The 484296-nt window shown below is 45.5% G+C and overlaps 8 protein-coding genes, 1 long non-coding RNA gene and 1 pseudogene across 20 annotated transcripts; 4 read left to right on the top strand and 6 right to left on the bottom strand.

Annotated features, from left to right (window-relative positions):
- Positions 1–519: 519 nt before the first annotated feature.
- ARK2C (arkadia (RNF111) C-terminal like ring finger ubiquitin ligase 2C) lies at positions 520–80778 on the bottom strand. The gene is made up of 8 exons (XM_079785327.1): positions 80703–80778; positions 13020–13335; positions 11424–11534; positions 6360–6489; positions 4557–4661; positions 4151–4246; positions 1249–1355; positions 520–724 (listed from the first exon to the last, which is right to left on the bottom strand). Exons 1-8 carry the CDS (start codon positions 80761–80763, stop codon positions 607–609), a joined length of 1044 nt encoding a protein of 347 aa, XP_079641453.1. The 5' UTR covers positions 80764–80778; the 3' UTR covers positions 520–606.
- Positions 80779–127230: 46452 nt separating this feature from the next.
- On the bottom strand, positions 127231–192366 carry ARK2N (arkadia (RNF111) N-terminal like PKA signaling regulator 2N). Of its 3 annotated transcripts, none has more exons than XM_079785091.1 (5): positions 192231–192366; positions 168983–169763; positions 145473–145655; positions 136761–136887; positions 127231–131126 (listed from the first exon to the last, which is right to left on the bottom strand). In XM_079785091.1, exons 2-5 carry the CDS (start codon positions 169692–169694, stop codon positions 130937–130939), a joined length of 1212 nt encoding a protein of 403 aa, XP_079641217.1. In that variant the 5' UTR covers positions 169695–169763; positions 192231–192366; the 3' UTR covers positions 127231–130936. The 3 variants fall into 3 exon arrangements, with proteins under 3 accessions (XP_079641217.1, XP_079641216.1, XP_079641218.1); XM_079785090.1 differs by lacking the exon at positions 192231–192366 and adding an exon at positions 191621–191893; XM_079785092.1 differs by lacking the exons at positions 145473–145655; positions 192231–192366 and adding an exon at positions 191621–191893.
- Positions 192367–214389: 22023 nt separating this feature from the next.
- On the bottom strand, positions 214390–223650 carry HAUS1 (HAUS augmin like complex subunit 1). The gene is made up of 10 exons (XM_079783822.1): positions 223563–223650; positions 222502–222750; positions 221487–221661; positions 220730–220865; positions 219422–219556; positions 218265–218388; positions 217807–217872; positions 215650–215721; positions 215381–215428; positions 214390–214587 (listed from the first exon to the last, which is right to left on the bottom strand). The coding sequence occupies exons 2-10, from the start codon at positions 222529–222531 to the stop codon at positions 214537–214539; spliced, it is 837 nt and encodes a 278-aa protein (XP_079639948.1). The 5' UTR covers positions 222532–222750; positions 223563–223650; the 3' UTR covers positions 214390–214536.
- Positions 223651–223948: 298 nt separating this feature from the next.
- ATP5F1A (ATP synthase F1 subunit alpha) lies at positions 223949–232079 on the top strand. Its single transcript, XM_079784479.1, has 12 exons — positions 223949–224086; positions 225338–225416; positions 226293–226462; positions 228298–228471; positions 228571–228737; positions 228941–229089; positions 229426–229577; positions 229679–229903; positions 230628–230735; positions 230860–231004; positions 231592–231742; positions 231857–232079. The coding sequence occupies exons 1-12, from the start codon at positions 224027–224029 to the stop codon at positions 231936–231938; spliced, it is 1662 nt and encodes a 553-aa protein (XP_079640605.1). The 5' UTR covers positions 223949–224026; the 3' UTR covers positions 231939–232079.
- A 5777-nt stretch (positions 232080–237856) lies between these two features.
- PSTPIP2 (proline-serine-threonine phosphatase interacting protein 2) lies at positions 237857–310277 on the top strand. Of its 4 annotated transcripts, none has more exons than XM_079785096.1 (15): positions 237857–237991; positions 274769–274869; positions 282426–282503; positions 285834–285868; positions 288554–288660; positions 293462–293524; positions 294942–295040; positions 295852–295897; positions 297011–297090; positions 299536–299634; positions 300823–300919; positions 301028–301109; positions 302470–302504; positions 303565–303622; positions 308686–310277. In XM_079785096.1, exons 1-14 carry the CDS (start codon positions 237959–237961, stop codon positions 303612–303614), a joined length of 1005 nt encoding a protein of 334 aa, XP_079641222.1. In that variant the 5' UTR covers positions 237857–237958; the 3' UTR covers positions 303615–303622; positions 308686–310277. The 4 variants fall into 4 exon arrangements, with proteins under 4 accessions (XP_079641222.1, XP_079641221.1, XP_079641220.1 ...); XM_079785093.1 differs by lacking the exon at positions 237857–237991 and adding an exon at positions 264429–264760; XM_079785095.1 differs by lacking the exon at positions 282426–282503 and having other exon boundaries at positions 237862–237991.
- A 2964-nt stretch (positions 310278–313241) lies between these two features.
- On the top strand, positions 313242–313800 carry LOC307106771 (large ribosomal subunit protein eL31-like; annotated as a pseudogene). Its single transcript has 2 exons — positions 313242–313246; positions 313413–313800. The product of its transcript is annotated as a large ribosomal subunit protein eL31-like (transcript).
- A 4082-nt stretch (positions 313801–317882) lies between these two features.
- Positions 317883–402605, top strand: EPG5 (ectopic P-granules 5 autophagy tethering factor). 2 transcript variants are annotated; one of them, XM_079783423.1, is made up of 44 exons: positions 317883–318006; positions 324032–324973; positions 326226–326469; positions 327561–327697; positions 328932–329039; positions 330150–330223; positions 332080–332185; positions 333012–333126; positions 333556–333706; positions 336956–337111; positions 337956–338113; positions 339679–339833; positions 342695–342835; positions 344134–344298; positions 347826–347945; positions 348550–348809; positions 353828–353968; positions 354572–354716; positions 354914–355111; positions 355491–355601; positions 357232–357354; positions 359159–359325; positions 360379–360600; positions 362607–362730; positions 365928–366072; positions 369743–369914; positions 371377–371539; positions 375869–376011; positions 376658–376814; positions 377860–378054; positions 379332–379545; positions 381488–381636; positions 382498–382699; positions 383611–383683; positions 384508–384608; positions 387283–387464; positions 391330–391515; positions 391992–392201; positions 392819–392963; positions 394572–394814; positions 395994–396210; positions 396691–396906; positions 398470–398584; positions 400243–402605. In XM_079783423.1, exons 1-44 carry the CDS (start codon positions 317944–317946, stop codon positions 400423–400425), a joined length of 7737 nt encoding a protein of 2578 aa, XP_079639549.1. In that variant the 5' UTR covers positions 317883–317943; the 3' UTR covers positions 400426–402605. The 2 variants fall into 2 exon arrangements, with proteins under 2 accessions (XP_079639549.1, XP_079639548.1); XM_079783422.1 differs by having other exon boundaries at positions 384505–384608.
- A 2899-nt stretch (positions 402606–405504) lies between these two features.
- On the bottom strand, positions 405505–420850 carry SIGLEC15 (sialic acid binding Ig like lectin 15; the record flags this gene model as incomplete). Its single annotated transcript, XM_079784872.1, has 6 exons — positions 405505–407169; positions 407384–407414; positions 408779–409156; positions 410317–410700; positions 411169–411228; positions 420799–420850. The coding sequence occupies 6 exons, from the start codon at positions 420848–420850 to the stop codon at positions 407049–407051; spliced, it is 1026 nt and encodes a 341-aa protein (XP_079640998.1). The 3' UTR covers positions 405505–407048.
- A 3193-nt stretch (positions 420851–424043) lies between these two features.
- LOC307107182 lies at positions 424044–453397 on the bottom strand. Its single transcript, XR_013814196.1, has 4 exons — positions 453266–453397; positions 428901–429037; positions 428662–428716; positions 424044–425601 (listed from the first exon to the last, which is right to left on the bottom strand). It is a non-coding gene; the product is annotated as an uncharacterized lncRNA (long non-coding RNA).
- Positions 453398–458327: 4930 nt separating this feature from the next.
- On the bottom strand, positions 458328–483503 carry SLC14A1 (solute carrier family 14 member 1 (Kidd blood group)). Of its 5 annotated transcripts, none has more exons than XM_079784561.1 (11): positions 483330–483503; positions 482632–482695; positions 480071–480236; positions 476535–476688; positions 475130–475319; positions 472001–472129; positions 469739–469931; positions 467659–467806; positions 467352–467486; positions 462451–462500; positions 458328–460848 (listed from the first exon to the last, which is right to left on the bottom strand). In XM_079784561.1, exons 3-11 carry the CDS (start codon positions 480215–480217, stop codon positions 460675–460677), a joined length of 1320 nt encoding a protein of 439 aa, XP_079640687.1. In that variant the 5' UTR covers positions 480218–480236; positions 482632–482695; positions 483330–483503; the 3' UTR covers positions 458328–460674. The 5 variants fall into 5 exon arrangements, with proteins under 5 accessions (XP_079640687.1, XP_079640686.1, XP_079640689.1 ...); XM_079784560.1 differs by having other exon boundaries at positions 476535–476691; positions 483330–483502; XM_079784563.1 differs by lacking the exon at positions 480071–480236 and having other exon boundaries at positions 483330–483490.
- Between the last annotated feature and the right edge of the window lie 793 nt (positions 483504–484296).

Genomic DNA, 484296 nt, shown 5'->3' with positions numbered 1-484296 from the left:
CTGATTCCTTTTCCCATTTCTCTCTTAAAGATGGGAAGATTTGGGCTGTCGTTGGTTGGTTCGGTCAGGCACCAAAACAAGAAACTCAATGAGAAATATTTGGTGCGAATTCGGTAATAGCGACATGTCCACCACAAGATGACTAGAGCACCACACACAACATTTTTCTTAAGCTAACATGCTCTGGTTGCCATCCACAGAAATAGCTAGAGACCCCTACATGGTTTCTACGTGGTCGAGAGGTATATATACAATCCTTCAAAGGGCAGGATTGAGGGGCCGGTCTATCAGCTAGGACCTTCAGGATCACGTCTAGATTCTCAGCAGCATGGGCCCCCCCTTCCCACCCCTGCTCTGGGCACGGCCAGCTCCCTCCCTCCCGCGCAGCGAGGCAGATGGGGACAGTCACCATTCTGGATGGGTGGGTCCTCCCCGACCCTTCCTTTCCCTCGGACACTGATACCACCAACTCCTCTTTCCACAAAATGTGCTTGCAGGCTTTTCCTCTACGTCAAATGGCTCAGAAGGCAAAGTTTGGCTGCAAGGGCTATGGCCGTGGGGGGACCTGGTGAAGGAAAATGGGGCATCCACTGGCTAATTCCTTCCTCAGCTGTCAGCTCCCAGTTGTGTCTCAATGTCCACCCGGCAGATGGGGCATTTCTTGCTCATGGCGAGCCACTGGTCCACACAGAGTTGGTGAAAAAGATGCATACAGGGTAGGCGTCTGGAAGAGAGGGGGAGAGTCAGAGGAATGCCTGAGGGGAAGAACCCCAGGGCTGTGCCAGGAGTTGAGGGATAACGGCTACTCAAGGGACCAGGAGACTCACACCCAGGACTACTGGGGGAAAGGCCAAAGAGGGTCATGGGAGCTCTGCCACCGAGTGAGGCTGTGGCTGGGATGAGAAATCACTACAGGAAGGAGAACCCCCAAATTCCCCTTCTGCATGCAGCCTCTCAGTGCAGCCTGAAACAAAGCCATGACTTTGTCTTAGACCATCCAGGCCGAATAGCAGGCTGTTCTCTGAAACTTAGCATCTATAAGTCCATACCCATAGGCAGCACACATCTAGAATGTTCCCCACCCCATCATCCTAGAACAACCATGAAGCACACTATGGCACACTTGGCACACACATAAACACACACACACACACATACACAAGCAAACCCTACCCGACACACAGCACATGACTGATCACCAACACCCACGAGGGAAAGGAGACGGAATCCAAGAGGCTGGCCTCCTACCTCACATCTTCTCCATCCTCCAGCATAGACAGACAAATTGTGCATTTCTCATCAGTGTCTGACTCCTCCCCCTCTTCCTTCTTGCCTTTGCCATTCTGGGGTCTTCTCTACGAGAAACAAAGGAGGAGCATGTTACCTAGAGCAGACTCACCTGGTGGTTTTGACCCTTGCAGCCTCTTCCCCCACCTCTGTCCTCCAGGGAGGCAGTCTCTTTTTAAGCTCCTAAGTTACACCCAGACTTCTAGGCTCTTCCCAGGCCCTTCTCCCTGCCTAATCTCCAACCCTCCTCCTTGCTGCAGAATACAGAGGGTTAAAGCCAAATGAACTTTATTATTGTTGTTCCCGGCAATCCATGTCCCAGGCATAAACTTTACACTGCCCTAGGAGCATAGAGTTTGGAAAGGGATTGGATACCAATGAATCAATCCTTTGCAAAATGGTGGCTGTGCATAAACAGCTTCACCTTTTCTGTTCCCCTTATCCTGTTTACTCCTCCTTACACCCTTTCCAACCTAGATCCCTGTCTCCAGCCTTCGCCTCCACTTTCAGATCTAGCATGCTTCATCCATCCATCCATCCATGCATTCATTCATCTAATTTTCTTTCCTTCTTTCCTTTCTCCCTCCTTCTCTTTCCTTCCTTCCTTCCTTCCTTCCTTCCTTCCTTCCTTCCTTCCTTCCTTCCTTCCTCCCTCCCTCCCTCCCTCCCTCCTTTCCTCCCTCCCTCCCTCCTTCCCTCCCTCCCTCTCTCCCTCCCTTCTTTCCTTCCTTCCTTCCTTCCTTCTTCTCTCCATTCCTTCCTTCCTTTATTCCTTCTACTTACAAATGTCTATTGTGAGGAGCTAAAGATGAGCTCTGGCTTGACCACATGAGTATGTTCCTGCTCTGAGATTCTCAGTGCTTGTCAAGCTTTTAATTCTTAGATTTTTAAATTTTTATTTATTTGTCTTCATATCAGACTATATGTTTAGAGCAGTTTTAGTTTACATAAAAATTGAACAGAAAATATAGTGTGTTCCCACTTCCCTCTGCCTCTCAGCATACACAGTTTGCCCTATTATTCGCATCTCACCTTAGTGTGATGCATTTGTTGCAACTGATGAACCAATAATGATATACTACTATTAACTGAAGTCTTCTGGTTTACATTAGGGTTTACTCTTTGTGTTAAACAGCCCTTTGCGTTTTGACAAATGCATATTATCATGTGTCCACCATTACATACAAAATTGTGTCACTGCCTTAAAAATCCCCTGTGGATCACCTATTAATTCTTTCCTCCCTCTCCTGAGGCCCCTGGCAATAACTGATCTTTTATTGTCTTTAGTTTTAGCCTTTTCTGGAATGGTATGTAGTTGGAATCATACACTATGCAGCCTTTTTATGCTGGCTTCTTCCACTTTGTAATATGCATTTCCAGTCCTTCATGTCTTTTTATAGCTTAACTAGAGGCCTGGTGCACAAAATTCATGCATGGGATGGGGGGGGTCCCCCCTCAGCTCAGCCTGCACCCTCTCCAATCCAGAACTCTTTGGGGGATGTTTGACTGCTGGTTTAGGCCCGATCCCACAGAGATCGGTTCATCCCTCTCACAATCCTGGAATGCTGGCTCCTAATTGCTCACCTGCCTGCCTGCCTGGTCGCCTCTAACTGCCCCCCTCCCCCACCAGCCTGATCACCCCTCACTGCCTCTGAGTGCTGGCCTGATTGCCCCTAACTGCCCACCCTGCTGGCCTGGTCACCCCCAACTGCCCCTCAGTCACCCCTCACGACCCCCCTGCCCAGCCAGGCCGCCCCATGCAGCCCGCTGTTCAGTCATTTGGTCGTCCCTCACTAACCCCCCTGCTGGCCTGGTCACTCCCAACTGGCCCCCCTCACTGGCCTGGTCACCCCTCATAGCCCCCCTGCCAGCCTGGTCTCCCCATGCAGCCTGCTGTTCAGTCATTTGGTCGTCCCTTACCACCCCCCCTGTCATTCTGGTTGCCCCCAACTGCCCCCCTCTGCTGGCCTGGTTGCCCCTAATTGCCCCCCCCTGCTGGCCTGGTCACCCCTCACGCCCCCCCCCCCGCCCCCCGCTGGCCTGGTCGCCCCACGCAGCCTGCTTGTTCAGTCGTTTGGTCGCCCCTCACTAACCCCCCTGCCTGCCTGGTAGTAGGCAGCCATCTTGTGAAGGCGTGAGGGTCAATTTGCATATTACCACTTTACTATATAGGATAGTTCATTTCTTGTTATCATTAAATAATATTCCATTGTATGAATGAACCACAGTCTGTTTGTCCATTCACTTATTGAGGGACATCTTAGTTGCTTTTAAATTTTTAAATTAAATTTAAAAATTTTTAAACTTAGATTCCTGGCTTCTAATCCTACCTCAGATTCCTGGCAACAATTCTAGAGAATCTACCTCTAGAGGCTTAGGGTAGAGCCTGTGAATATGTGGCTTTAAAAGTTCCCCAGATGATCTTGATGCTCAATGAGAATTGGAAATGCTGCTCTGAAGCCTTAGTTGCCCATTTGTCTACATGTGAGACTGGAGTTGAAATTCTTTTCTAAGGCAAGTCTTAGCCTTCTGTGAAGGCACTCCCCTTGCTCATCCCACTAGATACTAACATTCATTTCCCTGTACACCTTCCTAATATACTAACTCACAAGTCCACATGCACACACATACCCGGCCTCCTCCCTTACTAATGAGAGGCCACCATCTCCCCTCCTGGTTACACCTGACAGAGGCAAAGAGAAAACCTGGGAAGGTATTGCCGCTTCAGAGCATCTAATTAGAGCAAAGGCTTCTAGATTTTGGACTGTGCCCCTCTGTGGACAACCAGGCCGAAGTTAACTAGACAACCTACATCCTCCCACCCTCACCCTTACTATACATGCTGGCCTGCTGGCTGACTCACCTTCTTGTACTTGTGGGGGAAGGTGAACCTCTCAATGGTGTTCTGTACAGCTCCTCGAGTCACATTTCCCAACCTGTCCTCAAGCTGCAGCAGCTCCTGCAAAGAGAAAAATGTGGACGTGTGCGCTCGTGTGCAAAGGCACATGTACACATGTGATGAGAAGGAGAGGCACTGACAGATGTTAGCAGGAAGCATTCAGAAGAACTTGTCTGAAAGAACGAAATATCTCTACTTGCTCTCAGTTTCTTTCTCTTCCTCTCAACCCCAAGGCTCCTCCTGCCCCACTCATGCCCTACCCACCAGCAAGGGAAAAGGAGAGAGGACATGATAAATGACAATAGCTCCTCCACCAACCCCACTGGAGCCAAGCTGGCCAGAGGATTCCCAGACAGAGGGGCAGGCGTACCTCATAGCTCTCCCGCACAGCAGAGATGTGTCTGCTGGGGTTCAGTCCCTGGAGAGCAAGGAAGTGAAGCTGAGGGTAAGGGTAGTTTCGGATTTCATGGACAACCTGTTGGGGAGAAAATGCCTCAGATAGGATTCAAGGCTTCATGATCCCAGCGTCCGTCCGACTCCTCCTCCCATAACTGCCAATCTGCATACCCTGAGACACTGGGCAGAAGTGCCATTTTTCCTACTCCTGGTCTCCCTCACCCCCTCAAGAACCAAGCTTATGCTGGACCAGCCCCAGAAAGAATAACAAAATCAGTGAGGTAACACCTGGCCTGATGGGTCATTTATTTCATGCCAGCAGGTACTGTTCTAGGACCTTCAGATAGCTAACGAGTTTAATGATCTCATTGGATTTGCAATGTGGGTGCAATTACTATCCCCATTTTACTGATAGGGTAAATGAGACATGGGCACATTTAGTAAGTGGCCCAACTTATGCAACCAAGCGGCAGAACCACCATTTCAAACCCAGGCAGTTGGGGAGGTGGGGGCAGAGTCAATTCCCTCCCCCTTGACTCCACATTGTCTGACCCAGGTGGGGCAAGTGAGGGCACAACATTTAAGGGGGCACTGTGATTGAGACAAGTAATATTTTATTGCAACATTTTTTTAAAAAATCAAAATTAATATAAAATATGTGTAATGAACAAAATGTCAAATTTTTCAATACATAGAGGATCTGCCCCTGTACTTGTTTGGTGCTGCCTCACTCACCTCCCCCCGACCCAGGTGTGAGTCAGAGGGCCAGGTGTCCAGCATAGCTCCTCGTCTTATTCACTGCATGCCCCTGGCCTGCTACTTAACCTTTCTAAGCCTCAGTTTGCTCATCTGTAACATAGGGATATTACCTCTTCATGTGAAGTTATCGAGAGGCTTAAATAATTCATTTAAATTGCTTAGAACAGTGCCTGGTATGCAGTAAGTGCTCAGTAAATGTTAGCTTTTATTCTCAGTAAATAGTGCTTTATAACAGGAACCAGAGGACCTCAGGGCTGAAAGACTGCTGAGATTACTGCCCCACGGCCCTCATTTTACAGATAAGGAGACTGAGGTGCTGAGTGGTTAAAGGCAGAGACAAGGACTGGCAGGCTGGAATTGGGGGCAGCAACATGAAGAAGCTGCCTGGGAATAAGAAGATTTTCAGTCTTTTGCTGCATTATTATTGTTGTTGTTGTTAGTTTAATGAAACATCTTCACCTTCATTCCATGCAGCTTGCAATGCCCCCAAAGGGAACCTGATCCTTTTGCAGACTCAGCGCCCTGCAGTGAGGAGAAGCCAGCCCCCTGCAGGAAGTTGACTGGATCAGCAGCCAGGCCACCCCTTGGGTCTCTTATGTTCCTCACACCAGTCCTGTGAGGTGGGCCAGGCAGGTGTCTTCATCCCATTTCACAGATAAGTAAATTAACACCCACGCAGGTACTGACCCTGAGAAATTAACTAAGTGCAAGTCATACAGGGTCCAGAGACCACCCTGCTTGCTCTTAGCTCTGAGCCTTTCCCCACACCTGCAACTACCCCATTTCACCCTCCATTGCCCCACCCAGTCCTTGCAGCTAAGCTTCTAGTGCAACAGGCACTCTCAAGTCAGAGTGGGAGTAAGAGTTGGGAGGGGAGGGGAGCAGTTGGCCTGCCTGGGAGCAAGACACACAGAGGAACAGGACACAGGGAGCAGGACACAAGGGAGCTGCAGGCCTCAGCCCACCATGTCCCCCAACAGGCAACAGGAGTCCATTCTTGGCAGAGCCCCCTACTCACCATCTGCGTGGAGGAGGAGTTTCTGGGAAAGTGGTGCATTCGAGGCGTCGCTAGGTAATGCTGATAGTGCTGAAGGATGGGCCGCACCTGGAACTGAGCAGGGCTCAAGCTGGCGTCCACACTGAGATCCCTGCGGGGACACGGCCACAGTGAGCCACAGGGGGTACTCAGCCATCGGGTTACAGAAGGGGCCTCAGACATCCAGCCCATGGTGGAGAACCAGAGTCACACACTGCCAGAGCTGCAAGAAACTGGACCTCAGTCACCCGTCCCCTCGCTTTACAGACTGAAATGAGACCCAGAGAAGAAAGAGCTCTGCAAGGTCTGAAGGGGCTAGAACAGTTAAGACCTCATATAACTTTTTGAAACGAGTGCACCTAAGCACCCTTCCAGGACACAGCCCGCCCCCCGAGAGAAATGCTAAAAGAAAAATCCAAATAGAGCTGGTCAGGGATTCGGAGCAAAGACAAGGTCCAAATAGAGTGGAGGGGGTAGAGGCCATACTTCAACCACTTGGAGCAAACAAGAGAAGAGGGGCTCAGCTTCTGTGTGTCGGGACCTGTTACCCTGGACCCCACCCCCACCCCACTCCTAAAAGTATAGGAAAATTTATTTTCCTTAAAAATTGATCCATTCATGCAACTGAAAAGGAACCAGGGCTCCTTGGGGAAATGGCTAATTTCTGGTCTGGAGCATGAAATGTGCAAAATGAGATTGAGGGAAACATTTTATCATAACTGAACACACTACCAGGGTCATATCAAAACCATCCTGAAGAGGTGGGAACTGGCCAGCGTTTGGACAATTTGCATGTCAATGAGCATCACTGCAATAGATTGAAACACATCAGACGGGTACAAATCCACAAGGTGAACTGACCCTAAAGAAGACTGGTCCCTTTGAAGAATGCTAAGGAGCCAACTCCTCATTTTGAAAACTAGTAAATAAAGTGGTGTGGGGGGGGGGGCAGACAACCATTTATCTTGTCTTTCTTCTATTAACTGTACTTCAGGGTAACCAAGTAGTTGATGAAGGAAAATTTCTCTTATAAAATTTTTCTAGCTAATAAAAGAGTAAGGAATGATTAAACTCATTTTTGTGTACCCTAAAGAAATAAAGGATCTTGCAGGCAAGGATCGACAATTGCTACTAACATCTCAAAAGGAGAGACAACCAGCTTCTGCTGGAAAAAAACAACACCACCTTCAAAGTATTTTTGCCAAAAAGTAAGAGCCGGACCAAAATCTGCTCAAATCTTGATCTGTGGGGAACATAGGACACTGAGGAACATTGTAAGTGATACCACCAGAATGTGACCAGCAGAATCCAGAAAAGGGGAACTACAGAAAAAATACCTGATTTTTGCTTCCAGCCATGATAAATCTATAATGTATATATTCCAAGATTTTCTAGCCTGGATCCATGGAACAACTCCTGATAAATATGTCCTTTGGGAAATAAGTTAAACTCTTTTTTTCCTTAAATATATTGGGGGTGACATTGGTCATATAGGATTTAGGTGTAGATTTCTATGACATCAGATCTGCATATTGCACTGTGTGCCCACCATCCAAAGTCAAATCTTTTTCCATCACCCTTCACCCGCCTCACTCCTCAAGTTAAATTCTTGGAGCCAGTCAGAAGCAAACTTAGAAATTTAGTAGTCCAGCCCCTGTTTCTTTCCTTCTTTTTCTTTTAATCTTTTCCTGAGGATATTATTCCATTGATTTTTTTTAGAGAGAGTGGAAGGGAGGGAGTTTGGGCGGGGGGAGAGAAACATTGATGTGTGAAAGACATATCGATTGTCTCCTGCATGAGCCCCAACTGGGGCCAGTGATTGAGCATGCATCTGAGATATGTGCCCTTGACCAGGAATCAAACCCGAAACTCTTTAGTCGGCAGGCCGGCGCTCTAACCACTGAGCAACCGGCCAGGGCTGGCCCCTGTTTCTTCAGACCTATCTTTGGCCTGAAAATTGGCGGTGCCTTTTCCATGTTCCTTGGCTAGCCAGTTAGCGTCACCAGGGTTTCTGACCCTTCCCTGAGCTTATCCCATGACCTGCGTCGGTGAGGGAGTTCCACGGGGCACCCTTGTGTGGCTGAAACTCTGACTCTTTGCAGTCTCAGGGGACGCAGCTTAATCAAAGCAGCGAAGACACGTTCAGAGAATTCTGCAAAAGCAAAGTTGCAAGGAACTCGGAGCAGAGTTGCTCCAAATCCAACAATGCTGAGTGGGGAAGCACCTCGGCCTTCGGACGAGAGGGATGATCTGCCCGGGTTGGGCCTGGACAGGCTCCGGGATTCCCTCTTCTCATCTCATCAAAAGATTCCTTCCCAAACCCAGGGTCACTGAACAGCGGATGCTGCTCAGACCCTAAAAGAGCCTGGGTCGGGACTTCAGCCCAGGAGACGTCAGCCCTTGGAGAAGCAGTGCCTGCCACCTTCCTGCTGTTGCCACTGGCCTGTGAGAACACGGCAGAGTTTTGAAAGGGGTCATAGAAACACCCCGAAGTCCTGAGCCACCGGGTTACTCAGAATGGTGCCCTGGAGATTTTCATGGACATTGTGTCTCAAAGCACAGGTTTTATCAGCTGCGTCTAAACATCCGTCTCAACTTTGTCTTCCGCTGCCAGTGGCCTTGGAGCGTGGCGTAGTCTGGTTGCCCCACTGAACCTTATGTTCTTTGCACGGAGCTTGCTCAGAAAGTGCGAGTCAGGAGGCTTCGCTGAGGCAGAGCTCCCTGCAGGAGGACAGGAGGAGGCTCTTGTCCTCGCCCACCCTCCTTCTCAGGTCCAGGTGCCTGGATGTCTCCGCTGGGCAGGGCCAGGGGCGGATGGTAGAGCAGGGTGCTGTCTGCACCGGGGGCCAGAGTTGGAACCACAGAGCCAGGATTAAGTCATAGAGGGAGCATGATAAGGATGGAGACACTGGAGTGGTGGCTCAAGGTCGGGTCAGGTTATCAGGCCAGGGCCAGAAAGGGAGCATGCATCCTGGTTGAGAGAAGCTGCTTGAGTGGAACTAAAATATCCTCAAGGAAGAGGAAAAGGTTGGGGCTAGACAAGGGCAGGTGAGGTGTCTTAATTCCTGAAAGAATTTAGGGCAGAATTCAGTGGTTTCTGATGCTTCTCTAACGGAAAGGGGGTTACAGACACTCTCTCCCCACCTCCCCCTCCAGGGCTCCTCTCGGAGGTGGGAGTAGCCCTCCTAGAATTCATTTCCTGCCATCTCATTTCCAGACCGCGCTTCTCCTGGCAGGAGAGGCCTCCCTGGAGAAGAGGGGCAGGATGCCATCAGCACGATCGCAAGTACTAAACGCCTCTGTCACTCACAGGAGGCTGGCCCTTGTGGAGCAGAGCTAATTACAAGGGAGGAGAAAGGGTCGCCTCCTCCTCTGGAAAGCGCTTCCTACTTGGGAAGTGGGGACTGAACAGGGGGAAAGGGCCCAGGAGTGGGCTCGGTTGGGCTCAGGACAGGGGCCTCCCAGCATGCCCTGCTGGGGCACGGACCAGCCTCTGGGCCTCAGTCTTCATGCTTCCCCAGACCAGCAGGGGTCAGGAATGCAGAGGGATTGAAAGGAGGGAGGAAGGGGAGGAGATTTGGCTAAATAATCAGAGTGGCCAAGGGCAGTGCCCAGCTGCTCCTCCTGACTTCTCTCCGGGACTCTCACCTGTGTCACCTGTCCAGTCCCACTCGCCACATTGGACCCCCTGTGTCTGCTCGGATCGCTCAGGGTGCGCAAGGGCTCTGGGTGCCCATGTGGACCGGATTGAATTAGATTGGATTGACTGGATGCTGAGGGACAGAATTCAATCCAAACTGCAATTAAATCTCCCTGATTTGAATTTGCTAATTAGAAAAGGCTGAGCTGAACTCGGCCGCCGTGCAATCTGTCTTTACGGGGAGCGTTCAATTTGACAGAGTGTACCTGAGAACCAGCAGGGGCTGGGGACCACAGAGCAGGTTGAAACAACCATTTCCTGTCTTGGGAGCACCATTGGCCGTCAATCAACCAGCGCTATCCTTTGGAATCATTCCTAGGTGCCAGGCCTAGGTTGCTCCCAAAGCAACCCTGGACTAAGCCAGTCTGCGTGACTAACTGGCTGAGAAATGGCACAACTGCACATCTTTTTGTTTAGTCTATCCTTCCCATTGAGGCTTTTCTGTTGTTTTGTATATTTGTTTCTACATTCTTTAAAAAGAAGTTTTTTGCCTCAAAGTAAGAACAGCACAAAAAAATCCCTGGATACCCTTCACCCAGATTCCCCAAGTGGTAACAATTTACTATTTTACTCTCTCTCTCTCTCCCTCCCTCCTCCCCTCCGCCCCCCATACACTTCTTCATGAATTTTTTTCTGAACTATTTAAAATAAGTTTCAGGCATGACGCCCTTCACCTCTAACTACTTCAGGGAACTGCACGAGTTTTTCAAGTGTTTGGGAGTTCACATCCAACCTGAGTTTCGATCAGCCCTCTCCTAAGCTAGAACAGAACGTCTGGTGGGACCCAGGATCCAAAACCAAGTAACATTACATCCCAGGGCAACAAAGACCTCCGTCCCACGTGCAGGATGGCAGGAAGCCTTCACAGCGGCCCAGCACCTACACCACCTCAACCCCTCTCCCCAGCTTCTCCCCGAGTCCTTGCCTCCGATCTGGCTGGCTGTCTCCTTGCTGGCATGCCCTGGCTCTTCTCTCTGAGTTCCTTGAGGTTCACCCTCTCCATGAAACCTTCCCTGACTCTTCTTTCTGCCCTCCTCCCAAGCACCACTGCTTCCTAGCCCTCATTGAGCTTGGGAAATGTTTTGTATCTCTGCCCCCACCTCCCCTGCAGGAGCATGAGCCCTGAGCCTCATCTGGGCACATGGGCACCCAACCACATCTGAGCTGACTGTCAGGACCGGGACCGGTGGGGACCATTTGGCCCTGAGAGTGGCTGGGGACAGGGGCACAGCCTGGGGCTTGAGGACCAGGTCTCCTGCACCACTCAAGGGAAGGAAACAGAAACTCCGTGGGTTGGGCAAGACCATTCCCCCTCCATCCCTCTCCCAGGGATCAGAAAGACTCACCAGTCAGTGCCCTCAGCCAAATACCTGGGCTGAGGTGTCTGGAGTTGGTGGCCGAAGTCGAAGCTGGGGTAGAGTCGGTGGGGGTGGACAGACACGCGCTCCTGACTCCGCCTGCACCAGAAGGGAAGGAGGCCCATGGCGTCAGGGCTGCCCAGGCCAGCCCAGCGCCCAGCAGCTCTGAGCAGTCCCAGCCAGCCTACAGAGCAGGAGCTTTGCCCCTCGTCCCAAACTCTGAGGAAGCTTCCCAGCTGGACAGCAGCCAGTAACTCAGACATTCCTGTTCCCTCCGGCTGCCCACTGTACTGAGGCCTCTTCCTGGGTTTGTCTGCTGCAGGTCACCTGCCTCTCCCAGGCTCCCTGTTTCTTCTGCTCCCTCTCCACTTCCATGGTCCTTGGTGGGCTGTCTTCAGGACACTCAGATCTGCCTCCTGTGGGCTCTCCCACCTCTCTGCACCCTCTGTTCCCCCATGCTCTTCTCTCCTTGACCCTTCTTCACACTCTTCCCAGCTTTGACAGCCCAGGTCAAAGCCACCTCCTACATTGAAGGCCTCCCTGAACAATCCAGTCATGGTGAGCCCTTCTCCCTCTGACCCCATACAGCACTCACCCCTACAGTTATGGATGCTTATGGCCTTAGAGATCATCTAGCCAAAAGGTTATCAAAGTGTGCCGCAGCCCCCCTGGGAATCCTCCATAGGGCTTATGAGCTCAAAACTATGTTCATAATCATTCTATGATGTTATTTCCTTTTTCATTCCCTCACAAGTGAGCACTGGAGATTTCCAGTAACTATGTGACATGTGATTTGCAACAGAAGCCTACATGAGAACACAGTTGTCCTCTATTAAGCCAGGCATTGAAGAGATTTGCAAATATGTTTTTTAAAAAAGAAAAAGGGTCACTCTTCTTACCACATTAATATATAACTATTTTGCAAAAATATATTATTGGTGTTAACATATAATGAGTTTGTGGTTATTTTTAAATGAATTCATAAGTATTTTTTAAATTTCTGTTTTAATTTCGAATAAGTATCAATAGTCATAACCATAAACACAGAAGCTTGAGAACCACTGAGCTAGTCCAACTCTTTCTCTTGACAGTTGAGGCTCCTGAGGGAAGTGATTTGCGCAGGATTCTCCGGCTCCTTCAGACCTTTCAATTAGTGACGTCTAACTTTACTCTCCATTTGGTTCATAGCTGGTCTCGCTAACAGACCAGGGGCTCGTTGAAGGCAGGGCGGAGCCAGCATGTCCTTTGGTTATTCCTTAGGGATCTTGGGTCTTAGAACCAGGTGATCAGGAAGCTAGTGAGGACATGGAGGGTGCCCCGTCAAATCGCCCCCAAGGTGCAAACTTCCACTGCAGGCATCAGTGACCACCAGCTGCCCAGCTCCCGTCCCCTACCTGGGCAATGTGACAGGGATGCATACTGGCCACCAAGGGAGCCCTGTGGAATCAAGAGAGCTCCCACGGCCTGAACGAATCCCTCTCATCTAACTGAACAAACACTGCCTCGGCACAGACCCACTCAGGGGCTGCGTAGTGACTGCCCTCGGTCCCACCCCGGCCCCACCGGCCACCAGGAAGCACCCACCTGGGGTGCGAGACGAGCCTGCGGTGCTGGGCTTCCAGGAGCTGCTGCTGCAGGAGGTATTGCTGGTGCAGGGCCTGAGGTAGGAAGGAGGGACCTGTGACATCCTGGAACGGCAGGGTGGGCAGCGGGGTCAGGGACTGGTGCAGGGCGCCGCTGTGCTGGTGGGCCGGGGCCATGTGGGCGCTGAGGCCCGGCTGTGACTGCACGGGGTGGGCCAGGGGGAAGTCGGGCGCGAGCTGCTGCGGCTGCAGGGGGCCCAGGTGGAAGTGGCGGCAGGAGGTAGCGTGCGGATGCTGAGACCTTTGAAAGGGGGCACCTGGAGAGGCAAGGACAGAGAGAAGACCCCGTGAGGACCAGCGCTGCGTGCCTCCCCTGTAGACCCCGCCACCACCCCGGGGACTTCCTGCAGCTGCTGAAACTCCAGACCTTCATTAGGACACAGCGAGGTCATTGCTTTTATGTCCATATGGTCATCTTGAACACGCCAAGGAAAGGCCCCGTGCCTTCCATGTTGGAGGAGAGAGGGGTGCTTTCTTTAATGAATAGATAAGCATCCTTTAAAAAATTAACACACTGGTAAAAGGGGTTTTAAGGTCCCTGAGGCAGACTGGCTTTCTTGAATTAGACCCCTCCCATGCAACCTCTGACCTCACCGCCATTTCTAATAGATGCCACATAGAGAACACTGCGTCCGGCCTCGCCAAGCTCTGAGCTCCCCTGAAGCCTTGGCTAGCCAGGACCCAGCCCATGGGACCCTCGTTTCCAGAGAGAAAACAACCAGAAGTTGTTTTCCATGCAGTTTTAAGAAAGAAAAAAAAACACTAACCACCCAAATATAATTAAGCGGTATGTTCTAATATTATAATTTATTTAAAAGCAACCATTTCTAGGAATAAGCTGGGCTCAGGCAACATCTAACCGGGTCTCCATCACTTTGCTGAATAAAATTGAGCTCGATGACAAGCAGGCCTTATAAATTCCCCAGGAGCAGAGGTGTAGCTCCCGGCACTGCAGGCCTCGGGAAGGCCGGGAAGGGGACTCGGCCGGACAGGAAGGCTTCCTGCTAAACTCTCCTCCCAAACCCCATGGAAATGAGAGCAAAGGAGCAATGAGCAGATAAACAGACAAGGACAGAGGGAATAGGAGAGGTGACATGAGCAGGCAACAGGTGTCAACAGATTTTTGGAAGCTGGAAAGCAGATGGGGAATTAGCAGAGATGAGAAACCAGAAACCAAGTTCTAACCAAAGGGGTGTTCAGCAAGAAGGGGAGGGGGGATCTTGCTGGAAGGGTCAGGGATTGGAGGCGGTGGCTACTGTGGAAGGCAGGAGAGAGGGTGGAGCTGAGAACAAGTCATTGAGAAGCAGTCTGGGGCTCCTCACCCTGGCATTTTGTGGGGAAACTGAGCCAGAGAGGCTCCAATAGAGGAGGGCAGGGCGATGCACATGCTCAAACTGGAGGGTTAGGCGAACGTCTATGAATGGATCTTTGGAAACCCTGCCCCTTCTGCCACTGGGTTCTGAAAGAGCTGCCATCCAGGCGCCCCTCCCCTGCACCCTCCAGAACCTTAGACTGGAAACTGGTCCCAGAAAAAGCTCTAGAGATGCTTCTGGTTGGGAGCACCCCAATAAAATAGCTGGGTCCCCAAGTGGCCACTCTATAATGAGGCCAGGAGACACTCATTCAGGGACCCCCATCTCTCCGCAGCCCTGCGTCGCGTGGGGTCTGCGAAAGTAGCAGATAATCGCTGTTTTATTTGGTCTCCAATCCCAGAGGAGTCCTAAGGGTGGAATCTCTGGCCCATGACAAGCCAATGATCAGTGACGTCTGAACAACACTCACATCCCAAAATGCCCCATCAATAGACAACCTACAATTTTTCCCATTAGAGTTACTCCTTTGGGTTAAAAAGTAATCTGCAGATGTCCCCGATTATCCTAACCATTTATATTTCCCCGGGGCTCAAATGCCATCGATTGCAAGGTTCACCGGGAGCCAGGTGACATTTTTAGGGAGTCGAGAGAAGGAACAGACAAACAAAGCACTAAAGTAACAAGTCAAGTGTAAGACCCAAATCTGTTTCAGCATGAGGAAGCAAACACATGCATCTTAGAATTCAGGAAGTGGATGCTGACTGCTAGCACCCCCTCAGAGCTGGCTGGGAGCAGCACCCTCAGGCCTGGGGAGGTCCAGGTCCAGCCCTGTGCAGCTGGGGCAGGGGAGCCCACGGGGCGAGCCTCACCTGATGCCCACCTGGCACACGGGACGTAAGAGGTGTTCTACCAGTGCCCGGGGACTGGTGGCTGGTTCGTGACTCGTGGGCAGGGAGCCCAACAGACTGACAGCTGGAGAATGAGTGGATCAGGAGTGGGAAGAAACCATAGGGCTTCACTGCAGGGAAGGAAAGGGAGAAGCAGAGGCCTCGGGCCCAGGGCTTCGGGCAGGTGGGTGGAGATGACAGTGACGAGGTCCCGAGTCTCTGGAAGGTTCACGGACAGAGGGGAGATTTGAGACTATGCCTTCCCTAAAAGCCAATTGTCAATGGGAGGGAGAGGGCAGAGCCAGGGAACTAGGGTGCTTAATGAAGCGAGGGGACCTCCCAGGGAGGAGGGTGGTGCAGAAAGGGTCCAGGACACCCAGAGGGCACACAGGCCCATCTGGGGTTTCCTCTGGACTGAGGATGAGGGGAACGAAGTCCAGGGGTGCAGAGGAGCCTCAAGGGGGCCTGGGCGGGAGCAGAGAGGAGCCAGGCCAAGAAGTCAGAATGTCAGAGACGGTGACCCAGGCAGAGCCATGAGGCTTAACCGAGGCCTCTCCAGAGCAGGGAGCCTCCTCAGCAGCGGGAATGTTCTAGCTATCTTCTCCTCTGAACCAGTGCGGTCACCCCAAAGTAAAGTGGCTTCCTTCTCAAGACTCCAGGGCTGAGAGCAACCACCTTGAAGCCCTCGGATGAAGAGAAAAGGGAAGAACAGGACACATTGTGGGGCAAGGACCAGGGTGGGTGCCTCCAGCAAAAGGCCGGCCCAGAGTCCCTGTGGCAGACCCACCCATCAACCAGGGCCAAATTGCCTCCCTACTCCCAGGGATGTGGGATCCTGGGAGAGGAGGGTGGGAACCAAACCCTCGAGGTATCCAGGGAAGCCAGTCTGGCGTGTCCCATCCTCCCCAGGCCAGTTCTCAGGGTGTCAGGTTCCCCACTGTCACTCAGCTCACTGACCCAGCATCACTCTTCCTCACAGGTGGAGGCAGAACAGGCCTTGGGAAGGGGAGAGGGGCTGGGGGAGGGCAAAGGCCCCAGGATGGTGTGGGAGAGGGGATGGTGGGGGGCAGCTAGCTGGCAGGGACCAGGGACTGAAGGTGCAGGCTTGTCAATGCTAAGCACTTCCTCGAAGGTAGGGCTGGAGTCAAATGTTACTCCTTTCTGAATTCCAGCTCCCAAGTTGCGAAGAAAACCAGTCTTTTGAAAAGCAAACATCTGCCCACAAGAGGCCATTGAGGAAGCCTCCGCCACCAAAGCGGCTTTCAGAAGCAGGCAGTGGCCAATGTGAGGGCTATGCCTCGAGGTCAAGGTGCTCCCCTTGCCATCAGCCCTGGATGGGACATCGCACTTCTCCAGGCCCTGTTTCCTAGGCATGGGACCCATATTGATGGCACTGGGTCACATGCCCGCTGAAATCTCTCGGCTGCATGGGGCCACAAACACCTTCAGGCCAGGCCCCTCATCTTCCCGGGAAGGTATTTGTGAACTGAATGCTGGGACAGCCCCCGGCTCCCACAGCTGGGCAGCCCAGACCCAGATCTTCTGCCTATTGAGATTCACTTTCCCTCTCTCCTCTCCCAGACCCCAGGGCCTCGCCTGCCTCCAGGCCCACAATGGCCATTCTCTGCCCCCGGTCCTGCTACCCTACCTCACTGAACAGTTGCATCCTGTCCAACCTCGACTCCCCAGGACAGATCTTAACTCAGGTGTAATCTCCCAGTTGGATAGACTGCCCTCTCCACTGGACTGGTGGCATTTGCCTGTGATATTTGGCTTTTTTTTTTTTTTTTTTGTGGACACATTTTATCTCCAATAATAAGTGGTTAAGGGAGTGCTTTCAGGAATGCAGTAAATGTCTTTTGTTCTTAGAGAGGCTTAGGAATCTTCCAAGAGGGGAGGGAGGGGGACATGAGAGAATGGAAGAGAGAGGAGAAGGAAAAGGCAGGGGAGGAAAATGGGCAGGAAGGAAAGAAAAGGAAGAAAGACCTCCATTATCTTAAAAATGTTAAGTATAAAATTATTAGCTCCTAAGGAAATATGGTTCTCCATGGGATCATCAAATATTCCAGCTGAACGCGGCTCAGAGATCGTGCAGCCTTCACTCTACAATGAGGACCCCAGGGCCAGGAAAGGTAGGTGGCTTGCCCAGTGCTCTCGGGTGGTTATGTCTGAGTTGGGGCTGGAGTTCAGGCCTCCTAGGTCCCAGTGCTCTCCCTTCCCCTGCCATTTCAGGCCCCCCTTCCTCCAAGCACCCAGACCCTCACCTGCCCACATACATGTACATGCGGTACTTCCAAAGATAAGTCCTCCTGTCCAGAAATGGCATGCCAAGGCCCTGGTGGTCCCACCTGCCTCTTCATTCCTCTCCCAAGCACCCCCAGGAGGGTTCCTGCCTAAGGAAGTACCATGAACTGGCAAGAGACGAGCTGCTGGGGCCCATGGGGAAGGGATTTGGATCTCTTCTGTGGGAGATGCCAAGGAATGGTCGTGGTGAGTAAGATTGCATAGGCTCAGCCCGGTCCACCTTGGCCAGTGGCCCTAGGTTCCCTCCCTGGCCTAAGAAAATGCCCAGGACAAGCCCCAGCTTTATGGAGGAGGCCAAGGTGTTTCTAGCCCATTGGGTGCTTCTGTTGCAAGGCAATCCTATGGGGCCCCTAGAAGTCCTCATGCAAAAGGCTGTGTTTAGGCCCTACATTTTCAAAGGTTTAACTGATGAGAGAGGATGAAAGAAACTTCTGGGGTCCTGGCACCAATTCCCAGCACCTTGAATTAATACGGACACGGTGAGCTGGACTCTGGTGATGCAGACCAGGCTTGTAGGGAGCGGCTATAGGGTTAAGCCTCAGACTGGCCTGTGGCAGGGCCACAAACAAGTCCCAGCTTGGAGGGCAGAGTCCTCTTAGCATAATTAAGCTTGACCTCATAGTCCTCCCTTGCTCCTTCTTAGGTAGCTAATGGGCTGTTGGAGGTGCAACAAGTGCTGCCAAAACAAGGTGAAACTCACAAGAACATTGTAAACATGTTGACCACTTCCCTTGTTTTGCTTTGTGTGATCTGACTATAAAATAAAGCTTTGGCTTGCAGGCTGGGTCTTTCTGTGTCCTTATCCAGGCACGGGAGATCCACCTAGCCCCAGCTGTATTCTCTTGTCTGTCTTCTTTAATCCTTCACCGCCCCTCCTCAGGTGCACCCTTGGCCATGCTGGCATGGCACACAGGCTTGTTAGGGGACTCAGTGTCTGATATGAGAACGGGTGTGCTCGGGGAAGAGGAGGCTCCGGTCAGGTAATAGCTGCAGGCAAAGGGATTCAGCTCATTTTGGTAGATTTGGATCAACATAACGAAGACATTTCTTAGAATGTCACTGTTTTCCCCAAAGTTCTTCATCATTGGGGAAGTCCATGTGAGGCCAAGTAACTGCCCAACAGAGGAGTGTGGCTGGGCTAGAACACCTCCAGGTCCCATTCTAAGCTCACCATGAAATGGTGCAGATTCACTGCAACAGCCACCTTCTGCCTGAACATGGTTAGGCCAAACTGATCTATGAAGGCACAGAAACACTGACATTGGTGATGGAGGAAGGAGGAAGGAGGAAGGTAGCAATGAGAGAGCAAGCCCGAGTACTCAGGGCCCATGTCTGGAGGCCTGAGCACAGGTGCAAGGAGGAGATGGAAGCCACAGGCAGATGTCTGAAGACAGACTCCCTGCTCCACTCAGTGTGGCCCCCAGGAACTTCCTCTACCTGCTGCACTGACACAGCTCAGAATTCCGTTTCCTGCATCTCCTGAGCCTCCCAAGGACCCACACTGACTTTGCCAGCCTGGGACACATGCAAGTTCCACGTGGCTAGATAACCCCTCCTTTGTGATCCATCCCAAGGCAGGCTGCTCGGGGAGGTAATACAGGAAAGATGGGGGAGGGGCATATTGTGGGGAGTCTTGAATGGTGGGACCAGGAGCCTGGGTACACTTTATAAGTTAACTGCTTGACTACAACCCAGACAAATCAGAGATGACGACTATGGGGAGTGGGCCATTTGCCCAGAGCCCAGATTCCTAGGCTGTCCTTCCTGGCTTCCTTACCCACTCCAGGTAAATCCATTTAATCTCATTTGCTACAGTCTGATCAACCCCAGAGGCCTATTCCCTGGCTTGGCTCCTAGGCTGCCAGGGGTCTGCTTTCCTCTCTCCCCGTAGTTTGGCTCCCTGACTGATAGATAGAGAACACACGAACAGAAAGGAAGTGATATGCCCAAAGGGACCCCTCCTACCCAGAGCAGCTTTGTGAATGCCTCCACAGAGCCAGCCTTTGATCGCTAATGAACACCTCCACTTCTTCAAGGAATTGAATTCTGGACTCTCATGACACTGATGTTCCATCCTAAGGAAGCCTCCTGGCCCATGGGCCTGAGACAATTAAACAGCAAACCTCCAGCAAGCAGCACAAGGCCACTATTTGGCTCCAGTTGCTGTCAGGGGCCAGGGAAGGGAGGAGGGTGGTGTCTGCTAGGAAACCTCCAGGAGTAATAGGACAGTCATCCAGGCATTATCCATCCTAGAAGATACCTTTCTCCATCTAATGCCAATGAGGTTTATAAAAACATTCCCACCGCAGTAAAGAAAAATACATTTTATGGCAGGCACTATGGTCAGAAGACCTCACTCAGTGAAGGCGAGACCTGGCTCTGTCTCATTTACCTATAACCCTAGTGTCCAGCACAGACCTTAATACATAGCAAAAACATGCTGGCTGAGTGAATGAATGGATGGATGAGTGAATGAAATGAACAGTTGGACATGTAGGAAGTAGCATCTTGCTAAGCCTTGGCAGTATGCAAAAACAGCTGCCTCCCAGTGTTCAGCACTGGTTTGCGTGATGGCAGAGGAGCAAATGCACCAAAGGAGCTGGAAACACTGCTGACAGAAAGAATGGAATTCTTTCAATGAGTGTCAGGGCCCAGTTGCAAGTCCAACATGGACTGGGGTGGCCCAGTCCATGAGATGGTCAGTGCAAATCACAACCCACTACCCCAGAAGTTAAAGCAGTTTTAGAGCCAGAACAGAACCCCCTGACCAAGGAAGGGGGGAGGGAGTCTGCCCTGCTGATGGTCTTGGTTGTAAAACATGCATAGTTCCTCCCAGCTCATGAGTCAGACATTCTCCTAATCCTAATATATAAAAAGCCAGGGGCCGTCATGACCGAAAACACCCAGACAGATGACCGAACAGCAGATTGCGTGGGGAGACCAGGCTGGCAGGGGGTGCAGTAAGGGGCAACCAGGCCAGCAGAGGGGGCAGTTGGGGGTGACCAAGCCGGCAGGGGGGGCAGTTGGGGGTGACCAGGTTGGCAGGGGGGGCAGTAAGGAGTGACCAGGCCAGCAGGGGGGCAGTTAGGGGCGGCCAGGCCAGCTTGGTGGGGGGGGGGCTGCAGTTGGGGGCAACCAGGTCGGCGGGGGGGGGGAGCAGTTGGGGGCGACCAGGCAGGCAGGCAGGTGGGCAGTTAGGAGCCAACAGTCCCGGATTGTGAGAGGAATGTCCGACTGCCAATTTAGGCCCGATCCCCAGGATTGAGCCTAAACCAGCAGTCGGACATCCCCTGAGGGGTCCCGGATTGGAGAGGGTGCAGGCTGGACTGAGGATACCCCTCCCCCCCATGCATGAATTTCGTGCACCGGGCCTCTAGTATTCTCTATAAAAACTCAAGTGCATTTTTTAAAAAAAGCCAATCCACAAACCCCAACAATGTTCACGAAGTGGTGGGGCACTCACAATAACATTGCTTGGTGCCCCAAATGGGCAGACCGAGTTCAGAAAGCCACTTGGACTGGGCCTCTTGCTCCTGAGGTTTGCAAGACGCGTTCCACTTATGCAAAGGCCCTGTGAGCACTGTGGACAGGACTGAAGGTAACATCATCGTCCGCCTCCCGTTTCCCCAGGAGAACTACAAGTTCTCGTGTGTGCCTCTGCCCTGCTCCAGCCTGGCTCTCAGGGCCACTCTGAACTGCCATGGAAAAGCATTTAGACGGTGGCTTTTCCCAGGAGCTGTTATGTTTTGGCAAGAAGACATTATGAAGTTCTGATGGTGGGATTTCAGACAGCAGCCAGTGAGTCTGGGCACTGTGGGAGTCCCAGCCTCCCCAGGCCCCTGAAATCAAATCACATCAGTGGGAGGGTATCCATTTGCTCTCAGAGGAAGCCAGAGGCAATTAAATTAGATTTCCAACCGTTATTGCTCATGGCCACCTCAGTCTAACACCCTGGCGTGTGTGTGTGTGTGTGTGTGTGTGTGTGTGTGTGTGTGTGTGTGACAGAGAAGGGAGGGAGGGAGGACATCGGATGAAATACTGAGAGAGGAGACAGAAAGGCAGGTGAGAGAAGAGAGAGCAGGAAGGAGATAACAAGAGGGAGAGAGGAAAGAGAGGAGGGAGGGGAGAGAAGCTGCCTGGGAACGGCAGAGCTAGAGGTGTCTCAGAACTGGCCTCACCTGCCCACCTGCAGGGGACACTGTAAGACATCTGTGGAGGTGCCTCACAGGGGCAGATGCTTCTCATCCTCCCCTGGGCCCAGCCCAGGGCTGGCTGCAGGGATGGGGCACAGGGAATACCCACTCCTCACATGTCCCCTCTGTCCCCATCAAGCCAGGCAGGGGAGAGTGCCCAGGCACCCTGCAATGAGCCACCCCAGAGCTCCTTGACAACAGAAGCACCCTGGCTGGCTTCCTACTCCTGGGATGAACCTGGGGACCACAGAGATACATGGTCCAGTAACAGAATTCCGGAGCCAAAAATTCTTCAGGAGGAACTCAGTGGTTTGGATTCAGCATCTCTCTCTCTCTCTCTCTCTCTCTCTCTCTCTCTCTCTCTCTCTCTCCCTTTCATGCTTAAGATGCAAATGCCTTCAAGAGAGTAACATGTTAAATCCATAACGTTCAGTGTGGATGAACCTGCAAGGCTTTCTGTCTGTCCAGAGAGAATGAAAAACCATGGAGATGTTGAGTGAGGTGGCCAGGCTGGGAGAGAAAAACTAATGTGTCCCCTTCACAGCTCTGCCCCAGCATCTGAGAATAAAGATAGCCCAACATAGCTCTTTTCTCATGTATTGATCACATGTATCAATTAGTCAATTGCATTTTATTTTGAACTTGATTTATCCACTCACCAAATATTTACTGCACACCTACTATGTGCCAGGGACTGTTCTAGATGCAACTGTAAGTCAAAAACACTTGCCCTCATGGGACTATGGTCAAGTTCTGTACTGTCCAGGATAGTCAACATGATGGTTCAGTATGTGAAATGTTGCTAGTCCAAATTAACATGGGCTGCCAGTCTAAAATATTCACAAAACTTCAAAGACTTAGTACCAACAAAATAACACACACACACACACACACACACACACACACACACACACACACCAAAACTAACAACTTTGTAAATAACTTATATGTTGAAATTATAAATTTTGGATATGTTGAACTAAATAATACATATTATTAAGATATATTTCACCTATTTCTTTTTACTTTTTTAATGTGGTTGCTAGAAAAATTTGAATTATTTGTGTGTCTTACATTATATTTCCATTGAAAGTACTGGTCTAGACAATAAGTAGCTCTATAAGAAGATGTGCCATTTATTGATGATGATGATGAGAGCTGTGGAGACAGCAGAAGCAGGGAGGAAGACCAATGAGGAGAATGTCTTAATTTTTAGTAGGATGGCCAGGAGAGCCTTCCCAGAAAGTGACTTCTGCGTGAAGAGCTGAAGGAGTGTGAAGGTATCAGGTAAGCGCTTTCCAGGCAGACTGAACTGCAAGTTCAACGGCTCTGTGGTGAGAGGGTGCCTGGCATTTTGAAGAACTTTGGAGGCCAGTGTGGTTGGAGCAGAGGAAGATGCGGGGAGTGGTAGGAGTCTAGGAGAGATAGATGTTGGGGGCTCAGGAGGATAGATGGCGCAGAACCTCCTTAGCTGTTATAGGATGTTAGCTTTTACTCTGAGTGGGATTAGTAGCAAAAGGAGGTCGGCTGAGCAGAGAAGTGACAAGATGTGACTCACTTTGGCTACTGTGTTGAGAATAAGCTAGAGGGATGAAAAGGAAGAAGCAAGAGAGAGATGATGGTTTCTTGGGCCAAGCAGGGTAGAAATGGGGCAGAGAGAGGAAGGGGTGGTTAGATCCAAAATATATGTCAAATGGAGTGGTGACCAGATTTGCTGATGGATTGGGCATGGAACGGGAGAGATAGAGGACAAGGACTCCAGAAAAATGGTGTAGTTGACAGTTGGCAAAGGTGTCTCCGATTCCTCCCCTCTAGATATGCACACCCCTTGCAAGGTGACTTTAAAGCTTCACCCACCAAGAGGCGGGGTCTGTTTCTCCTACCTCTTGAATCTGGGCTTGGTCACGTGACCAACTTTGTCCAGGAAAATGCAGTGGAAGTGAACTTGGGCCTCCTTTCTCTCTCTCTCTCTCCCTCTCCCTCTCCCTCTCTCCCTCTTTCCCTCTCCCCATCTCTCCCTCTCTCTTTCTGGATCTACTATATGAACAAGCCCAGGCTAACCTCCTAGAGAATGAGAACATGTGCAACAGAGATAAACTGTCCCAGATAATCATCAAGGATGTAGATGTATGAGTCCAGATAAGACCAAATAAGACCAACTTCCCAACTGAATTCTTTGAGCCCAACTCAAATTATCAACCACTGAATTGTGAGCTGAATAAATGGTTGTTGTCTTAAAGCCAAGCTCTGGAGTGATTGTTATATGGAAAAGCTAACTGCCATTTATTGAGGTACAGACTCAATTTTGAGTCATGCTCTTATTGTTTTGAATGTGAGTCTGGATGTCTGGAGAGCAAAATCCTTGTCTTTTCTCCAGAGCACCCTCAGGAGAGGGCTGGATGGGATCGGGATGCTCACTGCACACTTCCTGGGCAGATGGATGGCTGAATCCCTAAGCACAGCCATGTCCTTTAGTCACCCTTCCCCCCCACAAAGCCAGAGAGCTTTAAATGCCTCTCCTCTCTCTCTGCCTGTTATTCCATGAGGGTTTGCAGTTGAACCTCGATTTCCCAGAGCTTTCATCAGCGATAGCGACAGAGAATTTAAACCCACAGTTAGGTGTTTCCTTGAGAACGCGAAGCACTGATTTTTGGCCTATTTTGCCCTCGCACACCCAGCCTTTCCCCAGATGTGCTGGCAAATAGACAAATCTATTGTTTTGAGCTTTTCCTCCTCTCCACCCTCATGACAAGTTAATTAGCAGAGAAAATGCCAACAGCAAAGTCAAAAGGGCTGAGGACAATCCCCAGCCTTGCATAGCCAGCTGGTGTCACCCTGGGCACCCTGACTCTCCCACCCAAGGTTGAAGTCCATGTCCAGGGCTTCGGGAACTGTTTTCTGCCTTTCTGCTTGCCTTTCCTCCACCCCAGGTGCTCCAGATCCCTCAGCATCTTCACTTCGGTCTTCCTCTGATACTGACAGTAATACCAGTGCATCATGTCACCTCTTACAAAGCACTTCCCAAATTCAGCCCCACAACTGTCCGGCACAGTGAATTATGGAAATAATTCCCATTTTAGAGGTGAAGAAACTGAGGCTCAGAGGGTTAGACAGACTTACCTAACAGCACTTGGCTCAGGGCTAGGAACTTGTAGCCTGGTTTTCTGATTCCAAGCTTGTCTTTCTTGCACTGTCAGCCCCATCAAAACATGTTCCCAATAAAGGGCCAAATACACTCAGGAGGAGGGGCCTCTTATGCAAATTGCCGGTAAGGTTACAGTGTTGGGTCTCACATGGGAATCTAACTCGTGTCAGTTAAACTCTGGCCAAGGTCCAGGAGAGAGGACACTTTGAAGAGACACAGGGGCTCTCTCAGGTCCTGAAACTGCCCCTGTCCCCATCTCCTGGGCTCCAGGTGTCATCTGAAGCCAGTGGGGTGTCCATGAGCCAAGTATAAGGGTTCTTTAGAGGCCTTGCAGGACTTGTGGCTTAGATCAGGCCCTGGTCCCACACACATTCTCCTGCAGCCCTGGTGGGAATGCATGCTTCCCTTTGCAATACTGTGGAGGCAAAAAATGAAGATGTTTACTGGGGCTAAAATGGCCCCTGATTAACTTACTATGGCCTCTCACACGGCCCTTCCCAGCTACCACTAGGGCAAGGCAGCCATGAAGAGCAAGGGACTCTACATGCTGTGCTTGCCCTTCTGGAGCGGTATGTGTGGGTGTGCGTGTGAACCTGCATGTACACTCGAGTGCGGGCCTGTGTGTGCATGCACACACACCTGAGCATCCACATCCTGTCCCATGACCTGCTTGGAGTAGTCAGGCCAGCCTACACATAGTCCTGGTTTGCCAAGACAATTACTTTTTATTGAATACCTGCTCTATATCCAACACCGTATAGGGGGAGGGAGGCATTTTCCCTCAGGGAAGCACTGGGGTACATCTGCCTGGGGTGTCAGGGAAGTTGTATTCAATTCCAGTCTTAATCACTCACTTGCTGTGTGGTCTTAGACAAGTAGCCTACCCTCTCTGAACTTCAGCTTCCTGACCTGAAAAGTGGGCATAAGGCTATAGCCATCTTTATCTCCAGGATTGTCATGGATTCAGGTGAGATCCAGGGCGGGGGGGGGGGGGGTGTAAATTGCTTTGAATATTGTACAGTGACTTATACATATGAGGCCCCATCTTAAAGATGTTGCAATAAACATTTACATGAGAGGAACCTGCAGATGCTGCAATAGCTTGAATTAAACAGTGTGGTTTTGATTATAGTACATGTGCAGCAAAAGTAAATGCACAGATGATTTCTGGAAGGATCCCTGAGATCTGACAACAGTTCCCCTTAAGGAGAGAACCTGGTGGCTGGAGCAGCGGAGGAAGGGAAATATGGTTTTCTCCGCATATTTACATCTTTTTGTACCATGTGCATATATTATATGGTTTTAAAATATATTTAGTAGCTTAAAAATAAAATAATAAAAAATGTAGGTATAGCAAAGTGGAAACTGGTCAATCTCCAGTGTTGTTCTGTTCCTTCCCCATCCTCCCACCTCCCAGGTTCCCAGGGCCTCCCACAGCTGTCTCCACCTCCTCTCCCCAAATTTAAACTCTCCTTCTTTCCCCATTAGAAGGTAAGTAAACTGAAATGCAAAGAAAGTACACAACCTGCTATCACCCATCCCAGGGCTCGGGCTAACACAAGATGAATCTGCGGTCAGCTCCAGAGCTCTGTAGAGTCCAAAGCTGGAGTGTGGCCTCTGCTCCACTTAGAACCCATCACTCAGGACTACTCAGGAGGCCAGAGGAAGGCCCCTGACATGGGGGGAACTCGGGTTCCATGGAACAGGCATACTTTGGGGTGAAGAGGGTCTCCCCAAGGCCCCTCAGATGTCATCACATCTGGCTAAGGCTGGGCTTGAGTGATGCTGCTTTTATAGAAGATGCTCTGGGTTGAACTTGAGCAACAGTGCCCTTGGAAAGGGTCGGTCAGACACCTTATTCTAATCCCACTCCAGAGAGAAGAGGTCCTAGCAGGGTGCCCAGCTGGCAATGTTTGAACCAAACAATTTTGAAAACTGAGTTCAAGGCCTGTCATCAGAAGCAACAAACATAAGAGCATGCCACAGAGCCCAGCTCTTCTGGCTAAGGCAGGAAGACACCGGAACACCTCCAGCTTCTCGGGGGCGGGGAGAGAGGGGGCTGTGTTGCTTGCAGTTGAAGCATCCCTCATTCTTTGCACCCAAGGCCTTGGGACTTCTGGGGTGTTTTGAGGATCCTCGTCAGGGAGACTGGGAGGATCTGCCAGTGAACTTGGCCAGAAGCTCCCCTTTGAGCCTCTGTGTGCTCCTCTATGACAAGGCACAGTTGTTAGCCCACAGGTGTGACATTTAGAGCAAGAGACGTTCACTCTGCATTGGCGGCTCATAGCACCTCCATTTCCATGCCAGCTCCAGCCCGAGGTGGCCTTGCCCTCCTCCAAGAGTGGGGGGTAGTCAGCACCAGCAGCAATTGCCCTTCCTGTCTTCCCAGGGTCTCTTAGAGGGGGACTATTTCACAGTCAACTGTGGCTTAGAGGACCCTCAACCAGAGGCGGCAGCCGCGGGGAGGGGGGGGTGGAAGGGGGAGAGACTGGGAAGAGGAAGCGCAGCAAGTGAGAAGAAACAAGGAGGCAGCCTCATTAGCAGTGACAGAGTGCTGGCCTCCTAGGAGCCCTCCCCACCCTCCCGGGCTGCACTCAGCCTGGGGCTCAGCTCCCAGAGAGACATATGACAGGAGGGAGCCTGCTCTCTGCCCGGACTCCCACTGTCTTCAGAGCCTGACAGGCAGCTGTGAGCTGCTACGAAGAGTCAGAGACTGTGGCACACAGCATACAGGCAGGGACACGTTTGCCTGCAGGCTTAGTGGTGAGCCTCTGGTGCTACCAGGCAACCAAGGGACCAGGGCTGTGGGCCCACTTCTGGCCAGCCGGGCAGCCAGCACAAACCAGCATATGTCCCTTCAACCCCACAGCCCCTGGAGTCTACCCTTCCCCAAACCAGGGCCTGTGGTTGTGGCAAGATTCATGGGCAGCTGTCCAATGTGAAATCTGATTTTGAAGGATGGGGGTGGGGAGATTTAAACCCTGGGGGTAGAGGGACTGCTTTTTGATTCCCCAGGCTCAGAGATGAGCCATTCTCTCCCGCTGAGCTCAAGATCTGCACTTGGGGAAGAGAGGGCGTTTAAAAATAGCATAACTGGCTTGAATATCTCTGCTCCCAGGCTGCTGCAAGTCATATCCAATTACTCTGCTGACAAGAGGCTCTTAGCCCAGGGAGCCTGGCATCCCAGATGTCATTCCAGGGGGCTGGACACTGTGGTCCCCCAACCCCTTCTTCTCCCAGTGGGCATCCAAGGGCCTGGGAGAAAGGAACAGAAAGACCATGGCCCAGCCCAGGCCATAATTCAGACATGTCTAGCTACTTGGCTGAATCTGGTTTCCTTGAACAACGCCTTTTGTTCACATTGGGTGCACAGCCCCACGTATCTGACCCATGCCTGGGATTCCACCAGTAGAGCTTCACCCCTTTGGAATGTAAAGACTTTTTCAAGATTCCCCACTAACATGCAAGTGACACTCCCTGGGATGATACTTAATCACAGTTGGGAACACAATAGAATGTCAACCCCATGAGGCAGGCCCTTTGCTTTCTGACTCACTGCCGACACACAGTAGGTACTTACCAAATGTGCGTTGAGATGAATGGATCCGTCATAAAGGGGACTTGGCAAGAAGATGCCCATGGCTCCATGCAACCCCCTCTCAATGGCAAGGGTGAGAAATAAGCAGCTGACCCAGAAGCACGTGGCCTATTAATGGTGGCACATGGCATCATCTCATCAACAAAGGCCAAGCTCAGAGGCCCTTGTCTCTTTCCTTTCTCCACCCAACGCCACAGCAGTTCTTTTTCTGCAAACTCGCCCAACCCAAAGCGATTTGCCAGTGACCCCGTTAAACCAGCAAATGCTAGGGCTGAAGCTCTCTCCTGCAAGGCCTCAGCCCACCTGCTCCAGGCAGCTGTCCATTCCTTTCTTAAACTCTCACAATGATTGGATGCTCAGGGAACACAAACTAAGAGAGCTGTCACGGGGTGGGGAGGGGCAGGGAGCAGAGGGTGCCTGAATCCACTGGGCATGTTTTGACTGTCTTGTCTATGACACTTGTCACTTTCCACCCAATGCTTGTCACCAGGAGCCTTGACTTAGCCACTTCCCCAGGGTGGAGGCAGGGTCTTGGTCATCTGCCACCCACACACAGCCCACACCTGGCACACCCTGGTGCCCAGGAGATGTTTGATTAATGAGTGTGCGTGTGTGTGTGTGTGTGTGTGTGTGTGTGTGTGTGTGTGTAAGGTCCTGTAAACATTACAAAGACACGTGTAAAGAATCCAGGGATTACTCGCTGACCACTTCCATTAACCTGGACAATTGAGGAAATGAGGCATTAAGTGAGTTCACCATGTGCCATGCCAATGACGAGAGTGGGAGGAACAAGCAGCATTTCCATTCACTGGGCACTGTTTACAATTCCTTTGTGACAGATTTCCATTCGCTTGCCTGGGAGGCCCTCCCCGCAGCAAAGCCCATGGATGGTTCCTGGTGATAGCTCTGAGTGTTTCCAGGCATGGCTCCAGCTCTCGGCCAAGATGTAAGCTCTACCAGCACCTTCCTGGGGTGAAACTCCCATTCGTATCGGGAGCCTTGTTAAACTAAGCATGAGGATCCTTCAACTGAAGGCCATAAGCAGAGCCCTCAATGGTGAGTTTGCCCTTCGGTTTCACTGCCTGAGCAGTTTTGACCTTTGCCACACAACACACACAACTGGCTGGCTCCTCCTCCTCCTTCTCCTCCTCCTCCTCCTCCTCCTCCTCCTCCTCCTCCTCCTCCTCCTCCACTCTAACGGTGGGAAGCCAGGTGTGTGTACACAGAAGTGGGAATGATGACAGCTGCTGGCACATCACTGGTAAGACACTGGACACCTGGAACCCTCTCTCATTCATTCATTGCCATTCTCTCTGGTCACGGTTTCTCCCATCAGTGCCTCCTTTCCTTTCCCGTAAGTCGGAAATAAACTTGCAGACAATCCTTTCTCTCGGGGCAGTGGAGTCATCAACATTCTTTCTCCCAGTCTTAAAGGCTTGTAGTAATAACGATGGCTGGCATTTATATTGTACCCACTGTGTGCCTGGCACGGTTAGGTGCTTCCCATACGTTACCTCATATAACACTCAGGACTCGTGGTGTAGCTATGGTTATTATCCCCACTTACCGATGAGGAAACCAAGGCACAGAGAGGGCAAGCACCCTGCCCACGGACAAACTTGAAGTAGGAAATGGCCCTGAGGGCCACTAGGCAGTGGATCGAGAATTGAGACTTGAAATAGAAACCACAACTTGCAAAGAGGTCTGTGCAGTGACTCCTAAAACAGATGAAGGGCACAGCGCAGACTATCTAAACTCACATTCTTTTGACACCAGCTCACTCACACCCACAGGTTCCAAGATAAGACCACAGACAAATTGGTCTGACAGCAATTATTCCAAATAGGCTTGTGTGTTCTAACGATATGACTTTCGACTGTTCCAGCAACCACTAGTTTACCAACTCTGACTAAGACCACACTATAGTTAACACCAGCCCCAGACGCCCTAAGTGCCCCCTTTAATGACCCCTCTGGTATGCCCACAGTTTCCCACGATGCATGCTCTTGCTTGCTGTGTTCAGCTGCAGGTGTGTTCCTGATGGTCTTGGCAGGTGGGCTTTCACGGGATAGACATCCAGGCAGTCTGCTCTGCATGCTGAGTGCTTCACCTCTGCTGGCATTGTGGGTGCCATGAGCCAAGCCCAGACCAGTCGGATCAGCCTGCGACCAGTTCTGGCTCAGGGTAGGAGGGAGGGAGGGGGCAGACCCTCCCTCCGTTTCCTCAGTGCCCTCTTCACTCTTCCTTAAAGCAGGGATCCCTCCTGCTCCCCTTCCCCTGAGTCCGCAGCCTCCCTGGCAGCACCTTTGTCAATTGCCTCCATGGTTCTCCACTCCCTCCCACCCTTCACGCCTGACTCCCACCACCCCTGCCTCACTGAGCCACATCCAGACCTCCAGACATACTGGAGGTTTTCTGCCTCCAAATATGTCCCCACACTGTTCCCCAGTCTGATACATCCCCTCCCCAACTCCCCAACATCCATTGGCAAAGACTTCAAAGCTCAGTCACCATCCCCTCTCCCCCGCCCCCCCGCCCCAGAAGGCCTCCCCAGCCCCCTCACTGAGTCCTTGCCTCCCTTAGTTCCTGAAGGTGCCACCGGTCCCTGTGCTTCTCCATAAGCAAGGTTTTCCCTGGGAACCTGTGACATTTGTGATGATGTAACGCCTGTGATGTCACACAACTTCTTCCCTGTCACCCCCACCGGGATGTATGTGCCTCCCAGGCAGGAGTTACCCGATATGCCTCAAGGCCAGCTCCCAGCCAGTGCTTGCCTGCCCTTGACCTTTAAAAGCCAGCCATGAAGAGCAGCTGTGAGTCATTTGTTTCCATGCCAGCCTCTGCTGGAGCCACAGGTCTGGAAATGGCCTCTGCATTAGAAAGGATTAACCTTCCACTTCAAAAAAACTAAACTAAACAAGACCCCATCTGCCTAGGGAGACCATCTAGAAGGAAATACCAAGGGGTTTACATGGTCCTGTTGGGTGATGGAAGCAGGAATGATTCATAAAGACAGGAGGTACCAAAGAGAGAAGCACAGTGAACCAGCCAGGGGCCGCGGTGCCTGAGGGAACGTCAGGGGCCTGCAAGGAAGGGAAAGCGCTTCCTCCAGAAGGCTGGTGGGTCTGAAGCCGGCGCCTAGGCCAGAGCTGCTCTCCCACCCACCCTCTGGGGCGAAGGCTGCTCACTCCCTGCGGAGGGAGGCAGTAGGCCTGTCATTGATCCCAGGACCTCAAATAGATCACAAACACAGGGAATTCAAGGCCAGACAGAGGAAGCCCAACTGCATGCAGTAGGATGCAATTTATAGTCTCATTTCCACCCGGGAGGTGGGAGAGGCAGGGGCAAAAGTCAGGTTCCAGAAGGTTTTAGAAAACTTAAATAAGAGCTCCATAAATAGTCATTTTTAAAGGGGAGCTGGGCTGCTCAGGGACAGAATGAGGGTGATGTCAGGAAAGACAACTGCCTTTGCCTCCCCTGTTCCTGGGCGTCCCCATCAGCGTCAGGATTTGGAGACAAACAGGCCAGTGCTGGAGCTGCCAACTGCCCTTACTGCCTACCCCTGGGTGCCAGCCAGGCCCTGCCTCAGGGCAGGCAGCCCTGTGTGGGACAGGACGAGATAAGGGGCCCCAAGGTCTGGCCTCATTGCTGTAGGTGGGCCCTGTGCCCGACCCCCTGTGGCCACACTTGTGCTCCGGGCACTGAGAGCTCCCCAGGTCCAGTGCCTAGTGCCTGGTGCTCTAGTCCCTAACATGCCTCTGCCTGGCAGGTGACCCTAGGCAAGGCAGGCCCTGTCATTGGCTACACTCACAGCTATAACCCCAAATCTCCCCAGCCAGCCCCAGACCTTAGGAAGCTCTATGCCTGGCTCTCCCACATACACTTCAGACCCAACCCACCCAAATAAAATTCATTTCCCCTCCCACCTGCTCCTCCACCGGTCCTGCCCCTGGGTGTACAGAGTTCACCTGGACCCAGGTCCAGGCAGGATCCTGGGAACCTTCCTAGCACTTCCCTCTTACTGTCTCTCTCTTCCACCCTCTCTGTTCAATCCTTCTCGCACTTGTGTTGTTTCTACTACTTCCCACAACCACTCCTCGCTGCCACCATTGCATCCCACTGTCTCTGGTGAGTCTACAGCCTTCACTGTTCCAGCCTGGGTCACGGCTGAACCCCTCACTGGCCCCACCTCCCTTCTGGTCCCACACTGCCCTACACACTCTGGCCAGCCACCTTCCAGGCGCCAGCCCATTGGCTTATAGAGCTCCATGGCTCCCAGCAGCTGTGCTGACTACCTCTGGCCACAGGCACCTCCCACAGGTGCTGCTGTCACGGGGAGCCCTCAGAGCTGAAGAACTGCTGACTCTCAGCTCAGACACTTCTTAAGTCATTCAATTTCTCTGGGTCCCGAGAGCAGCAATCCAGTCTGCCATACTGTACACAATAGACGTGTTCAAAAACAGTAGACTTATTATATGAATCAGATCCTGCATTAAAAGGAATTCTATGATGAACCTCATTCTCCCTCCAAAATGGGCTTTGCCATATTATACTTATAGTTCAGCTCAGCTCCGAGGGCAGTAGAAAGAACACAGACTTTGAAGCTGCACAGAGCTGGGCTCAATTTCTGCATGGATCCCAGAGCCATCCTAGCTGTGTGATCTTGAGCTCCTCACTTAACTTCTCAACCTCAGTTCCTCCAACTTGAAAACAGGGCAACCCAAGTTTGGTGAGGGAGAAGGGATATGGTGAGTACGAAATGCATTGCATGTCTGATACAACATAAGTGCTTAATACCTGTTCGTTTCCCTCTGTCACCCTCTCTCCAGTCCTTGACCTACATGCATCAAATTACTCAGTGAGAATCCATTAGATTAAGTTAAAAAAGAGTAGGGGAGCCGCCCAGCACCTCACTGAGCCTGCCTCTTCCAGCCAGATGACATCACTGTGCACACAGGGGACGACCACAGATGTGAGCTGAGGGCGGGGGAGCAGGTCTCGAGGAACCAATGAGCTCAGCAGAGGCCAGACACTCAGACCTCACTGTGTTTAAATTTTCCCACAAAGAAAAAAGATGACATCCAGGAATTTTAGATTGGAATATAAAACACCTTGACATATTTCTAATGGCTTTTAAAATGGTTTGTAACCCCTTAAGGGGGAGGGGGAGCAAGAGGAGGCTGATTGCTCAGGGCCAGTGGAGTTCCCTGAAGAATGAGTTCCGTGGCTGGGTGACCCAGGTGGGGACATGAGGAACGCCAGTGTGTAATGGAGCTGATGTTCACAGGCGACTGGCACGTTGCAACAGGGCGCATTCAATAAATATTCACTGAAACAAATGAATCCGAACATTGAAGAGGACTGTCATGAACTGTTTATAGATAAAAATGGGAAATGTAGTCTAGTTAATAGATACTACACGTAGGTAAATTGGCCCAATGACTGTTGATTAATGTCAACCTACAGAAAGGGAGGAGGGAGAGGAAGGGATAGGGGAGGGAGCGGGAGGAAGGAAGGTGGGGAGGGAGCAGGGCCCTCTCCAGGGCACACTAATGGCATCTGTGCTTAGCTTTGGCCTGGTCCACATTTCCACCAGTTACTTGACTGAAGATGTACGGTCTGGCTTATCAGATTTAAATAGAGTCTAATCTGGGAAGGACAGGCGTTTGACTAGGTGACAGACTCTGGCTGCCATGAGATTCCAATGGCCTAGACTTACGGACAAACCAACAAGATGAAATATCACTGCCACAGGCGGAGGAGCGAAGACTTAGTGCGGAACCTCTGCCTAAGGGCTGGAGGAGAGGCCTGCCTGATGGCCCCCTAGTGAACGTGAGCCATGGGTTTTGAGTAGGACAAGCTCAACAGGAGCCATAGGACAAGACTCGAAAAGACCAACACAATCTTAACACCATTAATTAAGCTCATGGCATTGAGCCCAGAGGAGGTGCTGTCCAACACGGGAAACACCAGGAAGGCTCACGCCCTGGGAGCACTGGGGTGTGTCTTCACACGCCAGAAGGCTGTCCCTGGGCAGAGGAACGCATGCATTCTCTACAGCTCAGGGGATGGAGCTCAGGGTTGCCGGTTAGAAAGTAAAAGTAAAGTATGCCAGTTCAATTTCAATTTCAGATAAATACTGAATACTTTTTAGTATAAACATGTCACAGAAACATACATATGTGAAAACCCATCGAAGTGTACACTTTAAACAGGTGCAGTTCATTGCGCATCAGCTATACCTCGGTAAGTCTCTTGAAAAGGAGGAGGGAGGAAAGGATGGCTCGCAACATGTGAGATCTCTCCCTAGGACAGTTCAGGCCAAGCAAGGCCTCTGGGGGTAGCCAGGAGAGGTTTTCTGAGTTTGCATCAGATCTGTGGTTTTCTATTTATCTTCTGTGTGACTAGGTCTTAGTAAGAGCCCCACCGTATAGAGGGGCTAAGCACTGTGGCCCTCCCACGTGGGCAGCCCCCCACTCTGGCAGGAGGTGCATGTTGTCAGATGGACTCCTGGACACAGGATGTGCCTTCCTGCTCTGTTTGGGAACCACAGGAAGAGATGCCTCGAGGTCCCCTCACCTCTATCGTCCCATGGCGCCAGGAAGGTCCACAGAGACACTTGAGCGCACCAAGGCTGCCGCGATGGTGGGTACTCACTTAAAGGGCAGCCCTGAGGGTGGCTCATTGGTTGAAGAGGTTTGGTGGGAAGATGGCAGATGGAATGGGCCCCAACTCCCTTCATTGGTGCCCCCACCCTGTCCTCTCACTCGGGTGTGGTCCAGGCGCAGCCCGGCCCTAAGTAGGAGGGTGGCCATGGGCAAGTCACTGCCTGTCCAGAAGAGCACAAGATTTGCTCAGGTCCTTTTGTGCCCTCATTTCTTGTATCCATTGTAGAATTTAAACACAAGGAAACTTCATTCTTAATTGAGTGACACTGAGACATGTGAAAATTTCCACAATAAGGACAAAATGTCCTCAGTGGCACCGGTGGTTGGCAAAACAGAGCATGAGGCGAAGTGCTGAGTGACGCCCTCTGACCTGGGCTGCAATTCGGTCTACTGACCCACAGAGTCCGGTGTGGCCTACATGGCTGAGAGCCTGGGAGGCTCCGGGCCTGCCTGGCCTGGTGTAACAGGGAAAGGGCTCCCTGGGAAATGGACCATGTCCCCAGGTCCTCACTCTCAGACAGGACCTGGTGGAGCAGTTTTGTCCTCATCTCCGAGCAGGACCAAGCAGGTTCCGGGAACCCGGGCCCAGGCTCCCTGTGCCCTTGCCTCCCCTTAAGTTCCCAGCCCATGGCCCTGGGACTCTCAGCCTGCACAGAGACACCATATAGGTGATGCTGCTCCCATCTCTCCTCTTCCTCATTCCCCCAAAGCATGTGACATGGGATCTTACAAACTGCTCATTAACAGACTGAGGGTCCCTGTTTGATCTGTCAGAGAGGAGATGAGGTCCCAACAGCACTCTTCTCATGGGCCAGGAAAAGCCATCAGCATCCTTAATAAAGCCACAGCTAGTCACTGGGGACCTGCTGGCTGCGCAGTCCCTCTTCTTAGGGACACAGAGAAATGGGCACTCAGGTCCTTGGGCAAAACAGGCCAAGCCCAAGTACAAAGACTGCACCAGGGACTGCCCACATGGTCAGAGTACAAGGCTCAGAGGATAGGGGATACAAAGATGAAGGTCAGAAACATCCAGCCCATTCCTCAAAGTCAGAGCTAAAGAGGGGGACCAGGAGAAATGGAGCCAGTGAAGGCTAAGAGAATGGGGTCCCAAGCTGAGCTGAGGGGTACCCTAAAAGTCAGAGTTCCCAGCATCCCGAGGGCCTGAGATCAGATCAACCAGGGAGAAAAGGACAGTGAGCACCCACCCCACCTAGCAGCGCTGCGCCGAGGGGAAGGGGTCACTGCCTTTAGGATGTTTGGCCTCTCCTGTCACCGGGACCAGATCCCTTGATGGTAACAGCTTTAGGCCTAGTCTCCATAGAGGCCCTGGGAATGGACTTCGTGCTCTCAGTCAACAGGAGGCAGCCATGCCCAGTCCCCGCAATTCAAGACACACAACCCCATGGCATCACCCCAGCTCACTCTCCTCTTCTTTAAGCTTTCCCTGACCTCCTTCTGTGTGTCCCTCCGACCTTGCAGTCATGGTCACACCACCTGACCCTTCATAGGATACAGTCTGGCAACACTGGCCAGTGGTCTCACCTGTGCCAGATTTGTATCCCCACTGGTCGTGGGCATCTTAGGAGCAAGGGGCTGGGATTCTTCTCCTGGACCAGCCACAGCTCCTGGCGAGGGTTCAGGCCACCTGATGTACACCTGACATTTAACACCTGGTCTCCTGGCATTGGCTCTTCCTTCTACCTGCCTCCTTCCTCCCACCTGCCACCTCCCTGACCACATACACACAAGCACACACACTCCACCCTGTCCTCAGTGACGACAGAGTGATCCCTGCTCTCCATACCACTGAGAAGTCACGGACACTGTCGGATATTTCTTGATCTGGAAGGAATCCCTCGTTCCTGCCCACCCCGGGATCCCACTCCTGACCCTGGGAAAGGCTGAAGGAAGATGTGAGAGGAGAATGACATCTAATTAAGGCCCCTGCCCTCCTCCCCCAAGCTGGAGGGCAGGATGAAGGGGTGCCTGGCCCCCTCGGCCAACTCGAAGCCTGGACTCCAGGCCTGGCCCAGGGAGGCGAACCTCGCTGACTCCTGGCAGAAGGCAGCAGGCAGCTTCCTGTTTCTAAGAATCCTGGGCTTTGAAGGGCTTCTCCCATCCCGGCCGCCTTACACAGAGAGCATTGTGGAGACTCTCAAGCTCGGTCTCGGATTTCCCCTCAGCTCTTGGGCTTTCAAAGGGAAAGGGAAGTCTGCCGGCTGTGGAGACACCCGCTGGATTTGGTTAAGCCCATTGAAAAATCAGCAGAAAATCCACCCAGCCCACCTGGTGCCAAGAACTTGGGAAGTCCCCAGAGGCTCAGGCCTCTGCAGTGCCCTTCCTTGGATGGCCCAGGATGCCACAATTGGGTGTGGTTTGCAAAGCTAGCACTGCCACGCTGTCAGGAACCCTGCTCCCCAGCCCCCATCCATCATGCCCGAGCTTCGGTTCATTGAGGACAATCCAATGTCAGGGACACCTGGCAGGTGAGGATGGAGCTGTCTGGGTCTTGGTTGTGAGCTGATGCAGGGGTGGGGACACAACTCCAAATGCCCTGGCCAGGGCTCTTGCGTGTGTCTCTGAAAGAGGACCTTCTGTGGTGAAATCAAGGCACACACCTGCCCACTCTGGGTTCCTGTTTTCTCCCTGTTTCAAGCCTATCCCTCTGCAGGAGGTCATGCTCACCATCCCTAATCACTTGCATCTAAGTGAAAGGAAGTTCCGGGAACTCGGAAATTAGTGAGAGTCTGGTTTGCAGCAAGGTGTGCACCCTCCAGGGCAGCAGGAAGCTGTAGGGAAAGGTTGGAGCAGCCTATGTGAGCTTTCTGTGACGGCAGGAGCCAGCCCCAGAGTAGCCGCCTAGAGCCCAGCCAGGCAGTGCGCACCTTACCTCCCATCAGCCAACATTCAAGGGCAGAGACAGGTTTTGAACTCAGATCTGACTCCAGAGCCCAGCTGGGCAAGAGCAGTTCTCTGGACTTTCAGGTTCTTCAAATTGTGTCCCAGGAGCTGGGCTGGCAGCCTGCACAGCCTACATTGGCTGTCTCTGAAATCACCTTCTGCTTCAAGAGTCTGCTTTTGGGCAACTGGACCCTGGGACCCCCCGCCCCTCGCCCCCCATTCCCCACCCCCCCGCCCCCCGGTGGGCCTGCTTGCTCTGGGCTGAGTGCAGTTTTCATGCAGGATTCACTCTCAAGGCCTCCACTGCCTGAGGACAAGCTGCTCTCCTGACTTCCGGGGGCCCTGAGGCACTGCTTGGGATTTGGTGGAGGGGCTGGCTGTAATGCAGATCCCCACCCCAACCCTCTGTGGGACTTTCTAGAGGTGGGGCCTGGTTATCTGTCTTTTTCCACACGGGCCTCAGCTGGACACTGAAGTTGCGAATCACAGGTCATCAAGGAACTTGTCTGTTGAACTGGCCAGACCAGGTCCCTGTGCTCACGAGGCACATCAAGATGTCACTGCCATGAGACCGCCAGAAATCCATGTCCCTGACCTGCCTACTCTCCCAGGTCACCTCCCCCCCCCCCCCCCGTCCCCTCCGGGAAGTTGAGGATGAATTAGATGAGCGGTGTGACAGTGTGTGGTCAGTGCCAGCACCAGCAGCGCCCCAGACATCCGTGTCCTTCCTCTCGCGTGCTAGCATTCAGCTGCTCCTCTGCCACCCAAATCCTACTCCTCAGAAGGTGGAGGGCTCCCAAAGCGACCTAAATCCAGTCTTCTGGGGCAGAAAGAAGGAAACCGTGGTGGGAAGAGAAATTACATGTTCTTCTGAGAGCTCCGTGTCCAGGCTCCCATCCACACTCTTTCCATCTATCTACTCCTCACTTAACTGATAACAATGGGGGCAGGGTCGTTTTTGTTTGCTACTCACCCTCTATCTACCTGCTTGGCATGAAATGAATTCTCAGTAATTGTCTGTTGGATGTATGGATATATGGATGGAGGGATGGATAAATTATTGGTTAGATGAAAAGCTGATTGGTTGGATGGAAGGACGAGAGGAAGGAAGGAAGGAAGGAAGGAAGGAAGGAAGGAAGGAAGGAAGGAAGGAAGGAAGGGAGGAAGGAAGAATCTAAGGGTCGCCCTAGCTAGTTTGGCTTAGTGGATAAAGTGTCAGCCTACAGACTGAAGAGACCTGGATTTGATTCCAGTCAAGGGCACACGCCCAGGTTGCAGGCTCGATCCCCAGTAGGAGGCGTGCAGGAGGCAGCCAATCAATGATTCTTTCTCATCACTGATGTTTCTATCCCTCTCTCCCTCTCCCTTCCTCTCTGAAATCAATAAAAATATATATTTTAAAAAAATAATCTAAGGGTCAAGACATGAGAACAGACCTGAATTCTAGTTCTGGCCTCAGTACTTACTGGCCTTAGAAGACAATTGATATTAACCACCCTGAGTCACTGCTTCCTATCGAACAATGATGGTTATACCTGCCCCAACTCTATCAGAGTGGGAGTTTGTGTCTCAAATAGGGTGACTATATATATGGTGGTAGTTGGTAAACCATCAGATTGTATAAATGTCAGAGACAATGGTGATGGTGATGACAACGAGGATGAGTAAAGAGACCCAGGGGTGTCAGAGCCTACAGATCCTTGAACATGGAGGGGGAAGCCTTTCACGCAGCCTGCCTCGCCAGTGTGGCCACTGGGGCAGCCAGGAGAAGGAAGAGAGACCCTGGTACTGTGGGTACCCGGCAGCACTCCCTTCTCACCCGTGAGAGCATTCCCTCTGAACTGATGGGTCAAGCATGTGTTGCCAAGGCCCCATGAGGCAAAGCAACTGAGAGGGAGGCCCCGATGACCTGGCAGCTCCCCCTGTGGACATGGGTCCATGGAGCCCGTGTCAGAGCTGGCAGACACGGCCAGGAGTCATCTAGCCCCACCCCCTCATTTATGGAGACAATATTACAGTCTTCTTGGCAAGTATTATAAAGGCAACTCCTCCAGCCCAGACACCTCACGGGCTCAGCTGAAATACTTATCACTTACAGAGGGGATAAAAATCACTCTTCCAAGAAGGCAAACACTGACTTAATAATGAATTACCTCCGGGGGGCCCTGCCAACACTGCAAAAGTGGATCAAGAGGGTGGAGAGTGAGTGGCAGAGAGCTCTGGGAAGAGGTGGTGGGCGCTCAGCTCACACTGCAGAGGGTGAGAGCAGACACCTTCAGATGAGGGCCCGTGGCTTGCACTTAGATTTTTCTCTGTGCATTTTTAAACAAGGCTTGTTTCTCCTTCCACGCATCAGCAGAGAGGAGCCGAATCTGGGGGATTTAGAGGCTCCAGGGGCAGTTCTCTGTCCACTAGGGTCAGCAGAGCCAAAACAGAAAGCTCCAGTCTCAGCCTCAACACCCTGTGCATCACCTTCCTCTCCAGAACCCCTCACTGCGCGCGCGCACACACACACACACACACACACACACACACAGTGTCTTCCCAGTGTCCAGGGCCTCCAGCCAAGACACGCTGTCATAGTCATTTATAGCCAATTGGGAAGGTGTGCCCCCACTTTCACGTCCCAAGAGAGCACACCATGTAGCTCTCATTTCTGTGCCATTTGATTTAAGGCTCAGGAAGCACCCTGTAATTGCTGGGGTAGAATGGGCTTCTGCTGGCCCCTGACATCACATCGTCCTGGCAACTGCAGTCTCTAACTCAAGAGACCAGAGCTGGCACCAGCGTGGTGAGCAGGACCCCGGAGAACATATGCCAGTGTTGGTTGGACTACGTCCCATTGGGACTGTAAGAGGTTTGCCAACCAAGAGGTTGAAGAGAGCCCTGGAAGCCACTCTGGAAATCTCAGAGGGGGAGGGAGTGGGTCCCTACCTGTGCGTGTGCTGTCTGTCCGGGCACAAAGATGTCCCTGGGGTTGAAGCAGCTGTGGGTGTGCACTGGCTCTGGCTGCGTCTGCCAGGGGTGAGCAGAGCCATTCTCTAATTCGTGCAGAGGTGTGGAATGGGCTAGGCTCGGTCCCACGTGAGAAGGAGTGGAAGGTAAGGATGGCCCCTTTCCAGGTGGCCGTGCTGCTTCACGAAGCATCTCATTCTCATGAGTGGGTTTGCTTATGGGAGGTGTTATAATGTGTGTGGTGGGGTAATGTAACATGGGAAAAATGCAAGGAAACAGCCATGGATTTGGGAGAGGAGAGGAAATAGGGCCATAGGTGTTTCAAGAAGGAAGAAGCTCTCAAGCCCCAGCTCTGGGCAGAGCCCTGAAGGAGAGTCCCTGTGAGGAAAGGAAACGGAATCCCACACATGCACACACGCATCAGCCTGCAGGGAGCCCCGGATGAGGTCTTGGGCACCCCCACCCTCTGGGACTCATGTCCATCCTAAACTGCCCAGGTTGTTCTAATAACCACAGTGGAGTTCTAGCTGGGGGGAGGGGTCAACCAAGTAGGTGAAGGCAGGGCCAGAGGGGGCAGTGGCCTTGGACTTAAGACCCTGCTCTGCCATCGGTCCTGGGCTCTCTCTGGCTGGAATCCCTCGGTTTCCTGACTACTTCTGGCTGCTGTTAAGAACAAAATCCAAAACTTTGACATAAGGCACGAAGAAGACTGGGCATCCTTCCAAAGTCACACTAGAGCCCTGTCTGATAGTCCTGCCGCAGAGCCATCTGGCTTTCTAGGGCAATGTGACTGTTTGCCTTACTCCTGACCACTGGTACAGACAGCCCCGTCTCTGTAAAGTTAGGCATTACCCGTGGAAAATCGATAAGGCGCAAATGATTTTTGTCCAGTGGAGAATATAGCACCAAAGGGTAGGGCCTTATTACTTGCTGGACATTAGCTAGCTTTGAATCTAATTTAGCAATCTTATCTCAGCATTCTTTTCTCTCCATTAATGTGTCTGTGTATATATAATCTTGAAATTCCTCTTGACTAACATCCTGCTGGTTCCCTCATTAACGACGTAGATAAATATTTGACTCACGCTCACTATATATTTGTGGGAAAATTACGTTTTTAACATTTTGAAAACGTGACGCTGTCTTCAGCCCCCAAAACGGATCATCTCCCGCAGCTGGATGGGGCCTGAGCGGGGCTCCCTGTGGGGCAGCCACTGTCCGGCCTGAGGCGGTCTCACCCAGGCAGCTCCTGTCCCTGCCTGGGCTGGGCCCTCGGCCGGCCCCTGGCCTGCCTCGGTGAGAGGAAGGAGGACAGGAGCTGGGTCCCATGACCTGGCCACACAGGCCTGGCCGGCTAGGTGTGGGTGAGGTCCCAGACCTGGGAGCCAGAGATGGAGACACCTCAGGCTCTGCACTTCACCGGGAGGAAGCCTCAGGCTTTCTGTCCCTGCGGTCACAGGTCACAGGTCACAGGTCACACTGGGGCCATGCCTGGGCTGTGGTGACATCAAAGGAGATGGACAATGGATGGAGGGTGGTTGGAAAAGCTGGAAATGGAGGAGGATGTGCAAGTGTCAAGAGAGCCTGGCGCATTCGTGGAGTGGGCGAAATTTTACCTTCAGCTGCAGGTGAAATAAACAATGGGAAAGAAAGAGACAACACTAGATGAATGTAATCATTAATTAATTTGCAAATATTAAATGACATATAAGGGGAAGGATTTTAAACAAAACAAAACAAAAAAGAATGTCATCTCTGGAATCCACAGGTTTGCAGAAACCAAACTCAGCAGGGACGCTGAGCTCTGAGGACAGTCTGAAGCCAGAGCCTGCCGTGGGGCCCTGGGGCCCTGGCGGCATCGGTCCAGGCTGTCCTCTGCCACGCTCCCTGTCTTCCCCAGCTGCAGACCTGAGGGTCCCTCCCACCACGGGGCCTGCCCTTCTCAGGAGGAGGGCCAACAGTGGTGCAGGAGGGATCTGTGCCACCAGGGACCCAGCTGCTCAGCTGCAAAAAACTGTGTTTGAAATCCTGGCAGCCTCTCATTTAAAAACCAATCCTCCCAAAGCCGCCTGGCTCTACAGAGTAAGGCGGTGCTCAGGAGAGCCTGCCCTGGCCACAGCGCTCCCAGCGCCTCTGGAAGCTCAGGCGGGGCCATAAGGAGCACCTTGCCTGTGAGGCCTGCTGGGACGCAGGGGAGGGGGGTGAGGGGGCAGGTACGACAGGTGCCGGAGCTGAGTCTTGGGGCAGAGAGCCAGGGAGAAATGCATCTCCGCAAAAATACCTTCCTATGGGTGGTCCCTGGAATCCCGCCACCGCCACCAGTGTTTGTTTTTTTCCTGGGAATCTTAAAGGATGCTTTCCCTCCAGGAGGCCTCTCTGGAAATAGGAGGACCCTGAGAGGGTCCTAACTTTGATGCAGCTGGGAGCCCAAGGAGCACTGGGCCAGGGGCAGCCTGAGCAGCGATGCGGGAACTTAGGCCCAGCGATGGGCAGAAAGCACAGCACTGCCTGGGCCCAGGTCCTCTTTCCTGGGGCTGGAACTGCCCTTGGACCTGAGAGGGAGAGACTGGCTCCTCAGAGACAAGTGTGGTGGAAAACTGGCGTCGGTGTGGAGGACAGAGGATGTGCCTGGCCTTGTCCCCAAGATGGGCTAGCAGTAACAGCGTCCCTCCTCACTTCAGGGGAGGGCAGGGTGATAGTGGTGCCCCATTTTACAGATGGGGAGACTGAGACCCAGGAAACTGTAGAGCCCAAGGCTGCACCACACTCACACCTCCACTCTCACAGGCGGCCAGAGGAACCCAAGGGTCAAAGATGTTCTCTACGATGGATTCATTTCTGAGGGAAAGAAATCCAAGCCCTGCTGGGGTCACATTCCTTGCAGGTCTCCTTCCGTCCCCTCCCTTCCTTCCCTACCATGGAGCTGGCTTTGGGGTTTGCTGAGACTTTGGGAGGAGAGTGTGACAGGACTTGACCCAGGAGGGCAGCCCTCACCTTCTGGCCCCTCTTTTCCGTTATCTAGTGGGGGCTACTCACGGGCACCCAGGCCAGGGCACGTGGGATGGGTTCCCAGAGACGGGGAGTTGGGGGCCTCAGAAGTCACCTGGTCCAGCTCCCACCCACCTTTAAAAAAAAAGTCATCTCTGGAACCCACAGGTTTGCAGAAACCCAAACCCAGCGGGGTTCTGAGCTCTGCTGAGGGTCCCCCACGGCCCCAGCACCAGCAGCGCACACAGCACTGCCCTGAGGCAGCAGGTTCAGAAGCCTGGGGACTGAGGAGAGACAGGCCCTGGGCAGGATGCAAGCGCCACAGAGGCGCCGCTATGACTATTTCCACTGGTGCTGGCCTCCATGGTGTGGTTGTCCGAGTCACTATCACTTTTACTTGCTTCTCAGCGAAACCTGGAGCAAGTTCCTTGGGCCTCCTTCAGGCGATGCCTCTGCACACCCAACCCAAGCCAACGGGGGAGAGAGACAGCCCAGGGACACCCTCCTCTGGGTCCCCAGCCCAGGCAGCGCCAGACTGGCCACTTGAGACCCCGCCCCCTCCCAAAAGGGCACGCACAGTGACTCAGGCTTCCTCTGTGGTCCCCATAACTCCCGGCAGGGGCCTGTCCCTTTTCCCTTTCCTCGGGGGTCACCACGTCAAAGACGGCAGAGCTGAGAGGCAGTGGGAAGCCCCTCCAGCCCCGCTCTCCTATTTTATGGAGGAGGAAACTGAGGCCCAGAGACAGGGGTGGAGAGGGAGGCAGAGGTCCAAGGCTCTGCACCTGCCCCTTGCCGGTCGGAGGGGGAGTGAGCTGTTCTTAAAAATCTTTTAGCCCAGCAGTACAGGTCATTGATGGAGAGAACTCGAGACCAAGGGTTGGGGGTATTTCACGGTGGGGGGTGGCCTTCGCCTTTGGACCTTCCCTGTCTCTGCTCTCTTCCATTTGAGAGGAGGTCAGCAGGCGGGGCTGGTGGCAGGAACCTCCCAGTGGGTCAGGCCCTGAGGGCAGGATGACCCTCCTTCGGTTAGAAGCTCGGATGTTAGAAGCTCAGAGCAAGTACTCACAGGGCAACCTCTCTTGAAGGGAACTTGAGACAGACCCTTTGGCTCAGCTCCTCCTGCCTGTGCTCGCTCTGTGGTTCTGAAGTCACATCCTTTAGGTTCAGAAAGTTCATTGGCTCCCCCAGGGTGGCCGGCAACACCGTGGCCACCTCTGGAGAGGCCGTACCTTTGCCGTCAAGCAGAGAGGGCCCTGGGCAGGGAAAAGAACTTGAACGATGGCCTAAAGGGGGAACCTTGCTCTGCGGGGCCTGGTGGAAAGAGATGGGGCCGGGAGAAAAAGATGAGCACCAGTGCTGTTGTCCAGATCGATCTCTCTGTGAACTCAGACAGGTCACTCAGCCTCTCTGGGCTTATTCCCTCATCTGTAAAATGGACAGGGTTCGTTTGGGCGGGGGGGGGGGGGGGGGGGGGGAATGGGGGAGGTGTCTCAGAATCAGAGACTAGCACTTCGCCTATGATATTGATTTGTTTTCTTAAATTTCAAGTTACATTTAAAGGAGAGGGTTCTATGTTTGTCAAAGTGGGGTCAACAAGCTTAAAAACCTCTGGACTAGACTCCCCCGGTAGAGAAAAGAGGGTTCTCTTTTCCTTGATTGACTGAATGACTTGCCAGGACCATAGCGTTCCCAGCTCCTCTCTTTCATCCCAAGGTAGAATCAGGGGACAGGGTGGGAGGGGGGAACTGGGGGCTCTCAGCGCGGACAATGAAGCCCCAAAGCCTTTCTTTTCCTTCACCACCTCCCCCAGAGCATGAGTCCTGGGGAGCAGAAGCAGTTGCTGCCTTTGGCGCCGCCTGCCCACCCTACTCCAGCCCAACTGGGAGCAGGTGAGCCCCACATGGGCCCTGGGATCCACACCCCGCCTCTCCATTCCTGCACCACCTCCCTCATACAGCCACCATCACCCACTGCAGTCCTCCTGCCCCAGATATTCCTCTCGGGTGCCCGATCATGCCAAGACGTGGTGGCCTGAACATCCTAAATGTACCATGCATTTATTGGCTCATGGTACTCCTTCGGCCCAGAGTGCTCTCAGCTTTTCGTTATCAAACTCCTACTCATCCCACAATGCCCCAACCAAACACCAGCCCCTCCCTGAAGCCTTTGTCTATCCCCCTTGCATCTGCCCTAAAGCAAAATTAATTTCACCCTCCCCTCACCTGGCATACATTTGGATCATAGAGCCTTCATACATGTTTTCCTCTCTACTCAATACCCTCTGGCCAACTGCTCACCTCAACCTCCTGGCAAAATACTTCTGTCCTTCTCGTCACCTCTCCTAGCCCCAGATCTGAGCGAGCAACCCTCCTGTGAGCTCCTGCGACACCTCCAGGCACAGCCGTTTGGGAGCACTGTTGATACTGCCTTCCTCTTAAAAAACAGACTTCTTTTTGAGAGCACTTTTTGGTTCGATATTGCCTTTTATTTGTCTGCCTCCCTCACCGCACTGAAAGCTCCTTATTCAGCGTGTGTCTAGCACATAGCAGGTTCCAATAAATGCTGGAGGGGAGGGAGGGAGGGATGGCATTCACTGTCTCAAATTTCCAGTCTCAGTTTTATGAAACTTTATTCTTTTCATTAAGAACTGTTTACTAAAGATGTAATTAAATGGGATGCATTTATACCTCCTTAAGATCTTTCATAGAAATGTATCCACAATGTAAAATGTATCCACAAAGGCAGGAGGAGCTGAGCCAAAGGGTCTGTCTCAAGTTCCCATTGGCAGTCCGTGCACTAACTTGGGGCTAAGCTGCAGTGGCCACAGCCCAGTGCTTATCTCGTGCATTGTCACCTCCTCCCAGGGGCCTGGGCGCTCCGAGGGGCAGGGCCTTGGTTTTGCATCTTTGAGGTCCTCCCCACCCTCCACATTAAAAAAAAAAATCTTGAACTGATATTCACTGAATTAACTTCAAACTGAACTGAGGCCCCCAAAGAAATTCCTTCCCAAGTCACAGGCCATAATTTTGCAACACCCTGCAAATTCTCGTCTAATATTCCAGCGCACAGGTGGGCCCTGGGGTCCCATCCGGGAAGTTTCAAAAGACAGCCCCCCCCCCCCCCCCCCCGCCTGACAAAACTATCTCCTTGTATCTCTGCTCCGCCTCTTTACTCACCAGGAGCAAAGTTCAATGCTGGGCATGCCTGGACTGGGCTGTGGCCTCTCCCACATCCCACCCGTGTTGTCCTGGGCATGCTTCTTAGCCACCCTGAACCTCAGTTTCCTTGTCCAGAAAATGGGCATACTAACACTTACCTCACAGAGATTCTGGACACAGAGAAGCCCGCCAGCTAATGTCTTTTCCTCCCTCTTGTATGCTGATTTTAGAAAGGACTTAAAGTGGACAGGAAGGATGGGCGATGGTTTTGCTGTTTAAAAGCCAGTGGCCTAACGGCAGGTTCAGAGAATTTAGTTATTAATTAAATAAAATAACTTTAAAAGAAACAAAAGCTCTCTCGCTGGTGTGCAAGCTGCCTGAGCCCCAGTTGTCTTGATGTGAGAAGGCCTCCTCAGGGAGCCCCTTGGTGGGGGCAGGGGGACCAGGATGACAAGAGTGCCCTGCCTGGCCTGCTCACCCTGCTCACGCAGGGAAGAAAAGAACACCAGGAGTAATTAGAAACACGAGGGGCTTGAGTTTGCCATGGGAACCGCAGCACGGGGGCCATATCCCTTTGTGGGAGCTACTGTCCATCTGCTCTGGGAAGGCAGGCAGCTGCTGGAGCGCTCAGGGGCTCGGGGCTGGGGGCATGGGACTGGGGGCTGGGCTGGGCTGGGGGCTGGGGACTGGGGCTGGAGGCTAGGAGCTGGGGGCTGGGCTGGGGGCTGGGGACTGGGGCTGGGGGCTAGGAGCTGGGGGCTGGGGGCTAGGTTGGAGGCTGGGGCTGGGTTGGGGGCTGAGGCTGGGGGCTAGGGGCTAGAGGCTGGGGGCTAGGGGATGGGGGTGGGGCTGAGGCTGGGGGCTAGAGGCTGGGGGTTGGGCTGGGGGCTGAGGCTGGGGGCTAGGGGCTGGGAGCTGGGGTTGGGGGCTGGGAGCTGAGGGCTGGGGCTGGGGGCTAGGGGCTGGGGGTTGGGCTGGGGGCTGAGGCTGGGGGCTAGGGGCTGGGAGCTGGGGCTGGGGGCTAGGGGCTGGGGGCTAGGGGCTGGGAGCTGAGGGCTGGGGCTGGGGGCTAGGGGCTGGGGGCTAGGGGCTGGGGGCTAGGGGCTGGGAGCTGAGGGCTGGGGCTGGGGGCTAGGGGCTGGGGGTTGGGCTGGGGGCTGAGGCTGGGGGCTAGGGGCTGGGAGCTGGGGCTGGGGGCTAGGGGCTGGGGGCTGAGGGCTGGGGCTGGGGGCTAGGGGCTGGGAGCTGAGGGCTGGGGCTGGGGGCTAGGGGCTGGGGGCTGGGTTGGGGGCTGGGGGCTGGGGGCTAGGGGCTGGGGGCTGGGGCTGGGGGCTGGGGCTGGGGACTGGGTTGGGGGCTGGGGCTGGGGGCTGGGGGCTGGGGCTGGGGGCTGGGGCTGGGGGCTGGGTTGGGGGCTGGGGCTGGGGGCTGGGGCTGGGGCTAAGACGGCAGGAGCAGGCCCACCTCGTAGTTTCCCCAAGGCCTGATGCAGATGACAATTCCCCCCACCCCTTGGGTGCTGGAGAGGGTCCAGTCCTGGCAAGAATCAGAGAGTGCTGTTCGCACACGTGTCTGCTCTGGGGTGATTGGCAGGCGGTCATGGAGCCCGTGGAGCTTATTGGGGTGCTTGGCCCCAGCCTTGGCATCACAGGGCTTTACCAAGCCCACCTCAACACTGTGCTTTCTCTTATCACTGTATCACCTGGGATTGGGTCATCAAAGGCAAGAGACACCATCTCAGTGACCTACTCTCAGGGAGGCATCAACCAGGCCAGTCCTCCCAGGCAGGACACGATGGGCCACTAGGAGCCAGGAGGCCTAGACGGAGCCCACCACTCGCTGGGCCAGTCCAACCCAGTCCCTCCCCCACCGGGCCTCACTTTCCTCATCTGCCTGGCAGGCCAGCTGCCTTCACAGTGGTTGTCGGGATGAAAAAAAGCCTGCGTGATGCTCTGTGGGAATGTGCGTTGTGACTAGGCCTGGCCTTCGGCTGGCATCGTCTTTCCCCAGAGGCTGAGCATTGGCCGTGCTAGACCAAGCGCCACAGTATGAAGCTCACGTTCTGCAGGAGACCACACCCTGGCGGGGCCTGGTGAGTGGGGCAGGAGGCTTGGGGCAAGTAATGAGAAGGATGAGTGGGCCCTCTGTCCACTCATCACTTTGGGAGTTTTAAGTCTGCACCCTCCTACACACACACACACACACACACACACACACACACACACGGCTTCCTTTCAGAGCAGGAAGCCCCCCTCCCTCGGTGGGGCTGATGGTGCCATTGGGAGGCTGTGGGAAGAGAAGGGAGAGTGGAGAGGCGCCGGGGTGAGAAATCTCATTTTCCTTGGGCCTCAGGAGGCCTCCTGGACAGCACGCAGCCCTTACATAACGACACTGCAGTGTGGTCAGATAAAGGGAGCATGCGGATTCTGTCCCTCTCCTGATGTGCAGGGTTTAACAAGGATGGCTAAAACAGCCCGGCACAGGCAACAGAACCTTTGTTCCTGTAGCCAGAGCAAGAGAAGGCTGGGTCCCTAGCCCTGCCTCCCCTCCACTGTCCTAACAGGAGAACCCTAACCCTTCAGGCCAGCCCTTCCCAGGACTACACCTGCCTGTTGCCAGGGTAACATCAACTAGTTCTACAGATGGTGGCCCTCTCTCCTAGGACCAACCGAAACAAGCTAGAATGTGGGGTGAGCTGGGAGTGAGCCTGAGGTGTCCACAGAGGGGATAATGGAGTGACAATGATGTCCTGATGCCACAGAGCCCAAGCTGTGCTGTGCACTGGACCTCCGGGCGGAACAGGGGCGAGTTTATGGCTCCCAGCACTGAGGCAGAGAGAAATGAAGTGGCTTGACTAAGGATGCCCAGTGAGTGAATGGCAGGGTCAGCACTACAATGGGCTCCCCCACTCTCCAGCCAGAGCTCTGGATCAGGGCCTCATTGAGAGCTGGTGGCTTCTCTAGTGCCCCTGGACTTGGCATTGCTGAAGCATGGCAGACAGTCCAGGCTTCAAGGGCCTGCGAGCCAACCCACAGCCCACCAGCACTGCCCTGGGGGTGCACTCCTGTGTTGATACCAGTCCCTTTGTTCCACCCTCAAGGAACTCTGCCTTGTCCTCAGGATGCCTGACAGCGCCCATCCAGGACTCTGTACCCAGCTCTCAGAGATGACATGTGGTCAAGTCCAGCTCATTGTGCAGCAGAATTTAATAAACAGCTGTTGGTTGAATGGATATGAGTCGCCAAACATAAGGACATAGAGGTTCAAAAAGGTTAAGTGGCTTGTCCAGTGTCACACAGGAGTGAAGGGCAGAGCAGGGTGTCAGTGCAAGCGTTATGGCTCCAGGCTGTAATTCCAGCCACCATGCTGGACTCGGCACAGCTTGCCCCACTTCTTCGTTCACGGCCAGGACCTGGTGCGCAGTAAGTGCTTCTGGACCTACTGTGTGACTGAGAAGACTGAACTCCATGGAGCTGTCCTGAAGACAACTGCATAACTGAGCGCCTCCGGAGGAGGGCCCACTGGCTTCTGCCGATGAGGACAACACCCGTGGCAAACCTTCACGTGGTGACCTGGGCGTCCCGGGCCCACGAGGAAGCTGGGGCACTCATGAGCTTCTTTCTGCTCCTCTACCCCATGACTAGGCCCTGTCCTGCAGTCTTAGCTTCCCACCCCATGGCCCAAGTTTAGGATAGTGATTGGGCGGGGCGCGCGGTGGTAAAGGAGGTAGATGGAAGAGTGAATGGTTTAACCAACATCTTTTATTCTCTGTTCTGGACCTCACAACCCAAGACAATCTCAGCCAACATCCAGCAGGTGCAATCTGCATCTTTAAGATGAACTCACTTAGTGAACTACCCATGAACTTTTCCGGGGAGGGATTTCTTTGCACAAGCACATGGGCTCATGGAGGACCGGGGAAACAGACAAGGCCTAGCGTAGTCATTTTCCACTATCAGACTGTATCATAATTACCTACAGAGGTTCTCACTCCGTAGATCTGGGGAGGGGCCCAGAAATCTTCATGTTTACTAAGCTCCCCAGGTAAGGGCACTGCCAAGGGGACCACACTGGCCTCAGGTGGCTCTCAATCCAAGCTAGTCATCAAAACCCTGCAGGGAAGTGATGAAAAATATAGATGCCTGCCCCCATCCCAGACCAACTCCAGTAAATATCTAGGAGTAGAGCCCAGTGATCTGAATTGTTTAAAGCATTGAAGTGATGCCGACGCTTAAGAAGGCTTGACAACCAAACCTCTAACCTGATGATAGTCACGGGGGCTGAAGTCTGGTCTTGATTGAGCACAGTCACAGAAGGCTGGTGGGGAAATTAAGGCCTATTTGGTGAAGTGTGTTGCCAGAGGTTATGCTAACACAACTTGCTCCATGCTTTGGGAAAAGTGGGTTTTAAGGCCCAGGTTGGGGGCTACTTTTTCACTGCAACTGCCTGATTATGAGGACACCAGGCAATGGGTCCAACAGACCCACCTGTCACTCAAAGACCAATTCTCCGCTGCCTCGAAGAGCGTCAGTGCAAGGCTGGCGCCAATGCATGGAACGAGAGCCACTCTTCCTCCAAGTAGGAGCCCATTTCCCTTCCAGGTTGCTACTAGGGACAAATTGTCCTCCGCCAATTGTGCTAAACATTAATACAATCCTCTAATTTGAGCTCAGATCCAGAAAATCCCTGAATTGCTGAATTTTAAAGCAGAAGGAGACCTCAGGGGTCATCTGGCCAACATCTGGAGATGGTTGAACCAGTTGAATAGGAAGCTAAATCCCTAAAGGTCCTTGGAAAAGCCCCAAAACTCGGCGCCTGTAAGAAGAGATCCCACATCCCCCAGCAGATGGGCAGCCTGGAAGGAGCCTTTCATCCGCCCAACCCCAGTGTCTTCCTGTTGTGTTTGCTTTATAAGGTCCACAGTGTTGTTTTGCTTTGGTGATTTATTTCCTTTTTCTTGGAAATTAAGTATATGATGAATTTCCTCTTGGTGTGAATCCCAGAAGCCCAACAGGAGAGGACTGGGCCCTAAGCCAGTTTCAGAAAATCCATTCTTTCTAGCAGGACACAGAAGGCCATTTGCTAGACTTGCATTTTCGCTCTCTAAGACTGTTTCACTTCCTCTCATTTCCCTAACCCCTAGCACAGCACCTGACATATAGTGGACAATTCATAGGTATGAATGAATGAATGAATGAATGAATGAATGAATTCACCTAATCTCAGGACTAGGAAGGGTAGAGAAAGGTCTCAAGACAAAACTACACTTGAGCCATTCCAGAAAGGAAAACTTTCTTCCAGTTTAGAAACTTCAGAAATGCTACTATCCAGCATTTAATAACTACTGTGCTATTAAGAAAGTTCTGGAATCTTCCAGAAGGCACCGATAGGCTCTCCCACTTAAAGAGCATCAGGAAATCAGGAAGCAATTCTCCATGACCTGCACCACGTTCTCAGGGGCTTATTATAAAGTGAACTACGGGGCCTGAGGGGGCATTTGGGAAAAACACGATGCCCTCTGGGACTGGGCAAGGCTTGGGACAGAGGAGGGCGTGACACTGTCAGTTGTTCCCAGCCCATCTCTCTCTAATGCTCCAGAGAGCATATGCCTGTGTCACAGGAGTTAGTTCTTAATTAGACCCCAACTTGTACTGACCCTCCATCACTTGTTCACAAATGATTTTAACTTCCTTCACGGCGACCACCTTGCTGGGAACCTCTCCTGCAGTCACTCCTCTCCTTTGCCCACATCCTGCACTCTCAGGAAAATCTAGCCACAAAGTTAGAGGCCCCCGTTACTAAGTAAAAACCCAAAAGTGAAGTGAGATATCCAAGGTCACAAAATGAGAAGGTGCCCTGGCCAGATTTCATACTCGGGACCCTGCATACCAACAGCCAGCATCCTGCCCTGGCCGGTATGGCTTAGTAGGTTGGGCATCGTCCTGTGCACCAAATGTTGCCTGTTTGATTCCTGGTCAGGGCACATGCTCAGGTTGCAGGCTAAATCCCTGGTAGGGGGAGTGCAGGAGTTATCCAGTGTTTCACTCTCACATTGATGTTTCTCTCTCTCCCTCTCCCTTCCTCTCTAAAAATCAATAAAAGTTTTTTTAAAAGAGCCAGCATCCTTGTGAAGAAATAATGACATGTGTTCACTCAGCATAGAAAACCTCTTCCAAGGACTTCTGGACACAGACATAGGTCATCCCAAAGCAGAACCCTTGGGCCCTTGATCCTGAATCAGAGGTAAGGGGTAACTGACATAGAACTTGGGTTTCTAAAGAGCCCATATGGGAGCCTCAAAGCCTAGGCTTGGACCACCTGCCATCAAGTCTCCTGCTGCCCAAAACCTCCTCACATCCCACCCAAGTCTGGTTCCAACTCCACTCCCCCTCCTCTAACAAGAAGGCAGGAAGCTGCCTGCAGAGGACATGACTGGAGAAGCAGGGGAAGGAGACAGAGTCGGGATATCTCGGAAAAACCAGAGACTCATAGGGTGTTAGAAGCAAGGGGAGTCCCAGAGACCTCCAGCCCACACACTTTCTCTTGTCACAGAGAGAAACAGATCCCAGAGAGCCTGGGAGGGACTCAGCTGGGACCCGAGAGCCCAACTCTCCTGCATCCTGGGCCAGGCTCCTCTACCATCTGAACTACCCTGAAGTTCCAGGAATCCAGGCCAATCAATCAGCTGCTTCCAGAAGCCTCCAGCCTTTGGCACACAGAGGAGCTGGGAGGAGTCCATGGGGTCTGGTTCTCCTAGTGCTGCTATGCTCCCAGGGACCATGTGTCCTCAGCAAAGGGTAAGACCTAAGGGTAACCTCCAGCCTCTCTTTGGCCACCTCTAGGAAAAGGAAATCTTATTATAAACCAGTCCTAAAATCTAGGCATCAAGCCATGAATTAAGGAGGCTTTCTTACAATGAAGGTTGGGGAGTGGCCTGAAGTCACATGCCCAGGGGTCACCTCACCTTTGTACAAGGCAGACATCACCTAGTGAAGTCCTCTCGAAGCCCCACGTGTTCTGTGTCCTGGGAGCCTTTCTTTAAAGCTTCGTTAGCACATCTTGGCTACCTGTGGAGCTTTTTTGACCTAAGCAAACTTCTCCTGGTTGGGGGAAGTGCATGGGGAACGCATGATCCTGGGAGGTCTTTTGTCCCTAAGAGAGTGGCTCAGGGAGCAGTGCCTGGGCCTCAGGCCCTCTGAGAGGTAAGCCTGGAAATCACATTCTCATTGGTGGGCCCAACTATTTCCTGTGACCTCTTCAATTCCACTCAGAAAGTCCAAGGAGACCCATGACAAAGAGGCATGTCCCTGCCTTCAAGGACCTTGCAGCCAGGCTGGGGGACAAGGCCAGCTCACTATGACAATGCGAGTCACGGTGCCTCTACCAGCCCATCAGCACCCATGGGCTAGAGTGTGACTTGACCACCTGCTCTTCCCCATGTCCCCTTCCCTGGGCCCACGACAGGGCTGCATACAGGGCAGGCATCAACCACACACAGGAGGGGGCTTGCAGGGATGAATAGGGTAAATCTTGATTCGTGGACACCTTAAGTCCAGGACCAGCAAAGGCCCTGGAAGAAACCAGGTCTTGGCATCTCTTGTAGGCGGTGCAGCTCCTGTGGAAGCCAGAGCTTTGCAAACAAAGGCAGACCTGGCTGGGGACACTGTGGCATGTTCCTTTCAATATTTTTAACGCCTAAAATAGAGCCATCTATTCTGCCAGGATAGAAGACTTGGCCTTTGCTTCCTCCGCAGCCAAAGGAGGTGTAGGAATTTAAGAATGCTCACCTCAGGGCCATGTTCCAAGCCCAGAAAAGGTGTTTTCTTGGCTGACAGCTCAGCAAAGCCACATGTACTCAGACTCCTCTGATTTAGAATGTGTTGTAACTCCCATTCATTTGGTCGACTAATATTTATTGAGCATTTACCATGTGTCAGCCCTGGGCCAGGTGCTGGGGATTCAGCAGCCAACAAATCAGGCAAAACCTATATCCTGTGACCTTCCGTTCTGGTGGCAGCAGAGGCTGGTCTTGGTTTAACTCTACACCCTTTCTGAGGTGTGGAAAGATCTCTATAGACTCCATACAAGAGCCCTGGGGTCTAGCTTGCCCTTTGCCACTGTCTCATCCTATGATTTTCCCCTTCACGACTCAGTCTCCACCTCTACTAAAGGGAGGGGCTGAGGGAACACACCTCTGTAGTCCTCCAGACTCTTGTACGCTGTGCTTCGGTGACTTAAAGAAAAGAACCAGTGGGGACTGTTGAAAAGGAAAACTTGTCAAGCACTTTGAGCACACCTACCTACCGGTAAGCACAATTGAGCTTGGTGTGGTTATCACAGATCTCTTTAATTTGTTCGCCCAAGCAGGTTCCCGTAATTTTCGTGGGCCAAGGCCGAGTTACCCTGTGTCTGTAAGTAACAAAGCTTTGAGGCCCTCACTGGTTCAGATGAGTTCGGTGTGGCTGAGCCATCTATTTGGGTGGCTTCCATGGGGCTCTTCAGGGTTTTCAAAAACAGAGCGTGAGTCACAAGGAGGATGTCCAGGATAGAGCTGTGACACTGCTAGTGGGTGGGCCAAATTCCCGGGGCCTGTAGGACCTCTCCACATCCACCCCCACCCCCAACCCACTCCTGAAGGCAAGCATCTGAGGAAAATTCCTTTCAGGAGCACCCCAAGGCTGGCTCAGGGCTTAAGGAATCTCAGGTAGAAACCATGGGAAAACCTGGCTTCCTTAGGAATACATCCCAAGGGCCCATGAGGTGCACCCCATGGCCCGGTGGATAAAAGACTGGCATCGGAGAGGGAAGCCACTGCCCCTGAACCCTTGTCATTTTGGACCTGCTCCCAAGCCTAGAGCCTGGGCCCACTGACTACACCCCCTATTTTCCAGTGGGGACTAAGTGGAAGGAGGTGCCTTTGGCAAGCCAATTGCAGCCGAATTTGAGCTCCATTTTGCTTGCAATCTGTAAATGCCTTTGAAATCCTCCGGGGACATAAATGAGCTACTATCTTCAAAGCTGCCCTATTTCTTAATTTCTTTAAGTGGGGAAACGGGGCATGAAGTAGATAATAGGATCATGGAAATTTGAGCTAACAGGGATCTTCGAGAGCATCTCACCCAGCCCCCTCATTTGCTCATGCAGGAGACAAAAGCTGGGGAGGGTTAGAGATTCATTCACCCAGGAGCCAGCACAGGCAGGGGATGGAGGCCTCCGGGGCCTCCTAGCTGCACCTGGGGAGGGGCGGGCCTTTGCACCTGGACCACCACCCTACGGTGAGGCAGACTCTTCCCCAGTCAGCCTGCTTCCCTCTCCTTCCGTAATCATGTATATTTAATAACAGTCCTGAGAATCACATTAACAGGCATCAAGAGGACCAAGTGGAATAAGCATGACAATCCTTGACAGGGTCCAGAGGAGACTGTGGAGGGGCAGCAGGTGGCTGGCACAGGGGAGGGGGCATCTGCCTTTCAATGGTGTATCGTGTGCCTATAATGCCCAGTCAAATATTAACATATACACATATATATAGGGTGTCCCCCAAAATGTGTAAAGGCAGTGTTTATTAAAATACATTTCATTTTCAAAATTGAGCTATTGGCTATTGAAGTGTGTATGCATTTTGGGGGACATCCTATATAACTATTACATACACATATACCTACATACATATGATTTATCATGATAAATGTATGAAATTAATATTTTTCTTCCTTTTTAGAACAGCTAGGCTACAGGCATGGAGTTGAAATTTCACTTTGGAGAGCAAGGGTGAGAGTTCATCTTTTGCTTCCGTTATCCCATCAGGAGCTGGGGAGGGCCAGCTCAGAGCCGCTGAGCACTTCTCTCTTCTCTCGGGAGATCAAGAAGCTATTACCTAATCCAAGGGGACTGCAGCAGTGTGGGGTGCAGGGGTAAGACCCTTTCTGCCAGGCATCAGGGAAACACGCTCACACCGGGCTTTGCCACCAGCCAGTGGTGTGAATCGGAGTCAGTCCTCTCCTCTTCCCGGCTATTTCCCACCAGCTGCTCCCTGATGGGGCAGGCTGGTCTTCAACTTTCTCTAGTTGCCTAGACTTTCCTTGAAATGCAATGTCCCGTGGAAGCCCACTTTGAAAGCAGATGGGAAGTCACCTGCTGTGGGCTGAAGCCTTGGCCCTGGGCTCGGCTTTTTCCACAGCTCTGTGGTCCCGGGCATCCCGGTGGTGTGTGTGAAGGACTGGGGGATCTGGGCCCTGCAGGGACAAGATCTGAGGGGCTGGCTGTCAGGTGTCTCTCCTCTTGCTGTGGATACTGTAAGTCAAAAGAACATATATGCATATAGGCAAAGCCCATGGACACAGAAAATAGTGTGGGGAAGGCCTGGGGTGGGGCAGGGGTGAGGTGGAGGGGGGCAAAGGAGAGAAAATGGGGGACATCTGTAATACTGTCAATAATACATTTTTAAAAAGAAAAAAATATATTTCTTGCATGCTCTGAGCAGACCCTCTCTAGGCCCTGGGGACAGTGATGAGCAAGGCAGGTGTCATTCATCCCAACTACACGTTTCTCCTGTGTGGGACACAGAAGGGGATAGAAAAGGAAGCTGGTTAGTGTGGGCACAGAAGGAGAGGAAGGATTATTGTGGGTGTTTGGAACACGTCATTGAGGGCCAGAGACTCTGGGCTAAGGGGACATGTGTGAGCTCATCACAGGAGCCCAGGTGACAGTCACCATACCTGAAGGCCACAGGCAGTGGGAGCTGGGAAAGGTCGCAGAGGAAGGCTGAGAACACTCCACAGCCCCATCGCTTCCTTCAGGAGAGAGGAGTTACCTTCAAGACGCGCTGCCGGATGCGTTACCTTCAGAATCGCTGTGGCCTCATTTTACTGGCCTGCGTTCTGGAAGGGGCTCTGAGGAGGCCGCAGAGCCTCATTCCTATGCAGCGAGCGCTTTGTGCATTCCTGCCTCTGCCGTCTTCCGCTCACTCACTGGCACACGCTCTGCCCTCCTCCCCAGGTGTGGATCCTCCCCTTGGACTGAGCTTCTCCCCCTTCCTGAAGCCTGCCCTTCCCTGCCCACCCAGCCTGCAGGGACCACGTGCCTTCCCTGAATCCTCGCAGCCCTCACAGGCTGTCCTGATCCCTGGGACTGCAGGTCTCATCCTTGTGTGTGTTGAGTTGTGTTCCCTCCCCCACAAAAAAAGACACCCTAAAGTCCTAACCCCCGTACCTGTGAATGTGATCTTATTTGGAAGCGGGATTCTTTGTAAATGTCATCAAGTTAAGATGAGTGGGTTAGAGGGAGCCCTCATGCAGTGACTGGTGTTCTTATGAGAAGGCCATGTGACAGCAGCGAGGATGCCATGTGATGACAGAGGCAGAGACTTGGGTGATATGTCTACAAGCCAAGGAACTCCAAGGATTGCCAGCAACCACCGGAAGCTAGAAGAAGTGGGAAGGAGCCTTCCCTAGAGACTTCAGAGGGAGCACAGCCCTGTTAGCACCTTAATTCCAGACCCCCAGCCTCCAGACTGTGAGAGAATAGATCTCTATTGTGTGAAGCCACCCAGCTTGTGGTAATGTGTTATGGCAGCCTTAGGAAACCTAATTACAGATAATGTCTTGTCTGCCTAACTGGATGGTGATGCCCAAACATCAGGGGAGTCTTACTCCCCTCTGTACCCCAGGTATCAAGTGAGAAATGATGGAGAGGGTCCTGAGACCCCCTCGAGAATCCCTTCAGAATCATTCAGATTTTGACAGGTAGTTGGGAAGTCTTTATCCCATCCACACCCATCTCCTCCAGCACAGCCCACCAAGATGAGTGTCCTTGACACTCTCTCTCCTGACATTCTGTTCTGCTTGTGCCTAACCTTTGTCGCATTCCACAATTACGCATGTATTTATGGGTCATTTGGTCCCGCCCAGTCACCTCCACTAGACTGTGAGCTCCATGAGGCAGGGACATGTGGGTTATGTTCACCCCAACATTCACAATGTCTAGCACAGTGCTTGACCCAGGAAGAGCATGACCAGTGGTCACCTCTGGGGAGGGACCTAGGGGCGAAGGTGAAGTGGGTGAAGGAACAGGAGATAAACTGTTCAGCAAAGAGTCTTCCATACTGCTTACATTTTCCTTCATGTTTAATGACAAAACAACTAGCTTGTATTTAAAATACATAAAAATACAGATTTCTACCCCAGAAAGATAGCTCTGCTGTGGGACATGGGAATGAGTTTTGCAAGCTTCCCAGGTAATCCAATGATGGGGTAAGAATTGGACCAAGCCGGGTGTCCCCACCTGAAGTCAATGCTGCAGCTCAAGGTACAGAATATTGCCTTTCCAACCCAGGCTCTGTCTGGCCCGGTAGGAAGTTGCTGTAGTCTTTGGGATATCAGTTTCCCCTGAGTGTAAAACCTCTTTCACGTGCACCGTGATCAGATGCAACCAAGGTCTAGAATGAAGGCAGAGGGTCAGGGGAGAAGAGGTGACACTATGAGAAGAGCAGATGCAATGCCGTTGAGAAGGGCCTGGGGAGGCGGAGCCCTGGAAGAGGTTGCTGAGACCCCAGGACCCTCCCGACCCTCAGTTGTCTGTGTCTTGTTCACTGCTGCTTGTCAGTGCCTAGAACACACCTGAAACAGGGTCAACCAGTCAATCAGCATTTGTGGAATGAGTGAATGAATGAATGAATGAATGCAAGGAAGATGAGGCAATCTCTTTGTTAGCTTCTGCACAGTTCCTAGCACAGAGTAGGAACTTTATAATTATTTAAGTAATAAAGGGGTGAATGAGGAAGAATGGTGGAGATATAGACCTGGGCTTGCATTGAGCCAACTTCATCCTAGCTTAGAGCCAAGGGTCATGGCAACCCTGCCAAGGATGAGCCCTGTGGCTTGGGCCCAGCAGCTGCCCATGACTCCACCCACCACGGAGACCCTTCTGTGTCATCATCATCATCTATGTAAGTCGGATACCCTTCCCCACCTCCCGCCCGGGGTGGCCTGAACTGGGTATTTAGGTGCTGGGGTCCTGCAGGCACAGTGGGGTCATGCAAAGCCCTGGATCACAAGTGCAATGTTGGGTTTAAGGAAGGTCTTAGGGGGACATCTTGGCACACAAGGGGTGGAGAGGTGCCAGGAGGCCAAGCAGGCACTAAATGCAGGGGCAGCAGAGGCCCTGGGAAGGGATGTCCCAGAGGACTGGGATATCATGGCTGCTAGAGGAGAGGGAAGGGTCAGCATTCCAGAAGGGTCGCCTGAGTGTCTGGAAGATTGGTGGTCCTCAGATAGGTATAGAAAGGAGGCTAGAACAGCTTGGTTTGGGGAGAGAGAGAAAGTGAAGGAAGTTAGCATTTGTTCTACAATATTCCTCTGGGGCATGTTTGAAGCTTTTTAGACAACAAGTATCCCCTGAGATCCTCACCAGGCCCTGAAAAGTGAGCAGAAAGAGTGTACTCCTCCCATTGGACCAGCCGGAGGCCCCAGAGTGGTTAACAAGGATGGTCCCCATCAGAGGGCCACTGGACTCTCATCTCCCTATTTCCTGACTTCTGGTCCTCCTGGGTGTGTTCATTCTCCTGAGACCTTGGATGTGAGGGGTTGAGAAATGTTAAAACAAGATGAAGGGAAATGTGACCTCTACACACCTATCCGTGGTCCCCCAAGTTTTGTGAATAAGGTATATAAAAAAAAGAATGGCAAATTTCCAGCTTAAGAGGCCATCAGTTGCACAGTGCACCATCACTTTATGAACCAGTTAAAGAGTTTTTAAAAGACAATTAAAACTAGGACACACAGGTATTTATAAGGTACATCCCAGTTTCAGACGAGAAATGTGAAAGTGTGTGCATCTTAGAAGCTCACGACGCTGTGGCAGACAGTAGAGAGCTTCTTTGAAAGCTCTGGAGAGTATCAGGCAGAGACCCTGGAGATGTCCTAACCAGCTATTGGGACTCTTGTAAAGATTCCTCCTATTGACCTCTAAGATATAAGGGGCCCCGTGTTCCCATAGCACTGTTAGATTTCAGCGCCTACACACCCTGATCGCACTGTGTCTCGTGCATGAGGAAATTCATCTTTACAGCCCAAATGGACAGAAGCCCTCACATCTCAGTGACCCCTGATAGTTTACAAACTTATGTCAGTTAATGTCCACCCTAACCCTTGGAGGGAGGTCCTATTTTGCCTACTCTTGGCCTTCAACACACACCAGTGAGTGGGAGCTGGCATCTGAGCCCAGCCCCCAAGCCCAGGCCCTGCAATGCTTCCTCCCCATCACAGCTGCTCCCCTAAGACGTCCATCCCCACCTCCTGCAGGTGCCTCTGCTAACCGGCTTGCCCCTCCCTGGGCCTTCCCCAGACATGGAGACTTTGTGGCTCCTGCCCTCCTGGTCCAGGAATGAGAATGGAGAATGTGAGGAGGGGGTCATGGTCTTTATCCCCATGACCCCTTAGTGCCTTTGGCCAAGTCCCTTCCTCTCTCTGGGCCTCTGTTTCCTGGATGATGGGCTGGATATCTCTGGGGTCCCTTCCAGCCCTGTCATTCCAGGCTTCCCATACAATCCCTGAGAGCTGGGTCTTGCCGAACACTGGGAATCTCTGGAGCCGTGCCCCCAGTCCCAGGTCTCTGAGCCTTCAATATTGGGCATTTGTGTCTGGTTAATGCTCTGGATGCACATCTCATTTCCTTCACCAGAGGGAGGACCCAAGGCAGGAACATGGGGCAGGGGTCATAACACTGCCTAAGGCAGTGGTCAGCAAACCGCTCTGTTGACTGAGTTTGCTGACCACTGGCCTAAGGAGCCAGAGTCCTGGTCCTCTACCCATCAGCAGCCCTTGACTCCTTGGATCCATCACTTCCACTCTGATTCTCAGAGTCCACCCCCATGCCTGCAAAAAAACACCTGTAGGAGGATGGTGCAGAATTAAGGAATCTTTAGGTGATGTTCCTTACCAGTGGCAGTGGGGTAAGAGACAGGGAGCAAACTAGTACTCATTGAGTACCCATGCTTGTCAGGCTAAAAGCTATATGTATCCCATACTCACCCAGCAGCCTGACCCAGAGCCTGTGTTTTTTTGTTTGTTTGGTTGGTTTTTTTGGTGTTTTTTTTTTTAATATATTTTATTGATTTTTTACAGAGAGGAAGGGAGAGGGATAGAGAGCTAGAAACATTGATGAGAGAGAAACATCGACCAGCTGCCACCTGCACACCACCTACCGGGGATGTGCCCGCAACCAATGTACATGCCCTTAACCGGAATCGAACCCGGGACCCTTCAGTCCGCAGGCCGACGCTCTATCCACTGAGCCAAACCGGTTTTGGCTAGAGCCTGTGTTTTTGACCCCTAGGCAATCCTGCCTCTGTGGCAGCTCCCATTCCCTGCTCCAGACATTGTACCATAACTAGACTCACCCAACAACCCAGGGGCAGGGTCATGATTACATCCCCATTTCTCAGATGAGAAACTGAAGCACCAAGAGGTCAAATACTTTGCCCAAGGACATACAACTTCTGTTGAGAGTCTACTGTATACCACACCCTGAACTGGGCATACCCATCTTCTCATTCTAAGCCCTAACATCCTACCGTATTCTTATGGACAAGATGGAAAATGAGACCTAGTCACCAGAACAAGGATGTGTAACTAAATGAAAAAGCACATCCCATCAATCTAGGTTGGTGGTTTGACACCAGCTGGTAGGGTGGCTGGTGGCTTCTCAATTCCCACCTTGGGGCTCTGTCCTAGCCTGTTAGTGAAGCCGTCGAGGGCGTGCTAGCCCCATCCACCACAGCACTAAACTGAGAGTGCACACAGGACAGTCTGTAACTAGGATCATCATAAGGCTTGACGTATGGTTCCTAGGAACCAACTGAGGCAAAAAATAAACAAACAAAACACAAAAAAACTAGCTGTCTCCCAATATCTGTTCTCTTTTCCTGAGGTAATAGAATCCCTGAATTTAGCTGGACACATGTCCTTCCAGAATATGGACTACATTTCCCAACCTCCTTTGCAGCCATGCAGGCTCTTGTGGCCTACTTCTGGTAAATGGGGTGTGAATAGGAGTGACTCCTACAGCACTATGTCATAATCTTTTTGCCCTTTCCCTTCTTCCTCCATCCTGCTGCTTGGAAAGTGGACGTGGGGTGAACTGTCCTGTACCATGCAGAAAAGGGCCACACTCTAAGGAGGGTGGAGCAACAAGAGAGGAAGCACCTGAATCCCTGACATCAAGTATCTGCCTGCCCACACCTGCCCAGGGTCACTAAGTTGGTACCCCCTGCAAGTCTCCTTGGAGTCTCTGTCATCAGAGTCAAACTGATACCCTAGCTAATAAACCAGCTCTACTAGACAAGGATGTAAGCATCTCCATAGCAAGTGATCAGATTCAAGAGTTCTGGTCCCATGAATTAAGTTTGATGAGTGGGTGAAGTATGCCCCAAACATCTGATGCAAACTTAGGCCACAGTAAGAGAGATGTAGATTCTCAATAAGGGGAGGGTGTCTGATAGTGGCTACCTTCTCATAGAAAGGGCTTTGACCAACTGAAGTTCATCAAGGCGAGTGTCCTGGATGGGACCCATGACACCCCAGAAGAAGGGACTGGGGATGCTTGGCCTGATGTATTCTCAAAAGGGCCCAACAGAGCCCTCCCTGCAAAGGCTGCCGAGAGGTGGGAAGAAAAGGCCAGGGCTTGGGAGGCAGAGGACCCAGGGGCAAGGTGGTCATCCATGGGCCACTGACCTACATCAGGGCCGGACAGGGGTTATGCATTGAGTCAGGCCCTCCTGCCCCACAACTACCTCGACCACTGGCCTGCAGTGACAGGGTCAGCCAGGCACGAGCGGAGAAGGATCCACTGCCTTCTGCTCCAGAGGCGCCCAGGAAAACATACCCAGCCCTCGGAGGAAGACTGCTTATGTGCATGGAGCAAGAGGACCCCTTTCTTTACCACCTCAAATTCTTGTGGACCCCATCCCAGCACACACGGGTAGTTTCACTGTCCGCTGAGGATGCATTATCTGTGCATGCGATTCACAGCTGGGCCCTTCCCCCAGGTCATAGAAGGGACCTCGTGATGTATGAGTTAAACCCCAATGCAGTAACTGAAAACTGCCTCTTGCAACTCCTCCGTTTTCTTATCCTTCAATCGGGTTTTTAAAAAGGTCATCCGAGATCAACATAATATGACAGAGATGATGCTTACAAGGTGCCCAGTGTTACAGTCAGGGACTGAGGCTTCTTTCCTGCTTGGCGGGAGGGCTCACAGCTGGTGGAGGGGACACTGTGGGGGAGGGACAGGGAGCTCTGTGGGTGGAAAGAGACAGCTTTTGCAAACTTGACCATTTGCTCAAGACGCAACCTCATTCTTTGCCAGCCCTTCTCCCGTCCCTTTCTCTTCTGGCATCTGGGGAAGGGAGCCTGTGCTTACAGCAGGGGAACCTGGAGGGTACAGCTCAGGCCTGTGCACAGCCCTCCCTGCCCTCGTAGAGCAAGACTGTAATAGTGTCAACAAGAAAATAAATAAATAAATAAACCAACAACAAATAAATAAATAACACTTTAAAAAGTGGTGTGTGTGTGTGTGTGTGTGTGTGTGTGTGTGTGTGTGTGTTTTAAAGACTCATTAAGGCAGGAGTGTACCAGGCAGGTGTCCTCTGAGAAAACTGTACCAGGCAGGTGTCCCAAGCTCCACCCCCAGAGGTGATGACGGTCTGGAAGGCTGAGAGAATCTGGGTTTTAACAGGCTTCCAGGTGATCCGTACTTGGTGTAGACCCTAGAGTTTGAAGCTCCTTGGCCAGGTGACGTCCCAGGGTCCCTCTCCCAGCATGGCTATTGGTGGGCACCTGCCATCAACTGTCTGGGTCTGCAGACCCGCCCACCTGCCAAGACGCCCTCTCCCGCACAGTGTGCCAGTGCCCGGAGCGCCGGGCCTCTGGTCTCAGCGCCACTGGTGCCTCGCGTGATTTATGGCTGCGCCTCCCACACATACTCCGCGAGCAGGAGAACCCAGCGCACTGAACACAAATTAAATCCAGCCCTCCTCGCCTCCCAGGTAATGGGCCCATCTGATGATAGAAGAGCTTATAAACAGCTATCGTCAAATTAATCTCAATGTCAGAGAAATAATAGCGGCCGTAAATAAGACTGAGTGTGCCTGGCTCAACAGCTTGTTAGGACACTTTATAAAACGGGGCAGCAACATTAATATTAATGCACCATCTCTTTAATTCCTCCGGCCACCTGGTGCAGAGGCTGAGCACTGGCTGAGGAGTCTCCCAGGCAGCAGGACCGCTGCTCAGGGCACAAGAGGGAACCCCAGTCAAGCAGGGCTGCTGACCATCTCCCAGCCTCATCTCTTCTGCTTTCACCTCAGCCCAAACTGACCCCGTAATTGATGCAGGATTCTCAGGGTTGGGGGGACACCAGCCAAGCTCACTCCTCCCCATGCCCCTCAGGCAGCCTCCCCACCTCACTGGCCGCCTCTCTCTCACTTTCTACTAACATGGAACTCACCCTTCAACCCCAACTTGAGACCCACCTCCTCCACCAAGCCCTCCAAACCACAGCATCCCAAAGGGACTTTGCAATGTTTGTTTCATCCATCACCAGGTGGTTACAGTGGAGACTGTGATAAATCAGCTGTGCTCCCTCAGGAGCCCAGACAGACACTGCCCCTCCTGGGCCCCAACATGGGCCTGTGCAGACAGCAGAGCCCTCGGGGCGGTGACAATTGGGTGCCACTGGCCCAGGCTCTCCAGCAGGCCTGGGTCCCTTGAATTTGTATTTCCTGAGATAATGTGCATAGGAACTATGGCATGTACCTGTGTGCACATCTCTGTGTGAGCAGCATGTGATTAAGTGTGTGTATGTATTTCCATCTGAGAATGTGAGTGTGTATCTATATTGTGTTCTGATCTACTGGGCACAGATAGTAATGAGTGTATATGCTGACATCCTAAATGTCTGTGGGTAGTACAAGGATGTGGATTACATAGGAGTTGTGTGGAGATGGATGTGTGTCAGGGATGGGCAGCTGGGTGCACTATTCTGTGAACATGGAGTGCTACATGGACCGTGTGCAGTATGTCAAATGTAGCTGGGGGTTAAAGGCCATGGGGGCTCCCAGCTGGTAGGGAGAAAGCCCACCCCCAAGGAATCTGGGTAAGGTCAAGAATAAAAGGCGGAAGGGAAGGACTGAGCAGAGTGGGGTTTTGGTAGAAGGCCAGACCTTCCAGTGGCCGAAAGCTCCCTCCAGGGCCACCTCAGCTTCCCAGCCTCTGGCAGAGACTGCCCTAGCTGGCCAGCAAGTGTGTCACTGAGAGTGAGTGACCGGCTCACCACTGACCTCTGACCTGAGAGTCTTCTCTGGAGCAGCGAGGGATGGCACTTCTGGTTGGAAGACTAGGTGAGGGGGCCTTCAAGACAGGCAGTCACTACCTGATGAGCCACCTTTGATGGCCTTCCTCTCAGTCTCCATTTCCTCTTAGCATAAGGGAGTTGCTCTGGGCCAGTCTTGAGCCTAGATGACCTAGGTCCCAAGCCAGCATTTCCCAAACTGTGTGCTCCATGCACCAAGTTCAAGGCCTGTTTCTAGGACACACACACACACACACACACACACACACACACACACACACATCAAGTTCTGTGCTCAGATAGTTTGGAAAAATGCAGAACCAAAGGAATTTCTTTATTGTGGGACTTATCAGAGCCTTTACTGTGCTAATATGAATTGGGATTCTCCAAGATAGGGGTATAGTGTGTAGCATTTCCCAAGTTGTTGGACCATGTAACTCTGCTGCACAAACAACTTTTAACAGCTCAAGGGGTCGTGATATTAGGTTGGACAGTGTGGACAATGCTGCCTCAGGCCCCTACTTCAAGGGTCAGCTCAACACCCTTCCCCACTGCATCCTCCAGATCTCCTAGACACTACAAACCCCTCCTCCGAGCTCCTCCCAGACTTCCCAGCAGTAGCCCTGATAACATTATTATTATTATTATTATTATTATTATTATTATTATTATGCCTCCTTATTGTTTCATAGGGGTCTGTCAAGACTCCAGCCTTGTTTTCTAGGTCTTCAAGGGCAATGCCCAGGTCTCACCCTTAGCCCTTAGCTCAGGACACTTGGAGCTCTGGGTAGAGTGTGTGCACTTTGTTTTTGACAAAAGTCAATCAACCAGCAGCAATGCTGATCAACAGGCAACACTGCTATGTTGACAATGAGGAGTGAAAAGCCCAGCTCCCTCACAGGACATCAGCCTCCTCCCATGCCCCCTCTGCAGTACTCTGCTTTTCAGTCCACCCTGTGTCCCCGCAGCCCCTCTGCCTGCAACACCCTGGTCAACCCCACACATCCTTGAAGGCTCAGCTCAGCATCAGGCCCTCGGGGCACCGCCCTCCCCAGGACGACTCCCCAGGACGGCTGAGAGAAGACCAGCACACACTTGAAGCATACTTTCCGATGGTTCATGTGTCTGGTTCCCACCAGACTGAGTCTCTTTAGGGCAGACAAAGCACTTAGGAGAGTGCCAAGCACAGAGCAAGTGTGACAGGAGTGTTTGCTGTTGCCATTATCATCCCCAGGTCTCCAGTGCCCGGCACGGTGTCTGGTCCAGTGCAGATACTCAGTGCACATCGGTTAGATGAGCTGAACAAACCCATGATCAAAGCTGAGCCTCATTATAACCCTGTTGGGGGCTACAAGAATTGTTCCCATTTTACAGGCGAGAACACTGAGGCCCAGTGAAGTTTTTCCTTTCTCTTTGTTCCCCTTACCAAATTCAAAATTCCTCCTAGGAGCTGGCAGGGGATTCTGCATGTAGAAACTCCCTCGTAGGGAGCCACATACAGTAAGAGTAGCCCTATGCTCAGTGCCAGGCGCATTACATCTGCCATCTCACTTGATCCTCACACAGCCTGGCAGGTAAGAATGAGTACCCCAATCTGGGGGAAACGGAACCAATGCCCCAAGAGGAAATGTCCATTTCAGAGGGAGGTCATGATACCCCACAGCCAACCTCACCCTCTGCACAGCTCTCTCAAGGGACAGTGTGTGGACACCCGGGGAGCACTCAGGCAGTCTGGCTGGGCAGAGGGGTGTGAGAGCAGACAGAGAGTTCCAGGGGACATGGCTAGGGCCAGGGGGGTGGCAGGGAGGGAGGGGCTGGAAAGGGTGGGATGACAATGAAATGAGATGGCCCAGTGCTCCAGAAAACAAAACAAAACACAACAGAAAAATCAGACTAGGTGACAGCCACAGGACTCCGAACATTCATCTCTGGGATCAGATCTGGGCCTACGTGGGAAAAGGTGGAGGGAGCAGGTTGACCTGATAGCCTCCCCCGCCCCCCACAAACTCCTCCAGGCAGCAGAGCTACAGATCTCCCCCTCGGGGAACAGCACCAGTTCTGCCTCCTCTGGGAGGCCCTCCTGATTTCCCCAGGCTTCCGTGACCTCTCTCCCCATCCCATGCTCCAACCCTGGCCAGCTGCTTCCAGACTGGGCTACGCTTTCCGGTCAGCGTGACCCTGACCTGTAGCTTAGTCCGCGTGTTCTTCACCCGCTTCAGGGGTGCTCAGAGGTCTCCCCAGCTAAGCTGTGTGCCGGGAGTTATCTGTGCCTCGCGGCCCACAGCCCAAAGTGGATGTTCAGTAAATTCCTATGCAGTGAAGCTAAGACATGCCCAGCCCTTTCCTGTCTGTCCCCTGTGCACTCACTCCCTAGAACCCCTCCGACGGTTCCAGGCACAAACAAACAGGGATGTGTGTTCCGAGGGGCAGGGCAAGCTGGGAATGGCCCATCCTTTGCAAAGCACCTCCCAGGATTTTGCGTGCCTTGTACTCTATCATAACTCTCTTTCATCCCCTCCTCCCATGATACTAATGACAGTATTAATAATGATTATCTCCATTTTTCTGATGGAGAGACTGAGATTCAGAGAGGTCCAAAGTCACCCGGCGTGTAGGTCGTAAGGCCAGGAGTTGAACCCAAGACTGTCCGATGCCAGAGAGTGTACATTTCTTGCAAGTGCTTGGTCTCCCCTAACGGTCCCTCGGGAGCCCCAGGCAGTGCAGCCTGGCCGGGGAGCAGGCCTCAAAGTCCAAGGGCCTGCGTTTCTGTTTGGGGAGATAACAATGTTTTGGAAACAGAAAGTGGTGATGGTGGCACAACATTACGGATGTGCTTAAATGCCCCTGAATCGTACACTATAAAAGGGGCTTAAATGGCAAATTGTATGCCAGATATATTTCACCACAGTAAGGCGGGGAGTCCTAGAGCACCAGGGCAGCCCTGGCTGGGCGTCGCCCACAGGAGGGCCTCCCTCACACACCCGTTCACAGGGTTCCTCTCCATCCTCTGACCTTCCCCTGGGACCCTCGCTCCCAGTCCTGGCCCTGGCTCTCCAGACGCCAGATACAGTGGGTCAGCACCACCGCTTCTCCCTCTGCCCGGTTAAAGCCCACGCTGCCATCCAGCCGCGCCCAGAAAGTGCCCTTGTCCACCGCGGTGGGGCTGCTGGAGCTCAGACTGCTTCCCATGGCCTCGGGCCTCAGGGGCAACACACCGGTCCTGATGGGGCCCTTGGGAGCTGGCTTGGCGACTCCAGCCACTGGACAGACTTGGGTTTTCTAGCACCCAGAGCGCTCCTCACACTTCCCTAGAAGAGCCTGAATATCATAGGGGTGCGACACGACCCTGTCCCCCAGCCCCCAGCCGTGGGGGGCATGGCTGGGACTGGCCTTCCCGAATGAATATGTCATCAAAGTTCCATGTTTTCATCAAAAGTTCATGCAAAATTTGCAACTGGTGACATAAGAGTTCCTTGTTTAGTTTAATATAAAAATCACCTTTTCCCCAAATTTAGCAGTAAAACAGGAAGCCAGGCTGTGTTTACCCTGTGGGGTGGCGAGGCTCTTTTTAGCCCTGAGCAGAGGTTCTGCTCACGGCCTGTCACACCACTGGCCGGGCCCCCTCTGGTCTGGATGCGCCCACCCACCCATGTCAGCACCAGCACAAGGCAGGACTCGGCAGGTATGGGCACGAACCTGGTGGGTACCCACATGATGAGTGGCACCTGCCGAGGAGCGAGACAGCAGAGCAGGTCTCTAACTTCCTCCTCCCACCTTCCCACGCTTTCTGCTCCTTCTCACGCCCGCCTCCCCCACCAGAGGACGCTTCCACTGGTCAGGGACCCTATAGGATGGGATGGGATGGGGCAGAATAGGAAAACGCCACCCCAGGTTCACGTCTGGGCTTCTCCTCTACCTTCTCCATTCCTCTCCCAGCTCACTCCCAGGTGAGGGCAGGTCGGCTGGTGTTCCCTTCCCCTACATGGCCTCTCTTCCCCTCCCCCCTCCCCTTGTCCCGTTCCTCTTGGTGAGGAGACAGCTGGATTCCTGGGTCCTGGTGGGGCCCAGGCTCTCTCCCATGGCCTCTTGCTGCCCTTCCCATGCTGCTCTGGGCCGACAGCTCTGTCCCCTGGGCAAGCCCACCTGGGCAGCCTCAGTATCTCCTCAGCCAAAGGAAGTCAGGCAGGAGCTGCCTCCTGGGCCCTGCCTCCCTGAGAGCAGCTGAGCGCTGCCCCCCCCCCCCCCCCCCCGCCACTACCCCGTCTTCAGGCCTGACTTCCATCTATGACCAGGGAGGTGGGGAGGGTGGGGAGTCGGGGGTGAGTCCACCAAAGGTGAGGCCAAGGCCAGGACCTACCCACCCTGGTGTCCAAAGGGGCTCCGGTGCATGCCAACTGAATCGGGCTCTGACCAGCTCATTTTGTCTCTCTCCCTGGGCACCGATTTGGGCACACATACTGCTGGGCATGGGGGACCTGTGCAGGGAGCCTTGAAAAAGGGAGCCAGCCCGTGGGACCCGGTCTTCCCCTGTGACAGCCTCACCTTCGCCAGGCAGATTTCTCAGCTCTGGTCAGCAGCAGCAGGCCTCATGGGTGGGGCCTCATAGGTGGGGGCGTAGCTCTGACAGTCCCTGCGCGTCCCCCTCAGTGCATTCCAGCCCTCCTCCCGGAGTGCCATGGAGGCTGAGGACCCCCCGGAAGGGCCACCCTTTGACTTAAGGAAAGCCAGTGTCTCCAGCCCTGGGGGGGGGTTGGGGGGAGAGTGGGGGGTGAGGGGGGCCCACATTAACCCATTAGTGCCCACAGGGTTTGGGAGCAAAAGCAATTGCTCTAGGAGTGGGGTGGCCTGGGGAACAGGTGCACTGTGGGCCCCTCAGCGGCGAGGAGGGGGTGGCACGGAGGCCTGGCAGCTGTGGGAGGAGAGGAGAGCAGGAGCAAGGCAAGCCGCCCGGGGAGGGGGGTTGTCTGAGAGTGCCTCCCCCCTCCCCACCCACTCGCAGCCCCGGAGGGGGAGCAGCAGCTGTTCAACGCTTCCTGCCCTTCCTTGAGACAGGTGTTGGCTGAATTCTCACTTCCTCCCAGCCCGAGAGCTCCTCCACCCACTCCGCCCCCCCCCCCCCCCCCCCCCCCCCCCCCCCCGCAGCCTGGTGCTGAGTCAGCAGCACACTCACCTCCCGCCCAGGCTCCCGGAGGCCAGTGCTGCACTGCCAGCACCGCCTGGGGACCAGCCACCGCGTGGTGACTGCCTGGAGGGCTGACAGTCTCCCCCCAGCCCGGCCCGGCCCCGGCCCCCGCACCCCTCGGGACAACCTCTAAAGCCGGGGCCCGCATCAGGAAGCAGTGATTCTCAGGGAGCTTCTTGCTCAGAGGCTGGACCAGAGCGGCAGGGCCAGGAAGCAGGACTGACCCTAAGCTTGGGCCCCGTGGGGGTCTGTGCTCACGGCTCTGCCACAGGCCCCCAGGGTAACTGCTGCTCCCCTTCCCTCCCAGGGCACAGCAACCGCGGGAGGTGCGTGCCTATCCACTGAGCGCTAAAGAGCGGGCGGGTAGGGGAGAAGGGGAGGCGAAAAGAATGGAAATGTTCTTCTCATCAAAAGGAAATCACAGCCTTTTGGAGCAGGAAGGGGCAATTAGGCCCGTTCTGTCCCTTGGCAGAGAGGAAGCACAGGCACCGAGCGAGGCCACGGGTTATAGGAGAGCGGGAGGGGCTGTTCCCACTGTACTGGGTGGCCTGTCGGAGGGCTACCGCTGTGAATAATGCGCCTCATTATTGTGACTGTGGCCCTTGGTTGGCTTCTCGCTTTGTTTCATTTGCCCTGGGCACAGAATGCCCTTTCACTGATGGGGAAACTGAGGCCCGGTGGAGGAAGTTGACTTGCTCAAGATCACAGTGGAAGTTTGTGGCAGAACAAAGACCAGCACCCAGATCTCAGAAGAGTTTATCCAGATCTTCTTCCCTCCCCAAGCTCTCTCTTATCGGCCCTCCCCTCCACCTATCTGGGCCTATCTGGAAGGGGCTGATGGTGGGCAGAGAGGCATGGGTGCTGTCAGACCTGTTCCACTAACCACCTCCTCCCAAACAGCCCAAGGGAGGTGTAGGCAGACCAGCACGGAGTGGCCCTGCAACCCAGGCCATTTGAGTACCTCAGAAGCCACGGAGCCTGAGGGCAGAGCCACCATCAAGTGGAATATTATGCAGCCATACACACACACACACACACACACACACACACACATTAGAGGCCCGGTGCATGAAATTCGTGCACGGGGGTGGGGGGGTCCCTTCAGCCCAGCTTGCACCCTTTCCAATCCAAGACCCCTCAGGGGATGTCCCACTGCCGGTCTAGACCGGCAGTCAGACAAGACCGGCAGTCGGACATCCGTCTCACAATCCTGGACCGCTGGCTCCTAATCGCTCACCTGCCTGCCTGCCTGGTCACCCCTAACTGCCCCCCCTGCCGGCCTGATCACCCCTCACTGCCTCTGCGTGCTGGCCTGGTCGCCCCCAACTGCCCCCTCCCTGCCGGCCTGGTTGCTCCTAACTGCCCCCCCCCACTGGCTTGGTCACCCTTAACTGCCCTCCTGCCAGCCTGGTTGCCCCTCACGCCCCCCCCCCTTGCCGGCCTGGTCACCCCATGCAGCCTGCTTGTTCAGTCATTTGGTCATCCCTCGGACGGGCTCTGGGCAGCTGGGGGGCTGAGGGAACTGGGGGACTCCAGAGGCAGGCGTGCGGAGTGGCCGGACCCGCCTGGGGGCAGGCCCGGCCGTGCCATGTGCCTGCCCTGCCGCCCCCAGCGGGGCTGAGGGGACTGGGTGCTGCCATCTTGTGGCTGTGGGTGCCACCATCTTTGAGGGTGTGGCGGTCAATTAGCATATTCCCTCCTTATTGGCTGTGGGCGCCGCCATCTTTGTAAGGGTGTGATGGTCAATTGGCATATTACCTCTTTATTAGATAGGATATATGATGCTTGTGAAAACAGCCTAGCAAAACATGAAAAGGAAGGCTTGTGCTTACTCAATTCTGCTTACTTCCTCTTACATAAGGCCCCTGTGTCAATCTTCCTTCCCATCCTTCACATCTCTGGTTTGGGCTCTGTCACCCCTGGGAGTGTGCCGTGGCCTCCTCCCTGGCCTCCACCCCCTGGGATCACCCTGGAGTCATCAGCTGCCAAAATAAGTGGTTGAAACAGAACTCTTCCCAGAGAGCTTCCAACAGCTAGCGGAGCAAATCCACACTCTACCAGGGCTTCCAGAGACAATGTCTCTTCCAGACTTTTCTCCCCCATTCTCTGGACCTCTGCTGCTTAATTCCTGGAGTTGTGCTCTAGAGAGAATCATTCAAAGACATGCCAATGGTCCAGGGCCTCCTGTAACTGTGCAGTGTGACAGTGCTGAACACGCACCCCTACACACACACATGCATACACACACCTCCCTCCTCATATACACTATCTGTTCTTGCCAACCAGAGCCACTGGCCTTGGCCAAGGTCTCACTCCTTCCCCATCCCCCACATGAAGCTCCTCCCTCCTATATACACACCACTCTTTGATGCACATCTCAACCTCACCTCCTCAGCAAGGTCATCTCTGACTTTATTTGATCCCTGAGGCTAGTAAATGCCTACAGTTGTGGGGAATGGGGGCCCCTGCTGTGTGTCAGGGCCTTCAAATACTGACAAACGCTATCAGGTAGGTATTATGATGGTCATTATTCAGTTGATGCTCAGAGCAGTGGCCTCAGTTCACCCTTCCAGGTCAAGACGGGGCTACTCCTCAAACCTGAATTGCTCCAAGCTCTTTGTACCTCACCAGTCAAGTGCCCAAATCTTCTGCCCTCCATTTGGGCACTTAGGCACATAGCATCTTAGAATCGGATTTTCTGAGCATTCATCTCCCAGCCTCAGCATGAGCCTCAGGAGGGCAGGCACCCAGGTCTTACCTTGTTCTCATATGCCCTTTCGGTTGGCCCCAAGTAGGTATTCAATCAACACTCATTGACTAAATGAACAAACAAGGGAGTGAATGAACGACTGAACACATGAAGGTACAGGCCCTGCGAGTGGTTCAGATGTGGGGTTATGAATGTTTGCTTTCCGCTCTGAAGTCATCTAGAAAATCTGAGTCTCTCAAGATAAGCCCTCTCCACTAGCTGCCCTCTCTCCCAATTCTTCTTGGAAATATATCAGTTCATCTGTGGCTAAACCATACAAGAAACTAATAAATACGCATTCACATTCCTATTACGTTAACCCAGGAATTTTTAAAGAGCGGTTTAGATCCATAGAAAAACTAAGGCACAGGGTCTTGTACGTTGTGCAGCCGTGGTTGAGTAGGACTGAGCCATCCACAGTCACCCCTGATCTGGAGTCCAGGGCCTGTGTCTCCTGTGCAGAAAAGGGGCCTCCCACTGCACCTGGGTCCTGCACAAGCTGTTGCTTCCCTAGCCCAGGAAACCATGTGGTTTTCCAGCGTGGCACTGCAGCCTGCTTATTTAAAGATGGGAAAGATGTTGGGGGAGGCTGGTTGGATGGGGGGGCGGGGCGGGGGGGCGGCAAGAGGTGAGCAAACTGCAAAAGAAAGAGAAGTGGCCCAGTCTCTGTCATCTGCATATTAGGGCACGGAGACTCTTGGTGGCCTTTTCCCCTAACTTTGAATGCTCTCGCCAGTATTGGCTGGTTTGATGGGAAACTATTATTTAAGACAACTCATCAATTAAGTGGGCCTTATCTGATGTTAGTTTTAAGAGAGAAGTTCTCTTGTTCAGAAAGGGGAGCTGTGAACAAGAGCTGTGCTCCCTCTTGTCACAAAGTGCGGTATCGGATCTACATAACAGATGGCTTTTCCAAAACCCTGGAGTCAAAAGTTATTAAAACAGATCTATGTCAGATGGTTGAGAGGGTAGATATAAAGTGCACTGGCTTTGCAATGATTGGATCATCCAGTTGGGAAGGTTGGGGTGGGAGGCTACTTCATATGAATGTGTTTATTCTGACAATCTGGGTGAAAATACAGGATGCATTTGATAAGATGCTAAAACATGACTTCCCATTAACACACTAACTTTCCATATTATGACTAGGTTGCTAAACCACCTTTGAAATGTCTTGGTCGAATAATTCTGACACACAGAACACTAATGTAGAAAAAAAAAAAAATCTAGGAGTTGATCTAATGAGCCACAGCTCCTTAGGACAAGAATGCGGGGGATCCCCTGATTTGCAGTAGTTTTATTATTGTTGAGGGGTGGTTTGTTTTATTTCTTAAACTAGGTACAAAATTTAAAGTTTTGTGTAAAGCAAAATGAGAGGAGGAGGAGGGGGGTGAGAGGAGGAGAAAAGGAAGAAAAATCCTGGAAGACCTGCATCTCTCTCCTTGTACAACTACAGCATGAGCTCCACTGGGGACTTCTGTGTGTGTCCATGTGTCACAGTAAATCAGCTCAGCTTTCCCACTCGGGCTGGGAGAGCAGAACAAAGGGCTGGAGCCACAAGGGCAGCCGTGGGGGAGAGGAGAGCCCCCCCTACCCGCCCCCCCCCCCCCCCGGCCACAGAGGGGCCAGGAAGCACTGTGGTCAGGCAGGGGTGCGCCTGCCCAGGAAGGAAGGCCGGCAGAAGGGCAGAGGCAAGCCTGAGAGACAGCCCAGAGGAGAGAGGAGGCGTCAGGTCAGCCCAAGGAAAAGCGACTCCAAAATGATGACCCTTGGAAGGCGCCGTGAATTTCTTTAATCCACTGATTTCCTTGGTGTCTAAAACACCTCATTTAGCAAGGCTTGTTCTGGGCTGACACTGAAGAGCTGTAATTGACAAATGCTTGAATTTGGGTTCTACTGGGGGTGGGGGTGGGGAGGGAATACCTCTCCAATGGAATTATGGAGAAAGATGCATTTTTAAGGCCTCTTCTTCCGATTCAATTTCCAGGTAGGTGCTGGCTGGCTTCCCTCTTGATCTCCACCCCTTTCCCCAACAGACACACACACACACACACACACACACACACACACACACACAATGCCAAGAGATCTGGCTTTCTTTCTTTCTCAGGAGCGGCACTAGGGCCACAGATGAGACAGCTGTCAGGGACTAGGCTATAATCAGCTTTAACTGGCTCCCAGCCTGCAGAGGGCACAGACCCCTTATTCCTATGCTAACAGGTCAGGCTGCTGGCCCTGGGATGAATGCAGGGGTGATCCCATCGGTTTCTGTTTCAAACATCCTCCTTCTGCAAGATCTGCATGCAAATCTTACATCGCCAGTCCCCAAAATGTAAATATGCACACAGAAGAGGGTACTTTAAAATTCCAGATCATGACTTCAACCTCATGGGACATGTCACCCCCCCCCACACGCACCCCCAGAATGGTTTTGAAGGACAGTCAATCAATGAGACAGTAAAAGGAAAAGTTAAAACACAACTGAAAAATGAGTTTTTCAGGCAAGTCTGCAATGCTACGAGATTGCTAGTTAAGAACAGTATCCCTTTTCTCAACTTGAGTGTTATAGCCCCTTCTCTTCACCAGCATCACAACCCGAGTGCCGGGTAACTTGGAAACCAAGATGACATGTGGAGGCTCCTAGCTGCACAGGTGGCCAAAGATAGGGGTTCTCTCTACGCAGTTGAGCTGTTTGGGTGCGACAGGACCACCGACCCTCCCATCACCTCAGAGGTCTATTGTGAAAAGATATGGACTGGATGAGATTAAGGTCACCATATCTGTACCACAAAACAAAAGAAAAAAAAAAGTTTTAAAAAAAAAAAAGGCATTCACTCGAGTCTTACAATGGGAGGTGGGAGTGGTGGGTGGGTGAGGGTGGGGATAGAAAAGCGAGGGGGGATATCTAAACAGCGGGATACGACAATAAATGGGGAAACAGCAAGAGAAAAAGCACACTAGGTTAATATAGGAAACTAGTTCTTTATTGAGAGATTGTATATTAGTATTAGTGGATTCTGTGTGTAACAATGTTGTCATGCACACGATACAAAAAAAAAAAAAAGAAGAAGAAAAAAAAAAAAGAAAAGAAAAGGGCTGGGTCCACCATGCTTCGAAGGGCAACAGAACAAAAGCAGCGTACAATGAGCAGATGGCCCGGGCTACACGACCACAGTGCGGTTCAGCAGGGTAACATCTCTAACCGAGCGCTGTACATTGTCAACTGGGGGATGGAAAAAAATACAGATCATGCTTTAGTTTTAGTACAAGAAAAGGTGAAAAAGATACACAACCAAAAGGATATTTTGGTACAGAAAAAAATTACCCACAAAATAAGAACAGGAAGTAATTCAGCACAGCAGAACACGTTATCCCTGTTTAATGGAAAACCATTTTGCTGGGGATTCCTTTTTGGTTCTTTTTTTTCTCCCCCCCCTCCCCTCCCCCACGTTCTTTTCAGATTGCCACATGGCAATCTAGGGGGGCCACTGGTGACTTTATTTTGGAAGAGCCCTTGAAGTAGGGGCCTTATTCTTTCATTATTGTTCTGTTTTGTTTCAAGCAGGTCTGGCCAGTGAGAGCCGGCTATTAAAGGGGCAGCTCTGAGGGCCAAGGCAGATGTCCAAAGATGCTCTTGACACTTTACAATTAAACAATGAAGACACCACGGGCCATGGCTCCCCCTTAAGCCAGGGACCTTGCTGCACCGAATTTTCAGAGGCCACGGAGTAGCAGCAGCTATCATTTCATCAAAGGTGTTCAGAGGTATCGTTGTATTATTTTTTGCCTCCGACTAAATGTGATCGGTTCACTTAGGCCTGGGTGCTGCCAGAAAGGTCGCTGATGGTCACCCAGATAAGTGAGAAATTGGGTGCTATGGCCTCCAAGCCAAGGCAAGGCAAAAGGAATCCACTTAACAGGGATTTACAGTGCAATGTACTCGGCTAAACAAGATGAAGATACAAAAATGGTTATTTCTCTACATCTATTCTGAAATGGCCTACATCCTATATTACTATAATGGAAACTAAAAAGAACAGATTTAAGCTTGCAGGCTGTCTAATAGTTTTACAAGAAGATTGTGGTTTAGGACCTTGTTGGGTTAAGCATTAGTATCCTCTATCAGAAGGTCATGAATTCTTATCACACTGTGCTCAGTTTTACCCACAGCCCAGTCATCCTCAGCCCTTGAATTTCCTGTGGGCGTGTTTGAAAGTAAACTTTGACCTAAGAGCAGGATATTTTCTGTTGGATTTTTTTTTTGGGGGGGGGGGGTGAGTGAGGGGAGGGGGTAATTAAAAATAAAATTTAAAGACAGCTGAGCAATTTGAATTTCAAAACATGGACTCGGCATCCTGCAATGGTATTTAGAAATCGGTGGTATTAATGAGGATGATAATGATTTAATCAGTATAATTATACTTTCAGGCTCAACATCCTTCTTAATCATTTTTTAATTTCTGCCTAGTGTAATGTTCCACACTCGTTTTCAGAGGAAATGCCAAGTAATAAAACATAATTGTGATTTGGGGGAGGGGGCGTTGGCATATCAAGGGAGACCTCATCCAGCCCCCCATTCCAATTCCTCACACACCCACTCCCCCCCACCCCCCTCCAGTGCTAGGCTGGCCTGAGATAGGGGATACTGCCGCTTAAATAGCAATGCTTCCTCAGATGGAGACAGGAGATGGTTAAGAGGGGTGTCACAATACAGCTAAATGCGGAGGCAGAGGGTCACAGCGCACACAGCAGCGAGTTGACCATTCACTGAGCTACACAATGAAGAAAAAAAAAAGATTTGATAAATGCAGAATGTCATCATTCTATCATCACACAAAAAAAACTGCGGTTCAAACAGGCCTAAGAGGGTCAACCTTGCCTTTTAGGTTCTGGGGAGAGGCGTGGGGTTGGGGACAGCTGGGCTGGGAGAAAGGGGGCTGGGCTTTCCTTTTCTCGCCCAATCAGGCCCCTGGGGCGCACTAGGGCTCTGGCCCCTCGACCCCACCCCCCCACACCCCCCTCGGTCTTGGTGGAGCAGCCCGGTAGCTAAGGGAAGACATCATCGTGTGCCTGCGGGAGGGGAGAGGAGGGCCTTTGCCAGCAGGGATTTAAGCAGACGTGGAGTGGGAGAGGACAGAAGAAACAATTCCAAGAAGAAAAATGTGAGTCCAGAAGCAGAATACAAAAAGAATAAAAAATGAATCCAAATGCATCCCGGATTTGCTTTTGGGAGGTGGGGAATTTTTTTTTATTATTATTAAAAGAGGATGGAAGAAATGCGGGGAGAGGGAAATCAAGCTATTGTAGCAGAATGTTAGGGAAAGGGATGTGGGGAAGGGGACCGTGCAAACACACCCCATCTATCACAGTTAAAAACAAAGCCGGCGCTGGCCTGCTGCTCGGTCAACGCCTGCCCGGCAGCGGCCAGGCAGGGCAGCTCACCACCTCGTCCTCACACACAGCAACACCCAAGGGCCGGGCACCGGCTCTGGCTGGGCCCAGAGGTGCACAGCAGTGCACGTCTGACTCTCCGAGGCGCGCACACTCTTGCGCACACACGCACACGCACACACCCAAGCATTTTGAACCCGTGAATACAACTGTCATACAAAGGCAATGGGGGGGTAAAGGGGGTAGCACAAGGGCAAAATACAGAAAGGATTAAAGGGAGAAAAGAATGGGACGGGAAATCATGCAAATGCCCAAGAGAGGGCTGGGGGCTAGGGCATGGGATGGGGCCAAGACCAGATCCCAGCTACCCAGCCCTCCGTATCAATGGCCAAGAAATGAAATACAAACACAAAAAAACAAAACACACATGTACCTTAAAAAAAAAGCACATCACAGAAAACCAAGTATGTTTACACACACACACACACGATCCCACGCACACGCGCGCACACAGGCATGTATCTCCGTCTGCCGATCACACAGGGCTAGGAATCAGGGGAAGGGGCTGTGACTGGGGGAATTGCGATCGCCGCAAAGAATAAAAAATGGGGCTGGGGAGGGAGGGACTCAAATTCGCCAAACCCTAACTTCACTACAAAAGCTCCCACGAGGGCGGCCGCCCCCTCACTCAGGGGTACCCCCCAAAAGGGAGAGGGGAGAAGCCACCGCTCGCCCTGCGTCCCGCGGGCGTGCCCTGAGCCCCCCGCCGCCCCAGTGCCCGCCCCCGCCCCGGTGCCCGCGGCGATCCACGCTCCGAAGCGGACCCCGAAAGGAAAAAGCGATACCTCTGTTTCGCACAGAGCCAAACACTGGAAGCACGAGATAGCCGACGTGGACCAGGACCATCCTGGCTCCTCGCGCGGCGGCGGCGGCTGCGCGCGGGCCCTTTGTGGCGCGGCTCCCGGGCGCGGGCGCGGGCGGCGGCGGGGCTGCGGGAGCCGCCGGGGCGGGAGGCGGAGCGCGGGGCGCGGGCGGCGGCGGGGCGGCGGCTGGCGGGGAGACAGATGGCCCATGGAAAGGCTCCCTTCCCGGCTCCTCTCGACATTCAAAGGCGCTGGGGCCGCAGCTGCCGCCACACAAAGGCGCGCGCAGCCAATGGGAACGGAGCGCAGCGCGGCGCGGCCTCGCCGGAACCGCGGGGGACAGCGGGGACCGCGGGCGCGCGGGTGGCGGAGGGGGGGGAGGGAGGGAGGGATGACGGCGGAGAGGGAGCGGGCGGCCAATCGCGGTGGCCCGCGGCCCAGAGCGGAGGGGTGGGGCGGGGGTCAGCCCCGGGGGACGCATGGAGCCCAGCGCGGATCCCCGGTCGCCTGCAGCCCAGAGCCCACGCGCGTGAAGCGCCCTGCACAGAGCACCGAGAGGAACGTGCACTCAGGCATGTGGAGGTGCGTTCGTGCGTGCGAAGAGACAGGCACGAGCGCACCAAATGCACACGACCCGGAGGTCCTTGCACACTACACGCGGGTCACTCGGGGACTTGCGCGCGTGGAGGCTGGCGCACGTGCCGCGCCTGACTGCGGACACGAGTGGAGCTGGTACGCGAGCCAGCAGCCGCACACGGAGCCCAGGCACTGTCACACAGACATGTGCACACCAAAAGCCTTGTTCATGCAGGAGGTGTGCGTGCCAAGAACACATTCCCAAAGACACACAGAGGAGAACACAATGCAGATATGTGCACAGTGCAGATACGTATGCTCCCTGCCTGCCGCACAAAGCTGGCAGGAATCATGTGTTGAATTGAAACCCACTCATCCACCAAGCCATGTGCAAACATTCTATACAGAGACATTGCCCAGAAAACCCCGTCATTCAACCAGCATTCGCCCCACTCTGACACAGACACAGCCAGCCATGTGCACAGACACGCCCACTTCCACAGCAGGCAGGTACACACAGGACATCGGGGGAACTCAGCTCTTGTTGGCTCTTCAGATTCACACCTGGAGGCACAGCCACACTGTCACATGTGGTCTGTGGCTGGCTTTCCAGGCACAAGCAAGAGAAGAGCAAAATGCCCTCACCCTGCAGCCCTGTTGTCCAGCGGACTGCTAAGACTGTTCCCGCACTCAGCCCACCTGCGGTGAAAACTCCCCACATGACCCTCAGATCAAGCCTGCAGTCCACACCAAGGTATGCTGAGTTCACAGGCAGACAGACAGAGGCCATTTCCCGCATTGGGGCTTGTCTTCAAAACCCAGTGGCTCCTTGATATAATGAATCCGGTACAAACTAGATGGTAAAATTACAAAATGTGGAACTGGAAGAAATCCCATTTGTCCCAACCGGGCCCCCTTTTAGAGATGAGGAGGAGGGCCATTCACTGAATATATCTGTGCTTGTGTCAGGGCGAAGGACTGATGCAGATGCTCCTGGGACCCCAACCCTTGCAGCCCAGACAGGGCCTCTAAAATGCAAATGCAATCACCATGCCTGCCAGGTGCACAGATGGGTGACAGCTTGGGGTGCTGGGGAAGGGACACCTAGGAGGGCCCATAGCCTAGTGGGTGGGAGGTAGGGAGGGCAGGTGGGGTTGACTCCAGGAAAGTGACTTCTAAGTTGAGACTTGAAGAATGAAGAACAGGAGAAGTGAGGTGAGGCAAAGGAAAAATGACAGCCCGGCTTTGTCAAGACAGTAACCGTATTCCCAGCAGCGCCAGCAGGGCAAGATCCCAGTGCACATCTTCTTCTCACAAACCCATACATCCTCTTCCCCACCCTAAACACCCCCGCTGCCCCCAGAGAACTCAGGGAGGAAGGCAGTCAGGGGAGACGTCCCAAGCCTCACTCCAGAAGATCATTTCAACCTAGTCCTGCCAGCAACTCTTTCCTTTTTCCATTATCTGTCAAATAAACACAATGCCACCACTAAAAAGAATCTTAAAAATGAAAAGACTGAATACCTGGCTACTAGGAACTGTTTCCTGTTCTATTTCAGGCTTTGTCAATATGCATATATATCAAATTCATTGCCATAATCTGCATATTTTATCCTGCTTTTTAAACTTAAAATTTTATCAGAAATGTTCCTGTCCTTCTACATCATTATCTTCATAATTTTCATTTTAAATGTTTTCATAGTATTCCAACAAGCGAGTGTACCATGAAATTACTTAATTATACTCTATTCTTAGACACTTAATTTGCTCCCAGTTTTCCATCAGACAAAAGCAATCCATCAAGGAACAGATCAGCACTGTAAACCTAGGGAAATCCACCTGCTAACTGTATCCTTCATATTCACACGTCAGAGAAACACAAGGACAGATGCCCACATTCACCAATATACCAACATTCACACACAGGCACGCGCCTCCTGCTAAGAATTGTGGAGTAGGGAAGGGAGTTTCATTTTTAAGGAAATATTGGGTAAACACCTACCATTCCTCAGCCTCAATGCACTGATCTGTGTAATGGGGATAATGCTAATCCCTGTCAAACCTTCCTAAAGGTTCATTATGTGGATCAAATGAGAAGATAGCTATGAAGGCTGTAAGCAGTACAGAGAATTCTAAAAACATAAATACAGTGGTGTCTCCAAGAATGAAATGATTACTATCTTACCCACCCCTTTTTAACAAATGAGGAGACTGGGGCTCAGAAATGGGGTTATCAACAAGGTCACAACCATTCTTGGCTGAGTTAGAACTGGAATCCACATTTCCCAGCACATGGCCCAGTATGGCTCTTACTTCCCATTTTCTTCCATCGTGCTGAGATGACTGCTTTCTTTCCCCCCCGCCCCCCCCCCCCCCGCCATTAGTTAAAGTCCACAGAAGTACAGCAAAGCAGATTCTTGAGAACAGAAAGATTAGTAGGAATACTCCATCCATCGGGGTATTTTCTTTGTATGTTCTTCCTGCCAAAACCAACCCCTAGAGCATATTTGCAGGCTTAGCATGTAAAACTCAGTAAAAAGTATAAAAATGAAAGGTGAAGGTCAATCTATAATTCCTGATCTAAAATGGAGACCATGACCCTGTAGGGTAGAAATAGCACTGTCACCTCTGTCTCCACCCCAACCACCTGCAGAAAGGGTCCTGTGGAGCATCATGTTGATGGAGCCCAGAAGCATTTGTTTCAAGAGCTACTTTGGCCCTAGCCAGTTTGGCTCAGTGGGTAGAGTGTCGGCCTGTGGACTGAAGGGTCCCGGTTTCGATTCTGGCCAAGGGCACATGCCCAGGTTGCGGGCTCGATCCCCATTGTGGCACATGCAGGAGGCAACCAATCAATGATCCTCTCTCATCATTGATGTTTCTATCTCTCTCTCCCCCTCTCCCTTCCTCTCTGAAATCAATAATATATACTTTTAATAACTACTTTGGACCCAAACATCAGATCTTGGGTAAGACCACCATTACCCTTTACTCAACAAATGGAAATAAATCAAGCACACCAGTCATATAGACATCAAACATTTTTCCAAGACTGAGGACAAAATTCTTGCTTTTCTCCAGGTTGTGTTGGCATCAGGTAGATAGAACTTTCGAAATCTGTGCAAAACAGCTGTGCTACAATCAGTGTGATTGGTGTCACAACAGCCCTCTGCTAAATATGGTGGTGATGGCGGCGGGGGGCGGGCGGGGAGTGTCTAGATGCAGCCTGATGCAGAAGAGGCAGGGCCCCAGACACTGACAATCACAGGGCATAATCACAAGAAGATTCAAGAGGGGCTGCCCATAACCAAGGATGATGGGGAGTCAGACAGAAGTCAAAGTGGCACAGTAGAAGAGGACCCTAAAGTGTGGGTCCATTCCTAACAGCCTGAGAAAATGGGGAGACATTGAGTCAAGTAGACAAAACATGTGCAAAGGCCCAGAAGTAAAGTAGGAGAAGGAATTGGAAAGGGGGGCAAGGGGGAGAGAAAGAGAAGGGGAGGAAAAGGGAGGGAGGGAGGGAGGGCGAGAGGAAGGAGGAAGAGGAGGCAAGAAAGAGAAGGAGAGGGAGAGGGAAGGAACAGGAGAAACAGCAGCTTGGGTTGACTGAGGCTGCAGGAGGGAGTTCAATGCCCTGTGCTGAACTGGGAATTTGGGAGGTGGAATGGACAGCAGCAGTGAGGACTGGACCATGTACTCGAGTGCTCCCTGCACACTCACTGAGCAGAGCCCTGTGTGCCAGGAACAGGTTTGGTCACAGGAAATGAAGAAGAACAGGGGCGCATGATCCTGCTCCACTGCAATAGAGTAAGTGCCTGAGCACCTGCTGTCCAGGTTTAAATGCTGAAGATCTCAGAGCCCCTGACAGTGAGGCGGGCGCTGTGACTGGGCCCTGGGAAAGGGATGAAAGCAGGAATGGTGAAGCATGGCTTTCTTAGAAAACAGAGCTGGTTTCGAGGATGCTAGGAAATCATTGAAAAACAAGCAACTGGTCAACAGAAAGAATCAAGCATGTATCTTGCCTTTTCTTCTATGAATGCCATTTCAGGATAATGAAATATTTGGTGAGGAATAGTTTGTCTTTATAGAAGTATCCTATATAACAAAAGGCTAATAAGCAAATCGACCAAACAGAGGAACGACCGGTCGCTATGATGCACACTGACCACCAGGGGACAGATGCTCAGTACAGGAGCTGCCCCTGGTGGTCAGTGCACTCCCCCTGTGGGGGAGCGCCACTCAGCCATAAGCCCTGAGCTGGGCTCACAGCTGGCAAGCGCAGCAGTGGTGGCAGGAGCCTCTCCCACCTCCGCAGCAGCACTAAGGATGTCAGACATCCCCCAAGGGTTCCCAGACTGCGAGAGGGTGCAGGCCAGGCTGAGGGACGCCCCCTCCTCCCCTGAGTGCACAAGTTTGGTGCACCAGGCCTCTAGTTGACTAGTAAATAAAGAAAAAATGATATAATGGAAATACCTTAATGAAATGATAGTTTTAGGCAATGACCATCAATAAGTTAATATCATCCAAAGAGAAACCCTGGGACATGACTTGCCTCCTGAGAGAAGAACAGGCTAGCACCTATGAAGTAGTTCTTCCAGAAAAGGGAACCTGAACCTAATCAAACCTCTAGATTGAATTCCCAATTAAGAGAAAGCACACGAAACAGAGACATACATTAAAAGATACAATTGGAGTGCACTTAGCAAAATCCAGATCATGGAAACTCTATGGGAAAAACGTTTTCTTCAAAAAAAGAAATTATAAGGGGGAAAAAGGAGATGGTGGAGGAACTTAGAGAGACACAGGAGGCATGTCAACCAAAAGCAAAATTCAGACTTTTGTGAAATATGATTAGAACAAATAAGCTACAAAAATAATTGGGGAAGCCCTGGCCAGTGTAGCTCGGTTGAGCACTGTCCCATGCACCAAAAGGCCACTCATTCAGTTCTCAGTCAGGGCACATAGCCAGGTTGTGGGTTCAATCCCCCGTTGAGGTGTATGTGGGAGGCAGCCAATCCATGTTTCTCTCTCACATTGATTTTTCTCTCTCTTTCTCTTCCTCTTCCTTCCTCTCTCTCTAAAAAAATCAATAAAAACCTATTTTAAAAAATAATTGCAGAAATGCAAACACTGGCTGGATATTAATTATATTAAGGAAATATTGGCTTTTATAGATGGGATACTGGTATTGTGTTTATGTTTACACAATATTGCAGATGCTTTACAGAATATAGTAAACTAGAGGCCCAGTGCATGAAAACTCATGCACTGGAGGGGGGTCCCTCAGCCTGGCCTGCCCCCTCTCACAGTCTGGGAGCCCTCAGGGGCAGGAGGCCACCCGGCAATCAGGGGAAGGCGACATCTCTATCACACCTCTGCTGCTTCCACTGCCAGCAGTGCAAGCCTCGGCCAGCCCTGGTTACCTGAGCCTTGGGTGGCCCTGGGTGGCTGGGCAGCTGACATCCGAGGCTTGCCTGCACCTTGGGCCGGCCCTGGATGGCTGGGGGCTGAGGGGACTGGGGGACTCTGGAGGCAGGTACATGGAGCGGCCAGACCTGCCTGGGGGTGGGCCTGGCCATGCCACACACCTGCCACCCCGGCGGGGCTAAGGGGACTGGGCGCTGCCATCTTGTGGCTGTGGGCACCACCATCTTTGAGGGCATGGCAGTCAATTAGCATATTCCCTCCTTATTGGCTGTGGGCACCGCCATCTTTGTGAGGGTGTGACGGTCAATTAGCATATTGCCTCTTTATTAGATAGGATGCTGTCTGGAAGTTTCTTACTTCTCCCAGGGCGAGGGGTATAGATAAAACTAGATTGGTATTGAGTTTATAATTGTTGACATTAGATGAATGATACATGAGGGTTCATTATATTATTCTTTCTACTTTTGTTTTTGTAATGGTTAGTTTTATGTGTCAACTTGACTGGGCTAAGGGATGCCCAGATAGCTGGTAAACCATTATTTCTGGGTGTGTCTGTGAGGATGCTTCTGGAAGTAATGAGCAAATGAATATAGACTGAGTAAAGAAACATCTCACCCATGCGGGTGGGTGTCATCCAATCCACTGAGGACCTGTGTAGAACAAAAAGGCAGAGGAGTCCGGCCAGCATGGCTCAGTGATTGAGTGTCAGCCTATAAACCAGGAGGTCATGGTTCGATTCCCAGTCAAGGCACATTCCTGTGGTTGCGGGCTTGATCCCCAGTGGGGGCCGTGCAGGAAGCAGCCCATCAATGGTTCTCTCTCGTCATTGATGTTTCTATCTCTCTCTCCTGCTTCATTCCTCTCTGAAATCCATAAAAATATATTTCTTTTAAAAAGACAGAGGAAGGGTGAATTCACTCTCTCTGCTTGAGCTGGGACATCCACCTTCTGCCCTCGGACATGGTGCTCCTGGTTCTTGGGCCTTCACACTCAGGCTGGGACTTAGACCATGGCTTCCTGGTCCTGGGGCCTTCCGTGGACTGGAGTTCCACGGTCAGCTCTCCTCGTTCTCCAGCGTGCAGACGGCAGACCTTGGGACTTCTCAGTTTCCATAATCGTGTAAGCCAATCCCTTATAATGAATCTCCTCTGTATATCTATACACATGCCCTATTGGGTCTGTATCTCTGGAGAACCTTGACTAATACAGTTTACATTTGACATTCTTCAGAAAGAAACGTAAAAACGAAAACACAACAGGACAGCTGGCATGCACCCTTGCTCTCTGCAGGAGCACAGAAAGCTATTTCCTCGGGTTGGGCAAGTTAGAAAATGGTGCCCTGGGCTGGGAGTTCGGCTGAATTTCCACTCCCACCCACCCCTCTGATGGTCTCTACTCTGCTGCGTGGAGGGCTCGGAACCAGACTGCTCCAGCCGCAGCTTCACCATGAGAGAGAAATAAACTCCTATCTTGGCTGAACCACTGGGGGAAGAGTGTATCTAGTTAGGTGTATAGGTTAGCTCTTGCTGCAAAGATAGTACATAAGAAATAGTTATAGAATCGCAGAGGCACCCAATAGGCATGTATTCTCACAGACCTGCGCGGGCCAGCTCCTCCCTGCACAGAGGCAGCTGGTGGTTCTGCTTCTCAGGCTGGTCTGTGGGCGGCTGGGCGGCTCTGCTCCACATGTCCGTCATCCTCCTTGGCCGGCCAGCACAGGCTCCGCTCCAGCAGGGCCAGCGGAAACTTGCTAAGGCAAGCCAGCCACGGCAGCTTAGGCAGAAGTCCGAAGAAGCCAAGGCCCGGGGTGAGTTAAGGAAACAGTGAGTGGTTTTATTTGATGGGAATCACGTGTGGAGCACTGGAGCGTTCCAAGCAAAGGAGTGAACTGATCGGAAAGAGTAATCTATGCACAAAATGAATGGGGTGAGGGTAGACTCTAGGGGCGGGGAAATCAGGGGGATACATCATGGGGTGGGGTTGAAGGTCAGACTAGGAAAGGCACATTGATCCTGATTGTACAGGTGCGAAGGAGGAACAGAGGACACGCCTGACATTTGTCACGGAAAAGAATATTCTGTGGGCGTTGCTCCCCTTAGGAAGATATAGTATTCCAAAGGTGGTCTCCACACCCAATTGTTCTGAAATCCAAAGTGATGATACAGACTCATTTGAAAAGTTACAATTTACTCTTATTCACTTTGTAATAATCTCACTCTAACTCTTACTAACTTCACATTTTCTCCAGTTTTGCTCTTAATAGAGGTGAGGCAGTCATATATATTTATAAATCAACTCCAATGTAACTATCACCATAGCAAACACGGGTCGGCTTGAAGAACTATAATGGTGCCACAGAGTGCTAGCGGCCCCCATTTTCTGTTCTCCCCTTCTTCTTTGATTATACAACCTCTGATTTTAATTGTACATACGGCCACCCGAAATAAAGACTACATTTCCCAGACTCCTTTGAGCCATGACAAAGATCTAACCAAAGGGATGTAAGCAAAAGTCATGTGTGACTCCCAAAAGGTGTCTTGAAGGCAAGGAGGTGTGCCTTTCTTCTCCTCTTTATTTTTTGTACTAACTGGAAGGTGGATATAAGGGCAGGAGCTGGAGCAGCCACAGAGGACCGTAAGTGGAAAGTTCATAGCGAACCTCATGCAGAAGGTTGAGAAGCAAGTTGGAAAGAGCCTGCATATTGGATGATTTCATAAAGCCATCCTACAAGCCCCAGACACCTCTCCATTGACTTCTTTAAAATAGAAAAGAATTAAATGTCTATCTCACTGAAATCATTGTTATTTTGCAACTTTCTCCCACTTTTTCCACGTGCCACCAGGTGTAAAATCACCACACGACCCCTGATTGCTGCCTATGTGGGTACAAGACCATGTGACATGTTTGGGCTATGAGGCAGGGCTTTGTTCCGGTGGATATGTGTCCGTTGTAAGTTCCTAAGTAGGGGCACTACTTTCATGTGCATCAAGAGGCAACGAGAAAGGGAAAAGCAGGGGGAAAGTGGCCCAAATGTAGTCAACAAATGTTAAGGGCAGATCGAAAAAATTGGATGTGACAGATGAATGACAGCCTGTTCTTGTCGGCAATGGGGCCATCATGACTTTATCTCAGCTCCTTAGTTCCCTCATTCTTCTTCCTGGGTAGTGGAGGTGGGTGAGGGGTGGAAAACCACGTGGGGGCAAAGGGCAACTCCTAGATTCACGATCCTTAGGGGCTGGTTCTCATACTTGAGTGTGCAGAGAATCACATGGGGAATCTGCTTAAAAGGTAGATCCCCAGGTCCCAGCCCCGGAGATGCTGATTCAAGTCCTACCTACACCCAGGTAAGTCTCATCTAGATGGTGAGGAAAACCCAGCTGGAAGATCTTGACTGTTACACTGTGACTTGCTCTCCACCATATGCCCTGCACCCAGCACCGGGCATGCTGGTGGCCCTGGTGGCTGCTCAATGCCTATCTGTTGGCAATGGGGAGCCGCCGTGCGGTCTTGAGCAGGAGAGTGACTTCAAAAACACTCCCACTCCTACTGGCTCTGCTGCCCTGAGCCTGCTGAGGGAGAACCAAAAGAAATGTCTAATCCAACAGGAACTGAGGAGTTTCTTAAAAAAAAAAAAATTCTCAGGACAGCATTTTGATCCTCAGCCTACTTTCTCCCTTTGTAGCCAGTGTCTCATTGGCCTGCAATGAACTCCGGGTCAGTATTAGATGACTCATCCTTTGGAGACGAGGCCTGAGAAGACCTGGAGGGAAGAGACGGGGTGTGGAGGGGAGGCAGAGATTAGGGCCGAGGCCTCACGTGTGCAGAGCTTCCTGTAGTGTCCACTGGCCTTCCCCATGGGGCTCCTTGTCCCTCCCTGCAGTGGGCATGGTGACTGTGCTTGTCCTCATTTCACGGCTGGGGAAACTGAGGCTTTGAGAGAGTAGGTCACTTTATCCAAGTCAAGGGCAAAAATTCACACCCAGGCATGCCTCCTAGCCCTGGTCATTCCACCATGGGACACAGCTCATGGTGGTTCAAGTACATTTAAGCACGAATGCCTCCCCCACCACACACACACACACACACACACACACACACACACACACACCCAGGAGCCCAGTCTTCCCACAGCTCAAGATGAGCATGGGCATCCCTCCTTAGCATGTTTACCACGTCAGCTGACTTGACCTCCAGAGCCTTTGTCTCCCTTTCCCCTCTCCTGAGTCACTTCTCTGGGTGGTCTCCATGCCTTGGGTCAGACTCCAAAGTCAGTTTCAAGTGTTAGCCAGGCCGAAGGGTGGATTTGAGAGGCCCACTTGTCCTTAAGATAAGGAAAGGGGAGGGAGAGGCTTAGGGCAGAGGCCTGGTCTCTACCCCCTAAGGGGCCTGGAGGGAGGTCGGAAGAGGTCAGAGCCAGCAGACTTCCTGGGGATGTCCCCCTGCCACTTACTGGCAGGTCACAATCTGGCAGCCCCAGGACGGCCAAGGCAGATGTGGTCCAGCCCTCACCGCACACTGTGTTCAGGCAGCATCATTAGGGCTGGATTGATGGTTGATTACCAATAATAACTGCTCCAAAGCAAAGCCAGATGGGGAGTGTTCAAACTGAATGAAGAAGGAAATGAGCTGCCATCCACAGGGAGAATGGCTTCATGGGGGGCCTTGGATCAGACAGAGACTCTCGGATCCAGAAGACACGGTTCACAAAATCCCGTCCATCCCCGACTCGGGAAGGGAATCTTCACTGTAGCATCACCCACAAGTAGTCACTCAGCCTTTGCAAAAATACTCAAGGTGACAAAGGGCTCCTCCCTACATGCGTCTGTCTTTCTGGGTCCCATCTACCCATCTGCACATTGAGGAGGTCATCCAAATGCTCTCCAGAGGCCCTGCCTGTTCTAACACTCTCCACCCTCAGATCCTTAAACCTTGTGGGCATCTGACCCAGAGGCTGCCCTTAAATGAGGTTACAGCTCAGGGAGCTCTGTAGTGTCTAGCCAGAGGTCTGCAACATGTTCCTCCTAGGGGCTTACAAACAAGGCTGGAGAGTGAGTCCCAGCTTCCTACACAGCCCAAGGGGAGGGGCGGGGGGTGCAGTGAGACACCTGGAAACTGCCTGAGGTGAGAACAAGGGGCCTGAGCCCCTTCCTGGCGGGTCACAGAGGAGGGTCAGGGCAGCAGAGGTGGGGGCTTCCTGTGTATGGCTGTTTAGCTAACAGAGCTGTGGTGATGTTTGATTTTTGTGTCAAAGCACTTCATGCCACCACAGAATCCCATTTCCTATGGTCTTACTCACTACCTAGACCCACACATCTCATTTCACTACCTGCCTGCCCCTGAGGGTCCTTGAATTTGCCATTCCTGGCTCATCCCTCTGCCAGGATGCCCTCCCAGCTTGACACCTGCCCCTGCTGGCCCTCTCCTCACCTGCTATGTGCACTGACCACCAGGGGGCAGACAATCAACCAGTCGACCAGTCGCTATGACATGCACTGACCACCTGGAGGCAGAGGCTCCGACTGGTAGGTTAGCTTGATGCTGGGGTCCGGCCGATCGGGACTGAGCGAGACAGGCCGGACACTCCCTGGAGCCCTCCTGCAGTCCCTCTCCAGCTGGCCAACCTCCCATGTCCCTCCCCACCCTGATCATGCACCAGTGGGGTCCCTTGGTCTGGCCTGTGCCCTCTTGGAATCCGGGACCCCTCGGGGGATGTCGGAGAGCCGGTTTTGGCTTGATCCCAAAGGCCAGGCCGAGAGACCCCACTGGTACACGAATTCATGCACTGGGCCTCTAGCCTATGTATATGACAATGCAGCCCTGTCACATTGACCTCTGGCCATTGTTTGCTGGTGTCTAGGCTACGAGTGCCCTGAGGCAGGGACGGTCTTCTCCAGCCTCATGCTTCCAGAGCCTCGCAGGTGTGCTCTTGGCTCAGGGTAACCCAGTGAGGAAATGAACCCACACTTATTTGAAGGGTGGGTGATCAGTTGCTCATTGACTCACTGACTAGCTGCCTGGCTGACTGACTGACTGAACAAGCACCACACTCTCCCTATGATCTCTGCCAAATCATATCCTTTTGTTCTTGGCTGGAAAGGGGACACTCATTACCTGTATACCTGTGAAGTGATTAAGTGTGGGCTATGGATCCAATGCTTACTAGCAGTGCTGCCATGAAAAAGTTTTGGAAGCTCTCTGAGCCTCAGTTTCTTCATCTGTATAATGGGGATAATACCACTACCTACCACAAGTGGCTGGTGTGCCAATCTATCTATACTAATAAAAGGGTAATATGCTAATTAGACCGGACATCTTCCGGACAAAGCCACAGTGGCAGGGGCTGAGGCAGAGGCAGTTAGGGACAATCAGGCCAGCAGGGGAGAGCAGTTAGGGGCAATCAGGCCGGCAGGGGAGGGCAGTTAGGGGGTGATCAGGCAGGCAAGAGGGAGCAGTTAGGGGGTGATCAGGCTGGCAAGTAGAGGTGGTTAGGGGTGATCAGGCCAGCAAGGGGAGCAGTTAGGGGCATTAGGCCAGCAGGCAGAGGCAGTTAGGGGCTATCAGGCAGGCAGGCAGGCAGGCAGGCAAGCGGTTAGGAGCCAGTAGTCCCAGATTGTGAGTCAGACATCCCCCAAGGGGTCCTGGATTGGAGAGGGTGCAGGCCAGGCTGAGGGACCCCACCCCCACGCCGTGCATGAATTTTGTGCACCGGGCCTCTAGTATACATATAAAAGCCTAAGCGACCAGCTGGTAACTATGACATGCACTGACCACCAGGGGGCAGATGCTCAACGCAGGAACAGAAACCACAGACATGGAAACATGAAACAGACTGATGAATCTCAGAGGGATGGAGGGGGAGGGCGGGAAGAGATTAACCAAAGATCTTATATGCATACTAGAGGCCCAGTGCCCAGAATCATGCACCGGTGGGGTCCCTCAGCCTGGCCTGCGGAGATCGGGTGAAACTGGCTCTCCAAAATCCCCCGAGCGGTCCCAGATTGCGAGAGAGCACACCAGGCCTCTAGTTGAATATAACATACTTAGCACAATGCCCGTACATGGCCTGATGTACTCAGTGGTAGCATCAGGAGAATCCTGCCTAGTCTCTTTCTGCTTGATGCCTCCTACATCTTTCTGGTTTGTTTTTGACACAGGGCAATGGGATTGCTGTGACTGGCTTTGACTGCTCATGACCCACCTGGGGTTGGCCCAACAATCAATATTCTGTTAGGCAGGAAGAGAGGCTATGGCTGTTGAGGGGGTACCAATAGTGTCCCATGAATTGGGAGAGACACAGGCAAGCAGACTATAGCCTCCAACATACGGGAGGACGGAGTTGACCTGACAGATAAGAGTGAGTAGGTCACTTTAAAGAAGTGAAAAGAAGGAACCTGGGCCCCAAAATGACCAGGCTTCAGAAGGCAAGCATTTAAATAAAGACCAGAAAGAACAATGTCAGCGCCTTTCCAGGGTGTGGTCCATCCTCCCTGCCATCACAGCACCTGGCCACGTGGACATGAAGGCAACTGGACTGCCCACCAACTGCTGGATTGGGTTGTCCTTGGCCTTGCCTGGCTGGACTCCATCCCCTCTCACACAGAGAACCGACTGGTCCATCTTAGCTCCCTGTGAAGGAGCCACAGGTCTTTGAGGCTCTGAGAGGCCTGGGAGGAGTGGGGGTGGGGGCTCTGTCCCTGGGGAACCTGTCCCTGCCTCCCAGCTGCCACAATTTGAGAAGCAGCCCAGTGGGGGCCTAACTAACTGCCAGGCCACTGAGGTGAAGTGAACAGGACGGAGGCCTCTAAAAGGATCTGACCACTCGGTGGGATAATCAGAGCATAGTGGGAGGTCAGGAAAAAATGACAGATTGAATCACACACCTGAGTTTGTTCCCTTCCACAATTCACTAAACTAATTAGAAAAAAAAACTTTTTTAAAGACATAAACCTACAAGGCCAGGGAAGACAGGAGATGATATTGCAGCAACAAATTGGGGGGCTTGGGGTGTGGGGCTGGAAAGCAAACGGATAAGAGGTAACTGGAAATGTGCAGCCCAAGGGAGCTGAATCCTAAGTCAATGAGAGAAAAACCGAGAAAGGATTCGATTCCACTGCCGAATCCTTAGAGGGCTCATGAGCTGCCTGCTAGGGTATCCTTGGAACTGGAGTAAGGAGCTGCTGAAAATTAGGAGATTTGAGCAGCACTCCACCATGCTGGGCATCCGGCCCCTTCTCCATCAGCGCAGGGAATCTGTAGGTTTATCTTCTACGGAAGATAAAACAGAGTCTTTAGGCAGGGAATTCATTAGTGCCCCCACCCCAAGTTCTCTCCAACTCAGCCTCCACAACACTGGCACCCGACATTTGCCCTCCAGACAGGAGATCAGAAAAGAACCCTCTGGGCATTTGATCATCCAAAAGAAACGATCTAAATAATGGTATTGACTTAGTCCTGGCAGGGTAGCTCAGTTGGTTAGAGAGTTGTCCCATGCACATACAAGAATCAACCAGTGAATGCATAATTAAGTGGAACAACAAATTGATGTGTTCTCTCTCTCTCTCTCTCTCTCTCTCTCTCTCTCTCTCTCTCTCCCTCCCTCCCTCCCTCCCTCCCTCCCTCCCTCCCTCCCCCAACTTCCTCTCTTTAAAAATTAATTTTAAGAAAGGTATTGACCCCGAGGTTCCCCAGCAAAGGGCCCACCAAAATCATCCTATAGTGAAGCTTAAAGTCAAAGTGGCCCACGCACCACTCAGTCTCCCATCATCGTTTTGGTCCCTCCTCCCCATCACCACCCTCAATCCTAAACAGACACCCAAAGGTTACCAGGCTTCCCAGAAAAGCCTCCCTCATACAGAGACCAAATGACCTGGAGGCAGCAGACACTGTGCAGGAAGAAGAAAAAACAAATTTTAAGATCATTAATATCCCCAGAGAAATAAGTGAAAATGCTGCACACTAAGAACAGAATGTTATTTTAAAAAGAAACATTTAGAGAACAAAAAAAAAAGAGTTCTTGGAAATTAAAAAACACGAGAACAGACATGTGAAACAGTGAAGGGTTGGAAGATCAAGTTGAGGAAATCTCCCAGAAAGGAGACAAAGAGACAAATACAAGGAAAACCCAGGAGCTCCTGCATGCGGGCGGCGGGGCGGGAGGGGGGGGTGGTGTTGGTTGGAGACACACAGAGCAAATGGAGATGATTAAATCATTCTCGAAATAATTTAAGGCTATTTCCCCACCCGGAAGAACATGAGTTATAGGGCTGTTGTAAACATGGGTCCTTCTGGGTCTTCACCTCTGATGTGCACCAGGGTTCAAGGAGAATTACACAACATCTCCCAGTAAGTGGTGAGGAAGAGTCTTTATTGGAAAAAGATAAAGAAACATGCACACATACAAGAAGAGACATGAAGACAAGGGCTGAGAATCGCTGACTCTCAATCATGCCCTGGAGAAGCATGTTGGGGACAGGGTACTGCTGGGCCACAGTGTGAGTCTGGTTCCAGTGAAGGCATCCCCGCCCTCACTAAGGGTCTCCCTTTTACAGGCAACTGTAGGAAAGGAGTCTTGTCAAGGGGGAAATAGCAGGCTCCTGGGCACCAGGCAGATTGGATTCAGGGTACCTGACGTTTGCAGTTGCTGGGTAATGCCAACGGCCCAGAGCCCGGTGACCTTGAAATCTGTGGGAATTTGTAGATGTACCTCAGGGCTCCACTAGGGAAGGGTGGGAGAGAGGAAGCTGGTGGCACTGTAGGAAGCTAAGCTTAGGTGTAGTTCCCTGCGGTCTAGCTGGCTTATGTCTAGGCAACACAGGGTCTTTTTAATAATTCTGCACCATGCAGACTGAATAGCCCCCTGAGCCTCCAGCGTAGTGGCTAAAAACAGTTCCATTCCAACGCACATCACTGGAAATTTTCAGGACACTGAGGACAAGGGGAAACCTTTCAGACTTCCAGGGAGAAAAGCACAGGTCCCATACAAGGGGTCCCAATGGACTTGAACCTCTCAGCATCCATAATAGTAGAGAAGAAGATGAAGAAAGGCCCTCCTCATTCTAAAAGAACAGATAACCCAGAATTCTCTATCCAGACAAATTATCAATAAAGTTGGGCCCAGCTGGCGTGACTCAGTGGCTGAGCGTTGACCTATGAACCAGGAGGTCATGATTCGATTCCCGGTCAGGACACATGCCTGGGTTGCAGGCTCAATCCCCAGTGTGGGGTGTGCAGGAGGCAGCTTATAAATGATTCTCTCTCATCACTGATGTTTCTATCTCTCTCTCTCCCTCTCCCTTCCTCTCTGAAATCAATAAAAATATATTTTAAAAAAAAAGTTGGGAGAATGTTTTGTTTGTTTGTTTTCAGCTGTGCAAAGTCTCCAATTACCATTCCAGACCCTTTTTTAAGAAACTACAAATTGTTCAACACTAAAACCAAGAAAGAAGGATGCAGGAAACAGGAGATCCAACCAAGAGAAAAGCCAAATGAATTTCGTGGTGGACGATGGAGCGAGGCCTCAGAGGGCAGTCAGTCCAGACTGGAGGGATTATAACCATGCCCTCTGCTGTTAGACCACACTGTTTGCCTGAAAATATGCTTTACCAAAGCAAGGGAGTAAACCAAGGAAGAGAAAGCCATGAGATCCAGGACACACACAGACCCCCGATCCAAAAGAAAGGGAAAGGGAATTTTAAAGATGACAGCAAAGTGAAGTCCCAGGATGGCAACTGGATGGCAGAGAGAACAGCAAGTCCAGATTGGAGGAAAATGAAAGTCTCCAGGAGGGACACCTCCAGGGAAAAAACAACTGGAAATAGCAGATTACCTCCTAGGATTGACCTTATGGGAAAGTCTGCTGTGGGAAGAATATGCAATGGGTGCAAAGAAAGTTGAGCAGATGAAAACAACAAAACAATTATTAACTTCAGAAAAAACAAAAGCAAAAAAAAATAAACAATAGCATGCATTACAATGCTCAGCTGTGAATAATTTTTAAGCATAATTGGCATAATAACTAGACTCTGAATGTTGATTTAAACAAAAGTTGTAAAATAGCCATATTGGAAGGATGGGTGAGGGGAAGGAGAGAGAATACTGGTGTCAGAGCACTAAGCCTCATCTATCACAATAAGACATTAATCGATAAAGCCTATAATTAAGCAACCAAAAGATGGCAAACAGCATAGGTATATTCTTCAGATATATAGAAATCGGTAAATTCCAGAAGAAATAGGTAATAGAGTCTGGTGGTTGCCTCATAGGAAGAGAACTGGATAGAGCCGGGAATTAACCACCACATGATGTCATAAGCCTTTTAGTACTCTTCAACTTTTAAAAATGTGTGTATATATCATCTGTACTTTTTAAACTAGTTAAACAAATACAAGCATAGCAATATGTAAGGCTATGGCTTGGGAATTGTTCCAATGTTTGATTTGACTGACTGACTGACTGACTGACTTGTAAACACTGTAAAGACTCACAAATTTGCTCTTATTTAATAGCTTTGGGTCTGTGGTTCTCCCTAAGAGGGTGAATGTTTCCAACATGTACAATAAGCATTTGTGGAGGGAATGAATGAACCGGAAAGCCAGGTAGCCACCTGAAGTAAAGCATAACATACTCATAAGAACCCAATGGATGCTGGTATTGTGTCACAGAAGCCATCCGTTAGGGCCAAGGCAAAGACGACTGCACAAGAGCAGGCAGCCTCTTGGTGAGGGATGGTTGGGACCCAGGAAAGCCCCCCTCTCTATAGGAGATCTTTTGGTCCCAATTCCAGACCTACATGGGACAACTGACCCCATAGAATGGGTGCCATGTACACAGGAGCTTGGGCTTATTAGCTGGTCTCCTCTGGTAGAAAGAAACCAAAACTCACCTAAGCCACTTAAGAAAAGCGACATGATGATCTGGAAATGTGAGGCATGAGATAGGACAGATGGGGAGGCAGTTTCCTCATTAGAAAGCTGGTCTAGACGACTGGAGAATGAGAGGTCACATGAAGGGGGACTGAGCCACCCAGCCAACTGCCAGACACATGAGCAAGGCTGTTGTGGACCTTCTATCTTGGTCAACCTCCATTGAATGCAGGTGCATGAGGGAGCTGGGTGAGAAAGCAGAAGAGCTGCCAGCCAACCCACAGAATCATGAGAACTAATCGAACATTATTGTTTCACACCACACAATTTTTGGATGGTTTGTTCCATAGCAATAGAGAACTGTTATATCAAGCTACCAGTAGTTGCCACTTGGGGCAATTGGAGCTTGACCCTGAGGGGAGCTTATAAATGGGGAGGCAGTTTCCTCATAAGAAAGCTGGTCTAGATGACTGGAGAATGAGAGGTCACATGAAGGGGGACTGAGCCACCCAGCCAACTGCCAGACACATGAGACGCTGTAGGACATGCCGCAGAGAGCTGGGGTATTTATTCACCAACTCTCCATCCATCATAGTTTGAGAGCTGCTTTCAGGGGCATGAACTCTCTAGCACTTCTGGTTTGTCCCACACACAGGCCACGCCTGTCCCTGTGGCCAGATCTCTGTACGTTGTCCCATTAAACAGAATGCAAGGGGGTCTGGCCAGGGCACTGACAGAGCCTCCTACAGTGTCTTTTGTTTTGTGGGGTTTTTTTTAGAAACTTCTTTCCTGTTTAATCAGCCAGTAAGTGTCTGTTGCTTGCACCCTGGAACTCTGGCTGATGAGTGTATATCTCCATTCCTCCTTCCTGGCTCCCAGTTGACCTGGCCCATCTCTAGTCCACACTCCAAATTCTGAAGGCAGCCAAGTGGATGGCTCGCCATACCTCCATCGCTCCTGATGGGCTGAGCTCTTCCAGCCAGATGGTCACCCAGTGGCCTGCACGTAGGCCGCCTGCAGTCTGGGACCTGCCTGGACCATTCAGCGTTCAGCTACTTCCCTGAGCAGGGCCATTGTGTGTGAGCAGGCACCCTGACTGATCTGCTCCAAGGAGGTGAGGAGAGGTATTTGTGTCTGAATTCCTACCTCTGCCCTATCTCACTGTGGGGACTTGGCCCATTGTTCCCCAATTCAGAACCTCTGGGGCATGGAGCCCTCTGTCCACCCACCATGGGGGAGAAGTAAGGAGTTCCTGGCATGCAAAATAGTTACCCCACCCCCCAGCTCCCCAAGGAGCCCCCAGCCTCCTGATGCCACTTAGAAGTGAGATGCATACCTGAACTCCAGAGCCAGGTTCCCATAAACCCCCCTTTAAATGTTGACCAAGTGCAGTTAACATTGCACTGTTAATGATAACCTTCAGGAACATTATGAGTTAAACAGAAATTTGTGGGCTGGCCTGAGAAACCAACCACCATTTATAACTTGGTTTCTATGGGGAAATGCATTGAGTTCCAAACAACTGGTTCACATAGAGATCTCTGGAACACTGCCTGGTCACAACGTTGGGAACTGTAGGTGGCTGCTCGGTATATCCAATTAATGTGGTCATTATGGGTAGTTAATAGTGGGCTCTCCCTCCAGGCTTGGAGAGCCCGGAAGAAAGGTGTGGGATGCTCTGGGCAACCTTGTGCAGTACCCCCGCACCCCCCGCCCCGTTCCTTCTGCAAGGGACGGAGCTGATGGCCAGCCAGGGTGACATCCCTAACAGTCTCTCTTACATGCTCCCAAGACCAAGAAGCTTCAAAACAGAAAGTATGTAGGGCCAACAATTCTTTCTCATATTGAGCTGAAATCTTCTCTCCTTTTCCTCCCACCCTGACTCCACCCCTGCAATTTCTACTCATCCTTCAAACCTGGCTCAAGTTTTAAGTTCTCTGTGAAGCCTTCCCTAACCCCATCTTCCTCCATGTCAGTTAGAGTAATGTTAGCTGCCTCAAATGTTTTAGACTGTATTCCCTCCTTGTCATAGTGGGGGTCTTAGTCAACTCAGACCAAATACCACACACTGGGTAGCTTAAACAACAAGCATTTACTTCCCACAATTCTGGAAGCTGGGAAGTCCTGTGATCTAGTGCTGGCAGGTTCCGTGTCTGGTGAGAACACACTTCCTGGTTCGTAGACAATTGTCTTCTCAATGTGCTCACACAGCAGAGAGATCATCTCTCTCATGTCTCCTCTTATAAGGGCACTAATCTCATTCACCAGGGGTGCACCCTTACAATCTAATTACCTCCCAAAGGTCCCACCTCCCAACACCATCACATTGAGGTTAAGGTTTCAACATATGAATTGGGGCACAGGCACTCAGTCCGCACACAGCAGTGGGAGTTTCTAGCTAGCACTTCCCATCTGGTGATTTCGGGTCCCAGTCTTCTGCCAACCTGCCAACCTCATCTTCACAGGTGGGAAGGAGAGCAAGGAGAAGACATACCTGCTTCTTAACAGCCAACACTTATCTGGGAAGTAAGCCACTATTCAGTGTCATTGTCAAGAACTAGTCACATGCCTCCATCCAGATGAAAAGAGAGGGGAGATCTGAAATTGTTATCCATAGCTAGCTAGGCATTTCTAATGACAACTATAGACCAAGGAAGCAGAAGCACAAAGTTTTGATGGACATCAAGTTGTGTGTCTTCCTCTCTCCCTCCCTCCCTCCCTCTCTCTCTCTCTCTCTCTCTCTCTCTCTCTCTCTCTCTCTCACACACACACACACACACACACACACCCTTGAAAGCCTGCTATCTGCAGGTTCATAATTCCAAGCCAGTCTGCATGTGTTAAGCAGTACACTGAGCTCAGACTCATTGAGGCAAAAGACCTGGCCAATCTGCTTCCCCTGAACTGACCCAGGTATCCCAGAGGTCACAGGACACAAGGTGGGGGGGGGGGGATTAATGCTCCCAGAATTCCTTCCTCCGGTGGGACACACAATAGGAACAGAAGCCTTATTGACTACCTGCAAATGTACAAACTTGAGAGTGGCCCTGAGAACTCCCTGTCCCTAAAATGTTCCCTATTGGCAGCTGCCAGCAATTCTACCCTTAGAGCAGCCCAGCACGGAGAATGGCCAGGCAGTAATAATCACTCACATTTACTGGACACTTACTAGGTGCCAGCATTGTTCTGAGAACTTGACACTGTTAACTCGTCCATCACTCTTCCACCCCATGACTGAGCTCTGCTATTGGGCTGTATATTACAGACAGGGCGGACTTTGAGGCACTGAGGTTAAATCACTTGCCCAAAGTCACAGAACCAGGATGTGGAGGAGCTGGGCTACAATCCCAAACTCTGGCTGCAGAGCCAGGTTCTTCCAACCACCGGACCCTCAGTCCTTGGCACTTCATTGTAAAGCCATCCTAACTCCCCTCCACTCCAGGGAAGGTGGAGAGGGGAGGGACTGTGAAGATGGGAGGCCAGGTTGAGTTCCTCACTGGGCCTGGGTGTCATGCAGAGAGCAGAATTCATGGGCACTGCAGTTCCAGGCTCTGGGTCCTCCCTGTCCCCTGACCAGCACTCTCCAGTAGGTGACCTGTGACCAGAGCACAAAGAGCAGCAGGAGCCTGGGGGCTCCCTCCCATGAGGGGGTCCCTAGGCAGGGAAGGGGAAGCTGACCCAGGCTAGACATGCCTAGTGGCTTTTCTGCTGGGGCTGGCAGCAAATCCCCCAGCCCAAGTGCCATCAGGGATGATGCATGGTCACTCCATCAGGTTGTCGGGGATCCAGGCTTCTTCTGATTTCTTTTTCTTTTTTTTTCACATCTTCAGTGTGCACCATCTATACACAAGGTTGCCCCATGGACCAAGATAACCACCAGGAAGCAGGAAGAAGGACGGCCACACCTCCCCCATGAATCACTTCTTTTTAAGAACCTTTTCCAGGAGTTCCACATCCCACCTCCACTGCATCTCACTGATAGAAGCTTGGCTCCTGGCCACATCTAACTGCAAGGGAGGCTGGGAAATGTAGTCTTTCAACTGGGCACGCTGCTCAGAGTTCTGTTACTAGGGGAGAGGGCGGGATGGATATTGGCCAGGCCATCTTCAGCCTCTGCCACACCACCTCTAAGGCCCACTGCATTCAGTGAAGCCTTGCTCACCCACTCCCAACGGCCAGTGGTCTCAGCTCCCTAAGCCACCTTCCAGTCTGCATCTAAGCCTTTTATTTTCTGACTAGAGGCCCAGTGCATGATTGAATCATGCACGTGTAGGGTCCCCTACATGCTTTCGCTTTCGATCACGGGGGAGCTGGGTGCCTGTCTGCTGGTGCACCAGGCCTTTCAGAAGCCTCCGGCGCAGCGGAGGCTTCTGAAAGGCCTGGTGCCTGAGCGGACAGGCACCCAGCTCCCCCGCTTTTGATGGTCCGCGGTGGGACGTGAGCTCGCTGTCCCAGAGGCCCCTTCTGTGCCGGAGCACAGCCATGGCGCAGACACTGAGCTCGAGTCGCCGCCGCTGGTGAAGCGAGCTCAGCGTCCCGCCGGCCCAATCGGCCACCCCGGCCACCTCGAGTCCCGCCCCCCCCCCCGTGCCTCCTGGCCAATCACGGGCATAGTGAAGGTACGGTCAATTTGCATATTTGTCTATTATTAGGTAGGATTCCCATCACCAGCTGTTTTAAAGTATCTTATTGTCATTTAAATGGTTTTCTACCACAAGATATCAAAGTCTGTGGAATGCAGCATTTTAGCTTTGAGAGAAAGTTCTAACACTAAATGTTTTTATCAAGAAAGAGAATCTCAAATTAGTAGTCTAAGCTTTCACCATAATAAACTAGAAAAAAAAAAGCAAATTAACCCAAAGCAAGCACCAGAAAATACATAATAAAGAGCAGAAATCCATAAAACCAAAAACAGAAAACCAATAGATAAGATCGATGGACCCAAAAGGTGATTTTTGAACAGATCGATAAAATTGATAAGCCTCTAGGGTCTGAGCAGAGTGAAAACCTGTACCTCTTGGGCTTTCACTAGACCCTTGGTGCCCTTCCCAGCATTCAGCATGCATTACCCTGTTTAATACTGTGATCCTCTGAGGTGGGAACTCTTGCCCCTATTTTATAGATAAGGCATGGAGGCTCAGCGAGCTTGCATATCGCCTGTGGCCACACAGGTGCTGGATGTTACGCCCCGGGGCATGCAGGCAGGCCAGCACCAGAGCTTGAGCTCTGGCAAAAGTAGGAGGTGAGTCAGAAGAGCACGGCTGGAAATGTGTGGAGAAAGAAGCCAGCCACTGGAAATGCGAATGCAAACATTTCCCAGCCATCTCTAAACTTCTGTTTTCTTGGTACCAGTCCTAGCCCAGTTGAGATGTAAAAGAAAATGAAGTTTATTTGGGCTTTTTATCTTCCTCCCTCCCTCCCTTCCTCTCTTCCTTCCTTTCTTCTTTCCCTCCTTCCAGGGATCTGCTTCCCCCATCAGTGAATCCGGACAGGGGCTCTCAGTGGCTTCAATCACAGAAAGTTGCCTAGTAAAAGCTACTGCAGGGCATCACAGATCTTATGCATATCTATGCAGGAACCTCAGACGTTAAGAGTGTGATGAGCATGATGGAGGACCACTACTCCTCCAGTGGGGAGAGGTGCGAGGGGCTGCCCTAAGATGGGTCCCCAGGAACTGGGTATAATATGTGAAATTCCACCCTACACTTGAGGCAGCCTTCCCTACCCCCAGTTAAAACTGTAAGTGCCCTGGGAGAAGAAGCTTTGTAATTAAGCACAGGAAAGAACAAGTTTACGAGATCCTCTTAAAAGTGATGAAAGGGACGGGGCCAGGCTGAGTGAAGGCTGGGGGGAGGAAGGGAAGGTCCTCTGGGGAAACAGATGCCTGTGGTCAGGAGAGACAAGGCCCCAGATGGAGAGGTTAGAGGTGGTCTGACTTCACCTCCCCTGCTCCCTCTTTTGGGCTCCTGACCAGTCCTGCTGACCCTGCTTCCACGCCCTCTCTGGTGCTGGCCAGCCCCTGGCCAGATGCCCCGGCAGAGCAGAGCGGATTGGGCCTCTCTCTCCAGCTCCCAGGGCCATCCTCAGAGCCTCAGCTGCTCACACAGCTGCTCCTCCTCACAGCTGGGGCCAGGGCTCCAGTGGCTCAGAGCTCCCGGAGAGACCCTTTCAAGCCTGGAGCCCTACCTTCTCCCCGCTCAGGGCTGACACCCACGAGGGGACCCAGGAGGTGGCAGGTGGAGGGTGACCTCTGTTGCATGAGAACAATGCAGTTTGGAGGCAGCCGCTGGGAGGGGCAGAGCTTCTGGAGAGATGCGTCCTTAAAGCCTCCTGGCCGGCTCTGTGCTTCCTAGGACTGCTGTAATAAATTACGTCAACCTCGCGGCTTAAAACAGAGCCATTTAATTCTCTCACAGTGCTAGATGCTAGAAGTCCAAGATCACCGTGTCAACAGGGTGGTACGCCCTCCAGAAGATCTAGGAGAAAATCCTTCCTTGCCTCTTCCAGCTTCTGGTGGCTCCAGGTGTTCCTTGGCTTTTGGCCACGTCACTGCAGTCTCTGCTGTGTCTTCACCTGGCCTCCTCTGGGTCCCAGGTCTGGCTGTAGTCCCTGAGTTGGTGCAAATACTAAGGCACATATCCAAACGCCCCACTCTTACGACAGTCCAGGGGAAGCTAAGCTTGTTTAAGGTCCAGGGCAGCCTCATGATTAAAGGAGAACCAGGGAGGACGGGGGAGATGAGAAGTTTTTATTAATGACCAGGGCAGTGGCTTCCATTCTGTGTTCTGAGACTGAGTGGAGTTCCCTCAGAGACAGGGATGGGAGAGGGGGGTCCAACCACCCCACTTCCATCAGAGCACCTCTTTATTGTGTTTCTAACAGGGCTTCTAACAGCAACAATGTAACATGAACATCCCTGGGGAGGACAGCAGGTGCCTCCCTATTCCCCACCCTGACACTGCACCTGGCCTTCCGACCCTGCTGGTGAGCAGCCAGGTACCTGAGCATCTAGACCCAGACCACCTGCCTCTTTCGTTTGCAGAATTGGCTGAATGGTCCCTGGCCTTGTTTGACTACTGAGAGCCCCTGAGAGCCTCCGTCCGGATTCCCTGACGTGGGGAGCAGACACCTGGAAGGAGGGAAAGAAGAAAGGAAGGGAGGAAGGGAGGGAGAGAAGGAAGAAACAGAATGGTCAGCGCACCTGGAGAAAGTTTCTCCCTGAGCAGGGCTGACCCCCTCTTGGAGGAGTTGAGGGGAGGCCAGGAGTTATAGGAAGAAGTGGCCCCATCCCACTCAACAGTGACCCGCTGGCTTTTCCAATGTGGTCCCCTGCTCGCCCTCACTGCCCACAAGCAACACCCACTGGCAAGGGTGAGCCCCACTCGCTGTCCTCGAGAAAGGCCTCATTCTGTCTCCAGAGTCCCTTGTGTTTTCCCCCTGGCTAAGTTACAACCCCTGGAACATGCTGAGAAGGCTTCTCCTATTTGTCACACCACAAGCACAGATGTCCCCTCGGCCTGTCACACACACCAGCGAGGCAGGGAATTATTCTAAAGATGTGGCCACGGAGGCACTGAGAAGAGAAAGCCCCATGGCATGGCCAGGGAGAAATGGCAAAGTACTATCCGGAACCCTTAGTTCTTTTTTTTTTTTTTAATATATTTTATTGATTTTCTACAGAGAGGAAGGGAGAGGGATAGAGAGTTAGAAACATCAATGAGAAACATCGATCAGCTGCCTCCTGCACACCACCCATTGGGATGTGCCTGCAATCAAGGTACATGCCCTCGACCGGAATAGAACCTGGGACCTTTCAGTCCACAGGACAACGCTCTATCCACTGAGCCAAATCGGTTAGGGCCGGAACTCTTAATTCTTCATTCATTCAACATTTGGAAGAGGCAGTGGGTAAGGACAAGATTTCAGAGTTTGGCAGACCTGGATTCAAACTATCCCCAAAATAACCGGTAGCATGACCTTGGGCAAGTAATGTGACCTCACTGAGCCCCAGTCTCCTCATCAGTAAAGTGGGAACAGAGGCGTTCCTGTCTCAGTGTTGTGGAGATTAGATGAGGTAACGATGAAAAGTCTTACCACAGTGTCCATTGTTTGGTTTAAGGGCTTGTTTCTTTCTTTTCTTTTCTTTTTACTTTAATTTTGAAATAATTCCAAATTTATTTAGGAAAGGTTGAAAGAAGACCTCGGAATGGATTTCCTAAGAACAAGAATATTCTTGTATGTAATCACAGTATAGTTATCAAATCTGGGGAATGTGGCCCATTGGGTGTTCCCTAGTTTGTTCAGCCCATCTCTTGATGGTTAGGTAGTTTCCTATTCCGATCACAGATCATGCTGCCACGATCCCAGCATCCTCAAGTATTTCCATATTGTTGAGGTGCACAGTCAGGGTAAGTTCCTGCATGGGGTTCCTGGGTGGAAGGGTATATGTACTTACGGTTTTCTTGGGTGTTGACAATTCTCCACGGGGTGTCGTGCATCGTCACCAACAATGTCTAGATGGCCTATCTCCCCACAACCTCGCCAAGCAAGAGCTTGTCAAGCTATTGACTGTTTGCCAATCTTAGGAATGAGAAATGGTATCTCAGTGTAGTTTTAATGAGCAATTCTCTCAATATTTTTATACCACTTTAATTATTGTGTGTGTGTGTGTGTAGGAATTGCCGGTTCATACCTTTTGCCCATTTGTCTATAGAGTTTTAAATATTTTTTCCTTCAGTTTTTAAATGTTCTTTATATGTTATGGTATCTCCTTTTATTATGACTGTGTAGCTTCTATCTTCTCTGTGCTAGCCACCATACTAAGGGTTCTACATTTGGAGCAGTCAAGTTTAGAAGAAGAGAAGAGTTTGACACATCGTCCTCAAAGTTGTAATAAGAGACACGAAAAGGTAGGAGAAACATTGCTGCTTGTGGAATCCAGGAAGGCTTCACAGAGGAGGTCACCTTTAGGAAGCTATCAGAACTATAAAACATAGAAAGGCAAACAAATGCAGGTGGGAAAAGAGTGGAGGCTAGAAGGAGGTAGTCCGGGCTCCAGGGCCCTTTCCAGTACCTCTGATCCATTTACTTAGAGACCACGCTCAGACCCCTCCCACCCAGGCCTCTTCCTGGGCCACTCCCGTGTCCATTCATGGAGTCATACTTCCGCCTGGCCCGTGCTCAGCCAAGGCCTCCTGCCAGCCGCTACAAGTACTCTTACTTACCCAAGTTGGTTAGACTAATGGGGAGTGGGCTCAGCTGTTGCAGGCACAACTGGCCTTGCTGTCTTGTTTGTGGGCCTGAAGACATTTGTGAGAGAGAGAGAGAGAGAGAGAGAGAGAGAGAGAGAGAGAGAGAGAGAATGAGAAAGAACAAGAGAAAGCATGCATGGGGCACGTGCCCAGGAGCACCCAAGAGAAATGTAATCCATTACCGCGAGGTCATGTTTCCCCCATGTGCCTGCGACCTGTGGGTTTGCAGTTAAAATTAGATCTCGCCTTTCCTCAGCCAGCGGAGACTCCCACCGCCCCAGGCTGCGGAGGAGCCGCATTCTTGTCTCCCTGCCTCTCTACCAGGAAGGGAGGGGGACTCATGGACCGGCTGGGCCGGGAGGGTCGGACCTGTCAGAGGCCTTTCCTGAAATGGCCAGGGCGGGCTTCCGGGCAGACATCGAGATTTGAACCAGACTGTGAAAGTTGAGTGGAATTTAGAGAAGCTGGAAAGGCAGTGGGGGGTGTGAGCGACCTAAGGAGAAAACAGGGGTCCCGCACTCGGCACAGTGTGTACACTGAGGAGGGTCCACAGCAGCTATGGGGACAGACGTTGAGAGAGACCCCAGAGCGATAGGATGCGTGCAGCTGCAGACCTAGAAAGGCTGGAGTATAGTGAGGACAGGGAAACGGCTGTGATAAACAGACCCCAGATACACAGAGGCTTGAACACAATAGAAATCCAAGGCACAGTCCAAGGCTGGCCAGGGAACCTCTCTCTTCCATGTGGTGATGCAGGCACCCAGGCTCATTCCCTTTTGTGGCTCCCCCATCCGTGACCGAAGGCCTTACTGCATGCAACTGCCTGGTAGAAAGAGAACCTGGAGGAGGCACACATCGGTGCTTACAAGCGCCAGCCTAGAAGTGACACGTGTCATTTCCACTCACACTCTAGGAGGTGGTGGCCACCCGTCCAGGTACTTGGGACCCTGAACCCTTTTCCTTTCATGGGCACTGTCGGAGTCATAATGCCCCAGCCCTTCCCTTGCTGACCATGGCCTCTGCAAAGCTGAGCCTGCTCTCCGGAGTCCTGTCCTGGGGTTTGCGGGACAGGGTCTCCACATTTTCTGGTGAACAAAACTGCAAACTGGGGCTGTCATCGTTGGCAAGTTTGGACCCTGACAACCCCCTACATGCACACACGACACAGGAGTGCGTGCAAACTGGCCAGCTCAACAGGACACCCAGCCTACCCTCCACACGTGCACTCGGGATCCAACTCCTGCAGAGCATGGGGAACATCGCCCAGCCCCAGAAGCAGCCCAGCTCTTGGCTCCTTCCCTTTCAGGGGTGCTGAGAAAGGCTCCTTAAGAGAGTGTGCTGGGAAGAATGGTCTCACCTGCCCTCTACAGGCCCAGGGGCCCCCCTCAGCTGCCCCTACTTCCAGAGAACGCTTTTCCTGCTCTGGCTGTGTGCCTCTGGCTTCTAGCACTCACCTCCTTCAGGAAGTCTACTGGATGAACACCCCCTGACCACAACCTACCAGGCAAAGCCTCAGTGAGGGCTCGTACATGCGGTTCACGTTTGATCTATGGAAGGTTCCAGGGTCATTTAGGCTCTAGGAATCCTCTCCCTCATTATAATTCTCTAGAGCAGAGTGTGCACAACTCTCCACTCTCATTCCTTCTTTTCCCACCTGGCTCAGGTCCCACTGTGGAACGGCTCCGTGCCTTCAGCTGTTCAAAGTCTGAAGCTCACAATAGCTCTGTCAAATGCACCGATCTGGGGGCAGTGTGGCAGTGGGCGCCCACCTGTAGTCGGCTCTACGCTGCTCCTTTCTTCCTATACACAGAGAGGTACTTCCTCTGTTTTTAACAATGTTTTTTTTTTTTAATGTATTATTATTGATTTCAGAGAGGAAGGGAGAAGAGAGAAACATCAATGATGAGTGAGAATCACTGATCGGCTTCCTCCTACAGAACCCCACACTGGGGACCGAGCCTGCAACCCAGGCATGTGCCCTGACTGGGAAATCGAACCGTGACCTCCTGGTTCACAGTTCGGCGCTCAACCACTGAGCCATGCAGGCCGAGCTTTCACTATGTTTTAAAGAGAACACTGTATCTGTTCTTTGTCCTTTGTTCTGCAAGCCTTGAAATGGCTTTTGGACAACGTAAAAAAAATGATGCCCTAAGGAAATTATTAATCAATACATTTCCCATTTTTGAAAGTTGTATGTGCTTTGTGACTTCACATGAAAAAATATACATGTTAAATAAATCCAATCTTTATTCCCATAAGAAACATTCAGAAGTGGTTTATAAAGACTTTTCCTTCCTTCCTTTTTTCCTTCCCCCTCCCCCTCCTTCCCCTCCTCCTCCTCCTCTCTCTCTCTCTCTCTCTCTCTCTCTCTCTCTCTCTCTCTCTCTAACCGCCCCCCCATAGGGCACCTGTCATGTTTCATATTTTGTTCCAGGAGCAGGGAACATGCTTGTTTGGGCCACTTGTCACTGGATTGATGTGAATGGGTGTGTTATGGATCTCACTCTGACACCTTTCCCTGGGCTCGGTGCTTGGCTCCTCCATTCGGCTGTCTGCACATCTAATCTGTTACTTCTGACTAGCGAGGCAGCCAACACGTCCGAGGGTAGAACAGGGAGGCTGGCGGCCAGCACACAGGACTGCGAGGGCCAGGGGTTTGAGTGATCGGCAAGTGCACAGCCTCAAGGCCCTCACACATTAGAGCTGTCTAATCTGATCTTCAGCAGGGTCCATGGGTCCATGTCCATCAGTTAAGCTTGGATTAATTTTAGAGGTGTTGGCCTTTATTGGGGAGACTGGGGGATGTCCGGCAGGTGTTGCAGGGGAAAGGAGGGAGTGAAGGTAGGGACAGGAGGCATACTATTGGTGGGGGCGGGGTTGGCGGGTGGCGGGTAGGGGCGGCTCATATCATCAGCTCAGCTGGGCTCTGGGCACTTCCTGTCTGCCCCTGACCCCTGGGCGGGGGAGGCAGGAGTGTTGGTGTTAGAGCTCCATTTTGGGCCCCTTCTTCCCAGCTCCCAGGAGCAGGGAACAGAACCATCCAGAGAAGGGCTATGGACCCCAGGGTTTGGGGCATAGTGTGCCTGGCCCTGGGTCCATGCCCCAGCGTCCAGGAGTCAGCCTGGCAGGGTGGGCAGCAAAGAAGGCCCCTCCTCAGCACCCCCTGCTCGCCTGCCACAGGCCCAGCAGGGGCTGACTCAGGTGCTGACTCTGCCCCACTGGCTTCGGGAGGGGAGGGGGCGTGGCCTTGTGTGGCTGAGGAGACCTCCTGGCAGAGTGGCCGTGCTTCTCAAACTGCTTCCCCAGCCCTAGGGTCTTGCGACGGCATCTCAGGGAGGATACCAACCCCCAGTCCGTCCCCAGTCTGAGCACTGGAGTGAGAGCATTTAAAGAAAGGGCCTGCTGCCGAAACCGGTTTGGCTCAGTGGCTAGAGCGTCGGCCTGCAGACTCAAGGGTCCCAGGTTCGATTCCGGTCAAGGGCATGTACCTTGGTTGCGGGCACATCCCCAGTAGGGGGTGTGCAAGAGGCAGCTGATCGATGTTTCTCTCTCATCAATGTTTCTAACTCTCTATCCCTCTCTCTTCCTCTCTGTAAAAAATCAATAAAATACATTTAAAAATAAAAAATAAAGAAAGAAAGGGCCTGCTGCACCTGAAAACCGCTCCAAGGCATTCCCTGTCTGAAGTGAAATGCCATCCTTAACCCTTCATGAAGATGAGTTTATTAAACCCCTTTTCTCCCGACTGGGCACTTGGGTCGTGTGAGGGCCTGAGCAGCTGGGGAGGGGCTGCCAGGGAGGAGGCCAAGGGGGAGGCTGGGGACCTGAGAAACGAGGCCTCCTGCGCAGCGGAGCCAAAGACACCGCCAGGCGCACCCCTCCCCCAGCTTCCTTCTCTGGTTCCAGGCTTCCCACCTGTTCCTGCTGAAAAGGAAACTGTCTGGAGGGGACCCCAGCTCCCTGCAGAAAGAGGGGGGATGGCGACACCAGAGACTGGGTCCCCAAACCGGTCTCCCAGCCCCAGACAAAGGAGGGTCGTCCCCGCTGAGCTGAAAAGAGATCTGTCCATCTGGGCTGGATTTCAGGACAACACTGGCCGTTGGCATCCCGCCTCCGCCCCCGCCCCTGCTCCCCCACCCCCCCACCCCCACCCACCTCCCGGGTGACAGAGGGAGAGGAGCCTGTCTCCCTTGGGCCTGAGAGGAGGGAATATACTTTCTCTTCACCCTTGGCTGACGGCAACGTGGGAGATGACAGCAGGGGCTGACGTTTTTGAGCTTCCATTATTTTCACTTTAGAGATGAGCAGACAGATTCCAGGGTCAAATGACTTGCCAGGGTCAAATGGCTGCTGTGGGCAGGGATGCCCAGGCGGGTCTGGCCTGAGCCCAGCTGTATATGCAGCCGCTCCACCCTCCACCAGGGGCAGGAGAGCAGGCTGGGTACCCAGAGCTCTCTGTTACTCCCATGAGCCCCTCCAGCCTTGTGTCTCATCCCAAAAGTGTGTGGGTATCAGATTTGCCTGGGAAATTTTCCAACATGAACCCACCCTCTCCTCCCTGGGCTTGTATCAGAATAGGCTGGGGCTCAGGGCTCGGTACATCATCGGAAATAGCTCCCCAAGGATTCTTCCCACCACCCCCAGGCCTGGGCGCCTGGAGACCTGTGCCCCTCAGGCCCCCAGGAGGAGCTGCCTCCGTCCCGGGTCATGTTCCGAAGGAGCCCCCAGGCTGAGCTGGCTTCCTGTCCGGCCGCTCAGGTCAGAGCTTCTGCACATTCCGAGCCGGGGAAAGGTCCGAGCTGGGGAAGGTGCGGATGTGAGCACAGGTCCCATGTGTCCAGCGCCGCAAAAGGTGGGGGCAGCATGGAGAGAGGGTGGGGACCGAGCTGTAACTCTGGCTCCTCCACTGCCGAGCCCAGCACCACGGGACTTCGCCAGACTCAGCCTGAGGCACGGGCTGCGTTATCCCACGCACTTTGCATGCATTTGAACGTTTCTATAATAAAAAGTGGGTGTGTTTTCCCCCTGATGGTTTGCAGTAAGGATCAAATGAAACAGTGGATGCCATGTGCGTTGCCTGCGGGAAGGGTGATGGCAGGATTACCTGGCTCCTCTCTTTAATTCTCCCTGGAGGAAGGTCTGGTGGAAGGTCAGGGCACCAACCCTGCCTAGGAGGACAGAAGCCCAGAGAGAGTGACCAGGTCTGTGCCGCGCCAGCACGGCCAAGGGTGACCCTGAGTGGGGGAGGCTGAAAGGCTTAGAAAAGACAGACAAGAGAATGGAAGCTGGATCTCGGTGGGACGCTGCTTCTCTGAGAGACAGCGACCACGCCCACAAGCCATGTCTTTATTTTATAGCAGATGCCACGAGGCAAAGTAAGGGCGTGGTCAAGATGTTTACAACATTATCGTGGGTTTCGATCCTCCTCAACTACATGCACCTGATCAAGCTTGGTTTACTTGCAGCCTATATCACTCAGGCACGTGGGGCCATGAGTTCAGACCATAGGTTCAAGCTTACAACTACAGCTGTTGGCTATAATTGTGCTGGGAGGGCCCTGCCCTCCAAGCTGGGACTTGCACGTGGCAATGAGAGGACCGTGCCCTCTCATCAGTCCAAGGCTTGAACCTGTCCAAAACACTGCTCCCCACACAGGTCACAGATCTCTAGGGCAGGAACAGGGACACTTCTGCAGTGGGGTTTTTTTTGGGGTGGGTGTGCAGTGGGATGAGGGTGCTGGGGGGTCGGGGAAGGAGGCCTCCGTTACAAAAAGAATACAAAACTACAAATACAAAATGAGTACAAAGATGAACATTTATCTAGAATGAGAAAAGAAAGCATAGCAAATTACAAATGTTAAAAAGCAGAGACACACCACAGAAGCCACAAAAATAAGCTAACATGCTTATTAATGTACAGCCCAATCCACCTCTATTATACTTTTCTTCTATATTTTTTTGGCTGCATCCTTTTTGGTTACATCTTCTTCATAATTTTTTTCCATAGAGAAAATAGAAAGATAGTCTAGCCCCGTGGTCGGCAAACTGCGGCTCGCGAGCCACATGCGGCTCTTTGGCCCCTTGAGTGTGGCTCTTCCACAAAATACCGCGGCCTGGGTGAGTCTATTTTGAAGAAGTGGCGTTAGAAGAAGTTTAAGTTTAAAAAATTTGGCTCTCAAAAGAAATTTCAATCGTTGTACTGTTGATATTTGGCTCTGTTGACTAATGAGTTTGCTGACCACTGGTCTAGCTGTCCTCAATCACGGTCAATCCAAATTTGTTTTATTTATGATGCATAGTTTAGAAAATGTTCATGTTTACAGATGAGTATTGCTATAGTCATCTAAATGTTTAGGCTTGTTGCTAAACTTGGGGATATCTGTATCTGTTTCTTTGTATAGGAATTAAGGGCATTTCACATTTTCTTGTTCAAATCAGCCAGAATATATATATATATAAAATAAATTTTAAAACTATATATATATATATATATATATATATATATATATATATATATATAGTTTTAAATTTTATTCATGCCACTTGTTAAAGATGGTAACAGGCTTTATTCAAGGGGGCTACTGGGGTTTTTAGTAGAGGAGAGAGATCAGGCTTAATTCAAGGGAAAGTGGAAATTTGTAGGAGCAGGGCTGGGGGTTGGTGGGTGGAAAACTATTAAGAGGAAACGTCAGGAGTAAGGGAGGTTCTGGCTAAACTGACCCACAGGCTTCTTACTGAGGGCAGACCAGGTGATCAGACATCAATCACCTGGGGGGGAGGCCGTGGGGGAGGATGAGTGATCAGATATGGGAGGCGGGGGGGGGGGGGGGGGGCGGGGGGCTGGTTAAACTGACTTAGCAGGATTCTTGCTAAATTTGGGATGCGGAAGCCCAAATGCGAGGGCCTAGTAGAAAAGACAGTTCAGAGGAGCCTGCCTACAATTTGGTCCTGGAGAGAATCTTTGTCAATCAGAGGATGCCTTTCCATTTTGGACGGGAATTGGTGAGAACCAAAGTTTCTGATTTTATACATCCGATGGTCAGAAGAATGTTCCCGACTAGCTCTGGCTCCATCATTTCCAACCTCATTTCTCCCACAATACCTGCAAGCCCTCCCCTCCCCGCTGTATTTTTTTGCTCTTAGTTAGCTGAGACCTTAAGTGCCAGTGACAGACTCTGTTGTGCCATCTCTCCCCACCCTGTGCTTCCCCGGGCTCCACAAGGACTGGATTGGCCCCGTGGCCTGCCAACGGGGACAGCTCTTTGACATCGATTAACTCACCCAGCTTTTGGGGGGAAACTGTTCATATTGTTACAGACCTCACCTAACTCTGTATCCCCCCCCCCTCCCACACCATCCCCCTCCCCACCGCTCACATTTCTCTCTCCCGTCCACATGGAGAGCAAGGGAAACTTCATTCAGTGCATTGCCAAGATATCCTCTGCTTTTCCAACCATGCTGGTCATAAATATGTTGAATGAATAAAGTAAAATAAAACTCCTTTGCTAATGAAAGATGCTGGGAGATGGGTTTGACGTGATTTAATGAATTAATTCAGGAACAAGCATGGCTCTTGGTAACATGCTCCCAGACCATCTGTTGAATAATTCTAGAATGCTGTGGAGTGACATTAAGCTTACATCCCAGCACCATATTCTCTTTTTGAAAATCAGAACATTTTGCTCCCTCTGGCTGGCTAATCCTTCCTCTCTTCTCTAACCCATCTGACAGGTCCTGTCTCCTCGGCCGGCCGGTCTGGATCATTCGGTGGCTCCGCCCTTTCCTGAACTCCAGTAATCATTCACAACCAGCAATGGTAACAGGTACCACTTATGAATCGTGAGTGTGCCAGACACTTCGCTAAAGGGCTTTACATACTTTATCACACGTATCACCCAATTATCACTGCATCATACTTCTGAATATATAGGATTAAAGTTTTAATCACTTGAAAAGCAGGTGCTGTTAGCATCCCCATTTAGCAGATGAGGAAACTGAGATTCAGAAGTTCGCTTTTCTGCATTGCTCACCATCCCTCAGCTGGTGAACTTCCCTGATTTGTTTGGGTCCCAAGTCAGAGCTCTAGTTACCTTCCCCCCAGGTACTAGCATGTGTCACACAATTCAGCCTTTCATGTGCCGTTCTCCTGTTGTTTCTGGGGCTTCCATCTGAATATGTCTGGTTCCTCCTGGGTAGCACCTAACATGGCCATAGGTGTACAGTCGGTGGGTCCTTGGCAGCCAAATGGCTTCTCTTGAGCAATGCCCGGTCCCACCCCAGGCTGGGTGCTGGCAGCGTCATCTCCACCAGCAGGCGCCGGGAGAAGCTGCCTTGGAGGGGGCTGGGCAGGGTGCACGGAGGGCCCGGCCCAGGGGTCTCCACCTCTCACGGCAGGATAAAGGACAGACCACATCGCAGAAGCCAGAGGGACGGGCCCACCCGAGACCCTGTGAGAATTTCCCAACTTCTGTCCTCTCCCACTGAGCCCCTACAGGCTGAGGCCCCAGCTGATAATTCTGATAATCTAATTCTCAACCAGGCCTTCCTGGCTGGTAATTAAATTCTGTATTTTCCTCCCGACCCAGTCAGGGGGGCCTTATCCCCACGTCTGTTTTGCAAAATACTGGGCCCGGCAGCTTGGGTGGGGCGGAGGCATGGAGACCCTCCTTGGCCTGCAGGTGCTTATATTTCTTTCGCTAGCGGTGCAGGGCTGGTGACAGGATGGAGTGGCACATCCCTATAGCTGTCCCTGCAAGGACCATCCCTGTGGTTAGGAGGGCTTCCAGCGTGGAAGGAGGAGAAGATGGATAGAGAGCAGGCTTCTGAGAAATGAGAAGGAAAGGCAGAGGCGTGGACAAAGGCCTGGAGACAGGAAAATGCATCATACATTTGAGTGACAAGACGTGAGCCTGGGTGATGGGCCTTCATTGTCTTCAACCAACGAGTGACTCCAAAACACTCCAACAGTCCCTGGGAAGAATGTGTGCAGGGAGGGGTGGGGGCCCACTCGCCCATGACTACGACTGGGCCTCTGTCTATAGAACCAAGAGAAACCTGGGGGGCTGGGTGTAGAGGGGTGTGCCCCAACTCAGGACCACCTGGTTTGTGCAGCCCGGAAACATGACGTTTCCTCATCTCCAAGTCATACCTATTTCACCCTTCTGTCACCCCTCTGCCAGGTGGACCACCGTCACATCTGACCCGTCTATGGCAACCAGCCCCTCCCTGATCAGTCTCCTCCAGTCCTGTTGCTTTCTAGTACATTCTCCACACACATCTGCACAGGCTGCCCACATCTGACTCTCCGGTGGAGCCTTTACATCCAGACCATGGTGATAAAGCTCTCTGAGACTTTGTTCCCCTTCTCTCCAGTGTCATCCCCCATCACACTAAGTTCCCACAATTCCCTTGCTCATCTCTGGGCCTTTAGCTCCATTTATCATTACAACCCCATCCCAACAGTAGTAAATAACATTTCTTCTTTTTTAAAAAAAATATATATTTACTAGTAGCCCTGCGCACGAATCCATGCGTAAGTAGCTCATTGCCACTTGCCTCGGCAGGCGGCCTGGCCCACCGCCGCTCGTAGCTCGCTGCCCCACCCTCCTGCTGTTGGTTGTTGAGCATCACGGCGAAATGACCATTTGCATATTACCTCTTTATTATATAGGACTGATTTCAGAGCAGAAGGGAGAGGGAGAGAGATAGAAACATCAATGATGAAAGAAATGATTGATAGGCTGCTCCCTGCATGCCCCCCACTGGGGATAGAGTCTGCAACCTGGGCATGTGCCCTGACTGGGAATCAAACTATGACATCCTGGTTCATAGGTCGATGCTCAATCACTGAGCCACGCTGGCCAGGCTAACATTTCCATGGGAAACCCACGTGGAGAGGAACAGAGGGGTTGAGCCACTTGCCTGTGGCCACACCAGCTATAAGGGCACAGCAGGACTTGCACCCACTAGGCTTGTCTCCAGAACCCGGCTTCTTCAACACCAGGTTACAGTTCCTTTGAACTTCCTATGGCCACCAGCAGCCCCTCACCCCTCCATATTCCCCTCCACCCCAGGCTCACTGGCAAGCCCCCAGTGCATGTGAGGTTTCTGCCTACATGACACCCTTGAGGAAGCTTTCTCAGTGCCCCACACCCCAGATTTGGGTTGGGGCATGGGTCCCCTACTTGGCTGCATGTTGGAATCACCTTGGAATCTCTTGTAAAAACAACTGGTGCTGCGTCCCGTCCCAGACATTGTGATTAAATTGGTACTGGGTGACCCCAGATGACTGTCAAGTACAGCAAACTCTGGTAACCACTGGCAACCATTCTCAAATTAGAATAGGCGTCAGCATCAGTGGGAGGGCTTATTGAAAAAGACAGCCAGGCCCATCCCCGAGGTTTCTGATCCTGTACATCGAGGTTTTAGCCACTGAGCTAAGGAGTCTTCCAGGTGCCCACGTGTCCCAGGTTGCCCAGTGCCAATCAGCACCTCCACTCTTATCACATCCGTGGTGACTGTCTGTGTGCTCCTCAGCCAGGCCCGAGCTTTCTGCTCAGTTATCTTTGATAACAGGTGTCAACACATGTTGGATCACTGAGTCTGAGATACCCGGCAGGCTTCCGCGGGGACGGGCACTCTGCAGCGATCTTGTTTCTGAGCGGGAAGGAGCTGTTGTTATAACCAGTGCTGTCCTTTACTGGGCGCAGATGGGGGAGTAAGTCGCCCAGGCCACAGATGGAGAAAAGGCTGAGCACGGATTCCATGTCGCAGCCTGGCTCCCAAGCCCACACTTCTCACTGCTATACTGAGAGGCCCTTTCCTCAGTGACCCCAAGTTCCCCCTCATACACACACACACCCGCTTAGACTCCCAGAGGGTTTGTGAATACAGGTCTCCATCTATTGGTGAGTGTGAGCAGCTCTTTTAAAAATCACCAAATGTTAGACAGAACTGAACAGACTAGAAATAGATCAGAGTGCACCCATGCAGTAAGGGTATTGCTTAGAAAAATACACATGTGCGTAAACTACACTGATGTAAAATGCAGGTCCAACTGTGGGTCATGGTCAAAAAACCCTGCCAAATCCTATCTTAGGGAAAGAGCCTCCATCAAATCTCCAAGCAGCTCCGAGCCACAGATGGAGAAGAGTGAGGCCGCCCCCTGCTGGGCGCTGCCAGCACTGCACCAGGAGCCATCAGCAGCCTGGGCTGGGTGTGAGTCCGGAGAGGTGGTACCAATTTTCTCATGGGACCAGAGCAAAATACAAAAATTAACTAATTAAAGCATTAATTCATTTTAATTTCCAAAATAAACACTGCCCTGGTCATCAGACCCACACTCAGTCTTCACTTTGTTAAATCATATTATCTCCCCAGGGAGAGCTGAAGGACAAAAAGGCCCCAGGTGAACCCCTCAACAGTCTGTGGAACTGTGCCCACCCGTGCCTCCTCCCAGCTTCAGAAGGAAGGCTTCCTTAGCTGACCAAGTTAGTGAACCTGTGCTCTGGGCTTTTATACCCTAGATGTCCCTGGGCTCTCTCTTCCATCATTCATCACCACCACCACCATGTACAGATGTTTGTCTCTACAGTGTCTTCCCAACCTTTCTCCAGTCTATTGCTCCTTGTAGTGCATCCAAACACTCCTTCCTTTCCTTCATCTCAAAGCTCCTGGAAAGGGTATTTGTCTTCACTGCCTTCTAGTCATGCCTTCCCCCACTCCAAACTGACTGCTGCCCCATTTGCTGCTGAACAAAGGTCCTTGTTGCTAAACTAGATGGATGGTTATGGGTTCCTACATCCCCCGACCCCTCTGCAGTGCTGACCTGCTGGCCTTCTGGCTTTCACAGCACCACTCTCTCCTGGATTTTTCTCCTACCACTCTTACTGCTCCTTTGCAGTCTTCATAGAAGTTTCTCAACTGTTGACATTTGGGGTGCATGATTCTTTGTTACGGGGATCTGACCTGTGCCTTGCTGGGTGTTTAGCAGCATCCTTGACCTCGACCCACTAGATGCCAGTGGCAACATTGTCTCCCCCTCCACCCACATCTAATAACTAAAACTGTCCTCAGATGTCAGACAGCCCCTGGGGGAGAACCACTGACTTAGAAGGGTGATCCTCTTCCACTGGCCTCGTAAATATGTGTGGTTTTTTTTTCTGCCACTTTTGCTAACATATAAGGCCTACATCTTTTAAAGTTACGTGGTCACTGTCTGCCTCCTATTTCCATTCGCTTTCTCTTCAGCAGTCACCTGTCACCTGGGGTCTGGCTCAGTGCCTAGCACATGGCAAGTGTTTACTAAGCTCAGGAGTGAATGCCACCTCTTTCTCCACATCTTTGTTTGGATTCAGCCAGAGGCAGAGCCTGAGGTAAGAACTCAGCTGTAGGTGGTTTCATTGGGAGGTGGTCTCAGGAAACAGGAGTAAGGAATGGAAGAGAATGAGAGAGCAGAGGGGGAAAAGCCAATATAAGGTCCATTATCAAAATTACTGCTGCGAGTAGTGGGGGCTAAATTTCACTGCGATCTCCTGAGAAGTTCACAGAATGCCTCCAAGAATTATCCAACCTTACTCACATGCTCTGCAGCCCCCCCCAACACTCTGCCCACAAAGTCCTGAAGATACCTCTTAAATTTATTTCTTCATTCTGATCTCGCTGCTCTCCTTCTCATCACCTTGGTTCAGCCTTCTTCATGCATCTGTTCAATTCCTGCAGAAGCTTCCTAACCAAATTCCCCACTTCCAACCTCCATTCTCCTCTAAATCATGCCCCCATTTTCCTGCCAGGAAGAGCTGCTGTTATTCCTCTCCTCCATACAATACCTCAGTGCTCCCATCATTTCAGAGGTACACCTTTATTGCATGTATGTATTTAGTTCATTTTTTGCCTCTAACTATAGACTTTTTGAGGGTATCGGACATGTTCTATTGGTGGAGACCAATACTCAGAGAGTGTCTGGGGAAGTCAGTGAGGCATTCACGGCCCTTTACCACATGGCTCCCAACCATATCTCCAATTGGCTCCCCACTACTCACCCCTTTACCCAACTAGCGGTTTGCCTATTGAGCCATGCATGCTGTCTCATCTGCATGCTTTCCTGAGCTTTGTACCTGGAATGACACTCACACCCTCCACTCTACTTCTCTTGACCCCATAGTTCTTCTCCATCCTGCAAACCTCCCCATCCTGCACCATCACCCCCTGAATGACTCTTCTCCCATTTGCTCGTTCCACCCCAACATTGGCTTTGGCGCTTTCTCCACCCGCTTCCTGCACTAAGCTGTCTCAGTGCTTGCCAGGCTTTGTGACAATGGTTTGTGACACCAGACAGAGCAAGTTACTTGAGGGTGAGGAATGGCTTCCAGTCACCTGTCACCTTCCTGTCCCTGGGGTCTGGCTCAGTGCCTCGCACATAGCAAGTGTTTACTAAGTGTTTGCCAAACCAGTGAAATTTGCATGGTACAAAAGTAGCAAATGGCAGCCTGCAGGCTAAATCAGGACCACAGACAAGTTTTGTTTGGCCCACACATCTGGCTGAACAAGCACTAGTAGGATTGATCAGGTTACAGGGCGGGTGAGACTGAAGGCACAGAATTGGCCTTCATTCCCTTTGGTTGACTAACCAGAGAGATGTACTCAGGCAGTGCACCAGACCAAGGATACAAGTGGCCACAGCTCTCTGGGGTACACTCTGTCCCTTAGAGCAGATACTCACCTGCAGCTCCAAAGTCTCAGCAGCCTGTACAGAGTGAGGGTGGGAGCACCAGAATGCCCTCTGCTTTTTATCCATGCGAGGACCCAGGGGATGGGGAGGAGGGATGAGGGGATAGATAGCAAGTTTATTCAAGCTGTACATTCTTCAGGTCTGACCATGGCCACACAAGAACATCTACAAGTCAGAAATTTCGTTTATATTTTAAAATCCCGATTTCTGTTTCTGTTGAAAAATCCATAGATCTGACAGCATCAAGCCTGTATACTCTCATGGCAAGGGACACAGCTTTCCCCTGTGGACAAAGTACAAGCTCTCTCCAGTTTGCTGCACTCGCCAATGCATCACTTCCACCACCCACCTTGTTCCTGTAGTCACTTGAGTCCCTAACTTTAGAGACTTTGAATAATCCTGTGCTATTCTATTACCTTATGTGATGGCATCGCCCCCACCCTGCTGGTGGGCCTGAAAGTATTCTCCCTTCACAGATGAACAAGGTGAGATCCAGAGAGGTAACGGACGTCAATAGGTCACACAGCTGGCAGCAGGTGCAAGAGGCAGCTGCCGGCCCCGATTGCCCCTCAGGAGCAGGGGGAGGTGGAGAAGCCCTGAGGGGTGATCGGAGCCGGCAGCCACGGCTTGCACCTGCTGATGATGCTCGGCAGCAGCAGGTGCGAGTGCCGGGCAGGACCACAACGCGTGGGAGCAAAGAATGTTCAGTAACCACCAGATGTTCGTCCTGATGACAGTAACCGGCGCCCCACCTTGGTCTGGCGCCCCGCTCACCTGCTCCACCATCCCATCACAGCCGACACCCACCATGTTCCACGCTCTGCTGCCTGCTGCTGACGCCCTCCATGTTCCTTGCGTGCCCCCTGGTGGTCAGCGCACATCATAGTGACCGGTTTGTTCCACCGTTCAGTCTATTTGTATATTAGGGTTTTATATATATAGTTTATCTTCCTTGGAGACATGTCTATTCAGATTCTTCATTTGTTGTTAAATTGTAAGAGTTCTTTGTATATTTTAATACAAGTTCCTTATCAGATATGGTTTCCAATTATTTTCTCCATTTTGTGGGGTCTTTTCACTCTCTTGATGGATAGTATCCTTTGAAGCACAAAATTAATTTTTATAAAGTACAGTTTATCACATTTATTTTCGTTGCTGCTTGCGCTTTTGAGGATACATCCAGTAAGTGTTGAGGGCACCTAAAAGGAATCAGCTTCATATCTTACTCATGCCCACTAATACCATCTGGAAAGTCATAAAGAGCTTTTAGTTGTTTGACTTGAGACAAAGAAAAAAATTAATTTTATTATGAAATATTTAAGATATACATAAAGGTACAAAGAACAACATACACCTGTGTCCCCACTACCCAACTTAAGAAAGTTTTGCCAAAACCAGTTTGGCTCAGTGGATAGAGCGTCGGCCTGTGGACTTAAGGGTCCCGGGTTCGATTCCGGTCAAGGGCATGTACCTTGGCTGCGGGCACATCCCCAGTAGGGGGTGTGCAAGAGGCAGCTGATCGATGTTTCTCTATCATCGTTTCTAGCTCTCTATCCCTCTCTCTTCCTCTCTGTAAAAAATCAATAAAATATATTTAAAAAAAAAAAAAAAGAAAGAAAGTTTACCAATAAAAGTCCCTGTGTCCCTTTTCCTATCTCCACTCTGGAGGTAGGCATTTACCCTAAAATTGCTGTTTCTTATTCTCATGTATTTCTTTACACTCTAACTACATGTGTATGTACCCTTTATCAAGAAATAAATTTCATATAAATAGCATCATGTAATACTTATCTGCCACTGCTTTCCTCCACATTGTTGAGATTTGTCCATGTTATTACTGGTATAAGTGTATAAATATAGCTCTAGTTCATTAACTTCCACAGTGGCTGAACATTGTATAAATACATTATCTATCCTATAGATGGATATCCAGCTGAAATAGCTAAAAACAGAAAATGACACTAAACATTTTTGAGCACATAAACTAGTTTCCCTAGAACCATGGCTTTCCATATCTTTTTGACTGAAGCCCACAGTAAAAAATACATTTTATATCTCAACTCTATGCACGCATATGTTTGTGTGTAGATGTATATTCAGTATATAACAAAAGCTTCACGTGACATTGTCTCCTACGAGGTTTTACGTTGCTCTAGTTCCTTAAATGTTTAAACAAAAGATAGTTTATAGCCCTAGCTGTTTTGGCTCAGTGGATAGACCATCAGCCTATGGACTGAAGAGTCCCAGGTTCTACTCTGGTCAAGGGCACATACCTAGGTTGCAGGCTCGATCCCTGACCCTGGTCAGGGCGAGTGCGGGAGGCAACCAATCAATGTGTCTCTCTCACATCAAACCTCTGTCTCTACCCCTCTCTTCCGCCCTCTCTAAAAATCAATGGAAAATATCCTTGGGTGAGGATTAACAACAAAAATAAAGATGCTTTATAGACAATGAATTGATTTCATGACTTCTCTATCTAGGCTACCATCACAGTTTAAAAGCTGCTCAAGAGTATCATTCCAAGGAGTGGAACTGCTGAGTCATGGAGTGTCTTAGCTTGGGTTGCCCTAACAAAACACTACAGAATGTGTGGTTTAAGCAACAGACATTTTTTTCTCAGTTCTAGAGGCTGGAAGCTGGAGATCAGGGTGCTAAGCATAACTGGGTTCAGGTGAAAGTCCTCTTCCTGTCTTACAGGCCTTCTTACTTTGTCTTCCCATTAAGGACCGCCGCCACCCCCCCCCAAAAAAACAAACAAACAAACAAACAAACAAACTCTCCTCCTCTTGTATGAGCACTAATCCCATCAGGGGGGCTTCACCCTTATGATCTCACCTAAATGTAATTACCTCCCAAGGCCCCACCTCCATTGGGGAGAAGGGCTTTTTAACATATAAATTGGGGGGGGAGAGGGGGGGAGAGAAACATTCAGTCCATAGCTTGAAGTATACACTAAACAATTCCACTCTTTCCTAAAATAGTTGTAGCAAATTATGCTCACAAAAAGACAGGCAAATTGTCACTGTTCTGCCTCCTTGGTGGATTTAAATGTACTGCCTATGTGAAATGGCATGCATTTCCATAATGAGCCCGAGCATCAGTCCTATGTTTACTGGTCATCTATATTTTCTTTTTCCATAAACTATGAGAAATAGAATCTACCTACAGAAGAAGTTTCCATGGCTATTCCAGAGCCTGCGCTGGAATGCTTACTCAGGTGTGTGGTTCTGGTGTTTCATCTGCAACTGCCGAAGAGAAAAGGGGGCCGATCAAACATTACCTTCTCAGGAACACTTCGTTTCCAGGCCGGCGTGAGTAGAATCAGCAGGGAAAGAAGAAAAGCCAGGTAAAGAGGTTTTGTTTTTCTTAAAGCTAAAAAGCCCTAATTTGAACCACAAGGGAAAAAGTCTTCTCTTGTAAAGTCTTGCTATATAAATCTGAATAAGTTGTTCTTCTGTTCTCAGTCTTTCAATATGCACAATTAGGCTAACAATCTGTACCACTTCTACCCCCATGTGGAAATTTTGAAATAAACATTATTTTAAAACTTTGAAAATAAAGAGTTCGCAGAAATTCAAAGTTCTGTGAACGTTAGTCATCCAATGCCTTCCAAAAGCTCAAGTGAGAAGATAGAACTGTAGTCCTCTGAACAGCTTTTTGGAATAAGCAATTCTCCTGAATTCTTGCCTAAAAAGCCCGATGGCTCTGCAAAACAATGAATTATCTCTAGGCAATTATATCCTATCCACAGCCCTCTCTTTTAGTCTCAGAGAAGAAATAATTCATTTTACAGGCATAGAAATCCAATCTGTCAGGGGTCAGATGGCCTTTCTGGAGCCTCCTGTTCCCTGGTTCAGGCTTTTTATACATTAGCAACCCACTCTCTGGGTCTGATCCCCCTCATGCTGCAGGTACCAAGATCCATCCTGATGTCAGACCTGCTTTAGACTCAGTCACAGGAGTGAGGGCTAAAGAGTCCACTACACTTCACCTTCCCATGCTTGGGAAGAAGCAATCATGGAAAGGAAGCAAATGACGGCTCCGAGATGTCAATTACCAACTCACAAAGGAAAAAGCTGGTTCTAATCTAAACAGCTTCCTTTACCAAAGAATAATAGGCTGGGTCGATATAATTTACAACCAAGGGGTGACCCCAACCAGCAGGCCAGCATCTGGAGCAGATCATACCAACTGCGGCTGCCACACCTTCCGAGGTTTGACTTCTCTGCCAGCAGGTACACTCATCCTTTACTCACATCCACCCCCACCAAATGGGATCTTGAGGCCTGGCAGAAAGAGATCCCTGCTGCCTAAACCCATCTCCAGCTAGAAGGCATGCCACCTACAGAGTGGCAGCTGAACTGAGCCAACAGTCCCACAACCTCTGCTGAGCCAATGGGTGCTTTTCTGCATCTCTACAAGGTTTGTGATCATCACATGCATTTCTTTACTGAGCTCATTGCTCCTTCCAGTACTTACTACTGCCTTCTTTTCCTCAGGCAGATTCTCCCAGCTCCACAATGGCCCAGGACCTTCTTTAGTTCTGTGAATCAGTGTGCTCCCAAACATGGAGTCGAGCAAGTGAAGAAAATCATACCTCCTAAGATAGCTCCTTCATAGATCACTAACATGGTTAAAACAAAACCTAGAAAAAATTCACTTTGATTGCAAAATTGGAACTGAAGAGATATTTACGTATTTGATAAAGATTTACCTATAATTTTTCTCTATTTAGACTAAAGTTATAAATAGCTGTCAACTACTGTGAAAAACATACAAATAAGGGAAGGCAAGGCCAAAAGGCAGCAAAGATAGGAGGAGGAAGCCAGAATGAGATTATTTTACTGATGCCTTGTCTAACCTTCAAAAGCACAGCATCCCAGGGCAAAAGGGTTAAAAAGCAAGGCCTTAAGTATTTTCTTCTCAAGCCTGTGAAAAGGAGTCTCACTAATATAAGTAGAATTAAAAATTCTTAGGAACACTAAGAGATACAGGAGTGTATGTTTTCATAAATATAGGTTCCTCATTCTCCTTTACACGAAATTACAAAAGCAACCAGATGTTAATGTGGTAGCTCCTATAATTTTGATAACCAAATAAAAAATCTGAAAATAGAACCAAATTAGTGCAGAAAATTTATTTAGGCTATTTCTGAAACACCCTGTATTTGCTTCAATGTTCAAGCACATGCAAAGTGCATGCAGTAACCGTGTCTTACCCTGGTGCTCTGGCCTCTGGGAAGTAACTGTCAGCTGAATTTTATTCCCAGGAACAAAGGTGCCTAGCACTGGGGAGTCTTCAACCCTCTTTGAAAGCTCATGGGCGGGGAGAATAGGAAAGCTAATGCAAAGCTATTTTTATCTAGATCTAACATACCAAAGGCCACTTGCAAAACATTTTGGAAGCAGGATACAGTTACTGCTTAGAAATATCAGGCACCTTATAACAGTAAGCTCTGTTGACAAAATATAATCCACTTTCACATCCAAAAGCTAATTAGGGAGCTGCTCCAGGCACCATCTAATTAACTGAAGCATATATAGAAAAAAAAATCCTTAGAAATTATCATTGTTTAAATACACTCTATTTTATTTTTGTCTTAAAATAGTTTAACCTTTATGCTACAGACTTATTTCAAAAAAACAGAAAATCTTATCTTGCACCAAAAAATATATATATAACACTCTGTTTTATTATTTTTTTTCTCCAAAGACCATTAAATACTAAATGGAAACAAAAACTAAATAATGAATGTAAAGAAGAACCAAATTTAGTTTTAAAAACTAGAGTTGCACATTTTAAAAGATAATTCTAAGCAATGATTTGTCGTCACTGCATCAAGTCCACACTCACACTCCAGCAACAGCAGATCTGTCAACCACCAAGTGCATTGATTCCTAGCCATACAATGGCTAACATTTCATTTTCACGGTAAGAGGAGCAAAAGGCTTCAATGACCTTTGTACTCTTTAAAAAAACAAAAACAAAACAACAACAAAAATATTTCCTAGTTATCCAGTGACTTTTTTAAAGATTACTACCCTTTAAAGTTTGTTAAAGAATAGGTACATAGTGTTTTAAATAAAATGAAAAAATACAACAGCATTGGACTAAAATATGTGATTATTTTAAACAAACAGTGCACAATCTGAGGAAGTTTGGTTAGGGTGCAATCATTTTTATATATACACGGAAGTCACATCATACACATACTGGAAAACAGGGATTAGGGCTCTTTGCCTTAAAAAAAAAAAAAAAAAAAGTTAAACTAAAAGACAAAATTGTGTCCCCAGCTTTTTCAAAAACTGTGACACAGTATAAAAAAGCAGGCAACAAATTCATTTTGAAGTTACCTATGGTGCTAATCTGCTCAAAGTAACAATGAACAATTGACTAAATTAGCAAATCAGACAGTTCATATTCACAACTGATAATAAAAACAAAAACAAAAACAGTTTATGGGATGCTCAATTGTAAAGGATAATGGAGAGTCCATTCAGTCTGGCTCCTTCCAACAAAACGAAAGGACAACTACAGTGAACAGCAATTACATGTTACAGGCAGTCGTGATGATGTAATAAATAGCTGGTTACTGCTCTGTGGTTTCAAACTGGGTGGAGAGGAGACTTAACCAAATTAGTGCCATAAACCATCTGTGACCCAAGTGCACCATTTAGCAGAGATATTATTTTGAATGGACAATGTTCTATGAAGCATAAAAAAGTATTTATGCTACCAAATGCAAAATTTTGGTTAAAAAAGATCACCTTATAAGAAATTTCAAATGCCACAGGAGTTGTTTACCACAGAATTTTGTCATTAATATCTTGCCAGAAACTACATCCCTGCTCTACTGGATCTGGCAATGAAAGAGGAGTTGAAGCATAGTCTCTCTATTGTTAATAGGTGGGAAAGTTCCAAACTAGTAGGAGGAAAAAATGACTGTCTCTACCATCCCTTCTCCTCTCCTTTTTTGCATCTTAATTTCTAAATCTCTGTTATGGTGCATCAACTCAGGAGGCCGGGTGCTGGAAGAGGCACAGGTGAGGGCAAAGTGCAACCTGCTACAAAAGCAAAGGCCAGAAAAGAGCTTGGTTACAACTTCACTCTGCTCCCAATCTGCAGTGCACAAAGCACACTGAAAGAATTCTCTTCAGAGAATGACTATTAGGAGCTAAAGAAAATATGTCATGGGAAATCACCTGCTGTATAGAACTGGACAAACATATTAATATGAGTATATACTGCAAAACATTCTTTAAAACGGAGCTCTGCCCTGATATTGGGGACAAAATAAGCTGCAAAAACTTCAAGTCAAATAATCCATTCTATTCTTTTCCAATGATTTTCCTGGAACACACAGACCAGAAATTGTACATTTCTGCTTTGTCTAGCATTTTAATTCAAGTCACAAACAACGTGTAACAGTAAAATTTAATAAATTAATCCTAAAGTAAAATGTGAAGTGAATCTGCAGAAGGTCCTATTTCACTCTGGCTTCTGGGTCTTTGGTTTTTGTCTAGAACTGTAGCCATGTGAGAGACTTGAGATATGAGGCTAAAACTGGAAGTTAGTGATCTTTTAAAGGCTTGATCTATTAAGAGTAGATTGACAGAAAAATAAAAAGTTGATGAAGAACAGAGGCCAGATCAAATGAGACATCAGAGAAGCTCAAAGAATACATGCTTAAATACATTCCCAGGGAAGAGGTGTATGGAAGTAAAGCAGCAGGAAGAGGGTAAAGGAACAATTGAGTCTTTCAAAACATAGAAGAAAAGGCCAGGCAGGTGGAGCCAGGCCCGTGGGGTCTTCAGGTGCATGCACACACAGGGGGTGTCTCATTTATCTCAGCGGCCCCACAGCATCCAACCAGCGAGTGCCTTATGTGAAACGGGCACTTACTAAATAAGTGTCCACTGAATGAAACTAAGAAACAGTAGTTCGCATGCTCTTATGATAAGGAAGAGCCAGCAAGGTATTTGGGGAGGGAGGCAAAGGGCTTTAAGCGATATTATATGGTAAAAATGGACCCAACCCCCCCCCCCAAAAAAAAAAAAAAAGGCCAACAAAAACTGTGGAGAAACAAAAGGAGGTCTTCTAAGCCAGTATTTCTTTATTCCTCCTTGTGCACAGTACATAGTGTTTTAACTCTAGGTATTGTTTGTAAACTAATTGCACTAGTAACTACAACATGTTGGAGGAAAAAGGTAGTAACTAATGCTACAAACTCCAACACTGGTATTTCCTGAATTCCCTGAAGCTCCTACTATTCTTTGCCATACCTTTTAGATACTGTAAAACCTACAGTGCCATTAATGTGCTTTGCATCTCGTTTCTTATGGTGTATTTTGGTTTTTCTAATTTTAGGAGGTATTGGAGAAAAATACCCAAATATAGATAGAATCAGGTCAATTTCAGCTCAAGTTTGAACAGTTGTTGTACATCCTTTATAGAGAGACCAGCTATGAAAAAAGGCACTTTCCTCTCAGATTTGCAAGTGCCCAAAGCCTTAGAAGCCACACAACTCTATATTCTACCTAAGTAACAGGTTTCCATGTTTGCCCGTTATTTGAATAAACCAGGAAAAAGTTCAGGGCAAGAGATTTTTCCTACTGATCTCTCAGTATTCTCTTCATATGCCCAAAAAACCTTGTGGTGGGTATCTATCCGAAATGCCTCGGCCACAAAAGGAGACATTTTCCAAAGAGTTATGAATTATTGCAACAAAGAGACAAACTAAGTCACCTTGGTAGTATTTATAAACACAAAGGGACATGTCAATTATCTGTGTGTGGGAAGTCAGCCAGGAGCGAAGTCAGGAAAGAAGTTAGAAGACTTAAGCTAAAAGAAAATAAGACTCTGTCTTCTATTTCTAAGGACAAGTTTCAAATGCACATGCCCTACTAGGTGCCAATAAGGACCTGACTAATATGTGTGCAAATGCCCTAAGGTGGGAGTGCCAATGGGTGGGCTGACAGTGGTCAAGTCTAGATATTAATTTTATTACACAGAAAAATAAATATAAGATTCAAACACTGAAATTCATGTCACCTGGTAATTAAAAGGAGGGCAAAGTTTCCTAAGAAAAAGGTCACCAAGTAAAATGAAGTTGTCTAATAAATTCATCATTCTCATATTCCTACTGAGGGAAAGAAAAAATTCTTTTTCTCTGTGATTACATTATTTTCCTAAGTGACTTCTTCTGACTTACAAAAAAAGAAAAAAGAAAAAGGAGGGGAGCAACTTTCCATGATTTTTGATTATACAAATGCCACAACAGCTTCTGAGGCTGAAGCTATGACAATGAACTTCCATGTCACAAAGAGGAGGAGGAGGGAATGGAAGGGAACAGTGCAGAGAACACAGTGACATTGTATTACAGTAGGTATTTACGTCTGCTATCCTCATCCAAGGTAAGGTCAACAACTTCTGCAGGTGAAGCCCAGGTCTGCTGGGGAGTCACAGCAGTCCATGACTGTGTCTGCCGGCTGCTAACATACGGTGTGCCCGAGCCATGCTTCCATGAAGAAACACTCTGAATCACACCTCCTCGAGGATGGACACACCTGCAATTGAGATGAAGAGAAAAAACATGGCTAACCGTACTATAGGAAAGATAAAAGCAATACAGCTTCACTCGTACTGATCAATACTTTTTCTAAGATCAATCTACTATGCAAGTTCATGAAAACCACAACCAATTATTCCTCCCCTTTTCTTCCCTCCCTCCATGCCTGTCCATCTCCCCTCTCAGTTTAGCCTAAAAAAGCCAGGATTTTTGTCTCATTCAAAACTCCTGAGTTGCCTGGCCGGCACGGCTCAGTGGTTGAACGTCAACCTATGACCCAGAAGGTCACAGTTCAATTCCCGGTGAGGGTACATGCCCTGGTTTCAGGCTCGATCCCCAGTGGGGGGGGGGGGGGGGGGGCGTGCAGGAGGCAGCTGATCAATGATTCTCTCTCATCATTGATGTTTCTATCTCTCTCTCCCTCTCCCTTCTTCTCTGAAATCAATAAAAAATATTTTAAAAAAAACAACTCCTACGTTATGTATAGGTCTGTTATTGACAATGGATATATTTCTCTGAACTCATTTAAACCTTTGGATCTTCAGGACAGGGCACCACATAAATCCAGAACAAAATGAATATGCCCAAATAATCTTAGTTTGAACAAATGAAACAGTAAGAAATATAAGTGAAACTTGTTCTTAAAATAAGTTCTGTGCCATATTTGGTAATAACACCTTCAAAGACAATAATAGTAATATCCCTTTAAGGATTAAATTTCTAAAAGTCTGTAAGTACTAGGTCATGCATAAAGGATCAATTTCCTAGTTCTGAAGGTGACAACAGAAACACTTGGCTCCTTCATCAGAACTTCTTATGCTTTAATTCAGTATAAGTAACAAATACTCAGTTTAGATTCTTTAAAGGTAACAAGTACTCAGTTTAGATTCTCTAAAAGCACTCCATCAGAGGAACAGAACTGCCTCTTGCTGATGAACCTCACTAAGAGTTTACTGGAAGAAAATTGTTTCAGAAGCACTGACAAATCATTTCACATTCTGGTCAAATGATAGGACTTTGAGATTCCAGTTTAAACCACTGAGTAAGTTTTGATTCAAGTGAGAGGAAAGCTCAATTTATCATCATTATTTCAGGAAGAAATAGGACCCAACTGTTATAAGCCCTATAAAGAAAAATGTTAGAGGCTCAAAAACTGTAAGGCAACTAACATAAAGCACAGATTTTCATGTATTATCACATATTCTTTCTTTCTACATTATGAAAGGCATGGGGTGAGAGCATACTCAGTTATTTTTTAATTGGTCCAATCCCAATTCTAGTGCAGATACAGGCTTTCTCACAACTGCATATGACTGGCAATAGGTATAAAACAGTACCTAGTCTTATAACCAAGAAAAAATGCTTAGGCCTTACTTTTGGCGGGGGGGGGGGGGGGGGGGGGGGAGCGTAATAACTTTTTGTTGTTGTTAATCCTCACCTAAGGATATTATTTCCATTGATTTTTAAAGAGAGCAGAAGGGAAGGGGAAGAGAGGGAGGAGAGAGACAGAGAGACAGAGACAGACATCGATTGGTTGCTTCCGGCACATGCCCCAACCCAGGCATCGAACCTGCTACCCAGGTACGTACCCTTGACAGGGATTCGAATCTGAGACCCTTCAGTATGCGTGAGCTGACACTCTTTCATCCACTGAGCAACACTAGCCAGGGCATAAAAAATAACTTTTGATAGAATAATTTCCTGCTCTTCATACACTAAAACTAATAAAGGACACACTTCACAGTAGAAGAGATTTAAAAAAAAATACAGAAAGGGGCAGGCTCTGATGGTCAGCTTTTGATACAGTTAACTTATATTCTTTAAAAAAATTAAAAATTAATCATTCTTGCTGTCATTTACAGAGCCTGAAGGTGACCTCTTAGATAATACTCCTTCTTATTTTTCCTAATTGAGGATGAAATGAATCCTGTGGCTTTAGGAAAATATTTGTCTGTCTCCCTTGATTTTTTTAGGATTAATGTTAGCAATTGGGTTCTAGGAAGCAACCAGTCTAAAATGCAATACGCTTCTCACATCTATTCTTTTGCTGAGGGATGAACAGACATTAGCACCAATCACCACAGAACCAAGACTACGCAGTGCATTAGGTAAGGGTCTGATTATCACAAAGGCTTCAGAGAATAAGTACTGAAGGAACTGTTCCAACACAGTTCCATGACAGAAAGATCTGTGCTATAAGGATTTAATTTCCTAGGGTAATTACCAATGAGGCCGGTAGAAGAAAAGAAGGAAAAGGGACCAAGAACCAAGAAAAATATTGGCATAGGGGTCATAAATTAAAACTGCTGGCAAAATGAAGTGGCACAGAAATAGAGGTGTTGGAAAAGTCTCTCACTGGCAAAGAATATCTTGTGAAAGTGGACTGTCCAACAATAAACACCTGGAAATTACAACATTTAGGTCAGGAGTTCATCACAGCAATACAAAGCAGCCATAAAAGATGCATTCAATTATTAGTTCAGAAAGCATGCTTTCTAGTGTATTTGACTAGAAGAAACACAGAAGTGAGCATATCAAAATTGAAAGTAACAGAGCAGGAAAGATGTTAACATGCAAGAAAAGAAAAGCAACTTTAAAAAAAAAGGCACATTACAACTAGAATTACTAAGTCAAAGGTCAAACAAAATGCTTCCAAATATGGAAAAATGGCACCCAAAGCAATTCAGAACAACCACAATTCCAAAGAAAACTCAAGGACTAAATTTGCGTTTTTAAAAACCTCTCAGAAAGCCCCCAACAAGGTAGAATATCATAAGAAAAAATAAGAACAGGATGACTAAACCCAAACAAAACATCTATGCATGCAAAGCAAATTAGAACAAAAAGATGTTGATCAAAACCTAAAACCTTTTTCCAAGCGATAACCCTGCCAGAAGCCCATCAATACTTCATAACTGCAACCCTAGACCTGTAAAAGAAATAAATTCCAGATGAGATACAGGCGGCCACAGGGGCAATTCTGAAGCAACCAGGAAAGCCTCTCCCCCACCTGCTTCTCAGCTACTTAATCTCAATGTTTAAAACCTTATTGGGCTTCTTTTCTAAAGAAACTGCTGAAATCTTTTCAGAAAGACAGAAGAGTTAGTGAGACTCCACTCAGTCTGTAACCAAAGACCAAAACAAAAGACAGTCCCAACATGATCTGTTAACTCTACATCCCATTGTTCGGACAATATAACTACTGAGATTTCAGAATAGAATTGCCACCTCCAAGATATGATTTCCCCAGGATTCAAACCAAAGAGTCAGAATAAAACACATCTTTACACTTCAGATTCTGTAAGAGAAAGTCCTTGAAAGTAATATTATATAGCATGTCATTTAAAATGTAGCTAAGTCAGAACAAAAGTGAAACAAACATTATCTATAGAATAAAATGACAATATGGATAAAAGACCTAACAAGTTTAGAAGAGGGTGTACCAGAGATCATTTGTGTGTATGTTGGAGGTGATGAGGGACTTAGAATTTACATTTCCAAGTTTTAACAGAACTATGATAATTTTAACTCCAGATACCAATAATATTGGTAGAAAAAGAAGCAAAAATTTTCATGATGGAAGAAAAGTTGAACAAAGAAGCTGAAAAGAAAGATGGCTCACTCTACAACATTTTAGGCATAAAGAGGGTCAAGAAGGGAGACTTGGGAGGAGTTACTAGAGAACTGGACCAAGTGATATGTCTCAGCAGAAAAAGAGATTAGATAAACAACATAGGTTACGGTCTACTCTTTCCTACTTCAGTAGGAACACATGAATAATAACAGTGAATTAAAATTTGAAATGTAACTCAAGAGGAAGTTGGTGAATGGATAATGTGTTCCTGGCACTAATGAAGATAATTTACCTACATCAATCTGTCAATAGGCAGGGTAAGTTTTATAGGAGGGAGTCTGAAGTAAAAAAAAAAAAAAAAAACCTAAAATATTCTAGAAAGATCCTGACATTGGGGCTTAAAAAGAAAATGTCTTCTATACTATAAGTAACAATGGTAAAATGAACTAACAGCAGACACATGCTGAAGTAAAGGAATAAATCAGGAGTTCTACTTCCTCATCTAATAGATAAGTAAGCTTGAAGGGAATAAACAGAAAAATAGAAGATAATAGGAAAACAGTTTTAGAACAGGCAGGAAAAATATGAGATAAAGAAAAGATTATGAATGAAAATTCTTTCCCACGAGAATAGGGAAAATAACCATTAAAAAAAGGAAACAGCTATACAGGAATATTTATGGCATAAATAAAGATAGAGAATAAATGCTAATATAATACTAGTTCTAGTAAAAAATAACTGGCCCTTTTGAGAGATGGCACTTTAAACTATGACTTAACTCTGTATTCCTAAAGTCTCAATTGTTTAACTGAAAAATGCTCTCAGAGTATAATCAGTTTTCATTAGAAAAAGGCACCCTAAATTTCTGTGCCAGGTGTATTTTGCCCCACTCTCCACTTCCAAATTCACCTTTTATAACAGAAGAAATGCTGGTGAATGTTTTATTGCTAACCAAAGAGTAAAATCAGATCTAAGGGCAAGGCAATGTAGATGTTGCGGAAATCAGGAAACCACAACTTAACTCTTATAACATCGGAGAAAAGTTATTTGCTATACACAATACAGATTTTCCAAAGTCTAAATTTTTGTCTTATATCTACGTGTGTTAAATGTTCCCCAAGAATACCTCTGAGGGCTGCAACCAATTCTTATCATAAAGCAAGAGTCAGTAAATTTTTTCTGCAAAGGGCTACATGGTAAATATCTTAGGCTTTTGAGGGCTATAAGGTATCTGCTGAAACTTCTGAATTCTGCCACCGGTTGCAAAAAAAACCCATAAATAATATGTAAATGAAGAAGCATGGCTCTGTCCCAATAAAACTTAATTCATGAATACATTTTATTTGAATTTCATAGAATTTTCACATGTCACAAAACATTCTTCTTTTGATCCCCCCCCCCCCCCCCAACCATTTAGAAAGCCATTCTTAGCTCAAGGTCCGTATAAAAACAGGCAGCAGGCCAGATTTGGCCATTGGGCTAGTTTGCTGACCTCTATTTTAAAAATACCAAACTTCATAAAATATTTTCACAATTGACTGCCTTGTAGCTTTTTTTTTACTCTAAGAAACAGAACTCTCTGAGTCACATAAATATCATTAGAAATATCCTCTGTTAGATACAGACCAAAGTAACTTGCAAGTTTTAATGAAAGACAAGGAGAGGTACTCTAAGAAACAAGCAAAAGAGATACGTCATCAGATGCATATTTACCAATTATTTGCTCCAATATATTTTCAAGATAAAGTGAAAGGCAAGAAAATATAAGAGGGGGGGAATATGTCCTAAGAGAAAAATCTGTCATGTACTCTAAACAAGAAAAACATCAGTTCTAGTTCACATACACATATGGTCAAGCTGTTCTTGATGAGATAATATGCAACACATTCTGAAGCTCATATCATGTCTAATCAAAAAGTGTTTCTTAAGCCAAAGGAAGCCAAGATAGCTCCCACCATTCATGCCAGCCATACTGTGATGCCTACCATTTTCTTCTCCCTTGATTTCTAGTTAAAATTCACAATTTAAAGTACCAGAATACTCCAAAAAATATCCTACCTTGCATGTTCCTGAACTCCCACAATCTCCACTTCACTATCTGAAGAGGCAATATTAATTTCTTCATTGAGTGGTGCACTGCCAGCAGATGTCTTGTCACTTGCTAGGAACCCTGGATCCAAATGACCTGAGAGAGAAGGGGGGTTAGGGGGGATAAGCACTACATTTTGATTTCTTACAACAGCAGAAAGAACTCATTGACAGACTTCTCATCTAGGTACAATCACAGAAAGAGAATGGTCTTATGAGTTCTTGCCACAACAAAACGGTTACCCATGTCAAATAAGCAGCAGTGTTCTAGTAAAAAAAAAAAAAATTTAAACAGACCACACCACACGCTCATAGTTATAAGAGCGTTCAAACAACATGGAAATACATAAAAGTAAGAATTCCAAGTCTTACTCCCTACTTGTATTCCTTAGGAGAAAAAACTTAAAGAGTACTTTGGTGAGTATGTATAGTATATCTAAATATAGGTAAATTTCTCTATAATAAAAGCCTAAGCGACCGTTACTGCGGAACAACTGGTCACTTTGATGTGCACTGACCACCAGGGGGCAGACGCTTGATGCAGGAGCTGCCCCCTGGTGGTCAGCGGGCTCCCACAGGGGGAGCACTGCCAGCCAGAAGCCAGACTCAAGGCTGGCGAGCAGAGCCGCGATGGTGGGAGCCTCTCTTGCCTCCCTGGCAGTGCTAAGGAGCAGCGAGCAGGCGAGCAGGCGGGCGGTAAGGAGCAAGGGGTCCCAGACTGCAAGGAGGAGGAGCAGCAAGCAGGTGGGCAGACATCCCCTGAGGGATCCCGGACTGCAAGAGGGTACAGGCTGGGCTGAGGGATGCCGCCCCCCCCCCCCCCCCCCCCCCCCGCCGCTCCCAGTGCACAAATTTCGGGAAAACGGGCCTCTAGTAAACTATAATAATACTCTATGTTTTGTTCCATAATGCTTTTTGCATTTAACTAGTCTGTCTTTAAATAACCCACATAACAATTCTGCCACTACTTAGAGGGCAAAGGAGCTCTCTGCTACTTATCATTTCAATAGAACAAAATTCTACCAGAAAAGTTCAAAGGCATAAATGGAATAAATACTTTTCTCTAAATTTTAAACAAATTTAACAATTTTCTCTAAAGGAATGCAGATTTGAAAAAAAATCTAGCCCCAAACCACATATAAAAATGAAGATCGCAATTTTTGCTCTGAGCAACTAAAACATAACCTGTATGGTGTTGATAGTTCTCATTAGACAGACACAAACCACACAACTCCAGGAAAAACAACTGTTTGTGGCACTGGGGCACACAAGGATTATTTCACAAGGGTCTTAATAAAGCTTCTATTACACAGTGCAATAAAAAACATTCTCCAACATCACAGAAAGCGTGAGCTTCCACAGAATTCTCTCTCAAGAAAAGCTAATGACATAGCATCAAAGTACATAGCTCTATAACAAATTCTAGCGAAAGTTAAAATTCAGCATATTTCCCATGTCTTAAATGTTCTGACATAAAAGGATGAATTTTAGAATATCTAGGAGTTAGTATGAATAAGCAGTTACAACAGGTACAAATTTGCATTTACTCTTTAAAGGGATTTTTATTTAAATACTAGAGGCCCGGTGCACAGTTTCGTGCACGAGTGAGGTTCCCTCGGCCTGGCCTGCAGGAATCAGGCCAAAACTGGCTCTCCAATATCCTCCCCAAATGGTCCCGGATTGCGAAAGGGCACAGGCCAAGCTGAGGGACCCCACCAGTGCACAAGTGGGCTGGGGAGGGAACATGGGAGGGCTCCAGGGCGTTTCTGGCCCATCTTGCCCAGTCCTGATCGGCTGGACCCCAGCAGCAAACTCACTTATCCCCTGCCTTCTCTCTCAGATGCTACTGGTTGGAGCATCTGCCACTTGGTGGTCAGTGTGCATCATAGCAACTGGTCGAATGGTCTAACGGTCGGACACTTAGCATATTAGGCTTTTATTATATAGGATATTGTCTCCTAATACCGAATTATTTTCTCCATATTTAAAAAAAAAACAACACTTTTATGACACCTTATATAAATTAAACCAGTAAGGTTTACACAATACAACTCTCCCTTCCCCTCATCTTTTATTTCAATTTTTCAAGGTCATTGAGAAACCTTGTACTTTCATACTCCTGCAAACGATTTTTTCTTTTTAAAGTTATAGGTGGTCCCAAAGCAAAAACTTTATCATTTTTATACCCTTTGACCCTGTAATCCCACCCATGACAATTCAGCCTAACGAAAAAAACTTTAAACAAAATGTTATGATGTCCAAAGATAAACACTACAGTGCTATGTAAAAACCTGGGGAAATGTATGAACATGTAAGTATCACACATAACGCTATAAAGATATGCAGGTGCTGGGTAAAAGCTGTGAAAAGTAATCAAGTTTGAATATAATTGTGGGTCTTTTTTACAATTCTTTAATAGTATTTTTTTCTATGAAAAGGATGCATAAATGAGAAAACAGAATATTAAAAAGCTTAAACCGGCTTCTAGATACAACTGGTGACTGAGATATCACAGTGTAGATAGGATTCTATCAGTGGCAGGAAGCACTCATCTTTGAACCATATGAACATACAAGAGATGGCATTCACCAGACAAAACCCAGTTTTGTTAGTTAGGGTAGCTGCTTAAATGGAGGTTTTGGTTAAGTCTAGGTTTGGTAAACCTAGATTCTTGCTCTGGCTCTAATACTTTGCTTGTAGCCAAGTCTTTTATCCAATTTCTACTTAAGTGTTGTAGTTATCACTATTGTCATGTACACTATTTCTACAGAAAGGAATACAAATTGACAAGTCTCTCTTTTTTCAATTATTTTGAGCAGCTTTGCTTTGTGCAACTATAACAGTTTACTTCATCGATTTGTTCTTCAATAAGTACTTGTTTATAACATGCTATGCACTGTGTAAAGTGCTAAGAATACTATGGGGAACAAGAGAGGTATACTCTCTACCCTCAACAAGCTTACACTGTATCTGGGGATAATAAAAAGTAGTCCATTGCCAGGTGGCTTGAAAACTGCTCTGAAAAGGAGGTAGAGAGTCCCTGGAAACAAATAGAAAAGGAACATTTCCCAGACTAGAGGATAATCAAGGAAACTGAACTCTCAGGGAGGAGTAAGCTTAGGTAAGAAGTAGCAGCATAAGAAACACTATATTATCCTTTAGGGTATATAAGTTTGCTGGGATCAGCCCGTTTGGCTCAGTGGTTGAGCATCAACCTAAGAACCAGGAGGTCATGGTTCTATTCCCGATCAGAACATATGCCTGGGTTGCGGACTTGGTCCCCAGTGCGGGGCATACAGGAGGTAGCCGATCACTGAGTCTCTCTCATCATTGATGTTTCTATCTCTCTCTCCTCTTCCTTCTTCTCTGAAATAAATAATGAAATAAAAATCAGTGCAAGACAAAATACGGCACATGAAGTTAAATTAGAGTGGGCTAAATACAAATTTCCTGGTGAATGTTAACTCTAGACTAATGGTGTGAGAGTTTTGCCACATTTCCTGTCAGAGCCATTAGATAAAGTATGCTATTCAGATAACAAGTCAGCTGGGATCCACATCAAGTCTGTGGGATGCCATGCTCTTCAAGAGACACCAAGGCATTCTCCAATAGCCAAGAATGAATTCCCCATTCTATTTCAGACCCAAGGCAATTAGTCCTTTTCTCTCAATGTAACCCTCTTTAGCATGCCACATTCCTTTGAGAGCTCCTGTGCAGAGCCTGACATTCTCTGGCCTTTGGTCCATTCCCCACTGCCTCCCCACCCCATACCCTCACAGGAATCCAATGTCAGAACACTGCCTAAAGAATACACAAAGATGATATGAGGTTCTTTAAATGCTGTCAGTGGTTATAATCTATTCCCATTCTAAGACAAGAATAAGCCCTGTAGAAAAAGTGTAAATACCACTATTACCATATGTTAAACTGAACATTTTTTGTCCTCCCACTACAGACCTTTTCAACACATAAGTCAGAAAGAAGCAATAGAAAAAGTGGTAACTAAATTATCATGGGAAATATTTCTTTTGCCTTCAGAAGAAATAACGTAGCTACTTTTTATTTTTTAATTGATATCAGAGAGAGGAAGGGAAAGGAGAAACACATCCATGTGAGAAAGAAACATTGATCAGTTGCCTCTGGCATGCACCTTGACCAGGGATCGAACTCACAACCTGGGTATATGTCCTGACCAGGAATGAAACCCACCACCTATTGGTGTACGGAATGATGCTGCAATCAACTGAGTCACCCGGGCCAGGGCTGTAGCTACTTTTTAAATAACTGGTTTTAAGAACTAGTCCTGGACCTCTTTGTAGCACTTAAAGGAAATTATTACATACTGGATGGCAACAGCATGTTAGCTATAAAATAAGTTAATATTTTAAGGTGCTACTCATTTAGCTTTAAAACAAACAAATTATTAGCTTGTGTTTAGTTTGCTCAAGAATGTTAAAAACAATTTTAAAAAGGGAAAGGTTAGAAAATAAAATCTTAATCGTCCATATGAAGCTTGTAAACATGAGGAACCTGACCAAAATTGACCTCCTTCATAAGACTGATATATTGACTTTAAAGTGCTAATAATAGAAACATTGCCATTCTGGTCTGATTATAAAAAGCCCTACACTAAGGACAGGAACCCCAAGATTTGTTTCTCTGCACTACAACGAAGCTTGCATAATGGACAAATCAAGATTACCATTCCTATTTTAAGAATGAGAAAATGCACAATGCTTACCTTCTTAACAAGAAGGCTGATTGGTGGTGGGGGGGGGGGGTAGGAAGATGGGATCATTTGTTTAGAATTTTTAATTTCCCAGGGGGAAAAACTCTAAACAAATTTAGTTTACCATAATTATAAGTCTTCCAAACCAAAATAATTTCAGACTTATGCTTCTCTTAGCCTCATCTACACATGTTTACAGTGAGCTATTACTAGCAATAAACAAAAATATCAGATATGTTGGTACTGTTTCCTAAACATATCCAGTGCAAGAGTTAGCTGGGGGTGATTATTAAAAACAGATTCCCAGACTCCATTTCAGATCTACTTACAAAATATTTGGGGAGAAACCCTAGGAGTCCGAACTTTTAAAAGCACCCTAGGTAATTTCTATACTCAGACAAAGTTTAGGAAATACTGTAACAAGAGCAACTTTATGCCAGGGCAGGGCATAAATTAGCAATCCATTAATTGGGCCCATTAATTACCTCCTTATTCGGTCTATTTGAGCATAAATACATTAACATCATGCTGGTTAGCACTCCTGTGGGCCTACTGTGTACTGTTCTCAGTACATTATATATGTTATTTCACATTAATGGTAACTAACCTTTAGGTATGGATACTAGTTTTATAAATTGGGAAACTGAGGCTTTACATAAGTTACCTGAGGTCCCACAGTTTTTAAGTGGCTGCTGGTTCAAAACCAGGATGTTTTGTTGCCACCTCCTACACACTTCAATTCTAGCATCAAGTAAGAAAAAGTAAACACATGGCAACAGTTGAAATGAAAAGTTTAAGTCTTTTATTGACCAGGGGGCTTTCCTAATTTCAACTCTTTTTGCCTTGGTTAAAGTTTAAAATAAATAGTAAAAACTATTTTGCATACAAGGACATGACCTAAATGCTTGGAAAAAGAGAAAAACTACTCTATCTCCAATGATTACTTATGTGATCCTAAATGGAGTCGGGCTGCTGACCTGGTCTGAGATGCTGCTATTACTTAACCCCTGACTGGTCTGTTCAGTGGCTGGGTTTTTATTTTGTTGGGAGAGAAGATTAACCTTTAGAATAGTTATCTTAAATTCAAACCACAAGAATGACCATCCAATTGATACTAATAGTTCAAGTCTCTAAACTATAAACTGGCCATTGAGGATAAATTCTTTAACATTTACACATTTTAAGTACATTCAAATTCACAAAATGAGTTTCTTCAATAACCATTACATTAAACCTCGAGTGTATTAAGTTTTATTTATTACTCACATACCTGCATTGCTATATTTTGGGGGGGAGGAGGACTTTGAATAAGTCAATAAATGGCTTCATAAGAAAATGTCATGAGAATCTTTTGAACAGTGATGACCACGTCCTATGATGTACAAAAATCTACACATAATTTATGGCCTGATATAAGCATATGTTTTTATCCTAGAGAAATCATCACACACATGTACCAATAGACACACACAAGAAATGTTAGTGGCAGTATCATTTGGAATAGCACCTTAAATGTCCAATAAGAAAATGGATACGTCAATTGTGATATAATCATCCAGTGGAATACTAAGTAACAGTAAAAATGAATGAACTAGAGCCATATTTATTACCAAGAACAAAGCTCACAAAAGGTTCAACTAAAAAAGCAAGTTGCAAGTGATTATCTTCAATATAATATCAATTAGTATTAAAACATGCTTGTTTACAGACATGTAACAAATGCAATAAAAATACAAAATAATACAGAGTAATAGCAAATACCAAATTCATGACAGCTTTGGAGTGGGAATGGGAAAAATAAGGTGAATAAAGTTGAAGCCATGGGTATTTCCCTCCTCACATATTTTTGCCATGTTTTATTTCTTAAGACCAGTGGTAGGCACCTGAATGGTACTGTCTTTATAACTTTGTGTGACTGAAATTCAAAAAGATAATCAAATATATAATTAAGTACACAAAGGCTAATGATGTTTTGAATAGTCAAGCTAACAATTACTTGAATCTGAAAATGTGATGCTATTCCCAAAGCTGGGAAACTCTCGTGATACAAGACCCCATACCTTGTACTATTAGGCTGAATCATATGAAACTGCTGGGATTGTTGTAGGTCAAAAGTCAAATATTAACAATTTAGGTCAAACTAAAACAGACAGTCCTCGGGTTACGTCGGACTTGACATACGTCGTTTCGTGGTTATGTCGCCATCTCCCATTTATTTATAAAAAAAAGTTCTTGTCATTTCGATGTATGTACATATGTGCTTTATGTTTTTTATTATTTATTTACCACAAGTAAAGGTCAGGAATTGTTATCTTTCTTTTAAATTTTTTTACTGTTTCACTTCATTACTGCTGTGTATGTGCTCCATGTGAATGACATAGGTGCTTATGTAGGTGGGTTCCGACTTACGGCGAAGATCGCGTTACGTCAAGCTGTAGGAACAGATCTCCGACGTAACCTGAGGACCTACTGTATTAAAATTCTCTAAATGAAAAGCAAAAAAATAGGTAATTGTTCATGTTTTTCTCAAGCATTTACAATAAAGTGGTCTACTTAATGGCAAACTAAGAAAACAGAGAAATACTAGTAAAACTGAAGTAGAATGAACCATTTAATTGTCAATGGATGAAAAATGAAGATAAACTACCCAGTACACAGAACAAATTATAAAACTTAGGAACACATATTGCAGAAAATGTCAAACTACTCTCCTTTGATATAATGTATTACTACTTAACTCTTTTTAAAGTACTTATACATATTAATAAATCCTTAAAAGACCCTTGTTATGCAAAGCAAGTATTTGACATCCAGAAGAGAAACAGCTTATCTAAGGTCAAATAGGCAGTTAGCAGTCAAAACAGTTAAAATTAAGTCCAGGTCCTGCTCTGCTCCAAAATTAGTCAAAATAAATTAATTAGAAGCTCAACAACAAGCGATTTTATTTGCTTCCACCAAAAAGTATGAAAGGAAGAATTAAGGACAATGATCTATGGAGTTCTGTCTTTTTTATTTCCTAACAATTTAATATAAAAAGTTCTGAACTAAAACCCATTATTTGTGTAATACAAAACTCATTTCCCATAAACATTTTAGGTAGTGATTAAGTTACTAGATTCGCTCATAAAAGCCAAAGCAATTCATAATTTAAATAGAAAATTATCTTTCTATAACATGAAAGAAAATACACTACATAAAGTCTGTCAACAGCTTTCTCCTCCTTTCTTAAACTTAAGTGCTAGTACTTTTAGGGGGAAAAAAAAGGCTTAAATGAGAATATTGAAAGAGTTTTGAGAACCATATTGAAGGAAACTTGGAGGCACCTGTGCAAGGTTTCAAAAGTAATAGCAATGGGCTTTTTAGTGAATAAATATCACTCTTAAGAATCATCACAGAACCAAGATGAATAATGCAAGACAGGAAAGAAATTTTTCCGAGATAAAAGAGGCAGAAACTGTGAGAAAAGGATTAGAAAAGACAAATATGAAAACTACAGAGAGGAAATAACAGGGGCACTTCACACCAAGAGGTGGAAGAAACAGTGCAGCACTATATAGGAACAGCCCCACAGGGCAAGTATGAACAGGCCCCTCCCCCAAGCTGCAAGGCTGCTGTGCAGCTAAGTGAGGAAAACCATTGAGAAGTGGGGATGGGATAAGAAAGTATTAGGTCATCTGGGTGGTTTTTACATGTCAGGCATTTTTAACTCAAGAAATATGCATACTAAAATCTATTTATGCCTACAATTAATGTATTATATATTGTCATGTTTGCTTCCTCCTGATTTAGATGAATGACATGTTACCCAAATCTCCTTTACAGTTAGTTATAAATGGCACCCTGGATGCCTCTGGTTAGCCTGCACACCTCAGCAGGGCCCACTATGAGAAACACAGCTGCCAGGACACATGCACATTACATTATTAGAGAAGGGGAAGGGGAGGGAGACCAACCTGCCTCCGCATTCAGCTCCTCTAGAAGCCCGCAGGTCCTCCAGGTAGCTCCTGAGTCCTGGCCTCCTACAGAATTACTGTGCTCTTGAACTACTGCAGCCGCCAATAAAGTGTCCACATTTACCACTTCTGGGTCAGAGCTGGTGTCAGACATATCATAATAAGCTATAACTGGAGGTCCATCTAGGGAGGAAAGAAAATGTATACTTGTATCTAACTTGTGGGGTGAAAATACTTCTGAAACTAAGAGCCCTCTAAATGCCAGTTGCCTTTATCTTATTACTCTAGCTAATCAGAAAAGCTAATATTTACATCTAATATTTTGTACATGATGTGAAAGTGAAAAAGATAACCCAAGCTTACAAAGATAAGGGACACATTAGGGAAGGAGGAAAAGGTGTGTTATGAAGAACAGAAGACAAGACTATACTGAACAATGTTACACTGAACTGACATCATACTCTTAAAGAGCAAAAGATTAAGAAAAAAGACTCCACAGAGAAAGTGAAACTGATTTTTAAAGGAAAAAACAGATGCAAACTATTAAAACTCAATTTATATTTTTAAGAGAATGAATCTAGTTCTCTTAGTAGCTAATACTAAAACTCCCCAGTAGAGTCAAAGAAAATCAAATATGTATTTTTCTCTCTAAAGAAATAAGATTAACTAACACTAAGAGCTCTACCTGACTGACTTATTTCCAGGAAAGCCCTTTAAAATATCAGGGATGTTATACATTTTACAACATTCTACAAAAAGACAACACAAAATCCATCTTCAGAATTTTGCTTTGGATGTCTTGTGAGGGATATTTATATTTTCTTTTCCCCGAGAAAGACAAGCAATTCACACCCCAAGGAAATGATATGCAATCTTACGGATTATTTCAGAGGAAGATATTAAAGTTCTTACCAGAAAAATAAGAGATCCCTTCTACCTCCAAATCACCCTAACTAGCTAAAAAAAAGCAGCTCAGTTACAAAGTAATTACACTTCAGCAATTCATGCTAAAATAACTCAATATTCATGCTTGTATAATAGATGCATGCTTTAAAATGCTAAAGTTACCCTTTTTCTAACATAACAGCAAAAAGCTTTCAATCAAGAATGAAACACATCCCTTTCTACTACCTCCAATTTAGAAGCAGAAATAACAGAATGCTCTTTCTCCCAACAACTATCTATGAAGTGCAGGCAAATAATTTATTTTCATAAAGATTTTTTACTATCATCCAGCAAATTAACATTAAATACACCTATTTTATGAGACTCTTGATTATAAGAAATACATATGCCAATGAATCATTTAACTAAAACACAATGAAAGATTACTGTTTTAATACAAAAATCCATTGTGTAAACTGTCACTGAACAAAACACAGAACACACTTCGGGTATTTATCCCTTAAAACTAAGTTCCTAAACCATTGGTTTACATAGCAACATTAAAAAAAACAACAATAACACATGACCAAACATAAATGCAAATGAGTTAAGTGTCACTGTAAAAGGAACAGACATGTCACAATATGAAATTCTGACGATTGTTAACAGTTTGTTCACTACTTAAAAATAATTTCTAATTCTCCCAAAAGGGTAAATTAAGTTCATAAAATTCAAGTGTGGCCTCAGTATCAGTTGGCAATGGATTTTAGTTCAAATAGCAAAAAAGTTGTCTCATGTTTGAGGTTTTTCTTTTCTAATAAATAAAAGTGGTATCATTTATGGAGTTCTCGTCAGAGTTCAAAATGATTATGGAATAAAGATACTATGTAATGTCCAAATACTTGAGTGCAGAAGATATGAAGGTCAAGTACAATAATGACTATTTGACCAAATGTTCTATTTTTAAAAGGGCTTTATTTTTAAGTGTTTTGTGTTGACAAAAAAATAGTTATTTATATTAAAATTTATATCACTAATACCAATCAGAGCCACTTGCCCCACATCCCCCACCACAATCACCAAATTGAGGCAACAGGTCAACAGTCAAGTCAAAATTGTACCACTCCTACATGTATAATCATGCAAAAAAAGTATTAAGTATATATGTACATGCAGAGTGATATCACCTACCCAAGGAAATAACTTGTCTGAAAGTCTTCATCAGTAGGAAATACAAGCATAAACTTGTTATCTGGCTTCATTCTTGCATCTTCCACATTTCCAAACAGCACACCTTATAGCTTAGCTTAAATTTAGTATTCATCACAAACAAAGACAGTAATATTTTCATATTTTAATTGCACTTAACAGTTAAAACAAATGATTATCACTGTCATTTTTCTCATTTCCAGGATATTCAAATGATGACAAGTCAATACTATACAAACTTCAAAAAAGTAAAGGAATAGTTGCCTTTGAGACTTTGTCTTTCAACAGAAAACCACAATTAAGAATCCTGTATTCTGCCCTAGCTGGCTTGGCTCAGCGGATAGAGAGTTGGCCTTCGAACTGAAGGGTCCCAGGTTTGATTCTGGTCAAGGGCACATGTCCAGGTTGTGGGCTCCATCCCCAGTGGGGGACTTGCAGGAGACAGCCAATCCATGATTCTCTCTCATCATGGATGTTTCTCTCTCTCTCCCCCTCTTCCTTCCTCTCTGAAATCAATAAAAATATATTAAAAAAAAAAAAAAAAGAATCCTGTGTTCCAAGGTCATCTTACACTTATCAATAGCAAATCAAGATTAACTAAGAGATGTTTGATGCACTTAGCAGCAGGGTTTAGACTTTAAAGCACTAAATGAATATTAGTTAATTGATGGTGACAATTTGTAATATTCTTTTAAAAAATGACTCTTGCTGCACAGAATTAAGGAACAGGTAAGATCCTATAGTGAAATCATTTGCCTTTTAAAAGAAGGTATCTCTTGAACAAACAAATCAAAGCACCGAGAAGCTAGGAAAACTCAGCCACTAATATCAGAAGCAGTGATCTATACTTCCAATATGATGCTTGTCAATTCATTACAGGATGGAATAAACATGGTGATGCTGTCCTTCCTCTCACTTGATTACTGCTCTATGCTATTAAAACAACAGTACTGCTACTAAAATTTTGACTTTCAGAAACATCAAAATAGTCACTTCAACATGGAAACATTTCTGATTTCAAGTTATCATTAATGTAAGTACATTCCATGTTATTCAGACTCCACATTCTCCTATCTGCTAACTGTCACAATCTGAAAACAAAAATTTACAATAATGAACTCACTAGTTTTTCTACAATCATTAAAAGCATCTCTCTATAAGAGTAAATTTAACACCATCAGTTGAGAATTATTTGGTCTGTGGTTAATCCAAGCCCTATTTTTCTTACTTTTAGTTTGAAATTCTGCTGCTCGTTAACAATTACAAGGCAAGAAAAATTAAAGGCTGAGCAATCCACTGGCTACTTGTTTTATTTAAGAACATCAACTCATCCATTTTATGCTAGAAATAGGTTTGCACCCTCTTGCTGACCTCCTAGCCTATAAATATGTTCTAACTTTTCAAATACCAAAATGCAGATTTATCTTTGTCATCACACATTCCTAACACAGTGAGATTTACCCTTTTATGACCTTAAACCTCCTTCACTATTATCATCAAATATTTAATTTTATGAATTAGTTTTCTTTCAAAATGTTCTCTTCTTAATCTCATGGAAACAATTTGAATCACAAAAACAAAGCAAAATAAAACCTAATATCCTTTATTATATTTATCCCTGATAACCCCCCCTTTTCAAATTTAACAATCAAAAGCACAAATTTAAAACTATACAAGGTAATTACATAATTTACCACTCATTTTACAGATAAGAAATTTGAATCCTAGTGAGGTGGAAACAGAAGAGATTACAGTTCTTGTCAAGGGAATGAGGAATATACAAGATGAGAATGGGAGCAGCACAGAAGTAACACCCAGATTTTTGGCAGAGAACACATAGGTTGAAGTCCTGCCTACTACTTCCTAGCTATATGACTCAGTTTCTTCACAGGGTTATGGTGAGGGTTAAAGAAGATATAACACAGAAGGAGATAGGAGTTCAAAATAGGAGTTCAAATTTGGTCTGTTGCCCCACCTTTCCATTATAATTAGCACTTGCTCTACTTCATTATCTGTTTGCTTATCTTTGCATGTACTCTGCTATCCAAGGCATTCATGCAAGAAAGCTTTGAGAAAAACTGCACTGCATGGGCTGGTGCCTTATATTATAGACTAGAGGCCCGATGCATGAAATTTGTGCATGGGTAGGGTCCCTAGGCCTGGCTGGCGATCAAAGCCGATCTGTAGGGTAACCGGTGGGGCGGTTGGGGGCCCCTGCTGACACCCACCTTGGCTGGTCTGGCGCCACCCGCTCGCTGGCCTGGCCCCCCCACCGCCACCACCAGTCGCCTCCCTTGGCATCGCTCCCCCCCCCCCCATCATCGCGCCACTGCAGCTAGTCGCCTCCCTCTGTGGGGTGACTGGGGGGGGCGATTGGGGGGCTCCCCGCTGGCACCCGCCTTGGCTGGCCTGGGGCCTGTGGGAAGCTCCTGTGTTGAGTGTCTGCCCCCTCGTGGTCAGGGCACGTCATAGCGACTGGTCATTCCACTGTTCAGTCAATTTGCATATTAGGTTTTTATCATATAGGATTAACCCAACTTGTTAAGAAAATGCTTTGCTGGAATTAATGAGATCATCACAAATGTGACTTTCCTATTTTTATTTGTTTCAAGTGAAATGTCAGCTTAGATGTACTCATATAAAAGTGTTTCAAAACCAAATACAACTTAATTTGGATTATTTCATATTTAGCATCATCCTTGCCTACACAGCCCTTGCACTAACATGAGTGTTGTCAGTCTCCCAGTATGAAGTCTAATTAGTTCTAGGAAACAGGACTTGCTCTAGTATCCCTGAGGTACTTGAAAATGTCACTCTTCCCCCCCCCCCCTCTTAATTGCTAAGTCTTAGGCCCAAGGAAAGGTGGGATAATGAACCAATACATGGCTTCCCCCTTCAACTCCCATTTCTATGGCTATAGTAACATACAATAAAGCCCAGAGAAAATTCTATCTCTCCTCCCAACTACAGCCAATCTCCCAAAACCCCTTACTGGGAGAGGAAAAATCTATCTTGTTGCTACTAAAGGACCCCATATAGGCTCTGCACCCAGTCACTAAAGGGCCTGGGCACAGTACCATTCTCTACAACATCAAGAGAAGGGGAAGGGGATAGAAATCACACTCAGCCTCAATCCAGATACTGAGATTTTTAAAAGTTACAACTGGCCCTAGCTGGTTTGGCTCAGTGGATAGAGCATCGGCCTATGGACTGAAGGGTCCCGGGTTCGATTCCAGTCAAGGGCACATGCCCAGGTTGTAGGCTCAATCCCCAGTGGGGGGGCGTGCAGGAGGCAGCCAATCAATGATTCTCTCTCATCATTGCTGTTTCTATCTCTTTCTCCTTCTCCCTTCCTCTCTGAAATCAATAAAAATATATATTTTGTTTAAATGCACTTAAAAAAAAAAAGGTTATATCTGAAAGAGGAGTTCTCAGCAGAAGAACCTCAAGAGTTGCAGAAGGGAATTTGCATTTTAGGAAAACTTATCCAAGAAAAAACAGCTTTTTCATTACACACCAAAATATTCACCAATATGAAAATTTGTATTTTCAGATGAGAAAAAATATGAGAATATTTATGCTGTATTTTCACTATCAATCAAAAAATAAAATATACATAGAACAATTTGAAACAATAGAAAGCTGCTATTTTTAGAGTATCTCTTAGAAAAGATGAGTAATTTATCAACCAGAAGAGACAAAAATCTGTATGGAAAAGCACCTCTGTAGAAAATATAGCTTTAAATACAAAAAACTGCACTGTGTATATTTTCTTCAGAGTAACATCATAAAGTGATTTTAGTAAAAAGAAAAATGTCAAAAACATAGGGCTAAATGGAAATTAAATAGAGCAATGTACACTGAAATTTTATTTGGGAACTAAGTCATTTTTTTCAAATAAAACAATCAATGTCTGTTTTGTGCATTTCCCATTATACTAACCTCAATTACTAAAAATTTAGACACAAAATTTCCAAGGCAGAATATAAAATTTTAAGGATTATGTCTGTCTTATATCATCCTGGTAAATGACAGGTCATTCTGTCCACTCAAGAAAAGTTACCTATGATACTGATGAAGAGTTAATTTTGGAAGAATCCAAGAAAAGGTAAAAGCAAATATTTCACATTATCATGGTAGTTAAAAAGTTCATCACAAGAAAGAAAAACAATTTAAATTTAACCCTTCACTACTAACTACATACGTGGGAAAACCGAATCAAGAGGTTATTCAAAAGATAACTCAGGCTTTAGCCGGTTTGGCTTAGTGAATAGAACATCAGTCTGTGGACTGAAGGGTCCTGAGTTCGATTCTGGTCAGGACATATGCCTGGATTGCGGATTCAATTCCCAGTAGGGGGCATGCAGAAGTCAGATCAATGATTCTCTCTCATCATTGATGTTTTAATCTCTCTCTCCCTCTCCCTTCTTCTCTGAAATCAATAAAAATATATTTTAAAAAAAGTAACTAAGGTAACTTGTCCTGATAATCAAGAGAACCTATATAAACACAAGAAAGCCCTAGCCGGTTTGGCTCAGTGGATAAAGCGTCGGCCTGTGCCCAGGTTGCAGGCTCAATCCCCAGTAGGGTGTGTGTAGGAGGCAGCTGATCAATGACTCTCTTTCATCATTGATGTTTTTCTCTCCCTCTCCCTTCCTCTTTGAAATATATATATATATATATACATACATATATATACACACACACACACACACACATATACATATATATGTGTGTGTGTGTGTGTGTGTGTGTGTATATATATATACATATATATATATATATATACACACACACACACACATATATATATATATATATATAAAAATAAAACAAATGGCATTCTTAAAAAACACACACACAAGAAAACGGCACTGGAAGAGGTCACCATCTTTCAATATCTTTCTATTTCAGGGACAGATCAATGGCCTGCTGTTTTGAGGATTCAGATTTATAGAGAACAAAACTAAAATATTCACACCTACATCTACATACATGAAAAACATAAAAATTAGGCATGATTTTAATCACATCCAAATGTCTGATGTACCCTGCTAAAGATTCATCCATTCAGCTTTTTAACTACTACACAAAGTAGTCTAAATTTTATTTTCCAAATATTCTTCAATTTTTAATAGCATAACCTATAGGGTATTAAAGGTCAAGATTCTTTTCCTTTATATGTTAACAATGGTATTGTTATTTCCTTTATCAATATACCAGTTACAAAAAAAAACTGAAAATTATCCCCAAAACATATAAAATCTATTATTAGTTATACTAACTACAAACTATTACCATTCATTTCATTATGGAAAAAAAGCAGGTCTCTTGATTCAGGAACACCTAATCTGAATTAACTCATAGGGAATTACTAAAATAACAACACTGCCCTCAATAGAGTAACAAGGAACGCTTCCTTTTTAAATTTTTTATTTATCTAGGTTAGCTGTTACACTTCGGATACACAAGTTAAATAAAAGCTATAAAGGAAGTTCAGTAAAATAAAAATCACAGTAATGTGATAACACTCTTCCTAAATTTTAAGATTATAATATGAATAAGACTTTGTTGCCAAAGAATACACTTTCTCCTAGATTATTATTCCTTCATTTTTTAGGATGTATTTTTATTCTGTGCTGTGGTACTTTAATATAATATGAAAAGATCAACTCAAGCTTGGCCACTGTGGCTCAGTGGTTGAGCACCGAACCATGAACCGAGAGGTCACTGGTTCAATTCCCGGTCAGGGCACATGCTTGGGTTGCAGGCTCAATCCCCTGTGGGAAAGCGCAGGAGGCAGCCAAATGATCTTTCTCATCAATGTTACTATCTCTCTATCCCTCTCCCTTCCTCTCTCTCAAAAAAAAGACCAACTCAATACTAAAATAAAGTTTGTTTTCAATTCCCACTAACTTTCCTAAACTTCAGAGGAATTAAAAACAAAAAAATTTAAAAATACACATAGAAACTTGAAAGTTACTCATGCTGTTTAAAATTCATATTACCCATATAACTTTTCTAGACATTTAAAACATAAATTTCTTATCTATACAATGACTGAGGGCATATGTGCCATTTTTGGAGAGAATTTTAAGAATATTTCTTTTTTTTAAGAAGAGTATTTGAGAACAATTTTTATGTAACGAATTTAACAATACATTAATTTTAATAAATTTGCTGAAATTTTTTTGGTAGTTTTCTGCCATGTGGCATTCCACAAAATATTTTTCATTATGCCCTCACTGTACCACTTAAATAATACAAACAGAGAGAAGGAAATCAATATAAGCTCAACAACTATAATAGGTACAATCACTTAAAAGGTCTGTAAAATAACTTGCCTATAATTTGTTATTCTAAACAAATAAGCACAGCACAAAGCCTGTACACCATCTTTCCTATACCAATTTCCATGTAACTGTAACATTAGGTAAATTCGGTTGATATTAAAAATGAAAATTATCAGTAATATCAATTTTGGATGCATTGTTTACTCAACAGAAGGATCCCTATAGCATTTTTTTCATTAACAATCAGATTCAAATGATTTCGTTTCTAATATTATGGCGTGCATACAAATTTATGTAATAAATCTTATGTAAATTGAGATGTACCTATATTCAGAGTTCCTTGCTGTTACATCTACATACCAGTAGGGAATGACAAAAGCAATGAAGCAAAATAAATTCTTGTATATTCTTTTACTCAGGCTGCTAGTGAAACAAACAAGACGTCCAAAACCCTTCATTGACAATTTTAAAAGAAAAAGGTAAAATGGTGGTTTTTCCCCTCAATTTAATCACCCTAATTAGGTTTATATGTGGGCAACACTTTTTTTTTTACATACAAGTAAGAAGCTATGAATGGATATTATTATATTAATGACCTGAATCCATTAAAACCCATGTAGATTATTGCATAGTTATCTGTCTCTAGCAGTCTGTCAACTATAATGTTAATAAAAATACAAAATTAATTACAGAATTCTGAAGGAGATCCACACACACACCCTTGAGACTAGGCTCATACTCTGAATTGATAACAAAAAACCAGGCTATTCTCTTGGAGCCCCAAAATGACACTATCCTTTATTCTACTTCTAAGTGGAAGAGTAGCAAAAAACCCACTTCATGCAAAATATTAAATCTTAAGACTTTAGTCTCTAAATTAAAATTTTATTTGGGTTTTTATTATACTCAATTTTAATAATACACACATATATGCATCAATATAATTAAGAGAATTATTATTATACTAGAGGCCCGGTGCATGAATTCATGCATGGGTTGGGTCCAGCCAGCCCGTCCCAAAGGGGGCAGATTGGGCCAGGCCAGCAGGGGAGAGAGGATGTAGGGGAGCCCGATGGAGGTGAGGCCAGCCAGGGGAAGGGGCTGCAGCCAGGGGGAGGGGCCGCGGGTGGTTGGCTGGCCAGCCCCACCCCCGATCAGGGTGGGGGGCAATTGGAGGCTGGGCTGGGGGGGAGGGGCCGTGGAAGGTTGTGGGGGGCCAATCGGGGCCCCGATCAGGCTGGTTGGCCACCGCAGTGCACGTCATAGCGACCAGTCATTCTGGTCATTTCAGTCACTTGGCTTGTGTGTGTGTGTGTGTGTGTGTGTGTGTGTGTAAAAATATATAGATAATAGATAGCTCAAACAATCAGATCATTCTAATCTGCTAGTTAAAATTTTTTTTTTCCTGTCACCATTTGTCCCATTTATATCCTCTCCCACTTCCACCCACCTCCTCCCTAAATTCTCTTAACCTTTTGCACTCGGATGTCGAGTGTGACTCGACACGGTTAGCATCAGTAGCAGCTCTTTTTATACTCTTTGAATGTATCAATAATTTGAAATATAAAAAAAATCCAAATAAATAAGTTTGTATGAAAAGAAACTCCAGTTTTTTATTCTATTGCCACGCTTTGTAAAATCTGGGGTATTTAAAAAATTAAATCCCGAGTAGAATAAAGGAATCGAGAAAAAAGCGAGTGCAAAGGGTTAAAATGATTAGGTATCTATTGTCCTAGAACACCAAATTAGTACAAACTAGGCAGAAAGCAGCCTGCAGACAGATTATCAGAAAACACATTTACCTTTAGTGAGGGAATAATGCCTTCTTTTAAAACACCTACTAAATTCTATAAGCACTTATTAGAGAAATAAAATAATCCAGATGTGGGATTTTATTCTTAAATAGACAGCATTTCAATCATGTCTAGATTAATATTATAGGTTGAAAGAAGTTTCTTTCCAGCATTAACCCTGTATAAGACTACAAAAGAGTTCAAAGAGGATATACTCCTTATTCTGCTTAAAGTTCCAGAAAAATTAAGGGAATTCAAGGGAAATTAAGGGAAGACCACTAGGTACTTCTAAAACACCACCTACATAAAAATGCCACCACACAAAGCAAAAGTAATTCCCACTGCTTAGTATTAATACTTATAATCTTAAGAACAAAGACTTTGCCTAAGTGAAAGAGAATTCAATAACCTGCAAAAGCAGTCATGTTAAAAAAAATAGTATTAAAACTACTTCAAATACTTGATGCTTATTTAAATGTCCACAATACAGAAACAATTTTTTTTTGAAAGAGGAATTTTCAAATTGTGCAATCTGGAAAAGGTGTAATCATTTTAAAACACAACTCATAAAAACATTTTTTTCAAAACAATACTCAAGACAGTAACACCTCAAGGCCCTGAGAAACTAAAAATCAAGATAAAATTTATACACATGCTTCTGCTATATTATTCTTATGGTTAAATTCTCCAAACCACCAAATATCAAATTGTACTTTAAAATTAACTTTAATATTTTGTCATATATTCTATGAATTAAATCAATGTACTCTGGTATTCTAATTCTTTTTATAAAAACTTCTTTCCACAAAATCTTTATCCAAAATTATTAACATTCAACACCTCCTAAATATTCAAAATGTTATTCCTACCTTGAATATCAATTATTAAAACCTATGTTTGAACCCTGGTGTACTGTTGGTGGGAATGTAAATTGGTACAGCCACTATGAAAAAAAGTATGGAGGTTCCTCAAAAAATTAAAAACAGAACTACTGTCCCTAGCTGGTTTGGCTCAGTGAATAGCGCCAACCTGAGGACTGAAGGGTCCTGGGTTCGATTCTGGTTGCAGGCTTGATCCGAGCCCTAGTCAGGGCGGGTGTGGGAATAACCAATCGATGTGTCTCTCTCTCACATCAATGTGTCTCTCTCTGTGTCTCTCCTCTCTTTCCACTCTCTCTAAAAATCAATGAAAAATATCCTCCTGTGAGGATTAACAACAACAACAACAAAACACACACACACACAAAAAGATGATTAAAAAAAAAAGCCAGAATTACCATATGATCTAGCAATTCCACTTCTGGGTACAGATCCAAAGAAAATGAACACACTAACTGGAAAAGATATATGCACCCCATGTTCACTGCATTATTTATAACTAGAGGCCTGGTGCACAAAATTCTTGCATCTAGGGGGTGGGGGGCCCTCAGCCTGGCCTGCACCTTCTCGCAGTCTGGGAGCCCGCAGGGAGTGGGCCTAAGCTGTTAGTCAGACATCCTTAACACTGCCGCGGAGGCGCCACTGCGCTCAAGAGCCTTGAGCCCGGCTTCTGGCTGAGCGGAGCTCCCACAGGGGGAACACACTGACCACCAGGGGAAGCTCCTGCATTGAGCGTCTGCCCCTGATGGTCAGTGCACGCCATAGCAACCAGTCATTCTGCCTTTTGGTCAATTTGCATATTGGCCTTTTATTATATAGGATAGCCAAGACAAGGAAATAACTAAAGTGACCCTGGATAAATGAAAAGTAATGTTATATACACACACACACACACACACACACATATATGTGTGTGTACACACACATATATATGTATAAATAAAATATGAAATATTATTCAGCCATAAACAAGAGTGAATTCTTGCCATTTGCAACAACATAGATGAACCTTGAGGGCATTATGCTAAGACAGACAAAGACAAACACCTTATGATCTCATTTACACAGTAAACCCTGGATTTTGTAGACCTCAATTCAATGGACTTCAGATTTAAATGTGAAAATTAACACCCTATTAATTTTTTAATGCTTTTAACCAAGATTTGCTCACAATTATATTAACAGGTTATCTTTTTGTTATTAATTCACTTATTTTTAACAAAGTTTAGCAAATAGGCCATATTGAAAAAAAATACTGCAGTAATTTTGCTAACATAAACATTACATATCTACAACTATAGTCTAAATATTTAAATCTAAGAGTCATTATAAATCTGACAGTCATTATATAAATCTGACAGTCATTATACAATGACTAGTCTTTTTCATCAATTCATACATATTCTTAAATGAGAACTGAGCACATTAGCAAGCCTTTGCCAAAGTTAACTCCCAATTCTCAAACACTAAGTTCTAAAAAAAAAAAAAAAAAAAAAAAAAACAACACTAAGTTCTAAAAAGGAAACACCAAATCACAGTTATTTTTCAGTCAAAATTAGAAAAAGAAAAAAAATGGGCTCAGTCTATTACATTTTACAAGTTGCAAATATTTGGAAATAGAACTGAATTTAAAAAAATGGTGACAGTTTTTCTGAGTAAAGTTACAGATAAATTATTAAAATAAAGGTCTTGACTGTTTATATATGAAACTCCAAATATACTACCTATCCTTCCGCTTATAAACATAAAATTAAATTTTTTCCAAAGTTGCAACTTCATTAAATTTTAAAATAACTTTTTCATATTGAGAAATGACTGTTATAAATCTGAAGGGAAAGACTAATAAAATTTTGTTATAAGTAAATTCAGTAGAAAGCACAGTTTTTAAAAAAACAATTAGTGTTAATTTAGCAAAATTATATATTCTTATTGAAAATTTTCATCCTAATTTAGCTGTTTCTCACAATATTCTTTCCAATACAGAAATTGTCTGGAACCCTCCCTGGATGATGTCTGCCAGGCTACTAAGACACTGAACTTTAAATTAAAGCTCAAGATAAAAATGCACCTATGTAGCAGTGGAAAATACTGTTTTTCTCATGCATGACACCAAACACCAGTCTAAATCTGCTTTCTTTACAGTATCTTGCATAATAGGTACAGGGTATATATTTGCTCAAAAATTAATTCATTCTTCTTACATACAAATGCAATTTAATATTATAATTCATTAAAGACTAGGAGCAAACTAGTTCATTAAGTGGTATCTGGAAGAATGACATAAAAATGCTCATCTATAATAATAAAAGGCTTAAGCGACCATCGCAACCAAATGGACAACTGAACAGGCTGCGTGGGGCGACCAGGCCAGCAGTGGGGTTAGTGAGGGGCGACCAAACGACTGAGCAGCAGGCTGCGTGGGGCGACCAGGCCAGCAGGGGGGTTAGTGAAGGGCGACCAAATGACCAAACAGCAGGCTGCGTGGGGCAACCAAACCGGCAGGGGGGGCAGTGAGGGGCGACCAGGCCAGCAGAGGGGGGCAGTGAGGGGCGATCAGGCAGGGAGGTGAGCAGTTAGGAGCCAGTGGTCCCAGATTGTGAGGGATGTCCGACTGCCGGATTAGGCACGATCTGGCAGTTGGACATCCCCTGAGGGGTCCCGGATTGGAGAGGGTGCAGGCTGGGCTGAGGGGACCCGCCCCCCACCATCGCCCCCATGCACGAATTTCGTGTACCGGGCCTCTAGTATAGTATATCCATTCATAAGCTCTGGTATGAAATTAATTACATGATTCCCCCCCATTGGAATCAGAAGCAAGTCAGCAGTGTTTGTAGGAAATAAATGCTAAAAGAAATTAAATACTTACCTATTTGGATTCACTAAGATTCCCCATTTTACTTATTTATATTTTGGGCATAAAATAAGGATCATTACTATTATTGTATAAATATGGTTCTATGTTCCAACCACATGTAACTCAAGCTAAAATTTGTCAAGACTACTGTCTTTTGAATATCTAATTTTTTAAAAAGAAACGGTTTACTATAACTTTTAAGACATCATCAAAAGAAACTTACAATGGGCAAAAGCATATTCTTTCTTACGTAATCCAAAAAACATAGTTAACACAATTAATTTTGTGATAGATTCAAGGGTTCTGAAATATTCCCATTTTCAGCAAAGTTAACTGAAAAACTGTTACAAGTCTTTGGGAATATACTGCCAACATTTGGACAATTACCTAAAAATTAAAGGGCTGCTGTGGCAGTTCTTGGGAACCAGGCACCTGCATGTAAGCACCTGACGGGGTAATGCTTTGGCCAACTAGCTGCATTTTTCAGTTCCCTGGATTCCAGTAGTGGCTTGTTCTCTTCGTCAGTGTCAAGATGAGTTAACTTTTCCATCCACACGTGGAACTTCTCCTCTGTCTGCCTCTGCATCTTGGAAAAACAACTCATGGCCTCTTCTAGGACACTGCCTATGCAGTTCCTAACACACACAGCACCCCTGTCAAGCAATCCTGGAATTTCCCTGGGCGCTCCTTCAGATCCCCAAGCACGACTGATGTCAGCTTTAAAGACATTGAGGCCATTTGATAAAACAACATTAATTCAGAAAATTGCATTTTTATTAAGACATGCTTATTTAGGAAAATAGCATAAGCATTTCTAAGAGCGGCCATATAGAGCATTGCTAAGCAGCACTTAAATTAACCAAACAAAAGTAATTCCAAGAAAAATAAAATATCAACATAACACTACCATTCTTCATAGCTTCGATGTATCTGCTTGGGAACACATATTCGGTAACTATACAACTGTTAATCTATAACTGATTTTCAACCCTTTGCTAATAAACAAATAACAACTAGGAGTGTTTAACAAATACCAAAACCTAGGGGGGCTCCAAGGCATTGTAGATTTGTTTTGTTGTTTTGCTTTAAGCGCCCCAGGTGATTTAAATGTACAACTTTGGTTGAGAACCACTGTATCCTTGAATATTTTATTGCTTTGACTATAAAATTCTAAAAGTCATTTTGGCAGCTGACCCATAATAAATCAGTATACAATAATTCTCAGCTGTAAGTTTTATCAAATGCTCCTTTTAGGTTTTAAAAATTCTTTATGGAGCCCTGGCCGGTTTTGCTCAGTGGATAGCGCATCGGGCTGGGGATAGAAGGGTCCTGAGTTCGATTCCAATAAAGGGCACATGCCGGGCTTGTGGGCTTGATTTCCAGTGGGGGGCATGCAGGAGGCAGCCCAATCAATGATTCTCTCTCATCATTGATGTTTCTATCTCTCCCTCTCTCTTCCTCTCTGAAATAAATAAAAGTATATATATTTAATTCCTTATGGAAAACCACGTAAAAAATATACACAATCCATGTATATTTCTGAGTCAGCTTTTTACAAACTCTAGTCTTTGCAATGTGTTACAAAGTTTGTCTCAAAAAAATAGTTTTGTGGTTAAGTTTGGGATATGCTACAAATCATCTCCCCCTCTGGAGAGCACATTAATGGCTGATTTGTCTTGCAGTAAAGAAACCTGTTTGGCCCAGCCAGTGTGGCTCAGGGGTTGAGCGTTGACCTATGAACCAGGAGGTCATGTTCAATTCTCAGTCAAGGCATGCCTGGGTTGCGGGCTCAATCCCCAGTGTGGGGCATGCAGGAAGCAGCTGATCAATGATTCTCTCTAATCACTGATGTTTCTCTCTCTCTCTCCCCCCCTCTCCCTGTCTCTCTGAAATCAATAAAAATATATGAAAGAAAAAAAAAGAAAGAAACCTGACCCAGCACTTCCCAATGTACGCATAGTGTAGGCAGAACAGTAGTTTCATAGGATTTCAGTTTAGGATATGTTCCTCTACATATACTGTTTTATCTTGAACTAGGCCAGATCATCTTTGATTTGGGTCTCTTAAAAAAAAACACCTAATTATACTGAACTCTTCATTTCTTCAGGGAGCTATTAAAAATTTTCATCTCCTCAGACCACTTGACTACACTACCTAAAGTGGCTTTGCAACCTTTCCTAGTCCATCTTTATCTCTTCTATCCTGCTTTATTACTAACTAGAGGCCCGGTGCACGACATTCGTTCACTGGGGGGAGGGGTGATCCCTCAGCCCAGCCTGCATCCTCTCACAGTCCGGGACCACTCGTGGGATGTCCGCCTGTGGGGAGTGGGTATAAGCCAGCAACTGCACATCACCAAGGGGTCCTTAGCGCTCCCGCCACCACTGGTGCTCCCTCTGTGAGAGCGCCGCTAAGCCAAAAGCCAGGCTCGCTGCTCCTTAGCACTGCTGCAGAGGCAGGAGAGGCTCCTGCTGCTGCGCTTGCCAGCTGTGAGCCAGGCTTCTGGCTGAGCAGAGGTCCCACAGGGGGAGTGCACTGACCACCAGGGGGCAGGCTCCTACATTGAGCCTCTGCCCTCTGGTGGTCAGTGTGTGTCATAGCAACCAGTCGTTCTGCCGTTCGGTCAATTTGCATATTAGCCTTTTATTATATAGGAGGATAGGATAGTATATATTCCTACCTGATAGCATGATAGCTCATTTATTGTTTGTTTCCTCAAAAAAAAAAAATTAAGTTCCATGAGGGCAGGGACTTTACATTCACTATTGCATAGGAGGTGCTCAAATATTTACTGAATAAATGAATGATGGAATCAATCAATCTTGGCCTTATATCATCTACTTGTACCATAAAGTCTTCTAAAGAATAATTCTATGAAATGCTCTATTGTAATTAATCCCAGATATTTCTGGAAATGTGGTTCAATTTATCTCAGTGACTTTTTGTGAAGATACAAGAGAAAAACTTATCAATTCTCAGTATTAAATGTTTCTCTTAGAAATGAGAAATGACAATGAGAACTGCTTAAAGCATCATGCCACCTCTTTTCAATGCCAAAAAAGCTATGAGACAAATTTTTAACCCCATTCTACCTAGAAAAAAAAACACAAAAAAACCCTCAAGTCTGTTGCCAACCTTCCCAATAACTTCATCTTATTCCTTTCCCCTAATTAGTCTAGCCCCTTCTTCATGTTTAAAAAAAAAATCTTTTCTATACATAAACTTCCTCAAGAAGGACTTACCTCTCACCAGAGGGTAGTATAGTTAGCTTATTGAAAGAAGTGGAATTTAAAGAATATTAAACTTTCTTTAAGCAGTTTATTCCCATTTTCAATGCTGGGTAAACCTAATTGTATAGGACAGAAAATCAGATAGCTACTTTGATCTGTTACAGATTCCGGCATTGCTTATTTTTCAACAAAAAATGAAAAATGGTATTTAAAAGCTGAATTCAGAAAATGTTCTGAAAATACTCATGCTGGATTCAATGAAGCCTCATAAAAATGACTACCAACAATAAATACTGATAAGCAAAATAATTCCAGATCTTAAAAACAGGAATCAATTATACAATGGTCAAAACTCATAGTGCTTACAACACCAAGAGTGAACCTAATGTAAACTATGGACTCTGAATGACAATGATGTACCAATGTAGGATCATTGACTGCAACCAACGTACCACTCTGGTGATGGACATTTATCAGGGGTGAGGCTGTGCATGAGTGGAGACAGGAAGTATATGTGAAATCTTTGTACCATCTGCTCAATTTTGCTGTAAACCTAAAACTGCTCTAAAAAATAAAATCTATTTAAAAAAAACAACACCAAACCAGGGACCATATTCTTACCTTAAATACACATTTATTCTTTTATTGACACTAAGACATATCCTACTTTGAGAAAAAGCATTATATCAAAAGTAAAGCTAATGCTTTTGCATGTACAAAGTTAATATAGGTACTCACTTTAGGAAATAAGTTAGAAAAAGCACGCTGAATACTTTGGTGCTTTAACATTAGAGATTGCCAAAGGATAGCTTCTAAATTTAACGTAACATTATCCAGACATTGTAGCATAGAGAAAACCACATTTAATGAATGCATGCTTTTAAAATTATCACTCAAATGGAGTAAAAGTAAAAGGGCTTATGCTTAGTTAACTAATATAGAACTGTGCTGTGGTTTTTATAACTAATAAGATTTTTTAAAATCAGACTCCAATTTGATAGCCATTAGCCATGACAGAACTACCAGTTGCACAATTGATGTTTAGCTCTGACTTAAAATATCACTGGCTCAACTGAGTTCTCAGCCACAACTGCAGACTGTCATCACTGGGGGAACTTTAAAAATGCTGATGCCTTTATGCCAAGTAAAATAAGTCAGACAGAAAAAGACAAATACTGTATTAATTTCACTTATATGTGGAATTTAAAACTGAACTCATAAAGATAGAGCAGTTGGTGGTTGGGGGAGGGAGAATAAAGATGATCAAAGGATATTAACTTCCAGTTATAAGACAGTAAGTTCTAGGAATGCAATGTACAGCACGGTAACTATAATTAACAATACTTACTGTATTGTATATTTGAAAGTAGCTGAGAGCAGACCTTAAAGTTCTCAATATACACACACACAAATCATAACTATGTGAACTGATAGATGTGTTAACTGACCTTGCTGTGGTAATCATTTAACAATATAAACATTTATCAAATATTCAATGTTGTACACCTTAAATTTACACATTGCTTTATATATAATATGTATGTATATTATAATATACATACATATTATATATATGTTATATATATGTTATATATATATACATATATATATATATATATATATATATATATATATATATATATATATATATGTCAATTATATCACCAAAAAGCTGGGGGGAAGGGGAGAATGCTGACACCTGGGTGAGATCCAGAGGTTATTATTTAATTGGTCTGGAGTGGGGTCTGGGCATCCTAAGTTTTAAGTGCTCCCCAAGTGATTCTAATATATAGAGCCAGATTAAAAGCTGCATGGATTTTACCTGCCTCATCTGCATTTACTAAATTGAAAATAGGAATTTACCATCTGATTACTCTGTCTCAGCGTTTTGTTACCAATGTATTTAGTGAGTTTCCTTAATAGCTACTAAAATACAAACAGATTATAAAAGACTTAAAGTGGGGATATGGGACTTTCAGCACTTCATATTCAATCTAGGGAAAAGGTCATGGTATTCCCATAATGGGTTTGTGGTCCTTTAACGTGAGTCCCCACTGCTTAAATTAATATTAATTTTTTTCCAAGTAATACAATTTCCAATAGGTTAAGAACCCTCACAAATCATAAGAAAAACAAATGTGGCAGCAGGAAAATGTGCAAAGAACATGAATAGACTATTTACCAAAAGAATACAAATGGCCAAACATGATTTTCCAATTTCACTAGTGATCAAAGAAATACAAATTAACACTAAGATACAATTCTTCCATCAAATCAGCAACTTTTAAAAAACAATAGCAAGAATGTAATGCAACAAATACTCAAGCTCCTAGATGGAATAAACTTAAAATATTCTTAAAAAGCAGTTTGACAGTATGTGTCAAGAGTCTTAAAGTGCTCATACCCTTTTGAATAAGAGTAAAAACTAAAAACAGCCCAAAGAACCATCGTTAGGGAAGCTCTCTTAGTTAGCTAATTTTTTTTAGAGAGAATACTATGTTTTGGTTAAATGCTCAAAATGCAATTAAGAGGAAAGGAAAAGAGAAGTATGTATACACAATACGATAATTTTTTGTTATATATTATGGAAAGCAACATACTCAATGTTAACAAAAGGGTTTGAGTGATTTTAATCTTCTACTTCACAGTTTTCTACTTTCAAAAATTTCTACAAAGGATTTACTACCTCAAACATTTCATTTTTAAATTTCCAAGCAAGAGTTAACTGATCAAGCATAAGTCTCCACCTCAGAAAAACTGTGAGGTAAGATGATACCTTATCATGATGTATTTCAGTGCACACATGTGTATGGTGAATAATGGGTGGTGAGATCTTGGCTTCAATGGGACTAAGTTGTTCTAACCTGGCCAAAGATGAGAATTTAGGTGATCTCAGACAGTTGTCCTCAACAGCCTCCCTGACATGCTCCAAAATAGACCAACTAGATTTTCTAAATGCAACCCTTCCTACCAAAGTGGGTACAATTTTTGGAACCTCAGTCTGAGCAGGCATTTATATGGTGACTATTAAACTACACAAAAGCAGGTCATTTTAGTCAAGACAAGGTGAAGCGACCCTATGGTTTTACTCTAGGGTAAATAGAGTTATGAAAAACAAGTATTGAAAAAACTTTTCCCCACTGACATGCACACTGATGCATGTGAGTTAGTCTATTCAGAGAATTTCTTGAACTGAATGAAGTCTGATATCCATTATTCATATTCACTAAAATCAAAATTTCCTGTAAGAGCAGACTTTCCAGATCTAGTCTCAAGTTAAAGTGATTTTACCGAGAGGAACTCACCCCTACCCGGAGAAAAAATGTTCTACTCAAAAAACTGCCAGGTGATTAATAGTATAAAAAGATAATCAATAGCCCTGGACGGTTTTGTTCAGTGGATAGAGCGTTGGCCTGCAGACTGAAGGGTCCCGGGTTTGATTCTGGTCAAGGGCACATGCCCGGGTTTGTGGACTCGATCCCCAGCAGGGGGTATACAGGAGGTAGCCAATCAATGATTCTCTCTCATCATTGATATTTCTATCTCTTTTTCCCTCTCCCTTTCTCTCTAAAATCAATAAATATATTTTTTAAAAGATAATCTATAAAAATAAATGAGACATTTGATAACAGCCCTGAACACTCAAGACCACCACATAGTATTTTTATATTAATATGCACTACAAAATACTCTTATTTTTGCTCATTTTCAAGGCCCCCAAATGAAAGAACTGTCAAAATAGTCTTGGTATGATACCTCCAAAAGGACTCTTAAAACAGTAATATATTTTCAAAAATTTCAAATAAGAGAATGATCTAATATACACGCACACTAAGCTGCCCGCTAGTTAACTGTGAACTAAAAGTCTTCATAAACACCTGTTGCCCAGATACCAAACTCAATTATTAAGCATTATCATGCACTATATAAGCCTAGTCATTACTTATTTTCACTCTTATAAGAAAACACATTGTTAAATTATTTGGCGTAAGAGAACATTTAGCATAATTCCTTCAACGTTTAAGCTGCTGCCAAACAAGAGCTTCTAAATGAAGCATTTTCTGAATTATTAGATTACCCTGATAAAATATGATAGCAAGAATCTCAGTTTTTACTTTTTCTCTTTGTTTCCATTCTGTGTAAACAGCTGAATTCAAATTTCAACATCCAAGAGATTCTGTTAGGCACATCCAGTTAGTTTAAGGTTCACCTGAATGTCCATGTTGTTGCACTCAAGTCAGCTCATAATTTATCCCATCTTTACAATTTACACTTTTCAACTGCCCTTGCTACAAGTTTGAGTGTGTCCCCCTTCTCCAATCATGTGACTCAGAAACCTGAAGTAAAAATTATTATATCAAAAATGCACAATGTCGTAACTTTTCTGGGATAACAATATGGACAGTTTAAATGTCAACTTAATATTTAAACTTAGGCTGTTCTAACTTTGCTGCTTTGCTTAATTCTAGGAAGACCATTCATACATGTCTTGTGTGAACAGCACTTCCTGAAACTGTGCAAGGCACAGCACAGGCAGTCATATACAGCGACCCTGCACCTTACCTAACATTGGATTCTCCATGATTACCTTAGAAAACTCTCTATTTTCAAAAGCCACAAACTTACTAAATGGTGTGAACAACAGAAACTAAATTATAGATCCAGTTAATTTACTTTGAGGTTTTAGTTAGTATACAATTCAGAATAGAAAAGAAACAAACCAATGGTGTTTTAGTTTTAAACACTGGTCAAGGTAGTCAAAGAGATTTGGAAAATATGAACAAAGCACACCTAACTTATAAGCCAAACAGGGAGAGTGCCCATGAAGACATTTCTCATGCTACCCTTGCTACCTCTACAATAGTATCTATTTTCAAAGAGAATTTTTTTCACCCACTTCTTCTACCTTTCCCAAAAAAAAGGCAAAGTATTGGGGTGGTTACATAAAAATTTGTTTAGTGAGTGAAATTAAGCACTGTATCAAGAGATCCATCATTATCTTGGTTAGCAGATTAGTACAGAACATAAGAATGCTTGATCAAACAATTTTATAGATATTAAAAGCTTTAAAATTATTAAATGCAAAACTGAAATATACTAGAATCAGCCTCAGAACTCCAAAGTCTGCTTCACTCATGCATTCAATTGATGAGCTTCAATTAAATCCCTTCCCCATTAATTTTAGGAAAAGAACTACCATAGGAATTCAATAGGTATTAAAACAGTAAGCATTTCTAATGACTGTAAACCTCTAACATACCATATGAATGTGTTTTTTATTATAAATTATAGAGCTTTAAAACCAATCATTCTTGTTACTGAGTCTGTATAAGTATTGTTAGCTATTGGTTTAATTAACCAATATTTTTTCTTCAAATATTCTTTGTATATCAGCAATATGTTGTCTTCATGTGTAAAAACAAAACAAAAAAAATCTTTCAGAAAAATAGAAGGAAAAAACAGTCACCCATAAAACCAAAATTTCCCCTTTAATGTAGTAATAAGTAATGCTGCTGTGATCTACTAAGTGCCATGTAATTTACAGAAATTCCTAATCATAAGTCTCTTTAATAAGAACCCACCAATTACTAACAATTCAAACCTCATCTTTCTCCCACGATGAGATCTCAATACTGCCTTTGTAGAGCACAGTACCAGATGTGATAATATGGAGAAAGCAGGATGTCAAACATGTAATAAATAAGATCCTTACACCAGCGAGAGCTGAACAAGCAAATTTCAAGCAAACTTTTTAAAGCTTAGGAAGTAAGGGGGAAACTTTGAGAAAAAAAAACCAAACATTCTTTTCGATGAGAGTGACAACTTAGAATAGAAAAATGTGTGTACTAGCTTATCATGCACTGAATGAGGAAAAGCACATAAAACTACTGTTTTAGGAGAAACAGTTATTAGAGAACTTTAACGAACGATAAGACATGTGATTTCAGACACCATAAGCTCAAGTGTAGTGGCTATATAATAAAGCAAGGTGCCTATTCCTGAGGATAATGTACTTAGTAATAATGCTGAGCAGTGAGTATACATCTAAGCAGTGCTAAAAAAGCAATGATGAAAGTTCAGGTAATATGTTACAGAGAAAGAGACATGAGAAGTTCCATTATTTAAAAATAATCTTGTCCCTATCATTAACTTTTTTTTTTTTTTTTGCTAATGTGCTAAAGTGCACTGGAAACCTCAGAATAGGTTTTTTTTAAAATTGGACATGTCTTGTTAATACACTGCAGTCTTCAAATTTACACAGAGCTGCAGGTCTCTTGGATTTTTTCAAGTGTCACTCATTTAACTGAGCCTGAAAGCTGAGAAATGCCATCAGGTGCTCTACAGTCAGTTTAAAAAACATCCTCTACCTGGTATCTCTGCAGTGATTGTCTTGCTGCTCCCTGAAACCTCTTCATCATCATCTGATGAGCTCGTGCTTGAGTCACAAGTCAGGTCACTATCACTGGTACTACTGTCCTGCAACAGGTTATATTTCTTACGCGCAGCAGCTTCCCGTTTCTGCCTCAGTAGCCTGATTCTCTCCTTTTGCTTTTGGCTCCGGTGACCTTTAACCTTGGTGACTCGACCATTCTGTTTATCACTGGATTGCCGGTTTTTCTTGGCAGCCATAGTGGACGTTTCACTTTCAGATCGGGAACGTCGAGACTTGCGCCCAACTGTGGCACCAGACACGCCGGAAGGATCTCCTTCTACAGCTGTTTCTGCCTGGGAGGGTTCATTCTCTTCTGCAGAAGACAATGTATCTGAATCAGCCAGGTGACCACTAGAGGAAGGGGAAAGCATGCAGTGGTTAGAGGAGTCACTCTCATAAACTCGGCCAGTTGTCGGCTTGTCACTCTCTGTGGATGCTAACTGAGACTCAGAAGAGTCCCTTCTCAGTTCCATCAACAAGCAAGGCATTGAAGAAAGAACTGCAGAATCCACTACACCATCTTTCTGAATTTGAGATTCCAGTTCTACAGATCCATCTTCCTCCTTAGTTGTCTCTTGTTTGGATGTTTTTGGTGGGACTTCAGACTCAAGTTCTTCGACTTTTCCCACTGCCTCCTCCATCTTCATTTCAAACTTTTGAGTTAATCATGGAGCAGGGTCAGGGAAACTATGTTAAAGATGCAACAGGAAAGCAACCTGGGCAAAAACACACAAAATCAACAAAAAGAAATGGCAAATTATTTAATTAACACAATATGCCTACCTTTCTAAGTGGGTAACAAAAGTTATCATCATTCAGGCTTTTAAAATATATATGCCTTAATATATTCATCAACAGTCAAATTCAAAAGACTTAGTACTATCAAAATACTAGCATACACAGCTACCAAAAATGGCACAATATTAATCCTCTGTTCCTGAACTTGCATGAACAGCAAGCAATCAAACAAGGATTTTCAACTCTAAAACTTAATTTCATTTGTTTAAGAAAGAGATTCTCAAAATTATGATATAGTTAATATGTACATTTTGGGTTTAATATAAATGGAAAAGAATGCTTAAAAACTGATCTAGAAAACAAGTTAAATTAAATGATTACTTTTACACTCAAATCATCAAAGAAAGGCAAAGGGGAAGTTACAGTAGAGTCGAATTCAATGTACCCTTATATTAAAAAAAAAACAAAAAACCACACACCCTTCAACTAGGTGCATTTGGCAAATGCACAACCAAAGTAATTATATGCATTGAACCTGTCTGCCATTCCTCCCAATAGAAGTTGCTCTAGAGGGCATTAAGATGAAAGGCCTGACTGCTATTTCTTTAGTACTCCTAGTTCCCACAGTACTATGACGCTGAATATGAGTCTAGTGTTTAAACATGTTTTATTTAATAAACAATAGCCACTAAATACAGATCAACTACTTTGTGAACCCAGAAAACCTAATGCACTCTATTCCAAGAATGACTTAAGGCAGTGGTCGGCAAACTCATTAGTCAACAGAGCCAAATATCAACAGTACAACCATTGAAATTTCTTTTGAGAGCCAAATTTTTTAAACTTAAACTTCTTCTAACACCACTTCTTCAAAATAGACTCGCCCAGGCCGTGGTATTTTATGGAAGAGCCACACTCAAGGGGCCAAAGAGCCGCATGTGGCTCGCGAGCCGCAGTTTGCCAACCACGGACTTAAGGGATTTAAGAGAAAATACCCTACACACATTTTCCACCTTATATGCTAACTTTAGAAACTAACATTATTACCCTATTCACTGTGTGTGCTACAATTCCACTTAATCATGGAGAAACAGGACATAATCTTTAGCCACCAGAGTAAGGACCTATACAGTGTAAACTTTATTAACTGACAGTTTTTAAGAGGATGCTAAAAATGTGCAAAGCAAGTAAATACCTCACCCTATAATATGTGATGTTAAAGAAGGCAATTATCATAATGTCCCATAGGTCAAAGACAAAATATTAAGCTAGATAGTATGCTAGTCAGGTGCAATGAAACATCATCAGCCCTGGCCGGGTAGTTCAGGTGTTTAGAGCATCGTCCTGTTACGCCAAGGTTGCAGGGTCCATCCCTAGTCAGGGCACATACAAGAATCAACCAATGAATGCATAACTAAGTGGAACAACAAATCAATGTCTCTCTCTCTCTCTCTCAAATTAATCAGGAAAAAGACATCTCCATCACTTGACTCCAGGTTACTTGACAGTTAAAATATACCGTAGGCAGCAACTAGAAAATATCTAAAAAACCTTTTATTAATCTAACATGCCAAGCCTACTTTTTGCTTAGTATGAACACAAATTTTTTTATATACCTGGGTTTTTTGTTTGTAATGTATTTTTATTAATTTCAGAGAGGAAGGGAGAGAGAGATAGAAATATCAATGATGAGAATCATGGATCGGTTGCCTCCTGCATGCCCCACACTGGGGATTGAGCCCGCAACCTGGGCATGTGCCCTGACCGGGAATTGAACCTCCTGGTTCCTAGGTCAATGCTCAACCACTGAGCCACACCAGCTGGGCTATACCTGGGTTTTTTGTTTGTCTGTTTTTCATGGCTCTCATCTCAGCTACTGATAAAACAGGCATTTGAAGGAAGTTTCCTTAATTAATTCATGAAAATAAATGTTCCTAGTGTCTATGAATGTTTTTATTAATTTAAAACAACCCAATGTGTAGCCTATTTCATAAGCATATTTGCATCATTACTAATTTTTAAATTAAATGAAAATAAGCATAAATTTTATTCCCAACACCATTACAAAAGGAATGTTACACCTCTGAAAGCCAATAGAGAGAATAAAAGTTAAACCAACAAACTGCCAGTGTCATAAATGAAGCATACTGGCAACACAAACAGGAAATAAAATATTTGCCCAGCCAGTATGTCTCAGCTGGTCGAGTGTCATTCCATGCACCAAGAGTTCACCAGTTTGATTCCTGGTCAGAGTACATGCGCAGGTTGCGGGCTCATCCCCAGTAGAGGTGTACAAGAGGCAGCCAATCAATATTTCTCTCTCATCAATGTTTCTCTCTCTCTCTCTCTCTCTCTCTCTCTCTCTCTCTCTCTCTCTCTCTCTCTGAAATCAATAAAAACTATTTTAAAAAATAATCATAGATTAAACTCATTATATTAAGGAGAAAGCTAGCCATACTTTTTATGGGATTCCAACAGATATTTGTATTACATACAAGATAATTTATTAACATGTTATTAACATCCAGGACAAAAAAAAAGTAGTCTTAATAGTCTTACAGGATCTCAAATTCAAAACTTAAAAAAATAATAATCATAGATATGAAATACACCCAGGAATGAGGAATAAACCAAGATCTTCTAATTGAATAAAAATGAGAGTTAATTCTTCTGTAGAGAATGAAGTTATATATTCTGGAATAAAGCTTTTTCTTAAAGCTGAAATATCTGAGAAATATATGAAATTAATGTAAGCCATAAAGCACAAGCATCAAGTCTCAAATTAACTCTAAGAGCAGAAGGTACTGAACTTTTTCAAAATATAACATTGAGTTGAAAATTTTAAGTTTATTAAAATAACCATAAAACTCTTGTTTCTTCTGTAAATAAACTGTGTGGGTAACACAAATTAATCTAGAATCTACTGTAAGAAAACATTACAATATCAATGTCTTTCAATGACACACGAATCAAATAATTATCTTTCATTTCAACTTCCTTAAATTTAAGTGTTTAAGGTTTATAATGACTTCTGGCCCAGGTGGTGTGGCTCAACAGTTCAGCATCTAGGAGACAGCAGATTGATGTCTCTCTCATCGATGTTTCCATCTCTCCCTTCCTCTCTCTCTCTCTTAAAAAAAAAAATAAAAACATTATATATAATGACTTCTGCTACCTAAAAAACACTTATATATGTCCAAATCTATCAAAAATACTGGTAACAACCATAAATAGGACACAAGTAATTAGCTTATCATGGTATGTCCATGCAATGTGGCCACAAAGAATGGATTCTTTATAAACTAATATGGAGCAATGTTCAATATGTAAGGTTAAATAAATAAAAAATGTACATTATACCATTTGTGTATGTAAGGAACAAAATTATATGTAAGTTTATCTATAGATGCACAATCCCTCTGGGAGGATCCTGATGAAAATGGTAACACCAACTACCTTGGCAACAAAAGAAAATAAATCAGGAAATAGAAGTCAAAGACTTCTTACTGGATGTAGTTCTGTACCTCTTGAATGTTGCATCACGTACAAGCATTATCTATTTAAAAACCCACTCTAACACAATAGTCTACTGAAAAGTCTTCTGAAGAAAAAGAAGCTATGCTTCTGCTCATAACACCATTCAGGTCAAATGTGGTCAGTAAATTCTACTAGAATTTTCCCCTATACTGGAATTTTGTTATAATTCATAAAACACAGGGGGAAAAAGTCACAGGAAGTGGGAATACAAGCTCTGACATAACTCCCTGCCATGGAATAAAAATAAAGTACCCTAAATACAGAGGGAAAAGATGTCATATGTACCGATTAATCTTCCCAAACAACCAGATTTACTGCTTTTGGTAAGGGGGATAGGGGGAGTATTTATTGTTTTTAGTGGGAAGGAAAAAGTATTTTTTTAGTAGAAGTAGTCAAAGGTAGATGGCAGTAAAAAAAGGAGAATCATCAAATGGAAATTGCAGCTTTTAAATGAGATAAAATGTTCTTAACCCTCTGGTTTATTGTTCACTGAAAATTTACAATGAAATAAGATTAAAACATCTCCCCCATGCTGTTCTTCCCTCTAATCTAAAGACAATCCTCTTCTATATGGATATCTACACTAATAAAAGAGAAACATGCAAATTGACCGTACCTCTGCTATGCCCACAAACCATACCCATCGGCCAATCAGGAGTGAATATGCAAAGTAACCCAACAAAGATGGCGGCAGCCACGGAGCTGGAGTGAGCAGGAGGCTTGCGTTGCCCCTGGCAATGGAGGAAGCCAAGCTTCCTGCCCGCCCTGTTGGGCCCTGGCCTCCGCTCAAGGCTATAAAGTTTCAATTATAGAAGATAAATAAATCCCAGATATCTGCTTCCAGCTGGCCCTGGCCTCCGCTCAAGGAGGCACTGAAAAAAAAGAAACAGAAAAGAAAAAATGGAGGGGCTGGGAGCTTGGGTCATCAGGGACCATGGCCAGCCTGCAAACAACCATCAGCCCCTCACCCAGGCTGGCCAGGCACCCCAGCGGGGACCCCCACCCTGAAGGGGGGTGTGGCCAACCTGAAAACAGCCCGCAGCCCCTTACCCAGGCTGGCCACACCCTCATGGGGTGAGGGTCCCCACTGGGGGGCTTGGCCAGCCTGCAAACAGCCATCAGCCCCTCACCCAGGCTGGCCAGGCACCCCAGCGGGACCCCCACCCTGATCCGGGACACCCTTCAGAGCAAACCAGCTGTCCCCCACCCGTGCACCAGGCCTCTATACTAACAAAAGGATAATATGCTAATTAGACTGTGAGACCTTCCAGGAAACCTTCTGGATGTTCTTCTGGACAAAGCCATGGTGACGGGGCCGAGGTAGAGGCAGTTAGAGGCCAAGAGGGGAGGGCAGTTGTGGGTGATCAGGCTGGTGGGGGGCAGGGCCATTAGGGGTAAGCAGACCAGCAGGGGAGCCAGTTGGGGGTGAACAGACCATCAGTGGGGGTCAGTTGGAGGTGATCAGGACAGCGGGGCGGGGGGTGGGGGGGCAGTTTGGAGTGAGCAGGCCGGCAGGGGAGGACGTTGGGGGTGATCAGGCTGGCGAGGGGGAGGCATTTGGGGGCGAGCAGGCCGGCAGGCAGAGTGGTTAGGGGCAATCAGGCAGGCAGGCTTGCAGGTGAGCAGTTAGGAGCCAGCAGTCCCGGATTGGGAGAGGGATGTCCGACTGCCGGTTTAGGCCCGATCCTTGTAAACTAGGCAGTAGGACATCCTTCGAGAGGTCCCAGATTGGAGAGGGTGCAGGCTGGGCTGAGGGACACCCCCTCCCCCCGTGCACGAATTTTGGGCACCGGGCCACTAGTATATGTAATACAAGCCTAAGCGACCATTATGGCAGAACGACCAGACCGACGAGTCGCTATGATGCACACAGACCACCAGGTGGCAGATGCTCAATGCAGGAGCTGCCCCCTGGTGGTCAGTGCGCTCCCACAGGGGGAGCACCACTCAGCCAGAAGCCGGGCTCACGGCTGGCGAGTGCAGCAGCGGTGGCAGGTGCCTCTCCCACCTCCACGGCAGTGCTAAGGAGCAGCGAGCCTAGAGTAAGAAGCAAGCAGACAGGCAGTAAGGAGCTAGGGGTCCCGGACTGTGTAAGGGTGCAGGCCGGGCTGAGGGATGCACGCACGCGCGCACGCACACACACATACAGTGTACGTTATATTATCATTCCCCTCTCACCTCCCTCAAGCCCTACATTAGTGATTGTTCCTTGGCATTCATCAACATCTCACACTCAACTAGAGATCCATCCATCCATCTGTTCTTTCATTTTTTAAAATCCTCCTTCTGCATATCTCAATCTCTTATTGCCCCCTTCAGGTACCACTCTTCTTTCAAAGCCCTTATTAAGAGAGCTGTCTAAACACCCTCCCTCTATTTCTTTACCTCTCACATTCCCTCTCCAACCCAGTCCCATCTGATATCTGCTTCTATAAAGCTAGTAGAACAGTTCTTACCAGGGTCATTAAAAACCCCCATATCTCTAATCCAACACACAGTTTGGCCCTCATCCTAATGTCTAAGCAGTATCCTATGCCTAACTCACTCCCTCTCCTTAAACTGTCTTTCTTTATCTCCCAGGTCTCCTACTTTTCTTGTAATACCTTCTCAGTCTACTTTATAGGCTTAACTTCCTCTATCAAATCTCAGTAGTTAGTCCTAGTCCTAGATCCTTTACTCACCCACTCAAGTGACCTCTTCTACACCTAGTTTCCAATACCATCCCTATATTAGTAATTTTATTACTCCATCTCAGGCTTTCTCTGAGCTCTATACAAGTCTACCAAATAGCCACCTGACATCTCCATTTAGATTTCACAAGAGCACCACAATCTCATGTCCAAAACCAAATTAGTCATCCAAGGCCTTCTCTAGCTCAGTAAATAGCACCACTATTATCTCAATTGCTCTTGTCAAAAACCTAAGGGTTATTTTTGATAATGCCTTCTCCTTTACTCACTATATCCCATCACTCACTAATTTCTATTAATCCCACCTCCTTAAATTTCTAGCCTGTCCACTATAATTCATCTCCATTGCCAATCACTCTAAGCACAACCTCTGCCATTTATTTTCCAATGTTATGACTGATAATCATCTCCTGTCTCTCTGTATTCAGTCTTGGTATGGCCTGTTCTCCATACAGCAGGACAACATTTTCACAAGGTAAATGTGACATGTTAATATGAAGAAGCACTTTTTTAAGTTACACATATATAGAAAGTATTTTTTTAATACCATATCAGGTTAAGATGGGGAGATGACCAAGTGGAAAGTAGTTAAAGGCCACTTGAGCTTTATCTTAAAAAGGGTTGCACGTAATAATTTTTAAAACCAGCTGTTAATTCTGGACAATCAAAATAGAGCTTTGTTTTTTTTTCCAGTCCTTGTACTTGATAAAAAAAACTAAGATGAAGACAGGTAGAAGAGTTAAATCACAGAAAAAAAGGAGTACACTGCCCCCTCTGAGGAGACAGGGAAGTGGGAAGTATAAGGCTGAATGAGGCTACTGTGAAAATCTAGAGGGAGTTTGTTTCATGTCAGACCTCATTCTTGGTCAACAAAGCTTAATACAAGGTGAAAGAGAAGGCAAGTTTGGGAGTTTGTGAAAAATGGAACATATGTCACAGAAAATCTGACAGAGAATGTAAGAGTCAAAAAGAACAAATCACGATACTCAATTTCCAAACTACAAATGGACCATTTCTCAAACTAAAAGGGCCACAGGAGGAAAGAACAGATTGCTCTCCCCTGCTCAAAATCTCTGCCACATCTCCCCTTTCATTTAGGCCCACTCACACCCTACCTCTCTCCAGCTATAAAGAATGTCACATAAACAGTTTTTTCAGATCTATGACCTTTCACAATTATATTTGTGCCTGCTTTCTTGCCAGTACTCATCACAAATATCAGAATAAATATTACTTCCTTGGGGCAGCCTTTGGTACTTTACCGAGTAATAAAATCCCCATAATAAACATTTTTCACAGCAAAATGGCAATGTAAATCCAACCTTATTAATAATTACATAAATATTAGTAGCCTAAACACTCCAATCAAAAGGGAGAGATCATCAGGCTAGATAAATAAGATCCAACTCTACAATAGACATGACTTACATTCAAAGATATACTAGACAAAATAAATAAATAAACAAGCAAACAAATAAAAAAAGATACACTAGACTGAAATAATGGAAAAACATACTATTCAAAGAGCAACTATGGGAGAGCAGAAATGTCTATATCAACATCAGACAATATTACAATACAAAGAGGGACGCTTCATAATGATACAACATTTAATATATAAGAAAATATAATAATTATACATGTATACATACATATAAAAATATATGTACTTAACAGGCTCAGAATACATGAAACAAAAACTAACAGAATAAAAAGGACAGAGCTAATTCAACACTAATGTATTTCAATTCCTCATTCTAAGTGGATAGAACTAGACAGAAAATCATCAAGAATATATATATATATATATATATATATATATATATATATATATGGCTAATATGCAAATTGTGCAGTTGCTGTCACAATGTTTTCCGGGCCAGCGTCAGTTAAGGCACTATAACATGCAGTGGCCACCAGGGGACACACATGCAGGTGAGCAGGCTGCGGGGCGGGAGGGGGGGGGGTGGCGGGAGAGATCGGGACCCCAGCAACTGTCCTCCCCTACAGGCCTGGGTCCCCTTCAACTGCCCTCCCCTGCAGGCCTGGGTCCCCCTCAACTGTCCTCCTCTGTTGGCCTGATCGCCCACAACTACCTTCTCCTGCTGGCCTGATCGCCCATAACTGCCCTCCCTGGCTGGCCATCTTGTGTCTACATGGAGGCGGCCATCTTTGACCACATGGGGCGGCCATCTTGTGTGTTGGAGTGACAGTCAATTTGCATATTACCTCTTTATTAGATAGGACATTAGAGGCACGGTGCATGAATTCGTGCATGGGTGGTTTCCAGCCAGCCTGGCCAGGGGGAGGGGACTTGGGTGGTTAGCCGGCCTGCCTGCTGGTAGAACTCCTGGTCGAGGGGACAATTTGCATATTAGCCTTTTATTTTATAGGAGGATATATACTAGTGGCCAGATTATTATGCGTTCAGAAATCATAATAATCTGGCCACTCAGTGTATATCGAACACATCATTCCTTGGATAGTTACTGACATATACAACTGAAATAAAGATTTGGACATTACCAATAAAAATAGAAATGGTAGCTGAGTATAACAGTTCATCCAGGGAAAAGCATCAAATGAACAGAGAAAAGACTTCAATAGACTTTAAAATAAAATAAAAAATTTTAAAGCAAATGAGTTGCTTTATTGTATAAAATAGTAGGTAAGAATTATCTTGTTATCTTGCAGGGAAAAAAAATATAAAGATATCCATTAAAAGCATGCACAGAAGAGCCCCAGCTGGTTTGGCTCAGTGGATAGAGCATTGGCCTGTGGACTGAAGGGTCCCAGGTTCGATTCCAATCAAGGGCACATGCCCAGGTTGCAGGCTCCATCTTCAGTGGGGGGTGTGCAGGAGGCAGCCGATCAATGGTTCTTTCATCGATGTTTCTCCCTCTCCCTTCCTCTCTGAAATCAATAAAAATATTTTTTTAAAAAAAGCACGTACAGAAGAAAGACTTCCTTCTTAGATATATTCTCACATGTTTAATAACTTCCTATAGACTCAGAACTGTAAAAAAAGGAACATGATTAATGGGATCTTATCTAAGAGCAACCATACAGGAAACCCTCCTGAGGGTTTTGACACAGCAATGGATAAAATCATTGAGCGTTCAACATAAGAAAGCCTTGCCTTTCAATTTTACCACTTTCAATTATACCCCTTGTGAGCAACAACCATCATTAACTATTCTTTAACACCACTACCCTGACACAAACATGAATGAATAAACTGAAACTGTATTGTCCTTCCTGATGTGACAAATGCAAACTTAAGTCATTTTCTGTTACAAGTTTATGTTGCTACAGGCACTTTCCGTTGAAACCACAAGCTGACATAAGCATAGCCCATTAAATTAAATTGCTTCTAGGCAAGATTTTGCTCTACAGTCATGTAAAATGGTACATTCTAATTGCTAACACTCCTGTATCTGTTTATTTTATAACACCACCCTAGAACTCCTAAGAAATACAAATAGCTAATAACTCAAATACAATATATATGAACCAGTTAACTTACACTGATTCTCCATGTGTAGTATTAAATTCATGAATTCCTACTTGGCTCTCTTGCACAAAACAATATTCTAACCTAATATTTAGACAAAAAAGTAACTTTGGAGGGTCAGTGTTTTACTAACAAAACAAGAATGATTTTTCACACTAGAGTAGAGGCTCTAACACTTCCTTGTCAAATAAATTTAAGTTAAAAAAAAAAAAAAACTTCTAAGCGATCCTGTCTATTGCCTTGCAATTCAGGATAATCCAAACAGAATACCAGTTTTATCTAATCTAGCTTCAAATACCAAGTGATAGGGCTTACATATACCGACTTCCCTAGAGAACATTGTTTCAAATTGAATTTATTGCATAGTATTTTTCAAGATTAAGTTTACTGTAGTCCTTCATTTTATTTAAAATTGATAATAAAAATTCTGTCGCCCTAACTGGTTTGGCTCAGTGGATAGAGCGTCGGCCTGCGGACTGAAAGGTCCCAGGTTCGATTCTGGTCAAGGGCATGTACCTTGGTTGCGGGCACATCCCCAGTAGGGGGTGTGCAGGAGGCAGCTGATCAATGTTTCTTTCTCATCGATGTTTCTAACTCTCTATCCTTCTCCCTTCCTCTCTATTTAAAAAAAAAAAAAAATCAGTAAAATATATAATTTTAAAAAAATAAAAATTCTGTCTATATCTGTGACCAACAAAAGTATCCAACATAAAAACAGTCCACAAGAAACACACTAAAGATCTACCTTTCAGATGAGTCGGCTTATTTTGAATATTTAAATTCTTTACCCACTTCCCGCCACCACCCCCCCCTCAAAAAAAATCTATACCCACAAATTTACAAAAGTACCACTAAGTGGGTGTTAGGCCACTATAAAACAAACTTGGGTACTAAGTTCTCTGCTCTTTAAATCAAAATTGATTCTGTCCTCTAAGTTGTTTTCTTTTTTAAGAAACATTTTATTTAAATATTAGCACAGAAAAGTCTACACACATCATAAGTATGCAGTTGGATAGAGCATCATCCCAATACACCAAGGTTGACTCCCTGGTAACAGCACTTACAAGAATCAACCAATGAATGCATAAATAAGTGGAGCAATAAATGGCTATTTCTCTCACCTCCTCTCTCTCTAAAATCATATTTTTTTAAAAAGTATGTAAATTCATGGATTTTTTTTAATTAATATATCTATTTAGTGAGCACACAGATACAGAATATTTCCAAAATCCTAAAGCCTTCCTGCTACCCTCTGGCCAATACCTGCCCCTCAAAAGTAATCATTATTCTGACCTTTATCACAAACCAATTCTTCCTGTTCTTAAACTTCAAGATAATATAAATAAATGGGAAGATATTCTGTGTTCATGGATTGAAAGACTCATTATTGCAGAGATGGCAATTCTTCCCAACTTGATCAATAAATTCAATGTATTCCCAATCAAAATTCCAGCAAGGAATTTCATAGATAATGACATATGGGTCCTACATTTATGTAGAAAGGCAAAAGACCCAGAATAGTCAACAGAATACTGAATGTTGGAGGACTGACACTACCCAACTTCAAGACTTATAACGTTACAGCAGTCAAGACAGTATAATTCCAGCCAACGAACAAATACATAGATCGATGGAACTGAATACAGAGAGCCCAGAAATAGACCCATAGTCAAGTGACCTCTGACAAGAGAGCCAAAGTAGTTCAATGGAAAAAGTCTCCTCAATACATGGTGCTAGGACAACTGAACATCCACATGGAAAAACATTAATCTAGAGACAGACCTTTAAAAAAAAAAATTTCTATTGATTTTAGAGAAAGGGAGGATAGATAGAAACATCAAGCAGAGAGAATCATCGATCCTGCACTATCCCTACTGGGGATCGGGCCCACAACCCAGGCATGTGTTCTGACCAGGAATTGAATGGTGGTAACCTCTTGGTTCCTAGGTCAACACTCAACCACTAAGCCACAACTGCCGGACCAAAAATCAATAAAGACATAGCCTCAGATGAGAATTTAAAAAAAAAAAAGAAAAGCTGTAGAGAGCCAGTACAAAGGGAGAAAAATAGTGCCCAGTTATCAAATGAGTTCCTACATCCAACTAGGCCAGAAGCTAGTTGCATATTGGACTTATCAGTTAAATGAACCTACTGAATCTCATTTTTGCATTTTAAAAAAGGCATGTAAAGCTACTGTATATGTGTCTGTGCACACACTATAGTTATCTTCTGCATAAACATTTTCATAGGAGTTAGGTCATAGCATACAGAAAAACCACTGCATTAACGGCTCTACTTGTAGACTTTATGAAAAGGCAACGTAAGAACAATTTGCATTACCTTGGCCTTTGCTTCTCAGCATTGGAAAACTAGTGCTTTGAAATGGCACAACTGGTGCTGTTGATCAATTTTAGATACAATATAGTCAACCATGAATTAATTATCCAAGACCTCAAAGTTTTCAAAAAGTTTCAAGTGATATTTTAAAAAGCAAAAAGATAAAAGGCAATTTCAGTTTAAAATAAAACCCACTAAAAGACTGCTTCAGTCACTAGTCATTAAAAAAAGATAAAATCGATCCAGCCAGCATGGCTCAGTGGTTGAGCATAGGAGGTCATGGTTCAATTCCTGGTCAGGGCACATACCCATCCAGGACCAGGTTGTGGGCTCAATCCCCAGTGTGGGGTGTGAGGCAGCCAATCAATGATTCTCTCTCATCACTGATGCTTCTATATCTCTCTCTGAAATCAATAAAAATATATATTTTTTAAATCAATGAATGTTTTATTGCATATTTGTAGGATTTTTTTTTAATTGTAATTTTAAAAGTGGTCTATCCATACTAACATTATCTAAACAATTCTATTTAGGTTTGGGGAACTTTTATTATTATTATTATTTCAGAGAGGAAGGGAGAGGGATAGATAGAAACATCAATGGTGAGAATCACCGATTGGCTGCCTCCCGCACGACCCCTAATGGGGGGGATCGAGCCCACAATCCGGACATGTGCCCTTGGCCAGAATTGAACCTGAGACCCTTTAGTCCACAGCCCCTCCCCCCCCCCCCCCCCCCCCCACTGAACTAATAAACAGGCTAGGGCTAGGAACATTTTAATTATTTTTATTAATTATGGCTCAGAGTTAACCTGAAATGTATAATCCTCATTTCTAAGAAAAGAACATGTAGGTCAATGGCCAAGATATATTTAGATAAATTTAACAGGTATATTTAGAACAGTTTCTGAATTTCCAACCTGCTTCTTAAGCCAAGACTAGATCACGCTACACAAGTAGCTTCCTCTAACCAAAATAAAAGTTCTGAACCTCTGAATCTTTACAAAAGTTAAATTAGGTTACATATTTAAAAGGTAAGGTTTTAATACAGATCCCTTTAAAACACGTTTTCCTAATGTATTTAAAGTTTGTTATTTAAAATTTGGCTTTCCCCAAAAATATACAAGAATACATTTTGTATATAAATTAAGGCATACCTACATTTTACACTTTAGAAAGTAAAAAGAACTTCTTTGAAATTTTTTACTAAAAACAAAACATCCTTTGTTTTGATTAATTGTATACAAACTACACAACCACCATTTTTTATCATCTTTATATTGGAAGAAAACTGTAGTTTCCCATGTGCTTATTTTAAATTATGCCCAAGGCACACCAAATGGTTAATCAATAAAAATAAAAACTATGCAATATAAAGTGAAAAAGAGTTGCCCTGGCCGGTGTGGTTCAGTTGGATGGGTGTTCAACCTGTGCACGGAAAGGTTGCCAGTTCAATTCTGGACAGGACACATGCTCTGGTTGTGGTCTCAATCCCCAGTAGAGGGTGTGTGGGAGCCAACCAATTGATGTTTTGCTCTCACATAAATGTTTCTCTCTTTTCTCTAAAGTTCAATTAAAAAATAAAGAGGGAAGTAGTTATTCAGCAATAGAGTTGCAGTTTAAATAGCCTGCAACAATCAAGTATAAACACATTTTTAAAAGTTATTTTTTAATAGGCTTAGCTTCAAAACCCTTAGCTGACTTACAGTTTAAATATTCAACTATGCATGTTTACTACTGAATCTGTGAGTCAAAAATGATGCACTCCTAGCACTAAAAATCAAAACGGACTATTTTTAAACTGCTGTAAAGACAGTTAGTTCTTGCACTAGCTGGTCTGGCTCGGTGGTCTGAGAGTCAGCCCAAGGACTGAAGGGTCATGAGTTTGATTCCCATCAAGGGTTATGTACCCACATTGCAGGCTGAATCGGTGCTGGTTGGGCATGTGGGAGGCAACCAATTGATGTGTCTCTCTCACATGATGTTTCTCTCTCACTGTTTCTCTTCCTCCCTTCCATTCTCTCTAAAAATCAATGGGGAAAAAATATATATCCTCAGGTGAGGATTAATAAAAACAAAACAAAAAAACCACTTACTTCTTAAATGGATGGGACTTTTAAAACAAAAGAAAGTCATGAAACCGCCTACAGGAATATAGCTAACCTTAGAATTTCTGCCTCCAAGTTAATTATGTAAATGTTTTCACTCACTCCCCTCAGCCCCATTATATTACCATCGCCTTAGAGGGAGATTAGGTTAAAACAGGGATTATGTTAATCATCTTCAGTTCACTCAGTTCCTAACACACAATATTTAATAAGTATTTGAATTGATGAACTCAATCACTTTTAAAAATCACCAAGACCACTAATGAAATACTTCGTTTGCTTAAAACTAAGTACTATTGACTTGCATATAAAAATATATTCCAGCCCTGCCAGTGTGGCTCAGTGGTTGACTGTCAACCCATGCACCAAGAAGTCAACTGTTCGATTCCTGATCAGGGCACATGCCCAGGTTTTTCATTTGATCCCTAGCAGAGGGGCATGTAGAAGAGGCAGCCAATCGATGTTGATGTCTCTCATCGATGTTTCTCTCCCCCTCCCCCGCCTCTTTCTGAAATCAATAAAAACATATTAAATATAAAGATACATTTTTCCATTACAAAGAATCAACATAATATCTGACAGTAACTCTTTTATCTTTCCAAATGAAAACATAAGAAAAAATTGACACACTGCTAATAGTCTAATAAAGCTGTTTCTTTACCTTTATCTCTATTATAAAAACCCAGTGGCCTTAACACCGTAAGACCAAAGACCAGTCACCAGGAGGCTGCGTGCGTATGCAGCGCAGGTGGGCGGGGACTTGACTCCAGGTCCCGCGGAACAGCAGGACTTGACTCTGGGTCTCGCTGCAGGGTGGGACTCGGGGGGAGTCCCTCGGCGCAATGGGGTCTGGGGTCCTGGGTCTCGCGCAATTTCGCGCACTGGGTCACTAGTATGTATTATAAAATGAATGGTATTTATGCATAAAGATGCAAAAAACAGACACTACAAAAACGAAGAAGTAAAGAGCAGTATCTTACTAAGAAACAAAATTAAGCCTCCCCCCCCCCCCCCCGACCAGATATTTAGGTCTAGAAGATTATATTGCATCTATAACAGTGATGTTCCCAAATCTTTTGAAATATAAAAATTAACCCTTTTTTAATTCTTATAAATTATAACTTAATGACAACAGTACTCTCATCTTAAACAAACACCAATATTACAAAACAAATTCTGCTTTCGAAGGACATCTTCCCAGTATGAGTCGGGATTTGGGGTTAGTTTTTCCACTGAGAAGTTGTAGCCTGGATAATGTGGAACAGCGCAGGAACCAAAGATCAGGACTGAATTAAAAACACTACAGAATTACAATATAGAAAATGGCTCTTTTCTCCACAGCAACTCTTCCCTTCACTTAGCTCTCAAAAGAAAGAGGTTGAACAGGCTATAAATAAGATACAGTATAAAAAACTCAGAACTAAGAATGATAAAAGGTATTCAGAGTGAGAAATTATGAGTAATAAATTAATGGAGCTAGGCAATAAGCATCAACAGCTGCTAACACCACAGAGAACCAAACATTATGTGCTTCCTGATACAAGTACTCAACATCATCTATAAAGCATTTTTTCCCTCAAAGGAAAAAATGGGAGAGAATATACCTCATAGAAACCGAATTTGATCAAGCCTCTAAACCTAATACCAATTAACAACAAGAAACCCAGGGGGGTAGAGGAATGTGTTTAATAACACCACAGGAATGTAACTGGCAAATTCAAACTGGGAAAACTCTTGTTTCTTCAACAAATAATTTGCCAGGAATAAGAAACGGAAGGGAACCTATAGATTATAAAACAATGCACAGACCTTATTTGACTCGTTATCTGAATGACTGTAAAAACACATTTATAAAATAGAGAAATCTGAACTCCAAATATCATGATATTAAGAAATTATTGCCAATTATTTTTCAGTGTGATAATAGTTATTTGGTATTTTTCCTTCAAGAGTGTAGTTAAGAAACTGGAGTGCTAAAAGGTTAGTGTACAGAAAGGGATCATTAAAAATTAATGCAGCTCAATGATCTGGTTTAAGCGGAACTGAAATATAAATTCTGAGATTGCAACCATGGGAAGAGAGTTTTGCTTGCTTGCCAACCAACTTTTCTTCACTGATATAAGCTCTATAAATAGGTCAAGAGTGATAATGGCTGCTCAAATCACTTCATGTGGCAGATACTACTACTACTGACATGTATCTGGCCCAGTACCAGGACTGCATAGAAAATAGCATCAAGTAAGAAGGCAAGAAAGTTATCAAATGCAAAAAATGCACAGTGGCTAATGAAAGGCACTCTAAAAACTCAAAAGCACCAATAGTGTAAATCAAGAATTATTTAAAACACAGGTTCTAGGTTTCTCCTAGAATTTTGTTCAGGCCATTTTCTATCTCTCTCAGAAGACAGTACACATAAAGATGGATCACCACATGCTGGGACCTGAGGTCCCCAAAATATATGTTGCCAAAAACCTATCCACTATACATGCCCTCAGGCTCATAGCAAATTATTTAGTGGATTGCAGTGCAGAAAAATAATGGGAAACCTTTGATGATAAATGTTGATTGAAGAATACACTATACTTTCATATACTGGGTTAAAACTAAGGCAGACAGGATATTACTTAAAATCTTAACCACATGAGGTTTTTGATCTTAACACAGAAACGAAAATAGTCCTGTTTTCCTAGAGTTTTAGTCCACACCCAACTTCCCTCTCCCCAACAATACCTTTCTCTAATTATAAGGCACTAACAAAATGCTAACTCTGGACATCACAAAAGTGCTGTTGTTTTTTAACCAGACAACTCAGTAAAAAAACAACTTCCACTGATTGCTTTGATATCTTGTTTCCCTAATACTAACCATGCTAATGAAAACTTTAATTTCTGAATTACCTAAACACAATCCTAGTTCATCCAGGTTCGTGGGAATGGCTGTGTAAGTGTTTGGGCGGTTTTTTGGTATAAGTTTTAACAGATTTAATTTCGTTCCTCTTTGAACAACAATCAGTACTAATTTACTAATACATTGACAAGAATTCCAGGCAAAGTAAAAAGTATTTTGTAAATGACCTGGCAGTACAAAAAGAACATTCAAGACTCCAATCAGGACATGGACACTGGGGCAGTGGGGGCTTGTCCTGGGGGGTGGGAATAGGAGGGGGCGGGTAAAGGAGACATATGTAATACTTTAAACAATAAAAAAAAAGAAATTAATTTTTTTAAAAGACTCCAATCATTTCAAGCTTAGAGACCCATTTAAGAAAAGATCTTCCAATACCTTATTTAAAATGATTTTATAAAGGAAAAGACTAACTCCATACTATAGCTGTTTTAGTATACAGTACTTTTTCTCCTACTTTTCTTCTCTACATTTTAGAGCAGGAAAGAAACTTAAAAATCATCTAGATCACTACATTTGAATTCCCTGAACAGAAATTATTTCTTTTATCTTTGTACCCGTTGGAGGAGGAGGAGGAGGAGGAGGAGGAGGAGGAGGAGGAGGAGGAGGAGTTGTTGTTGTAGTTGTTCAAACCTACAACCTAGGTATGTGCCCTGACTGATAATCCAATCTACAACCTTTTTTTTTTTTGGTGTATGGGACGATACTCCATCCAACTGGGCCACACTGGCCAGGAAAAGCAAGATACTTTTTAGTTTCACCCTGCTCCTTCTTTTACCACAAGGACATGTAGGCAGAGTGTGAAAACTGACTAAATGAACATCAATCCCACTTGTACTGAGAAAAACTGCCCACACAGAAGCTGAAAACACTGTTTATTGTACTTCCTTTAAATACAATCTTGAGTCCTTAAAGAGTAGGGGAAAGTAGGCAAAATTAAAGATAATGGCTAAGGATTTAGAAAAGTTCCGTGACAACAGTCAAACTTATATTTGACAGATATCTGACAACTAAAAAATAACTATGAAAGAATCAACCCAAAATAAGAAAATAAAACCATAAAATGTCTACTCACTGAAATGAAGGCTAAAGAAAAACCTTTTGCTCTAACTGGTTTAGCTCAGTGGATAGAGCGTCGGCCTGCAGACTGAAGGGTCCCAGGTTCGATTTCCGTCAAGGGCATGTACCTTGGTTGCAGACAAATCCCCAATAAAGAGTGTGCAGGAGGCAGCTGGTCGATGTTTCTCTCTCATCGATGTTTCTAACTCTCTATCCCTCTCTCTTCCTCTCTGTAAAAAATCAATTTAATATATTTTTTAAAAAAGCAATTCACTAAAAAAGAAAAATCTTTAAACAGGAATGCCTATCTCATCTTTTATATTCCACCTGAGTTCCGCAGCCATCCCTCCCAAAGAAATAATAACTCATTAGCAGACTAAGGTACTATTATTTTCACAACCTGGCCCTACCTCCTTCTACCCTACCTATCCTTCGGTAAACTCATGGCACTTGGACACACTTAACCATTCAAGATCATTAATACTCATCATGACTTTGCTGTTCTCTAGCCTGGAATGCACACCTGAAATCTACTTCAAACCTCAGGTTTACATATGTAAGTTCCTATACCATCAGGATCCTGTCAGTCTTATTCATCACTATAGCTCTTAGCAACTAGAGTACTACTGGCACACAGTAAATGGTCAGTAAGTTAGTATTGTAAGAATAAAGAGGTGCCATCTGAATGTTTTGTCGTCCGTATTTTCTCAAAGTTTTCTCAATAGCTCTTCATTTTCTATAGTCTCATAGCTTTCTACTCGGTTATTAATGTATCTATTCCATTTTTACTATTTAATTACAGCTACCCAAGAAACTTTATTTGGCCCCAAACTCTTTCCTAAATAAGAGAATACTGAAATCAGTGTGGTTCAAAAGAAAACATACCATTGTACGTTTTTCATCTGTTACAGGTTTTCTCAAGTATTGTCAATTCAGTAAACGTGTCCCTACTTACATGCAGAAAAATTAGAAAATTCTAAAGTGATTTACCAAAGTTACAAACATAGGGTTTAGATCTCTGGCATATACCAATTCCAAACTTTAAAGACAAAAAGCAAAAACATCTTAATTGCCCATATATCAAGTCTATTCAAAAGTATAAAATCGAAGATCCCAGCAAAACGTCTCCTTGAATAATGACTACACAAGCTCCCAGAAGTTGCTAATCATATAGTTAGGAGACTTAAGCTACCAATGTCACTTATGAAAATAGAAACCTTTGCCCTAGCAGGTTTGGCTCAGTGGATAGAGCGTTGGCCTGCAGACCAAACGTCCCAGGTTTCATTATGGTCAAGCGCAAGTACCTTGGTTGCAGGCTCCTCCCCAGCGGACCCTGGTCAGGACAGTGCAGGAGGCAACCAATTGATGTGTTTCTCTCACATCAGTATTTCTCTCTGTCTTTCCCTCTCTCTTCCACTCTCCCTAAAAATCAACGGGAAAATATCCTCGGGTGAGGATTAACCAAAAAAAAGAAAAAGAAAGAAACCTTTAAAGGATATACGTGCACTCAGTTCTAAGAAAACTGCATTAAATTAAAACTTGAAGCTTAGCCCTCTGGTGTAGCTCGGTGGTTGAGCGTTGACCTATGAACCAGGAGGTCATTGTTCAATTCCTGGTCAGGGCACATGCCCAGGTTGTGGGCTTGATCCCCAGCGTGGGGGCAGGAGGTAGCCGATCAATGATTCTCTCTCAACACTGATGTTCTCTCTCTCTCTTCCTCTGAAATCAATAAAAAATATATTAAAAATAAAAAATCAAAGCTTAGTTTATCTTTAATATATCAGTCTTGGATAAATCATCATGAAAACTATAAAACAACGTGTGACACTCTTTCATAAATGCATTTAAGATTAATATGAATTAGTAATATTAAGAGCTACACTGTGAACTTAATTTGAAGCTAATTAACAATGAGAAAGTTTCCAGCTCCAAAATCCAGTCCCTCCCATTTTTCACTAAAAGATGTCAGAAAAAAATATTTTTCCCATTAAGAAATCATATTTAGCTGATGCTCTAGGTATAATTACCATGTTTCTCCCTTTCTAATTGTAGACACCTATTTTGAAGTTTACATCTATAATATTTACATTATGAAAAGGGTGGGGTTTTAAGTTTTAAGATTATAGTAGTGAAAAGGAATCTAACTTAGAAATGTCTAAAAATATTTTTATTTCTCATTTCATGGAACTGCAAGAAATTTCACTTAAGCTCTTTTTAAAGTAACACACAGATTATCACAGGAAATTTCATCTAGTCCCCTGAATTCAAACTTAATTCATAATTTTATATTTACTGAGCATAAAGTACTCAACTAGACATTGTATTGGCCAGGTCACTCTGCCAAAATATTACACTTCCTATAAAAACAACAAAAATAAGTGTTGACTCCTCAGGACTTCGGGTAACAACTATCGATTGTAAGCCTCTACAAATGATTGTTAAACCAAAAGGCAAAATGCTCTTACTGGAAGAATCCAGATTGCCAGGATCAGCAAAACTACATTAGAAAGTTAATAACCACCCTTAAATATCCCAGGAGAAGGGAGTGATTCAAACTGGTAGCATGTGCCTCACGACACGACACAATAATAGCCTCAGCAAAACGGCCAGAGGTACTTGTAATTAAGTGGGCCAACCTTGACACAGCATCATCAGTGGCATTTTCATCCGACTGGATGGAAGAATTCAGAAAGCCAAAGTTCAAGCAAGAAACCAAAAGCACATCCAAGGATAAACTGCTCAAGCTGTTCAATCTGGGAGAGCAAGTACAGACGTTCCCTCCTTCGACCAGGGAGCGTCTATTCTGTGCCCGCGGAGAGTGCGAAAGACGTGCAGCTGGTTCTTGGGGGGCTGCTGCTCCGACAATGCACGGAGGTCGGTGTCATGAGAAATAACGTACCAAGTGCTTGCTACTGGGGGAAAGAAGAGAACGCCCTGGGACGTCAGAGAAGACGAAGCTCTTTAACTTGGGGGCTCGTCACTTTACATCGTCGCCGGTTTTCTAAATAAAGCTGACAAACTCACCGGAAGAAATCCATTTTGGAGACTGACGCATCCCTCCCGTGGACCAGAGGCGTCCGCCGTCAGAAAGAAAAGCGCCCAGAGGCAGCCGGCGCCAAGCCTGGGGAAGCCTTTCCTCCCTCCGAGGCCGCCGCAGCCGCGGCGCTCGGGCTGCCTGGCTCGCAGGGGCAGGGGCAGGGGCAGGGGCAGGCGTCGGCGCCAGACACCGGCCGCGGGGCCGCAGAGTCGGCAGAGCGGCCGCCGCTTCCCCCGCCCGCCGGGGCGCCGGAAAGTTGCGGGAAGGCAACTCCAAGGGCCGTAAAGTCGCTCCGCCGCGCGGCCCACGGACTGCGGCACCTCCAGCCTCCTGTCAGCCCCCGGGGAAGGAAGGCGCCTCACCCGGGCCCCAAGCGGTCCCGGGAACGGGAGGGGGGCTCGTCCCGCCAACTCGGTCGATCCGGAGGACAAGGGGGTCACCAGCGGCGGGCGAGCGAGCAAGCAACCCCTCTAGTCTGTCCCTACCCGGGCCAAGTCCAGGCGCGAAGACCCGGCGCCCGCGCGGGCCCGTCACAACCCCGGCGGGCGCCGCAGAGCCCTCGCCCGCGCGGCCCGCAACCCTCCCACTCAACCCGGCCCCCTCCCCGAGACCCCTGCCAGGCCGCTGCCCTGCGCCCCTTCCCGCCTCACCTGCGCTTCGCGGCGGCGCCGCACCTCCTCGTCCGCTCCGCGCGCCCCGTCGGGGCACGCACGACCCGGCCGGGACTCTCCGGGCCGCGGTGACTCGGGCCGCGACGGCCACCGCCGCCTTCTCCTCCTCAGCACAGGCCCCGGCGGCGAGCGGAGAGTTGCAGTCAGAGCCCCGCCGGGGCCAAAGGGAATCTCGCCGCCTCCGCAGGGTCCACCACCACCTAGTCCCAGCACTCGTCCGCGCCGCCCGGAGAAAATGTCACCAGAGGCCGTTCCGCTTGGCGCCTCACTTCCGCCCGGAACCACAGAGCCCGCGGGGTCGGCTAGAGCGGCCGCTCCGGCGGGAGTCTCCAGGGGGCGGAGCGGAAAGCCAAAGGAAAGCCAGACAGCGCCATCTGGCGGGCGGGAGCGCGCGCTCCTCCCGCTGCAGAGAGCCGGGGACGCAGGCAGCAGCTTCCCGGGATTTTTCCCCGCATTTCCTTCCACCTGATTAGGCAGCTCCGTTCCAGAAATCTTTCCTGGAGGTTCGGAAAGCCAGCCAGTACAAACTATGGGCAATACCCTAAGGAAAGGACAGCGCTACCTTTCCCGTGCGCGGCTCCGTACTCACCCCTTCTGAAGCTTTCCTGAGTGAAGCTCGTGGTGTCTGAAAGCTTGAGTAACTCCTACAGGAAGCAGCTTTCTCTCCCCACTTTTTTGAGGATGCCCACGTCGGCTCGGGGATACTCGGCTATACTCTGCGCCCGCAGTGCCGTCAACACCCCGTTCAAGTTTCTGGACGGGAACCTCGCAGGCCTCACAGATAGAACGCCACCTGCTGGCGATTCAGGGTGCGCCAGGGAGACCCGCTCCCCCCACCCCTAGGCGCGGTGCAGACACCCCAAATTCCACCTCTGCGCTCCTCTGCAGAGTCCAGAGTCACTCTGATTTGCAGTTCTCCCAGGGAAGGGTGACGCACTGGCGCACAATATGAATTGTCGAGATCTGAGATGGAAGAAACGTGAGGGACTCGGGACCCAGAGGGAAGGTGAAGTGGGCACAGGCCACCTGGCAGCTAGAAGAGGTGCTGAGAACAAACCACACTACTCAAGATATGGCCAAGAGGCTGAGCTCCCTAAAAGCAGGATTTTGAGAAATAAACAAACGTGGATTTGAGAAGAAAAATGTAAAAGGTATTTACATTTTCAGGAGCTGTGCATGGGACCTGGTGTGACAGTCCCTAGGAGGAGATTATGAAAACACAGCGCTGTTCCCACACGACCATTAGTATCATCCTTAGCACTGCCATGGAGGCGGGAGAGGCTCCCACGCTGCTGCTGCATTTACCAACCATGAGCCCAGCTTCTGGCTGTGGGGTGCTCCCCCTGTGGGAGTGCACTGACCACCAGGGGGCAGCTCCTGCGTTGAGCATCTGCCCCCTGGTGGTCAGTGCTGGTCATAGCAACCAGTCGTTTGGTCAATTTGCATATTAGCCTTTTATTATATAGGATTTATTTCCCTGCTACCTTAGTCCTCAAGAAATTTGAGGGCTTGTGAGTGGTCACAAGAGCCCAGGCTCTTTCAGGAGAAACAGAAAAGAAAATAACTACTCAGATCACAGCTGTCAGTCTTGGAATGAATGAATGAATGAATGTGGACTAATACATTAAATTTTAAAACAATTCCTGACAGTCTTATTTTGTCAATGCTATAGAAATACTGATATAGGACCCTGAATACTGATGTACCATCTTGGCTATTCCTGTTTAATGCCAATAAGTCAATTCCCTATAGTGAATGGACTGTGCATATTGCTAGAGGATGGTGCATTTGATATCCTAATTATTATCCCTATTACTTCCATATTTAGATTGCTAAAAAGGGCAATTGCTTTCCTCTACCCCCTGTAGGAGTAGAAGGGCTGGACAGTTGATCCTACTGCTGCCTTGGATTTGTCTCCTAGAATCTCCTGTGCATCATATACTCATCTCTCCCAGCTCCTGAAACCCCACCTCCATAAAATCAGCCCAGCCCTGACACCACCCACATCACCACCACCCTCACCATCCCGCTCCATCCCGCTGCCTCTACAGAAATTTCTGTCAAGTTTCCTCTCCTCACAGACACTGTCCTACAAATATGTCTACCCATTGGCCTCTCTGCAGTGTTACGACTGAATCATATTGGTCATTCTCCTCTCAACTTCTGCTATAAGCCCTGGAGGCCAAGGCCAGGCCTGTCGGCATTATTGTTGGCTCACGATGCACCACCTGGACTGGGTCTGGGCCTGCAGCAGGTGCCTGTTAGAAATGGTGACCTGAGCAGTAGCATCAGAATATCACCGGCCTTGCTTTGACTCTTCTGTAATCTGTTCCCTCCTGACCAAGCAGGTTACTTCCACCATTGGCCCCTGTAAGGTGGGCAATGTTATTAGAATCCCTCTTTAAATGAGGAAAATGGAGGGGGGGTCCAACAGGCAGGACCCTTATCTTTGGGCTCTGGGCCACCTCTTCTTTTCCATATCAGATTGCTGAAAACTGGGCTAGCCCTCTCCTGGCATAACCACCCCCTCCCAGCATCACCAGCACTCACTAGATCTCCCAGCACCTCAACCAGGCAGTGGAATTGGGGTTGGGGACAGGAACGAACCTCTGCACTGAGGTGGCCGTGTAACCTCAGACAAGTCACCACTTCCAGAGTTAACATTACTTGCTCTGCCTCAGAGCATTATTCCACAGGATTCAATTACGTCCTCATATGGAAGGCCATCCAGAAGCATTCTAAGGCGGCATGCTGATCGGGACCAGGGGCTCTGGAATCTGACGGATCTGAATTTGGACCCGGCTCTCCCTCAGTTCCATAACCTCACCGAGCCTCAGCGTCCTCACCTGTCCAATGCAGCCGACCCCTGATACAACCTCGCAGGCTCTGGTGAGAGGTGAGGGTGAAACGAGTCATGTGTGTAAAGCTCTCGGTACAATTCTTGGCTCAGAGAAATGCTCTATAAACAGGTCCATTATTCTGATGGTGTCACTCCAGGCCAGCACTTCCCACAGACACAGACACACTGGTCAAGTACAGGGGCATTGCCATCTCAACGGATTCATTTTCCCAGAGCAACAAGTTCATGTGGAACCAGAATAGAACAGGGCAGAAGGATGTCATGAATGTGGAGCCATTCGGTGGCTGAGGGTGAGGGGAGGGGCAGATGATCCTACTAATACTGCTTCTATATTGAAAGTCTATAACCTACTTCTAATAAAAACTGGAAATAAAAGCAAAAGACAGTTTTAAAATTTTCAACAAGAATGGATTGGTTTTTCTTTCTTTTTTTCCAATGAAAAGAACAGTCTGTATGACACAACACCCACCTTGTGGGACCTCCAGGGTGGGAGGGGCAAAGGGCTCCTCGGATACCCGATCTGCACCCGCAGGCCCACTGCCCATCATGGCACCGTTTGTTCCCTTCACAACACCTGCCTTCCTGTGTACCTGCCATGCATGTTCTTCTTTCTTGTCCATCTGACACACCAGACCGTAGGGGAGGGGCTGGGCTGTGTTCTGCTCTGGGGCAGGCCCTCCGTACAGGGAAGTAATGGAGGAAGTCCATCTAAGCATCTAGCTGGGGAGACACAGACACCTGGAAGGATGTCAAAACAAGGAAGTGGTGCCAGGTGCCAAGTCGATGAGAGGCTGGGAGGAGGGCGTTGGGGAGGGCCACGGGGAGGACCCGAAGCCTGACGCCCGTTGTTTCTGAGGAGGAAGAGTCACGCCATCCTTCCTCGCGGTCCTCTTGGCGTCCGGCACAGGGCCTGGCAGACAGGACACGTTCAGTAAATAGTGTGACTGGAAGAACAAGCGTGCAGGGGAGCTGGCACTGGAGAAAAGGGAAAGAGGTGGGGAAGCCCTGAGCTGTTTGGAGGATGACAACGCAGGGGCAAGGCTGGGCAGCAGAGGACCGAAAGGCCGGGGGGAGGTGGGGAAGCCGAATGTGAGTGTAAGGAGGGTGGGCTTCATTTTCTCAGCACTAACGGGCAAGCAGGTGTGACATTCTCACCTCAGCTCCTAAGGAGTGCTGTCGTCAGGATCAGCAGAAAGCAGTCCCTCCCTGGCCCACTGACAACTGGGAGAGGAAAGAGAGTGATGGATCCCAGGCTGACGGCACCAGGAGGCAGGTGGGTCTCCGGGAGGGGAAGGGGCTAAAACTGAGGACTGCTCAAAGAGAAGAAGGAAGGGGAAGCATTGGGGAAGAAGGGCAGTGCCTGCAGCCCTCAGGACCTTCCTTGTGGGTGGCAGATCGGACACAGTCCAAAGGAGCACTGTCATTTGGAAGAAAGGACTCAAGGACTCGTAAAAGCTTCAGAGCAGTTGAAACACCAACTTTATGGAGAACGTCCCCTGACCTCTTCCTTCCCCTCCTCAGCTCTGAAAACTCCGGTATTTAAGTAAGAACAACATCAGGGGATCTTTGTCCTCAGTTCCTGGCACGGAGGACAACCCTTAGAATGTCCTGAGTGATAGAAGTGCTTCAGTTATTAAGAGGCCCCTTTCAACCTGAGTTGATGGTAATGAGGTGATTCTTGGTGGACCCCTCGATAACTTCAGGATGGGGCCTGGTTGCCAGAGGAACCAACCTCAAGATGGGAGGGTTGGCCCTATCTGGTTTGGCTCGGTGGAAAGAGCGTTGGCCTGCAGACTGCAGGGTCCCAGGTTCGATTCCTGTCAAGGGCACATGCCCGGGTTGCGAGCTCGATCCCCAGTGGGGGTCGTGCAGGAGGCAGCTAATCAATGATTCTCTCTCATCATTGATGTTTCTATCTCTCTCTCCCTCTTCCTTCCTCTCTGAAATCAATAAAAATATATTAAAAAAAAAAAAAGATGGGAGGGTTGGAACTTTCATTCCCACCCCCACCTCTGGAAAGGGGAGAGAGGCTGGAGATTGAATTCAACCACCCATGGCCAGTGATTTCATTAACCATGCCTACATCATGACACCTCAATAAAATATCCCTAAATGCTGGGGCTTGAAGAGCTTCCAGGTTGAATACATTGAAATTTTGGGAGTCTGGCCCTAACCGGTTTAGCTCAGTGGATGGAGCGCCGGCCTGCGGACTGAAGGGTCCCAGGTTTGATTCCCAAGGGCATGTACCTTGGTTGCGGGCACATCCCCAGTAGGGGGTGTGCAGGAGGCAGCTGATCCATGTTTCTCTCTCATTGATGTTTCTAACTCTCTATCCCTCTCCCTTCCTCTCTGTAAAAAATCAATAAAATATATTTTTAAAAAATTAACAAAAAAAGAAATGTTGCGAGTCTGGTCACCTGGAGAAGGCACAAAGCTCTGTGCCAACCCATCACCACCACCACCACCACCATATTTCTCTTCCACTTGGCTACTCCTGAGTTGTATCCTTTACAATAAACCAACAATAGTAAGTTAAGTAACTTCCTGAGTTCTGTAAGTCATTCTAGAGAACTATAGAACTTGAGGAGGAGTCATGAGAATCCCGAATTTATAGTCTGCAGAGCATAAGTGTGGGTAGCCTGGGGATCGCACTTGTGACTGGCATCTGAAGTGGGACCGTCTGGTGGGACTGAGCCCTGAACCTGTGGCAGCTGCACTAACTCTGGTGTCCGAACTGAACTGAATTGTTGGATACCCAGTCATTTCCAGAGAATTGGTGTCAGAAAGTAATTACACAGGATCCTAAAGCTTTGGCTTTCAATAAACATGTTACATTTAGTTTTAAATAAACATGTTGCATTAAGCAAGACCAGTGCTAAGCCAAATCTCTCTTCGGATTCCTCCTTCCCTATGACTGTGTCCACCTTTTCATGGGCAGCCAAAGCTCCCATCACCCAAAACGCAGAAGGTGGATTGGTTTAACGCTTTGCCTCTCCTGGTAGTATTGAAACATAAAAGCGTGTCTGTGGAGAGGAATTCATCTTTCCTGGTGATATTACAGGTACCAAATCCTGGTGGGGAAATTACTACTGGGTGAGGATGGTCCCAACATCCCTGGTTTGCAATATTAAGTGGCCACCTCCTCTGTGTGCGTGTTAAGAGGGCCCGACAAAGTATGCATGCCATTCAACTTCATTTAAAAGACATCTATTGGCAGCCTGCCCACTAAACACAAGGTGCACAATGTGATTATTTCATCAATCCTCACAACAGTCAGCAAGGGTAGGCAGGTTTTCCAGAGGCAGAAACTGAAGCTTGGAGAAGACAGTACACAAGATCAAGGTCATATGAGCTAAAGGGGCTGAGGGCGGGTTCCTAGAAGAGAACACAGTCACCTCCCTCAAGAACAACATTGTCTGTCTAGTAACAGGGATCAATATGGAAACAAATTGCAGTAGCTCACAGGTGGAACATGGTGATCTCTGAGGCAGACAAGGGACCTGTAGGAGGGAGAAATTAATCCCCAAGAGCAAGAAGGACTTTGTGGGAAAGGAGGCTTTTGACCAGGGCCTTGGATGAAGAGCAGGGTGTCCAAGGACAGAGACGAATAGATACTTGGAGTGCAGGGCACAACCCAAGAGCCCAGAATAGGTGTCTTTCTCATAGAAGTGGTATATCAAGTGCTATGGTTTGGGTTCTCATCCCTCACCCTTCCAATTTTGTGTTTATCTGTTTGCCTGATTAATACCAACACCATACATTTGTGTAGAGTTTACCTTGAACACTTCAGAGCATGATTTTATTAGCTTCTCTAAACAGTCCGGAAAGGTAGTGAGGGTGGGTATTGTTAGCAGTTTACAGGGATTATATGAATGACTGACACAAGGAGATTATGAATAAATTCTGAATGAATGAATGAATGAATGAACGAATGAATAACTTGCCCAAGGTCATCAGCCCTAAATGGGAAAATCAGGACCAAATCTTGCTCTGCTGTTGAGGGGGAATATAGGGGGAAATCTGGGGAGGGGGGGTTAGCAATCTGAATCTGTGCCAGTAACCAGTATCTTAATGCACATTCTTGTTAGCCTATAATTAAGTCACTGCCCCTTCCTTAGGCAATAATCTGTTTGCCTAAATATTCCCAGTTTACAAGGGCCATAAACCAAGAATTTAACAGCTTAGCCAGAGGGGAGATCACTGGCATCACCTAGGCCAGGCCCTTGTGTATAATCTCACTTCCCCCATCCCAACCCACAGAGGGACTGCAAAGCCCACGGAAAGTCCAGAAGCCTGGTCTATATTTGGGGAGACAAAGAAACCAAGGGGATAGGTGGGAGAGACCCTCCACATTCGGTACTCAGGCTTTGGAAGCCGACTCTCCGGAGTCACCGTACTGGTACATCTGCAAATAAAGGGGTTTTCCTGACTGAATCTTCTGAGTACTCGTTGTGTGTTTTCTGACCGCCTGGTAAATTCTGCAACACTGTCACCAATTCCAGACTCTTCTCACTACTGTACCTATATATCGGGGGGACTTAGCAACTACTGTACCTATATATATGGGGGACTTAGCAACTACTGTACCTATATATCTGGGGGACTTAGCAACTACTGTACCTATATATATGGGGGACTTAGCAACTACTGTACCTATATATCTGGGGGACATTGATCGTGTATGTTGGGGGAGGGGAATTGGACTTATTATTGTGTTTTTTAATGTGATGATCATTTGTTTTTTTGTGTTTTTTGTTGTTGTTTTTTTTGTGATGATCATTTGAAAAAGGCTCTGGGTGTAAGAACAATACAAGCATTCGTCAAAGGACTTCAATAGACTGACAGCGGCAACAATACCTCAAATTAAAGAAGCAAAGTATTTCATGTGACTCCTCTGAGGAGTCAGTGCAAAGGCACCAGGCTTTGGGGAACAGGACGGGGCTCCCTAGAAGAAAGACAAAGCAGAGATTTACAGAATCGGTGTGGAGCCAGCTGGCAGGGAGGGCCCCACCAGACGGGCAAGCAAGTGCCTGGGACAGTAGAACCTCCACCAACTTCCAAAGGCCTCCCTCCTCTTGCGTAATTGTCATTTACTGGCAACCATGATTAACCATCAGGTCAAGAAGGGGGCCTTAGAAATCACCCTCTTATTTTGCAGAAAAATGGTATCTTTTCTTACTAATTTTACTTTTTGGAGAAATGTGTCACTTGAAGTCCTTAGTAGAGCTGTTCTGCCTTTTAATTCTGCTGTGGTTTCTGCCATGAGGCCTTCAAGTCACCAGAAGGGCAAAAGGCCCTTCTTTTCCCAAGATTTCCACTTAAACCTCAGAAGCTTCAAAGTCTATATCCTCAAACCCACCCAACGTCGGGGGTTGGGGGAGGACAGCCATAACCCAAACAGGATTGCCCATTGCCACAAGGACTGTAGGACGCTTGCTTTCATTCTGACAGGTCATGATCCCCTTATATAATCATCCTGTCCAGAAACCCCTACTTATATGTTGTTGAACTGGAAGAGGCAGAACACAAAGGAGACAGCTTATCTTCCTGGGAGGCCCAAAAGAGATCGCCCCTGACTACAAGTACGTGGGGTTGGACAGTCACTGCCAAGGCTACTCTGTCCCTGCACAAAGGCCCGCCTGCGTGAGGCTAGTAGATTGTCCGCTGTGTCTGAAGGAGCATTTGGGAGAGGAAATACCCATCAGAAAAGACTGTGACACTGAGGACTTACCCCAGCCAGTCCCAGGAGCTGTGCAAAGGGTCCCCAGCTGCCCTGCTTGCATCTTTCCACAAAACAGGACTGTTCATGTTTGTCCTGTCCTCCCCTCCTCGTCACCACTCTCTTTTCCTTCCTATCTCTCTTCTTTCGCTATTTCTTCTTCATGCTCCTCTCTTGTGTTGTGCTCCAGTTCATATCTTCACTCCATCTGTGTGCTGATGTCACCTGCCCTGAAACTTCCCTCCTGGGACACCGGGACAGGCCGTGGACAAACCTGGAAGAGAGAAGGGCACAGGGTTACCCTTAGCCAGCAGCGTGAGAACTGGTGGAGAAATGTCTCGTCTTTCCTTTGGGTGGACAGTTCTACAGCCCGTTCTGTTCTGCAGAGCTCCTCAGAGGCAAACAGCAGGACCACGCCCCAGGTGTCCTCCATGGGGACTAACTTGGTAATACAGGCACCCTGGGAATGGCCCTCCCTCCTTTCTTGACCCTCCCTCCTATTCTTGGGGTACTTCCCCAAATCAACTGCCTGTGTACAAGCTCTTGTACCCAACTCAGCTTTTGGGGGAACCCAAAGCCACAGCTTTTCTTCCTCTCTCCTTTTCTCCCCAGTCCCAACTGGGCTTCCCCTCTTCCCTTTGCTGTTCTCTCTCTCAATGTATATTTTCCTCCCTCGTCTGCGTTGGAGACAGTGGGTCCCAGGCCAACTGAGTGTGAGGAAGTCAGAGATTCCATCAGCACCCAGCTCCTGGGAAGCTTTGGTCACTGTGTCATCACATCATCAAGGTAGAGGAGCGTGGCAGGGACAAGAGAGGGGCTAAGGAGAGGAGAGACGCTTGCAGTTTCTGTCACCAGACTAAAAGGGTTCGTTCGCCTACGTGCATCAAAGCTCAAATGTCAACAAGAATGTTCTGCAAAGAAAGCAGTGGTTTATTAGTTGAGGAAATGGTACCAAACCTGGAGTCATAGGAAAGCTAGTGCTAGAATCTGATGGTTTCTAGAGGTTGGACTATATAGAGGAAAAATCATTCATCATGGTGACTGAGTGAGTTGGAGTTGTAGGCTCTACTGATTGGTTGAGGCCAAGGGAGGGAATAGTTCACCATCGCATCAGGTCGTGATGTCAACCATGGCATCGTTCTGTCTGGTTTTGTGAGAGTGTGGTCTCCACTTTCCTGGGCCTGGGCTGAAACACAACTGAAGTCAAGATGTTATCTTTAGCTTGACTGAAACTCTGTTTCTGTGGTCAACAGACCTGTGGCTTTGCTAAGAAGTCTTAATTGGGATAGAGGTGATTAGTGTCAGGAATGAGGGAATGTTCCCCTTCCCCTCTTAGTTCTTCTGGCTGGTTGAATGACATACAACAGATTAATAGGAGAAAATTAAGCCCGGCCGGCATAGCTCAGTGTTTGAGAGTCGACCTGTGAACGAGGAGGTCACAGTGTGATTCCTGGTCAGGGCACATGCCTGGGTTGTGGGCTCAGTCCCCAGTGTGGAGCGTTCAGGAGGCAGCCGATCAATGATTCTCTCTCATCATTGATGTTTCTATCTCTCTCTCCTTCTCCTTTCCTTTCTGAAATTAATAAAAAAATGTATTTTTAAAAATAGGAGAAAATTAAGTTTTGATACCTGCACACAGGGAATTCACATGAGCATGAAGACTCCAAAGACAGTAAGTCAGAATGAGTTCTACATGCCATTCAGAACTATGGAAGAGGAAGTAATTCACAGGAGATTAGAGGAGTTGTTTAATAGACAAATGTATATTGGGCCATCTTGAAACAATGGACATAGAGAGGACTTTGGTCAAATGGGTCTTGTTAGGTTCCTCCCTGTCAATCACACCTAGTTCTTATAAAACATAGTCATCTATGATGATAGCTCCCTTCCTGGAGCAAGCCCTTTGTCTAAATTCTTTCAGGCAGTCAAAGTTTCCTCCTGAGCCTTCTGTGCCTTGACTGTTTTCAGTCTGAAATAATCTGCATGCCAGACTGGCACGCCTTGGCGTGACTCATTCTGATCCCTCACACTGGTCGGGTCTGAGAGAGAGATCTATTGATCTCCTGTTCTTTGGGACACCTTATTCTCTGGTGCTGGCTGGAGGGATCCCTGCCATTCCGCACAACCTCCCCCACCAGCACCCCACCCCATCTCACCTGGGCTCATTTCTTTGGAAGCTTCTTCTCCAGCCTCCCCAGGGTGCCTTTCCCTCCAGTGGTTGCAGCTTGACTTTGAGGAGCCCTTCCACTCTCCATCCTCATTGAGGCAACAATAGAACTTCCTTTACTGGGGCCTTCAGTCTCTGGCAGGAAATACCCATCAGCTGAAGGGTTCCCCTTCTGGGCCTGTCCCAGGATGCTGAGGACACATAAGTTTAGAAAATGTGTCCCCAAACTGCCACATTCTAGGCAATGAGTAAAGAGAGGATGGAGTGCCCAGCCGGTGTGGCTCAGTGGTTGAGCATTGACCTATGAGCCAGAAGGTCACAGTTCGATTCCCGGTCAGGGCACATGTGCGGGTTGCAGGCTTGATCCCCAGTGTGGGGTGTGCAGGAGGCAGCCGATCAATGATTCTCTCTCATCATTGATGTTTCTATCTCTCTCTCCCTCTCCCTTCCTCTCTGAAATATATATATATATATATATATATATATATATATATATATATATATTATTTTTTTTTAAGAGAGAGAGGATGGAATAAATAATTCTGGGACAGTTTAGACCTTGGCAAAATTTCTGGGGTGAAAGAGGGGGAGGGTGAGCAACATATCAGAATATATATATATATAAAAAAAGAATCCAGAATGCAGGCATTCTGGGGGTCTGGGCACCCGAGTGTCTGTGATTCACTGTGGGTTCTTGGCTTTGCACAGGAAAGAATTCAAATAAGAGCCAGCATAGAGTTTAAAGTGAAAGAGAGTTTACTACTGAAGCAGTGGGACGGAGAAGGCTACTCCACAGGCAGAGCAGCCCCTTCCAATGGGATTTACTTTTTTTATTGAATCTCATTGAATCGAAGGGGAGGGAGAGGGCATTCAATAAGAGGAAGGAATATTCAAGATTTTTCTGGGAAAGGGGTGGAGTTTTCTCAGAAGAGCCATTTTGTGACCTTTTGTGGGCTTTCTCTTTAGGATCTTGGTGGGCACAGGGTGAGTTGTTTTGTATGCTAATATATTACAATGAGCGTATAATGAGACTAGGGGTTACTGTTAGGTGCAATTAGTCACCCTGTTGGATTCTGCTGGTTCTAAGACATAAATCCATTGAGGGTTGGTCTTACTATCTCCTTGATAGTCCCTGTAGCCCTTATTGGTTATAGCAGTTTTGTTTAGCCACATACCCTGTCTCACTCCAGCTCAAGTGTGCAAAAAACATCACTTCCTTTATATACTGTAAATCAAGTTCATTTCTATGCTAAGGCCCCCACCTGGCAGGAAAGTCCACATCAGTCATTGCTGAAGCCTCATTTCCTGTCCCCACTCGGGAGCCCCAGAACCCAAATGCCTGAAAAGTTAAGGTAGTATATAGTCTTGCATCCATGCAGATAGGTCATTTTCCAAAGCCCAGGGAAAGAAAGAGTAGCCGGGCTCTGTTTTCATCTTAAATATGGGGAGCAGAAATCTTTGCCATGGCTGGAGGAGTCATTGACCTCAGGCTCCTTCCGCTTTGCACCAAGCCCAAATTTCTGAGACAAGAAATTACCAACCGAGCAGTCCACTTGAAATACTATGAGAAACACACAAATTAATGTGTCAAACTGTGATTCTGCCACTCATTCATTCTCTAGCACTTTATGGACACCTACTTTGGAGCCAAGCACCGTGCCAGCACCGGGAACACAGATGGAACCAGAGGAAGTTCTTCCACACTCACACTAGTCTGTCCTAGTGGGGAAGACAGATCGGAGGTCATCTAATATTAGGACTATATGACAACATAATGGAAATATGTGCCCAGAGTCATAGGAGCTGAGACAAGGAAGCTGCAAACTTGGCCTGTGGCCCAGAAAGTACTCACCTAGGAGGAGACGTCTGAGCCAAGATCTTGAGAATGAAGAGAATTTTGCAGTAAAGAGAAGATAAGGAAAGGCATTCTAGGCAGACGTCATAGTAGAATCAAAGAGCTAAGCCATTCTCCAGGGGACAGGTGGGCTTGGAGGAAGACTGCTCATTTGGGAGTGGTGAGGGCAATAGTAAGAAAGGAGTGTAGGAAAAAAGAACAAAATCCCCAAGCCTTCCTTTTCTTTCTTGCTGCGGTGGAAGTGGAAATCAATAAATAGCCCTCTCTCTTCCTCTCCTCAAGTTTGGAAACAATTGAGAAATAAGACATAGGAAGTAGGTGAACATTTAAATGTCAACTTTATGGTAAATAAAAGCTAGATTGGAGGACATGATGCAAACATGTCCCCATGGACGTGGTGCAGTCCTCATGGACGTCCTAATATGTCATGGCCATTGTAGATAGATATTCAGCCAGTTTCAGGTAGACTGGGACAACCTCAGCCCTTCCTCCCAAAAGCAGGTTTGCTACATTATGAACAGCCCAGAATATTCCCACCACCACTCCCTACTCCCTTGTAGGCAGGCAAATCCTAAAAAGAGTGGTGTATTTGTTGTCAAGTCCTGGAGAGTATTGTATTAGTTTGCTAGGGCTTCCATAACCAAGTTCCACAGACTGGGTGGTTTAAACAACAGAAATTTATTCTCACAGTTCTGGAGGCTAGAAGTCCAAGACCAATGTGCCAGTAGGTTTGATTTCTTCTGTGGCCTCTCTCCTTGGGCTCACAGATGGCCTCCTTCCCTCTGTGTCTTCATGTGGTCACCCATCAGTCTGTGTCCTAATCTGCTCTTATAAGGATACCAGCCATTGTGGATTAGGGCCCACCCTAACAACCTTATTTTAAGGTAATTGCCTCTTTAAAGGCCTTATCTCCAAATAAAGTCACATTCTGAGGTACTGAGGAGAGAGGGGTTCAATCTATACATTTTTGGGAAATACAATTCAGCCCATAGCAAGTACTCAGCAGGTGTTAGCAGAGCATGCTCAGTTCCTTCCCTCAGACTTTCCAATCAGAGAGGTCTTTCTTCCCAGGAGAGAAGACAGAGACTCTAGGAGCATGGCTCAATGGAGCCCCCTCCACATGGAAACACAGGAGTACAAATGGAGGTTCCATGGTACACCCCACACCTGCTCTGTGTGTACTCACATTAGTTATTACTGTTTTCTGAAATACAGGACTATCTCGCACTTAAGCACAGATCAAACTTTTCAAAGCACTTTCACATCTGTAAAACAGAGTATAGAAAGAAAGATACAAGAGTTTTAAAAAATCACCCAACCTTCCTCCTTCCTATTACAGATGAAAGAATCCAGTCCTAGAAGTTTTAGAGAGCTGTCAAGGGCCACCCAACTGGTTAGTAGTCACCTGTCTTCCAGCATTACCAAAGGTCACAAGTTCATTTAACTTAAGTTCCCCAACACAAAACTGTCTTCTATCTTTATATCTTCTCTGTAGCGCCTGTCCTAAAGCTCAGCACAACTGTTTGAAAGGTAATTTAAGTAAAAGAACTTCTGAGAGCAGCTAACTGTTCTGAATGGACTCAAGTCCCTTGGCCTAAGAAGTGTATTTTTAAGGTCCTGACCAGTTGGTTAGAGCGTCGTCCAGATACACCAAGGTTGTGGGTTCAATCCCCAGTCAGGGCACATACAAGAATCAACCAATGAATGCATAAATAAGTAGAACAATAAATTGATGTTTCTCTCTCTCTCTTTCTCCTTCCCTCTCTCTCCCTCTCTAAAATCAATCACTAAAAGATATTTTAAAATAAAAAAAAAAAAGAAATGTCTTTGTTTATATTTGCACTCCCCAGTGTTCAGGATAGGGTCTGATCCACAGTGGGTACTCAATTCATGTTAGCTGCATGCATATATGCATACACCCATGAATGAATGAGTGATTGAAGAGCCAGAAGACTGGAGACAAGAAATGCCATGTTTTCAGAAGTGGATGAAGAGGGATTCTTCAAAGGAGCTGTGAACTTGGCACGAATCCTAGGCCACTGCTGGGTTTGTACTCTGGCACCTATCCACTTTCTCCAGGGATCTTTTAAGGTCATCTTAGGATCTTTCCTCTCCTCCATCTCTATATCAAATTTGTTTCCAAGTTCTTTCCTATCTCCTTCTTTTCCATCTCTGGTGCCACGTCCTGGCCTAGGCCCTTACTCACGTCATGCTGGTCTGGACTCATGTGTCTGGGCAGGGTTGGGAGGCAGCTAGGAGGCTAGCTCAGCAGATCAGGCTGCAGTGGATGCTTGTTCAGTCTCCCCTCCCCCTCCACAGCCTGTGTCTCCCTCCTTTATCGGCTCTCCTCAGATGGACCCTGTAGCTCCTCCTTTCAACTAGCTCCCAGCTCCTTACTCAGCCAGTCCCACTCCCCAACCTTTCAGGCTTTCTCTGCCATCCCACCCAAGCCTCCCCCTCCCCCTGATCCTTACTTCAGGTTTCAATTAACTCGGTACCCATAGAAAGAGTCTCACAAATTTATTCTCCCTGAAATAGAAGTGACCCATAACAAGACTTAATGAGATCATTCCCCCTAGGAGTTGAATAAAGGACAATCCCTCCAGCCAGTAGATTGTCCTCTGTGTCTGAGGGAGCATTTGGGGGAGGAAGACAGCCATTTGATGCTCCACCTTTGGGACCCACTGCGGCAGGCAGAGGGATGTGGAAAGCAGGAGTCATGGCAGATCCACCTGGTGGGAGACTAAGGAAGCACAACCTCACCTTCTGCAGGATTTACCAAGAGCTCACAGGAAACCTGATGCCCTCCCTGACTCAGCTTCCTGCGAATTCCCCAGGTCAGTTCCTGTGGTCACCAGCTTTAGGTATCTCAAGATGAAGACTGCTGAGAATGGGCCCTGCACCCCCTAAACTGGCAGACATGGGGGTGGGTGCCGAGCGTGATGGAGCTTCTCTTACAGTTTCCCTTACAGAGCAGGGAAAAGAGGATGCTTCCCCACCCCACCCCCTGCTTTGGGAAGCTGATTGTCTCTGCAGCCAGGAGCGGTGCCAGTTGTGGTCAGCATCCAGCCTGGCAGATGGGTCAGTGGGAACACAGGGTGAGTCCTCAGCTGTCTGCACTTTTCTCTGACTGTGCACCATCTGCTTCAATAGCATACCGTCTTGGCACCCCTAACTCCCAGCCCCACCTCTATTCACTCCCTACAGGACCATTCTCCCTTCTCCCAACACCAGAATGCCCAGCATCTGCATCATCCAAACAGTCTCCAAAAGTTAGACTCCTTGGTGCGACCTAGTCCAACCTTCTCCCCAATTTACAGATGAGCAACTGGAGCCCAGGGAGGGTGAGGGGTGTCTGTAATGTATGAGTTCTCTATACTGTATAACCAATGACCCTAGTCTAGTGGATTAAAACAGCACACACTTATTAGCTCAGTTTCTATGGGTCAGGAGTCTTGAGCCTGGCTTAGCTGGGTCCCCATCTCCAGGGTTTTGCCAGGCTGAAGTCAAGGTATCTGCTGGGGCTGCCATCTCATCAGAGGCTCAAGTGGGGAAAGGTCTTCTTCCAATCTTCCTCACGTATTGGCAGAATTCATCTTCTCACAGTTGCAGGACTGAGGGCCCCATTTTCTTGCTGGTGGTCAGCTGGATGCCCTCAGCAACTCTAGGCTACCCACAGTTCCTTGCCAAATAGCTCCCTCCACAGCCCTCTCACAGCATGGCACTTATTCAGAGCCAACAACTGGGAGTCCTTGAACTTAGGGAGGGCCTATTCCCCCTTTTAAAAGCTTTTCCTTGGTGTGTCTACCCAGGACAATCCCCTCATTAAGTAAAAAAAAAAAAAAAAAAAAATTGAGTTGAGATCTTACATCTTCAAAATCTCTTCACCTCTGTCATATTCTGTTAGTTAGAAGTAAGTCACAGGTCCCACTCACATTCCAAGGGATGAATAATGCATGAATCCTAGGGCCACTAAAGGGTCTGTCCATCACATTAATGTCATACATCTACATAGTAGCAGAGATAAGATATGGAACCTAGATTTCACATAGAAATAGGTCCCAGGGACCAATTAAGTTTCAGAATTCAGAATGTTCCAGATTTTTGTTGTTGTTATTAATCCTCACCCAAGGATATTTTTCCCCATTAATTTTTAGGGACAGTAGAAGGGAGGGAGAGATAGAGAGAGAAACATCGATGTGAGAGAGACACATTGATTGGTTGACTCCTGCACATGCCCCAAACAGGGCCAGGGATCGAACCTGCAACCCAGGTAATATACCCTTGACTGGGAATTGAATCCGAGACCCTTCGCTGCGAGGGCCCATGCTCTAACCACTGAGAACACCGGCCACAGCAAGAATATTCCAGATTTTAGAAGACAAACAGGTGCTTATGCTATAGACTCACAATGCCTACAGTGAGGTCTGGACAGCACTCTGTAACCAGTGAAATATGTGAGCAATCACGCCAAGCAGTTAGCTGCATGGTGGTGCAGGTGAGGTTTTGCCAACAAATGAATTCAGGTCAGATTAGGTTTTGCCAAATAAATTATGGAAGACCTTTGGCTTTTTAGAACGCTGGGAGCTTCAGAAACTCCAGGAAGGGATTGTGGACGTGTACCTACCACTTATTGAGTTCTTGCCCTGTGCCAGACTTGGCCTAAGTCTTATGCATTCTCACAAGCCACCGGAAGGAGAATGTTTTTGAGATGTTAACTATTTTCTTCCCCTTTCCTTCTTCACATTGATGTGAGCTCTGCCGTCATTGATGTGGGGTTGGGGGAGGTTGGGGAATGAAAGAACCTGAAAGTCTCCTTGATGGGTTCCCACAGCTGCTCAAGCCCCAGCCAGACAGGGGAGGGAATGTAGGGCATTGACAAACACTCTGGACAAGCAATAAATAAATAAATAAACAAATAAATAAATAACAACAAAATAAAAGCTGGATATAAATCCCTCATCCTAGGCCAGGGAGAGGAGCCAAATGCGCTGGGGCCCCTGGAAGCACACCTCCGCTGGCCGGACCTCACGGGTCAGGGCTGCACGCTGCATCCAGAGAAGCTGGCGTCTTGGGTGGCCTCTCAATGGGAAGGGGCCGCCTGACTGGACACTGTTTGGCTTGGGCTGTCCTTACTGCTTTCTCAGAACGTTGTGCAAGCGAGACCTCTCTCTGTGGCCAGAACAAGCCTGCCTGCTGCCCAATACAGAGCTGGTTGTTGAACGGAGGAGGCAGTACACAACCCATGTGCTCCCACGCTCTTCAGAGAGAACTGGAAGGTGGTTCCTGGGCAGCTAACTTCCCCTGACGTGTTTGGTTTGGGAGACCCTCTGATCTATTTCATGATGGCCTGGTCAAGTTTCATCGCATTCTCCTCCACTGAAGGTACCGGAGCCTCGTGATGAATTGGTGCAGTAGCCAGGCCCGAAGTAGGAGAGTTTGGCTGGTGTTCACCCCCCTGTTGGAGCGAATCCCACCATGTGATTTCACTCTGGCGCCAGAACCCCAGGTATAGCCTTTCACAAAATGGGTTTGCCCTTTTTCTTCCCCTTTGAAAGTATTTTTAAAATGTGACTGCCCTCTGGTGGCTAAAATTACATATGCAAATGCCCCGTGCCCTTCAAACAAGACCCAGGTAAGTGATTTGGTGTCACAGGAATGAGTTGCTGGATCAGATTACTGAGTTTGTTTGGGATTAGGGTGGAGGAGTGGGAGGCAATACCTCTTTTCTGTGTTTGTTGGCACAAAAAAGCAGACTTTAGGGAGTTAATTGGATCGGGATCATTCTGGCTATAAGCTTCATGAGGGCTGGGAATCACCTCGCTTTGGGCCCAGCGCTGTCTATCCTAGCGCTCAGCAGCGTGTCTGGCACAAGGTAAGTGCTCAGAAATATGTATTGAATGAATGAAAGAATTGCAGGCATGCCTCAGAGGGAGCAACCACAACCTCCTTCATTTTGATCTTATTTTGCTGCATCTTCATAGATGCTGAAAGGGCACTTGAAAAATTCACCATCTATTATTAGTTTTAAAAAATTCAATAAAATCAGAACAGAATGGCTTACTTGACATGATAAATAAATAAATCTGAACCCAGGCTTAAAGGTAAAGCCCCGTTAGTGGAAGAATTTCCACTCAACTCAGGAACACAACAAGCTGTTCTTTTGGGCAGAATGCAATTTCCAAAGTTGGCCACAATGGTATCTCCCAACCCACACTCTCTTCTTAGGGTGTAATCCTGACAATCCAGCCACGGGTGGACAGTCAATGTCCCTTTCCCCTGACTCTGTGGGTGGACTTTTGTGACTGCTTCAAATGATACAATATGATGGATACTTTGTGACTTTTAAGGTTAGATCATAAAAATGCTATACACTTCTGCCTTACTCTGTTGAGATGTTCACTGTTAAAAGCCAGCCACCCTGTTGGGAAGAAACCCAAATTAGTGACCATGGAGAGACCACTCAGAGGGGCCATGTGTGTTTTAACCATAAACTCTGGCCAACAGCCAACAAAAATGTCTGACATGTGAGTGAAGACATCTGATGATTCTGCCCTTCAGTTATTGACTCATCTCCAGCCTTTAAATTTTCCCAACTGGAGGCATCAGATAGTAAGGAGCAAAGGTAAGCCATGTCGCCTATGCCCTGTTCAGATTCCTCACCCACAGAATCTACGATTGTTTTATGCCAGTTTGGGGATAGTTTGTTACACAACAATAATGACTAAAACATTTACTGTTACCGTAATTACCACATTGGTATTACCATAACAAGATAATACCTCCTGAGAAAATATTAAAAGGACCAAAACTGATGAGGAAGTAAATGTATCATTATTTGCATCTGGAATCATTACATATCTGGAAAAGCTAAGAGAATCAACTGAAAAAAGTATTAGAACATTAAGATTCAATAAGCAGCTGGGTTCAAAATCCAGTCTCTTTCCACTTTGTAGCTGCATCAATGACCAATCAAAGTTGACTCCCATTGTCAAGATTTCTGTAACATTGGCTGTTCACTACTGGGATTCTAGTTTAGAGAAACCATCAGTGCTGAGAATACAAACTGGTTGCCAGTTTAGCAAATAAAAATACAAGATGCCCAATTAAATTTGAATTTCAGAAAAACAACAAAAGTTTAGTATAACTATGTCCCATGAGTTCTCTTTGTCACAAGGAAGTCAATAAGCTCAGCCCACACTCAAGGTGAGGGGTTTAGACAAAGAAGAGGATACCAGAAAGCAGAGGTCACTGGAGGCCATTTTTGAGGTCCCCAGCCATACCCCCCTTCATAATTTTCCTGAGAAATCCATTTTATTCCAAATAGATACTGTTGCTCAGAGAGCGAGACTGGATATCTCCCTTCAGGCATTTCTCCCTTGGACAATGATTTTATTAGATGAGCCAAAGGTGTGGAGGTTTTCACCTACCTAAGTTGACTTGAATGGCTATGCTGTTACCTGCTTCCCAAGTGAATGATAAAGGAGGAGATAAAAAAAAATGAATTACAGTGTTTGCACTTTATATGTCCAGAGAGTTGCTGAGGTTTGTAAGTCAGTTATAAATATACTAGAGGCATGGTGCACGAAATTTGGGCACTGGGGGATGGGTCCCTCAGCCTGGCCTGTGCCCTCTCGCACTCCGGGACCCCTCGGGGGATATTCGCCTGCCGGTTTACACAACAATAATGTAAGCCAGCAGGTGGACATCCCTTTCGCAATCTGGGATCCCTTGCTCCTTACTGCCCACCTGTTCGCTCTTTACTGCTTGGCTCGCTGCTGTGGAGGCGGAAGAGGCTCCCGCCACTGCCACTGCGCTCGCCAGCCGTGAGCCCGGCTTCTGGCTGAGCGTTGCTCCCCCTGTGGGAGCGCACTGATCACCAGGGGGCAGGTCCTGCATTGAGCGTCTGCCCCCTGGTGGTCAGTGCACATCATAGCAATCGACCATCCCGGTCATTCCACCGTAATGGTTGCTTCGGCTTTTATAATATAGATGTCTGACTGATTTATAATATAGATATCTATGAAATGACATTTGCTTCCTATGAAAGGATGTAAACTGAAGTGGTAATTAATGCATGTGGTGCATTAATCCTTTTGCTGATAACTAGAAAAGCTAGAAAAATGAAAAAAAAAAATTCTGTTTGAAGGCATCAGAGAACTGCCAGGCAGCTAGAATTCGAGGATCCAAGATTCCAGAGAGAAGGGAAACTCTAGGAGCTGAGCAGGGTCTTCCCCCCATGAGGAATGTGCTGAGTCATAAATGGCATGGGATAGAGAAGCTGGAAAGCTGAGTGAAAATTGGTTGCCAATTTGTCTCAGTGGGCTAGGAAGAAAAAAAATCTGTGATCAAAACCAGATAAGGGCAAGAAACACTGCCCATTTTATCTTGTGAAAACCAGTAGCAATTAAAGTAACCCTGCTCTGTGGACACCCTGTCCTTAAATTTGATGTCTTATTTTTATGCAAAGTACTTGTAGGTTTTTTTCAGTTTTGTTTGGTTTTATCTGTCTTCTTTTTTCTGAAGATTTTTAGACATATATTACTTAAACATACTCATAATGCCACTTCTTTAAGATTCAAAATTCTCCCAGTGGCTTTTCTAATATACTTATTACTTCATCTGTTGTGTTTGAATCTTTGAACCTTACGGAACTTAATATGCGTATATAAATTGTCTGGCCAGAAATTACTGACTTAGTTTCCCCTAGAAGGTAATTCAGTATTCACCACATATTACCTGGTTATACAGTTCTTGCTAAAAGTGGGTTTGACAAGAAAGGGCACAAATAGGCCTAGAAGAAAGTTTGGGATCCTGTATATAGTCTGGTGGAATAAAATATTAGTTTAGCTATTATCTAAGAACTCCTATAAATTAAAAGACCAAACCACGGTACCTAAATGGCTAAAGAATATGGACAGTTTCAAAAAACGGAAATGCAATTTTAAAAAAATTATATTTAGCCACATATCTGTGGAAAAGGAGAGGAAGGAAATTTTTTAAAAATATACTTTTATTGATTTCAGAGAGAAGGGAGAGGGAGAGATAGAAACATCAATGATGAGAATAATTGATCAGCTGCCTCCTGCATGCCCCCTACTGGGAATTAAGCCCGCAACCCGGGCATGTGTCCTTGACCAGAATCGAACCTGGGACTCTTCAGTCCACAGGCCAATGCTCTAACCATTGAGCAAAACTGGCTAGGGCGAAAATTTTGAAGGTCATTTAGATAATTTTCAAAAAACGAATTGCTTCCTAATCACATGGTATGAAACTTTTAAAGATACAAAAAGGTGCACAGTGAAAAATTATCTTCCTTCTTCCCTGCACATTGGTCATATCCATGAAAGATTCTGCCATGCAGGAATTTTAAATATTTCAAAAATTTCATTTATGATTCCTGGATTTTTGTCATGTTTCTGACTCTATGATTATTTCAAAGTCAAAACATTAAAACTCCTCCATGATTTCTTATACTTTTTAAAATATTTAAATCTCTGATCCTTTGTAACTATCCTAATATAAGGTGTGACTGGATTTAATACCATGTGTTCAATTACCCATTTGTCCACCACTGGTTTTATTTTTTCCATCACCATTTATCCCTTCTATGCCCTCTTCCACGTCCACGCACCCTCCTCATCCCCCACAATCACCAGTTGTCCATGTCCATAGTTCTTTTTTTTTTTAGCTCAATCCCTCCATCCCCCCAGAGTTGTCTGACTGTCCCCTATCTGTAAGTCTGTCTCTATTTTGCTTGTCTCTACCACTGACTTTAAAGGCCATCTTTTTCATAAATTAAATTCCTGCATATATTAACATTTGGAGGTAGGCAGGTGAGCTGATCAGAAAGCAAACCCCTGGAGAGGGAAGAAAAATATCTGGAGTTAGAGAACCTTTCCTTTTCGCTTAACTGACCTAATGAGTGACTACATGATAACTGTCATCGTATTCATTTAATAGAACCACTGAAGGACACTGAACCACCAATAATATAGAAAACCAACATTTTTATTCTGAAAACTATGTATTTGGGCACAAAAATGCAATACATAGCAGAAACCACTATCCTATCAATAGTGACATTATCTCAGCTAAGAACACAGACATTAAGTTATCAAGGAATGCCAAGAGGAAACAAAGTCCTTTTAAATATATATATTTTTATTTTATTTTTTCCATCATCATTTATTCCCCCCTATGTATTTTATTACTCTTAAGGTATTTTTCATCTTAAGATTAAAGTCCTATTTAATTTACTTTCTTCGGGAGCACCAAGTTTATTTGGCTCTGGTCACAGTTCCATCATTTCTACTTCCTTTGTGAGTTCAGCTTCAATGGTAGCCTAAAGGAAGAAAGAAACACCTAAAATACTATAAAGAAGGACATAAACAGGTGCTCTAACTTCTACCCCTATTTAAAATAAGGGAAATACAAAAAAAAACATTAAAACAAAAATTAAAAACATTATAAATATTAAATATGCTTTTAGACATTCCCTTTTACATCTCTCCCCTTTTCCAAACCCCACAAGTTTTCAGACTCTTGATTGTAATCAACATCTAAAGAGGGGGAAAAAGCCTTAGAGAGATGATTTAGTATAATGATACAGGAGTAGATTTTCCTGATCTTTACTCCTTAAACAATGTACTTCTGTAATTGCAACTTTCCGTAACAGCAACTTTCCGTGGTCTCCTACAGAACCCCCCTCTTTATACTACAGGCCCTTTACATCATAAGCCAATTGGCCTTCTTCAGTCCTATCTTCCACTGAATACTCCCAGGCAGCTGGACTTCATCATTTCCCTAAGCTTGGAAAAGCCCTCCATTTTTGGCTCTTGAGCATTGGCCAATTCCTTTTGCCTAGAATATTCTGTGTCTCATTCACCCACCCCTTCTACTGAAGACAATCTAAGCAAGAATTTTAAAGACATAAAAGACCACTATGTATTCTTTTTGTGGAAAAGAACATATATACATATGCCAAAAGTATTAAAAGATGCATGAGAATGATACACAGCAACTTTGGGTCTATGGTTTAGCTTTGAGGAGGAAGAAAGAAGGATGAAGGGAGCTTTAGCTAGATCAGCATTTATTTTATTTCTTTTTTAAAAGCTGAAGAAAAAAACGAAACTTACTAATTCTCGCTTTGCTTCTTCAATTTTCACCTGAGCAAGAGATGGATCCTTTTAATGGAAAACAAAATAAGGAAAGGTTATATTACCTCAATTAGGGCTCAAGGGGAAAAAAATGCAATGATCCTTTCAAAAGTCAAAAATCTTAGAGGGTATACCCATTGAAATTCAGCTTGAACTTTAAATCCTTAAGTATGGATTCACTATTTTCATGATCATTTAGTGCATACTAAAAAAGACATCTGCTTTTTTTAATTCATAAAAATGATTACCGGCATTAAATCTAAATAGGACTCCAATTTTTTCTTCAAAGGTATAGTCTGTTGTTTTAGTTCTTCCAGTTTCTGGGGATGAAAAAAAAAACAGAGTCATAGAGTAATAGAGATATTCACAATTAAATACTGCTCATTTCTGAAGTAAAACATAGTAAAGCATTAACACTAGGAATTTAAAATAACGGATCAAATAAAGAGCTTCAAAGATAAACAGATAAACTCACTTCTAATGGAAACAGTCTTTACAAGATGCTTAAAATAGAAAAGTTTTACTCCCATTTACTAAAAACAGGATCTAAGTATGCTGTCTAGGAACCCAAAATAATGTGATTAAGAGGAACTGAAATGTAAGGGAACAATTAGAATCTCAAATACATATTTATGAATTGTCAACTTTAGATTCCAAAAATCAAAGTATAAAAAAAATCTTAAGAATAATAAAATATATATGGGGGATAAATGGTGATGGAAAAACAATGAAATAATCCTATATAATAAAAGGCCAGCCACCATAAGCGTAATGACTGGAATGACCAGAGACCAGAACCACCACGGCCCCTCGCTGGGCTGGCCCTGCCCCCAAGCAAGCAGTTAGGGGCCATCAGGCAGGCAGGCAAGTGGTTAGGGTAGGCAAGCCAGCGGTTAGGGGTGATCAGGTAGGCAGATGGCCCCTTGCTGGGCTGGCCCTGCCCCCAAGCAAGTGGTTAGGGGCGATCAGGTAGGCAGGCAGAGTGGTTAGGGATGATCAGCAGGCAGACCAATGGTTAGGGGTGATCAGGTAGGCAGGCAAGTGGTTAGGGGCAATGAGGTAGGCAGGCCAGCGGTTAGAGGCAATCAGGTAGGCAGACGGCCCCTCCCTGGGCTGGCTCCGCCGCTAAGCAAGCAGTTAGGGGAGATCAAGCAGGCAGGCAGAGTGGTTATGGGCGATCAGGTAGGCAGACCAGTGATTAGGGGTGATCAAGTAGGCAGGCAAGTGGTTAGGGGCAATCAGGTAGGCAGACAACCTCTCGCAGGGCTGGCCCCACCCCCCAGCAAAGAAAGAGGAAGGCCCAGGCCACTGGCTATGACTCTGTGGCAGGTGTGTGGCCGGCCAGCGATCGCCCCACAGAGTGAAGCCCAGACCAGCCAAGCCATCGCACCCCACACCTGTCGCCTGCAGAGGGAGGCCACCAGTGGGCAGGGGAGCGGGGGCAGTGTTGCACAGATGGCAAGCAGTGGCAGCGGCGGGGGTGGGGCCAGCTGCCTGCAGCTGATGAAAGGAAGGCCCAGATAGGCCCTGATCTCAGGCCAGGCCTAGGGACCCTACCCGAGGGATCCCAGATTGTGAGAGGGTGCGGGCCGAGCCGAGCCGAGGGACCCGCCCCCCCCACCCCTGAGTGCACGAATTTTCATTAAAATAGAAAAGTTTATGAATTGTCAACTTTAGATTCCAAAAGAGCCCTAGCCGGTTTTGCTCAATGGTTAGAGTGTTGGCTGAAGACTGATGAGTCTTGGGTTCAAGTCTGGTTGAGGGCATGTACCTCAGTTGCAGGCTCGATTCCCGGCCACAGTCGGGGCATGTTCGAGAGGCAACCAGTCGATGTGTCTCTCTCACAGCAATGTTTCTCTCTCTCTGTCTCTTGCCCTCCCTTCCATTTTCTCTAAAAAAATCAATTGGAAAAAATATCCTAGGTGAGGATTAACAAACAAACAAACAAACAAACAAAACACACAGAGTAATAAAATAACACAAAGTCCTTATTATTTCCTTTTCCCACCAAAACAGATAAAATCTTTATAAAACCTAAAAACCCAGAATTACATTCTGCAGTTTTGGGGCCTGCGTTTTTACTGTACTTTGAAAGAGAAGAAGGAGGAAGACCTAGATGGTTAGCACCTAGTTCCTCAATAAATTTAATATATTAAAACAATAGTGTATAACTGACTCCAGCAAAGAGTTTCTAGCATACAGTAATAAAGAAAACTAAACTAATGTGAGGATATATACAGCTAAACAAGGAATAAAGATATAAATACTGATGAACATCAAGTACAGAGATAAAGGAAAAGCAATCAGGTTAACAGTGAATAAAGCTCTATAAAAAGAAACAAGTGAAAAAGCAGATTGTGCACTAAGATTTTAAAGAAAGTTAAACCGGGTTAAACTAAGCTCACCTCTGAAAGTTCTACTAGTGACTGATGAGACAGAGAAGCCTCCATGCCTCTGGCCGATAGTTTCTCCTACGGATACAAAAAAGGGGGGTTCAGTTAAGACAATTATTTTCTAAGTGATCATCATTAAATGCTTCAACATATAACCCAGTAAAGAGAAGCTACAAATCACAGATGAAACATGCATCTAAGCACTTTTATGTAGCATGTCAATCTTTCCAGAGCCACAGATTTGTGGTAGGATGGGCACAGTGCTTCTTAAGATCCTGAGCTTCGGGGCCTGGCTGCCTGCATGGGAATCTGGATCTACTGATAAGCAGCTCTGAAACCTTGGGCAGTTACCGATTTTCTCTGTAGTTCCCTTGTCTGTAAAAAAGGATTGCTAATACTGCCTAGTTGTGAAGATGAAGGTCAAAAAGAAGTATGAAGAGGCCTAACCTTTTTCAGTCCTTCATACATACCTCTAAAGCTCTGATTCCAAATCTGGACTCCTCTGACTTGGCTTTTAGGAAGTCCATGTTCTGAAGACGATTGCTAACTTTGGCCCTTTCTGTAGACAGCTGCAACTCTGTCTTCTTGAGATCCCTTTAAAAAGTAAAATTGAAACATTTTTTTCTCCTCAGTGAAATTATTATTTTTAAAAAAAGCTCTATTACTTTTTGGATTCAATGCTGAATTAGACAAGAATACATAACATAGTTGTTGGATTTTCTACCATAAAATTTATATCCCAGACTAATTAACAGGCATTCTTTTAGGTCATCCTCCCCTTGATGTTGACATCTGGGGCTTTTCTCAAGAAATATGAAATAATTTTAAGGTTAATTTATGCCAATTATTCTTAGAGAAAGTAAATTGCTGCTTAAAAAAGTGACTAAAAATACCATAAAGCTGCCCAGCTGGCGTGGCTCAGTGGTTGAGCATCAACCTATGAACCAGGAGTCATGGTTCGATTCCCGGGTTCAGGGCTCGATGCCCAGGTTGCAGGCTTGATCCCCAGTGGGGATCAATGATCAATGATTCTCTCTCTTCATTGATGTTTCTATCTCTCTCCCTCTCTTTTCCTCTCTGAAATCATTTAAAAAATACCCTAAAGCCAATTTGAATTATGGAGGTCCCAAAAGGCCTCTCTCCTACATGTGACATAACACAGTGCCTTGCATATACACTGTCAATATTTATTGATTAAATTTACACACTGCCACTTTATGTGTGCATAAGCATATTCCTGATCTGCAGCATCTAATCTCTGGGACAACAGGGACCTAAAAAAGGCCCAGAGCATCAAGAGAGATAGTAGAGAACTACCATAAATTAAAAAAAAAAAAAGTGCAACAAAATATAATGCACTTTAAGTTGCCCTATAGTTTATAAAAAAAAAGAAAAGAAAGTTCACAAGTTCACATACATTTAAAAAATGAACAAACCCAGGTTATTTGTAAAAAAGAAGGAAAAACTGTATTAAGTAAAAGGTGAAAGTCTATGCCCAACCTCCATTCAAGTCATTTTCTACTTTAAAAAACATTTTATGGACCCCATTTCTTAAAAACTAAATATGATAAAGTCCTATTATTGCCTTTTAATAAAAATTGTCACCATTTCCAATTCAGTTACTTACTCTCGCAGACATTTTTCTAATACTAAACTTGCAGTTAATTTTTTTTCAAGTTTTGCCAATTCAAGCTTGAGTTCTTCATTTTTGGATTTGGTACGAAAAAGATCAGAGGTCAAATCATTCACTGCAGAAAGAAAACTAAAAAAAAAAAAAAAAAAAAAAAAAAAAAAAAATCTGGTCACATAAATGGACATCAAGGACAATAATTACAATTATTCCTCATTTATAACAATGACTTGACCTCTATGTAGATTCTTCCATAACCACACTGTTTTGTACCTCTATGGATTTTGTACCTGCTGTTCTCATTGCCTGCAAAGCCTTTCTTCACCTGGCAAATTTCCTTGTCTTTCAAAACGCAAATAAGATGGACTCCCATCCTGGAATTCACTTCCCTTTTCTCTGTGCCCAAGCTATAGCTTGCACATTCCTGTTATGTTACAGCTGTGACACTTGGTGTTATACTTTTACATGAGCCTCCCTTATTTGACCACGAGCAGAGATTGTTCTTGACTGCAATTACTATCCTATTCATCTCTGCTTCTCCAATGCTATGTATATGTGTATAAATGGCATATAACCAGTATTTAGCCTCTACTAAATGGACTTAAGTCTAGATGTCTGCTGCCATACAATATACGTTTTTATTCCTGAAACACTACTCTTGAGCATATATATATATTCCAAGCCCTTATATTGACAGTGAAGCAGAACAGCTGTACAGTTCTCCGTAAGTTATAGTTGTCGTCCTAGCTAAGATATGGCCACTAGTGATATTCATATAGACTTGGGAGTCAGACAGGGTTGGAACCTCAACTCTGCCATTTACTAGCTCAGAGAAGTTATTTAACACCCCTCCTGAACTTCAGTTTCCTCTTGGGGTTAATGGAAGAATAATACAGGTGAAATGCCTGTAACAAAGAATAAAGGTCCTTAAACTACTCTACCCGTAGGGTAGGAACATAACCAAAATTCAGTATGCTCAACCAGATGATTTAGCTACGACTTTTCTCATTGTATACTTATAAGGAACAATGTAAGTGATACCTAATACCTTTTCAAATATACATGCAAATCAAACTTCAAAAACCTGATCCTGGAAGGAGAAAACACTAAAATTTAACCAATACTAAGTTTACCTGAATGAATTACACATACTCACTAGCAATGATAAAGAGTTAATTAAATTCAGTGTTTGGGCACTTAGTGTTCATTTCCCACACAGAATTACACTGAGTGTTTAAACAGTCTTTTAGGTCAAGACCTTATAACATATATGATTACAGAAATGAAAACTATCGTAAAAATTACCTAGATACTGAGGTATCCTTTACTTCAAGGGCCACTGCACTGTCAACCAACGCGTTCAGATACCTAGAACCAGTGCTGGAGAGACTGGCAGGGGAGAAATTCACACTCTCCATGAGAAGGTCTTGAAGATGCTTGGCTGAAAAGATAAAATAATTCTAGATGTCTGTTTTGTTTTATTTTTAATTTTTAACAGTTTAACTGAAATCTTTCACATATCATACAATGCACCCACCTACAGTATACATACCTGTAATTCAATGGCTTTTAGTATATTAAGAGTGGCATACCCATCAATACAGTCAATTTCAGAACATTTGCATCACCCCAAAAGAAACCCCAATTCTTAGTAATCATCATTTTCCAATTCCCAACCCACGAAGCCCTAGCAACCACTAATATGTGTTTTGTCTCTACTCATTTGTCTACTATGGACATTTCATGTAAATGGTATATCAGCCTTGGCCAGTGGGGAGCATCCTCCCATACACCGAAAAGTCTCGGGTTTAATTCCGGGTCAGGGCACATGCCCAGGTTGTGGGTTCCATCCCCAGTCAAGGTGTGTATGGGAGACAACCAATCGATGTTTCTCTCTCACATAGATGTTTCTTTCTCTCTCTCCCTCTCCCTTCCTCTCTAAAAACAAACAAGAGAATCCTAAAGACTTTTCTACACTCAATTACTCTTGTACACTTTAGTGTTATAAAATTTGGTTCCTTCTGGTTATTATCTCATTCAAAAACTCTGGAATTAATCTCACCTTCTGATTCATATTCACTTGCTTTCTGTTTCAAGTCCTCTATTACCAGGTGGCCATCCCTGTCCCGGACCCTGTTGCGTTCTGAAAGGTGATGTAAAATCTCTGTGGTCCGGGCATTGACCTCATATTGTGGAATAGGATGATCTCCAAATATCTTTTTCAACCACGCAGCAACCTAACCATGAAAAGGAAGGCAAATACTTTAAGTCTTGTTTACTGCAATGGCACAAAGGAAGTAATACAAGTAAGCGATCAGAAGCAAACAAAATGCTTTCTATGAATAGTCTGAAGTCCTACTTACTTCACATCCTAACTTGTCTTTAAGAAGATGCATACCAGATGTCAGGAAATAAGTGAGGAATCACAAGGAACAAAATGACCAGAAAACAATCCATCCATTCCCAAAGGAACAAAAGCGGCATATAGGCTAGTAACTTGCACCACTCAAATAATTTAAGAGATCAATATGCATGTGCTAACTAAAGCATTAGTACCCATGCAAACTCTGAAAGAAGAGTAGTCCACAATACACAAGCCCCACAGAGGCTCGTAGGGCTGGGAGGTGGGACACGGAGGCAGGTCAGGAGTGTGTAAGGACAAAAAAAGACCTTTCCTTTTCTTTGCTATGGCCTTCCACAATTTATGAGAGAGTACCTGGTGATTAAACCCCAAGATTGTTGGCTCTTCTGATTCAAACAGCGCCTCGGTTCAGACTATGGGACAAGATAAGCTACTCTCAAGGCTACATTCTTGCATCCCCCTTCAGTCGGCTGGGAGGGATTTTGTACCAGGGGGCTCCTCAACTCCCCTTCAAGCACAAGACTAAGCAGGGGAAGGGAGGGAAAAGCCCTTTCCAGGGCGGTCCAAGTAGAAAGGGGAATCAAAGAACTCGAAGGCGGACTAAAGATGGGCCCCCGGACTAGGTAAGCAAACCTAGCGGGAGATCTGCCCTGCGGCCGGGTGTGTCAAAGACTCCGCTTCTAGGACGCGGCCAATGCCGGCTCCCGCCCCTCACCTGCGCCTCTTTCTCCCCCGGCGCTTCCATAGCGGCTGCTCCCGCCACTTGTGGAGTAGCTCCCCGCCGGAGAATTGCCGGGCTTGCTCTGAAGGCCCCGCCCACACGCCGTGGGTCCAGCCCCTTAGGGGCCCGGGACTTCTGGGAGTTGTAGTTTTCACTCGGACTGCAGGCTGCTGCAAGGCTCCAGCACTGCACGCCTCTCCCTGCTGGCCACCTCGCCTCGCCCTCCGCCCTCCATGGTATAATCTACAGGACGAGAATAGAATCGCATAGAGCCACGTGGTGTTTTCTCATATTTTGATCATTAACTTGAATTGCTTGTCTTAAGAAAATACCTGAAACTTGTTTTTTGGATAGCAGATGTTTGTGTGCACTAGATTAAATTTTTTATTTTACCCCGGCATTATAAACTGCAGCAACCTTAGTCTTATCCATTAGTCTCCACTACCAAAGAGCTAAATGTGCTAGAGACTTTTAAAATAAATAGCTGACAGCCCTGGCCGGTGTGGCTCAGTTGTTTGGAGCGTCCTTCCTTACCAGAAGATGGCAGGTTCCATTCCAATCAGGGCATATACCAGTTACCGGGCCGGTGGGGCACATACAAAAGGCAGCCAATCGATGTTTCTCTCCCCCCACCCTCTATAAAAATCAATGGGAACATATCCCTGGGTGAGGATTAAAAAAATAAATAAGATAAAATAAAATTGTTGACAGCATTCAACTGCTAGCGCTGCCACTCAGCTACTCTTCCATGGAAAGTTCTCTCCCCCCCCTCCATGATTGTAGTTAACACTGTGAGTGATTCTTGATACTGCTCCTGCCATGTATACTTTTCCATGGGATTTCTTATTTTTGTTCATTGTTACAGGAACCCTGTAAATTAGACACACACTATTTTACATATTTCCACATTAAAACCACACGCACATAGGCCTCCCCTGAGCTTGTCAAGTTCAGTATGTGGCCCCTCTTTCGTCCACGGGTGCTTGTCAAAATTCAGAGCCCCAAATTTTTGACACAGAGGGTCTGGGGTGGGGCCCCATTGATCTGAGAATCACCTCTTTCTGCAGAAAACTGTTTCGTAGCGACAGCCTCAGACCTGACACCTCCAACCAGCCTCACGGTCAACCTGCCTGCCGCGCCCTCAGACGGGGTGTCACCATCACCTGTGACCGGAACGGGGCCAGGGAACTGCTTCCTGACTGGTTCCGCTACCCACGTGGTCGCCCCGGGCAGGCACAAGGTTAACTGCAAAGACCAAAGTAAACGTGTAAGCAATGCCTGCGCGGAAGCTGGCAAAGGTCTAACCATTCATTTTGAAATTTACATCTAAAAAATAATACCTAAAAAAAGTAACCACCCCCACCTCGCGAAAGGCAGATTTGCTTCCGGGAGGTGAAAGCGAGGGGCGGTACTTCCGGGTCAGGTGGGCTGGCTGCCTTGACCTTCCTCGCCGCTCAGCCATTTTGTCCCAGTCAGTCCGAGGCTGCGGCTGCAGAGGAACCTCCGAGGAGCTGCAAAGATGCTGTCCGTGCGCGTCGCCGCGGCCGTAGCCCGCGCCCTCCCTCGGCGGGCCGGGCTGGTGAGCTCAGGGCACCGGCGGGAGGAGGTGGCCCGTGCGCGCGGCAGCGGGTGATGGTGGGGCGCTGGCTCGGGAGCTCTTGCTGCAAGGAGGGTGAGGGGCTGTGGCAGGCGCCGCCATCTTGCACTGCTGGCTGCTCCTGCCGGGCCCGGCTGGGCAGGAGGGCGGCGGAAAGGCCCTTGTGTTCGCCATCCGTGCGAGATGGTGCAGAGTGGTGCAGGGGGAACAGTGACCTTGGTGCTGTCCAGGGGTGGGGCCTCTGGAGGATTCCCTTCTTGGGTTGAGAGCGGCTCGCGAGGGGCCTTGGGGGAAGGTCAGGGCCTGGGCGCTAGCTGTCCGAAGCCTGGGCGGAAACGGGGTGGCCGGGCCCCGCTGGTTCTCCGGGACTCCCTCGCTGAAGGTCAGAGCGAGCTGCGAACGCCCGGCCTGTGAAGGTCAGCGGGCCCCGGCATTGCACTCTGCCCGGAGGTCAGTGCAGAGGGGAGCGGTAAAGGAAGGGGGTTTTCTGAGTACGTGGGTGGGCGACCTCTTAGTGCTGAATGCTGAAAGGATTGTGAACACCCAGCACAACCCAGTTCCTGTGGCCGGTACCGTGACGGCCGGGAAGCCGGCTTCTGCATTGTCCCAGGCCAGCAGGAGAGCTTGCTTTGTGGTACTTGGACAGGTTTTAAGATTCCGTCCTTGGGGAATTGTTAGACAGTGATTGAGGACGCGAGGAAAATAGAACATAGGTTGGGAAATACCTGTAAAGGTCAGTGCCCTTCATTACTTCTCTCTCGAACATAACCTGTACCTAAATCCTATGTAAGCGCTTTTACATTTACTTATTTTTTCCATCTTTAAAAGTAGTCTCAACTTGAAGGGTGAAATAGACATACTGCCCTAACACAACCGCTGGTAGCATAGTGTCTAATCAAATGTCAACATTGACAGTTTTTTGTTTTCTTGATTAAAAACAAGTATTTTTTTTTTTATTGATTTCATAGAGGAAGGGAGAGAGAGAAGCATTGATCGGCTGCCTCCTGCACACCCCACACTGGGAACCAAGCCCACAGCCCAGGCGTGTGCCCTGACTAGGAATCCAACTGTGACCTCCTGGTTCTTAGCTCGATGCACAGCCATTAAGCCACGCTGGCGAGTATAATTAATATCTTAGTAGATAACTTGATCAAACTAAGCTTGCATTCAAGCTAGCCAGTTTTATAAAGGCCTTTTTAAAAATCAGATTTTAAAAATATATTTTTGCCCTAGGTCTCCAAAAATGCTTTGGGATCATCCTTCATTGCTACAAGGAATCTCCATGCCTCTAACACACTTCTTCAGAAGACTGGTGAGTCATTATTTCTAAATCTACACCACACTTACTACCTTCTCATTAAATGAAAGATACGTTACATAGTTGTTGCAGGCTTTTTTTCCCTACTTGTTAATTTTTTCTCTCAATTTTAGTTACTGCGGAACTCCAGATTTTTTTTTCTTTTTCTAAATATATTTTTATTGATTTCAGAGAGGAAGGGAGAGAGAGAGAGAAACATCGATGAGAGAGAATCCTTTATCGGCTGCTTCCTGCACACCCCCTATCGGGGATCAAGCTGAAACCTGTGCATGTGCCCTGACATGGATGGATTGAACTGTGACCTCCTGGTTCATAGGTCAGCCACACCTGCCTGGCCGAACCTCAGATTCTTAACCCACAATGTGCCATTTACTATGTTGGTAGGTTTGCTTGTTCTAGTGAAATGAACTACAGTTTTATATATTTCTCTTTTGATGTTAGTACAGCTTCTTCTGATAATGTCCCGTTGGGTGGAAACAGAATGTGCACATGTCAGGTGGTGGACACACTTTCTGATCTATGAAGGATTTTTTTTCCTCTCCTAAAAAAAATTACAAAAAGTAGGCAGTTTTTACCTCTTACGTTTTTCAAAGGCAATAGCTGCTAATCTATGAATTTGCCCTTGCAAGTTTATTTTAAGGATATTTTAATTTTATTAGTTTTTTATCTGTCTTGTGGAGTTTTCTCTGAATCACTTGGGTTCTTTTTCATAGGTCTCAAGCTTTTTTGAATAGAACTATATATATTGCATTTTGGGGTATAATTTGATCATTGTGATCACAAAACTATATTATTCATGTTGTTATGCAAATAGGTTTTGAAAAGAAACTGGGGCCAGATTATTATTTGTAATGGAATTACTCTCAATAGGCACTGCCGAGATGTCCTCTATTCTTGAAGAGCGAATTCTTGGAGCTGATACCTCTGTTGACCTTGAAGAGACTGGGCGTGTCTTAAGTATTGGTGATGGTATTGCCAGAGTACATGGGCTGAGGAATGTTCAAGCAGAAGAAATGGTAGAGTTTTCTTCAGGCTTAAAGGTAAATTATAAAATAGTATTTTGCTGTTTTAGGGTTGTTGTCTTCATTTAGTTATTGATTTAGTAAATCAGATTATGTCATTTTTCCCCCTTAATTTTTAATTAATTTTTTTTAACTTTAAATCTCAATCTGCCTCAGGGTTTTTGTGGTCAATGTCATAGATTGTGAAAATAAATTTAAGGGTTTTTACTCTAGAAACTGATTTACACATAAGTTGTAGCCATTAGCTCCTAAATATATAGTTTAGTAAAACCCAAATTCTAAGAAGTTCAAGTCTGTTCTTTGTAGCTGTGAAGATCATCTTATATAAAAGCATTTGCTAACTTTAATTAAACTCATTTAATTAAATTAATAAATTCATTTCTGGTGGAAAGTTCAAAGTCACTGACTTTGTATTTCTAGTAAGAATAGATCTATTGGTGAGAGGTGAGTTGCTGGTGTCGCTATGATAAGTTCTCTGAGGATATAAGCCCACTTCTTTCTACTAGGTTAAGCCTAGTTGGCCAGTCCGGTGAGAATTAAAAGTTGTAGGAATCATAGTTCTCTGCGGAAAGCAGAGCCTGATGTCTAGATACCAGGGGCAGTAGTACACACATAGGGGAAAGGATCGTCTTGGTCCTTTTGCTAGTATGGAAAAAGCCACCTCATGTACAAGACGAATTGTAGGGCCAAAAATTTTATCAATGTCTAAAATGTAACCTCTTTTATCTTCAGTGTGTGTATCTTATATGTCTTTGAAAGCTTAGGCTGAAATTAATGAGCTCTCGAGCCTCCTTTTAGCTTTTAAGAGTCTTAGCCCATACCGTCAATAGAACTTTCTGCAATGACAGAAATATTCGATGTCTGCGCTGTTTAATATGGTAACTAGTGTATGTATGAGACCCTTGAGCATGTAAAAGGTAGCTGGTGTGACCTAAGGGACCACATTTAAAAATTTAAGAAGCCACATGTGGTTAGTGACTTATATTGAAATCAGATTTAGACTGAAGATTCAGTACCTCCAATAATATTCTACGATATTCCTCTATATTCTAGGCTCAACCTAGTAGAAAGAAGTGGATATAGATCATCAGAGAGCTTATGATAGCTATACCAGATATTACATTACTGATCAGACTGAGTTCCTAGAATAGCCTTTTTGTTTTGATTTAGGGACTATAAAATTTTACCATTTTGAAATATGGTTGTAATGACAGATGATCCAGTACTGTTATGAAAGTTTTATCTTGATTGGGTAGCTTTTAATTTCACTTCCCATTAACCCGACAAGTAGAGGTTCTCATTAGATAATTAAACTGTTTATGGAGCTTCTTATAGATAAAAAAATGTAAATCAACTATGTCTTAAAATTTCCAATTGCATTTGATCACTATTTCATATTGATCACCCAGCTCAAAAACTATGGTCAAAGGAAATGCAGTAGAAAAATTTACCATGTTCAATTTCTTCCATGTGCTCTTTGAGGATGTGATAAGAAGCAAGTCCTTTTTTAAAATATTTATTTATTTATTTTTAGAGAGAGAAACATTAATTTGTTGTTCCACTTATTTATGCATTCATTGGTGGACTCCTGTATATGCCCTGTCCAGGGATCAAACCTGCAACCTTGACATAATTGGGTTGAGGCTCTTAACCAACTGAGCTATCTGGCCAAGGCGCTATTTTAAAAGTCTTCACCAAAGAAGATTGTTTATTGGAAAAATACTTAAGAGTAAACCAGATCTAAAGAACAATACTGCTTTTTTCCCCTATAGCTATTTTCATATCTTGTAGTGTTGGTATGTGGGGAGAAGAGCCACTCGGGGTTCATTGGTGTTCAATTGTCTTTTATGTAGGGTATGTCTCTGAACTTGGAACCTGACAATGTTGGTGTTGTCGTGTTTGGAAATGATAAACTAATTAAGGAAGGAGATGTTGTGAAGCGAACAGGAGCCATTGTGGATGTTCCTGTTGGTGAGGAGCTGTTGGGTCGTGTAGTAGATGCCCTTGGTAATGCCATTGATGGGAAGGTAGGTTTATCATTCATTAGATGTAGTTCCTTTTTGATGTGGTTGTAGTTTCTAACAAATATCAAGACTGATTGTTCTGGGGTTCCTTTTTATCAACAGGGTCCAATTGGTTCCAAGATCCGTAGGCGAGTTGGCCTGAAAGCCCCTGGGATCATTCCTCGAATCTCCGTGCGGGAACCAATGCAGACTGGCATTAAGGCTGTGGATAGCTTGGTGCCCATTGGTCGTGGTCAGCGTGAGCTGATTATTGGTGACCGACAGACTGGGTAAAGACTCAGTAGCTTGTTAAAAGTTCTAACTAAAATAGGCTCTATGAAAAAACTACTTTATAGAGTTGGAATGGTAAATGCTTTGGATATAACGGGGAGAATAAAATTTGATGTGTGGATTAGTTGTAGTAGTGAAATTTTAATTGGGGAATTTTTTGAAAAATTTAGTTAAGATTTATGTTTACTTTTGCTTTTTAAAGCAAAACATCAATTGCTATTGACACAATCATTAACCAGAAACGTTTCAATGATGGAACGGATGAAAAGAAGAAGCTGTACTGTATCTATGTTGCTATTGGTCAGAAGAGATCCACTGTTGCCCAGTTGGTGAAGAGACTTACAGATGCAGGTATTAAAGAACTTTAGTCCCATTGTTGTTACCAGGGAGTCCTATAGCTGCCAATCTTAGGATAGTGTCTACTTAATGAAGGCTCATTTTAATTACTCTCTAATGAACTCTATACTAATATAATCAATAAATAAAAGAAAAATAAATGTAAAAATTAGCACAAAACAATAGATTTTAAGGTTTTATTATTTTCTTTAAAGTAGAAGCTGTTTGACTCAGATTAATCTTAGTAGTAAATCACTCAGTAAAGCATTTAGATAATTTTTATTGCAGTAGCCTCTACTTTAGAAATCACAATATTAACAACCTTGTAAAACAAATCTGTGTTTTTCTCAGATGCCATGAAGTACACCATTGTGGTTTCCGCTACCGCTTCTGATGCTGCCCCGCTTCAGTACCTGGCTCCTTATTCTGGCTGTTCTATGGGGGAATATTTCAGGGATAATGGCAAACATGCTTTGATCATCTATGATGACTTATCCAAACAGGTCAAAATAAATGTATTTTTAGACTCTGTATGTTTGCACTATGTGACCAAATGTAGCTTCTGTCTAATAGGTGGATTTCTTAAACCTTTTCTGTACTATAGGCTGTTGCTTATCGTCAGATGTCTTTGCTGCTGCGCCGACCCCCTGGTCGTGAGGCCTATCCTGGTGATGTGTTCTACCTACACTCCCGTCTGCTAGAGAGAGCAGCCAAAATGAACGATTCTTTTGGTGGTGGCTCCTTGACTGCTTTACCAGTCATAGAAACACAAGCTGGTGATGTGTCTGCTTACATTCCAACGAATGTCATTTCCATCACTGACGGACAGGTATTATTCTTATGCTTAATATAAATGTAAAAGCTTAGGGTGATTCCAATGTATTGGTTGAGAATAGTAGTTCTGAACTGATTTTACTTTTTTATTATGGAAAATTTCAAATGTATGCAGAAGTAAAGGATAGTATAGCAAAACCCCATATATTTTCCCATATATCAATTTATAGTATAGAGTACTTTATTCTTGCTTCATTTATACCCCTGCTGTCCTTCCCCCTGCATAATTTTGAGCAAATCCCAGAGATCGTTTTCACTTCACCTGTATATAATAATAAAAGCGTGATAGGCTAATTAGACTGGACGGCCAAATGACCTTCCGGACGTCCTTCCTGACGAAGCTGCGGTGGTGAGGGGTTAGGGGCTATCAGGCAGTCAGGCAGAGTGGTTAGGAGCCAGCGGTCCTGGATTGCGAGAGGATGCAGGCCAGGCTGAGGGACCTCCTCTCCCCTGCCCCCCCCCGCATGGATTTCATGCACCAGGCCTCTCATATTTTAATAAAACGTTACCTTTTTTTCATGTCACGCACATCTCCCAATCTCAGCAATGAAATAAATAGGTTGATTTGGGTTGTGAAAGATTTGAGGAGCTATTTACCATAAGAGAGCATTTAGTATTCTTCCTCAGCGTTTTTGGGCTTCAGTTTTTGAGCACAGTATCTTAATTTTGAAATGTTGATTTCTAAGTTTGTTAGCATGTGCATTGTCCTTACATTGTAGATCTTCTTGGAAACAGAATTGTTCTACAAAGGTATTCGCCCTGCCATTAACGTTGGTTTGTCTGTGTCCCGTGTTGGATCTGCTGCTCAAACCAGGGCCATGAAGCAGGTAATTTGAATCACTTTTGGGGAGAGGTATCATTAGGTTAAAATCCAAGTGTATTTGTATAGTGCTCTGTGTCATTGAGTGAAGTATTTTTGTATCGTAGGAGTTAACCAATTCTATATTTCAGGTGGCAGGTACCATGAAGCTGGAATTGGCTCAGTATCGTGAGGTTGCTGCTTTTGCTCAGTTCGGTTCTGATCTTGATGCTGCCACTCAACAACTCTTGAGTCGTGGTGTACGTCTGACTGAATTGCTGAAGCAAGGACAGTATGGTGAGTTGCTCGCTTTATTTGGTCAAGTTCCTACTATGTGGGAATGTCACATAGCTTCCTACAAGCTGTAATGCATGCTGTTATCTCACCAGAGGTACTGCCTTTTGAATGCAATTAAATAAATTTGTTTATTTAATCAAAGTACAGACAGTCCTTATCATTTAAATGTAAATGCTACAGACTTAATAACCAGCAAAACTTACTAAATATGTTTAATACCTTTTGGAGAATTAAGACTTACTTGATGCTCCTCTCACCCCACTATATGAGTGTAGAATTTGGCCTATTTAAAAGAGTGTTGTTATGCATTTATCTTGTTATAAAAATTTAGCAAATTATTTATAACCAAAATAATTTAAACACTGCCAGGTGATAAACAGTGCTTGTGGAGAATGCCTTAATAGGACTTGCAAATATAAGAAAATCTCTATTTCCTGGGGAGGGAGGTGGGATGGAGTTTCTCACTGAGAACGTGAGAATAAGTGATATGAGGAAACTTGTTAATGGGGGGGAAAGTAACTTTCTCTGACTTTGGTAACATGGTATTTATTTGAACAACTCACTGGCATCCTTTTGTTTCTCTTCAGCTCCCATGGCTATTGAAGAGCAAGTGGCTGTTATTTATGCCGGTGTCAGAGGGTATCTTGATAAATTGGAGCCCAGCAAGATCACAAAGTTTGAGAGTGCTTTCTTGTCTCATGTTATCAGCCAACACCAAGCCCTGTTGGGCAGTATCAGGTATGAACACAATTGTATAAAGTCTTGCTAAAATTCTTTTGTATTTTGTAGTTAACTTAGTCATTGAATTTTTGTCCAGGTCAGAACTAATGATCTCCTTTTATTTCCAAACAGGACTGACGGAAAGATCTCAGAACAGTCAGATGCAAAGCTGAAAGAAGTTGTAACAAACTTCTTGGCTGGATTTGAAGCTTAAACTCCTATGGATTCACATCAAATACCAGTTTGGTTTTGTCATTGTTTCTTCTAGTAATCAGTTCCATTTGTAAAAGGTTTACTCTCATGCTCCAGATGTACAGAATCACCATAAAAATAAAGGTTCCATATTGCTTGGTGGTTTTCTGTAGTTTGAATGATTCCTTTAAAAGAACTGAGATTGCTTTGAGGAATTGGTAAGCATTGCTTCGTTGCTTATTTTATTTGACTGTTATCATTCTAAGTAGGCTTAAATAATTCACAGCTAAGTTCTTTGCAGATTCTAGAGTGCTTTGTATTGGGTTAAACAGAAATTCATTGACTTGGCAAATTGAATAACAGCTTACTCCTGCCCTTTGGTGTTTTCGGACCACAGCCTCTGCTTTACCAGGTTTTGGTCCCAGGGTCTCATCTGACTTTAGCTAGCTGGTCAGAACTCCTGCCAGGTTTATACCTCTTTCCTAGATGGGAGGGATCAGACTATGGGAAATGAAATAAAACATATTGTTATTGAGGATCAGAGAGTTCATTGAATTCTCTGGCAGACTCCATCATTGTCTCATCAATGAATACATGAGAAAGATCTCTCTTGAGGTGCTTTGAAATCTTCTTGGGGGAAGTAAAATATCCAAGAGGAACAGAAATTAGAGAACATAAGGATATATCATGTTATTAAGGGCTAGTTTGTGATAAAGTTGACAAGTTCTAGAAGTTCAAGAAGTGGGAAGACACTAAGGGCTGGAGAAAGGAGTAGTGATGAGCAGGAGGAAGCATGACCCATAGCCTGCAAAGCATGAGCTAAGATGGGGTGGCAGGACAGAGAAGAGCCTGACTGGCATGGGGTGGGGAAGCTGGGGAATGAGATGGGGAAGGTCAGGATAGGGCCGGACCTGAGAGGATCAGCAATGTAGATGCATGTAACTGACTTTCTGCTTTTCTTCCCCTCCCTCAAATTCTGCACCTGTCATTTAAAATTGCAGCCTTTAACGTGATGGCTTCTCTGGGCATGTTCAGATTTGTTCCGGAGTCATTGAACACTGTTTGAGCAGCTGCTCTCCGCTTCTGGCTGTGTGGGAGGGGGGCCAGGCTGCAGTGTCTGCCGTGGACTGGGTGTCATGCTGCCTGTGCCTCCAGCCAGCAGTGTGATCCCAGGCGGGCCGCCCCACCTCACTGATCCTCCATGTCCCCATCTGCTCAGGGCTGGTAATCCTGACGCCCCTCGGTCATGAGGATGCGGTGAGGTCACTTGTGAAACACCTAGCAATGTGCACTGCACACAGTAGGTATTCAGGAATACTACCTGCCACCTTGTTCTCAGAAGAGGATCACCACAGGGTAGTGGCGTCCTCGAGCTTGCAATAGTCTGCAATCATGGGCTGTCTTTAGTTCTAAAAGCTGAGTGGAGATTGTACCTTTCCCCTAGCCAGGCCACGGACCTGACCCAAAATACTAGGGTCTGCTTTCAGCTGAAGATCTCCAGCCCAGTGCGGTAACAAGGGTTCTCTGGCTGACCAGAGGCTTGGATATTCATCCCCATGCCTTTGATTCATTTAAAAAAGAGAATTGGACTAATTTTTGCCTAGTAAGCATGGATGTTCAGAATGTGGGGGAAGGACAGAAAGTGCCATAGTCTAACCATAGACATAACACTAACCTAACCCTAACTACGCAGAGGCTTTTAGGACTGAATTCGTTTTCTGTTTTTAAATCCTCACCCGAGGCTTGCAACCAGGGCAGCAATTGGCACCAGCAGTTCATCCCGGGTAAACCCCCTGAACCTGTCCACAAGAGGACCCCTTTTCTCTGACTTCCTAGTGAGCCAAAGCAGCCAGCCTAGGCTCAGGTCTCCACTTAGTTCCTTCCAAGGCCAAATAATTTTAAAAAGATACATCACAATATATTGAGGCAATTCTTTTTAAAAATTTTTATTGATTTCAGAGAAGGGAGAAGGAGAGAGAGAAACATCAATGATGAGAGAGAATCATTGATTAGTCGCCTCCTGCACGCCCCACACGGGATCAAACCCACAACCTGGGCATGTGCCCCAACTGGGAATCAAACCGTGACTCCTGGTTCATAGGTTGATGCTCAACCACTGAGCCATGCCAGCCGGGCGAGACAATTCTTCATGGGTGGACATTTCACTGCTTCAAATCTCTGCTAGAATAACCATGCTGCTATGAACAACTAACTGCATACATATTTCACTTTGCACATGGGGGAATATATTTGGAGGAAATGTTGGGTCAAAAGATAGGTGCATCTAAAATTTGGATGACATGGGCAAATTTCTCTTTACAAAGATAATCAATTTTACATGCAAGAGTGTGTGTTTTGGCCAGCACTGTGTGGTATCAAACTTTTTGTTAGGAAAGATTTGTCTAAGGAATTTAGAAAATACTTCTGAAACATTGTTAAGTTAAAAAAGCAAGACTCCAAATTTTATGTACAGTAAGAGCTTAACTATTCAAATGTATATTATTGGAAGAGATTACTGTATTTTTCCATGTATAAAACTATTTTTTTCTAAAATTGAGGGAGCCTTGTGGGTGCTTAGCTGCCCATCCCTTGTCAGACAGGCTTCCTCCAATCACGAGCCTTATTGTTACTGACGTCAGCTGATGCTGTAATTGGAGGTAGAGGTGGAGAGTGCACAGATGTAACAGGGACCCGAGCGTTCTGAGCCCATAAACATGTCAAAAAATAAAAGGATAAATACCGGTAAGCGATTATCTTTCAGCTATGCAAAAGAGCATGGAAATAGAGCTGCAGAGAGACAATTTGGACCTCTTCCCACTGAGTGTATGATCAGACAGTGGAGAAAACAAGAACAACTTAAGATGCCAAAAAAGAAGAAGGCCTTAAGAGGAAAACCAGCAAAATGTTTAAAATATTGATTTCTTAATTTTGGGTTGGAAAAGTGGGGGGCGTCTTATACATGAAAAACTGTCAAAATATTATCGGTTATCTTAAATGTATTGACTTAAATTTATTTCATAACTAGAGGCCCGGTGCACGAAATTCATACACGGTAGGGAGGTTCCTCAGCCCAGCCTGTATCCTCTCCAATCTGGGATCCCTCTCACAATCCAGGACTGCAATCCAGGACTGCTGGCTCCCAACTGCTCGCCTGCCTGCCTTCCTGATTGCCCCTAACCGTTTCTGCCTGCTAGCCTGATCACCCCCTAACCACTCCACTGCCAGCCTGTTTGCCCCCAACTTCCCTCCTCTGCCAGCCTGGTCACCCCTAACTGCCCTCCCCTGCAGGGTTGATTGCCTCCAACTGCCCTCTCCTGCTGGCCATCTTGTAGTGGCCATCTTGTGTCCACATGGGGGCAGGATCTTTGACCACATGGGGGAAGCCATATTGTGTGTTGGAGTGATGGTCAATCTGCATATTACTCTTTAATTTATTAGATAGGATAGAGGCCTGGTGCAGGAGTGGGGGCCAGCTGGTTTGCCCTGAAGGGTGTCCTGGATCAGGGTGGGGGTTCCCTTGGGGCGTGGGGCGGCCTGAGCAAGGGGCCTGTGGTGGTTTGCAGGCCGGCCACGCCCCCTGGCGACCCAAGTGGAGGCCCTGGTATCTGGAATTTATTTACCTTCTACAATTGAAACTTTGTAGCCTGGAGCGGAGCCAAGCCTCCTGCATGCTCCACGGCTGGCAGCCATTTCTGTTTGGGTTAATTCACCTTCTATAATTGAAACTTTGTAGCCTTAAGCGGAGGCCTGGGCCTGGCCAGGGTGTGCAGAAAGCTTTGCTTTCTCTGTTGCCGCGGGCAACCCTGGCCTGGTCTCTCCAGCTCTGTGGCTGCCGCCATTCTGTTTGAATTTGTTTACCTTCTATAATTGAAACTTTGTAGCTTGAGTGGAGGCTTAGGCCTGGCAAGGGCATGCGGAAAGCTTGGCTTCCTCTGTTGCCTGGGAAACCTTGCTTTCTGTGGCTGTAGCCATCTTGGTTGGGCTTATTTGCATACTCGCCCTGATTGGCTGGTGGGCGTGGCTTGGGCGTAGCAAAGGTGTGGTCAATTTGCATATTACCCTTTTATTAGGTAGGATTGCTGTAATAGTGTTATTTAACTTCGTTAGTAAAGAGTCCCAAATTTGTCATAGACCCTTGTATATAGTACACATTTTACTTGTCTTTTCAATCAACACCTGTCCAGGTGATGAGCATAATAAACGTTTGAGGAATGCAGCTTCGACAAACATTTGCAATTTTCAATCTTGCCACCAGATGGTGGAAGAGCTTTAGAATTCAGGGATCTTTGAAGCCGTTGTGGGCTTGAAAAATCAAGTGCAATGTACCATAAAAAAAAATTGTATGACTTAAGACTTTAAAAAAGTATTAAAAGTTAAAAGTTAGACAATTGGCATTGTCTCCTAAATATTTGTTCCAAATCTTCAAAACTTTCAGGAAAAGCCAGACCGGAATGACTCTGGTTGAACATGGACTTATGAACCAGCAGGTCAGGGTTCTAATCCCGGGTTGGGCACATGCCGGGGTTGTGGGCTCCATCCTGAGTGGGGACTGTGTAGGAGGCAGCTGATCAATGATTCTGTCTTATTTATGTTTCTATAACTCCCTCTTTCTTCCTCTCTAAAATCAATAAATAGTTTTTTTTTAAAAAAAGCTTCCAGGAAAAGTCCTGGTCCTATCTGGCCCTTCAACTTCTTTCATCTTCCAAGTTTGCACTATTTCTTACCCCTCCTGCTAAGGTTTAGTCTGTCTTCCTGGTGCCCTCCCCTTACCCCCCAAGGCCTCTGCTGCCTCCTGATGGTGCTGCCAGGCTTCCTTTCCTTCTAGTCTAGCCTAACTGCTTTCCAAAGAGATGAAGGACCAGATGAACAGATGCATGCCCTTGAAGTCACCCAGGGCTGGAGGCCACCTCTCCATCCCTGTGTTGTGGGACTGGGGATGGCATTACCAAGCAGAACCTTTTAGCTGTCCTTCAAATCTTCTCAGTCATTGCTCTTTCACTATGTCTGGACGGAGCTAGAACCTCTTAAGAGGCAAACGCTTGCCTCTCTGGGCTTGGTGTTGTGCGCTCACTCTTGGTACCCTTAATCTTCATCCTTTCCTCCTTGAATGCATCTGCCCCAGTAGTGTCATTGACCCTGGCCCTGTTTGGAAGGGCGGAGCTCTCCATCCCTTTAACAAACTGTGATCTCCGGCTACTCAGTCTCTCTGGGCTGCAGTTCTGGCTCGGGGCATAGCGTGCCATATTACCACAAAGCAGGGATGGGACCGACTTGCCCCGGGACTATGCTTTTATGGGGGTGTATGTTACCTTAGGAGAGTGGAGGGAGAGGAGGGAAGCTCTGGGCTCCTACTGCTGCAGTGGGATTGGTGGAGAGGGTCTCGGGTCTTGAGAATGGGAAAGGGTCCTGGAGGAGCTGAGCTCCTGGGCGCCCTGTAAAGACCCCGCTAAGGGACCTAGAGCCAAGGGGGGAGGAAAGTATTCATGACCTTTCCACGACTTTTAGACAAAAACGTGCCCCGGGGGCTGGGTGATTTGCACGGGGCACCTGGGGTCCTGAACACGACTCGCTGGAGCGTCTACACCTCACGAGACCGCATTGCCAGTGCGGCCGCGCTGACACCCGATCCCCGCGGCCACCCTCTGATCGGCGGGGACTCCCCTACCACCTCGAGCCTGGATTCTCTGCAAGGAATTCGGTCGAGGGAGGAGGGGACTTGTGGGCAGGAGCGGAGCCGAATTCGGGCGGGGAGGCAACCGGGCCAGCTCCTTCCAATCACCGGAGGCTTCCTGGAGGAGGGGGCAGTTAGGTGTCGCTGACTGATTGTGGCCTGACGCCGCGGGGTCCGTCTGGGTCCGGGCTTCGGGTCCCGCGTGGCGGGAGGCGGGGCGTCGTACGGGGCGTGGCTAGGGCGGGGCGGGGCGGGCCCTCTGGCCGCCGGTGAGTGTCCAGAGTCGGACTGCGGGCCGCGGCCGTGAACGTCAGGCCTCTCCGGGCGCCGTCGCCGCTCCGCTGCCCTCCGCACCCGCCGCCGTGCCCGCCATGACGCGCTCACTGTTCAAGGGGAACTTCTGGGTAAGTCCCGGGGGGCGCCCCAGCCCCGCACCGCCCCGCGACCCTGCACGGCGCCGCGCCGGGGGCGCCGAGGGGCCGGTGGGCCGCGGGGACCCGGTCTCGCTCAGAGGCAGACCCGGAGCGGACGCCCAGCCCGCCGCGCGCAGGCAAGTCCCCGAGTCCGGTCCCGGCTCCCAGCAGCGCGCACTCCCACGGACGGGTGCAGCCGAGCCCCGTAGAGTTGGGACACCCACCCCTGGTCTTGCCGATGAGGAAACCGAGACCCAAAGGGAGGACCAACTCGTCGGGGGAGAGACACCGATGGCCCCGGGGGCTGCGCCGTGAGCGGATTTGGGGGGGCCTGGGGTCGGGGAGCTGGGGTGAGCTTCGCCGGCGGGCAGCGGCACCCCCCGGGATGGTCTTTTCAGCTCCTTGGAAACACACAACCTGTCAGCCCGCAGGAGCTCCCACTTCCTCTGCGGACCCAGAGGGTTCTCTTGCAGAAGCTTCGTCCGCTCAGGCAGCCCGTGTCCTGAGCCCCCTCCCAGGCCTTGGCCCCAGCCCAGAGCAAGGCCGAGGCGTGTGAGACCCTGCGAGCTGGTGGGGGCATCCAAGCCCGGTAGGACCAGCCCAAGCCGGAGGCGGCAGGTCTGCCTGTCCCCACCCTCTGTCCGGTCTTCTCCTTCCCCAGGGGCCCCTGAGGGTGTTATCCCTGCACTTAGAGGAACTGCGCTCATCCCGTGAAGGCAGGGGCAGGAAGCCCGCACACCTCGAAGTTGACCTGTAGCTGCCAAATTGCTCCAACTCCTTACTCGGGACCCTGCTTGCCCCCCATTTAGCGTCACAGCTCCCTGTCCCCCATCGAGGGCTGCTGGGTGGAGAAACCTGGCTCTGTGGCCTCAGGGACAGTTTATACCCTACCTTGGGAAGTCCCCTTTCCTGGGGTTTTGAGGTTCCCTTGGGATACTGCCTACCTGTGGGGTGCAGGTCTGTGGAGCTTCACAGGGAGGGCGAATGACCTCACAGCAGGCGCTGGGAGGAGTCCTGGGAATTTTTTAGGTAGAATATAGATAGGACTTCTGGGTCCCGTGACAGGCATTGTGGGAAAAAGCAGGGCAGAGAGACCTGCCTCCCCCTCTCCCAGAGAGTGACACCCAGTTTTCAGATCTTCACCCAGATGTCACCACTTCAGGGAAGCCTTTCTTGATTGCACCCAATAAGCTCTGTCACCTGCTCACCTGGCACACACTTTGGTCCTTCTTGGCCAGGCGTCCTCAAACTATGGCCCGCGGGCCACATGAGGGTGTTTTTGCCGTTTTGATTTTTTACTTCAAAATAAGATATGTGCAGTGTGCATAGGAATTTGTTCATAGTTGTTTTTTTTAAATATATTCTATTGATTTTTTACAGAGAGGAAGGGAGAGGGATAGAGAGTTAGAAACATCAATGAGAGAGAAACATCGACCAGCCGCCTCCTGCACACTCCCCACTGGGGATGTGCCCGCAACCAAGGTACATGCCCCTGACCGGAATCGAACCTGGGACCCTTCAGTCTGGAGGCCGATACTCCATCCACTGAGCCAAACTGGTCAGGGCTGTTCATAGTTTTTTTTTAAACTATAGTCTGGCCCTCCAACGGTCTGAGGGACAGTGAACGGGCCCCCTATTTAAAAAGTTTGAGGACCCCTGTTCTTGGCATTTGTTCGTTTATAGTTTAGACTCTGGGCCTACAAACACGTGAACACCTTGTGGGTAGGTGCTGTGCTGGCTTCCAGTGCCCCTGCCCCTTTCGCGGGCTGGCCTACAAAGGGTGCCCCGCAAATAGCTGCTGAGTGAGTAAGGTGGGTCTGTGAGGCGGACAGGGCGTGTGATGGGGTAAGAGCCGCAGCCTCGGTCCTCAGAGCCCTCCCAGGCCACAGTAAAGGAGCCGCCCAGCTGTTCCAGATGCAGCCTTGCAGGCGTGGTTAGGGGAGGGGACAGACATGAGGTCTGGGTTGGGACTTAGAGGTTAGGTAATGGTCTAGGGGAGAAAAATGTCTGGGCTTATCCTGTCAGAAGGTATCTGAGATCCTAAGAGATAGTTTGCAAAGTTTATCTCCCATCTCTACTTTCCTAGGACACTTTATATAGAACAATAAAAACAATAATAGCTATTATTACCGTGCACAGAGTCTGCGGAAAGCCTGTTCTAAATGCTTCATACACACTACTCATTTAAGCCTCACAACTACCTTGTGGTGGTAGCTTACTTTACCGTCCCATTTTACAGATGAGGAAACTGAGTGGCAGAGGAATTCACCAACTTCTCAAGGTCCTGTTACATAGTGGAGCAGGACTGCGTGGACCAGTGGCGCTCAGCACGAGTGTCTGTCCCAGCATAGCTGTCTGCTTGTCTGTCTTCCATGGCAGTGCCAGAGGACGTTGGTGGGTCACCATTGGACCTTCATATGAATATATCTTTCTCCTCCAGCTCCGACCATGAGCTTCTGGGGTGTCACATCAGCTGGGTCCCCAGCACCTGCCATAGTGCCTTGCATTGGATGCTCAGGAGCCAGGCAGATGGGACAGTCAGCCAGGACTTGGGAAGAGAGGGGCAGAAGGGAAACTACTGGGGGACCTCTGGGGCTTTCCCATTCTCAGGGGGTGGGGAGGCAAGGCGGCTGAGAGAACTGAGTGGCTGGCAATAGCTTTCTCCAGAGGGTTGTGATTGGATAAGGTAGGAAGCGTTGGGAACATAAGTGGGGATCAGCTGACTGAATTTATTTCATATTCGTGACATACGTTCTCTGTATAAGGCGGTCTAATGGAGGAGGCATTGGCAGGGTAAGACCAACACCTTGCTTAGAAGGTAGACTTCTCATGAGGAATCGAGGCTTTGTCCTTGAATGCCTGGCCTCCAGAATGGAGGAGGAAGGGGCGGGGTGTAGGGGGAGTCCAGCAGGGGCCAAGGAAGCTGGGCCAGGGCCAGAAGGGGTCTGTTCCAGGATGGAGACCATAGCGAGGGGTAAGGAAGGAGACAGGTGGGATGAGCCGCAGCAGGTGGAAGAGGTCAAAGCCACAGGACGAGGCCACCCGTTGTAGGTGAGCAGTAGGGAAGAGGAAAGGAGTCTGGCAGATGGGACAGCCAGCCAGGACTTGGGAGGAGAGGGGCAGAAGGAAAACCACTGGGCACCTCAGGGGCTGCCTCTGAGGCTTTCACACTCCCGGCGGGTAGGGAGGCAAGGCGGCTGAGAGAACTGAGTGGCTGGCAATAACTTGTGTACGGTGAACAGGAGAATGAGGTGCGGACCCCAGAAATAAGGAAGTTAGAAGGAGGAACTGGTTTGTGGAGAGAGGAGGAGGAGGAGGCGGCAGAAGTGATACTAGCAATATCTAACCACAGGAGTAGTACTGGTGAGGACCCAGGCCAGCAGCATCCTGAAGCCCGCACTCCCCAGCCCTCAGCCCCCAGCACCGTGCCAGGATGTGGGGAGGTCTTGGAGGAGTGATCTGGGAAGGGGATAGGTTGCCAGGTGGCAGGGTTTGGAAGTATTTCAATGTTTAAACAAGCAGGATGGTCAGCATTCTGGGTTGGAGGGGTTGGTAGAGATGGATGGCCCTGGCCCCTTGGAAAGGGTGTCCAGGCGGGAGAGTGCATGGAATTGCATGAAGTACAGAAGTGTCATCAGTTGCCAGCAGAATCTCCGAGGTGGACTGGCCGGGTTCAAATCCCAGGTTTGCCCTTTGCTAGCTGGGTACCTTAGGCAGTTACTTCAACCCCAGCCCACCCCACCAAGCCTCAGTTTTCCTGTCTATAAAAATGGGGATAGCCCTAGCCGGTTTGGCTCAGAGGATAGAGCAATGGCCTGCCGACCGAAGGGTACTGGGTTCGATTCTAGTCAAGGGCACGTACCTCAGTTGCAGGCTCCTCCCTGGTCCTGCCCTGGTCGGGATCATGCAGGAGGCAACCAATTGATGTGTTTCTCTCACATCGATGTTTCTCTCTGTCTTTCCCTCTCTAAAACTCAATGGAAAAATATCCTCGGGTGAAGATGAAAAAAAAAAAAGGGGGGGGGGGATAATAACAGTGTCTACTCCATAGGACTATTTTGAGGATGAAATCAGAGATTATTAGTACAGTGCCTGTCACATAATGAGCACTTGTGATTATCAGCACCGAGGTGACAATTAAAGGAAGTGGGCGACAGTCACTCAAATGAGGAGAAAGAATGAAGTCCCCAAAGAAGCAGGAGGAGAGAGGGAAAGGAAAGACAGGCAGGGTCACAGGACTACAACCAGGAAAGAGCCATCGCAGGCCCAAGAGAAGAACGTTCTATGGGAATTGAGAGGCCAGCGTCAAATTAGGTAGCTGTTCCCGAGAAGGTATGAGTCAGCACATACTTCATAAACAATCTTATTCAGATGCTCCATGGAAATGCTTATGTCAAGGAACCCTTTCGTGGATCCGTTTGAGAAGGGAAATACTCTGTGTTTTTTAAAACTGAGGTTGCCTAACAGGAAGCACGCCTGCGGGTCGTTTCTCCCCAGTCCTTCCCCAGTGTACCTTCTTTGTGGCCTTGTGGGTAAGCGGTGCTGGGTAACTTGTCTTGGTTAATGTGGAAGTTCCCCCCTCAGAATAAGACAGGCAGGGACCGTGGCTGTGCTTTCCAGAGCTCCAGGGAAGTGGCTGGGCCACAGGAGAGGAAAAACCACCATCTTGGGCATGATCAGACACAAGTGTCTTTCAGATGCGGACATGCCCTGGTGACTGGAGAGCCTGCCCCTGAAGAGGGAGATGTCCTCCCACCCCAGGAGGGTTCCACACTCCGCACTTGGGTTTGAGGCCCAACCTGTCCCTGTCTGTCCTCTAGATCCTATTTTGACCCAGCCTTCCCCAAGGCTCAAGGCGCTTGGCTCAGACCAGCTTCCTAGTCCCTGTGTCAGCACTTTCCCCTCCCCCTGCAGCTGCACAGAGTTTAGGGAAGTCTTGGTGCTGTCTGAACTTGCTGGGTGCTCGGGGCTGTCTCTCTACTCCAAACCTTTGACCAGTTTGGAATCCCATCTTCTAGGGCCTCACCACAGCTTAAGCTGGCTCTGCATCTGGCTTTGCTCTGTGACTCTTCTCCATACCATGTGGGAGGCTCCAGTTTTTTTTTGTTTGTTTGTTTGTTTGTTTTTGTGTGTGTGTGTTTTATAAACAAAGAAAACAGGTTATCACATAGACTCTCATGCTGACCCCATAAATATTTATTCATATATATTATTGATTTCAGAGAAGAAGGGAAAGGGGAGAGAGAGAGAAAGAAACATTAATGATGAGAGAGAATCATAGATCGGCTGTCTCCTGCACGTCTCCCCCTGGGGATCAAGCCGAAACCTGGGCATGTGCTCTTGATGAGAATCAAACCCGAGATGCTTCAGTCTGCAGGCTGACTCTCTATCCACTGAGCCAAACCAGCTTTCGGGCACTTTACTTTTTTAAAATACTCTTTCTTGGAAACTGCTTCCCTAGAAACACACCATGAGGGCTATTTTGTATTGTCTGGCCTAGTGGCAAAGTGAAAGGTAAAGTCATTGATGATTGCCCTTCTCCAATTTATCTTTCCTAGAGCAGCCAGTGGACTATACTGGTGTCTTTAAAGTAATTACCAAAATCCCCTTTTCTTGTCTTATCTTCTTAAAATTTAATGAGAGACATAGGACCTATCTTTTAAGGAAAATAAAAAATTCTTATTGAGATATATATATATATATATATATATATATATATATATATATATATATATATACTAGAAGCCCGGTGCACGAAATTTGTGCACGGCGGGGGGTTGTCCCTCAGCCCAGCCTGTACCCTTTCCAATCTGGGACTCCTCGAGGGATGTCCGACTGCCCGTTTAGGCCCGATCCTGGTGGGATCGGGCCTAAACGGGCAGTCGGACATCCCTCTCACAATCCAGGACTGCTGGCTCCCAACTGCTTGCCTGCCTGCCTTCCTGATTGCCCCTAAACGCTTCTGCCTGCCAGCCTGATCACCCCCTAAACACTCCGCTGCCAGCCTGGTTGATGCTTAACTGCTCCCCTGCCAGCCTGTTTGCCCCCAACTTCCCTCCTCTGCCGGCCTGGTCACCCCTAACTGCCCTCTCCTGCAGGGTTGATCACTTCCAACTGCCCTCCCTTGCAAGCCTGGTCCTCTCAACTGCCCTCCCTTGCAGGCCGGGTGCCTCCCAACTGCCCTCCCCTGCTGGCCATCTTGTGGTGGCCATCTTGTGTCCACATGGGGGCAGGATCTTTGACCACATGGGGGCAGCTATATTGTGTGTTGCAGTGATGGTCAATCTGCATATTACTCTTTATTAGATAAGATAGAGGCCTGGTGCACGGGTGGGGGCCAGCTGGTTTGCCCTGAAGGGTGTCCCGGATCAGGTGGGGGTTCCCTTGGGGCGTGGGGCGGCCTGGGCGTGGGGCGGCCTGAGCGAGGGGCCTGTGGTGGTTTGCAGGCGGGCCACGCCCCCTGGCAACCCAAGCGGAGGCCCTGGTATCTGGGATTTATTTTCCTTCTACAATTGAAACTTTGTAGCCTGGAGCGGAGCCAAGCCTGCTGCTCCCTCCGGGGCGGGGCAGCAGCCATTTCTGTGGCAGTTAATTCACCTTCTACAATTGAAACTTTGTAGCCTTAAGCGGGTGAGCTCGGCCAGGGTGTGCGGAAAGCTTTGCTTCCCCTGTTGCCGCCGGCAACCCTGGCCTGCTCTCTCAAGCTCCATTCTGCCGCCATTTGTTTGAATTTGTTTACCTTCTATAATTGAAACTTTGTAGCTTGAGTGGAGGCTTAGGCCTGCAACGGCTATGGAAAGCTTGGCTTCCTCTGTTACCTGGGAAACCTTGCTCTCTGTGGCTGTAGCCATCTTGGTTTGGGTTAATTTGCATACTCGCCCTGATTGGCTGGTGGGCGTGGCTTATGTAGCAGAGTGATGGTTAATTTGCATACTACCATTTTATTAGAGAGGATAATATATATAACATATAATATATATAATACAGGGTGGGGCAAAAGTAGATTTATAATTGTGAGTACCCAAAACACAGAGTTGATTCTTGTATTATTATATTAATTACTAGAGGCCCGGTGCACGAAATTCTTGCACTAGGCAGGGGATGGTCCCTCAGCCCGGCCTGCGCCCTCTCACAGTCTGGGAACCCTCGCTCCTTACTGCCCACCTGCTCGCTGCTCCTTAGCACTGATGCAGAGGTGGGAGAGGCTCCCGCCACGGCCCGGCTTCTGGCTGAGCAGTGCTCCCCCTGTGGGAGCGCACTGACCACCAGGGGGCAGCTCCTCCTACGTTGAGCATTTGCCCCCTGGTGGTCAGTGTGCATCATAGCCACCTGTCGTTCTGGTTGTTCCGCCATAATGGTCGCTTAGGCTTTTAATAGATAGGATTGTATTATTTTTCCATACAAACAACTGTAAAACAACTTTTACATAATATCCTGTATTATGATTAGATCCTCATTCTTGTTTTTTTCTGTATATTTTTGTTTTGTTTTTAACAGAAATTATCACAGCTAAATATTTGTGAAAGTAAAAAGAGAGTATTATTAGATATGTAAATGCTATATTTATTCACTCCTCTTTTTTTGAAAGCTGCAATGGTCTTAAATATTTTTTTCACAGAGAACTTTCATTTTTTAAACCTATTACTGTTTGTTTATGTGGGTAGATTCCAATTTCAAGTGCTTTTATGTCTCCAATAATGGTACTAAAAGTTCCACCTATCTCAATGACATCACTCTTTTTTTGAATGTATTTTTATTTATTTCAGAGAGGAAGGGAGAGGGAGAGAGAGATAGAAACATCAGTGATGAGAAAGAATCATTGATTGGCTGCCTTCTTCACCCCCCAGGGATTGAGCCTGCAACCTGGGCATGTGCCCTGACCGGGAATTGAACTGGGACCTCCTGGTTCATAGGTCAACATTCAACCACTGAGCCACGCCGGCCAGGTGACATCACTGTTTTTACAACTATATTTTACTTTTGTTACCTGTACCTTTGGTGTTATATCAAGAAATTATTGTCAAATACAATATTGTGAAGTTTTTGCCCTATGTTTTCTCCTATTAGTTTTATTGTTTTAGGACTTACATTTAGATCCTTGATCCATTTTGAATTAATTTTTCCATACAAACAACTGTAAAACAAGTATATGATATTAGGTAAAGGTCTAACTTCACTCCTTTGCATGTACATACCCAGTTTTCCCAGCATCATTTGTTGAAACGACTGTTCTTTCCCCATTGAATGATCTTGGCACTGTTTTTCTACAGACACTCAGGGAAAAGCCCCGAGACTCAAATCTCCCTTCGTAAGTGGAGGGCAGAATGAGACGGAAGAAAGAAGCAGGCCACTCCAATCCGGCAACTAATAGAGTTTATTAAGGGAAACTTATATACGAGGTGTATTTTGGGTGGCTGCGAGATGAAGTGGATATTCCTCTGGGTGCTTAGCAGGTGCCAAAGAATTATATAGGGTGAAAGGGGAAGGGGGATACCCGTAGGTGAAAGCTATCAGTAGGGGAAAACACTTTACATGGTTGACCAGGTCAGGACAACAGCCTGTTCCAGGAATCAGCACGTAGCAGGCAGCAAGGGAAAAGTGCTGATTCATGTCAGAATGAACGCTGATTACCATCAGATGGTCTCACACGTTTGCCGAAAGCAACCTCCATTTTGGCCTGAGTTCAGCTTGTGGGACAGACAATGGCCACGTCATGGAATAGTCTCCCCTCCACAGCACCCTTGTCAAAAATCATGAGAGGCCCTGGCCAGTTTGATTCAGTGATTAGACTGTTGGCTGAAGGGTCACGGGTTCGATTCCCGGTCAAGGGCACATACCCTTGCAGGCTGCATCCCCGGCCTAATTGGGGGCACATGCAAGAGGCAACCAATTGATGTGTCTCTCTCATATCCATTGTTGTTTTTTTTTCTCTCCCCGCTCCCCAAACTTCCCTCCCTTTCACTCTGTCTTGAAAATCAATGGAGAGAATATCCTGAGGTGAGGATTAAAAAAAAAAAAAATCACCTGAGGATTTATTTCTGGGCTCTCTATTCTATTCCATTGGTCTGGACTGTTTGTCTTTATGCCAGCACCACACTGTTTTGATTGCTGTAGCTTTGCAAGTTTTGAAGTCAGATAATGTGCGTCCCCCACTTTTGTTCTTTTTCAAGATTATCGGGCTCTTCAGGGTTCCTTGAGATTCCATGTGAATTTTAGGATAGGTCTTTCTAGTTCTGTAAATTATTCACTTTTATCAGAGACACTTTTTTTTTTTTTTTTTTAACGCTCCAGCATGCCAGGTATTTTTTAGAATCCTCTCCACCCTGTCCTCCTTGCACACCCTTCTTGGAGCCCTCTGCCCTATCCCAGTCTTCACTGGGTATTTTCCAGGCCTGCTGCACAGCCATCATCTTGAGCTTCCCTTTAGTGCTGTCTTGAGTTGGAGCCACTTTTCCGGATCCCATGATAACATTATCAGTCCCCTGCTCACATTCCTCCAGGGGCCTCCCCTGGAGTCTAAAAGTCTGACCAGGCTCTGCCTGACCCGTCTAGCCAGCCTCCCTGCACTTACCATCACCACCTCCTGCTCACTCACTATCCTGCAGCACTCCTAACTCAATTACCAAATAATGCATTATTGTTTCCAACTAACCAATTAGTGTGCCCTGCTGCCTGTTCTCATGGCATCCTGTGAGCAGAAGCCAATCCATGGTATTGTAATTACCTCGTTACCTCCCTCCCATCAGACTGTGAGCTGCATGAGGCGTGCCTGAGGTGTGTATCTCTCCCACCTAGCACGGTGCCTGCCATTGTAGTAGACACTCAACAAATATCAAAATGAACAAATGAGGGAACGGTGAGACCCACATGTGGCGGTGAATGGAGGTTACTCATTCAAGTCAGCACTCTGCCCTTGCTCTCCCTTTAGTCTGAAGCGTCTGCTCCCCTATCACATCGTGGGAACTGGTCATCGTGTATGTGGGGAAATATCATCAGGGTTGGGCTCTAGCTCCACCAGAAGAAGCCCCAGACCCAGGGAAGAGGCAGGAGGGGCACAGCACCCACGTAAAGAGCAAAACCCCCACTTTGTGCTCACCATCTGGTGAGAGACCTGTGACCAACAGAGAAACACCACAGCTGCTTAGAGAGAGGATGCTCTTCCCCAGTCATGGTGGAACCTCAGGCATTCAACTCAGCTGTCTGTGACGTACCAGCCCTGTGGGAGCTGCCACGGGTCACAGAGAGGCACACACACCTCACCTTTCAGGGATTATTACCTGCTCAAGGAGATGATCATACATGCTGTGTTAAAAACAATAGTTTTTAGTGTAAACACAACAAAATTGAGGAACTTTAAAATCTTTTATTAGTAATTTGGTACTTTCCCCATTTTCCCCTCCACGTATAGTTATAATCATAGTATATGTATTATTTTATATTCCACTGTTTCAATAAAATAAATGTAAGGATGAGAATAAATCATCCTTAAGTTTATTTTATCTGTTACTATTTACCTTTCCTAACAATTATTTTAAAAATCTGATGTGATGTAACTATTCTCTTGCTGTTTGGCATTTATGTAATTTCCGAATTTTTTTATTTTTTTTTTTTTTTTTACAATAAATAGTGTTGTGATGCACATCTTTACTCATTCAGGGCATTTAAAAATTAGATTCTTTATGTATCTATTTCTGGAAACTTGTGAAAGAACTTGTCCGGCCATTTTCCCATGTTTCTCTAATAAGATCACACTCTCTTTCCAAATGATAATTTCATACCGTTTCCACTCTGCTCAGCCCTCCACTTCCCTCCCACATTCTCATTCTGTTTTGATGATCTTGCCTCCTACTCTGTTAAGAAACCAGTCACCAGCTGGAGAAAGCTCATTTACGTTCTATATAGACAGGGCTAGGTTCAGCCACGAGTAACAGAAAACTCCAAAACAACAGTGGGCTAGCCAAGGACAAAGTTTCTTTCTCTCTCATGTACACAAAGGCCCCAACAGATCATGGCCATCCTTGGTGTCAAGACTCACACTGCTGGCTGTTTACTCCAATAGTACCTGGTTCAATGCTTGGCACATAACAGATTCACGGTAATTTCAGTTGAATGACTAAAAATAGCGTCCACTAACCGTAGAACATTATAAAACTTCCTCTCTAATAAAATGGTAATATGCAAATTAACCATTACTCCGCTACATAAGCCACGCCCACCAGCCAAGCCACGCCCACCAGCCAATCAGGGCGAGTATGCAAATTAACCCCCATCCAAGATGGCTACAGCCACAGAGAGCAAGGTTTCCCAGGTAACAGAGGAAGCCAAGCTTTCCAATAGCCGTTGCAGGCCTAAGCCTCCACTCAAGCTACAAAGTTTCAATTATAGAAGGTAAACAAATTCAAACAAATGGCGGCAGAATGGAGCTTGAGAGAGCAGGCCAGGGTTGCCGGCGGCAACAGGGGAAGCAAAGCTTTCCACACACCCTGGCCGGGCCCACCCGCTTAAGGCTACAAAGTTTCAATTGTAGAAGGTGAATTAACTGCCAAGAAATGGCTGCAGGAGGCTTGGCTCCAGAGGGAGCAGCAGGAGGCTTGGCTCCGCTCCAGGCTACAAAGTTTCAATTGTAGAAGGAAAATAAATTCCAGATACCAGGCCTCTGCTTGGGTTGCCAGGGGGCGTGGCCGGCCTGCAAACTACCACAGACCCCTCGCTCAGGCCGCCCCACGCCCCAAGGGAACCCCACCCTGATCAGGGACATCCTTCAGGGCAAACCAGCTGGCCCCCACCCCTGTACCAGGTCTCTATCCTATCTAATAAAAGAGTACTATGAAGATTGATCATCACTGCAACACACAATATAGCTGCCCCCATGTGGTCAAAGATCCTGCCCCCATGTGGATACAAGATGGCCAGCAGGAGAGGGCAGTTGGGAGGCACCCAGCCTGCAAGGGAGGGCAGTTGGAGGTGATCAACCCTGCAGGAGAGGGCAGTTAGGGGTAACCAGGCCGGCAGAGGAGGGCAGTTGGGGGCAAACAGGCTGGCAGCAGAGTGGTTAGGGGGTGATCAGGCTGGCAGGCAGAAGCGGTTAGGGGCAATCAGGAAGGCAGGCAGGCAAGCATTTGGGAGCCAGCAGTCCTGGATTGTGAGAGGGATGTCCGACTGCCCGTTTAGGCCCAATCCCTGGGATCGGGCCTAAACGGGCAGACGGACATCCCTTGAGGGGTCCCAGATTGGAGAGGGTACAGGCTGGGCTGAGGGACAACCCCCCTCCGTGCACGAATTTCGTGCACCGGGCCTCTAGTTGGATATATAGAACCAGACTGATTTCCTAAGGGGGAGGTGTATTCTCAGTGTCCCTAATAATGTCTGAAGATACCAGCTTCACAACATCAGTCATGGCCATTGTGGTTTTCTCCCTTCTCACTAAATCAGCAGCAATGGGTGTTTTATTCAACTTGCTTTTGTGTCTCCCCCTCTGCCCCCGTGGGCGCCAGGACCAATGATCAGCTACCCAGATAGCAAAAAATTATGCTTCTGAAATCTCTTAATATCGATTCCGCATGTAGAGCAATCAAGCTGCCCTACACGTGCCACCCATGACAGAAGCTCCCCTTTTTTCCTTTGTGTTTTTAATCACCAGAGAGAGCGAACATGTTTTTTTTTTCTTGTTGTATTTCCTCTTTTACAAATGGTTTTATTTCCTTTCTCTTGCTTTACTTATATATCTACCTAAACTTTTAAAAATGATAGATATTCTTTGTCATGGACTACTCAATATTTGAATATCTATTCTTGTATATACATGTGTATACAGTTCTATGCGTAATTCACACGTCCTAGCATCCAGTAGGTACAGTGCAGTACTGAAGGTTGGTTCTTAGGCACACAATCTTTTGTGTTGGACACACCTGGGCTGAAATGCTGGCTCTGCTCTTTCAAGCTGAAGGATGTGCCCTTTTCAAATCACTCAGCCTTCCTACACGTAGCATCCTCATCTGCAAAATGGTAATTATACTCAAACAGGTATATTTACTTTGAAAACACTTCATTTGTGGGGCTCATCTTTTGTGATGTCATCTATGACACAGCCAAGTTCAAAACTCTTCCCTGTGCCAAAAGCTTGATAAACACTGAATTATTATTTTTTGTGCTTTATACTTTTTTGGGGTTCAAATATTACTCAATATTTAACTGTCTTTGCATCTGAGCCTTTAGATGTACTGACATTTGTGGAACCAGAGGTCTGTGTAGACCTTTAGTCAGGAGAAGACTGAGCCCCGCCCTCAGGGGGCCCACACTCTTTTTTTTTTTTTTTTAAATATATTTTATTGATTTTTACAGGGAGGAAGGGAGAGGGATAGAGGGATAGAGAGCTAGAAACGCTGATGAGAGAGAAACATCGACCAGCTGCCTCCTGCACACCCCCCACTGGGGATGTGCCCGCAACCAAGGTATATGCCCTTGACCGGAATCGAACCTGGGACCTTCCAGTCCGCAGGCCGACGCTCTATCCACTGAGCCAAACCGGTTTCGGCAGGGGGCCCACACTCTTGTTAAGGGGCAAACACACACATGACAGTAATCGGGAATAGGCTGACCTACTCTCCTTACACTAAAAGGAGTGGGTTAGCAGGGCAAGATTCTGGGGCAGGCCCAGCTGGGTGGGGTGTTCAGGGGGACCAGCCCACAGAAAGCACTAAGATAGCACTGGGCATATGATAAGATGGGAAATCTGTTTTTAGAACACCTCAAGGGAGGGTATGGCATGGCCTGGGGCTGGAATGAATACTCGAATAAGCTGCTTAGGGTTGGATGACCGAGACCCCACCCCTAACCGAAGTTCTTGCTTGAGTGGAAATGGTAGATAGTTTGGCTGCTTTCTGGTTAATTCTTGGTCTCAGTTTTGCTGAGTGTTGGATGCAAGGTGACATACCAAGAAGGCTGTCGCCACGGTCTTTCCACTCTTCCCCCCAGTGCTGAGTCCCTACTCGTATTGTAAGACCACATTTTTTATTTAAAAAATAGCTGCTTGTCCTAGCCAGTTTGGCTCAGTGGATAGAGTGTCGGCCTGTGGACTGAAGGGTCCCGAGTTCGATTCCGGTCAAGGGCACATGCCTGGGTGGTGGGCTTGATCCCCAGTAGGGGGCATGCAGGAGGCATGCCGATCAGTGATTCTTTCTCATCATCGATATTTCTCTCTCTCCCTCTCCCTTCCTCTCTGAAATCAATTGCTCTGGGGATACATCCCTTGTTATCAAACGCAGACACTGAGCTTCCTTCATCCCCAGAGACCCAGGTTCTGAACTAGGGGTCCAAGAAGACCTAAGCTCTCCAGAATGAAAAGTATTTACTTCAGGCTTGGTCAGCACTTGTGTGGATGGCCAGATCTGGACAGCTGACTGGTCCTGTGGGCTGTCTGTCCCCAGCTCAGGCTCCCCACCTCCCTGTCCTGTGTTAGCACCTACCTGTTTAATCAAGTTTCCTACATAATTCTTGCTCTTAAGAGTGGTTGGCCTTGGTTCTGACCAGCCATGGCCCAGGGTCCCTGTCTTGCTGGCAGGCCGATCCCTGGCTGACCGAAGCTGGCACTGTGCCTTCCTGGGCAGCGTGGTTTGGGGTCTGCCTATGAAGGACCCTGTGCCCTCTCAGGTGTCCTCAGATCTGACTGAAAGGGAGCAGATGTGCTGCAGGTCTGGGCACCTGCCTGTGAGTCACATGGTCCCTTCTGCAGAAACCAAACTGAAAGGCGCCAGGGCCAAAGGCGGGGCCAGCTGCCAGCCCAGGGCCAAAGTCCTGTGGGGAGGGTTTCAGACGGGGAGCTGGAAGCCTGGTATAAGACTGCAGCTCTTCAGACTGAATTGTGATTGGCCAGGAGAGAACAGGACGAGGGAGGGAGAGGTCACCAGCCAAGGGCAGTCGCAACCCTCCTGGCGCTGGCTCTTGTCACTTGGAGTCTCCACTCCATTCCACCTCAGACTATGTGAGTGACTTGCCCACAGCCACACAGCCAACCACTCTGGGCTTGAGCTTCCTGCTGTGCAGGGAGGATAATGCTATCTGGGCGGCCCAATCCTAGCCTGTGTCCCAGACGATAAAATTGGTTACAGTGGTGTTAAGGAGCTGGAATTGCCATACATTAGAATGTCAAAGTTGTAGGTTTTATTGCAGTTAAACTAATTTTAGAAATTTAGATAATGAATGAAAATGATGAGGGAAAACACTTTCAAAGTGTTAAGGAATTTTTAGAACAAGAGAAGTGAAATACGTATAACTTAAAAGTAAAGAATGAAAAGATTTTCAAAAATTAATTATTCAAGGAAAAACTAGTACACATATTCAGACAGTAGAATAAACGTAACAATCCCAGAGGGACGTGGACCAACCGGCAGGGAAGGGGCCTGGCCACCTGCTTGTGTCAGGGCCAACATTTTCCTTGAGGGAGCTGCACCTCGCTAGGGGATGGGGATTCAAGTCCAGGAAAGACCCCCTAGCCCACCCATCCAGCTCCCACACATGCTGGTGACAAGGCCAACCCACTCAGAGTGACCTGTCCTTACCGCCTGGCCTGTAAGCAGAGAGAACCACCTGTGGATACAATGGGTCATTTGTTTAAAAAATTTATTGGTACTTTTAAAAAGCAGGAATGTAACACATGCTCATTGTACAATAGCAACATGATTCAGATGCATATATAGCAAAAAATATATGTATAACATAAAAGGCCCTCCCTCAGCACCTCAATCCCAACCGCCCAGGGTAAATTATAGAGTAACCTTCGGGAGGAGTTTCCAGATTCTATGCACACATACTTGTATAGCTTGTCTATATAAGCCGTGGAAGAAGCATTTTATGATCCTGGGAAGGAGCAGCAGGCCAGAAAGCTCTCCCTCCCTGCAAATAAACACTTTTGTATTTTTAAAAAAGTATATAAATGGCAGTTCTCTCTGGTTTTCTAGGTTATGGATAATTTCAATCTTCTTCTTTTTTTTTTTTTTTTTTTGCGAAGCATTCATCATAGAAGAATCAGATAACCTGTAAATTACAAAAGAAGTTTTAAGCATCTCACCATTATTAACATCCTGAATTAGTGTGGTACATTTGTTACAGTTGCTGCACCAACATGTATACATTATTATTAGCTAAAGCCCACACTTTACATCAAGATTCATGCTTTGCTTTTTGCAGGTTTTGATCAAGGCCTAATGTCATGCATCCACCATTACAGTATCATACAGAATAGTTTCACTGACCCGAAAAATCCCTTATTCGTCCTGCCTTCCCCCCCCCCCCCCGTGAGCCCCTCAGCAACCACTGACCTCGTAATTGTTTCTATAGTTGTGCTTTTTCTAGAATATCATGTAGTTGGAATTATATAGTATGTAGCCTTTACAGACTGACTCCTTTCAGTTAGCAATATGTATTTAAGATTCTCTCATGTCTTTTCAGGGCTGGAATAGCTCATTTCTTCTTATCACTGATAATATTCCGTAGTGTGGATGTACCACAGTTTGTTTATCCACTCACCTATTGAAGGACATCTTGGTTGCTTTCAATTTTGAGCAATTATGACTAAACTGCTATAAACAATCGTGCAGGTTTGTATGGACATAAGTTTTCAACTCCATTTAGTTGAGATTTTATTTCAAGGAATGATATTTATTGATCTAGCTCAGCTGAAATGTCATTTTAACACATGTTTCACATCCCAGATGTCTGGATTTACTAGTAGATGAACATATACTGGGGAGATACTTCCTGTTTCTGAAACTTGCTTCTAAAATCCTGACATTTGAGACATGCGTAAGTCTTAAATTTGAATATAAAAACATTCTCATTCTCAAAAGTCATGGAGAGGAAGTACAGAAAACCCAAACTATACTGAACTTGGGGCTGGCCCCAGTGCAATGGCAGTGGTGAATCTAAAAATAAATTAAATCCAAAGCTCAGCTCAATTTACATTAAACCTTGGGGAAAATTTAATAGAGAGTCAGTAGGAACAAGTAGAAATAGGAGTCACATATTTCAGGGGTCAGGGAAGGCTGAATCACTGAGACATGGAGGATGAGTAATTTCTGGAATGAAGATATGGGTTACTTGGTGTTATTCCTCAGAACCAAAGTTAATCAGCCTGATATGCAAATTTGGAGATTATTGCATTTATTTGAATGGTATCAGCTGAGTAACACATTTATGTATTTCTATTCATGTTAACAATATGAACGAGAGAGAGAGAGAGAGAGAGAGAGAGAGAGAGAGAGAGAGAGAGAGGTAAGGAAGAGAGAGAGAAAGGGGAAAGAGAGAGAGAGGGAGATTTGGATCTGTTGAATGTTAGATGGGTAAGGTTGAACATTAGCCAACTTTCAGAACATTGACATCTAAATATTATGCACAGGGAGCATCATCTTTCACAAAGCCATGATCTCACCATACATAATATATAATTTAATTTCTATGTAGTAAAATGTGAAGTAGTTTCTAGTTTTATGCCCAGTTGTATTATAGGAATCCAAACAGTATAGAAATAGAGGTTCGCACTAGCAAATGTTCAATGTGCTTCTTTCCAGACTTCTGTCTTTGAAGTTATATACATAATGTAGGTATACATTTTTCTTAACAAATATGGGCTCATCTTTGCAACTTTCCTTTTTGTTTGTTAGTTTATTTTGTTCATTAAATTCCACTTGTAAGTGAAATCATATGGTATTTATCTTTCTCTGACTGGCTTCTTTCACTTAACATAATACTCTCCATGCTGTTGCAAATGGTAAGAGTTCCTTTTTTTTTTTTGTCGTGTAATATTTCATTGTGTAAATGTACCACAGCTTTTCTATCCACTCTGCTGATGGGCACTTGGGTTGCTTCCAAATCTTGGCTATTGTAAATAATGCTGCAATGAACATAGGGGTGTACATATTCTTTTGAATTCGTGTTTTGGGTTTCTTTGGATATATTCCCAGAAGTGGAATCACTGGGTCGTAAAGCAGTTCCATTTTTAATTTTTTTTTTTTAATCCTCACCCGAGGATATTTTTTCATTGATTTTTAGGGAGAGTGGAAGAGAGAAGGAAAGACAAAGAGAAACATCAATGTGAGAGAAACACATAGATTGGTTGCACAGCCCTGACTAGGGCCCAAGCTGGGGAGGAGCCTGCAACCAAGGTACATGCCCTTGACCAGAATTGAACTTGGGACCCTTTGGTTGCAGGCAAATGCTCTATCCATTGAGCAAAACTGGCCAGGGCCATTTTTAAATTTTTGCGGTAACTCTACCAGTATACTGCTTTCACAGCAGCTGCTGCACTAATCTGCATTCCCACAAACAGTGCACAAGAGTTTCTTTTTCTCCACATCCTCACCAACACTTGTTTATTGATTTATTGATGATAGCCATTCTGATAGGTGTGAGGTGATACTTCATTGTGGTTTTAATTTGCATGTCTCTGATAATTAGTGACATTGAGCATCTTTTTATATGTTTATTGGGCATCTGTATGTCCTCTTTGTAGAAGTTTCTATTCAGGTCCTTTGCCCATTTTTAAAATTAGATTGTTTGTTATGTTGGTGTTGAGTTGTATGAATTATTTATAAATTTTGGATATTAAACCCTTAACAGATGTATCATTGGCTAATATGTTCTCCCATTCAATGGGTTGTCTTTTCATTTTGTTGGTGGTTTCTTTTGCTGTGCAAAAACTTTTTAGTTTGATGTAGTCCTATTTATTTTTTATTTTATTTCCCTTGCCCAATGAGCTATAGCAGAAACAATATTGCTATGAGAAATGTCTGAGATTTTACTACCCATGTGTTCTTCTAGGATTTTTATAGTATTATGTCATTTGCACATAATAACAGTTTTACTTCTTCCTTTCCAATTTGGATGCCTTTTATTTCTTCTTCTTGTCTGATTGCTGTGGATAGGACTTTCAGTACTATCTATATATATAAAAGCCTAAGTGACCATCCGACCGTTTGACTGTCTGACTGGTAGCTATGATGCGCAATGACCACCAGGGGCAAACGCTCTGACCAGTAGCTATGACGCACACTGACCACCAGGGGGAAGATGCTCAACGCAGGAGCTGCTGAGTGACAGCATCTTTGCCGAGTGCCCTCTCGCACTCTGGGACCCCTCAGGGGATGTCGGACTTCCAGTTTTGGCCCGATCCCCGCAGGCCAGGCCGAGGGACCCCTTTGAGCCTCAACACTGCCCCAGGTGCAGCCAGCCAGGGAGGGACTGTGGGAAGTTGGCTCAAGGGCCTGTCTCATCCAGTCCAGCCCCGCCGGCCACCTTCTAACTAATTTCCTTTCAATGTGCAATGGGCAACGGGCCTCTAGTGTTGAATTCGTGCAACAGGCCTCTAGTGTTGAATAAGAGTGGTGAAAGCAGACATCCCTGTCTTATTTCTTTTCTTAAGGGAAACGCTTTTCATTTTTGCCCATTGAGTATGATTTGGCTGTGAGTTTGTCATATATGACCTTCATGATGTTGAGGTGTGTTTCTTCTATTCCCACTTTGCTGGGAGTTTTTATCATAAATGGGTGCTGGATTTTATCAAACACTTTTTCTACATCTATTGATATGATCATGCAATTTTATCATTTATTTGGTTATGTAGTGTATCACATTTATTGATTTGCAGATACTGTACCAACTTTGCATCCCAGAAATAAATCCCACTTGATCATGGTGTATCATATTTTTAATATATTATTGGATCCAGTTTGCTCATATTTTATTGAGGATTTTAGCATCTATGTTCATCAGGGATATTGGCCTATAATTTTTTTCTTTGTAGTGTCTTTATCTGGTTTTGGAATTAAGATAATTGCATTTCTTTGATTATTAATAATATTGATTCTCTCTTTAAAAGTGCTTATTGAACATTTGTTTTTCTTTTTAAAAGTACTGCCTGTTTATATCTCTTACCTATTTGAAAAAAATTTGCTTGTTTACCTTTACATGATTGATTTTAGGTGTTCATTATGCACATTAATCCTTGATGAAATATTATAGCTCTGTCTTCTCAATTTGTCATGTGTCTTTTTCCTTTGTTTGGAACATCTTTTGTTATGGTGAATTTTAATCTTTTTAACTTAAAAGATAATTTTATATTAGCAGAAAAGTTTCAAAATAGTGCAAAGAATTCCTATATACTCTTCACTTAGATTCCTCAGATGTTAATGTTCTCTCTCTCTACTTTTGCCCCACCCCATATAAATATTACATATACATTTAACTTATTGAACCACTTAAAAGTAAAGTTGCAGGCATGATTTCCCTTTATCTACAAATACTTCATTGTACATTTCCTAAATGTAAGGATATTTTCTTACATAATCATGTACTACAAAACTATTAGCTAATATGTAGATTCGACTTAAATCTCTTCAATAGTGTCCTTTATAGCAAGAGAAGAAAACGTCTGTGATCCATGATTCTGGGTTACCTCTAGCTGTCAGGTTGCTTCAGTTTCCTTTAATCTGAAAGAGTTCCTCAGTCTTTCACTATATTTATGACTCTGGCATTTTTGAAGAACACAGTTATTTTGTAGAAGGCCCTTCATTTGAGCTTGCCTGTTTCCTTAATGATTAGGTTCAGGCTATGCATTTCGAGTAGGAATTTCACAGAAGTGATGCTGTGTTTTTCTCAAAATCAGGGGGCAACCTGGTGTTTATTTGTCCTGTTCCTGGTGGTAACTTTGATCCTTTGGTTAAGGTGGTTGTGTTCGTTTCCTGTTGCTGCTGTGTCCAATGACCACAAGTTTAATGACTTTAAACAACACAAACTTACTATCTTACGGTTCTGGAGGTCAGAAGTCTCACTTGGCTAAAATCAAGGTGTTAGCAAGTTTGGTTCCTTCTGGAGGTTCTAGAAGAGAATCTTTTTTCTTGTCTTTCCTAGAGGCTGCTGCCATTCATTGGCTTCTGGCCCCTCCCTCCCTTTTCAAGCCAGCAACATAACATCTTCAAGTCTTAGTGTGTGTGTGTCTCTCTCTCACCTCTGCACCTATCCATCACATTTCCTACTCTTATTCTCCTGGCTCCTTCTTTTAAAAAAAAAAAAATTTATTATTGATTTCAGAGAGGAAGGGAGAGAAGGAAACATCAATGATGAGAATCATTGATTGGCTGTCTCCTGCACACCCACTACTGGGGAATCAAGCCTGCAACCCCAGGCATGTGCCCTTCAGTCCGCAGGCAGATGCTCTATCCACTGAGCCAAACCAGCTAGGGCTGTCTCCTTCTTTTTTTATTTTTTTTATTTTTTTTAAAGGTCAGAGAGTGAGAAGGGAAATGGCCAGCCACCTGTGAATTTGTTTGCTGGAGGCCCCAGGAGCGGAGATTAGACGGAGAGCACAAGAGAAGGCGGGGGGGGGGGGGGGGGGGGGGAGGGGGGAAGGGGGTTAGAATTCTCAGAGGTAGAAATGCCCCATCCTGCCTCCCATAATGAGGGCGGGACCTGGAGAGGCGTTTCAGGGAGACTGAGGCTCAGGAAGCGAACACCCTGAGGGAGAGGAAGGGCTTGTAAATGCCGCTGCCACCGGGTCAGTGGGTGGGACCAGTGTGTGTAAAGGAAAAAAAATGGCTAAACCGACTTCAGGAACTATGAGGAGAAAGTTATCCTGCAGTCCGGCATTGACCTGGGAAAAAGAGTGCTTAGTCAGAGAGGGACAGGTTTAGGATTGTAAGGAGGTGGCGAGATTGAGACACGTGGAGAGAAATGATCCGCTGGGTTGAAAGAGTCAGAAGGAAGAGAAAGGGGTTTGAGAGGGCAAAGAGGACTTCCAGAGGAGTAAAGCAAGCGGGGAGAGCGAGAGGGTGGGTGGGGAGGGGAAAGCCTGTTCGTAGGGATCTCAAACGCTTTCCAATCCGGTGGCAAAAGGTTACGAGAGGGTTTGGATTGAGGGGTTCCCATGACCGGATGGAAGGGCCAACGAGAAGTTGGGGAGGAAAGAAGAAGCGTCCTTCTCCCTCAACCAACCCGAGAGAGAGAGAGAGAGAGAGAGAGAGAGAGAGAGAGAGAGAGAGAGAGAGAGAGAGAGAGAGAGCTGTCTCCTTCTTATAAGGAACCCTGTGATCACACTGGTTTTACCTGGATAAACCAGGATAATCTCCCATCTCAAGATCTTTAGTTTAATCCCATCTGTAAAATTGTTTTTGTCAAGCAGGTAAACAAATTCACAGGTTCTGGGTTGAGGTTGAGGGCATGTTCAGGGGGCCATTTTTCACTTTAGACCACAGTGTTAGGTGTTAGAAAACACTTAGCACTTTTCAGTGACTTTCATAGGTGTTTTCACTGTAAAATTAATGCTTTCCTGGTTGTAATGAGTAAGTAGTTTCCTGGAAGATACTTTGAAACTAGGTAAACATACCACTTTCCTCAAACCTTCATCTATTAATTTTAACATCTATTGATGATTCTTGCCTGAATCAGTTATTACTAGGATGGTTGCTCTATGGTGACTAAAAGTTTTTAACAACTTTCTTGAAGAATAACTGACATATAATAAACTGCCCATATTTAAAGTATACAGTTTAATAGGTTTTGACATGTGGGTACCATCACAATTAAGGTAGCAAACATATCCATCGCCCCAAAAGTTTCTTCTTGCCCCTTGGAATCCCTCTTACCTCATCAGCCTCTCTCCCTAGGCAACCAGTGATGTGTTTTCTGTCACTATAGATTAGCTGCATTTTCTAGAATTTATATAATTGAAGCACAGGAAGTACTTACTTTTTTTTTTTTTTTTTTTTGCCTGGCTTCTTTCATTTATCCTAATTATTGTGAGTTTTATCCATCTTGTGAGTATTAATAGCTTTTTAATTACTAAATAATATTCCACTTTATGGACATATCATAGTTTGTTCATCCATTGACCTGTTAATGGACATTTTTTGGCTATTGCAAATAAAGGTACTATGAACATTCATGTACAAGTCTTTGTATAGTGACTTTCTAATTCTGTCTACATAAGTTGGCATTCTACTTAAGGAAGAGCTCCTCCCCCATCCTTAGTAGGATTCGTATTTTATTTAATGGATTATAATATGTTACCATCATTTTTTATCTTTTTAAAAAATATATTTTTTATTGATTTCAGAGAGGAAGGGAGAGAGAGAAACATTGATCGGCTGACTCCTGCATGCTCCACACTGGGGATGGAGCCCACAATCCAGGCATGTGCCCTGATCGGGGATCGAGCCGTGACCTCCTAATTCATAGGTCGATGCTCAACCACTGAGCCAAGCTGGCTAGATTTCTTTTATATCTTCTAAGTTTGGAGTCATACTTAGAAAAATCTCTTACCTCAATTTAAAAATATATATATATTTATATATACATTCTATATCTCTTCTTACATGTTTGTGAGTTCCATGTTTAGACACTTAATTCCTCAGAGATATTTTAGAATATGATGTTAGAAAGGGCTCGACATTTAGTTTTTGGCAAACTGGAGTGATTGTCATATAAAATTTATTGAATAAGCCATCCTTTGATTTCTGGTTTCAAATGCTCCCTTTATTATATATTAAATTTCCATATGTACATAATGCCATTTCTGGAATGTTGTTTGTATTTTATTTACTTGATTATCAATTATCAATGTCAGGAATATACTTTACAAATTTTTGGTTACTTTATACTGTTTTTATATGGTAGGGTAAGTCCTCACTCATTATTTATCTTTTAACATTTTATGGGCTATTTTCATTTATCTACTTTTTTAGGTGGGCTTTAGAATGAATTTAGATAAAAACAACAACCCTTATTTGTTTTGTTTTGTTTTTTTTTAAAAAAAAAATATATATATACATATATATATACATAATATATATATACATATATATATATACATATACATATATATATATATATATATATATATATATATATATATATATATACTATTTATTGTTGATAGTTTTACAGATATCTCCATTCACTCCCCTACCGCCGCCCCCCTTTACCCTCCTCCAGGTTTAAGTGGTTATTGTTGACATACTAGTATAAGAAAGCTATTGCTTTTTAAAAAAATATTTAATTTAGTTCCTAGATTTGTACTTTCTATCCCTGGCTTCCTAAGTAGATGTTTATATCATCTAGAAATAATGACGATTTCTGATATTTTTGCCTCTTGGAGTGATTAAGTGAAAAGTGTTACCCTGGAAGTGCAGGGCATTTACAGGGCTTTGCTGTGGAAGCTTTGGTGGTGCCTTGGGTTCTGGCCTTCATGTCCTTGCCAGGAGCCTGCTGAGGGTGGAATCCTTACCAGCTGCAGCTTTGGCGCAAATATCAGAACCAGCTGCTCTGTTCCCCCTCGGAGTGGGGTAGGGCGCTGGCGGGGTTCCCGGTGTCCTACAGGCACCTCCTGATCCCGGCACGACTGCTTCAGTTTCAATCCCTGCTGGTTTGAGCGTGGGTTTTCTAGGGCTCTGTTTGGAAAGTTTGTGCAATTTCTCCTCTTTTTGGTGTGGCTTCCGACTTTTGTCTAGCCCCATCTACTTTTCTATCACAGAAATTTCTACACATCTCCAGTTTCCTGATTGGGCCCTTCCCTATTTTCTGTTGCTGCTATGGATTGTTTGTTGCTTTAAGTGCGGCCTGGGGACGGATGAGGGAGAAAGGAGAGACTTTAGTTTGCCATCGTTAAGAGATGGAGGTAGGGAGAAAGACTTCAGATTACAAAAATATATATTATAGAATATTTAGAAAACACAGAAATGTGCTAAGAAGAGAATCGTTTCCAACATCCTGATGCACATCTATCGAGTTATTGGTTTTTCCTGTCGGAGTGTTTGCATTGCACAGTAACTTTCTCAGGTTTTACTCTCACTTAACATATTTTCAGTTGAGTTGAGATGCCTCTTTAGTTGACCTGCTGGCTTGACAGGAGGGACATTTATTTTTATTTTTTAAAATGTATTTTTATTGATTTCTGAGAGGAAGGGAGAGAAAGAGAGAGATAGGAACATCAATGATGAGAGAGAATCATTTATCAACTGCCTCCTGCAAACCCCACACTGGGGATGGAGCCTGCAACCAGGGCATGTGCCCTAACTGGGGATCAAACTGTGATGATAGGAGGGACATTTAAACATACCAAGGTTGGATTCTGGTTAGACAGAGCTGGGGTGTCCGAGTGAGGGCTGTAGGAAGTGAGGAGGCACCTGTGGGCTTGTAGAACAAGGCTGGACCTAGGGTGGGGTTTCATTCTTGTCTTCCCAATCCACAACCACTGCAGTGAGTTTGACTTTAGGTTTAGGTAAACATGGCTGAAAGCAGTGCTGGCAGTTTCCATATCCCTTGCTGAGGTACCTCTGATACATTTCCAGCTGCTTCCTCAGATGACAACATGCTTATTTTTGAATAGCTAACAGGCTCCATTTATTTCACTGCCTCCAGTGAAGACATTTACATGGTCCAAACACATAGGTTTGTTAGTTAGTTTGTTTGTTTGTTTGTTTTTGCTTATGTGGCTTGGCTTGAAAAATTCGATTGTGTCTTTTTTAATTCCTTTAGTTTGTGAAGCATTTGACCACCTCAAAGCACATGATCTCATTTGATCTTCCCAGTGATCCCTATTTTACAGTCTAGTAAATTAACACTAAGAGAGATTGAGCTAATAGCTCAAAGTCATGTAGCTTGGGTATGGCAGAATTGGGACTCAAACCCAAGTCTGGGGTTAAAGCCTTCTTGAATTGCAGGGAAATGGACCGACAAAAAGTTAGATATGGTCCTTGTCCTGCAGTAAGAGAAGCTGTGCAATTGCTTTAAGAATACAGATTTTAGTCTGTCTCAGAATACAGATTTTGATCCTCAGTTTCCTGCCCTATAAAACAAAGGTAATAATGATGCCTATTTCAATAGGATTGTTATAAGAATTAAACAAGGACCCTGGTTGGTTTCTCAGTGGTTAGAGCATTGGCCAGCGCACCAAAGGGTCAAGGGTATGATTCCTGGTCAAGGGCATGTACCTGGGTTACAGGTTTTATTTTTATTTTTTAAATCTTTATTGAGATTATTACAGATGTCCCTCTTTTTCCCCCCATTGCCTCCCTCCACCTGGTTCCCGCCCTGCCTCTGGCCTTCGCCACCCTATTGTCGGTGTCCATAAGTAATACATTATATGCATGTAAGATATTTCTTTAATCTCTTTTTCCCCCAACCCCCTTCTTTCTGAGAATCATCAGTCTGTTCCATTTCCATGCCTCTGATTCTATTTTATTCATTAGTTTATTCTGTTCATTAGATTTCTTATTCATTTATTTTGATTTTTAGATTCAATTGTTGATGGGTCTGTACTTGTTGCCATTTTGTTGTTCATATTTTTGATCTTTTTCTTTTTCTTCTTTCTCTTCTTAAAGATTACCCTTCACCATTTCATATAATACTGGTTTGGTATTGATGAACTCCTTTAACTTTTTCTTGTATGTGAAGCTCTTTATCTGACCTTCAATTCTAAATGATAGCTTTGCTGGTTAGAGTAATCTTGATTGTAGGTCCTTGCTGTTCATCACTTTGAATATTTCCTGCCACTGCCTTCTGGCCTGCATAGTTTCTGTTGAGAAATCAGCTGACAGTCATATGGGCATTCCTTTGTAGGTAACTAACTGCTTTTCTCTTGCTGCTTTTAAGGTTCTCTCTTTGTCTTTAGCTCTTGGCATTTTAATTATGACGTGTCTTGGTGTGGTCCTCTTTGGGCTCCTCTTGTTTGGGACTCTGTGCTTCCTGGACTTGCAAGCCTATTTCTCTCACCAGGTAGGGGAAATTTTCTGTCATTATTTCTTCAAATAGGTTTTCTTTTCTTTTTTTTTTTTTGGGGGGGGGGTATTCCAATTTGTTTATTTTTAAACAAAACCTCCAAAGCAACAAATGTTGTCAATTGCTTTTTTTCCAGTGAAGGACAAAACAAATTTATTGTTGATATGCCACGCTACTGGGAGAAGTGCATTTCTGCATCTAGCTGCTGCTCAGTATGTTCCACATTTTTTTTTCAGCATTTAAAATCTTTTTTTTTCCCTTTCTTTATTGATTAAGGTATTACATATGTGTCCTTACCCTCCCATTCCCCCCCCCCCCCCCCTGCCGCCCAGTCATGCCCTCCCCTGGTGTCTGTGTCCATTGGTTAGGCTTGTATGCATGCATACAAGTCCTTTGGTTAATATCCAAATAGGTTTTCAATATCTTGCTCTCTCTCTTCTTCTGGCACCCCTATAATGGGAATGTGCATTCTTTTTTCTTTTTGCTCTTCTGGTTGGGTGTTTTTTTGCTTCCTCATATTTCAAATTGTTGGTTTGATTCTCAGAATCCTCTACTGTTGAATCCGTGTACTGGTATATTATTCTTTATTTCAGTCAGTGTGTGCTTAATTTCTGACTGGTCCTTTTCCATGTGTTTGGCATTCTCACTAAGATCCTTGAAAGTCTCACAAAGTCCCTTGGAGGTTTTTAGAAGATTCTTGTGTGTGTGTGTTTTTTTTTAATTGAAACTGAATGTTATAACTTATTCCATTTTCATGATTACAGATATTATAGGGCAGGGTGGGCAAACAACGCAAATAAAGCAAATTCCTTTCTCTCCTAACCAGATATAGTATTTTGGCATTTTCATGATATACAGGTTGACTTAATTCATTGACTTAGGTTGAAAGCTGGCCACAGCAGCAAATCTTTGCAATTTAGGATCTTCCTCCATAGCATACTCCAAGGATCTTAATGACTGAACTACACTATGAACTCTGAAATGGTGTTCACATTAACATTCTTGAAGCTTTCACATCTTAATCTCAGATCTGTCATCTCTTGTTAAGGCCGGGAACTATTAAAAGCTTCCTGTTGGCTAACCCAGTCCACCATTGAGCATCTTAACAGTTAAGTTACTATGTAAAAATAAAACTGCTTCCAAGCATTGATTGAAACAGTCATGCTGGGATTCCTTTTCAGAGCATTAGCTCCCTGAGAGAAAAGAGGTCCTAACCAGTTGCTTCCATGAACAATGACTCCAGTACAGTGTATCTAATGTCCTTTGAGGCATAACTCAAGAGGTCAGATAACCATGATTATCCTGACAAGTTTATCAGTCTTTAGATACAAGATATATTTAAATCTGATCCCAGATGAAGTATTGCAACCATAATCCCAAGAAATCATTCAGTTTTAGCACAGCGAGTTCCTGCAAGATGTTAGAGCAAGTGAGAAATCATCCCAAAGTAGAAAGTGATGATCTTTTACAAGTGAGAGGAAAATATCTAGGAGGAAAATAAGTCCTCATTATTTTGATGGCTATCTTCACAGCCTTAATTGACAAAATCCAGAGGGCTCAAATTTCCTGATTTGAGGAGTCTATTTTCAAGGTTACTGTCAAGGTCAAGAAGTGCTTTCAATCTTGACTCTGCCATGGCCCATGAACTCCAGTCCTTCAATGGGAATCTCCTTCTCCTTTATTGCTTTCTGAACACACTACTGGTAGCACTTGAAGAGGTCGGTGCACAGGTCTCCGGAGCTGTTCCACTTGAGGAACTTCCCAGCAAACCAGCAATTAAAGCACTGAACATACTTGTGCTTCATGTTGGTGAATTCCTCCCCTATGCTGTTCATGGTGGCAGCCTAGAAGATTCTTGAGTAACCTTATAACTGTGTTTTTGAACTCTATATCCAGTAGTTTGCTTTCTTCCATTTCTTTCATTTGTCTCCGAATTTTGTCTGCTTCCCTGTGTTTGTTTCTATGTTTTGGGTAGAACTGCTATGTGTTGGTAGAGTGGCCTGTTGTAGTAGGTGTTCTAACAGGCCCAGTGGCTCAGCCTCCCCAGTCACCTGAGCTGGGAACTCTAGGTGTACCCCTTTGTAGGCTGTGAGCACAGTCTTGTTGTAGTTGAGACTTGATTGCTATTGGTGTCACTGGGAGGAATTGACCTCCAGGCCAAATTTCTGTGGGAGAGCTGCTATGCAGGAGACACCCCTGTGGAGCAGGACTTGCTTCAGTGGGGCTTTGGTACTCACTGAGTCTGCCCCTTGAGTGTGTCACTGATGGATGTGTAGCGTTGTAATCTGGTATGGTCTGACACTGACCGCTGGGTACACTGGCTCTAGGGTCTCCAGGGAGGTGCAAAGTCAGCCACTGCCTGAGGCCACTGGCTAGTCTGGCACCTACCTGTGGAGGAATCTACAGAGAAGAGGAGGAATTTGCAGATTCCTCCTGTTTGTATCAGGTTTGGAAGTGCCCAGACAAGGCCCAGCTATGAAGCAAAACAGGCTGGTGCTGGTGCTGGTGCTGGTGCTGGTGCTGGTGCCGGGTCTTGGGCCTTTTATTGATAGGTTTGGGGCTCCCTGACCCAGCTGCAGCTTGTTTGAGATTTTCAAGGACAGGCTATTCAGATGCAAAAGCCACTGCAGGCAGTTTGGGTGGGATTGTAAATTGAATGAGGCTGGGTATTAGGGAATCACCAGGATGGAGCAAACAGAAATGGCTGCCAATCAGCCCTGTGTCTGGGGAGGTCCCAGCACAGGAACAATGTTCTCTGCTAGTACCTCCATCTGGGAGAGAGCCGCCCCCAAGTTCCTGCCCGATGCCAGACAACTGTGTCCCCCAGAGCCTCGCCCTAGTGCTGGAGCTCAGAGGAAGCAGGACCTTGTAAGTTCAGTTCATGGTACTGGTCTTTTAAGAGGGACAGTTGGGTCTCCAGCAGCCTCTGTGTCACTGAGCTGCAATCAACACTGGTTTTTACAGCCAGTAGTTCTTACTGCCTGTAGGGACTTCTTTTCCCAGCTCTGGGACCCTGGGCTGGGGTTCTGGTGTGGGGCTGGGACCCCTTGCTCCTCCGGGCGGCCTCCACAGAGAAGATCTCCCTCCCAATTAAAAAAGCTGCACAGGTAGGTGCCGGACCAGCCGGTTCAGTGCCTCTGCACCTCCTACCAGTCTCAGTGTGCTTTCTTCTTCTCTAGTTGTAGGACTTCCATTCAGCCAGCTTTCTGGCAGTTCTGGATAATGGATGTTCTGTATTTTAGTTGTAATTTTGATGTGGTTGTGGGAGGTGGTGTGTACAAGCATTTGCCTACACCGCCATCTTTGCAAAACTCTGGGTTACAGGTTTGATCCCCGGCCCCGGTTGGGGCACATGTGGGAGGCAACCAATCAACATGTCTCACATTCATGTTTCTCTCTCTCTCTCTCTCTCTCTCTCTCTCTCTCTCTCTCTCTCCCCCTTCCCGACCCTCCCTCCCATCCACTCTCTGGAAAAATATCCTAATATCCTCTGGAGAAGATAAATACATTTTTAAAAAAAGCAATTAAACAAGGTATTTCATGTAAAATACTTGATATGCTGTTTGGAATACAGGAAGTATTCAGTGTATATTAGACCTAATTGCTAGTGTCAATTAATAATAATTGGTTCATATTTGCAGATTAGAGGAGTTTGATCTATTTGGTTTTATGTCTTTGGGTGAAAGAGGTAGGAAAGTGAATAAGAAAGAAAGATTAAGGTTAGGAGCATAGTGAGGTAAGTGAAGTCCTCAGTCGTTATCCCAAGTCTATTGTTGCCATATAGCATTGAATTAATAACAGATTTGGATAGTATTGTTGGTTGAGGTTTAAGCTCTTTTTTTTTTGTGGGTAGAGGCAGTGATAAGGAGAACTTCTCTTCCTAGAGTCTTATTTTCTTCAGCTATAAAACCTGGAAATCATTCCTGTCTGACTGTGTTTTTGGAACATGCTGTGGTCCTTTAATGCAACATGCGACACACTTACGCATCATATGCCCAAGGGTCAAACTAATGCAGCCTTTGTATGAAATGCAAAGTCAGCGGCCTCCTCTCCACTCGTGGGGCTCTGTGCTTCCAAAAGGCATCAATGCCAATTTTTTAACTCAGAATTGGGGGCTTTAAAATGAAATGCAAACCATGGAGTCTTCTCTGGCCTCTTCTCCCTTCGCCGTTTCCTAACAGTCATTCTCTCTCGGCTCCCTTCTGCTGTGTTCTGTGGTTGCCTGTGCATGTGCCCTGCTTTCTTCTTGTAGCCAGCTCCTCCTCTGGGCAGGAACCCTGATTGCTCTTTTGTCTTTTGTAATTTCTGTGCCAGCATTTCTCAAATGGTTTTATAGTCACTTGGGGGGACTGTAAAAAAAATGGCTATTTCCCCTCCCCAGGTTCAGAATCAGCAGGTCTGGGGTGGGACCTAGAGGGTCTGCATGTTTACCAAGCTGATTCTGGTCCTGGGAACCCACATCTGGAGCAATTGTGTGTAACAGACATAGTGATGGCATGGCCCTGAGAGGCAGCACAGAACCAGATGTGGGATGCTCTGAGGCAGCACTTGCAGTTCTGATGGAGGCTTTGGAGGGTGCGGGTGCTCTTTGCTTCTGCACCTTCTGCCTGGAGGCCATGTGGAAAAGGAGCCTGGAAACAAGTTTTCAGAGGCCTCTGCAGCAGGGGGCTCAGGGTGTAAGGCTGGGCATGAAGGAGGGGTTCATGGGATTTGACAGCATGAGTGAAACCAGCCTTGAGCATTAGAGCTGGTGGGCGCCCACTTAGACTTCCTCCTTTTCTGAACCCACGCCCCCACCTGCTTTGGACTGCCTGCTGACATGCTCATGATAAGTCTGTTTTTATTATTCTTTGCCTCACACATCTGCTGGATGTGGTACAGATGTGCTCACTGCTGGATCTGCTGAATTTTTTGTCTTAAAAAAACCCCTAAGGGGCTTTGTGATTAAAGTACAAATCCCTTGATTAAAACTTAAATACTATGTACCTCTTTATAACTTCAGCATTATTAAACCTTACGTTTTGGGTCTGGGAGTTTTGCTGGGTGCTTGGATCTGCTCACCCCTTCTTGTTCATCTCCTGCCTCACCCAGGACTCTAAGACTAGGTCCATTTCCAAGGCTGAGCCTCTCCATCCTATCAGCTTTTTTTTCCCCTTTTCTTTTCTTTTAATTTTTTGAGGTCTAATTTATATAAGATGAAACACACAGGTCAATGAGTTTTAAAAACTGCATATACCTGTGCAATCCACACCTCTATAGAAAGATCTTGATAGCAATGTGGGTCACTTGCATGTATCCATTTCCAATGCCAGGAATTTCCCAATTGGCCCTTCCCAGTCCACCCTTCCTGACTCAGCCAATCAGTATTCTTATTTGTTTTTCCATAGAAATAAATCCTACAACTGCTTGCCTGTCCTACAATTTCATATAAATGGGATCATACAGTAAATACCTTTTGTGTCTAGTATCTTTCACTAGCATAATGTTTTTGCGATTCATTCATGTTATTACACGTCAATAGTTCTTTTTATTGCTGAGTAGTATTCCATTGTATAAATAAACCACAAATTGCTTATCATTTGTAAATTGTTAGGCATTTGGGTTGTTTCCAGTTTGGGGCTATTGTGAATAAAACTCCTCAGAACATTCTTGTGAAAGACTTTTTTGTGGATGTACGTTTTTTTTTCCCCATGGACAAATGCTTATTGTTGGGTCTGCGCTGAAAGAAACCAGGCCAAGAGGCGTTGTGAGAGCTTAAGAAATCTTATTACCTTCTCTCACCCCGGGCTGAGACCAGTGTGTGGGTGTCAGCCCAAGGAAATGGGTAGGTTCTCTTATATAGGGTCAGGACGTGGGTGCGGAGTTGGTCAAGGAGAGGGGAGGGCATGAGTCACTCAAGCGAGTCAAAGGAGGAGAGTGCACAGATCAGTCAGGCGAAGAGGAGTTCATCTTATCTTGCTTCCGCAGGAGCCGCCATCCGGCACTGCCATCTGCCCCGAGCTATGGGAAAAAGGTTATAACAACATATATCACATGCCCGAGCAGGAGAGATTAGGGGTAGTTCATCCTAATACTTATAAGCAGAACTTTGGGGCATAGGGTATGTGTACATTCAGCTTTTTGAGAAATCACCATCTTCCAAAATGATCATACCCTTTTTACACTTCCATCAGCAATGCATGAGGGTTAGGATAATTCAATCGCCTTGCCTATGTTCAATACGGACTTTAATTTTAGCTATTCTAGTAGGCATGAAGTAGATATCATTGTGACTTTACTTGAGTTTCCCTGTGATGTTGAACAACTTTTCATGAACTTTTTGGCCGAAGGAATATCTTATAGGAAGTGTCTTTTTATGAAATGTTTGTGAAGTTCAAGTATTACGCCCAGTTTTTATTGGGTTGCTTATATTTTTATTTTGTTGGATTGTTTAAATATTTTGGATACAAGTCTTTTGACCGATATATGTATTGTGAATATTTTCTCCCACTCAGTGGCTTGCCATTTAATTTTCTTAACAATTTCTCTGATGAGCAGAGGTTTTTAATTTTGATGAAGTCCAATTTTTCAGTCTTTTCTGTTGGAGTTCATAATTTTTGTGTCCTCTTTAAGAAATATTTCCAATTCTCAAAGGTATTTTCCCATTGGTTCTTCTGAAAACTTCATAATTTAGTTTTATATATATTTTATAGTTGAATCTATGATCCATCTCAAATTAATTTTATGTCAAGTTTGAGGAATGAGTAGAGGCTCTCTGCTCCCAGAGGTTTACACAGTTGTCCCAGGGCCATTTGCTGAAAAGACTGTTATTTCCTCACTGAATAGCTTTGGCACCTTTGTTGAAAGTCAATTGATAAGTGGGTTTCTTGATTCCATTCCGTTCCATTGATCTACTGGTCTATTCTCAGATCACTATTAGGCTGTTTTGATTACTGTAACTTCATAGAACATTTTGAAGTCAGATGGTATGAATTAGAGCCAAATGAGATGCATCAAACACTCGAGGCATTCAGAAGGAGAGGAGACCATAGAGAAAATTAGTTGAGGATGACTTCAGAGAGGAAATGGGATTTGAACTGGCTCTGAAGCAGAGGTTGGGTTTAAGTGAAGAGGAGGAGACGCCATTGCCACTGTGGGAAAAGCATGTGCAAAAGTCCTGGGGTGGAAATGGACACTGCCCGTTTGGAAGACAGGGAAGAGACCAGTGTGGGGAAGGCTGGGGAAGAGAAGTAAGATATAATGCGAAGAGGGCTCTGATTACCAAGCCGAGGATACTGGGGTTATGGGTTTGGCACACTCACCTCTGACGGCAGATCTGTGATGCTATCTTGGTGCTCGTGAAGTACTTTTTCCTACTTGGCCCATGCTCTCTGAGTAACATAGGAAGGAGTTTCCAGGCCATATCGTGCACAGCTTTGAAATTGGCCTTGGGCACTCTTTGTTTTCTCTTGGGGATTTCCTTTCTTGATTGCCTCTGTAGCCCAGTCAGTCCTCCAAAGCAGCAGTTCTGTGTTTTTTTTCAGGCTTGTGGCCAGAGGCCTGGTAATTTGGTTTGTTTGTAGGAAACCCTGGCCTAGCTCCACCCTCCCTGTCCAGATCAAAGAGTCTACACACCCTTAATTTAAAACAAGGAAACCACCTTTCCAAATGATTAGCATGAAACAGAACCCTCTGTCTACAAACCAACATTAATATTGAGTATTTGTACCTATTCATTCACTCAGGAGTCTTGGTTTTCATTGTTCTTGTCTAATGCATCTGGCTGGGAACACAATAGGTGGCTTCATCCTACAGAATTTTACTGTATTTAAGCTGGATGCTGTGTGTGTGTGTGTGTGTGTGTGTGTGTGTGTGTGTGTGTGGTCCAAGATGTCGAAGAAGCCACAGGCACTTGTAGTGGAGCTGGGACAGCAAGGCTACTCACCAAACAGCGAACTCAGAAGCGGGGTGCTCTGGGAGTCCGGAGGAGGGAGCTCTGGCTACTTAGAAGGCTTCCAGAAAACTTGGAAGTGGAGGGGCTGGATTGGATTCAGGAGAGGATAATGTAAGCATCATCTTAGAGTTGCCACTGAGCTCTGCATTTCAGGGGGCAGTAAGAAACCTACCTGGCTGAGACAGAATAGTTGGTGTATGGAGGAGGTGGGTGGAGAAATGAAGCTTTGGTGGAGGCCATTTTTTAGGCTTCCCAAGGCCTACATCTGCCGAAACCGGTTTGGCTCAGTGGATAGAGCGTCGGCCTGCGGACTCAAGGCTCCCAGGTTCGATTCCGGTCAGGGGCATGTAGCTTGGTTGCGGGCACATCCCCAGTGGGGGATGTGCAGGAGGCAGCTGGTCGATGTTTCTCTTTCATCGATGTTTCTAACTCTCTATCCCTCTCTCTTCCTCTCTGTAAAAAATCAATAAAATATATTAAAAAAAAAAAAAAAGGCCTACATCTGTGCTCAAACAGCAGCTAGCAATGGAATTAAGTGTATTTCTAACTTAGATTTATCTATATGTCTATGTATAAAATTTGTTATAAGTATAATAATGCGTGTGTTAATGCAATGGGATTTATGGCCAGTTTAGTTTCTGAAAGCCACGTTGACATCAGCCTCAGACGTTGGTCCTGCTGGGCCTCTTTGGGACCCACCAATCTGTTCAGCCAGGTGATGACAAGTGGCAGCAAATGGAAGAGAGGACTTCTGCTTCTCCATGTCCTGGGCTAGGTAGAGATGTTACAGAAAACCGAAGAAGAACAAAGCAATACTTAGAGAGATGGAGTTACATTTATTACGCGCGGGTCCAGAGGAAAATGTCTCTCAAATTCTGGGCCCAACATGCAGGAATTTTCCCTATTTATATGTTTTTACCTTCTTTGTCTCCCAAATATGGAGTGTTTCCGGCCCCTTTTGCAAGTTCTTAAAGAGCCCGTATGTACTGGGGCCTTGAGACCTCAACCAGAGGCCTGGCCTGGCGCCAGCACTGATAACCTTGTCTGGGGAAGGTTTAATGGCCTCTCTGAAGTGTGAGTAGTCTTAGCAAGCAAGAATTTACAGAAGCCAAATAGCAGGGTTAAAATTTCAAACAGCAGTTTTTATATAAGATGGATGCTTCAGAGAGGTGTCTTCAGGTGTCCCCCACCCACCCCAGGGCAGAGTTGCACCTCTCTCAGCTGACTGGGGTCTGGGAAGGGATGGTCTGCTTGGGCTGGGCTGGGGGTGAAGGAGCTCAAAGCTCTCAGGACCACCCTCCCTGAGAACTAAAGCCAGAGTCAGCAACCTAGTGTAAGCATTTGGGGATAGAAACCAGGGAGTCAGCCTTCCTTCGCAAGGGACACTTTAGTGGCTATTCCTTGGAGTCCCTGATTTGTTGGTTTGGGGAGCTGAGGGAACTTTGAGTTTTATAATGTACCTCATCTAGGGCTAATGCTTTGGAAGGCTTGGGCAGCTTCCTCCAACCTTGGAGCACTAGTAGAGTAAAATAGGAATAAACTGCTAATTTTAAATTTTAAAAAAATCCTCCCCTCCTCCCCCCAAACTGGGACCATGTGGAGCATGCTGATTGCTGGCTTCCCTCTGTGCTTCCCAGTGGGAAGCCAGAACTTCTCTCTCACTCCTGGGCCTGGCTGCTGGCTCAGGGCTGCTTGTCCTTTGCAACAATACCCTTGACCCTCAGCAGGGCTTATTAATTTTATGAGAAGAGATGTTAGGGTCAGGCTCTCAAGTTCCCAGTCCTGGCCTGATTTAGGATGCTGGTAGCAGCCCAGGGCCCTGACAGTTCCCTCATCCATGTGCCTCTCAGTCCTCGGTCACTTCCTTCCTGTTTTGTGGCCCGTTCAGTTTCATAATTTTAAAAATTCTTCCACAGCTACACGCATTCTTACTTCTTCTATTTTGGTCACATATGTCTTGGAGGTAACGTGTTTCAAGAACTTCCCATTGTGGGCTTCCCCCATCTCTTCAGGCCTCGGGGCTTCCATCTGTACTGTTCCTGGTCTGATAAGGATGGTTTCTTTTTCACCAGAGTCCAGACATCCTCAGCACCATTGGCTACGACAGCATCATCCATCATCTGAACAATGGCCGCAAGAATTGCAAAGAGTTTGAAGACTTTTTAAAAGAAAGGTACACGCTGTTTCCTCTTTGAAGACAGAGGGAGGACAGGATGCTTCCACACTAACAAGGAACAATTCACTGCTTCATGGAACTTGCTCATCTGGTGTGGGGTGCTTATGGGACCTGGGACTCGGTCTGCTGAGTCTGGGCCATAGGCTGATGTTGCTTCATGGTTGTGTTTCATGGTTCACAAGACCCTCTGCAGTAGGTTATGGGATGCTCCCCAAGATGTAAATGATATCTTTGTCCTAAAGTTCTTAGAAACCAGTTGGAGAGATAAGACTTATGAATGAAGCAGCAAACACAATGTAATAAAACATTAAGTTTTGTGATACCCATGACACTGAGAGACCTCACGGGAGAGGGGGATTGTGGAGGACTGGCCAAAATAGGGGGGCATGGGAGCTTCATGGAGGAGGAGATCCTTGAGGTGGCCCTCTGAGGGTTTGGTGGATTTGACAGGTGGAGGGGTATTCAGATATATGTGGGAGAACAGCAAGCTTGGAGATGAGAATGAGCATGACCCATATGGTGAGTGGTGAGGTGGGAAGAGGAGGGGCAGAGCCTGATTCAGAGACCACTGGGGGTCAGGGAGCAGTGACAAAGATGTGGGATAGGTTATGGCACTCTACATGGCAGTATGGCTAGGTGGCAGTGGGCATACTAGCTTGCTTTATAGGATTCTCTTTCCTTTTTTGTTTTCTTTAAAAATTATTTATTTATTGATTTGAGAGTGACAGCAAGAGCAAGAGAAGAAATATTTCCGTTCATTGTTCCATTGATTTATGCATTCATGGGTTGCTTCTTCTTTTTTTTTTTAAAAAATATATTTTATTGATTTTTCACAGAGAGGAAGAGAGAGGGATAGAGAGCCAGAAACATCGATCAGCTGCCTCCTGCACACCCCCCACTGGGGACATGTCCACAACCAAGGCACATGCCCTTGACCGGAATCGAACCCGGGACCCCTCAGTCCGCAGGCTGACGCTCTATCCACTGAGCCAAACCGGTTTTGGCCATGGGTTGCTTCTTATATGTGCCTTGACTGGGGTCGAACCTGAAACCTTGGTGTATTGGGACGATGCTCTAACCAACTGGGTTACCTGCCAGGGCTTCTTTTCTTTTTCTTAATGGGTATGATTTTTTTTTAAAAATTCTATACTTAATGAAGTGAGTTAGTTTTGTGGAACTTACATCTGGAATACTCCATTGTGATTCTGGATGGAGTGCTTTAGTGGTGGTGGTGGTGGTGGGGGGGTTGGCCCAAGTTCCAGGTCCCTGCTTGGCCCCAAACCAGTTAACAGTGAGTTAGAGAGTCCTAACTTGGAGATACAGACATCAAAGTGTCTTCAACCAAATCTCTTTATTTTCTACTCAAGAGAACATTAGGCATCATAGCGCACACTGGTAGCCACCCTCGGGTGGTGAGGCCTCTCTCCTTGATTGGATTCAAAGGACCACTCCCCCCCTCCCCCCCTCCCCCCGTGTATCTCAGAGCGAGGTCTATCCACTGGGGGGTCCATAGAGCTGGTCACTGCCCCTCCTCCTTTGAGCGACCAGCCTCCCTCTTCTACCCCCACTGGCCGACGACGGTGACACCAAGTCAGGGCCTTCCTTTTTCGGGACCGGCACTGGAGGTGGGCTTCCTCCTGTCTTCAGCAGAGCTGACAAAGTAGCAAGCAATCAAGAGTCCCGTGACTAAGCAGGCTGCAGAACATCCCTTGCTTTTGTGTTCCTCTTCCAATCAAGGCTTTTATACATTTTCCCCTGGAGATGAATCAGCTTTGCGACACATCCACGGAGGAGGTGTTGGCTAATAGCTGAAGCTTCCGCTGCCCAGTGGACTGTCCAATGGTGCCCTGGCACAGTGGGGTGGTGGTGTAAATCAGGGGTGTCTGCATTTACGAAAACGTAACCCTCAGTAAGAAAGACATGGTACACTGCCACCCGGTACACACACACGCAGAAAACAAAAGTTTAAGAAAACATCACTATCCTCTGATTTTATTCAATTCTATTTAAGTGAGTACATTAAATAGAATTTTATGCTGGTCATAACCCATTGGATTGATTTATGGTTCCCTAGTGGGTCATGCCCCACAGTTTGAAAAACAGACGCCCAAATAGAACCCAAAAGCTAAGCTCCCACTTTTAAAACGTTTCACAAGAATATATGGGCAAGTGGGAGAAATATATGCAAGTTAAGCATGATTAAGTATTGATACTGTATTTCTAGTGTATGGCCATTTTTCTCCAGGAGTTTCATAGTAAAAGAAACCAGTCCCAGGTGCTCTGATTTTGAGGAAGAATCTGCTGCCATCAGTTCAGAGTGTCAGATCTGTACTCATGCCCGAGTGTGGGGACTTGAGGCCCCTGAGCGAGTGGCCTGCCTGGCCTTTGGGCTTCCTTTGCTGGTGGTGTGCTTACCAGAAGGAGGCTGCTGTGACCGAGGAGAGAGCGTGGGCTCCCCCATTACATCCTGTTCAGGGATAATTTATGTGGAGAAGTGCAGTCCTCTTCTGGCTTGGGGGGGTCTAACATTTCCTCTTGCTCTGTGAGGTGTGGGGTGCTTATAGGACCTGGGACTTGGTCTGCTGAGTCTGAGCCATAGGCTGATGTTGCTGAAATGTCTTCTGAGGCTCTTGGGCATCGTTTTACTGAGCTGCTGTAAAATCTCATGTGGAACCCTAGCATATTCGTGTGGACTAGAGGCAACACACACACAGAGACAGGAGCAAAGGTAGCAGCAATCTGTCACATATATATTACTTATTATTATTTTAAAGTATATTTTTATTGATTTTAGAGAGGAAGGGAGAGGGAGAGAGAGAGAGAAACATCAATGATGAGAGAGAATCATTGATTGGCTGCCTCCTGCACGCCCCCCCCCTCCCCCCACTGGGGATCGAGCTGGCAACCCCGGGTATGTGCCCTGACCAGGAATCAAACCATGACCTCCTGGTTCATAGGTCAATGCCTAACCATTGAGCAATACCAGCCAGGCTACTGTTTATTATTTTGAGTTCATCAAGTGTGATACACATACATGTATCAAGTTATTATTATTATTGTTTGAAGTATTATAAATAGTAGTACATATGTCTCCTTTTTTTCCCCATTGACCTCCCCCCGGCCTCCCCTACCCCCCAGTACATGCCCTCACCTGCCCCCCCACCCCGTGTCTTGTATCCATTGGTTATGCTTATATGCATGCGTACAAGTCCTTCGTTGATCTCTTACAGCCCCCCCCCGTCATCAAGAATTTTTTTTTATATGTTGCTAAATATGTCCTATATCCAAGTTTTGTGACACCCCGCCCCCTCCTGCCAAAACGTCAAAGTCCTGCTGTGGACCGCTCTGGCATTTCTGGCAGCTCAACTTTGGTTATACTCAGATGGATTTCAGTCAACCCATTTACACTCATTTGGGGACAGACAGAACAATCACCTAAATGCAAAGCATAGTGTCAGATGCTGCTCTGGAGTGGGCAAGCATGCTGCCTTTCTTGCATCTGTATGGCCGATCCCTGGGTCATGTCTCAGTATGTGCTCTGTAGCTGATCTGTACCCAGTAAGTCCTGGATGACTTATTGTAACACAGCAAGTAAGTAACAAAACAGAGTAACAAACAATCCATCAGTAAATTGTAAAATTTCCCAGTTTACCCTTCTAACCAGCTGGAAAGGCATAATGATGACATGGATGATGAGCACCACACGGCAGCCTGAGCAGTTCCATAATAACAACCACATGTGGAGTGTTTGCTATGTGCTGTGCTGGGAGATTTGTCTCAGAATCTCTATTACTGTAACATTGAGGTTTATACATGTCTGTGAAATATTCTCCTTTGCCCGACTGGCATAGCTCAGTGGTTGAGCATGGACCTATGAACCAGGAGGTCACAGTTCGATTCCCGGTCGGGGCACATGCCCGGATTGTGGGCTCCATCCCTGGTGTGGGGTGTGCAGGAGGCAGCCAATCAATGATTCTCTCTCATTATTGATTTTTTTGTGTGTCTTTCTCTCCCTTCCTCTCTGAAATCAATAAAAATATATTATTTTAAAAAAGAAATAGTCTTCCTTAACACACATCAACTGCACGAGGTGTTATTGTTTCCACTGTCTTTGCATGAAAGTGTAACTTTAAAAAAGTATGTATAACTTTATTGATTTGAGTCATCAAGTGTGATACACATATGTTTACAAAATTTTTATGATATGTAGCTAAACATGTCCTGACCGGGAATCGAACTGTGACCTCTTGGGTCATAGGTTGATGCTCAACCACTGAGCCACACTGGCTAGGCAAAAGTATAACTTTTTAAATTAAGTTAGTAAGTCATTTACCGTGGGAACTTAGAAAGTGACAGAATCCCAGAGGCATCTTACACACAGACCCTATGTTTATGATTCATCAACTCTGGGCAGAAGGCAGGCGACTTTCTGGGAAGATGGCTTGTTCCTCTCACAGAGACCTTCTCTATCTGCCTTTTTGTTTGTTTGTTTCATACATTCTCACCCATGACACCACTCTCCATTCCAGCAGACAGGTTTATTAGCGAGCATGCTTTGGATATCTCTGCCTCTACATCTTTACTCCATTATTTCCCACCTTGAATATCCTCCTTTGTCCTCTATGCTTGAGTAAATTCTCCCCATCCTTCAAAATCCAGGTCAAATCTTCTCCTTCTCCTCCTCCTCCTCCTCCTCCTCCTCCTCCTCCTCCTCCTCCTCCTCCTCCTCCTCCTTCTCTTTAAAGGAAGCATTCTACATAGCACTCCAGTCTGAGGTCTTTCCACTGGTTACCAATTAAAATGAACCTATCTTATCACTGGTAGCCCAAATCCATAGACTCTCTGCCCCCTTGGGCCCCTCATGGGGCCATACATTACAGACAGAACTCCTGATATGGGTAGGAAATAAGAAATAGAAAATCAAGGATAATTATATTGCAGAGAGTAGGAGTGACTAAATGAGATTATATTAATAGCTGTCATTTATTGAAGATGTACTCAATACAAGCCAGCTACCCTGTATTTTGCATATATTAGGTTATTCAATTATCATAATAACCTTGTTTGGCAAGTTTTATCATCCTTATTTTACAATTGAAAAAACTGAGGTTCAGAGAGGTTATGTAACCTGCCTAAGGTTAGATACGTAATAAGGGATAGATCTGGTTTCAAACCTAGGAAAGTTGGCCTCTGGAATCTGTGTTGTTAACCACTTCAGTGTGCCTAGTATAGTACCTGATACACAACAAGTGGTGGGTAAATGGTACCCACTTCCAATACCATTATGTTAATCCTAGAAGGTAGGTAGGGTATACATCATTAGCTCCATTTTACAGATGAGAAATCTGAGGATCAATGGGGGTTTAAATGACTTGTCCAAGATTATAAAAGCACTAAGTAGTGGAGCCAGGACTTCTATTAACTCCATGTATAATGGTTTTTCCACTCTACTTAATGGCCTCCTATGATGGCTGGCTATATTTTTCTGAAAGGGGTTTCTCCAGGAACTTGGTGGCCAGGTCAGGGCTCTTAATTGTGTATTGCAACACAATACTGAGGAGGGAGGAGGGAAGCGTGTTTGTGGAACCCCTTTGTGCATGGAATCCTGCACCACTTGTAGGTTAGCAGCTACACCTATGGACTGGGGGATCCCCAGCCTGAGTGCCTTGGGACTCTGCTCTTTCCATGAGCTCCTGTACCAGTACATATCCTGATTCTTTTCTTTTTTTAAAATATATTTTTATTGATTTTAGAGAGAGAGGAAGGGAGAGGGAGAGAGAGATAGAAACATCAATGAGAAAGAAACACCATGGATCGGCTGCCTCCTGGACGCTCCTTACTGGGGATCGAGCCTGCAACCTGGGCATGTGCCCTGACCAGGAAGCAAACTGGTGACCTTTTGGTGCACAGGATGCTCAACCAACTGAGCCACACCAGTTGGGCCCATGGTTCTTTCCTAGGGAGGGGTCGACCTGCTCTGGATACAGCTCTTATTCTGGGTTCCTCACTATCTTTCAGGATGGGCTTAAGAATAACAGATTGCCCAGGGTGGCAATAAGCCTTAATGTATTGTATGAGTTTCTAGAGCTGCCATAACAAATTGCCACAAACTGGGAATTGACTCTCTCATAGTTCTTGAGGTCAGAAGTTCAAAATCAAGATGTCTGCTGGCCTGATGGTGTGGCTCAGTGATTGAGCGTTTACCTATGAACCAGGAGGTCACGATTTGATTTCTGGTCAAGGCACATACCCAGGTTGTGGGCTCGATCCCCAGTGTGGGGCATGCAGGAGGCAGCCGATCAATAATTCTCTCTCATCATTGATATTTCTATCTCTCTCTCCCTCTCCCTTCCTCTCTGAAATCAATAAAAGTATATATTTTTTTAAAAAAGATGTCTGCAGGATCATGCTCTCATGAAGTCTCAAGGAGAGAATCTGTTCCATGTTTTTTTCTTAGTTTCCAGTGTTGCTGGCAATCCTTGGTCTTCCTTGATTTGCAGCTGCTAACTCCAGTCTCTTCTTCCATCCTCAGAGGGCATTCTTCTCCTGTGTCTTCATATCATCTTATATGGACGCTAGTCTCATTGGATCAAGGGTCCATCCTCCTCTACTGTAAACTCAACTGATTATATCTGCAATGACCCACTTTTCAAATAAAGTTATACTGGGGGTTATACAACTTCAGCATTTTTGGGAGGGAGAAGGATACAATCCAATTCATAACATGTACCCAAGAGAATGTGCTGGAAGCTGAGGGAAGTAGAGTACTGGGATGAAAGCCCAGATACCCAGGTCTTTTAATCCCGGCTTCCCAGTGGGGAGCGGTGGTATTAATCAAGGGCCTAGACCAGTGATGGGCAACCTTTTGAGCTTGGTGTGTCAAACTTCGCCAAAAAACTGAGCATAACTCGGGTAGTGTGTCACTTTGAGGAAAAAACATTATTTCGCAAATGTTTCATCCTCAGGAGCAGCAAATGTTTCATCCTCGGCATGCGACCGCCTCAGCGGCTGCGTGTCATCAGAAATGGCTACGTGTGTCAGTGCTGACACGCGTGTCATAGGTTCGCCATCACTGGCCTAGACCTTTCTCTCTGTCAGTTTCCTCCTCTGTAAAATGAAAGGGTTGTGGTTGATATTCTGTAAAATCCCCTCTGGATCTAACAACATGGTTCTTCTCAAGGAATTTATACTTCGGTCAAGGTGCTGTGATTGGCATATACAGTAAAAATGATGGCAATAGCTCTTATGCCACTAAACCCCCCCAAATATATACATATCCTTGGATCATAGTTTTGACATTTTAATCTGTGCCGGTTGGAGGCCATGCTTGGTTTTGTTGTAATGTTTATGTCAGGGACTTCTAGCCGGAGAAGACCACCTTAGAGATAAAGGCCTCTGGTCTTTTATAATTCTTCCCTGTTACATAGAGGGAATTTAGTATTTTAGAGAGTGGTATTTTGTCTGAGCTACTCTCAACTGTGCAGTTTTGCCTTTAAGGGGCCTGAGAGTCAGCCCTGAGGAGGACTTATAACCCTCTCTTCTGTTCCACTTAGGGCATCAATTGAAGAGAGATATGGCAAAGATCTGCTCAGCCTCTCTAGGAAGAAGCCATGTGGACAGTCTGAGATCAAGTAGGTGCCACACTTCTTTCTGGTTTCCAGGTTGGTTTATACTGCCGAGCCCCGTCACTTCAGAAGAAAGAGCTGGCCAGGAGGGCGAAGTGTCTTGGATAATGACAATTTTTAATTTATTTAATTTCAGTTGTGAAAAATTTGGAAAATAGAAGGTTAAAGTAACTATGAAGCTACAACTCATTATTAATATTTTCTAAGTTTCCCTTGAAGTCCTTTTCTATGTATACTTTTCATAGGTGGGGTTACATTATATATAATTTTATACTAGAAATTTAATAGAGAGGGTTATACACACACACACACCCATGCATGCACGCCTGTATACACATACATAGTTTGTGATAGCTACAAGAGACCGTTTTTGCACCATTTGTAGTTCTCACCACCAATGTGAGATTTCTGTACTACAGTTATTTATTCTTCCATCAGTCCTGGCTTCATGGGCAGTCAGTCATACAAGAACCGATACTTAGAAAGGCTTCACAACCAGCTTAATGCTCTTTGCTGTCACCATTGAAATTCTTAATAGTGTATAAACAAGGGTCCCAGATTTTCATTTTGCAGCAAACCTCACACATTTTGTGGCCAGTTCTTTGCATATGGAAATTTCTAGATTTTTTCTCCAAAACAAGAATGTTGTTGGTGGGTGTGGGTGAGGGGTCAGGAGAACTAGTTCAGACTTTGCAGGCCTCTGCAGACCCAATCACGTTACATACTGACCTGCGTGCTGCTTTGCTGTGCTATGTACAGCTGCGAAGAGGTCTGTGTCCTCTCAGAAGTCTGGATGGGGGCAGTCATGATATTGTCATTCCTCTTCTCTTGCTTCTAAAATACATGTACACACACATGCACACATGCACTCCCAGACTGCAAAGTACTAGATTAGTGAAAATGACAAAAATGTTGGGAGATAGGTAAAATATTTATGGTTATATAAGCCTAAATTTTTTTTTTACCCACAGACATAGGACATTAGTACAAACATTTTTTTTAACTTAATGATTATTTTTTATTTTTGATGTTGTAAATGAAAAATTTAAAAACACACTCAACTCTGACTGGTGTAGCTTAATTGGTTGAGCGTAGTTCTGTGCACCAAAAGGTCACCAGTTTGATTCCCGGTCAGGGCACATACCCAGGTTATGGGTTTGATCCTGGTTATGGTGTGTGTGTGTGAGGCAACTGATTGATATTTCTCTCTCACATTAATGTTTCTCTCTCTCTCTCTCTCTCTCTCTCTCTCTCTCTCTCTCGCTCTCTCTCTCTCTTTCCCTTCCTCGATCTCTAAAAAAATCAATTAAAATGTATTAAAATAAAAAATAAAATAAAAACACATTAAAAGGAAAAAGACAAACATAAGAAACCCATCACCTAGATTTCATAATTATCCACATTTGCCATATTTTGTTAATATAATTTTGTGACTTTAAATTTAATCCTTGAACAGCTATTTCTCAAAATATACTTAGTTCCTTTTAATTATCAATCAGTCGTGTTTAGAGATGAGACTCTTAAGTTCTAGCATTGGTCATGTCACAGAGATGTCCCCGCTTCTAGGGACAGATTTTAAAAGCATGAGTTCATATTAATATTTCCAATTCCAATTTCACTTTACAGGGTTTTACTTAGCTTCCTTAATTTTACATTCATTTCCTCTTAAATGGGAAATCTTACTTCCTGACAATATTAGCATAATTATTTGCTTTATATGATAATATATATCAAAACTTTTCAAAATAATATCACTATTGTTACTAACAAGAAAACTTGTGACCCTGGCTGGTTTGGCTCAGTGGATGGAGCGTCGGCCTGTGGACTGAAGGGTCCCGGGTTCGGTTCCGGTCAGGGGCCTGGGTTGTGGGCTTGATCCCCAGTAGGGGGTGTGCAGGAGGCAGCCAGTCAATGATTGTCTCTCATCATTGATGTTTCTATCTCTCTCTTCCTCTCTGAAATCAATAAAAATATTTAAAAAAAAGAAAACTTGTGAAAAAAGTTCACCATTTTCTTGCAGTTCCTTTTGATCTCAGGCTATGTTTCACTAAGAATCCTGTGTTCTAAAGTCACTTAAAATTGTATTTTCTCTGTGTGATTATGTAACCAATTTTATATTAAGTTCATTTCAGTTTGTTTTAAAATTTAAGGATTCTTTTCTTTTCCCTGTTTTATTTAGTTTTATTTTTTGAATATGTAAAATATTTACATGTTCACAGGTCAAAACCACGTAGACTTAGGCAAGTTGCACTGTTATTCCAGCAGGGTTTAGATACTTTAAAGGAAGATTAGTGGGTCAGCTAACACCCCACCTCTTAAAAAACAACCAACAACATTTATTTATAAAATATATAAGCTGTTTGGCAAAATATCCAAAACCTTTTGAGGTGATGTGATGGGTAATAGCTACATTCTCTCACATAGTTCTTGGAAAATATATTTAGCGTAATGAGTCTGATCCAAAATAGTGTTTCTTATATTGTTACACAGTTGACTGGAACCTGAGTAAATTCATAGAGAGACTCTGGCCCTGTTCTATTCTGTTCTGTGAGAAAAGCCAGTTGGTTCCCTTTATGAGTATATACCTCAGAGAGGAACACCCAGCAGGATATGAGAATTGGGGACCTCGCTGCCAGGTTGAAGTGAAAGGCCATTTAGGTGACTTATGTTTTTGTCACCTCCAGGATTATCTTTAGGAAGGTGCCCTATGAGAGTGAGTGACTTTGTTTATCCTAGAGCTAGGTAGGATTTGTCACCTCATTGGCTACACTGAGGGCCTCTGGCCTCTGATGGGCCTAGTTAGGGTTTAAGGCCAAAGTGCTTGTCAAAAGGGTGGTAGAGCCCTGGCCGTTGTTGCTCAGTGGTTAGAGCATCTGCCCATACATCGAAGGGTCTCGGGTTAGATTCCCGGTCAAGGGCATGTACTTGGGTTGCAGGCTCAATCCCTGGCCCAGGTCCAGGAGGCAACCAATCGATGTGTCTCTCTCACATCAATCTTTTTTTTTTTTCTCTTTCTCTCTCCCTTCCACTCTCTCTAAAAATCAATGGGGAAAAATATTCTCAGGTGAGGATTAACAAAGAAGAAAAAGGTTGGTAAACTATTTCCTTGTTGCACAGTAATGAAGAACAGCAGGGAGAAGAGGAGATGACATTGCCAGGCTGCCACCCCCAAAGTTAGGTTCCACCCCCCTGAAGTCTTGATCTTTTGCTGTCCGCTTAAGCTTGGGGGCTAAGATGAGTCTAGAACTGTGGGCAGAGAGGTACAGGCAGTGGCATTAAAGGAGGTTGTACAGCCAGTTTCCAGAACTTGAAATGATATATGTACTTGTTTTTTAGCACCCTGAAGCGGGCCCTTGAAGTCTTCAAGCAGCGTAAGTGATGCTTTAAAAACCTATTTACTGTCCTTGGCAAGCTCTGTCTGTCATCAAAGGTGGGTTTTCATTTGAACAGGAATCTCACATTGGGTGGCAAAAATGAAAGCAACTCCTAAGGTGAGAAATAGCTCTGCAGAGTTGACATGAGCTGGAGAACCTTCCACACCTGCCTGTCGGGCTGCGCATTTGACTTGCTTACAGAAGTGGTTCTCACACTTGAAGTCCAGGTTGAGGCCCTGGCATTTGGTCGTCAAGGGGTCCTGTCCAGTTCGAATATTCCCCAGGCCCGTTACTCAGAAGCTCATTTCGAGGCTTTCTGTTCTTCAGAATACTCGGTGCTTCCAAACTGAGGAGTTTAACCAAGGCACGGTATGTACATGTGCCCAAAGTGTTTCTGTAGCCAGTTGAGTGGTTCTAGAGCTTGGTAAGGTTAACCAAAAAAATATTCATCTTAACTTTTCCATAGGTGTCCTCTTCCCTCTTTAACTCATCAATGAATGCATTTCTCAAGATGTGGACAGTGTCTTCATGTTTCTTGCATGCCCTCAAGGCCAACCATGGTTAGCCCAGGGGGACTGCAGCATAGGCTGGGTCTCCTAAGCATATTTATTTGCTGTTATTGTACTTGTTTTCTTTTTTCCCAACAAGTAGCTTCATTTTATTATTAAAAATATATATTTATATTAAACATTCAAACAAGACAACTAACTGTGAACAAGATAGCGAACACCCGAGTATTCAGTTCTTTTTTTTTTTTTATTCAGTTCTTAGTACTAAGCAGTTACAGGAGAATATGCCTCCAACCTTTTTATGCCATACACACAGTTATATTTGTATCTATTCATATAAATAAATAGGATCACACCATGGCAATGCATCAATATATATGGGGTGGAGCTGGTTTGGCTCAGTGGATAGAGCATCGGCCTGAGGATTGAAGGGTCCCAGGTTTGATTCCGGCCAAGGGCACATGCCCGGTTTGCGGGCTCTATCTCTCCCCCCGCCCCCCAGTAGGGGGCATGCAGGAGGCAGCCAATCAATGATTCTCTCTCATTGATGTTTTTCTCTCTTCCTCTCCCTTCCTCTCTGAAATCAATAAAAATATATTTTTTAAAAAAAGGAACTTTACCAAAATCTATGGGGTGGCACATATGTTTCTAAATTGCTTTTTTAAATGAAAAATATCCATTTTTAATCATACTAGCAGTTTGGTATATATCTTTCCAGACCTTTGTCTATGCATTTACAGCTCTCAGTCTCTCTCTCCCTCTCTCTAATTGCAGACATACACACATGTACAGACATACATGAGATTATACTATGCATACTCTCTATAATTAAGTTTTTCAGTTGATAGTATAGCATAGACATCTTTCCATTTCAGTTCATGTGGATCTGCCTCATTCTTTTACGTTAAAATTTTTTTGATCCTACAAAATTTCAAATTTCTTCCAGAAAGGTTATATTGATTTTTTCCCCCTCCAGCAGTGCTGTTTTCCCCCAGGTTCTCCAATACCGCAAATTTTAATGCTTAAAAATTTTGGCAAACTCAAAAATTATGTTTCTATGTTTTATTTAATTTATTATTATTTTTAATCCTCACCTGAGGATATGTTTTTATTGATTTGGGAGAGAGAGAGAAAGGAAGAGGGAGAGAGGGAGACAGAAAGAGAGGAAGAGGGGGAAAGAGGGAGAGAGAGAGAGAGAGAGAGAGAGAGAGAGAGAGAGAAACATCGATCGATTGCCTCCTGCATGTGCCCTAATCAGGGATTGAACCTGTAACCCTTCGGTGCACAGTATGATGCTCCAACCAACTGAGCCACACTGGCCAGGGCTATTTCAATGTTTTAAAATTTTGCATTTTTGTGTTAAGGCTGAATATATTTTCTAATCTTTATAGGCCATTGAGCTGATCTTTTTTTATATTTCAAGTTCTTTAACCAACTTTTTATACTGGAATATATATATTTCTTTTGTTTTGTGAATACTTTTAATATAGTTATTTACTTTTTGTTATACAAATTGCAAATACCTTTTTTTTGTCATGTATCTTTTAACCTTGTTCAAGTTATCTTGACACACACAAATTTAAAAAAAAAATTTAGATCAGATCTCTTAGTCTTTCTAGCTTACGTGCCATACTTCAATTTGTTTTCATAGAACAAGTAAGATTAACATTTTAATTTTTCTATTGTAGAGGTAAGCCATGCTTATTGCAAAGGTTTTACGTAGAAACCAAGGGGGAAAAATCAACAATAACCTTTCTCTCCAAAGATAACTCTTGGTAGCCAAAATTTTCGTGTATGACTTTCTTAAAAATGCTCAGGCACATGAGATGTTAGAGATCCTTAGAGCTCACCTACTGAAAACTAAGGATGGTATTTGAAGTTATAGTGGGTTTAGGAATGTCTCTTAGCACGTAAGCTCCATGAACTTCTCCCTGGTCCTGGACATACAGTAGGTTAGTAACAGCTAGTGGTAAAAGGCTAAAGACCTGCCAGCCTTGATCTTGGTGGTCAGGGCAATGCTGGGCACATGGATGGTCTCAATAAATGTTGGTGACCAAGTATAGTCAGTTAATTTAGCCACTTGCTTCAGTATTTTGTATATAATTTTTAAGTGTTTACAGTTTTGCATATTATATGTCTACCTTGTTTATTATTTTTTAAAATTCTTTTGCAGAAGTTGACAATGTGGCACAATGTCACATTCAGCTTGCACAGACTCTAAGAGAAGAGGCCAGGAAGCTAGAAGAATTCAGGGAAAAGCAAAAGCTACAACGGAAAAAGGTCGGGCTTGCATATGTGTTAAGATGTTGCCTTTCTTATGGCAGAATACTCCAGGCTTGCTTGTTCATTCAACTCCTTGGCTCGGCTCCCACGCTCGTGTAACCATGCTCTTCTTTTAACCTATGGGATTATTTATTGGCAAACTATGTGGAGACTCATGGTTCTGTGCCCACTTACCTCCCCCCCCCCCCAGGCCACTTCTTTTTGCTAGATTTGGGGGTCCAGCCTGCTTTCCTCTTCTTCTCATATCTGCTGCCACTATTTAAATTCTGACTGGAAAGGGGAACCCCCTCTTTCTTCAGTAGAATCTAGCATAGCCAAGTTGGAGGGCTTCTAGACCACACTCCTCTTCCTGGACAAGGCAATAAAAGGAGGGTAAGAGGTAGAAGAGACTCACTCCTTGGAGACCAGAATGTAGTCCAAACTTCCTGTTTTACAAGTTGGGTAACTGAGGCCCTGGGGAATCTGAGTTCTTCTTGTCTTCAAAGCAGATGTCATAAGCTCTTTTTCATTAAGATTTACTCTGGCCAACTACACATAAGGAGACGGGAGTGAGCAAGTTAATAAAACTGGCAAATATTTGGGAAGTTATAAAGATCAAGTGTTACTTATACTAGACCAGCCACTATTCTGACTCCTTTCTATTTTTTTAAAGGTTTTTAAACCTGATTTTTAGAGAGCGAGGAAGGGGGGGGGGAGAGAGATTGAGAGAGAGAGAGAGAGAGAGAGAGAGAGAGAGAGAGAGAGAGAGAGATCTATGTGAGAGTGTAACAGTGATCGGCTGTTTCCTGCACACCCCCCACTGGGATTGAGCCTGACCCTCCCTTCTGTTTAATTCCTAAAACATTGCTTTGCCTCTATTGTCATTTTGTGAGAAGCTCTTACAGCTGTGCCTTTTACTAGGCAGGAAGGCTGGAAACTATCATTTAAGGAATACCATATTAAGCACTTCCACACAAATGCAAGCTTCAGGTACCAGGTTTCAGGGGTCTCTCTGGCCCAAAGTATTTTTCAGAGCAGAAATAATATGTATATTATACCCACTATTGGATGGGCAAACTTTTTTTGGCTGATATTACCAGTCCTGCCCACCTCTCTGGAGGAATTGTAAACGTTAAGAAGCAAAATGCCTTAGACCAGTGGTCGGCAAACCGCGGCTCGCGAGCCACATGTGACTCTTTGGCCCCTTGAGTGTGGCTCTTCCACAAAATATCACGTGTGGGCGCGCATGTACAGTGAGATTGAAACCTCGTGGCCCATGCGCAGAAGTCGGTTTTCGGCTCTCAAAAGAAATTTCAATCGTTGTACTATTGATATTGGGTTCTGTTGACTAATGAGTTTGCCGACCACTGCCTTAGACAACCAAGGTCCATGCACACATGATTTCCACTAAGAGGAGAGGAGGGTCATTCTTTCCCATCTTTCAGGTGCCCTGGGTAGCCCTAGTCATTTCGGAGAAAGTTTTGTTAATTTTGCAAGGCTTCCGAAACTTCCCCTCCTAACAAGTCACTGAGAAAATTCTCAGAGCTAGAAGCCCACATTCTGAAATCTGTTAGGCAACAGAGCAGCCGGCGTTCAGCCTACCATTGTCATCCAAGTTCCTTATACACCCTAGTGTGCTCTCTACATCAGGACTATGCCTCCTTCCCAGCTTTCTGGGAGAAGTCCCAAGATGATTAATACATTTGTGTATACGTGTATCACAATGAACTCTGGGTTGTACTAACTTCCGTATATAAATACTTTTAAAAAAATTTCAAACTTTGGGGGAAAAAAATGCCATTGCTAACTTCTCATTTCTACTGTTCAAGCCCTGCACACTTTGGTTTTTCACTTCTTGGAAATGAAGCCATTTCCACTTATCAAGGAAAGCCATCAGTTGGGTTCTTTTGTTAAACTGGGGCAGGGAGGTGCATGTAGAATGGCCAGAAGTCTATGGTGTACTTACTTATACAACTGTCCGAGGGTGGTGAACACTATGGGCGTGGTCACCGTTCCCTCACTGAGTGGTGAGCATGGCCAGAGAGACTGAGGTAGCATAGTAATCATGGTAAAGTGTGATGAACCTTAAATGGTAGGGGGTGGATCAAGGCCACCTGAACGTACAGAGGGAACACCTCACCTAATGTATGGGGCTTGGGAGGCCTCCTGAGGAAGTGACCTTGAATCTAAAACCAGCAGAGTGAAAGGCAATATAGGTGAGGGTGGTAAGAGATGAGGCTCTCACCCCTGGTGGTTGGCAGGTAAGGTGGGGTCTTAGGAGCGATTCTCAGGAGTCTGGATGTTTTAGGGTACTGAGGTTCCTTGCCCAGCCCAGAAGGTCCTAAGCCTGACAGGCAGCACATGGTCAGCTACTCTCTCCCCTGGTACCCACATCATTTTACCATATCAGCTGAGATGGGAATGACTATGGCAGAGTTTTGTCCTGCCTATTTAGAGAGCAGTCTCCAAGGAAAAGGACCTCCTTGGTTACAGAGAGTGATGCTTCCAGTTTTCAGAATACAGTCTGAGTGGGGTAGACAGACAAACAGATCACTAAGTAGTTATTTCCAAAAATGGCCAGGGTCATTTGGGCCATTTATAAATCTCTCTTCCTTTTCCCCTCCCGCTTACTTCTCCCCACCCTATACCAGGGATGATTGTGTTTTCGTACTACTTTGTGTTATTACATTTGGCCTGAGCAGAAAGTCTGAGTCCTCAAAGGAGCGCTTCCCCAAGGAGACCTGAAAGAGAACCCTTGTCTTACAGGGGCCACCATGAGTGGGGTCACCCTTTAAGTGAACCATGGACATGAGGACACTTAAATCAAGGTGGTACAGCAGACAGAGCAGGACTTGGTGTCACCGAGTAGCCTTGAGCAAAGGTCACCAATGGTGTGAGCTCTGGGACCCAGGGTTACACCTGTCAGGTGAGAGAGTAGATTGTGCTCTCTAGGATCCTACTGATGTACAAATGCCAGGAATCCTTGAAGGCAGAGGGAGGAATGATATGAAGTGAAAAGGTTTGGCTCATAGAACTTTGTAGCCACCTGAGAGGTGCTTGAAGCAGGTGTTATATAGAACTTTGGCATAAGGAGGCCTGGCTTGGGCCATAAACTATAAAATAGTCGCAGCTTCCAAACTGGAAGAATGGCAGTGTGTATATTCGGACTAGAAAGGATCATGGAATAGACCAACATTGCTAATTGATCTGCTCCATGGAGCCAGGGAAAACCAGGAACCGTTATCAAATAAATAAACCCAGCTCCTCCTCTTGGCAAATACACATAGGGGCTAATGTGAACCACACAGCTCCATGCCTGCAATGGTAAGGATCTGCCCACAAGTCCTCCATGCGGGGATCATGTTGGAGCCCTGTCTGTTCTCTCTGTCTATTGTATCTTCACCATTAGCAGGTGCATAGCTACTTCTGGTCCCTTCCTTTCAGAGAAGATGATGCCTCAGTTCTCTGAGGGCCTCTTGGGGTCCCCCCAAGGGAAGTTCATGTATTCTACAAAGCTCATATTTGAAGTGAGATATTCTCTCCAGATATCTTGAAAATCTGTATTTGTGTGTTATGGTAACAGAGAACAACTTAATATTGCAGGAAAGAAACCACATTCAAGTTTAATTTTCAATATTATTTTGCATTATATCATCTCGCACAAGAGCAATGTCATAGCTCATTTTGAATGATTGCATCTCTTGATCTTCTATCTTCCCAATTGCTTTTATAGAGCTACCATAGGGATGACGGTAGTTTAGGGTCATGATTAGGAACAAGGGCACAAGAGTCAGGTTTCTGGGCTCAAATCTCAACTCTACTTGCTGAGTGTTAACCTTTGGAAAATTAATCCACCTCAATTTACTGTCAAGAAAATGGGAATAAGAATATTAGGTTGTTGTGATGCATGAAAACTGCTTATCACATAATGCTTGATAAATTGGAGGGACTCATGTCTGAGGTACATTTTTATTATTAGCTGCATTACTCTGACTAATAAATGTATTAATGTCACAGCCACAATAAAGAAATTGCTCCCAAGTGAATGCAACAGAGTAGTTTACCTTTCCTGGATAAGATGGAGTGAAGAGTAGGACAACAGCCTGATTGTTGTAGCTCAGTGGTCGAGCATCGACCTATGAACCAGGAGGCCATGGTTCGATTCCTGATCAGGGCACATGCCCTGGTTGCTGACTCAATCCCCAGTTGGGGGCATGCAAGAGGCAGCCGATCGATGATTCTCTCTCATCAATGTTTCTATCTCCCTCTCTGAAACCAATAAAAATATATATTAAAAAAAAAAAGAGTGGGAGAACAGCTTCTTTTAGCTGTCCCACAAACATTTCTCCCCTTCATCCTGTCCAGGCTCCTTGCTGGGTAAGGGTGTGTCATTGATGAATGCCACAGAAGTGAATGTTTATGTCTCTAATTTAACTGTGCCAATATAAGCTTACAGAAAAAAGACCCCTTTTAAAATATAAATGGCACTTTAACAAAAGTTTAAAAAGTCCTTTTTGACACCAAAGTTTCTTGATCTCAGAGTTGCTGAAGAGACTGTTCTAAGGTGATCAATGTTTCTCAATGGTGGCTGCCCAAGTTCAAAGATGGACCCCCTCCATTAATCAGCCATAGGACCTTGGGCAACTTGTTCAACCTTTTTGCTGCAGTTTCCTGACTTGTGAAATAATAAATAGTATATCTACCTTGTGGGTTGTGTGAGGACTCAATGAGATAATCCATCTTGAACACATCCCTCAAGATAAGATGGTATTAACAATAATTTCTGTTTTTATTAATAGTGCTTGTGTTCTCTTCACAGACAGAGCTTATAATGGATGCTATCCACAAACAAAGGAGTGTACAATTCAAGAAAACCATGGATGTGAGTTTCATTTTATTGCCTTTTCCTGAAATCCTGTGCTGTGTATGAGCATAGTCCCATTCAAATAACATTTCAATAATGTTATTTGTTAATGCAATGACTCTTTTAGTGATTTCACTTTTCTTCTTTTTAAAGCCTTGGAAAAATTGAGGATGAAACTAGATAGTAGGAACACAATATTATCTTTCTAGTAACCTGGGAAAATATAGTAAGCTAATTTAAATATTTTAGGCCAAGACACAAAATTATATATACTACTAGTGCCCCGGTGTGTGGATTCGTGCACATTGAAAGGAAATTAATTAGAAGGGGGCCAGCGGGGCAGGACTGGAAGAGACAGGCTGGACATCCCTGGATCCAACTTCCCATGGTCCCTCCCTGGCCAGCAGCACCTGGGGCTGGCGCCATGGCTTGAAGGTTGTCTGCGGAGTGAGCGGGGTCCCTCCGGCAGGTGGGTTCCCTTAGCCTGGCCTGCGGGGATAGGTCTGAAACTGGCTCTCTGACATCTCCCGAGGGATCCTGGATTGCGAGAGGGCAGTTCTCAGGTGATGCACCCTGGAATCAGGCTCCCTACTCTCTGGTTTCTGGTGCGTCACCGAGAACGGCCACTGCCAAGCCACCGCAGCTCAGCAGCTCCTGTGTTGAGCGTCTGCCCCCTGGTGGTCAGTGCGCATCATACCTATCAGCTGGTTGGACAGTGGGATGGTTGCTTAGCCTTTTATATATATAGATATGATCCCATTTATCTTGTTGGATTTGAGCTTCCTCCCCTGTGACTATTCTGAATCTTGATTTCTTTTTTTTCCAAAATCTTTTTTAAAGCCTCACCTGAAGATATGTCTTTATTGATATTTATTTATTTTTTTAAAATATATTTTTATTGATTCAGAGAGGAAGGGAGAGAGAGATAGAAACATCAATGATGAGAGAGAATCATCAATCGGCTGCCTCCTGCACGTCTCCTACTGGGGATCGAACCCACAACCCAGGCATGTGCTCTGACCGGGAATCGAACTGTGACCTTCTGCTTCATGGGTTGATGCTCAATCACTGAGCCACACCGGCCGGGATGGGTTCCATATCTTATAGTTACATAGGTCTTTTTATTTTTCCCATCTGAAATGCCATCTTTTGCTCTGGTCAGTTTTTAACACTCATGCACTTTGTTTGCCACATAAGAGTTTTTCTTTCCTTGCTCAGGCTGCCACTACATACATAATTTGGAAAAGGGCTAGAGAGATGTTTCAGCAATAGACAAGAAAGAGCATCTGCCTTCTGAGCGGCCACGTTCTAGTGGTGATCACAGCCCTGTTCAGGGAACCTTGTATTCCCTGGGCTTGGCAGGCTAGGATGGCTGCTTTTCAGGGTTATGTTCTGCTCACCTATTTTGGTCCTCTTTTGGCTCATAACAACGAAGGCAAAGAAGAACTATGAGCAGAAATGCCGAGACAAAGATGACGCAGAGCAGGCTGTCCACCGAAGTGCCAACCTGGTAAACCCGAAGCAACAAGAAAAGGTACCTGGGAGGGCTGACCACTTGAAAAAGCTGAGATTTATTATCTCAAGCTAAAGCCAATTAATGATCTTAATTAAAAATGGACCTGCTCCTCAAACTTCTGGCAATATCTTCCTTTAGGCCAGTGGTCGGCAAACTGCGGCTCACGAGCCACATGCGGCTCTTTGGCCCCTTGAGTGTGGCTCTTCCACAAAATACCACGGCCTGGGCGAGTCTATTTTGAAGAAGTGGCGTTAGAAGAAGTTTAAGTTTAAAAAATTTGGCTCTCAAAAGAAATTTCAATCGTTGTACTGTTGATATTTGGCTCTGTTGACTAATGAGCTTGCCGACCACTGCTTTAGGCTAATTAGGATCATCTGAGCCAGAAAAACCCTTCACATTTTTGGGATTTTGGAAGAGCTAGAGAAAGGAGGCCATGGGGAGGGAATGGGGTGATAAGTGGGGGAGGGAGTTTTGATTTTTTTTTTTCATCTTTCTTCAAAGCTCAACTCATGTATTCTTTGTAGCCAGGCTGCCTCCTGCTTGGGTGAATTATAAATTTAATTTTATAAAATCTGGATATAAGATTGTCAGTAACCAGAGGGCAGGAGTATGGCTTTAGGAAGACGTAGGGCAAGATGCTTGATGGATGGGTATTTGGCAACGGCGAACGATTAGAGGGCAAGTTGAATGATTTGCTCATGAGAGAACCCTGGGTAAGATGTGTACTATCACTTGTCTCTTTGCAGCCATTGCTTTTAGATCTGTTTTGCCTACAGAATCCTGGCCCAGCATTCCTGATCCCTTGTTCGTTTGTTTTTTGTCCTCCCAGCTTTTTGTGAAACTGGCAACCGCGAAGACAGCCGCAGAAGACTCCGGTGAGGGTGGCTCCCGGGATGGGGGAGGATTGTGGTAGGGTTTACCTTATCCTAAATCTGTCCGAGAAAGGTGGTCTGGTATACCTAACAATGAAGAACATATGGCTATACAATGGGCTTTCAGAAGGGAGAAACAGGAAGGGGGAAAGGAAGGGAAGAAAGGGTAGTGAAACTGAGGAAGTGAATAGCCAGCAGTTTCTGGCCAAGGCTTGCTCAGTCTGGTTGCTGTACATGTCATAGGATGGAGATGGTAGGGGCATGTGGCAGCTGCTTTGTGATCTGGGCTCACTCTGATTTTTTCCTGGAACATCTATTTAAAAAGCCCATTTCAGCCCTGATTAACTCGTACCTGCTATGAAAGAAACAGCCACGTCTGGAAGCCTCGTCATCATTGAAATCTAAGTTCCAAGCTTTTATTTATTTATTTATTTTTTATTTTTTTAAACATATATTTTATTGATTTTTTACAGAGAGGAAGGGAGAGGGATAGAGAGCTAGAAACATCGATGAGAGAGAAACATCGACCAGCTGCCTCCTGCACACCCCCTACCGGGGATGTGCCCGCAACCAATGTACATGCCCTTGACCGGAATCGAACCTGGGACCCCCCAGTCCGCAGACCGACGCTCTATCCACTGAGCCAAACCGGTTTTGGCTAAGTTCCAAGCTTTTAATCTTCAGCGTGTCCTGCAGGAAACAAACCTCTCATGACCACGGTCACTTAGGAAGTCTCTAAACCCAAAACTAAAGTAACTCAGTGCCCTTTTGGGCTCAAGGTAGTTCTCTGCATCTCTCATTGGATGCATTTCCTGAAAATGAAAAGGGGTGGAAACGATTGAGGTGGAATTAGACAAAGAAAACCCTGACAGAGGTTCCCCCGCTGCTCTCACTTCTCCTTCCTTGGGCCATTTCTTGCTAATTGCTTGGTTCGGTGCTTATTTCACAAAGCTGTTATGAGGGTGAGCGATGTGATTATGGCCTTCCAGTGTTCAGAGCTCATGGAGCCTGGTGCGCTCACTGCGAGTTTCATTTGCCATCTGGGATGAGCCCGATGGGTGGGTCTGCGAGCTGCCCTGCCCTTTTCTGAACCCAAGCCCCTCACCTTCCTTGCAGACAAGGCGTATATGCTGCACATCAACACGCTGGACAAGGTCCGAGAGGAGTGGCAGAGCGAGCACATCAGGGCCTGCGAGGTAGCCCAGCCGGACGCTGCTCAGGAAGGGGGCGGGTCTTGCTTCCAGAACTCGGAGAGTCTACTTTTGTAGAAATGTGCCATCCGCTTATTATATCTACCAATTCTGGTAGAATTGCTCGAGGGCAGATTGGAAATCAGAAGATTAAGTGGAGGATGGAAGGAACTGGCATGTTTTCCCCTAAACCTCATTTTTTTCTCTCTTCCCTACTCTGTCCAACCCTGTTCAAGGCCTTCTATGTTCCGTTAGCACAGGCATGAAATAGATGAAGCAATTAATGGTTAATTAATTACTTAGAGACCCTCGCGTGCACTTGGTAAGTGATAAGGAAAATGCAGACAGCAGGTGAGCAGGCTTCAGAATGTTTTAGCCTCCTTTCTTCTTTTATTTCACCATTGCCCCCACTTCCTTTTCAGCACATTGTGTTCACAAGAGAAAATCAGACATGACCCACAAACTTCCTCAATTTTCAGTTACCTTCTCTACACATTTTCCTACCAGTGGTTCTCAAAGTGAGGTGCCAAGACCTGTAGCATTAGCATCACCAGGGAATGTTAGACCAACTCCAGACCTCCTGACTCAGAAACTCTGGAAGTGGGCCCAGTCACCTGTGTTAAGAAGCCCTGCCGATGATTCCGATGCCAATTCAAACTTGAAAACTGCTGACCCACACACACCCCTTCCCCTCTTTTCTCCTGATACAGCCCAGAAGTGGCTGCTCCCGCCACCTGGGCTCAGGATCCCATCCAGCTGCCTGTCCCTGCTGCCTTGTGCACAGCTCCCTTTTATGGGGCTTTCTTCCATATCATTTACGCAAACTCAGCTCACTCCTGGCTTTAAAACTTAGCAGCGATTGCTTCCCATCTCTACCATCTCCTCTCCTTACAGCCCGGCTTCTTGAAGGAGCTGTCTCCACATCCTCATGGCCCCTGCCCGTCCCAGCCTGCTGTTCCTGGGGTTTGCTCCCTGCCCCTGCCCTCTCGGAGGAACCAGTGATCCCCTTGGTGTGAGGTCCAGTGGCCTGCTTCTAATGTTCCGTTAGCACAGGCATGAAACAGAGGAATCAATTAATGGTTAAGTAATTACTTAGAGAGCCTCGCATGCACTTGGTATGTGATAAGGAAAATGCAGGAAACGTTGCAGTTTCTAATCTTAGTTGACCTGTCTTGACCATCGGATACTGTGGGTCACTCTCCCTCTTCTAAAACACTCTTTGTTGTTGTTGTTTGTTTGTTAATCTTCATCGAGGATATTTTTTTTCCATTGGTTTTTAGAGAGAGTGAAAGAGAGGACGGGAGAGAAAGAGAGATAGCGTGAGAGAGAGAGAGAAACATCGATGTGAGAGGGACACATGGATTGGTTGTCTCCTGTACTTGCCCTGACCAGGGCCTGGATCAAACCTGCAACCCAGGTATGTGCCCTTGACCGGGAATCAAACTCAAGACCCTTTGGTGGGTGGGCTGATGCTCTAACCACTGAGCACATTGGCCAGGGCTAAAACACTCTTTTTTGCTTTACTTCCTTAACTCCACACTCTCATGGGAAAGTGTGGAGTAAAGCCATTTTATAAGGTTTGAGAACATGTAAAGCAATGCATATTATAAAAACATGCATGGAAATGATAAAATTTAGGACAGTGGTTATGTCTGGGGAAGGAGGAGGGTGACAGAGATTGGGAAAAGCACACTGGAGCTTTAACAGAATCTGAAGCAAAGTTGGTCAAAATTTTTGACAAAGCTGGGTGGTTGGTACATGGCAATTCATTATACTATCTCTCTACTCTTGTATATGTTTAAAATTCTACATTGTAAAATGTTGTATTCAATATTTTTAAAATATGTGAATATATTACATTCATTGTTGAATAGAATAGCATCCACTTTGTAGAATAGCTTGATTTTCCAAAAGTTGTTATTTACATAAAAAAACACACAAAAAAACAACTGCTGTTCCGGCAATAACTTAAAAAACCACAACTTTAGGAGACAAGTGCAAGGACCCCCATGTACTCATCAACTAGCATCAACAGTTATGACCAATTGACCAATCTTGCCAATGGAATTCATTCATTGAGGGGGTGGGTGTGTGTGGGGAGGGGCAAAGTTTTGAACTGAGGCTCTGGCAGGCTGCCTTGGTGGAGATGCCCCTTAGGCAGTTGGAAATGTGAGCTGGAATTCAGGTTAGAACCAGGGTGTCTGGATTCATCATAACTGCTTACCTTCAGAATTATACCCCATTCTGTTTGTGTTAATACCATATTGCAATCCATCTGCATTCTTTGCTTGCTGTAAGAGTTTATGAGCTTCCTTGATGGTGAGGGGAGTACCCTCAATGAACAATAAGCTTGCATACTTGAGGGGTGACACTGTTTCTTAAGTCATAGCCAATCTAGACAAATGGCCCCTTTCTCTGCATATGTATTCACATGTGGTTATGTTTCTGTAGGTGTTTGAAGCTCAAGAATATGAACGAATAAACTTCTTTCGGAACGCATTGTGGTTACACGTGAACCAGCTGTCAAAACAGTGTGTCACCAGCGATGAGGTAAGTCAGCGGCATCCATTTGCATGGAAGGAACTGTAGACATTTATTAGTTCACCCTCTCAATTGAAATGCAGAGAGGTTCAGTGACTTATCCAGGGCCACACAGCTGGTTGATAGAAGGACCCAGTTAAGCACCTAAACTGCCTGCCTCTTGGCCTATTTTACAGCTATGACTTTTTCTTTAAGAAATTCAGAGCAGGAGGGCAGAGAAAGGACATCTTAAATACAGTTTAATCTATGGAAGACAGAGATGTTACACCATGAATGTGAGAGTCCCAAGGGTCACTCCAGGACAGCACCAAGTACTAACAGTGGTCCTCAAACTTTTTAAACAGGGGGCCAGTTCACTGTCCCTCAGACCGTTGGAGGGCCGGACTATAGTTTAAAAAAACAACTATGAACAAATTCCTATGCACACTGCTAAGTCGGCTGCTAAGCAGGACAGGCAGCAGCGGCAAAAACACGCGGCGGGCCAGATAAATGTCTTCGGCGGGCCGCATGTGGCCCGCGGGCCGTAGTTTGAGGACCCCTGTAAATAGCAGCTGACTGATGCCCCGGCTAATGGTCACTCCAGGATTTAGGATTTACTTCAAGGCATTCCTGGGCCATTATTCAAGTTCAATTTGCGCACAGTAATCTTCATGAGGAACCTGGATCTCAGAGGGGCCAGAATCAAGTTATCGCAACCTTCTTTGCTAAGAAATAGCCACTCTCAGACGATGCATTCACTTTAGAACAGGTTGAGAAGCGCTAGCAGGGTCGCCTAAGACCATCGGAAAACACAGATATTTACATTACAATTCATTAACAGTAGCAAAATTACAGTTATGAAGTAGCAACAAAAATAATTTTATGGTTGAGGGTCACCACAACATGAGGAACTGTATTAAAGGGCCGCGGCATCAGAAAGGCTGAGAACCACTGCTTTAGAAGAACAATTAAACACAAAGAAAACCTGTAGGATGGAATGGAAGAATTTTTCTCCAAGTAATTGTCTTTGTGTCCCTGTGGTGCATTGGTCTTGGGACTTGGTATCTGTTTACTTTGCCCCATCAGTATATATATTTTTTAAATCTTTCCAAAATAAAATTTGGAACTGAGTCAGCCATATATCAAAGCCTCTGTTTTAATAAGCCACATCACAAGTTTTATGGAATCCCTCTTCCTTGATGTATCTCTTTTTGTTAGATGTATGAAGAAGTCCGTAAGAGTTTAGAGATGTGCAGCATCGAGAAGGACATTGAGTACTTTGTGAATCAACGGAAAACTGGACAGACTCCCCCAGGTGAATGGTGTGGCGGGGGTAGGGCTTCATTTCAGCAATTCTCTTGTCATATGTTGTTGACAGTGGAAGACGCCTGCCTCTTCATGTTTTGTTTCTTGATGCCTCTAGCACCCATCATGTATGAGAATTACTACTGCCCCCAGAAGAATGCAGCCCCATCAGGAAAGGCTACGGGGATGAACTTAGCAAGGTAATGACCAGCTTCCTTTCACATGAAGAAACATACTTTTAATAGACATTTTTTGTCATTAGTGTTCTAAGACATTAGCATGGAAACATAGCTACCATTGCATTTGCTAGATTTTTGGAAATAGCAATTTTAGGGCAAATGTGAAATGGATTTCTCTAGTCATAGCTCAGGGAGGACGATATCATGCCCGAATGTGAATTTTATTATTCATGCATGAGTCCTATACCTTTCTCATCGCCTGCAGAGAGTAGGAGTCAGCAAACTCTGGCCCTCTGTGAGTCAAATCAGATCTGACTGTTTTGGTAGTGCCTGTGAGTATTTTATGGTTGAAAAAAATTGAAAGACTACTATCTTGTGACATGAAAATTATATGAAATTCAAATTTCTGTGTTTGTCTATAAAGTTTTTTTTCTTTTACTTTTTCCATTACCATTTATCCCCCTATACCCTCTTCCACCTCCCCCTCTCCCCCTTAAGTATATAAAGTTTTTATAAAATATGTGCTTATTGATTTTAGAGACAGAGGAAGGGAGAGGGAGAGACAAACATCGATCAGCTGCCTCCTGCATGCAACCAAGCCCCTACTGGGGATCAAGCCTGCAACCCAGGCATGTGCCCTGAATTGAAGCAGTGACCTCTGGTGCATGAGATGGCATCCAACCACCTGAGCCACACCAGCTAAGGCTATATAAAGTTGTATTATAACGTGACCACACTCGTTTGTTTACATTCTGTCTATAGCTGCTTTCCCACTAGAGTTGACTAGAGTTGCAGGAGAAGTGACTGTAGCCAGCAAAGCCTAAATCACTTACCATCTGGCTTTTGACAGAAAAGTTTGCTGCCCCGACATAAAACATCCTGAGAGAAGAGGAACTTTTGTTTTATATACAGTCACTTTGAAGTCTAAGTTGTTGAATTTTCAATACAGTTTTTAAAAAGACAATGGGGTGGTTTTTTTGTGGGGGCGAGGGGGAATGGCATGATCATCATGATTATTCAAAACAGTTCATAGAAATTAGCTCTTCTCATCCTCACAGTGAGGTAGGAGCTGTTTGTACTTCCCATTTCCCACGCGAAGGTGCCCGTGTACAAGATCAGGAAGTCTTGCCCACACAGTTGAGACGTTCCTCCTGCCAGTCTGGTTGCGGGGGCAGGGCCCTGTGTGTCTGACCGCAGTGCATCCCGCTCCTCAGCATAGCAGAATGTCTGCATCTTGCAGGCCTTTGGCTTCATCAGAACTTTTCTTGCCCCTCTAAAGCAGAAGCCAGATCTGAGGAGAGGGCAAAAAGCTTGTTGTGTGATGTAGAAAACTAGGAAAACAAGAACTTCTCTGAAAGACTTTGGTTTTCATTTCTTACAGGAGAGGACCTCTCCCGATTCCTAAGAGTTTACCAGGTATGCCAGCAAGAAAGACCTTTGGAAATGCTTGTCAGGGTTTCTTTAAGGTTGAGTAGCTAGAATTGTGAAATAAAGGGAAAGAAGGGGATAATTAGAATCAAACTTCTGAAACAATGAGTCTATATTAGAATCTTACTATAATGCTATGTGTCACACAGTGGAATTTGGTAATTGGTGTCTATTTTATAGCTATCCAAGAGAATTTAGCTCCTGGAGTGCCAAAAGGAACTTCTTAGAAGGCAGTCTTACTTAAGAGATTATTTTATCTTGGACCATGAGAATGGAAGAGCTGAGTTTCCTTTGGATTATACAGAAATATAATTTACAGAAGGCATAGCTCTCTAAAACCATGTAACTTAATATTGTATATTTTATGAATTGCCCATAATTGGATTTTTCACTAGTCACTGGTCCCCTTCCCCCGCCCCCTCCCCCGAACTGTTACCATATCTCTGGGAGGAAAATGCATTTTAGCATTTTTTGTTAGTTATATTCTTTGGATAATGAGGAGATCCTTGAGGGTAGGCACTTTTCTTTTTCCTGTACCACTCACAATACCTAACATAGTACTGGGTATATAATAGGTACAGAACAAATATCTATTATTTGAATAAAAGAAAGATATACCTAATTATGTTCAAGGGAATGAGGGGAGTGACAGCTTTTGCTGCATGGAGCAGCTTAGCAAAAATTTAGTAACTGGGGAAAAAATTAATGGCTGAAATTATACCTTTGAAGAACATAAGGATTTACATTATTTTATTTCTTGTTGTCGTATAATTACATGATAATGTGGGACTTATTTTTGTCCATATTTGAAGATGACTTTACTGTAGGGGCAGCTAGCTAGATATGGATGAAAAAGGGCAAAATAATAATAATAATAGGAATTTCCAGAATATTCTCTGGTTTGTAGTCATGACTACCATTTGTAGGCTTTGTTGCCTTCTTATAAAAGGGCAGTAGAATCTTTGAGTCAAGTACCTTGATTTGACAGGGCTAAGATCCTATGAAAAAAATGTTGGCTTCCTGTTGCTCTGTGTTCTGCTCTTTGCAGATGATCCAGATTATTCTTTGGTTGATGACTACAGTTTGATCTACCAGTAACATCAATGGTAAGAGCCATTAATTTTTACATCATCAAGGTGTATTTAGACTAGTGATAGTATTTTTGAAGCCTTTGATGCTTTTTTTGTTTTTAATTCTCACCAGAGGATACCTTTTTTCCACTGATTTTTTAGAGAGAGGGTAAGGGAGGGAGAGGAGGAGGTGTGGAGAGAAACATTGATTGGTTTGCCTCCCACACCTCACTTTAGGCCATGCCCTTGGTGCATGCCTTTGGCTGGGAATTGACCCCATGACCTTTTGGTTCCTGGGATGACCCCATGTCCTGCTGAGCCAAACTGGCCAGGGCTGATGCTTCTTTGTAACATCACTGCATGCAAGCAAGTTCTTGTGCCAGGCATGCTGGTGGGTGTGGTGTTCCTGCAGCGTGACTTCTTTGGATCCACCACTGAAAGGGGACTGGAGACCACTCCATACCTAATTGAATGAGGGTAGTTTTCCTTTATTCATTATTCTACAACCCTTTCTCTTGCTCTCATTAAGCTCTTTTGTGGCTATTACTCACCTACATTGAAAGCAATGCTCACAATCAAAACACACGTGATCTTCACCTTTTCATTCCCCAAAGGGGAAAAATCAAGTAAAAAGAAGTCAATAGAAATAAGGCAAATATTAGTACACTTACCAAACACATAAGGGCATCATAGGGTCACCCTGCACCAGATTACTACTGCTCTGAACCAGCAAACCACAAGGATTCCTAGAGCAGGACTACTAAGTCAACCATCGCTGCAAAGATGATTCATATTCTTTGGCATTCAAGTGCTTGCAACATGCCCCAAGTTACGCCAGTCTTCACAAATGTTTCGAAATGCCTTCGAAGCCAAAATAGCAATATTAAGTGGAATTTCTCATAAAGTATAATTTTTTAACCCAATCAGGCATATCTTGGGGTATGACGATATATATGCATATATATGAGCAAAGAAAAGGTCTGAAAGGATATGTTCCCAAACAGGTAATAGTTTTTCTTTTTGTTTGACCATGTGTTTTAATTGGTCTGCAATGAAGATTTATTACTTCTTTAATTAAAAACTGTTTTAAAGAATTGATCTTCTTGCCCTGGCCAGTGTGGCTCAGTTGGTTGAGCGTCATCCCATGCACCAAAAAGTCACCAGTTCGATTCCCAGTCAGGGCACATGCTCTGATTGTGGGCTTGATCCCCAGTACAAGAGGCAGCCAATGGATGTTTCTCCCTCCGTCCCTCCCTCTTCTCTCCCTCTCCCTTCCTCTTTCTCTAAAATCAATAAAAACATATTAGAAAAAGATTTGACCCTCTTACATATTTTGTCCTTTTATTTATTTTTATTTGGCCAACACAGATTTATTGCTCATCCCCAAAATATACAGTTAACATTGACAGCTTCAAATACTCTTCCTTCTATTTCTCTTGCATATTTCTGATCTTAGTGTGTTCCTGGGAATGATAGGCGAGGCAGGTAGGATGCAGGAAGTCATAATGGAAGTGGAGCAATCTCTCTGCCCCCTTCCTGGTTTTGTGTACAGCATCATGGTTGGACAGTCATATACTTTACATAGTGTTCTCTCTGATATTTCAAGTACCCACCTGACACTGTACATAGTTATTACAATACTAGAGGCCCGGTGCACGAAATTCGTGCACTGGGGGAGGGGGTGTCCTTCAGCCCAACCTGCACCCTCTCCAATCTGGGATCCCTCGGGGAATGTCTGACTGCCTGTTTAGGCCTAAACAGGCAGTCAGACATCCCTTTCACAATCTGGAAGTGCTGGCTCCCAACTGCTTGCCTGCCTGCCTAATTGCCCCTAACCGCTTCTGCCTGCAAACCTGATCACCCCCTAACCACTCCCCTGCAAGCCTGATCGATGCCTAACTGTTCCCCTGCCAGCCCAATCATCCCCAACTGCCCTCCCCTGACAACCCGGTCACCCCCAAATGCCCTCCCCTGCATATTCCCTCTTTATTATATAGGGTTTTTTCTTTAATATATTGGACAGCCCTAATTGGTTTGGCTCAGTGGATGGAGCATCGGCCTGCAGACTCAAGGGTCCCAGGTTCGATTCTGGTCAAGGACATGTACCTTGGTTAGGGGCACATACCCAGTGGGGAGTGTGCAGGAGGCAGCTGATCAATGTCTCTCTCTCATATATGTTTCTAGCTCTCTAGCCCTTTCCCTTCCTCTCTGTAAAAAATCAATAAAATATATGTAACAAAAAAAGTAACATTTAAGACTTCTCCATATCTGCCTGGCTGGTGTGACTCAGTGGTTGAGACCACAGGCTGCCGCCACTGGGAGGGGGATCGTGCCATGGGGGTGTGTGCCCCTCGCAGGTTTAGACTCAGCACAGGCTATGGCTGCTAGGAGGGGGATCAGGCCGTGGGGGTGCACGCCCCTCACATGCTGAGACTCCAGCCCATGCTAAGGCTGTTGGGGTGAACGCCCATCACAGGCTTAGGCTTAGGCTCAGCCCAGGCTACGGCCACTGAAAGGGGGATAGCGCCTTGGGGGTGCACGTCCCTCAAACTCTGAGACCCCAGATAAGTCTATGGCTGCTGGGACGGGGATCGCGCTGTGGGGGTGCGTGCCCCTCGCACTGAGACCCCAGCCCAGGCTATGGCTGCTGGGAGGGGGATCGCGTTGTGGGGGTGTACGCCCCTCGCAGGCTTAGACTCATCCCAGGCTATGGCTGCTGGGAGAGGGATCGGGCTGTGGGGGTGCGCGCCCCTCGCACGCTGAGACCCCAGGCTTTGGCTGCTGGGAGGGGATCGGGCTGTGGGGGTGCGCGCCCCTCCCACTGAGACCCCAGCCCAGGCTATGGCTGCGGGGAGGGAGATCGCGTTGTGGGGGTGCGCACCCCTCGCATGCTGAGACCCCAGGCTTTGGCTGCTGGGAGGGGGATCGGGCTGTGGGGGTGCGCGCCCCTCCCACTGAGACCCCAGCCCAGGCTATGGCTGCTGGGAGGGGGATCGCGTTGTGGGGGTGCGCGCCCCTCCCACTGAGACCCCAGCCAAGGCTATGGCTGCGGGGAGGGGGATCGCGCTGTGGGGGTGCGCGCCCCTCGCACTGAGACCCCAGCCCAGGCTATGGCTGCTGGGAGGGGGATCGCGTTGTGGGGGTGCGCGCCCCTCCCACGCTGAGACCCCAGCCCAGGCTATGGCTGCTGGGAGGGGGATCGGGCTGTGGGGGTGCGCGCCCCTCGCACGCTGAGACCCCAGCCAAGGCTATGGCTGCTGGGAGGGGCATCACGCTGTGGGGGTGCGCACCCCTGGCACTGAGACCCCAGCCCAGGCTATGGCTGCTGGGAGGGGGATCGGGCTGTGGGGGTGCGCGCCCCTCGCATGCTGAGACCCCAGGCTTTGGCTGCTGGGAGGGGGATCGGGCTGTGGGGGTGCGCGCCCCTCGCAGGCTGAGACCCCAGGCTTTGGCAGCTGGGAGGGGGATCGGGCTGTGGGGGTGCGCGCCCCTCGCACGCTGAGACCCCAGCCCAGGCTATGGCTGCTGGGAGGGGGATTGCACCCTTCACAGGCTGAGACCCCAGCCCAGGCTATGGCTGCTGGGAGGGGGATCGGGCTGTGGGGGTGCGCGCCCCTCGCACGCTGAGACCCCAGGCTTTGGCTGCTGGGAGGGGGATCGTGCTGTGGGGGTGCGCGCCCCTCCCACTGAGACCCCAGCCCAGGCTATGGCTGCGGGGAGGGGGATCGTGCTGTGGGGGTGCGCGCCCCTCGCACTGAGACCCCAGCCCAGGCTATGGCTGCTGGGAGGGGAATCGCGCTGTGGGGGTGCGCGGCCCTCGCACGCTGAGACCCCAGCCCAGGCTATGGCTGCTGGGAGGGGGATCGTGCTGTGGGGGTGCGCGCCCCTCGCACTGAGACCCCAGCCCAGGCTATGGCTGCTGAGAGGGGGATCGGGCTGTGGGGGTGCGCGCCCCTCCCACGCTGAGACCCCAGCCCAGGCTATGGCTGCTGGGAGGGGGATGTGCTGTGGGGGTGTACGCCCCTCGCAGGCTTAGACTCAGCCCAGGCTATGGCTGCTGGGAGGGGATCGCGCTGTGGGGGTGCGCGCCCCTCGCACTGAGACCCCATCCCAGGCTATGGCCGCTGGGAGGGGGATCGTGCAATTGGGATTTAAGCCCTTTCAGGCTTAGACTCAGCCCAGGCTAAGGCCGCTGGGAGGGGTTCGCGCCATGGGGGTGCGCGCCTCTCTCGCAGGCTTAGACTCAGCCTAGGCTATGGCCGCTGGGAGGGGGATCGTGCCGTTGGGGTGCGTGCCCTCGCAGGCTGAGACCCCAGCCCAGGCTGACACCGCTGAGCGATCTTGGTGTGGGGGCACAGGCGCCTCCGAGCTGGACAACCTGCATTGCGAAGGCTGGGCGGACTGGGGGACTCCGGCAGGGATGAGAGGACTGGGCGCCGCCATCTTGTGGCCATGGGCGCCGCCATTTTTGTCGCGGAGTGATGGTTAATTTGCATATTACTGTTTTATAAGATATGATTGTTGACTATATTCTCTATGCTGTACTTTACATCCCCAAGTCAGATGATAACGTTTGAATTAAAAATATTTGTATCAAAAATATAAATACATGTATTATCCTATATAATAAAAGGGTAATATGCAAATTACCAAACAGCAGAACGATTGGTCGCTATGACATGCACTGGTCACCAGGGAGCAGATGCTCAACGCAGAAGCTGTCCCCTGGTGGTCAATGCGCTCCCACAGGGAAGCGCCGGTCAGCCACAAGCTGGGCTGATGGCTGGTGAGTGCAGCAGTGGTGGTGGGAGCCTGCCTCCGTGGCAGCGCTAAGGGTGTCCGACTGCAACTTAGGCCTAAGCCATCACTCGGAAATCCCCCGAGGGCACCCCTCCCCACCCAGTGCACGAATGTCGTGACTGGGCCTCTAGTTTACCATAAACTGATGGATGCTATTATCACATCTCATTTTTCATTTGGCATACCCATTTCTTGCCATGTGTTTTCCTTTATTCATGTTGAGTAAAATCTCAAGGTAGGAGCAGGGTGCTGAGGTGAATGGTTAATTCAAATGACATTTCTTTGTTATTTTCTTTCAGAAAACAGAGCTTTTTCTGGCTGGTGCTTCTCTGGCACCGAAGGAGGCACTCAAAGCAGCCGAATCCGTAGAAATTATGTCAATCATGAGGACTTTGAAGTGAACCCTGCTGTAATTTTTTGGTATTTTAAATTCATGGTAGACATTTAGTTTAACTTAGCTAGTAGAGTTCTGCAGTTTCTAAAAGAAGTCGACAAACTGGCCTAGACTCAAGAATGATCCTTTCCCAATCAGTTACTAAAGTTGTGGATGAATTGCCTTTCTTACTTGAGCCAGAACAGTCTCTGGATTTGGAGCCTTGACTCTTGGGGGATGGGGAGCAGGGATGGCTGGAGAGGTGCCTGAGCATCAGCCTGCACAAGAAGCTCCTAGGGCTTTGGGGCAGCGTGCTATGGCATTTCTGCAGTGACACACTCTCAAAGGTGCAAGATTTAAAATCACCTTCCTTTCTGGCTGGAAGACTTAGAGGCCCTCTGATCGCACTTTCTCATTTTACAGATGAGGAACTGAGACCCAAAAGTGTGAAATCAATTTCCTTACTGTTGTCCCAGCTGGTTCTGGACAGAACCAGAACTAGAGTGCGAGCTCAGCCCACATCAGCGTTCTTCTAACCCTTCCTGAGGCGCTGATGCTCATGTTGAAACGTAAGACGCCAAATGTTTTTGCTGGCATCTTCTCAGTTGGGAAAACTACCAGGGTTTAAATGTCAGATTTATTTTTATGTGGCTTACTGTGTCTCCTGAGCTACACAGCACCATATTTAATTGAATGAAGAAGCATCTAGTATAAAATGTACTATTATATATACCACTAAGAAAGAAGGGTGCGAGAGAGTTGACAGTTAACTTGTAATAGTTAATTGGCCAAGCCCATTTGCATTTGAGATGCTGAAGTGTGTAAAGAAAAAAGTACATCCTCGAATCAATGAGATGTGATATTTTGACTATTAACTGAAGAGAAATTTAGAGTTACAAAGCCAGCCCTCAGTCCTGGGTCTTCTTTAAAGCATCAACCTTACCCTTTCACAAAAAAAACCCCGGGTCTTCTTTTGTCCCCCACAAACAACAGGGAGATTATGTTCCTTTTGTACAACACTCGCGCACTGAGAAAGCGGTTCATTTTAGTTCATGACAAGTTAAAATAGCACTGGTACTTATTCAGTATGTTGTAAAATTCCGTTCCCACAAGGCAAATATTGTCCTCTCCTGCTCTGTGCAGTAGCTTTCCCAGAGCTATGGGCAAGTTGATAGAAAGAAGCTGGATTATTTTCCCTCTTTTCATGTAAGGTGCTATTGAAAGTGGCAGCTTCTTGTCATGACAGGAAACTTGCAGCAGTTGGCTATCCTTTTGAGAAATCGAAGTTTGCAAAGGGCCATCGACTTCCCCAAATTGAACAGTCTCAGGACATTTTCCTTCGAACTCAGCATATCCTAAGCGCTTTATTTATTATGGGCAACTCCTCAGGGATTTCACTTTTCTATTAGTAAGCGTGATTGATGTAAAAGTGTTTTATGAATTGACAGTATTTTTATTTTAATTGCTCTTTCAGTTTGATATAAGTGAAATAAAGGTTCTTGGTGATTTGGGACTTACTTTGCATTTTTGTGTTAATCATATCTCTCTCCCAAGTGCTATTTGGCCCTTTGCCACCCTTGCCATGGTTAGACTACAGAAGGACAGACTGCCATTGAGGGAACCCACGTGGAGACTGGTGCCATGCCACTTCCTACTAATCCTCCAGGTGCCATCTTCAAAGCCACTTCCTCAGGGACCCCACTGCTATACCCTTCCTCCTTCCCACATTTTTCTTGTTATTATATGATTCGCTCTTGAAATCAGTTGTTCAAGGTTGGGTTTCCCTCCTAGACCTTAACCTCCATGAGAGCAGGGCCCCTTTCTATCTTTTTTCCAGCATCATCCTGAGACCATGACACATATCTATATATATAATAGCCTAAGCGACCCTTATGGCAGAATGACCTGAACGACTGGTCGCTATGATGTGCACTGACCACCAGGGGGCAGACGCTCAATGCAGGAGCTGCCCCCCTGACCCTGGTTTGGGCTCCTTCCTGGGCACCTGCCACTTGGCACACTGCTACATCCCCTGAGGGGTCCTGGACTGTGAGAGAGATGTCCGACTGCCTGCTTAGGCCCGATCAGCGCAGGGATTAGGCCTAAGCTGGCAGTTGGACATCCCCTGAGGGGTTGCAGACTGCGAGAGGGTGCAGGCCGGGCTGAGAGACATGCCCCCTCCCCCCCATGCATTTATTTTGTGCTCTGGGCCTCTAGTTAGTAAATATGAAAGAATAGTGACCTAGAAGAGAACATAGGGAAACAGCCAGTGGAGAGAGAAATAGAGTGTAAAGGGAACAAAGCCAAATACATGTTAAACTTAGTAAATGTGAGCTACTCTGCTGACTGTTGGTATCTTTTTTAAAAAAATGTATTTTTATTGATTTCAGAGAGGAAGGGAGAGGGAGAGAGAGAGAGAAACATCAATGATGAGAAAGAATCATAGATTGGCTGCTTCCTGCATGCCCCACACTAGGGATTCAGCCCGCAATCTGGGCTTGTGCCCTGACTGGGAATCAAACCGTGACCTCCTGGTTCATAGGTCAATGCTCAACCACTGAGCCATGTGGGTTGGTCTGACTGTTGGTATCTTAAATGTGTCTGCAAACAGTGTAGAAGTATATATAATAAAAAGTTAACACTCCTCACCCTAGAGTTAACCATTATTAACCTTTCACACATTTTCTACTCATGTTCAAATATCTGAAACAGTCAGTGTCTATGCATATATTACCTGTGACTTTTTAATTTATAAATATTGGAGATATTTCCTTGTAAGAGCAAATAGCTCTACTTCATTTTTCCTTTAATTAATTAAGTGTTCCATAACTTTATTTAAACCAACTTCTGATGGTTATTGTTATTTCCAATTTTTCCACTAATAAAAACAATGCTTACAAGTGATCATACTTACATATTTTTGTGCATGTGTGCTTCTATATTAGTATGGTAGATGCCCTTCCCCTGTATCCTACCCTGATTCACCATAGATGAGTAATAATTGTGATGCTTTAGATTAGAGTTTCTCACCATTCTACTTCCATAAACAGTGAGACCCTTGTTACCGTCTTACTGGGAATGGATCTAATTCCAGTATCTGATCCTGACATCTGAGCTCCATTTCTAATTCTGTCTTAGTTTGGGTTACCCCAGAAGGAGGTCTAGAGACAGGGACTTGAAATCAAGTTGCTTATCTAGGAAGTGAGTCCAGCGAACACCAGTGTTAAAATGGGAAGTCAAAAAGGAAAGAGAAGTGAAAAAATAGTTGCCAGTGTGGGAAATGAGCTGACCCCCACTGGGGACTCTGGGAAATAGTACAGAACACATGCCTCAGTTCTTCCACCGGTCGGGTGAGGGAGCCGGGTATTTAGTTTGCTAAAGCTGCTGTACCACAAATTAGGTGGCTTAAAAGATAGACATTTATTGCCTCACAGTGTGAATTCCAAAATCAGAATGTTGGCAGGGCTGGCTTCTTCTGAGGGCTGTGAGGGAGGGATCTGCTCTAGGCATCCTTGCCTTGTAGATGGCTGTCTTCCCTCTGTGTGTGTCTCTGTGTCCCAATCCCCCCCTTTTTATAAGGACACCAGCTGTACTGAATGAGAGCCCACCCTTATGACTTCATTTTGATTTGACTACCCCTGGCAAATACCTAGTTTCCAAATAAAGTCACATTCTGAAGTGCTGGGGGTTAGTATTTCAACATATAAATATTTGGGGATACAATTCAACCTGTAACTATTTATATGGCAGCTCTCATCTGCCACTGGTTGAGTGTTGCTTTCAGTTCAGTGCATTATTCCCCTGGCACTTTCATCCTGTCATACATGTGGCCAAAGAGAGCGCTGAGGCTCAGAGGGGCTAGCTGCTGGAATTTGGGTCTGCATCCTCAGAAATGCTCAGAGGATACAAGCAGGACACCAGCAGTGTCTGATGTTTCGGGGGTGCAAATAACTGTTTCTATGACTCATTTAAATTTTTTTCTTAGAAAATAAAATAATGAAAGGGAAAATAGTAGGAAAAATACAATTTTATGTTTTTCTTCCTGTAGAAGTAAAAGATCAACAGAAGAGATCCCCTCTATACAAGAGTCTTTTTAAAAAATGTAGGTTGGATAGTTTTGATAATAACTTTCACTGCCAGCTAACTGTCTCAAGAAACTGAAATAATTTAGAAGTAACATGATTTTGAAAAATAATTTTTAAAATGCATTTAATAACCAGGAATGATGAAATAATGCCTCATACAGAATAATGTACAGGGAGTAATTAACTAGAATGAATGACTTCTTGGAAATTGTCACAAGAGGTTTCACCAATGGGGAGTTGCCACCAGATGGCAACAGAGATCCTTGGAATCTAATTTTCGTGAGCAAGGTCCACCCTGGGCTCCTTCCTGGTTCAGCAGCCTTCACTGAAGCCCTTGTGACAAGTGCTGTTCCAGATGCTGGCTGACTTAGGAATCATGGTCATATTACATTTGGGGATGCCGTAATATAATATGTGAATTATACTCCTTTTATGAATGTCTAGTTTTTGTTTTTAATTGATTGGAATGTTTTTCTGAGCTTAAAAATTATTTTAAATTATGAAAAGTGCAATAAAATTAATATGACCCATTGGAGGGCATTTTGATATTTACTGAAATTAAAAATAGAGCTTTCCAACTTGGCCCCGGCAATAATACTCCCACAAAGAAGGGCGGTGAGAAGAACAGGGAACATTCTGCCATCAAGGAGATAGTGACCAGAGAATACACCATCAACCTTCACAGGCACATCCATGGAGTGGGTTTCAAAAAGTGGGCCCCTCAGGCACTCGAAGAGATCTGGAAATTTGCCATGAAGGAGATAGGAGCTCCAGATGTGTGCATGGACACCAGGCTCACCTAAGCTGTCTGGGCCAAAGGAATAAGGAATGTCCGATGCGGTTGTCCAGAACACAATAAGGATGAAGCTTCACCAAACAAGCTCTGTATGTTGGTCACCTACATACCTGTCCCCGCTTTCAAAAATCTAGAAACAGTTAATGTGGATGAGAACTAACTGCTAATTGTGGAATACGATTATAAAACTGCCCCAAATAAAAATAAATGAGAATGTCTCTTTGAGCAGCAATGTAGGTAGGCATCTATCTTATAGAAGTACACATGCACAAAAATATGTAAGTATGGTCACTTGTAAGCATTGTTTTTATTAGTGGAAAAATTGGAAATAACAATGACCATCAGAAGTTGGTTTAAATAAAGTTATGGAACATTTAATTAATTAAAGGAAAAATGAAGTAGAGCTATCTTCCCTGACAAAGAAATATTTCCAAGATTTATAAATTAAAAGGTCACAGGTAATACATGCATAGAGTATTTCATAATGTGATATTTGTACATGGGTAGGAAAAGTGTGAAAGGATGCATGTTGCACTGTTAATAATGGTTAACTCTAGAGTGAGGAGTGTTAACTTTTTATTATCTGTACTTCTACACTGATTGCAGACAATTTTAAAAATATTATAGTCCTACCTGGTTTGCTCAGTGGATAGAGCATCAGCCTGCGGACTGCAGGGTCCTAGGTTCGATTTGGGTCAAGGGCACATGCCCAGTTGCAGGCTCTATCCCCAGTAGGGGGCGTGCAGGAGGCAGCCAATCAATGATTCTCATCATTGATGTTTCTGTCTCTCCTCCCTTCCTCCCTGAAATCAATAAAAATATATTAAAGAATATTATAATTTAAAAATATTATTAAACAATAAAATAAAACTATTATAGGAACACTTGAAGAAAAAAATAAACCTAATATCCAACAGTCAACATTGTGACTATTATAAATAATCCAGTGTCTTTTAAACAATATATTTCTGATATTCTTCTTGGCCTCAGTGTATAAGTATAGACTATTGTAAAAATGGAGAGACCTAGCCTGGCTTCCTATCTTAAAGTCCATTTATACTACACAACTGCTTTGGTTCAAATCCCTGCTCCGCCATTTCCTAGCTGTGTGACCTTAGGCAAACAATTCAGCTTCTCTGAGCCTTAGTCTCTGCCTATAAAATGAGAACGATAAAAATTATTGACTTTGTAGGGTTGTTATGAGAATTAAATTAGTTATGTGAAAAGTACTCAGAACAGTTTCTGGCTGATGGCAAGAGCTCAGGAAATGGTAATTATTACCACCTAGAAATCAGCAGTAACAAAGCCCTCACTGCTAATTAGGCCAGTAATTAACCTTGTTTGCTGTCGAAGCGATTTTGTTTTAGAGTGACTGCAGAAAGCATTTACGTATAGAAGATACATTTATCATTATTTTTTAAAGTAACCTTTTAAATTAATTATTTAAAAATGAATCTTCAATGTATTCAAGTCATACACATTTTAAAATTAGTTTTTCTTATGTTTTCAAGTTATCTTTATAAATCTTAATATTGTATTTATAAATCTAATACATTTAACTAACCACTTTCAAAGGGGGACTTTAACGTTTGGTCAACTCAAATTCAATAGACCAAACTTTGTTAAACGATCAGTCCCATTTATGACTTAAATTTCTTCAAACATTTAAACTTCAGTATGAAATATATTTTGATTTATTCTATTGCCTGAACTGACCAATAAACCAAACTTCTTACACAATTCTACTAAGGTCTAACAAATTCAGTTTATAAACACATAATATGCCTGCTTTTCCCCGTAGGCTGTCATATAGTATTTATTGCAATTTGTCTATACATTGTGTCTGCTTCCCAACTAAGCTGTAAAGCATGGGGAGCGAAGGTAGGGCCGATTCTGCTTTGTTAAGTAGTGACTGACACTTAGAGGGCTTTGAAGGCCAAAAGGATTTGTATTGGCGAAGGCCAGAGAGAGTTTTCTAGACCAGAAGAAATACCAGCAAAAATTGTGGATAGTAATGGTGGCATAAACATTATTTGTAAATATTGGCCAAGTTTTGCCTGTGATAATTTTATATACACTTATACCCCCCTCTCTCGCAGGATATACCAAGTGCCTATATAGTCTTAGTAGCTTGATAACTTTTTTGTTGTTAAAGATTTGGGATCAAAATACATAAAACTTTATTTTATATGTTTAATGAGTTCTTCAACAAGACACTATGCAGGTTGCATCTCTGAAGTCCTTTCCACTTCTCATGCCATATTCCTGGATTTTTCATTTGTGGACGAAAGAGGCCACATGCTGACCTGACAAGTTCAGGGAAGGCCTGCATGGCAGTCTTGTAAACTCTAAGACCTAAAGTAACCACAAGGATGGTCTGAAATTTAAACTTGAACTAAAAGCAGTTATGGTGGGTAGTCACGTCCTAGGTCAGTATCTTCCCTGACAAGGTCAATCTTTAACTTAACTGAGCCTATTGTCTTTTTGCATCTATGATAACATATCATAGAAACGTCAGGGTTACTTGTAATTTCCCTTTTTTTCTGGACCCCTCAGGGCACAACCAAATGCCCTGGGTGTCAGGACAGATATCACAAATTCCTTCATTGTTATTGTTATCTTGACTGTTAACTATCCTGTACCCACCTAAGTAAATGAAGTATGTGTCTATCATTTTACTTTTTATCCAGTCCCAGAGGTTATTCCCGCCCTCCCACCCCCCACCTCTTTGCTTTTTCCTACCTCCCTAATCTATCACCAATGGATTTCATGTAACCCACTAATGTCTCCTCTTTTGGTTATAAGGTATAAAACAAGGTGAAAAACCGCCATTCTCCGGAGCATTATCCCAATTTGTTGAGATTCTGTTTCCCGGCAATTGTCAAAAGTTTGGCTCAAATAAATTCACAGGTTTGAATATTTTTATGTTAACACATCTAGGGTATGCTACCAGTGAGTTCATAGTTGTTTTTCTTTTCCTCCCATACACACCAACTAACTTATCCCACATCAGACAAAACAACTCACATTCATTCATTCGAATCATCAAATATTAACTGAGCATCTACTATGTGCTGGCCAGTGGTCTAGCAGCCATCGGGATGCCTCAAGGAACAAAACGAAGAACACTGCCCTTGAGGATTTTATATTCGACACAGATTAACAGACACAAACCTTTAAGCAAATTATTTAGTATTTTAAGAGTTATTAAGGGCTTTGGAAAAAATATATTGTAGCACTGGAAAAGGGAGATGGGGACAAAATTTTCACATCTGGAATTTTAAATAAAGAGGACGTGTAAAATCTATACCTTAATAAAAAAAAAAGAAAAAAAAAAGAATATTGTTAAGCCCGGCCAGGCGTAGTTCGGTGGTTGAGCATCGACCTATGAATCCGGAGGTCACGGTCGATTCTCGGGTCAGGGCACATGCCCGGGTGCGCGGTTCGATCCCCAGTGGAGGGGCGGGGTGGGGGGGGGGGCACGCGTGCAGAAGGCAGCTGATCAATGATTCTCTCTCATTGATGTTTCTATCTCTCCCTTCCTCTCTGAAATCAATAAAAAATATTTAAAAAATATTTTATGGGTCTTTTATTGCTTTTTCCTTTGCCTTCTTCAGGACAAATGTCTCTTTCCTGGGAATTTGTATAGTAATGATAATAACTACTATTTATTGACATGCCTCCCACTACCATGCACTTTTCACGATTAGCCCACTTAACCTTCATTACACCGGAAAAGGCAAGCACCACCATTCTCCTCTACAAAAGGGGAAACTGAACTTCGAAGGACATCAAGGTTCCTTCCTTAAGTGCAAACCAGAGATTGAAGCTGACTGGATCTGGTTATCAAAATAAGGTTAACAGGCAAGCACCTTTCCCCGGGCTCCTTTAAGCCAACGTGGTTGACCGGTGCGAGCGCACGGGGGATCCCGACAGAGCGTGGCTCGGCAGAACTCGGAAACTGACTCGCGACCTGTCAGCCGGACGGCCCGCGCCCCGCCGCTCCCCGCGACCCAATGCAACTCCGAGGAATTAGCGCGCCCCTAGGAGCCTGGAGGCCCAGAGCACCTGGGCCAGGGGGCGGGGCCTGGACGAAAGGGGCGTGGCCATCCGCATCCAGTGAGACGCTCTCCCGGAGTGGTTTGTCCTACGCTGCAGCCCGTAGAGGCTCCGAGTTGCCGCCCCTTCTCCGGGAGTGGTGGAGATTTGATCATGTGACAGTCCGGGGGGCGGAGCTGGGCAGGTTGTGGGAAGCGCAGGGGGTTGACAAAAACAAACCGCGACGCCCGACGCCGTAGGGTCTATGGCTGAGGCCGTGAGACCCGCACGCCGGGCCAAGGCCAAGGCCAGCCGTACTAAAACCAAGGTGAGGATATCCCTCCGCCCGCCCTCCCCCGCCCCTCCGAGACCCTGGCGGGGCTGTGTGTCTCCCTTTTCCTCTCTTGGGCCTCTCAGGCCAACTCCACCCATCCCCTGAGTCCTTCGCATCCTTTGCCCCCCACCTCCCCATATTTGATTCCACCACTGACTCCATCCTGGCCCTCTGTTCCTCCTCCACGCCCCCTGCCAGACTGTCAGGAGTCCGCTTTTGCTTTTTGTTTCTCTGACCTCGCTGGGCTCTTCTTGACTTTCCTCACTGGGTCTGGATTCCTGCCACGAAGCAGCTTTTCTCGTCCCAGCCTCATCTTTGAATCTGTCTCTTTTCTCCTTTATAATTTGAGAACATTTCCAGTCCTTCTTGTGCGTAAAGAGGGAAGGAACCTCTCCTCCACGCACAGAATGTCTCCTTTGGCTTTGTGGATAGTGACAGACAGAAAGTGATGGGCCTCTTCACTTTTAAAATTCAAGGTGTTGGTGGTGCTAGTTATTTATCATTATCCTGGTTGTTTAAGGTGGGGGAAGGGGCACGAATGTCCAGAAGTTAAACTAGGGCGAGACTCACAGGGTGAAGGGGAGGGGGGCGGTGCGGGAGTGGGGAACGGATTAGACTGACATGTGGTTTGGTGTGTTTTTAGGTTGACTTGTTTTTAGGTGTGGTCCGAGTTTTCATTTTGTTCCTATATATTTTCTGAAATGACATTTATTTTACACTGAACAGATTAAATGCTACCCCTGGATGGGCTGGACCTAGGTAATTTTGGCTTACCTGCAACTGAATTTACATTAAGGAAATCATGAGGATGGTGTTACAAGTACAGGAAATTTTCATTTCTACAAATGGGTGATGTTCCAGAGCAGGGGTCACTTAAAAATGAGACCCAAATCTGATTTCCTCATGGGAACAAGGCTTGAACAGGAGACTAGTGTTCAAAGGTACTATACTATATTTAATAAGTTATACATGATTTAGGTGAATCCCTTTCATTATGATGCCTTTTAAAAAGGCTCTAGTGGAGTCATGCGCATCAGTGTACCTTGCTGGGCTCATCTCTTTGGGGAGAAAGCCATCTTGCTACCTAATTTCAGAAACATTTTTAAGAGAAATACTTTTGCACTTAATTGGGCAAGAACTATCAAAACAGAGGAGGAAGAAAAAAGCCGTGGTCAGCCATGCATAAGGTCCCTAGAACCTAGAATACAATAGTGCTTAACATGTAAACATCAGTCTGTAGAGAACACAATCTTAATTCTTAATCTCTATTAAAAAAATGAATGATGAAACTAAAGCGTGGATAAGTTAAATGGTAAGCCGAAAGGCATGCAGTTAGTAAGAAAACTCAAAGCACCAACAACCTCCAAGGAAGTTTTTTTGTGTGGCTAAACTGGCCTCCATGTTCATTCTTGCTGCCCATTGTCTAAACTAAAGCTGCATTGATAGGGATTGATACTTAAAAAAACTGATTACTCTCCTCCTGAAAACCTTTCAAAGCTTTCCTATAGCCCAGAGGCTAGAGTCCATAAAGTCCTTAGCATGGACTCAGGGCCCTCAGTGATCTGGCTTTTTTCTCCTCAGCCTCAGGTCTGTTTCCAGCTCCTCCCTGCCCCCATCCATCAGTACCACTCTGCATCTTTATGTCATTCATTTCACTTGTAGTAACTTTGTCGACATCTCTGTTTTCCCTTAAACTGTGGACTCAATGAGGGAGGGACCTGTCTTGTCTGTCTTGTTCCTATTACCTTCCACGGCTCTGGTAGGCCCTTGGTAATATTTGTTGGATGAAGGAGTAAATATCAGTATTGAATAATATTTCCAAGCTTTGTCACTCAGAAGAATTTAGTCTGGTAGATTTCCTGAGTGGTATGAGGAAACAAATGAAAAAAAGTGCACAATACCTGCAAGGCCCTCATACTCGTCAATCTAGAAAATTAATTCTGCTTTTAGAGTAAGTAGATTCATTTCTTAGCACTGGTTATGGTTTGGCATTGATCATAAAGTCCTACATTAATGAAACCTTTGCCATCTGTGCTATAATTTGGCAAGTATTTACAGATTCATAAAGTCGTTCCAAGGCTCACTTCAGGAAGTGAGTAGTGTCATGTGCTATTGTCTTTGGAATAGTTTGAGTGGCTTCTGGATTTTACCCAGTAGCTGACCTGCATTCTTCATTGTTAATCACCTCGTAGATGACCTCACATTGTTAGGTTGTGGTTATTACCTGATACCTAAGAGTTAGTCCTAATAACATTTTCATTAAAAAAAAGTCATCTGCTAAATATATCCCCCACCTCAGAAGACCAAGACTTTATTGATCTTGGTAGATTATAGGTTAAGAACAGTAGATTTTTATATTGGACTTATTTTGTAGAAGCAGTATATTTTATGGCCATGGAAAGTATTTTATAATTAATTTTAAATTCTAATGCCAACAACTCATTAATAGTGAGAGTATATGGTAATTGCTAAGGATAGACTTGAGTTGTGGCCCAGAAAGCTGATAACAGAGTTTTTAAACCCCTATCCCCTGTTGCTCTTCAGCTTAGATGATTTATACCGCTTAGTCCCTCCCTTTCGTTAGTGATTATAGGAATGAAGTTGGGAGATACTGTATATTATTATGTAGCTCCTTTTGTGCCTCTCAACAGTCATTCATTTGTTGAAGAAACACTCATTGATCACCTTCTCCTACTATGTCCCAGAAACTGTTCTAGGCATTTGGGACTAATGGAAGAAAAAACAAAGAACCTGACCTTAATGGAGCTTGCATTCTAGAGGGAGAAAACAAATAAAAAACCCTTTACAAACAAATAAAATATATCATGTTAGAAGATGATAAATGCTGTGGAAAAAAGGAAAAGAGCCAGGAAGGGAGTAATGGTGAGATATTAGGATGGGGTGAAATTTTAAATAGGTTGTCAAGGTGATTCTTAGTGAAGGTGACATTTATATAAAGACATGAAAGAGATCAGGTAGTTAGCTATGTGAATATTGGGGGAGGATGTCTAGGCAGAGGCAACAGCTGGGGCAAAAAACCAAACTTCTAAATGTGCCAGAGCACATGGTAAGTATAAATATTTGTTGGATAATTCAGTAATTTCTTCATATTAGGATGCTGTACCTAGGACGGAGCTCAGCATGTAGTTGGTACTTAATTTTTGTAAATTATAGGTGATCATTACTGTTGTCTCAAGAAACATTTATTGAACACAGTGTCAAAAGTCAAAAGCAGATCGGATCCAAAGAAGCATAAGATCCAAAGAGGCATAAAATCAAAGGCAGATCCAGAGCCAAAGAGGCCTAAGAAACATTTATTGAACACAGTGTCAAAAATCAAAGGCAGATCAGACCCTTCAGTCCGAGGGTCAATGCTCTATCCACTGAGCCAAACTGGCTAGGGCACTCTCTTCCTGTTTTAATTTTAGCTAGCTAGTTACAACGGTAAGATTACCATTGTCCATCCTTCCCTCCTTCTGCCCTTCTCTGATCTGCTAGTCCATTTTTCCAGTTACATCTTCAGCTTCTCCCTCTTCCCCACCTTTTTCCCTGGGACAACTCTCCGTTAATTCCTCTTTGGACCTAACTTTCCTGTCTCCATAGGTAGAGAGTTTTCTTTGGTCCCACTTTTGAAACCATGAGAAGCATTAAGTTCTCCCAGGGAAAATAAAATCTAAAAGCTTCTAATTTCTTCCCTGGAGGGCTAGAAGCTTTTAAAAATTCTTTAGTTGATTATCTAACTACATTATCTGTTGCTATTATTATGGTTATGATTATTCCTTGCAAGGTAGATCTGATGGAAGTGGGCAGCAAGTTCGGGAGTAGCAGCTGGAGACTTTATTTTGTTTACAGAGGGTGAGAATTTGAAATTGCAAGGGCAGTCCTGCAATGGGGAGAGTGGAAGGGGGAGGTGGAGTCGGAGTGGAGCGAGAGTGACACGAGGAGGTTAAAAACTGCATGAGGGATGGGCTGGAGAGGAAGCATGACGTAGCCTGTGGCTTGGAGGAGGTGTGGTTGTTTTCGGTGCACTTGATCATGTGGCCTGTCAGGCGCCTGCTTCCAGCTTATCTTCTCTTCTAGTTAGCATTTATCCTCCCAGAGGTCTCAGAGTTTCAGAAAAGAGAACTAAAAATTTTCCTTCTATTCACTAGTCCAGTCTCGACTTGCTTACTTTTCTTTATTTCTCAACTCAGTAAGTGTTTAAAATCTCTTAGGTTTGTTTTTAACAGCTTTATTGAGCTATAATTCATATACTATACAATTCACCTATCTAAAGTGTATAATTCAATGGTTTTTAGTATGATCACAGGGTTGTTCAACCTTCGCCACAATTAGGAACTGTCAAGTTGTTTTGCATAGTGGCTTCATCTTGCTACATTCCCTATAGCATTGTGTGAGGATTCTAATTTCTCTACATCCTTGTCACTACTTATTATCTGACTTTAAATAGTCATCCTAGTGGCATCTCATTGTGAGTTTGATTTGCATTTCTCTAATGGCTAATGATATTGAGCATCTTGTTATGTGTCATTTGTATATCTTCTTTGGAGAAATGTGTATTCAGTTCCTTTGCCTATTTTTAAATTGACTTATTTATCTCTTTATTATTGAGTTAGGAGAGTTCTCTTAAAGAAATTTAACCAGTAAATTTGAAGACCTAATAGTCTTTATTAAGTGATTTGGGAATTGGGAAGCATTCCATCTAGCAACTAGAAGGGTCCTCTGAGGAGTTGAACAAAATGAAAGGCTTTATAGGCAGAAGAAGGGTGGGACTAAGAAATTAAGAGAGGATTATTTCAACTCTGGCCAGTGTGACTCAGTTGGAGCATCATCCTGTAGACCAAAAGGTGGCACCAGCAAAGCAACACCAGGCTTCCCCCAAGTGGGACACAGGCCCCACCACCACCCCGGAGCGACAACCCACCAAATCGCAGCCAACGCTGCCAAGAACCCATGGCGCAAAATGCACCCACAGCCCAGCCCAGCCCAGAAACAGTCACCGTGGATGCCGGGTAATGACGTCACGTAGCAAGGCCTGGCTTCCTCTCCCTAGTGACTAGCCTCCTTGGAGTTTCTTCAGCCCAGGAACCCGACTTGCTTTATAGCCAGGGCAAACATTTTACAGTTTAACCAAATGTTTGTGAAGCATTTTCCCGTGCCTCATCTCATTTGATCCCTGCGGGATTGGGCCTAAACGGGCAGTCGGACATCCCTCTCACAATCCAGGACTGCTGGCTCCCAACTGCTCACCTGCCTGCCAACCAGATTGACGCCTAACTGCTCCCCTGCCGGCCCAATTGCCCCCAACTGCCTTCCCCTGCCAGCCTGGTCGCCCCCAACTGCCCTCCCCTGCAGACCCGGTCACCCCCAACTGCCCACCCCTGCCGGCTCGATCGCCCCCAACTGCCCTCCCCTGCTGGCCTGGTTGCCCCTAACTGCCCTGCCCTGCTGGCCTGATCACCCACAACTACCCTCCCCTGCTGGCCATCTTGTGGCAGCCATCTTTGACCACATTGGGGCGGCCATCTTGTGTGAGGGTCAATTTGCATATTACTTCTTTATTATATAGGGTTAGTTGTATGATTTTCTTTGAGTTAATTTTTATATATGATAGGGGTTCAGTTTCGTTTTTTGATATTAGTTGTTCAGTGCCATTTCCCCCCCATTGTCTTGGCATTCTTGTTGAAAATCAATTGATCTTAAAAGGTAGGGCTTATTTCTGGATTCTCAATTTTGTTCCATTTATCTATTTGTCTACTGATGTGTTAGAACCACACTGTAGTGATACTATTGTAGTTGGTTTTGAAATTGAAAAGGAAAAAGCAAACTATCAGTTTTCCAACTTTGTTCTTCTTTTCAAGATGGTTTTGTCTGTTTTGGGTCCCTTGTGTTTTCTTATCAGCATGTTAATTTCTTTAAAAAAAAAGGCAGTTTAGAATGAGAAAATTTAGATTTTTATATGTAAGTTTAAAATTGGTTACTATTGTAAGTTATTTCACTGTATAAACCTTGTTTTTAGGAAAAGAAGAAATCTGAAACTCTTCAGAGGGAAGAGTTAGATGAAGTCTCCCTTTTAAACAGCTCCAGAGAGCTGGAAATCCCTACTCCAGCTTGTGAACTCACAGGAGACCAGCCGAAGGTGTTAACTGATTCTGAGCTCCACAATGATGCCCGTGGACAAGATGAAAGTGAAATGTTTGATATACCACTCTCCTCCTTAACTATAACTAATGAAGGGTCCCTGACATGGAACACAGAGATCCTAAAAGAAGGAGAGGATGTTGGAGCCTGTGTTGGGGGTGATGCAATCAAGCTGAAGGTTGACCCTGGAGACAATGTTGGAACCAAAGTAGGAACCCCCAAGAACTTTACAGAAGTAGAGGAAAGTAAATTGGTACACTGTGGACCTTCTGAAAGCACACTGCAATCTAGTTTTTCTTATAATCAGCAGGAAATGGAACATTTACAGGTCAGAGAAACTCAGCATAGCAAAGAAGACAAGCAAGCCTTGAATCTTTCTTCAAAGGTGCTACAAAATGTTGGCTTGCAGAGTTCTTGTGAAGCTATGGACATTTTCCAGCCACCTAGAGTGAAAAAACTGTATCCCCAGCTGCCAGCTGAAATTGCTGAAGTGCCAACTTTGGTGGCCCCGAAACCCTTGCTCCATAATGAGAGACTCTACCCGGAGCTCCCATCTCAACCGGAAGTAGTACCATTTACTAAAGAACAGCTAAAAATCTTTGAGCCTGGTTCATGGCTGGAAAATGTTGAGTCATATTTAGAAGAATTTGACAGCATGGCTCATCAAGACAGGCATGAATTTTATGAGTTGCTTTTGAACTATTCACGATGTAGGAAGCAGCTGCTTCTGGCTGAAGCTGAGCTGTTTGCTCTGACATCTGATTGCCAAAATGCTAAAAGTCGACTCTGGCACTTTAAGGAGGAACAGTTGTCTGTACAGGTATTTTGACTAGTGTTCTGTTAAGCTTTCTGGAGCCTGGGGAACTGCTCTTCCCTTGATGCCCTCTAGGTCTGGAGTCTGCTCCTTACACCCACACTGAGCCTGTCTTAGCTGAGTAGCATACTGCAGGAATCGTAAACTCAGGCACCTGCAAGGGCCATGTAGCTGAAGAGATGACGCAGGCTGAGAGGGGTAGTGGTCACTGAGTAAACCCATGTCTGGTCCAGCAGGGACAGCTGCTCTTGAGTTCTAGCTGATTATTGCTGTGAGGTTGTGTTGATCCAGCATTGCCACATCTTACGATTTTCCAAATGTGAGGGATCTTGATTTGTTAATGCTGGCAACTAATTCACACACACACACACACACACACACACACACACACACGAGTAGAGGCCAAGCAAATCATGTGTCCAAGTCAAATTCAGCCTGTGGACTTTTTAGTTTGTGACCTTGGGCATAATGGCAAGAATATTCAATGTGTAGAGAGTATCAAGGAGAGGATGATTCATGGAACAAGGTTAAGAGGAGATGAGGAAACAGGGGAGGCAGTTAGCTGTGTCCCTATGGACACCAGGGTGACCATCAGGAAAGCCATTTCATAGTGGCTTGGAAGGAATGGCAGGGAAGAGAAGGCCACTCTAGACAAGCTTGTCATTGAAGGGAAATGAGATATCAGGGAGAAACACGGGATCCTCTCGTTCATTGGGATACCTGTGTATCTCTTTGTAGACAGGAAGGAGTCTGTGGAGAGGGAAACATTTGGGGATATTGAAAAAGAGGTTAGAAACAACAACACAGCAGGCAGTGTTAGTATTGGAAAGGAAAGGAGTTTCTTTTGAGCACAATCACAATGAATGGTGAGATAAGTACAGAGATATTTTGAGGTCCCTTGCACTTGACGGGTATATCACATGGACCTTAGCGGGTTTGTAAAGTAGAAGTAGATCATCAATCATGAGAGTCTTAGGGACAAGCTCTGATATTTCTTGTACCTTTCTCCACCTACTTCTTAGGGTTTCTCTTCTCTGAACTTGTGATTCATGGGTGATTGGCAGTATACTCGGCTCTATACTCCTTGGCATGTGATTCTATACTTTATTGTTCTCTATGTGGTATTATTGCCCTCTCACCATGATTTATAAGCATGTTGAAGATGGTGCTGAAGTCTATGCGTCGTATACCTGCTGTCTGATTATTTAAAGTCTAAAGAGTAACTGGTTTCATATTTTACCCTTTTGTCCACTGCTAGGGTATCTGTGCAGATCAAGTGAAAGTTTCAGGCTATCATCGCTACCAAAGAGTAGAGATGAGTGAAAATGCACTGGGGGAGCTAAAGAAGCTATTTGATGCCAAATCTGAGCACCTCCACCAGACCCTGGCTCTGCACTCCTACACGTCTGTGCTCTCAAGGTTGCAAGTGGAGTCTTACATTTATACATTGCTTAATAGTTCAGCTGTTCTGAGACCATTAGCAGTTCATCAGCAAGGCCGAGGTGTGTAAGTAATGAAAGTCTCACTTTTGTAGTCTGAAATGCCAAAAAAAATTGAGAGGTACAATCTGGTTGAATTGATTGTGCACTAATTGGTATTACAAGGTACCATTGTACTTCTGGTACAATATAGGATTGTGACTTGCCTTTCTAACGTTTTTAGGGAACAGTGTGAGATCTACCTTACCCACGGCTGTTGTCTCCTGCTTTTCCAGGAAGCCAGCAAGCTCACACTTTATCCTTAATGTCCCTTATTTTCCTAATTTACGTGCTTGGACCAAGTGAGGTCCAAGTAGAGTTTTTGATTGTAAACTGATTAATCGGGATACTTTTTTCATTCTCTGTCGCTTGCACTTTATTTTTACTTGTCCAGCTTATTGGGCTGTTATTTATTGTATTTAATTTTCATCAGAGGATCTAATATTCTGAAATTTTCATCTTATTTTGGGTTTTAAGAAATTAGGCTTTACTATATTGTGTGTAAAGTATTAATTATACTAATTGAATCATGTATTTTTTATATCTGGAAGTATAATATATTAGGATCATTTAAAGTAAAAAATCCTTCCCCACCCCATCTTGTTCTCATAACTAATCAAAGAGCTGGGGCTGGGCCACAGATCTGCTTTTTAATATATATTTTTTTATTGATTTCAGAGAGGAAGGGAGAGAGACAGAGAGATAGAAACATCAATGATGAGAAAGAATCATTGATTGGCTGCCTCTTGCACACCTCCCCACTAGGGATTGAGCTCGCAACCCAGGAATGTGCCCTTGGCCGGAATCGAACCTGGGACCCTTTAGTCTGATGCTCTATCCACTGAGCCAAACCGGCTAGGGCTGCTGCTTTTAAAATAAAAAATAAATTTTAATGAAGTTAATTTTTCTCTTGCTTTGAAATACTTCACAAAGTTAAATACTTTTTTGGTTTACATATTTACTAGAAATTCAAATATTTTTGATGCAGCTTTTCTTGGATTTTTATCTAAAGTAAATATTTTAAAGAGTACTTTTTAAAAGTGAAGATAATAAATATCCCCTCCCCCCAAATACCATTTATATGGGATTCATTTAATTCTCTCTTTAATTTATAGCTTCTAAACAGGTAGAGAGCATTCCCTCTGATCTGTGTCAACTGAAGGAGTGCATTAGTGTCTTATTCATGTTCACCAGGAGAGTTAATGAAGATACTCAGTTCCGTGATGATATTCTTCTCTGGCTGCAAAAATTGGTAAAGCAATAGAAATAGATACAATAGTTTTTCCTTTATTTCCCTGATAACTTAATTATTTCTTCTTTCATTATAGTTTTTCTCCAACAGTTTCTTCAGCTAATTCATTTAATTTATTAGTGACATTGTCTTTCATCATGACACATGGAATTAAGTTATATTTATCTACTGCATTGTTAAACACAGTGTTTTTTTATATCTGGAAGTATAATATATTAGGATCATTTAAAGTAAAAAATATATATTAAAATATATATTAAGAATATATATTAAAAAGTGCTTTTCTCTCTGATAAACTTTATGTTAAATGATTTCTAGCTTCAACTTAGGAAGAAATAGAAATGTGTGAAGCCTATTACATTTAAGACTAGAGTCATATTTATAATATAGGTATCTGAACTAAAAATTTTCTATATTTTTTATTATTTTATGTTTAATCTTGCACTTAGTCATACTTTAAAATTTTTTAAGGGGAAAAAGAAAGATGTTCGAAAAAATGTAGCAAAGATGTTAGGTGTGTTATAGGGAAGGTTATTTGCTTATTGGTTATATTTCTTTTTTGTTTGTTTGTTTGTTTGTTTCTTGGTTATATTTCTTAATGGGATGCCTTGGGTGCTTTATTTTTTTGGAGTTCATACTAAAGTTCTTAAATATGGATGAGGTTCCAAATATACTTTTTTGTATTTGAGAAACTATTATAAACTGAGAATAGATTAAACTACTTGACTTCTGTCTATTCACAGATGGCCAGGAATGTTAGTGATTTGTAATTTGCCAGATGTACAATTTTTGCAGAGAAACGACGGAAGATATTTTTATCCTAAGTACTCATAGCTTCATAGGCCTCTGCGTGCCTTCATGGTAGAAACTCAACCAGTGAATAGTATATCTTAGGTCTGGTTCCTCTTTTGAAAGATCACATGTATATAAACATCAGATAAGTGATTTCACTAGACCAGTGGTCGGCAAACCGCGGCTCACGAGCCACATGCGGCTCTTTCGCCCCTTGAGTGTGGCTCTTCCACAAAATACCACGGCCTGGGCGAGTCTATTTTGAAGAAGTGGCATTAGAAGAAGTTTAAGTTTAAAAAATTTGGCTCTCAAAAGAAATTTCAATCGTTGTACTGTTGATATTTGGCTCTGTTGACTAATGAGTTTGCTGAACACTGCACTAGACAACTAGATACAGTCTTCTTTTTTTAAATCATGAAACTATATGTCCTTTGTTGTTCAGGTATCAGTGTTGCAAAGAGTTGGCTGTCTTGGAGATCATCTCTTCCTTCTAAACCATATTCTTCGATGCCCAGCTGGTGTTAGTAAATGGGCTGTTCCTTTCATTCAGGTTTGATGAATATTCTTCTGGTTTTGAGCGATATGGGAGGGAGATTTTGTTAAACATTTTTTCTAAAGAAATTGCTTTTAAAGAAGGCTAGTTAAAAAATATTGATATTTCAGAGAAAATTCTTAAAATACATCCAGAATATATTTATAGGAGTTTTTTTATGCTAGAAGTTCTTAGGCCACCCGTAATTGATGAAATGAAGTAGAACTGCAAAAGTTCACTTGTAGTCTGGCTTGGTAGGTTCCGTGGTATTTAATTCTGTAAAATTTCTGTGTGGGAAGGCTCTGTCCGACTTTTTTCTGTAATGCTCAACACAGCTTCCTAAATTAATCCACTTCACACCACAGTTGGTACAGGTGAAGCAGAAACTACCAGCATCTCAAAGTTTATTAATACTGGCATATGTCCAGGTCTGTGTGATCAACTCTCATATAATTAACTTAGGCGTGGGTTCTATGGTTTATAGACTTTCCTCTGCTGCTTGCCTTTGGGTTGTTTTATTACTAGTAGGAATCACTCAGATGAGTAGAAGCCAAGTGTATGCCAAGTTCAACCTCTTGACCATTACCTTTCCTTTAGGATTTCTAGTGGCAAGAAGTTTGCATTTTTTAAAAAGTAATTTTTATTTATTGATTTTAGAGAGAGAGGAAGAGGGAGAGAGAGAGAAACATTGATCTGTTGTTTCACTTATTTATGCATTCATTGGTTGCTTCTTGTATATGCAATGACCAGGGATCAAACCTGCAACCTGGCGTATTGGGATGACAGTCTAATCAACTGAGCTATCCAGCCAGGGCGATGTTTGAATTTTTTTTAGGTAGAAGGAGGATTTTTAAATTTTGTTTATCTTTGGATTAAAATAGCAGTATTGTCCTTTGACCCATATTGTTCAGGTAATTGATGTAAACTGCTCAGCTACCTCTGCTCTTTAAGTACATCTGCATCAGTCCTGCCAGGTAACCGTGAGCTGTGTTCTCACTCTTGTGGGTTAGGTGCCAGTTCCATCTTTGCTATCTTAACAGCTCTCTTTCTTAAATTCCTGTGAACTAAGATTATGGATACTTGCCTTGTTGGTTTTCTACAGTATGCTTTTTCCTTTTCTGATTTCAGATCAAAGTTTTGGATAACCCCTCAGGGGTCTTTCATTTTATGCAGTCCCTTGCCCTGCTAATGTCTCCTGTCAAGTAAGTGTGGACGATCTTTTTGAAGTGGAAATTGAAATGCTCTTTCTGTCAAAGGATTGGCTTCCCCTAAATTGTCCATATCCAAAGAACTAGCAAGGGCTGTGTCAGCATTCCAGAATTTAACATTGCAGACCTTCTTCGGGTTTGATGCCCTTTGTCCCAGAGTGACCCCATTAACACTTTTTGGTCTCCCTTTTGGTGGGTTTGCCTCTCCTGTCTTATATGTCATTGTGAAAGATACTGTGGGGAGAGACAAAAAGATGACCTGTTTCTTAGAAGAACAGCTTTCGTGAAAGAGGAAATAAACCCCACAGAGATTTAAGTGCTGAATTGTGAAGCCATGATTGGCGAAATGAGAATAAAGAGAGTAGAGTGGAGTTGTCAGGGTCAGAGTGGAGGAGTTGGGTTGGAAGAATGGAATGGAGTCCAGTAGGAGAGAAGGAGTAGAGGGCATTGTAGTGAGGAGAACAGTGAGCAGTGGCCCAAAGTGCAGGTGAGGATAGCTGTGCCGGGACAGGTAGGAGGACAGCATGGCTGGGATGGTAACAGAGATGAATAGGCTGAGTTGGATTAGAAAAGGCCTTGACATTAAGACAAAGGGATCTAGATTTGATATGGTCTGGCCTTTGTGGCAATTGAGGGTTCTTTGAACAAGGATAAAAGTTGTATTTAAGGAAGTTTACCCTCAACTGGAGGCAGAAGGTAGGCAGCTGAATTACAGTTATGGACGTCTGGCTCTCCTGGCCCTGGACCCAACCCAGCATCAAGAGGACAGACACATCCTTAACTGGGAGAAGGCAGAGTCTGTGTCTAGGTAACCTTGAACAGTGTTACCACCACTGGATCTCAGTGTTAGAAAGCTTGTGTGCCTCCAGGCCCGAGTTGGGGTAATAGTAGTGGGAACGGGAAAGAGGGGAACCTAAAGTCATCTCCCTGGGGAAGGATGAGGTAGCTGATACAAGAAAATCTGGGAAAGGAGTGCTTCAGATATAACTCCATAGACTTCTGAGTTCTAGTGATAGAGAGGGTATTGGCAGCCCTAACAGGCAGTAGAGACAGAAGGGAGGGCTCTTTTGTAAGGAGGAAAATTGGAGGTCGTTGAGGCATATATACAATTGGATATACAAGTGACAGATACCAGTGGACATTCGGAGCTTCGGGACTGGAGCTTCTTGAGTTGAAAGGCAGCTCTAGAGCTACAGAGCTGGAGATCATAGAAGAAACTTCCTGGTTAAGGGTTAGGCCAGAGAGGAAGGAACAGAGGACTCAGAACCGGGTTGTGGTCTCAGAGAAGAAACTTCTCTGGCTGCACCTAGTCACCAATCCAGCCAACACCATGTGAAAATCTGGCTGGCAGGAATTCTTCCTGATTCCTCTTTCACTTCTTAGATACAAGGTACATGTGATTTGTCTTAAAAATGCTTTTGCATTTAGATGTATTTGTGTGTGTGTGTGCGCACGCGCGCGAGCTTTAAACAAGCTTCTGCATTACCTGCGGATTATCCTTTTTTATTCAATTAAAGCATGATTTTTTAAAGTCATCTCTCAGGCAGCACTCTGTAAGCCTGGTTAGAGTTAAGGTACTGCAGCAGTCCATGTGTATTGAGGTCCTACTGTGTGCAGGACTGGTATTTGTTTAACCGCTTTTATGTAATTACTCTCATCATTTGTGATCTCTGCACTGAAATTAGTGAGATTTTGGTCTCCTTGAGTTTTAGTCATTTCTTGTTTACTAATTTAAGCCATTTGAAGATTGGGTCAATGTCTGACGCTTCTTCAGCGTCGGTAAGTGATCCAGAATGCACGCGTGTGGGCTGTCTGTGTTTGTGATTGGAGTGATGTCACTTGTCCTTTAGAAATCGAGCAGAGTTCCTGTGTCACATGAAGCCCAGTGAGGGGAAGCCATCCACCTCGGGGCCTGCATCTGGGTCGTGGACACTAGTAGATGAAGGAGGAGAAGAGGTAACTCGTCATGTCTGCATTATTTTGATTAATCATTTTTGAGCTCTTCTTATGTGCCAAGTATTGTTCTAAGCACTTTCCACATATTATCTCACTTAATTCTCCCAACAACCTCATGAGGCAGGTGCTGTTGTGGTCCCATATTACAGATGAGGAAACTGAAGTGCAGGGGGGTGGAAGAATTAGTTCCAAATCATACAGTTATTAAGGGGCGGAGCCTCTAGGGCCTGTGCTATGCTGACACTTTAGAATACATCCCTATTGAGCTGGGAGAATAGAACCTGGAAATATTTACAGATATAAACTTTATGTTAGGATTGTATTTTTTGTAGAAACAATTTTCTGAGCTTGAGATCTCACCTACAGATTATGTGAGGCTGTGTCATAAAGAACTGGAGCTTACCAGAGTTCTGCCTTGCCTCTTACAAACTTACTGAGTTCTTCTCATTTGAAAGTAGAAGATGGTTTTCTATTTTTGATGAGACTTTAATGATCAAAATCCATTTTTTCAAGATAACCCTCATTGATTTTTCTTTCTACTATACACAGGGTTAGTGGATCTGTAAAGAATTTTTTTTCCCGATTAGTTATTACTGAATGGACATGACCCAGATACACGTAAATTGTACTCACAATTTCAGGGGATTTACATCCCATCCATAGAACTGATGCCATAAATCTCTGTCCTGGAAAAGAATTTGATGAAGGCTCATGAGAATACCACACACGTACCATTGAGACCTGTGATAATTTAGCTTCTGTAACTCTAGGCCCTGGTGTGATCTGATCAAATCAGTGGACATGCTTTTTGCATCTTTTCCTTTAGGATGAAGACCCTGAGACTGGTTGGATTCTCCTTAATGAAGATGACTTGGTTATCCTTTTCTCACAGTTTCCATTTCATGAACTCTTTCAACATCTTCTTGGGTTTAAGGCAAAAGGTAGACTAATTCTTTGGTCATATGTAAAATGTGGTAGTGCCAAGTTCAAACACAGGAACTCAGCATCAAATCTTACCCTCATGCAGGCTCCTGATTCAGGTTCCCCTGTGCCCTGCCAGGCTCTACAGAGGCGATTGCATCATACCTTGATGAGGCTTCCTTCCTTTCTCTTGTGCTTGTAATTCCCTACCTAGTGTTTAACTGCAAAAAGGGCGACTAGCGCACACATTGCCCAGCTTAAATAAATTGTTTTAACTTCATACCTTGTTTCAAGTTTCCCATTTCACATTGACACAGGAGCCAGAGAAATGGGAATTGTAATTCTCCTGTTGGCTTTGTTTCCTTATTGAGGTATCTATACCTGTATCTTTCAGTGTTTCTCCATAGTAATTACAATTTTTTTTTCTTTTCTCTGATTCTAACTTCCAGGTGATTATTTACCTGAAACAACAAGACCTCAAGAGATGATGAAAATTTTTGCTTTTGCCAACTCACTAGTGGAACTGCTGGCTGTGGGGTTAGAAACCTTTAATAGAGCACGCTATAGGCAGTTTGTGAAGCGGATTGGTTATATGATCAGGTAATACTGCTGTTGCTACGTCTTGTCTATTTGCTTTGGTTAGACGCAGATACTGCATAATTTGGATTATGGACATTGTTGTGTATACTTCAGGTCTTATTTACCATAAAAGTAAGAATTGGGTTTTTTTCAGATGGAAATTATATAAAGGCTTCCAGTCAGAATATGTAGTTAATTGTCTCAAATTTAACTGTGCTTGATAATTGATCCTGGAGTCAAGATTCTCAAAGCAGCTGCTGGGTTGAACTTAGCCAGAGAAACTGAATTTGGTCAAGGAAAATACAGGCTCTTTCCCCTTCCCTTGCTCTCTATTTTCTTCTCTCTCCTAGCTTCTGCCTGGGGATTGTCACTTAGCTATGGGAAATCAGCAATAGCTCTTTTGTGTCATTGTTTTCATTTTCTTTTTTATTTATTCTTATCCTCATTCCTGTTAAATATCATTTAAAGAAAATTGTAAAGACTTCAGCAGTGGCTACTCTTTTGATCTGGGAAAGCATATGATTTATTTGAGTGAAAATTTGGTTTATGTTTTTATTATCAAGCAAGAAGAAATTTTTGAGAATAAGTACTACTTTTCATAGATTTAATTTTATATATTTTCTACATCATCAACTTTTCTATCTGGGTCATTTCCTACAGCATATAAATATGCTTTTATTTCTTCCAACCTTCCCCTCCCCCCCCCAAAACCCTCAAAAAACTTCAAAACTTTCCCTCCCCTCATTTATTTCTAAAACAACATTGATTTTAGTTCATTTGTTTTAGATGTGTTATGTATTCATCAATCCATCAGCTTTATATAGCCAGCTAAATGATTATAGGATGTCCTGCAAAGATCAGGGGTCACTTTTAAGGTCTAGAGAAAACCTTCAGTAGAAGGTTTGGAAATGAGATGGTGGGAGGAGGGAGAGTTGACTTGGAGAGTAATTTCTTAAAAGCTAAAAGCTTACTTACTTATTATCAGAAGTCCTACTATATCTTTTCTGATTCTGTTCGGTAAATCAGATAAAATTCGCCCTTGGGCTCACACACATGCTGTAGGGATTGAGTGCTTACCATGTGCCAGGACTATGCCTTCTCATTTTATTCTTGTAATAACTCTATAAGAAAGACATTGTTATTATTGTTTTAAGATCAGTATTCTGTCTTTATATTATTTCTATGTAAATGTTTATAGCTGATTACTATAGCATATTATGTTTATTCTTTGTTTTGTTTTCCATCTGCTTTCTTTTGTTTATCACAGATTCTTCTCATACCTTCCATTGTAGAAGGTCATCTATTAGACCCAGTTTTTCCCACCATTCTCGTTGGAACTCTCCACAATCAGGCTTTTCCCCAGCCAACACTACCCAAGAATGAACTTGGTGTTAGCAGCACTAGTGAACTTTGTGCTACTAACCCAGTGGCCATTTCTAAGTCTTCATTCTGCTTTTACATCTCTCACAAAGTTCACTAGCGGCCTTTCTCATAGTTGATCACTTTCTCTTTAAAACATTTTCTTTGCTTGGCTTCCAGGATACCACATTCTCCTGGTTTCTCCTCCATTTCAAGGGCTCTTCGTTTTCTGCCTCCTTGGTTTTTTCTTTCTCACCTCCCAAACTTCTTGTTGGAGGGCCTCAGGGCTCAGTCCCTGGACCTCTTTTCTTTTTTCAGACTTGCTGCTTAGGATTGCATCCATTCTGATGTCTTTAAATATCATCTAAATACGGTTATAGTTCTCATAATTATGTTTTCACCCGGTACCTCTGTCATATGCTTGTATATCTAGCTGCCAACTCAGCACCTCCACTTAGATGACTCTTGAACATCGTAATTTAAACTTTCCAAAGCAAACTCACTCTTCCCACCTTCCAAACCACTCCTCCCACAGCCTTCCCAGTTTCACTCAGTTTGGGCCCAAGCAATTTTATTCTTTTGGTTGCTTGGGCCAGAACACCCGGTGTCATTCCTGACTTTTCTCTCTTACACCCACATCCCATCTAATAGCCAATTCTATCATCTCTACCTTCAAAACATCATTTACTTTTTAATCAAATCTAAGATGCCACCAATTCTGAAGATGTATTTTGTGTGCCACTAAGAAAGAAAAAATGCTGCCAAGTTACGGCATTTTTGGCCACCAGTTTTAATGTACATTCCAGTAGCAGAGATTAAAGTGTAAAAGATGGGCATCGTTTTGAATCAACAAAACAGGCTGTTTCCAGAATCCAGCGTCTCACCACCTTCACGGCTACCACCCGAGTTCATTCTTAGTTTTTTCTCCCTGATTATCACAGTGGCCTCTTTACTTACCTTCCTGCTTTTGCCCTTCCTCCCCCATCACCCGCCCCCAGCTTATTCTCACGGCAGCCAGTGTCCTCTTTAAATGGTGAGTCAGCTCATGTCACTCCTCTGCTCAAGTCTTTACTGCTCCCAATCTCTCATTCAGAGTAAAAGCCAGTCTTCACAGTGGCCCATAGGACCCTTCAGGCTCTGGTTTCTTGTCACTTTTCTGATTTCCTCTCCAGCCAGTTCCCCTCTCACTCACTTTGCTTGATTTTATTTTTTTGTTAATCCTCATCATGGAAATTCTTCCATGACTTTTCAGAGAGTGAAAGGGAGGGAGGGATGGGGGAGAGAGAGAAAGAGAGAAACATCGATGTGAGAGGGACTGGTTGCTGATGGGGCAGGGAGAGAACCTGCAACCCAGGTACATGCCCTTGACCGGGAGTCAAACCCCTGACACCTTGGTGCTCCAGCTGATATTCTAATCACTGAACTCCACAGGCCAGGGCTCACTCACTTGGCTTTAGCACACTGGCTGCCTTGCTGTTTCTCCAACATACTGAACACACCTAATGGCCTTCACACTGGTTGTTTCTTCTCCCTGATGCTCTTCCTTTAGATATCCCTGTGACTTCTTCCTGTCTTTACGCTCACGCCCCCCCCTCTTCAGTGAGACCTTTCCTGCTCCCAGCCTACTCCCCTTCCATCAACTCCAGAGAAACTTGATTCTCCTCTCCTACTTATTTTTCTCAATGTCACTTACAGCCATGTGACAGACTATATATTTTACTTTATTTTGTTTATTGTCTGTTTCCCCTACACTAAATGTAAGCTCCGTGAGTGTAGGGGTTCCCTCCCCGCATTGAGTTCCCTTCAGAACATAGAAGATAGTAGGTGTTCAGTAATGCTTCAGATAGAATGAAAGCTGCCAGCAGTGAGGACATTAATGAAGAGTGTTGTCTTGTCCTTCCTCATGCTCAGGATGACTCTTGGTTATGTGAGTGACCATTGGGCACAGTATGTGAGCCACAACCAGGGCGTGGGGTTGGCCCTGGAGCCCTACTCCATGGAGAAACTACAGGTTGAATTTGATGAGCTGTTTTTGAGAGCTGTCCTCCATGTGCTGAAAGCCAAAAGGTAAGAAGTATGATGAGAAGTGTTGAGAAATGGCTCCCGGGCTAGTGAGAGAGATTGACATGAAAGTATTGACAGAAGTAGATTCCTTGTAACGTCTCAGTGAGTTCCCTCTAGTCCTTATCTTGGGAAAATTCATGGGCTTTAGTTTCCTTATCTCTAGTGCCGACTGAAATGATATCGCTTTCAGGTTTCTCTTAGTCTTAAAATAACTGGATTCTGAGATCTAGTTTTGACGCCCCGGAACTTGGGGTAGCTTTGAGCAGGGGGTGACCTCTACTTCACACCCACCTGGTGCCCGCAGTGAGGCAGAGTAGGTGCTCAGTGCATGGGACAGATGATTTTCTGACTTCCTTGTTCAAGTCGTGAGGAGTCAGTGGAGGGTTTCTGACTCCCCCCTCACCCACTACCCGTGAACCTGCACGCTTGCTCAGGCACACGCCTCCACACCTCTGCAGCCAGTAAGTCACTCAGCTCTTAAAAGAATCTTTGGTTCAAAATCCAGTTCTGCCCTTATTACCATCCTCTCTGTGCCTTAGTAGCCTCCTGTGTGAATTGGGGATAATATCAATAGCAGTGCTTGCCTTGGTTTTAGTGAGGATGGAACGAGGTGATATAAGCACGAAGCAGTGGTTACAACAGTGCCTGGCACAGACTGAGTCCTTTGTGCGGATTTCCTGTGACTGATCTAGCCTCAGGGTGTTGATGACCGAGACATGTCAGAAACATTACTGTAGTATGATTTAAGAATTTTTTTCCTGTCAGAGCTGAAGGTTTGTCTGCTTTCTCAGTGTGGTGAGGTTGACTGATAATATAAAATGCTTCCTGCTCTTTTTGAAACACGCAGACTTGGCATTTGGCTGTTTATGTCGGAAATGCCTTTTGGAACACTGTCGGTCCAGATGCTCTGGAAACTCTTCTACCTCATGCACCAGGCGGAGAGCGGGACCCTGGAGACTCTCTGCACCGCCCTCCCACCCATGGAGTGTAAGAAGCAGCTCCAAGGTATTAACCGCCCCCCCCCCCCCCCCCCCCCCCGCAACAGGCATCCTCTTTTCCCACCTGTGCGCCTGTCCTCTGCATTGCTTTCTTCTATTCACTCTTAGAAGGTCTAGGGAATGTTTTACTTTGCGTATTTGGGTGATAATTTTGAAATTCGAGAGACTGCTTTGTGGTTTTTGACTTATTAGAATATAGTTCCAGATTTCATTATTCTAGAAATGCTCTGGATAGTAATTTCTATGGTAAACCCAATTCGTGGATGGGAAATGAAAATGGGGTTGGTAAATGCTCCATGGAGTTATTTTTTTTTTTAGTTATTATTATTTTATTGATTTCAGAGAAGGGAGAGGGAGAGAGAGATAGAAATATCAATGATGACAGAGAATCATTGATTGGCTGCCACCTGCACGCCACCTGCTGGGGATCGAGCCCGCAACCCGGGCATGTGGCTTTGACAGGAATTGAACCTGGGACCCTTCAGTCCGCAGGCTGACGCTCTATCCACTGAGCCAAACCGGTTAGGGCCCCATGGAGTTATTTTGAAGATACAGGAAATTTGATGTACTACCTTCGATATCTCAAATGTGTGAGCATATGAAAAGCACTGTTGGCTTGTTGCCTTCTTACTGTGGAAAGGTCTGTCAGGGGAATGTGTTTTCTAAACAGACTCTATTTTTCTTCATTCTATGCAACTTGCCTTTGCAGCATTTAGTTTTCTGTCATGCATTGCAAAGCTATTGACTAATACTGCCCCCTATTGGCAAAATGTAATGCTGCTTACATGGCATCCTCTGAGAAATAGGCAAAACTTATACAGGGTGTGGCAAAAGTAGGTTTATAGTTGTGAGTATGTGAAAGTTTTTATTTTATTAATTATTGTATTATTTTCCATATGAACAGCTGTAAGCCTACTTTTACCCCACCCTGTATACTGTGTGTCACATTCATCAGTATTTCAGTCATTGTTATATCATTTTCATTTATAATCAAATCTCTTTAGTTTGGAATGCCACGCTTGTCTGAGTAGTTCGTCAGTCTTAGTGGTTTTCATTAGCAGGGTTGCCATTCATTTGCCTGGCAATTTTCAAGTAGCTTCAAGTTTGCCTTTGAAGATGTCTCACCTAGTGACAGTACTAGTGCTTTGCAGTTGACAAAGCACTTTACCAGTGACATGTCATTTAATCTTAAATAAACTTTGGAAGCAGATGAGGAAACTGAGGCTTGAAGATGTTAAATGTCAACTCTGAGGCTACATTATAGTAGTTAGAGTAGGAAATTTATCTGGCCAAGCCTTCTTCTTGGTGCCTGTAGAAATCCATTCTGGAACAAAGAAAGAGAGTTTTTGTCTTGTTTTAGCAGGAAAGAAATGAAAGTTTAACCACATGTGTTCCTCCTGTATAAACAGGAGAGACGCAGGCACACGGAGTAACTTTAAGAAAGAACTTTTGTATCTTTACATATTTCTGAATGTCTTTTAAATTTTATATCTCCTTTCTCTCTGGAAGAGTAATTAAAGTGATATATATTTATTCTTTCCCCATTTTAATTTTTTTTATTTGAACTTGCAGACCCAGAACATTTTGTGAACTTTGAGAAGTGTCTTTCTTCTATGAATAGCTCAGAAGAGATTTGCCTTCTGACTACATTTGCTCAGATGGCTCAGGCCCGGAGAGCCGATGTGGATGAAGACTTCGTAAAAATTATTGTTCTGGAGATATACGAGGTTAGAATATTAAGTTTTAGAAGTCAGCTAAAAAATATTTTCTTTTAGATTATCCCCTCATTGATTTTTTTGGAATTGCTTTAAAAAGTAAAAGTGGCTGTTGTGTACTGTCTGCTCTCATGGGAGCTGGTAATCAAAGGAACATCATCCTATATAATAAAAGCCTAATATGCTAAGTGTCCGGTTGTTTGGTCATACGTTAAGCCAATCAAAGCATAATATGCTAATGATATGCTAAGGCTGCTCAGCCGCTTGCTATGACGTGCACTAACCACGAGGAGGCAGTCAGCCAGTCAACGAGTTGCTATGATGTGCACTTACCACCAGGGGGCAGACACTCTGACCAGTAGGTTAGCTTGTTGCTGGGGTCTAGCCAATGAGCACGCCCTGGAGCCCTCCCATGGTTCCTTCCCAGCTGGCCAACCTCCTGCATCCCTCCCCAGCCCCAATTGTGCACCGGTGGGGTCCCTTGGCCTAGCCTGTGCCCTCTCGCAATCCGGGACCCCTCAGGGGATGTTGGAGACCCAGTTTCGGCCCGATCCTGCAGGCCAAGCCGAGGGACCTCATTGGTGCACAAATTTGTGCACTGGGCATCTAGTTTTACTATAAGGAGAGTGTTGAAAATATGAATCATCCCCATTCCATTTCCCCCTATTATTTTTTGACACTTGATGTATGTGTTTTGATAAAGAATAGACAGTCTGACACAGCCTGATACTCATAGTTTTTTTTTTCTTTTTAAAATATTTTTTATTGATTTCAGAGAGGAAGAGAGAATTGGGGAAAGAGAGAAATATCAGTGATGAGAGAGAATCATTGATTGGCTGCCTCCTATATGCCCCACACCAGGAATCGAGCCTGCAAACTGATGTGCCCTGACGGGGAATTGAACCGCAAATTCCTGATTCATAGGTTGACGCTCAACCACTGAGCCACACCAAACTAGGCGATACTCATAGTTTCTATACTGTCTGTTGTCTCCACCTTCCCTCTCCGTCCCTGCCAATAATAGGGAAATCTGGCTTTTAAGTCAGTTTAAATGAGATGATGAAAAGAATACTGAACCTGGAGTAAGAAGGCCTGGATTTCTTTTCAATTTTCTATTAATTGCCCATCTCATCTCAGTAAAGATACCTTACCACTCTTGGCTTCAGTTTCCTCATCTATAAAATGACAGGCTGGGCCCTGGCCAATGTGGCTCGGTTGGTTGGGTGTCATCCCGTGCACTGAAACGTTACTGGTTCGATTATGGTCAGGGCACATGTCTGGGTTGTGGGTTTGATTTCTGGTGGGGGGCATGCAGGAGGCAGGCTCTTGATATTATTAGGCTCTCACATTAATGTTTCTCTCTCCCCCTCTCCTATCCTCTCTCTAAACAATAAAAAATATTTTTAAAATAAAATGATTGGCTGAGATGAGATTATAATTTTCTTCACTTTTTCACTGAGCCATCCCTGACAATGGAGGAGAGTAAACTTTGGGCCCTGTATGTCTAAGGACATAACCCTAAGTGGTTATTAAAACTTTCATTGGAATTTGTGTATATTAAAATAAAAGTATATTTCAATTTAAGCTGTCATTTATCTGTTTATCTTCATAAAAAGTATTTGCTCCAGCCGTAGCCAGTTTTGCTCAGTGGTGAGAGCATCGGCCCTCGGACTGAAAGGTTGCAGGTTTGATTCTGGTCAAGGGCACGTACCTCTGTTGAGGGCTCGATCCCCAGCCCCAGTAGGGATGTATGCAGGAGGCAACTGATCGATGTGTCTCTTTCACATCGAAGTTTCTCTCTCTGTCTCTCCCTCTCCCTTCCACTCTCTAAAAATCAATGGAAAAAATATTCTCAGGTGAGGATTAACAACAACAAAAGTATTTCCTCCAAACTATTCAAGTAAACTCCAGTAAAATTATGTTTCAAGAAGATTCTCTGAGTTTATTATCCTCAACCTAGTACTCCAGTTAGAGAATGGCCGAGGGGATGAATTCTTTTCCAGGATCAAATAAGCTACTAAGCTGTTCTTAAGCTTGTGTGTCGCAACCATGCATGAGGCTAAGGCCTGGATGCATTTGCAATTCCAGACTATCTCCATGTGGAAAAATTGGGGTAGAGGTATGTTTTCACATGCATTAAAGTTGCTTTAGCAGTGGATCTCAGCATTCTCCAAATCCTAAAGTAACATTTCTGCTCTTGAATAATGTTTCAAGTGTTTGACCAGTACTCACAGTAAAAATTACATTCTGTATTACATTCTGATGCTGTGTGTGCACATGTGTAAATTCTTACATGAAATTAAAGAAATACTTAATTTTAAGTGGATGCACTCGCACATTTTTCTATTCTATTTTTCTTTACTGTTATTTTTCTGTTCTAGTCCATTGTATTTAAAAAGTAAATGCCGGCACCACTGGATTGTAGTCTGTAGTTTGGGAGACATTGTTCAAGAGGAATTGGTAAACATTGATGTTTTAGGAGTTCTTGTAGTTGGGGATCTTATTTTGTAGGAGAGAATATGTATTTCCATGAAATGCATTCTGAGTTTTATCATTTTAGTGATTTCCTCAAGTTTAGAAAAGTTTTACATGAAGGGACTATTTTATTGCTACTTTAGGGTTTACTTTCTGGATCTAGCACATGAAATCATTGTTACATAGTTACCTTTCCCCTCTATTCTCTCTCCTTCCACCTCCCACCTTCAGGGAACACACTTTGTTCTCTAAAGTTCTGACATGTTTTTGAACATTGTGTGAGGTGGGAGGCTGTGTTTTTTCACTTTACTTGAAAACATATCTAAGTAAATTATGGAAATGTGTTTTGACAGATAATTGGTATTAAAAGTGCCATCTCCACTCCCTCCCACTTTTAGGTATCTTATGTTACCCTGTCCACCAGAGAGACTTTTTCAAAGGTTGGTCGAGAGCTTTTAGGGGCCATCACAGCTGTTCACCCGGAGATAATTTCTATCCTTTTGGATAGAGTTCAAGACACCATTGACCAGGTTGGAATGGTAAGAGCGCTGCTTTTGTTTGTTTGTTTGTTTGTTTTCCCTTTTAAATCCTGGAGTAATGGAGCATTGGGCAAAATAGAAAGGCTGTTGGGCATGAGTGAGTCATGGGCACAACAGGACGAAGAGAACATTTAGTGTCCTGGGCTCTGTGCCATTCACATGCCCACTTGGGATCAGCTGCTTCTTATAGAAAGCTGGGATTGTTTTTCTTTAATCTCCTCAAAGTGACCTTTCTACCTCCTTCAATAACAGGTTTTTACTTTAAATAATTAGCTATAAAGCCTTATATTAACAGTTTTTATTTCATAATTTTGTTTGCCTTTCATAATTTTATACTTTACCCTCGGAAGAAACAACTCTGATTGAGAAACAAGGTACTATTTAAATAAGTCAAAAGCAAAATTAAAAGTAGTAGTTTGAATTGAGCAAGACACATACAGTATTTTTCTGTATTTTTCACAATCACTTTTGTAATCTTCATGTAGTTTTTTTGTTTGTTAATCCTCGCCAGAAGATATTTTTTTCTATTTATTTTTAGGGAGAGTGGAAGAGAGAGGGAAAGATAGAAAGAAACATTGATGTGAGAGAAACACATTGATTGGTTGCCTCCTGCACAAGCCCTGATCAGGGCCCAGGCCAGGGAGGAGCCTGCCACTAAGGTACATGCCCTTGACCAGAATCAAACCCGGGACCCTTCAGTCCGCAGGCCAATGCTCTATCCACTGAGCAAAACCGGCCAGTGTTTTATATATTTTTCAATAACAGCTTTATTGCGATATAATTCATATACCATATAATTCGTGTACCATACATTCTATCTAGAATGTAGAAGTCAATGTATTTTAGTACTTTCACTGAAATGTACAACCATCACCACTGTCAATTTTAGGATATTTTTATCATCTCAGAAAACAACCACATACTCGTTAGCTATCATGCTCTATCCTTCCATCCCCTCCAGCCCTAAGCAACCACTAATCTACTCTCTCTATATAGTTTTGACTATTCTGTACATTTCATATAAAGGGAATTATGTACACAGGTCTTTTGTGACTAGCATCTTTCATTAGTGTGTTTTCCTGTTTCATCCGTGTTATAGCAGGTGCTAAATATTCATTTTTAATATTAACATTTTTAATATTCATTTGATTTAGTTGTCTATTTCATGTCTCTAAAAATCAAACAAAATCCATTTTCCTTTGGAGAAAAAATTTTATAAGCAGTTTAATGATATAGTATTGTATATAGGATTGTCTCTAAGTTTTGATTTTAATTATTATCATTTTCTTCTTAATAAGGTGTCTTTATACTTGTTTAAAGAACTGCCTTTGTATCTTTGGCGACCTTCTGCGTCCGAGATAGCTGTGATTCGGGATTGGTTATTGAATTGTGACCTGACAATGGTGAAGAACAAATTGGCCTGTGTCATTCTAGAAGGACTGAATTGGGGATTTGGTGAACAGGTATGTGTTAAAATCATTCCTAGAGCAGCGATTTTCAACCTTTTCCATCTCATGGCACACATAAGCTAATTACTAAAATTCTGCAGCTCACCAAAAAACACGCTTTTTGCTGATCTGACAAAAAATAGGTATAATTTTTTTTTCATTCACACCAGCTGGCTATTGTGTTGGCTGTTGTCATTATTTTATTTGACAGTCTAAGGGAAAAGAGGTCAGTGCCCCTGACTAAATAGGTATTGCATGTTTGAAAATTTCTTGCGGCACTCTGGTTGAAAATCGCTGCTGTAGAAACTGCAGGCTCTGCACTCATCCGTTTTAGAGAAACATTTTCTCAAAACATTAACCTTTCCGAGTATCATTTGCAAGATCTGCAGATTCTTTTAGCTGTGTCAGAGTTTAGGATCTTCTCTTTCATTCTGTTTTTGCAGAGTGAGCATCCTCTGAATGAAGATACATTGTTCAACATTGAAAGTTCTTTCCTTTTTTTAAAGACATTTTGTATCTGTTGTTTTATCTTTGGCTAATTACTGCATTTCCTCCTCATTGCCTCTCCTGCCTCTAGGCCTTCCTCTTCCTGCATTTTGTCTTGCATGTCATTGTCAGATTTGTCTTCCGAAACACTCTGGGTTGATTGAGAGCCTGAGCCAGCCTGGGTTCTATTCCCACTCTGCCACCTCCTGGCTCTGTGACTCTGGGCAAGCTCTTATGCTCTCTGGGCCTCAGTTGCTCATCTCTAAGCATCAATATTACTAAGCTTACTTCATAGGGTTTTTGTAAGGATTCAATAGCTTAGGACATGGTAAAACATGACAGTTCCTGTGACACACCAAGTACTCAATGGTGGTAGTTTTTATTAACAACTAGAGGCCCGGTGCACGAAATTCGTGCACGATGGGGAGGGGTGTCCCTCAGCCAAGCCTACACCCTCTCCAATCTGGGACCCCTTGAGGGATGTCCGACCTTCTGTTTAGGCCCAACCCCACCGGGCCTAAACGGGCAATTGGATATCCCTTTCACAATACAGGACTGCTGGCTCCCAACCGCTCGCCTGCCTCTGCCTGATTGCCCCTAACTGCTTCTGCCTGCCAGCTTGATCACCCCCTAACCACTCCACTGCTAGCCTGATCAACGCCTAACTGCTCCCTGGACGGCCGGATTGTCCCTAACTGCCCTCCACTGCCGGCCTGGTCACCCCTAACTGCCCTCCCCTGCCAGTCTGGTTGCCCCTAACTGCCCTCCCCTGCTGGCCTGGTCTTCCCCACCTGCCCTCCTCTGCTGGCCCGGTCACCCCTAACTGCCCTCCCCTGCAGGCCTGGTCCCCCCAACTGCCCTCCCTTGCAGGCCTGGGTCCCCCGCAACTGCCTTTCCTTGCTGGCCTGGTCTCCCGCAACTGCCCCCAACTGCCCTCCCCTGCCAGCCATCTTGTGGCAGCCATCTTGTGTCCACATGGGGGCAGCCATCTTTGACCACATGGGGGCGGCCATCTTGTGTCTTGGAGTGATGGTCAATTTGCATATTACTCTTTTATTTGATAGGGTGTTTTATTATTTTTAAGGCCTTGCTACCTATCAAATGTCTCCAAAGATGCCAGGTCAAGTGATTTTTAAAAAATTTTTAAATTATTTTTTTAGTTCTCACCCAAGGACATTTTCCCATCGATTTTTAGAGAGAGTGGAAGAGAGAGGGAAAGACAGAGAAATATTGATGTGTATGTTTGCCTCCTGTATGAGCTCCGACCAGGGCTGGGGCCTGGTTGGGGTATGATCCTGCAACCGAGGTATGTGCCCTTGACCAGAATTGAACCCGGAACCATTTGGTCCACAGGCCTACGCTTTATCCCATGGTCAGCAAACTCATTAGTCAACAGAGCCAAATATTAATAGTATAACAATTGAAATTTTTGAGAGTCAAATTTTTTAAACTTAAACTTCTTCTAACGCCACTTCTTCAAAATAGACTCGCCTAGAGCCACACTCAAGGGGCCAAAGAGCCGCATGTGGTTTGCGAGCCGCAGTTTGCTGACCACGGCTCTATCCACTTAGCCAAATGGCTAGGGCTCAAGTGATTTTTAACTGTTAAACCCTTGCTGTCTCTTTACTCTAGGCCCGTGGTCGGTAAATTGCGGCTCGCGACCCACATGCGGCTCTTTGGCCCCTTGAGTGTGGCTCTTCCACAAAATACCACTGCCTGGGCGAGTCTATTTTGAAGAAGTGGCGTTGAAGAAGTTTAAGTTTAAAAAATTTGAATTTGGCTCTCAAAAGAAATTTTAGTTGTTGTACTGTTGATGTTTGGCTCTGTTGACTAATGAGTTTGCCGACCACTGCCCTAGGCCTTAGTTGTGGACTCCTTGGTCAAAATATTTAAACATTTTTAAGGGAAAATGGGAGAGAACTTAGCCCTCTCCAGTTGCCTGCCAGCTTTTGTCCAAGCAAGTCATTTAGTCCTCATGGTCAAGGTCGGTAGTTTTCCTGAACATGGTTCCTGTTGTACAGATGAGAACACTGAGGCCAGGGATCTCTTCCCCTAGGGTGACCCTGACCACGTGGGACTGCCCATGGGTTCATGTGGGCCTTCTCTCTCTCAGGTGCTGGTGGGTGGGCGCTGCAGGGGCCTGTTCTCCACCTTCACACACACTGACTTGTGATTGGCTCCCACCCCGCCAGGTCCCCCTTTTCTCAGAGAGCTGCATGAAGATTCCCCTGTCACTCTCCTTTGTTAGAGTTAGAAAGGTAATCTTCTATGAGAGGGTTAAAGAATGTGTTTCTTCAGGCTGCAGAGGAAGACTGAGTGGAAAAAAGATTTTTAAAGGCCTTTTAATAGCTTTTCTTTAAAAATATATTTTTATTGATTTTAGAGAGAGGAAGGGAGAGGGAGAGAGAAAAAACATAGATGTGAGAGAAAAACATCTATCAGTTGTCTCCCGCATGCGCCCCAACTGGGGTTCGAACCTGCAACCTGGGTATGTGCCCTGACTGGGAATCGAACCAGTAACCTTTCGGTGCATGGGACAATGCTCAGCCAACTGAGCTACACCAGCCAGGGCTGGATGGAAATTTAATAGACAACTTTAAACTCCTGAATATTATACCTGTGTTGTTAAGTATTTTTTTTATATTTTCAATGCTTATAGAACAAGGAAAGGGAATGTAGACTTAATTTATTAAATATCTCCCTGTTTAATAATAATTAAACATATTCTTGGTTTGTGGCAATGCCCTTAAACTTATAATTTATAGAGATTCTAGGGAAGGGGAGGAGGATTACATTCAAAGATACCTTTTATGGCTAGAGTCTGGGATGACTCAGGTCTAAACCTATCTAGGTACAGTGTAATGTTTTTTTAAAATAAGATTTTAATTTCCCCCCCATTATCATTTTATAACTTACTCATTAGGGAATGTGGTTTTTAGAAAATTTAGCTTCTGCATCCAAGATTCTTTTTCACTATTCAATCTAGTCTTTTGGCTTAAAGGTATATTAAGAAAAAATCAAGATTGCATATTTGTGCTTAATATTCTCTTCAATAGGGTACCTTGCATCTGGATCAAGCAGTCCATGCTGAAGTGGCTTTAATGATTCTTGAAGCATACCAGAAATACCTCGCACAGAAGCCATATGCTGGGCTTCTTTCTGAAAGTATGAAGCAGGTATTGCCTTCTCTTATGTATTGAGAACATACATCTCTCTTATAAATGGCCTGGGTGGATAAAGTTACAGTATTTACCCTATGGTTGGATAAAAATTTTCCTTAAGAAGTAGCCCACATCTGACCATTTTAATATCATGGAATTTGAGTTGAGCTACAGAGGTGTGCTGGAGCTGACCTGTACTGGCTCAGGAGAACTGATTGGGACATTTTCAGGAACTCTGCAAGCCAGGGTAACCTATTAGTAGCTTGAAATTGTGGGAGTTTTTTTAAACCACCAAAAATTGGCAAATGTATGAATGTGTTTCCTCAACTCCAACTGGTTGTTAAACTTATTTACCAGCACACCATTTTTTGCATAATAACTTTTATATTGTTATTGTTTTGCTTGGCCTGTCTCAGATCAAGTTCACAAAATGACTAGCAAGTAAGTAGAAGTGGTCACTTTGAGAAATTGCTTTAAGTTAATGTCACAAACACGAATATCAGTAAGTGATATGTTCTCTCTTTCGACAGCATTATTGATCACAAAGGAGAGGGGTGGGTTAGCTTCCTGATTTAATGCGCACATGACTAATCTGGTTTAAAATAAATCATTGTTTTAGGTTTCATATTTGGCCAGTATTGTTCGATATGGAGAGACACCTGAGACCTCATTTAACCAATGGGCCTGGAACTTGATCTTGAGGTTAAAACTGCACAAAAATGATTACGGAACGCAGCAGAATTGTCCAACTGTTCCCTTCTCCAGCACTGTGCCCGACATGACAGAGTCACCCACGTTCCATCCCCTCTTGAAGGCTGTTAAAGCGGGCGTTCCCATTGGCTGTTATCTGGCCTTAGCTATGACGGCGGTGGGCCACAGGTACAGTGTTTGGGCTGAACTCTTACAGTCAGTGATACTAGTATCTCCTCCTTCACATCCCAAGGTCTGAGGCCTCCATTAAACCTATCTAGAGTGATCAGGGCCAAAGCGTAAGCCTTAATCAATAGCCTATCAAGGGGAAATGTTGCCCAAACTCATATGACACATTTATAAGTTACCTTGTAAGACACAGAAAGTGACCTTGTTACATTATGAAGTGTTGTTGTACGTGTCATCCAGTGTGGAATGTTTATGTCAGCAGTAGATGTATGTATTCTTTTCCTCAGAATAATAATCAAATAAAAGCAATTGCTCACCTGTACAGAATTTTAAAGTGATGGCAGCCCTGGTTCCTCAGCTGCAGGGGGATGAAATTCTTGATGAGTCACATGCTTCTCTGAGATGAGCTCATAGCTGTCTGTATCCCTCCCCTGGAGCATGTATCCTGCTATATTGTAGTTGTCCGCTTAATTTTATCAGGGGTCTTCTCTGAGGTTAGAACTCGGGAACTGTGTTTGTCTTGTGTTACCAGAAACAATGAATGAATGAATGAATCCTTAGTTGGTTAAAAATTCTTTCCTTTAAAGATAATTTTCCTACAATGTATTAATTTTTTTTCTAGCCTACCCATTTTTCTAAAAACCTCTCTGACCTATGCTTTCTGGTTCTTGCATTTCATACTCATTGTAACACCTTTTTAGCATTCTGATTTCAATGAGTATATTTTCAGTGGGATGCCAGTTGTCCTATCAGCTGTTAGTGTTCAGCCTTGTGCTATAGAGCAGGAGAGATATGGAGTTGTTAGACAGCTGCCCTCAGGTTGTTGACAGCTTGGTGGAGATGTTAGACAGAAAACAATGGTTAGTACTAAAGATATACTCATGGACTGCGTGATATGTACAGAGCAGAGTTTCTCAACCGAGTTGCTTTTTAAATCACTTTTGGAGTGATTCTAAAAATACCAGTGTAGGGGAGAGGGTGAGGGAAATCCTGATCTAATTGGTCTGAGGGGCCAGGTCTCCAGATTATTCTAATGTACAGCATGGATTGAGAACCACCAGTATGAGCAGGAAGAATTTAAAGGAATAAAAGTAATTAGAGCAGATTACTTTCATGGAGGAGCTAAGCTTTGGAGAGGAGTCTTAATTAGAGACGGTGTTCTAGGCCCGTGGTCAGCAAACTGCGGCTCGCGAGCCACATGCGGCTCTTTGGCCCCTTGAGTGTGGCTCTTGCACAAAATACCATGGCCTGAGCGAGTCTATTTTGAAGAAGTGGCATTAGAAGAAGTTTAAGTTTAAAAAATTTGGCTCTCAAAAGAAATTTCAATCATTGTACTGTTGATATTTGTCTCTGTTGACTAATGAGTTTGCCGACCACTGTCCTAGGCTAAGGAGCAGAGTGGTGACTCTCACCTCCTTCAGGTGATCAGCACCCACAGTGTTGAAGATTCAGCCCAAGGTCACACCTTCACCCTGCAGCACCTGCGCATTCTGAGCTGCATACTCACTGTGCTGTAGTGTAAAAGTTTATCTCCCTCTCCTTCAAGGTCAGGGCATTGTCTTATTCACCTTTGTACATCCAGAACTTGTACTTAGTAAGTACTGATTGAATGAATGTGAGAAGGAGCACCAGGTGTCTGAGAGGTTAGGAGGAAGTGGGGAGAAGGGGGGGAAGTGATGAAAGAAATACTTCTGACTGAAGCCTGTGATTCCTGTTGGTGAATGGAGGTGATCAGCTAGGTCAGTAGGGCCAAGTTATTGACAAATTTTAAGGTCAGGTTAAAGGGTAGAATTGATCTACCAGGAAGAGGGAGATGTTATATAGGCCTCTTGGAAGGTACTCTGCATTGTTTCCAGTAGCTTAGTGTCATTCACAGTTTACTGTATCTCAGGTTCCTCATCTTTAAAATGGAAATAATAATAGTTTTGGATTTTATGAGGCCCTAGTGAGTATTATACATTTAACATGCATAGAACAGTGTCTGGCATGTGAATTCTTTGAATGGTGTTCTGAACTTAATTGTTTCATGATTTTTTAAATTTTTTGTAATCATTTTGGGACTATAGCTTCTTATTGATACTGCTACAGATCCTCTCTAAAGATAAATACTTGTTTACTGCTAATTACTGGATTCTGAATGGGAGTGAGGCCAAGGATAAGGTTTTTTTTTTGAGGGGCTGAACTCTAGTGTAAAAGTCCACCATGATCATCTGGGATGTATATATCCTAGAACTAAAGCGAATTTTATGAATGGGCTTGAGGTTTGGGGTAGAGTATGCAAGGAGATAAGTTGTACTTGAATATAACATCACAGACAGTTCAGAGGACAGCAGTCAAAAAAATTACCCAGAATCTTTCTCACCCTAATACAACATTGTTGGGTTTTATTGTTATTTTTTTGATTATTTTTATACTATATTTTTCCTTTGCTCTTTTTTTTTTTTACATTGATAATGTACTTTATTATTTTTTTTCCCTTTGCTCTTTTTTAGAGTTATAAATATACTAGAGCCCGGTGCACCAGTGGGGTTCCTCGGCCTGGCCTGCAGGATCGGGCCGAAACCAGCTCTCTGACATCCCCCGAGGAGTCCTGGATTGCAAGAGGGCGCAGGCTAGGCCGAGGGACCCCACCAGTGCACAATTGGGGCCGGGGAGGGATGCGGGATGTTGGCCAGCTGGGGAGGAACCACTGGAGGACTCCAGGGCGTGTCTGGCCTGTCTCGCTCAGTCCGGATCTGCCAGACCCCAGCAGCAAGCTAACCTACTACTCAGAGCGTCTGCCCCCTGGTGGTCAGTGCACATCATAGTGAGTGGTTGAGTGGCCTTAGCAGATCATTAGCATATTACGCTTTGATTGGTTGAATGGACCACTGGACACTTAGCATATTAAGCTTTTATTATATAGGATGCCACTCCAACACAATGAGCATTTTGGTGTGATATCAACCCTGTGTGTTTTACCCCTCTATATAACTTTTTTACTAGTAGTTGTAGTCAGAAGTATAACATTTTATGTTTTCCCCCCTCTATTGTTAAAGCAGAAGTATTTTTTCATGTTGCCCATGGCCATCAAATGCATTATTTAAAAATTGTGCAATAATATTCCCATTGAATGGATTTTCTCAATATTTACATGTAATTTTGGCCTCCAAGTTTGCAATTATAAATAATTCTGAAAAGCACATTTTTACATGGGTTATCTCTTTTTTTTCTATCTTTGAGATTATTTCTTGAGGGTAGATTCTCTGGAGTAAATTTTGATGCCTAAGTGGTTTCAGAAGACCTTTGCCAGAATATACTGTGAGATTGAGCTCACCTTTGAGTCTTCTCTTTGCTTTGACTACCTTGTGGGACTAGCGAACAATGAGAGCCCCTTAACTCTTAGCAGAAGCACCATTTGGGAAACAAAATAGGGTAGCAGCAAGCACTCTGGACTAGAAATTTGCAAACCTGGGTTCTCATTTTGACCCCACACTAGGAAATTACCAGGTGTACCGGTTAATAATAGCAGATTTTGTAATCAAAGAAAACACAATAATTTCACGAGAAACATCAAAAGTGCTTTATTCAAAGTAATGTCCATCACTAGCTACACATTTCCCCCATCTTTCAGGTAATCTGTGGATACCGTCCCAGTAGAACTTTTCTTGTTTTGAGGCAAACCATTCAGAGACCCAATTTTCCACTTCTTCATACGTTTTGAAGTGCTGCTCAGAAAGTGCGTGTGCCATCAATCGGAACAAGTGGTAATCTGAAGGAGCAAGGTCTGGTGAATATGGCGGGTGGGTTAATACTTCGCAGGCAAGATCTTTTAACGTGTCTTTAACTGGTTTTGAAGTGTGTGATGGTCACACTTTTGCGTCATGAAGCAAAATTACTTTGCCGTGTTGTCTGGCACATTCTGATTGTTTTACGATCAAAGCATGGTTCAAATTGATTATTTGTTGTCAGTAGCGATCAGTATTAACAATTTCACCTGGTTTTAGAAGCTCATAATACACCACACCTTCCTGATCCCACCAAACGCAGAGCATTGTCTTCTTTCCGAAGCTATTTGGCCTTGCAATTGATGTTGATGGCTGACCTGAATCAACTCATGATTTTGTGCATTTGGGATTCTCAAAATAAGTCCACTTTTCATTTCCAGTCACAGTTCGATGCAAAAAAAGACTTTCTTTTGTGCCGTTGAAGCAACATTTTACTGATGACTTTTCGGTTTTCCATTTGTCTTTTGTTCAGTTGAAGTGGCACCCATTTTCCTTCCTTTAAAATCTTTCCCATTGCTTGTAAATGATTGGAAATTGTTTGCTGAGCAACTTTTAATCTTTCTGCAAGTTGTTTTTGAGTTTGACACGCATCTTCATCCAATAATGCTTGTAATTATTGGTCTCCAACCTTTTTCGGTTGACCTGGATGTTGTCTTTCACATGGAAATCATCACTTTTAAAGCGTTTAAACCAGCGTTCACAAATATCTTGAGATGGAGCATGTTCACAATAAGCTTCCCGAAGTATACGATAACCTTCAGCAGCACTTTTCTTCAAAATAAAGTAATGAATTAAAATTTCCCGCAAATGCTTTTTTTGGCACGAAATTTGACATTTTTAAGCGTAAAAATATCTCTGATGTTAACACCTTCAGAAAATTTGACATATGAAGTTTTGAAGCTTGCTGTCAATACAACAAAATAGCATACATATCAAATCGCACGTATATCAACATATGTGCAACTCCATCTATTGAAACAAATCCACATTATTAACTGGTACACCTGGTATGTGAATTTGGGCACATACTTCACCTTTCTCATCTATAAAATGAAAATATAGATGAACTTTTAAGTTCCTTTGTACTTCCAGAGTTCTGATTCTAATATTTCTGTGTGAAGTTTGTGTATGCAAGAATGTGCTGGAGACCTAAGATAATCCTGGTAGCATGCAGGCTGACAGCTCATTGGAAGAACATCAGTTTATGAACTGGCTGCCTTGTATGCTCATTGCCTTTTTCCTTTTCAATAGCATTGAGAAGTTCTGTGCAGAAGGCATCCCACTGTTGGGAATTCTGGTCCAGTCGAGGCATTTGAGAACAGTGGTCCATGTCCTGGATAAGATTCTGCCTTTGTTCTACCCTTGCCAATATTACCTTCTGAAGAATGAGCAGTAAGTAAAGAACAGCTCGGCAGGTACAGATGACTACGTCTCTGGTTTCTGTGTGCTGCTCCCATCTGTACAGTGGTGAGCAAAGCAGGCTGGGCATTGCTCTGAGACACAGGAAGTTACCGCATCCTCAGGATGCAGTTACTGGTCTTAAGGACCATGAAGGGTGCTATGTGAGAGGTTAATGGGTTAGATGTACTTTAGATAAGTGCCCATATGCGACCTGTGTGAAGTTGACACCCAAGACAATATTGTGGAATGATTTTGCTAACATTTCTGCTTTTGTTAGTGAACTGGGGAGTGTAGAAGGGATATTGGGGCACTTTGGAGTTTTTTTCCTCAGATGTTCTTTAATTTGCACGTGTTTGTATATCTTGGGTCTGTTCACACCCTTCTCCAGGTGAATAGAATTCCTTTTAACCCACATAAAATTGGAAAACTTGATTCTTTTGAAATTCTTGAAGATTTATCAGAATCCCTGAATAGAGCTTTGGTCTAAAAATGGGACCCCTTTAATATTTTTCTTCTTTCTCATAAGTAATTACCCACTGGAAATTCTGTTGACTTTGTTTGGGAGATAAAGTGTGTCGTTGTATGTGTTGGCAGGTTTTTGTCACACCTCCTGCTGTTCCTGCACTTGGACAGTGGCGTCCCTCAGGGTGTCACGCAGCAGGTCACCCACAAGGTGGCACAGCATCTGACTGGAGCCAGCCATGGGGACAATGTGAAGCTTCTCAACAGCATGATCCAGGTCAGGGCCTTTCCCAAGCATCCCTAGTGCCAGCGCATCTACGTGTTGGTCATTCCAGAGCTCTTTGCACAGTCCTTTAGGCCAAGAAAGTCAGCAGATTGGGGTTTTGGAGTGGAAGTAGATATTATTTTGTTGGTGTTTTGAAAAATGGGAGGTTGGTTATTACCTGTCACCTCACCTGAGCCCTTTCTCCATAGGCCCACATATCTGTAAGCACTCAGCCCAATGAGGTGGGCCCCATTGCCGTGTTGGAGTTTTGGGTTCAGGCTCTAATAAGCCAACATCTTTGGTTCCGAGAACAACCCATCCTCTTCCTTATGGACCACTTGTGTAAAACAGCTTTTCAGCTGATGCAGGAGGACTGTGTGCAGAAATTACTCTACCAGCAACATAAGGTAAACCTATTAGAGAATTTATCTTTCAGGCCCTTGCTAGATAGTAGTAGCCTTCTAAGAAGTTCCCCCCCAAAACACCATTCTCAGCACTACTCTGTGGCTAAAAAAGCTTGCCTTACTGGTGTCTTATCGCAGTAACCGCAGTCCATTGGCTCCGATCCCCATAAAGCCAAAGAAATGTCCCTGCACCCCCATTACATTTGGCTGTAATACACTGCCTGGTCTGTGGTTGCTGGTGGACTAATGAATTACTGAAATCCATGTCTTACCAGAACCTTACATTGTAGTGAGATAATTGCTGATATTCCTGAAAAGGTCATTGATAAGTTGTTTTTTTTTAAAGCCTCCTCTTTCTGTTCCAATCCTCTCCCCGGTATAGAATGCTTTGGGTTACCACTGTGACCGGAGTCTGCTCTCTTCCTTGGTGAGCTGGATCGTGGCCGGCAACATCACTCCTTCGTTTGTGGAGGGCTTGGCCACACCCACTCAGGTAGGAAACCCTCAGGAGCATTTGTTACCTCAATGAACTTTAGTATCTTTATCATCCTTACTAGTACATTATTTCTAGCCTACCATAACTAGCATTGACATAGCACTCACTAGGAGAGTACGACTTCATTTCACCCTCACAGTAGCCTCTGCTGAGGTTGCACTGTCGCTGTTTCTGTTTCACAGAGGGGTTAACTGAGGTTTGATGGCATTGGTGGCTAGCTCAGGTTCAGACAGCTTGAGACCAGACCTGGTCTGCCTGACTGCACAGCCTGGCCAGCCCCATGGCAGAGTGGTTAAGAGTGGACACTGGAGCCAGAGGGTGCTGCCATTTGCTAGCGCTGTGCCCTGGGCAGCTTGCTTACCTCTCTGTCCTCAGTTTCCTCAACTGTCAAAAGGAAATAACGATTGCACCAACTTGTAAAGCATTGGAACAGTGCTTAGCATGTAGTGCTCACTAGGGGTTGGCTGTTATTATTGCTGTCATCATTCTCACCAGCACATTATTTTCATCATTATTATCACCTCTTAGACTTCGTGTTGAATTACGCGTGTTTCATCACTTAAGCCAGTAGTAGTAACATCCTTCACCTCCTATCAGTCTTACCTCCTGCTTATACTTCTTGGGATATAGCTGAAGCCAACTCCTACTGTTACCTGCTCACGTCTTTGCCTTTGCCTAGCTCAGCGGTCGGCAAACTCATTAGTCAACAGAGCCAAATATCAACAGTACAACGATTGAAATTTCTTTTGAGAGCCAAATTTTTTAAACTTAAATTATATAGGTAGGTACATTGTTATTAACTTAATTAGGGTACTCCTAAGCTGGCCTTTGCTAAAAACTCAAGGGGCCAAAGAGCCGCATGTGGCTTGCGAGCCGCAGTTTGCCGACCACTGGCCTAGCTGATTGCTTACTAGGCATGCCTTTTCCTTCAGTCTCCACGTAGAGCCTTCTCTGAACATGCCCTCCCTCCTCTGGCTTCCCATACCACTTTATTCCTGACTCAGTAGTCACCTCTACATACTTCCACATTTGGTTACTTACATATAGTCTTGTCCCCTGTAGAAGGAAAACTACTTTTTTTTTTTTTTAAAGTTTTTATTGATTTCAGAGAGAAGATGGGAGAGGGAGAAAGAGATAGGAACATCAGTGATGAGAAAGAATCATCGATCAGCTGCCTCCTGCACACCCCTTAACGGGGATCGAGTCTGCAACCTGGGCATGTGCTCTGACCGGGAATCGAACTGTGACCTCCTGGTTCATGGTTCTATGCTCAATCACTGAGCCACACCGACTGAGCTAGATGGAAAACTTCTTAAGAGCAGAGCTTGTGTCTACCTCTCTTTCCTGTCTTCCATGCATATAGAAACTGCCTGCTAAATATTTTTGAGCAAACAAATACCCTCTTTTACTAAAAAGGAATTTGACATTTTTAAGTGAACTATTTTATCTGAATTTATATCTGTGATAAGAGTATATATAGGTATGAAAACTGTTAATTTTAGAAACCCTAAATATTTGTTCATTGAGATCTATGATAGGAAAGATATTAGTTTGTGGATTACCAGGCTGTATTTTGTTTGTCCAAGTGAGCTGCTGATTGCTCTCCTGTTACCTGCTGTCATCGTAGGTGTGGTTTGCATGGACCGTCCTGAACATGGAGTCCATCTTTGAAGAAGATTCTCAGCTCAGAAGAGTTGTTGAAGGGGAATTGGTTATAAACCCTTCTTTCACTCCTGACCAAGCTTTGAAGGTGCAAACAGCAGTTCTGCATTTGAGTGGGAAAGGTGGTTTATACTTTGATGCTGATGGATTCACCTGTAGCTTTTGAACACCTATGTTTTCTTTTGTTGTGAATGTTTGGAAAGCACATAACTAGACCAACGTAGAAAATGTTATATTTGAAGTATATGCGTCCTTCCCAGGGTTCATTTTGCATTGAGAGTCACACTAATTATTAAAGGCCGTGCTCATTGCATGTGAAGGAGATCACCGGTGTTTTAAAGCAATTTCCAGTTTGTCCCACATGCATCAGAATCTCCTGGAGATTCTTGGACTCCCAACTTCTGAAATTCTGAGTTTGGAGTTGGATCAGGAATTTATTTTTAAAAACTCCCTAGCTGATCCTCAGGCTCACTAAAAACTGAGATACACTGGAACAAAGCTTTAGAACTAAGTGCCTTCTCTTTTAGGGTCCCCCAAGCATGTCAAACTCGGGGCCGGCAGGCTGCATGCCTCATTTAAATGCTGGCTGTGAGTTTGACATGCTTGGACTATAGACTTTGCTTTGGGGTCTCAGAGCCTATCATACAATTTATCACTCTTTTTTTTTTAAATATAATGTAGATAATTAACTTTTTAAAAAATATATATTTTATTGATTTTTTACAGAGAGGAAGGGAGAGGGATAGAGAGCTAGAAACATCGATGGGAGAGAAACATCCATCAGCTGCCTCTTGCACACCCCCCACTGGGGATGTGCCCACAACCAATGTACATGCCCCTGACCGGAATCGAACCTGGGACCCTTGAGTCCGCAGGCCGACGCTGTATCCACTGAGCCAAACCAGTTAGGGCAATTTATCACTCTTGAAAGTCCTTTTAAAAATCTAATTTTTAAGAGATTGATAAAGTTTGACAGTAAACTTTACTTTCGGTTTTCATCTCCTACTTCCTTTTTTTTTTAACAAATGTTTGCTGTTTTATTTTTATTTATTTATTATTTACTAGAGGCCCGGTGCATGACATTCGTGCACTGGGGGTGGGGGTGGGGGTCCCCCAGCCCAGCTAGCGCCCTCTTGCAGTCTGGGACCCCTCGTTCCTCACTGCCCACCTGCAGCAGAGGTGGGAGAGGCTCCCGCCACCGTCGCTGCACTCACCTCGCCAGCTATGAGCCTGGCTTCTGGCTGAGCAGCGCTCCCCCTGTGGGAGCGCACTGACCACCAGGAGGCAGCTCCTGCATTGAGCATCTGCCCCCTGGTGGTGAGTGCGTGTCATAGTGACCGGTTGTTCTGCAGTTTGGTCAATTTGCATATTAGGGTTTTATTATATAGGATTTTAAAATATATTTTTATTTCAGATAGGAAGGGAGAGGGAGAGAGATAGAAACATCAATGATGAGAGAGAATCATTGATTGGCTGCCTCCTGCACACCCCACCTCCCCTCCACTGGGGATAGAGACCGCAACCAGGCCTGTGCCCTTGACCAGAATCGAACCTGGAACCCTTCAGTCCATAGGCCGGAGCTCTATCCACTGAGCCAAACCCGCCAGGGCCATCTCCTACTTTCTTGCACTGTAGTGTTTTATATGCAAAGACATAAAGGCGTGTCAAGGCATGGACATGAGGTTAGACAAGGTGACAGTTGAGAGACCCTTTTCAGTTCTGGGGTCTGTGAAATGTTTTGACAGAAGAAAAGCTGCCCCTTATTTCCTGCTAACAAGGAGGTTAAAGTGTTAGCTAGTGGGTTGGAGAAGTAAGTTGTGGATCATTTAGAAAGAGCAAACTTTGCACTTGTGTTCATTTCATGGCTGCTCACAGCCCCACCTCTTCTGTAGAAAGCCCAGGCCCAGCTGAAGCTCCCCCTCGTCCCGTCGCTGCAGAGGCTTCTGGTCTATCGCTGGGCCCACCAGGCTCTCATCACTCCATCTAATCACCCTCTTCTGCCGCTCATCTGGCAGAAGTTCTTCCTGCTGTACCTGCACCGCCCAGGACCGCAATACGGGTAGGTAGCCAGTATCGTCACCCGTTTCTGTGAATCCTTCCTGCCTTAGCACTGCTCTGCTGTACTGAGTTCTCACACTGCGGCGGGTGAGATGGAGTCTTCTCAGCTAGGAGTCTCCCTTCCTGCTTCACAATTATTAGACTAGACCTTTTTTGAGTTCAGGGTATCTTGTGGCAACTCTCTCTTTACCGTCTCCCATACCCAACATGGGGAAGACAGCACCCTGGAACCTCTGGAAATGCAAAGGGAGAGAAATTGCCCCAAATAGGCTGCTTGTGTGACTGTCATGGGGCTCGTTGGAGGAGATCTGTGGTGAGTTAAGCAGGTGTGGACAAAGGCCGAGGTGTGTCTGGCAGCCCTTGGGCTGGGCCTGGGGATGTCCAACATTTTCATTCGAAGTGACTGATCAGCTGGAACTGCCCACTGCTACCATTGATCTTTAGCTCCAATTCAATTCCTAGCTCATCTTTCACTACCTTAACTCGCTCCCTTGAAACATAAATGTTAATTCTTGAAACTTCTGTTTTCTACCAGATTGCAAGTTCTTCAAGAGCAGAGACTATTTTTAAAAAATATATATATATATTTTTATTGATTTCAGAGAGGAAGGTAGAGGGAAAGAAAGATAGAAAATCAATGAAAGAGAATCATTGATTGGCTGCCTCCTGCACGCCCCCCCACTGGGGATTGAGCCCTAACCAGGGCATGTGCCATTGACCAGAATCGAACCTGGGATCCTTCAGTTCACAGGCTGATGCTCTGTCCACTGAGCCAAACTGGCTAGGGTGAGGAGAGACTATTTTTAATCTCTTCCGTACCTCTAAGTGGTGATAATATCTTGAATTTGCATAGCATTTCATTTTAAAAAAACTATTTTCATATATACCATCTTGTTGGAGCCTCATAATAACTGTTATGGTAGAACTGGTATGTATTAATTTAATGCAGTATATATACAGCTATAGTATATTGACTTGTTATTATGATTTTGTGGTCACATAAGAGGTACATCGTGTATTGATCTTGTTGTGATCTATGCTTGTATTTCTTAAGGCTACCCATAGATGGTTGTATTGGAAGAAGATTTTTCCAAAGCCCTGCACATATTAATTTGTTGAAAGAAATGAAGAGGCGCCTGACTGAGGTAGCTGATTTCCACCACACAGCAAGCAAGGCCCTCCGTGTTCCAGCAGAGGGCAGTGAAGGGCCACCCGAGAGCCAGGCTGGCACCCCTGCTTACCTGACTTCACCCGAGCTGCACACCGAGCTAGTGAGGTAACACGTGGTTGTTTAGCCATTTACATGTTGTTTGCAGCACAGTACTGTGCAGGGGCAGTTATGTGTTTCTAAACTGCTAGATGTTATTTTCTTGTTAGATTCACTAGGGAAGGCAGCTTTGATTATAGGTTTATGTCTTGTAGTGTTTCTCTTCTTATGTTTCTTGTAGGAAATGAGTCAGCAATTTGTGTATACCTCTGTTGAGTACCTGGAGTCTTAAACCAGAGGCTTATGTCATTTTTTTAATGTAAAAACAGAAATAAACCTAAATAATAGGCTATGGCAGGTGAACATCAAGGGAAGCCTGCTTGGTAGTTTTGTAAAAGAAATAAATGAGCATGGCAGAGCTCTTTAAGTGGGAGTTCATAGGCCTCTTAGGGGATTTCAGGACCCACCTGGGGTGGGATCCAGTAATCTCCCAAAACTGCTTCTAAAATCGGCACAATATTGGCATCCCCAAAAGGTTAATAACTTTGAAATAAGTTTGGGTCCCTATCCCATTTTCGTTCACCTTTCAGTTATTTTAAAATATATTTTTAAAAATATGTTTTTATTGATTTTAGAGAGGAAAGGAGAGAGATAGAGAGATAGAAACATCAATGATGAGAGAGAATCATTGATTGGCTGCCTCCTGTACATCCCCTACTGGGGATCGAGCCCACAACCTGGGCATGTGCCCTTGACCGCAATCAAACCTGGGACCCTTCAATCTGCAGGCCGACACTCTATCCACTGAACCAAACCAGCTAGGGCCCTTCACCTTTCATTTATAAGTTTGCTGTAAACTTATTAGTCTTATAAGTAAGACATTAAAAATGGCTCTTTATGTTAGTCCTGGGAACAAAATGTCTTGGTGTGGACGCCCTGTGCTTGGAGCCGGCAATGAGGCTCGGGCTTGACATCAGAGCCCTAGGGCTGTCTCTCAGCCTCCAGATGATTTCTTCCTGTTTTACTTGCTCGAAGGAAAACTGATTGTTAACCAGGCTTAACTAGTGGGAAGACTTTATCTTTGAACATTTAGACCAGCGAAGAAAGTCTCTGCTGTTCCCTTCTGCCCCTCTTAACTCCCCCTTCCTTTGTCGTGTTGGTGAAGTGTCCATCTTACCAAATCAGAGGCTGGAAGAGAGATCCATACAAGCCTCTTCCCTGCAAGAGCTCAAACCCCAGTCTCGGCTCTCTTCCTACCCAGACCACCCCAGAGGTAAAGGAGGTAATTTTCCACTTCATTGAGCAAAGCCAAGTCACGCCACCTCCGCCCAGTTCCCCACCCAGTCACTCGTGTGCTGGAGACTCTCTGGTACCTTTTGCTGCAAACAGCTGCTTAAAGTACCAGTGATTTTAGCTAAATGGACTGTGTTCCTTATTAAAACAAAAAATAAAAACAAAGGAAACATTACATTTTATAAAATGTTTTTACTGGAAAGTTCAGATTGTTTTTCTTTCTCTTTATAGCCTGGCTTTGTTTTATTTCTTCTTAATGGGAATGGGATCACATGCTGTGAGTTCTATCTGTGACTCCTGTGGCAGGAGATGCCATTGAGCCTAACACTGACAGGTGCTGCCAATGCATAAGTTGAAAATGGCTTTTACTGTTTCTCAGGGAGATAGGAGGTATATTTATTTGGATGTTATTTAAACTTTTCAAAGCACTAAGGCTCACTGACTGGATTGCTCAGGAAAGAGCAGCTCCAAATTCATTCCTAGGTTTGTGATAAAATCACCTTTCTAGGTTTTTTTCTGTTTACTGTATTTAATAATGGAATTCCCAGAGTTCTTTCTCCACATCTTGTCTTTTAGCAATTATTGCATCATATTTTATTTATCTGTAACCTGTTTCTCCCCAGCTGGCTCATGAGCTTTTTGGAAGAGTGATCGTTGTTGGAAACATTTTCTGTATCATGTGCTTTTTTTATGTTGTGGTGCCATTGTTTCTAGAGATGTAAGAAACTTCATCTGTGTGCACATCTTTTTATATTTTATATAATTATGTTCTTTTCTTTTAGGCTCTTCAACGTCTATATATTATGGTTGGAAGATGAGAATTTTCAGAAAGGAGATACCTATATCCCTACTCTACCAAAGCATTATGACACTCACAGGCTAGCCAAAGTGATGCAGAATCAGCAGGTGAAACTATGGCCGTGTCTCTTTTAGCATCTCTGACTGTACTTTGAATTTGAATTGGTCACATTCATAATTGAATGGTAAAACCACTTATAGATATGGAAGTCACTTGCTTGAATGGTCATTGTTTTTGTGGATTTTGTCAGTATACAAGTGATTGTTGTATTAAAGGGATATTCCCTCTTGAATTTCCGGCCCCACCATGACCTCACCTGAATGCTTGAAACTCAGTCTAGGACTTTCTACCATCTCATAAACATAACCTTCCTTGTATATTTTCTTAATTTAAATTGTTGTAAGCCGAACACTTTTAGCTGTCATCTCCACTCCCATTAAAAGCACCGTGTAAGGATTTATTAGGATTCATACATTATATATGAAGTTACGTGGAATAGACAGGAGCTCACCTTTATGTGGCTTTGGAGATGACTCGCGGGTGTCACAGTTTCGGTTGCCCTTCTGGAAGTACTCCGTTCTAGTCTTCACATATTCTAAGCTGTTCTCTTCCTAGTACCCAGAGATGTCTGTGGTCCTTTTTTAGGCCCAAATTTCTAAGTTTTCTCTTAAATTCTGTGTGTGTGTTTGTACATTTCTCCTATTCCAGTTCCATTTTTCTAGGTGCTGAACTCTACTGGGCATTGACCTTTACACTGGGATGGGATTTAGGAACCTCTAAGACTTGAGAGACTTTAATTTGGATCTTTAATTAAACTTATCTGCTTCCATATTATATGTAGTATTTCATCTCTAGTAGGTATCTTTGGTTTCCTTCTTCCTTCCTTCTTTTCTCTCTTTCCTCCCTTCATTTCTTTCTTCTTTCCTTTTCTTTCTTCCATGAGTATTTATTTCTCATGGAAGAAAGGTTTTAAAGTGTCAGATATCAAATGCCAAATATACAAAAAGAGACCTGGCACAGTCTCTGCCTTCAAGGAGCTTACTGTCAAATGGGGGACTAAACAATGATCACATCTGGTGAGGAAGATTGTGGAGGTAGAATGTACAGGGTGCTGTGGGGACACAGAAGAGCAGCAGCCAGTTCAGACTGGGGCAGAAGTGGTGATCTTTGAGTTGAGACCTGAAATAGGAAAAATAAGTGTGATCTTAGTGTCGTGAAATCCTGAGTGAGGTTCCATACCCATTTCTTCTTTACATGCCACACACCAAGGCCTAATCCAAGGTTTTGTACATGTAGGTACTTTGTGTTGTAAAAAATTAATCATAGCTCTTTTGGTTCTTTGATATTTATCTTGGCTCTCCAGCATCTACTGAATTAGTTGCTTTGTTTTTCTTAAGTCTACTTGCCCTTTGCTTTTATAGCTCCTATTTTTTAAAAAAATATATTTTTATTGAGAGGGAGATAGAAACATCAATGATGAGAGAGAATCATTGATCGGCTGCCTCCTGCATGCCCCCTGCTGGGGATCAAGCCCGCAAACCAGGCATGTGCCCTTGACTGGAATTGAACCCGGGACCCTTCAGTCCGCAGGCCTATCCTCTAGCCACTGAGCCAAACCAGCTAGGACTGTAACTCCTATTTTTGATCTGTAATCCAAGTTCTGGGTTTTTCTGTCCTTTTGTGTTTTCTGAGGCATCTCTGCTTAGTCCATCACTGATTCTCAGGATTCTTCTCTAATTGTCAGCCTCTGTCAGCAGTTACTTAGCACAGAGGCAGAGAAGGTAACACAGTGGCCCCACTTAAAGGAGAAGTGTAGGCACAACAGGAGATGTGTATGGCACAGCACCTGGAACAGTCGGGTGCATTTAGGAACCATTCCGTGATCAGGATGACTTGGGAGTTCCTTCTCTGAGTCTGGAGTGCCTTGTGCCCTGGTTAGTTTGGAAACAATGACTTGGGACTTAATGGCAGTGTGCTAATTTGAAGCCAGGGACATTTTCAGGTTCAGAAGGATCCTTTAGACCACTTAAAATCAGAAAAAAAGGAAATTACGGTGCACAAAACCGTAATAGTCTATAACTGATCACCTACTATTACTATTTGAAGTAGTTTTTAGTGTTCAGTGATGGCTGATTCTTTTTTCTCATTAAAGTGAGTCCACTATTCTAATTTGTAGTGATCACCAAAGTGAAGTACATAGAGAAATACAAGAATGTGCAAGACAAAAAATAAAAGAATATGCAGGACAGCTCACTGGAGTGTGGGAAAAGAATGCTAGAAGTCCTATTTTTTCTTATTTTTTATTTCATCTTTTACTAAGAAGGAATTCAGTCATATAGGAAACAGCATAGTATATAATAGACATACCAGTTCCCCCACTCCCCCTTTGTGTACCATGTGTGTAGTTTCATCTGTAGTTCACCCGTACCCTCCACCATGTTAACTTGGAACTAATCCTAGAGAGCACTTGATAAATAGAGATATTAAAAGATGAGGATAAAAAGTATGCACATGGCTTACCATGCTTGCATGCACTTTCTTTTTCCCTGAATCCTTTTTGATGATAGAAAAAAAAGATGAAGATTAAAAGATAACATACTCCAATAGCATTTACATCTGAAAAACAATAATAGGTTATTAAAATCAAGCACCTAATCAGTGTTCAAATTTCTCATTGTCTCATAAATGTTGTAAAAGTTTGGTTGTGCTGTATTTGTACAGTTTGTTTGAATCATGATCTGCATTTTGTGGTTGGTTTATAGCTCTTAAGTCCTTTTAATCGGTAGGTCCTTCCCTTAGTCCTTTTCCCCCTTGCAATTTATTTGTTGAAGAAACTGGGTAGTTTGTCCATAGAGTTTCCCCATAGTCTAGATTTTGTTTACTGCATCTTTATGGTGAAGTTTAATATGTTTTTCTGTCCCCTATATTTCCTGTAAATTGTTAGTGGGACATAGGGTTTGAGCTAATCCAGATTCAATTATTTTCAATATATTAAAATTTATCTCTGTACAATTTCTGTTATTTACCTATGTCTTATAATTTCTTAGCGCAGTAATATGTATGTATAATTTATAAATATACATTTAGTGGGGCTATAAAATTATTTTTTCTGATCCAATGATACATAATCAAAAAAGTTTTGAGATTCTTGCTAAGATGGTTCGAGTATCAGTTTTAAATGCGATTCTTCCTAATGCTTTAGAACTTGAAATAGACCAAACTTATTGGTTCACTTTGTAGTTAAATATATAGTTTTATAATGTGAATATTCTGGGAAAGTTAAGGTCCTGTGTTTTCATTCTAGGATCTGTGGATGGAATATCTGAACATGGAGCGCATACATTATGAGTTTCAGGAAACCATTGGTCTGTGGACGCAGGCCAAGCTTGAGTCCCATTCCACATCCTGCAGTTTGTCAGTTCAGCTAGACTTCACTGATCCTTTTTTGGGTGAGTCATACAAGCATCAGCCCCTTTGAATGTTAAGAAGGATGGAATGGATGAGTGAATCAGAGCCATTGAGGGTTAAGGTGTACAACAATGTATTCCTTCAGTAGGCATTGATTTTTTTTAGTTAACTTGTTGGTTGTTTCTCACAGTTCATAGTTAACTTGTCTACCACTTAGGATTAGGTTAGGCTTTGAGTGAGAGAAAATTCCAAAATAGTAATGGCTTAAATAAGATAGAGATTTAATTTGATTTTCTCATGTAAAAAAGGAGTCTGGATGCAGGCATTTCAGAATGGTAGCTTCATGACCTATAAGCCTTCAAGGACCCCTGCTCCTCCCTTGTGGTTGCCCCACTGTTTTCACACATGACATCCCCTTATGGTCCAAGGTTAAGATTGTGGTCACATTCATGTTTTACTCTGCAGGAAGGGGAATTTCCCTCTTTAAGGACTCTTTTGAGAAGCTGCTTACAGACTATCCAATTATAGCTCATTGGTCCAAACTGAGACACATGGTTCTACCTACCTGAAAAGGAGACTGGAAAGTGACTTTAAAAAGACGTTTTAATTGACATCAATGTGTAAAGTGCAACTTTAAATTTCATTATTTTGGATTTTCAGTTTTACAATTCAGAAGTCTTTTCTTTTATAAACTTTTCTTTGTATCTGGAACTCTTACCATACAATACACATGGATCATATTCCCAAAGTTTCTAAGTTGGTTGTTTCTCACAGTGCATTTTTCTAGAGAAACAGTTTTATAAATTGTCAGTTAGTTTTCTATGCCAGGCCACAAAACTCATTTTACCCGGAAATTTGATGACATATCTTACAACAAAAATAATATAAAACAGTATTTGGGGTCATTTGCTGGTTTTAATTACTGAATATATTTTTTAAATGTAGGGCATATAATACAATTATGAACATAACTTCTGAATAAAATATTGTAATATGTAGTATAATAGAGCACTGAAGTGATTCAGAGAAAGGCAAAAATATCTTCCTGTTGCAGCCCTGTCACTAACCAATTAGTTAGCTGTGTGATCAGAGAAAAAGAGCGTTAGTCCATTCATCTGTAAAAGGAAGGTCTAGACAGTTTCATCTAAGGCTTTAAAAATTTTCCCTCCAACATCTTTCTCCCCACTTTCCCCCTGAAATAATAATAGTTTTTCACCACAACTATAAAAGTTATATGTGTTCATTGAAAAAAATTAAACAATATAGAGAAGTTTATAGGGGAAGGTCTAAAAGTTGCCCTCAACCCAGCCACATCAAGTCTCATTTTCTATTCTTTAAAGTTTGTTAATGAGAAAAAGAAATATGTTTGTAGATCTGGAAGCTGGTGAATACTGCTCTGTTAATCTCCTCCCATCTGTAATGCTTTTACGTGGCCTTCACACTGCCCCCAAAGGCAGATTGTTTTCTCTGGAGTAAAATGAGAAATTTATTCAGCCTTTAGTTTGTTCCAGGTTCTGTCCCAATACTTTATATGCATTAATTCCGTCCTCCCAACAACCCTATGAGGTTTATCCCCACTGAGCAGATAATGAACCTGAGAGGTATAATAAGGTGGTGAGTGTGCAAATGGCTTGGACCAGTTTGTCCAAGTCACAAAGCTGGTAATGGTAGAGCCATCTTGCTCCAGCGACCCTGCTCTTCCATCACTTATTATCCTGTCTCTTGTTTCAGGTGATCAGTACAGTTCTAAATAAAATTAAGACCTAGATTTTAAAAAAATGTTTCTTTATTGTTGAAAGTAATACAGATGTTTCCCCTTCCCCCTTTGACTTCTACTAAAGACCTAGATTTTTAAATAAGAAGCTTCAGGTTTTTCTCAGATAAAAGGTTAGGCGATTACCTCAAACGATGGCACTGTGGTTGTGATGGTGGTGTTAATTTTAGCAGTTTCACAAGTTATTGCACACCTGTGACACCAACTTCCTTTTCTTGAATTAAATTTGTTTTGTTGACTTCATAGCTTTAGTCACTTTTGGTCCAAAGTGGTTATTATAGTTAAAAATGCTCTGAATTTATTTTTGCCTGTCTTTTATCTTGCACTTAAAATATCCTTGATTTTTTATTTTATTTTTTATGATAAGTGATATTGACTTTGAAAAAGAGCCTTCAGTTTTCTTTAGAGTCATGCCTTAAAATGTTGCTGGAAAGAAACCTGAACATACTCAGGAGTCTTATCCAGTGATGAATATCCAACTTGTTACATTCTGTGCAGAGAGTGGTAGTTCTAGTGGAAAAACCCCAGCTTTAAGGGACGATCTTGTACTTGACCTGTTTGGAATGTTAAATTCCATCTGTTTGGGGTATAAACAATACAAGCCTTCTTATGCCAAGTAAAGTCACGTCTATTAAATTTAGTTTTTCTTAACAAGAATAGAAAATTGAATGCTACATTTGGAATGAAATCAGAAATTCATAGTAGTCCCTTAAGTACTTGTTGACTTGACACTCCCTTGACCTCTCATTCCTTGTTATCTTACTATGGAAAAGAAACAGGGATGTGGTAGCTTTTCTTCATGTTCTTCAGTTCCTGCCTGCGCTGTGTATAGTGCAGTAAAGAGAGAGGGAGGGAAGGTAGGATATATTGGATACCTACTGTGTTGTGTTCAGCTGTGTAATAGTTGTAGAAGTGTAAACATTTAACTTGGACTCAGCAATATGAGAACATGTGCAATTTACTGCAAAGTTAACAGTACAGATTTACCTTTATTTTTCTTATATGCCACCTGATTTCTTATTTGGGCTCCATAGATCATTTGTTGAGTGAATGAATGAATGAAAAAATGAATGACTATATGACTATGTAAACATAAGTTCTGTAGGAGTTTGTGCCCATGTTCTTATTCATTTTAACTCGACTACTTTCAGCCCTCTTGTCTAAACCTTGGCCTAATTTAAGATTTTTCACTTAGCTGTATTCTGTGATGTTCATTTCTTTTTCTCCCATTCCTATGAAGTTTATCTGGGTGATTGCATTAAACTTTTAACTGGGCTACCTGTCCCATCCCCCCAATCCATTGTCTGATGGTAGCTACCATCTTTCTCAAGCTTACTTAGAGCTGTTCACTAGATCCCTTTTGTTGTTTTTTTGTTTTGTTTGTTGTTTTTTAATTTATTTTTATTGATTTCAGAGAGGGAGAGAGAGACAGAAACATCAATAACGAGAGAGAATTATTGATCAGCTAGCTGCCTCCCGCATGCCCCACCCTGGGGATTGAGCCCGAAACCTGGGCATGTGCCCTTGACCAGCATCGAATCTGGGACCCTTCAATCTGCAGGCCAACACTATCCACAGCCATACCGGCTAGTGCTACTAGATCCCCTTTGTATTAGCATAAGTCCAAACACCTTAGTACATCATGCAAGGCTCTCTAGGGTAATAATTTTAGATTGTGAGCTTTAACTTTTTGAGGTAGGAATTCAATTTAATCACACCCCATGCTCCTGATCTCCCAGCTCCTGGTAGAGTATTAGTAGGCCTGTGAGTGCTCCCTCAGAGCTTATAAGTAATAAAAGGTTTATGCCTCTGAAGTGTCTATTCTGTATATCTCAGCATTTTTTATGATGGTAACAGGCCAGGGCTTTGCACCCTCTTAGTAAGTTACTACCTAGTTGTAGCCATTACTCAGTAAATTTAACTTTATTTTCTTTCAGCTAAAGAGAGGGTCTTAAGTAACTTGCGGAAGCATGACGCTCCCCAGCCTCCCCTTGCTCTGCACCCAGTGAGGCCTCCTGTGCCGGTTATTTCCTCTGATGTGCTCCTGAGTCAGAAGGACACCACCCAGCTGGTGCGCACAGACCTGAATCTGTTGCGACAGCAGGCCAGGTAAGCCCAGGAGACCCCCAGGTCACGTCTCCCTGCTTGCTGCTGCCTTGACAGCTGGGTGATGGAGCACCTGGAAGGGTCCTCATCAGCATTCTGGCCATGCGGGTAATTGGTGGAGATGGACCCGGATGGTTACTGTAGTTAACCAAGTTGTGACAAGTCTTTTAATTTCCCATTGAAATTATGTGGTGCTTTCATGAACTCTAAATTTGTACATGTTTCCTATGGTGGCATTTCTGAGTGTCAGCAGTGCCAGTTAAGTGTTTCCTATGCTTCTCCTGAGGAACCTTCTGATAATGGAAAGGTTGTATTTAAAGGGGATGAAATGATTTACTTTCTTTTGTCACTGCTTTGTTCTCTCACTCTCCATACTCTTAAAAATCGGCACAGGCATTGATCGAAGTGCGGGAAAGGCGTTTAGTGTTCTGTGTTCACGGGAGAGACAGAATGATCAACTCTTTAAGGTTCTAGCTTGCCATCTTGTGAGAAGGAGCGTGTGTGTAGCAAGTCTATTTTATAAAGTAAAAGAGTCTATTTGGCAAATCCCACAGGAATCAACCTCTCCTTTTTTAAAAATTTATCTTTATTGTTGAAAGTATTACAGATGTCTCCCCCCCCCCCACCCCCCCATTGACCCACTCCACACCGCTCCTGCCCCTGGGAATCAATCTCTTACTGGCCTTTGTTTCCTTTGCTGTTTTTGGTCCAGTTATTTATTTGTGTGTGCACACAACTCTACATATGCACACACATACTGGCCTGCACGACAAAGTAATCATAACACGCTTAGAACAATATTGACACCGTGTAAGAATTCACTTTCTCCATTTAAAAATTATATATGTTTTTATTGATTTCAGAGAGGAAGGAAGAGGGAGAGAGATAGAAGCATTAATGATGATAGAGAATCATCGATTGGCTGCCTCCTGCATGCCTCCCACTAGGGATGAGCCTGCAACCTGGGCATGTGCCCTTGACTAAAATTGAACCTGGGACCCCCACTCTTGTCCACTGAGTCAAACCAGCTAGGGCAACTTTCTCCATTTTTGAAAATTTAGTTTGAGTTACTAATATCTAAGAAATCAGTGATACTTACAAATAAGTGCACCCCTTTAGGATAGTTAAATTAGGATGAAATTCTCATTTGTTCTTGTATATTTAAGGGTTCATTTAAAAAGCATTGATAATATAACACAGATTCTAAGTGGAGTTTTATATCTGGCTAAAAAGTTGTCCCACTTTTTCTTTGTTTCTTAATTTTCTGGTTAGCATGACTGCCAGGGTGAGAATTTGGGTAAGTCTTGGCATACATACCTTTGGTCTTTTTTTCTGTGGAATACTTACTAGTATATCTTGCTCTAATGCAGGCTTGGGTAGCTGTAAGCCTTTATCACTTATTATGAAATCTTTCCTAAGACTTTCTTTGACCTCCTGATGATTTTTTTTTTTTTTTTTTTTTCAGAACGGCTGCTCTTTGGGAATCTCAGCAAGTTGCCCTGGATAGTGAGCTGTTGGACACAATGCCCAAACAGTATGTTAATCGAGAAGAACAGACCACACTACATTTGGAGTGTAGAGGCATTAGTGGTAAGAAATGCCAAGGAGCAGCAGTTGTAACAGTTCAGGTAAGATTGTTTAAATTCCTTTGTAGTTCAGAGAATTTTAATTGAGCCCCTAATTGGCATATCATTGAGAAAGAGTAAAAGAAGTATCTAGCAGGTGAGCCATGTCTCAAAACATGTAATAGTTTTTACAGGAGTGAAGGCACACACAGCTAATCACCTGTTTCCATAAGTGCTGACGAGTCATATAAAACAGATAGAAATTCAAAGAAAAGCAAAATCATCAGGAGATTTTGAGAGAGGGGGCCTTAAAGTGATCCTTAAAAGATTTTGATAATGATAGTTTGGATTCAGTAAGAAGCAGAGTGCGAATGGAGTCAGCATGACTTCATCTAGGGGTCAGGGGCTGGCTGTGTCCATGGATTTCAAGTTGTTTTTGGAAGTGGTGGTAGGAATCCACAGTGGGAAGGTTGGAGTTCACGTTGGAAAGGATGCTCACTGGGAGTGCTGGCTGTGTGCTATGGACAGTTGGGGGGCACTGAAGACAAACATGGGAGGGACCTGTGGAAGGCAGATCAGCTGGGCAGCGCCTGACAGCTGGCAAATGGAGAGATGTACAACAATGTGTATAAAAATCAAACTGCCTCTAGGGCCACCTTCTTGAATAGGAAAAATAAAATTAAGTTGGATGTGACTTTGGAAGGACTTCCAAATGGAAGTTTAGCTTTAGCCAGCATATCGTAGCATTTGCTTCATGCCATGCACCGTCTGAACATTGACAGAACTGATTGTTATCTTCACCACAACCCTATAAGAGGGTAATTTTATTATCTGCATTTTTAGATGAAGAAATAGAGGCATAGAGAAGTTACGTTACATACCCAAGGTGACACAGCCAGTGAATGGCTAAACCAGGAAGTCCCAGGCAGTCTGGTTAGAGCACATGCCCCTTAATCACCTCACCTCACTCCGTCTGCACATTATTCAGGATTCCCTGAGCTGGGAAAGAAATGCTTAGAGAGAGGCCTACTTATTGCCTGACTACATTTGCACAAAAATAGCTCCCCTTTTTGGTTAGCTTTTAGAAATTGGGGAAATTTTATTTACTGACCCTTGGTTGTCTTTCAAAAATGTCTCGTGTGTGTGTCAGTCCCCATTTTTACCTGTTCAAATGTAATTCTTTTTCTTTTTCCCCCCAAATTTTCTTGATATTCTAATGTACTCTTTTAACAAATATATTTTCATTGATTTTTAGAGGGAGAGAGAGAGAAATATTAACATGAAAGGGAGACATCAGTCTGCTGCCTCCTGCATGCCCTAACTGGGGATCAAGCCCACAACCCAGGCAATGTGCCCTGAGAATTGAACCTGCAACCTTTTGGTGCATCGGACGATGCCCAACCAACTGAGCCACACTGGCTAGGGCTCTAATGTAGTCTTTATCAATCTCCTTGGGTGACTGTTTTCTCTAAAGTGTCTTCTCAGAAATAGCTTTTATATTTTGTATTTTTCATTACCTTCAAACTTTATTTCTGGCAAAGTAACATATTTGTATGCATCTAAAGTTAGGAAATTCAATCTGGAATGTGATCATTGATTAGAGAATTCATGGATCAGATCATTTTTTAAAATCAGCTTCATGGAAAATGATTTCGTATTTAAAATATAAATTTTAAAATTAAAATACATATGTGTTTTAATATAATTTTAATGGCTCATTTATGAAGATTTCAAATTATATCATGAAAATATTTTATTGCTTGATAAAACTTTTCTGGGAGGGAACGCCCTGGAAATTTCCAGCCATCTGCAAGTGTTTGAACTGTGTATAGCTTGTTGGGGGTATACAAAAGTCAAATATATTTTATGGGAATTGAGACGTGCTTCTTCTGTGGTTGCCTCTCCTAGTAGAAGCCTCTAATAATTCAGTGACATTCCCTGAGGACATGGGGTGATTTATAATAGGGTTCCTTGTGTTGTACTTTGTTATTGTGGGGCATGTTTGCGGGACTCAGAATTGATTTATTGTCATGTGAAAAATTTGCTCATTCCTAGAAATGAAAGATGGAAAAGACCCACTGAGGGCCTCAGGTTCTTGTGAAAGCTTACTTGAGGACCAGCTGTGTCCTACTTTTAAATTTCTTTGTCTACTTCAAGGGACTCAGGAGGGGCTTCCACCAGGCTGCTTTGTTCTATTGTCTATGACTTCTTGTAATTATGAGCTGGTGGTCATTCAGTCTCTCTCACCCCCGTTCTAGGAAGAAAACTTTCAACAGTGGTGGGAACAGTGAACAAAATAAGTAGGCTAGGAAATAATGAACATTTTGGGAAAGTGGCAAAACTTTCCTACACTAGTTGGTTTTCTTTTATTCTTCAGTATTAGTAATTTCTATGACATGGATGGAGGTTTTAAAGTTCAAGTTATGAAGTGGACTTGGTCTCATCTCTACATTTCCAAGTGACGTGAACCTCTGTTCTTTCTCTCTTGTCCTTAAGTCTTTCCACTTTCCTTCGTCCTCACTGTCTTCCTTCTCTCACATTCTCTTTCGCTCTCTGGCTGTTTCTCTCCAGGCCAGCCCAGGGCTGTGGCCCTCAAAGACCAGCTCTAATTGTAGTTGTTGACATATTGGGCAAAAGAGCTGACTGCACATATTCCTAATCACATTTTAGCTATTAAATTTTGACCTGTTGTTTGAAAGTTTTGAAATTTAATATTTGTATTGATTCAGTAAGTGGCTTAGTGGAAGTAATTTAATTTTTTTTATCTTTCATTTCTCTAATAGTAAAAACTAAAGCAATTATTGTTAACATTACATATTCTTGGATAGTCGCTTTCGTGGCTTTTGATCCATACTAACAGCCTATGTTTTTCTTTGAAACAAGAAGTTTTGTAAAGATCTTTACCACAGTGGTGGTGCATGTTATAGAAGTAAGTTATCATTATGATCATAAAAAGTAGGTGTTGAATGTATTGTCAGAGCTGTGCTGTGCTGGGTGCTGTGTAAAGCAAAATAGGACCATTGCCCTTCAGGAGCTTTTGATTTGGAATTTATGCCCCCTGACAGGGACATAGACTCTTGATTAAATAAGTGTGTGAATTAAGTGTTGACATTATTCACAGACAAAGGATACCTGTAACCATTATAGTGGTGGCTGAAGACTGGGCTTGGGCAGGTGCATATAAAGGAAAATGTAGACCCTACTGCTCACCCATGTGATTGTGGAAAACCATCTAAGGAGAATGTAGGATTTCAAACTCCTGCCTCCTAAATGTTCTGGTCTTTTCAGCATTCTCTACTGTGCATGCAAAATAAGTCCAAGTTCCCCAGATTGCTTTAAAGGCCTCTCCTGCTCCCCAGTCTCATTGCACTGCACTCTTCAGCCTGATCCCTTGGCCCCAATCAGCCTGGCCAGCCTCCTCCTCAATGTCCTGTCCTCCTGTCCCCCACATCTGCCACATTGGTTTTGTCTTTGTGTTGCAGCCTGGGCCAAGGATCTTTTCTGCATCAGTCCACATCCAAAAAAGGACATTAAAAATGCAGAAACAAAGCAGTTATTATATAGATCACCATCAGTTAGTTAGAAAAAGGGTTGTTAACAACCCCTCAACTAGGAAAGACATAATCTTAAATAAAGGATAGTCTTTTAAATTTAAATGAGATAAATTTAGTTGTGTGTTTTTTTAAAGCTTACTAAATTCCCCTTATTTTTTGTATCTTTACTGAAATCCAATAAAAATTTAATCAAAGGTAAGCTTTCAGGAACCATTGAATTAGTCAATTGCTCTTTCCGAGGCATGCAACTGATTTGGGCACTTCCCATGTTTACCTTATTTTATTGTTTGCTTTATAAGTATATGCCTTTTTCCCCTTTCAAAATGGCAAATGTTTTATTAACAGCACCCATGTCCTCCTTTGTTTATGCTGGGCACACGTGAGATGTGCAGCCTCTGTCTCGAGTTGAATTGTATGTGCTGCTGGGTGGGAGGGCAGAGGGGTTAAGGCTTTGCAGACAGATGATCAACAGAGGAGGGGCTTGGGCTTCAGGAAGGGCCTCGTGGAGGAAGACATGGAGTCATCTTTTTATGAGGATTGTGGTGTCAAAACATAAGTGACATAGAGCATATCCTACAGAAGGCTTTGAACCAGTGAAATCTAATTCAAGTCTGCTTAATTCAAGTCAAAACTAATTTTTCCTTATGAAAAATTCAGAGATTATTGAATAGTTTTTTGACATTTTCCCCCCATCCCTGTGAGGTTCAAACAAGAGTTTTGAGCTATCATATTAATTGTAATAATAATCTTTTCATCATTTGCCAGTATATATGTAGTAACATATCCGCCTAAAAGCCAGGGGCAAAAAAAATCTGTTGACCATTTTAATTTTTGTTAGTTTGAAGGTATGCACAAGAACGAAGCAGTAAGCCAACAGCTTCATGCTTTGTGGAAAGAAGTGAAGCAGTTACAAGCAGAAGCTACTAAACCACCACCACTTAATATTGTGGAGGCGGCTGTGCATGCAGAAAACTTGATTACGTAAGTTGTGAGGACGTTCTACTTTAAAATGCTCTTTTGCTATTGTTGATAGTAAACATGCTACTACACTCCCCCAGGCATCCACTAATTAAATTAGCGTAGGGATTGGCATACTATGGCCTTTGGACCAAATCTGCCCTACCGCCTACTTTTATTTTTTAAAATATATTTTTATTGATTTCAGAGAGGTAAGGAGAGGGAGAGAGAACCCGGAATTGAACCCGGGACACTTCAGTCCACAGGCTAATGCTCTATCCACTGAGCCAAACTGGCTAGGGCGCCACCTATTTTTTTTTCTAAAGTTTTATTGGAATACAGCCATGCCATTTATTTATTTTTTTAAAATATATTTTTATTGATTTCAGAGAGGAAGGGAGAGAGAAATAGAAACATCAGTGATGAGAGAGAATCATTGATCAGCTGACTCCTGCATGCCTCACACTGGGGATCGAGCATAAATAATTTTTATGTATTGAAAATAAGATGTTGGGTCAGGTTGGAAGATAACCATGAAATGTTTCTAAAGTGACATTTGTATGGGACTTGAGCACTCTTAAGAATGTTGCCTGAGAAATGTAGAGTATCAGAAACCCGAGTGAGTCTGGATTCTCATACTGCAGACCACTTCTTACCTGTTTTCCTACAGGACCTTAGTGAATGCCTATAAGTTGCAGCCGACCCCTGGGCTTCAGAAGGTTGGCATTAGCCTGTTCTTTACTGTTGTGGATTACGTCAGCGATGAGACTCAACGTCATCCTCCCACAAGGCAGTTCTTTACTTCATGCATTGAAATTTTGGGACAGGTAAGGTTAATCTGTGTTGTTAGCCTTTTTCAGATATAATGAAATATACCCTATGGTATTCTTATTAGATATGTGACTTCAGACTTATATTGCAGATTCAGGAGCCCTTTTATTTATTTATTTTTAAAAAATATGTTTTTATTGCTTTCAGAGAGGAAGGGAAAGGGAGACAGGGATGGAAACATCAATGATGAGGGAGAATCATTGATCGGATGCCTCCTGTGTGCCCCCTACTGGGGATCAAGCCTGCAGCCCGGGCATGTGCCCTGACCAGGAATAGAATTGTGACCTGATTCGTAGGTTGAAGCTCAACCACTGAGCCATGCCAGCTGGGCTTATGTCATATTTCTTTAAGTACTTGTTAAGTTGCATAACTTTTCATGTTTTGGCCATTTATATCTTTTTGGTGATTTGCTGGTTATTGTTCTTTGCACATTTTCTGTTGGAGAGTTTCTTTTTTTATTGCTTTTCAAAGAACAACTCAGACTATTAACCTGGTATCTGGAATTCGTTATAAATTAATTTTTCTATTTCATTATTTTTCTTTAATCTTATACACTTTTTGCTTTATAGAAGTTAAAAATTTTAGCAATTCAAATCTGTCAGTCTTGTCATTTAGTATTTCTGCCTATGGTCAAGTTTATCAGAACTTTCTTGACCCTGAGATTATTTAAATATTCACATATATTCTAGTCCTCTTAAACATTAGAACCAAGTTAAAGCAATGTGAAGTTATCCTGATTATACTTTAATTGTAGAAAGTTAGCTTTTTTAAAGTATTAAAATCTATAACCTAAAAGTTTTGTTTTCTTGACATAATGCAGGGTCACTTTGGGTACTTAGTAATCATGGTATGTACATTACAGATTGTTAATACTACCTACAGTGGAAGTGATATGTTCATTTTAGGTTTCTTTTGATTGTTTTATATTTTCATTTAGAAAGAACTCCCGTTTGCCTTATATACTACCCCTTAAAACTTGGTTGCTAAATAAAGGTTGGGGAGTGGAGAATTGATGGCATTTTCCTCTTCTATTTGTTCAAGGTGTTTATCAGTGGCACTAAATCAGAATGCAGAAGAGTGCTGGAGACCATTCTGAAGAACAGAAGGCTCTGCTCTCTTTTGTCTCCTTTCTTTACTCCCAATGCTGCCCCTGCGGAGTTCATACAGCTGTACGAGAAAGTGGTGCGGTTCCTCAGTGAGGACAACAGTGACATGATTTTCATGCTGCTGACCAAGGTGAGATGTGATCCCATCCGAGGTCATCATTGAAATGTAGAAACGACGGTGTTCCCCACTCCACCGACACGAAAGGCCCTCCAGAGCCCTGTTTCCAGTGGACTGTAGGCTCACAGGCCCTTTCCAGTTTTGCGCGGTCTTTAAGCAGTCCAATTCCACAGCTTCCTCTTTTGGGGTGTCATTTGTATTGTGTGGGACAGTCTAATTTCACTATAAAAAGGTCCTAGCTCCCAAACTCTCTTTTAGAAACTTAGTACAGTTTTGAAATATTCATTATAGTAATTTAGTACATCCTTCTTTTGAATTTATCCTGAATTGATGCCTAAATTGTGTTTGATAAATGGGTTGTACTGTATCCAAGTCTCTCATATTTAGGAAAAGCCAGATCTAAGCAAATTGCCTTTGTCCTCATTCCAAGTAGGATGCTAATTAATTCAGACCCAGGCAATGAATTCACTTAACGGGTTGGGAAATTTAGAGCCTCAGCTATTTTGTCTTCAATTGTATTTCTCTGACATCTGTGAGTCATAAAACCTGGTGCTTTTTTGGGGTCTAGGACTGATCTCAGTTGTAATGGGGGAGAACATGTGGTATAGTGTGGGATTCTGGAAGATGACCTCAGCACCCTGAATTTTTATTAACTGAGGTAGATAACTGATGGAGATTCAGAAACATGGCCGTTCGAGGGAGACGGTTCCAGTAAGTGCTGCTTGTTTGTAGCACTGTGAGCAGTGAAAGAGAACTACTGATCCTTGTCTTATAGGGAAAACTTACCCACAAGCTTTTTTTTAAAAAAAATTTTTTTAAATTGATTTCAGAGAGGAAGGGAGAGGGAGAGAGAGATAGAAACATCAATGAGAGAGAATCATTGATTGGCTACCCCCTGCACACCCCCCACTGGGGATCTAGCCCACAACCTGGGCATGTGCCCTTGACCGGAATGGAACCCGGGACCCTTCAGTCCTCATGCCGACTCTGTCCACTGAGCCAAACCAGTCAGGGCCCCACAAGCTTTTTAAATTGCAAAAAAGCATGCGGAGCTGAGAAAACTCTGCCTTTGCAGGCTTTAGAGATGGAGGCATAGCAGCACCCATTAATCATTGAACTGCCCAGATTCCATTAGGTGCTTGTATATAAATTTCAATTTGTTTAAGTCTTTATGAAAAGCTAAATGCTAAGTAATCTTTGATTTTTAAATTAAATCATACAGACTTTAGTCTACTTCAATTAACTTTCTAGTGTTAATAAAATTGCTTCTTGTGTCTTTTTCGTTTTAGTTCCATGTTAAGCAATGGTTAAACGCCGCCAAGCCTCCTCTGTCTGAGCGCACCAGGCTTCTGGAGTCCATTCACTTGGCACTAACTGCCTGGGGCCTAGAGCCAGATGAAGACATTTTGATGCCATTTAACCTTTTCTGCAAGCACTGGACTTACCTTCTTCTCTACCAGTTCCCTGACCAGTACAGTGACATTCTCAGGCTGCTGATGCAAAGTAAGTGACTGATTAGATTGCAGTGAAATAATAATAGGACGCCATTCCACAGATGTCAGCCACAAATGTGAAAGTAACACAAGTGTGCAGTATTTAGTGACTGATTTTTACCTGAAGTACTCGATAAACAATGCCCATGAGATGGCTACTTGTAAAAATGGTCATTTATTGTCTGAAATGTTGGAAAGGGCCCTAATGGACAAGGCAGCACTTAGCCTGTGGTGTTGGAGTCCACAGTTGTGCACCCATCTCTCTCCCTTGACTCTGCAGCTGTCTTGAATGGGGTAGAAGTGAGCTTGATGACTCTGCTGACTACAGATTTGGTAAGAGAAAGAAGTTGCTCTTATATGACAGTTGGTTTCTCTGTAGTTCAAAATAGTGAATAGATTTTTAGGGTCCCCCCCGCCTAATGTTTTTATTTAATTTTTTTGCAACTGAATTTTATCCCTACATAGTGATAGACTGTACTTATATTTGCTAAGGAAAGGAGCAGCATTAAATTTTCCCCATTCCCACTGTTTCTGTCCCCCTCCAGCAATTTCCCATTGGAGTGTTGGAGATTAGAGGAGAAATAAAGAATGTAGGCTTTTTATTTTTGGAATTTCACTAGGCAGGATTTTTATTTGAAAAATGAGATAGTATTTACTTTTTCATGCAGACTTTATACTGTTTACAGATGTAATGGAAAACTAAATTTTGCTTTATGCCAAAACATTGTGTTACTTATCAGAGATTATTTAATGAATAAGTTAATGATCTTATGTATTGGGCTGCCTGAAGAATACTGAAATGTGTGACCTCATTTTTAAAGCCCTCCAGGCTTTCATTGTTTCCTACGGAGGGAAGTTGCAGGGTGAGTGGAGAATACTGACAGGGAAATGTATTTGTACAATTTTTGATGCATATTTACATAGCTAAGTTTTGTTCTAAATTTTCAAAATTTGATCAAGTATATGTTGTTTTTCCCCCTGAAACGGTTTAAAGAGATTGTACACTGTTTATATAGACAGCCATAGACTTGCATATAGCAGAAAATTTATACTTCCCAGGGAAAGTAATTCAATGAAAGGTTTAGGAATAGCAGTACACCCCTGTCAGATGCCGTGACCTCCAGCTTCCTGGCTTCCCATCCCTCCCTGGCCACCATGTCAGTTCCCAGCGTTCCATTCTTTGCTCATCTGCTCTCTTCCTTCGCCCTGGGGGAGCCTATTTGATTGTTCCTGGCTTCACTGCTTTCTCGTAGGTGTGAATGATTCCCACACTTGTAGCGTGGCTCTAGGCCTCTGCCCTAAGATCCAGACCACAGGTAGCAGTTGGACACAAACCCTTTCAATATAGTGCAGCTGACCCACCATCCTTCCCTCAGACCTGCACCTGTGAGCCTGTTACTCTGTTTGACCCTCGTGCCATCTCCGGGGGAAAGGCCTGAGGAGTTATTCCTGTCCTCTGGGATGTGAGCTTTGCAAGGAGTAGGCTGATGGTTGGTGGTCCCTACTTTTGCGTGATGTCTGTGCTGCTTTAGGTTTTTCCCATTGTAGGAGTGGAGTTTTAGGGGTACCTATGAAGAGAGCCCAGACTCTGCTGTTGCACCTGCACCCAGTCTTCCCTGCCCTGTCACCATCATCCATCCAGGAAAATGGCACCTTACCACTCCCCAGTCAGGGTCTGCAGGTGGGGCTCCCCTCCAAGACTCCAGCTCAGATGGCTCTGGCTGTCTTACTCCTAGCAGGGTGATCAGGAACAAGGCAAGTCAAGTGTTCAGGTGGATAGTTCTTCTAATAGGTTCGCTTCACTTTAGTCTCTTCACAGATCTTTGTGAATTTGTTTTGGATTTTTATTTAACATTTAACATTTATTCCTTGATAAAATTCTTGTGTTCTTTGATTCAAATTTTTGTTTGTGAAAGATGCTGACTTGCTGTCCTCTGTCCCTGCCCCATAAGGCTCTGCTGAGCAGCTGCTGAGCCCTGAGTGTTGGAAAGCCACGCTGAGAGCCCTGGGCTGCTGCGTCCCAAACTGCCAGCAGGGGGCAGCTCTTGCTGAGAGCATGGTGCTACAAAGCTCTCCGGATGTCCTCTTGTCAGACAAGCAGGTGTGTGGCTTTTAGTGTCTGATGTTTTTTGTTTGTTTGTTTGTTTTTGTCTGTGCATTTCTTTTCCATTTCCTTTGCTATTTAAACAATTGGAACACATTTTACATTTATATCTAAAAAGTTTCTTTTACCCTAGCTGGTTTGGCTCAGTGGATAGAGCATTGGGCTGCGGACTAAAGGGTCCCTGGTTCAATTCTGGTCAAGAGCACCTACCTCGGTTGCAAGCTTGAGTCCTGGCCCTGGTCGGGGCACATGTGGGAGGCAACCAATCAATGTGTCTTCCTCACATCGATGTTTCTCTCTCCCCACCCCCCCCCCACTTCACCCCCCACTCTCTCTTAAAAAAAGAAAAAATATCCTCAGGTGAGGATTAACAAAAAAACAAAAAAAAAAATTTTAATTTAAAACGTTTCTTTTTTGTGCATTATCTCTAAGAGCTCTGAGCTTTTCTTTGTCATTCACTTGCTTCCTCCCATCCCCTTCTATTGGATCACCTTTCTCGCCTATCTGATTCTTGCCTATCTGATCTAGAGCAGCCTGGGCCTACCCCCTCCCCACCTTAACCCACCTATTTCTTAACCTTATACCAAGGCTCCCTCCGCCAGGGTTTCAGGTAATGTCCCACAGAGCTCTTATTTTGACATATTTTATATGATATGGTCCACATGAAAATGTATTTGAAATAAATAGTTCCTCTGTTTTAGAAAAAGTTTGAAATATGATGAAAAGTTTGAAATATACTTTCATGTGCTATATAACTTTGCAACACTATTACAAAGTCAGTCTTCCATCACAGGCTACTGTGATACTCTTCTGCAAGTAGGCATCAGTGAGCAGTTTTAACCAGTCCTTCTCTTCCAGGTAATGGAGACTATACAGTGGCTCTCAAACTTTTTTTATAAGCTTCGCTTATCCACATTGGACTTTAAAAGTTTCGGGTTATTCTCAAAATGGAGTCCTTACATGGATGATATGAAGACACTCTTGGGCTATCTTGTAAAAAGGCTGCTTGACTCAGAAATGGATTGCTTGGCCCAAGACCCATCTGCCAGCAGCAAAACAGGTAATATGCTTGAGTGTAACATGGAGGTGGGTGTTTTAACTTTCCATTAAGAAGTGGCTTGAATAGACACATTAAGAGATTTAAATCTTTGAGATAAAACTATCAAAGTGTCAAGCAGGGAAATATATAGCATAGTTGTGAACTCATATACTGTATGTGTCATACCTGTACCTATATTCAGTTAAACAGTAGGTGCTTGCTTCAGCTTGTCTCTGCCCCTCCTTTGTAGGGTGGGGTCCAAAGAAATAGGTTTCAATCTCCATCTCTTTCTTCCTATTACTTATATCGCTAAGAAAATGGTCCTGAATATTTAAGCATATATCTTTAAACAAATGTATTGTTATAAAGTTATTCATGGCGTTTTGTAATAAAAATTCAATTCAGGAAATTATACTGTAGTAAATGAAAATGTACTTAGTTACATTAAACTTTTGTTTTTATATCAACATAAGCATAGATTATTATTTTTGTTGTTGTTAATCCTCACCCGAGGATATCTTTTCCATTGATTTTTTAGGGAGAGTGGAAGTGGTTGGGAGAGAGAGAGAGAGAGAAACATTGATGTGAGAGAGACACATGGATTGGTTGCCTCTCCCATGCCCACCCCTATCTCAAGCCTGCAACCAAGGTACGTGCCCTTGATTGAACCCAGAACCCTTCAGTCTACGGGCTGATGCTCCAACCACTGAGCCAAACTGGGCAGGCAGAAATAGATTCTTTTATATAATGTTAGCAATGATATTGATAAAGGATTGCCTTTTATATAGAGTTATCAATGATATTGACAAAGGATTCCCTTTTATATAGTGTTATCAATGATATTGACAAAGGATTCCCTTTTATATAGTTATCAATGATATTGACAAAGGATTCGCTTGTTTCTTGTCTCTAAAAGTTTTTGTTTGTTTCAGTGCTGAGATCCCTGCATTCAGTGATCATCCAGCTATTTAAGCCATGGATCCTGGTTTTAGAGGACAGTGAAAGGTACATCATTTTTCAGATATTCAAGTTCCTTTGGAATTTATAGACTTAAAGTTCTGATGGTGTTTTGGCACAAGTGATGCACTGACAGATTTAATTTTTTTAAGTTAGAGCCATATTTAAATTTAGAAAATGCTTCTTTATGAAAGAATCTTAAGATATTTTCTGTTTGTAGAGTTAAGGTTAGTCAGGTTGATCGGAGCTGTTATCTTGATATTTTGAAGCAAAACTGGACACTCAGTTCCAGTATTTCATGGTCAAGTTGAATGAGTTTTGGTACTTAATTTCAGAAAAATAGATGCTGTTCTCCTTAATTAGGTTTGGATAATATAACACTAAAAAGATGAGACTAACTTAGTCTTATTCAGTACCTCAGTTATTTTTGGAATTGGTTGCCTTTGAATTGGCTTTCAGATTAGTGGGTGGGAATTACCCTTTTAACATGAACTCTGCACTTGAATGAAAGCATTATTTTGTGAGCACTTAAGAGAGAGGTGTAAAGTTGTCCAAGCGACCTCTTATAAATCTTTTCCCCACTAAAAGCATACAGACAAAAGCTAGGTGAACTTGATGGGAGTTTTGTAAAAATTACAAAGTGGTAGACATCATAGTATTTAAAGTGTTTTCACAAATACTGACTAACCTGATTCTTAGACTCAGAAAATTGAATGTCTTGCTCCTGCCCCACAGCCTGGGAAGTGGTCTGAATGTGTTTGAGAGCTACATAACAGTGTTTGCTGTGACTTAGGCAAGCCCTAGACTCTGGGAGGTGGAGTAATTTAATCATGGCATTTCATTTCTATGCGCATTTCATCTGTTTAAAGCAGCCAGCGCCATTACCCCTGGCTGGAGAGCGATGCTGTGGTGGCCTCAGGCATTGTGCAGCTGTTCACTGACTGCATTGGCTCGCTGCACGAGAGATTCAAAGGTAGGAAGGTGTTCTACTATGTCACTTTGTCCCTAAGTCATTCAGGTACTCTTTTGCCTCTGCTTTCCTACTTTTTTGGATTTTATTTTAATTAGTATGCAGTCCTCTTTGACTAAAGGAAGTCACTCATACAGTATTTAGTGTGGTTTGTAACCTCTTGTTTGTGAGTAGCTCTTAGTTTCATCAGCTGTGGGAAACATACAGCCTCCCTCTTTCAAATATTGTCAGTCCCCCTTCTGTCTTCTAGGATTTTGACTTATATATTTTTTTAATGTTTTCTATTTTTCTGTATTTCATTTTGGGAAAATCTTGAGGTTTCTTTTCCAACTTACTCAGTGTCTCTACAGCTATGTCTAATCAGTTTTTAAAAATACCTATTGAATCCCTCATTTCAGTTTCCAGAAGTTTTATTTATTTTTCAAGTCCAACCTGATAATTATTTTAAAATACATTTTATTGATTTAAGAGAGAAAGGGAGAGGGAGAGATAGAAACATCAATGATGATAGGGAATAACTGATTGGCTGCCTCCTGCATGCCCCCCACTGGGGATCTAGCCTTTAACCCAGGCAGGTGCCCTTGACTGGAATCGAACCCCAGACCCTTCAGTCTGCAGGCCGACGCTCTATCCACTGAGCCAAACCAGCTAGGGCTACCTGATCATTTTTGACGGGATCTTATTTCTTTCTTTTATTTAAAATTCCAGTTTTTACTTCTTTAAAATGTTTAAACACGCCTCTTTCCTTTATGATCTCTATGCAATAATTGCCTTATCTAAAGTTCCCATTGCAGGGCGGCTTATGCTGCCATTGGTTGTTCTTTCAAACTCTTATTTTGGGTATTGTGTAATTTTGTATTCTAAGCCCATGTTTAGAGAGATTTTATCTTAGGGAGATTCTGTAAAGGCTAGGGTGGGACGTGCCTCCAGAGAAAATCTGCATTTGGCCAATTGTAACTATGTACTTTCTTGGCTTGGGGTTTCTCACATCACACACTTTCATGAAATCCAAGTCCAAACTAAACTTGCAGGCAGTCCTGTTATCACAGTAAACCTTTTCTCTCTCTCTCTCTCCTCTCTCTCTCTCTCTCTCTCTCTCTCTCTCTCTCTCTCTCTCTCTCTCTCTCTCTCTCCAAGTCCAGGCCAAGGTAGGGAAGGTGCCTTCTCCTGAATCAATGAGTCTAGTCCTGGGAAGATCTTGTCTTCTGTCTCCTGCGCTATTAAAACCCAGCATAAGCAAACAGTCCAGGCATCCGTGGCCTCAGTATCAGTTTACCCCCCTGGTTTCCTGGCCTCTCCTTGCTTTGGCTCCTGGTGTTTTCTTCCAGTGAGTGCACTGTGCATTTTCAAAGATAGTAGTATTTTACTTAGTGTATTGAAATGATTTATGTTAGGAGGTTTATGAGGCCGTTAGATCCACCCAACTCAGATTCTTGCAGTAGCCACCTATTTTCCTGTCCAGTTTCTGTTCCTGTCTGTTTATTCTGTTCTTGTCCAAAATACTATTTATGTCCTACTCTTATTCAGAACTTTTAAGTGTAATGTTATAGCTCAGCATTCAGATATGTCTGGCCCAGTGCACTTCAACATTATGTGATGGTTTTTAAAGGGAAACACTCTACTCCAGCCATACTGCTCTGCTCCTTGTTCCCTAAAGTCCTTGGACCTTCCCTCTGCCCTCACTTGTGAGGTCACAGAACTTGCTGTGTTGGGCTGGGACTAGCTCTTTCTTATCCTAAGGGATTTCCTCCCAGAGTCTTCTACCTACATGCCCATCCTTATCTAAACAAAACTATCTTTTATCCATATTTAAACAATGCTACCCTTCACCCCGTCTTAAAAGGTTAAACCATGAGTTAATGTTTCATGCTGTGGAGTAAGGCAGGATTATTAGGAATGAGAAATGGATGGGTACCATGTGTTATGCTCATGTTTTTCAAAAGTGAGTGTTGAGAAACACTGTCAGGTTTCTGTCCTCATTGCGTGTGGCTCTCTCTCCTATGACCGACTGTGCTGCATTCCTGTGCATAGAACCTGAAGGCTGAAACCATTTGTTTTAGACTAAATGCTCCTTATGTTGGCATTAGCTCTGGAGGCACTAAAGCAGTCGATTCTTGTGAGAACAATACTGAGTGATCCAGGTTGCAGAAGAATGTGAGATTTCTTTTAGAATGACTTACCTGAATGACAGTTGACAGTCTGGTTACATTTCTCTTTGAAGAATATTGGATTCCTTCAAGGTTCCAAAGGACCAAAGGACCTAGGCAAGAGACTGAATCCATGCTGAGGGCCACAGACTAAAGGGATATCTGGAAGTGGTTAGGGTTGTGGAAGTGTACTTGAGTTAAAAAGCCATCTATTTAGAAGATTTGAAGGAAAACTGATCACCCCTGCTAGCTCCCACACACCAGGTGCTCATTCCAGTTACCCCAGTAATTAAAGAACCATTCTTTATTGTTAACCTGCCTCGAGGATTTCCCCCCTGGCATGTGAAAATATTTGATTTTTTAAAAAATGAATCATATGTGAGCATTTATTCCAATAATGCTGGCTGAAAAATCTTTGAAAGTGGGTAATTATAGAGAACCTTAGGTTTTAGACTTTTAGTTCAAATTGGTATTTTATATTATTATTTTAAAAGGTAAATCCAGAGGTCTTACGGTATTTTCTTTTTCAGTTTTAGGTAATCTGTTGCCAGGTGATGCAGGGGCCCTTCAGTTACACCTGATGCATTATTGTGAAGCGTGTACAGCGCCCAAAATGCCAGAGTTCATCCTGTACGCTCTTCACAGCGCCTACCAGAAGCTCCCGTGGAGGGACCTGCACCCCGACCAGATGCTCATGGAGGCCTTCTTCAAAGTAAGCCCTTCACCCTGTGGCCTGGAGAGCGTGGCTTCCGGCACAGCCTGTGCCCCTCACTGTGGGCTTTCGGCACAGCTGCCAGGTGTGCCAAAGTGGACTGTGCCCGCATTCTGTGTGGCCCGAATGGTATTTGTGTAAAGCATCTTCCCATGGAAACCATTTTATGCTGTTGGTAGATGATTGGGAACATTTATGGGACCATGTTTAAAAGCCAGAGACAGACTTTGTCTGTCATATGGCGGTCGTCCCCTAGACTTTAGTAACATTGTCGTGTGAGTACACAGCTTAATGGCAGTGTCACACTCTTTTTGGTGCTTTCTGTGTGTGTATGTTTTTCTAGGGTAGTATTATTATTACTTACTGGCAAATGTTCTGTTAAAGCAAAATGTAAATTGGTACTCAAGTTTCTTTAAGCAGCTAGGCGGGGGGTAATCAGGCTGGAGGAGAGAGAAGTGCCTTGTAACACCAGTGATGCAGCATAATTATGTGAAGCCCGAGGTGGCCTGGAGGAGCGCCCTGGGTGTGTGTGAGCCTGTGGCAGGAGCCGCAGTCACAGAGACCAGGCACAGGGTGCCACTCAGACCAGTTGGCGGTTTTGTTGTTCTTGTTAGGTTTCTATTTTTAAAAACCGTTTATAATCTTAGCTTTATATGATTGTTTCAGTCTATTTCAGTCTATTTGTTCATAGTCATCAGTTCATTTGTGTTTACTCTTCATGTCACATTTATTATTGAAGCATCTTACGTGCTTTAATGACCGAAGGCCCAGTTATTTATGGCAGTTAGTGAAGTGTATTGCGCTCTCTTAGTGCTCTGATGGAAACCCGCCCAGAGCTGCTCTTGTCAGCCACCACCACCACCCCCGCCCCCAGTAGCTCTGGCGGAAGCTGAGGACAATTGTCTTAGAGAAATACAGGGTTCAGAGTGAACTCACAGGGAGGTTGAGCAGGGAGACAGGCACGAAGTAGATATTCCTTACCATTAGGATATGGAAGGGCATGTTTGTTTAAAGAGCTGTGAGGTAGCTTCTGAGGAAGGGAGCAGCCGTGGCTGTGTGAGAGATTAAGTAGCAGAGTGGTCTGAAGGGATGATGCTGTACACTCCGTGACTCCAGGAGTTTTAGTCTAGTGAAGACCCTGACCTGCCAGGAACTGGGGACCTTTTAGTTCTATGTTCCTTGTTGAGGGGGTTGAGGGTGAGGATAGAGAGCAGGTTATAAAGGAGGATTACGAATCATTTTCCAAAAGGAAAAAGAAAAGTAGTAGGTATAATGATGGTGGGAATGGGAGGACATGAATCATCACCAAATCCCATTGATTATGACTTTATAGGGTAGAGCTTCTTTTTTTTTTTAAATTTTATTTTATTGTTTAAAGTATTACAAATAATAGTACATATGTCTCCTTTTTTCCCCCCATTGACCTCCCCCTGGCCTCCCAAATAGGGTAGAGCTTCTTAATCTTCATTGGGAAAGGAAGAATTTATAGCTAGCCATGTTTTATTTTAAACAGACTGGAAATAGGCTTATAAGATAACTTTGACATTGATAATGTACTTTATAATACATTTGTCACTCCCCATCCCTAATAATTTAAATAAGATTTAATTAAATATTATACCATCATCAAAAATTATAAAGACTAATGGAGACATTTTTGAAACATAACATTACACTAAAAAGGAGTTGAGTGTAGATACACTAGTATAGTGGTTCTCAAAGAGTGGTTCCAGGACCAGCACCATCAGTACCGCCTTGGGACTTGTTAGCAATGCAGATTTCTGCACCCGCCCCTGAGGTAGGAAATGAAGGATTCCAAGGGTGGGACCCCACAGTCTGAGTGTTAGCAGGTCCTCCAGATGGTTCGGACACATGCTCGGCTGTGGGGGATATTGACCGGTAGATCTCACCCTTGTCTGACCCAGCACATGTGAGGACTGCAATGGGCCCTTAGCACCAGTGGCCCTGGCAGGCATTCCCGCCGGGTGAGAGCTGTGGATGCGCTTTCCTCTCCTGCTGAGGAGCAGTAGAAGCAGCAGTGAACTCCAAACAAGCTGCAGACTGTGCACTCACTGCACGTGGAAGGAAAGACTGTTAACTCTAAATCTCGGGGGGGGGGGGGGGGGCAGGATTATGGGTGACTTCTACAATCTGGAAAAAGATGTATTTTTAAAAATATAATTGATGCCCTAACCCAGGGGTCCTCAAACTTTTTAAACAGGGGGCCAGTTCACTGTCCCTCAGACCGTTGGAGGGCCGGACTATAGTTTAAAAAAAACTATGAACAAATTCCTATGCACACTGCACATATCTTATTTTGAAGTAAAAAAAACAAAACAGCAAAAACACCCGCATGTGGCCCACGGGCCGTAGTTTGAGGACGCCTGCCCTAACCGGTTTGGCTCAGTGGATAGAGCGTCGGCCTGCAGACTCAAGGGTCCCAGGTTCGATTCCAGTCAAGGGCATGTACCTTGGTTGCAGGCACATACCCAGTGGGGAGTGTGCAGGAGGCAGCTGATCAGTTTCTCTCTCATTGATGTTTCTAACTCTTTATCCCTCTCCCTTCCTCTCTGTAAAAAATCAATAAAATATATTAAAAAAATCCTCTCTAATAAAATGGTAATATGCAAATTAACCATCACTCCGCTACATAAGCCACGCCCACCAGCCAAGCCACGTCCAAGTATGCAAATTAACCCCAATCCAAGATGGCTACAGCCACAGTGAGCACGGTTTCCCAGGTAACAGAGCAAGCCAAGCTTTCCATAGCCCTTGCAGGCCTAAGCCTCCACTCAAGCTACAAAGTTTCAATTATAGAAGGTAAACAAATTCAAACAAATGGCGGCAGAATGGAGCTTGAGAGAGCAGGCCAGGGTTGCTGGCGGCAACAGGGGAAGCAAAGCTTTCCGCACACCCTGGCTGGGCTCACCCGCTTAAGGCTACAAAGTTTCAATTGTAGAAGGTGAATTAACTGCCACAGAGATGGCTGCCACCCCGAGGGAGCAGCAGGCTTGGCTCCGCTCCAGGCTACAAAGTTTCAATTGTAGAAGGAAAATAAATTCCAGATACCAGGGCCTCCCCTTCGGTTGCCAGGGGGCGTAGCCGGCCTGCAAACCACCACAGGCCCCTCGCTCAGGCCGCTCCATGCCCCAAGGGAACCCCACCCTGATCCGGACACCCTTCAGGGCAAACCAGCTGGCCCCCACCTGTGCACCAGGCCTCTATCCTATCTAATAAAAGAGTAATATACAGATTGGTCATCACTGCAACACACAATATAGCTGCCCCCATGTGGTCAAAGATCCTGCCCCCATGTGGACACAAGATGGCCACTACAAGATGGCCAGCAGGGGAGGGCAGTTGGGAGGCACCCGGCCTGCAAGGGAGGGCAGTTGAGAGGGACCAGGCTTGCAAGGGAGGGCAGTTGGAGGTGATCAACCCTGCAGGAGAGGGCAGTTAGGGGTGACCAGGCTGGCAGAGGAGGGAAGTTGGGGGCAAACAGGCTGGCAGCAGAGTGGTTAGGGGGTGATCAGGCTGGCAGGCAGAAGCGGTTAGGGGCAATCAGGAAGGCAGGCAGACAAGCAGTTCGGAGTCAGCAGTGCTGGATTGTGAGAGGGATGTCCGACTGCCCGTTTAGGCCCGATCCCACCAGGATTGGGCCTAAACGGGCAGTCGGACATCCCTCCAGGAGTCCCAGATTGGAGAGGGTACAGGCTGGGCTGAGGGACAACCCCCCGCCGTGCACGAATTTCGTGCACCGGGCCTCTAGTAAAAATATAATTGAGTAAACATTGATTTATACACATTTCCAAGATACATAAATAGCTTAAAGCAAAAACAGTGGTTTTAATTTGTTTTCTTTCAGGTGGAACGTGGAAGCCCCAAGAGCTGCTTCTTATTTTTGGGGTCTGTCCTCTGCGAAGTCAACTGGGTCAGTGTGCTCTCTGATGCCTGGAGTCCTAGTCCCCTCCCCGAGACCCGGAGCATGGTTGTCTGCCTCCTTTTCATGATGATTTTATTGGCAAAGGAAGACCACCTGGTTGACCAGCCGGTAAGTTTGGAGACCTGGGATACAGCTTGGCAGTCTGGATCCTCACTCTCGTCGAAGCTGTCGTTGGTCAGTTGTTGCCCTGATGCCTCTCTCCCTGTGACTGTGCTTGGCACGGGGGATGCCTGTTTTCTTGGATAATTCATAGTCTAACTGAGATTATGAAGGAACCACATTGAGTCAGAATATAAAAATTAATGTTATTTTACATCTCATTAATTGCTAGTTCTACCACCAGATCAGAGAATCCTTTGGGAAATTGGGTTCTGAATGCTTACAGATCTTTTTGTGATTTTGCTCTGACTCTGGCTGTTACTTTCACTAGTACTCCTAACTTGAGTAGATACTTATTTGACATCTTAACGGTTCTGTGCTTATCAAATAGGCCATCTTAGTGGTCACTTCCACGACTAATTAGAAACACATATTTCTGGAAAGTGGGAGCTCTGGACATAAAGAACTGTGTGTTTCATTTTTAGGACTCGCCTCTACTTAGTCTCCTTGGGCAGACGAGCTCCCTTTCGTGGCATCTTGTGGATATGGTGTCGTATCAGAGTGTGCTAGGTTATTTCAGCAGCCACTACCAGCCCTCCATCCTCCTGGCTAAGGAATCTTCTGCTGAATTAATCGTGAAGCTCCTAAAAGTGGCTGCAGGCCTCTCCATTCCTACTGACAGCCAGAAACATCTTGTAAGTTGAGGGGGTGCTTTAAAAGCAGAGTGTTCTTCAGGGCTGGCGATGGCATGAGTGATGCTGAGGGCAGCCTTGAACTCTGTGACAGCCCATCCGTGAAAGTGGGAGGGTATCGAGCACGTGTGCTCATATTTTGGCCTCTTGGATCTTTTCGTTTTGGTAAGCCTTTACTTGCTAGCAGTCACATGCTCACAAGAGGCCAAAAGGATTATGGTCTAGTGGTCTGAATGTCATTGGCAGCAGAATGGCAGGGAAGTGATGCGTTTGGTCCCCAACTCACTGTCATTCTGATCTTGGTTTTCTCATCTGAATTGGAAATAATACCTTACCTCAAAGTGTTGTTGTGAGGATTAAATTAAATAACAAACATAAAAAACTTTTGGAAAAGTTTTTGGTCAGTAATTAGTGTGCAGTTAATGTGTTAATGTAGTAAAAAAGGAAGAGTGATCTACAGGAATTTGGGGGAATAGAGGCCCTAGTCTAAGTGTTACCACAGATTTGCATGACCCTAGACACAGGGCCCTTAGACACCCCTGCTGCGTGGCTTCCTGCTCTGTCCTCCATTCACACAGCTTGCATGGATTCATTTGAACGATTCTTTGTTTTATTGTCAGGATGCAGTCCCAAAATGCCGAGCCTTCATTCATCAGATGGTTCAATTCCTCAGCTCCCTGGAACAAAATGGAAAAATCACCCTAGCCATCTTAGAACAGGAAATGTCTAAGCTCTTAGATGATATCATTGTCTTTAACCTGCCTGGTAAGTGACCACTGGAAGGTCGTGTATTTATTCAGTAAATGAATTCCCGTTGTCTATAAGGCATTGTGACATCAGAAAGATGGACAAGTTACAGTCATTTCTGTTTCCAGAGAAGCAGAGGCAAATGCTTAAAGTGAAAATTGACAGAACTGGGAAGAGAAATGTCAGATTCACTCATAGTGAGAGATTTTGACACATGCCTCACAGTAATTGATAGGTCAGATAGACAGTAAGACTATAGGAAGTCTGGATGTGCTGCCATGTAGTGAATGATATACCTGCTTCATATAGATCCTGTAGGTATGGAGTAAGATGATGCACCTAGCGTTTAGCACCAGCTTGCAAGCCACAACATTCAGAGAACGTTAAAGGAAAGAAAGGGAAATTAGAAAGCAGTACTGGAGAAGCTGTTTTAGAGGTGATCCTGTGATTGGGCCATGAAGTATGAATAACAGCTTCCCAGGCAAAGGAGAGAAAGGTATTCTAGAAAGATCTTAATCAGAAGAATGATGGGATCAGATCTCATTTTTACGAAAGTGTTTGTTGGCTCAGTTGATGACTAATAGAAGGGGAGAGGCTGAGATCTGTTAGGAGGCTTATTGCAGTCATTTTTTATTCCCATGAGTCATAATTAAAGGTAAATTAAAATTGCTGTTCAGATGAAATTCAGAGTTAAGCCTTTAAAGTCCTTGCTTGATGATAAGTAGGTCTTATAGTGACATTAAATTAGGGTTATTTAATGTTGTGCAAGTGGGTGAATTTGGTAGGATGGGTGTGATGAGTAAGATCTCCCTACTTCCATTGAGATAAACACTGAAGCCGTGATGTGAGGAAGCCACAAGTCTATCCAGTAAAAAAGTGTGTACCCAACTCCAGGGGAGCTAGAAATGGCAAAGACTGTACCTATTGAATAGTTTCTCCATGCACTCCCAGGGAAGTAGATTATCTATTTTTTAATGTAAAATAGAAATCTACCTTAGTAACCAACTCATTGGCAGTTAGCTTGTAAAATGAATTTGCTCTTTTTCTTGTGTACTATTCTCTTTTTGCATCTTAATTTTTTTGCGAGCCATTTATATTACCAGCCTGTCTATTTTTATTATTCAAAAAGCAAATAAATAGAAGATCTGCTATTAGGAGTTTTTTTGTTTGTTTGTTTTTTAAGGTTTTTCCTCCTTTTATCCTGTAGAATTGACAGCTTTGGCATTGCAGGCGTTGCTGTTTCTAACGAGTTTACCTAGTGAGAGATGAGGTCTATGCATTTGGTTTTCCAAATGAGTAAAGTTGGGGAAATAATGGCTAATTAAGCATGTGCTGATAAGTGAGTTACTCTTTCACACCGGCTTGATATGTCTGTTTATTAAAGTATTGCTCGGCCACACTGCTTAACCAGGGACCTTGCAGCAGTTCCTGCCCTTACAAAGCACTCATGTGCTTCATTCTATCCTTAAAAGCTAAATACCATCCACACTCCTCTTTCTGCTCTGCGGTCAGCACAGAACTGTAAAACCTGCCTGGAGAGCAGCTTAGGTGAAAGCACTGTTCCCCTGGGTCACGTTCATACGCCTTCCGGCCGCCTTTCTCAGTGTGTGTCTGTGTCCCCCTCAGACGTGGACAGCCAGACCCGCCACATGGCCCTCAGCAGCCTCTTCATGGAAGTCCTGATGATGATGAACAACGCGACTATTCCAACGGCGGAGTTCCTCCGGGGCAGTGTCCGGACCTGGATTGAGCAAAAGGTGCACGGGCTGGTGGTCCTGCCCCTTTTAACCGCCACCTGCCAGAGCCTGGCTTCTGTCCGTCACATGGCCGAGATGACGGAGGCCTGCATCACTGCCTACTTCAGGGAAGGTGAGGAGCCGTCTCCTGCTCTCTGTAAAGTTGATGATGTTTCAGAATGCATTTGGTCTTTCTCATAAAGATCTGCACTTAGCATGAGAACCTGTGACCAATGTCTGTTGGTACAGGCGTGTTTCAGGGGAGGGAACCTCTCTACTCCATTTTACTGGTGGAGTATCAGGCCAGCCTTTCATGATAGACACATCGTGTGTGTCACAGGCCCAGGCACAGTCCTCCAAGAAAGTGCTATACACCAGAATCTATATAATAATGACCCACCATATTAATTTCCTCTTTATTGTCACTTATTAAAATGAGTTTTCATAGGACCCCTTTTTTTGTTTTTTGTTTTTGTCGCATCTCTTAAACTATTATGAAGAGGTCACCCTCCCCTCTCCCCACACCACCACCACCACCACCACCTTCCTTTTGCCTTTGTCATTCTCTATCTGTCACATTCTGGAAACAACCTGGTCTGGTTAAAAAGAGTTGCAGAGAGCACTTCTCCACTCACACCCAGATGCACACCATGGTGTGCATGTAGGCGAGAAAGGAGGGAACTGGAGGGAGAATGCCAGGAAGAGCTGTATTCTGCCCTTTTTGACAACCCGTGAACCCCCATGGGAGGTGGTATGCACGTCACCATGTCACCCCGTGCTAATTCCCCCCAAAGAATTGACAACCATTAGGATGCCACCCTGCTCCAAACCGTTTGTGTACTAAAATAAAAATTCTTTTTTTAAACTTGTGAAACATTTTCTAGGATTTTGGTTGAGATATGAGTCAAACTAAGCATGAGTAAAAAATATGATGGATAGAATAATAATAATCTCCCTTGGAAAATGTAAGTATTTATAACATAAACGGTTCTACAGTTAGAACTTTTAGATGACTGGGCCAGGCAGTGTCTACATGTGATTTTAATGATCACAATAAGATGAGAAAGGTGGCTTATAAAAATGCAGCACTGGATTCTGATTTCTTGGCCCTCTCTGGTGGCTGGCCAGGCACCAGCATTTAGCAGGTCGGCTTTCCAGTCTAAGCTCAGGCCTGTTTTGCTGTTGTGGCTCTGGCGCCACGGTGGGCAGTGTCTTTTTGACGTGAAGCTGAAAGGGAAGAGACTCACTAGAGTAGTTCCATCATTTGAATGTGGCGTTGACCTGCGCTCTCCTCTTGGTGTTCTTTTCGTAGGCTCCCTCCATCAGATTGTAGGATGGGGCCCCATCCTGGTGTCCCTTCAGGTTCCTGAGCTCACCATAGAAGAGTTTCTGCAGGAGTGCCTGTCCCTCGGCAGTTACTTGACTCTCTATGTCTACCTGCTGCAGTGTCTCAATAGCGAGCAGACGCTGAGGAACGAAATGAAAGTGCTGCTCCTCCTAAGCAAGTGGTTGGAACAGGTGTATCCAAGGTGGGTTGGCCCTCTGGCTGCTGGTCAGACTCATTGGATTTGGGTCACTTGGAATGTAGGGTTGAAGTCAGTGTTCATTTAAGTTCACAGAACCAAGTGAAACAGAAACAAACAAGGCTATGAGGTACAGGAACACTTGTTTTAGAAAGGTTTTTACTTGCATGGGCTAATTTTCTGAGCAGGTTTTTTATGTCCTAAAACAGGCATTTTGAAGCACCAGCCTTTAGCTTCCTTATCAGTTCAGTAGGGTTGTTGTGAGGATCCAGTGAAGGAACATAAAGCTCACACAGTGTCTGGCCGCAAGTATTTAATAAATGGTAGCTGTTACAGTCCCCTTACTTTATTAGCATTGTTACCCATTAGGTTAATCTTTAAAAGCACTAAATGCCCCTTACACTTAAGACTCACATGTGGACTCTCAGTAAAATGGGAGTAGAAAAAATCCCCTTGTAATGTTATTTCCTCCTGGCCTCCCTCCAGGTCTGCACAGGAAGAGGCAAAGCTGTTTCTGTGGTGGCACCAAGTCCTGCAGCTGTCCCTGATTCAGACGGAGCAGAACGACTCGGTCCTGACCGAATCGGTCATTCGAATCCTGCTCCTGCTTCAGAGCCGGCAGAACCTGCTGGCCGAGGAAAGGCTCAGCTCGGGGATTCTGGGGGCGATTGGCTTTGGCCGGAAGTCGCCCCTGTCTAACAGGTGAGGAAGCGCCTGCGCTGCTCTCTGAGTGGCCTCGGCGTCTGCTCCCACCCAGGGTTGTGAGACGTGCGTAGGTTTTTGACTTAGGGACTAGGTTTCCCTCAAAGTCTAAGGAAAAATGATCAAGGCCTGGTCACATCTCCTGATTTTAAAATCATGTTTATATTGTTCTCATTTTAAAACAATTTTGGTTTTATGTTCAAAGAGTGTGTTTTTTTAGTAATGTCTCTTGTTCTATTTTGACTTTGTAACCTGACCACACTGCCTTGGCGCCCGTGACGGTGTGTGGGATGAGGTTAAAATGCCCTGTTAGCTGCCTCCCTGAGTGCACTTTCTCAGGGTAACCCAGGTCCCAGCAGGGACTCCCTCTGCTAGGGCTGTTAAGTCAAGATGAGTTAAAGTTAACTGAGAAGAAGGATCAGCAGTGAGAAACAAATCTAGACTTTTGCTGCTAAGAAGTCCAGGGTCTGAAAGAATTTGCCATTAGCCTCCCATTTTATCTCCTAATATGTACCTCATGCTGGTTTGTCGTTAAAGCCCTTATCAGTGCTGGGAAGAGTTCTCATCCCATTCTGACATCAGCATTCTTGCGGACTAGCTCATCCTGTTGTTGCAACTTTGGAGACCACTTAATCCAAACCAGTTAGCATCCTGTTTCTTTGCTTGTGATAGAATTTATCAGACTGTGTGATTCTGATTCACTTAAATTCTGGTGAAATACACATAACACAAAATTTATCATGGTAACCATTTTAAAACGTATGATTCAGTGACATTTAGTACTAGTATATTCACAATGTTGTTGCAACCACCACTGCTAGTTTCAGAATATTTTCATCACCCCAAATGGCAGTCCATTAAGCAATCACTCCCTATTAGTCTCTGTGTGTATCCTATTGTGCACGTCTCATGTAAATGGAATCATATAGTATGTGGCCTCATGTCTAGCTTCTCTCCCTTAGCATAACATTCAAGACTCATCCATAGTTTAGCATGTATCAGTGCTTCATTCCTTTTTGGGACTGAATAATATTCCATTGTATGGATATACCGTACCAGGTTTTGTTTATCCATTCATCAGTTGGTAGGCATTTGGGTTTTTCTATCTATTGGCTATCATGAATAATGCTGTTCTGAAATTTGTTTACAAGTTTTTGTTAGAACAAGCACTCCTTTTAGGTTCATTTGGGTGTATATTCCCAGGAGTGGAATTGCTGGGTCATATCGGTACTCTGTGTTTAAGTTACTGAGGACCCACCAAACTTTCCCACAGCACCTGCCCCATTCTTTACATCCCCACCAGCCCTGTCAGAGTTCCAGCTCTTCTACATCTTGCCAACACTTTCATTCCTGGTCTGAATTCTGCCTACATTGTTTGGGCGGTGATAGCGGAAGGGAAGATTAAGGCTCCTTCTTGATCATATTTAAGAATTTCCTGAAAAGGCTAAAAACAACAGTAGGTCCAGAAATGTATTAGTCTTGGTTTTTAATAGAAAATATGTTATTTGTTTTTAAATGGTTACTTCAATAGTCATTGACTTCTGACCTTTCCCTACGCCCAAGGTTCCGTGTGGCTGCCCGAGGCATGGCTGCCTTCCTTTCTGTTCAGGTTCCTGCCGAGGATCAGATCCGGTTGAAGCCTGGCTCTGAATTATACCTCACCATAAAAGCTCAGCAGGTCAGTGAAAGCAGCTTTCAATGAAGGGGCAGGTGTTTTCCGCCAAGGGGGAGGTGGGGAGGTGGCGCTGTGGTCTTTACAACGCTGGCGTGATGGCGTGCAAGAGCCCAGCACGCCCTTAGTGCTCGACCTATTGGGAAAGGGGTGCGCATGTGCTGCCCCATATTTTCTACCGCGGTCTGTAAACGATCCTGCCTGGAGCACTGTTACCACCATGTGGAAGAAGCACTGCGTAGGCAGGCCGGTCTGTTAGAACTTGGGGCTGGGGACCGGCACTGAGGAGGGGCCGTGGCTGAGAGTGATGGAGGTTAGCTGAGCTGTCACTTGAACCAAGGAAATGGTTCCTGTTCTGTGAGTCTGGAGGTTGACCACTGTTGTAATAACCCAACACGGAGAGAACGGTAGCAGTGAGAAGTTACAGCGTGTTCTAAAATGTGGAAGGTCCCATTCCTGTCACTGTTGTCACCTGTCATCAGGCTGGCCAGGTACACAGGTGTGCAGTGTAAAATGGTGCGCATTCTTGAGTGCTTACTACATGTCAGGCTCTGGCTGGTCTACGTTGGAATCCCTTGATGCTGATCCTTATAACAACCTGGTAGCATAGGATCCCTTGATGCTGATCCTTGTAACAACCTGGTAGCATAGGATCCCTTGATGCTGATCCTTGTAACAACCTGGTAGCATCCTCATTTTTATGGATGATGAAATGAAAAAAGAAAGAAGCTAAGTAATTTGCTGCCAATCTCACAGCTAATGAGTGCTGGAGCCAGGATTGGGGTTCACTCGCCAGGCCAGCTCGGGCCCCACGCTCTGGCACTCTGCAGTAGTGTCTCTGTTAATGGTATGTGTCACTCTGTGGTTAGCTTTGTGGTGTCTCAGGCAGCCACGTTCAGGGTGATATCTTGGTTCTTAAGAGCGAAGATCAAGCAGTACAACCAGCAGGTTTTTCACCGGCATCTCTGTTTTTACAATGCCCGAGTTGTGTCCCCAACTGACTAGACAACTGCTGCTTGTGTCCCCAACTGACTAGACCAGTGATCGGCAAACTCATTAGTCAGCAGAGCCAAATATCAACAGTACAACGATTGAAATTTCTTTTGAGAGCCGCAAACCAACTTATGTGCATGGCCACGAAGTTTCGATCGCACTGTACGTGCGCGCCCGCACGTGGTATTTTGTGGAAGAGCCACACTCAAGGGGCCAAAGAGCCGCATGTGGCTCGCGAGCCGCAGTTTGCCGACCACTGGATTAGACAACTGACTAGACAATTGCTGCTTGAACCCCTGTGTCATGTATGAACTGTCACAAGTTGGCAGATGAGTCTCTGGTTATGAAGTCAGTGTCCTCACAGCTGCTAGCCCTGGAGGGCGGGGGACAGGCAGTAAGTAGGCCAGGTGGCTGCAGCCGTGGCTCTTTGTGGGGAAGGGCTGGGCAGCAGCGCAGGCCAGGAAGAGGGGAGGCTGTGTGTAGATATGGTAAAAGCCCAGAAGCTGGGGCAGCCGGCCTCCTTTTGTGTGTGGTTAATCAGTGCCCGTGTTCCAGTTCCGTAGCTTCCCCAGAGGCCCACGGTTGTACCAGATGACAACGGTAGGCGTGCCATACCTGCTGGACTCACAAGCATCCAGGTGGTTAACCCTCTTGCCATTTCTGTCTTTTAGGCTCTGAGCACGCTTGAATCTTTGACATTAAGTAAGCAGTATGTTGAATACCAGGAGCAGATCTCTCAAGCGGCACAATTCATAAAGCACCCTGGCCATTGCCTCCACGATGGGAAAAGCTTCCTGGCTCTTCTGGTGAACCGCCTCTATCCGGAAGTGCATTATCTGGACAACATACGATAGACACCGACTCCTCAAACACCGCTGCTGTTTATGTTTACATTTACCTTTGCTGTTGCACAAGTGACTGCTCAGCTTCACTGTGGAGCTCAGTGTGGCCAATGAAGTAGTTGACTGAGATGCAAGTCAGAGGCACTAAAGAATGCTTTTGTGCATGTGCGTGTGTGTGTGTGTGTGTGTGTGTGTGTGTGTGTGTGTGTGTTAGCTCTTAAAACTTCCCTGGACTTTTCAGTTTTTATGTTCATCCAATGAGATAAACTTACCCAGTTCCACTTGGGAACAGGGCTACTCTCAGTTGCTGAACATCCAGGCCACCTCACAAGGACTCTCCTGTTTTCTTTCAATGTCGAGGCTCCTGTGCCAGATCTAACCACTTTGGGAATCATGTAGAACCCTCACTTTTGAACCACATTCATGTTTTTTCAAAGTAAAACAAGCTTTGAAAATTTCTGCATTTCTCAAATGTGGGAAAGTACATCAGCTTAAAAGTGTTGTTTATTTCTCTCAGAAGGGAGAGAAGATGCTGAATTAAAGTAAGTCATTGTCCAAGATGTGACCACTTGATCCTGATTCTAGTGAACAGCAGAGATGGTGACTAGAGGCCATCCGTCTAAGTCGGGGGTGGCACACTGGCAGTTTGCGCTGAGCCTGGTGGGCACGGGTGTGTTTGTTTGGTCCACATGTGGAGAGAGTGAAAATGGGCTTACTCTCCCAGTCCAGTGTAGGCATACATTCTCTTCATCCTATCCCAGCCCCTCCCCCCGTTCATATCACTTGGCCTCTGTAGACATCTAAATTAGCAACTCTTTATAGACACCAAGTTAGAAATCTGAGTGCCCTATTGGAGAGAGAGAGAGAGCTTGGTTCTCTGTTCCTGCTTGTTTCTTCACTCCATTCTGAAACTGAAATGAAGCTAGCAAACCTATTGAAACACTGGTCCGTGGAAACTAGGTCAGGTCAGGAGACAACGGGAGATTGGCTTTTTTTCAATAGCCACGTGCCTTCTGTTGTGGTTACAGTTCATTCATTACCAAAGCCCGTCTGTCCATCGCCTTGTTCTCTTGTCATCTTTTTGCTCTTGTCATTTCCCCCAGGAATTGTCCATTTGACTCCTGTAATCATGCGAGTGTCCCCCCCACGTCCCACGTGGTTCAGGGTTCAGGTTCAGAGTTCGGGTTCTGGAGGAGGCCGCACACAAATGAAAGAGACTAGAAAATGTAAATTTGGGAATTGGGAGCCAGGTGGGAGCCCAGCTCAAAAGGAAGGACTCTGCTCTGGCCTTGGGATCCCTTTTATTCAGGTTTGGGATCCACCCATAGCTCTTAGGCAGGCATTTCCAGTAACAGCTCCATAATAGCCCCTCAGCAAGGATTTACATGAGACTAAGAGGTGGAAGTTGCTTCAGCTCCCTTTGTCTCAACTAGACAGTGGGTGCTTGGCTCTGACCTTTCAGAGCCTTTAAGGTTAACCAGCCTTCCGGGTTCCTTGTCCACACCGCTCTGCTAGTGAAGGCCATGGGTGGCTTCCAACACAATCAGTCATAATCCCGTTGGCTCCAAATTGATTTTGGTTGTTCACTTGCATAATGTGTCTTTTGTTTATGGGTTACCTGTAGCCCAAGGAAATTTTCCTGAAAATGTCTAACCGTCCCTGGGCGCTTAGCAGGGGAGGGGGACATGGGTTAGCAGAGGTACTTTCTGTTCAGACCTCCTCCTGCAGTGCTTCCCCGAACGTGTGCAAGGCTGCGGCAGTTCTTTTTGAAGTGGACAGAGCATTCTGCTTCACAGACGTGGCCTGAAGAACACCACCCCTGAGCAGCCTGCCGGTGTGCAGGCCACCCATGGCCATCTCAGACGGGCACCGCTCGGAGCTGACCTTGCTTCTGCTCCTCTCCATGTTCACAGCCGGTCACCGTCCCGTGCTGCGTATGAGACACTTTTAGAAGCTGTGGACAGTGTAGGGGCTGATTTGGCAACAGACTTTTTCTGACAGGAAACATTTTGTGTGCAGTTTTCTTTGAGGAGGATGTAATTATGGATATCCTAGACTGTGAAATTTTTGTGTGACAGTATGTACATTTTAAAGAAAATTATGACTAATCTGTTAATTTTTGAAGGTTTATAATATTTATAATGTATTTGATCTCTAAAAACTATAAAAAGTAAAATCATTCTTTGATTGTAGCTGGTGAGAATCTGTTTTTATGCTGTCGAACTCTCTTGTAAAGTTTTTCAGTTGTTAAGGCTGATGCAGATTTTTATGCCTGATGTCATCTAATTTATTTGACAGTGTGCCTTGAATATCAGAGATGTTTGGTCAAAGTGGTGCCTCTTTAACTCCCTCGTGCTTAACAGAAGATCTACTCACGGCACAGGGTCATCTGAGAGGCTCTGGACGGTGCTTTAAAGACAATGAGTGAAATAAGCAGTCAGAGAAAGACAAGTATCATATGGTCTCACTCATATGTGGGATCTAATGAACAACATAAACTGATGAACAAAATAGATCCAGAAACACAGAAGCATGGAGCAGAGGGACAAATCTTAGAGGGAAGGTGGGGTGGGGGGTGGGGAGAGATTAACGGGAATTTATATGCATATATGCATAGCTCATGGACACAGACAATAGTGTAGTGAAGGCCTGGGAGGGGCGGGTGGGGGGTTGAGGAGGTCAGTGGGGGACGAGGGGGTGGGGGGGAAGGAGGGCATCTGTAATACTTTCAACAATAACGATTAAAAAAGAAAAGACCCTGAAATAGCCAGAAGGTAGCAATGCTGCTGTGGCCTGGGAGTGAAGAGACCCAGCGTGGCCAGTGGCTTTCAGGAATAAGGAGCCTTTGCTGGCAAAAACAGCTGCAGGGCCAGTCCCGGAGACAGCCCTGGTGCTGCATGTGGAGGCCTGGACCAGGTAAGGCCAAGCCCCGCCGTGCCCAGCGGTGCTGAGGGTGACCTGGTGCAGACTCCTCCCCACACGTGGCCATCGGTGGCGTCTGGTGCAGATGTGCTCTGTGCAGATGTGTCCAGCAGCTTTCTGGTCTTGTGAAAAGCTCCTCTGCATCTCCACTTATCTCCCACTCCACTCCACAGTGCAGAGGACGGTGAGCTGGGAGGCACGGAGGCTAAGGCCGGGAGGGCCTGCTGATGTGTCTGCTCAGCACGATGGGGGCAGGACCCACCCCTTCGTGTGTCCCCAAGTCGCCTGGGGCTCAAATTTAAGCATCACTCGCCCGCAGATGCCAAGAGTGTGCCTCCTACATTCTGTGCCCTCGCCTGGTCCCTTCCCTGGAGGGTGGTCACACTAGTGTGGGCCAAGCAGCCAAGTTCACTGCCCTGGCCTCTCTGGCGGCATCGGCCCTCAGCAGCTGTGCCCTGGGGTTGGCACATTCAGTTAGTGCTGAGTGCAAACTCCAGGCCTCAGTTTCACATCAGTTGCTGCCAAAGACTGGCCTCCTTAGCCATCCGCATGACGGGTCCAACAATGAGGCGCTTTGTGCTTCACCTTTAAAGCTGCCCGCTCTTCATTTTGGGCCAACATGACAGCTTATTTTGAGGCAGTAGTTGATTTTTTCCTGCTCAGTTAACATTGTCTTCTTAAGCAAAATATTGGAAATGGGTGTTTTGCTTTTTAAAGAAGTACCCTCTGCTCTGATCTTCCATCCTTGCCAAGCTGGGTGAACTTCTTGGCTTACAACTGGCCCAACCTTGTTCTGGTCCAAGATGGTCCTCACACTCTTTAAAGGCATCCACATCCTGTAGAAGCTGGAGTTGAAGTTGCCTTCAGTCTGACTGGGTTCCTGATTCCTGATGACAATCACTTGAAAAAAATGAACTACTGACCCAATTTGAGGATAATGTCATTTATTATAACTTTTATTTTTTAATGGGAGATGTAATATCTCTCATAAGCACTGAGGGTTAGAACTTATTTTTCTTTCCATAGCTTAAAATCACCTGTGTTTTCAACTCCTTTTTTTCCTTCCCACATATCTAGTGTGGCCTTTAAAAACCCAACTTAATGCCTGGCTGGCGTGTCTCAGTGGTTGAGCATTGACCTATGAGCCAGGAGGTCACAGTTGATTCCCAGTCAGGGCATATGCCTGGTTTGGGGGCTCGATCCTCAGTGCGGGGTGCGGGGGACATGCGGGAGGCAGTCGATCAATGATTTTCTCTCATCGATGTTTTTCTTGCTCCCCTCCTCTCTGAAATCAATAAAAATATATATATTTTTAAAAATCCAACTTATTTTGGTCATTAAATGTGCAATATTCACTTCTTCATTGTTCAGCATTTTACACACTTGTACAAAGGACATGTTTATATATATATATAATGATGAGAAACAGGAAAAAATGAGAATTGGTTAAGTAAACTGCAAATAAACTAGACTCCAATTTAATGCATACATGCTGGACATGGCTCATTTTTGTCAAGTTGGTTGTAAGAACAATGAGCAACCCCAACCCCCGCCCTCCAGAACTTTCAATTGTTTAAACATCATGCTGTGTCTAACCTCCTGGCCTCTGCGCAGACTGTCCCCTCTGCTTAGAGTGCCCTTCTTTTCTACCTCCCAACCTTCATTCTCCCCCATTTTCATGGCTATTGTGTACTCCCTCCACGTCCCCCCTCGAGGAATCCTTCCCACGTTTGGGCCAGTCATCCTTTTTTGTGTGCTCCCACAGCACCCCCAGCATACTGCTGCCCTTAATAATTTCCCATTCACTATGGAGTCCTCAGGGCTGTCCCCACTGCACTGCCCAGCCCCTTGAGAGGGAGTGGGACATGTAATTATTTATGGCCAATGGGAGACCCTGTAGAGCAAACATGTCAAACTCAAAGGCTAACACGGGCCAAATAAATGAGGCATGCAACCCACGGGCTGCGAGTTTGACATGCTTGCTCTAGAGCTTTCTTTTTACCTCCAACCCAGAAACCCACAACATTAGAGATGGTGGATCCCTAAGTAAGAACAATGAGCAACTCCCGCCCACCCCCCACCTCCCTGCCGCCCACTACCAACAATCCGTGATGGGCATGTAGCTTTGGTGAGAATAAGCCCTATTTCAGCCATTGTGATTTGGGGGTTTGTTTGTTACCACAGCCCGACTGATACCTTATTCATTTTTGTATCCCTCAAACATTTGGCCCAATTCCTAGCACAAAACAGACACATAAGAAATAATTCCTATCACTATTGTTCTTGGCTGTGAAACTGGCCTCAAAGACCAGGCAGAGGTTCCAAGACCAGCATCCTGTGTCCTTCATTTCTTCCCTGGTGATACAGGACTCTCCCTTGAGGTGCCCAAAAGCATCCCCATTCTAGAAGGTACAAATGCCAACTCCTCTGACCCTTTAACAGCTCGGACAGGCTCCTGGATGGATCCCAGTTAACCATGAGCCTCCCTCACCCACTTGCCCTGGAGAAGGCTCTGGGGAGGAAGGAACCTCATATCACTGCCCCGCTTATTAACTTGTAAAATCCCTCAGCCTTCAGGCCATCTCCCCGGGGAAGCATGAGAGAGGACCTGTGCTTGCTCTGCGCCACCATTTGAGCATTTGAAAAAGTCCCAAAGGAACGGGTTTGTTCCCTTTGCCTCTTCAGTCCCCTGTGGGGGGAATCTCTGTGGCCCTTTCCTCTTGCCAGCTCACCCGGGTCCCAAGTCCACCTCCTCCCCTCTGCCTGACCCCAAGGAAGTGATCAACAAGTTCACACAGACTTGTGAATGTGGAAGGCGGGACCCTGCAAGTCAGCCTGGCAAACGGGTTGAAACTGCTGGTGCCTTTGTGCATCCCGGGAGGATGCAGGTCGTAGAGAGGTCAGAGCTGCAGCTGCTTTATCCTCAGGGTCCTGCAGCCCAGTCCCCGTGAGGTTTCCCAGCCTGAGGACAGTGGATTCCAGATGCTCTGAGATGATGGGTGTTGGTTTCCTTTTCCCAGGAGTCCCAGCTCGAGGCAGTGCAGAGCAGCTGGTGGGGTACAAGGGGGGCAAAGAGGGTGGGGCACTCTCAGAGGAGACACCAGGGGGCAGGGGCACTAGGCTCCTCCTCACTGCTGATTCGCTCTTCCTTGGACCACCGCTTTGCACAGCCCCAGCCCCACTGCCCGGGCCTCAGGCTTCTTCTCTGGAACTTGAAATCTCAGCGAGGCCGCACTTGTCTGAGAACAAACTCTGCAAGTCCCAAGGTCGCGCTCACATATGTAGACAGCTTGGCACTTCCTCAAGTCCCTCCACATCCTCAGACCTTGACAGTCCTCCCAGCCAGGAGGGGAAAATATTATTGTCCATGTTAAACAGTACAAACAAGTGCTTGGTCCACACAGCAAGTGAGTGACAGTCAGGATGGAGTCTGGGCCTCGGGCCCTATGGCCAGTGTCCTGCCTGCTCTACTGTGGTGTTCTAGGTAAGAAAAGGGCTTTTCCAGAAGTTTCACATGGAGCTCACACATGCACAGACATATACACACTCTTTCAAAATGCTGGCCCCACTGACATATTACAGGGGCTCTGAGACAGATGTCCATGTCGGAGACCACTGAGCCCCTGTGTGGGGTCTTGACGCCCAGGAGGTGCCAAGGTGCCTGAGAGCCAGGAAGGGCTGCCCCAGCCAAGCCTCACGCCGGCCTTTGCAGCTCATGGTGCACAAGCGGATGCCTGTGTCTGAGGGGCTCCCCGTGGTGGACACGTGGCTGCGGGTGGACTCCGCGGGCTCCTCTGGTTCAAATTCTCATAATTGGACTCCTGAGCCTGAGGCCTGTGGGCAAGAGAAAGTTGGCTGATCACCCAATACAGGAGGTAGGGGTCCCCGACTTCCCAAACCACAGCCCAGCCAGGGGCAGGAAGGAGGGATGAGGTGGGTGTCAGGGCCCTGATCCAGGGCCTGGACACTAACAAGGTTGGAGGCAGGGCAGCGCAGAACTTGTGTGTGTGTGTGTGTGTGGGGGGAGTGGGGGAGGTAGCTCACTTACCGTGGTGGGGTGTCCTGGGTGACTGGATCCTCTGTGTGAGGGAAAGGGAGAAAGAGAGAGAGGGCATGAATCTACAGGGTGGCCTCCAGACTACAGGCCTGGCCGTCCACCCCACCCCACAGTGGACAGTGGTCTGAAGGGAAAGCTGGCAGGGTGTGAAGGGTAACGTGAAGGGTGAGCAGGAGTTACCGAGGAGAAGGGTGGAGTGAGGGGCGGTCCAATAGAAAAACCTGCCCTTCTGAGGACCCCGAGCACAGAATGCTGGGTGAGTTTGAAGAACCAGCAAGAGAGCCAGGGTGGCCGTGGCAAAATGGCAGCTGGGGCAATAGTGACCAGTTTTGGATTTCATCCCAGGAGAATCTGAGGCTGGTGCTATTGGCCTGGGTGGTCTGAGTGGCTCTGGGAAGTCCCCTCTTTGGGGCACAGAAGCAAATTTCCCCTCCAGCCCAGGAGCAATGTAGGGCCCACTGCAGCTCCCTGCTCTTCACCCTTCCACACTTCTGTGCATGCTGTTCCCTCCGCTGGGAATACTCTAGCAGCTAGTGGTCGGCAAACTCATAAGTCAACAGAGCCAAATATCAACAGTACAACGATTGAAATTTCTTTTGAGAGCCAAATTTTTTAAACTTAAACTTCTTCTAACGCCACTTCTTCAAAATAGACTCAACCAGGCCTTGGTATTTTGTGGAAGAGCCACACTCAAGGGGCCAAAGAGCCGCATGTGGCTCGCGAGCCGCAATTTGCCGACCACGGCTCTAGCCCCTTGTCCTCCTGGCTCATGCCTCCTTACAGTTCATCTCCCTCTCGCCTCACTTGTAGAACACCCTCCTTCCTGGCCCCACCCAGGTGCCCCCCAGAGTGATGCATGCACGCCCTGAGCTCCCAGTGCCTGGACTCTAGGACACACTTCTGAGCCTGCAAGCACCTGCTCACTCCTCACCCCATTCCAGGGCCAAGGGCGGGGAACTGCGTTTTATTCACCTCTATTGTGAGAACCACACAGCGCTAGCAGGTCCTCCCGCTGCTGCTGTCACTAGTGGAATGGTGCTATTCGCCCAGCCTCTGTGTGGTCAGAGAGCTAGGGAGGCGTCCTTTATGGGGGTGGTACAGGGAAGGGCCCCAGAACCACACTGACTGGTGTCTAGCACTGTGACTCCAGGCTAGAGGTGAGTCCCTTCGCCTTGCTGGCCTCGGCTTCCTGATTGTAAAGTGGGTTCACGCTGGTTCCCAGCTCCTGGGTTGGATGCAGGTAGAGGTAATGGAGGGGGGATGCACAGGCGCAAAAACGATGTTTTGGTTGTGTCATGCCAGGTGGTCAGCCTGAGGGTCTTCCCTAAAAGGAGAGCCCCCGCCCCGCCGCTCCCCTAGCACCCACTTCGGCCCAGGCGCACCCACCTAGGCGGCGGCGGCTGGTGCAGGCGGCCAGCGCGCCCAGCAGCAGCAGTGCCTTGAGGCCGAGCGCGCCGAGCAGGAGGGCGACGGTGGAGGCCTTGGAGGCGCCGTGGAAGCGGAACAAGTAGACGCTGGCCTCGGCGCGGCCCAGGCTGTTGGAGGCCGTGCACGTGTAGCGACCGTCTTGGGCCAGCGCGGGCAGCTCGGCGGTCACCTGGTGGCCAACCCCCTGACCCGGGCCCCGCGCGGCGGTGGAGCGGTTGCCCAGGGCCGGGCCGGACCAGGTGAGGGCGGGCGGCGGCTCCCCTTCGGCCGTGCAGAGCGCTCGGAAGGCGTGCGTGGGCCCCGGCAGCACCGATATATTGATGATCCGCGGGGCGGCTGCGGGCGGCGGCCAGTGGGGCGGGGAAGAGAGCGAACCGCGGTCAGAGGGTGCGGCCGGCCAGGAGCAAAGGTGCCCTCCTCGGTCTCCTTTTCTCGCCCAGAAAGGAGGACGAGGTGGGAGCAGCGCGTAAAGGAGGCGGGGGGGGGGGGGGGGGGAGAGGGAGTGGGCACTTGGGCACCAGCCTGCCTGGGTCCAATACAGGTGTGGCCCTGGTCAAACTCTGCCGCCGCTCTGTGCCTCCGTTTCCCCAGGTGTAAAATGCAGCTCACTTACCTTATGGGGTCGGAGGGAAGATGTGGCAAGTTAATACGTGCAGGGCGCTTGGACTAGGGCCTGGCCCGTGGTAAATGCTCACTACATAGTCCTTATGATCGGGGTGGCGCTGGGTGGGGGGCAGTCTGCCGGTGCGATCTCAAGGGCACCTCCCGCCTCCAGGCAACCTCACCCGGAGCTAGAGTGGAGGCTGATGCTCCGCACCCACGGGCCTGTGTTAGGCAGGTGCCCCCTGGGAGGAAGCTGAAATGCTCTCAGAGGGGCGTGCAGCCAGCCCGAGGCACGTGCCAAGTTCTTGGGAGGGTCAGACTCCAACCCCAAACTCCCGGACAGCCCCGCCCAGGACCCTAACAGGTCCCGGATTTTTAAAGCTGTGCAGGCAATTCCCAATGCGCAGCCCGGGATGAGAACCGCTGCTCTAGGGGCGGGGACGCTGGTTCCCACATCTCCATACCCCGGCGTCTAGCCAGTGCGCCCCCCAGAGGACGCGGGTGCCCTCCAGAGCACACAGCGCTCACCCCAGGGCAGCCCTGCTGTCCTATTTAGGGTTGTCGTTCACTAATTCTTCTCTCCCCTGGACTTGGAGCTACTGGGGACTTAACTCCCCGAGGGCTTCTCCACAATGCCCATTCCGGGGCCCGCCTAGCCCTTCGGGGCCAGGATGTGCACGTGTGACAGAGTCCCCGGTGGCCCCCTAACCACTGCCAAGTGTGAGGCCCCGCTCGGGAGAAAGGAGTGTGTACGGATCCCCTTCCTGTCCCCGCGGCGCGCACAGTGCCCGGCACCTAGTAAGCCCCGAGAGAGGGGCGGGGGGGGGGGGGGGGGGGGGGGACGGGAGGGCGGAAGGTTGCCGCCTCGCCCCGCAGCCCCGCCCCGCGCTCACCGGTCACGTGCAGCCGGACGCCGTGGCGGCTCTCGTAGCGGTCGTGGATGTCGCCCGCGAACTCCACGCGGCAGAAGTAGCGGCCCTCGTCGGCCAGGGCGAGGCGCTCCACGCGCAGCGAGAGGTCGTTGCGGCGCGGGTTGCCCAGCAGGCGGAAGCGGCCGTGCAGGCTGAGCGCCGTCTGGCAGAGCTCGCTGCCCCGCGCCGCCGCGCAGCGGAACACCTGCGGGCCCGCGAAGGGCTCGCCCGCGCGCCAGATGGCCGTCAGCGGCCCGTCGTAGTGGCGGTGCGGGTGCGTGAAGGTGCAGGGCAGCACGGCCGCCTCGCCCGCCGCCGCGCTCACCTCGGCCGGCAGCTGCATGGACCAGCGCTGCGTCGGGGCACCTGGGGGTGGGGGGTGGGGTGGGGCAGCCCGGCGGTTCAGCCTTACCCGCCCCTGGCCTGGCTGAGGCCGCCCCCCCCACCATCTCCAGGACTCCGTAGGGACCCCCTGGAAACCCATGATTCAGGAAGCACACCCCCCCGCCCCCCCCAGGGCCTGAAAACCCCAGGACTTTAGAAGCGCCCCCCTCTGGGAACCCATGACTCGGGAAACACCCCTCCCCCGGAAGAAGGGTCTGGAAACCCACCGGGTGCCTAGAGGCATCTCCTGGAACCTTGACTCCCTTGATGGGGAGGTTTCTGGACCCTCCCCCACTTCCCTGGGACTATTTCCTCACTCTCTCCCGGAGGTCCCACCTCGCCAACAGGCCCAGTGACCCCAGCACCTGCCCTGCTGCAGAGAAGTCCTGGATTCTGTGGTTGCTAGAGTCCCAGCCCCTCCAAGATGGTGAGGATAATAAAAGCACTTACTGTGCACCTCTGTGTTGAGCAAGTTCCCGGTGGTATCTCTCTTAGTTCTCACAAGTGATCCTAGAGGTAAGCATAGTTATGTCCCATTACATGTTAAGAAACTGAGGCACAGGGAGGTGAAGTAATTGCCTTCGGTCACACAACCAGGATGTGGCAAAACCAGCATTCAAACTCAGTCCCGCCTGACTCCACAGCAGCACTCTATTGCGCTAAAGGCATGGGGCCTCCGGTCTCATTCAAGGACACCAACACTCCCATTCATAGAGGGGAAACTGAGGCCTGGGAGGGGTGGTATGTTTTGAAGCTAAAGTGTTAAGTTGGTGGATAAGATTCCTCTAGAATCCAGGCCAAGCCAAGCAGGCTTCCCAAGGGGCTGGTGCCCAGACAGGGAGCTGAGAGGCCCTGCGCGGTGGGCAGTTATGCTGCCCTCTTGCTCCGGGCAAACACCCCTGTCTGGACTCCGCGTCCTCACCTCCTGCGCTGTGAGCCTCTGAAGCATGGCCAGGTGAGAGCCAGAGGCTTCACTCTGCCTCCAGCTCACAGCGGCTGTGAGTTCCTCCCGTGCAATTGAACATGTGCTTTGGGAGAGCTGTGGGCTGGGGGTGGGGGTGGCTGTTAGTGTGGTCCTCAGAGGATCAGACCAGGGGTTGTGCCTCCCCAAGGAGGGAGGGCAGGCTTCGCAGCTAGTGCCCAGCTGCAGTTCACGAAAAAGAATATTTAGAGAGAACAATATAGCAGCCCTTGTATTTCCAAAGGGCTTTGCAATTTACATAGTTCTTTCACACACATCAGGTCACATGACGCTCAAGACACCCAGGGAGAAAAGCAGGGCCAGCATTGTTGTAGATGCGAAAATGAAGGCCCAGCGGCACACAGGCAGAAAGGGGGAGAAACCCGGCTTTTCTGATGCCAAGTCCAGTGCTCTTTGCTCTTCCAGGTAGCCTGACATAGACCCTGGCGGGAATCATCTCTCTCTGAACCATCCACAGGTTAGAGCATTCCTCCTGCACAGAATCTGTCTACACCACCACGTGACTGCCACTAATGCGTGGAGCATTGCACACCCCCTCCCCGTGACAGCCCTTCCAGAAGCCTATCATGGCTACCAGACCCCTTAAGCCTTCTCTTTTCTGGTGAAGGTCCCAGTCCCCCCCCCCCCCCGCCCCCCCGCCCCTCCCCATTCCCACTGCCTGCTCAGTACTTTCCTGCAGTGCAGTGTCCTGACCCGGGCTCTAGATATGGGCTCCAGGTGTGCTGGGCCTGCAGAGTGGGGTCGAATCGGGTTTTGTGAGTTGTGCCTCATATACAACCTCACTTTGCCCTTGTGCTGAGCTTTCGATCAAATAAAACCACAAGTTCTTTATTTCCCCCCCCACCTAATCTGCTAAGCCAAATCTCTTTTCTTCCGGACAAGTGGAATTACGCTTTTGAACCCAAATGGAGGATTTGACAATTATCCTGAGTAAGAGCTTGTTTGCTCAGTTGTTAATAATCAAATTTGAGAAACCTTCTGAGGTTTTGCTGGTTCAGTCAGTACTCCCAGCTGCAGAAAGCATCTTCCCGCTCTCGAGACTTAGCCCTGCATTTCCCACCCTCTGTAACTTCAGCCTCCTCTGACCCCCTGCATCTCACAGGCATCCCAGATCCCCCAGGTATTGTTTGTTCTTGTTCATTTATCAATTAGCAAACACTTATCGGACACGTCCCCACGCTAAGCCAGGCACTGGGATAGGAGAGGGGGTTACAAAGATCAACAGGAAGATTTACCAGCCTGCTGGAGCTCACAGCTCAGGAAGGGAGGGGATCTGGGAACACATAATTACACCACTGCCTGCCAGGTGCTCTAATGAGACACAGGGTTCCCTTTGTCTGAGCATGGTTCTGGGCCCTTTCACTCACCAGCTCCCTCCTCACCACCCCCAGGTCTCCTCTGAGTCTGCCTACAGTGGGAGGCCTTCCTTGAGGCCCAAGCCTGGGTGTGGAACATGGGTCCTGCCCTACCCTGTGCCGCAGGGCTGGCAGAGGTACTTCCTCTGCGTGGGCATTGCCTGTTCACTCTGTGTCTCGCCCAGGTACCCAGAAGCTCTGGGAGGGCAGGACCCATGTGTGCGTGGTCATACTTGTGTTACTGCCCAGCACAGTGCCATGTCACCTAGTAAGTAATGCAGTTGCCATGACAGTGGGAGGGTGATCCGGCTGGCAGGAATGGCTGGGCACATCGTGGGGGAGAGGCATTGTGCAGATAGTAGGCAGGCAGGGAGTGGAGGACCCATGAGAGAGGAGACCCATTTCGGCAGAGCCTTGAGAAAGGAGTGGGATGTTACTAAGCCTCGGGGTGGATTGAAGGCCGTCTAGGCAAAGGGTAACGCCGAAGGCAGACCATCAACAGAGAGGTTGCAGGACATGCGGAGTTTAGGGGGACAGAGTTCATAGTGCTTTGGGGGCTCCTTGGGGGACATACCTCATTTCATTTCATATGCACAACAACCCCGTGAGAGACTGTCATTAGCCCCTTTTTATTATTTATTTTTTAAAATATATTTTTATTGATTTCAGAGAGGAAGAGAGAGGGAGAGAGAGATCAATGATGAGAGAGAATCATTGATGGGCTGCTTCCTGCATGCCCCACACTGGGGATCAAGCCAGGCATGTGCCCTGACTGAGAACTGAACCATGACCTCCTGGTTCATAGGTCAACGCTCCACCACGGAACCACACCAGCCGGGCTAGCCTCTTTTTAGAGATGGGGGTGGGGTGAGGATTGGGGCTCAGAAAGCACAAGTGACATGGCCAGGTCATCTGACTAACCAGAAGCAGAGAGAAGCAGAGCCTGAGGCTTTGCCCTCAGAGGTTTGGATTCACCCTGAAGTGTGACGCAGATGAGGTGGGGCGGGGGAGGGGGAGGGGGCTTCCCCCGCTGGGGTTCTGCTGTAGGCACAGAGAGGGCACACAGAGGCCTTCACCAAGTGTTACCTCTTGGCTCCCGGTAGGGCTGGGGGCCGGAACCTGGGTTTCCTGTTTACCTGCTGTAGGACGCCCTCTCACACGGAGACCTTTGGATGAATCCCCCCAGGGGACTCGGGGTTGGCAGGAATTGCCCCGGGTACAGATGCATTTGCTTTGGCAGGAATCCAAGCTCCCAGCATCCTGTGACATTTACCATTCTCTCTGGCAGCTCACGCACAGTCTCCTGTCTCTTAGGACAGGGGCGGGAAGACACCACCCTTTCTTATAGGATCTTTAATTTCCTTATCTCAGGTCTGTCAACCTCTGGGGTCAACGGGAGGCCCATGTTCTTCCCATTGTCCAACGTGCCTCCCCTCAGTGGTGGGCCACAGGGCATGGTGGAAAGTACTTCAGCTTTGGCACAGCTAAGCCTGGGGCGACAATCTTACTTGGGGTCATTCTCTCTTCAGACGTGTATCAAGCACCCAGTCTGTGCCTGCACAGTTCTAGGCTCATTCGCGTAGTAGGAGATGTTTGGGTGAGTTTCTTAAAAGGCCCAGGTCTCATTCAGGCTTCTCTGTGGCAGAAAGGGGAGCACAATACCTTTCTCATAGGATTGAGGATTGAATGAAATCTCTGTAGATCACAGTGCCTGCCACTCAGCAAAGGCTCAATGGCTGTTAGCTCCCTCCGTTCACTAGCCCTGCAAAGGGGTGAGGTTGGAAGGGGGTAGGGCGGAGAGTGCTGACCAGTGGAGGAGTGTGTGGGCATATAACCCAGGGTGAGGCAGCAGGGGGTTAATTTGCACTCGGATGTCGAGTGTGACTCAACACGGTTAGCATCGGTAGCAGCTCTTTTTATACTCTTTGAATGTATCAATAATTTGAAATATAAAAAAATCCAAATAAATAAGTTTGTATGAAAAGAAACTCCAGTTTTTTATTCTACTGCCGCGCTTTGTAAAATCTGGGGTATTTAAAAAATTAAATCCCGAGTAGAATAAAGGAATCGAGAAAAAAGCAAGCGAGTGCAAAGGGTTAAGACACATTGATATCCTAACATTGCACCATTTGCAACTGGATTTGGCATTTTAGACCACAGGAAATTCAATAGCCTAGCCCAGTGGTCGGCAAACTCATTAGTCAACAGAGCCAAATATCAACAATACAACGATTGAAATTTCTTTTGAGAGCCGAAAACCGACTTCTGCGCATGGGCCACAAAGTTTCAATTGCACTGTACGTGCGCGCCCGCACGTGGTATTTTGTGGACGAGCCACACTCAAGGGGCCAAAGAGCCGCATGTGGCTCACGAGCCGCAGTTTGCCGACCACTGGCCTAGCCCTTGCCCTTAACTCACCTGGTAGCCAGTCATTTCTTTGTGTATTTATTCACTCAATAACTACTCATTGAGGGCCAATTGTGTGCTAGACATTGTGTTGGGGATGCAATTACTGTGACAATTAATGGCCCTCCTCCGTATGTTTATAGTCTGGCCATTGCTCAGCCACCGTTTGCTTTTCATTTACACACAGGTCTGACAGGTCTATTTGGTTAGCACCCCCGCTTAGGGAACTACAAAGTGAAAAGCTGGAAAATGGATTGTGTTTTCAGGCCCATTGAAAGCAGCAAGAAAAGACAGCTGACATCCTGGGAGGAAGGAGCCAGTGAACACGATGAAAAGACAGCTCAGGACCCAGGACGGAAACGCCAAAAGTTCAGCACGAAAGAGACCTTTAAAAAGGAGTGAGGGCAGGGGGTCTTCAGGCACCGTGACCTGCAGCAGGCTGTGTGACACATGCCTGCAGCTGTGACCCGAGTCACCTTGGGGAGGTTCATTGCCATGAGAGGTGAGCCCCCAGGTGGGGGATCAGGCATCTGTTTTGGGCGCTAGCCCAGGCCAGACTGAACCTGACTTTGTGACTTTAGGCAAGTCCCCACAGCTCTCTGGCCTCAGTGGGCTCATCTGTGAAATGATGTCTCGATGTTTACTAAGGTGACTTTTCAGTCTAAAAGTCTATTCTGAAAATAACATTTGGATAAATTTGATAAGGAAGTCAAGTATTTTGGAAATATGTCTTTTTAAATTAAAAGACATATTTCTAAAAATAAGCCATTAGGTATCCAGAAAACTTGGCGATTGACAGATGCATCTGGGCCTTGATGCCCCCGCACCATCATTTACCAAACTCTCCACATCGTTCCCTCATGGTGACTAGTGCTCAGCCGGGAAGGGCTGGGCTGCAATATTGGGCACCAGCTCCTGCGTCACCATAACCACAACTCAACTGAGGGGTAGTTGAGTCACCCTGGACTTGTTATCCCAAAGCCCCATGCACATCCGCAGAACCTGGATGGCAGAAGGGGCATCTGGATGGATCAGAAATAGAAACCTTGGTTTTGGCTGCCATTGACCAAGAATTCTACCAGTTCCTTGGTGAGGGGGGAGCAGGAACGTGCCCGGAGCCTCTCTGGAGGCCACTGGCAGTGGGCTCTGTGCTAGTCTGCTCATGTGAACTATAGAGAAAACCGCTTATCGGTCTCATCACAGAATGTGGGCCAGTTGCTGTCTGTGGGCCACAGACAGGAAAGTGAGCCCCAGGTGGTCCTGGTGGGACAATGGCCAGTGGGGTGAGCGCCCTCACAGAAGGGTGCTTTAACAAGAATAGGTCTGCTGGGTGGGTTTTATGTGACATTTTGGAGGAAACAAGTTGTGGACTTGGGAGGGGGAAGGATGACACCACGTGGGCAGTCAGCATGGACCTCGGGAGGGATAGCCTCGCAGCTCTCAGAGGCACTCAGAGGTACTGCTCCCGTGGTGGCCGGCCGTCGACAGGCAGCTAATCTGATGAGTCAGCTGTGTGTGCAGGGCTACCCTCCCCGGGGACACTGGGCATGTCAACAAGGGTGTTCTCAGGGAATGACTCCAATGGTGGCCTCTCAGGCACGGTGACACCTGGAGGGTCAGGAGAGGGAGCAGGGAGAAATGTTCATCGTGGCCACCAACCTCACCAGTTAGGTGTGTGTGGGTTGAGCAGGGGAACATTGCCTTTCTTCCAATTCCCTCCTGCCCCTCTTTCTGAGCCTGCACGCTGTCCAGATAGGTTATCAGTGGAGAAAAGACGAGAAAGGGGTGGAGTCCAGAGGGGAGAGGAGGGAGTGGAAACAGGAATTCCATCCTTCAGTGAGAACCAGATCCAGAAGGGTCTAGGGAAGGGGTGAGGTACACTGATGTGCGAGTACAGGGCCTGTGGGTCTCCGTCTGCCCTCAGGTTATCCCGGCTTCCCCCCACACCCTGGCCTCTTTGGCTGCTCACCTGAGCTGAGTGAGATGCAGAGCCACTGTCCTGGGGCCCGCGTCCACCACAGGACGCTGCTCTTCAGAGTTCTGATTCAGCCTGTCCCTGTCCGCACTCCTCGCCTCCTCCAGGGCCCTGTTCTCCTTCACTCCTCCTCCTCCCCGGGTAGGGCTTCTCCATCCAGCTGCTGACCAGAGTAGCCACCAGCAGCAGCAGACGCATCCTGGCTCCCTAACCCTTCCCGTTCCTCCTGGACCCACGATGCAGCCACCTCCTCCCTGACGTTACCTGCACCCCGCATGGGCATCCCACAGCCTGGGTGAGTCTGCGATGGCCTGGCCTTTTTCTTCAGTGACTCAGAGCTCGTCAACTACATTCCTCAGAGCGCCACGCTTTGGCCCAGGCTCACCACCACTGCACACAGGCGACTCCAGTTCACATCCAGGCTGTGACATCCCGGAGTCACCTGACCTCCCTAAATCAGGGACAAGGGTCCTCACTCTGCAGGGCTGTGGGGAAGAGTCAATGAGCTGCTCGTCAAAGGTCCAGCACAGAAGTCCCCGAGGATGACAGCTGCTGTGATTGCAAAACCTGCTTATCAGAGATTTGTGGACCGACTGGGCACTTGCACAAGGCCGCCCAAGTGGTCAGAGCCCAGACCAGTGTCCACCTCCCCCATTCCTTGGCATCTCCCACTTTCTAAAAGCAGATTTGCGGGGAGAACTTGGGGAAAGACAAGGGGAATGTGTGGGGACCGCCTGGAGATGAGGGCCTGCCCAGAGCACTGGGTGCTGGGGTGCTGAGTGGGTGACGTGAAGAGGGAGAAGGGCAGGGGAAGTGGGGGGGGGGGATTGTGGACCAGCTTCATCCATTCACTTTTGCCAGCAGCCTGCCCTGGGCCCCACGCTCAGAGTGTGGACAGGATGTGACTGTGGCCTTGGTCGTGCAGCCCTTTGGGCTCTCACATCGCAGCCAAGCCCCGGAGCCTCCTGCCCAGTCCCGCAGCCACGTGGAGGGGCTCACAGGTGACCGTCATCAGAGTAGTTTCAGAAAGTGGGACCCCACTCACCTTAGCTACGGACCTGTGGGTTTCAGCAGTGAGGCAGCTGCCACTGAGAACAACAGGGTCCCTCCCCATAAGGCGCACACACGTGGCTCAGCCTTCTGCACCATCTTCACACACAGCTGGAGCACTGGTGTGGGTCGGGCTTGTTCTGGAACATGTGACCGCGCATGCTTCCTCTAACTCTTGTGCTTAACTGACTCATAGCAGCTGACCCTCAGCAGGAGGGAAACAAACCCAAGCAAAACACGAACACCCCCATACCTCGCTTCTCTCGAAGCTGTGTGCCTTCTGCAGCCTTTCACGCCACTTACTGCATAACCACCGAGGGCCAGGAGCTGTGCGGGGCCTGTCCTCCAGGATCCAGCTGTCCTTCACGTCACCACCGTGAGGTGGCAGGGACACCCCTTTATCGGGGCTCAGAGAAGTCAGGAAGCCTGCCCAGGGCCACACAGCCAATAAACAGCAGAGCCAGGATTCAAAGCCACATCTGATGTCAGCACTCAGGTCCTGTACTGCTGCTCTCCTATCAGTCCCGGGTCTGGGCAGGGCCACCTCTTCCAGCTCCTACCCTCTATGTGGGACCCAACCTTAAAGCACCCCAGAAAGATGGCTGAGTTCAGCCCACTTGGGAGAAAAGCCCCTTCCCCATGAGCCCCCGCCATAGGGCTCTGTGCAGGGGACAGCGGGCAGTGTGTGTGGGGTCCAGTCTATGGTTCTAACCTCAGCTCCACCACCCCGCCCCCCCTTTCCCCCGTCACTCACCAAAGCTCTCTGTGCGTCAGTTTCCCTCTGTGAAAAGGGAATAGAATAGCTCCTTCCCCACTGGGTTCTGAGGCTCACGTGAGTTACTAACTAAAGTGCCAGCACTTAGAGTTGTGTGGGCACTTCCTCTTCCTGTTCCACGCAGACCTGCCTGGGCTCTGGTAGAGGGGGAGGGAAGGAGCTGAAGGGGTGCGAGTTTATCATCCAGCCCTGGCGACAGGACCCCACACAAGGTGTGTTGTCTAACAGCATAGAACATCACGATGTCAGCGAAGTCGCCAGCAGCACGTGGCAGCAGGGACCGTGCTCACAGACACAGATGCGGAGTCCAGGGGTCACGGGAAGGACCTCTCAGGCTGGGATCGAGGAAAAGAGCTGGGGCCCAGACAGAGGGCCACCGAGGATGGCCTCTGTCATTTATCCCAGTTCCCTCGATGGCCCTGACCATCAGAATCACTCAAGGTGATGGTGGAAGAATGCAGATTCCTGGGCCCTGCTGCCTGATCATGTGGTTCCACAGGTCTGGGGTAGAGCTGAAGTATCTGCATTTGTGTGTGTGTGTGTGTGTGTGTGTGTGTGTAGGTGTGTTTAAGCCTCACCCAAGGATATTTTTTTCCCCATTGATGTTTAGAGAGAGTGGAAGGGGGAGAGGGAGGACAAAGAGGGAGAGAAAGAGAGAAGGAAATATTGATGTGAGAGAGACACATCGATTGGTTGCCTCCTGCACAAGCCCTGACCAGAGCCAGAATCGAACCTGCAACCTAAGTATGTGCCCTTGACTGGGAATCAAACCCACAGCTCTTTTTGGTGCATGGGCCTATGTTCTAACCACTGAGAACCCGGGCCAGGGCTATATCTGCATTTTAACAAGCATCCCTCTCCTCTGGAATTGTGATGCAGATGGACTGGGATCAACCTGTGAGGCACACTGTTCCCAGGGACACTAACTCACTGAGCTCAAGGACCCAGGTGTCACTGTTACTTGAGCCTGCCATAGAGTTCCCGCTCACCCTTTGGAGTTCCTGCTGGGAGGTCAGGGTGCCCTCTCTCACTGGCCCTATTTCCCACGTGAAATCATCTGCATCCTTACCCCAAACCTCAGTGTGCTCTCCTCCGCTCCCCTTGGGGCGTGCCAGTGCCCATGGCAACGTAAAGCACTGTGTGGGGCGGGGCTGGCTTTCCCACCTGAGAGAGTGAGAGGTTACAACACCCAAAGTCTGTTCGGAGCCTGACTCTCCTTCCCACTCCTTGTCCGTTATCTCCCTGGATCCTCACGGCACTGGGTGGGCCAGGCAGCCTTTCTACAGGCGGGGACACAGGCCCAGAGAAGTCAGGGGCTGCCTCCATCACTTGGAACACAAGGCAAAGCCCAGACTTGAGCTTCTGGCTTCTGTCACCCCAGCCTCCCAGAGTGCAGCTCTTCCTCCTCCACAGGCCTGGAGGCTCTGGGTAATTAATCCCAGCTTCACTGAGCTTAAGGCGAGAAGACTGTACCGAGGGTTTTGTGAGCACCTGTCCTGTTCCCAGCACGGGCCCGAGAGAGGAGTGGGAAACTCACCCATCGGGAGGATGCACACCAAGCAGGCCAGGAGCCGGACGGACCCTTCCATGTTGTGAGCGCCTGGAGACCAGCCCCCGCATTCGGCCAGGCCACCCCGGAGAACCCTCCTTGGTGTGGGTGTGAGGGAAGAAAGGTGTGAGGAGGGGTGGGCGGCGTGCCCAGGTCGGCACCGTGCTGGGCTCTGTGGGTGCTGGAGGAACTGGGGAGAGGCGGCCAGGCAGCCCGAGGTATGATCAGATGAGACCCGTGGGGTTTAGTCATGTGGAAAACTAAGAGGGGAACCACCCGGATGATTTTTCAGGACAGGAAACAGAGAAGTGGCTGGGGAAGATGCAGGGCCTTTCTGTAGCCTGGTCCCTTTAACAAAGGACTGTGCGTATGCTTCCTTCCCTCCTCCCTCTTTCTTCCCTCTCCCTTTCCCTTCCTACATTTTTAGTGTCAGGATGGGTTTCCTCTCCCTCCAGTCCCTTCTTTTCTCCCCTTCCCCACCCGTTGTGACAAGATGATGAAAGACATTGGGGAGGAGCCTGCCAACATAATAACTCATCCAAGTGCAGCCAGAAGGCTGTCAGTACCTACAAGGAAAAGACTTGTTCACAGACGATCCACCTCCATGACCAGAGGCCTCCAGAGGGCCTGGGGTCCTAGACCTCCCTGCACCCCAGATTTTGATGGTCATAAGGATCACCTGAGGATCTTATTAAACCCTAGGTTCTGACCTGGGTTGTCTAATGCGTCCCTAGTGCTGCTGCTGATCCATGAGCCATACATGTAGTACATCCAGTATGGAGAGCTGAGACCCCCTCCCCCATCCTGGGGCCACTGGGTAGAATATCAGATGGAAATGTGGACCCTGGGGGAGAAGGAAAGCTCTTGGAAGCTTACTTGGTGGACTCTTGTGGGACTGACAGTGGGAGCTAGAGGTCTGTTTGCCGGGCACTCGAGTCCAGTGCATTAGCAGAAAAGAGATCCTACCATCAGACAGTCCAAACGGACAGCGTTGGATTTGGACTGTCTGGTGGTAGGATCTCCTTTCTGCTAATGCACTGGACTCCAGTGCCCTGCACAGAGGTAACATTAGCAATGCCACTCTTCCCGTCCAGGTGGCGGAGGAAATGCTGTTGGCCAAGTCCAGTTTGTGCCTTGCCTATCATCTGCTCCTCCCCTAGTAACCTCTCACTCTCTCAGGTGGGAAAGCCAGTCCCATCCCACTCTGGCGGTCCCACCCTGCCTGGCACCTGCCTCAAGGTGAGTTCTCTCTGGTGGCCTGGCCATCTTGGAGAAGAGCAGGGTCAAGCTCTGGGGGTCCCAGAATCCTCAGAAAATGAGGAAGGATCTTCTATTCTTGACTGGACTGCTTCCCCAGCTCCTGGCAGAGCAGGGTTCCAGCTCAGCTCCAGCTGCCTGGACCTTCTCGAGCTCCACTGAACTCCAACTTGCTTCTTTCTTCTAAGCAGTGAACCAGGGGCATCCTTTCAGGAGATGCGGACCTACCCCATTCTTTCAAATAGCTCCATAGAATCCCACAGAATAGATTTTATGTTGAATAATTTGTTTAACCACTCCCTGTTAATGGATGTCAAAATTACAAGCAAAGCTGCAGGAGGAATTCGTGCACATGTCTTTACATACTAGTACTTATATTTCATTAATAATCCCAGAAGTGGGATCTGTGGGTCATAGGGTATGAACATTTTGCATTTTTGTTGTTGTTGTTGTTAATCCTCACCTGAGGATATTTTTTCCATTGATTTTTAGGGAGAGTGGAAGAGAGAGGGAAAGACAGAGAGAAACCTTGATGTGAGAGAAACACATTGATTGGTTGTCTCCTGCACAAGCCTCCTGATCAGGGCCCGGGCCAGGGAGGGGCTTGCAATCAAGGTATTGGGCCCTTGACTGGAATCGAACCTGGGACCCTTTGGTCCTCGTACCAATGCTCTATCCACTGAGCCAAACCTGCTAGGGTGAACAGTTTGCATTTTAATTATTATGCCTAGATTATGCTCCTAAGAGTTTTCAGTTGTTGTGGTGTTTTACATCTTATTGTATACATTACAATCAAAAGAGGAGGCTTAAGGGGGTTACATGAAACCCACAGTGATACATTAGGGAGGTGGAAGAAAGCAAATGGGTATGGGGTGGAAAAAGGTGGGGGAAGGAGGGAAGGGAGGGGAGGCATCTCTGGGATTAGATAAAAAATAAAATGGATAGACACATACTTCTTTTACATAGGTGGGTGCAGGATAGTTAACAGTTAACAATTAACAGGGTAACAATAACAGTGAGGGGTTCTGTGGTCTCCTGCTCTGCTGGTCTAGAAAAAGGAAATTACCCTGACATTCCAAAGGTATGTTATTGTAGATGCCAAAAGACAATAGACAGGCTCAGTTAAGGTAAAGATTGACCTTTGCCAAGGAAGATACAACCTAAGACATGGCTACCTACCATTTAGTTAGAAATGTTTAATTTCAGACCATCCAATGTGGTTACTTTTGGCCTCTGAGTTTGTAAGGCCCACCATGCAGGCCTCTTCTGAGCCACTTTTTCATCTACACTTATCCCTTTTGGTCATAAATCAATCCAAAGGATGCATTGATGACCAACCTTTTGGCTGGATAATGTGGTCCCCCTGTGCTAGGAAGACTCATTCCTAGGAAGACTTAGTGTCAGCATTTGTCTTGCTGAGTAATGGACTGCGGGCAATAGGGCAAGACCATAACCTTGGATGGAAGTCAAGACCAAATTTTTCTCAAAAGTGAAAAGCAGGTAAATGGGAGGCAGTCAGATCTTAGGTTCTTCATTAAGGAAAACACTCTGGATTATTTCTAACCTATAAGCTATCATGATCTAGGTTTTTCTGTCTGTTTCACTTCTCTGTATTTTGCACCTAGTGTAACATTTACTTACTAGTGGCCTGGTGCACGAATTCGTGCACATTGAAAGGAAATTAATGAGAAGAAATATTTTAATATTGCTATTCGCCCTTTCTCTATAATAGAAGTGTCAACCAAATTCATGATCGACAATGACAGATTGAAACACATACATGCGATTGGCGCCAGTGAGAGCTTTATATGTATTGTGCATGTGCGAGTCAACTTAGCCTTTTATATATATAAAATAAACTTGCTTAATTAGACCAGCCTTCTGATATAGCTAAACTTTTTCCAGCCCAGTGAAGCAACCCAACTTCTCTTTCAGGTAATTGTTAGCAACACAGAAGTAAATATGAACACGAAGCAGATTATTATTATAGATCATGCGTGGAGAACAAAAGGTAAAATATTTAACTGCAGCAGTATTTGACTATATTCTACTCAGTGAGAAAACCTGAAGTCATTTTCAAGGTCCACCATTTCTTCTTTTCAGTCGGGTCAAGTTTCTAAGCTTTCTAAATCTCCGTTTTCCGGCTAATGAAAAGAAAATAGGATTCCACCGAGTCTCTTATCTACCTACTCCAGGACTTCTGTGAGGATCAAATGAGATGAGGCACAGGAAAACACATCACAAACATTTGGTTAAACTGTAAAATGTTTGCATTGGCTATAAAGCAAGTCAGGGGCCTGGGCTGAAGAATCCCAAGGAGACTAGTCGCTAGGGAGAAGTAGCCGGGCGTTGCTACATGACATCATTACCTGGCTCCCACAGCCACCATTCAGGGCTGGGCTGGGCTGTGGGCTGCATTTTGTGCCATGGGGTCTCAGCAGCATCGGGTCACTCTGGGGTGGTGGTGGGGCCTGTGTCCTACTTGGAGGGAGCCGAGTATTGCTTTGTGAATGCCAGGTCCACAGTGCCATTTCTCTATAAATGGCCAGTGCACGTCATGGCAGCTCCTGCGTTGAGCATCTGCTCCCTGGTGGTCAGTGCGCATCATAGCGACAGGTTGGATGGTTGGACTTTTAGCCTTTTATATATACTAGTATAGATAGTTTCAGGGCACACCATACCAACTCTCCAGTTTTCACAATCTGACTATGAGATGGGTCCCCATTTACAATGGCCCATTCACTTCCCATTGGAAGCACTCAAGTGCTGTTTATTATTCATCTGATTCCCGCTAGTTGTACAAATGGAAGCTGTAACTTTAAGGTTTATTCGGGGCCAAGGCTGTAAGAACACAATGATGTAAATTACAATTGCCATCTAAAAATAACAGAGGCCAGGGGGACAGTAAGAGTTTCAAAAGTAAAATTCCTGTGCCTCAGCAGCAGTTACAGAGGGATATAAAATTCCTTTCTGAATATTTCTTTTCCACTCACCTTCAGCTTCCCCTGTTCTTCATTCAGAAATAACCAACATATTAGGACAAACTACTTATTTTTAACTTCTGTTAAAAATGCACACATTCCTTTCATTCCCTCTGCACTAACATTCCTTCTAAATTTCAAGAGAAACCATAAATAGTATTATGGATAATACAAAAGTTATTTTATATACCTTCAGCAAGTATTAACAGCTGGGCTATATACACAAGGTTTGAGAAAAGCCCAAAGAACAAGTATAATTATTATTATGACTAATATTAGCAGACAGGTAAAGACAATCAAACAAATAAAGTTCAACATCAGTTTGTAGGAGTATAGGCCTTGTCAATTTCGTGGGAAAGGTGTCTATCTCTGGTGTCAGTGGCTTCCCGTCCCCTGGAAGTCTTTGATCTCCGCTGTAGGTGGAGCCAACTGTCATTCACAGTTAAGTACCTGATAAGGTCCCTTCCAATGACGTTGGAGAGAGTCTTTAATTGATGTCTTTTACAACAGTTGTAATTCATGGTCCTTGAGGTTTTTGTCTTTTGGGAGCTCACTGTGAAATAAATTGGTTACTAATTTATCAGTCCCTATAAACTGGTTAATAAGTGCTTGATAATAATGCAGAATGTCTCCTTTTAGTAAGGTTTATTCATATATCCCTTCATCTGGAAGTGTAGGGTGACCAGTGACTATTTAATGAGGAGAAAAGCTATGTGTTTACTAACAGAAGTAGATTTTAGGTTGAGGAGAACTATAAGGAGAGCTTTAGGCCAAGGGAGATGAAAAGCTTTTGAAAATTTTCCCAGTTGAGTTTTAATTGTATCATTTGTATGTTTTACCAATCCAGAGAAGTGGGATGATAGGCACAATGAAAATTCTGCAGAATAGGCCAAATATTACAAATAAATTGTATTATTTCCCCAGTGAAATGAGTCACTCAATCACTGTAACTCAGAGGGAATTCCCCAATTGGGAATTAATTTTCCCCAATAATAATTTACCTATTGTGAGGGCAGTTGCTCTCCTATAACAGAATGCCTTAACCAAGTAAAAAAAAAAAACACACCATACAAATCATAACTAACACACATTATGTTCTTGAGATGGTGGAATTTGGATAAAACCCAAAGTTCCATACCTCAAGTGGATCTAAAGGAAGTGGGAATGTCCTTGGGATTATTTTCTAGCATTATATTTGGACAGATAGAACATCTGCTATACATTTTATGAGCTACAGTTGGAGAAGGTTTCCAGTAATATTGTTTACTTCATGAAATCATCTTTTCAGGACCCCAATGTATTAGCTATTGTACATGTTAAAGTATAGGTATTTGTGTCACTAAAGTTAAGATTGGTTTCTGATTGGGTCCAAACCACATCTCTGTCTGAGTCAAAGATTCCCCCTTTTTGTTGCCATATCCTCTTGTCTCAGCTGTCTATTGGAACTGCAAAAGAGAGTCTTTTATTGATTTAATAGGAAACAAGGAGGATTATTGGGTCTGGATAATATGGCTGTTTAATGCTGCCTGTCTAGCTGCAGCATCAGCTAAATTACCGTATTTTCCAGCGTATAAAACGACTGGGCGTATAAGATTTTCCTGGGTTAAAAAGTCATCTTATACGCCGGAAAATACGGTAGTCCAATATATCTAATCCATTATATCTAATCCCATCAATATAGTCCAATATACTGTATTTTCCGGCGTATAAAACCACTTTTTAACCCAGGAAAATCTTATACGCCCAGTCATCTTATACGCCGGAAAGTATGGTATTTCCTTTTGCTTTCATGGTGGCAGCTTTAGGATGCTCTGGAAGTTTGATAACTGCCAATTGTGTCAATTTTGTATGACATCTAATAATTCTACAACATATTTTCCATTCTTTATGGGCTGCCCTGAGAAAGTTAAGAAGCCTTGCAGCTTCTACAACATTCTAAAGTTGTGAGCTACACCAATAGCATAGCTACTATTAATGTAAATAGTAGTTATTTGATATTTGGCCAATTGACAAGCCCAAGTTACAACAATGAATTCAGCTTGTTGGGCAGATCTTATTCAGGTGAATAAGAGCTTTCAACTGTCTACCATGGAATTTATCGCATATCCAGCTTGGTAACATCCCCTTTCATCTATCAGAGATCCATCTATCAACCAAATTAAGTCAGCATTATCAATAGGAGTTTCCTGTAAACCATTCCTAGGAATAAGAAGATGGTCAGTAAGCAAAACACAATCATGAATGTCTTCATCCTGCAAAGAAGGTAGCAAAGTTGCTGGGTTAAGACTATTCTAATGAGTTCAAGTAATGCCAGGCACAGAAAGCAACAGCCAGTTGACTGACAAAAGTGTTCTCCTCTGCCTGGGAATGGCTTTTCCCTTAAGGGAGCTGCTAGAATTCCTGGATTAACCTTGTCTGAATTTCTATTCTCATTTTCCCCTAGGTCAGTAGGCAGTGGTAGTGGAGGATATATCTACACTAATAAAAGAGAAAGATGCAAATACCTCTGTGACTCCCACCAGCCAATCAGGAGTGAGTATTCAAATTAACCCGACAAAGATGGTGGATTAATTTGCATACGCAGGTGCCAAGTGGCCTGGGTCCTGGGAACATCCTGGGGACCCAGGCTGCTCCTAGCCTGTAGGCCCACACATAGGCCCTGAGCAGCTGGGGTCCCAGAATGTCCCCGGCCACTCTGGGCTTACGGGAGCAGGCGCCAAGTGGCTGGGGGCAGATGTACCTGCCCCGTGGCTGCTTGCGTGTGTGCCGGCGCCAAGTGGTGGCCCGGGTCCATGCCCCTAGCCCGGCGCCCACAATACAGAGCTGCTAGCCTTGGGGGTGTGCCCCTGGTGGTAGTGTCCCCCTGGCTGTGGGGACATGCCCCTAGCCCAGTGGACACAACACAGGGGGTCCTCTGTGCATGAGCTGCAGAGGAAACACCTTTTCTTTTCTTTTTTAAAGAAAATATATTTTATTGATTTTTTTTTTACAGAGAAGAGGAGAGAGGAATAGATAGTGGGAGTTCTCAGCCTCGGAGACACAATCTCCCATGTTAATTTTGGTTTTATTTTGAGACCTGCAATCTGAACAAAATTTTTAGGGATATTGTGCAGTAGGTTGAAGTGTGCTGGTTATGGTTTGAGGTCTAAGGGGCTGTCACCTCCCGAGTCATCTCAACCCTCTTAGGTGTCTTGGTTTTTCTCCCTGCCTGCCTAATACAGCTGGATTGCTAGGCAACCAACTTTTATGTGCGAGTCCTCGGATAAGCCAACTATTTAATTACAGTTGAGTTGGAATTCGTTATGGGGATCCTGCATGAAGGATACCCTCTGACTTGTCCACACAGATTCTTAGTCACCTAAGAATACCGGAAATTCAAGCAGGAAGGAGTAAATTCAGACTCTCATTTATCCAACAAAAGGTTTTGTTCAGACTCTCAGTAAGCAGTTCCAATTGAAAAGCCAAATTAAAAACCAGTCACCCATTTTTTTTGTCTCCTGTCCTCAGTTAACATTTATCCTTAGCCTGGGTTATCTCAACTCTTAACCTGTAGTTCCACCTCAATGATTTTTTATTTTTTTTTCACAGCTCAAATAAAGTCAGGGCCTCTTACCTTAAAACAGGAAGGTTCCAGGGTGTGGCTCAGTGATTGAACATTGATCCATGCACTGAAAGGTAATGCAAACAGGAGGCAACTGACCAATGTTTCTCACATTGATGTTTCCTTCTTTCTATCCCTCTCCCTTTCTCTCTCTCTCAAATCAATCACATACACACACACACACACACACACACACACACACACACACACACGGAGGTCAGGTATTCCAAACAAAACTCACCCAAGTTTACCTGAATCAAAGCGAGGAGCCGGTGGGCACAACGGGCCCCTGCTGGTACTTAGTATGGGTTCGGGTCTGTGAGGTGGTCCTGGGTGGGCTTCTTGCTGCATTACGCCAAGTGAATGTCGAAGTAAGAAATGTCCAAACCTTTAGAGAATTTGTATGTGTTTATTTGAGCCAAACTGACAACAATTGCTGAGAAGCAAAATCTCAGTGGTTGAGAAAATGCTCCAGAGAATGGCAGTTTTGCACCTTATTTTATACACTACAGTCAAAGGAGGAGGCTTAGGGGGCGGCATGAAAGCCACTGATGACAGATTAGGAAGGTGGGAGAAAGCAAAGCAGGGGAAATCTCTGGGGTTGGATAACAAGTAAAACAAATATAGTAGACACATATTTCTTCTATATAGGCAGGTGCAGGATAGTTAACAATTAACAACGAATTGAATAACAATAGCAGTGAATGGTTCTGTGGTCCCCTGCTCACGTGGCCGATTGCCCTGAGAGGTTTCGAAAAAAGGAAATTACCCTGACATTCCAAAGGTATGTTATCCCAGAAGCAAAAAGACAATAGACAGGGTCAGTCAAGGTAAAGATTTGACCTTTGTCAAGGGAGATACTGGCCTACGACATGACTACCCTTCATGACCTGCTTTTATTTTATATTTTTAAAATTTTCATTGATTTTTAGAGAGAGAGGAAAGGAGAGAAATAGAGAGATAGAAACACTGAGAAGAGAGAAACATCATTGATCGGCTGCTCCTGCACATCCCCGACTGGGAATCGAGCTACAGTCGGGGCATGTGCCCTGACTGGGAATCAACAGTGACCTCTTGGTTCCTGGGTCGATGCTCAACCCCTGAGCCACACCGGTCGGGCCATGACTTGCTTTTAGTTAGAAAGTTTTAATTTCAGACCATCCTATGTAGTTACTTTGACCTCTGAGTTTGTAAGGCCCTCCTGAGCTTGCCAGGTTTAGTATGTGGCCCCTGTTTCATCCACAGTGGTTTACAGTTTCTCCGATAATCAGTGGGAGCAAGCTATTTAAGTGGGTCATTTTGATGAAGCTATTTTAATGTAGCCATACTGATTTTGAAGTGGTGACTACTGATTAAAGAACAGTTGTCTCCCAAATGTAGTCATCATTGACATTGGTTATATTTCCAAGCAGCATAAAGGAGAAATGGTAAAATTATAAAGCAAATCAATCTAGACAAGCAAAATGCTCAGAACATTAAAATGCCTAATTAAAATATCCTGCTATCTTGGTATCTGTTGCAAGGAGATTGTCAGAAAGCTGGACAGAAAAGCAGTCAGGTAAGGGGCTGGCAAGGATGAGCCAAGCCTTGGGTGAACGGAGCTATGGTATTTTAGTTAGGATAAAGGCTAATCTGTTGAAAAAATAGAAGGAGAGACTCCCAAATACAAAGGATTAAAAAAACACACCAGCGTGATTCCTGCTGTATAACAGTCTCAAGGTGAGCTGTTTAAGTTGGCAGGTGGCGTGGCATCTCCTGGTCATTCCGGATCCAGAGTCCTTCAGGTTGTTATTCTGCCACCCCCACCTCCCAGGGCACTGTTAATGCCTTCGTGGCAGAAGTTGGTTATCATGACTGTGGTCTTCTTTTTAAGCCTGGAATCTGGGAACCACCATGCTCACAAAAGGAACCAGGTTTGGGAGTCAGTTCCATCTAGAAATCCATGTTTTAACCAGAAATTGGGGTGATTCTGATGTAAGATTGTGTGTGAGGACCAGTGGTTTAATGAGTAAAAGAGGTGAGGCCCATAGAACTCTTAGTCCAGAGGTTGACAGGTTGAGGAGTGTCTAATCTTCAATGGTAGCTATATATATATATCTATAATATGTATACACACATATGTTATATATATGCATTATAAAAATATAACATAACATACATGTATTTTACACGGTAGCTGCCCAATTAAATGATTCTTAATGTCTTTGTGTTATTGGATAACAAGCTGATGCTACCTTCTCCCAGTCTCTCTGGGCTGACCCATTGGTGGCTTATCAGAAGGGTGATTCCATTCCCCCTGGCTGGAAGGCTCAGTTGGTTGGAGCGTTGTCCTGTATACCAAAAGGCTGCGGATTTGATTTCTGGTCAGGGCACATATCTAGTCTGCTGGTTCAATCCCCAGCCGGGGATTGATGTTTCTCTCCAACATCAATATTTTCACTAAAAACAAACAAACAAACAACAACAACAACAACAAAAAACATATCCTTGGGTGAGGATTTTAAAAAAAAAGATTGTATAATTTATTCTCCAAACTGGGACACTTTTGTCTGGGACAAATCAATGCTAAACTGTTGGGACTACCAGTACAATCGTCATAAACTGGGGCTGTCCTGGGCCAACCGGACATGTGGTCACTCTTCTAGAAACATCCTACCAATTTCTTGGCAGAATGTCTCAAAGGCTTTATGGATCCCCATATGACTACTGGGGGCTGTGGAGGGTGGAGGAAGGTGCGGGTAGTCAGTTATTGAAGGCAGAATTTTGCCCTTTCCATCTGAGTTGCTTTACCTCGGGTTTCTTGGGAGTTGCTAAGGGAATTAGGATATAAATGCAGAGGTCCTCGAGGGCAAGTGTAAGTTGATGCTGGCATCCTCATAGTTGAGGACAAGTGAGAGTATGTGAATAAGGGGCCATTGTGCTTTTTATCCTCTGTAAGTTTATGCTCTATACACCAGTACAGCTGTATGCCGTCACCCTGTGTGAATGCCTGGGGGAAGGTAAAGAAAGGTTGGAACACGAAACCAGGATTGTTTCTGGGGAGCATTAGGGTCCCTCTCTGCCACCTGACACTCATAGTCTGGTTTAATCCGGTGAAAGTGAACCCCCCCCCAGCTGGCCTAGTTTGGTGGAACCAGGGTGTAAACTTTAGGAGCAGCAGTGGGTGGAGATGTAGCAGCAAGGAAAAATGGCAGAAGGAACCTGGGGGAATTCCCAGTAACAGGATTATAGGCTGATATGATTTTCTCACTCCCTAGCACCTGCTGATTCCCTGCCTCGCCCCAGCAGGGTGATGTCCCAATTCAGGGGGCCCAGGGCCATGGCCAACTGCAAGGCTTGTGTGACCAGGGAGTCAGGAAGGTCAACTCATGTCCCTGCCTAGAGAATTCCGGAGAGGAGGTGTTCCCTGATTCGAGGACATGAGGAGCTAGAGCCTGGGTGGGCCAGTGGGGACCCGCTCACACCACACAGGCTGGGGAGAGGGACAGAAAGCATGGGTTTCCTAAGTCCTTCTGTCGGGGTCAGTGAGGTCATGTCCTCTTGCGGGTTTGAATGAAGGTGAGGACTGGTCGTTCCTTCCACGTCTTCTTTCCATTTCCTCTTCTCCGGAAAGCCCAGTTATTTTCAGCTTCCTGTGTCATTTCCCCCTCTACCCTAGCGCCCACACGGGAAAGGTGGCGTGATATCCTGGCAGGGCACAGCTCCTGCAGGCCCAGCTTCATCGCCGACCATAGCGTGACTTCGGGCAATTACTTACTTTCTACATAAAATGTGGACAATAAATAAAGGCCTCCTCATGCTGCCGCTGCAGGGACCACAGGGCGAGGTGTACAGCGGGGCATGGCCAGTGCCCAGCTTTTAATAAGAATTCAACTGATCTTCCGAAAGCTGCGATATCATCTTTTTCGTTTTGGGTCTCAGTTGTGCGGAAAGATTCAGATTCTGATTCTAATAAAAAGCCAGTATGAGTTCAAGAGTTAGATGAAAGATCATAGTGGGTAAGAGATACTTTGGAGAGGGAAATGATTTCAAGTACTTCAGAAGCATTGGGCCAGCTAATGAACAAACCCATCTTCTGTTCATTCAAGCAGGTCCTCTGAGGACCTGTGCAAGTGCCCATCAGGAGACGAGTGATGGTGACATATGTTATACTTTCAACAATAAAGAATTTAAACTAAAACAAAAAGGAAAGTGGTGGTACACATAGGGCAGCCCCCCAAATGTATGCACACTTTAACAGCCGATAGCTCAATTTTGAAAATGAAATGTATTTTAACAAACACTGCTTTTATAATTATCCCAAGTGTGTGTACACATTTTTGGGGGACACCCTATATATACAATGGAATATTCCTTGGCCATAAAAAGAATGAAATCTTACCATTTGTGACAACATGCATGGAACCAGAGGGTACTATATACTATGCTCAGTGAAATAAGACAGTCATAGAACTATAAGTACCATGTAATTTCACTTATATGTGGAATCAAAAGAACAAAATAAACGAACAAACAAAGTCGAAACAGACTCATAGATACGGAGAACAGACTGAGGTTGCCAGAGGGGAGTGGAGCTGGGGGGACTGGATGAAAAAGGTGAAGGGATTAAGAAGTACAAATTGATAGTTGCAAAATAGTTATGGGGTGTGAAGTACAGCACAGGGAATATAGTCAATAATATTGTCATAACTATGTGTGGTGCCAGGTGGGTACTGAAAATATTGGGGAGGGGGGGACACTTTATAAAGTATATGATTGTCTAACTGCTTTGCTGCATACCTGAAACTAATACAGGGTATTATTGAATGTAAATTAAAAAAATTAAGATAGTGGGTTTTCTATCAGTTTTAGCTACCCCTCAGTACACTGACTGCAGCTCGTCCTCAGGCTAAAAAAAGTCAAGGAAAACAGAAGACGCAGCTTACACTCTTCTCCTTTTCCAAGTATCACCTTTCCTCTAGAAGCTGCCTGCTTTGGATGCACACTCCAGGGCCTTCACGTAGGTTTCTTTGATCCAGAGCTTATAGTTGTTATCTTTAGGAAGGTCGGTACCGTAAGAGTTTACTCATCCGACCTGAAGTAGAACTCAACCGGAAGCTGGATGCTTAACCACTGAGTGCACTGTCGCTTAGTAAAATGCTGTCTGCCCTCATCACGTGCTCCATGAAGGGCCATGGCTCTGAGAAATATCGAAAATGGTGTGCTTTCAGACACTATGTGAGGCTCTGATGTGTTTTGGAGAAGGAGAATTTTTGTCAGTGCTTCTCAAATTGCAATGTCTGGCCCATCTATAGATAAGGGTTCCCCCCCAACTCATCCCCCCCTCCCCCGGAAAAAATAATGTAAGGACTATGCATGCAAACAGGAGAATACTGACTCACCATGAGCTAATCCAGCCCTCGAGAGTGACTCACTATGCCTGAAGAGACTGGGGGAAATGGCCAAGTGCTGGGTTCTTATATGGTTAGCTTTAGAGCACATTGGTTCTGATCTAAGAAAGGTAGAAACTTGATTTTCCGGGTCATTAGGAGGCATCTTCTGTTCCCCTTTATTTACCATCAAGAGGGCATAAGATCCTAAGATGTGATTAGAAATGAGCAAATAAATGCAATTTGTATCAGTCACGAAGAGTGGGGTGAGGGTGGAAGGTGAGGGAAGGAGCTAGGACACGTGGGGAAAGGTTAGAGGCACCAGGAACTACGGGGCCCTGCATAGTCACCCCCTCCACCCGCCCGTGGGCACTGGGGTGGGGTTGGATGTTTGGGGGTAGCTGGGAAGGACCTGAGTCTCAAAGACCAGTGCCAGCATTTGTTACAACTTTGGTCCTCTGTGATTTAAGAGCTTTGGGGACAGTTAGAAGGCCCCATAAAATAACCTCCCTTTTCTCCTTTTGAAACTTTGGCCATGGATGAGATGCACTTGAAGGACCTTTCTGGTTCCATGAATCTCCAAGGAAAGGGCCTCTCCTTCTTATCGGCATTCACCAGGAGAAGGATTATGGGAATGCAAGTCAAGCAGGAGAGGCTGGGGCAGGAGGGAGTGAACACTGGAGGGTGAGGGGCCAGAGAACCAAAGGCATCCTCACTCTTCTGCTAATTCTCCCACCAGACCCACCATGGAGCTGTGGGCGGGAGTGAGCGGGACCCAAACCCCACGGTGAGGGTGAGAAAGCTCAGCTCTCTCTGCGGAGGGCACTTCCCTCACCTCCTAGGAGAGCTTGAAAGGGGCTGGGTGCAACAGTCCTTCCCTGGTGCCCATACCTGAAAAACCACCAACGGGGTTTCCTTTCACCGGGCTAAGCCCCGCCTCAGCTGCCAATAGCAACCGTGGGAGGGGACACAATTTCCTTCTCACCACCTCTTCCCCACTAAGGATGGGACTCCAGGTGGATTGAAACAGGGAGAGAAGGGGAGGGAGTGAAACTGAAAGGGAGGATGGAGCATGTGTATGACAAACGCCACCAGTTCCACACTGCAGGTTCCACTCGGCTCAGCAGTGGCCCCTTTCCCGCAGCACCAGCCCCCCACATTTGGGTAGGTCCTCTGTTGTCGTCCCCTGTTTAATAACTGTCCAGTTTTTGCTCACCAGGACCTACCATCAAACTTTAAAATGCACTGGAGTCAATTCACTTCCTCTTTAAAAAATATTCACCGATCTGATTCCCCTCATGGCAGAGGCTTTCCCGCCTCGCTCCTTCTGTGCCATTGCAGGCTGTAGGCCCATTCCTAAGTCAGTTCCCATACCCCACCTCATGGCTCCCCCTGAGTTTGTACCAGTTGACATCCCCACCAGCACCGACGGAAATCCAGGTTATTCTGAGAGGTCATTTACAAGCTGGAAAAACCGTGATGTTGCCTTGATCGTAAGGCAAGTTATACATCCTGATCCACCCATCAGGGCCTGTTCCAAAAATAATGACAATAGTCACGATCACAAGAGAATCAACAATTTTTTAGTAAGTGCCAACTGTGTTGTGACTGTTTGGTATGTGTGTAATCTAAGCCTCACAGCATCCCTGAGAGACAGCGACATTCCCATGTTATGGATGAAGAATCCAAGGATCAGGGAAGATATGGAATTTGCCTGCAGGGACACTGCTGGAAAGAGGGGGGGACATAGACCCTGGTTGCCTGTGCCCTAACACCCGCGCTCGTGCCACACACTATAGGGTGTCCAAGGAAAGAGGAAAGAACCTGTGGCTGAATGCTGAGGCTGGGCTTCCCAGGGCTTGGGAGACAGGGGTGAGCTGGGGTGAGGTTGCTTTGATTTCCGTTGTGGCTTTGGCTTCACCGCTTGGGTCACCAGCCACTGGGATGGAGGCCAATAGGCGGCTGAGGGTGTTTGCTCAAGGCTGTGTCTCTGCAAGGACAGATCTTGTCATAATTCTTTTTTATTTTCCAGCTTTGAGATATAATTGACTTATAACATTGTGTACATTTAAGGTGTACCATGTAGTGATTTACTATATGTATATATTGAAAAATGATGGCTACAATAGGGTTAGTTAGCACATCCATCACCTCCCACAGTTATAAATTTTGTGTATGTTTGGTGAGAACTTTTAAAATCTACTCTCTTAGCAACTTTCAAATACACAGTCCAGTCCTGTTAACTATAGTCAATGTGCTGTTCATTATATCCCCAGGACTTATCCTATATAGTAAAGAGGTAATATGCAAATTGACCAGCACTCCAACACACAAGATGGCCACCCCCATGTGGTCAAAGATGTCCGCCCCCATGTAGACACAAGATGGTTGCCACAAGATGGCCGGCAGGAGAGGGCAGTTGTGGGGGGACCAGGCCTGCAGGGGAGGGCAGTTGGGAGCGACCAGGCCTGCAGGGGAAGACAGTTAGGGACGACCAGGCCGGCATTGGGGGGGCAGTTAGGGGTGACCAGGTTGGCAGGGGAGGGCAGTTAGGGGCAATCGGGCTGGCAGGCAGGTGAGTGGTTGGGAGCCAGCAGTCCTGGATTGTGAGAGGGATGTCCGACTGCCCGTTTATGCCCGATCCCACCGGGACATCCCTCGAGGGGTCCCAGATTGGAGAGGGTGCAGGCTGGGCTGAGGGACACCCCCCCCCATGCACGAATTTCATGCATCGGGCCTCTAGTTTATCTTATAACTGAAGTTTGTACCCTCACTCATTTCCCCCACCTCCACCTCTCACCCCTGGCAACCACCCATCTATTCTATTTCTATGAGTTTGTTTGTTTTTAGATTACACATATAAGTGAGATCATACAGTATTTGTCTTTGACTTATTTCACTAGCATAATGCCTTCAAGTTCCATTGTGTTATAAGTAATAGGATTTCTTTATTTTTTTTTAATGGCTGAGTAATATCCATCTGTCTACCTGTCTGTCTGTCTGTCTATCACATTGTCTTTATCCATTCACCCATGAGTGGACATGTAGGTTGTTTCCACGTCTTGGCTATTGTGAATAATGCTGCAGTGAACATGGGGAAAGGTATCTCCTCAAGAGAGTGATTACGTTTCCTTGGGATATATACCCAGCAGTGGAATTGCTAGATCACGTGGTAGTTCAAGTTTTAAATTTTTTAGGAGGCTCCATATCATTTCCCACAGTGACTACACCAATTTGCGTTCCCACCACCAGGGCAGAATGCTTCCCTTTCTCCACAGCCTCTCCAGTGCTAGATATGACTTGTCTTTTTGATACCAGCCATTCTGTCAGGTAGGAGGTGCTATCTCACTGTGGTTTTGATTCGCCAGATGTTGTCATCATTCTTATTCAGGCAGAGACTTTCCAAGACTGCTGCTTCTGCCCCAATGCTAAGGTCCAGGCTGCAGGGTCCTGGGGATTCAATTTCCCTTATTTAAGACAGTGTAGCTGCTATAAAAAAATTCTTTTAATTTAATATTTTTGCTCATCTGACTTCCTGCAAACATAAAGTTAATAGCTGCAAAATATGATTATGTATATACTCATCTGTGTGCAGTTTCCCCGTTTTCTTTTTGGGTTTGTTCTTCTTTCCCCTTCTCCCCCCCTCCTCCCACACCAGTGTCCTGCTCCACGGTCGGTAAACCATGTGTAACCACTAACAGCCTACTGTTGACCAGAAGCCCTACTGATAATATAAACAGTCAACTACTATGTGTTTTGTATGTTATATGTACTATATACTGTATTCTTAACATAAATGAAGCTAGAAAAGAATTGTTAAGAAAATCGTAAGGAAGAGAAAGTACATTTGTAGTATTGTGTATATTTATCGATACCATACATTTACATCATCTGTTTACAAGATGAATTGTCTTTCTGTCAGTGCCTACATCAATATTGTCTTATATGATACAAAACACCATAGATGTTATACATATTAATAACACTAGATAAAAAATGAGAAGATAATGTGAATAGGAAATTTATATTTATTTATATGCATTGATAATGAAGAAGCAGCAATATGATTGCTTTATGGTAATAAGGAAATCTCAAAAAATTTAATATATTTGTTGAAAAATCTGCATATGAGAGGAACTGTGCAGTTTAATCCCATGTTGTTCCAGAGTCAACTGTACTTTAGTTTTGATGTTTGCAAAAATGGAAGCATGCAGTATATATGCTTTGTCCCTTTTCTGCTTAATGTTTTTATTTTTAAGATTTATCTGCATTGATGTATTCGCTGTAGTTCATTCATTTTTAATGCTGCAGTGCATTCTGTTATTGCAACATTTGGGTTGGTCCAGTATCTTGCCTCTATACCACGAGAATTTGTTTTAAATTGTATTTCAAAAACATTTTTTTAAATTTAGCTATAATTATATCAAGGTAAGAAATCGATCAATCTGATCAGTTTTTAAACAGGCACATAGTTTAATGCGTAGATGTACGAGGCTTTTAACAAAAGTACACAGTCCCTTTCCCTTAGGGTGGGTCTGTGAGGAAGGCCAGGCAGCTGGAGGATCCCCACCTGGACTGTGAACCCAGGGGAGGGTGATGCAATCGGCAGGGACAAGCTATTGATCACTAAGCAGTCCTAGTGGAGATAAGAGCGCAGAGAGGGAGGCAGTGGAGTCGGCAGGGCAGTCTGCTGTCGCAGCTAGATTATGCCCTCGGGCTGGGTCAGCCCATAACTTGCTGCCCAGTCTCCCTTCTTATTTTTCTTCCAGTTTTACTGAGAAATAAGTGACACACCTCACTGTATAAGTTTAAGGTGTTCAGCATAAGATTTGATGTCTATTGTGAAATGATTACAATAGGTTTAGTTAACATTCATCAACCCGTATAGATACAATAAAAAGAAAAGAAAAACAAACTGTCCTTTCAACAAGAGCTCTTAGGATCTACTCTTTAAACAGCTTTCCTATATGTCATACAGCAGTGTTAACCACAGTCATGTTGAACACTACACCCCTCGTAATTATTTACCTTATAACTGGGGGCTTGTACCTTTGCCCACCTTCTCTAAATTCTCCCCACTGCTTCCCATTACCTGTATTGACAATAAATCTGATCTCTTTTTCTGTATAAGTTAGAGCATATAGTATCTGTCTCTCTCTGTCTGACTTATTTCACTTAGCATAATGTCTCAAGGTCTATCCATGTTGTTACAAATGGTTAGATTTTCCCATTTTAATGGTTGAGTAATATCCTATTATATATAGACTAGAGGCCTGGTGCATGAAATTCGTGCACAGAGCAGAGGGGGTCCCCTCAGCCCAGCCTGCACCCTCTCCAATCTGGGACCCCTCTGGGGATGTCCGACTGCCGGTTTAGGCCTGATCCTAAAGATCAGGTCTAAACCGGCAGTCGGACATCCCTCTCACAATCTGGGATCGCTGGCTGCTAACTGTTCACCTGCCTGCCTGCCTGATCACCCCTAACTGCTCCTCCTGCCGGCCTGGTCACCCCCAACTGCCCCCCTGCCAGCCTGGTCACCCCCAACTGCCCCCCACCAGCCTGCTCACCCCCAAATACCCCCCCCACCAGCCTGGTCGCCCCTCACTGCCCCCCCTCTGCTGGCCTGGTCACCCCTCACTGCCCCCCATGCTGGCCTGGTTGCCCCACGCAGCCTGCTGTTGAGTCGTTTGGTCGTCCCTCACTAACCCCTCTGCTGGCCTGGTTACCCCATGCAGCCTGCTGTTCAGTCGTTTGTTCATCCCTCACTAACCCCACACAGCCTGCTGTTCGGTTGTTACTGTGAGGGTGTCCCAACCAATTTGCATATTACCCTTTTATTAGTATAGATATCATAATTTCTTTACCCATTCGTTCATCAATGGACACGTAGGTTGTTTCCATGTCTTGGCTATTGTAATAATAATGCTGCAATGAACATGGGGGTACATATATCTTTTTGAGTTAGTGTTTTGTATCTTTTGGATATATTCCCAAAGTAGAATTGCTGGATCATATGGTAATTTTATTTTTAATTTTTTCAGGATTGTCCATATAGTTATCCATAGTTTGCCTCTCTTCCCTGACTTAAAATTGTCAGAGAGGCCTGGCAATACCTTATCAGGTACTTTGATACCAGGAACATGCCTTCTTGTGGACACCCTCCCTCGTCCCCAGCACCCAGCCTCCTGCATCTGGGTGTGTGATGTTTCGTAGGGAGAGAAGTCTGGTGTGTGCATTTGTGTGTGCTTCTAGCATGAATGCATGTCTGTCTTCCCATTTACCTCACTGCCATGCCAGGCCTGCCCAGGTGAGTGGATTTCTACACGTGAGTACTTTTTCACTCTTTACTGTACTTCCCATTCTTCTTGCTTAGGTGTATTATGGCCACAGTCTTTGGGGTGAAACAGATCTGGATTCAAATGCTGTTTTTGGCACTTAATTATGTGACCCTGGACAAGTTACTCAGCTTTTTGGATGTTATTGCTCATCTGAGGAATGTGGATAAGTTGAGTCAGAATTGCGCTTCTATGATGGAGGTGATAATTCTCAGTTATCTCAGGAATCCCAGGGAGGAACCCCACCCTCCCCAACATCACAAACACCACTCAGAATTCCACCCTTTCCTGTACCCTGGAGCAGTGCACATTTTTCTTCATTTTCTTCTAGAACCAGAGATAAGAGACTCTTGCCCTTGGAGCTATGCTAGACTGAGAGATCAGTGACCTGATAGCAGATCTTATGAGACTGTTTTGATACAGAATAAAGGAGAGAGAGAGAGAGAGAGAGAGAGAGAGAGAGAGAGAGAGAGAGAGAGATCTTGAGGGCAGTGAAGCCTGAAAAAGAGGTGGGGGTGAGAAAATAAAAAAGAGGGCAGGGTGGGAGGCAGTCCCTAGACCAGTGATGGGCAACCTTTTGAGCTTGGTGTGTCAAACTTCGCCAAAAAACTGAGCATAACTCGGGTAGTGTGTCACTTTGAGGAAAAAACTAACTCCAAGACTCTAGTCGCAAATGTTTCATCCTCAGGAGCAGCATATGTTTCATCCTTGGCATGCGGCCGCGTGTCATCAGAAATGGCTATGTGTGTCAGTGCTGACACGCGTGTCATAGGTTCGCCATCACTGCCCTAGACAGTGTCCTGGTTTCAGATCCTCTGATGGAGGATGGTTGTCCAATCTGATGATTGTCCAATCCTTTGCTGTTTCTTAGACAGGTTTACTGAGCTGATGCCTTACAGCAGACGCTCACCCAGGCCTACATTTGGTGTCCTGAGCGGAGTCACTGGCCACCCTTTGTTACAATAAGATGAATGGTATTGAGGCAGGAAAAACTATTAGATGGCTCCCATCAGGATAGGCATAAAAAGATGTGCAATGAATCTGAGCCACAGGGCATCTATCATTTATCCCAGGGTGGCCAGGAGAGGGTGGGACTCCCTGGGGCCTAAGGTTTCATCCTGGGGACATGCTGGTCCCCAGGGAACTTACACACGTGATAGCTGGGAGGGTGGCTGAGCTGCTGGGAGTCACAAAGGGGCTGACGGGTGATGGATGGAAATGGACATAGTTTCCCAGCACCTGCACCTGCCTGCTCAGTGAGGGTGAGGGCTGGCACCTTCCTAGTTCCTGATACCCTGCAGAATGACACCAGACAGCAGGTTTGATGAGGACTGAGAGCACGCTGGGTATAAGCATGTAATTGAATTTAGGAGGATGAGTAAGTAGGTAAGAAAGGTCACCTTCTCTGAAGATTTGGGATGAGGATGATAGTGGGGCAGGAGAAATCAGGAAAAGAAGTATTGACTAGGCTGACTTCTTTCTTTTCTTTTAAAAAAATGTATTTTTATTGACTTCAGGGAGGAAGAAAGAGGAAGAGAGAGATAGAAACATCAATGATGAGAGAGAATCATTGACCAGCTGTCTCCTGCACACCCCACACTGGGGATTGAGCCCGCAACCTGGCATGTGCCCTGACTGGGAATTGAACCGTGACCCCATGGTTCATAGGTCGAAGTTCAACCACTGAGCCACGCTGGCTGGGCTTTTCTTTTTTAAAAAATATGTTTTTATTGATTTTAGAGTCTGCAAGCCAGGCATGTGCCCGGCTGGAGAATTGACCCAGCAACCTCTCGACACGTGGGGCAATGCTTAACCAACTGAGCCACACCAGCCAGGGTGGCTGACTTCTTTCTTTATTCTGAACAGAGGACTTTGCTGCCAAAGAGCCAGGGTAGAATTCAAGGGTGGCCAGTGTTCATTCACTTATCCAACAAATAAATACCCACCTGGCAGCTAGTTATATGTGTTAGAGATACAGAGGAGGCAGTACCTCGCTTCTCATGTCTGCCTCTGGCATTTGCTCACACCATTCCCTCTGCCTGGCCTCTCCCCCTCAAGTCTTTCCCTCTACTCCAGGGTTTCTCAGTGTCAGCACTATTGACATTTGGGCTGGATAATTCTTTGTTGTGAGGACGGTCCTGTGCATGTAGAACTTTCAGCAGCATCCCTGGCATCTACCCACTGGATGCCTCCCCTGAGCTGTGACATCCAAACTTGTCTCTGGGTGTGGTCAGCTATCTCTTGGGGGCAAACTCACTCGAGCCCCACCTCCTCCATGATGCTTGCTTCGGCTACTTCTGCTCATGTGGGTTTCTGCTTTCTTTGGTCTCCGGGACCAATCATCGCTGTCGCAGTGCAATTTACCATGTGACTTTCCACTCCCCTCCTTTGACCTGTAGGAGAAGACAGTCCTGAAAATGGTCCTGGGGATGCAGACTTCATTCAGGCATATGGCAAACCCATTACATCTCAGAGCAAGCTGCTTCCGTTCTGCCAGGGAGACCCCAGTTTCCTCAACTGTCAAATCCACTATGATATTAGATCAGGAATTTTCAGCCATGTTCATAAAAGATATGAAGGGGCCAATTGGGCAGGTTTCTAGGTCCCAATTCTCCTTAAAAGAAACCGATTTTATGTTTTATACATTGAGTTCTGGGTGGTTGTGGATGAAAGGGGCCACATGCTAAGACGACAGGCTCAGGGGAGGCCTGCATAGCAGTCTTGCAGACTCAGAGACCTAAAGTAACCACAAAGGATGGTCTGAAATTAAACTTTAACTGAAAGCAGTTATGGTGGGTAGTCACCTCCTAGGCCGGTATCTTCACTGACAAGGTCAACCTTTACCTTAACTGAACCTGTCTGTCTTTTTGCATCTATAATAACATACCCTTTGAAATGTCTAGGTAACTTGTAACTTCCCTTTTTCTGGACCCCTTGGGGCACAACCTAATGTGCTGGGTACCAGGACAGATACCACAAATTCCTTCATTGTTATCATGTTCATTGTTCCTGCACCCACCTAAGTATGTGTCTATCATTTTACTTTTTATCCAATCCCAGGGGTTTCCCTGCTTTGCTTTCTCCCGCCTCTCTAGTCTATCACCAATGAATTTCATGTAACCCACCCACGTCCCTTTCCTTTGATTGCAATGTATAAATACAAATGTAACCCGCCAATCTCCGGAGCATTATCTCAAGTCATTGAGGTTCTGCTTCCCGGCATATGTTGACAGTTGGGCTCAAATAAACTCACAAAAATTCTTTACAGGTTTCAATGTTTTTTACGTTAACATGGTGTTTTATCAAAGGATTCGATGATCATTAAAGGCTTTTCTAATATTTGATGAGATTTTATTTGTATTAATTGGACCTCACTTAGGTGTGAATGCCTTCAATGCCTGCTACTTTCGTCATTGCCAACTAGCTCAATGCTGGGCTCACACAAGTTTCAGCGAACATTTGCTATTTGATCATGTTTATATTCTAAAGCCCCAGGTAATTTTGCTCTGAGGCTGGGTCCTGGCATTTGAAATCTCCCTGCATTAGTTAGGAGTGTTTCATTTGCAAATTACAGAAAACCGAATCACAGTAGCTTGAACAAAGAGTGGTTTCTTTTTCTCCCTTGAGAAGCCCTGGCTGTGCTGGTGTGTTAGAGACTTTCTGGGCCTTTCTCTCCAGCCTGGCTCCTCACGGGATGGCTCCAGGCCGCAAGTCCACTCCCAACTCCATAACAGGCTCCATTTGTCTCTTTTATGGGGAAAGAACTTTCCCAGAGCCCTCCCCTCCAAAATTCTGATTACATCTCATTGGTCAGAACTGGATCACAAGACTACCCTCAGGTAAAGGGAGGCTGGGAAAGGGAGGATTCAGTTCTTGTAGCCTCGAAAGTGGAGAGAGCCAAGCGAAAGGAGGTGGAGTACCGATGCCCTACTGGCTGAGCAGCAGGCCTGCCCCATCCCTACTCAGCAAAGCCTCCAGCACCTCCAGCCCTGGAGGGCGGGCAGCCAGGGGGCCCCATGTAGGGCCCTGGGCCTTGACTGACTTGTCCTTCTGCCTCAGCAGCGCAGCCTGGGTCCCTGAGCTCCCCGCGCCCCTCCCGCCCCAGCACAGCCTGAGGTGGCTCCCTGAGAGCAGGTACTGCGGTTCAGGCCCCTGGATGAGGGTTAATCTATCTGTGGCTCAAGGTTTCCCTTTTCTCTTGGCAGATTTTGCAGTTGGAAGTGAAGGCTCCCCAACAAGGAAGTAATTAAGTAAGTCAGACAATAAGGCCTGTTTTCGAAATCCCATGGGTTTAACTAAGATTGGAAGTACCAATTTGGGCATCAACCCAATAAGTTGTTTGATCTGTATGCTGGCTGAAACAAGGGAAGGAAACCAATAAAAATCTTTTTCTTCAGTTCTTACTTCTCTACTGACCCCTGCAACAATCCTCAAACAATCTATGCATCACTTTTGGATTAATTTCTGCTCTCATGTCCCTCCACTGCTCACAGATTCTGGTCTTCATCTCTATCTAGAGCTAATATCAAACTTCTGCTTCTAGCAGCGGCAGACTAGGTAATCCAGACCAACTTTCCTTCTGAAAACAGCTCAAAAAACCCCCCATAAATCCTGCCCTCCCCCCAACATCAAAACGCTAATAGGATAACAAGGAATTAGCAAGCCCAAAATCTAGAAGACAGAAATCCAGCGAGGCGAGTGTGGTTTGTGGGGCTGCTTTTGCCCAAGGGGCATTGGCTGAGCTAAAGAGGAGGCTGAGAAACAAGCTTTGCTTTTGAAAATTGTAAGTGACTAGGGCTCTAAAAGTTGGAATCTACAGCTTACTTTCCTTTTCAGAGTAGAGGCCCTGGCAAATTACTTGGCACTCAGAGCTGGGGCCCTACAGTGCTGCACTGTAGAAAGAAAGTCAACCAGAAGGAAACTGTTCTCCCAGGGGCTGCAGCATGGCTGAGGCATGTGGGTGGCCAAAGAGTCTGAAGCTTTGACTTTGGGTTGAACTAATGTTGGAATGCTAGTATCCCTAGGTGCCTGGCAGAGCAAGTGAAATCCTGTCCGGAAGAAGTTACTCTCCACGGTCTCAAATGATTTCTACAGTCTATTTTAACAGACGTTCTCCACCAAGCAAACGAGGAATGCCGTCCAGCCCTACTTCAGGGGCACAGGCAGTGAGTGGGCCTGCCAGTTATGTCTTTGACCTCCCAGTTCCCTTTCATAAGATCTCTGCTGCAGCTATGGGATCCATTCACTGTCCCTGGCTGTTCATTTATTAATTTAGTGCCTTCTCCTGGGAGGCCGTGGCCAGTCTTCAGGCAATTTCTGTCTCTTCCACAGTGATGTCTCTCCTACCTCCTCTGGCCACCAAGCTCCTAGAGCCTTGATGGACTGACTCACTCAAGATCAGATTTATTATATACTGTTTGTAATGTGATTTATTTGAAGGATAAATTAATTTTATTTTTTTCTAGAATATAGGTTCTTAAAAGACAAGGATCATGTCTTTAATAACTTTTGTATCTCCCATTGTTTATCACAATGCTTTGCATGAAGAAAAAATGAGACAAGTATTTTTTAAAGAAATGGGTTACCATGGAAAGCCATTTAGTATTTGTGAGTGGTGTTGTCACCTGTTAAAATGATTGAAACAATCTGCTCTAACTTAATTCATTATATTGTTGAGAGGCTCATGGGCTAATAGATATGATAGAGCTTGTCTTATGTAATATGTTGTAAAGAATTAGTTAAAGCAATAAACATGATGATTAAGCAATCATTGTGTACTGACAACATGAAGAATATTAAACTATCAATGATTAGAGATGAACAAGGATCAAAATTTGCCCTGGCTGGTGTGACTCGATTGGTTGGGTGTCATCATGCACACTGAAGGGTTGCTGGTTCAATTCCTGGTTGGGGCACATGCCCAGGTTGTGGGCTCAATACCCAGTGGGGGACATGTGAAAGGCAGCCCATCGATGCCTTGCTCTCACATCAATGTTTCTCTCTCTCTCTCTCCCTCTCCTTTCCTCTCTCTCTAAAAACTGATGAGAAATCTTTTTAAAAAGATTCAAAATTCATTGTCTGAGCCCTCAAGTATTTGACACCAGGATTCAAGCCATCCATTCACTCACTCATGCAATGTTTACGACTTGTATTGTGTCAGAAATAAAACAGTTTCTGCCACACCTAGCTGGTGGGGGTGCAGATAAAGGTGGCAATGATATAACAGATATTCGTAGAGTGCTAAGAGCACAAGGGGAAGATACCTGACATGGAAAGGCAGGTATTAGGAGGCCTTCCTAGAAGAGGTGACCACTAAAATGAGTCTTGAAAGACAAATAGGAGATAGACCAGTAACAGAGGAAAAAGGCTATTTCAGGAAGATGGGACAGCAGATGCAAAGGCCCAGAGTTTCCAAGAGCAAGTCTCCTTAAGGAAAGTTTTAGTGGTTTTATGCAGATGTGGAGGCCTGTTGACCTCTGGGCCGTTATGTGGGTACCAGAGTAGTGATGGCCTTGTGTGACCTAGGAGCCACACTAAGAAGCATGAGTGCTGCTCTTTCCAGGGGACTATGTGGACCATCCATTCCAGCACTTCTCAACCTGGAGCATGAGTCGGAGCTCTTGGAGGGCTTGTTAAAAGACAGCTTGCTGCCCCCTCACTGAGTTTCTGATCCAGTAGGTCTAGGGTGACCTGATCATTTGCTTTTCTGACAAGCTTCCAGGTGATGCTGATGTTGCTGACCTGGGAACCATTTTGAGAACCACTGCTCTAGTCCAACCTCTTTTCTTCCAGTTGAACAAGCTGGGACTTGGATGGGAAGTGAAGTAACAAGGTCACACAGCTAAGTGAGGCAAAGAAGCCAAACGACCAGAGCTGTCACCCTCTCCTCCCCACTCACAGCAGAGTTCCCCCACTCCTGGGCCTTCAATAGCCTTACCTCCCTCCCTCCCCCTTAATGATCCTACTCTCTCATGTTCCAATTTCAACCACCTATAAAGGAAAGAAACTGGTTGTCCCAATTTACATTAAAATTCACTTTTAAAGAAAGTCCCTAAAGAGGACATTTTAAAAAATTCTCACTTGAAGATATGTTTATTTATTTTTTTATTTTTTATTTTTAGAGAGAGACAGAGGAAGAGAAACATTGATGTGCAAGAGAAACATTAATCGGTTGCCTCCTATACACGTCCTGATCAGGGTCCAAAACTGCAACCTAGGTATGTGCTCTGACTGGGAATCGAACCCACAACCTTTTTGGTGCACGAGACAATGCTCCTACCAACCAAGCCACCTGGCTGGGCTATGTTTTAACCTAAGGGAGTGCATCTTTGTTAGCAAATTTGCAGGCAAGCACCCTGGAAGGTGGCTCCTGACGCACCAGTGGGGACCGCCCGATCTCTGTCCAGAGAGACATCTTGTTCCACGTAGTGGGGGCACAAGGATAGAGCAGATGCAGTTCCTATGCCCAGCAGCTTACTGAGACAAGCCCTACACTACAGACGGGTAATATAACAGTGCACATCTCAAGTGCAGGCTTAGTACCGGAGCTTAGCAGAGGGGAGGCATGGAGATCCTGGAGAACTTCATGGAAGATGAGCCGGAGGAGAAGACATTGCAGGCTGCCGGGGAAGCAAAGGAGATGAGGGGAAAACTTGGGGCATGTACAGGGGGGTGTCAAGTCAGGTTCTTGTGGGGCAGGGGGTTAGCTAAGCCTGGACGGTCAATGGGACAGACTGGAATTTCTGGAATTCCATTCTAAGCCCTTTATCCTGCTTACCAGTTGTTTTTCATAGTTTTCTTCTGAAATATTCTAAACAAGAGCTGGTTGGAATTTCAAGGGGCAACTGCAAGCAAGACATTCACGGAAGTTCATGTGATTTTTGTGTGCTATTCAATAATGTTTCCTATATATATACTAATAAAAGGGTAATATGCTAATTAGACCAGGTGACTGGACATCTTCCGGACGTCAGACTTCCTTCCGGACAGTTAGGGGGCAACCAGGCTGGCAGGGGGGCAGTTTGGGGGCGGCCAGGCCAGCAGGGGGACAGTTGGGGGGTGGCCAGGCCAGCAGGGGGGCAGTTGGGGGGCGGCCAGGCCGGCAGGGGGGCAGTTGGGGGGCGGCCAGACAGGCAGGCAGGCGAGAGGTTAGGAGCCAGCGGTGCCAGATTGCAAGAGGGATGTCTGACTGCCCTGTGGGATCGGGCCTAAACTGGCAGTCGGACATCCCCCTAGGGGTCCCTGATTGGAGAGGGTGCAGGCTGGGCTGAGGGACCGCACCCCCCATGCATGAATTTCATGCACTGGGCCTCTAGTTTTTAATATAAAAATCTTCCTTTTTTTTTTTTTTTTTTTTTGGAGAGAGAGAGAGAGAGAGAGAGAGAGAGAGAGAGAGAGAGAGAGAAATCTGCTGCCTTGACCAGGAATTGAACTGGCAACCTTTCAATGCATAGGATGATGCCCAACCAACTGAGCCACACTGGCCAGGGCTAAAATCTTCTTTTGAATTACTTCTCATGGATGAAATGGAAGGACCTGGTGTGCATTATCCTTCAGGTTCCCTTCCTCCAGGCATATTGCTGACCTCATGTGAGATGTGGGGCCCTGGGATTTGAGAGGGCACAGATGGAATGAAAGCCATGCTCATAACAGCCTGAGGTGGGGTGTGGAAACCAGGTAGCAGTCACTGGAGAAGAGGCCTGGGAGTCTGAGATGAGGGCTCATTGGAAGTGCTAAAAACAGACACCTCAACATCTGCAGACCCAAGTTCAAACACAGATGCTGTCACTTACTGCCTCTGTGACCTGGCGAAGGTGTGATCCTTCTCACCCTCAGGGCCCTTCCTCATGGGGACAATGACATTCCAACAGGGCCTACCTCAGAGCATTGGTGGGATTTGATTAAAAGAGATAGAGTGTCTACAGTTCCTGCACCTCACAGAGACTTTGGGAGTCATGTCTTCCTTCGCAGTCCTCTTTCCTTCTTTCTCTCCACCCTTCCCTGCCTCCCACTCCAGTATGGTGGAGTGGCAGTGGGAGTACAGGGAGGAAGGAATGGCTGTGTCTCCTCTTCCAAACCCTGCCCCCAATTTCTTCTGTACATCTAATAACCATTTAGCCCCAGCTCCAGTTCCCTCATCTGTAGAATGGGAAAACATCCTCATGAGGTTATTATAAGGTTCAAATGAAATTACATAAGAGTCCTCAATAAAATTGAAGTCATTTCAATGATCCCAAGTGTCTCCCATCTTTAAAATAATTACCCTCCTATCTTGGCCAGTGTGTCTCAATGGTTGGAATGTCACCCCCTCCCCACCCCTTCCCTCATTGGAAGTCCTGGGTTTGATTCCTGGTTAAGGGCACATACCTGGGTTGCAGGTTCAATCCCCTGTCAAGGCATGTGCGAGAGGCAATTGATGGATGTCATTCTCTCATATCGATGTCTCTCTTTCTTCCCCCTGACCCCTCTCTCTTCCTCTCCCTTTCTCTCTCTTTCAGTGGGGAACAGGGCCTCTGAGAGCCTTGGACTCACATTTTTTGTGTCACCAAGAAAGGGAGTTCTTTCCCACCAGCTGCAGTCAGAAGAATTGAGATTGGCAGCTGCTGTCATGTGACCTTCCAGAACCAATCACTGTGGTAAAGTGCAGTGATAGTTCTAACTTGGCTCATGGGCCTCCCTCTGTAGTCAAGGGTTCAAGTCGGTGACCAGAAGGGTCAGTGGTGGGAAGTGGGAACACACTGGATAAGCTAACAGTCACTTGGCTGCCCAGCTCACACACACCCTTTTCCCCATATAGACAATTTCAAAAATGTCCCTGTTTAAGGGAAAACTATGTTGCTGCCCTGGCCAGTGTTGCTCAAGTCAGTTGAGCGTTGTCCCATGCACTGAGAGCTCATTGGTTCGATTCCCTGTCAGGGCACATGCCAGGGTTGCGGGCTTGAGTCCCAGTAGGGGGCATGCATCATTGATGTTTCTCTTTCTCCCACCCTCTTTCTCTCAACACACACACACACACACACACACACACACACACACACACACACACACACACACAATGTATTTTTTTTCAAAAGCCACATCGTTTATACCTCCTTTCCCCTGGGAGACAAGCAGAAGTCTATGGAATACTCCACCCTGTTAGATATGAACATGCTCCTCATGACCTCGCCAGGGTAGGGTGTGCCACCCCAACACACCCAGTACATAGCCGTTATAGGGGAGGGACAGGATAGCCAGAAAACTGCTATTTTAAAAAGGGGAAAGGGAACAGGAGATGACGGCCAGTGGCCCAAAGGCCAGCATATCCTGCTGGTCAGGAACGGTGAGTAAGCAGCTGACATGCTTGTCGACTCACTGTCCGGCCACTGAGCCCCTGGTGGGCCACTGTGGCTTCCCTGAGCTCGGCTTGCCGGAGCCTCCACCCAGGGTTCACTTTGGCCACCCTGAGGGCACTGCACAGGATTTTGCTCCCTCCTGGCAGGGACTCTGGGGCCCAGGTTTGCTTTGGAATTGACCATCAGAAGCTCCTGCTTGTGGAGCCTAGAGGTCTTTGACAAAAAAACCTCTCGCTGATTACATTGAGGGGGTGTGATTGACCAGTAAGCTATGACATTTAAATCTGGACTGCAGCCTTGTAGCTCTGTCTCTTAGCTCATCCCTTCAAACTTCAGCTTGATGGCTTTGTCTGGCCTTTGCCTTAGATCCAGGGACCAGAGCTGATTTGCTTCCTGCCAGGCCCTTCCTTAACAAGAGCACAAAGAGCTCCCCAGTTCATCCCTTCTACTCCTCCTCTTCCCGCCTGGCTCTGTCCTCGTGTGAGACGTGGGGCCCTGGGCCCTCACACACCCACATGGACAACTCGGTGGGCACATCCAAGCTCTGTTCACCCCACCCCACCCCACCCCCACCAGCCGTCTCTTAGCAGTACCATGGGCCAAGGGGTGTGCGACCTAAAACACAGTGCTGACTCAGAATAATGACTCAGGGAACGGCCCCTTTTGGGCCCGGGAAGCAGGCTATGGGCCGTTTGGGCAGGATATTATGGGATTTTAGGTGCTTTAGGTCTAGAAGAAGGTCCCAGGCTTTAGGTGGACAAATGCTCTTGTCTCCATGGCTCCTTGTCCAGGGAAGGGGGGGACAGGGAGGAGAAGGGTAAGGGCCACAGGAAGGTCAGATCAGGACATTTTAAAGCATGGAGGCTAAGGACAGGGCCCTTCTTGCCTGGTTTAGGAGCCAGTTCTCCCTCTGTCCCTGCGCTGTCCCTTGGTAAGTGACACAGAATCATGGCCAGGAATTGCTAACCTTTTTCGGCAATGAGTGAATTTATAATAGAACATATTTGGGAAAGGTCTGAAGACCAGACCTCCCCATTTCTCTTCCTCTGCTTCCTAGTCAGGACATTGATTTTAGCGCAGGGACAGAACTCAGTGGAGGCAGGGACCTCTGAGGACACATAGCAGGTCTGGTTATGGGAGAGTGACAAGAAACTGGAAACTGCTGCTGAAAGTGTCAAATCCCTCTCCCCTCGCCCGGCCTCCCAGTTCCCTCTGGCGCGCATTATGAGCAGGACCAGCAGGCAAAGGAGAGATGTGGGTTGTAGAGCCCCAGCCCCGGCATCAGAGTATAGAAGGTGCATTTGGAGCTGGGAGACAATGGCTTCATAAACGGCACAGGCAGAGTTCACAATTATTCAACCCGCAGGGGTCTGCTGCATTTGTTAAAGGCAGAAAGAGAATCTCAACATACATCCTGCTTTAATGTAAGCCAGGAAAAGTAGCCAGAGAATTCCAATATCCTGACATTTTCCTGCCAAGCCTTTTCTAAAGCTTTAGCTGTGGGAACATATGGTTTGGATCACAATATACATCAGTTAATAGTTTAACCCCATGGTGGGAGCAGGGTGGAGGGGGTCAGTGGGGGAAAGAAAGAGGGATATCTGCAATACTTTCAACAATAAAGATAATTTTATTTTTTTTTTTTTCAGGTTGGAGGGGCAGTGCTCCCTCTTATAGTTAACTCATGGTTTTTAAATTGTTTTTCATGTTAATTATAAACTTTTTAAGGATATATATATATATATATATATATATATATATATATATATTTTTTTTTTAATAAAGGTAAATTTAAAAAATGGTTTAATCCCATGTAGCAAGAACTATCAGATTCCCAACCTGATGTTGGGGAGCGGAGGGGGGTCCTCCCTTATCTCCCCACCCCCTCTTGACTCATCTTATTTGATATTCTAAGTATGTCACTTGCAATGTTCTGTATCAGTTTTGGTTGTTGGTTGCAACAGAAGCACATTCTGATTCATTTAGGTCCCACTTGAGTTTACTGGGAAGCTTCGGGGATCTACGTGAAAGTAATAGTAACCTGGCCTTGGCGGGGGGGGGGGGGGGGGTGGGGTGAGGGAAGGAGCCAGATGGCTTTGAGTGTTTCCTGGCCTTTTTCCAGATCACTGTTGTCAGACCCAGCTCCAGTTTCCTTCCATCCTGGGAATTCTGCTCAGATTTCAGATTCCTGCAGGGCAGAATCTGATTGGCTCAGTTTGGGTCAGGGGGGGTATCCCTTGGGCCAATCCCTGTGGCCAGGGAATTGGAGTACATTGATTGGCCAGATCTGAGCCACTGGCCGGCACTGTACCTGGTAGTGAGTATTGAGGCTGATAATTGCAAAAGAACCCCATTATTGGGGAAGGGGCAGTTCCCTTAAGGAAAGAGAGGTGCTGTTACCAGAAGAAGGTCAGAAGTAGTTTGGGAAGATAAAAACAAGTGGCCATGAGGGCCGGCAAACTAGGATTTCAAGATTACGGGAAGAGAAAGTCACCACACTCAAAACGGCAGGAAAGAGGGGGAAGCTGCTTCTTAACCCACATGGACCCACAGACTGCCCTGCTGGCACGGCACATACCTGACTGGACTCCTTGGTCCTTGCCTCCTGGCTTCTGTCTTCACTCTGATGTGCTCAACAAGGAATGTGTTTTGATCATGCATTGTCCTTGGTTCCTCTTGTATGTCCTTCCTGCTCCTCTTCCCTCCTCCGCTGCTCTAGTTCTGGAGGACTGCCTTCCTTAGATTTGCTCATCAAAACTAATATTTCTAGAGTCTTTTTCCTATAGGATTTGTTCTTGCAACTGTGAGGTGGGAAGAGACCAGATAAACTAGTTCCACAAGGATTTTAGTATCTGAGATCTTAATGAGTTGTTGCTGTCACAGCATAATGCGCTTTTACTGAGAATTCAAAGGAGAGATTTTAGGCTCCATGGGGGGCTTCTGGTGAAGGCATCTTAGGGCTTTGGTACCTCTCGGATCATGCAGGTGTCCACCTGATCTGCTCCAGGTGTGACTGCATTGATCCTGATACCAGTGTATGCATGCCCCTTGTGCACCCAATGCTGAGTCCTGGGTCCTGAGAGCCCATCTTGTAACCTGAAAAGAAATAATGCTTTGCATTAAATTACAACCAGCTTTAGGCATGCAGAGGCTGTCTGCATTGAACTGTTTGAACAAATGTATACCAAGGTGACATTCAGAGACTTTAACAATTGGTCTGGCAAGGGTAATGAGCAATCAGGTCCAGGGTGCTGAAGAAGGGGCTCCTCAGGCCCCCGGGGTCTGTGTCTCAGAGCCTCTGAGGGCCCTGTGATGGGAATGAGGGGCAGGGCTGCAGGTGATAGGATACTGTCCAGGCGGAATGTGAAGGTAAAGGTGGGACAAATGAGACGGGTGTAGACATTGTAGGAGGTCCCCAGAAGAAGCATGTAGAAAGGGGTCCCTGTTGAATTGGCCATTCCCGTGGCCGGCCTTTGTGTGCTCTTGTTGCCCCAAGATGTGCTTGCACTTGGGCCACTGACTCATGTCCTCGCTGCCATTGTTTTCTGTGGGCTCAGAGACCCAACTTTAGCCAGATTTCTTGGCACTGTGCCAACTTTCCTCTGCGCTTCATTTCATCTCTTTCAAGTCCTTGCATGTCACTGTGATATAATTCAAAACTTTTGTGGGCTAGGATCCAATGAACCCAACCCAAAGAGGAAACTGACTTTCTCATTGTTTATTTGGAACCATGAAGCAGAATACGTTGGACACTTGTTTTCAATGTTTCATTGAGCTGGATCTGAATGGAAACTCAACTATTCCCAGTGGGGCTTTCTGATGTGGAATGATTTAGAGGCTTCCCATGTTAGATCAAGAGGACTAATTAGAATATGAAGTGACCCTAAACTTTCCTTGCTCTGATCATTATCATGGGCTGTCTCACCCTTTGCTTAGAATTTTGTTAGTCAAAGGCTACAAAACCCTGTATGAAGCTGGGGTATTCTAAAGTACTCTGGGGCTATTCCAGCAAGTACTCCACTAAGTATCTCTGTGTAAATGATCTTGGGCTAGGTCTCTGTCCTAATCTCTGTGAATCCCACAGTAGACAGTGTTATCTGTCACTCCTTGGCTCTACCCAGTGAGACCTGGGCACATAGGTATTGTATGGTGTATGGTGATATTATATACTGCTGGGACTGCCTGTCCAGTAGCCATTCATCCTGCTTTGGTTGCAATATGGCAGAGCTCACCTGCTACAGTAGAGGTTGACAATGGATATTTTCCCAGACTCCTCTGTAGCCAGTAATGGCCATGTGATGCTGTTCTGCCAAAAAGACATAAAGGGAAGTATTTTGGGGGAGTTTCTGGGAAAGATTTTCCTCTCTGATAAAAAGAGAGACATGAAAGAATGACTCTTACAATTCTTGTTGCCTCCTTCTTCTTGATGTGATGTCGGTAACCAAGGCAGGTATTTTGGGACCAGAGGCAACAGCCTAAGGATGAAAGTGGAGTCTTCTGAGAATAATGAGGAGGATGGGAATAGATTACATCCTTGATAATAATTGTTGAGCAGCTGCACCAAACCTGGAAAAGAACTTCCTACTTTCAGGAATAAAACTCCTGCTGTACAGAGCATTTTTATTTTTTTTATTTTATTATTATTTTTTAAATATATTTTATTGATTTTTCACAGAGAGGAAGAGAGAGGCATAGAGAGTTAGAAACATCGATCAGCTGCCTCCTGCACACCCCCCACTGGGGATGTGCCCGCAACCAAGGTACATGCCCTTGACCGGAATCGAACCTGGGACCCTTGAGTCTGCAGGCCAACGCTCTATCCAGTGAGCCAAAGCGGTTTCGGCAGTACAGAGCATTTTTAGACAGGTATTCTGTTACTTTCTGCCCAAAGCATCCTATTTAGTATGACTGCCTGGTAATTAATAAGTTCTTGTGTTCTGTTTCTTAGGAGGAAGAAGCCACTCGACTTTATTGCCTGGCTACCTCTTCCTCAGCCTTATCGCCAAGTTACTCCATTTACTCATTTACTTGTTAGTTCACCTTACAAAGTTTTTTGGTGAGGGCAGAACTTTTGACTGTTTGGTTTGCTACTGCAGTCCCAGATTCCATCCTATCTAATAAAGAGGTGATATACAAGTTGACTGTCACTCCAACACACAAGATGGCCACCCCCATGTGGTCAAAGATGGCTGCCCCCATGTGGACACAAGATGGCCGCCACAAGATGGCCAGCAGGGGAGGGCAGTTGTGGGCGATCAGGCCAGCAGGGAAGGGCAGTTGGGAGGCACCAGGCCTGAAAGGAAGGGTAGTTGGGGGCAATCAGGCCTGCAGGGGAGGACAGTTGGGAGGGACCCAGGCCTATAGAGGAGGGCAGTTAGGGGTGACCAGCCCTGCAGGGGAGGGCAGTTGGGGGACCCAGGCCTGCAGGGAAGGGCAGTTGGGGGGAACCAGGCCGGCAGGAGAGGGCAGTTAGTGGTGACCAGGCCAGCAGGGGAGGGCATTTAGGGGCAACCAGGCTGGCAAGGGAGAGAAGTTAGAGGTGACCGGGCCAGCAGGGGAGGGCAGTTAGGGGTGACCAGGTTGGCAGGGGAGGACAGTTAGGGGCAATCGGGCCGGCAGGGGAGCAGTTAGGTGTCAATCAGGCTGGCAGGGGAGTGGTTAGGGGATGATCTGGCTGGCAGGCAGAAGCGGTTAGGGGCAATCAGGCAGGCAGGCAGGCAAGCTGTTGGGTGCCAACAGTCCTGGATTGTGAGAGGGATGTCCGACTGCCCGACTGCCCATTTAAATGGGCAGTCAGACATCCCTCGAGGGGTCCCAGATTGGAGAGGGTGCAGGCTGGGGGACACCCCCTCCCCCCATGCATGAATTTCATGCACTGGGCCTCTAGTTATGTAATAAATGGTCATGAGTATGGACAAGTATATTTCCTCCCTCCTAGAAGGAAAGTCTGCACAGAAAGTCAAATAGCTTGTGAGTACACAGAGAAGGGGCAATAGTTGCACAACTTAGATGATTAAATTTGCTAAACCGTGATACCCTAGTACACCCATTCCTACACAGAGGTCTCCCCTGACTCCTGCTCGTGGACCATCACCTCAGTGCTGAAGACCCCTGTCAATTCTTGCTTCCAGTGCCTAAGGTCCTGGTTAATAGGCTACCCCATCAGACTTAAGTTGCTTTAGATACGTTAACATCCTCTTGGTTAATACTTAATAGGGTTAAGGTCAGACCTGGGAGCAATCTTTTCTTTTAGATGACTTTGCATATATTGGTTCTGATCTATTGTATGTATTTTATAGTTAAATTTTAAGAACTGTGAAAGCAGACTTATAGGACTTTAAACTCTATTAGTTTATCTATTTGTTTAGATTCCTCCAGGATCTGCATTGCTAATTGTTTTAGCAAACAATGGTGTGTGGGGTTGTTAATGCCAGTACAAGGGGGAGATTTAACTATAAAGATTAAAGCCTTTTGGAAGGTAGTGTTAGGTAAGGGGGAAGGTTGAAAACATGCATAGGCATAAAACCGTGTTCTGTACTTAACAACTAAAAAAAATATTCTTGCAAGGTTGTCTGTAATAAGCCCCTTGGAAAATCCTCATCTTCAGTGGAACTTAACCTTCCAGCTCAACGTATTCTATGCTAATCAAGTGTGAGGGAAACACGCAAATCTGGACCTGGAACTCCCACAGGTGAGGTATTCGATGTCTGGAATCTTTGGCTGAAGAATCTCAAGACCTTTTCTCCATTTTCTATCTCAGACCAAAGGGGACATTTAATGACCAGATCACTCTCCTAAATTTATTATCTTGAAACAATAGGCAGGGGAGGTTTTGTTTTGACCGAGGGCACTGTAATGGGCCAACACATTGTGGCCTCCTTTTGTTTCCTGTTTGGGCTGCTTTTGAACTTGGAGTAAATTTCCATTCTTACCATGCTTTCTTTCAAGTATGCTAACCATGGATGAAGGGAGGTGGAAGAGAAGTGCTTCAGGTGGTAGAGACAAGCTGAGGCCTGAGGGCTTGTCCTAGAGAGCTGACTGCTGAGGCGTGCCATGGCCCAGCGTCAGCCCTGATGGGGTGCCTAGGGCCTGTCTGGGAATGCATGGAAGCTGGCTCTCTGCATTTTCATCCCTAGTGTTAGGAGCATTCCCTGAACATCTATAACTGCCCTTGGTATCCATTCTCATCCCTGTGTGTGGAGGACAATGATAGTTGAGAGGATACCCTAGGGCAGTGGTTGGCAAACTCATTAGTCAACAGAGCCATATATCAACAGTACAATGATTGAAATTTCTTTTGAGAGCCAAATTTTTTAAACTTAAACTTCTTCTAACACCACTTCTTCAAAACAGACTCGCCCAGGCCGTGGTATTTTGTGGAAGAGCCACACTCAAGGGGCCAAAGAGCCGCATGTGGCTCGCGAGCCGCGGTTTGCTGACTACTGCCCTAGGGCATGGGCCCATAAATATGAGTTGAACAGGCTTTGCTCAAATACACCTCTGGTGCTACTAACAAATATAAGAAATGAATAGGATTCTAGCCCCTTGAGATACAAGCAACACATACTTGCTCATGTGATTGTTAATATACACGATAGCTATAAAAGGCATGCGACTTTTAAACAAGATTTACACGAAACTGAGCTGTGAGTATAATTTATTCATATTCTTACAAAGAAATTTGTTATACAGACAATAGGAAAAAGTACAAGTGCTCCCTAAGAAAATGCAAACAATACTAAGATCAGGCTAATACTTAGTAACAAAAATTGCTTGAGAAAATCAATACCTTTTAAATTAGACAATGTACACGGCTTTAAAATGTTCCTATTTACAAGTCTGTGTGAGCTCACGGGAGAAGGTCTGTAATTAGCACACTGGGGAGAGTCCATTCTGCAGGTCGGCTTGGAGACATTTCAGAGGCCTCTGGTTCGCTCACACGGCCCAGGCTCTTTCCTCCTGGTCATCCTTGGTCATGCTGGCCTTTAGTCCTGCACCCGCTCCCCCAAGTCTTATTTCACAGATTCCCTAACCAGAGAGATTTCAGTTCAAACACTGAAAATTTAGTTTTTCCACAGGAATATACGTGACGCTATGACAGTTGCAAAAGGCTTTGGTCACAGGGTTTTTAAATTGGAACAATGTTTGTTTTCCTGAGAAAAGGAAGAAGTGAACTCTCCCTAAAGTATTCGTAGGTTTACTTCCCTTTTTATGCATGTTTATTGATTCAGCAAACTGTATATATAAATATTTTTTAAACTACATTTTTATTGATTTCAGAGAGGAAGTGAGAGATAGAAACATCAATGATGAGAGAGAATCACTGATCAGCTGCCTTTGGCATGCCCCCACACTGGGAATTGAGCCGGAAACCTGGGCATGTGCCGTGAATAGGAATCGAACCATGACCTCCTAGTTCGTAGGTCGACCCTCAAACACTGAGCCACACCAGCTGTATGTATATTTTGCACTGAGCACTGTAAACCCAAAGAGGGAAAATCCTTTAAGATTCCACAGCTCCTCTTTCTGCATTCTCCATACTGAACTGATACAAACTGAAGGAGAAGGGGACTGGCAGAACGTTCTACCGCCATCTCCAGCCCATTTGGCTATAAAATCTTTATAGAACCGATAACTTTTAAAAGAAAAATGGGAGAATCCTTTAACTGGATGTCTTTTCGGTGGCTCAAATATCATTGATTTCTGGGAGAGAATATTTTGAGTATTCAGAAAATAATAAGTTTTTTAAAGTCAAAATTCAACAACTTCTAAACACCCAGAAGTAATCTCACTGTAACGGTCAGTCTTTGTAACATGTAAGATATCCTCAAAGGAATTGAAAATATAATTTTAAAGGGCCCTCAGTTGTTGAGGACTTAATTTTACACATTCATGACATTTACAAGATTAATTTAAGGATTCAAGTAAAAATAGCTACGCTGAATATTTTATTAAACGGTAACTTTTCTAGCCCTGGCCGTTGTGGCTCAGTTGGTTGGGCGTTGTGTTCAATTGGGGGATGCCATGTTCAATTCCTGGTCAGGGCACATGCCTGGGTTGTGTGTTCTCACCCCATAGGGGGCGTGTAGGAGGCAGCCAATCAATGATTCTCTCTCATCATAGATGTTCCTATCTCTCTCTCCCTCTCCCTTCCTCTCTCTGAAATCAAGTTTTAAAAAATGTAACTTTCTATACTATTTAGGAACTGGTTAAGCCAAGAACTTCTCTTATCTCATTGAAGACAAATCCATTCTCACAAGAAAAAGATAATAAACTCCACCTAAAAAATCCCTTCCAATCTCCAAGAAAAGTAACAATACAGAATAATGTTGACTGACAGAAATTCTTTCTCCCTAATGCAGCTCTGATAGCCTGAAAAGAAACATCTTCGGCAAGTGAAATCCACACATTGACAACACGGAGGCCATCCTGCTGAGGAGCCGGGAGCAAGCTCAGCAATCAGCCGCCCCGCCGTGGTGACCACAGCTTATAATGTGTAACTTGCATTGATTTTTCACAAGTCAAACAGCTTATCTGAGATTTCAGGGTTGACTTCGATTTTATGACCAGGAATTCCATTTCCTTAAGGCTTTAGTTGGTTTACAGAGCTTAATTTTTAATACTGTTAATACCATTTAGCCAACCAAACATAAAAAATATCAATAAATATCAATAATTAGCTCCAGTCTCAGTTCTTCCTTTTGCTGGAGCATTTTGGCTTCATAAATATATTCCAGTCTTTGTGCCAATGCCCCGTGAGGGTTTAACATTCCATAGCCAGAGCACGTGGTCCCGATGCATCTCTCACATGTTTAGGGATGTCCCTGAAGTCTAAGAGAAAACTGCAAAATGAGCTTAAGAACAGATAGCCAGTGGGTTAGCAGGAAAGTGGTTACTAGTGAAAAACAATGAATTGCTGAGACTGGAAGCCAACTGGGGCAGTTAGTCAGAAATGACCGTGACCATGGCTGTGGATGAAGGTCGCTCTCACAGAGGGCTTTCCGCCAACATTTTCTTGGCTTGTAGGTAGAAGATACGGTTTTCTTCAGGGTAAGTGACTTTACTGAGGGGCATCCTGTAGAAGTTGGGGTTTTTTGAGGTCAGCAAGAGGAACAGTAGTGTGGCCAAACAGAAGGGCCAGGTGCAAGATGGCAGTCCGGCCTGGGGAGAAGAGACAAGCACGAGTTCCTTTGAGATCCTGTTGGAAAGCTAATCCACTCACAGCACCACCTCTCACTCCATCCTCATTCTGCTGGGGATGGGCCAGGGGGGTGGGGAGGGGGTATGGGTTGGGCATTGCTCTGGATTCTGCTTATGCCCATGGAGATTGAGTCTGAGCTCAGGGCCTTTAGCAGTTGAAAGGTCATCATCCATTCTTTCAAGGGGTCAGCTACATTTCCATCTTGTATATCTTTCCCTTGTTCTCAGATATTTAGACTTCTAACACCAGATGTGAAAAGATGATACTTGGCACAGAGATGACACCTGGCAAATCCCCAATGGCTCCTGACCATTCATCACATCCACAAGGCCCAGAGTGACCTCTCTACCCTTTGACTTCCACCCAGACTAGGTCTTAGACTCTACCTGCTTTCCTTCTTTTTCACTCTGTCTCCCAAATAGACTCTAAACTCCTTGAGGATAAGCCTCTCTCTTGTGCTATCCATGGCGACCCATGAGATTCTGAGAATACACCACATGCCCTATGCAAGGACTCCATGGGTGTGATGGTACCTAAACCTGGCTGCACATCAGAATAATCTGGGAAGGGGGTTAAAAACACAGATGGCCAAGCACCAGGTCAGATCCACTTTATCAGGAATGCCAAGGAACTGGGCCTAAGGGTCTATGTTTTTTAAAATCTCCCTTCCTCTGCTGACTGTTGTACAGCCTGTCCAATTCTGGTCTGTGGACTGATGTCTGTGGACCTGTAATGGCGCTTTGACATTCTACCAGAAAGATACTGTGTCTTCAGACAACCCTCCCAGATAAATTCTTTATGCTGTGGTTGAGAGGACTAGTTACTGTCTTGACCCATTAGCAGCCATGACCACATCCACATGGACTGAGCTATCAGAAACTGACTCTGCATCACCTGCAAAGGGGGTGATGCGAGAAAATCCAGGGCACTGGGAGGTGGTGGGAGGGCGGAGGGTCCTGGAACAGTCATACTGGATTCCTCAGGGAAGGGGAAAAAGAAAATCAAAGGGCCAGATAGTGCTGAAAAGAAAGGAGAGAGAGTGGCAGGGGACCCTTAATGGGCAATGATTTTGCCTATTAATTAATTCATCCAGGACATGGGTCTAAATAAATCCTATTGATGACTGACTGGGGACTTAAAATAAGATAAGGGATATGAAAAATGATTGGCTTGATTAAAAAAAAATTGAGTCTTTAGCTAATTGTCTTTTCCTCCCTTTCCTGCATTCTCAAGTACTACATAGTCCTGGCTTTCTGTTTCAGTAAAATATATTCTAAAGTCAACTTCCTGATGTTAAAGTCTAAACTTGGTAATATGTTACACAACCTCAATTTCACTTCCTTAAACTAAGCAATCTGATATTCTTAACAAGCCTGGTAACTTTAATTTGGACCAAAATTTACTGTGATGCTGGAAGGTGAGGACAGAGAGGTGCAAGGAAAGGGAAAGTGGTGGCTGTCACAGTCATGGATTCTGCCCTAGGACACCACCCACGTGGGCTTCAGGAGGGTTTCCATCTCACTGAAAGCTGACCAGTCATGCTGACGATAAAGCAAACTCACCACAGCCATCAGGTGTGACATGCTGACTCCCAGGTAGGCGGTGAACAGGGCTACAGAAAAAGAAGAGAGAACAGTGCTTGGTAGGCTTCATTTCATTGTGGGAAAGGCTGCCTTCTGGTATAAATCCCCTGGAATGTAAACATACACATTTTGCCAGCTAGCCCAGAACCCTGGTTGCAAGTATGTGTTTGCAGTCAGCAGCTCTGGGTTTGAATCCAGACTCGACCATGTGTACAATGGAGGTTATAGGAACATATCTCTCACAGGGTTGGTGCAAGCATGAAAGGAGATAATGCTTGGGCTTAGCACACAGTAAGTACTCAATAAAGGTATCTTTTCTGTGGTCACCATCTTGTTGCTGCTTTGCTGATACTTAAGGAAAAATCCTTCCATAGCAAATAAACTTTCCTGTTATTTTATCCAGGCAGAGTTGAATTCAAATAAAACTTATGAATATTTCTTGAGGTAGTATGGTTTCTATACTGCTTCTGACTGCATCTGGGATTCTCAAATAAAGTCAGTTACCAAAAAAAAAAAAAAAAATCAAAAAAAATCATGGTATTAAAAAAAGAAGAAGGTAGTAACTCAGAGATCAGCAGAAACTGAGTACAAATGTGGGACTCCTCCCCAGAATAACATTTTTTCAAATACCATTAAGGCTGGCATTCAAGCCAATAAATAAATATGCTATTTTTAAATTTACTTTGAGTAAAGCATGAATGCTATTTTTAAATTTACTTTGAGTAAAGCATGAATCTTAGAGTAGGTAATCTGAGTGGATGTGTGACTTTCAATGTAAAACAGCAAAAACAAAGACCTCAACTAGCAAATCATTATTTCTTCAGTTTTGGCTGAAGAGGGGGCTCAGGGAGGCTCAGGGAAGCAGCCTGAAGAATGATTTGCACACACCCTTGGGCCATCAGCACACACTGAGATATACTCGTCACCTAGTCTTCCTGTCTGGTGAGAAATCATATCAGCTATCTTAGGGGGCGGGACAGGAAATGGTGGGAGGAACTCTGTGATCCTCAATTCCATCCTTTTATCAATATTTTGTCTTTTTAAGTATTTTTGTTCAACAGTATACCTAATTCTTTCACATCTGAATTGTCTCATGCTAGTGGGAAAGGTTCGTCTTTGGAACCAGTTTGGACTTCAAATCCAAGCTCTGCCATTTTGTTTGTTGTACAGCAAATCACCCAACTTCTCAGAATCTAGTTTCATTGTTTGTTATGAGGTAACTTGGAGGTGTATTTTACAAGGAGGTGGTGAATCTCAAATAAAATCTTGTATTTCCACAACAGCAACTGTAAACTCACCCCTGTCATCACAGGATTGAGATATTTTTTTGAGCAGAAAGGTGCAACAGTGCGGGTTGAAAGGGTTTCTGTGCTTGGTTTCCATAATTTTATTCTCCCCCCCCATTTCATTCATTCATTCATTCACTCATTCAACAAATATTCACTGTCCCTCAGTTAAGCACTAGGGACACTCTATCCTTGCTCTTTTGAGTACCAGCTCTTCTATGACACATTTCCCGAGCACATGAGACATTATCGCCATTTCTCTCCTTTTAATACCTATTGCACTTCTAAGGCACAATCTTGGTGTTCAAGTCTCATATTGAACTTGGTGTTCAAAGTGATGTCCAATTCCAAGTTGCTTTTCTGTCCATAGTAAGTGTCAGACTATCTAATAGCAGCTGCCCATCAACTAAGACTTGCTGAGTTGGGCTGGGAAAGCTTTCATTAGAGGCAAATTCTGCACATCACAGTTTGTAGCTGATGACCCTGATAGTGTTCTGGATTGTCGAGGGAGAGAAAAGGCCCTTGAGTGCTGAAGGGAGGACTAGATTTCCACTCTTCATAGACAATGTCCCTCCCAACAGACCACCATGTGTGAGTCCTACCATCATATCCTGGCCACGCAAAAGAGGTACAAAATGTGTTTACAGCTTGCATTGATAAAATAGAGGCAGGGAAGGCAGCATTGGCAGGCTCTATCAGAGTTTGCCAAGTCTTCTTTCCTGAAAAAGCCATATAGTAGGGCACCTCTGTCATAAATACCTGTTATTTATTTACCTTGGTTGACAAGGTTGAGTTTTGTTTGACAGCATCATGGTGATATGGGCAAGCTGAAACTTGCAGTGGCATTTTACATGTGATATTTGCTTTACAAGAGGGGCTGGAGGTCTGTCTCAAAACTTGATGTCGAAAATGAAAAACACTGAGAGTACCCAGTGTGATGAAACAGACACCTTTACACACTGTTGGTGGCAGAGAAAATTGATATGGCTTTTGTGGGATGAATTTGGCATCTATTAAAAATTAAAATCGGCAGAGCTGGAATTTTGGCACCAGGGTGTGGGCTCTTAACTGATTTAATATACGGCCTTAACCATTATGCTAAACTAGTAAAGAAAATCTGATCTATTCAAAGGAAGGTAGGCATGGTAGGCAAAATCCCCAAAGATGTCTCCGTCTTAATCCCCAGAACCTGTGAGTATGTTACCTTACATGGCAAAGGGACTTTGCAGCCGTGACTAAGAAATCCTGATATAGGGAGATTATCTGGGGTCATCCAAATGGACCCAATGTAATCACAGGGTCCTGATAAGAAGGAGACAAAAAAGTTCTATCCAGGGAGTAGGATGACGAATGATCACTGTCTGCTTTATACTCCTCTGTATTGATAGAACTTTTGTTAGTTTTGTTTTGTTCAATTAGCCAGTGTTACTTATATAATAAAGAAAATAATGAAGATATTCCTGCTTTGGGGAAATACATCCTCAAATATCTTTGGTTTCACCTCTTTCCATAGCTGTCAAGACCTCATCCACAACTCTTATGATCAAAACAGTTTCTGCTTGACCTTTAAGGATGGGCTCAGGTTGTCCCCGTGCTGGTCCTGACCACCCTCTCCACCAACAGGAATTTCTCCTCCCAGTTCTTAGGACTTATGGAAAAGCCAGCTTCTCTAGGAGGTGCATCTCAATGATTCTAAACTGTAGTGTTCCCCTAAGAATCTTTCACTGTGGATGTCTCCTTGTTCTACTGTAAATGTCGTATAGGCTCCTGTGGGCTCTCTCTCTTACTCATCTGGCTTCTGCCCTTAACTGTAACTCTCTGTGAGCAAGAACTACCTGGGATCTAAAGCTTCTAAATCCCTAGGTCTTATAAGTACTGTTGGGACTGTATCATGAGTGTTTAATATGTATTTGCTGCCAACACAGAAAAATAAAGGTATGCACTCCAAATAAAGGTTTGAAACCTCAAACTAATCTCAGAAGAAAGATTCTAACCCCGCTAAGCTCAGGTGGCCATATAAACTGTTGCCCTAAGCTTATGAACAAGTATGGGAGAATGAGCAAGAAGTTTTGAAAGGGTTATTAGGGGAAATAGCTGTGTGACTATAAAATGACATATAAGTGGCCACTTGAGTTTTGTTATCCTTGCTGCAGCACCAGGAAATCAAAATTGCATGAGGCCTTGGAAAACCTTGGTCCCATACCACCCCCTGCCTAATGCAGAAATTCATTCTAAATCCTGCCTAACATGAGGTCTGCCATTTTAGTAATGACTTAGATACCTTGGATTGCTTAATCTGGTGACAAACTGGCTCTAGACAAATATTCCCATTAGATTTGAAGTAATTTCTGCACATTCCACTATCCCTGCACCCCTTTGTCCCCTAGGGAGTGTCATTCCCTTCAGTCTAGCACAGCGATTTTCAACTGCTGTGCCATGGCACACTGGTGTGCTGCAAGAATGTTTAAAACATGCAACACCTGACTATTTAGTCAGGGACACTGACCTCTTTTCCCTTAGATTGTTAAATAAAAAAAATGACAACAGCCAACACATCTGGTGTGAAGGAATCAAAGTCATACCTATTTTTTGTCAGCAAAAAAATGTATTTTTTTGTGTGACACAGAATTTTAGTAATTACTTTGTGTGCCATGAGATGAGAAAGATTGAAAATCGCTGGTTCTAGCACATTATCTTAAGTGCTTTTACTTGTATTGAATTAGGAATATCAGATGCTATGGGAAAATAAGCATCCCTCCCAATGGCCTGAGAAGTTCATTAGCTTTTCAAATCTAAATCACTGGAGTCTGTTTTCACCTAAGGCCTGGGCTTAACCCTTCAGGTTGTTAGCCAGTGTGGATTCTGGGTTTGCATTTACACTGCCTCCTCCCGCCCCCCCCCCCGCCCCCGCCCCCCCCATTGACAGGATGTCCTTTGGCCTTAGTTCCCCAACAATAAAATGAGAAGGATGGAGTGGCGCTCTCCAGAGCCCCTTCTAGCTCTGTGGGCTGAGTCTGGCTAGAATGCAGGGATCAGAAAGGGTTAATACAGCAGTTCCCACAATGTGGTCCCCAGAGCACCAGCACCAGTTCCAACTTACACTTGGTTAGAAATGCAAACTCCTTCCTCCACCTCTAACAATGAGCTAGGGTCTGCGGGTGGGCCCAGAAGTCTGCATTTTAAGAAGCCTCCCAGGTAGTTTGGATGCACACTCAAGTTTGAGAAGAGCTGGATTAAGGTGATCCTCCCAGGGCCACACAAAATTCTACCTGAGTCATCAGGGGAAATGGCTCCGTATTTAGCTTGAGTTATTTCCTTTTCGTTTCTTGGGTCAAATGATTAGTATGAAGAACACAGGACAAGTTGAGTTTCTATGCCCCAATATACACATATGATAAAATAGATAGTACCTTTCAATAGGCTCTCCTGTCTCAGAAAGGGGATGTCACTCGCCCTGGTCACATGCTTAGATAGCACGGGTCCTAAACAAGAACCCCAGCTCTAGTGTCTCATGCAGTCCTTTTGCACTGTTTGTCCTGGATTTTAACCCCATAGTCACCAGCACCCCTCCCCCCAGATGCACGTGCTACTCACCACAGGCGAGAGCCAGGAGGTGGGTTTGCCAGGTGAGCGCCATGAACATCCCTCCAATTGCAATGCAGGCCAGAGAGCTGTTGAAACCCCAGAGTCCAAAGTAGATATTCTCAAATGGAGCCGAAAGGCTAAGCCCTGTTAGATAAGACAAAAGCAGTCAGAGCAGCAGACACAAGGCAGGGTGCTCTGGAAGGGGCCTAGGGTGGAGGCAGCAACTGACAACTATTGGAAGGAGAGAAAGGTCTGGAGTGCAGAAGGTGCCTGAACAACACCAGGGGTGGAGGAGGAGCTCTCCATGCCTGCTCACCTGCTACTACCCCTATCGATGACCCGATTGCAGCGTGCAGGCACATGAGTGGGGAGGAAAGTAGGATGGCGCACAGGAAAATGAGCCCTGTCCACAGATTGTCACAGCCGTATATCTGACCAACACCCACAGGCAGGGATTTCAGTAGCTGTAAAAATAATTTAGGAAATAAAGTTATTAAAATAACTGGACAGAAACCCTTAGGACATCCACAAGCATATATGAAGTAATTTTAGATTTAGCGCATCTAATCTTTTGAGATAAGTGTCATTAATTTAAAAAATTCTCCCTCTCTCTTTACAGAAAAATCTCATTCCTATTTCTGCTTTATTCCCAGAGATACACCAGCCCTTCCCTGCTGTACTCAAAGCCTTCTCAGCACCCCCCTCTACTCCCTGCTCTCCTGCCTGCACAGACTTGTGGCTTTGGTAACTGTGGTGCCACTGTCCCACTGTGAGGATCTCCCATGCTTCCCCATGAGGATGGCAGGGACCACCACTTATACATCTACTGCTTTCAACTGTCCATCCATGCTGGGGCCAGTCCATCCATGCATCTCTACAGTCCATAGAAATATTATTGTTCCCATGCAATCTGGCGGTTAATGAAGTCAGGTGATCTTATCCACAATTCAGAAGCAGGTCTATACTGTGAGTTTGATTCTACCCTAAGCTGGACCCTAAATTCTTCCCACCCAATGCTGGATTTTCATGTCTGCACAAGCTCATTTCCTCTTTCTTCTAGACCGGAGAACGTGACACAGGCACATCCAGCAGAACTACCCCTCAGGTAGCCAGGGGCATGGAGAGTCGGGTGATGCTGAGGTGGCAGTTCAGAGGGAGGGGAAGGATAAGACCCCCACTTCCCCCAACCAGCACTGTCCGACAGTTGTCCAATACATGTGTCTACCGAGCACCTAAAATGTGGCTAGTGAGGCAAAGGAGCACAATTGTAATCTTACATTTTAATTAATTTTACATTTAAGTTAAAATACCCACATGGGGCTAATAGCTACTGTATTAGACAGTGCGATTATAGATCAATCAATGAATATTATACTATCATTTTTAATGGGGAGCTATAATACATTTTTTAAATTTTCCTTCTGAGTTATTTCCAAATGCTCCCATTCATTTTCTGAGCAAGAAACTAAAGAAAAGGCTATGTAAGCTTCTCACATGTTTTGATCGCCCAGCACAGAGGACAGCAAAAGGTGTTTTATAACCTCACAGTGGGAAAGCCAGTCTTTTGCACATGAGAAAAAGTAGGGTTTCTTTGGTTTTCAAGTGTTCTCTTGCTTTAAATAATCATGAAAACAAAGATATTTATTAAATAAACACCAATAGGGAAAGCTGGAACTTTATTTGGGTTAACCAGATGTTTAAAAATGGTGTTCTCTCTATGCACATCTGTAAAGAGGTACATAGTGTACAGCCTGTATTCAGCCTTTAGGGTGGTTCTCAAACTCTGGCCCACAGCACAAATATTTGGGGGCTTGCTATAGAGGTTCCCAGGCCACACCACCAGAGATTATTATTTAGGAAGTCTGAGATGGTGATTATATTGGTACTTAAAAGAACAATGATTCTGATGCCTCCTGAAGCTTGAGGACCCTGCATTATTGTACTTATTCTGTGAGATCGAACGTAAGAAAAGGCAGAACAGAGAGGTTCTGTGGTGGGTAAAACAGTAAGCAGCCAGTCTTTTTGGCAGGTCATGGAGGGCTTAGCCCCAGGTGGAGGTGCCTGCATAAGTGGCTAGCCCACATCTCACCCATCCAAACAAGGGCCAAGCTTGCAATGGAATGTGTGATTTCCAATGGAGCTATATTCTGGAATTAGCACTGCAGATCTTAGGGAAAGTTAGCTTTGACCAAATAGTCATTAAAAAAACAACAACAAACCCTTAGAGCCCAAAGCTTTGGAGAAGAACAAGTGCTTTAGCTAGCAAAATGAAGACAGGAAGCCTCCCCCACCCCAACTGAGTCTCTATAAGGCTCTGATGCCCATAGACGAGTAACCAGGAGGACGCTGGCTGTCTTCCAGAGCCAGGGGGAATGTGAAGAGATCGTGTATCTTACCTGCAGGCCACTGAGGTCAGACCAGGTGACATTGGGAACCGAGGTTATGGGTGTGAACAATCTGCCTGGGAAGAACGGATTGTAATGTCCTGTGGCTGAAAGGTACATGGTCAATGCCATGTTGAAGGGCAGGGTGAAGATAGGGAGGTCCCATTTGCCGAACACGGAGTTCAACCCACTTGAGAAAATTGGACTAAAAACAACAACAGAACAGAATGGAAGAATATGCGTGTGGCAGCCAATATTGACAAACTGAATCTCTCTACTAGCGATGGCTTTTGAATATGCCCCTAAAGTGCTGCCTTGGAAAACCTTTCACAGGAAAAACAAACAAAAAATCCAAACACACTTGAGATAAATCCTGTGGTAGACAGAATAATTCTTACATAAAGTAAAAAAAATCAACTCATAGTTTCTTTGGCTTTTGGAAAATTACATCTGGGGTTGCTTATAGTAAGCTATAAACCTCTAGATTTCAAAAATATTTTTCTATTATTTAAGACATAGGAAATAAAATATTATTTACACAGGTCAAAGCTGCATGTGTGACCTACTTGATCACATGCCCTTCCCTCCCCCTCAGAGGTGACCATGATCTTGAACTTGTCTATATCTCCACAAGTCTTTAGTGTATGTATTTTTTAAAAAGATAAACAATTATCTAAGGGAGGATGCAGGTGATGTGGGCTGGATGAAGAAGGTCTTAAACTCAGGGGGACAGAATTTTAGGTCCTTGAGCAGTTGAACTGTGTGACCTTGGGCAAGGCACTGCTTGCTCCTTAGGGTCCTTGACTGTAAGGGGGTTGAATTAGTTGGTCTCTGGGACTCTTTTGCACACTCACTTGTTGACTTATTCAAAGGGCCATCCCTTTAAGATCAGAACTTCAGATTTCATGGGTTGTGGGAGGGGGTGTAGTGAGCACCCACAGGCAATGACTCTTGCCCTTGAACCTGTTCTTCAGAGCAGTCTGGGAGTTACCTCCTGGGCAGGTGGGCTTTGCTGGCAGGTTCCCCTCCATACACCTGCAGGTGCAGCCCGGGTGGGTGGCTCTCCTGCAGACACTGTCCATAGCGGGCTTTACTTCTCATTTGTGTAGATACTAGTATTTTATATTCTAAATATGCTACAGTAAGAAGGAAATGTTTGCTTCGGAAAAAAAAATAAATAAAAAGGATTTAAGACACTGTCAGCATAGAAGCTAATTGGAAGAATTCAGGGTTTTTTGTTTTATTTTTTAAAAAAGGAACTGAATTCAGTAAAGAATTTTTTCCTCATTCCACCATGATGTGGATGCCACTCCTCAATAAAAATTTTTTTGAAGGGAGTGGGGCAGGTGGGTAAGGGGAGTTCATAGAGGCACAGTGGTTCTCAAAGTGGGATCCCTGGATTGGCCATATCAGCATTATCCAGGAACTTGTTAGAAATGCAAATTCTCTGCTGGCCCAGTTGAGCATTGATCCATGAACCAGGAGGTCAAGGTTTGATTCCTGGTCAGGGCACATGCTGGGGTTTCAGGCTTGACCCCCAGTAGGGGGGGGTGCAGGAGGCAGCCGGTCGATGATCCTCTCTCAGCACTGATGTTTCTCTCTCTCTCTCTCTCTCTCTCTCTCTCTCTCTCTCTCTCTCTCTCTCTCTCTTTCTCTCTCTCCCCCCCTTCCTCTCTAAAATCAGTAAAACCATATTTAAAAAAAAGGAATGCGAATTCTCAGGCCCCATCCAAGGTGAACCAATTTAGGAACTCTGGGGACAGGAGCCGCAATCTGTGTTTCAGCAGGCCCTGCAGGGGATTCTGATCGTGTGCAGGTTGGGGACCACTGATGCAGCCAGAGGCTTTCACTTTGGTTGGACTTTGGAAACTTCTGGGGCTTTTAAAACTCCCAATGCCCAGGCAACACCCCAATCAAGACTGATTACATCAGAATATTGGGGAGAGGGGAGAGATGGTATGAAGGGCCATATGTATCAGTGTGTTTTAATGTTTCCTTTTTCCAATAGACATAACCCGAATCTAAATTTTAAAAAATGATTTCTCTAGAAGTTGCATTATATACATAACATGAAATTTACCACATAACCGTTTTAAAGTGTGCACTTATGGAGCACTAAGTACACTCACTTTTTTGTACAACCAGCACCACCATCCATTCTCAGAACATTTTTCATCTTGCAAAACAGAAGCGCTGTACCCATTAGCAGTAACTCCCCATTCCCACCCCCCTATAATTTTTATAAAAGCATTTAGAAGACCAGTTACAACTTACCAAGTCATGGACATCACGGAGACAGGGAATAGCAGCCACCAGAAATAGTCCCCCTTGCTTGAAAAGATGGCCATGAGTAGCCCCACGAGGGTGGCGTTGTAGCCGTGCAGCCCGGCTGCGATTGCTGACCTGCGGGGAGAGCACAGCGTGGACATTTCCCAGGTGGACTGTTGGCTGGGCTTGCACATGGTGACACTTGCAAATTCCAGGTCAGATTCACATTAGAAAATGAGATTATATTTAGAAATCTATTCCCAACTCTATAGAAGCCGAATACTACTAACGATGTGAAAAAATACAAATGCACACTTAGAACAGCCCCCTACGGAGGCATCAGAGCTAACGATGTGCCAACCCGGTTCTGTTTCCTTTAGCCTTTCCTGTGGGAAGTTCTTATTTCTTTGAAGTCATTGAGGGCCTCTGACTTGAATAAAGCTTTCAGATGAAACTGTTTTTGAAATCTGATTTTCTTGGTCAGGCGTAAGATTCTTGGAATGTAAATTCACTTTCACGGTGCCCTTGATTTTACAATTTAACATATATTTTATCATCCCGTGCTTCCATTTTGTTGTCTCCAAATGCACATTTCTAAGTTAGTGCAAAGAAAGACAATTACTTTTCTTTTACTTGGCAAAGTACTCCACTTAATTTGGTGTGTATTTAGCACCTAATCTTTTCCTGGGGCCCCTTTTGCTTCTGAGCACTTAACCTTACTTCCTTTTTATTCTTTCATTCCAGAACCCGTATTGTATTTCCCCCCCTTACTATTATTACCTCTCACGGAAATGGACATGTAGACAAAAAGGGGCCACATACTAAACCTGAGAAGCTTAGGGGAGGCCTGTCTGGGGGAGGGAGGGATGCCTACAAACTCGGAGACCTAAAGTAACGTCATAGGATGGTCTGAAATGAAAACTTTCTAACTAAAAGCAGTTCCAAGGCAGGTGGTCATGCCCTAGGGAGGTGTTCTTCTCTAACAAAGTTCAATCTTGACCTTAACTGAGCCTGTCTATTGTCTTTTTGGATCTGCAATATCATACCCCTGGAATGTCAGGGTAATTTTCTTTTTCCAGACCCCTTAGGGCACAAACACTGCACCAAAGCAGAGACCTCAAATCCCCTCATTGTTATTATCATGTTATCCTATACCCACCTAAATAAAAGAAATATGTATCTTAAGAAAAAAAAAGTTGTATTCCTTTTACTTTTTACCCACTCCCAGAGATTTCCCCGCTTTTCTTTTCCCCTTCCCTAATCATCACCAATGGATTTCATGTAACCCCCTTAGGTCTTCCCCTTTGATTCTAATGTATAAAATAAGTGGTAAAATTGACATTTTCTGGAGCATTTTTCTCAATCCCTTGAGGTTTCGTCTCCTGGCAATTGTGGCCAGTTTGGCTCAAATAAAAATTCTTCCAGGTTTGGACATTTCTTACATTGACTGTTGGCCCTGCATGTCATAAGATTTAGAGGATTCTAAGGGAATATGTTCTTTTAAATTTGAATTTATTGGTGTTACATTGGTTAATAAAATTATATAGGTTAAGGCGTACAGTTCTATAATACATCATCTGCATATTGTGCGTTCACCGGCCCAAGTCATGTCATTTTCCATCACCATTTACCCCCCTTTACCTTCTCCTGCCTCCCCTCACCCTCATTTTCCTCTGGTAATGACCATACTGTTGTCTATGAGGTGTTGTTTTTTTTCTTAATCCCTTCACCTTTTTTTACTTAGCCCCCCACCTTCTCCCCTTGGATATTCTGTTTCTATTTTGTTACTTAGTTTGTTCTGTCACTAGATTCCACATATAAGCAAAATTACACGGCACCTGTCCCCATCTGACGGACCCACCCCACCCAGCACAATGCTCTCCAGGTCCATTTGTGCATCTGCAAAAGGCCGGATTTCCTTCCCGTCCATAGTAAAGCAGCGTTCCATGGTGTAAATGCACCACAGCTTTCTTATCCACTCATCTGCTGATGGGCACGTGGTAACCTCACTTCTACTCCTGGTCAAAATGGTTCCCATGTTATAACTGGGAACTCGAAGCCATTGGCACCATGAAGGGCCCGGCATTCAAGGTTGAATGAGCCACAGGTGTGAAGATCATGGAGTGAGTGGCTAAGATCAAATGCGGGGCCTGAAGGGGAGGTGACACAGCCAGTGAGCCACACTCCTGGGTGGCAGAGGATCGCGTGAGAGTTCCTTGGCTTGTTGGTAACTGGAGCAGGAGGCACCCATGATCAGCAAGATGATGTCACGCTGAGTGAGAGCATTAGAAGAAGGACTCCCCGTTCAAAAGTCCTTTGTTTACCTTTAATAATACCCCAGGCCGTGTGGGAGGTGATGCACTTTGTATTGATTTAACCCAGGAAGTGATAACGCCCTTCACAAATGATGCCACTGGAGAACTAATGCAAAGACGTATCCTCTCAACAGCTGACTTTCAGAATGAATGCTTTAGTTTGGTCAAGAAATTTAATGGCAATGCCTACAAGTTGTGGAACACGCTGGTTAAAGCAACAAGAAAATGTATATTCACTTAAAACAGAGGGTTGCTGTTTTAAGGCTGTCCTTTGAGGACTGGGGTGAAGAAAAGAGATTTGTAAACTAGCACGTGTGAATGTGCCTGGTCTTCTAAAATATACCTGATAAGGAAAATGGGTCAACTTTCACTAGAGCCAAGCAATGAAGGAACCTTTGCTATGGCACAGTCCGAGGCCACACCTCCAAAGTGGAAAGACCATTTCTTGACATGAACTGGGAAAGGGTTTAACCTAAGATACTAAATCACCTTCTACAGATAACAAATCAAGCTCTTTGGAGCTGATGCAAAAGTGGAGCATTTGCTGACTCTCTCCCCAAGAATCTTCTTAGGCAATGCACAGTAAGAGCTATAAGAGCTTAGTTGTGTAATGACAACCCACAAGGGATTATGCATTGACTTTGAACACTGGGAAGACCTGCAGCCTCGCTGGAGGAACAGGTTAGTCAGGAGTGTTCTATACCCCTGATGGGTGTCAGCTCATCTCTCCTCCTCCTCCTCCTCCTCTTCCTCCTCCTCCTCCTCCTCCTCCTCCTTCTCTTCCTTCTCCTTCTCCACATCCTTGGCTGGATGCACCTACCTGTCCTGACTGAGCATCAGGGCTGTCAGGGTGGAGACCGTGGTTGCTACAAAGCCATTGAGAGCCCACCAGGGGTTCTGGACCAGGAGTCCCACCAGAATCAGGATTCCACTGATGGAGTTGTTGACAAGCGCCACCTGGGATATGCCCCGAAGAATCCAGTCGAAGAACTGGAGCACTTGGGGTTTGTCTGCAAAAGACGATGAGGGCAGAGTTAGGAAAGCAGTGAGGAGCCCCAAGTTTAGGGCCCCCTTGAGCAAAATCATCAAAACCCCCTCTGATGAAGGTGAAACTTTTTTTTAAAAATATTCTTTGAACAATTTCTCTTTAGTGGCACCCAGATCTCTAAGCATCCAATTTCTTTATGCTCAACCCACACTGCCCCTAGTAGAATCTCAGCTCCAGAAAGTGTCAAATGCACTTATTCACCATGCGCAGAGGTACAGACGTTTAAGTCAAAGGACTGAATTACCAATAGTAAAATTTTAGATTTTAGGTACTGAAACAATAAAATGGAGCCAGTTGTTTTCCTCTGATAAGAGCAAGATCCTGGCCCTGACCATTATCTCCATAAAAAAAAAAGTTTGAAGAGGCTTGCAGGTTAAAAGATAAAAAGTTTTAAAATGGGGAGGAAAGAGATAGAAAGTAGGTGAATACAGTCAAACCTTGGTTCTCAAACTTAATTCATTCTGGAAGGCTATTCAAGAAGTGATTTGTTTGAAAATGGAATCATTTTTTCCCATTCGAAATAATGTAAATTGAATTAATCCATTTCAGACCCCCAAATGATTTACTGTTTTAACCTTTCTTATATACAGTACATGTCTAATGTATTGTTTAATCTATAAACAAACATTTCTTAAATGTATCGAACCATCCCCTTTAGCCTGAAAGGAATCACTTTCAGTACTCGGTCCAGCTCCCAGTGATGTCTTTCAGGGGTGCAGGTCTTTGCTTGTTCACATATTGTTCACATATCACTGCCTCTGAAATGCTGTCACTGGCTAAGTGCTTGTCATTTATCCAAATCAACAACAGTTTTTCTGCCTCTTCAATTGCCTGTGATCATAGTTTCTTTCGCACTCTTAGCAACATTAGCTCTCTTGATGGCCTCTTTATGTTTTAAAACTGTGCTAATGATTGATTTTCACCAGCAACAAAAGCATTCTCTCCTTTGTTTGTTTCCTGAGAGACGCTGAAAGGGTTGTCAGGTCCAAAACCAAAGCTTGGTTCTACGACAACCAAGACATTTCCCCGCCCCCCCCCCCCCCCCCCCAACAACTTGGTCGAGACTGAGATTTGAGAACCGAGGTTTGACTGTATAACTAAAGAGATGAGTAGAAGAATCAGCGATTTCTTCCAAAGCCATTTCTCACATCTCTTCAAGGGATGGAAGCAAAAATACCTTTAAGCCAGTCTGCAAATTCTTTCATGTCACCGGTGACATAGCCAAGAGCCTTGGGAAGGCGCCTTCTCCTGCGAGACGGTGAGGTCAGGTTTTGACCCCGGTCCACCTTAACCATAGTGGGACTGTCCTCCATGGCTATCTCTTCCCCTGGCTCCTTGAGGAAAGAACAGAGCTCATAAACACCCGCGTGCAGGCTTCTCCAGGCTGGTCAGCATAGGGCCTGGTCACAGTAGCCACAGGGGATGAGTTTAAACACATTATTTCATCTGGACCATGACATCTCATGATACTAAGAAAGCACCATTTTCCTCTTGAAATATCATCATGGAGATGATTGCCCAAACCCAAATTCCATCCTACTTTTGTGATTACTGTCTTTGATGCTACCATGAGAAGGTTCTGGTCTTTATTTTCATAAGGTTCTGCTTCTAATTCAACAAACATTTATTGAGTGTCTATATCCTGCATTCAAAGATGTCTTTCAGCCTAGTGGAAAAGGCTGGAAAACAGTTAATTTCAACATAACGAGGCAAATAGTAATGTAGAAAGAGCTAACATCACATGCTTAAGCTTCATGCTGTCAATTAAAGGAGCCAGCTATCAGATTACAAAATGGTGCTTACTGATGCAGATCAATCAGCAGCTTTCTAAGACCAACAGCCTTTTAAAATTAAAACTTAATTTTATGGAAAAAGGCTTTAGGTATGTTTAAAAGTTTGAAGATAAGGGAAATTTTAAAAGCAGTTTGTGTGTGTTAACACTGCCTAAGAAACCCCGTCACACACATTCTTCAAATTCAAAGATTACTTGAATATGCCCAGCTGGAGTGGCTCAGTGGTTGAGCATTGGCCTATGAACCAGGAGGTCAGGTTCGATTACTGGTCAGGGCACATGCCTGGGTTGCAGGCTGGGTCCCCAGTGGAGGGTGTGCAGGAGGCAGCCGATCAATGATTCTCTCTCATCATTGATGTTTCTATCTCTCTCTGCCTCTCCCTTCCTCTCTGAAATCAATTATATATATATATATATATATCTCACATCAGACAACCACTTCAATAATTCCTCATTTTTGAAATTTGTTATTTAAATGTTTTAAAACAGGCAAGAATAACATTACTCAAAGGTATAGGAAATAGGTAGAGTGGGAGTGGACCACACTGTTGAAAACCAAAGAGTTGTAACCCAAGAATTGTACAATAGAAGGATGTCCCGGGTGTAATTATAGTAAACATGCTTCAGAAAAACAACATCAACATCGCCATGACTTGTGTTCACTATGAGATTCTTCCCTTCCCATGATTAGTGTGAATGAGAAAGCACCGACATCACCAGAATATGGTACTCTGCAGACAGAACTGGTTTCATGGTAGACACAAAAGAATATCAATGATGCCATCTCAGAGGTAGGCAAAGGGAGAAGACAATGGCACAACCACCTGGAGCATGCAAGAAAGGCCAAGAGCACAACCAGGTTAGTGTGAAGTAGGTGAACACCAAAACCAGAAGGCATAACTGGGGAATGTTGAAGCCACAGGCACATAAGACTCGACCACAGAAATACCAAAGCCCATGTAGATAAGCCAGCTCACCTTCTACCTGTGGCCAGGCTGTGAATCAGGGGTTCTCATGGCTATTTTTGGCCCCTTCATTGTTCCATTTACCATGGCCAACAAAGAGCTATTAACAGATAGAAAAGTTATGCTCTGTTTTTCTTCAATCCCGACTCTAGTTTTGCCTTCTATTAACCCTAACATGGAAATCAATGTGGGCAACTGACTTACTATTACGTAATAATCGTACTTGAATTGTGTTATTTCACTGTTTAACTAACCATCCTCCTTTCAAACAATGGTGAACCATTAATCATAACACAAAGTAGAAGGTATTTATGGAACACATTCCAGATTAAGCTTATTTTGTTTTGGCAAAATAGTGTTAGATTCTTGCATATGTGAGACTTCCAATGAACCTTTGCATTAAGAATCTCTTTAATTGAAAACTGCTGGAGGCTAGGAGCCAAAATAAAGTCTATATGGAGCTCACTGACCCCACGTAAGCATGTAAAACTGAATTAGTAAGCAATTATAAAAAATTGTCTTTTATTTCATAATCTAAGTGATGGCTACCACTTATTTTCAGATATCTCCCTCTTTAAATCTCATTACTGAAAATATTGCTTGGTAAGCCCTTCCCTAGCTACAGTGACTCGTTTTAAAAGCCAGGCCAACTTATTGGAGGCATCAGGCTTCTGATCGGGCAGCCACAAAAGGCTCAGATACAACTGCCCCGAGTTTCTCAGATCAGCATGGAAGGAAAACATTAGAGGGGCATTTTCCATCGAGAACAGAAACGAGTGGGTATATATGGGTTATTCTGGGGTGAACAAATTCATGTTCTCAAAATTTCCAGCCTGCGTTTATTTATTTTAGAAGGCTTTAAATACACATTGCCTCCGAGATTTTGGAGATACAGATACAAAACTTGATAGCATAACTGGCCAGACGTGATCGGGAACCTGAATGGCCTGAGTTCCCTGTGGAGCCACCCAAAGGTAAAGACTGAATTTTCATCTCAGTCCACAGCCCACCATCAAGAAGGCTTATTGCTACTTGTCTCTCCAGGGTCCATGCCTGGCATGCGTGGTAGGGCCTCCATGTCTTGGACACAGGAGTCTTCTCCTGAGTTGAGCAGACAGCTGCTGCCGATTGGGAGCCAAAGAAACCATTTGTTCTGAACTACGAGAAGCTTCTGGAGCCCCTGGGAGTCCTGACTACTTGCTCTGGAACTCAGGCATGAGCACTGCTTATGAGAAGCCTGTAGCTTAAAGGCTGCAGTTCATCCTACAAGTTTATCACCCTAGATCCGTGGTCGGCAAACTGCGGCTCGTGAGCCACATGCGGCTCTTTGGCCCCTTGAGTGTGGCTCTTCCACAAAATACCACGGCCTGGGCGAGTCTATTTTGAAGAAGTGGCGTTAGAAGAAGTTTAAGTTTAAAAAATTTGGCTCTCAAAAGAAATTTCAATCGTTGTACTGTTGATATTTGGCTCTGTTGACTAATGAGTTTGCCGACCACTGCCCTAGACTCTACACATCTACTTAGGGAACTTTAAGAATCCACACAGCCTACTAGTAACTGGAAAGGCAATGGAAGGCAATGGAAGGCAATGGAGCAAGGATCATCCACTGATGTTCAAACATCTCAAATCTAACTAAGTAGGCCATTAACCTTTAACAAAAAGCAGGACAAGAACATGCAAGCAAGAAACCCTAATAAAAGAGAAGCAGGATAGAAACCCCAGACTAGTTTTTCCTAGCTTTTCCATCGTTATCCAAACCCAGCGGCTCACCCATCCAGCCTCTGAACCATGAGAAGTGCCCCGTGAGTTTCTGGACTCAGCCCCGTGCCCATCCGGGCGGCCCAAGCCGTGCGCTCAGCAGAGCGTGAGGACCCCACTTCCCAGGCTCCACTCAGAAAGACGCGGGAGCGCAGGAGCCAAGGCCCCCGGAGACAGCGGCTGCAGGAGGAAGCATACCTGTTCCGGCGGCCCGCGGGCCAAGGCCAGCTTTAGCCGGGAGAAGCCTCCGCGCGTTGCCTCACCAGCTTTATTTCCAAAAAGGTTCCTCCAAAGAGGAACAGGAGAGGCGTCACCAGCGCCGCCAATCAAAGACCGTCCATTCATCCTCCTTCCTCTCCACACTCTCCATACATGACAAAGGGCAAAAAAAATACAAGAATCAGCAGGACGCGCGCCTTGGTTGTGCCGGGCAGGTGGACTGCGAGCTGGAGGGAGGCAGGAGCGTGCCAGGTGTGTTCCTGGGTGGAGGAGATGTGGCCCCCGACTGAGACCTCTAACGGAGAGGGCCGACTTCTCCATCAGCCAAGCGCTCCATCAGCAAAGAGACAATGAGCTGACCACAGACATCGAATGTTCATGTTACATTGCTTAGAACGAAACAAACAAAAACAAACCCAAAACGGTGGCAAACCGTTCTGCAAAGACAGCGACACAGATCTTGTTCCGCTGCGCTTTTCCACTCCCAGGAGGCTGGCCGACCTGAAGCCTGCTCCAGTGGGAGGGCTGGGCTGCCGGCTCTGAAATGCTTCAGGGCAAACGGTGAGGGCTCCATCCTGGAGACAGAGGCCCAGGTAACTGTTTCCTCAGTCTTGTTCTTCACAAATGTGAGAAGACGTGGTGCGGACTCTGATTTTCTGTAATAAGATACTGGCTACACTTAACTGCACAGAGAAAGCCCAGTCTAAGAGAGTATGCTAAATGGCATTTTTTTTTCTTGTATCTGAATAACAATTGTCAAATAGGGGACATCATCTTGTTAATAATAAACAATTCTTAGTTGAATTCTACAAGTGTGGCAGCTTTGTATTTATTTTTTTAAACTTCCGTTGCATCCAAGGAGATAATTCTTCCTTCAGTAGTTCCAGAAAAGTTGTGTGTGTGGCATTTCTTTTTCTCTCGCCCTCTTAATTTTTACTTTCTTCTACTGCCCCAGTAGGAAACTCGAGAACTTACACTCTACTAGAGTCATTCAGAATAATCTCCAGTTGTGGGATATATCCCTGTCACAGCTTAGAAAATAACTGTGTGCATGTGTGTTTATCTGTGGTTAAACCATCTGGTTTGTTAAGTACCAAACTGATGTGTCTATGGGTTACATTATACATATTTTCATTTGAGAAAGAGCAATGGTAAGACTCATCTCATACACGGTTAAAAAAATAAAGAGGAAAAAAGGAAAGAAAGCGATAACAGAAACCGTCACATTGCGTCAGAATAGACGCTTAGCCCTCCTGCCCCTGCAGGGCTCCTGCCTTCCCCCCACTACCCAAATCAGACACATCTTGGAGAATCACATCCTTTGAGCTCAACATCAATATTTTCTTAGAGCCCAGAGACGGTAAAATTTAAGAGCTAGGTGGGGTTTTAGAGAGTGCATAGTTCAAGCCTTCGTTTTATAGAAGAGAAAACTGAGGTTCAGAGTGGGGACCGTCCAAGTTCACTCAGCAGAGTCAGTCTTACAGAATAGGAAAGCCTTGGTGGTTCTTTGTCTTCCAGTCTGGAGCACATTAACTCCACCCAAGATTCTACTCAAGTCAACAACCGGAGAGCAGCTTCGGAGAGCAGCCTGCAGCAGGCGCTAGGGCTCAGGGGGGTAGTAGACGCAGCCTGTCTCCAGGGCTGCCTTGAAATAACTCAGAGATAGATGGGGGTTGAACAGTGACAAAAGGCTCGGCCACCCCCAGTTTTACCCTGTGCCCTGGCCGGAACCAGTGACTGTTCTGACAAATAAACATCTCCCTGTGCCTTGAAGTAAGCCTCATTCTCCTGCATCACGGACACATCCACACCAAGGCCTGTGTGTGCTGAGCTTAACGTCCTGAGAATGTTCTGGAAACTGCTTTCTGGCAGGAGTCAGAAAGCCTAGATCACTAGTGAAACAAAACAGTGCGCATCATTCAAATATAAGGCAATGTCAGAATTTCAATCCAACCAACACTCCCTATTTTATTATACAAAATAAAACTCGTTCTATTGTCAGCATATATTAGAAATTCGTGCAATTAGAGAGACCTGAAAGTCTTTAATTTTCTATGTTTCAAGTACAGGCATAACTTGGAAATATTGCAGGTTTGGTTCCAAACCACTGCAATAAAGTGAATAGCTCAACAAAACAAGTTGCACAATTTTGTTGGTTTCCCAGTGCACACAGAAGTTATGCTTATACCACACTGTAATCTATTAAGTGTGCAATAGCGTTATGTCTAAAAACGCAATGTACACACCGTAATTAAGAACAATTTATTGCTAAAAAATTGCTAATCCTGATCTGAACCTTCAGCAAGTCATAATCTATTTTCTAGTGGAGAATCTTACCTTCAATTTGTTAACCATCCACCCCCTCAGCCCCCAATTTACACAAAGCACAATAAAGCGAAGTGCAGTAAAACGAGGTATGCCGGTATCACTTTAAAAAAACAGTACAAAGTTTTGGATATGGATACAGAAGAAAGAATTGAAATATTCAAGCTCTTCCATTTTAAAGACACGTTCAGCATTGACATTTATTTGGTACTTACAATACTCTTTATTTTAGGTAGTTTTTGATATTAAGTGGTGGGAGGTGCTCGGTTGTCCTTAAAGCTGTAAGCAGAAACAAAGAGAATGCTGTCAGTATTCCTGCCTCCTGATTAAAACGCCTTCCTCTTGGGAACGTGCTACTCCTAGCAGCCTGGAGGTCTGAATTCCACAGTAGAAAGTGCAGCTGCAAGGAACTTGCCAAATGCAGCATGCTCTCCTGAAGCTGAGCACTCCCCCTGGAGCAGGGCAGCACATGCCGGAAGATCCATAAAACCAGATTAGAAAGGGCCATCGCCAGTGGCCCACTTTTTTTTGGAGTCAGTTATGCCTCCAACTTGACTTCATTATTTCCAGAACCCAGCCCGAAACGCCCCTACAGCAGTGATGGGCTCAGTCACTCAGCACGTCCTGGAGACACACCTTGCTGCAGACCCTCTCCCACGGGGAGCTCAGGTGCTGGGCCCCCACCCTGCTTCAGAGACCATAAGCAAGGGCATGGCTTCCAAGCTTCCAGGAAGAGGCCTGGGGCTTTGGGAAGCTGCTTTCTAATCTAGCAAAACTCTGACTTTGCTGTTTCTACCCAGTTCCAGACTCTCTGAAACATTTCTCCATTCAAACAAAGAAAGGGGAAAAGGAGCAAATTTTAAAGTGGACCAAGCACCCCACAGAAGCGAATAGAAATAAGGAGGGTACTCACACTCCAGCTGGCTTCCCCCGGGGCAGAAGGCACTGGCTGATAAAGCCCGGCCGGGCTCTGCTGAAGGGAGGGTGCTTAGGAGGAGGCAGTGCTGGGAGGGAGGCACCCAACAGTTTTATAGTCAGAACCCCACTCAGCTCTCTCCTCCCACTTCAGGCACCAGTGCCAAAGCAATTGCTGAGAGACTGGTCCCCTGTCCTGTACCTGATGTCCTCTCTCTCTCTCTCTCTCTCTCTCTCTCTCTCTTTCTCTCTCTCTCTCTCTCTCTCTCTCTCTCTCTCTCTCTCTCTCTGTCTTTGCCATCCTTTCTATGACATTTCAAGGTCTTTGCTCAGCCATAATCCTACTCAAATTCATCTTTTCCTTCTCCATGCTGTTTCCAGTAGCTCCTACCCTCACCCTGAAATACGTTTGGGAAAGTTTGTAACTGAAAAGGATAAAAAGGGTATCACTTTAAAAACCAAGGGGGCAGGTTGCTAGGCAATGGACTCTGGAGCGAGGTGACTGCACCTGGGGCGGGGGGAGGGGGAGTTTTCTCTGAGACGGGACACAGCTTCTGCACAGGTGTAAGAACCCAGCAAGGTCCGAGGGACGTGGTGCGAGGGTGCGGGGTACAAGGGGTAGACAATTTGTTTTTTTTTTTGGAAATCAAGCTGCCCTTTCCCCAGCGAGGAGAAAAAAATACAAATGTTTCCCTGGACCGTCTCTCTATCTACCAGTAGGTGAGAATCCCAAGACAAATTCCACTGCCCTTTAAAAGTCCAGAGGCTACACGGTCAGCAACATCGTGATAAGTGCACACGGTGACAGGTGATTACCAGGATCAGTGGGTGAACACATTGTAAGGTCCGAAACTGTTGTATCACTATATTGTACACGTGGAACTAGTACTACCAATATACGATTGTATACAGACGATACTTAAATAACAATAAATTTTAAAACAGTCCAGAGGCAAACATTCCAT

The sequence above is a fragment of the Cnephaeus nilssonii genome (genome assembly GCF_951640355.1).
Source record: "Cnephaeus nilssonii genome assembly, chromosome: 11".
In the NCBI taxonomy this organism is placed as follows: Eukaryota; Metazoa; Chordata; class Mammalia; order Chiroptera; family Vespertilionidae; genus Cnephaeus; species Cnephaeus nilssonii.
This window is presented reverse-complemented; position numbering and strand designations above follow the sequence as displayed.

Bases quoted from the DNA above. Each gene is read 5' to 3' on its own strand.
- PSTPIP2 (XM_079785093.1), top strand. From the start codon at position 264,674: ATGACGTGTCTTGGTGTGGTCCTCTTTGGGCTCCTCTTGTTTGGGACT. The intron at 282,504-285,833 runs GTAGGTGCCACA...CTTGTTTTTTAG, and splicing joins TGTGGACAGTCTGAGATCAA to CACCCTGAAGCGGGCCCTTG. The intron at 293,525-294,941 runs GTGAGTTTCATT...ATAACAACGAAG, and splicing joins AATTCAAGAAAACCATGGAT to GCAAAGAAGAACTATGAGCA.
- ATP5F1A (XM_079784479.1), top strand. From the start codon at position 224,027: ATGCTGTCCGTGCGCGTCGCCGCGGCCGTAGCCCGCGCCCTCCCTCGG. The intron at 229,090-229,425 runs GTATTAAAGAAC...TGTTTTTCTCAG, and splicing joins GAAGAGACTTACAGATGCAG to ATGCCATGAAGTACACCATT. The intron at 229,904-230,627 runs GTATTATTCTTA...CTTACATTGTAG, and splicing joins TTTCCATCACTGACGGACAG to ATCTTCTTGGAAACAGAATT.
- ARK2N (XM_079785091.1), bottom strand. From the start codon at position 169,694: ATGAAGATGGAGGAGGCAGTGGGAAAAGTCGAAGAACTTGAGTCTGAA. The intron at 136,888-145,472 runs GTTGGTCTCCCT...CTTCTCTCTCAG, and splicing joins GGAGCTGAATGCGGAGGCAG to GTCATTTGGATCCAGGGTTC. The intron at 131,127-136,760 runs GTAGGATATTTT...TCTCAATTGCAG, and splicing joins GGAGTTCAGGAACATGCAAG to GTGTGTCCATCCTCGAGGAG.
- ARK2C (XM_079785327.1), bottom strand. From the start codon at position 80,763: ATGGTCCTGGTCCACGTCGGCTATCTCGTGCTTCCAGTGTTTGGCTCT. The intron at 11,535-13,019 runs GTGGGTGCTTCC...CTTCTGGTGCAG, and splicing joins AGGCTCGTCTCGCACCCCAG to GCGGAGTCAGGAGCGCGTGT. The intron at 4,247-4,556 runs GTACGCCTGCCC...TTCTCTTTGCAG, and splicing joins CTGTGCGGGAGAGCTATGAG to GAGCTGCTGCAGCTTGAGGA.
- SLC14A1 (XM_079784560.1), bottom strand. From the start codon at position 480,217: ATGAATGGACGGTCTTTGATTGGCGGCGCTGGTGACGCCTCTCCTGTT. The intron at 476,692-480,070 runs GTATGCTTCCTC...TCTTTCCTCAAG, and splicing joins CCCGCGGGCCGCCGGAACAG to GAGCCAGGGGAAGAGATAGC. The intron at 460,849-462,450 runs GTGAGTTTGCTT...TCTTCTCCCCAG, and splicing joins TGTCACACCTGATGGCTGTG to GCCGGACTGCCATCTTGCAC.
- HAUS1 (XM_079783822.1), bottom strand. From the start codon at position 222,531: ATGGAAGCGCCGGGGGAGAAAGAGGCGCAG. The intron at 217,873-218,264 runs GTATGTATGAAG...TTGTATCCGTAG, and splicing joins TTGGAATCAGAGCTTTAGAG to GAGAAACTATCGGCCAGAGG. The intron at 215,722-217,806 runs GTGAGCTTAGTT...TTTCATCCCCAG, and splicing joins CACTAGTAGAACTTTCAGAG to AAACTGGAAGAACTAAAACA.
- EPG5 (XM_079783422.1), top strand. From the start codon at position 317,944: ATGGCTGAGGCCGTGAGACCCGCACGCCGGGCCAAGGCCAAGGCCAGC. The intron at 371,540-375,868 runs GTAAGATTGTTT...AATTTTTGTTAG, and splicing joins CAGCAGTTGTAACAGTTCAG to TTTGAAGGTATGCACAAGAA. The intron at 392,202-392,818 runs GTAAGTTGAGGG...TTTTATTGTCAG, and splicing joins CTGACAGCCAGAAACATCTT to GATGCAGTCCCAAAATGCCG.